The sequence below is a fragment of the Hermetia illucens genome, chromosome 4, assembly GCF_905115235.1.
Source record: "Hermetia illucens chromosome 4, iHerIll2.2.curated.20191125, whole genome shotgun sequence".
Lineage (NCBI taxonomy): Eukaryota > Metazoa > Arthropoda > Insecta > Diptera > Stratiomyidae > Hermetia > Hermetia illucens.
The window spans coordinates 75,568,244-76,144,454 of NC_051852.1; the positions used below are offsets into that span (position 1 = coordinate 75,568,244).

The window sequence follows — 576,211 nt, forward strand, 5'->3', positions numbered from 1 at the left end:
CATGGTATGGGAAAGTAACCGGATCGGACGGTAATTTGAACATTCTGCTGGATTACCTTTCCTTTTCCATATTGGAACTGTGGTACTTTCTTGCCAGTCAGATGGTATTCTACCTTCCTGAACAACCGGTATCCGGGCTCCTTAAGGAACTCCAGACATCCCGGTTTTGCGCCGAGGTCCACCAATTCGATATCCCTAAAAGCTGTCTGGCGCCCTGACCTACGCCATCGCAATTCGCAATTTTTCTTGCTAAGAACCCAAGTTTCCAAGGAATACATGAGGATTGGCAAGATCATAGTCTTGTAGAGTAAGAGCTTTGACCCTATGGTGAGACGCTTCGAGCGGAACAGTTTTTGTAAGCTGAAAAAGGCTCTGTTGGCTGCCAACAACCGTGCGCGGATTTCATCATCGTAGCTGTTATCGGTTGTGATTTTCGATCCTAGATAGGAGAAATTGTCAACAGTCTCAAAGTTGTATTCTCCTATCCTTATTCTTCCTGTTTGACCAGTGCGGTTTGATGTTGTTGGTTGGTTCGTCTTCGGTGCTGACATTGCCACCATATATTTTGTCTTGCCTTCATTGATGTGCAACCCAAGATCTCGCGCCGATAGCCGCCTGCTCGATCTGGATGAAGGCAGTTTGTACGTCTCGGATGGTTCTTCCCATGATGTCGATATCGTCAGCATACCTCTTACATTTGTGGCGCGGCAGGATCTGCAGCATTCGAAATTTATTTCGGATGTTGCGGATGCGGACGGGTAGATGGCGCTGAACTCCGAAACTCTCCACTCTCTCGTTTTCTGAACGCACCAGGGGAGTGGAGAACCAGCGGTAAAAAAATGCCGTTGGTTGGGACAGTAAGGACCGCATGGAAATAAGTCGGTCTCTTCTGTATCCAACCGCGGCGCTGATCACATCGCTCGTGACTGAACAAAGTTTTAGCGTTTTCCTCTTAAATTTAAAATATTATAATCAAACTCACACACTCAAGTAAATCAAGTCAAATCATTGCAAGTCCAACCTTTTCTTTGCGTTCGATTCCGCCTCGTGAAGTGTGAAAAATTCTGTTTGATAATAAGTCTGAAGAGTTGCGGGCTCCATCGGTCAGTCTCCTACAAGTGCGGAAAAAGTCATTTGCTAAAGTGGTGACCCCGATAAAGAAGAAGAGGGACAGGAGTAGTCGCGACAACGATCAGCAACAGCCCAAGGATCTCAAGTTCAAACCTCCGCCCCGGTGAAAGGAATCACCCGCGACTGCTGATCGCATTCACGCCAGCCCGAGCCGGGAATCAACAGATCGGAGGAGCTGTCCGGCCGACATCCGCCCAACTTAGGCAGCGGCAGGGATCGTCTTTTTGTACCCGTCGCAACGGGCCGGCCGAAAAGCAGCAGCAGCAGCTGAGCCAACGCATTCCGGAACTCTTGCTTCCTTGCAGCCGACGAAGCGCCTACGGATACGCTGCGCCGAGCCCCGGCCAGTGGCCCACCCCGCCCGATGAACAGTTGCTTGCCGATTTGAAAATTCTGGTAAAAGAGCAAAGCCAAACAGCAGCTACGTGTTTTAGGAACTCAAATTAAATTTATATTCCAACAATGTTCATTTTCAATTCATCCATCTCTGTCAAAATAATTGTTTGCTGAAATATTATTTAAAGAAAAAAAGTGATAATAAAAGTAAAATCGCTGCAAGAGACGGCGTTGAAGTGTTTCGCATCGCGGATTCTACATTTCCTTGGTGTTTTTGGTCTGCGCTGGAGAGCGTCCGCTTCGGTCGTTGTTTTTCTCGTTTCGTGCGTGCATTTGTGGGTGCGGCCTGCCGTGTCGGTGTAAAGTTCACCGCGTTTCAGTATAAACTCACCGCGTCTGCATCTCAATCTCGTACTTTTCGGTAAGAAAAATGTCGTTTGACAATAAAGACGCGGCAGGCCCATCGGACCCACAAGTGACCACCCTCGCCGTACGTGTTCCTCCGTTTTGGCGGCGGAACCCCGAGCTGTGGTTCGTGCATTTGGAAGCACAGTTCCAAATGTCCGGCATCACATCGGACGCGACCCGTTTCAACTACGCGGTGGTCGGCCTGGACGAAGAGTCCATACTTCTGGTGTCCGACGTGGTGAAGTCGGCATCGTACTCGCAGCTCAAGAGCGAGTTGATCAGGCGCCTGTCGGCAAGCGAGTCGGCAAAATTAGACCACTTGCTGGCGGGTTTAACGTTGGGTGATCGAACTCCCAGCCAATTGCTTCGTGAAATGAGGCAATTGGGTGGGAGCAAGATCGGCGACGATCTGATCAGGTCGCTCTGGCTGCGTCGGCTCCCGGAGGGCACCCAGGCGATCCTAGCCTGCGTCTCCGGTTCCTTGGAGGAACTAGCAGCGACGGCCGACCAGGTACAGGAGGTGTACGTTCGCCCAACCATTGCGGCCGTTCAACCACCGTCGGATGAGGTCAGCGACTTACGGCGCGAGATCGCGGCCTTAACTGCCAGCGTGGCCGAGATGCGGGCGACGTTGGACGCTTAGCGTTCGAGTGCCAGGTCGCGAGTTCGCTCACGGTCTGCCACACGAAAAGGGCGTTCGGGTAGCAGGTCGTCAAGACAGCCTGCGGACCAAGGTATTTGCTGGTATCATCGTAAGTTCGGAGATAAAGCGACAAGATGTACGCTACCTTGCAAATTCGCGCCTACCGCAAAAAACTAGGTCCGCGGGGGGTCTTGGCGACGGCCACCCAGAGCGCAGCGCCACGTCGCCTAACTATTTTCGACCCCCTCAGCAGGCGCAACTACCTCGTCGACACGGGTGCGGAGGTTTCGGTTCTTCCCGTACCCCAGCATCATCGACTATTTCCACAACCCCTCAAACTGGCGGCAGCAAATTCCTCCCGCATGTCCCGGATGTCAGCTTCCCCATATTAGGCGCAGACTTCTTGTGTCACTATGGGTTGCTGGTTGACTTGCAAAATAAGTCCCTTATAGACCCCACAACCAAACTAAATTCGTCGGGCCAAATGGTATCTCACGCTGACAATAACCTTTCCGTTCTTTTGGAAGACATCTCCGACTCTCGTGTTCGGACACTCCTCCAAAAGTTCAGCCAGATAACTACCGAGTGTAGTCTCTCGAAACCAGTAAAGCACAATGTGCAGCACCACATAAATACTACTGGTTCCCCGATTTTCTCAAAGGTGCGTCCTCTACCACCCCAGAAACTGGCTATCGCGCGGAAAGAATTTGAACAACTTGTTCAACAGGGTATCTGCAGGCCCTCAAACAGCTGTTGGTCTTCCCCTTTACATATGGTCCCTAAGCCAAATGGCGAATGGCGTCCCTGTGGGGATTACAGAAGGCTAAACGCACAGACTGTTCCTGACCGATATCCGATTCCACTCATCCACGACTTTGCGCATCACCTCGCGAATTGCCGCATCTTTTCGACCTTGGACTTAGCCAAGGCATACCACCAAATCCCAGTAGCTCCTGAAGACATTCCAAAGACGGCAATATGCACACCCTTTGGACTCTTCGAGTTCACCCGAATGACTTTCGGATTGTGCAATGCGGCGCAAACCTTTCAAAGGTTCATTCACTCAGTCCTGCGAAACCTCGATTTCTGTTTCGTCTATTTGGATGATGTTTTGGTCGCTTCTTCTACTGAGTCTGAGCACTTAGCCCATCTCGAGTGCACTTTTCAACGTCTCCTTGAGGCCGGTTTAGTCTTAAACGTTGAGAAGTGCAAATTCCTTCAAAAACAGGTGAGATTCCTCGGCCACTCCATTTCCTCTGAAGGAATACAGCCCGACCCAGACAAGGTGCAAGCAATCACAAGCTTCCCGCGTCCAAAAACAGTGAGGGAGTTGAGGAGGTTCTTGGGCATGCTAAACTTTTATCGTCGTTTCCTGCCCAAGGCCGCCCATCACCAGTCCATTTTGAACGCGTACTTGTCTGGCCCCAAAACAAAAGACACACGAGAGATTGTGTGGTCTGAAGAGGCTGTCTGCGCGTTCAATAAATCCAGACAGCAACTGGCTGACGCTACACTCTTGGCATTTCCTCTACAAGATGCACCCCTAGCCGTTTTTGTTGATGCCTCTGACATCGCAGTAGGTGCTGCCCTTCACCAAAAGGTGGACCAAGTTTGGCAGCCGTTGAGCTTCTTCTCGAAGCAGTTGAATCCCGCTCAACGGAACTACAGCACCTACGATCGCGAACTGCTCGCCGCATACCTGTCCATCAAATACTTCCGTTTCTCCCTAGAAGGCAGGCCGTTCACAGTGTTCACGGACCATAAGCCTCTCACGTTCGCTTTGAAACAGAAGCCCGACAAAGCGTCCCCTCGTCAGCTTCGACACCTGAGCTTCATAAGCCAGTTCACGTCAGACATCCAGCACGTGTCCGGGAAGGACAACATTGTTGCTGACGCTTTGTCTCGTGTCTCCGAAGTTAACATCCCCGCCTCACTCGATTTCTCGGCTATTGCCAAGGCGCAAGTGGATGACGCAGCACTTCAGAGCCTCAAGTCCAACCCCAAATACAAATTTCGGGAGTTGCCCATCTTCGGCTCAAACCTCTCGCTCTGCTGCGAAGACTCGGAAAAGGGACCTCGGCCATACATTCCGGCCACATTTCGCAAGGAAGTGTTCCACGCAGTTCACGACTTGGCGCACCCCGGCATCAGGACAACAAACCGGTTAGTCACCGGAAAATACTTCTGGCCCTCCATGAACAAGGATATCAATTCCTGGGCCAGAGAGTGCATCGCATGCCAGAAGTGTAAAGTCTCCAGGCATGTAAGGAAAGAAGTGGGCTCATTCCCCCGCACTACCAAGCGTTTCCACACCATACACCTCGACATAATAGGGCCTTTGCGAGACTCGCACGGTTACAAGTATTGCCTCACAATCATCGACAGGTTCACGCAGTGGCCTGAGGCAATACCTCTGAAGGACATTACGGCACAATCTTGTGCCGAAGCCCTCTGCCGAGAGTGGATACCTCGCTTTGGCGTCCCTGCAGTGATCATCACTGACCAGGGAATGCAATTTGAGTCCACCCTTTTCTCCGAGTTAGGCAAACTCCTGGGTTTTAAACGCCAGCGGACTACTGCATACCACCCGCAGTCCAATGGGATGCTAGAACGTTGGCACCGGACGCTGAAAGCCGCCATTATGGCACGCGACGACCCGTCCTGGACTCAAGTCTTGCCTCTCGTCCTACTCGGCCTTCGTACAACCCGCCGAGAGGAATTTGCTGCCAGCCCCGCGGAGCTGGTTTACGGGGAGAACCCAAGACTCCCAAGCGATCCGGTCTTCGACAAGAGATCGGGTCTCACGGAGTCGGGGTTGGTGCGTCTGCTGAGGGACAATCTCCGACGCATCAAAGCGCCACCACCCACTCGACACTCGTCCATACCTGCTTGTTCGCCCAAGGAACTGGACACGTGCACGCACGTGCTGATCAGGACGGATGCCGTCCGGAAGCCGCTGCAGCCTCCATATGAGGGCCCGTACCGCGTTCTCGAGCGGGGAGAACATTTCTTCCAGCTCGAGATCGGTGGTCACAAAAAGGCGGTCTCTTTGTCCAGGCTGAAACCCGTGTGCGCCCCGAAGCAACGTCGTGTCCGCTTTGTGGATTAACGGCGAACGAAGTTCGGGGATCCGTCGCCGAAACCCCCTAGGTTTCGTCTGGGGGCGGAGTGATGTGGCGCGGCAGGATCTGCAGCATTCGAAATTTATTTCGGATGTTGCGGATGCGGACGGGTAGATGGCGCTGAACTCCGAAACTCTCCACTCTCTCGTTTTCTGAACGCACCAGGGGAGTGGAGAACCAGCGGTAAAAAAATGCCGTTGGTTGGGACAGTAAGGACCGCATGAAAATAAGTCGGTCTCTTCTGTATCCAACCGCGGCGCTGATCACATCGCTCGTGACTGAACAAAGTTTTAGCGTTTTCCTCTTAAATTTAAAATATTATAATCAAACTCACACACTCAAGTAAATCAAGTCAAATCATTGCAAGTCCAACCTTTTCTTTGCGTTCGATTCCGCCTCGTGAAGTGTGAAAAATTCTGTTTGATAATAAGTCTGAAGAGTTGCGGGCTCCATCGGTCAGTCTCCTACAAGTGCGGAAAAAGTCATTTGCTAAACATTTACCTCAGCATCATGGATCACTTTCTCGAGGGCCAGGTTAAATAGGACGTATGATGAATAACCCGATTAAAGAATTCAGTGAGTCACAATGTTGGGTCCCAGCTCTTCACATTCTAGAGCTCAAATGCGATGTTGTCAGGTCCTGTCGCCTTGCTCGATTTCATTCGTTTCTTTCGCTTCCTCGGCTTCAGCTGCGCTGACAGATGAAACTGCTCCAAATGTCTGCAATGATTGTGGAAGCGGGGGATGAACAAATTCTTCAGTTGAAATCTGCTTGAAAAATCCTCACCATCTATCCGTTGCGGCTCGACGGTCGATAAGTAAAACACCGCTTTTGTCATTAATGCAACGGAAAAATGAAATGCTCAGATCAGGGGAAGGATTTAAATAAAGTATAGTTGGAGTTATTTCACTATGCTAAATCCCACCTGATCTCTCTTGGGGACGCGACAGGCGACCAAGAAAATGCATCCAATGTCGTTCAAAATTGGGTAACAATATCTTTAATATGTCATATTTATCTTGGAGTTTGGAAATATATGAAGAAATGTTTTGAAATTTTACCTATGTGCGAAAAACCTTTATATCTGACGCTCCCAGGTTCCTTTATTCCGGCTTATTAATGGAGCCCATTTATTTTTACGGCCCATTTGACCATATTCTGTGTTACGCCTTCACATGTATGGGCAGCCGCCTTAAAACTAACCACAAAATGGCGCCATTCGCTGCAAGTAAAACGGCATACAGACGTGAACCTGAACCGATTAGCTTTCCCGGAGTAAATCGGGTGTGACAGAAAGACAGACAGACAAATAGACAGATTGACAGACGCTGAATCGGTTTTTATAGGAGGTAAATTCTCACCCCCCCCCCCCCCCGCCCACAGGCATGCTAAATATACATATAACAATTGGCCTGAAAAGTTCGTAGGCTGATACACAGATGACGCTACTAGTATTAAATCCATATGATTTTTAGTTAACCGTACCCTTCAGAAGGCAGCATTTTTGGCGAAAAAAAAGCTTGGCTTCACAAACATTCGGATTGTGCACGAGAAAAGCAATCGTTGAGAAGTGGTTTGCCAAGTTTAAACGAGGCGAAATAAGCACCGAGAACGATGCACGTAATGGACGCCCCAAGGGGGCTGTTACCGACTAAACATCAAAAAGGTCCACAAAATAATATTAGATGATCGCAAAGTGAAGTTGATCGAGTTAGCTGAGGCTCTAAAGATAATAAAGGATAGTGTTAGACATAACGTGCATGAATGTTTAGGTATCCGAAAGCTCTGTTGAAAGTGGGTGCCGCACGAACTCACAATCGACCAAAAACGACAACGAGTTAACGATTTTGAGCAATGTTTGAAGTTCTTCCTCCATAAAAACCCAAATTTATACGTCGTTATGTGGCAATTGATGAAACATGCTTCCATTATTTCACACCAGAATCGAAATGATCCTCATCTGAGTGGACTGCGTATGATGAAACGTGCTCATAGTACAATATTCATCATGAGAAGCGAAAAACTATCAACAGCGAGTATTACATAGCGTTATTGGAGCATGTGAAGAATGAAACCGCACAAATTGACCCCATTTGAATGAAAAGAAAAGGCTATTTCATCAAGACAATGCACCGTGTCACAAATCAATGAAAATGATTGCATGAAGTAGGCTTCGAATAGCTTCCGCATCCACCGTATTCTCCAGATTTGGCCGACAGCGACCTTTTCCTGTTCTTAGACCTCAAAAAAATGCTCTCTCGGTGCTTTTATTTCAACTAACGGCCGGGTGCGTTGCCGGCTCATTCGGCACAACTGATAGGCCGAACTGAACGTGAATGACGGGCTTAAGGACGTTTTTTTCGGACAAAAAAGGTTTAATCTGGATAGACCAGATAGTTTTACAAGTTTTACAAATTCATCTAGAATAAAACGGGACCTTGGAGGCGGAAGTACGAAGCGAAACTATGCGTTGTACCCACAAAAATGAACGTTTCAGCAGGATCGGTTCCTGCCCCACAACAGAGGAAATTATAGTTCTCGTCGTCGTATTGAAGTGGCCCGCAAGGAGTCCAGACTTGAATCCAATTGAGAACTTCTGAGGATACTGGGAGCGGTAGCTTAGTCGAATAACCGACAGTTCGCCACTTGGTCCGAGCTTAAACAGGAAATTTTCGAAAGGGGATGGAAATCGAGATGAAAGAGGTCCGCACTTTAGTTTCATCAAAACCAGAGCAAATTTGAATGTAATTCAGAATAACGGTGCAACAATCAATTATTAGAAATAAAAAATGAACAAGTCGGGAAACCGGAAGCTGGGCGCTTCTGGTATAAAAGGGTTTGTTTGCCTCTTCTATGAGTATATTTAAGTGTAGAACTATTCCATTTGTACGTAGCCCGTTATGTATTTGCATTAAGCGTGTCTGACTACCCACTTTAATGTGGTATTGATATTTAGTTGCAGTAAATTTACAGGGGAGGGTCAACTTGGAGCTACTGTAACCTTGTTAGTAATAGTATGATTTTGATCAAACTTGGGGATAATATGCTTTATATTATATTTTATTACCAACTTTTATAACTCTGGGATAAACTTAAGGGGGGTTTTACTCAATTCCCCCAAAAATATGGTAATATACTATTATTAACTTAATTTGAATAGATATCGATATAGAGAGTATTTTGAGGCCTGGGCACCATACGCAGGCAGCTTCATGATTTTTTTCAGATTTTTTGGTTGGGAAGTTTCTGAGAATGGGTCCGTTAAAGAAATCATCACTTTCCACCCCGCCCACTCCTCGCCTTTTTAACAAATCTCAAAGCTAACCCCTCTTTTACATGTATGGGGACCCCCTCTTAAATTCAACCGAGAAGGATATCATTCACTGCGAGTTCCCACCTTGTCACCAAATTTCGTGTCAATCGGTATAGCCATTTCTGCCAACAAAACCTTAAAAAAGGTAAACTGCGGAATCGAAACGGTAAATCATGAAATATATTTGTAAGAAAATACTATGAAAGTGGCATTAAGATCTGTTTAGCATTCTTGGAATTAAAACGGTCTGTACGTCTGTATTAGTACTACTTCACTTATAAAATCTTTTCGATGTACCTTATACACAAGATCTGCATACAGTTGACTATTGACTTACCCCATTATGACGGACTTATATTAGAGGAAGCATGCAGATATGGGTGGAAAACTGGAGGCAGCCTATTTTTTATCAACAGAACGCACCTGGTGCTCAGAGGTGGCGGTGAGGAGGACGGGGCGGCAACCCTGTCGGCCAAACTAAAACCAAGTGACCGAGGAGAACCTCCATAGTGGTGGCACCGGGAGACGCTGTACTCACTTTGGTTTGCCGGCCGTGATGCAGTAGGCGAATGCTCCAAAGGCCTAATTAGCGCGATCAGACCCGAGTCTGCACGGGGAATCATCTGAAGTGGTAATTAGCCACGAAACCTTACCGCGGGTATACTGGTACCATGGGAACCGGGATAGCTCCTGGATTCTTATACTTCGGGTGAACTCCCGTTGTATGTGAATACAGCTCGGTTATTTGCGGTAGGCCCCCCAGTGGGAGTTTCATGGGGGTTGTGGTTGTGCTCAAGCGAGAAGAGACCTTCGGGCCTCGGTGTAGTGTTGCATTTCAACACGTTCGGTAGAGATTTAGGTATGTCTTGCATCCACCAGTATGAATCCTAAGCCATGCACTTGGTATAGACTGGTACTGTTGTTGCTTGTCTCACCGGGGCCCTGATTATGGTGACAAAATCAATCCGTGTCTTAAGAAGACCGTAGGATTAAGTCTTCACGACAGGTACCTACGTTAAACACTCAAGGACTTAACAGAACGCACCTCAAACTTTCACATCAAAATTGTAAATGTATTCTATATGCTCAGTGAAAAACAAATTTGGGGGGGGGGCGGTAATATAGGGCTGTGGGGGAAAAGTAGCAGCAATCTATTTTTTGTAAATAGTACCTACCTCAGGCTTTTATTTGAAATAAAAGTTAGCGATTAATTCGATGGGTTCAAATTAAGAAAAAATTAATGGTTGTATTCCATATCGTGGCAGGCAGAGGATTGCAGGTGAAAAAGCCAAGGCAACCTATTTTTTCACCAAGGCACACACTACGAACTTTTATCCAGAAAAACAAGTATCGATGTATTCGATGCATTCGAGTAAGAAAAAAACAAGTCGGGAAACCGGAAGCTGGGCGCTTCAGGTACGAAAGGTTTTGTGTATTTCTTAGTACGTAGCACGTAATAAATGCATATATTATGTGAGAATATTCACTTTCGGATGATATTGACATTCATAGTCTTGAATTTGCAAAGAAGCGACAACTTTGACGTATTATAACTTTGTTAGTAATAGTGCTATTTCAACCAAACTTGGTGAGATCATGCTCTATAGTATGGCCTATATTATTGCGAAATTTCATAGTGCTAACGTGAACTTAAGGGGGGTTTTGCAGCCAATTACTAAAAATTATGGTAATATACTATTATTAACTTTATTTGTACAGATATCAGTATGGAAGGTATTTCGGAGCCCAGGCACCATATAGTGGCAGCCTCCTGATTTTTTTCAGATTTTTCGGTTTGGTAGTTTCTGAGAATGGCCCCCTTAAAGGAATGGTCACTTTCAACTCCCCGCACTCCCCACCTTTCCAACAAATGTCAAAACTAAGACCGGCTTCGAAAAGTACTAACTAAGACCTTTAATTTGATACCCCACATGACTATATTTGATGCAAAAAAAATTTACACCCCCCTTTTGCATGTATGGGGACCCCTCCTTAAATTCGACATAAAAGGATGTAACTCACTGTATGCGTGAGCGTTCACAGTTCCCATCTTTCTACCAAATTTGGTGTCAATCGCTATAACCGTTTCCGAGAAAAATCCGTGTGACGGACAGACAGACAGACAGACAGACAGACAGACAGACAGACGGACAGACAGACAGACAGACAGACAGACAGACAGACAGACGGTAAACCGATTTTAATAAGGTTTTGTGTTTACACAAAACCTTAAAAAAGAACAACGTATTCAACAAAGTAAGATAGCCATTGGAACGACACTTTGGTCAAGGTCCCTGTTGCAGAGGAAAAGCAGAGGTAGCTTTGTTTTCAATGGTACACACCTCAAAGTTGCTTTAGAAAAAAAAAACAATTATTAGCGTTGCAATGTTTTCGAGCGAGAATTTTTTTTTAAAATATATTCGATAAAGTGAGATAACCCGGAGAAAAATAACTTCGGTCGAGGGTGGTACTGCGCTGCGGATGAAAAAGAAGAGACAGCCTATTTTCTTAGAGTGCACATCCCAGACTTTGCTTGGGAAAGAAAATATCCCCGCAGCCAAGTCAAGCAAAAAATTAAAGAAATATGACCAATGTAAAAAATCACTTCGATGGGGGGAGTGATAGGGGTTATCGGCCAAATTTTCCCGACAGCTATTCTACACATCGAAACCTCTAATTTGGAATATGGCTGCTCCGTGCATTCAATAACTCAAGATAATTCTCAAAAAGGCGACCGGAACCGGAACTATTATATTGACATACTATAACATGCAAGGGTAGTATAGGTGGTCAAAGGGTAGTATAGGTCCCAGGGCGAAACGTGGATTGGTACCCACGATGGAGCATAAGACCTGGGAAATGCCTGCTGAGCCAACACCAACAGCTCTACTACCAAACCCTATCTCCACCTCCACGTGGTGACCTCTGGGAGCTCTTTCTTAACGAAAAGCTGCAGATAGAGAAGGATGAAGGCGAGTCTCCCATGTCTAAAAACGGGACAAAATGTACCAACTGGTCCTCCAGGTTGAGAGTTGGGTAGGGCTGACAACCCTACATGGAAAACAACTTGATACGAACCCACAAGGGTAGACTTGGACTGGACGGATTACACAACGATGAACCCCATAACGACAAAGGAATAACGATTTGCGCATTTTCTCATGGAACGTGCGCTCCCTGTACAGAGATGAAGCTGCTGAACAGCTAGCCGATACCCTGTGCTAATATATGGCTGACATAACAGCGTTACAAGAGATGCGATGGGCAGAGACCGGTTTCCTGGAGAAGAGTCGCTACACCATATATTATAGCGGTCATCCAGTAAACCATATGCTCGGAGTAGGTTTCTTAGTCAGACAATAGAAGGAACCCTCGAAGCCTGTCCCAGATACGATATCAAAATCATGCTTGAGGATTTTAACAGATACGTTGGCCCGCGTAGCTTACACCAAAATACAAATGATAACGGACTGCGGATTATTCAACTAGCAGTGTCACACGAAATGGTTGTTGGAAGTACCTGGTTTGCGCGGAAAGCCGTGGGCCTCTCCAGGCGGGACCACTTTCAACCAAATTGACCACGTGTTGATCGAACGCCGCCACCTCTCAGCCTTAATGAATGTCAGAAAATCTAGGGGGGCCGATATAGACTCGGATCATCATCTCGTTGGCATGATGCTCCGAGCTCGAATAACAACACCATCCAGAATTCCCTCTGACAATCAAGTGAGAGTTAACACAGAAGCCATCCATAACACAACCCTATGCAACACCTATAAGAAGGAAATGGATGCCGCAATAACTACAGTCAACAGAGATCCTGGAGATGAAGCATCAACAAATGATCTTCACAATCACCTGAAGAACGTTATCATAAATACGGCCACAAACATACTTGGCCCCAGCCGCAAAAAGAGTCGGAACGGTTGGTTTGACGATGAATGTAAGCTAGCAACGGAACGGAAGAATGTTACATACCGAGTAATGCTGCATTCTCAAAGAACGCGGGCACGCGCAGACTCATCACGAACTCCCGCGAGCGGAGAAGCGACTTCACAGGCGGAAAAAGGAAGCCTGGGAGAACCAACAAGTCTGTGAATTCGAAAAGTACAGGGAGCAGCCGCACCAGGCATAGAAGACGCAAGTTTTACCAACAAGTCAGCAGGATGAAGCCTTACACACCTCGATGGTCATCCTACCCAGACAAAGTGGGGCATCTAACTTCCGACAGAATGGGGATATTAGAGCGATGGGTTGAGTACTTTGATGAGCTACTGAACAACCAGAATATCGGCGAGTTGGAGGTCCCGCCAACTGAACACGACGAACAAATACTGCCACCACCAAGTTTAGAAAAAACAGTCCCTGCAATTCACCGGCTTAAAAATCATAAGTCGCCAGGAGCCGATGGAATTACAGCCGAATTGGTTAAATATGGAGGTGACTAATTATACCAAGTGGTTCATCAACTTGTGTTCAAAGTGTGGGACAGCGAATCAATGCCTGACAATTGGAAACGAGGCATTACCTGAATCATACATAAAAAGGGAGATATCACACAGTGTAACAATTATAGACAGTTCACTCCGAGCCATCGAAGTGAACAGACGTCGACGCTTATTGAAAATTAATTCAGAGAAGTTAATAGTGAGTGGTGACAGTGTAGTAGTGTGTGAAGCAGTCAAGACGGACAGTGAAGCATACACTTGCAGGGAGAAGCAGACCCTCAAGGAAGTATCGTTCTGTTTTCGTTATAGAGTGGAGCTCAATATTATTGAGACACTGTATAGCCAAGTGATAAAATTACTATTGACGTTTTTATCTTTTCAGTAAAGGACAGGAGAAAGCCACGCAGGACGGGCTTGGGGACAGAATGTCCGCCAAGAGGAGTAAGGTGATACTCCCAGGAGAAATGTCCTCCGAGGAAGAGGGGAGCACGGGCCCCGAGGTCAACGAGGTTACTTTGGGTCTGCAAAAGGAAATTGCAGACCTGAAGTGCGAAAGAGCGGCCATGGCACAGCAATTGGAGTGCCAGCAGCTGCTCATCAAGCAACTGCAGCAGAAGCTAGCGTCGCTGGAGGAGACGGTCCGCTCTGGGCCGCCAGCAGTACAGCAGCAAATGAGACACCAGCAGCAACAACAACAACAGCAACAACAGCATCAACAACATCAAGAACAGCATCAAAAGCAACAACAGGAGCAGCAAGAAGCCCTCGCAATGGACATCGTGGGATCGCCTGCAGCCTTCCCTGAGGTCATCATTGACGAGGACCCCTCAACTTTGTCCGGAGCCGGAAGAGCTATAAAAAAAGCAAGGTTAGTGCGAAAATTGTGACCACCCCACCACAGCCACCACAGCCATCCGCAAATCCTTCCCCGTCCTTGAAAACCAGAAAAGTTAAAATTCCGGGCATTACCGGCTACAATTTAAACGTGCCCCATTTCCTCCGACTAATTAAAGCCAAGGGATTGAAAGCATCCCTAAAAAACACATGGGCGGATAGAACCCTCATTTTTACGGAGACGGCGGAAGAACACGCCCAGGTCTTCGTGCTCATGAAAGAGCAAGGGCTTAACGCCACAACCCGGACCCCGCCTTCTTTGCGAAATCAGTCTCTAATTATCCGAGGGCTCCACAGGGAAACGGACCCCACGGACATCCTGCAAGAACTGCAAGCCGACCACCCTGAGTTCAAACTCAACACGGTGGCGAACTTGGTTACCCGCAGAGACAAAGCCCTGCATAGAGAAGTCCCCACACTCCCGATGAAATCTCAATCGGGACTATTTATAGCCACGTTCGAGCCCTCTCAAGAGCTCACCGAAGTGATGAAGGTTAGATACATCCTTCATCAAAAGATCTCCTGGCAAAAAGTCATGAGCTTCGAAGAAGTGCAGTGTTACAACTGCCAAAACTTCAGACACATTGCGCAAAACTGCACAATTGTACACAGATGTGTCAAGTGCTTGAAAGCGCACCCTCGTGGGGAATGCACGAGGACTGCAGCCGAAGGAGTACTCTGCTGCAACTGCGGGCAAGCAGGCCACCCAGCGAGTTACCGCGGGTGCCCAGCTTATAAAAAAATGGTAGCTAGGAAGGAAGCTGCCAAGCAAAGAAGAGCGAATGAAAGCTCCCGAGCCAAGCACGCAGTGACACAACTGTCACAAAGCTTGGCCAGACCCAGCGTATCGTACGCGCAAGCTGCCAGGAACTCTGCACCAAGAGTGGCAGCACAACCTGCTCCCACCCCCGCACCAAACGCCTTCCGCGAATTGGTGCAATCTCTCGCGACGGCCTCCACCAACGAGCAGCGGCAATTCGCTGCAATAAAACTTTTAATGAACCTATGGAGTTAAATATCGTTACCTTTAACTCCGCGTCCCTGATCTCACACGCCCAACGTGCCACTGCCCAAGTGTTGATCGACAGTCTGAAAGCAGACTTATACTGCGTTTCAGAAACTCACCTTAATAGCAGGCATAACGTGCAATTCACCGGGTATAATATCATCCGGAACGACAACAACACTGGCGCTGCCCTTTTAGTCAGAAAAGACTACGAATTTGAGGAAGTCGTTATACGAAACCTGCTTACCTCTTCCGCTGCGGCGGCAATAGTAAAAACCACTGATGGTAGACGGATTTCGGTAGTTTCCGTCTACATCAAATGCAACTGTCTAACTGAGCAACTGGGACAAGATCTTAAGATCTTGGGCAATCTCCAGTTAAAGTACAAGTACCTCATTTTCGGTGGCGACTTCAACTCTAGGCACACCTCCTGGGGCGATACGGCAGTCAATAGAAATGGGGAAACCCTGCTTAAATGGATCCAAGACCCTTACTCGCCAGCCTATGTCGATTTGGTCTTGCCAGATACTCCGACAAGACCCAGTAGCCAATCAACCATTGACTACTTCCTCCTATCTGAGGAAACTTCCCTGAACTTTCAAGTGATATCGTGCACTACTCTACCAGGCATGTCTGACCATTTCGCAGTACAGCTTAAACTGTCCTCGTCCTCCCAACTGCGAAAGCGAGTAATGACCACCGTAAGGTCCTTCGCCCACACTGATTGGGACAAATTCAAGGCAGACCTTGCACCAAGGCTGAACTTGAAAAAACTCGCAACTGACCGCAATCTATCAGACATGGACATCGACGAAGCCATCACCTTGGCCACAGATGCCATTAATACTGCTACACGCAGAAACACAAGGCTTATCAAAGTCGACGAGTTACAATATAACTCAGTCCCTCACGATATCATGCTCCACATGAAAGTCAGGCAAATATGGCGTAGGAAACTCAAACGGATTTTCCACAAACTCGGAAATAAAGTTAATGCTGAGTATAAAGCATTGCTTTCCCGGATTGATTGTCTGAGTACAATAATTCGGCAAAGAGTGGCGAATTTCCGCAATAAAGAACTGACAAGGAAACTAGCAGATATTAAGCCCGGCCCAGATATGTTTCAGCATATCAACAGGCTAACCGGCAAACATAAGACCCGCAATATCGCTCTTTCCAAGAACGGGGAGCACATCTGCAGTGACGCTAGAAAAGCGCAAGTTCTCGCGGAATCTTTTGAGACTCAACTCAATTCCCCTCCGCCTCAAAACAACCCGGCTATATCGTCGATTGTTGATTCAACAATCAAGGCCTTCGTCTCTGAGAGCTCCAAGAAGCTAACAAAATTCACCACAACCAACACCTCAGTCAAGCCATCGGAATCGCAACACTTTCTGAGTTTACCTCAACTCACCGACTTAACCAGAAACCTCAACGGTAAAAGGTCAGCCGGGCCTGATGAAATCCCGAACTTCGTCATAAAGAACCTCCCCAGAGCCTCACTGAAGTTTTTATTAGCAGTTTTCAACAACTGTATTAATAACGGCTACTTTCCATCCACATGAAAAGTTGCAAAAATTATTGCGATCCGAAAGAAAGGAACCTCCAACGAGCCAAGCAATTTCAGGCCCATTTCTCTATTATCGAACCTTGGCAAACTGTTTGAGAAAGCATGGACAATTGGGCTAGTCCAGCATTGTAATCTCAACAAAGTTATCCCTGACCACCAGTTCGGATTCCGCTCTAAACACGGAACCCAGCACGCGCTGAGCTACCTACACGACACTGTCGTCTCAAGACTTAACGTCAACAATAAACCCACAGTAGCATGTGCGTTAGATTTGGAAAAGGCCTTCGACTCCGTGTGGGTAAACGGACTTATATACAAATTAATAGATAATGACTTCCCTGTCCCGATAATTAGACTTGCGTTAAGTTTCTTCGAAGATAGGCACTTTTATGTCAGCGTGGGGAATGAATTCTCCGATCTCTTGCCGGTAACGTCGGGTGTACCGCAAGGATCCATTTCTGGGCCAACTTTCTACAACATCTTCACGGCTGACGTTCCGATCCCCGATGACGGCGTTGAACTGATCCAATTCGCCGATGACACGCTTATCTTCGCTTCGAACCTCCACCCCAACAGGGCAGCCAAAGCGGTTGAGAAATACATTGTAAATCTCTGCAGGTACTACCGTAGTTGGGGAATCAAGATTAATGAGGGAAAAACACAAATCTGCACCTTTAGGAGAAAATCTAGATACTTAGGTTCTAGAGGCATCCATAGGAAAGCTAAATGCTTGAAAATGAGAATCGGGAACACCACAGTGAGCAGATCTACTTCGATCAAATACTTGGGAGTAACCCTGCATGAACTCCTCAAGTTTAAACCCCACCTTCAGCTCGCTATCAGCAAGACACGCGGTGCAGTCAGTAGCATCTACTATCTTCTTCGCAAGACAGTAGGTCTCAGCACCAAAACCAAACTGACCCTGTACAAAGCCCTTATAAGACCTGTTATCTGTTACGGAGCACCAACTTGGATCTCTTGCTCCAACCAAGCAATGGCAAAATGCGAGTCATTCGAACGCCGAATCCTTAGACATTGCACAGGCTTGTCTTACAACTGGAAAACAAAAAAGATCGGCAAAAATGCCGAAGTGTACAGGCGAGCCAAAGCCAAACCACTTCGAGAACACGTTCTCACAATAATGGAAAGGTTCTTCGAAAGAACGGAGGACCACCCCAACCCATTAATTCGGCATCTCTACCAACAGGGTAAAACCTCCCCATTGGCCACATTCTTAAGGCCCTGCCAAATCGTGAGTTCATCTCTAAGACCCAAAATCCTAACCCTTTTTGAAACTCCTTGCCTGGTAGGGGTGGATAGAGGATAAGCACAGAAAATTGTAATGTGCTCATTGTAAATAGTAGTTAAGAATTATTTATGTTAGATTAAGCTAGGTTAAGTTAAAATAAGTTAGGTTAAGTTATATGTAACTAGGTTAAGTAAGTAAAATTTCACCTTCTCGCGCCTTTAGTGCGGGCGCAGTTTGAATATGCAAAGTCCTATTAAAAAAAAAAAAATTGTCAAGATCGATGTATATAATAAGAATATACACAGTAAAGTAAATTACAGAGAAGGTAGGGTTGGCCAAACCATGTAATAGTCACCCGTTTTGATAGCGTTAAGATCTATTAGCAGTTATTAAGCTAGCATTAAGTAATCATTGTCTAGTTGTAAGTCACTATTCAGAAAATAAATGAAATGAAATGAAAACAGTGTAACAATTATAGATGTATCAGGTTGCTGAGTACCATCTATAAGATATTCTCCGCTATCTTGCTAGGCCGAATAGCCCCATGCGCCCAGAACATCATTCGCCCATACCAAAGAGACAAATCAGCAACAGATCAGATTTTCTCTCCACGGCAAGCGATGGAAAAACTGTTGGAATATGGATAACAGTTGCACCATCTATTCGTCGACTTTAAAGCCGCCTATGATGCCGCCTATGATGATGATAACATGCACGCAAAATTAGCTTAAATAAAAGAAGACTGTCTTTACATCTGGGGTATTGCATATGTACAAATTTCGTCCATGTGTTTTATACATAAAATGTGCATATAATTGGCTCTCGGACTATGATAAAACTTAACTGATCTAAATTTCGAGACTTACATACATAGTGTTTCCTCCGCTTTGATGGAATTTCAATGTACATAAATCGAAGACAAGATATCATCGCAAGTTGAATGAATTTCGAATCAGACTGATCAGTAGGTGAGATGAAACCTTGATGGAAATAAAGCTGTGACAACCGGGAGATGTTGTTTTTAGGAGCAGTTTTCAGAGAACAGTATTGATTTAAAATTGTAATAGTAGTAACACAAAGTTCATTGAAAAAAAAAGATCATATATTGTGACACCTTCCAAAGTGTTTCAGTTCCTTCTGAAGGTTACATCAGAGGTATCTTTGTGATAAAGGAGCTTTAAACCTTTGGTTTTAAATGAGAAGCTAGTACCAGCGTTACTATTGCCATCGTTGCTACTACCATAGTTATATAATATTTTACTTATTTAAATTTTTAAAGCTACCAAATTTCATTACGCAACAACGTAAACGTGGATCTATAGTGAGGATACTAAGAGCGAAGGAGGAATTCGTGGAGGTCACCTTCTCTTAACTTAAGCCCGGAGAGGTGGAGGGTAAGGATAATAGGTGCCTTATCTTTTTACGTGTGGATGGCCACGCGCAATTATTCAACGAGGTTAGAGAGGAGGACTCTACGAGCTGGGGGTTGAAAATCTAAACTTTACGAAGCTGACATAACGGAAACACCAATTTCCTTTTTACGCGAAAGCGAAGCCGACTAACCACAGAGAAAATTCAACTATTACGGACTACAAGTGTTCAACTCTAACTCCTCCTACTTCCTATGTCAACCTTTCATTCCTATGTCAAGACTTTCATTTGAAGTGTTAATTGTTCAGTAAACTCTAACTCCCAAACTCTTTTGCCTCAATAAAACACTAATTTTACTTTCGGAATGCACTTTACCACCATTTAACATACACCTACATATTTAAATGCTTTCTAATAATTTTTAAGAGTGTAGATTTCTATGGGAAGTGCGTAATCCCAACGAACATTTGGAAACATTGATAGAAAAAAAGTCACTTCTAAAATAGAATTATTAATAATAATTCTACTTGGAAAGTGAAACGATATAAATGATAAAACGAGAAAATATCAGACGTAATTAACGCTTTCTCATTTTAAAATTGTAATCAAGTTCCAGTCATAGAAGTACTGAAAAGTTTGAACGAGGTGCTGGAGAAATTCGTTAATGCAATTGCATGCTCAATTTTGCCACTGCCTTTGCTAAGAACTTGGAGAACGTGATGTGAAAGTAACGCAGAGAAGACGCCCAGACGGAGGTTAGTTTACCCTGATGAAGTCCAAAGTACGTCCAACACTGGGAAGTACACGATCGTAAATAAACAACTATCCACCACATTCACCTGCCCCATAGCCTTGTGTAATGTTGTTCACTAAAAGAAAGGTGTACACTTTAATGTTTGCTGTCTCATTATTCTTCAAGTTTTATTACGAGCAAAGTGCAAAAACTTTGTGCCTTCGTCCTTGGATGCTCCCGTGTTGGAGTGAATGGACGTTAGGAGCAAGTTTGTGTGCCTGGACAAATTCATTTCGTGAGACCATGAGAGTCAAAGATGACCAACGTTGAGTACGTCGTCTATTTCGAAATTATTAAAGTTTCTGTTAAGATGATAGAAATGATGCACTTGTGACAATGCCTTCAAAAAAGTTGCATATTTCACGCAAATGTTGCCTATCCATAATTTATTTTACAATTTCGATTGCAAATGTGCATTCCTACTATTGTACAATAAATGAGTTACTTTTAAGATTTTGTGTAAACCTTAAAAGTAACTCAACTCCTTCGCATACCCTTCGGGACTGCCATTTTGGCATTACATCGCGGGGCAGGATCAGTGATGAACTGCGTTCCTATAGGCACTTATCATCTTCCTCCGAAGTTCTCTTTCCTTAGCGTATTGTGGATCGCAAGACTCAGGTTAAAGAGGACGCAATGATAATGCAACCCTTGTCGTAGACCGTTGTGGATGTTCAATCCTGCTGCTTTTATCTGGCCTCGCACATTGGTTAAGGTCTGCCTAGTCAGTATTATTAATTTCGTCGGGATACCGAATTCTCTCATGGCCGTGCACAGTTGTACCCTGGCTATGCTGTCATAGGCGGCCTTAAAGTCGATGAGTTCTTGATAAGTCTGCGCGTGCCTGCGTTCTTTGAGAATGCAACAGTACTCCGAATGCTGCATTTATCGTCGAACCAGCCGTTCCGACTTTTTACGAGACTGGGATCAAGTATGTTTGTGGCCGTATCAATGATAACGCTCTTCAGGTGGTTGTAGATTTCCTTTGTTGGTGTTTCATCTCCAGAACAGCTATTAGTTGTGGTTATTGCAGCATCCATTTTCACCTTATAGGTGTTACGGAGGACTGTATTGTGAACGACTTCAATATTCAAATATTCATTGTCACCTGATTGTCAGAGGGGATTGTAGGCGGTGCTGTAATTCTAGCCCGCAGCCCTATGCCAACGAGATAGTGGTCCGAATTTATATTGTCCCCCCCCCCCCCTTGTATGTTCTGACATTCATCAAGGCTGAGAGGTGGCGGCGTTCAATCAACACGTAGTCAATTTGATTGAAAGTGGTCCCGTCTGGAAAGGCCCACGTTTGTTTCTGCACGGCTTTCAGCGCAAACAAGATACTTCCAACAACCATTTCGTGCGATAATGCTAACTGAATAATCCGCTGTCCATTATCATTGATGTCCTTATGTAAGCTATGAGAGCCGCGGTATCACCTGAATACGGGCTTCATCCCTACTTGACTGTTAAAATCCCCAAGTATGATTTTGATACAGGGGACAGACTTCGAGGGTCTGCTCAATTGCCTCGTAGAAAGTATCCTTCTCCGACTCTGTCCTCTGTACGAGCGTGAACTTTAATGAGGCTTATATTTCTAAATTTGCCTCGCAAACGCAGAGTGCATAGCCTGTCAATTATACTTTCAAAGCCGATAATAAAAAACCTACTCCGAGCACATGATTTACTGGGTGACCACTATCATGTACGGTGTAGTGGCTCTTCTCCAGGAAACCGCCTCCAGTCCAGCTCATGTCACGCAAGGCTGTTACATCAGCCTTATATTGGGAGAGAGTATCCGATAACTGCTGAGCAGAATTCGGTCCGTACAGGGAGCGCACGTTCCATGAGAAAATGCGCAAATCGTTATTCCGTTGACGGGTTGGCCATTGCAAAATCTATCCAGTCCGAGGTTAGTTTTGCAGTTTCGTAACAAGTTGTTTTCCATATAGGGTTGTCAGTCCTATCCAACTATCCAACCCCCAACCTGGAGGACCAGGTGGTACAATTTGTCCCGTTTTTATGCGCGGGAAACTCGCCTTCATTCTTCTCCATCTGCAGTTTTTCATTAAGAAAGATCATGGAGGTCGAGATAGGGTTTTGTAGTGGAGCTGTTGGTATTGGTTAAGCGGGCGTTTCCCAGGTTTCATACTCTTTCGTGGATACCAATCCACGTTTCGCTCTGAGATCTACACTACCCTTTGCCCGCCGGCGAATCTTGGACAATTATTATAAAAACAACGTGTTCTATATCCTCGTGAATCATATATCACTTCGGGCTATATGGGAAGTTGCGAAACCCTCCGTGCCTATTTAGGAATTGGGTTAGGTCTGAGCTAATCTCTCCTACATCACACATCTGTGGTAATTCCGCAAGTCCAGCGTCCTAAGAAAATTGTCCCATTTTTTCTGACATTCCAGTATTGCCTCGTTGTTTTGTCAAATGAAAGGCCTCGATTATTAGTACTTTTCGAAGCTGATCTTATTTCTGACAGCTAATGCACAAGGAGAGAGGGCGGGAGCTAATTGAGTAAGTAATTGACTACAAGCCCTCCCTTAAGTTCATCCTAGAATTGTGCAGGTTTGCAGTAACATAGGCTTTAATATTAAGCATGATTCTACCACCACAACAGATAAGCAAGATAGAGTCAATACCTAAGCCCCCCTGCTTCTCACCAAGTGTTAAGCAAATAGAGAATGACAAAAACACAAGTCCCCATTGGTGATGCGGCAGTTAACAATAGCTACCAGAAAGCTAAAGAGGGTTCTCAAACTTTCAATTTGCCCTTTCAACAGCAGTCCACTTCCCAATTTGGAAGGGTACCAAGGAAATAAGGTGCCCTCAATAATACGAGCTTCGCAATGAAACTGGAGGATAACCCCTGAGCAAGAAGTGATGTCGAGGATGTGTGGAATTTGCTGATTATTGAAATACAGTGTTCACCCTCAACCCAAACAAATGTCCATCTTACATGAGATGCTGCTCGAAAAGCATAAAAATTTACCGACTTCAAAAAGAAAGAGATTATCCACATGATCAAAAAACTTATTAATGAAAGTCACTGGTCATTTTCATTGTGGCGATAATCTACTTGAAGACAGGCTTTCAACGCGCTATTGCGGTTTCATTATACCCAATATTATAGAGATTTTGAAAATTTCAAAATGCGGTAAAGGCCAAATACAGGTTACTTCCCATCAATCAAAAAGTTTTTTTCCATTCTTTCAAAGATTCATATGTGAAAAAAAACATCATTCCCATCATCAGTTTGTATTTCGCGAAAATCATGGTACTATTAAGAAAGTCTACAGGATTTTCTCAGAAATTAGACTTACTCTGCAAAACACGACTGCTTATATGATCCAGTTGTCGCTCAACAATGGCAGAACTATCTTGCTCATCGAAAGGCAGATACATTGAGCCGCCACCAGAAATACGTTTCTCTAGTACGTCACGCAGATCATAGGCCACGTCCCGAACGGGCGTCATAAGATTTGGCTCATTGCGGAATCGTGAAAGCCGATCGATGAATGGAAGAGTCTGAAGGGCTATTGACCGCTGCAAGTGATGGGTAACGCGACGTTCTCGAACTCCGATATCGTGCGACATCCCGTGAAATTTAGTTTAGCGTGCGCCGAGACAGAAGAAGCCACAGAACGCAATGATTTTAGACTTCTCATTCACGATGAAGAGCAAGTTCCACCTCTTGTAGATGAAATCGCTAGTCACCGTAACATGCGGATTTCAACTGTTTCTCCAAGCAAAAGAGAAATCATCGCGAACGGAGTACATTCGCTGTGCTCGGCGATCTCCCCGCAGACTTATCTATCGTTGCACCCTGCACCTTATGAAAATCCTGAGAATCCAAGATTTTATTCGGAGAGATTTCAAAACAAGTCGGAATACCGGAAGTTCGCGCTTCGGGTATAAAGGTTTTTTTCTGACCGTATATAGCTACAAATCCAACATACTCCTTCATATTTTTACAAACTACAAGACATACGTACATATAGATATTATCCTCACCATAAACAAACCAACTGTCTATTTCCGAATACTGTACATATACAAGCGAATTAAACCGATTCCGAAATGCACGCTGTGTTGCAATAACCGAACATCCGCTTGAAAAGTAAACCTCAACGGCAAAGGCACGCTCCTCACTATTCCAACGCATGATGGCGACTGAACCGTGTTGGGACAAAACTTTACAGTATCCCCTCTTGAACGAGACTACTAGCGCTCCGCTATGACATCAACTAACTGAGTGGCGCGCATTTTAAACAAGTCGGGAAACCGGAAGCTGGACGCTTCAGGTACGAAAGGTTTTGTGCATTTCTTAGTACGTAGCACGTAATATATGCATATACAATATTATGTGAGAATATCTACTCTCGGATGATATTGACATTTATAGCCTTGAATTTGCAAAGAAGCGAATAATTTGACGTATTATAACTTTGTTAGCAATAGTGCGATTTCCACCAAAGTTGGTAACATCATGCTCTATATTACACCCTATATTGTTGCGAAATTTCGTGGTCCTAGCATGAATTTAAGGGGGGTTTTGCAGCGAATTACTAAAAATTATAGTAATATACTATTATTGACTTTATTTGTGCAGATATCAGTGTGGAAGGTATTTCGGAGTCCAGGCACCATATAGTGGCAGCCTCTTGATTTTTTTCAGATTTTTTGGTTGGGTAGTTTCTGAGAATGGCCCCCGTAAAGGAATGGTCACTTTCAACCCCCCGCACTCCCCTCCTTTCCAACAAATGTCAAAACTAAGACCGTTTTCGAAAAGTACTAACTGAGACCTTTAATTTGATACCCCACATGACTATATTTGATGAAAAAAAAAATTACACCCCCCTTTTGCATGTATGGGGACCCCCCTTTAAATGCGTGAGCGTTCATAGTTCCCACCTTTCTACCAAATTTGGTGTCAATCGCTGTAACCGTTTCCGAGTAAAATGCGTGTGACGGACAGACAGACAGACAGACAGACAGACAGACAGACGGACAGACAGACAGACAGACAGACGGTAAACCGATTTTAATAAGGTTTTGTGTTTACACAAAACCTTAAAAAGGAAGTTATGCTGCCGCATCCTGTATATGCACGTATATAACTTCTCACTACCCTATGTTTGATCCGATATCAAATGTGTAACCAGTTTCGAAAAGAACTAATTGAGCCCTTTCATTTGATACCCCACATGCCCACATTTTATGAAAAAACTTTGCACCCTCCATTCACATGTATGGGGAGCCTCCCTTAAACTTAACACAAAATGGCGCCAAATGCTGCATGAAAAGGGAACAACAGATCACAGGCTCTTGCCAATTTTCGTGACAATCTTTCTAGCCATTTCCGAATAAATCGAGGGAGACACACAGAAATACACACATTGACTCGATTGTAATAAGGTTTCATGTTTACACCCACTTTTAGCGTGACAATTGGAGGGGTACTTGCGTGCTACCTATCACCGCAAAGATAATAGCTAAAATAATCCTGAGATATCAAAGGACATCTCGAAAACTTGATCGACAGAGAGCAGATTGGTTTCCGCTTTAGATCCTTCTTCATTGAGTACATCATGATCGTACGGATCATTTTGAAACAGTGCGTGGAGTTTTGATCTTCGCTGCACCTGTTCTTCATCGATTTCGAGAGCATGAACAGGAAGTGTATCTGGAGTGTTCTACGCAGAGGGGACGCATGATGGCGCAAAATGCAACGGGCTGCATTAAGGTAAAAGCTTGGAGGAATTCGAGTTGCAAAATGGAGCCCGCCAAGGGCGCATCTTTGCATCAATATTATTTCTGCTTATTATCGGTGACCTGTCCGTGGAAGAGCTCAATAGACAATGATATTTCTTCCTCAAGCACCCCGACTTGTTTGGTTGGAGGAGCGAAAGCTCGGCGCTTCAGGTATAAAAGGTTTTGTTTGTTTTTTGTGTGAGTATATGCGTGCAGAACTATTCCATTTGTACATAGCCCATTATGTATATGCATTTAGCATGTCAGACTACCCACTTTAGTGTGATATTGATAGTTATTTGCTGCTGTTTAGAGCAGAAATAGATATGGAGGGTATGTTGAATCCTGGCCACCGTATAGGGGCAGGTTAATGATTTATCTGTTGAGTAGTTTCTGAGAATGGGTCCGTTAAAGAAATCATCACTTTCGACCCCTCCCACTGCCTGCCTTTCCAACAAACGTCAAAACCAATTCGGCTTCGAAAAGTACCTTTAATTTGATACCCAACATGATTACATTCGATGAGAAAAAATGTTGCACCCCCCTCTTGCATGTATGAGGACCCCCCCCCCCCCCCCTAAATCTTAATGTGCAAAGATGTTACTCACTGCATGTCTGGGCGTTCACATTACCCACCTTCTCATCAATCGGTATAGCCGTGTCAATCGGTATAGCCGTTTTTGAGAAAAGTGTGTGTGACCGACAGACGAACAGACAGACAGGTAGTGAACCGGCCAACAGAGTCTATTTCAGTTTACAAAAACTGTTTACTGCTCTACTCGAAACGTTTCACCATAGGGACAAAGCTCTTACTGTACAAGACAATCATCTTCCCAGCCCTTATGTATTCCGCGGAGTCTAACATATATGGTGGAAAAAGAAGACGAGGCAGACCCTGGCTCAGAAGGAGCAACGGCATAGGTGAAGACGCCAGACAACTTTTAGGGATATCGAATTGGTGTACCTCGACGCAAAACCGGAATATCTGGAGTTCCTTACTAAGCCAGGCTTAGACCGGATTCCAGTGATAACATTGAGGAAAGCAGTTTTAGAATCCGCAATGCATGTAGATCAGTTGCGTTTTTTTTATAGCAGAGTCATCTCGTACAGGACTATGATTACTCACTAACCGACTTTGAGGAGGACACCGCGGGTTAGCTTAGGACTATAGTCCGTAAATTACCAGGCTGGAAAAGAGCAGAATTGTCAACAAGTGCTCAGGATGATATACCAGGGCACAAATGGTGACAGTGTTTCCTCCAAAGCTGCAGCTTGTAGGCCCCCTAATTTTTCGAAATGATGAAATCCATATGTGATTATGGAGAATCTTCAGAAGTAAGGTGGAGGGCAAATGTAAACTCCTCATCATCGGGATATATGACCGAACCCTAGAGGCAATCAAATCATATCAACTATAGATTAGGCTACATAACTTCACATGTGCACTGAGAAATACTTTGGAGAAGACATCAGGTGGAGAACCTATTGAAGTCCCTGAAGGAATATCGAAGGCCATAGAGGCTGAAAGAACAGGATCAAACAGCGAAGTAGACCAGCTGCCCAGGAGGAGATAGAAAAGAAACTGAGAGACCTAGGGCTCATCGTGAACAACGGCATGAAGAATCCACCATGTCGAAAGAGTGAAGACAGTGAAGAAAAGCTCAAAAGACAGCACTAAGATAACTCAGATAAACTTCCACTGAAGGGTATACAAATTTTACTGTAAGCTAGGGGTGAGCTCGCGAGGCAGTCGTGGCGTCGGGCTATTTACTAGGAGACGACATCCGGATCCCACCGTGGCTAGTCGCTGGACGGGTGAAGTTCTGTGAGAGTAAGGCGTTACCACCTCTCTTTGGCAACGGCACTTATCGAATAGGTGAGTACCTTCTTGAATTTATTCTTTGCCATAAGTTAAAAATATATAATATAGGGAACAATCTAACAATCGTAACCAGCGCTAGACAGTGAGAGCAATTCCGAAATTAAAAGAATAGAAAGAAAATAAATCCTAGCAAATGCCAGCTCATTGTGTATAACAAGGCGATCAGGGAAGCAAAACGGAAAAGCTGTTTAAAGAAGGAAGTGGGGATGTTTACCAAGAATGAGAAGGACAGAGTACATTTGCTTCTAAAGAACTCATTTCCTGTGGTCCTACTCCACGGCGGAAAGGAGGCGGGCAAATAATAATAATCGTTGACGCGACAATCCAATTGAATCAGAGCCATGAAGTGAATATTATTAATAAAAATAATTTAAAATTGAAATTAAATTAACTTTTATCAAGAATATAAAAAGATATTTATATTACTTAATTCTTCTTCTTCTTCTTTTTCTTCAGCCTTTGTCCCGTTCACAAACTGGGTCGGCTAGTCTTGATCGGTTTCCCCATTTGGCTCTATCGAATGCCTGATCTGGGTGCAATCTCGAGGCTTTCAAATCCCCATCTAGCGTATCAAGCCACAGTTGTTTAGGTCTGCCTTTTGGTCGTTTACCATCGATTTCGATGTTCAGACCAATCTTGGCAAGTGAATTCTCGTTTGTACGAATTGAATGACCATACCACCGAAGACGCCTCTCTCGCAATTTTTCCACGATCGGTGCAACCCCATAACGATCGCGGATATCCTCATTTCGGATGTGATCTAAACGTATGACGCCACAAGTCCAACGTAGCATCTTCGTCTCCATTACCACAAGTCTTTTATAGTCGGCCAACACTCAGAACCATAGAGAGCGACTGGACGGACGACATTGCGGTCAATTTTAGATTTGAGACGTTCATTGATACGTCGATCACAAAGAACACCAGTTGTGGAACGCCACTTCAACCAGGTTGCGTTATTGCTCGAAGCAATTTTATAACGCAGTTCTCCATTGGCTGATAGCGTTGACTCGAGGTATTTAAATTGCTCAGTTCTGGGTGAATCACTGCCGCTCACAGTGATTGTACCTGTTTCATGGGGATCGGTCGTCAAAAATTCAGTTTTGTTTAGATTCAATCTGAGACCGTATTGCATGAGGCGATCATTCCATTTTTGGACAAGTTGCTCGAGATCATTTTTGCTATCAGATGCCAGGAAAACATCATCTGCATAAAGCAGTATGTAGGGCGCAGAACGTTGGATATCCGTGTGACGGTGACCATAGCAAGAACAAAGAGGAGTGGTGAGAGGGCGCTTCCTTGATGAACACCAACAGAGACACGAAGCGGTTTTGATACACCCGCCATACTTCGAACCACAGTAGATCTACTATAGGCAGTACCCTTACAAAAATGACCCCACTTGCTAATGTGATGTGCCACCTTATGTGGTTGTTGCCAGTCCACTTGGCAATCCCTGTGATGTGCCACCTTATGTGATTGTTGCCAGTCCACTTGGCAATACCTTACTCTTCTTTCTTTCTAGATTAGATTATGGTTAGTCGGAGCAGCTAAATGCCAAAACTCCAGACTAACCAGCTATGGGAGCAGCAATTGCCTGAACTCCACAATGATCTAGTCAAGCAGTGTAAATTTTGGGAGCAGCAAATTGCTTGGACTCCACAGAATAAAACACGTTAAGCTTGAGTTTGATAGTTCCAACGAACTACGTATTTTTAATTTATATTTCCTATTTTATACATTTTTACCTATACTTAGTAGGCCGGTACATATGAGTTTACAGTATTTTAGAGAAAAGATTACATAGTAGGCAATGATAAGTTTACAGTATTTTTAGAGAAAATATTACATAGTAGGCAATGATAAAGTGGATAAGTTTACAGTATTTTACACTAATGTGCTTGTAGAAGCTTATCTGTACACATCAGAGACGCTAAACAAGGAAAAGGCATAACCTTCGTCAAATCGTATTGGCAAGAGAGAGATCGGTGAGCTTTTGCTATTCTGGTACTACGGCGTGCTCACCCATCTAGCAAAAAGTTGTTTCACGTATTCACTTATACATAAGCAAAAACTTGCCGATCTCACCAATACATTGGCAAGTCCGGGCGGTATGTCAAACACAGCAGATTAAGTTTTCAGTACATCTCACTCATGCTCAAGGGCAAAACAATTTGAAATCGTGTGTACTCGCACTGATTTCCCCCCTTGAGGGGCAAGGTGGAGTGAGGTAGCTGTCTAGTATCTAACTGTGCTTCGAACTTTACTTTTCGAATCGTGGTAGAGCAATTGAACCCAGCGCACGAGTTCTTCTGGCACGAAGTGTTGTCGTAAAGCATACCAGATGAGTTCATGTGGCACACGGTCAAACGCTTTCTCTACATCCAGAAATGCAATGTAAAGTGGGCGATGCTTCTCACGGTGTTTCGTCATGAGTAACCGCGCAGCGTGTATTGCGTCAGTAGTTCCGCAGTTCTTGACAAATCCGGCTTAATTCACGCTTATTTCAACGATTTCGCGAATACGAATACGAATACGCGAATTGTCAAAAATGCTTTCAAAAATCTTCATGGTATGGGAAAGTAACCGGATCGGACGGTAATTTGAATATTCTGCTGGGCTACCTTTCTTTTTCCATATTGGAACAGTGGTACTTTCTTGCCAGCCAGATGGTGTTCTTTCTTCCTGAATAACCCGATTAAAGAATTCACTGAGCCACAGTGTTGGGTCCTAGCTCTTCGCTTTCCAGAGCTCAGATGCGATGTCGTCAGGTCCTGTTGCTTTCCCCGATTTCATTTGTTTTATTGCCTCCTCGACTTCAGCTGCGCTGACTGGTGGAACTGGTCCAAATGTCGGCAATGATTGTGGAAGTGGAGGATGAGCAAATTCTTCAGTTGAAATCTGCTCGAAATATTCTCGCCATCTATCCGTTGCGGCTCGACGGTTGGTAAGCAAAGTACCGTTCTTGTCTTGTGACAGCGACCGCTTTCTTTGTTTTCCGGTTGGCATTCTTTATCGTCGAATAATTTGTGGTAGAGGCGTTTCTTTTCACGGACCTTCATTTCAACATCATCATTCCAAAGCTAAGTATCTCGGTTGATGTACCGCTTACCCGGCTTGGTGACCCCAAGGGTTGCAGAGGCCGCTTTGTGGATCGTGTCTTTCATTTGGTTCCATGATTCTTCCACATGCTGTCTCCAAAGGTAGCCAGGAAAAAAGTGAAGCTTTCTTCGACTACTTTTGCAGTCATGGAGGAACCGGGCTGCCTTGAGGGCGAACAAGTTTTCGGCAGCGAATCTGTCCGTATGGAAGACATAGAGAACAGTAAAGCTGACGATGCGAGAGTCAGCGACAACGGTGGCGATGGAAATGTCCCGGAAGAGAGTGCTAACCAGGCAAGTTGTAGTAGTGAAGATGGAAAATTTTATAAGTTTTTGCTCTATGTTTCTAAAAAATAAAAGAAGAAAAACAAAATTCAAGAAAAAATGTTAAATAATGTAAAAAATAATCCATGTACAAGTGAAAATTTGAAAAATGGTCCGACTGGGGATACAATCAGCACCCGAAATAAAGAAAAGGGGGAAAGGGTACCCCGATTAATATTTATGCATTAGGTGGTAGAGATTTAGCCACTCTACTTAATGGGAGCGCGGGGCTCTCGAATTTTGTTATTAAAAAGACGGGGGCCGAGAGAGTCCAAGTCAAATGTAACAAAATTGCAGATTACTAAAAAGCACCGGAGGTCCTCGAGCGAGTGAAGGCTCCTCACTTCACCTACACTCCAAAGGAAGAGAAGGTGCAAACCTTTCTTCAGAAAAGCTTGGATGCGGAGGAAGAGCCCGATGAGGTGCTCAAAATGCTCCGGGAGACGGGAGCTGAGGTCAAGTTCCTCTCAGTGTCACTCTTTAGTACGAGGAGATCCGTTTTGGAAAAACGTATCCTGCCGCACTTCCTCGTGCAGATAAGCCCGGAGAGCCGGGGAAGCGATCTGATCGGCATCAGGTCGCTTAATTACCAGGCCATTCGTTTTGAGCGCCTGCTAAGGGGCGAAATAGTTCAGTGTCGAAGATGCCAGCGCTATGGTCACTCGGCAGTGAACTGTCAAATGACCTTACGATGTGTAAAGTGCGGGAAAGACCATAACGCAGCCGAATGTTAGCTGACTGAAGCAGATGGCAAGAAAAAAACTTTCTGTGTCAACTGCCGAAGCGGAGGGCATCCGGCTTCGTACCGTGGATGTCCCGCATACCGCAATGTTAAGGTCACAAGGCAGCAGGCACCGTGATCGGCCCAAAGAACGAAGGTGTCAGCGGCGTTGAACGGTAGCGTCCTTTCGGCACCAATCGTCTCGGGGGTCCCATTTGCAGAAGTAGTTCGACAAAGGGGAGCTAAGAAACCCCAACAAGATGCAAGTGGCGGGATGGACACAATACTAACCATGTGTGAAAACATGCAGCATACGCTACACGTACACAATACAAAAATAAATAGCATAACAGAATATTCACAAAAACAGCATGCCCGCTGCTAGGTCTGCAGTCACAGCGGTACCACTGGATGGTCTCCGGATCATCGCGATTAATGTGAATTCCATCGTAGGAATCCATTGAAGAGCGGAGCTCCTTGATTTCGCTACCAGGCAACAACCTGACATAGTCTTGATTTCAGAAACCCACCTCAGTCCGAGACATTCGATAACATTCAAGGATTTTGAATTCGTGAGTAACGATAGATGAAATTGTGATGCGGGAGGTAGTACCGGAATGCGTGTGGGTCGCCATTATCGTTTCAGGCATATTAATAGGCCTGCATTTGAAACCTTTGAGTGTATCGAAGTCTCTTGTATTCTGTTTTCACTGCCTAGAGGAGGGAATTTATACATTCTGTCAGTCTATCCAGTGGGAAACAACCGAGCCAAGTTCAAGGAAGAATTCCATGCTCTTTTTACGATACTCGAACTGAATAGGCTGCATAATTATTATATTATAGCTGGCGACTTGAATGCTAAGGATATCTCGTGGCTAAACGCCACAAACAATCGCAGAGGGTTATTCCTCAAATCTTGGATAGAGCAATACCAGATAGAGTATAAATGCGAATTATATGGATCAGAGAGTGCAACCTGGCCCAGGGCAAATTCCTATCTGGATTTGTGCATTGCTGACGCGCGCTTGAACTTTAATTTTAGAAATCGTCAACGGAAACTACAGACTCTTCCTTACGATAGCGACTATAACGCTATTCTTATTGAAGTTCTGTTTGATGGACGAAGAGTTCGCCTTCTGTCGAAGGACAGTGGCGTCCACAGGCTGAACTTTAAACAAACAAATTGGAAGAAATTCCAAGAGAGGTTTATTCGGGGATATCGAGAGGAATGCCCACCTCTTGATGGGGAAAACGATAGTTCAACTGCACCAGGTGACAGGAACTTGAGCAACGAGGAAATACTTCAGTATCTTCTCAAGCTAGAGAACTTGACGCTGGAAATAATTGAACAAGTCGTCCCTAAGATTGAACCTCGCAATAATATGGAAGGATATGAAACTGCAGCCATAAAACGGTTGAAAAAAGTGAAAAGCCTTCTGCTCACTCGCGTCAACAAAATCTATCGGAGTTATGGGGACTATCATCATCCCATATTGGTTGAGTTCAAATCACTTCTGAAGATCGCGCGGGATCTTATCCGTCAACATTACGTAAATGAAGTGAACTTCCAATGGCGGGAGAAGTTAAAGGGTATTTTACCAAGCGATCCAGATTCCATGTTTACTAAGATAAATACGTTATTCCGGAAGAAGTCACGAATAACTGTACCGATAATTACAGTCGGTGGCAGCGAGATACAACACTTTATTGACTCAGGTATAGACACCAATAGTGTAACTGCTGATGCGCAAGACAATTACATCGTGATGAATGATGCTCTGAAACTCGAACTTATAGGGGAGCACTTTGAATCGGTGCATCGACCCAGAACGGACTTAGAGCCAACGCGACTTTCGGAAATTGTAGAACGAGATGTCCACAATTTCAAATATAGCCTGAACGGCACCACCGTTCTCCAATTTAGCTCTGCGTTGCACGCTGATCTCATACCGAGTGATAATCTGCTTGATTACTTTGTCTCATGTGTTGAGTTAACTTCCATATTCAGAAGAGTAAACAATAAGAGATCATCCGGTATGGATGGCATTCCCAACGTGGTCCTCAGGCATTTACCAGACATTGCCATTCGTAATTATTGCATTTCGTTCAGTAATTTATTGAACAATTCCTTCTTTCCAGGACAATGGAAGAAAGCCCGAGTATTCCCGATTTTAAAGAGAGGGAAGGATTCATCTAGCCCTCAAAGCTACCGCCCAATCAGTTTGCTGCCTAACATCAGCAAGGTGTTTGAGGTTTTGGTATTGAAAGCCTTGAACGGGCATATCAAGAAGAAGAAATTATTGCCGAACGCGCAATTCGGATTTCGATCTGGACATTCGACAATACACGCAATAACGAAGTGTGATATTTGCTGGCGGATTAACAATGGTGAGTGCGTAGGCGCTTGCCTTATAGACATGGAGAAAGCCTTTGATACCATCTGGTTGGATGGACTGATTTTCAGGCTCCTGAAAAATGAGTTTCCCAGCCACCTCGTAGCGATGATGTGTAGTATGCTGTATGGCAAGTGCTTTGTCATTACGGACGGAAATCTCACTACTAATAGGGAATTTCATGTTCTAAATGGATTACAGCAAGGGGCAGTGACTGCGCCTACACTTTTTGCGGTATTTGCCGGCGAATTACTCAACTGCGCTCGCAGGGCATTCATGTCTCTTCGAAGACTATTTTATGCTCCACATCTTAGCCGGAAGGTTAAGATTATTTACTATCTTACTTTGTTTAGAGCGATGCTCACTTACGGGTGTGCTATCTGGTTTAATTTGAGTGCTAGCCAAATGGAGAAAATAAGGATCTTTGAAAGGAAATGTCTGCGTGCTTGCACGGGGCTTAATAGGACTGCTTCGTCAAACTATGAGCACTATGTAACTAATGAAGTGATGTATGCAGCTGCTGCTGTGCCAAGAATCGATACAGTTATCGTCAGATTGATTCGGAATCATATAGTGCGATCTGCTTCGCATGGTGAGAACCCTTGGGTTTCGCAACCGTTCTACCCAAATGATGGGTATTTCGAGAAAACTCTCAGCGTTCGTGTATCTTGACAGGAATGGTCTAATTCTTGATTCTGCCGGTGATGCGGTTATGTATCATATACATAAACGGGCCACGGACAAAAGGATAGAATACCCCCCGAATTTGACTGTGGGGGCTCCGGGATTCCACTGGAGATACTCCATAGCGAGAGCAATTGATATTAAGCGGGATGAAAAAGAGAAATGCTGGTACTGGTGGCTGCAGGATGCCGGTTAGCGGTGGCCGTCCTCAGTTCTGCCATTTGTTTCTTGATGGGGCTTTGTAAATATGTACATATTGAACGGGTGCTGATTTTGCCTCCAGTTGTAGCTTATACATACATACGTTATTATTCTTTGTTTCTTTTGATAGTGATAGTTTTAAGCACAAAAATTTAAGTTAAAAGTATCTTTTGATGCGACAAAACATTTATTACTATTATTACTTTTATATTTCTTTATTTGCCACTAAGGCCAAGTGAATTCTGTATGGCCATTTCCAAACAACTTATTGTAAAATTAGATTTTTATTTCTTACTGTTTCTCTTCTCTGCCTGTAAATTGTTATTCGAAAACTTTGAGAGCCCACAGTGGCCATTAAATTTAAGTTATTTTTGTTATTTTAAAAGATTGTTTTTTGTTGTTCATTTTTCCAATCTATTATATATACTATTGTTACCTATTTCTTAAAAATAAAAATGATTTTAAAAACCAAAACCAGAGCCATGAAGTGTGTTAGAGCACTTCATTCAAGGCCGTAACAGCACATTACAGTACACTGTAGTTGACTCAGGTGCTCCTCGCAGCTGAGTCGTCTGGTATCCGATATGCAGTCACGATATAAATCTCTCTGCCATCAGTGAAACTTGAACTGTGACTTCCGCAGCGACAGCCTAATTCTCTAACCACTGAGTCATTCAGACACAGGCGGGTAAAAGTGGTTTCTATTGCGAAAGCGGGAAAAAGCGATCTTTTTCACCCTAAATTTTTCAGACCAATTTGCCTAACATCGTTCGCACTCAAAACGGTGGAAGGGGTCAAAAACAACTATATCAGAATTAATATTGCAATGCGTAATCTCCCACATCAGTGCCATCTCAGCACAACAGCCAGGGAGTTGCACCAAATTCAAACACTGGTTTACATATGTATAACTGGGGCAATGAGTACATGCCCAACGGCATCCCTAGAGGTTCTTCTGGAATTGACTCTACTCCATCTGCATATTCAAATTTAGGCTTGAAGGGCGATCTTGAGAATGTCCGGGAGTATCAGTGAGGCGAGGGGCTGCCTAAAATGAAGAAAGACTGATATTCCCTATAGGAAGATTGATATTCTTTCTAGGCGGCATCCCAAATCCCAAAGTTTCACTGCGGTAAGAAGTTGGAAACACGTCGGAGCAGCAGAGCAAACTGAAAAAGCGTGGTATTGACATACGGCTGAAGCAAGGAACCAATTATCTAGTGCCCTGACAGATCCCTTACGGCAGATGGAGTAGCCCCCGGGATCATTGGTTCAAGGAAAGCATAGTTTGAACCGTTCGATTTCTAAATGAAGTATAGAGGGCAGAACAGTGCTATTCTAATTGACAGCAAAGTGTTAATAGCCACTTTGCACACTTAGGTCCTACCAGGTCAATTACAAACTGGTATGGGAATGGCTTAACAGACTAAACATGTCCGGCTCGAGTCTCGAGCGGATGGTTGTAGTTCCCATAATATTGTCAGATACAGGCATTGTACCTAAATCCCTCACGGCTTCCCTGTCAGAATGCCCACAATACACATGCAAGTCCTTCTGGTTTTCGACAGTATAAACTTTGCGGTACGTATGTTCGGTTCTGGCAGGAAAAGTTTGGTGTGTCGAGCATCATTTAGGCTCTGCCACCTGTCAATATGGGAAACTTGTTCCCAGTTTTTGAAAACAGATTTAGCCAATGCTACTGATACCCCAATTGCTGGCTCCGGTCCCGGCATAGGGGAGATTGACCCCTCTTTCGCTAAAGCGTCCGAGATTTCATTTCCCTCAATGCCACAGTGACCAGGTACCCAGAGTAGTTCCACCATATTGAATCTAGACATAGAGTTCAAAGGGTTTCTGCATTCCTGAACGATTTTCGAGGTGATCAAAGGACTGCTCAATGCCCTCAATGCAGCTTGATTGCCACTGCAGGTTGCGATGCGCCTGCCCTTCAACCGCTCATCAATCACTCAGTTTGCCACTCTTAGGATCGCATAAACTTCGGCTTGAAAAACCGTTGCACATTGTCCCAAAGGAAAAGCCCATTTCTCGTTTTTATTCGAGAGGTAGACTCCGGCTCCAGAACCCTCTTCTGTTTTTGAGCCATCGGTGTAGAAGACTTCCGTATATTCCGCCACGCATTCCTCTGGGTCTTCCCAGCCCTCTTTACGCTTCAGGGTAACTTCATATCTTCTACCAAACAGATGTATGGGGACACGAGAATCGGAAAGCATTGTAAGAACTGGATTCAGTTATCTCCTAATCCTAATCTCTAGCAACTTGTCCAATAGTGGAATGATCGCCTCATCCAACATGGATTCTGCCTCAATCTGAATAAAACAGAGTTTTTGTAGACCGACCCCAATGAAACAGGTACTATTATTGTCAGTGGCAGCGATCTGCCGAGAACTGAGTGACTTAAATATCTCAGATCAATGTTATAAGCCAACGGTGAACTACGTTATGAAACTGCTTCATGGATCAGCGCAACTTGGATGAAGTTGAATTCTACAACTGGCATTCTTTGTCGACGCATGAACGAACGTCCCAAATCCACAAGGTGGTCCATTCTATCGTCCTCTGTGGTTCTCAGTTCTGGCCAACTATAAAAGGCAATGAACGGCTTCTCACAGTCTAACGATGCCTTAATAGGCTAGATGATATTTTAAGAGCCTCTCAACTCCATCCAGATGGGGCGCACAACCAAACAAAATGGCGCCATCGATCAAGGCAAGGCAAGCCTGATTCTCGAGGGGACAACAAGTGAAAAAAGAAAAAATATTTCTTATACATGGCTTGACCTAACAAAAATTCCCTCTTACTCCACATTCATCCTTGTACTTTTATTAATTCTAAATGTATGTATTTTCACTGCAAATTTGTAATATTAAAGACACATAAAGTTCCGAAAAAAAATCAGCCACCTCTCGCAAACGTCATGTCCCATTTCCGTCCATTTAAACTTTCGGGATCTCCCACTCATTCACATCATCAACCTGCCGCACCCGCATCATTATTCCTGAATTGATTTTGGACTTGGAGTTTTAGATAACTTTCCGGATTAAAATCAGGACAGATGAAGATGGAGATGAACGGTAAGTGTACATTGCAGAATTGTAACTTAGCCACTTAGCCACCCGGCAGAAGGAATCTACTTACTCGTGAGTATCAAAATGCATGGAATCACTCCCACTTAATCCTATCTGCTTTATGAAATTTGTTTGTAACAGTTAATCTACACAGGATCTGGATTAGAATCCTTGGCATTTTCCGCTCGTTGAATCGTTGTTTGTATGTGCATACACTGAGCGGGATGCTTTTCTGTCCTCGCGAGACCAAACTCTTGACTTGAGGGACGAAAAAATCAGAAATAATCCAATTTGCAAGGAAATTTTATAACATAATTTTTGTTCGCAGATCCGCGAATAGGACGCACCGTGGTCGATGGCTGGGGCTGACTCCACTACCCCCCGTGCAATATTAAATACTTGAGAAAAACTGCTGTATCTGTGGCGCAGTTCGCCAAACGTAAAGCTCGAGGAAAGGTGCTCTAATGAATATTAATGGTTTCAATATGAGCTGCGAGATCGAATGGATGAATAACTTTTGACGAATATTCAGAGGAGATTTCATAATTTTATTAAGAAAATTCTTTTGCTCATCTTGACGGACGAAGTAGGGTGCAAAACAAAAGATGAACCTTAAGCAAATGTCAACGATACCAAAAAATGCTTGGAGCTAGTGGAAGTTCTACATCAAGCCGAGGGGTATAGCGAAATTTTGTTTCCTTCAAACTGCACCTGGTGCCTATTTTTCCCGTATAATAATTTAATGTTTCAGTGAGAAAGCAACGCATGAAATGTCTCCCATGTCCCTGTTCACAACCAACGACTCATGCTGTTCTAGATTGCCAACGTTTTTATCAATCGAATAGAAAAATTGAAGAAAAGAGTTGATTATCCACTTGAAAAGGGTAGACCAAAATTTGACTGGCAACAAAACCATCCGGAAAAGTATAAGAGAAAATGAAAAGGATGGAATCATGAAAACCATTTCATTAAAAACATTCATTAAATCCTGCCACAGAAAATAGTGACACGAACATACTCTGCTGCGTTTCTTTATGTCAAATGAGAATGAAAATTTCCCTCTTCAATTTTTATACTTCGACCACTTCTACAACAAAACAAAATCCAGTAGTAGTAGATGACATCCGCTTTAATCCCAAACACATTTTGCACGTCACAATGCCTGTTTTCAGTTTTCTGCTGGAATAAAATTTATATTCAGACGGTTTAAATTGTTGTGCATATAAGCTAGAAATAGGACATAAGAGAGGGAACAGAAAGTAGCGAGAGAATAATCGTCATCAACGGCACAACAACCGGTATCCGGTCTAGGCCTAACTTAGTAAGCAACTTCAGACATCCCGGTTTTGCGCCAAGCTCCACCAATTCGATATCCCTAAAAACTGTCTGGCGTCCTGGCCTACGCCATCGTTCCATCTCAGGCAGGGTCTGTCTCGTCTTCTTTTTCTTCCACAGATATTGCCGGGGGAATCATCCTCCCCCACCGCAATCTATTGAGCCGGATTTTAACCACAACCTGACGATCATGGTATCGCTTATAGATTTCATCGTTATGTAGGCTACGGAATTGTCCATCCTCATGTAGGGGGCCAAAAATTCTTCAGAGGATTCTTCTCTCGAACGAGGGCAAGAGTTCGCAATTTTTCTTGCTAGCGACCCAAGTCCTCGAGGAATACATAAGGACTGGCAAAATCATTGTCCTGTACAGTAAGGGCTATGATCCTATGGTCAAATGTTTCGAGCGAAAATGTTTTTGTACGCTAAAATAGGCTCTATTGGCTACCAACAACCGTGCCCGGGTTTCATCATCGTAGCTGTTATCGGTTGTGATTTTCGACCTTAGATAGGAGAAATTGTCAACGGTCTCAAAGTTGTATTCCCCTATCTTTATTCTTTCCGTTTGACCAGTGCGGTTAGACGTTGTTGGTTGGTTTTCGGTGCTGACGTTGCCCCCATATACTTTGTCTTGCCATCATTTATGTGCAGCCCAAGATCTCGCGCCGCCTGCCCGATCTGGATGAAGGCAGTTTGTACGTCTCGGGTCGTTCTTCCCATGATGTCGATATCGTCAGCATTGGCCAGTAGTTGTGTGGACTTAAAGAAGATATTGCCTCACGCATTTACCTCAGCATTACGGATCACATTTTCCCAGAAAAGGTTAAACAGGATGCACGATAAGGCATCTCCTTATCTTAGACCGTTGTTGATGTGAAATGATTTCGACTGTGATCCTGCAGCTTTAATCTGACCTCACACATTGGTTAGGGTCACCCTAGTCAGTCTTATTTCTCTTCTCATGGCCGTGTACAGCTTTACCCTGGCTATGCTATCATAGGCGGCCTTGAAATCGATGAAAAGATGGTGCAACTGATGGCCATATTCTCTTTGGTATGGGACTACCCCACCTAGCAAGATATCGGAGAATATTTTGTAGATCGTACCCAGCAACGTGACACCTCTACAGTGCTGTATAACTGCGTGATATCTATGTATGTATGTATGGGATAGACAATGCCTCTCTGCCAGTCGTCAAACATTGTTTTGCTGTCCCACACCTTGCGCATCAGTTGATGAACCGCTTGGTGTAACTGGTCGCCTTCCTATTTAACCGGTGGTCAAAGGGTAATATAGGCCCCAGGGCGAAACGTGGATCGGTATCCACGACGGAGCATAAAACCTGAGAAATGCCTGCTGAACCAACACCAACAGCTCTACTACCAAATTCTATGTCCACCTCCACCTCCAGACGGAGAAGGATGAAGCCGAGTCTCCTGCGTCTAAAAACGGGACACATTGTACCAACAGGTCCTCCAACTTGGGGGTTGGGTAGGGCTGACAACCCTACACGGAAAACAACAAAACGAGCCTCGGATTGGCTTGACAACACAACGACGAATCCGGCAACGTACAGGGAGTAACAGTTTGCGCATTTTCACATGGAACGTTTATTCCCTGTATATACCAAATGCTGCCCAGCAGCTATCCGATAGCCTGTTCCAATATAAAGCTGATGTAACAGCGTTACAGGAGATGCGTTGAGCACGGACTGGTTTCCTTGAGAAGAGCCACTATACAATATATTATAGTGGCTATCCTGTAAATCATGTGCTCGAAGTAGGTTTCTTAGTTAGCCAAAAAATGAAATCTGTTGTTATCGGCTTTGAAAATATAAGCGGAAAGCACTCTGCGCTTTCGAAGCAAATTTAGATATATAAGCCTCCTTAACGTTCACGACCCTACAGAGGAGACTGCAGACTTGGAGAGCACTTCGCAACACCTATAAGAGGGAAATGGATGCCGCAATAACCGCAGTCAACAGAGATCCTGGAGATGAAGCATCAATAAATGATCTTCACAATCACCTGGAGAACTTTATCATAAATACGGCCACAAATATACTTGGCCCCAGCCGCAAAAGGAGTCGGAACAGCTGGTTCGACGATGAATGTAAGCCTAGGCTGACCCTGACTAATGTGTGAGGCCAAATTAAGGCAGCAGGATCACTCTCAGGACCATTCGACATCATCAACGGTCTAAGATGGTCTAAGGTTACATTATCATACGTCCTCTGGAAAAAGTGATCCGTGATGCGGAATTAAATACGAAAGGCACGATCCTCTTTAAGTCCACACAACTACTGGCCTATGCTGACAATATCGACATCATGGGAAAAACCACCCGAGACGGACAATCTACCTCCTTCATGCAGATCGAACAGGCGGCGATTGGGGCGAGATCTTAGGCTGCAGATAAATGAAGGCAAGACAAAGTATATGGTGGCACCGTCAACACCGACAACCAACCAACCAACAACGTCAAACCGCACTGGTCAAACGGAAAGAATAAAGATAGGGGAATACAACTTTGAGACCGTTGATAATTTCTCCTATCTAGGGTCGAAAATCATAACCGATAACAGCTACGATGATGAAATCCGCGCACGGTTGTTGGCAGCCAACAGAGCCTATTTCAGCTTGCAAAAGCTGTTCCGCTCGAAACGTCTCACCATAGGGTCAAAGCTCTTACTGTACAAGACAATGATCTTGCCAGTCTTAATGTATTCCTCGGAGATTTGAGTTCTTAGCAAAAAGAATTGTGAACTCTTGGCCGCGTTCGAGAGAAGAATACTCCGAAGAATTATTGGCCCCCTACATAAGGATGGACAATTCCGTAGCCTACATAACGACGAAAGACAAGTGATATAAGCGATACCATGACCGTCCGGTTGTGGATAAAATCCGGTTCAATAGGTTACGGTGGGCGGGTTACTTAATCCGTATGGATGAGAATGATCCCACCCGGAAAGTCTATAAGGGCAATATCTATGGTAAGAAAAGAAGACGTGGCAGACAACACAGTCAATTATGATTGGTATCCTTATGTAAGCTATGGGAGCTAACGTATCGCTTGAATGCGAGCTTCGTACAACTTGGCCGTTAAAATCTCCAAGCCTGAGCCAATCCGACTCTGCAATCCCCTCTGTAGGGACGTGAACGTTTATTAGGTTTATATTTTTAAACTTTCCTCGCAAGCGTAGAGCGCATAGCCGTTCGCTCATGTTCTCAAAGCCAATAAGAGCAGGAAGCGCACGTTCCATGATAAAGTGCGCAAATCGTTATTCCGTTTCCGTTGCCGGGTTCGTCGTTGTAAATTCTATCCTGTCCAAGTCTCCGTAACGTCGTGGCTTCGTAACGTTGGTATTCAGTGTAGCATTGTCAGTCTTACCCAACCCCCAACCTAGAGGACCAGTTTGTACAATTTCTCCCGTTTTGAGGCACTGGGTACTCGCCTTCATCTTCATCCACTCCTTCCTAGCCTTCCTCCACTCCGTCTGTAGTTTTTTTTTTAAGAAAGAAGCGATCATCCCAGCGATCACCACGTGGGGGTAGAGGTAGGGTTTTATTGTAGAGCTGTTGGTGGTAGTTCAGCAGGCGTTTCGCAGGTTTCGTGCTCCATCGCGAGTACCAATCCACGCTTCGCCTATACTACCCTTTGACCACCAGTGGCGTCGAATGTCTAAGTTAATTTTGAGCACGCACCCCTTCCAAAACCAGCCCCAAGCCCGTTTGAGGAAGGATGAGAGATGAGACGCTGGCGGCTTAGGTAGGGTTCTGGGGCATTATTCAAATCGTCATCACCGTTCGGATCGATGAACGGAAGAGAGACTATTGATCGCTAGAGCTCGAGCTCCGATATCGCATCTCGATAAGTTTAGCATATTGTGCCCCGTGACAAAAAATTTATTATTGCTCTTGTCAAGAAAACAGAAGCTGCTGCAAACAACAATGATTTCGGAACCGTGTAGGCAAACTGCCCCTCCAAATAGAAGCGAAATCATCTTGGCCATCAATCAAACTATTCATCGCTGCTCCTGCAATTTTTTCAGTTCTGCTACTCACTTATCTGAAATTTCCCCCAGAAAATGGAAGAAGGGAATTATCATTAAGATTCCAACAAGTCGGAAAACCGGAAGCTGGACGAATCATGTGTGGAAGATTTTATTCTTACATAAAAATATTTGAGTGGATATTTGTTCCATTTGTACCTAGCGCATAAAGTATACGCATTTATTATGTCAGAATATTCACTTTAGTGAGATACTGACATTCAAAGTTTTAGAATTTACACTGAAGAGACAACTTCACATATAGCAACTTTGTTAATAATATTGCGATTTCCACCAAACTTCATTTCATGATTCTAGGATGAACGTCCTCCCCCTTATGCATTGAATATCAGAACTGAGTTAAGAATTGGAAATTACCGATCGGGGCCTTTCTTTTGATACTTCAAACGACTATATTTAATGAAAGAAAAAATTACACCCCCTTCTCTATGGAGACCCCCTTAAATTCCACTCATTGCATGCGTAGGCGTTCACAGTTCCCACCTTCCCACCGAATTTGATGCCAATCGGTGCAACTGTTTCTGAGAAACGAGCGTGTGATAGTAACGATCACAAATTAAGCTCTTTTTGCGAAATTCTCAATATTAACGGAGATATAAGCGTTTAAAGTTTTTGCCAAGATTCGTTCAAATTTCAGAAACAGACAGACAACAGAACAGACAAACAGACAAACAGACAAACAGACAAACAGACAAACAGACAAACAGACAAACAGACGAATAGACGAGCAGACAAAGAGACAAAGAGACAAACAGACAAATAGACAAACAGAGAAACAGGCATACAGACAAACAGACAAACAGACAAAGAGGCAAACAAGCAAACAGACAAACATACAAAGAGACAAACAGACCAACAGACAGAAAGACAAACATGTAGTTCCAAACGGAATATGATAGGGGTACATCTTGTCACTGACATTATTTCTTCTTGTTGTTGGTGACGTTCTTCATGCTACGCGGAGGGGTACAGTATATATTTTTCCTTAAACACATCTGCATGATCTTTCACCGAGTCTTCGACCTTGTCCAAATGGTTATGCAACTCGCTCCATGTCATTCGGTTAAAACTGTTTCGTATTAATGTTATTTGTTTACTGTTACACAAAAGCTTCCAGCCTTTGTCAACACTTGTCTGCGCGATGTCATTAGTATACTCTAGCCTAATACAATTTCGAACTTCGTCGTTAAAAGATCACCGTTACTTAGAATTGAGTTTGAATATTACGGGGATACTGACAAAAATACAAATATGAATTGGGCAAGGTTTAATGAACTTCTTGACAGTAAAGCTCCTTAGGTGGCCCCTTTGACGATGGAAGCTCAATTGAAAACTCTGGATCGCACAATTTTGAAGAGACTTGTCGTATCATCCAGGGCAAACGCCACAAACGGTGTCTTGGTGAAATCGAGAATTGCAAAATTTCAAGAAATCAACCAGAAACTTATCTCGTGTTACAGGAACACCGAAGGAGAATACAAGAGACTGGAGTATACAATGGGGAAATGGGAGGCGAAAGAGAGACTTTAAGGCTCGGCACGCCCTTGAGGTTTCGAGGGGAATTGAGCAAGCTGGACTCTCCGCAATATGGATTTAACTAAACCGCAGAGTTAACTCAGTACAGGCATTCTTGGACGTATACCACACTACAAAGTAGTTGACAGAATCGAAAAGAGGTTTCTGCAAACCACTGTGTATTAAGAGACAACTAGAACATTGAGCTTGTTACCAGTAGGAACGCAAGAATTGCTATATTATTATGTTTTAAGTATTTCAAAGCCCGTGACATGAGTGGGATCTATCCAGCAATTCAACATAAGGGCATGGAGCACCAAGGGTAAACTCTAGGAAATATATTTCCAGCATGAGATGCTCCGGACAAATCCTGAACCATCAGACGAAGCCACATCTATGCAATACTGATAACCAGGTGATTACACCCATGAAGAGAAGAGCCAGACAGTGGAGCCAAGCTCTACATTGACCTACTAAGAAGAGTACAACTAACTAAAATCCTTGATCAGAACCAATCCAAATGGTATCTGCGCGGTTCGAAGAAAATTGTGGAAGCGGAGGAATCCTTGGGAAAGCTCAGAATAGACGTAAGCCTTCAATATCGAAGCAAAAGAAAAAGGGGGCGCACTAATGATGGAGGAAATCTGACTTAAAGGAGAAGGTACCGCGTTACCTATGGCAAAGTAATGGAGGGCCAGTCGAATGCCCATGCATACTACCAAAATCATTTCCGAAGCAAAGACTCCCTCGGGAGGAACAGGACATAATTAAAGATCTCTCTCTCTCAGGCAAATGTGTAAGGCGAGGAATGAAAAGCGTATGTTTATCGGCATACACTTTGAGCCAAGTCTTATACTGGTAGACCTAGCGAAGGAGGACGCGCGGAGTGGTTCACGCCCATAGTCCCTAAATTGCCAACTTGGAAGGAAATACAACTGCAGGGATGGAATCGTTGTTCAAAATGGGGATCTTCCCATAGGATTATGGACAGTATTCAGAAGCAAAGTGGAAGGCAAACTTCTCACGACCAGGGTAGATGACCCAGCCCTAGAGACAATTAAAAACGATAAGTGCAATGTCGAAGAAACCGAAAGTGCATTAGGTGAAAAGCCTACCGAGACCCTCGAAGGAATTGTGAAGGCTATAAATGCCGGAAGGCGGTCAAAGAGTAGTATGGGTCCCAGAGTAAACCTGGGAAATGCCTGCTTAACCAACTCCAACAGTTCTACTACCAAACCCTATCTCCACCTCCACGCGGTGACCGCTGGGAGTTCTTTCTTAACAAAAAGCTGCACACGGAGAAGGTTGAAGACGAGTCTCCCGCGACAAAAGACAGGACAAATTCTACCAACGGTCCTCCAGGTTGAGGGTTGAGTAGGGCTGACAACCCTACACGGAAAACCAACGTTGCGAAGCCACAGAAGGAGTCTCGGCCAGGATGGACTTTACAACGACGAACCCGGTAACACGAAAGGAATTACGATTTGCGCATTTTCTCATGGAGCATGCGTTCCCTGTACGGACCGAACCCTGCTGATGTAAGAGCTCTATAAGAGATGCGCTGAACAGGGGCCGGTTTCCTGGAAAAGTGCCACTACACTAATTATTATAGTGGCCATTCAGTAAACCATATGCTCGGAGTAGGTTTCTTAGTTAGCTAAAAAATGAAACCTGTTGTTATCTGCTTTGAAAATATAAGCGAAAGGCTATGCACTCTGCGTTTGCAAGGCAAAGTTAGAAATATAAGCTTCATTAATATTCACGCCCCTACAGAAAAGACTGCAGAGTCGGAGAAGGATACCTTCTACGAGGCAGTAGAACGAACCCTCGGAGCCTGTCCCAGGTATGATATCAAAATCGTACTTGGGGATTTAAACAGCCAAGTGGGCCTCTCAAGACAGGACCACTTTCAAACAAATTGACCACGTGTTCATCGAACACCGCCACCTCTCTGCGTTGATGAATGTCAAAACATATAGAGGGACCAATTTAGACTCGGATAACTATCTCGTTCGCATACTGCTGCGGGCTAATAACAACACCACTTAGACTCTCCTCTGACAATCAGGTGAGAGTGAATACCGAAGCCTATAAGAGGGAAATGGATGCTGCAATAACCGCAGCTAACAGATATCCTAACACCTGAAGAGCGTTATAATTGATACGGCAACAAACAGACTTGGCCCCAGCCGCAAGAAAAATCGAAACGGCTGGTTTTACGATGAATGTAAACTAGCAACCGAACGGAAGAATGCTGCTTACCGAGTAATGTTGCAGGCGTGTGCCCGCGTTCTTTGAGAAAGCAGATGAAGCAATACGCGAAGAAACTCCTTAGCAGCGGGAAAATCAAAATTGAATGGATAGTATGCAGGGTACGAATGCGAATAATCCCCATCAGGGGCTACAAGTGTCTGGACTATGGACATACGTCAGCAACTTGCGAGGAACCCGACACGAGGACAACATGCCGCAGATGCGGTCAGGTAGGTCACCAAGCGAAGACCTGCAATGAAAGCGAAAATTGTGTTCTCTGCAGGTCTGGTGAGACCGCTGCAAACACTGTGGGTTCGGGGCGGTGTTCAATCTTTAAGGCGGAACTAGAAAGGGCTAGGGCATGATTAGCATGATGCGTTTTCTAGGGTGTACCTGGCGTCGAATGTCGGACTTTCGTTCCAGGCACGGAGGGGCAAATCCTGGTAGGCAGTGATTTTGAGGCGCATGAATAGGGCGTGCTTCAGCCAGACTCCAGAAGGAAGCCGATCCTGGAAACGGCGGCGAGAACAGGACTTGTAGTTTTAAACACCGGTTCCATGCCAACGTTTCGGCGCCTAGGCTGCGAAGGAAGCATCCCTGACATCACTTTTGCGTCGGAATGTCTGGCACCATCGGTGGACGGGTGGCGACTTCTAGAAAACTTCTCGGGAAGTGATCACCAGTACATCGCGTTCGAAGTGGTAGGTGGTGCTTGTCGGCATACACACCCCCTGCGTGTGGAATGTCGCGAGGGTGAACATCGGGAACTTCTTCCAAGCTCTTGGAACAGGCAGTCGCGCTGGAGGACGCTTCGGGGGTGATAGCGTCGCATCTGATACTGTCGTAAACTCAGTGATGAACCTGATCACGACAGCATGTGAGGCTTCTATGCTTTGGACGGGCCCCAGCCGTATTGGTGGACGGTAGGAATTGTCGACCTACGGAGGGAATGTCATAAGCTCTGACGTTTGCCACAACGTTTACATGCCCGCGAGGAAATTTCCGCCATAAAGGTAGAATTTAGATCAGCAAAAAGGAAACTCTGCAGTGTGATAAATAAAAGCAAAGCTCGCGGCTGGCAGGACCTAGTTAACGAGGTAAATGAGGACCCCTGGGGACTTGGTTATAAACTTGTCACTTGGAAAATCGGATGGACCGCATTGTGCGGATATTGTTCCCCAGACATCCCGCACGGGTTCATGTCAATAGTGGGGAAAACGTTGGGAATTGCTCTCTTTTCACAATAAGAAAGCTCGAAGAAGCCGGTCTCACCACAATAGGAGAGCATGAAGAAGCAGTTCTCACCACAATAAGAGAGCTTGAAGAAGCAGTTCTCACCATGAAAAATAAGAAGGCGTCTAGTCCTGATGGTATCCCGGCGCAAGTTTATAAACTGGTGTTCCGCCAACGGACAGAATTGCTGATCGAGGCGGTCAACATCTGCCTGAAGGAGGCATTTTTCCTTATCGCTGGAAGGTAGCGTGACTCGCGTTAATCAGCAAAGGAAAAGGAAACCCTGAGCTGCCGTCTGCATACCGACCGCTGTGTATGCTTGACACGGCCGAGAAAGTGCTCGAGAAGCTCATCAGGAGTAGACTCGCTGAAACGATCCGCGTTGCCGGGGACTTATTCCCAAGGTAGTTCACGTTCAGAGCTGTGGATGCTGTTACGAAGGTCGTAGATGCGGTCCATCGCCGATCTCGACGGATAGTTCTCCTCATAAGCTTGATGTCAGAAATGCCTTCAGTTGTTTAAGATGGTCAGACTTGCTAGGCACATTAGAAAACTCATTCCACGTGCCAAGCTATCTCTTGCGGATATTGGGGGATTATCTGAAAGATCACTTCCCGCTCTATGAGACGCTAAATGGCCAAAGGAGGATGAAAATCACGTCGGGAGTAGCATAGGGATCCATCCTAGGCCGGACCTCTGGAACGTTTCGTACGATAGTCTGCTAGAACTCGACATGCGGCACTTGTTGCTGGCCGCAATGTTAAACAGGGGCAAAGCAGATTTGGCATATTGATGCGACGGGTAAGCTGATGGACGATTCATGGTTTCAGTCTTGCGTTGGAAAAAAACGAACGACCCTACGTCCCATATCAATCGGCAAGTTGACTACAGAGTCAAAACCAATTGTTAAATACCTTGGTTTAATGCTCGACTTGAAGATGAACTTCTTCAAGCAAATCAAAGCAGCAGCGGAGAAGTCGCAGCTGAAGTCTCGGCCTTGAGTCGGCTAATGGCGAATGTTGGGGGCCCCATATCTACTAGGAGGCGTCTTTTTATGGGAGCAACGCAGTCTGTTCTGCTCTATGGCGCAGAGGTATGGGCTTATGCCCTTGACAAGGAGGTGCATCGTAAGGGCCTTGCTCAAGTGCAGAGATGGGGAACATTGGGAGTGACGCCTGCTTATCGCACTCTCCTAGAATCGACAGTGGTAATGATCGCGAGAGTGATCACCGTTACCCCCCTTGCTAGGGAGCGTAAAGCTATGTATAGCCGCAAGGGCGAAAATTTAAGAGAGGGTACCGAGCGGCAGCTAGTGCAGAGCCATAAGGCAGACGAACTGCGCGGCTCATCGACAATTTAGATTCGTAACTGAAGCGAACACATTGATTATTTCCTTACCCAACTTCTAAGTGGCCCTGGAAGTATTCAGTCATACCTGCACAGGATAGGGAAGGCACGATCTCCTGATTGTGTGTTCTGAAATAGAGTGGCGGACGAAGTTGAACACACTTTTTTCTCTTGCGAAAGGTGGGACGTTTGGTTGGTAGTCCGACGGCACACTGATACCAACACTCTGTGCGTAAACGCATTCACCTACCCTATTTCAACAAAAAAAAAAAAATTACTCAAGTGAGTAAGCTTTCCCTTTCTGGCGAATGATACTCCGGTGATCTTCGCTGGATGATATCTGGCATATAAGGAGGCCTTCCCACTATTTTCATTACAAATGATGTGAGGTCAATCGGTCTAAAATATTCAGATTGAAAATGAGCTGTTTTGCCCGCTTCTGGAATGAAAACCCCTTTCGCCCGCTTCGATGCCTTTTGTATGGGCTATGCTATACGTTACCGCTCTTAGAAGTGATTCTAAAATTATTTCTAGGCCCCTTTGTACTAATGGGGAGAAAATGCTTTTAATTTCGGATGTTTTTAATGGTTTGAAAGTTCCCTCTGCCCATCTTACTCTCTTCTTCTTCATCTGAACATACCCCTTTTGCTATCCTTCAATACTCATTTTTAAAGTTTTGTGTAAAACAAAATCTTATTCAAATCGGTTTACTCTCAGATTGTCTGCCTGCCCTTCTGTTTGTTTTTCATACGCACTTTTCTCGGAAGCGGTTGTTCCTATTGATATGAAATTTGGTGAAAACACGCGCGTATACAATGAGTAACACCTTTCTACGTTGAGTTTAAGTGAGGTTCCCTATACATGTAAAACGAGCGGTGTAAATTTTTTTTTGGGCCGAGTATGTGTGCGGTATCAAATGAAAGATCTCGGTTGGTGTGGAGCTCAAAAGCCTACTGTTTATAAGAGTACATACTTCTACTTCGCGCTATTCCAATGTTGGCTTTGAACATTTGGCTCGAAATTACTGTAGATGCATCTTTGACATGGTGTAGGTTTACCTGGGACATCTGAGTGCTAATCATTAGATTTATTAAAGATCATCCAATATCCAAGTATCATCCTCCTTATCCGACATGACACTTTCCTGTGAATCGTTGTCCGCCTTGAGCATCTGAAAGTGCAGATCTAGGTCTTCCAGCTTCATCTCTTCAATTAGCAGCTTTTATCATCATCATCAACGGGGCAACAACCGGTATCCGGTCTAGATCTGTCCGGTTTTGCACCAAGGTTCATCAAATCGATATCCTTAAAAGCTGTCTGGCATCCTGACCTACGCCATCGCTCTACCCCCTCTTCTTCTTCTATCATAAATATCGCCCTTATAGACTTTCCAGACTACCACAACCTGTTGTGCAGGATTTTAGCCAGGACCTGATTTCGTCGTTATGTAAGCTACGGAATCGTCCATCCTCATGTACGTCTGCATCGGAAATTACTTTCTCTAGGGCCAGGTTAAAGAGGGCGCATGATAGGGCATCCCCTTGCCTTAGGCCGTTGTTGTTGTTGAATGGTCTTGAGAGTGATCCTGCTGCTTTTATCTGGCCTCACACATTGGTCAGGGTCAGCTTAGTCAGTCTTATTAATTTCGTCGGGATACCGAATTCTCTCATGGCCGTGTACAGTTTTACCCTGACTATGCTATCATAGGCGGCTTTAAAGTCGATGAAAAGATTGTGCAACTGATATCCATATTCCAGCAGCTTTTCCGTTTCGTGCCGCAAAGAGAAAATCTGATCTGTTGCTGATTTGCCAGGAGTGAAGCCTCTTTGGTATGGGCGAATAATGTTCTGGGCGTATGGGGCTATCCAGCCTAGCAAGAGAGCTGAGAATATCTTATAGATGGCACTGAACGTGATACCTCTATAATTGGTACACTGCGTGATATCCCCTTTGTATGTATGAGACAGATAATGCCCCGTTTCCGTCTGTGATGTCGCTTCTCCATTCGACGGAGCTGTTGCACTCTCAGCCAGAAAGCATAAAGAACTGAAAAGTTCAGCAGCCACCGGCCAAAATATCTGTGCTTGTTACGACAGCACCACTTAGTTGTGAAGTTATAAGACCGTTGAAGAGAGCAATTATATCGACCCCAGACCCCAGCCTGTTGACGATAGCCAAATTCATAGCCTTTCGAATTTAGTCGTCTTCTGGTCTAGTTCGACGAGGACTCCGTCACCCTTCCATTTCCGAATGAAAGGCATCTCTGCTCCTTTGGCTTCGACCTTCATCTTGTAGCGGATTTTGCCTTCCTTCCTTGTTTCCTCGTCTTTTCTATTACTGACTTTTAGTTTGTAGCCTCCTTGTCTTTGAACAGACGGGTCTCTGCCGGCGTAGCCGGTTCCTTCCTTTTATCCTTTTTTGCCATTTTCTTTTGGGCCCGGGAAACTACTTGAATAAATCTCCTTCAGGCACGTCTTCCTTTTTCCGCTTTTTGCCCAGTTCGCTTTGCAGTGGGCTATCTTCAATCCGTTTGGCGCCTGTAGTGTTCTTAACGGTAAGCGCAGTTGTTTCTATTTTCCGCGCGTCTTTCGCTGCTCATCACGTTCGTCTGTGGAAGGAGTTGCGATCCAGTAGTTTCTCCAGTTCCATCAGCCCGTTTTGACGTTCTTCTGGAGCTGCACCACTGCCGCGCATTTCCTGATGAGTCTTTCTTCTTCTAATATGCAGAAGCTAGGACGGTCGACTGCACTTCCACTCAGTTCGTGTTCGAATCTACCTGCTCAGGACTAGCGATTCTGACTGGGTTTTTTTCCGGAACCGCATTTTTGTATCGCGCTCAAAAGTCGATTTTTTTGTGTTATTATGATTATTCTCCATGGGAATATCACCAGCGCATCGCGAATAAACGAGCGCGCGTCAGAAAGAGGTGTACCCTCGGAGACGGAGTCCCTGAGGCCTGACCAACGTTTAACTGATCCCGGGACTCACGGACGGATAAGCGCTCGCTCAGGGCAACGCGGTATACTAAAACCGGTTCAATGCAAAATACCCGACCAGGTTCCCGAAGGGGCCCCCTCCTGATACATGTCATAACTACCACTTTGGGAGAACTAGGCTCCCATCACCCCACCGACATCGGCAAAGCGGTCGACGGCTCCGGGGATTCCCAGTGTATCCCGAAGTGTACCGATCACTCGCGTTTCACTCTTCACCTAGAGGCTTTCTCAAGACCTAGGATGTAGGTATACTGCCAACAAGAAAGTGAAAACTACTTACTCAGGCAACTCGAAGACTTCACTCCCCGTATCGTAAGCGACCCGTTGGAGATCTTCAGCCATCTTGAGGGCGTTAACTTGAGTAATAGTTCTCACCTCATGGTATAGAAATGAAACGAGATGGTTGAAGACTATATACTTGGGAATTACACTAGACCAAAAACTACTCTGGAAGATATATGTTACAACGTATGTCAAGCCTGGCACTCGTACGCAATATAATTGGAAGACGGAAGTGGCGGAGGATAGATCACACATTGATGAGGACGACAATTGCACTGGTTTCACGAAACGGCGGACGAGTGGGTCGCCCCAATGGCATTTAGCGCAGAACAGTAGAGGAGAAGTGCAAGCGTCGCGGGAAGTCGTGGGGAGCTGAAGGGCATTTCAGGTAACCGTGAACGATGGCACGTGCGCACGGTTGACGCCCTATACTCCACGCCGTTCATTGTCTTTTATAGTCAGTCAATACTCAGAAGCGACAGGGCACACGACATCGCGATAGATTTTAGATTTGAGACGTTCGTTGATACGTCGATCATAAAGAACGCCACTTCATTCAGATTGCACTAATGCGTGAAGCAATTTCATAACGCAGTTCTCCATTGACTTATAGCATTGACTCGAGATATTTAAATCGCTCAGTTCTTGGCAGGTCATAGTGATAGGTCCTATTGCATTGGGATCGGTCGTCAAAAATTCCATTTTGTTCGGACTTAATCTGAGACCGTGCTGCATGAGGCGATCATTCAATTTTTGTGCAAATTGCTCAAAATCATCTTTGCTAGGACGCATCGCTAGGAACACATCATCTGCATAAAGCAGTGAATAGGACGTTGGATGTTTCATGTGACAGTGTCCATAACAAGAAATAAAAAGAGTGGTGAGAGGACGCTTTCTTGATGAACACCAACAGAAATACGAAGTGGATATGATACACCTGCCACACTTCCAACTTTACTTTTTCGATCATGGTAGAGCAATTAATCCCAACGCATGATTTCTTCTGGCACTAAGTGTTGCGCTAGAGCATACCAGATAAGCTCGTGTGTCACGCGGTCAAATGCTTTCTCCACATCCAGAAATACAATGTAAAGAGAGCGATGCTTCTCACGATGTATCTCCATTCCATGAGTAACAGCGCGGCGTGTATTGCATCAGTAGTTCCGCAATTCTTGACAAACCCGACTCATGGTTATTTCAACGATTTCGCAAATACGGTTCTCAAGAATGCGTTCAAAAATCTTCATCGTATGGGAAAGTAACCGGATCGGACGGTAATTTGAATATTCTGCTGGACAACGTTTCTTTTTTAATATTGAAACTGTGGCACTATTTTGCCTGTCAGATGGGGTTCTACCTTCCGGAATAACCTGATTGAAGAATTCACTGAGCCACCGTATTGGGTCCCAACTCTTCGCTTTCCAGAGCTCAGATGCAATGTCGTCAGGTCCTGTTGCTTTCTCCAATTTCAGTCGTTTTATTGCTTCCTCAACTTCAGTTGCGCTGGCAGGTCTAATTGCCCCGGCATCTATCAGTCGCGACTCGACGATCAGTAAGCATTGTCATTAACGCAACAGAAGTGTTCGATATCTTGTGTGCATAGGTGTCGGCTTTTGGCAAGTCGATACAGATCTCTTTCGCACTATCGCTAATCTCATAAACACTAGCTACGGGTAATGCTACCTAAAAGATACATTTTTTATAATTGTGATTTCTCAAAAATGAAATAACGTATTGAATTGTGTTTTTATTTTGAAGGTAAAGAAAGAAATCAAAAAGCAAAATGTATCTGGTCGTTGTTATTGTTATACAATAGGTTGTAACTGATATTGAAATTGTCCTTTTTCGAGACTTGATCCAACTTCTCTTGCTTTGAAAAAGAAAAGAAGTGCAATTTTGCTTACAATACATATAGTTATGGCCTGAACTAGAACTAACAGAAGCGGTTAAAAAATATAATTTTGGCAGCTATTAACAAATTTTAATTTCAAAATCGCCCTCATTTTCAAGGTTTTGTGTAATACAAAACCTTATTAAAATCGATTCACTGTCTGCCTGTTTATCACACCTACTTTTCTCCAAAACGACAACACCGATCCAAACGAAATTTGGTGGACATATGAGAACTATGAATTCTCACGTATACATTGAGTAACATAAATTTGCGTGGATTTTAAGCTGCTTCCATCTTCTTCTTTTTCTTCAGCCTTTTTCCCGTTCACAAGCGGGGTCGGCTCGTCGTGATCGGTTTCGCCATTTGGATCTATCGAATGTCTGATCTGGGTGCATTCTTGAGGCTTTTAAATCTCCATCCAGTGTATCAAGCCACCGTTATTTCTGCCTGCCTTTTGGTCCTTTACCATCGACTTCGATGTTCAGACCAATCTTGGCAAGTGAATTCTCGTTAGCACAAATTGCGTGACCATACCATCGAAGGCACCTCTCTCGCAACTTTTCCACGATCGGTGCAATCCCATAAAGATCGCGCATATCCTCATTTCGGATGTGATCCAAACGTGTCACGCCACAAGTCCAACGTAGCATCTTCGTCTCCATTACCGCAAGACGCCGTTCATTGTCTTTTATGGTCGGCCAACACTCAGAACCATAGAGAGCGACTGGACGGACGACATTGCGGTCAATTTTAGATTTGAGGCGTTCGTTGATACGTCGATCACAAAGGACACCAGTTGTGGAACGCCACTTCATCCAGGTTGCGTTAATACGTGAAGCAATTTCATAATGCAGTTCTCCATTGGCTGATAGCGTTGACCCGAGGTATTTAAATCGCTCAGTTCTGGGCAGATCACTGCCGCTGACAGTGATTGTGCCTGTTTCATGGGGATCGGTCGTCAAAAATTCAGTTTTGTTTAAATTCAATCTGAGACCGTGTTGCATGGGGCGATCATTCCATTTTTGAACAAATTGCTCGAGATCATTTTTGCTATCAGATGCTAGGAAAACATCATCTGCATAAAGCAGTGTGTAGGGCGCTGGACGTTGGATATCCCGTGTGACGGTGTCCATAACAAGGACAAAGAGGAGTGGTGAGAGGGCACTTCCTTGATGAACTCCAACAGAGACACGAAGCGGTTTTGATACACCCGCCATACTTCGAACTTTACTTTTCGGATCGTGGTAGAGCAATTGAACCCAGCGCACGAGTTGTTCTGCTACTAAGTTTTGTCGTAAAGCATACCAGATGAGTTCATGTGGCACACGGTCAAACGCTTTCTCTACATCCAGAAATGCAATGTAAAGAGGGCGATGCTTCTCACAGTGTTTCGTCATGAGTAATCGCGCAGCGTGTATTGCGTCAGTAGTTCCGCAGCTTTTGACGCTTATTTCAACGATTTCGCCAATACGGTTGTCAAGAATGCTTTCAAAAATCTTCATGGTATGGGAGAGTAATCGGATCGGATGGTAATTTGAACATTCTGCTGGACTACCTTTCTTTTTCCATATTGGAACAGTAGTACTTTCTTGCCAGTCAGATGATGTTCTTGCTTCCTGAATAACCCGATTAAAGAATTCACTGAGCCACAGTGTTGGGTCCCAGCTCTTCGCTTTCCAGAGCTCAGATGCGATGTCGTCAGGTCCTGTGGCTTTTCCCGATTTTATTCGTTTTATTGCCTCCTTAACTTCAGTTGCGCTGACAGATGGAACTGCTTGAAATGTCGGCAATGATTGTGGAAGTGGAGGATGAGCAAATTTTTCAGTTGAATTCTGTTCGAAGTATTCTCGCCATCTATCCATTGCAGCTCGACGTTTGGTAAGCAAAGTACCGTTCTTCTCATTAACGCAACAGAAGTGTTCGACATACTGGTGCGTTCGTTACGGTGTGGTAGAGGCGTTTCTTTTCATGGATCTTCATTTCAACATCATCATTCCAAAGCCAAGTATCTCCGTTGATGTACCGCTTACCCAGCTTGGTGACCCCGAGGGTTGCAGAGGCCGCTTTGTAGATCATGTCTTTCATGTGGTTCCATGGTTTTTCTTCTTTCTTCTCACCAAATCGCCACCATTCAATGCGCCGCGCGCCGGTCGTTGCGCTTATCGGTGGCTTAATTGGCAAGACGGCAATCAACGGGCAATGTTGAGGTGCGATGGTCTCATAGAGAACGACTTTGCAATCAGTGACAGTGGTAAAATGTTGGCGTCTTATGAGAATATAGTCGATTTGCCTTTGACTGCTCCCACTATAAAATTTAGGAAGATGAGACAATCCTTTGATGAATCATGCATTAATAAGTACAAGGTCATGGGTGTCCGCAAAATCGATTATACGCTCGCCATCTTCATTGCGCGCTCCGAACCCCTTTCCCCCATGGCACCTGTTACCGTCTGCCTTTTCACCCACATGACCATTAAGGTCGCCGGCAATGATTATGTAATCTTCAGCAGGCACGTGACAAGTCTTTTCATCGAGAAGTTGCCAGAAGGTGGTGAAGAAGTGAATAGTGCGATCAGCTGATATAATGGTGAGCTTCATCAGCCGATCATCAAATCGTTCGACTTCTTTAATGGCATCACGGAAACCCTCTGAGATGGCAATGACAACACCATATTAAGTGTGTGGGTTACCACAATAGAGAAGTTTATAGCCATTTTTACCGCGTTCGGGTTCAATGTCGCAGCTTTTGGCACCAGACCATCGGGTTTCTTGCACATCGCAGATATCAATGCGCCTTTTCCGAAGGGCTCTTGCGAGTTCCTCGGTCTTTCCAATTAGTTTGCCAACGTTTAGCGTGTAGACACGTATTTGTTTTGTTCGGACTAACTTGCTTACGTCCTGACGCCGTCCACGCGTCAAGAACCCTTGTCCATTTCTCGACAGGTCCGGGGCCCGTCCTACCGCGTCGACTGAAGTGGACGCCCTAACATTTCTCCGAGGCTTGTGACTCAATCCGATCATCATGTTTGTAATGACATTGTATGCATTTGCTTGGCCGGCCTGTCGCGGGACCTGTCACCAAGAGAGATCAGGTAGGGTTTAGCATAGTGGAGTAACTCCAACTATACTCTATTTATCTCTTTCTCTGATCTCAACACTTTATTTTTGTTTTACTGAGGATAGTACAAAGTACGTTGTCTCAAACCCTCCTCCTTTATCTGGGCTTGGGACCAGCATATGCAACCAAAATATCCACCAAGCCGCCTATACCACTGATGCCACCAAAAACCACATAGGGGTTGGCATAGCTTTTGAAGTATTGGAAAGTAACGAGCTGTGTGCTTTCAACAGGCGATACAAATCTATTCAAATATATACAGACAACGAGGCAGCTATCAACAAACAAATAACTCACCAACTAATTGCAGAGTCGGACATCGAATGGGTCAAAACACACAGTAACATCTTATCGAACGACACTGCTGTGGCATCTGCTAAAAAACCATTGAAAATGGAGTGCCCATAAACCTAAGTATGTAACTTCACATAGCCATTAAAACTATAGAACGGACTAGGAGCGCGAACACCAGCTCCTTTCAGAAAATAAAGGTATTTTCTTCTTCAACATATTCCCTAAACTCCCAAGCAAGAAGAAGGCCACAAAATTGGTCAACCATTAATAACCATGCACGGATACATAACCCAATTTCTCCACCGCATGAAAATAAACTGTCCGCACTGCAGTGTCGTAGAAGACAATCAAAAAAATGTACATGCACCACTGAAAAAACACTGTTTTTTTCTTAAAAACCATGCATGTATTTGTCATATAATATGTATTTTTTCATTCGTAATTTAGAAAACTATTTTAAAAGTAAATAAACTTCACAAAATAAGAAAACATTCTGCTTTTTTCCCTAAGTTACATACAAGTACGTAGTTACAACGATTTATCTTGTCCCAAAAGGAATGTTTGGTTATCTGTCTTACGTTGTTATCCTTTAGATATTTAACGATAAATCTTGTACAGTTTGTTCTTTGTCGAATGAATTAATCTCAACGAAATTCCGAAAATTCTACTGGGACCAATCAACTTATATATAGCTATCTATGAGATTGCTTCTTACAAACAGCAATAAAAATTTGATTTTTCAATAAAAATGACTCGAATAAAATCATATCACAGAATTCGAAAATAAAATTACAAAACGTTCTTTCAGAGTACGTGCAATATATATGGGCGTAGGTTAGTAATCTGAGATGCTAAAAAAATATATTTGGAATACACAGATTGGCTTGTCTACTAAAATGTTAGTATAGGAGTCTCTCGATGATCAAGTAAATCTGCAAAAGAGAGAAAGCTATTGTAATTAAACTTTATCAACACAACATCAAAATTCATATTTGATAAATTAGTTTTGTTTTTATTATTCCATTTCCTGTTTTGGCATCGAAAATACGAAAACTGTATTAGATTCTAAGAACCTATTTTGTGGCCAAACAGATGCTCAATTCTTGAAAGTGGTTAAATTTATGTATTCTCATTATCATATGTTTTCCATTTTCCAAACATTACATGTCCTTTGCATTTTGAGTTGAGCCACACTCCTATTGTTTCTATAGAGCTGAGGCAATGAAAAGTGGATTGCATACTGTGCTTCTTAGAACTCTTCTTTGCCTTCTATAGGAATGATCTGATTTTGTCCCCTTCCTTAGTAGTCCACTCATACAGATACATCTATCGTTCATCAGCTCCTACATCTTGGATAGCATTTTCTCGGATAGGGTAGAACCAACGGACTAATCTGATAGCAAATTGGCAGATACAAATGGCATATGGGTTGCGTAAACAGAAAATGACTAAAAACGTAAGCCATCAGCATCAGCAGACATTCTAAAAATGACAAGGTATCTTCAAATGCTAAAAAGGGCTTGATTCGAATAAGGTTAATGCGCATTACTTTTTAAAGTACAGCTGACGTCATCCAGACAACCAATTATTGATTTTTATTGATTTTTATGATCATAACCAACGAACTATACGTTCAAGTGTTGCACCTTAATTTATGACAAACCGCTTCTTCCTTGGGCATAGAACAATTGTTTGTCTTCTAGCAATTGATTCCACAGCTTCTGGGAAAGCCTCATCGATATCTTCTGATGATGTGCTCTTAAGAAATAAAAGAAACTAAAGAGCGGCAGTAAACAGTTACCCTGAACAAGGAAGTCGAGAACGGCTTTAAACACTTTAATTAGTTTAATAATAATATTAATCGTTGGCGCAACAATCCAATTGGATCAAGGCCTTGAAGTGTGTTAAAGCATTTCGTTCAAGGCCGTAACGGTGCACTACAAGATTACAGTACCCTGTAGGAGGCCATGTAGTCAGCATTGCGCTCACCCGATATTATTTGACTCAGGTACTCATTCACAGCTGAGCCGACTGGTATCGGACGTTAAATCACGATACAAATTCCACTGCCACCAGTGAGATTTGAACTGCAACTTTCCGTACGATAGCCTTGTGCTCTAACCGCTCAGCTATCCGGACACAACTTTAATTACTCTACTTTTCCAGCTTCCCACTAAAAATCGCTTAAATGTTAAACGGTTAGGCAGGCTTTTCTACCCATTGACCGCTCTACTTAGCCCTCTAATACTAAATGATCTAAACTCCGCACCTTGCTCCACTTATATCCGAAAGATGTTAATATGGTCGGTACAGGAGGATCCAGAACAGAAATCAGCCTGTTCTCTCCTGATGAAGCTTATCTTGTTCGTAACGGTTGATGAGAAAAATATCAATATGATCCACGAGGAGGGAACTTCCCCGTTGGTTACGTAATTGAAAATCATGGTGAAATTCCTTTCTTTAGCTGATCATCCCTCATAGGACCATGGAAAGACTGCATACCAATAGGTAAAGTCTGCCCTAGTTCAACTTCTATAGCATGCATTTGCAAGAATTTCAGATTCATAAAAGCCGGACATCCTCGAAAAAATATCTTCCCTCGATCTCAAAATAGAAAGGTTTTTCGATGCCCCGTTGCCTTACGGATTATAATTAAAATCGAAGTTCATATTCCTGTCTTTGACAGTTTCCGTGACACCATCAAAGCAGTTGAGGGTCATAAAGCGCACTATTATATCAGAGTTATTCATCGGTTTCCGCTCTAAATCCTTCTGAATTGAACATACCTACATCCTGCGGATCATTTAGGAGCAGTTCGCGAAGCTTAGATCTCCACTGCACTTGCTTTCCTTCGACTCCTAGAGGGCTTTTCACAGCGTGGGCAGAGAAAATATCAACCGGGAGGCGAAGAAAGCGATCGCCATCATACAAGCAACCCACTTCTTTTTACGATAAACTGGCCACTCAGGGCCGGTGTACGATTAATCAAAAGCAGACACCAGTGCACAAATAACGGTACATTACTCTTCGACGGGTGAGCCGTCACGTACAGATGGTAACAATACTTTGGACAGACTTCAATAGAATAATTTGCCGACTGACATTCGAAGCAATTCCACCTATTAATGCCACAGATATTGGAAAGACAATGAAACGAATGATGTCGGGTAAACCGCAGGACCTGATAACGTTGCAACTGTTGTGTAGCTCGTGCTTACGATAACTCACTAGCTAAGATTTATAGGAAACGACCCAAAGCCCAGCCTAAACATCGAGGACTTGATAAGCTAGATGCTGATTTGAGAGCCTCTCTCGAACTAAGCCTACGACCGAGAAAAGTAGGGAAACCGATCTAGATGAGCTGATTCCGCTATCGAACAGGAAAGTTTAAGCAACAAAACTCGTTCGTATAACGGGAATGTCCATAGCTTTGAAATGAAACAGTACTTTTTACTTTTCACTTTTCACAACACTTTTCACAACCAACATTAAAACGAAGAGCTGATCGAGACCTCTCGTTTGATACCATACACCCCAACAATATATACATATACATAATTGTGCAACTGTATACCTCTCATGGTAGCTTTACCGTTCCCGACAGAGGGACAATCAGACAGTAAACTAATTTTAATAAGGTCTCTTTAAAATCTCTGCTATTCTTTTCTTCAATTTAGTTTTTCTCAATCGATGTCAAAAGAAGTTTCGGAAAATACGTGGGATTCACAAATAGCTTTTGGCTACTTTTGTTCAGTAATTGAAACCATTTATTATTCAAAAAACATAATTTTAAAAAAATGACATTTTGATTATATAAATATCTAATTAATATATAAACTACGGATGAATTAGTAAGTACAGAAGAGAAAAACTTGACTTAGCTTTCTTTTATTTTCTACGTCATTTCTCACTGACTTTTTACTTCCCGATTGCTACGCCAGCCTTGTGACTCTCACCCCGCTACCCACAGATAGGCGATTCACTCAGGCGGATGAATTTCACTTCGTGATGAATTGCATCGTTCCCATGTGGAGCCCGGACGAATCCACAATACTAATCGAATTTTTCCTTTGTTTGGAATGTAGTAATCGACCCTTTAATATTCAAACAAATATCAAACAAAAGTCCCTTTCATTGTAGCCCTTCTGTACATATAAAGTTCTCTGATGATAAATTGAATCATTTCCAAATGAGTTGCCCGTGATATATTGGGTTGGGGAAAAAGAAATGTCGTATTTGTGATCGAAATTTGACGTTTTATTTAACATACTTAGAATTATCCGATTTAAGTCAAATATGCGCCGTTTTGTTCGCAAACTTGTTGCCATTTAGAAGGCAACTTCATTATCCCCCCATTATAAAACCCCCTCCTTATTTGCAAAAAACTCAGACAGCTAGTTTTCGCAAGCCTCTTTTGAGGTCAACCTAGTAGCACCAAGAGCGTTTTGCATGGACCGGAAGAGATGGTAATCACTTGGTGCCAGATCCGGACTATACGGTGGGTGCGATAGGCGATGGGATATACGCCAAAAGGAATTGCCATCCATACTTCTGAGGAGTGTATTTCCATACATCCTTCACAAATCATTGAAATTCGGTTTTCTTTGTCGGGGCGGCGACACAATTGAGTTGATGGAAAGTGGAGGCAAATAGCTTACGCTGCGTCTTTCCAATCTTCAATGTTTCGCCTACATTATGACCTCGACTTTCAAACATTGACTTTCAAGGACTAAGTCTTCGTGTTTCCTTCCTGATTTTCACGTATTTTTATCCCGCACACCACCACGAGGAACTCATAGATCATTCGATCTTCACATTTCTTCTTGTTCTAAAGCTTATGTCACCTTGTTAATGCACTTAGCTATTGACTTCCTGAAGGTGAAAATGGGGTTGAACATTTCGGGGCTTTGGGAAGGGTCCGCAAAAAATTGTTGCAATTATTCTCGCACTATACTACAGCAAAGTCTCAGAATACAAGCAAAGACGATACCTTTAGCATTATAATATAGTGGGTTGGGAAAAAAGTAAGAATACAAGCAAAGACGATACCTTTAGCATTATAATATAGTGGGTTGGGAAAAAAGTAATGTCGTATCTGTAATCGAATTTTAAGGCTTTATTTAACATACTTAGAATTATCCGATTTAAGTCAAATATGCGCCATTTTATTCGCAAACTTGTTGCCATTTAGAAGGCAACTCCATTAAGCCCCTTCTTATAATCCCCCCCCCCCTTCCCCTCCTTATTTGCAAAAAACTCAGACAGCCAGTTTTCGCAAGCCTCTTTTGAGACGAACTTAGTAGCACCAAGAGCGCTTTGCATGGACCGGAAGACATGGTAATCACTTGGTGCCAGGTCTGGACTATACGGTGGGTGCGATAGGACATCCAATTCGAGCTCCCGTAGCTTCCGGCGGGCCATCAAAGATGTGTGAGGCCGAGCGTTGTTCTGGTGGAACACAAAACCATTCCTATTGAAAAATTCTGACCGCTTCTGGTCAATCGCCTTCTTCAAACGGTCGAATTGCTCACAGTAGCGGATCGAATTGAGGGTCTGGCAATAGTTGAGCAGCTCATAGTGGATGATTCCCTTCCAATCCCACTAAACACACAGCAAAACCTTCCTGGCCGTCAATCCGGGCTTGGCGATGGTTTGGGCGATCCCATATCAACCACAGATGTCCTCACTTTGAATATGTTCACGTTTTACAACACTATTCCAGCGCAATATCATTGTATCCATTACCCCCTATGCGCCGATCATTCTCTTTGATAGTCGACCAGCACTCAGAATCATTTAGGACGATTGAACGGATGATATTCGTTAATGTGCCATCTATCCGTCGGGGCTGGAAGATCGCTAAGCTAAGACCGTTCTTGTCATTAACGTAACAGGAGTGTTCGACATCCCATCTGCGTTGCTGTCAATTTTTGACAAGTGATTCACAAAGTAATGCAACACTTTTAACACATTCGAAATCAACCGATCAATGTGGCTTACCATAAGGTTATACGAATTTTGGACGATAACTATGATAAATAACGCTCTTTTTGCCAAAAGTGAGGGCCGAAGATCACCAAAGATTCTTAATAATAGAAAGAAACGAATTGTGTCCAAAACAATGAGGCGATGAAAAATCTACAAAACAATCATGTTTAATTCTTTTCCGCAAGTGTCCCATACAAATGTGTGCACAAGGTCATCAACAACCGTCATCCCATTCATATCTATCACTGCGATTTTTATGAACTGTAATTCAATGTGAACTGTGGCTATGATAGAGATCACTTTTCGAATATTGTCAGCTTTAATTCCCTGCTTCCTTTTGCATAAAGACAATAAGAAAACTTGAGAGGCTCGCCACCCAATAAAAAGCAAGCACACTAAAATTTCTAAACATGGTTTTCAGTGGTAGTTCGAATATTACAAACACGGATTTCATGTGCGTGTGATGCGGCTGAATAATACATAGCAAATAGGAAAAAACTGCCTACTTACCTTTGGCAATGCTCCACCACGGAAGGGTAACGTAAGTCAAAAAAGCATTCAAGGGCGTCGATTGCTGGCGGCGATTCTCCTTCCAAAAGTGAAAAGTCTGCGTAAAGCCTCGAGTGGCCCAAAGCGGATTATAAGCGCCGTCGTCCAGTTCTGTAAGCAGAAAGCGTAATTTGTAGAAACATTAGCAGCTCAATCAAAATGCTTTCGTAAAGTAATTTCAGTGTCAATACGGAATATACTTTTCTAGGAAGTTTCAAATCAAACAGCTAAGAAAAAGTGTCAGAAACCTTTCAGTGCTTTTTTCGGCAAATCACACCAGTAGTAGATATTTGTACCATCCGGTGTCCGTCTTTTCGGTACCATCCGTTGAGCCTTATTGTAAAAGGTCTCGTGAACAGATCCCTTTTTCGTTCTTGGTAAGGTAGCGACTTTCTTGTCGTTCTTCCCATTCTCCTTCTCAGTCTTTCGGTTATTATTGTTGTTCCCATTATATTCGTCCAATATGTGATTCGGTAGATGGTTAGAATTATTTGTAAAGTTCCGGTTTTCTGTTTCATGCAAAGCAATTTTAGTTGAATTCTTCGTATTGATATTCTCGGCTGTATCTATGGTATCTATTGACTCTAATGGATGGCTATTGGTTGCATCGACAGGCACACTTAGTTTACATTTAGGAGGAGGAGTTATTGGTTCATGGTTATTCGTTTGCTCCACTGGAAGCTCTTCTTTCCCATGCACACTTATCATTAGTTTTGAATCCTTTTCACTTAGAATTCCGATTTTCGCCACATCATTGGTTTGAACGTCTCCGTTCAGCGATGTAGCATCATCAGCCAGCTCATACTCTTGAACTTTCTCATTATTGTTCTTTCCATTTAAAGACTTTCGTTTAGACCGATTTGCTTCCGGACTACCCGGACCTTTCTTCGGGCTTTTAGGATTCCCCGAATTGTTTTTCTTCTCCCGCTTCGTTGGTTTATTCTGGCTATTACTGCCTACACCCCCGCCGGGAAGAACCAGTTCACTCTCAACATTCAACAGATTTCTATGTTTTGGTTTGTCTTTTTTCGTAGGAATATTATTCAAGCACGCCGGCGAATATGCTTCGTCACAAGCTCTACAATAAACATCTGACATTTGTCCCGATGCAGAATCGCTCCAACGTTTATTTTTGAAGCAGTTACAACATGTGGGCGTGGTAGCATTCAATTTCGTCTCCGATGCTGAGGAAGCAGGACGATCTATAATTAGATCATGATAAAAGAGAGAAAAAATATCATTTTAATGACGGGTCAGCTGAGCTGATAGAATTCTAAACATTTTTCGCTAGTGTTCTAAAAATGAAGGGGATGTCTTACAGTATGGTTAGAAAAAACAAACTTCAATTTTTAGTATGGCTCTAGAAGTGTTCACGTTCTAGCTTGTTTCCGTAAACAAAACATGTGTTAGAAATGGTTGCTTTTAGAAAACAATTTAACTTCATTTCAGTTAGTTAGTTGTTGTTGTCCTGCTTCCCGCGCAACATTCTACCTAATATAGCCGATTGTACAAAACATCAAAAAAAATCATTGACAGAATAAGCATAAGTAGTAAAAGTTAGTTGCAAAAGTTGGGCACATGCAATCAGCGAAATTCACGTGGAGATGCAAATTCATTTGGCGCAATCTTAAGAAAGGGCTACAGTCAAAAGGATGCAATTGAGATTTACGGAAATTACATTGAATTCCCATTAAGCAATCAATATACTTTGGCTTTGCCAACTCCTTCAAGTAGAGCGATCTGTGGCAATCTACCTGTCTTAATGAAACATTAAACTATGAATTGCTATGAACTGAATTTCGCTAATCACAAGGTTATTTTATCAAAGCGCATTACAATTATTACACTAACGTAAAACATGCAAGATTGTTAACGGAAAAACGCAAAAACGAATAATAACTTCATTCACTTGCCAATTTGGAAAAAAGGAAAGCAGTTAAAAACGTTTCGAGATATTTTGTGTTTGTGTAGAGGAATTTTAATGAAAATATGGAAAAAATATACGTAACAAATATATAAAGAACTTAACCGTCACGTAAATCCCCAGCTTCGATTTCAGACACTTCACTCGCCAACGAATCCAAGCCCTCGTTCTCTGATCGTGCTTTTGCGCCGGCACTTGGGTCATGAGTATTTTTCGTTCGCCAGCCATAGCGGGTGAAATTGTTCAAATTTGCACTGGGATCGCTTAGTCGCCTCTGGTGTTTGTAGTTGTAGTAGTCATCAGAATCATCATCCCATTCGTCCCACATATCGGTAGCACAGAATCTAAAATCAAGTATGACAATATGTTGCAAAACTGTATGAATTTGCTTTCAACTGAAAATATTCATAAAATACTAAAGAAAGCACAATTACCCGGGTTCACTGGTTGGTGTCTCAACCCCTGATCCTTTAGGCTTAGTCACCGCCATTTCCGCATGCCCTTTGCCTTGAGGGCCTTTCATTCGTACAAACTCACATCTTGTTTGCGGTCCAGCTCCACTACTAAACAATCCAAAAGTCATCCGCTGCGCTACTTTCGAACTTAAACTCGATTGCTTTTAAATAAACCAGATTCACAGCTTAAATAGATAATTGAAAACTAGCCAAATTTAAGTTACCCTAGCATCGTAAACTTTCTTCAAGGCATCGTAACGAATGGATCCCAAAAATATAACACCTTGGACAGATCCGTCTTTATCGCTAGCTACCAATTCCACGCAAACCATCTCTCCATCACGAACCAGAATATCACTGAATACCTGCCGAATTATGTAGGAATTAAATACATCGAAAATCAGAAGCCTGGGCTGCAAAAGATCGTTTGGTTTTATGTGAAAAAATTTGCATGCATACCACACATGCAACAACTTTAAATCCACTGAAGTATTATTTAATAATAATAATAATAATCGTTGGCGCAACAATCCATATTGGATCAGGGCCTTGAAGTGTGTTAGAGCACTTCATTCAAGACCGTAACGATACACTAGGAGGCAATGTGGTCGGCATTGCGCTCGCCCGAGATTATTACAATGATTTAACTCAGGTACTCATTCACAGCTGAGTCGACTGGTATCCGACGTCAAATCAGGATACAAATCCCACTGCCACCAGTGAGATTTGAACCGTGACCTTCCGTACGATAGCTTTGTGCTCTAACCACTCAGTTATCCGGAAGTATTATTTAAGCATTTAATAATTCACACTGAAAATTCAATTTCTTGAATATTTTTTAGTCATAGAAGGACCCTAACCTTTCCTGCAGAGTTGTCTACATTACGACAAAAAGATGGAACGACTACTTCAAGCAGAGTTCAATAGAAGAGGAAAAAGTGACTCACCTGTGAGTTGGAGATTAGGGGGTCATAGTATTCCCTGCTTCTCGTGAAAGTCGACCAATAATCTGTGAGGTGGCAACTTGCAGATTGAGAAATATTTCAATGGAGACTTCCGCTGCATGCAAGGAAGTATAGAATGCCAGAAAGGTGACATTATGATCGTCCAAGCTGGGCTCTGACGGCACTTTGCTTCGACATGTGATGGGGAAACGCGGTCAGAAGATCAATTCAGTTTCAACTGACCCTTTACTTGTATGTTGCGCTAACTGCTTCTCGCAGGGAGAAGAGCTGTGACCCCTCAAGTTCAATATCGACTACTCATATGATCCAGTGGTCGCTCGACAATAACAACGCTATCTTGCTGATTGAATAATCCGCCTGAGAATATTGATGAGCATCAGGCCCCCATTGAAAATGCTGTTTTCTTTTGTGATACTTAGGTCACCCAATCTGGCTGACTCCAGTATCATCAAGCGAAACTATGAACGGAAGAGATTGAAGACTCTATTTATCACTGCTAATGATGACAAGCGTGAACGGCTCGACCTCCGATATCGCGCGAAATCCCGGGAAGACGTGACAATAGTAAATTTGCGCTGGTCAAAGGAGCAGAAGCTGCTACAGATAGCAATATCATATAATGAACTGTATACCACATCACGAAAGAACTGGCATGCAGTTGCCCCATAAGGGATATTAACCGTCGACTCCTCATTCATGATGACGAGCAGCTGAAGATCTTTCCACACACAACAGTTCAACACGGTTCTTAACCGTATTATATCCAGTGAAGTTCCGCCTCTTGTGGCTAAGATATGAAAACGGAATGTTCCTCCAAATAGAACAGAAATCATTTAGGCCAACAATGCATCCAACGGAATAAACTCGCTGGGCTTGAGAGTCTCCCGCAGAATTATTCATCGCTGCTATTTCCAGTTATACAGAAATCCTGGGAATCCGAGAACTTTCCCAGAGGATGAAAAATCGTTAAGATTTCGAAAAAGTGTACCCGTCTTGAGTGCACCAATTAGAGAGGTATCCGTGTGCTCCCTGCAGTCATAAAGATAATACCTAAAATTATTCTGGACATCTCAAAAGTTTGATCGAAAGAAAGCAGGCTGTTTTCCGATCCGGATCCTCCCGCATTGATCACATCAACACCATACGAATCATTTTGAACTGTGCGAGGATTTTAGATCTATGTTTCACCCGCTCTTCATCGACTTCGAGGATTTCCACGGCATGAACAGGAATTTGAATTCCAATGCGGAGTCCGCCAGAGTTACATCTTATCACCAATATTATTTCTTCTTGTCATCGATGGCGTTCTTCATGTTGCTTGGTATGGAAGACGTAGGCATAGAAGACGATGATCAATTTGTACATCTAGAAATCGTAGTTTCTGCTGGCGGTCGCGCCGAACTTGAAGTCTGCCGCCATTGCTGACTTGTCTAAAATCTGAATATGTAGTAATCTCAGCACCAAGATCAATTTGAGACTGTTTTGTGCTAACTTCTTTCTAAGGGCTAAGTTTTTTCTGTGTTGCTACCTGGAAATAGCCGCAAGTCTTCGTCAACACTTGTCTTAGAAGCGTACACTAGCTTGATCCTATTTCTAACAAGAACTTCGCCGGCGGACAGGCCAGTGGTTTATAAGGCAGGAATGGCAAGGGGTAGATCACACATCAAAGAGGGACGACCATTCCATTGCTACACTATACAGTGGAACCTACTCTTACATGATGGCCGACAAGTAGGCCACCCTAAGAGAACTGCGCCCAGAACAGTAGAGGAGGCTAGTATTCGCGGAAAGTTTTGTGAAGCGTGAATGATGACGCGTAAGCGTGCTTGGTGAACAATCTCTAAAATTTCCAAGTTCAGTACCATACCTAACTGTAATCTTCGGTCTCCTTCCCGCATTAGCAGCTGTGCTCCAACGCGTAAGGCAGATTCATTTTCTCTTTAAAAAGAACTATCCCTCCCGGTTCGGCAGACTTATTCTCTTTTACCTGCAGCATCGCCGAAACTTGTTTGATACTATACTCTTTTCGAGCTCTGTAATGGCAACACCTCTGTTCCCTCATAAACCTCCGGATTGCTTCTCGTAAATCACGTAGCATGGATATTTGGAAGCTCCTTTTACAAATTTCAATACCTGTATCCAGTCCCTGATCATGGGATTATGTCGATCTTACAACGCCCTAGAACTTAGTTCCTTTGACTCTGCCTCTCCTCCTAGCTTTGAATCTAGAATAAGTTATTACTTACTTTATCTTCCCTCTGAGGACAATATGTGATTGCAATTCACCGTCCTGTGTATTATTTCCTTTATATAAGGAGATAAATAAATTTATTAGACGTCATAACAACTTTGGCCAAAATCAAGTTGAAGACAATCATGGCAATTAGAAACAGTTAGATTGAGAAAAATGTGTTAAATTTGGCCAGGTTTAACAAATGTATGTTTTATTACAAATTTATTTTACAGACTGACTGCAGCGTTAATTCAAAGAGACAAGACAAAAGCGCTCAACATTCACACTACATACCCAAATACGGGACATTATTAATCTACGGGTGCGACCTTAACATTGATTACTTTCAAACAATTGATTTTGGCTAGGTACATGGGCTGTCAAGCTTAATCCGGAAGATCAAAAATAAAATAAACGGTTATCAGCGCGAAGAAGTCACTTACAGGAACTCGACAACGACATCAACTAAATGACTGAAAAAGCAGTGAACCTGTTTCTAAGTCACGATTCAAACCTGGACCGAACACAAAAGTTGTTGCAAAACCAATGAAACAACAAAACTTAATCAGTATTGATAACAGTTGCTTAAAATTTGACGGCGTAAAAGAGCTGCCGAAGGACACAGTAAAAGACACAACGGACTGACTACCTTCGCAATCTATTCTATTCGTATGAAAAAGTCAAACGAATTGAATACACAAATTGGAGAAAGTAATTTACGCTTGCAATTGTACTCCAAAAAACGCCGTTCCGGAAAAGTCATCTTTATCGGGAGTTGTCTCTTCAAGCACAGTAAAAACTCCGACCTAAGTTAAATGAAACAAATTTTCTGCAGACAGCGCAAACAAACTTCGAATTTGGAGAGTATTTAAAGACAAACCTTGCCAAATTAACTTCGACAAGAATGGCAAATCTACTCTTCAAGTCGAGGACAGCAAACAATCAAGCTCAAGTCAGCTGATACAGCCGCTGAGACGACCTAAAAATTCTACAACATCAACTTTCAAACACCAACCCGACGAAAATGAATCTTTAAAATAAAATAGCCAAAGTAACTCTCGCTTGGGGATTGTGAAAGGAAGAGAATTGGAATTGCTACTTTATCTTTAATTATGGTGAAATAGAAAAGGTTTTATATTACAACAACCAAAAAGGATTTAACTTAGGTCATTTTCATTTATCAGCTTAGTAATATACTAACCTCGTCAAAGTTATCAACCATAAAACATATATGAGGGTACGTCATTTCTTCCCCCTCCCCTTTCGTATCCATTTTCCTCCGGCTTGGCGATGCATAAACTCGTTGTGAGTGCCTCTTCAAAACTTGAAGTTCTTTCGGTGACGTTCTTGTACAAATGGCCAGTGTGAGTGTGTAATCAAACTGATGAATGACCATATTGAGGTAAACGGTTTCCTCCCAATCGACATCTGGATCACCAATAGGTAATTTCCGAGAATCCTTCCGATATACGTCCACTTCAGTCTAAAATATAAACAATGCTTTATAAAATAACACGCCCACGAATAAGTACAGATTTATTGGCAAATCTTACCTCATATTTGGGCATATGACGAGATGAGCCTTTGACATGCTTCTTACGCACGAAAAATAGTAAGTCGTCGGAATCCATGTTGTGAACGGGCTCAGATTGGAACAGAAAATGGCGTACAAATAGGTCCGTCCAATAAGTAGTGCCTTGCAAAACCACAAATCCACTATCTGAAATTGTTGTGAATCTTTTTTAGGAGTTGCAGAGGCACATTTGGGTTTATGGACATTTATTTTAATTGATATGAATGAACACACAGAACTCAAACTATGTATATATCTAAGAATTTAGAGCAAAGTAATATATCTAATTCGTAGGTTTGCCCCATTTCCACTACGGAACAAATTTGCCACAGAAGGTACACAGCAACAGCAAGCGTGCATTTATTGCTGCCTTTTCTCATGAAAGGAGCAGCAAACAGATACTAAAATTAGTTTATTCCTTCCCAAATCTATATAAGTATTTTGAAACTACCGGGCAAACCCCCCCCCCCCCCCTGTTGGGGATTTCTTAACTTTTTAGTTGCCACAAACATTTTAATTGCAAAGCAAGTGGAAACCGGAAGCTTGGCGCTTCAGGAATAAAAGGTTTTAAATATAGAACTGTTTCATTTGCACGTAGCTTGTAATGTAGGTGGGAAGTAAACGCCCACCCGTGGATAAAAATTGGCTATGGGAAGGATACCCAGAAATAAAACCAAACATGGAGGAGCAGAAGAAGAATGAAGTTACGGTGCAGGGCTTCGGAAACCCAGTGCCGGCGGTTTTTGGGAGTGAGCAAGCGGGCTCCCGGCCGTCGATATCCAACGACCGCAGTGCCTCAGTAGTGGGAACCTTGGCTACTGTGGCATCTAATGTTACAAGCGTACGGGAGGAACTTGAACTGGCTCCAGTGATGGATCCGTTCAGAAGGAGCTCGATTTTTCGCAGATCCCCTTCCACACGGGCACAAGCCCCCACGATCGCTACCCCCAGTGGGAAGCGTATAGCGGGAGTCTTCGATGAGGAAGAATCGCTGACGCCGATTCACCCGAGCGATGTTTTGGACAATGATCAGTCTGGAGCTGCCTTTACTGCCCTCGGTAAAAAGATCATGGAGCTGTGTGAGTTCATAAAGGAGCGCAGGAACATTCACCAAAATATAAGGGCCATGATAAGAGGCATCCGTTTGACGTACGGCAAGGCCCAGGATGAACGAGTAGGGAAGTCGCCGATTGGAAAAGTGAACCAGGCAACTCAAGTAACGCCGGTTCAAAACACAAAAGGGGAGAAACCGGGGAAGAGGCTGCGCGAGAAGCTGAATGACTCAACAGGCCAGCAAACCCCGAAAAGAAGAAAGGACTCAACTCCCAAAAAGGCGGAGTTCATGAAAATTATGTCTGAAGCTACCAGGGAAAATACTGCAGTGGCTACCTCGAGAAAAGGGATCGAACCTTCAAAGGCGGATGCGGAAGCTTGGAGGAAGGTAGAACCGCGGAAAAGAAACTATCGGAGGAAGATTAGACCGGAGGTGATTTTCATTTCCAAACGAGGCGAAGGGTCATACGCCGACATACTCAGGAAAGTGAAGGCAGACCCCGAACTCACCAATTTGGGAGACAACGTCAGCCGTATTAGACGGTCGCAGAAGGGAGATCTTATGTTGGAACTTAAGAAATCCAAGGATGTAACCGCGAACAAATTCTTAAGCCAAATCGGGAAGACTTTAGGGCAGGAAGCTGACATAAGAGCTAGCAGGCCGGAGATCACTATAATCTGCAAAGATATAGATGAAATCACGACGAAGGAGGAGGTTCGCGAAGCGTTGGAGAAACAGTTCGATCTTGCCGGACTACAAGAGTCAGCGGTAAAAACTCTAAGGAAAGCCTATGGGGGAACACAAACCGCCATCATCAGCCTACCAGTGGAGAACGCACTCAAACTGTTAGCAGCAGGGAGAGTGAGAATAGGCTGGGTTATGTGTCGCCTTAGGGAACAGGTGGCGTTAAAACGGTGCTTTAGATGCCTTGGCTTTGGTCACATTGCGAAGTCATGCACTAACCCAAATGACAGGTCAAAGCAATGCAGGAGATGCGGAGTGGAGGGCCACATCAGCAAGGACTGCGGAGCTGACCCAAATTGTCTACTGTGCAAAGGAAAGGAGGGTGTGGACCATCGGCACATTGCAGGCAGCAGCAGGTGCCCGGAATACAAGAGAGCCCTTAGCACAAATCGCAGATGAGGTTGATACAAATCAACCTCAACCACTGCGAGGCGGCGCAGGATCTACTCGCGCAAACTATCCGCGAGAAAAACATCGATGTGGCCATACTAAGTGAACCATACCGAAACCGCGGTGGTAGCGTTTGGGTCAAAGACCAAACGGGCCAAGCAGCGCTGTGGACTTGTGGAGAACAAGCCTTCCAGGAAATAATGGAGCACCCGGAGGAGGGCTTCATCAGAGCGAAGGTGAAGGGCATCCACATCTACAGCTGCTATGCTCCACCCAGCGCTACACTCGTCGAGTATGAGCGGATGCTTGCTGCTCTTGTTTTGGATGCAAGAGGACGTTGGCCGATCATAATAGGAGGCGATTTCAATGCGTGGGCTCTTGAATGGGGCAGCCGGATAACTAATGTGAGGGGACGTGTTCTCCTCGAAGCATTCGCGGAGCTGGACGTGGTACTGGCGAATGTTGGGTCTTCGTACACTTTCCGGGGAAGGGGTCTGGGGTCTATAGTGGACCTGACATACGTGAGTGCCACTTTAGCCAGTAGAATCGCTTGGCATGTCAGTGAGGACTATACTCACAGCGACCACCAGGCAATCTGCATAGAGATCAAGGGCGGATCGAGCTCGAAAAAGAGTTTTCGCAAAATGCCGGGTGCTATGCTTGGCTGGACAGTGAAAGCGTTCGAGGGGGAATCGTTTTCCGCGGTGCTCAAATCCGACATATCCCTGAATGGTACGGCTGGAGAGAAAGCCACCCAGATCACTCGATGGGTGACGGAAGCATGCGATGCAACTATGCCCAGAAGGCGATTGCTCCCCAGTAGGCAACCCAACTACTGGTGGAACAATGAAATCGCAAGTTTGCGAGCCGCATGTTTTCGGGCAAGGAGGCTTTGCCAGAGGCTCAGGGGAAAACCCGGTGGCGACGGTCGAGAGGAGGCACACAAGCAATTGCGTGGCCGCCTAAAGGAAGCCATTCGGAGGAGCAAAAAGAACTGCTTCAAACAGCTGTGCGACCATGCCGACATAAACCCTTGGGGCGAGGCTTACAGAGTGGTGATGAAAAGGCTGCGGAAATCACCCCAGGTGACCTGTCCGCGCCTCCTGAAACAGATTGTTACCACCCTGTTCCCTCACCACGAAAATAGGGGAAGACAAGTTTTTGTCCAACCAAATGACGGCATAATACCGCCTGTAACTGTGGAGGAGCTGCGGGAAATATGTGGTAGGTTCGGTGACAACAAGGCCCCAGGTTTGGATGGCATCCCCAATCGAACTTTGAAACTGGCAGTGAAGACTAGGCCCGACCTTTTCGCCAACACCTTCGAGGCGTGCCTAAAAGAAGGAATATTCCCTGCCCAGTGGAAAAAGCAAAAGTTGGTGTTGCTTCCGAAGCCTGGCAAGCAACCTGGAAACCCAGCGTCGTATCGTCCTATCTGCCTGTTGGATACAATGGGGAAGATGATGGAGAGAGTCATCTACAACAGACTCCTGCCCATCGTCGAAGCCAACAATGGTTTGTCGGAACGCCAGTTTGATTTCCGACGCGCCCACTCTACGGTGGACGCAATTGGCATGGTGGTAAACCTGGCAAAAGGTGCACTGATTTCTGGCGGCTGCTGTGCCGTGGTGGCGTTGGATGTCAAAAACGCATTCAACTCGGCCAACTGGAATAGAATTAAAGGGGCGTTGGCTGACATAGGTGTCCCTGGATACTTAGCGAATTTGGTGGAAAACTACCTCTCAGAGAGGACTCTCTGGTACGGGACGGATGAGGGCCCCAAAGAGTACATTGTCACAGCCGGGGTACCACAGGGATCGGTACTTGGTCCCCTGTTGTGGAATATCATGTATAATGGGATGCTTGCTCTTCCCGTCCCAGAAGGGACTACGATTGTCGGCTTTGCTGATGACCTAGCTGTGGTTGTTGCAGCAAAACACCCAGAAGATGTGGAGGTTTACGCAACGGAAACAGTGAGAGCGGTAAAGTCCTGGCTAGAAAAGGCTGGGCTGACCTTGGCGGACGCGAAAACGGAACCGGTCTTGATAACGAAACGCAAGAAAAATAATACTGTAAAAGTGGAGGTCGGTGGACATACGGTCGTATCAAAGCCGGCTATCAAATACCTGGGGGTAATAATTGACACCAAATTGAGTTTTAGGGAGCACCTAGAGTATGCATGCCAAAAGGCAGCCAGTGCCACCACGGCACTTGCAAAAATGTTGCCAAATATTGGTGGGCCGAAACATTGCCGGAGGTTGGTGCTAGCCGGAGTGGTGCGCTCCATCCTGCTCTACTCGTCGCCTGTGTGGGCGGAGGCGCTTGCAAACTCTCAGAGACGGAAGCAGGTGAACACGGTTTACCGGCGGATGGCTTTGAGGGTTTGCAATGCTTTTAGAACCACATCAGATGAGGCAGTATTGGTGGTGGCAGGCATGATCGCGGTTGACATTCTGGCCAAAGAAATGAGTGTCCTGTACAATGCAAGACATATGGAGGGGCATGCACAGCGTAGAAATGCGGCAAGGTCAGAGTCGCTTGATCTCTGGCAACGCAGATGGGACGAGTCTGCGAAAGGTCGGTGGACGCACAGGCTCATTCCCAACATTAGGGTGTGGCTTGAGCGAAAACATGGGGATACCAACTACCACATTACCCAGTTCCTCACGGGACACGGTGGTTGCTACAGGCAGTATCTGCACCGCTTTGGGTTGGATGATTTTCCGAACTGTCCCAGATGCGATGGCATACCGGAGGATCCAGAGCATGTGATGTTTCACTGCCCACGATTTGCGATGGAGAGAAGGAGCTTAAACCAGGTGCTGGGCAGGAGCGGGACCCTGGAGAGCTTAGTTACTGAGATGCTGGAGTCCGAGGAGAAGTGGCTTGCGGTTAGCTCCGCAATCATCCAAATGCAGGAGGAGTTGCTGAAAGAACAAAGAAGGAGGAAAGCTGCAAATAGGAGAAGGATGAGTGCCTAAGGGCAAACCTACCCCGCGAAGTAATACCTCAATGGTGGTCCCGCGGGGCTGGGGCTGGAGAGACCGGGGGTGGTTTTTAGTGGGTGTGAATCCCACACGCGCCCGCTGTTGTTCCGCCGTTCGGGCGGCGGAGCTGCGGCGGACGTGTCTTTCTAAGATTTTCCACCTCCGTGTACGCAAAAAAAAAAATAAAAAAAAAAAAAAGCTTGTAATGTACATATATACATTAGCATGCCAGACTTCTAACTTGTATGTGATATTGACATTCAGTGTTTTAGATTGCACTAAGTTTACATGCTATAACTTTATCAGCAATCCGTATATTACTACGAAATGTTATGATTCCACGATGAACTTAAAGCAGATTCCACTCAATTTAAAAAAATATGGTAATATATTATTATTAACTTGTTTTGAACACAACCAATGTCGGAACCAATACTGACTTCGGAAAGTGCGAATCGATACCTTTCATTTGATGCCCCATATAAATATATTATTTTGCATGTATGGGCAACCCTCATCCCCATAAACTCAACATAGAAATGAAGAATGATGTTACTCACTGCATACTTGGGCGATCACAGTTGTCACCAAATATCGTGCCAATCGTTACAATCGTTGTAACGATATAGACTCGCGGAAAATAACTTTCCCAAAGTTTGAAATAATTAAGACTTGTAAATACCGATATTTCGGGAACCATTTGCTCCCTTCACCAGTGCTAACAAGTTTTGCTTGGGAGACTTGGGAGGAAATAATTTAATCGATAGAAACACCGCGGGATTACACTTAGATGCTCAACGTTTTTAAGGATGCTTTCCTTTAAAAAAAGCTGATCTACAAATGGCCAATGAGTAATAATAATAATCGTCGGCGCAACAATCCATATTGGATTAGGGCCTTGAAGTGTGTAAGAGCACTTCATTCAAAACCATAACAGTACACTACAGTGCACTGTAGGAGACAATGTGGTCAGCAGTTTTGCGTCCAGGTCCACCAATTCGATATCCCTAAAAGCTGTCTGGCGTCCTGGCCTACGCCATCGCCCCATCTTAAGCAGGGTCTGCCTCGCCTTCTTTTTCTACCATAGATATTGTCCTTATAGACTTTCCGGGTGGGATTATCTTCATCCATACGGATTAAGTGACTCGCCCACGGTAACCTATTGAACTAGATTTTATTCACAACCTGACGGTCATGGTATCGCTCATAGATTTCGTCGTTATGTAGACTACGGAATCGTCCATCCTCATGTGATTTTCGACCCTAGATAGGAAAAATTATCAACGGTCTCAAAGTTGTATTCTCCTATCCTTATTCTTCCTGTTTGACCGGTGCGGTTTTATGTTGTTTGGTTCGTCTTCGGTGCTGATGTTGTCACCCCATATATTTTGTCTTGCCTTCATTGATGTGCAGCCCAAGATCTCGCCTCAATGGCCGCCTGCTCGATCTGGATGAAGGCAGTTTGCACGTCCCGGATGGTTCTTTCCATGATGTCGATATCGCCAACATAAGCCAGTAGTTGGGTGGACTTAAACAGGATCGCACCTCTTGCATTGACCTCAGCATCGCGGATCACTTTCTCGAGGGCCAGGTTAAGGAGGACGCAAGATAAGACATCCCCTTGTCGTAGACCGTTGTTGATGTCGAATGGTCTTGAGAGCGATCCTGCTGCTTTTATCTGGCCTCGCACATTGGTCAGGGTCAGCCTAGTCAGTCTTATTAATTTCGTCGGGATACCAAATTCTCCCATGGCCGTGTACAGTTTTACCTTATGCTATCATAGGCGGCTTTAAAATCGATGAATAAAATTTTGTCTTACATAATTTACACCAAAAAATCGCGTTTTTTAAAACCCACGGATAATAACTCAAAAACTACGATAGCCAGAACACTGAAACAAACATTGAATCGTTGCTAGGACACTCTAGAACACAAAAATTTATTTATCAAAATGAAGTAAGGTATGTGCAAAAGTAATACATATGTAGTTTTACAAATCGAACAAGTCGTGAAACCGGAAGCTGGACGCTTCATGTATGAAAGGTGTTTTATATTTCTTTTATAATAATATGTCATTTGAGTGTGCATTTGCCCCACTAGTACGTAACACCTAATATGTACACATATTATGTGAGAATATTCATATTCAGTCTTGAATTTGCAAAGAAGCGACAACTTTGACCTATTATAACTTTGTTAATAATAGTTCGATTTCGACCAAGCTTGGGAGGATCATGCTCTGTTATAGCCTACATTGCTGCAAGGGGGGTTCCACAGCCAATTACGAAAAATTATAGTAATATACTATTATCAACTTTATTTAAACAGATATCAGTACGGAGGGTATTTCGGAGCCTAAACACCATATAGTAGCAGAATTCTGATTTTTTTCAAATTTTTCGGTTGGATAGTTTCAGAGAATGCGTCCGTTAAAATAGAGTAGAAATGATCACTCTCGATCCTCCGCACTCCCCACCCTTCCAACAGTACTGGAAAGTACTAACCGGGACCAGTTTGATAACCTACATGACTATATTTGAAGAAAAAAAAAATTTCACCCCCTTTTGCATGTATGGAGACCTCCCCATTAAATTCGATGTGGAATTATGTAACGTTCACAGTTCCCACCTCTGCGAGCAAAATGCGTGCGACGGACAGACAGACAGACAGTAAGCCGATTTTAATAAGGTTTTACTTTACACAAAATCTTAAAAATTGTGTTTTGATCCCCCAAAATCTTGTTGAACTCGATTTTTCTTGAATTTAAACATACACAATGTGTCAATTTTAACCATGATGGTAGAAATAATCCAAAATCGAAAAATTGGAAAAGTTAATCGTGCAAGTCGCCCTTGTGATAAACTCTAGTCAATCCAGATAGCCATCCTGGTCATTTCGCACTCTCCGCGAACATTCAAAACATACAAACAACACAAATTTCCGAACTTGGAATGCAAATGCTTTCCGTTTAGACTCCATATAAAGGTTATACTTTTCTTTCCCATGAAGTAAAGGCGTTCCCTTGCGTCTCTCCGATACCACCATTAACCAATATCAACGAACTAATTTCGATGATTTTAGCCTCTAGATCTCCTTCCTGGAAATTCTGGAAACACGGTTCTTTATCTCATATACGCCAAAAGGAATTGCCATCCGAGCTTCTGAGGAGTGTCTTTCCATACTTCCTTCACAAATCATTGAAATTCGTTTTTCTTTGTCGGGGCGGCGACACAATTGAGTTTAGGCTCTTGGTGGTAAGTGGAGGCAAATAGCTCACGCTGCATCTTTCCCATCTTCAATGTTTCGCCCACATTATGACCTCAACTTTCAAACATTGCCTTTCAAGGATTGAGTCTTAGTCTTTCCTTCCTGATTTTCACGCATTTTTATCCCGCACACCACCACGGGGAACTCATAGATTATTCGATCTTCATATTTCTTCTTGTTCTAAAACTTATGTCACCTTGTTATTGCACTTAGCTATTGACTTCCTGGTGAAAATGGGGTTGAACAGTTCGGGGGTTTGGGAAGGGTCCGCAAAAAATTGTTGTAATTATCCTCGCACTATACTATAGCAAAGTCTCAGAATACAAGCAAAGACGATACCTTTAGCATCACAATAAATTTATATATTGGGCATAGCGCGTGAACCACTCATACACGACATCATTGTCGGTTCATGGTAAAGTGCTTCAGCGCTCAGCCCACGACTTTTCGAGAAGCTTGTACTCTTTCTACACTATTGTGGGCCACGTTGCTCTAAGACGATCCTCGCAACGGCCATCCTGAGATAGATGGTCCCCACAGCAGGAAACAAACTTAAAAATTGGCGATGGAGTGGAGCTCTTTTTCAATATGTGGCCTATCCCTGCCACCTCCGCCATCCTATCAACATGTCCACGGAAATCTGGCCACTACGAATGCAATCAAAATCTTAAAATACGACAAATTTGAATAAAATGACAACTTTAACCTATTATAACTGTGTTAGCAATAGTGCGAATTCCATTAAACTTGGTGCTCTCGTATACCATATACGGTATATTACTGCAAACGTTGATGATTCATTCAATTTCTGGAAAATATATTTATAATAAATATGGTAATATATTATTGTTAACTTTATTTATACAGGCATCGATATGGAGAGAATTTTGAGGCCTAGATACCATGTGCATGGATCACCATACTTCTCAGATATTTGAGTAGGGTAGTTTCTGAGAACGGGTGCTTGTAGTAACTGACTTTTTCGACCCCCCATCCTTCCCTTTGCAACCAATGTCAAAACTAAGAGATATATATAAAGTGTGACAGACAGACGGACGGACAGACAGACAGTAAACCGATTTTAATCAGGTTTTGTTTTATACAAACATGACTACTCAATACCCCGTATGCAAATTTTTACCATCATATTCATCCTTTACTGACTAATGGCATCGATTCGACCACATGTTGAACATATTCGACTAGAATTGTTTTCCACTATTCGAGAAAAAGCTCCATCAAGAATTTTTTGCTCCCACCTTGCAGCAATGCTGAGACATTTGCGAAGCCTATCGTCGACATAATTCCGCAGATTCTCAATAATATTGCAGTCCGAGGACATGCGTATTTTTCACACTTTATGCTTTGGGTCACTACTTTGGCAAATCTTGTTTCTCTGCTGGTATACAGATTTTTTTTAAATATCAACGTACATATTCGCATATTCCATATTCCCCTTCATGAATACCACCCCCTCCGCTAATAGTCCCACACCATAACACTTCCCACTTTATTGTGCTTTTCAGATTTTTCGGCTCCAGTTTTGTGGTAGGCTCTCTCCACACTTTCACTTTTCCATCGTTGAAGAATACATTAAATTTGACATCACCCCAGTGTTTGATCCTCAAAAAGATAGTTCTGAGCAAACTCAAAGTAAGGCTAACTTGATTGAATTCAGTAACGTGTGATATTGAAATGCATGGTGACGGGAGTGCTATGGTGGGGTGACTGTTACGGAACTTCCTACAACTCCTTTTGCCCACTTTCCGAACACCAATGTATTTCGAACGACGGTGTCCGGATTACAATTTTGCTCACTGTACATATTTGGCGAAGCTCTCGACGGTAACAACACTAAGCAAGCATGCCTTTTCGCAATATGGTGAGAATAACTTACAGGTAAGAATACCGGCTGTAGCTTTATATTTCAAGGAGAACGCGTTCGTATGAAAATGCTCCAAATTTTTAGTACAGTAATAATGAAACAAATTCGACTTATTAGCAATTGTAATCATACAATTTCTTGTTAAATTTCCCGCAGAAACGGAAGATAGCATTTATGTACTACCATAACTTCACAAGGCAATGTGGGTATCAGTAAAATGCATAATTTATGAGGTGGGCTTAGTACTTCCTCTTCATCAGGGATGAACGATTCCTCCAATTCAAACCCATAAAACAATAACGTAACGTGGAATCTGCGGCAAAATGCACACACACATTCTTTCTTACCAAATAATGAGCATTCCTCGCATTGCCAGAAATATTTCTGAGAATTCCTTGGATAGAAGAGAAAGAACTGGGGAATTATTGAGTTTGTCAGAATCGGTCACTATCTACTTGTGATCCCAAGAATTTATTGACTTTGTTCCTTACGGAATTGTATGACGTTGAAATCGTCAGCCCAACGATGAAACCGCGAAAATGCATTTTTTGTGATTTGCACATTGATGCATATATTAACTCGTAATCAGTCCCCATAATCACGGTTTAAGCAATGTTATTAGTTTGTATCCTCCTCAGGAGCTTAAACCATCTGCACCACTTTCACGAATACTCGATTTTTCAAGGACCTTCGAAACTTTAGAGGATATTCTCCCAAAACTAAAATTTTGTTGATTCTTAATTTTTGTATATTACCGACGATATGAGATGTCGTCTTATCATTTTCTTGAAGGAAAACTATCTTCAAGTTCACATTTTAATTTGGCCATAAATCGGGCGTCTGGAATGCAACACTATAGAAACATAATATGCCAAACATTTGAATAATCCCTTGAAAGGGCGGGTAAAATATCGCAATATGCAAATGGACAAATGGCTGACGGGGATGAAGCGTATAGAGATCGAAGAGGTGCAAGTGATTGAAAACTGTGGAAACTTTTTTTTTTCAAATAAAACAAGTCAGAATACCAGAAGCTGGACGTTTCGGGTATAAAGATTTTGTATTCATCTTATGTGAAAAATTTCCTATGCACGTTCTTCCATTCGCACCTAGCTAAGAATTCAAATATTCCTTGATATATCCAACTCCGACGTTCACAGGAGTTCACTTTATATGATCATGCCGTCATACACGTCTTAGATTGTGATAAATTCACGTGAAATAAAAAATGTTGATCTTCTATAACATTTAATAATACTTGCATTTCCTTCAAACTTCCCATAATTTTATATTATATTATTATTTATAGTGGTTCCAAATTTAACTTCTGGGTTACGCAAAGGAGGGGGGCTAAATTTCTAAAATATGGTAATATCCTATTATTAGCAGTATCAAAATGAACTTAGATTTTGTATAAATGCAACATTGTAATTTTCTTCCGATTTTTCGGTTAGATAGGTTCTGAGAACGGGACCTGTTACACTATCCTTTACATTTTGAAAATGTTTCACCTAATATCAAGAATACGATCAGTTTCGAGAAGAAGTAACCGAGCCCTTTGATTTGATGCCCTACATGACCATATTCTGTGAAAAAAAGTTTTACGCCCTCGTTTCACATGTTTGGGGAGCCCCCTTTTAAACTCAACACCAACAACACCAAATGGCGCCACTTGCTGTATGCTAACTTGTCGAAGTTGTTTTTCAAATTAATTTTGTACTGATTGACACTGTTTTTATGTTAGCAGGAATATTGTTTCTTACGTTAATGCAATCGATATTAACCCCTATTTATTATGTAAGATAGCTTTTTATTTACTTTGAAAAAACGGAATTGTTAATGAAAGGGAACAGCAAGCCCCGCGTAGATTCTCCATAGACTTTGCAAGGCGTTACATCTTAAACAATGAATAGTTTTAGAAAAAAAGTACCATTCACGGATGGAATCAAAAACTGATTTCTTCGGAAATGATAACCAAGCAAATGTCTGGCAAAAACCGAGCATAGCAATGCAATCGAAAAATCTTCCAATTGTAAAGTATTATAGGGGCCATCTTATGATTTGGGGACTCTAGCAGCCAGTGGGTTTTTCGTTTCGCTTCTATTTAAGGTATGAAGAAAAGAGCCTGCTAGAACAAAATCTCCATCCTTGTGAGGAGAGTTTCGGTCCTGGAGAGCACTGAATTCCCTAAGATGACTGCACGCATTGTGAAGGGCTGATAAGGAAGCTTTAGATGCAATCGCCTGATCTTACTCCAATTGGAACTTTTGAAGCATAAAATTGCAAAGCAAAGAGTGAGCCGCAAGTAATCTCTTATCTTTAATCCCATCAAGAGAAACTGAATGTCTAGTTTCCTCGATATCACTATGATTACCATTGCCATTGATGCTAACGGAAGAGCAAAGTAATATTGACATATTATTTCTTTCAATATTTTTACACTATCCACGTACAAACACTTTTGTCCTAAATCAAATATCGTTATTTTTGAATTTTCGAGACATTATGGATAAAAAATAAATTCTGTTTCATCATCATCTAGGTATATGCCTGCCTTAATAAAGAACTCTAGACATCCCGGTTTTGCGCCGAGGTCCACCAATTCAATATCCCTAACAGCTGTCTGGCGTCCTGTCCTATGCCATCCCTCCATCTTAGGCAGGGTCTGCCTCGTCTTCTTTTTCTACCATAGATATCGCCCTTATAGACTTTCCGAGCTGGATCATCCTCATCCATACGTGTTAAGTGACCCGCCCACCGTAACCTATTGAGCCAGATTTTATCCATAATCTGACGGTCATGGTATTACTTATAGATCTCGTCGTTATGTAGGCTACGGAATCGTCCATCCTCATGTAGGGGGCCAAAAATTCTTCGGAGGATTCTTCTCTCGAACGCGACCAAGAGTTTGCAATTTTTCTAAGTAAGAACCCAAGTTTCCGAGGAATACATGAGGAATGGCAAGATCATAGTCTTGTACAGTAAGAGCTTTGACCCTATGGTGAGACGTTTCGAGCGGAACAGTTTTTGCAAGCTGAAATATGCTCTGTTGGTTGCCAACAACCTTGCGCGGATTTCAGAGAGAACGGAGAATAGAGCTTGACAATTTTGCTGCTCGATTGGTGACTTCGAAGCAATGGGTGTCGAAGCAGAGCATATTGTCGAAGGTGACCCTGAGGTTTTGAGTGGAATTCTGATATGATAAAGAATGTCCGTTAAGAGAGTGAGGATTTATACTACCCTTTATACTACTTAAGCTTTGTCCGGATATCTGAGTGGTTAGAGTACAAGGCTGTCGTACGGAAGGTCACGGTTCAAATCTCACTGGTGGCAGCGGAATTTGTATCGTCTTGAATGAAGTGCTCTCATACTTCAAGGCCCTGATCCAATATGGATTGTTGCGCCAACGATTATTATATTATTATTTATACTACAGCCTATATTACTGCAATTTCATGATTCTAGGATAAATTTTAAAAGGGTTTCGCAGCAAAATACTAGAAATTATAGTAATATACGCAAACAAATGAACGACTAAGAATTTGGGTTCTGGAATGCTAGATCACTAAATATGCATAGTGCTGCCAAACAATTATTCCAACAGGCAAGCAAGTATAAGGTCAGGGTTCTAGCAGACCAGGAAACGAATTGGAATGGTTGCGGGATAAGCGACATGAAGTTGCACACAATTTTCAAAAGTGACAAGCTATCATAGTAACGTGAGTTTGAAATAACGTTCATCGTGTATAGGGACTTCAAAGCAAAAGCTGCCGACTTCAAATCTATGCACGAAAGATTATGTGCGCTTCACATCAAAGCAAAGTTTTTTAATATATGACTTGTCAACATACACGCCCCAACCGAAGAAAAATATTACGAAGCAATTCTACGATAGCTTAGAAAGACTATATGACTCAGTGGCTCGACATTGTTCGGTAATTTCAAGGTCAAGGAACTAGGAAACATATAGAGGAACAAGCGGGGCACAGTCTCCATGATATATCAAATGACAACCATGAACCATTGACCTTGCAAGTAGCAGAAATTGAATTATCAAATCGACATGCTTCCCACACAAGCGCACAAAAGGACATGGGCCTCCCCAGGTGGCATTACCTTCAACCAGACAGACGACGTTCTTATCAACAAAAGATGGTCATCCAACATCCCCGACGTGAGATCATTTCGAGGGACACAACATGGTACTTTTTACGTTTACAGATTCCGAATTTCAAAGCTAACCATTTCGAAAATTTGAAGCGGCCTCTGCAACCCTCGGGGTCACCAAGCCGGGTAAGCGGTACATCAACCGAGATACTTGGCTTTGGAATGATAATATTGAAATGAAGGTACGTGAAAAAAAAACGCCTCTACCACAAATTTCTCGACGATAAAACGCCTGCAAATTAGCAAATTTATAAGAATGCCAATCGGAAAGCAAAGAAAGCGGTCGCTGTCACCCGAGCGAGCCATTACAAAAATCTTTACGATAAACTGAACATTCGGGAGGCGAAAGAGATCTGCATCGACTTGCCAAAAGCCGAAAATAACGCACACAGGATATCGTACACTTCTGTTGCGTTAATGGCAAGAACGGTGCTTTGCTCTCCAGCCGTCGAGTCCCGACGGATAGACGGTAAGAATATTTCGAGCAAATTTCAACTGAAGAATTTGCTCAACCTCCACCTCCACAATCATTGCCGACATTTAGAACAGTTTCAACTGTCAGCGCAACTGAAGACAAGGAAGCAATAAAACGAATGACTACACCGCATCTGAGCTCTGGAAAGCGAAGAGCTGGGACCTAGCGCTGTGGCTCAATGAATTGTTTAGTCGGGTTAGTCAGGAAAGTAGAACAACATCTGACTGGCAAGAAAGTACCACAGTTCCAATGTTGAAAAGGAAAGGTAGTCCATGTTCAAATTACCTTCCGGTCCGGTTACTTTCCCAAACTATGAAGATTTTGAATGCATTCTTGACAACCATATTGGCGAAATCGTTGAAATAACCGTGAATCAAGCCGGATTTGTCAAGAACTATGGAACTACTGACGCAATATACACTGCGCGGTACTCATGGAAAAACACCGTGAGAAGCATCGCCCTCTTTACATTGCATTTCTGGATCTGGAGAAAGCGTTTGACTGTGCGCCATACGAACTCATCTGATATACTCCACACTTAGTATCAGAAGAACTCGTGCGCTGGGTTCAATTCCTCTACCACGATCCAAAAAGTAAAGTTGGAATTGTGGCGGATGTAACAAAGCCGCTTCGTGTCCTCGTTGGTGTTCATCAAGAGAGCGCCCTCTCACCACTACTCTTTGCCGTTGATATGGACACTGTCACACGGGGCATCCAACGTCCACGTATTAACGCAACCTGGATAAAGTGGCGTTCCACAACTGGTGTTCTTTGTAATCGACGTGAAACGTTCGTTATCAAATCTAAAATTTACCGCAATATCGTCCGTCCTATCGCTCTCTATGATTCTGAGTGTTGGCCGACTATAAGAGACAATGCGGTGATGGAGACGAAGATGTTACGTTGGACTAGTGGCGTAACACGTTTTAATCACATCCGAAATGAGGAAATCCGCGATCAATATGGGGTTGCCCCGATCGAGAGAGAGGCGTCTTCAATGGTATGGTTACGTAATTCACTTGCCAAGATTGGGCTGAACATCGAAGTCCATCGAAAGCGACCAACAGGCCAGCCGAAACAACAGTGATGCGCTGGATGGCGATTTAAAAGTCTCCCGATTGCACCCAGATCAGGCATTTGATAGAGCCAAATGGCGAAACCGATCACGATGTTCCGCCCCCGCTTGTGAACGAGACAAAGGCTGAAGAAAAAAGAGACTGAGCAAAACGGGAAATATGGACTGTTCTTCCTTTATGTGAAGTGCTGCTCAGATGAAGCATCCTTTCGTTTACTGGGTTAGCGGATATCATTTCAAATGTGATGAAGATTTTAAGAAGATTTAATTTTAAAAGTCTACAATAATATTCCCCTTGAATAGTTAAAAAGTTAAATGCGTGCCATCCAAAGCGACCCTATGCCAACCAGAGCCAACAAGATTCATTTTAAATTTATCCTTATTGGGAAATGAATGAAAAAATCGTTAAATGATTTTCAATTGCTGCTTTGACCGCTATTTGCTGAGATACATCATTTTACTTTCGACTTGCCACAAAAAGTGAAAATAATTAAAAACATTTTTTTGTCACATTCAATGTTTTTCGATGGAAACGAGCTCATATCCCAACAATCGGAAAATCCTTTCGAAAGCCAGGGAGAGATTTTTGACAAGTTCAACGACTTCCCCATTATCTTCGAAGCCCTAAATATGTTAATCGGGGCAGTTTCACTTCAAATGCAAGTGACACCCAGTCCAATGAGAGTTTAGAGCGAATCACACACCGCGACCAGCTGAGTCGCAACGACAATGAGTGAATGCGACTTGATAAGTTCTGATGACTAACGCAAAAATTGTTTTCATTATTTTTTATACAATTCCGTAGATTATCAACAGCCGCCGGGGCTTGGCTTCCCAAGATGAATCGAAATATAAAAAAAATCCCCCTCTTAAACCGTCCCACGGAAGCCGTCATTCGACACGGAGTGCACGTTACTTTTCCGCCTTCGGTTACAACAAATAAGCTGAGCAGGAAATGCAATTGTCACAGAAATAAGATTGCGACGTAATTACGGGGCCAAAGGGACACCTAAGGACAATTTGCTCGGGCCGCTCCAGCTCTGCTCAAATACGATAAAAATCGATATCACTCCGTGCGAGACATAAGGGTTCACTTGGTTGTCGATCGATCGGGCCTGGAATTAGCGACTTACCGTCTTTCAGCAGCTGCCGCATTTCCTTGGCTCGCTGAAAGTTGATCTCCTCGAGGAGCTGCTGGAGAGGTGTCTGTGACTTGAGGAAGGAGCCACTTGCCAACGCCATTGTGTCCTGGGCGCTGAGCCTTCCCTGAATCGTTTCTGGCTGCGTTCCGCGGAAAACCGGCAGCAACTCGGGGTTCGCCGCTCTATTCGCAATCCAGACTTCACTTGCTCACACGCGATCCACTTCACTTCTCGATGTACATTTCCTCCGAAATCCCGAACACTTTCGCTTTTCACGACATTGCACCAGACTCGATATCCTGGGAATTATGTCTTTCGCGAACTGAAGAGGCCGCGAGCCAGCACAACTGTCAAACGGGTTTTGCGCATGACAGCGTTGGAGTGACAGCGAAATCCAAAAACAAATCGAATCATGGATTCTGTCCGAACTAGATTCGTGTCTATGCTAGTCTAGCTGTCTGAGACATGAACCGCGGTACAACGACCTGGCCGCTGTACCCAAACGGCAGATTGTGTCAATTCACAATCTACGCCAACCTGATGAGACTTCGGTTATACGGATCATGTAAAACAAAACTTTATTAAAATCGGTTTACTGTCTGTTTATCTGTCTGTCCGTCACACGCATTTTTCTCGGAGACGGTTATCGCGATTGACACCAAATTTGGTAGAAAGGTCTGAACTTAGAACGCTCACGCATACAGTGAACTACATCTTTTTACGTTGAATTTAAGGGGGTCATCCGGTGTGAAGGCCGTTTTGGCTTTTTTTTTAAATTTTTTTGTGAGGAACTGGATAAAGATACAAATACGAATTTTTTATTTATTTATTAATATCTTGAGCGTACATAGTAATTTTTCCAGCCCGGTCGCATAGTTCGTTATTGAAATACAGAGCAATATATACACCCACCTCCAAACAAAGGTGTTTTTCCGCTGCCACGCTAGAGGGCGCTGTGATCATTTTAAAGAAAAAAAGTAAATAGCATTTTAACACACAGACTTAATTATAGTCCGCAAACTAGGATTATTAAAAAATATTAAAAGCTAAATTTTTGGTGCCGTGTCGAACGTTTTTTTTTTTTAATTTTGGTGTTTTTTCACGACTTCTTCAATGAATAAAAAAAACTACTGAATGAATCGCAATTATCCTAGTTTGCGGACCGTAGAAATATGTTCTGAATAAGTCGCGAAAATTTCAAAGAATTTCGTTGGATAGATTTTGGGCAATGGTGGCAGCCGATTTTCAACATGCGGTTTCGAAAAAAACGCATTTAAAAAGTAGAATGCGATTTTCAACCATAAAAATCTTAACTGACCATTAATTTGTTATACCTAGTCCATAAACCTTAGGTTTCTTCAAGAAACACATGTACAGCCTTGGCTTCAATTCTTGTCCTTTAAACGAAGTCATTCAAGCGTCATTCGGACCGATAAATACAAGCTTTATTACGCCAATCGACATTAATCTGGGATGTGACTTATCACGTGTTTAACACTATAATTTCCGAATGACTCCGAATATCAAAAAGTCACTTTGGCCATATATTCTACACTATATCTAGATACAATTGATGCCAAAAAAAAATTCGATTCCGCGAACCCGACACACGGGACGACCACCTTAAGGGGGGCGTCCCCATACATGGAAAAGGGGGTATAACTTTTTTTTCATCAAATATAGTCATGTGGAGTATCATAGTAAAGGTCTCGGTTAGTACTTTTCGAAGCCGGGCTTAGTTTTGACATTTGTTGAGAAGGTGGGGAGTGCGGGTGGTTGAAATTTATCATTTCTTTGAGGCCATTCTCAGAAATTACCAAACCGAAAAATCTGAAATAAATCAAGTCAAGAGGCTGCCACTATATGGTGCCTGGGTTCCCAAATACCTTCCATACCGATATCTGATCAAATAAAGTTAATAATAGTATATTACTATAATTTTTAATAATTTGCTGCAAAACCCCCCTTGAGTTCGTCCTAGTGTATAGAGCATGATTCTACCAAGTTTGGTACATCGCACTATTACTAACAAAGTTATAATACGTCAAACTTTTGCTTCTTTGAAAATTCATGACTATGAATGAAAGTGGATACTCTCACATAATATATGCATATATTACGTGCTACGTACTAAGAAATACACAAAACCTTTCGTACCTGAAGCGTCCAGCTTCCGGTTTCCCGACTTTTTTTAAATGTAACCTTAATCAATTTGTAACAGCTTTATAATTTTGAAATACCTGCAATTTCGTTCAGAGACGGCCCGGATTTTCTAATTTCACAGAGCATGAGTAAACTGTAGGTTCTATTCAAACCTGCAAAAAAAAAATCCGTTTGAAAAGGGAACAGAATAATCTGTACAAACTTAACCTCTCGCGTTGAAAGTTACATTTGAGAGTACAGATACCATCCTTTCAGCTCTGTTCGAAGAAAGTCTGGAATGCCAGAATGCGGCGTAGCTACTGTTGTCCACAACAAGGACGCTCGTCACAGACTTCAAATTAATCAAAGAAAGAATTGGTACGCTTCGAGGGAACTCTAAATTTTTCAACTTTTGATTAATCAGTATACATGTTTGGTCCTGATGTTTGTAAATAAATAGAAATTAGTCCTTTTCATATAGAATTGTATATTTGTTAGCAATAGATTATATAATAGTTCCGCGAAAAGGATGTCGATAATAAAAAGTACGTCGTAAGTACAGCGAATGGATTCGCATCTGACTCCTGGGACCGCTACGATTGAATTGAATTAATCAAAACCGAAAATTTGGCCCGTCGTATCCAGGACTGGAACTGCTTGCGGCCAACGTGTATATCGATCAATAATAGCAAGGCAAATCTCGTAGCCTTCGCAAGGAGGAACCTTTTGAATCATATAGATGTGATCAAAGCGAACTTCAGGAGTTTTGAAATTACCGAGTTCTGCTCTATTGTGACAGTGTACTTTTGAAAGCTGGCATGGCCCAAGACGTCCTTGCGGAGACTCGGCCAAAAGAACCTAAGCGCTACATACTTGACTATAGCCCGGACGCTTGGATGTGCCAATTGGTGAACGGGGCCAAAAGCCTGGTAGTTAAGTGAAACCGGTAAATATGGCTTGATCGTCCCGTTGAACTCCGTGTAGTTCGCCGCATGGCCTTCCAACTCGACTTGGTGAAACATGTGTCGAGAGCTGTCGATGAGGTGCGGCAGTTGTCCATCTTTCGTCTGCGCCTCGCTGATAGGGCGGAAACTGCGTGTGGTCGATATAGTGACTGTCTCCACACGAGACAGAGCGCTGATACCACGTTTTGGTCGCCAGGCGCGCACTCGATGCGAGTGTCAAACTGACCAATGAAGTCGAGATATTTGCCCTGACGTGGTGAAGCCGTGTCGGAGCGGGAAAGTAAGCAGGCGATGGTATGTGTATACCACGAATTAACACCCCTCCAGGACCCGTTGAAAGTACTTACCGGCGAACAAAACGGTGAAAAATTTCGCGATCGTATATGGAATAACGCTGCCCAGCCTGCAAGAGTTTCCTTGAGAAGAAACCTAATGAAGCCCAGGTGCTACCGTTGGAAGCGTCGGTGCGTAAAGCTATATTTTGGGTCGATGATAGGAAGATTGAAGTGGCAGCAGAAGCGATGACTTGGAACTACCGGAATCTGGTAGAAGGCTCGTTGCAGGTCGATGATCGGGAACACCGAGCCGCCAGTCTCCTGGACCAGACCCTCTATTATAGGCAGTGGGTACTGGTCCGGGCGGGTCATCGCACTTAGTTGTCGGTAATCACCCATAACGCGCGACTTGCCGCCAGCCTTGTGCACCATATGCAGAAGGCTGGGCCACTAACTCGAAGAGAATGGTGGTGGTTAATTAATAAGTGGTGTGACGATGAGTCGTTTCTGAGTCGGAGTCCCCCAGGAAATGGATTACCGTGCTGCGATCCAGCACGTGGAAGCGGCTCTGCGAGGAAGTACTGCCGTTAGTAGCCGAGTACAATGCCGACAATTTTAGTTTCCCGACTTGCCAGTAGCGGCGATGTGACGGTAAAGTAAAGTTTGTCCTCGAGCTCGACGGCAGCTTGTGCAGCTACGCGTCCGATGACTCCGTGAGGCAGTTGAAGATATCCGTTTCCTGGGGCGAGCGTATAACATCCGACATGTCCAAGAGAGTGCCGAGGTCGAAGGTAGAAATCACCAGTCGGTAGCGTGTGGTATCGTTGCTTATACAATGTACCAGGAATTGTGATTCTACGTTGAAAAACCACAACTCCGGGTTGGCCAGGCTTGTATGCATTGTCTGCTGCACTGCGCTTCGAGCCGTGCAGTGAGGCAAGCTTGCTCAGCATCGTCATCTTCGCTGCCCATGTTGACAGTCTGGCGGCACTAAACAGGCGTAAGTAACGTGCACACGCGACGGTTTAGTGAATGCTCTTGGTGAGCCAAACGGTCGGGAAAAGCCAAAGCGAGAAACGCAATTACGATGCGGACGAGAGAAGCTGCGAACCGCACGCAACTTCAATATACAATGAAGATTTCAGGTCGGCAAAGTTCGTTCCACCTCGGCAAGGTTCGTTCTGATGACAGATTGCGCCATTTGCAATTTGTCGGGGCTTTTTTTTCGACTGCTACTTTTGAATGTAATTATTTTAAATGAATTCGTTTTGAGTACTGCTAAGGGCACTATTTGCGTTGCAAGTGCTAATTATTAATGTCACTTGTATTAGTCCCGTCGCTTCCATTCATAAAAATAAATTTAAGCCGGAGGTATGTGCACTTTTAGTGGCATTTAATTGTATGATTTTCTTAACATAAAATATGAACGAAGGTCGATTGTCCGCGCACAAAATCGCGGCATTGCACATAATCTTCAAGTTTCTACAATTAGCGTATCTTCTTCTTTTTCTTCAGCCTTTGTCCCGTTGACAAGCGGGGTCGGCTCGTCGTGATCGGTTTCGCCATTTGGCTCTATCGAATGCCTGATCTGGGTGCAATCTCGAGGCTTTCAAATCCCCATCCAGCGTATCAAGCCACCGTTGCTTAGGTCTGCCTTTTGATCGTTTACCATCGACTTCGATGTTCAGACCAATCTTGCCAAGTGAATTCTCGTTTGCACGAATTGCGTGACCATAGCAACGAAGACGCCTCTCTCGCAACTTTTCCACGATCGGTGCAACCCCATAACGATAGCGGATATCCTCATTTCGGATGTGATCTAAACGTGTGACGCCACTAGTCCAACGTAGCATCTTCATCTCCATTACCGCAAGACGCTGTTCATTGTCTTTTATGGTCGGCCAACACTCAGAACCATAGAGAGCGACTGGACGGACGACATTGCGGTAAATTTTAGATTTGAGACGTTCGTTGATATGTCGATCACAAAGGACACCAGTTGTGGAACGCCACTTCATCCAGGTTGCGTTAATGCGTGAAGCAATTTCATAACGCAGTTCTCCATTGGCTGATAGCGTTGACCCGAGGTATTTAAATCGCTTAGTTCTGGGCAGATCACTGCCGCTGACAGAGATTGTGCCTGTTTCATGGGGATCGGTGGTCAAAAATTCAATTTTGTTTAAATTCAATTTGAGACGATCATTCCATTTTTGAACAAGTTGCTCGAGATCATTTTTGTTATCAGATGCTAGGAAAACATCGTCTGCATAAAGCAGTGTCTAGGGCGCTGGACATTGGATATCCCGTGTGACGGTGTCCATAACAAGGACAAAGAGGAGTGGTGAGAAGGCGCTTCCTTGATGAACACCAACAGAGACACGAAGCGGTTTTGATACACCCGCCATACTTCCAACTTTACTTTTCGGATCGTGGTAGAGCAATTGAACCCAGCGCACGAGTTGTTCTGCTACTAAGTTTTGTCGTAAAGCATACCAGATGAGTTCGTGTGGTATACGGTCAAACGCTTTCTCTAGATTCAGAAAGGCAATGTAAAGAGGGCGATGTTTCTCACGGTGTTTCTCCATGAGCACAAATCTGGCTTGATTCACGGTTATTTCAACGATTTCGCGAATACGGTTGTCAAGAATGCGTTCAAAAATCTTCATGGTATGGGAAAGTAACCGGATCGGACGGTAATTTGAACATTCTGCTGGGTTACCTTTCTTTTTCCATATTGGAACAGTGGTACTTTCTTGCCAGTCAGATGGTGTTCTTCCTTCCTGAATAACCCGGTTAAAGAATTCACTGAGCCACAGTGTTGGGTCCCAGCTCTTCGCTTTCCAGAGCTCAGATGCGATGTCGTCAGGTCCTGTTGCTTTCGCTGATTTCATTTGTTTTATTGCCTCTTCGACTTCAGTTGCGCTGACTGGTGGAACTACTCCAAATGTCGGCAATGATTGTGGAAGTGGAGGATGAGCAAATTCTTCAGTTGAAATCTGCTCGAAGTATTCTCGCCGTCTATCCGTTGCAGCTCGACGGTTGGTAAGCAAAGTACCGTTCTTGTCATTAACACAACAGAAGTGTTTGATATCCTGTGTGCGTCCATCACGGCTTTTTGCAAGTCGGTACAGATCTCTCTCGCCTTCCCGAGTGTCCAGTTTATCGTAAAGATTTTTTGAAATGGTTCGCTCGGGTGACAGCGACCGCTTTCTTTGCTTCCCGGTTGGCATTCTTATAAATTTGCCAATTAGCAGGTGTTTTATCGTCGAGAAATTTGTGGTAGAGGCGTTTCTTTTCACGGACCTTCATTTCAACATCATCATTCCAAAGCCAAGTATCTCGGTTGATGTACCGCTTACCCGGCTTGGTGACCCCGAGGGTTGCAGAGGCCGCTTTGTGGATCGTGTCTTTCATTTGGTTCCATGATTCTTCCACATTCGTATTGGTTGACAATCGTATGAGTGAAACCGTTTCTTCTTTCTTCTCACCAAATCGCCACCATTTAATGCGCGGCGGGCCAGTGCGTTCCTCACGCTGTTTTATCGGTGGCTTAATTCGCAGGACGGCAATCAACGGCCGAAGTTGAGGTGCGATGGTCTCATAGGGGACGACTTTGCAATCAGTGACAGTGGTAAAATGTTGGCGTCTTATGAGAATATAGTCGATTTGCGTTTTATTGTTCCCACTATAAAATGTGGGAAGATGAGACAATCGTTTGATGAACCATGTATTCATAAGTACAAGGTCATGGGTGTCCGCAAAATCGATTATACGCTCGCCACCCTCATTGCGCGCTTCGAACCCCTTTCCTCCATGGCACCTGTTATCGTCTGCCTTTTCACCCACATGACCATTAAGGTCGCCGGCAATGATTATGTAATCGTCAGCAGGCACGTGACAAGTTTTTTCATCGAGAAGTTGCCAAAAGGCATCCTTCTTGGCATCATTTCGACCTGTCTGTGGTGCATACGCGGTGAAGAAGTGAATAGTGCGATCAGCTGATATAATGGTGAGCTTCATCAGCCGATCATCAAATCGTTCGACTTCTTTAATGGCATCACGGAAATCCTCTGATATGGCAATGCCAACACCATATTGAGTGTGTGGGTTATCAAAATAGAGAAGTTTGTAGCCATTTTTACAGCGTTCGCATTCAATGTCGCAGCTTTTGGCACCAGACCATCGGATTTTTTGCAGAGAGCAGATGTCAATGCACCTTTTCCGAAGGGCTCTTGTGAGTTCCTCCGTCTTTCCAGTTAAGGTACCAACATTTAGCGTGCAGATACGTATTTGTTTTGTTCGTTGTGTGCGGACTAACTTGCTTACGTCCTGACGCCGTCCATGCATCAAGAACCCTTGCCCATTTCTCGACAGGACCGGGGCCCGTCCTGCCGCGTCGACTGAGGTGGACGCCCTAGCATTTCTCCGAGGCTTGTGACTCAATCCGATCATCATGTTTGTAACGACATTCTATGCATTTTCTTGGTCGTCCTGTCGCGGGGCCTGTCACCAAGAGAGATCAGGTAGGATTTAGCATAGTAGAATAACTCTAACTATACTCTATTTATCTCTGTCCCTGATCTCAGCATTTTATTTTTGTTTTACTGAGGATAGTACAGAGTACGTTGCCTCAAACCCTCCTCCTTTACCTGGGCTTGGGACCAGCATACTATGTTAATAGCATGGCGTATGCATCTTCTTATATATTATGTTATGAAATTCATACAATTATGCCCGTAAGAATGCAAATACGATGAATACGATGCGAAAATCTGGCGCAAATTAAATCCTTAAAAATAAAATAAAAACTTCTCTGCAAATTAGCGTAGATTATTTATTTAGATCCTGTTACAATATTGCTGCTTAAAATTATACTTGTCTAGCAAAACAACGTTTGATGACAGAACTCAAGTAACAGAACCCGCGTTCGCGTTGTATTCAATGCATTTAAACTCTCCGTTTATCTTATGCCTATGTAACTGGCATGTTTACCTTATGTTATTTTACTCTTCTTTTGCTTTGGGATTCTTTTTATCTCGGTTAGACATTTTTGGTCAGTATGATGTATGCGGTCTTGGGTGTGGCCCATATGGCATATTGATATTTTTATTTGTGGTTCTTTATGTGTCCTTAACTCGCGGAACCAATGCGTTTTTGCGCCGAGCACGTTGATCTGGCGACATTGACGAGCATTGACGGCACCAGACATGTATGTAAGTATATGCTCCAATGGAAGACAAGAACTACTCAATAAAAGGCGAATTCTATAGCCATCTTGAAGTCGCTGTCCTCGAACGACGTGAAAATATTCCTTAGCGACTTGACCGCGAAAATGTAACATCGTCGAAAGATGCCAACCTACAGGTACCTCTCTCACCACTTACGCTCGAAGTCATGGTTACACAAAAAACAATGGAATACATATGGAGTGACTAAGGACGAGAAGTGGAGAGTGTCGTCTTTTTCTTTCAAAATGTACCAAATTTAGTACCTTTTTTTAAGCTCACCTGTATTCCGTACGTTTTCTCATTTTCAGTACATTATTACTTAAATGGGTACTTTTCAGTACTTTTCGACACAAACCGAAAGGAAGTTAATATTTGACAATACCTCCTTTTGCTGAATAACAAAATTACCAAAAATTTGAGCTGGGAACGCTACGCTGCATCTGGTCACTTCTTAAAATAGGTCGAAATTTCCGTAAAATCGCAAAGACATAGTAGCGGCTTCAGTGAATGCAGTCCTCCATATCGTAAAAGGTGTAAAATAACCCACTAAGTTAGGCATAAAGTGGAATGATCCACTGCCGAATCTGGCAGTTGGAAAGCAGCGTGACGTCCTTTGAAATTCACAGAAAAGTTCATTCAAAAGCGCGCGAGATTGGAAGAAGACGTCCTGAAATGCAAAGGAGGACCGGTTCAATTTTAAAATATACGTAAATATTTGTGGGTAGCGAAGTTTCATAGTCGGCCAGCCATAAGAAAAGGGTTTATCTCCGAAACTAACAGAGAAACAAGTCGAAATACCGGAAGATCGCGCTTCGGGTAAAAAGGTTTTGTGTTCATCTTATGTAAGAAATTTCAACGCACATTTTTCTATCCGTATATAGCTACAAATCCAACATAATCCTTCATATTTTTCCAAACTACGAGACATACGTACATATTACAACCATAGATATTACGCTCACCCTAAACAAACAAACTGCCTATTTCCGAACACTGTACCCATATATGCAAGTATATAAATTGATCGTACCCATATTTCCGATTTACTCCTTATATCGATCTGAATTAGGCACTACCTGCAAAGTTCATTAGCATGCATATACTATATACCTACATATACACATGTCTGGTTGAAGTAATTGATAATCATATACAAATGGCTAAAAAACTAAAACAAAATAATTCTTTGAGACCCCATTCATAAGAACTCATTTCGTTGTGGTATTGACGAAATGATATGTGATGATGACGTCATGCAGGTTGTAGAGTGCACGAAATTCACAAAAAATTGTGAAATTGCACCCCCTACAACTTTGTTAATAATAGTTGGATTTTCTTCAAACTTGACCAAACTGTGCATTATGTTCTTCGCATGGTAAATTTTGTACTTCTGGGATGAACATAAGGGGGGTGCCTGTGCCACTGTGATTTGTTTCAGATTTTGGATAAGTTCAGAGAACGAGACCTGCTACAATTTTTTGGGGTCATATTTTGAGCCCTCACTCCGCTATGTTTCACCCAACATCAAATATTGAACCAGTTTCGAAAAGTACTACTAGGCCTTTCATTTGATACCCCACATGGCTACATTCTGTAAAAAAAAATTTACACAACCTCCATTCACATATATGGGGAGCCCCCCTTAAACTTAACACAAGATGGCGCCACTTACTGCATGTAAGGGGAACACCAGATTACATACTCTCACCAATTTTCGTGATAATCGGTCTAGCCGTTTCCGAATAAATCGGGTGTGACAGACAGACAGAGAGACAGCCAGACAGACATCGTCTCGATTCTAATAAGGTTTTGTTTCACACAAGACCTTAAAAATCAGCATTTGTGAAAAACCCTACTACAAAAATCTTAGAGATTTGGTACTCAGTTCAGTGGTTTGGTTGATACAATCGGTCAGGATTTGATAAAAAGCAGCTCACGACATACATGCAACCATCAAGCATGGCGGCTGAATCAATAAACTCGGTGCTTCAAAGCGACCATAGTGAGTAGATTGGTATTTATTGGCTAGAACATAAAAAATGCGTTAATTTGCTACAAAACGCCTCCCTAGGTATAAAACAACTTTTTTGTTTTGAAGCAGGACGGCAACCTCATATCCCACGCGGATTTTATATGCCTCCCCGATCATCAAATTCTAACCTGGGTAAACATCTTTAGAATTTGCTCGAAATACAGGTCCGTAAATAATTCATCTGTTCAAACAAATCAGAATACCGGCAACTGGACGCTTCGAATATAAAGGTTTTGTGTCCATCTTGTGTGAGAAATTTCCCATTCAAGTTTTTCCATTCGGATTGAAAACGTTCCTTGATACATGTCTTTTTCAAACTCAAAAAATTTGACAGTGACATATCTAGTTCCAATTACCAACTCCACCGTTCATATGAGTTCATTTTATATGACGATGACATCATACATGACTTAGACAGCGATAAATTCACGTGAAATACACAATTTTCACTTTCCATAACTTTGTTAATAATACATACTAGGATTTTTGTCAAACTTTCAAAATTATATATTATATTATTACTTACAACCGTATTAATTAAAAATTAATTTGATAATTGTTTGTATTTGTTTATTGCGGTTAAAGTGCGCTCTTCTAATGAACAAGTCGGGAAACCGGAAGCTTGACGCTTCAGCTATAAAAGGCTTTGTGTTTCCCTATGTGAGGAGCATAATGTAGTTCTCCATTGGCAGATAGCATTGACCTGAGGTATTTAAATCGCTCAGTTCTGGACGGGTTACTGCCATTGCTAGAACTCAGCGATTTAAATATCTCGAGTCAATGCTATCAGCCAATGGAGAACTGCGTAATGAAATTTCTTCACGCATATTAACGCAACCTGGATGAGGTGGCATTCCACAACTGGTGTTCTTTGTGATCAACGTATCAGCGCACGTCCCAAATCTAAAATTTACTGCAATGTCGTCCGTCTGCCGCTCTCTATAGTTCTGAGTGTTGGCCGATTATAAAAGACAATGAACGGCATCTTGCGGTAATAGGGACGAAGATGTTCCATTGCACTGGGGGCGTGATACGTTTTCTCACGTCAGAAATGAGAATATCCGCGATGGATATGGGTTTGCACCGATCGTGGAAAAACTGCGGGAAAGGCGTTTTCGATGGTGTGGTCACGTAATTCACGCTAACGAGAATTCCCTTACCAATATTGTTCTGAACATCGAAGTCAATGGTAAGCAACCGAAAACCCGGCCGAAAAATGGTGGCTTGATACGCTGGATGGGGATTTAAAGGCCTCGCGATTACATCCTGATCAGGCATTTGATAAAATAAAATGACGAAACCGATCACCACGATCCGACCCCGCTTGTGGACGGGACAAAAAGTGATGAAAAAGAAAAACATGTGAGGCTCGTCGCTCCGTGTCATATAGCTAAAAATTCCATTGCCATAGGATGATGTTACTTCGCACAAAATTGATAAGTTTGAACTGCTATAACTTTGACACTAATAGTTGTATTTTCATGAAGCTTGGGATGTGTATGCACGAGGCTATCCTCTATGTCGATGCAAAATTTAGTACACTTAGGATGAACTTAAGGGGAGTTTTTAGTCAATTTCTAAAAGCTGATAATATACTATTATTAAATTTATTTGAGCAGATACCGGAATGGGACATCTCTCGAAGATTAGATTTTACATAAGTGTTTTACACAAAACCTTAAAAAGGGCTGCAGATAAGTAGATTCTTCATAAATGCGACTTTAATATTTCATGCGAATGTCAATTATTCCCCTTAATTATGACGTCAGCATCTTATTTGCATGGCTTTGGAAGCAGTTAGTCCGCGCGAAAGTGCTAAGTTTGAACAGCTATAACTTTGGCACTAATGGGCAGATTTCCATGAAATCTAGCGCGTAGATAGGAAATATTATTCTCTATGCTGGTGCAAAATTTGGAAGTCCTAGGATGAAGTTAAGGGGGGTTTTACAGTAAATTTCTAAAAGTTAGTAATATACTATTAGTAAGTTTATTTGAGTAGATATCGGAATGGGACATATTTTGAGGCCTAGATTTCATCTAAACGCGCCACCCTGATTTTTTTCGGATTTTTAGATTGGGTAGTTTCCGAAAATGGGTCCTGTCTCACTTTAAGTGCGTACATGTTGACTCCTTACTCACGTTCTTTGCAATTCACACCAAAACGAATGTTAGTTTCGGAAAGTACTAATCGAGACCTTTCATGTGATATCCTGCACAACTATATCCGGTGAAAATAAATTTTGAATCCCCCCTTTGCATGTATGGGGAGCCCCCCTTAAACTCCACCTAAATTTATGCCACTCGCTGTATGCGTGGGATTTCATAGTTCCCATCTATCCACCCAATTTCGTTCGGATCGGTTTAGTCGTTTTGGAGAAAAATGCAACAGACAGACAGACAGACACATTGATTGCGCTGCAACTAAAGCATCTTCCATCGCTGGAACGATCTCGAGAATACTACCGAGGTGGCTTTAGTGAGTAGAAGTCTCACATAACTGTATGGCAGGAGCCGGCAGTAGGTTTTGAACCTTTCCACCTTCCCACGATGAAAAAAAAAAAGACAGACATTGAATCGATTTTAATAAGGTTTTGTTTTACACAAAACCTTAAAAAGGGTGGCTGGTGGGAAGCATATCTCCATTTGTTATAACCTAGAACCAACGATTTAAACGTTTTCTTATTCTGTATACTTGCCTCTATCGTCCGAGCCATGATTATAATTTATAATATAATCAACAAGCGGATCATGCTTGACAAGAAAACATTTTACCTTGCACTGCTAATTCTGAAAAATGAAAATGTACACTGGGAAACACAATATACGAAACTTTGAATCGACCGATCCTGTGTTGCAACAGCAAGACCTGGACGACGATCCAGCCTGCAGAGCAAAAAATCAAAGTTTTCCAAAGTCGAGTTCCCAAGAGAACCTTAGGCCCAGAGGGATGGACAGCGGATAGCGAATGAAGTACAACAGTGAGTTACCTGCCTCTTATCCGACAAACAACTGCCACTCATATTAGAACCGAGTACTGCGTTCTTTGTAATATAGACTTTTGTCGTGGTCTGACCGCTGGCAGTGTGCATTCCTACCAGAAATACTACACCTAGGAATTTGTACCCCGGCGCATTGCTTGAATTTGTATAGTGGAAGAAAAGCGTTGCGCAGGTTCGACGTTCTGCGATCACTTGCGCTTGAAAAATTTCGCGCGGTATATGTTATGCAGTGCAATGGTGTATAGCCACGTGGTTGCATGCCAGTTAGCTAACTCGTACCAACCCCGCGAACACGTAATAACATATTGTGTCCCCTAGAATCTTGATTTGCTCCCCAACCAAATGTATGGGGATCTGTAAATAACTGGGGATTTTATTTAACGGGCCATAATCCTAATAAAATATGAATACAATGAGGAACCCCTTCAGTTTCTTTGAGACCGACGTTGGCTATGTTGACTGCCTCTGGTATATTGATACTTACAATCACAGAACCAATTTGTAAGAAACTAGACTTTGTGTGCAAGTCTTTAGCTGCGAAAGAAGCTCGGAAGCGCGTTTGGGTTATTTGGAGTCATTTTGTCTCTTGTGGCCATGCGTTCTGCGCTTGCAAAGGTGTCATTCAAGTAATTATAGTAGGTTTGAATGCAGCCATTATCCTGGCGCGCACCTTGTTTCCTTTTTAACCGGGAAATAGGCGAGAAATTAAATGATGGTTCCCACGGCACAACATTAGCGGCTTGTTATAAACTTGCAATAACTTATCTGGATTCAAGTGCCCGAATCGAAATACCAAGCAAAATACCAACCAAACTTTCACGCAAAAATGTAACCTGATGTAAATTTTCAGTATTATTATCAAGGGGAAATTCATAAAAATTCAATTGACTCTTATTTCTAGTCAACCTACATTTATAATCCATCCATATGATTTTTAGTTAACCCTAGCCTTCAAAAGACACGTGTACAAATTTGACAGCTGTCAGACAATTAGTTTGTTGGATAGAGCATTTTGAGTAAAGTAACTTTTGCTAGTTTGAAGAAAATGGATAAAAAGGAATTTCGTGTATTAATAAAGCATTCTTTTTTGGCAAAAAATACTTTTGAAGTCAAGGCTTGCCTAATAAACATATTTGGAATCCGCACCAGAAAAATCAACTGTTAAGAAGTGGTTTGCTAAGTTTAAACGAGGCGAAATGAGCACCCTTAAGATGTTGTTACCGGCGAAAACAAAAAAAAATCCAGAAATACTTTTGGATGATTGCAAAGTAAAGTTGATCGATGCTCTATTTAAAATTTGGGCCGCGCAAGCTCGCAATAGACCGAAAACAACAATGAGTTGACGATTCTGAGCAGTGTTTGTAGCTCTTCCTCTATAAATAATCCGAATTTATGCGTCGATATGTGGCAATAGACGAAATATGGCTGCATTATTTCACCATAGAATCAAAACGATCGTCATTTGAGCGGACCATACGTGGTAAACCGACTCCAAAACGTGCAGAGAGGGGACAGCCGGCTAATAAGGCTATGTCATCAGTATTTTGGGATGCGCATAATAATCTTCATCGACTATCTTAAGAAGAACAAAACTATCAAGAGCGACTGTTACACAGCGTTTTTGAAGCGTTTAAAAGATGAAATCGCAGATAAACGGTCCCATTTGAAGAAAGTTCCGTTTCATCAAGACAATCCATCGTGTCACAAATCAGTGAAAACAAGGGCAAAATTGCATAAATTAGGCTTCGAATTGCTTCCGCATCCGTGTTCACCAGAACTGACTCCAGCGACTTTGTCCTGGTCTTGGACCTGAAGAGAATGCTCCCTGGACAGAAATTTAGCGACGAAGAAGATGTAACCGCTGAAAGTGGGACCTATTTTGAGGCTAAAGACAAATCGTACTATAAAAACGGTATATAAAAATTGTATGATCCCTATAATCGCTGCCTCGTCCTCGAAGGCAACTACATATATTGAATAATATCTAAAATCAAAGTTTATCAAAATACAAAATTTTTTCTACGTTATCCTACGAACTTTTCAGCCCAACTGTTAGGCTCAATAGTTTGGAACCAACCATAATAGCTCTCCAGGAAAGGAGACCTATTTATCCTTATTTCCCTATATTTACTTTTCATACTTGTTTAGCTAAATATTTTTATTTTCATAGTTTATTTTTCTTTACTTTATTATTCATTCACTTTAATCGTAAGCTTTTTGTCATATTTTTCTTTCTTCCTTCAACATTTTTCCAATTTCTAACCCGCAAAGTTCACATGAAGGCCGGGTCTCGTTGAATATTTCCGGCAGGAGAAGAGTCACTGAAGATGCCATTCGCCGTGGATCTTCGTTTTCGGTCGTCGCACTTGGGGCCGAAGTAATACGACTCGCAGTCGAGCTGATACTTTTTTTTTGTTTTTAATTTCCAAGTTTGGCCTCCCATTTGTCAGGGTTTTCAGATTCCGGTGCGAAACGCATCGGTTTAGGACACGTTAAGTTTTGTACAATGACACATGAGGGACTGAAGAAGAAGAAGAAGAAACTCCTCCCCTCCCAAATTCCCGAACCTGGGTAGCATATAGGCAAGCAAGCGCGTGTTCACGAAATTTCGATGCAGTTTCAGAATTTGCAGCCAATTTCACCAACTTTGTGTGGAAGGTGTGGTCTGTGAATCCCTTTGCATATAGCAAGTGGCGCCATTTTGTAACGAGTTTGAACTCGCGAAACCGAGTGTAAATTCTTTTTATTAAATAAACGGGCTCAATTAGTACTTGTTGGGAATGACCTTATTTCTGATAATAAGGGGAGTGAGGGCTCAAAATGTGCGCCCCTAGAAGTGAAACAGATCTCGTTCTCAGAACCTCATTTGATTACACGCATTTTGATGCACGAACGTGCATAGAGAATTTTGTTTCAGAATAGAGGAATTCCTAAGTCCGCCATCAACTTAATGGCACACCGGACCAGTTGAAAAGTAGCATAGCATAGCATTGGTTGTGGTCCACGAAACCCTTATCCTTGGGCAAGCACACATGTCGTGTTTTTGAATTAATATAAGGCAACAAATGCCAATTTGTATTTGTTTAAATATCCCGGTATAATGGTGGAGAATTTGCGGTTCGTTGGGGGCTCAAAGGGTAGTATAGATCCCAGGGCGAAACGTGGAGTGGTACCCATGCCTGCTGAACCAACACAAACAGGTCTACTATCATACTAAACCCTTTCTCCACCTCCACGTGGTGGTCGCTGGGAGTTATTTCTTCATGAAAAACTGCAGACGGAGAAGGATGAAGGCAAGTTTCCCGTGCCTAAAAACGGGACAAAATTTACCAACTGGCCCTCCAGGTTGGAGGTTGGGTAGGGCGTTACGGAGATACAAAGCCACAGAAGGAGCCTAGGATAGCATGGATTTCAAAACAAAGAACCCGGCATCGACTACGAAATAACGGTTTGCGCATTTTCTCATAGAACGTGCGCTCCTCGTGCACACTGAATGCTGCTCAGCAGCTAGCCGATACCCTATCCCTATATAGGGCTGATGAAACAGCGATATAAAAGACGCGCTGGAAAGGGACCGGTTCCTTGGAGAAGAGCCACTACACCATATACTATAGTGGCCATCCAGTAAACCATGTGCTCGGAGTAGGTTTCTTAGTCAGGCAAGAAATGAAGCCTGCTGTTATCGGCTTTGAAAATATAAACGAAAGGCTATACACCCTGCGTTTGCGAGGAAAATTTAGAAATATAAGCCTCATTAACGTTCACGCCCCTACAGAGGAGACTGCAGAGTCGGAGAAGGATACTTTCTACGAGGCAGTTGAGCAGACCCTCGAAGCCTGTCCCATGCAGTTAGCAGTATCGCACAAAATGGTTGTTGGAAGTACCTGGTTTGCGCAGAAAGCGGTCAACAAACAAACGTGGGCCTCTGCAGACGGGACCACTTTCAACCAAATTGACCACATGCTGATTAAACGCCGCCACCTCTCAGCCTTGATGAATGTAAGAACATATAAGGGGCCAATATAGGCTCGGATCACTATCTTGTTGGCATAACGCTCCGAGCTCGAATTACGACACCACCTACAATCTCCTCTGACAATCAGGTGAGAGTGGATACTGAAGCCATTCACAACACAGCCCTCCGCAACACCTATAAGGGAGAAATGGATGCCGCAATAACCGCAGTCAACAGATGCCCTGGAGATGAAGCATCACCAAAGAACGTTATCATTGATGCAGCCACAAACGTGCTTGGCCCCAGCCGCAAGAAAAGTCGGAACGGCTGGTTTGACGATGAATGTAAGCTACGAACACAACGGAAAAATACCGCATACCGAGTAATGTTGCATTCTCAAAGAATGCGGGCACGCGCAGAAACTTATCACGAACTCCGTCGAGCGTAGAAGCGACTTCACAGACAGAAAAAGGAAGCCTGGGAGAACCAACAAATCTGTGAACTAGAAAAATACAGGAAGCATCCGCACCAGGCGCGCAAGTTTTACCAATGAAGCCGTATACACCTCGATGCTCATCCTCCCGAGACAAAGAGAGAAATCTGATTATAGACAGAGTGGGCATATTGGAGCGATGGGTTGAGTATTTTGATGAACTGCTCAGCATCCAAAATATCAGCGAGTTGGAGGTCCCACCAACTGAAGACGAGGGACAAATGCTGCCAACACCAAGCATAGAAGAAACAGTCTGTACAATTCATTGGCTTAAAAACCACAAGTCGCCAGGGGCCGATGGAATTACAGCCAAATTGGAGGCGACCAATTACACCAAGTGGTTCATCAACTGATGCCCAAAGTATGGGACAGCAAATCAATGCCTGACGACTGGCAACGTTACCGAGTACCATCTATAAGATATTCTCCTCTATCTTGCTAGGCCGGATAGCCCCATACGCTCAGAATGTCATTGGCCCATACAAAAGAGGTTTCGTTCCAGGCAAATCAGCAACAGATCAGATTTTCTCTCTGCGGCAAGCGATGGAAAAACTGTTGGAATATGGACATATGTTGCACCATTTTCTCATCGACTTTAAAGACACCTATGACAGCATAGCCAGGGTAAAACTGTACACGGTCATGAGAGAATTCGGTATCCCAACGAAACTGATAAGTCTGAGTAAGCTGACCCTGCCCAAAGTGCGAGGCCGGATATATGCAGGGCGATGCATATATAAATGTGAGAGGTACCATCCTCTTCATGTCCACCCAACTACTGGGCTACGTTGACGATATTGACATCATGGGAAGAACAACCCGAAATGTATAGTCTACCTTCATCCAGATCGAGTAGGCGGCGCGAGATCTCGGGCTGCACATTAATGAAGGCAAGACGAAGTACATGGTGGCAACGTCAGCGCCAAAACCGAAAAAACCAACAACATCGAATCGCACTGGTCAAACGAAAACAATAAAGATAGGAGACTACAACTTTGAAACCGTGATAATTTGTCCTATCCAAGGTCGAAAATCAGAATCGATAATGGCTATGACGATAAAATCCGCGCACGGTTGTTGGCTGCCAACAGAGCCTATTTCAGTGTACAAAAACTGTTTCGCTTGAAACGTCTCACCATGGGGTCAAAGCTCTTAGTGTACAAGACAATGATCTTGCCAGTCTTTATGTATTGCCCGGAGACTTGAGTTCCTAGCAAAAAAACTGCGAACTCTTGGCCGCGTTCGAGAGAAGAATCTGCCCCCTACTTGAGGATGAACGATTCCGTAGCCTGCATAACGACGAAATCTATGAGCGATACCATGACCGTCTGGTCGTGGATAAAATCCGGCTCAATGATCCGCATGGATCAGAAAGATCCACCCCGGAAAGTCTAGAAAGACAATATCTATGGTAGAAAAAGAAGACGAGGCAGGCCCTGCCTAAGATGGGGCGATGGTGTAGGTCAGGACGCCAGAAAGCTTTTAGGGATATCGAATTGGTGGAACTCGGCGCAAAACCGAGGTGTCTGGAGTTCCTTATCAAAGCAGGCTTAGACCGGAGACCGGTTCTGGCACCGTGGATGATGATGATGAATTTGTCGTTCCTTGAGACGTAGCCTCTCCATACGTCTAGGAGAGACATCCACTCAGAAAATGAATTCGAAATTGATCAAAGGTCTAATTAGCAGTTTTTAACAAAACAGTGGGTTTCTTGAACCGAAGGATAGGATATAGTGATTTGAAGGCGCCGTTTACACAGTTTAGTGCCTTGTTAACATGAAGGATGTTGGATAAGTTAGAGGTGATGGTGACTTCTGTTTAATATTAGGAATAGGAATCGTTTGACCCTTTTGAGGATTTAGATCTAGTTTTCACTTGGTAAAATATCGGTAAAGCTCGTCTAAATTTGAATTTAGACGGACTTGCCTTCATTCTATATAGCCTTGATGGAGGTGTAAACTATGAGGTCATCAAAGAAGTGGGAATTGAAACGAAGTTTGTCGTCGAAAATATAGGCAAATAAGGAGGCGTCTGCGTAAAGCAAACACGTGCAGGTGAGGATCGAGACGAGGTCATTAATAAAAAACAGGAAGAGTAGGGGGCCAAGTATATAGGCTTGAGGAACATCAGAGGATGGGGAAAGAGAACGCAATGAATAACCATGAAAAGAAACTGTGTAGGTACGGTATGAGAGATAGGGGGAAAGCCGGGAGATGATTGAGGGAGGAAAGTTGAATTGAGAGAGTTTAGAGGGGAGAATATTATCGTTAACGGTATCAAAGGCTTTTGAGAAATCAGTATAAATAGCAAGTATCTCGTGTGGTGAATGAAGGCATTTAGCAGCGAAGTTGGTAAAGACCAGAACGTTTGAAGCAGTAGAACTATGTTTCACGAAACGATGCTGCTCTTTGATAATGAAGTGATCGAAGGGCGCGATCAACCAGTCAACGTATCTTTCAAGAATTTTGGAGCAAGTGGCTTGAAGAGAGATGGGTAGTTCACAGCAAGGGAAGGGTCTCCGCTGTTGAGGAAAGGGATGATAATGGCCGCTTTCCAGAGATTGGCAAAGTAGCATTATTTTAAACTTTTGTTGTAGATTATACACAGGGGGAAAGAAATGGGTGTTAAGAAGAAACAGGTTAGAAAGCCCATCGGAGCCAGGTCTGATATTGGAGTTAAGATTACCAATGAGGAACTCAACCAAGGAAGGCGTCAGGAGAGGAATGGCCAGGGATTCGGAACAGTCTGCATTCAAAACCTTTCATACCTAAAACATCCAGCTTCCCGTTTCCCGACTTATTAAAACAATGACTTCACAGTGAAGCGAATAGCCTTAAAGCGAGCAAGGTCGGCAACATTCTTAGAAGCCCGAAACTTCTTCCACCGTGCGTGTTTCAGGCAAATGTTATTAAGGATCTCCGCTGTGAACCAAGTTGGGTGCGAACGCAGGTAAGTAGGGGGAGAAGGAACATAATAAGAGAAGAGATCGGGCAGGATATTGTAAAAGATGCTTAGAACTTGAACACACATTGAGTTGCTTAAATTATGAACCCAGTTGAAAAACGATAAAGCTGAGTTGAGACCGTCAAAGCTGTGCTTGCGAAAGTTAAACTTAGCAGATTTACGCGTGATTTTCGGATTTGGACGAGGGGGCTCCACTTCAAATTCAAGCGGGGGGTGGTGAGCGTCAGTTTTGACATAAGGGGATGTACGAGGAAATTAAGGGAGCTGGCTGGGAGGTTGGAAAGGAAGAGATCGAGAGTGCTGCCAAGGAGTTTTTGGTGGTATTGAAAGAGCAGGGCAAGGATTCATAAAGGAAGAAAGTAAAAGGGAGGAATGGGAGAGGTTGTTTCAAGGAATTGGAAGGTTCGGATGATTAAGCCAGTGAAGAGGGAAGGGAATCTGACAGTAAGGAGTTCAGACAAACAAACAATTCTTCATACAGGTGAGAAAGGCAAGCACGGGGGTCGTATAGACTAGATACAATGAACGGGAGCAAGTTGGGCGGGGAGACACGATTAGCAACATAGTCAAAAGGAAAACCAAAAGAGGAGAAGACGAGTTCGGCAGGGAGTGAATCCGGGTGACTCACGAGACACACCCCGGTCCCTGTCACAGCGGAATGTGGAGAACCCTTCGGGAACTCAGAGTTCAATATGACATCGTCCAGCCAGCTCTCGAAGATACAGATGACATGGTGCTGCTGAGAAAAGTAATATCACATATATCATCCATCCATCTCTATAAGCTAGTAAGAGTTCTATGCGCGTTTTCGATTATAGGTGAGTATCCATGATGAATTTTTCCCACACAAGAAAAAAGGGAAAACAGACGAACTCAACAGACGGACGGACAAATAGACATTGAACTCATTTTAATAATTTTTTCTTATAAACGAAGCCTTAAAAAATAATGATTCTGGTGCGAGAGAGACGCTATTGCTCTCAATGATCTTTAACTTCAGAAAATGTTTTCATAATGTTTACTTAATCTGGCAAACAAGTCGGACACCGAAAGCACGGAGCTTCTGGTATGAAAGATTTTGTTTGTTTCTAATATAAGAATATTTGAACTATGCCATTTGTACGCGGTCCGTAATATATACGTATATTTAGCAAGTCAAACTACTACTAACATGATATTGATATTTAGTATTTTTGGTTGCAGTAAATTTAAACGGAAGAGACGAATTTGAGTTACTGTAACTTTACCATGCTTCATACTATAATCTGTATTACTGCAAGTTCTTATTTATCTAGGATAAATTTAAGAGCGGTTTCTAGTCAATTTCTCAAAAACATAGTAATATACTATTATTAACTTATGGATGACAACATATAGAGGTAGCTTCATGTTTTGTTCAGATTTTTCTGTAGAGTCGTTTCTGATAATGGGCCCGTTAAAGAAATCATCGCTTTCGGCTTCCCGAACTCCCCGCCTTTTCAACAAATATCAAAACTAAGAGTGTGTTCGAAAAGTATGAAAAACAATATTCCACCTCCTTTCTGTATCAGCACCCCCTTAAACTCAATATATAAAAATGTAACTTGCCGCATATATGGGCGCTTACAGTTGCCACCTTCTCACCAAATTTCGTCTCTGAGAAAAGTGCGTGTGACAGACAGACAGACAGATAGACAGACATTAATTTATTTAATAAGGTTTTGTTTGTAAAACAAAACCTTAAAAACTGGCTCGCCTTCGAAATCGGTTATTTTGTAAACATTTTTTTGTATTTGTGAATTCTTTGGACCGATAGGGAATTACTCTAAACTTCCTATAAATAAGAATCTGCGGCCATGAAACCAACGAAATTAAAAAAAGTCGCCATTCAAATACACACATAAGTAGCGTTCAGATTTCCTAAACTTCCTATTCGTGAGGGGCGGAGGTCAATTTTTAATACGCTTCTGGACCACTTGTGGATTTTATGTCATCCTCGCGGCTACGATGCCTTTGAATCGTAGCGTTATCTCCCAGAAATATTGTTAATAACCGACAATCTACTTGCATGATGGTACGCGATGAGCGCATATACAGACCAAATAAGAACCACTGAAACCCAGACTCCCGTCTCGCAGTCAGTTAACTTGAATTAATTTGAGTATCAGTTCAAAAGGCGCGATTCTGTTAAGATTGCCTCAGTTAAGTACGATCGTCCACAGCAGACATATCAACCCGGTCAGTGGCTACAGGCTCAAGAAGGGCAGTGCATTGTCCCCCGCAAAAGCTTCTAATTTCTGCAATTAGTCTGCTGTTGCTCTCAATCGTTTGTGGTGGCCTCAAAACTGTTATGCTTGTGATTATTTCAATGTACTCGCAGTTTGTGATTTCAAAATGAAGATTAATGTGACGATTTTCGCGATAATCGCGCTGGTGTGTATAGAAGCTGCGTTAGGATGCCCACGTGCTCCTAGGGATTTGCCTCATGGCCGCAGGAAGCGCGGCGATAACGGATATAAGCTGTCAATAGGAGATAATCCGTCAGGATATGTCCCGGGGAAGATTTACAATTGTAAGTTCCGAAGTTTTCACTTTTATTCTAGATAATGATTTAAATTGATATTAAATTTAAATGCTATATGATGCCTGTTTTCATTTGTTGTTAAAAACAAAATAAAAATAATGAAAAGAGACCGAACCTGCTGGTAAAATTCAGCCCACATTGGGCGCCACTTTGTTCCTTTCGAAAAGCCTTGATAGATGGTAAAACAAGAGACCTTAAAACTGCAAATTTGAATACAAATAATGAAAGACATTTTTGAAACGACCCATCAAAGATTCTACAGTAGGATCAGCACCGGTTTACTTTGAAATTGGGCAAAAGAAAATTTGAAGAAGTTTTTACTTATAGTGGGAATTTCACTTCCTTAATTAGAGAATTAGTATACGGTATAATGAGGACTTCTTAGTGCATCTGTTGAGGAAGAGTAGTTCGAGCAGCCGAGGCTGTCAAAATGACTTCAGCACTCTTATTTTTCTTGTTCTTTTACGTTTCGCTTTCTTTCTGGCCTTCACTTCGATTTATTTAAAAATATGAAAAACCCGAAAAGTAACCTTAGACTATTCTGGAGAATTTTTTTTAAAATCAAATATTTCAACGTAGAACCCCAGATATGTAGAAAATTCAATGGAATCCGCTTTAAAACCATTTAGTAGGCCCATAGTACTATATATCTATTCGCTTTAGACAATCAGACACATCCATGCCTGTTGCCGGAATTAGAGCTCAAGGCATGATGTCGAGATGACGAAACTAACTCCAATCACCTCCTTCATGGCACCGTTTTTAAAAATATGCGGATAAAGTAGGACACTTCAGTAAAACATCAAAGGTTTTCTTAGCGGCTTGGTACACAGCAAGTACCCTAGTGAAAATTAGCGTCATAAAAGAGATTTTTTGGAAAGAACTAGAGTATGTTTTCAATAGATTACTGAGAATAGTCCCAGTGTTGACAATCCCAGGCCTTTACATGCCACATTCAATTCAATTCAGAAAAAGTTCTAATTCTCGCGTACCGTGTGTTGAAATCTCCTTGTTGGTCATCAAAGGAAACCATGTTTAACGCCCCACTTTTGGTTTTGCCTGGAACAGGACTATCTGAAAAGGAAAAAGCGAGAGTTTCCTCCATTCCAGAGTTTACATCTGTGGACAATAAGACAATACTTAGTTTGGTTACATTATTCTTACCTTGTGAATTCTAGCAAGTTTTTATCTAGTTGCATTACTGGAAACAGGAGGCGTTTCGGTTGCTAACAAGCAATGCAAATTGATTCAGTTTCCCGCAATGGACCACGACATTTTCTCTTTGAATTTGACTTTGGGGAGTGAATTGCGGAAATTCGACTCTTTGATTTTCCCTGGGAGTCTCGGTTGGACCGCTACTTACTAAATCAATATTTTGTTCTTGTAGTAATGGCGTTTTAGAATTTGCGATGTATTAGTTCTAAATGTCTGAATTTTATGTTACCCTTAAACGCAACATCAAATATTTTGGGTAAATTCTTCTGCTCCTGCTATCTAAGTCTACAAGTGACCATCCACCACAATTTTCATCAACCGCTACTACGCATTTTCCATTTTATTTTAATACTAAATATTAAGATGGACCAATCCAACTCTTATTAGTTGAACATTCATATTTTCTTATCACTATTGACTCCTCTGACCAGTTGAACTGTTGCGGTCAAATTGCTGCTGAATTCACTGATAAGCAACAAGATGTTTTATATAAAATGTATTTAGCACATTCTCGACACAACGATTATTTTTCCAAACAGCTTTTCATTTAAATTCTGCAAAGGCAGCGGTTCATCGCAGATAAGAATCATCTTAATCTGACTAATTGCATGATGAAAACTGCTGACCTTGCATTTGATGATTGCTGCGTCTTTGTCAATGTAAGTATGACAAAACGAGGCGTGCACACATCATTTTATTATTCAGTCAAACCCGAATTAGTTTGGTGGCGCGAACCATATTAATATCGGGTAAACGAGAAAATTCATAACGTTTTCCTCAACTGACGCTATGCAGGCTCATGATATTGAGGCCCCTAATTGATTTAGGGGAATTTGTCACGCGCTGTTCAAGTTTAAATACTAAGATAAATGATGAGGTGATTCGTACAGGACCTTCACAAATTGTTATTTAAGCGGATAAATAGGTCCCGATATCATTCCGAGTGGATATAATTTTTTGCTTTATGGAACGGAATGAAATCAACAAATCTTTGTAAAACATATGGGAATATCTATGAGGTAAATTAATGGAATCTTCACGGAATTTGAATGCAAGTTACCAACTTCCACTCCATGCTGCCTAATCATTGGGCTCCATCAACCATCTTTAACATTTCTTTTTTGATTAAAACCAAACGGTGATTAGTAACAGGAAAGGATTAACACGAGTGCAATAATTTAAGCCATATTTATATATATTTGATAATACGCTTGAAATTAAGAATTAAGCTCGACCTACGCCACTAAACTAGCTTTGAAGGCGGCCTAGCTCTAAAACCTCATTTAAATCAAAAATTCCAAAAGCATGTTTAAGTCAATTGTAGAGGTCGCTGTTCTTGTTGGTTGGAATAAATTTCACATCTCCACCATGAAATTGTTATTCTAAGCCCATCCTTGTAAGTACAACGTTTTATTCATTCTCGTTTGCCAAAAGCTTCCTTTTTTAAGGTTTTGTGTAAACACAAATCGGTTTACTGTCTGTCTGTCTTTTTTTTTTTTTATGGATGGAGGTGGAAATCTTAGAAAGACACTGCCGCGCCAGGTTGCAGCAGCGTGTGGGATTCTCACCCACTAAAACCACCCCCACTTTCTCCTTTTTCCTTCCCCGCGGGACCGCCGCAAAGCATTACTTCGCGGGGTGGACTGCGCTTTACGCGACCACGCCTTCCGTTCTTCGCGTCCTCCTTGCGCGCTCCGTTCTTGCCAGTTCTTTTTGTATTTGTTTGATGGCGGTGTTCACCGCACACCAGTTTCCCTCCGATTTCAACATTTCCCCGACGATATTCTGCGGGCTTAGAGTGGTTTTCAGGGAGTTTTCCAGACTCCTCCTTTCTGAGAGAAATCGTGGACAGTGGAACATAACATGCTCCGGGTCCTCAGGTGTGCAACCACATTCAGGACACAAGGGAGAATCATCCAGCCTGAATTGGTGCAGGTACTTCCTGTAATCACCATGTCCTGACAGGAATTGCGTCAGATGGTAGTTAATCTCACCGTGTCGTCGCTGGATCCACTCTTCAATACGGGGAATCAAAGTGTGGGTCCAGCGACCCCTCTGCGAGTCATCCCACCGTTTCTGCCACTTTTCCAGCGACTCTCGCCTTGCCGCCTTTCGGCATTCTGTATCCTTTTCAAGAGGATTCATCTTCCTTGCCTCGTACAGGCAGCGTGTCTCACTTGCCAGAATGTCTATCGGGATCATTCCCGCAATAACACACGCTGCCTCGCTTGATATTGTTCTGAAGGCGCTGCACACCCTTAGCGCCACTAAGCGGTAAGTCATATTCACTCTCCTACGATTACTCTCACACGCTAATGCTTTCTCCCAAACTGGTGCCGCGTATAATAGTGTGGAGCGAACCACTCCGGCCACAAGTAATCTGCGACTGTACCTTGGACCTCCAATGTTAGGCATCATCCGCGCTAATGATACGCTGGTATTTGCCGCTTTCTCACAGGCATAGTCCAGATGTCCCCTGAAATTGATCTTAGCGTCAATCATCACCCCCAGGTATTTGATAACCGGCTTCGAAGTGATGACGTGACCACCAACGCGAATATTAATCGTATTCCTCTTCCTACGATTGGTAATCAAGACCGCCTCCGTCTTTTGTTCCGCAAGGTCAAGCTGAACCATCTCCAGCTACGCTTTTATGGCGCTAATGGTTTCGTTAGCGTACATTTCCACGTCTTCAGGTTCTTTCGCGACGACAACCACAGCTAGATCATCTGCGAAACCGATTATCGTGGCCTCCTTTGGCACGGGAAGGACAAGGACCCCATTGTACATGACGTTCCACAGGAGAGGACCCAACACTGAGCCCTGTGGTACTCCTGCGGTGACGGTGTACTGCTTGGATCCCTCATCCGTGTCGTACCACAGTGTCCTCTCCGAAAGGTAACTGTTGAGGAGCTTAGTCAAGTAACTAGGGACACCCGTGTTAGCCAGTGAACTTTTTATCCACTCCCAGCTTGCGGAATTGAACGCATTTTTGATGTCCAACGTCACTACGGCACAGCATTTTTTAGACGACATCGCGTCTCGAGCCAGCTTCAAAACAACGTCTACGGCGTCGATCGTTGAGTGGGCTTGACGAAATCCAAATTGTCGCTCCGATAGTCCATCCTTGTATTCAATGATAGGGAGCAGTCTGTTGTAGATGACCCTTTCGAGCATCTTTCCTGCCGTGTCGATAAGGCAAATCGGTCGGTATGATGATGGGTGTCCTGGGTGTTTATTCGGCTTCGGGAGCAACACTAGTTTTTGCCTCTTCCACCGATCGGGGAAACTTCCTTCTATCATGCATGTCTCAAACACGCTGATAAACCAGTCGGGTCTGGTCTTAACAGTGAGTTTAAGGGCTCTATTGGGAACAGCATCCAGACCGGGTGCTTTGTTATCACCAATTCTCCGGCAAATTTGCATAAGTTCCTCCTCAGTTACCGCAGGTATGGTGTAGACGTCCAGTGCTCGCTTGTGTTGTTTGCGCTCCCCTTTATCCGGGGGGAAGAGCGCCGTCACGATATCGAGCAGAAGATGCGGGCAGGTCAATTGTGGTGTTCGTCCTCTCATCTTCTTCATAACTATCGTGTACGCTGTTCCCCAGGGGCTCTGGTCTGCCTCTGTGCAAAGCTGCTTGAAGCATTCTCGCTTGCTGGTCCGTATAGCCTGCTTAAGCCTACCTCGAAGGTTCACATATGCTAGCCGTTTCTCGTCGAAGTCTGGTCTTGCTCTAGATCGTTGGCAGATCCTTCTAGCACGAAAACATGCATTCTGTAACACCGCGATCTCTTCATTCCACCAATAGTTTGAGCGCCTTTTTGCGAGAACTCGTCGCCTCGGCATAGCAGCGTCGCATGCTCTTGTTATGCGTCCCATCATTTGCTCTGCCTTTTCCGTAGCCGCACCACCGGGACATTGGCCTCCCAATAGCATCTCTATGAATGCATCCTCCTCAAGCCCCTTCACGGACCAGCCCCGGCTTCCAGCCTCACGGGGACACGCATCGACGCATGGCCCATATTCGATCTGGAGGAAAATCGCCTGGTGGTCGCTGTGAGTATAATGCTCACTGACAAACCATGTCATTCTCCTCGCCAATGTGGTACTCACATATGTCAGATCGACTATTGAGCCCGACCCTGTCCCACGAAAAGTGGAAACGTTTCCCGTGTTGGCAAGCACCAAATCTAGCTCCGCGAAAGCCTCGAGCAGGATACGGCCCCTGGTGTTCGTAGTGCGACTGCCCCAATCCACGGCCCACGCGTTGAAATCACCAGCTATGATCTTGGGGTTTCGACTTCTTGCATCCGAGACTAGCATACCTAGCATTCCTTCGAATTCTGTTATCGTCGCGCTTGGTGGAGCATAGCAACTATATATATAGATGCCAGCTATTTTTGCCCTGACGAATCCAACTTCTGGAAACTTCATCACTTCTTGAATGGCCTGATTTCCACACGCCCATATTGCCGCCTTGCCAGTTTCATCTGCAGTCCAGGCACCGCTCTTATTGTTGCGATAGGGCTCGCTGATTATGGCAGCTTCGATTCCCTTCTCATAGATGGTCTGCGAGAGAAGGTCTTGCGCTGCCTCGCAGTGGTTGAGGTTGATTTGTATCAACCTCATTTTTTTACTGCATTCAAGGCTCGCCTAAACACTGGGCATCTGCTGCTGCCTGCAACGTGCCGACAGTCGACGCCCTTTTTTTCCTTGCAGAACATGCATTCAGGCTCAGCCTTGCATTCCCTGAACATATGGCCTTCTCCCCCACATTTTCTGCAACATTTTGACCTGTCACAGTCACCGGTGCATTTCGCCGCTATGTGGCCGAATTCCAGGCATCTAAAGCAGCGCTTAAGGGATACCTGCTCCCTGAGTCGGCAAACGACCCAACCTATTTTTACTTTCCCAGCCGCCAGCAGTTTGAACGCTGCTTCAGTTGGTAAGCTTATAGTTGCCGTTTGCGTGCCTCCGTACGCCTTCCTCAGTCCCCTGATTGCGGAATCTTGCAAGCCAAGTGGTCCGAACTGCTTTTCTAGGGCGTCACGGATATCCTCCTTGGTCGTAATTTCGTCAATGTCCTTGCATTCTATGACAAGCTCTGTCTGTCTGTCTGTCCATCTGTCTGTCTGTCTGTCTGTCCGTCACACGCATTTTTCTTGGAGACGGTTATAGCGATTGACACCAAATTTGGTAGAAAGGTGGGAACTGTGAACACTCACGCATACAGTGAATTACATCCTTTTACGTCGAGTTTAAGGGGAGGTCCCCATACATGCAAAAGGGGGGTGTAAAATTTTTTTCATCAAATATAGCCATGTGGGGTATCAAATTAAAGATCTCGATTAGTACTTTTCAAAGCCGGTATTAGTTTTGACATTCGTTGGAAGGGTGGGGAGCGCGGGGAGTTGAAAGTGATCACTTCTTTAAGGGGGCCATTCTCAGAAACTACTAAACCGAAAAATCTGAAGAAAATCAAGAAGCTGCCACTATATGGTGCCTGGGCTCCGAAATACCTTGCATGCCGATATCTGTTTAAATAAAGTTAATAATAGTATATTACTACAATTTTTTGTAATTGGTTAGAAACCCCCCTTAAGTTCATCCTAGTACCATGAAATTTTGCAGTGATATAGGCTATAATATAGAGCATGATCTTACCAAGTTTGGTGGAAATCCCACTATTACTAACACTGCTTCTTTGAAAATTGAAGACTATGAATGTCAATATCACCCGAAAGTGGATACTCTCACATAATATATGGATATATTACGTGCTACGTACTAAGAAATACACAAAACCTTTCGTAACTGAAGCGTCCAGCTTCCGGTTTCCCGACTTGTTAAGATTTTCCGTAAAACAAAACCTTATTAAAATCGATTCAATGTCTGTCTGCCTGCCTGTCTGTCACACTCACTTTTCTCCAAAACGGCTAAACCGATCAAAATGAAATTTGGTGGACAGATGGGAACTATGAAATCCCACGCATACATTGAGTGACATAGGGGCTCCTCCTACATGCATTCATTCCAAATTTTTTTTCACCGGATACAATCGTGTAGGGTATCAAATGAATGGTCTTGATTTGTACTTTCCGAAATTGATTAGTTTTGGCATGAATTGCGTGCGTGAATAAGGAGTCAAAATGTGCGCACTTCAAGTGAGACAGGACTCATTTTCGGAAACTACCCAACCTAAAAATCCGCAAAAAAAAAATCAGGTTGGTGCGCTTATATGAAATCTAGGCCCCAAAATATGTCCCATTCCGATATCTGGTCAAATAAACTTACCAATAGTATATATATAATAGAATCGCCTCTGATAATCAGGTGAGAGTTAACACTGAAGGCATCCACAACACAACCCTCCGCGACACCTATAAGAGGGAAATGGATGCCGCAATAACCGCAGTCAACAGAGGGCCTGGAGATGAAGCATCAACAAATGATCTTCACAACCACCTGAAGAACACTATTGTTGATACGGCCACAAAGATACTTGGCCCCAGCCGCAAAAGGAGTCGGAACGGCTGGTTTGGCGATGTATGTAAGCTAACAACGGAACGGAAGAATGCCGCATACCGAGTAATGTTGCATTCTCAAAGAACGCCGGCACGCGCAGAGACTTATCACGTACTCCGTCGAGCGGAGAACCGACTTCACAGACGGAAAAAGGAAGCCTGGAAGAACCCACAAGTCTGTGAACTAGGAAAATACAGGGAGCAACCGCACCAGGCGCGCAAGTTTTACCAATAAGTCAGCAGGATGAAGCCTTATACACCACGATGCTCATCCTGCCGAGACAAAGAGGGAAATCTGATTTCCGACAGAATGGGCATATTGGAGCGATGGGCTGAGTACTTTGATGAGCTACTGAACAACCAGAACATCAGCGAGTTGAAGGTCCCGCCAACTGAAACACTGCCACCGCCAAGTATAGAGAAACAGTCCGTGCAATTCATCGGCTTAAAAATCATAAGTCGCCAGGAGTCAATGGTGGTTCATCAATTTGTGCTCAAGGTATGGGACAGCGAATCAATGTCTGACGATTGGCAACGAGGGATTATCTGTCTCATACATAAAAAGGGAGATATCACACAGTGCAGCAATTATAGAGGTATCACGTTGCTGAGTACCATCTATAAGATCTTCTCCTCTATCTTGCTAGGCCGGATAGCCCCATACGCCCAGAACATCATTGGCCCATACCAAAGAGGCTTCATTGCAGGCAAATCAGCAACAGATCAGATTTTCTCTCTGCAGGAAGCGATGGAAAAACTGTTGGTATATGGACAACAGTCACACCATCTGTTCACCGACTTTAAAGCCGCCAGTGATAGCATGGCCAGGGTAAAACTGTACACGGCCATGAGAGAATTCGGTATCCCGACGAAATTAATAAGACTGACTTGGCTGATCCTGACCAATGTGCGAAGCCAGATAAAAGCAACAGGATCATTATCAAGACTATTCGACATCAACAACGGTCTACGACAAGGGGATGCCCTATCATGCGTCCTCTTTAACCTGGCCCTCGAGAAAGTGATCCGTGATGCTGAGGTAAATGCAAGAGGTACGATCCTCTTTAAGTCCACCCAACTACTGGCCTATGCTGACGATATCGACATCATGAGGAGAACTACACGAGACGTACAAACTGTCTTCATCCAGATCGAGCAGGCGGTGGATGGCGCGAGATCTTGGGCTGCACATAAATGAACAAAAGCAGCACCGAAAACCAATCAATCAACAACATCGAACCACACTGGTCAAAAAGGAAGAATAAAGATAGGAGAATACAACTTTGAGATCGTTGATAATTTCTTCTATCTAGGGTCGAAAATCAGAACCGATAACAGCTACGATGATGAAATCTGCGCACGGTTTTTGTCAGCCAACCGAGCCTATTTCCGCTTATAAAATTTGTTCCGCTCGAAACGTCTCAACATAGGGTCAAAGCTCTTACTGTACAAGACAATGACCTTGCCTCATGTATTCTTCGGAGACCTGGGTTCTTAGCAAGAAGAATTGCGAACTCTTGGCCGCGTTCGAGAGAAGAATCCTCCGTAGAATTTTTGGCCCCCTACATGAGAAGGGACGATTCCGTAGCCTACATAACGACGAAATCTATGAGCGATACCATGACCGTCCGGCTGTGGATAAAATCCGGCTCAATAGGTTACAGTGGGTGGATCACTTAATCCGTATGGATGAGGATGATCCAGCCCGGAAAGTCTATAAGGGCAATATCTATGGTAGAAAAAGAAGACGAGGCAGACCCTGCCTAAGATGGAGCGATGGCGTACATCAGGACGCCAGACAGCTTTTAGGGATATCGACTTGGTGGACCTCGGCGCAAAACCGGGATGTCTTCCTTATTAAGGCAGGCCTAGATCGGATACTGGTTGTTGCGCCGTTGTTTTAGTGTCAAAGTTAAATTCCGTTCAAGAAGAATCTAATGGCATTTGAGAATAATATTAAACTCAGAGTGTGAAGCGTATGAGGTTGACTATTATCAATACAGGGGTTTCCATCAAATAATTTATTTAAATCGCTTTCTAAAAAATAGAGGTCAATGGCATTTTTAGCTATGTGACACCGAGCTGTCGTCACTTGTCGCTCCTCACATCTTTTTCTTCAGCCTTTGTCCCGTTCACAAGCGGGGTCGGCTCGTCGTGGTCGGTTTCGCATTTTATCAAATGCCTGATCAGGATGTAATCCCCATCCAGCGTATCAAGCTGGATGGGGATTTAAAGGCCACCATTGTTTCGGCGGACTTCCTTACCATTGGCTTTGATGTTCAGACCAATATTGAAAATCTTCTCGTTTGTGCAAAACACCTTCAACAAGCAAGCAATAGCGACTAGACGAATCATTCAGCGAGCGTTCGCCAGCCTTGTATTAATATTAATAAACTTGAATGCTATGACTGTAATAGAGGAATGGATGATCCACAAAGGATCATCCTCAGTCTCGTTTTTAAATATTCGACGGCTTAGCCCCTATATCCTCATTAGTGCCAATGAAAAGATAGGAAATGTCTTCTACTTTATCTCTAGTGGCATGGCAACGAAAACAAGCTGCATATTGCCCTAACCGCTAAATATAACATGACAACAAATTATCCTCTTACATTCTTCCATTATGAATTCTATCAAGTGTCGCCGAATGCGACACGTTCGCAGGCTTTTTGCAAATCTGAGAATATTACCTCTATTGAAAAAAAACCTTTCCGCAGTATCTTCTTAATAGATCTGAGGATGCCCCGCAACTACATATGAAACGCGCGGACATCTCCTCCAGTTCCTCACACTGGATACATATAGCCGACCCCAACTTCTTCCATATAACATTTTAAGCATATACCAGGGTGCTTAATACCCCCCCCCTTAAAGGACAATAAGAATGTCACTACTTCACAAAAATTTTCGCCTGAAGTCAAATTTCTCCACTGGGTTACGTTAATTCTCGCAACTTCATTTTTAAACTATGTATGGTACATATGGCGGTAGCTGGCTTAACTTTAAGTTCTGACCCTCAAGACTCCCGAAGACCTTAATATCTACATCAGGAACATTTCGCGAAGCCGATCAAGTTTCAGCAGCGGCTTGTTGTAGTTTATTGGGGGGAGCCGCAGCTCCGAGCACTCAGGCCATTGTTCGGCCCATTGTACTATCCCCGTAAATCGCCTATTCAATGGCTTCCCGCCTACGACGTTCCCAGGCTTTAGCGAATCTGAGAAAATTCTCCAGAGGCAGAGAGTGCAGATTCTTCATTGTAGAAAACCTTGCCAACGTGTCTTCGTCTGAGATCTGAGGATGCCGGGCAGCTGCATAAAAAGCGCAGGGTCGTCTCCTCCTTCTCCTCACATTGGCTGCACACAGCCGAAACCACTACTCCAATCTTTTCAATATGATAATTTAAGGAGCAGTGTCCCGTTAAAAGTCCTACTAGGGTTTTCATGTCCCACTTCTTAAGGGACAACAAAAATGTCGCTCTAGTGGCCCTAGGCTCTATCGCAAGGACTTTCGCCTTTCGGCAATAATCCAAATTTCTCCACTCGGCTGCGTGAATCCTTGCAATTTCACCCTTCAGAGAAGACTTGACCGTAGATGGTCGGATTCCAAGAGCTGGTTCTGGCCCCACCATTGTGGATCCAGACCCTCGGCGAGCTAGTCTGTCACCCTCCTCATTACGAGCGATGTTTGAGTGCCCCGGCATCCACATCAGGAATATTTCGTTCAGTTGGCCAAGTTTCAGCAGCACCTGGTGACAACTCCACACCAACTGGCTTGATATGTCGTTGCCGTTTAGAGCTGATAATGCCGCCCGACTGTCGGAACAGATTCGAATGGTGCGACCCCCCCACTTTTGTCGCAGACATTCTTTTGCTGCCAATGAAATGACATATATCTCCGCCTGGAATATGGTCGTCATTTTTCCAAGGAATCGGGCCAGTTCTATAATCGAATTCTCCGAGAACATCCCTAAGTCCGATCCGATTATTTTTATTAAATCTGTAAATCTTTTCAGGTTATGGCCATTTGTCGACCATTCTTCTCTTTCGGTGATTCCGACAATGTACGTCTTTTCAAAGACGAATCTGGAAACCATATGATCGGTGGGCATCAGGGCTACCGAATGTTTTTAAGGAATTTTCAGAAAGACGCATTACCGCAAAGTTCAGTCTTGGCCATCAGACGATGAATGCATACATCAAAATGGGTTTTATTATAGATGTATACATCCAGTATATCCGTTTGAGTGAAAGTCCCCAGGTCTTACCTTCTTACATACCGCATTCCTATAGCCCCAGAGCAATCGGCAGGATTTCTGTTATTGTTCCTGGATTTGGTGCTTCCACGTTAACTTGGAGTCTTGGAGCTGAATTTCCGCCCCTGCTAAGGTGGGTAGCTTATAGCTACTCCACCTGATGTTCCTAGTGAACATAACTAGTCCAGTCTTCCTAGCGTTCACCGTGAGTCCATTGCGGAGGCACCAGCTGTGGATTTCATGCAGAGTTGCATTCAAGCGGTTACATACTGTGTGATCTACTATTCTTTCTAGTCCTTTTAGCAGAAAGGACGTTAGACTGATCGGTCGGAAGCATTTTGCGTCTGTGTAGGTGGGTTTTCCTGGTTTGGGAATAAAAAACACCTTTATATCACGCCATTTAATTGGAAAATAAACGTGTGCTAGGCATGCGCGATATATATTCCAAATATGTAGACCCAGGGCATCCATTCCCTCTATTACTAGCGCAGGAATGATGCCATCCGGACATGCAGACTTGTATCTATGGAACGAGTTAAATGCTCATTTTACTCGCTCCAGTGATACTACCTTCATCATCATCATCAACGGCGCAACAACCGGTATCCGTTCTTGGCCTGCCTTAATAAGGAACTCCAGACATCCCGGTTTTGCGCCGAGGTCCACCAATTGAATATCCCTAAAAGCTGTCTGGCGTCCTGACCTACGCCATCGTTCCATCTTAGGCAGGGTCTGCCTCGTCTTCTTTTTCTACCATAGATATTGCCCTTATAGACTTTCCGGGCTGGATCATCCTCATCCATACGGATTAAGTGACCCACCCACCGTCACCTGTTGAGCCGGATTTTATCCACAACCGGACGGTCATGGTATCGCTCATAGATTTCGTCGTTATGTAGCCTACGGAATCGTCCATCCTCATGTAGGGGGCCGTTCTGATTTTCGACCCTAGATAGGAGAAATTATCAAAGGTCTCAAAGTTGTATTCTCCTATCCTTATTTTGATGATGTTGGCTGGTTGGTTTTCGGTGCTGACGTTGCCACTATATATTTTGTCTTGCCTTCATTGATGTGCAGCCCAAGATATCGCCTCAATGGCCGCCTGCTCGATCTGGATGAAGGCAGTTTGTACGTCTCGGGTGATTCTTCCCATGATGTCGATATCGTCAGTATAGGCCAGTTGTTGGGCGGACTTAAAGAGGATCGTACCTCTTGCATTTACATCCGCATCACGGATCACTTTCTCGAGGGCAGGTTAAAGAGGACGCATGATAGGGCATCCCCTTGTCGTAGACCGTTGTTGATGTCGAATGGTCTTGAAAGTGATCCTGCTGCTTTTATCTGGCTTCGCACATTGGTCAGAGTCCACGTAGTGAGTCTTATTAATTTCGTCGGGATACCGAATTCTGTCATGGCCGTGTACAGTTTTACCCAGGCTATGCTATCATAGGCGGCTTTAAAATCGATGAATAGATGGTGCAACTGTTGTCCATATTCCAACAGTTTTTCTATCGCTTCCTGCAGAGAGAAAATCTGATCTGTTGCTGATTTGCCTGCAGTGAAGCCTCTTTGGTATGCGCCAATGATGTTCTGGGCGTATGGGGCTATCCGGCCTAGCAAGATAGAGGAGAAGATCTTATAGATGGTACTCAGCAACGTGATACCTCTATAATTGCTGCACTGTGTGATATCTCCCTTTTTATGTATGAGACAGATAATGCCTCAATACCAATCGTCGGTTGCTCCCTGTACTTTTCTAGTTCACAGACTTGTTGGTTCTTCCAGGCTTCCTTTTTCTGTCTGTGAAGTCGCTTCTCCGCTCGACGGAGTTCGTGATGAGTCTCTGCGCGAGCCCGCGTTCTTTGAGAATGCAACAACTCCATTCCGTTGCTAGCTTACATTCATCGTCAAACCAGCCATTCCGACTCTTTTTGCGGTTGGGGCCAAGTGTGCTTGTGGCCGTATCAATGATAACGTTCTTCAGGTGATTGTGAAGATCATTTGTTGATGCTTCATCTCGAGGTCCTCTGTTGACTGTGGTTATTGCGGCATCCATTTCCCTCTTATAGGTGGCGCGGAGGAAAATGTTGTTAATGGCTTCAGTGTTAACTCTCACCTGATTGTCAGAGGGGATTCTGGGTAGTGTTGTTATTCGAGCTCGGAACACCATGCCAACGAGATAGTAATCCGAGTCTATATTGGTACCCCTATATGTTCTGACATTCATCAAGGCTGAGAGGTGGCGGCGTTCGATTAACACGTGGGCGATTTGATTGAAAGTGGTTCCGTCTGGAGAGTTCCATGTATGTTTGTGGACCGCTTTCCGCGCAAACCAGGTACTTCCAGTAATCATTTCGTGTGACCCTGCTAATTAAATAATCGGCAGTCCGTTATCATTTGTATTTTCGTGTAAGCTATGCCAGCGTATCGCGGGAATACGGGCTCCTTCTCTACTTGGCTGTTAAAATCCCCAAGTATGATTTTAATATCATATCTGGGACAGGCGTCGAGTTTTCGCTCAACTGCCTCGTAGAAGGTATCCTTCTCCGACTCTGCAGTCTCCTCTGTAGGGGCGTGAACATTAATGAGGCTTATATTTCTAAACTTGCCTCGCAAGCGCAGAGTGCATAGCCGTTCGCTTATGTTTTCAAAGCCGATAACAGCAGGTTTCATTTTTTGGCTGACTAAGAAACCTACTCCGAGCACACTGTTTACTGTATGGCCACTATAATATATAGTGTAGTGGCTGTTCTCCAGGAAACCAGTCCCGGTCCAACGCATCTCTTGTAACGCTGTTACATCAGCCCTATATTGGGACAGGGTATCGGCTAGTTGCTCATCAGCTTCATCTCTGTACAGGGAGCGCACGTTCCACGGGAAAATGCGTAAATCGTTATTCCGTTGTCGTTGCCGGGTTCGTCGTTGTGTAATCCGTCCAATCCGAGACTCCTGTTATGGCTTCGTAACAAGTTGTTTTGCGTGTAGGGTTGTCAGCCCTACCCAACCCCTAACCTGGAGAACCAGTTGGTACAATTTGTCCCGTTTTTAGACGCGGGAGACTCGAGACTCGTCTGCAGCTTTTCGTTAAGAAAGAGCTCCCAGCGGTCACCACGTGGAGGTGTAGACAGGGTTTGGTAGTAAAGCTGTTGGTGTTGGTTCAGCAGGCGTTTCCCAGGTTTTATACTCCATCGTGGGTGCCAATCCACGTTTCGCCCTGGGACCTATACTACCCTTTGACCAACCTTTGATACTACTTTGCATGCCAGTCTCTCAGTTGAGGGCTGTATGCACCTTTTGGCCCCGAGAATAGATTTCGGATGCTGCCTGGGAAGTGCAATTCAAGCAAATTGTTTTCCGTTTCTTCATCGCTTTCTGTGTACCTCCCGTTCTGTAAACGTAAATAACCCAGTTTCTGGCTGAGTTCTTTAACTAGCTTCAGCTTTGAGGTTGCGTCAAGAGAGCTAGTCTCTTCGCAAAAGCGTCTCCATGATGATCGTTTAGGCGAGCTTATGCTCTTCTTTAGAGCCTTCGGTGCCTCTTTATAGCGATTCTAGCTAGCGCCTGAATCACAGTTCAGAGCACGATTGAGGAGCATCCTTGTCGTTCTCTTTTGCTTTGCCAAATCGGAGTTCCACCATGGTGTTTTACCCTTCTTTGGCATCTTGTGTGGACAGCTTTCTTCGAAAGCTTCTCCCATGCTAGTTGTGATCATCTGGCTTGTCTTCTCAATTCCAGTAATGGATTTGATGCGCTTCCCACGAATCGTGACTCGGGCGCCCAATTCTATTGATTGGGAGATGTATAACATCACCCAATCTGTCTTCCGCGGATTCCGAAATGGAGTGGGAGGGAGTGGATCCATGCCCATTACGAAATCAATGCGTCTGTGATCCGAGAGTGTGATATCGTTTGATACTCTCCACTCTCCGATCAGAGCCACGATGTCAGGAGATACCACCGTGATGTCGATGACCTATCGCCTGACCACGTTGAAGAAAGTGCATTCATTACCCAAATTAAGGATCTGCAAATCGGTTCCTACTAGGTACTCCAGTAGTCTCAATCCTCTTGTATTGATGTTCGAACTTCCCAAGCATATGTGGTGAGCGTTGACATCACATCTTGCTATTACCCCCATACCTCTACTTTTAGCATATTGGTTAGCTCTGATGAATGCTCCATTGGGAACGTCTTCGGCGTCATAGGGAAAATATGCAAAGCACCACAATATCTCTTTATCTCCCTGTTGACTTTTTATGGTTAACTTAGCCGATGTGGTGTCGCCACTACATAGGTCGTTAACCAAAGTAGCCTGAAAATCTTTTGAGACTACCATGCAGGAGCGGGTTCGATCGCTTCCATTGGCATACAATACGTCAGCATGCTGGAAGTTTAGGCCCCTGACTACCCCACCAACAACTCACGGTTCTTGTATGAGGTATATAAATATCTTGCAGCTATTGATCCGACGACTGATAAGGTCAGTCACCGCTTTACAATGCTGCAAATTTATTTGGGAAATGTGGCACCTCATCTAGGTTTCAGATGAAGATGTCGAGGGCTGCATGCCCCTGCAATGGTTTTAGGAGCCGACATTTGTAACGTGTCGGTCTCTAGCCCATAGTACAACCAGCAGCCCAATTTTTCTCGAACCTTCTTAACATCGGATTCGGGAACGCCGATAGTGAGAAAAGTTCCCGGCCTATCGGCTCACTCTCCTGTTTTGCTGCCTAACAGCAACCAGGTGGAAGTGTTGAGGTTGTTCTGCACACGAAGTTGTTCCAGAACCCCAGCACCTCTTCTGGTAGCCAGAGGAAGCACTTTTTGATCGATGGAAACTCAGAGACCCTTTTCAAGGTTAGTCGCGCACCCTCCCACACATCATTGAGGGAGGAGCAGTACTGCCTGAGCCACTCGTTCGGGTCTTCGTCGGCAAAGTTCAACCGTAACATTTTACGGTGTACACCTACCGACTCAAAGCAAAGCTTAATGGCTTCCTGCGGATGCAGTCCCTACAGCTAGGAGGAGTTTCCTGCTAAGCTGTTCGCACTGCTCAGTATCGTAGCCGGATGGATTAGAGTCGTCATACAGGACCCATCCATCGGCTTTGATAGCCTTGGCTGCAAATGAAGGCCTAGCCGTGGCCGGCCGAGTCCTCTTTGCTACCTTTTGTGTCGAAGAGTTAGGATCGTCCGAGGACGGCTGCCACTTCGGTTTCCCCGTAGCCGCAGGTGCCCCGAACGCTCGTCCCCCCACAACCTTGGCACAGCTCTTGGGTTTGCGTTGCTCGGAGGCGGTTTGCCCGAAGGTTGTTGGCTGTCCGTGGAAAGGTGCTTACGCATGGGCAAGACTTCAGCCTCAACAGGTGGCGCCGATTGAGCCCTGGGGTCAGGAGTGCTGACAGAAGGGGCCTGCTTCGGCTCGTCCGTTAAGGACTGGCTCCCAATTAGATTGGTTCCCACCTAAGTGGAGGATTTGAGTCTAGACTCAGGTTCTCCGATGAGAGGTTGCCCCTTCACTCGGGGTTGGATCGTCACGATCGAGGTTTAATTGTGTTTGCTTAACAAGTGTATGTTTGTGTTTTTTTGTTTTTTCATAATTAGCTGCCATCGCCTCAATTTTATCGGGGAAAGTAAGTCGATCTCGGCGAAGCCCCTTTTTGCCGAGACAAGACTAGTTGAGACCTGGGGTCTCATCTTAACCCCTGTGATCATTCAGCCCTCGGAATGGTAGTCACACCTTGGCTTGGGGTTTTGATTACCGCTTGGCTTCAGGTGTCACCTCCCGTTTTCTGGAGGATCTTCCTCACTTAGCTGCCTCACCATGACAGGGTAGGTAATCGTCGAGGGAGAATATTATCACTTAGCGGTGGTAACATTCAGATATATTTTGTCAATAAAATGACAAATGTCTCGCAACGATCATTGGGGCGCCATCAAGAAAGCTCTTTTCTCGGGTGCCACACAAGTCGTCGGCCACAAGACCTGGTTGACTACAGAATCTTGAAAGCGAGTTCCGATTCCGTTCGAAATCCCGGAAAGTTCAGCGTAGTGTGCGCCGCGACAAAAGTTGTTATTTCGCTGGTCAAGGAAGTGGAAGATGTTGCAAATCGCAGTGATTTCAAAAGCATCTGCCGCATCATGAAAGAAATTGCATATGGTCGGTGGTCCCGTAACGGACTTTAACAATCGATTCCTGAAACGAGCAGCTGTACACGTTGAAAGAACACTTCACCACGTTTCTTAACCGGATGATATCCGATGAAGTTCGATCTTTTGTGGATGAAATGGTTAGTCACTCTAACATGCAAATATAGATTATTCCTCCGAGAAGAAGAAATCATCTCGGCCATCAATGCACTCAAACAGAGTAAAGCCGCTGGGCTCGATGGTCTCTCTACAGAGTTATTGTTCGTTGTGCCTTCAGTTTCTGCAGATCTGCTCCTTCCTTTCTATATGGAAATCCAAGCTATTTCCCAAAGAATAGGAGAAAGGGGTGATCGTTAAGATTCCAAAGAAGTTAACCGGTCTTGAGTGTGACAATTGGAGGGCTATCTGCGCACTCCTGTCGTCGTAAAGAAGCTGGTTTCCACTCCTGATCCTTCTGCATTCATCCCATCTACACCCTGCGAACCATTTTGCAACAATGTGCAAAGTTTAAAGTTTAGGGACACCGTGAAGAAACTAATAGCTATCATCAGAGCGACATATGATGGCGCAAAATGTTACGTGCTGCACCGAAGTAAAATCTCGGAGGATATTGAGATCCAAAACGAGGTCCGCCGGGGTTGCATCTTGTCACCGATATTATTTCTTCTTGTTCTTCATACTGCTCTATCCGAAGGATTTGGAGGAGTTTAACGAACAATGGTATCTTTTTTTAAACACCTTAATTACGTTGATGAGATCTGTTTGCACTTTCATCACGTCATGGACTTTGGCCATATTGCTCTTTATTTGGAAAAAGAGGCAAGTATATTTGGACTAAAAATAAACACTAACAAAACCAAAGTTCTCAGTCTGACGGGTCATCGCACTCTCCCTATCTGCATTAATGGGTAGAGCATGGAAGGCGTAGATCAATTCATATATCTAGAAAACGTGGTTTCTGCCGACGGTGACACCGAACTAGATACTCGTTTGTTCTGCTTTATCTGCCCTATCTAAAATCTAGCAATGCAATTATCTCAACTGAGACTGTTCTCTGCTATTTGTTTCTATATGGGAGTAGCACACGGAAAGTGGCCTTCACTGGCACTCTAAAGCTCCAAGCTTTCGCCAACCCCTGTCATAATTGGAGTACGCTGGCCTGAGGTGAGGCGGTTGTGATGGCAGCCCTTCAGTATCCATATCCTTGATAGTTTCCTTCCCAAACATCTTTAATTTTCCAAAGACACGAGATCGCAGATGTTGTGTTAAGGGAATCCCAAGCCTGATTGCCTTCTTCTTTCTTTAAAATAGCATGGTGATGGTTCTTAGACCATTGCAACTAAATTCGGAGAAAGTCAACCCAGGCATAGTTCCAATCGGAAAGTAAAAATAAAGTACAAGTAATTGCGCTTTTCACCCAGTTGAAAACACATCCGAAAACTCTTGCTAGTTTCTGGCGATTTGTTTCAGTTCTCTAGTTAGTTCGCCCTCTAATTATGCTTTTACATCTTAGTAAAGACTTAGTAAAAGAGCAATAACAAATGGGTAATTAGTGTTGTGGAAAACTGCGTCCCTGCTACTGATGCTTAGAAAAGTAACTTGACCTCAAGGACACCACCGTCCCTACTATTCAAGCAGTTCATTTGAATGAAAGCTTAACGTATCAAAGAAGTAACTATGTCTCTATCATTTCAGTATTTCTTTACGGTGCACGTACCCATAACAAAATTCAACAGTTCACCCACTTCAAGCTAACCGCCGAGGCAGCCAATGGATCCAAACGTCCAACAGTAGCTTCTCCACGCAGAGTCGGTCGTTTCCAGCTATTTGGTGACTCTTTGGCCAAGTTTAACGAGGAATGTATTAACACAGTCTCCGAAGTTGATGATCTACCAAAAACTGAAATTCAAGTAATGTGGGTTGCTCCAGAGACAGGATCGGGATGTGTTGCTCTATCGGCCATGATTTACGAAAATGCGCAGTCATGGTACTCAGACGACGGTGAATTGACAAAAGTTATTTGCGAGAAAAAGTTGGAGAAAGAGGAAGCCAAGAAGGAATGCTGCGCCTGTGATGAGGCGAAATATAGCGTGAGTAGTTTTTTCGATGCATGAAGTTATCAAATCAAATATATACATTGGAGAATTAGTTTGTTTTCGAAGGAATCTGGTCAAATGAAACCCACCCCAAGGATTACCCCTTCGCTATTTGGCTAACGCACTTCTCTGATGTCGTCGGAGCATCGCATGAATCGAACTTTTCATTTTGGGGCGAAAATCATATCGCTACTGATGGCTTCCGCTCATTAGCCGAATGGGGTTCGCCTAGCGCTCTAGAAGCTGAACTACGAACCTATGGTCCACGCCTGAGGACGCTTATAAAAGCAGCTGGATTATGGTACCCCGACGTCAATACAAATACTTCATCCCATTTTCGTGTTGATAGAAAGCACCACAAGGTTTCGTTGGTATCAATGTTTGGTGAGTTTTTCTGCTTTCATTAAAAGAAACATAAATAAGATATGAGCATTTCAGGTCCTTCTCCGGATTGGGTGGTTGGTGTAAGTGGACTGGATTTGTGTTTGGAGGACTGTTCATGGAAAGACTCTCTTGATTTGGATCTGTTCCCATGGGATTCTGGAACTGATAGCGGTATTTCTTATATGGTTTGTAATCATTTGTCTTTCAGCTTTGACTGAGTGTCAGGTAAATACTATCAAATTCTAACTATAGTCACCCAATCTTGAGACAATTCCACGTGAAAAAATGTACCGTATCACTACTATGTACCCAGAAGATCCACGAGCTCCATTTTACAATCCTAACTCAGACAAGATGACACCATTGGCAAAACTTTACATTCGGCGAGAAAAAGTTATTCCCCGCTCTTGTGATGAAGAATTTTTGGAAGCTTTACAGCTTGACGTTGCCGAGAACACTGAAGATCAGGATGTGAGACGTACGAGCATTACCTGGTCTAAAATCCATAATATACCTAACCAACCAACTGTTTACTGTTTCAGCGGAATGCGCTGTAACCGAATATACAGCCTGGACACCATGTTCTGTCTCTTGTGGTAAGGGATTACGGAAGCGTACACGTCAATATGTAAATCCGGAAAAGGCAAAGATGGCTTCTTGCAACCGACAACTGATTTCCAAGGAGATGTGTGTTGCCCCTGTGCCAGAATGCGAGTATGTTTTTTCGAAGAGCTTTTATGCCGAAATTTCAACATTTGCATTTTACAGAAATCAGGAATCTGACGACGATGAGGGCGAGAACTTAGCCAAGAGTCAGTTATTAGTTGGCGATAATGGTGAAGGGATTGGAGTTTGTAGAACAAATCCATGGTCGGATTGGTCAGAGTGTTCAAACACATGTGGGATAGGCATCACAATGCGTACTCGAACTTTTGTCAATCATTTGGGTCGAAAGAAATGTCCACATGTTACGATTGTGGAGAAACAAAAGTGTATGAAGCCAGATTGCACCTTCGAGAAGGAAGAACTTCCTGATCCTATGTGTCCAGTAACAATCTGGAGTGACTGGAGTCCATGCAGTGCAACTTGTGGTAAGGGGGTAACAATTCGAAGACGTCTCTTGAAAGTTGACCCGGAAATGGAAAAGACCTGTTCTGAGCGTCTTGACCTGTTCCAACAACGAGAATGTACTGTTAAGGAATCTTGCAGGCTAGATAATCAATCAAAGCAAGGTAAAGATTATCGCATTGCGTTCGCCTATTTCACATAAGCCCGTCCAAATTGTCATACGTCTTTGCTTTAAAAATTACAGAAATCTGCTCTGAATTACCTGAGATCGGCCCTTGCCGCGGATCATTTAAAAGGTTTGCATACAATCAACAAACGAATACTTGTGAAGAATTCATGTATGGAGGATGCCGAGGAAGTCGAAATAATTTCCTAACAAATGATGACTGTATGCAAACATGCTCCCGAAAAGATAGTAAAATACTCGTAAATAGCATAAAAATTATCTGATGTTAACTTTGCCTCTCTCCCAATCTAGACGATGATAGTCAATCGACCAGACCACCAGCTCTAGTTGGCCGCGCCCCTCAACAGCCTGACCGTCGAAGGGGCGAACCTGTTGATTGCCAGGTGTCCATGTGGTCGGAGTGGTCTTTGTGCAGCGCAAGTTGCGGTCCAGGAATTAGAACAAGAACAAGACAAATCTTTCGACGGCCACGCAACGGCGGGTTACCTTGCCCAAGGACACATCAACGTCAAAAATGTGAGGGCGATTGCAGTAACGCTTGAAAGTTACGCACCCTTGATAAATGTTAAGGATTACACTCCATAATTCAAAATTATATACTTTTAAAACTGATCCGTTGCCAAAGTTAAAATGCATATTGAATAAAATTCAAGAATAAAAAATTTCAATTTTAAGGTTTGTCTTGCGCATTTTATTCGGAATTTATTGTAACAACTAACTATATAGCTATATTAAAAACTTAAATGATTGGTGAAATCGACGTTAAAGGACCTCGCTCAAATATTGAAGCTGCCGAAGTTTTCCGTCGTCACCTGTTTGCTTGCCTCTTCGCTAGTGAATATAGGAGGGGGTTCCTTTGAACACTTCAGTCCGTCACATGTTATTTAACAAAGACTTCACCTGGGTCCCGCACCGGAACCTCAAAAGCAGGCATGGCACATCACGCATAACTGCTGAAATATAACATGCGAGCTAAGGTTGGAAATTAAAACAAAACAAGTCGGGAAACCGGAAGCTGGGCGCTTCAGGTATGAAAGGTTTTGTTTGCTTCTCCTGTGAGTATATTTGAGTGTAGAACTATCCCATTTGTACGTAGCCCGTTAAGAAAATGTATTTAGCATATCAGATTTAGTATTTCGGGTTGTAAATATTCACGGTAAAGACAATTTTGAGCTATTGTAACTTTCTTACTAATAGTATGATTTTGATCAAACTTGGAGATAATATGCTTCATATTATATTTTATACTACTAAAAACTTTTATAACTCTGAGATAAACTTAAGGGGGGTTTTACTCAATTTTCCCAAAAATATGGTAATATACTATTATTAACTTAATTTGAACAAATATCGATATGGAGAGTATTTTGAGGCCTGGGCACCATATAAAGGCAGCTTCATGATTTTTTTCAAATTTTTCGGTTGGGTAGTTTCTGAGAATGGCTCCATTAAAGAAATCACCACTTTCCACCCCTCCCACTCCCCGCCTTTTCAACAAATCTCAAAACTAAGACCGGCTTCGAAAAGTACTAATCGAGACCTTTCATTTGATACCCCACATGACTATATTTGGTGAAAAAAAATGTTACACCCCACTTTTACATGTACACATCCCACCTTCTCACCAAATTTTGTCTCAATCGGTATAGCCGTTTCTGAAAAAAGTGCCTGTGACAGACAGACAGACAGACAGACCGACGGACAGACAGACATTGAACCGATTTTAATAAACAAAACCTTAAAAAACAAGTCGGGAAACCGGAAGCTGGACGCTTCAGGTACGTATTTGTGTATTTCTTAGTACGTAGCACGTAATGTATTCATATATTATGTAAGAGTATCCACTTTAGGGTGATATTGACATTCAAAGTCTTCAATTTTCAAAGAAGCAACAACTTTGACGTATTATAACTTCGTTAGTAATAGCGCAATTTCCACCAAACTTGGTATGATCATGCTCTACATTATAGCCTACATCAATGCAATTTAATAGTACTAGGATGAACTTAAGGGGCGGTTTCCAGCCAATTGCAAAAATGTTGAGTAATATACTATTATAAACTTTATTTGAACAGATATCGGTATGGGAGGTATTTCGGAGCCCAGGCACTATATAGTGGCAGCCTCTTGATTTTTCGGTTGGGTAGTTTCTGAGAATGGCCCCGTTAAGGAAATGATCACTTTCAACCCCCCGCACTCTCCACCTTTCCAACAAATGTCAAAACGAAGGCCGGTTTCAAAAAGTACTAACCGAGACCTTTAATTATAACCACATGACTAAATTTGATGAAAAAAAATTTACACCTAACTTTTGCATGTATGGGGACCCCCCTTAAATTCTACGTAAAAGGATGTAACTCACTGTATGTGTGAGCGTTCACAGTTCCCACCTTCCTACCAAATTTGGTGTCAATCGCTATAACTGTCTCCGAGAAAAATGCGTGTGACAGACAGACAGACAGTACACCGATTTTAATAAGGTTTTGTGTTTACACAAAATCTTAAAAATGACGGCGCAAACAAGCTCGAGTGGCCGTAAAACTCCGGAATCGATTGCCACGATCGAGAGGGTAGATCCACAACGAATCACTCCCCAATCGATGCTTTTCATGCCTCAGTTGTCCATGAGTCGGGGTTTTTAGGGTTCCCACCTTGCCTTGGCATCCTCAGGCCATTACATTGGAGGATGCTCCTTGTATTTCAATGTGAGTTTCACCAGTTAGAGAGGAGGAGGCAAGAAGGAATCCTCAAATCAAAAGTTTAACTTCAATTCAATTCTATCATTCCGCACTCAATGAAAGTAACTTAATAACTGATAAGGAGGATGGATAGCTGTAGTCTGAATGGCTGTACGCCACCGCAAAGTCTCAGGGGTAGGTGAGGAAAACGCAGGAACTTTGAAGCCTTGCAAGTTACTCACTGAGAAAACTATCAACACAACTGGCAGTTAGGTGTAAAATGGTAAAAATTAGGTGTAAGGCGGCTCGACGTTTAAGCGTCACGATGACCAGGAACATGGCTCCAACTGCTGCAGCTGTTATGCCTTCTGTTGCAACTACTTTGCGTAAGCAGTGCATGAGGTGGACTGAGGATATGAACCTCTTTATCATCCGCTTCTACCACGAAATGTCAACGTCGTGGGTAAATACAACATCTTACCTCCTCTTGATGCATCAGAGATTCGTCGAACGATACCCGCAATACGCACATGACTGTATAACGGGTTGCAGACCAGTATCGCTTTATTACTCAGTGGCACAATTCTAGCCATCATCAGGGAGGGTGTCCAACTTGTGGTCATTGCGGGAATTGGTAACCAGCAGTCGATTACGGCGTCAATAACACCACGCCACACTCCAGGCAATAGTTTCAGTACTCGCCGAAGCACACTTCTTCATCCTCCGCCTGAAGTCGCCTCTGAGATTCAAGAGTAATTCCAAAGAGCGTTTACAGAATTTTTGGAATTGCGTCCTTTGCATAGACCAGTAACTCCGAAAATTTTACCTCAAATCAATGATGAGATTGGATCTCACCTGTGTACTCACATGTCGCTGCTGCAACTACAATGATTTATGTATTGTGGTGTATTGTGGCTGTCAGATTGCACGGCAGAAGATTCGTTTTCGCGTTATTGATTTGGAACTTCAGCGCAGCTGAAGTAAGACATCGCTAGGTTGATTGAAATCAGTCGGCTGCGACGGTTGGGGCAAGTCACTCTAGATATCCTCAGAATGGAACGTATTTAAGAAACCAGGGGAACTTTTTCAGACCATTCAACGTATCCCAACAGAAGGTGCAGACAGTGCAGTTTTCGGAATATTGGGGAGGACTTTTAACGATACTCGCTCAGCAGGCAAGGCAATCGCCGCGCCAGCATGCCAGACAGCATGCAGATGTTATCAAGTAGGAAGTTCAACGAGCCATATATAAATCGAAGAATTGGAGAGGTCTTGGTTTATATCGGGTGCAGGTTTTCCTCACTGCGGAGATTATCTACTTTATCTCTAAAACGGACACAGTGCGGGATCTAGCAAGTGCAAGACCGATTATTTGCGTGCTAACTCTCTACAATCCCATAACGTTATTAATAGAAATATTGACAACGTCCCGCAGCGTCTTTGACGCCTTGGCCCGAAACTAATCAAGTTTCCGGCGACAATTATGGAATGGTGGCATACCACCTCATCAGGGCATTAATCGAAAGGTGGAGCCAATCTACATACGGTGAAGAATCTTCCAGATAGCGCTGAACACCCTCTCATGGCTACTAAGTGGTGCTAGATGGCATGGTTTTGCAATAAAGTATGGTCTACGTGCTAATTGCGAGGTGTCATTATCATTATTAACGGCGCAAAAACCGGTATCCGGTCTAGGCCTGCCTTAATAAAGAACTCCAGACATCCCGGTTTTGCGCCAAAGTCAACCAGTTCGGCATCTCTAAAAGCTCGCCATCGCTCCATCTGACGCAGGGTCTGTCTTGCCTTCTTTTTCTTCTACAGCTACTGCCCTTATATACTTTCCGGGCTAAATCATCTTCATCCATACGGTTTAGGTGATCCATCCACCGCAACCTCTTGAGCCAGATTCTATCCACAAACAGACGGTCATGGTATCGCTCATAAATTTTGTCGTTATATAGCCTACGCAATCATCTATCTTCATGTAGGAGGCAAAAATTCTTGGGAGGATTTTTCTTTCGAACGCAGCCAAGGGTTCGCAATTTTTCTTGCCAAGAGCCCAAACATCCAAGGATTACATAAGGACTGGCAAGATCATTGTCTTGTACAGTAAGAGCTTTGACCCTATGGTGAGACGTTTCGAGCGAAACAGTTTTTGTAAGCTGAGATACGCTCTGTTGGCTGCCAACAACTGTGCTCGGATTTCATCGTCGTGGCTGTTATCGGTTGTGATTTTCGAGAAATTATCAACGGTCTCAAAGTTGTAGTCTCCTATTTTTATTCTTCCCGTTTGACCAGTCCGATTCGATGTTGCTGGTTGGTTGGTTTTTGGTGCTGACATTGCCACCATATATGTATTTTGTGTTGCTTTCATTGATGTGCAGCCTAAGATCTGGCCCCAATGGGCGCCTGATCGATCTAGATGAAGACAGTTTGTACGTCTCGGGTGGTGCTTTCCATGATGTCGATATCGTCAGCATAGGCCAGTAGTTGGGTGGACCCAAAGAGGATCGTACCCCTCGCGTTTACCTCAGCATCACGGATCAGTTTCTCGAGGGCCAGGTTAAAGAGGACGCATGATAGGGCATCCCCTTGTCGTAGACCGTTGTTGATGTCGAATTGTCTTGAGAGTGATCCTGCTGCTTTTATCTGGATTTGTATTTCGTCCTGCCTTCATTAATGTGCAGCCCAAGATCTCATGCCGCATGAAGGCATTTTGTACGTCTTGAGTCGTTCTTCCCATGATGTTGATATCGTCAGCACAGACTATTAATTGGGTGGACTTAAAGAGGATGGTGCCTCTCGCATTTACCTCAACATCACGGATAACTTTTATTAGACCGTTGTTGATGTCGAAAGCTCCAAAGAGTGATTTTACTGCTTTTATCTAACCTCGCACATTGGTCATGATCAGCCTAGTTGGTTTTACCGATTTCAGCGGCATACCGAATTGGATACGCTATCATTGGCGGTCTTGACGTCGATGAAAAGATGGTGCAACTTATTGCCATATTCCATCGCTTGCCGCAGAGAGAAATTCGGATCTGTTGCTGATTTGCCTGGAGTGAAGCCTCTTTGCTATGCGCCGATGATGTTCTGGGAATATGGAGCTATCCGACCTAACAAGATAGGGGAGATTATGCTATCGATGGTACTCAGCGTGACATCTCTATCATTTTCGCATTACGTGATATCTCCCTTTTTATGTATGGGACAGATAATGCCTCATTGCTAGTCGTCAGGCATTGATTCGCTGTGCCACACCTTGAGCACAAGTTGATGAACCACTTGGTGTAATTGGCCGCCTCCACATTTAACCAATCCTATCGCCTCCTGGCGACTTCTAGTTTTCAAGCCGGTGGATTGCACGAACTGTTTCTTCTATACTTGGTGGTGGTAGCATTTGTCCGTCGTCTTCAGTTGACGGGACCTCCAACTCGCCGATATGTTGGTTGTTTAGCAGTTCATCAAAATACTCAACCCATCGCTCTAATGTCCATTCTGTCGGAAATCAGATTTTCTTATTTGTATCGGCAGGATGAACATCGAGATGTGTAAGCCTTCATCCTGCTGACTTGTTGGTAAAACTTGCGCGCCTGGTCTTGTTGCTCCGTGTTTAATTGTTGAGTTCACAGATCTGTTGGTTCTCCCGGACTTCCTTTTTCTGTCTGTGAAGTAGCTTCTCCGCTTGACGGAGTTCGTGATAAGTCTCCGCGCATTCCCACGTTCTTTAAGAATGCAACATTAGTCGGTATTCGGAGTTTTTCCGTTTCGTTGTTAATTTACGTTCATCGTCGAACCAGCCGCTTCGACTTTTTTTTGCTACTGAGGCCAAGTATGTTTGTGACCGTATCATGATTCATCTCCAGGGCCTCTGTTGACTGCGATTATTGCGGCATCCGTTTCCCCTTTAAAGGTATGTGGATGGCTTCAGAGTTAACTCTCACCACATTGTCAAAGGGGATTCAAAACGGTGTTGTTACTCGAACACGGAGCACCATGCCAACGAGATATTGAAAAGTGGCGGTTGAAAGTAATCCCGTCTGCTGGCGACACCTCTGGTTGTGGAGTGCTTTCCGCGCAAATCAGGTAATTTCAACAACCATTGCGTGCAACACTGCTAATTGAATAAATCGCAGCCCGTTATCATTTTTATCCTTATGTAAAATACGGGAGTTAACGTACGCCTGAATACGGGCTCTGTCCCTAATTTGCTGTTAAAATCGATTCTATCGCATCGTAGAAGGTATCCTTCTCCGACTCTGTAGGGATGTGAACGTTAATGGGAGTTATATTTCGAAATTTGCCTCGTAAGCGCAGAGTGCATAGCCTTTCACTTATATTTTGAAAGCCGATAACAGATTTCATTTTTTGGCTGACTAAGAAACCCTTCCAGCATATGGTTTACCGGTATAATATATGGTGTAAGGGCTCTTTTCCAGGAAACTGTTCCGGCCCATTCGCAACCCTTGTAACGCGAATCGTTATTCCGTTTTGGTTGCTGGGTTCCTCGTTGTATAATCCATCCAGTCCGAGGCTCCTTTTGTGGCTTCGTAATAAATTGTTTTCCGTGCAGGGTTGGCAGCCCTGCCCAACCCCGTGGAGATGCAGTTGGTACAATTTGTACCGTTTTTACGAACCTTCATCCTTCTCCATCTGCAGCTTTTCGTTAAGAGTAAATTCCCGGCGATCGCCACGTGGAGGTGGAGATAGGGTTTGGTAGTAGAACTGTTGGATTTGCAAGGTTTTATGCTCCATCGTGGGTACCAATCCCTCTTTCGTCCTGGGTTCTATACTATCCTTTGATATGCTTAGGTGACATCAAGTTGTATGCTGCTACTAATAACCATCTTAGAAGTTTGCTGCGAATAGTAGGCATGTTCAGCGGTGATTTTCGGATGGAGTTTGGTCTAGACAAGTGTTGAATCTAAGCCATCTGCAAAAGTCCACACGTGCTGCATGCCGGACACAGCCACCCATATCCAAGCTATGACCCAAACAAACTTCTACAAATACCTAGGAACCCTGCAAGCAAGCTCATGCTCGAGTTGATAATCTAAAGAATGCTCTACTGTCTGAATTCCTGCAACGTGTAAAGCCTAAATCGCGTCTCCCGGGGAAGAATAAAATAAACGCACTAAACATATTCGCTGTCCCTTCCCTCGGAATATTGCCGAGGATGAAAACCAATCTGGAACTATGTCCAAATTCTGAATGCATCATTCAGATTTTGCCGTAGAGCCGTTGATGTATGTAAGGTGATCTATTAAAACTTTGGGCACAAGCATAGATTGATCACGGGAAAATATCCGGCTTGCCGGTATGTGTCGCAGGCAGTATAGCGTACCTTGGGACCAGCAAGTTCTAACTGATCGCCATATACCACACAACAATCCTGACGTAGTGTTAATTGACAAGACGCCGTCGAAAATAGTATTTCACTCTACCAAATATTCAACAAATTGACGTATTACTCGGTACTTGCTTACCACAAAACTACTCACAAACAAACCAGATGAAGTCAAAGCAATACGCGCTAACTATGGAAGTTCCTCAACTGAACTGATCAGCACTGGCTCAGCTGACCTTCCACGAGACGGCATCCAACCAACGGCGCCGCTAAAACCGACTATTCATATGCACAATATTTCGTTTTAGCCAAACAAGCGTTAGTAATGCTTTTCTGAATATACAAAGAACAACAAAAAGTTAATGATCGTTTTCGAAATACTGGAAATGTGGAAATTTTCTAACATTTCGTAAACTTTGAAATATTTAAATGAATTTTAGTTTTTTGTGGGAAGGTACAAGATGCAAGAGTTTTGTAAATGGGATTGAAAATTAAAATTATTATGTTAAACTAAATATTTAAAACAAATGGATGTTGGGATGGAAAATGGGAAATTGAAGTATTGAGAGTATTGAGTTGAAGTTGCAGAAAAAGAAATATGCCACATATAAGGAAATAAATCTCTCATCCGCTCGTCACATGACAAAGAGAATGAAATGATGCGGCTGCTCAAAAGCCACGGACAAAACATATTACCCTGATTTCACTCAGGTACTCGTTCACGCCTGAGTTGACAGGTGTCCGGCATCCAGTCACGACACAAATCCCTCCGCTACCACTGAGATTTAAACCACCTTCCGCTATGGAAACCTAGCACTCTAACCACTAAGCCATCCAGACACTATGCCGTTGAATTGTTATACTATATTAACTACTTAGTAATTTCCTACTTCTGGTTGTTTCAGCCTAGCATGTGGTATTAGGTAATCTTTCAAGTATCTCAACCTACTTTGCACAAGAGCCGGGCATTCACCGTAACATGTATGAAGGCTTCATCACCTTTCCCACAGAATGATGAAAATTGTGCCTGCAGATATCCTTAGTTTCACCAGGTGATTGTTTGCAATGACCAATGTGTATCCCTACTATGAATCTAATGCTCATCTTGGTCAAATTCAAACAATCCTTCGAACACTTGGGATACGAACCCCCATGAGTACCCTGGACCGTTCTATTCTTGATAAGTTCGCCCAGTATTGTTTCTCCTCATCCCTTATCATCATGGCCATGAACCCCTTCCCGATTCTACAAAAGAGTTCTGGTGCTATAATGGCTTTCCTGTCCCTTTTCTGGCCAGTACACCTGCTGCCTGGTTGCGTTTTAACCCAATATGGCCTGGAACCTAGAGTTCAACTGATTGGACCTAAGCGCTTCGATAGCCGCCTTGCTATCGATCAAAATAGCAATGTTCGGACCGCTAACCCTTAGAAGGTACCCGTCAGTACACCATACCACACTCTTCAGTTTACTCTGTTGCTCTGTCATGTTTTAAATTTCTTGTCGAAATTACGCTCCATTATCATGCTATCCCTTGGTGTCAGTAAATAGGAATGCTGCCTAAAAAGAATGTCAATCTTCCTTGCCTACAACTGTATGTAAAAATTAAGCGATGTTTATTCCTGAAAAACCAATGCTGTATTAGATTACCACTTCCCAGTGAATGGTACTATGGCGATATTGATTAAACTGATGCGTAGCCCAGCCTCCCTGCACCATGTACTATCCCGATTTCTTCATATTTCCATCTCGCAACCCTGGACCTGAGCTCCAGTATTTATTAGCTCTCCTAGGATCTACCATAATACACATTAGCAGTAATAGTACCCCACATTATTTCTGCTTATCTTCATGCGATGTGTTGTTGAAAGCTCCTTCGACGTCCAAAAATGCACACAGGGCTATTTCTTTGGTTTTTGTTACATCACGTGATACATCTGTTAGCTGATACAGGGCAGTCTCAGTTGACCGTCCTGCCCGATGAACATGTTGGCGTGGATGTAAGGGGCAATGCGTCAGAAAGTTAGTTCTAATGTAATTGAATAAGACCTATTTTCAGTTCAAATGATGTCAGGAAATAGACTGATTTAGGGTGAAGGAATCCTTTCAGAATAAAAACCACTTTTGGCCGCTTCCATGCCCTTGGTTATATACAAAGGCTAAAAAAATGTTATCTACCCGGGGTGATTTCAGTGGTACGAAGGTTATCACTGCCAGTTTTGTTCTAGCAATCCGAGCATCCATGGTGTGTTTTTTCCTTCTAGCTGTCTGCTATTGTGGAGTCAGGAAAAATGTTACTGTCTTCCGTCGTGGGATAGGACCCCGAGAAATGTGTTTGGAGAAGCAGATCTACTCTGTCTTTTCGTTAAATGACCCACTTCCTATTTCAAACAGACAGAGAATGTAGCTCTATTCCCCGGCTTTAGTCTCATATAGCCTAGTGTTTATGTCATTTGTGGAGATGTGCACGCAACAGCTAATTGTAAGAAAAATAAGGAAGATACTAATGCTAAAGACTGTAGCAATTCTGGTAGATCACACACGACTGCAGAACTACAGAGTTTGCCCAGTCTATGCTGAAATCAGGCAAAAAACGCAACCGAAAAAATAAATTCAACGGGCCTGAACAAAGACCACTAGACTTGCCTCAGTGCTTTATTGGCGATAGGAATGCATTCGGAAGGAAAACCCACGGCGCACCGGAATACTTATCAAGTCCCACATTAAGCATTATCTTCTTGGAAATTACTGCAAAGACGACCTCCAAGCAACTCCAATCCGATTTCTGGATTAGACCAGCAAGGTAACTATCACCACCACCTATTGTCCTCCAAAGTTTAAACTGACTTCTCAGATATTCGGAAGATTTTTTTAACACACTGGGGGACAGATTTCTTGCCACTGGGGATTTTAATGCTAAGCACACTTACTGGAGTTCCAAACTGATCATTCCCAAGGGAAGACAGTATACTTGACATCGTCTCATCTGAACAGCCCAAATATTGGGCGCCGAGAGTTGATAACGAGCTAACCACGCTATGAGCTGTTTTCAGGCCACTAGCCCGTCATTACACTTGCGAGCGTACTTCCTACAACAAGCGATGCAAGTCGGAAATTAACAACCAAATCAACGAACTGGTTGAATCTCGGTAAGTATATAAGGGCTCATCTACAAATCAACACTCCCTTGAAAACCACTGGCGAGGAATATATACGAAATTTAGCTCTAAGATTTAAAAACTTATTGTTACTTTTTATTTAGAACGACACAATAGACGTTAAAAAAATATATAGCCCAGACGTTTCTGTGATTTGTTCACAGGATTTTCTGAAGCTCACGTCTGTTGTCAGATAACGATCAACACCCGATCACATAACAATCTCTGCACTTGAGTAAAGTGTCATCACCATGCTCGCTTGCGTCCTCTATCTTTGAAACTAAAAAATGAAGAGCAGGCTGACATGACTTCCACGTTGGTAATCATGTTGCTTTTCATTTAGTGGATGCGAGTTTAACGTCTTCTTGCAAATTTAAAGCCCAACCAGTCTCTTCAAACTGTTCTTGGGTTGCAATAGTCATCTCTCCTTCGATATGAAGACTACCTTAACCTTCTGCCGAGAGATAGGCCCAAAGAAAGATATGCTAGGTGATCTATCCATCCAAACCAGGTGCACTGCAGTGCTCGAAAGACAGCATAGCAACTCTCATTTTCACATTGGTAACTACCGCTCTAGCAGTATTTCAAATCCTGTTGCAAAAGTTTCGTGTTGAAAGGTTTGCAGAAAACGACAAGTGTCCCCTTTCCTTCACTATCTGGGTAGTGTACATTCAAGAGTCTGTACAGACTAAAATCATGAGCACAGTACATCTAATAAGTAGTACCCACACTTAATGAACCGGACTTCTGAATGTATTGGGGAAGCTTATCTGTAGTCATAGGCACTAAACCACATGTAGATACTGCCAAATGTTAAGAGCCTAGGGTGTGTACGGGTAAGCTTCTCCAATACATTCGCAAGTCTGGCCGATTGAGTGTGGGTACTGCCTATTAGATATACTGCGCTCAGAAGTATCTGGAAGCTCAATCCGGTTTTCTAAGAGAGTCAAACTCTAGGAGACGGTAGCCCTCGAGAGTCCCACATAAGGTGCCAGTGGTAGCATCTCTGTAGTGAAACCTACACACAGACCCCCGGGGGCGAAGCAGTTTCTAGCCTGAACGTAGCGAATACCAACTACAGTACTCTGCTTGGAAACCTGGGACGTCAGCCGGGCCTGCAATGTGGACCGACAAGAATACCACCATCTGGCAGCAGGCAACGAGGAAGAAGAAGTCACCTGGAGTCCAGTTTAAAAGCCAGTATTAGAGACCATCCAGATTATGAACAGGATTGCGAAGAATAGGGTACCTTTAACAAGCGGAACGAAAAAGTCTTCGATAAATACCAGGCAATTGTCGAGGAATATAAATAATAATAACGAACACCTGGAAAACCAGCAGAAAGTAAAACTTTTTGCCTCCAAACTTAACGGATCCCACGGTAAGGTCGAGCAGGAAAGCGAGAAGGGCACGGTTTTCAAGGGCTCCAATACTAAAAACTTTCAGCAGCAATCACCAGCAATGACCAGCCGACGAAGGACGCGCTGCAAAATCTTTCACCGATATGGCGAGAAGGCACATACAGGAGACGCTAACTTCGCTGGCAGCGAACTAGTGCCACAAGTATGAACCAGAATTTAGGCGAGACTGTCGAAGCGGATCATTAAATATCCTCTGGACGGCAAGGGAACAAGAAATCGACGCGACGACTTGGACCCAGTTGACCCAGAAGTCTATCATAGCACGATTACATGATATGGAGGTGAAACGAGAAACAGAGGTCAAATATTTGGGAATTACGCTAGACCAAAAATTACTCTAGAAGACACATGTCGGAAACACTTGTCGGAAAACCACGAGGGCTCTGATGACTTATAGATATCCATAGCAGAAGAAAAATGGGGTTGCATCCCGAAGATACTACTTTGGATATATACTGCAATAGTAAAGCCAATGATTACCTATGGAGCGGTAATCTGGGCAGGAAGAACCGAACTCAGCACACAAGCCAGGGAATTACATAAGCTCCAAAGACTGGCTTGCGTGTGTATCAGTGGGGCAATGAGGACATATCCAACAGCATCCCTGGAGGTCCTTCTGGGATTAACCCCTCTCCATCTGCACATTCAGATGCAGGTAAAGAGGGCAATATTCAAGATGGCCGGTAGTATCAGTGAGACGGGGGGCTGCCTAAATCGAAGGAAGATTGATATTCTTTCTAGACTGTGTCCCGAATTACTGATACCAAGAGATAACATGAAAACGAGGTTTCACTTCGATAAGAAGTTTGAAACACGTTGGAGTAACAAGGTAAACTGGAAGAGCATGGCTGCGACATACGACTTAAAGCGGAGGGAGCGGGTGCCGGTATCATTGGTCCAAGGAAAATGTACTTTCAGCCAATGGGCAGGTACACTAGCATATTCCAGGCGGAAATATACGTCGTAGACAAATGTGCCTCCTTTAATCCGCAAAGGAACTACAGAACTACAGAACATAGCTATTTTCACCGATAGCCAATTGGTTAATTGTTAAACAAAATGCTGGTCAAAATGTAATATGTTCCAAAATGATTTCCGTTCACTCTCTTTATCGTATTTTTTTTGAAGAAAACAATAAATAATACTACTACTAAAGAGCTGATTTCATTTGTTAAAACGTTAATTTCATTTACTAAACTATTAATTTTGTTTGGAAGAATGTTAAGAAATGGTATACCTCAAATTTGTCTCTTTTATGTGAATTTACTGCAGCTCAGCGCACTGAATATCAATTTAACACTAAAGTGAGTAAAGTGACATGCTAAATGCATATAAATTACGATGGGCTAACTTCCAACACGACGGAAGTGCGACAGCACTGGGTTCAACCTCGTTGCAGATTACATTTTATGCTACTACCATTACTACTGAAATTAATTATTGCTATATTGCCCAGTGGGTTTGCTTGAAATTGACAACACTATTTCGCTTAAAAATGGTTCTCATTCCCTTTTCTCCTTTTTTGATTAGACACAACCACACTCACACGTCATGTACCACCCGCATCCCAATCTTTTCAGTCGCCATTCCATGTCAAAGATTCACAAATCTACAGATGCTCTGGAACTGCAAAGTTTGTCTGCAGAGATGAACTCGCTACCCAAAGAGAGGCAAGCAGCCAAGAGGAATTTTCGATAATTCTCTTCGGGCCACTCTTCAACGGGAATAAAGCGATGCGATTCTGAAGGGGTTGCCGTAAAAACAGCAAATGTTTGTGATGAAACAATACTGGGAAATACATGTTTGTTTAGTGGTGCTGAGTTTTCTTTTTTAAAGACGTAAGCTTACTTGTTTCAGTTATTGTCCGCTGATACTGGAAGAATCTAGGAAAGGGGAGAGTAAAAGTGAAAAATGTGAATGCTTTGCCCCATTTCCATGATAACACGACGATTACGGTCACCCGCGCACACATCTGGCTTAGCTAAAGTATCTGAATCTGTCAGTCGCAACACTCCTTGCAAATGTGTTCAGTACTCGCGTATGCACTGGAGTCGCACATGTGCGAGTGTGTGGGTTGGCGCAGCCACCAGAGCGAAGTGCAGGCGTTTGTTGTCTTCCGAGCAAGCACTCGACTCTGCAGCGCCTTCCTCATATTCTTGCGGACCTTCACAGTCGAGGGTGCACGGTTCGGTGTTCGCGTCCGGTTTACTTGCTTGGCTGTGGATCTTTTGCGTAAGCTGCTCCCGGTGCTTCCTGCGGGATCGAACCCGAGATTGTTTCGCGACTTTTCATTTCGCCACTTGCCTACCCGCCCGCGAGTCCTCTGCCTTGAGAAGGAGCATCCACTGTGCTTGGGAACAGGCCGCATTTGAAAATGCGTCAAGGTCGCGCTGCATCGTCTCTGGAATTGCGTCTGTGGGAGAAATAGTCGTGGGGTGTCGCCACCCTTGGAGGAAAACTGGTGCCCAGGGCAACCTGTAGAATCCGTGGCAAGGACGCAACGGGACTGCCTCAAGCGATTTTTGCTGGCGAAGGTCAGGAGTCCCACGAGGGAAAGGTGCACGCTATCGAACAGTTAAGCGAAGATGGTTTCTACCAACGAACCAGGATATTGTGCAGTTCGCAGGTGACTTCCGCAGCGGCTCGAAGACTGCTGGATAGATTTTAAGCCTTCCTGAGTGCATTTGCTCGCATTTTCCTAGTTCCACCGTATGAATCTGTGTATTCTCTGCCCTTTAGTGTCGGTTAAAGCCCTTTCCCAGTGAAGTGCATTCCCCATAATTTGCCTTTTGCGAAGTCCCCATTCTTCCCTGATCGGTCGATACCAGTTGAGCGTCGATTATCGGTTTCCTCATTTTCGCGCTGTGAAAATTTGCTGAAACTCGCGAGTCGCGCCTGCTTCCCTTCTGTTTGCATTTTTGTGTTTTATGTGCTTTTTTGCGCCGTTGCATATGCGACCGGGTGCATCTCTATGTGGACGTAGACCTGAAATTGGACGACATCGAACGGCCAGGAATTAGCAAGACGATTTCCGGATAATATCGCATTACCGCCGAGACCTCGCCACAGAAAGTACGCGGCCCGAGAAACAGGTTTCATGCTGTTTCGAGGAGGTGAGTTCAAGTTTCAATTTTCTAAGGGGGCCCGGGACAAACATGTGAATACGAGCGTGTGTGCAGCGATGCAAATGAGCCGTGGCAGCAGCAAGTGGTTTTCTTTGTTGGCAGGGCTTACACTGCACTTCCATTCAAGAGCCTCTCCGTGTGATGCAGCTTCACTCTACTTCCTTGCTACGTCGCTTTGTTTTCCCAGGCGTTTCATCTGGGCAAATATGGAACTCGTTTTCCTCAAAGCAGACCCTGTTGATATTAATGGATTAACATAGCGAGCTCGAGAGGGTTGCATCTGCAAGGAAAGCGCGTAGCAAAGGAGGGTGGCTAACGTGCAGCTACAGGATTCGTGGCTTGAATTGAAATGGGGGTTGTGTCGTTAAGTGTGCACAATACATCACATCATTGGAAAAGGCTTGCTAAGCATAATGGTGGATACCCACGAAGTACGTTAATCCGACCTTTGAATTTAAGGGTGGACTAGGCTGTTATGAAAACCGCGACCAGCAACCAGTTTGTTGGGAAATGCTAATCAGAATGTCGGTTAAAATGTTGTTTTCCAAGCTAATTCAATCGAATCTCTTCGGATTAGTTTTTCAGCGAATTTTATTCTAGTTAGAGGAAAGCGGTCCTCTCCAATACCAATGTTTTTTTGTGGCCTTCCTAATTTATCAGGACTCGGAGGATATGGTATATTTTTCGTTAGTTTTTTTTTTCTTTTTGACCGATTTCCTTGATTCAAAAAGAAAAAAATCACGATTTATTTATGTTTATTACGGATTTGTTTGCATTGAGCCAGAAATGCTAGATGACATTATCAAGCCTCCAGCAAGGATTATGTAATTTGTGACATCAGTACCAGTCTCACTTAGCACCAATAGGCGGATGGCTTTATTTAAGATTCCACAGGAACTTTTCGTACGGAGCGTTGGTCATTAGTAAAAAAGACTGCGATTTTCCTAAAATTGTCTAACAATCCTCTAATGCCGGCTCCACAAGTTTAGCATTTGCCACAAACCTCAAACCTCCACAAAGGTTTCGCGCCAAACATTGTCGTCCACGCGTTTGAAAGAGCATTAGTGTTTTAAATTTTTTTAAGGACATATTTAGATTCAATAATCTTTTCAAATAGAAACTAATAACAAAATAAATCTTAGGACTAAAATTCAGACGTATTTCTCGCTAGTGCTATAGAACACATTATTCTCAAAGTAAGATTACAGATTAATTTACATACACAATAATAATAATAGTTGGCGCAACAATCCCATTGGATCAGGGCCTTGAAGTATGTTAGAGCACATTATTCAAAACTGTAACGGTACACTGCAGGATTACAGTACCCTATAGGAGGCAATGCGGTCAGCATTGCGTTCGCCAGAGATTATTACCATGATTTGACTCAGAAACTGACGATATCGCATCTGAGCTCTGGAAAGCGAAGAGCTTGGACCCAACACTGTGGCTCAGTGAATCGGGTTATTCAGGAAGGAAGAACACCATCTGGCTGGCAAGAAAGTACTACTGTTCCGATATGGAAAAAGAAAGTTAATCCAGCAGAATGTTCAAATTACCATCCGATGCGGTTACTCTCTCATACCATGAAGATTTTTGAAAGCATTCTTGACAACCGTATTCGCGAAATCGTTGAAATAACCGTGAATCAAGTCGGATTTGATAAAAACTGCGTAATTACTGACGCAATACACCCTGCGCGGTCACTTATGGAGAAACACCGTGAGAAGCATCGCCCTCTTTACATTGCCTTTCTGGATCTAGAGAAAGCGTTTGACCGTGTGCCACACGAACTCATCTGGTATGCTTTACGACAACACTTCGTGCCGGAAGAACTCGTGCGCTGGGTTCAATTGCTCTACCACGATCCGAAAAGTAAAGTTCGAAGTATGACGGCTGTAGGAAGCGCCCTCTCACCACTCCTCTTTGTTCTTGTTATGGTCACCGTCACACGGATATCCAAAGTTCTGCGCCCTACACACTGCTTTATGCAGATGATGTTTTCCTAGCATCTGATAGCAAAAATGATCTCGAGCAACTTGTCCAAAAATGGAATGATCTCCTCATGTAACACGGTCTCAGATTGAATTTAAACAAAACTGAATTTTTGACGACCGATCCCCATGAAACAAGTACAATCACTGTGAGCGGCAGTGATCTACCCAGAACTGAGCAATTTAAATACCTCGGGTCAACGCTATCAGCCAACGGAGAACTGCCTTATGAAATTGCTTCGCGCAATAACGCAACCTGGATGAAGTGGCGTTCCACAACTGGTGTTCTTTGTGATCGACGTATCAACGAACATCTTAAATCTAAAATTTACCGCAATGCCGTCCGTCCTGTCACTCTCTATGGTTCTGAGTGTTGGCTAATTATAAAAGACAATGAACGGCGTCTTGCGGTAATGGAGACGAAAATGTTACGTTGGACTAGTGGCGTCACACGTTTTGATCACATCCGAAATGAGTATATGCGCGATCGTTATGGGCATGGGGATTTAAAAGCCTCAAGATTGCACTCAAATCAGGCAATCAATAGAGCCAAACCGATCACGACGGGAAAAAGGCTGAAGAAAAATAAGATTTGACTCAGATACTCATTCACGGCTGAGTCGACTGGTATCCGACGTCAAATCACGATACAAATTCTATTGCCACCAGCGAGATTTAAATAGCGACCTTCCGTACGTCCACTCAGCTATCCAGCCACACACTACGTTTAGTTTATCTTTATTTACATTCTAGAATTTATTTTTTTGGATGTTTTCGTTTTTCATATATCAAAGCGCACTGGTAACCATCCGCAGTATTCTGGACTTCTTTGTAGGAACACGATGTTAGATGTGCACGCTGACATATTGCCATTATGACGGCTCTGTAGAGTAGTCGAGTTGCCGCGTAGTTTTTGTTTTGTTTAGAAGTCAATACATATTTTATGTTCTTAGCTTCATTTGCATTGCCTTTGTCTCAATATATTTTGTCCACATTAATCGTCTATGCATATACATCATAGACGCAACAACCGGCATCTGGTCTTAATAAGGAACTCAAGACACTCCGGTTTTGCGTCGAGGTCCACCAATTTAATATCCCTAAAAGCTGTCTGGCGTCCTAATCTACGCCATCGCTCCATCTCAGGCATGATCTGCCTCGTCTTCGTTCATAGATTTCGTAGTTTTGTAGGCTACGAAATCATCCATCCTCATGTAGGGGACCAAAAATTCTTCGCAAGATTCTTCTCTTGAACGCGGCCAAGATTTCTCAAACCGAGATATTTTACCTTATTCTGTGGAGGGATCGTTACACCATTCATTGAAACCTTAGCGCCGTTTTGCCGGTTCAGGGTGAAAGTAACGTGACAGCACTTGGTTTCGCTTACGCGAATTTTCCATTTTGTAAATCACTTTTCAATTCGTTTTAGGTGGATTTGCTAGTTTTCTTATGCAACCTGAGGATTAGTTTGGATACTTAAAATGGCAGCATCATCTGCAAATGTTGAAGTTATCGGAGGAACAGTTGGTCGATCCGAGGTATAAAAGCGGTAGAGTGTCGGTGCAAGGACACTGCCCTGAGGGACTTCAGCTTGGCTGTTGTATTCGGGAGGCACGAGGCTTTTGTATTTCACCCTGAATTTGTGCTCCAAAAGAAAAAAACCCCAGAAACTGTACTGGAAGCATCTTCTTTGTTTAAATCAAGCTTTTGTGCCAGACTTTGACGAAGGCTTGCGCCAAATTCAAAAAGGCCGCTGAGCAATACTTTCTACTTTCCAGTGTACTCCTCGCCAGAGACGATTCCTGTGAACTTGTTCGATTGTACCATGCTTCTCTCGAAAGTCAAACTGATATTAAGGAATTACGTAGTTTTCCAATAGATGTGGTGGTATTTTTGGAAGTAAAAGTAATTTTTCGAACACCTTTGAGGGGTAGTAGACTCACAGGCCCGTTTGATTCCTCCGACATTTAAAAATCATTGTAATTTCTGAAACATTCTAAGCCTTGGGGAAATAGGCGAGACGTAGAATTTAAGTCCACTTGTTTCCTATAGACTTGAAAAACTTGTTTGACTCTAAATGAGAAGCTTTCCTTCGGTGGAGACATGGAAGCCTTGAGTTCATCTCCGGCAAGTGGGGGAGAAATACTTTTTGTAGGTGTGCCACGGTCATTATTTCGTTGAATTTCAACTTTGTCTATTTCACCTCTAGTCTTCAAGGGCGTGTTGATTTGCATATGAGCGCTTATATTTACGGAAATTCAGTTCGTTGATTTCGTTGCTTGGTAGCTTGTTATAGTAGGTACGCATTTGTTAAAATGACGGGGGAGCGGTCTGAGAACAGCTCGTACCATAGCTAACTCGTTATCAACTCTCGCCTCCATTTTTAGTAATTTCTTTTTCTCCACAGTAAGAGGGCTAGCTTGTCCCACAACTGTCTTCCCTTGGGAATGATCAGTCTGGACCTCCAGTAGGTGTGCTTAGCATTAAAATCCCCAGTGGCAAGAAATCTGTTCCCCAGTGTGTTCTTCGAATGTCATGTTCATCTCTGAAACACACCTAACGCATATATACAATTTCGGCATGAAAGGATTCACATTTTAAGATATGAAATATCCTGAGGTGCTGCTATCCTTATAAAATCGCCTTTAAAGCATTATGTTCTTGAAAAATATTGTACCAATGCCTGCAAGCAACTTGTATTCGAGTAATAGAGGTTTCCAATGAAATAACTATATCATCAATCTCTACATAGGTTCATAGCTGCGGGAGATTGCAAAGTGAAATATACTCACTGGGGCTCCAGGCAGAAGGTATGGAGCTGTGGAATGTTCGGCACAAAGGAATACAATTTCATTTCATCTGGGCACCCAACTTACTGGCGGACCGACCAGCAGCTCGCTCATTTCTAAAAAAGCATGTCACCACGACAAAACTACAGGCAAAATCGTCAAAGAACTCCCTCTCTGTGCTATTGAGCATCTGACTAAGATCTTCAACGCGATGACACGTATTGCCCGCTGTTCCAACATGTGGAGAACTTCTGTTATGATAACGGCCACTAAACCAGCAAAAAATACGGCACAAGTAGCATCATACCGTCCGATAAGCCTGCTTCCTACCTTATCAAAAGTATTTGAAAAACTGCTAATATTTAGGATTCTATCGAAGTATCATCCCCGACCATCAATTCAGCTTCACCGTATCGTTTTGACATTAAGACAAGCTTCAACCATAAAATATTGTTCTGCCGTCTTTCTCGATATTGCCCAGGCTTTCGATGCGGGGTCTGATCAGATTAAGGGACGAATTTATATCGCAAATAAACGGTTCTATTTCGTCCTAAGCATTCTTAAGTCTAGTTGCATATACAGCAGGACTTAGGAATTGGAAGACGCTCTAGAATTTTAACGAGTAAATAACAAACCTGAAATAGTGAAAAATCCCAAATAACGAACATACATTAGGTATTCTCAATAACGATCAAACAAACAAGTTGCTCGAAACAGCGAACGCCATCTGTCAAATTTTCAATACAATTTAAATTGCTCAAAACATGCTTTTCGTCTTTTTAAGGTTTTGTGTGAAATAAAACCTTATTAGAATCAACTCGACGTCTGTCTATCCCTCTGTCTGTCTGTCACATCCGATTTATTCGGAAACGACTAGATCAATTATCATGAAAGTTGGTTGGAGCGTGTATTCTGTTGATCCCTTTCCATACAGTAAGTAGCGCCATTTTATGTTAAGTTTAAGGGGAGGGGCTCCCCGTACATGCGAAAGGGTTATATAATTTTTTTTCACCGAATGTGGCCATGTGGGGTATCAAATGAATGGACTCAATTAGTACTTTTCGAAACATTGTTGATATTTGATGTCGAATGAAATGTAGGGGATTGAGGGCTCAAAATATGACTCTCAAAAAGTGTAACAGATCCCGTTCTCAGAACTTATCCAACCGAAAAATATGAAAGAAATCACAGTGGCGTATCTAAACGAAATCTACGCCTCAAAACACATCCCATTTTGATATCTGCACAAATAAAACCCCCTTAAAATGATGTTAGAAGTACAAAATTTTGCATAAGCATAAAGCATGTGTATGTTTTTATATGTATATGTGTATGTTACTGAAGCTTTGCCTAATTCAGATAGATATATTTGTACATCTTTAAATCATCGGACTTTTGCCAACTCTGATCTTAATATTTGAGTTTTTAAGGAATCACTTCCAAGTTCTCATAGGTCTCTTTCAAGAACACAGAATGTCCAGCAAGAATGGAAACATAGAAACCACCGTTCTGGAGCAAAATTGCTTTTAAGTTGCGCTTCGATGAGTCGATAAAGAAGTGACAAGACATGACAAAAGAAAATGGAGCAAATCTGAAATTGCATTTTATGAAAATTCCTGACGTCCTAGACATTTTCTGATGTTGTTTCCTGCTTCTAATCATTTCATTCATCGAGCTCAAATTTCAAAAGAATTTGAAGTTCAATGCAGAGTCCTTAAAGTTGCATTCTGTTGCCGATACTATTACTTCTTGTTGTCGGTGAAGTTCTCCATGCCGCCTTATCCGTAAGGTATGGATGACTTCACTGGACTATGACATATTTTTTCAACCTACGAGGGTGGTCTGAAAAGTTTCTGACCTAACAATGATGCAAGACATTTTTTTTTTAAATTTATTTTTCTACATAGTCTCCTTGTAAACCTACACTCTTTAACCTGTCCAAGTAGTAATCGGCGTCTTTCAATTTTACGTAAGTGATGGCCTCTTCTTTTGATGAAAATCCTTGTCTTCCGAGCGCAATTTTTATATTAGGGAACAAAAAGAAGTCGGTTGAAGCCTGATCTGGTGAATAAGGTTGGTGATCAAGCAGTTCGAACCGTAATTCTTGGATTTTCGTCGTGGCAACCACAAAGGTATGAGACGACGCATTGTCGTGGTGAAACAGAATTTTACTTTTTCCTTCAAATTTGGCCGTTTTTCCTCAATTACTGCCTTTAACTTGTCGAGTAATGATACGGAGTATGCTCCTGTAAAGCAATTTCCTGCGTGAAGATAATCGATGAAGATAACTCCATGACTATCCCAAAAAATAGTCGCCATCACTCTCCCAGCCGAAAAACCATTTCTTCCTTTTTTTTTAGAGCCGGTTCCCCCAACGCGCGGATAGCTTTCCTATGCTTAAATCTTCATTCAATATGTATGTCATCTATCTCTCTCTTAATTTTAATTGACGGTCGCTTAGCATCATTTGGTGAACTTTAGCGATGTTATCGTCAATGGTTGCAATTTTTGGACGATCCGAACATTCATCGTCTCCCAAGATTTTTGAATTCAGCTGCCCAACATTTCACAGTGGTAAATGATGTTGCAGAGTCTCCATACACAGGGTGTAACTCATCTTTGATTTTCGTAGCCGTATTGCCTTTTAAAACAAATGTTTAATGGAAGCTCGATACTTGATTTTTTCCATTTTCACAAAAACGCTCTCATCGATTCACTCAAACGATTGTCAAAAAACAACTGCGCGTCAAAAATGGCTGAAATTTTGGTGAGTATTTGTCATAAGATGCGCAACCATATTTCCTAGATTTTGTTCGCGAGTGCTGCCATCTTCACTTTGAGGTCGGAAACTTTTCAGACCACCCTCATGTGCTAGCTCTTTCACCGAGTTTTTTATCTTGGCGAAATGGCTCTGGATTTGGAAGGAGAGGAGGAGAGAATCACATTGAAGATAAGCACAAACAGAACTTAGATTCTCAATCCAGCTGGTCATCTCACTCTTCTTATCTGCACCAACGGACAAAACATTGAGGGCGTCGAAAAATTTGTTCATTCTTTTAGCGTTATTTCTGCCGACAGTAGAAACGAGCTTGCCCTGACCCGATACATTGACAGTGACAGATCCGCTCTTGCTGCTTTGTCTAAAATTAGGGAATGCACTTATGCAGATACCTTAACATCAACATCAAGTTGTTTTCTTTATGCTGTTATATAGGAGGAGCGTATTCGTTAACACCTTTCTCCATCGTGTCATTGGTGTATTCTGATCTGAGAAAATCATGAATGATTGCCTTGTGTACGGGCCAGTTGCGGGTAGATGTGCCGTTCTGGTCCTTTTTATTTTGGATAATCCCCTGTGCTTTTCACCGAGAGTGAATTGCGAATGGTAAGTGGTGATATTCAAGTTGTTTCTGTCACCAATAGTGGCAGTTTTGAGTCAGCCAATGAACCAAAATATCATCCGTATTATAAGACTACACTTTCGCAATGCCTTGCTATCAGCAGTTGTAGTGCATGGAAATCCTAATGTAATCGACTTCTTTTTCTTATAAAACTTTTTAAGACCGTGAAGAAGTGTGATGACTGCATCCAAATTTTCTGTTGCTGGGAGTTACGCTGCCTCATTCTTGCGGCAAATTAACCGACGATTGGATTTTTGTGCATGACAGTAATCCGAAGCTTTCGGTTGGAATAACGAAGAGTGGTCAACTATGTGAACGTTCTTCTGTACAACCCCTGACTTGACACCTATCTCTGAGAAATCGTTGACAGAAAGATTAGGGAACATAGTTTCATAATAACAACTGAACTACACACCGCCATTGAGTAAGAGAGGGCGAAACCTTCAATGGAGTTGATTGCTTGGCTTGTAGACTCCATGTTTCATGTTGTGTCGGGCAGTTGTTGCGATATGCGGTAAAATATTGAACTTTTTTCCATTTTAAAAAAATTGTATTTAAAATGAGTGAGAACATTTTTTTTCTCACTCAAAAAGGTGACAAAAACCGCAAACGAAAGTGATTGCTTTAAAACAACTTTTTTTTTTCAAAAATTGGAATTACACGTCTTAGAACTATAATATAACGTTAAAAATAAATGATAATAAAAATAAATTCGTTCTTTAACGAAAAATATCTTTAAAGCGTTGAACATACGAAGTTTTTCTCAAAAATTCGAAAATATATAGTTATATACAATTTTTAATTTTATTTGAACAGCAATCGTTGATACGCTGGATGATGATTTGAAAGCCTTGCGATTACATCCTGATCAGGAATTTGGTTCAGCAAAACGATGGAACCGATCAAAACGTGCCGACCCCGCCTCTGAACAGAGCAAAAGCTGAAAATGAAGATCACATTTTTTTTTTTTCAAATTTTTGGTTTGGATAGGATCTGAGAATGAGGTCTGTTCAACTTAATTGTTTAACAGGTGGTCGGACCGCTTTATCAAGGAAGGGCTATTATCCCAGATAGAAAGATGTTCAGTTTCGGTTTTCAGTTAAGGCCATCCTTAATATCAACGCTATTTCTGGGGAGTGAACATAATTTGACTACTAAATTCAGTATTCTGTACAGTCTAAGCGTTTTTTGCCGCCCATTTCGAAAATTTCACACCAAACGGATTTGATGAATGAATTGCAAGAATTATTCTGAATGGAATGAAAGGAAAATAAAGGAATTTCAGAAGAAACATGATCAACGTCCTTGCTTCAAGAAGAAAGCATCCGAATTCGGAAAAAGAGACCGACCAACTAAGTACGGAACCTACCAAATTGGATTGACTTCAGCGTGAGTACAACTGTCCACTCTTCATCGAACAACGCGCAGAGTAGCATCATATAAAGTGAACTCGCGGAGCGTATTTCCTACTTCAGGTGAGAGTGAATACTGAAGCCATTCACATCACAGCCCTCCGCAACACCTATAAGGGCGAAATGGATGCCGTAATAACCGCAGTCAGCAGAGATCCTGGAGATGAAGCATCAACAAATGATCTTCACAACCACCTGAAGAACGTTATCACTGATACGGCCACAAAGGTGCTTGGCCCTAGCCGCAAGAAAAGTCGAAACGGCTGTTTTGACGATGAATGTAAGCTAGCAACGGAACGGAAGAATGCTGCATACTGAGTAATGTTGCATTCTCAAAGAACTCGGGCACGCGCAGAGACTTATGACGAACTCCGTCGAGCGGAGAAGCGACTTCACAGATGGACAAAGGAGTCCTGGAAGAACCAACAAGTCTGTGAACTAGAAAAGTACAGAAGGCAACCGCACCAGGCGCGCAAGATTTACCAACAAGTCAGCAGGATGAAGCCTTATACGCTTCGATGTCCATCTTGTCGAGACAAAGAGGGAAATCTGATTACCGGCAGAATGGGCATATTGGAGCGATGGGTTGGGTATTTTGACGAGCTACTGAACAAAAACATTTACGAGTTGGAGGTCCCGCCAACTGAAGACGACGGACAAATGCTGCCACCACCAAGCATAGGAGAAACAGTCCGTGCAATTCATCGGTTTAGAAACCATAAGTCGCCAGGAAGGGATGGAATCACAGCCAAATTGGTTAAATGTGGAGGCCACCAATTACACCAAGTCGTTCATCAACTGATGCTCAAAGCATGGGACAGGGAATCAATGCGTGACGACTGGCAACGATGCATTATTGGTATCAGCGGTATCCCAACGAAGTTGATAAGACTGACTAGGTTGACCCTTACCAATGGTCGAGGCCAGATAAAAGCAGCAGGATCACTCTCGAGACTATTTGACATCAACAACGGTCTACTACAAGGAGATGCCCTATCATGCGTCCTCTTCAACCTGGCCCTGGAGCAAGTGATTCGCGATACCGATGTAAATGTGCGGGGCACCATCCTCTTCAAGTCCACCCAACTAATGGCCTATGCTGACGATATCGACATTATGTGAAGAACAACCCGAGATGTACAGTCTACCTTCATCCAGATCGAGCAGGCGGCACGAGGTCTTGGGCTGCACATTAATGAAGGCAAGACAAAGAATATGGTGGCAACGTCAGCGCGAAAACCAAAACAACGAACAACATCGAATCGCACTGGTTAAACGAAAACAATGAAGATAGGGTCGTAAATCACAACCGATAACCGCTATAACGAAGAAATCGGCGCACGATTGTTGGCAGCCAACAGAGCCTATTTAAAAAACTGTTTCGTTCGAAACGTCTCACCATAGGGTCAAAGCTCTTACTGTACAAGACTATGATCTTGCCAGTCCTTATGTATTCCTCGGAGACTTGGGTTTTTAGCAAAAAAATTGCGAACTTTAGGCCGCGTTCGAGAGAAGAATCCTCCGAAGAATCTTTGGCCCTCTACATGAGGATGGACGATTCCGTAGCCCACATAACGACGAAATCTATGAGCGATACCATGACCGTCTGGTTGTGGATAAAATCCGGCTCAATAGGTTACGGTGGGCGGGTCACTTAATCCGTATGAATAAGGATGATCCAGCCCGGAAAGTCTTTAAAAGCAATATCTATAGTAGAAAAAGAAGACGAGGCAGACCCTGCCTAAGATGGAGCGATGGCGTAAGTGAGGACGCCACACAGTTTTTAGGGATATCGAATTGGTGGACCTCGGCGCAAAACCGGGGTGTCTGGAATTCCTTATCAAGGCAGGTCTAGGCCGGATATCGGTTGTTGTTGATGATGATGTATTTCCTTTTTCCTTTCTTGATTCCTTTTAGTTTTTTGTATATCAGCAACAATTGCTCGAGACACATATGCATATGTATATGTTAATAAAATTTATGTGTAGTGTCCGATCCAGAAGGATATATGTACATATTCAACGTATTCGTACCTATTCAACTTACGCCCTTATATTTACATGTACATATGTGAGTTCTTTTGCATGGAGCAAAATTGAAATATTCAGATGTGAGCTATCAATTTGGATAGGTATGTGCGTATATACACACATTAGTATGCGGTAACAAGCAGTACTTGTTTCATAGGATGAGTACAATATTTATGTCTTCAACATAACTGAAAGTTTACAAATATATCACGAAATATTTTGAGATTTTAGCAATGTACGAAAAGAAAAAGTGTACAGGAAGTTCTTCATTTAATACGAACACAAACTCTTTACAGCCGAAGCGCGCAGCTTCCGGTATTCTGACTTTTATGTCCTCCGGTCAAGGCAGCATAAAGAAATTACCGGTCAAAATAAGAACAAATGAGGAAATTCGAAGGTAAACGCTTCAGGTATAAAAGGTTTGTATTTTTTCATGTGAGAAACTTCCGTTTCACGTTTATACATAATTATCATATATTATGTGTATACTGAAGACATACGTACTCACGTTATTCCTAAACAAATATACATGACACTTCGCCACTATTTCTAAAGGAGGTCAATATATCGCTTAAACTCCAACGTGCAGTGTTTCATAGATCACAGATTCCTACCAAAATTCATGACTATACTGTTCTGGATAGGAGGAAGACTAAAATTTGTAAGCTATAAATAAATAAATGAATGACAGATTTTTAGTCCTTGTAGGCTTGTCTTCCTCTTAGTAATTCCTTAAGACACGTAGGGGATTTGCGAGTGAGTTCTTCTTCCTGAACTCCCAGAGTAACTACTAATCCGGTTTCGCATTTGATGTATTAATTTGGAAATGAATTGAATTGTGCGGTGTTGTCTACTTGAAATATATTTTCCATTGCACTTTATAGCACATTTCAGATGAACTTGTTACAATAATTCACAGGGTGCCTGAAAATCAAGACTCCCTTTAGAATCTTTATTGTACACATTGAAAATTGCTTGGAATTCCGAGAATGCAAGTCTTGGAACTACAGCCATCATGCACACCCAATCCCAGGCCATATTGAATTATTCATAATGAGTATTTTGCAACAATCGAGTAGCATTATGACTACGTCCAAGTAAAACAAGCTGTGGATTCGTCCGTACATGCGGGTGTGAAAACCTCTTCTCGAGGAAACCATTGAAACAATAATCAAAAGTAGCATCCAAACTGCAAAAGCAATCCACCTCCAGCTGAGCCGCTAAGGTGCCACTCTTCGGCTGCCTCTTTGCATGGAAGACATTCTCTTGGTTCAATGCTTGGTACTATGGTTGCAAAATGGCCCGAAAAAGAATAGTCATAACATTGTCTTCAAAAAGATTTGTGTACACATTCATCTGGATATTGTTGGAGTCAAAGCGTGTTGTGCGATGTCGTTGCTGAAGTTGAAGTTGACTTCAAACCGGTTTCGCAACTTCTGAGACGGCTGATTCAAGCTTCTTTGAGTAGTAAATTGACGGAACAACGCCGACAATCGCACTACCACATTTGCACCTCAAGCTTTGTTCAATCTTTTCACTACAGAAGGTTTGTGCGAAATTGTTTTAATATATTTCTACAAGATTTTTCCACATATTCCAGCAACATAATGTTCAAACGAAGAGACCGTAGAAAGATTTTCAGGCAGGCTTTCATGTATAGCAGATGCAGAAAATGGTTTAGGGGAAAAGGCAGTTATGGTTTACCTGAAATGAAAATATATGGGCGAAGCTCGTGTGAACTGAATGAGTCAACCGTTCTGAGATTTTACTCCAATTGTCCACTCGCTCTCTTTATAGAGCTGTAGATAAGGAAATTACATTCTTTTTACTGATTTCAGCACAGCTAGTGACTCATGGGAGTATACCACTGAATTACAAATTTGTAACCAAGCCCAACACCCAAGCAGATAACAGATGGTTTCTTATATAGGGCAACGAAGAGTTTGCGTACTTTTATGAATTCTGGATAGTCGTTCTTAAAGAATTTAGTTGAAAAGGTAGAATGTTGAGATATACAAAGTGACAAAAGTAAGCATCTCAATTTTCAATTATTTAGAGCTGATCTAACTAGCATAAAAGATGATAGAGACTGGAAAAAGGATATTTGATTAGAAAAGTTTGAGTACGAAGGACCACCAAAAATAACTGGGCATTTCTTATAAAAAAATTATTTGCTAATTATTCCCGAAATATCGATATATGTCAAATAAAAATCACTAGCGCTAGCGGCGGAGATTCTGTTGCGTTTTAATCGATTTTCGAATAATTGAAAAAAATCCAGCCGAATATTTCCAACGTCTGGTCGAATCAATGTCAACGCTTTATATAAACCTAAACCATAACATCAAGAAGTATTAATCAGTCGTATTTTGACTTTTGATGTCATTATTACGATTTTTAGCTCCGTCCGGATTTCAATTTTGCTTACAAAAATATAGTTTTTACTTTATTTTTTTCCGTTGATTTGCAAAAACAAAACCAATTTGTACAGTTTCTTTTGCCCATTTTCTGAGCACTTGTGTACGACTGTGTCTGGATTCCAACCCTCCTCATTGTATACACACATCACGTAACTATCTGCTTATGCATCTGAGTCTTTCCGTTTCATTTTATACGTAAAAGCATACATACTGCTGAGGTAATGCAAGAGGTACAATCCTGTTTAAGTCCACCCCTACTGGCCTATGCTGACGATATCAACATCATGGGAAGAACCACCCGAGACCTACAAACTGCCTTCAACCAGATCGAGCAGGCGGCCATTGAGGCGAGATCTTGGGCTGCACATCAATGAAGGCAAGACAAAATATATAGTTTCAACGTCAACACCGAAAACCAATCAACCAACAACATCAAACCGCACTGGTCAAACGGGAAGAATAAAGATAGGAGAATATAACTTTGAAACCGTTGCTAATTTCTCCCATCTAGGGTCGAAAATCACAACCGACAACAGCTACGATGATGAAATTCGCGCACGGTTGTTGTTCAGCTTACAAAAACTGTCCCGCTCGAAATGCCTCACCATAGGGTCAACGCTCTTACTGTATAAGACAATGATCTTGCCAGTCCTCATGTATTCCTTGGAGACTTGGGTTCTTAACAAGAAGAATTGCGAACTCTTGGCCGCATTCGAGAGAAGAATCCTCCGCAGATTTTTTGGCCCCCTACATGGGGATGGACGATTCCGTAGCCTACATAACGACGAAATCTATGTCCGGCTGTGGATAAAATCCGGCTCAATAGGTTACGGTGGGCGGGTCACTTAATCCGTATGGATGAGAATGATCCCAACCGGAAAGTCTATAAAAGCAATATCTATGGTAGAAAAAGAAGACGAGGCAGACACTGCCTAAGATGGAGCGATGGCGTAGGTCAGGACGCCAGACAGCTTTTAGCGATATCGAATTGGTGGACCTGGGCGCAAAACCGGGATGTCTGGAGTTCCTTATTAAGGCAGGCCTAGACCGGATACCGGTTGTTACGCGGTTGATGGTGATGTCACATACATACATATATGCATACGTAAATTTAATATCCATCGTACTAAGCGACTGCATATATGTTTCGCAAGTGAACTTCAAAATTTCGCATATGACCAAAAACCCGAAATATCCCTCCAGATTTTTTTCAAACTACAAGAAATACGTACATATTACAGACGGAGATATGCTCACACTAAAAACAAAAAAAAAACATTGCCTTACCGGAACCGGATGTATTTTGAGACCTAGATTTCGATGAGATAGACCATTGTGATTTTTTTCTACAGATTTTTCGCTAGGATAGGTTCCGAGAACGAGACCTGTTACACTTTCTGAGGGCCTTGTTTTGGGCCCTCACATGCCCTCAACTTTTTACCTGAGATCAAATATGGGACCAGTTTCGAAAAGTACTAACTGAGCCCTTTCATTCAATACCCCCGGTCACATTTCGTGAAAAAAAAATTTGCAACCTCATACACATGTATGAGAGCACCCACTTAAACCTAACACAAAATGGCGTCACTTGCTGTATGTAAAGGGAACAACAGACCATATGCTCTCACCAACTTTCATGACAATCGGTCCAGCCGTTTCCGGAAAAATCGGGCGTGACAGACAGACAGGTATCGACCCGATTCTAATAAGGTTTTGTGTGAAACAAAACCTGCTCGTAATATATCCATATATTATGTGAGAGTATCCACTTTCGGCTGACATTGACATTCATAGTCTTCCATTTTCAAAAAAGCATCAACTTTGACGTATTATAACTTTGTTAGTAATAGTGCGATTTCCACCAAACTTGGCACGATCATGCTCTACATTATAGCCTATATAACTACAATTTCTTGGTGCTAGGATGAACTTAAGGGGGGCTTCCTGCCAATTACAAAAAATTATAGTAATGTACTATTATTAACTTTATTTGAACAGATATGGGTATGGAAGATATTTCGGAGTCCAGGCACCATATAGTAACAGCCTCCTGATTTTTTCCAGATTTTTCGGTTGAGTAGTTTCTGGGAGTGGCCCCCTTAAAGAAGTGAAGACTTTCAACACCCCGCTCTCCCCACTTTTCCAACAAATGTCAAAACTAAGAGTGGCTGCTAATCGAGACCTTTAATTTGATACCTCACATGACTATATTTGATGAAAAAATTTTACACCCTCGTTTTGCATATATGGGGACCCCCTTAAATTTAACGCAAAAGGATGTAACTCACTGCATGCGTGAGCGTTCACAGTTCCCATAATCATAAATCTGCTGAGTTGGACATTCAACGTTCTTATATTATAGTTAGGTTTGGGCTGTGTGATATGCAATGCTCTGCTGATATATGTTGCTTCAACTGAAGCCGTTTTCATTTCGAGTCGAATCGCTCACTCTCTGACAGGCACATTTAAATCGGCTCACTCATGAGTTACACATCTCTAGTTACGTGTCTATCCACCCTACTTAATTTCGTTCATTGTCCATCCAAACCCTGTGCGCAAATCGACTGAGTTCAAGTTACGAAAAACCAGCTTCAAAGCCCTTAACTTAGTGTTAGCATCATAGATTGGGGTTGCATATTATTTAGCTTAAGGTACAAGCAAGCTCTTAGTAATTTTTAGAAAATATCCTCCTCCTGCTCTCCTATTATGTGTATACCCTTATCCAACTTGGTTTACCATGGAGATCTATAAAAGGATTCGCCTGGAACACGCACTACCGGAGAAGTTTCTACCTCACTGACCTTACTCATTTTAAAGCTATGCATTCCTCCCTGAAATTAATGATCAAAAAGCGCATAAGCAATACTAGTCCGCCTTAGCTGGAATTTCAAGCTGTTTTGGTCCCACACTCGCAGTTCGCGTGATTCGATTCAATTTTTTGCCGCTTCCATAAATTTTGCTGGCTTCTCCAATTCCTCTTCGTAATTCTGTGTCTTATTCTGTTCTTACTTCTCTTCCATTTTTACATCCTTCTCCCCTGCCTGCTGTACACCTCTCCTAAGTGCGGAGTGTTCTGAGTTACTCGCCCTTCCTGTCCTTATTTCTTCCTTGATTGACTTCCTCATTTATAAATATGATACCAATATCGGTCCCGATGGGTTTCCTAACCTCTTCTTAATTAACTATAAACGTCTCCCTCTCTCTATGCATAATTTTTAACAAAAGTTTTGAAGAATGCTACTTTTATCTCTATCCTTTCTCCCGCTAGCTGTGAACTTCCGCTCTACTTTTCTCTTCTTCCAAAATGTTCTAAGTGAACGATTGGCTGATCCCAGAATATGGCCACGACATAGTGAAAAATGCTTTGTGAGATATCCATCTACTCATTCTAATCTTCTCGGCTTTACCAATTTCGTTGCTAAATGCCTTATTTCTCGGCAGAAGGTAGGCGTCATTTACATTCTCCAGCCTTTGACTCCGTTTACGACAATATCCTGTTCTACAAACTCTTTACTCAACTTCCCCTCCTCAATTATCTCATGCAGTTTGCTTGCGTGATCATTTATATGGCTCCGTGTTTCATTCCGCCCCGAAAGGTGTAAATTAGGCCCTCTAATATGCGCTATGTTCTGTTTAAGTGGTATTGACCACCATATATCGTTAGAAAAATCCTGGAACATTGATATTTGATCTTCCTTCGGTGTTCTTGGAGTTGTGCAACACAAATTCACCTGATTCCTCTGTTCTAAAAATAACTTCCCTCGTGAGGACTATCCTTCCCGATCCACACTATCAATTTCCCTCACCAGCAACAACGCTGAATCTTCCTTGATAAGTGTACCCTTTTCAAACTCTGTAAATACCTGATGAATATTTCTGTCTCCACGGATAATACACTAGCGGTCAAAAACGTACAAGGTGTTTCTCATTTGCAAACTGTTAGCCCTCTTTTCCTTATTTACTAGTTGCTTGCTACTTCTAAAATTTATTTATAAGAATTCGGACACACTTCATAACCTGAAATTAGGGACAGAGGTTTTGTTCAATATCTGCTGGCAACTGAGCGAGGAAAATAGAAGGAAAACTGATAAAGAGGCGTTACTACACTATTCTCTGGGAAAGATATTTTCTGAAGCAAGTTCATTTTAGTACCGTTTTTCAAATTTTTTGTTATTATAACTAGGAATTAGTACGAAACCATTAGTAAGTAAATGACCCCATATTCATATTGTTGGCATTTGGGGTTATTATTACTTTTAGAATTCTTCCAGCATTTGGTTTAATTAGAATGAAAGTCCTGGGGGTTTAACGTGAGTGCTTGCCGTGTAGGCATAATCCCACGGTCCTCTTCGGACACGGATTGATTTTGGGACCACAATCAGAGCCCCGCCATACAAGCACAGCGGTCTTGGTTTATACTGATGCAGTGGATGCAAGGCCTATCTAACACCTCTGCTGCAAATAAGGGTACGGCAGCCAAGTTGTACAGCGCAACTCCACGCCTGAGCTCTGAGGAGCTCCGCCAGCGATGTAGGCATAACCACAACCACCATGAAACTCCCACTAGGGGCCAACCGCAAATAACCGCGCCGAGAACACATCTTCCAGGAATTCTCCTGGAGCATATGCTCTCAGAGGGCCGTCCCGGTTCCCATGGTACCAGATAACCTCCGGTGAGGCTTCGTGGCCAAAGCCAGTTCAGATGAGTCCCTTGCAGACTCGGGTCTCATCGCTTTCCTCGAGTACGTGGGGACGGAACTCCCCTGTTTAATTAGAATAAGTCACTCCAATTCCAGAGTTGAGAAATTCGTTTTATATTTAGAAGGAATTTTCTTCTGTTTTTTCCCATTTGTCCCATATGTAGCCATATTCTCGTTTTTTCCTTAGGGTAGGGTAGGTGAATGTGCTACACACCGTGTAGCACTTATCGTCATCAGAGAACTAATCTGGAACCGTTTGATACATTACTTCAGGCTAGCCTTCAACAAAAAGAACCTAAACCTAATGCGTAACACGGTTCAATCAGTCAGCGCCAGGCGTCTAGCAGTATTGTTCGGAGAGAGCTTCCCTGTATCTGCATAAAATTCTTGACGAATCACATCAAATAAAGGTGCATTCGGCGTACTCCAATTCCGGAATACACAGTCATTGAAATGGGCTTTCCCAATTCTGCGCATTATACCTTTTTCCTGCCGAATTGAGAGGCTAGGAGGCTAAGTAAATCAGTCGCTCGGTAGAAACGCAGTCTACTCACAATTATCACATTGTTAATGAGAAGCAGGTCCGGTAATTTATATAAATAAACACATTAAGTTTATAAAAACAAGGTTTTTACTGAATTTCTGCTGTCAACTATCAACCTCACCTGGTAGTGCCTAAAGTGGTGACTCCGAGGTCAAAAGGAGAATTATCGGGTTCAAGGTAAGCATAAAAGCAGGCACAAAGATGACGGTAAACTGAGTTCCAAGATTTCCGGACTTCAATCCCCAGGAACTTGAAATTTGGTTCAGAATAGTGGAGGCAAGATTATAAGCTATAACATAGCAGACCGACAACAGCAATATTTCCAAGTTATAGCAGTGTTGTCACCGAAGCACGCGACATAATTACAGAGGTGGTGACAGGTAGCTAGCACAATCGCTTACGCGAACAATTATATTAATAAAGCGATTTTGTGCCAGTTAAGAAGAAAAAATGGGGCAGCTCATGGAGAGCTCTTCCATGGACGGCGAAAAACGCTTCCAGTTCCTCCACCGGCTGCAGTATCTCACCGGTACTGCAATTCCAGAACCGCTGATTCATAGGCTATGAATAAGACGCCTATCCGACTTCGACCGACTATGGCAACGATTGATGGCCGACATAGCTGACACGGGCATCGCGGAAGCAACGTCAGACGTACAAACATCTTCGCCTTCAGCAGCAGAAACACGCTTAACGTAGGTAATTCAACAATTGCTAAGACAACTCGTAGAATTGCGAGCGGAGATACCCGCAGTTAAACAGTAGATTTACTCCGTGAATTCATCCAGAAGGAAAGGTCAAGTTTTTCGTTCCAAGTCGTCTACACAATGCAGGTCCAAAAATTTCGTCCCAGGGTATATGTTGGTACCATTGGAGGTTCAATTTCGAAGCAATCAAATGCACGAAACCATGCAATTGGACTTTGGAGAATGCGAATGGCTCCGTTTCTTTCCCTTTACGACGCTTGTCCATGTCCGACCGAAATACGAAAATACGGTTGCCTATAGCCACAGGCGCCTATATAAGTATTTATTTGCGCTCCAAAAATAAGGACCCTCAACGTGCGAGCAGTGTCGTCAGTATGTGAAAAGCCGCTTCAACAAAGTACGTCACAAAATGAATCTACAAATAGTGCTGCTATTTTGAGTTTGCTAGATAATGCTTTTTGTAACATCGACTTGACACGTATTGCTTTGACGAGTCTAAATTGCTTTTAGAGCATTTCCCGGATATGTTAAGTATACAGAGTGGTCGTGAGCAAATTTTTCATGGTGAAAAGTAGGCAACTCCTGACACCTTCTACGCTTTTGTCATCAATTCGGAGTTCGTAAGAAATAAGAATAATGTCCACACAATTAAGCCCATTTGTTTGGTAGCAAGTGAACAGGGTTTCCACAAGGCCCTGATTTTTCGGGTTTATAAACCTTGAATATCCATCCACTTCGTTGACTAGCTCCTGCCAACAGCACTGATACAAAAGTTGCGCCGGAAATCCTTCCTTCGCAGGCTGGGCGCCGAAACGTTGCGTTGATGTGGATGTTTAGCACTTTGGCATTGAAGTTAAAGTTGCTATTCACAACGCTATTTATTCTGTTTTTAAAGTCTGCCTGGGATTCAGTTTCTGTATTGCAATCGAGATGGTAGAAACTTTTGGATTACCATGCCGATAAGGCTGTTATCAATATGTCGGAAAATAGTGGATTTTAAGAGGAAGACAATATTCCATTTACTATTCTATGATTTAGACATAAAGCGCAGGATTGTTAAAACGTTTGGTGCAGGTAAATCGTGATTTTTTTGAATAGCACAATACTCAATGTAAGAACTTCTGTTTCTTGTAAAAAGTAACGGGAGCTTGTTTCAAAAAATGGAATAACGACATTATTGACCAAAAGTCAAATTGGTCGACTAGCTGCGATTCCAAGGCAATTAAATTTGCTAATGATTTGGTTAGCTGGACTAAATAAAACTTGAAGGGAAAAGATTTGCTCGGGGACGAGCGATGTAGAGAGAACGCTTAATCCGGCTTGAAAATTATATTTTTTTAACGAACCGTCAAGGCCGCACTGTCTAATCAACGCTGTGCAGACATTTTTTTCAGACGAAGCTAACTCCTCTTTTAAACCAGCCGCGGTTTCAAAACGACTTACTTTTAGAAACTACAAATTAAGTTTTAAGAAATTGACTAGAAATCCCGTTGAATTCATCTTAGAGTTAAACAAATCGGGAAACCGGAAGCTGGGCGCATCAGGTATGAAAGGTTTTGTTTGTTTCTTGTGTGAGTATATTTGAGTGTAGAACTACCCCATTTGTACGTAGCCCGTTAGGAATATGCATTTAGCATGTGAGATTTAGTACTTCGGGTTGTAAATTTACACGGTAAAGACAACTTTGAGCTACTGCAACTTTGTTACTAATAGTATGATTTTGATCAAACTTGGAGATAATATGCTTCATATTATATTTTATACTACTACTAACTTTTATAACTCTGAGATAAACTTAAGGGGGTTTTACTCAATTTTCCCAAAAATATGGTAATATACTATTATTAACTTAATTTGAACAGATATCGATATGGAAAGTATTTTGAGGCCTGGGCACCATATAGAGGCAGCTTCATGATTTTTTTCAGATTTTTCCGTTGGGTAGTTTCTGAGAATGGCTCCGTTAAAGAAATCATCACTTTGCACCCCTCCCACTCCCCGCCTTTTTAACCAATCTCAAAACCAAGATCTTTCATTTGATACCCCACATGCCTATATTTGGTAAAAAAAATTTTTACACCCCCCTTTTACATGTAGGGGGACCCCCCTAAATCTCAACGTAGGAGAATATCACTCACTGCATGTCTGGGGGTACACAGGTCCCACTTCGCACCAAATTTCGTGTCAATCGGTATAGCCGTTTCTGAGAAAAGTGCCTGTGACAGACAGACAGACAGACGGACGGACAGACAGACAGACAGTCATTGAACCGATTTTAAAAAGGTTTTGTTTTACAAGCAAAACCTTAAAAAAGGTTTGCAATAATATAGAAGAAGCAAACAAGCAAGATAACAAGTTTGATCAAAATCGTACTATTACTGATAACGTTACAGTTGTCTTTTCCGTGTAAATTTACTACACCCGAAAATACCAAATATCAATGTCACACTAAAATGAGTTGTTTGACATGCTAAATATGCATACACATTACGGGCTACGTACAAATGGGATGGCTCTGCACTTGAATACACTTACATAAGAAACAAACAAAACCTTTCATACCTGAAAGGTTTAAATTAAAAGGAGTGATGTGGCGCAGCAGGGTTAACCACATTCGAAATTTATTTTGAATTTGACATTTTGAGATTTTCAAGAAAGAGTTGTAAATATTGATGTAAATAAAAATAAAATGTTTTTAATTTAAACTAAAGTAAAGAGCAGCACCTACTGCGATGTCAGAGGCATCAACAAAAACGGCTACGGGTGCATCTTGTCGAGGAAATGCCAAGAGTGTAGCGTCAGCCAGTTGTTGTCGGGATTTATCAAACGCGCGGACAGGCTCTTCAGACCATACAATCTTTCGTGTGTCCTTTGTTTTGGGGCCAGACAAGTACGCGTTCAAAACGGACTGGAGTTGGGCGGCCTTGGGCACGATAGAAGTTTAGCATGCCTAAGAACCTCCGCAACTCCTTCACGGTTTTCGGACGCGGTAAGCTTGTAATTGTTTGCACCTTGGCTTGGTCGGGCTGTATTCCGTCAGGGGAAATGAAGTGGCCGAAGAATCTCACCTGTGTTTGGAGAAACTTGCATTTATCAACGTTTAGGACTAAACCGGCCTCAAAGAGACGTTAAAAAATGCACTCAAGATGGGCTAAGTGCTCAGACTCTGAGGAAGAAGCGACCAAAACATCATCAAAATATACGAAACAGACGTAGTGGTTTCGCAGGACCGAGTGAATGAACCTTTGAAAGGTTTGCACCGCATTGCACAACCGGAAAGTCATCCGTGTGAATTCGAAAAGTCCAAAAGGTGTGCATATTGCCGTCTTTGGAATGTCTTCTGGAGCTACAGGGATTTGGTGATACGCCTTGGTTAAATCCAAGGTCGAAAAGAGGCGGCAGTTTGCGAGATGATGCGCAAAGTCGTGGTTCTGCCAATCAAGGCCTACTCCGCCACGGAGAACACCAGAGGTGGCAACTGTGTGTGTTAACCTTGCTGCGCCACAGAGCTTCCGGTTTCTGTCTTGTTTCAGACTAACGAACGATTCAATTTAGAAACTTTCCGAAACTTTCCGGGTATTGAACCTTCAATTAAATAAATTGCATATTACTCCCTCTTAATATCCGCCAGAGGGTTTGTCCGTTTCAGCGAATGTCTTATATAAAGAATTTGGTGTGCCATTTGTGGACAAGTGCCAATGTACTCAATTTTATATTGACATCACCAGTCGAATTTCAACAATGTCTAGTTTTGTTCTTCGTTGCATTCCTTGATCTTCCTTTATAATTCTGGTATTCCAGAGTAAGTTGATATGTATGCTAGGTAAGCTCTGCAGTTTTAAGGTTTTGGTTCAAACAAAACCTTATTAGAATCGATTCAATGTTTGTTTATCCGTCTGCTTGTCTACCTGTCGATCTGTCACACCCGATTAATTCAGTAACAGCCCAGGCTATTGTCACGAAATTTAGTGAGATCATGTGGCCTGTGATTTCCTTTACATATAGCAAGTAGTGCAATTTTCTGTTGAATGAAGGGGGTCCCCATGCGTGTGAAAAAGAGTGTAAAATTTCATTTCATATAATATGCTCATGTGGTTTATACAACGAAAGGGCTTTAGATACTAATACTGTTTCTGATATTGTGCGAAATGCAGGGGAGTGAGAGCTCATTCCCAGAACCTATTCACCCGAAAAATCTAAAATATACAAAATCCAGGCCTCAAAAGACATCTCATTCCGCTATCTGTTCAAATAATCTTAGTAGTGCAATAAATAATAATTTAATTCACAATTTTGGAATGGGGATTGAGTTTGAAATTATAAAAGTTCAAAATGTTGTATTTCACCTGAATTTATCGCAATCTAAGACGAGTATGACATCATCATCATATAAAGTGAACTCATATGAACGGCGGAGTTGGATATATCAAGGAATATTAACATTTTTTAACTATGTACGAATGGAAAATGTGCATAAGAAATTTCCCACACGATTAACACAAAACCCGAAGCGTCCAGCCTCCGGTATTCCGATTGGTTGTATGAATTGAATCAGTTCAAAGCTCCATGTTATTTGAAGGGAACCCCCTCTACACAAATTATCTTGACTGTCCGATTTTCCTACTATGTTTAGCATAAACTGAGAACATAAGAAAAGATCTACGAATTCGGCAAACTTTGCAACAATGTCATGCACAGCTCAACATTTTCCGGTATCTTACTTCGACATAGGGCACATTCTTTTTCAAGAATATCAGAAGGGCAAGGCTATAATTATTATCTTCAACTGATTCTCTAGTGTCGCTTATTAGCTTTAGAAAAAAGAGTCTTTTCTGAATTGTAAGTCGACCATGAAAACAAGTCGCTAGATTGTTTCTGTTAATTGGTTTTACGGAATAAATAAATAAAACTGCAAACCTATACCGCCTAATTGCTTGTGTGACTAATAATTCAATATTTACCGAAATGAAATCCGAAATCGTGCCATTGTTAATCACCAACCACGTTACAGCCGATTTCCAGGAGGTGCAGCATATCAATAGATAAGCATTTCAATAAAGTCCAACATTTTTTATGTGAGTGAGTAACGCTCGAATTCGTGCTGAAAGTATGCAACATGCTGGCGCTGATCGTTTGTAATAGCAACATGAGGCGGTAAAATGCTAATTTATCGATCAGGGCGTCAAGAGCAGAAACGAGCTAAAAGGTGTGTTTCTAGATCATGCCACCGCGAGCAGGCTAACTCGGGCAGTCCAAAATAGCCTTGAGCAGCCCTCAATTTAGCATATTCGCGCTTAGAGCTCGTACCCAACATGAGGTGAGTTTAATAGCCTTTCCGCTAGAAGAGCCAGCGAGCCTTCAAGATTTGAAAAGTGGCTGAGTGGTCTTTTTACTGCGGCCTGCCATAGACCTGAGCTATGGATGTAGCGTGTTTTTTTCTCCTTCATCTTATGTTTCTCTCCAGGTACCGTAAGCTTCCGATGGCCAACTAATCTAAGTTATTATTAGCATAGTAATGACCTACCCATTTTGCAATGGTGATGTTGGATTTGCACTTATTTTATGCGATTTTACAGAAAGCATTGAAAATTGTGCGCAGTGAAGAGTGACTCAAAAAATCAGTGATAGGAGGCTTTACTTCATTTATTTTAATGGAGGACACATTTGGACAAAAAAGAGGTAATCTGGAAAGGCAGTTTTCATCTTTGAATACGTACGTATGAATGTACATATGGAGATGCTACACAGACTGTGAAAAATGTATGCACAAGCGCAACCGGAGCCCGGATTATGAAGTGCTTCGAAAAAATCAAATTTCAGGTTGCTCATTTTCTAAGACAACAAAGTAACTTTCACTGTGAGCGGAAAACAGTGGCTACCAATTCGGAACAACATCTATTAATTAATTACCTCTAGAGTGCATTCGTCATGAATAACAGCCATGCGAGCACCAGAAGATGAATTCGAATTACCTCTACGGCGATTGAAGTGAGAAAGTGAAATTTTTTGCAAAGTAAAGACAATAAATGTGTTTGCGGATGCAAACGAGATGCGGATGCAGAAATTTTGTCATAGAAATGGATAATGCTTAAGAAGAGAAGCGTAGCTACTGCACTTAAAGAGCATTCCCTAAAATTAATTACTTTGGTTCATACGTCAACATAGGTACCATGGAGTTAGTTTTAATGCAGCAGAAAGTACACTTCCAGACCAGCCAATCTTCGACATTATTTCTTCTACTTGCCAGCGGCGCGTCATTTTGAATACATCAAATAAGCAGCATAAGCACTATATAAGCCATCTTAACTTCTCGTCGTTAATTGCTATTTTTTCGATTTTAATTACGGAGCATCGTCGTTGGCGAACGGAATGAACACGATCTGTATTACCCCATTCCGGGATAGTTGTTTAGAGCAGTAACGTCCGCAGGGTACCCGTTCATTGTGCTCTGTGTTCGCTCATTCCCTAGCTCAAAAAAGAAGTATCGCTGCGGGCTTCATTACAAGGAGTAGCACATAATGCTGCTTCCCGATGGACTCATTCCATGGAGTTGAAATTAGAGTTAGAGATGGTGATTAAAAGCAAATTTGTTAGATACAAATGTACATCTTTACATACTTTTATTCCGTTGTACTTTCGGCTTTGTGTAGTCGCGGCAATTGTTAGGAACGAGATTATCTGGCTACCAATGTACCACAGCTCAGTATTGTCACTGCGAGCAGAATTTATGAGATCTTGGGCTAATTGTGTGGATCCCTTGCCTATTCAAAGTTACATTGGTACGTGTACGTTGGTTGGATGGAACTTCGTTACTTTATCAACATATTATTTTGAGCTGAAGATTTCTAGTGAAGGCAATTGACGTTGGTAACGGGGCTGGATGTAGGTTGACATGTGCATATAAGCGATCACTGGAATAGATAGAATTTGAGAAAGACAAAATTAAAGTTAGCCTTTCAAATCTTTTTCACATACATAACATGAAAGTTGAATTTGAAATGAAGATTTAAATTGCATCTAGATTCGCACGACCTTCCCGTTCTCAGTGTGTACTTCGGTTACTCATCTGCCATTGCCATAGGTCTTCTCCAAGAATATTCATCTTAACTTAACTTCGAGAACAAATGATGGCGAATTTTTACTAAATTTCCGTTGCCCGTCTATGTTCGTAGATGCCGACCTTGTTCTCTTATTGCTGCAAATCGGTGTAGAGTTAAATTGAGTTAACATGAAACATGTGTGAACATTCCTCAATTGTTAATTATTGTAAATTGTTTTCTCTACGTTACCGCTGTAACTTTTGCTGTTGCGTATCTATTACTCCAAACGTTACACTGTGATGGTAATGGAATAGGACCAGAGGTGTGCGGCGCAGTATCATTTTTCTCGTGGATCTGTGTTACAATTGGGATTCAGTGCACGAAATAGCAACCAGTAACAGCCGCTACTCATTTGTAGGTGAAGCACGTAATCAGCAACTACCAATAACGGAATTAACTTACCACGTTGTAAAAGATAAGAGTGCATAAATGAAAGAGTAAAAGAATGGGCTAAAGTCAGATGCTGCCTGAATTGACGGACGTTTGTGGATTGAATTCGCAATAAAACGCTTAACATGAAAATTTATTCGGAATTGATGAACTTCATTCGCTCTCGGCAGTTAACTGTAAATTACATTAAAAAATTATGTCAACATGGGAATAGACATTTGTGGTGTTCAAAACAGTTCTAACATTTAAAAGATTTTTCAAGGTCATTTTAAGGTGATAATCCTAGCGAAAACAAGGTTTCTCGGTGAAAAAGCCTACACGACCATCATGCGTTTAATTCAGTAATAGTATTTCATTGTCTCCCACATTTTATTAGATGTTTATCCTGCACAGTCTTACCAATAGAAGCATACTGATAGTAATTAGTATTATTACTTCAAGACGATCTACATTTCAGTGCTGGCATTACACCGAAGTTTCCCAAATTTGATTGATACAAGTTCATGCCAAATGTAACAAGTAAAATCCACATTTCGGAAGTAGGAGAGTGGACGTTTCGTGACAATTTATGATGTCTTACTGTGTAGTAAATTCACACGAAAACTACCAGTTCGAACTACTATAACTTGTTTTGTTGTTGTTATAATATGCTACGAAAGTCAATTGATGGTTTGTCTGTCTATTGCTGGCTCCTGCCAAGCAGTTCCTTCTTATCCTTCCATTCTACGTACCTCCATGCCCACTAAAGAGTTAGCACGTAATTTACCTCTTCGTAGCTTCGTCGAATCCATCATGGAAGGTCCGGAACGGTGTGGTATGCCTAACGACTAGTTTGTCATTCATCCCATCTTTTTCGTCATTTGGCGATAGATTCGCATCGTCGCAGCTGCCGCGAGTTCCGCGACACTTCCTGCTTGTATACCTTTTATTGTAGTGATGCCGACCACCTCATGAGCTTATCGTTCGACGGTTGTTTAGCTTAGAAATTTAACTTATTTTTCAGTACAGTTGCCCATACTGGAACTACATAGAGTAGCATGGAACCAACTACCCCCAAATAACCCCTTGATCGACCAATGTTCAGTAGCGTTCTCGAGATGGTTCCGGCGATGAAAGACGGTTTAATTACTGCACACTCAATGTCTTTCGGGGAGTTGTTTTCTTTCGATCATTAATCCCAAGGATTTGAGCGCTAGCTGAGAGTATATTGCACAATTTTTATTCAACCAATATAGCCTGTACCAAATGCTCTCGGTTGGTATTTTCCGAGATTTGACGTAAGTTTTTAAGGGGGAACGCAGGGGCTGGAAAGTGATCATTTATTTGACGAAGTTGCCTCTGTATGGTGTTCAGGACTCAAAATACCCTCTATACGGGTGTTTGCTCAAATAAAGTTGAGAATAGTTTATTGCTGTGTTTTTCGGAAGTCGATTGGATACCAGTGATGTGTAGTCTAAATTGTTCATGGTCAAGCTTCTGATCATCTCATTTGCCTATTTGACATAAACAAAATTAACTGAATAGTATAAGATAATAAACACGGCTATAAATCTTACAGAAGAAATCAAGAACACCCGAAAATAAGCTGTTTTCGCATATATAATATATGACAAAAAAATATTAACTATGAACAGTGATTGATTTTACTGTTATGTATGTAGTTTTGACCGGCTTGTTTTTAGTAAGAAAAAATCAAAAAGGAAAGACTAATTTTCCCCTTCAATGCCGAATAAGGATTTCTCCTTCCCATATACCGATATCTCAAGGACAAGTTAATCTCTTCCTCAGTGAGTCTGGCTGAGACTGGGTGACACTTCAATTCTTAAAAGAAAAGAGCTCCAAGGAATTGAATTGCTTATGAATTTGCCCGACCTTCATTCTCAAGAAATATACTTCGCAAATTTTTAATGGATTTATTGCATCTCTGCATTTTTTGCGCGGTTGATATTCTTCCGTAAAATAAAAATCTAAACTTTCCGAGAAAATTCATTTCCACATTCAATAATTTTTTGACTTGCATATCAATTATTCACAGCTTCACCAGAGTAATTCTGAAATTATAATAAACAATACAACAGTTTTTGAGAAGATCTCCGAAAATATTAATAACAAAACTGAAAATCTAACACGAAAAGTTTCAACTAGTACGTATGTATCAGAAAAACTCAAGGAATTGGCGTCCCAATGTTTGGAATCATTCAAAACCTTATCAAAAATTGTATTAACATCAACATTATATTCATCGCATATAACATTGATAATTCAAGAATGGTAATTTCAATACGTTTTGGAAACAGGAAAAGGCGTTAAATATAGTTGAGACAGTGAAAAGAGAGACGAGGACGGCTACGGTTTCGTACCAAGGAAGCAGCTTGACCGAAGTGGTTTGCAGGTGCTATACGCTCCCTTTTATAATTCGTAAAACACAACAATGGTAGGAATTATATCCAATGTAAATCCGTCCACAGTTCGGCCGGGGCTGGACAATTTTTATTTAGGGATTGAGACAGCCTCCGACCTTTGAGTGGAGTATTAAAGAAAGATGCGATTTGGTTGATACACACGAAAGAAATTAATTTATAGAATAAACTCATCCGTCTTGGGCAAAACTAGATTTGGTAAACCTGGTACATGGAACGAAAATTTTTGATTTCTGTATTCAACGAATTAAACTTTGAACTCCATGAACTTTAGAATTCACTACTGCTTGAACTCCGTGAATTTTATAACTGATTACTGCTGCGTCATAGTAACATTGTACAATCAATTTATCACCGATATTAAAATATTGTGTCCGAATGGTTCAAGTGGTTAGAACGCTGGGTTGTCGTAGCGGAAGATCGTGGTTCAAATCTTATTGGGGGTACAGGGATTTGTTATTGTGACTGGATATCAGATACCAGTTGACTCAGCTGTGAATGAGTATCTGATTCAAATCAGGATAATAATCTCAGACGAGCTTAATATTGACTACACTCCTCCTACAGTGTACTGTAGTCTACCGTTACTGTCTTGAATGAAGTGCTCTAACACACTTCAAGGCCCTGATCCAATATGAATTGTTGCGCCAACGATTATTATTATGCTTTTAAGGCACTAGTTATTGCCTCGTAAGAAATCTGCAGGAAATTTTGTAATGAAAAGAAAATCAAATTTCCTGTTATTTTTCTAATAGCGATTACAGCTTGTGAAATCCGTTAGAAAGCACATCAGGAAAATATTCCTAATGCTATTCACTGACATCTTATCAATGGAACGTTAGGGAGTGAAACACGCGGATAATCAGGGTTCAGGGAGATTTCTTTTCGGTCAGTAGAAAGTTTGAATTGATTTATTAGACTAGTTCGGTCATGTTTATTAGCTTATTCGGACGGAATCGTTAAAATATTTCAATAAATGTATTTTGGTTTCATTTTGTAAAACCTACTTGGTTGGACTTATCTTTTGTGTGTCGAAAAATGCAATGATCATTTTCTGAGGCGATATCAGCGTCTAAAATGTGAGGACATATCTCAGTTTCAATATAAGACCCGTCGTTTTGACGCTATAGTGAGACGTTTCGAGCGGAATAGTTTTTCTTGTATTTCATTATCGAAGTCATCTGGATCGATTGCGCCATAATGCTCTGTCATAGGCACCATTAAACGCATCAAGTCATGGTTGTTTCGATCACCGCTTTGATCGTTTCCTATCGATTTGGATGCTCAGATAAATCTTCGCAGTTCTGTTCCCATTAGGACGAAATAGATACATGTCCAAACACGAAAACTCACAATTTTTCCATGATCGTACATAGTATCATAAAATCGGACAAAATTATTTGTGAGTTTATTTTTAATAAAAAACAAGTATTTATTAGACAAAAAAAAATACAAATGTGAATTTTACACGAATAAACAGTAGTAGGACTCTAGTTATTTTTATTCACTATGTTCATTGGTATCGGTTTTCTCCTCTTCGTTATTAGCTGCGTGTGGATTGCTATCGTATTTGCTGTTTCTATTTACTTTTGGCTTAATTTAGCTTACATAAGGATCCAAAGTTAGCAGTAGTCTGTAAAAAATGTGCATATTGCATTCAGTTCTAGCGATTTTTTTCGAAAAATTCAATCGGTATTGCCTGAAGTTCTTATTGCGGGGTTCAGCTCCTTTTTCTGCTAATAACCATATCGGTAATACCACATGTCCTATAAATTGGGCTCCATGCATTAAAATCTTTCCTAATTTCTGTTTACTTATTGATATTTTATATGCCACGCAGAACAAGGATTCAACCGAATTCTCGCACGGAGAATAAACCAGCCAAACTCCAATTCTTCTGGGTTTTCTTTATACCCTTTATTCAACTTCTTCAAGAAGTAAAAGGTTTGACCACAAATGTAGCAGTGCATGGGCGATAATATGTCGTTGCAAGATTATATACTTTACCATCGTTCATAGTAATTAATATGGTATAGTTATTAGTTTTCGCTGTCTTATGCGAAGTTGACACTAGTGTATCTGCCAACTTCTTAATTTGACTTTCAATGTAGGACATTTTTTGCTTAGTGATATCTTCTGAATCAGGAATAAATCGTTCTGGTATACAAGATCTCACAGAAGACGCGATTGGATTCTACCGTATAATTTTTCCGGTGTTATTAGCTAACATTTTTCAATAACATGGATTGATTCTGCCTTAGAATTGGGCTTGTTTGCTTTTTGAACTAAAGAATAAGAGGGGAAAATGTTTTTATTAGCATTTTGAATTATTTCCCACTGTCTTCTTGTGAAGTCCCCTTCTGCAAAAATAGAGTGCCTGTTCTGAGGTGTCTTCTCTCACTGCTTCTCGGTATCAAATGATCGATGACTGGGGAATTTTAATGACGTTAGTGCGTTGATTAACCTCAGCTGCGTATTCCAACTGATACTTCTCTACATAGCGCCTTAGTTCTCCACGGATTACTACGTTCAGATAGTTATTCAAAACTTTTATTGGGCGTCTGGGGTTTCGAGCAGTTTCTGTGACGAAATTTGCAAGTTGACGAAAGAACTAAGCCATTGTTCGTTACTATCTAAAACAAGTCGGAATACCGGAAACTGGCGCTTCGGGTAAAAACGTTTTGTGTTCATCTTATGTGAGAAACTTTCTACACACATTTGTCCGTTCGTATATGGATAAAAACCCAAAAAATTCTTTCAAATTTTTTTTTCAAACTACAAGAAATACGTACATATTACAGGCGTAGATATTATGCTCACGCTAAATAAATAAACATTGCCTACTACCGAATACTGTATTCTATATATATTTATATAAATTGATCGTACACCTATTTTCAAATTAATTCGTATAAAATTTTTTTAACTGGAGATGGTCATGAGGGTATCAAATGAAATTTCTCGATTCTTTTCAAAGTCAATCTTAGCTTTGACATTTGCGGGGAAGGCGGCGAGTGCGGGGGTTCAGAAACTTCCCAACCGAAAAATTCTATCATATATCGATTTCTTCTCAATTTAAGTTAATAATATTGATAATAGTATGTTTTTGGAAAATTGAGTAAAAAGTAAAGATGGCTTTCTGAGGTAAGGCATATCTCTATCTTCTCAGTACTAAAAAAGACTTCCGACTCTTATAGGTACTGATGTATTCCACGTTATGATTTTCATAACATTTGTCATATGTTTTTTTTTGTAATATTTTTCTTTTTTCAACATATTCTTGGCATCTAGGATCTTAAAGTCCTTTTCTTTTAAGTCTTGCACAATGTCATCATGTTGGTACGTTGGGTGGAGTCCCCTAGCCATAATCTTGAGAGACCTGTTGTTTACCATTGGACCATTGTTAACCTTTATCGAGAGGGCCCTATAGTCATCTGCGTTTACCGTGTGTACTTTTCAAACCTTGTTGTTTAGAGCAATTATTGTGTACTCCTTTATCATGCCTGCAATAGTAGTCTTTTTACATTTGAGTGCTTATCGATTCCGCTAATAATAATCGGTGGAGGAAATTTCTCTTTCAATTTCATACCGTTTTTCGCTTTATCGCTTTTCGCGGGACTTTGTCTAATGATTTCCGATGAGGAATCTGCCTTTCTTCCTTCATTGATGATTTTTTAAGGTTTTGTTTGCAAAACAAAACCTTATTAAAATCGGTTCAATGTCTGTCTGTCTGTCTGTTTGTCCGTCTGTCTGCCTGTCTGGCACTTTTCTCAGAAACGGCTAAACCTATTGACACGAAATTTTGTGAGATCCTTCTACGTGAGATTTAGGGGGAGGTCCCCATACATGTAAATGGGGAATGTAAAATTTTTTTCATCAAATATAGTCATGTGGGGTATCAAATGAAAGGTATCGATTAGTACTTTTCGAAGCCGGTCTTAGTTTTAAGATTTATTGGAAAGGCGGGGAGTGGGAGGGGTAGAATTGATGATTTCTTTAACGGGTCCATTCTCAGAAACTAGCTAACCGAAAAATCTGAAAAAAATCATGAAGCTGCCTCTATATGATGCCCAGGCCTCAAAATACTCTCCATAATAGTATATCCTTATATTTTTGGGGAAATTGGGTAAAACCCCCCTTAAGTTTATCCCAGAGTTATAAAAGCTGGTAGTAGTATAAAATAGCATTTAACCCCAAGTTTAATCAAAATCACACTATTAGTAACAAAGTTACAGCAGTTCAAAATTGACTTTACCGTGTAAATTTACTGCAACTGAATATCAATATCACACTAAAGTGGGTAGTCAGTCATGCTAAATGCATATACATCACGGGCCACGTACAAATGGGATAGTTCTACACTTCAATATACTCACAGAAGAAGCAAACAAAACCTTTCATACCTGAAGCGCCCAGCTTCCGGTTTCCCGACTTGTTGATAAGTTACTGAAGGTTAGCTTTTTATGAGACACCAGAAAAGGGTCATTTGCATGGAGTAGTGTGCAGCACATTAGCTGTTGCATGTTGCGCACGCTGTCCATGACATATATCCGCAAAAATCAACTGGGTCGAGCTGCGATACTATTTAAATAGGGAGACTTACCACCAAAGACTTAGTCATATGAATGTTGGTGGTGAATATACAGATAATCGATTCATAATGGTGTTTTGAGATGAGCCCACATAAATTTCGTGACCTTGATAAGGAACATTTATTCAGCAACAATACCAATGGCGCGAGAGTAAAAAACATTAATTTATAATTGTTTAAATAAAATTTGTTTACTTATTCATACCAAATAGTGTAGATTTGTGGGCAAATTATTGGCACTAGAATAGTCGTTACTTCAGACGGTCTGTCACTGTATCTTCGATAGTGCACATATTGACTCATTTGGGGTCAACGGATGCTGTACAAAAAGTGCGCACTGGTTTGGAACCAAAAATAAAGCCAAAGTGTATGTATGTATTATATGTATATTCAGGTGAGCTCCAGTTGAGTGGCTTTCTGTCCTGGCCCTTCAATGAATCGTGCCTTGGTTACCGTGTTAGGTTTTTTTTTGTTTACGCTGCTGCTTTCCTGTGGCAACAATTGAGAGATACTTTTTCCGCCAAAATGTTAAATTCTCTGCACTTAATTAGATTCACTGGAATGTCAGGTATACACGATAGGCAGAAAGGCATGCATAACGATATTTCCATCACCATTCATGCGTTCATCGTATGTGGGTTCCATATGCGAATTTACAGAAAGTTCATGGATGAATGGTTGTCATTAATGAACCGGGTACGCTCGAGTGATCAACCTGTAACGGGTTACAACAACGCATGTACTCTTACATGCGGAGAAAGTGTTCTTAACCTGACGAACATGGTGGACGAGGTGAGTGCTTGGCAAAGTATTAACGAAAATCCCTTATGGAATGTGTTCACCTAGAGGCAGACGAAGAAAATATCTCGAAATTTTGATGAAATGGTTGGAGTATTGTAAGTTGAAGGTGACAACAACTGTGTTTATTTGAGGCTTAGAATATTTGGTCTTATCAATGAGTATATTTATACTGTAGAGATAAGGAAAGTTTATTTTGAGAAAATTATATATTTTGACGTTGAATCATATTATGCAAGAAAATATTTTCGGTCGAAGTGGACGAGTTTCTTGGGAAGTTGCTAAATGAATTATCATACAAATATCTGCTTCCTTTTCAATAAATCATTTAGTTATTCACTTATCGCAGCTTAATTGTTACTTTACCGTCATTCGTTACTTAAAGTGATAAACATATAGTAACAACATGCTTCAACTGAAAACCGGAAATCCTATAAGATTTTGGACTACTGTTGTTGCAACTGCATTACTACTTTGTTATCATTGAGTCTTACACGAATTAGACTGTCGTCATTAGCATATGATGAATTAACATTTAACTTCAACGTAAGGACCGTTATAAACCATAATGTGAAATCAATCTCCACTTTGGATATTTTTCCGTACATAGAAGAAACAGTAAGCGAGATATTAATCATATTAGCCATAAGAAATGAATCAATTGTTCTCCCACAAATTTAAAAATATCAATTAGTTAATGGCGAGCCATCATCATTGATTGGATCAGAAAGTAACTAAGGAAGTATTGCGACAGTTGGATGGAATGGACCGCACGTTCTGTCGGCCTAGTGGTCATCAGCCAAGGCAGAATGTAGGAGCAGCATTTGTGAATTAGTGTAAATAGCTCTGCGGAGGCTACAGGAGTTGGTGCACAAGGAGACCGGCAAAGCCGGCGGATTTACTCAGCACAAGCGCGTTGGTGGCATACCCCGCTTCTGGCTGGAGGAACAGTCGAGGTCTGCATATTGCGGTGGAACTTTCGTTGCTCTTCATCGTAGATGAGAAGCCTACCTAACGTTCCTCATAAGAACAACGAAAAGCTGATGATCACCTGCAAGGTTTTTCATGATTCAGAATACGGTGACAATTTAGGCCAACTTTTGCTTCTCTCACCGAAGCAACGGAGGAATTCCTTCTGCAGCGCTACACTTTCCGTGCTTTTTCGCTGCGACGGAGCTCATTTTGCTGCAAAGCATCAACAGACTTCTTAGCCATCGATCCGCCTCCACGTTTCCATAGATAGCGAGGTCTTTCAACTTTCTTTGAAGGCGTAGCTGGTAACTAATTTATTAAATCTACTGCTGCTCGTCAAATGTCGATCTGATTATATGGTCGTAGTCGGTCAGTAAAAAACCCAACTGAGCTTGTGACAGGCACTGTGCCCCCCGCCGATGACGGTGAGGTAAAAATGGCAGAAGTATACGAAGCTCTCACCAGTACGTTACCATAACTCCCCCGATGGTTCGATTAAGAATGAAAGGGATGAACTCACCGTCAACGAGAAGGAATACCGAAAATAAAGAGCAGTCAGTAATCATCATCATCATCATCATCAACGGCGCAACAACCGGTATCCGGTCTAGGCCTGCCTTAATAAGGAACTCCAGACATCCCGGTTTTGCGCCGAGGTCCACCAATTCGATATCCCTAAAAGCTGTCTGGCGTCCTGGCCCACGCCATCGCTCCATCTTAGGCAGGGTCTGCCTCGTCTTCTTTTCCTACCATAGATATTGCCCTTATAGACTTTCCGGGTGGGATCATCTTCATCCATACGGATTAAGTGACCCGCCTACCGTAACCTATTGAGCCGGATTTTATCCACAACCGGACGGTCATGGTATCGCTCATAGATTTCGTCATTGTGTAGGCTACGGAATCGTCCATCCTCATGTAGGGGGCCAAAAATTCTTCGGAGGATTCTTCTCTCGAACGCGGCCAAGAGTTCGCAATTTTTCTTGCTAAGAACCCAAGTTTCCGAGGAATACATGAGGACTGGCAAGATCATAGTCTTGTACAGTAAGAGCTTTGACCCTATGGTGAGACGTTTCGAGCGGAACAGTCTTTGTAAGCTGAAGTAGGCTCTGTTGGCTGACAACAACCGTGCGCGGATTTCATCATCGTAGTTGTTATCGGTTGTGATTTTCGACCCTAGATAGGAGAAATTGTCAACGGTCTCAAAGTTGTATTCCCCTATCCTTATTCTTGTTCGTGTTTGTGTTTGACCAGTGCGGTTTGATGTTGTTGGTTGATTCGTCTTCGGTGCTGACGTTGCCACCATGTATTTTGTCTTGCCTTCATTGATGTGCAGCCCAAGATCTCGCGCCGCCTGCTCGATCTGGATGAAGGCAGTTTGAACGTCTCGGGTGGTTCTTCCCATGATGTCGATATCGTCAGCATAGGCCAGTAGTTGGGTGGACTTGAAGAGGATCGTACCTCTTGCATTCACCTCAGCATCACGGATCACCTTCTCGAGGGCCAGGTTAAAGAGGACGCATGATAGCGCATCCCCTTGTCGTAGACCGTTGTTGATGTCGAATGGTCTTGAGAGTGATCCTGCTGCTTTTATCTGGCCTCGCACATTGGTCAGGGTCAGCCTAGTCAGTCTTATTAATTTCGTCGGGATACCGAATTCCCTCATGGCCGTGTACAGTTTTACCCTGGCTATGCTATCATAGGCGGCTTTAAAGTCGATGAACAGATGGTGCAACTGTTGTCCATATTCCAACAGTTTTTCCATCGCCTGCCGCAGAGAGAAAATCTGATCTGTTGCTGATTTGCCTGGAGTGAAGCCTCTTTGGTATGGGCCAATGATGTTCTGGGCGTATGGGGCTATCCGGCCTAGCAAGATAGTGGAGAATATCTTATAGATGGTACTCAGCAACGTGATACCTCTATAATTGCTGCACTGTGTGATATCTCCCTTTTTATGTATGAGACAGATTATGCCTCGCTGCCAATCGTCAGGCATTGATTCGCTGTCCCATACCTTGAGCACAAGTTGATGAACCACTTGGTGTAACTGGTCGCCTCCATATTTAACCAATTCGGCTGTAATTCCATCGGCTCCTGGCGACTTATGATTTTTTAGCCGATGAATTGCACGGACTGTTTCTCCTAAACTTGGTGGTGGCAGTATTTGTCCGTCGTCTTCAGTTGGCGGGACCTCCAACTCGCCGATGTTCTGGTTGTTCAGTAGCTCATCAAAGTACTCAACCCATCGCTCTAATATGCCCATTCTGTCGGAAATCAGATTTCCCTCTTTGTCTCGGCAGGATGAGCATCGAGGTGTATAAGGCTTCATCCTGCTGACTTGTTGGTAAAACTTCCGCGCCTGGTGCGGTTGCTCCCTGTACTTTTCTAGTTCACAGACTTGTTGGTTCTCCCAGGCTTCCTTTTTCCGTCTGTGAAGTCGCTTCTCCGCTCGACGGAGTTCGTGATAAGTCTCTGCGCGTGCCCGCGTTCTTTGAGAATGCAACATTACTCGGTATGCGGCATTCTTCCGTTCCGTTGCTAGCTTACATTCATCGTCAAACCAGCCGTTCCGACTCCTTTTGCGGCTGGGGCCAAGTATATTTGGGGCCGTATCCATGATAACGTTCTTCAGGTGGTTGTGAAGATCATTAGTTGATGCTTCATCTCCAGGTCCTCTATTGACTGCGGTTATTGCGGCATCCATTTCCCTCTTATAGGTGTCGCGGAGGGTTGTGTTGTGGATGGCTTCAGTGTTCACTCTCACCTGATTGTCAGAGGGGATTCTAGGTGGTATTGTTATTCGAGCTCGGAGCACCATGCCAACGAGATAGTGATCCGAGTCTATATTGGCCCCCCTATATGTTCTGACATTCATCAAGGCTGAGAGGTGGCGGCGTTCGATCAACACGTGGTCAATTTGGTTGAAAGTGATCCCGTCTGGAGAGGCCCACGTATGTTTGTGGACTGCTTTCCGCGCAAACCAGGTACTTCCAACAACCATTTCGTGTGACCCTGCTAATTGAATAGTCCGCAGTCCGTTATCATTTGTTTTTTCGTGTAAGCTATGGGAGCCAACGTATCGCCTGAATACGGGCTCCTTCCCTACTTGGCTGTTAAAATCTCCAAGTATGATTTTGATATCATATCTGGGACAGGTTTCGAGGGTTCTTTCTACTGCCTCGTAGAAGGTATCCTTCTCCGACTCTGCAGTCTCATCTGTAGGGGCGTGAACGTTTATGAGGCTTATATTTCTAAACTTGCCTCGCAAGCGCAGAGTGCATAGCCGTTCGCTTATACTTTCAAAGCCGATAACAGCAGGTTTCATTTTTTGGCTGACTAAGAAACCTACTCCGAGCACATGGTTTACTGGATGGCCGCTATAATATATGGTGTAGTGGCTCTTCTCCAGGAAACCGGTCCCTGTCCATCGCATCTCTTGCAACGCTGTTACATCAGCCCTATATTGGGACAGGGTATCGGCTAGCTGCTTATCAGCTTCATCTCTGTACAGGGAGCGCACGTTCCATGAGAAAATGCGCCAATCGTTGTTCCTTTGTCGTTGCCGGGTCCGTCGTTTTAATATCCGTCCTATCCGAGGCTCCTGTTGTGGCTTCGTAACGGTTGTTTTCCGTGTAGGGTTGTCAGCCCTACCCAACCCCCAACCTGGAGGACCAGTTGGTACAATTTGTCCCGTTTTTAGGCGCGGGAGACTCGCCTTCATCCTTCTCCGTCTGCAGCTTTTCGTTTCGAAAGAGCTCCCAGCGGTCACCACGTGGAGGTGGAGATAGGGTTTGGTAGTACAGCTGTTGGTGTTGGTTCAGCAGGCATTTCCCAGGTTTTATGCTCCATCGTGGGTACCAATCCACGTTTCGCCCCGGGACCTATACTACCCTTTGACCACCAGTCAGTAATAGAATATATTATTCATACTAAAGTAAAAAATCTTGTGGGTAAACCAATTACCCTGAAATCTACTAATTTTCTTGATGTTTTATGTGCGTTATTATTGCTATTATGATATGTATAAAGTGGCTCCGACTAGCCCAACTTGGTGGAAAACAGAAAATGTTGCCCTATTATAACTCAACCTAAGTTTGCAGGATAATGCTCCATGTTGTGATCTATATTGCTATAAACATTAAAGGGGAGAGACAGTAGAGTTCTATAATACAACTTTAGACTATTATTAACTTCATTTGAGCAGTTATCGGCAATAGACTCCGTTTGGAGGCCTCGTAATGATTTTTGTTAAATTTTTTGGTTGCGTAATTCATGTGAAAGATGTGGCTTATTTTTAACATAATCTACTCTACTTAACGCTTTGTTCATTGTTACATATCGACGCATACAAGAAGGAGGAAGCTTCAAGCATTGCTCAGAATCGTCAACTCGTTGTTTCATTCATGGACGATATGTCCAACATTTTCTTTTGGTATCTTTAGAGCCTATTTCAGCTTACAAAAACTGTTCCGCTCGAAACGTCTCACCATAGGGTCAAAGCTCTTACTGTACAAGACAATGATCTTACTACTGTACAAGACAATGATCCTCATGAATTCATCGGAGACTTCGGTTCTTAGCAAGAAGAATTGCGAACTCTTGACCGCGTTCGAGGGAAGAATCCTCCGAAGAGTTTTTGGTCCCCTACATGAGGATGGGCGATTCAGTAGCTTACATAACGACGAAATCTATGAGCGATACCATGACCGTCAGGTTGTGCATAAAATCCGGCTCAATAGGTTACGGTAGGCGGGCCACTTAATCCGTATGGATGAGGATGATCCAGCCGGGATAGTCTATAAGAGCAATATCTATGGTAGAAAAAGAAGACGAGGCAGACCCTGCCTAAGATGGAGCGATGGCGTAGGTCAGGACGGCAAACAGCTTTTAGGGATATCGAATTGGTGGACCTCGGTGCAAAATCGGGATGTCTGGAGTTCCTTATTAAGGCAGGCCTAGACCGGATACCGGTTGTTGTGCCGTTGATGATGATGATGATCTTTAGAGCCTCAGATATCTCAATCAACTTCACTTTGCGGTCATCCAAAATTATTTTGTGGACTTCTTTGATGTTTTCGTCGGTAACAGCCTTTTTCGGGCATCCAATGCGTGCATCGTCCTCATGTATTTTACCTCGTTTAAAGTTAGCAAACCACTAAGTCTTAACGGTTGATTTTTCTGGTGCAAAGTCCGACTAATACTTATCAAGGGAAACTTTGGCTTCAACAGTTTTTTCACCAAAAAGCAATGCTTTATTAACATACGAAATTCCTGTTTATCCATTTTCTTGAAACTAACAAAACTTGATTCACTCCAAATGCTCTATCCCACAAACCATGTGTCTTTTAAAGACTCTCTGTGTTTTAGCCCACGCATTTTTTTTGTATCTCCTACCTTGCTTCGCCTTGCTAAATTTCTTAGATGCGGTTTGCAATGAAGGTTATCAAAAAGGAGTTTGAACCGCCGATGAAAATTTTGTCTACGATATCAGCTGTAATTAATTTTCAGGCACAGTTTCTAGGCAAAGATTGCTCGGTGGAACAGAAAGAAAGTACGCGGGAAGAGCAAAAAGATAACAGTAGAAAAAAAATAGATGGAAAGGGAAGAAATTCTTACGACGATAACGAGGTGAAATGTGATTCAGCTCCCCCCACGACTTCCCGAGATGCTCGCACTCGTCTTCTACTGTTCTGCATCAAGTACCTTCGGGGCGACCCACTCGTCGGCCCCCTTGGGAGAGTGGATTCCGCTGCATAGCCTAGTCCGCAATGCAATTGTCGCCCCTCCTTAATGTGTGACCTATCCACTGCCACTTTCGTCTTCCTATCATGTCGCGTACGAATGCCAAGCTTGTGCGTCGACCGAGTTCTTCGTTTGAGAAAGTGTCAGACCAGCGTATTCCGACGAAACTCCGTAAACATATTGACGAAAGTTTGAAGTTTTTGAGTAAAAGTGGAGTTCACTTTTCATGTGCTACTCCCATATAGCAACGCAGAAAGAACACTAGCATAGAACAGTCTCAACTTGATTTTAGTGTTGAGATGACTCCATTTCCAGATTTTAGACAAGGCAGCGAAAGTGGATCTAGCGCTGTTAATGCGTCATATAACTGCTGACGGTGGCAACGAACTCGGTACCACCGTCAGCAGAAACGACGCTTCCTAGATATACAAATTGAACGACACTTTCAGTGCTCTGCCCCTTAATGCAGATATGGAGAGTGCGAAATCGATGAAAGATCTAAATTCCGCGTACTATTCCCAAATGGTCCGCACAGTGTTGATGTGGTAAATGCAGGAGGATTTGGAACAGAACCCAGCCTGCTGTCTGTCGATCAAGCTCTGGAGACGGAGTTTGAGCGAGAGGTTAGTAAAGCCATCAATCCCTTCGATTCATTAATCCGCTTCCGCGACTCCGCAGTCCGCCAGATCTTTAACTATCGGGTCCGAGCTAATTTCTCCTAATGTTCAAGTAACCACAATACAACAGTTTGTAGAAATGGCAACCCATCTCACCCTACATGTACACATTTTAAAATATAGAATGATTAATGTATTAATAGTAAAATGTTCTGAAATAATCAGTCCTCATGTACCGTACAAAGTCTCACTTAAGAATAAGAAGAAATGAAGCATCTCACATCACTTCATTCTACTTCTGCTCAGGTGGTGCCCTCGGCTAGGTTCGGTAGAACGGCAACGACTTCAACAAAGAAAAACGGACTACTCTATTGAATCTTGGGACTTTAGAACGATCAACAGCGTTTACAAAACGATACTACGGTCTTATTAGCACTGATGAAGGGAACAACTGGTTCCCGAAATATCAGTATTTGTAAGATCAATAAATAACACGAGCGAATAGAAAAGGCAAGTTTTAAATATTTCAAATTATTCAAGAAGTTTAGGCGTATAACATCAATTTCCTGGTGGTTCTCTTCTCTTTTAAATCCTTTATAAAAGACTTTAGAGGTTAAACCATTGTAGGAATTTCAAAAAAACTATCATTTATTTTTTTTTGCTGTAAGAATGGGCTAGAATGATTAGAGCGCTGGTGGCAAAAGGATTTATATTGTGGCTGGATGTCGGATATCAGTCGATTCAATTGTGAAATCAGGGTAAAAATTACGAGCAAGCGCAATGCTGACCTCATTGCCTCCGCCAGTGTACTGTAGTGTTCTGTTACGTTCTCGAATGAAGTGCTCCAACACACTTAAAAGTCCTGATCCAATTGGATTATTGCGCCAGCGGGTATTGTTATTATTAAACCCTAAAATGATATAAAATTGGTGCTAGATTATTTTAACGCAAAAGTTGAGTGCGAGGAGATGCATAGGGCTGTTGTCTACCCAAGACAAACCATGGCAGTGGCCAGCCTAGATTTTATTTAGGATACTTATTATAAAGTCCCATTTGATACCTATTTTTTGTTGCTTCAAAATTTTAAGGCCTGAGCACATTATCAGCATAAGAAGCTGAACAAACCCATTCTTGTTAAAAAAAAGCTGAAGTGCGGGATCATTTGAGACAGCTCAACCCAATGAGAATTCACAACATCTTCTGAGTCTTCCACAACCCACAACTTTCACCCACATCTAAACGGTAAAAAATCAGCCGGATCTGACGAGATTATCAATTGCGTCATTAAAAATGTACCCATATTTTCCCTAATCTTTCAACATTTTTCAATAAATACATAAATAACGGCTGTTTTTCATCTACTTGGAAAGTAGCAAAAATCGTTGCGATGCGTTATAATCTCAAAAATATCATTTCCAGTTATCAGTTCGGGTTCCGTTATAATCACGGAACGCCATATACACTACCTTCATGACACTGTCGTTTCTAGACTTCGATAATAAACCAACCGTAGCCTGCGCAAATGCTTCGAAAAAGCCTCTAATTCCGTATGGGTAAACGGACTCATCTATAAATTAATCGAAAACAATTTTCCAATTACGATCAGGTCCTTTGAAAATAGGCTTTTCCACATTAAATAATATTGAAAGAGGCTTTTCCACGTTAACAGGGGAAATGAATTTCTCTTCTCTAATATCAGGAGTACCGCAAAGATCTTTATCAGGCGCCTCCTTTTATAGAGTTATCACCGCCGACGTCCCCATTCCTGAGACCGGTAATGAGATTTCACTATCACCCGGTACTGGTTGACGACGTTCTGTTCCGGAACATGATTTAGCTCGGGAAATCGGATTATGAACGCGTCATGTAGTCAATGTCTGTACCCTGATGGATTCCGTTCCAAATCCGTGACACGGTAATAGGCGCGGAGGATAAATTCGTTGAGTTGGTTCGTCCAAACCATACGACGCCTAGGTCTCCCGTCCTTGGTGGTTGACGGCATAGCCGCCAAAACATCCAAGGGCGAAGAGCCGCTCTGATGTTGTTGAACGACCCTTAACCGTGTTGAGTACTGTCTTCGTGTCCCTGGGGTCCGATCAAAAGAATTTGAATTATTTTCCCCAATTTTGTTTTCACGAGTATTGGAGAGGCAATCAACCCCCTGCAACAGAGCCTCAATGTTGGAATGCCCCATGGTTACCTCCAAAGGTAGGGAAGGTATTTGGAGGGCAGCCGCTGAAACACAGTGTAACGTCACTGCAATTCATCCGATAGGTGCGTCGATCCTTTCACCCCGGATTACGGATTTGTTAAGGAGGTTTACTCCCCCTGAACGGGAAGAATCGGTAAGGGAGGACGAACATAAAGAGAAACGTTCTGCTTGTCCGCGGCTACTTATTAACAAGATTAACTTGCGATATTCGTAGCTGACCCGGTGGGTCATGTCATTATCCGCAACCCATGACACGCGCCTGGTCGCATGCAGCTCTCCGTTTGGAACTCAGGTGAGATAAACCTGGTATGCCAGGCATATATATATATATATATATTCTAGTTTTTCTATGAGAAACAATCATCTAGCCAAATACATTAGGCTACCGTCATGGCAGATAATAAATTATCTCCTCTGAACTTGACAAGCAGAGAATGGGATCCCATGTCGAATGTTACTTCAGTCCAACAAAAGATCGACATGTGGAAAGAGAAACCCATTTACGGAGGTCAAATAAAAAATTTGTTGTTGTCAGGCATTGACATCGAAGCCTCCAACAAAGGGTGTACTTTTGTATGAGACCGAAGCATTCCTAACTTCAATTCAGGATGCTTCGCTTCCAACAAAAAATTATAAACGGTATATTCTTCACGACTCCTCAATCACCAACTCCAGTTGTAGGTTATGCAACTGTGAAGAGGAGACCATCCAGCACATAACATCTGCGTGCAGGATGTTGAGCGGTACCGAGTACACCAATCGTCATAACTCCGTCTGCAAGATTCTCCATCAAAACCTTGCGTTGAAGTATAACTTGGTGGCCACCTACCATCCTTACTATAAGTATACTCCGCAGAGAATCTTGAAAAATGATCGCGTCAAACTACTGTGAGATCACACTATTGCCACTGACCACAGTGTTAATCATAACAGACCCGATCTAGTTCTGCTTCTGAAGGAAGAACGAGCGTGCTTTATAATCGATGTAGCCGTACCGTTAGACCGGAACACTGTTGAAAAACAGCACGAAAAAATCCGGAACTACGGCCTCTTGGCAGACGATATGAAGCAGACTTGGAGACTACAAAAGATCGAGGTAGTCCCAGTAGTAATTTCAGTGACGGGATTAGTCCCGCAGAACTTACATAAAGCGCTGAAAACGCTCGATCTTAAGTCTGGACTATACATGGAGATGCAAAAAGCGGTTATCCTTGCAACCTGTGCTATAGTCCGAAGAGTCCTGTCCGGTAACAATCTGACCTAATGGGTTTCAGTCTTGATCCGCACTGTCTTCGATATAACATCCATGTCTCTGTAGTGTAGAACCTCCGCGTCATTGCCTGAAGTGTTTGCGACAATCGGGATGTAGTAATACATTTTCGCAAGGTCGCACACACATTGCGTTAACACGCATCATCGCTGTGATGCGGGCCTTTGGATGTTGCCTTCAGCCCATCCTTAGGTTGGTCGTCTCTCGGTCCGGTTGGTCGGGAAGAGGGTCTGTGGGCTTTTTGAACTATATATATATACAACAATCAAAAATATTTGATAATTCTGTTCAAATACTTGCGCTATTGGGGCACCAGATTAAATGAGTTTAATCCGAACCTGGACCTCGCTATGCTTGCGGTAGGCGGCGCAGTTAGTAAGATCTCTATCTCTTTCGCAAGCAAGGAGGCCTTAGTGTCTCAGCCAAATTGATTCTATACAAGACTGCGGTAATACCCATCATCGTTTATGGAGCACCTCCGTGAATCAACTGCTCCGACCCTGACATGATTAATTGCGTAAAATTTAAACGCCGAATACTAAGATATTGTACCAGCCTATCTTATCACTGAAAGATTAGAAAGTCTGAAAAAAGCCGAAGTACATCGGCGACCAAAAGTGAAACCACTTGGGAAGATCACTCAAATCCACTAATTTGGCATCTCTATCAATAGTGCAACACATTCACTTTGGCCATATTTGTTAGGTCCTACCATATTATGAGTAGTAACCTAAAACCTTGCATCTTTTCCCTCTTTTTCCCTCTCCCTTCAGATATGAAAGACTATATGTGTTTCTCGTGTAAGAAATTCTGAGTGCAGCTAATGTATATACGTTTAACATTTCATACTACTTTTCAGGGTTTTGTCTAAACACATGTCTGTCTGACACACCCGATTTACTCGAAAACGGCTAAATCAATTGTCACGAACATAACATAAGGCACAATTTGCTCAAGTTAGGAGAAAATTCTAGGGTCAAAGCTCTTACTATACAAGACAATGATCTTGCCAGTCCTCATGTATTCCTCAGAGACTTGGGTTCTTAGCAAGAAGAATTGCGAACTCTTGGCTGCTTTCGAGAGAAGAATCCTCCGAAGAATTTTTGACCCCCTACATGAGGATGGACGATTCCGTAGCTTACATAATGACAAAATCTATGAGCGATACCATGACCGTCCGGTTCTGGATAAAATCCGGCTCAATAGGTTAAGGTGGACGGGTCACTTAATCGATATGGATGAGAATGATCCCACCCGGAAAGTCTATAAGGGCAACATCTATGGTAGGAAAAGAAGATGAGGCAGACCCTGCCTAAGATGGAGCGATGGCGTGGGCCAGGACGCCAGACAGGTTTTAGGGAAATCGAATTGGTGGACCTCGGCGCAAAACCGGGATGTCTGGAGTTCCTTATTAAGGCAGGCCTAGGCCGGATAGCGGTTGTTGCGCCGTTGATGATGATGAGAAGAAAGTTCAACTATTATTAACAAAGTTATAGAGGGTGAAACTTTGCCATTTGTTGTGAATTTCATGCGTTCTACAACGTTAATGACGTCATCATCACATATAAATTCGTCAGTACCACATCAAAGTCAGCTCATATGAACGCGGGGTGTCAGGGTAACATTTCGTTTTAGTTTTCTAATCATTCATATTTCAATATCAATTACTCGCCTGTGTGGAGTTGCCAAATCTCCCATCAGGCGCGTCCCTTCGTGCAGATAAGGGAATTCTCGGCGAATGTGTCATGGCCATGCACATGCACGCATCCGGAGATGTGCGTGTATGGGCATGTTTATGCGGAGGCCGGGTAGGTGGGAAGTAAACGCCCACCCGTGGATAAAAATTGGCTATGGGAAGGATACCCAGAAATAAAACCAAACATGGAGGAGCAGAAGAAGAATGAAGTTACGGTGCAGGGCTTCGGAAACCCAGTGCCGGCGGTTTTTGGGAGTGAGCAAGCGGGCTCCCGGCCGTCGATATCCAACGACCGCAGTGCCTCAGTAGTGGGAACCTTGGCTACTGTGGCATCTAATGTTACAAGCGTACGGGAGGAACTTGAACTGACTCCAGTGATGGATCCGTTCAGAAGGAGCTCGATTTTTCGCAGATCCCCTCCCACACGGGCACAAGCCCCCACGATCGCTACCCCAAGTGGGAAGCGTATAGCGGGAGTCTTCGATGAGGATGAATCGCTGACGCCGATTCACCCGAGCGATGTTTTGGGCAATGATCAGTCTGGAGCTGCCTTTACTGCCCTCGGTAAAAAGATCATGGAGCTGTGTGAGTTTATAAAGGAGCGCAGGAACATTCACCAAAATATAAGGGCCATGATAAGAGGCATCCGTTTGACGTACGGCAAGGCCCAGGATGAACGAGTAGGGAAGTCGCCGATTGGAAAAGTGAACCAGGCAACTCAAGTAACGCCGGTTCAAAACACAAAAGGGGAGAAACCGGGGAAGAGGCTGCGCGAGAAGTTGAATGACTCAACAGGCCAGCAAACCCCGAAAAGAAAAAAGGACTCAACTCCCAAAAAGGCGGAGTTCATGAAAAGTACGTCTGAAGCTACCAGGGAAAATACTGCAGTGGCCACCTCCAGAAAAGGGATCGAACCTTCAAAGGCGGATGCGGAAGCTTGGAGGAAGGTAGAACCACGGAAAAGAAATTATCGGAGGAAGATTAGACCGGAGGTGATTTTCATTTCCAAACGAGGCGAAGGGTCATACGCCGACATTCTCAGGAAAGTGAAGGCAGACCCCGAACTCACCAATTTGGGAGACAACGTCAGCCGTATTAGACGGTCGCAGAAGGGAGATCTTATGTTAGAACTTAAGAAATCCAAGGATGTAACCGCGGAAAAATTCTTAAGCCAAATCGGGAAGACTTTAGGGCAGGAAGCCGACATAAGAGCTAGCAGGCCGGAGATCACTATAATCTGCAAAGATATAGATGAAATCACGACGAAGGAGGAGGTTCACGAAGCGTTGGAGAAACAGTTCGATCTTGCCGGACTACAAGAGTCAGCGGTGAAAACGCTAAGGAAAGCCTATGGGGGAACACAAACCGCCATCATCAGCCTACCAGTGGAGAACGCACTCAAACTGTTAGCAGCAGGGAGAGTAAGAATAGGCTGGGTTATGTGTCGCCTTAGGGAACAGGTGGCGTTAAAACGGTGCTTTAGATGCCTTGGCTTTGGTCACATTACGAAGTCATGCACTAACCCAAACGACAGGTCGAAGCAATGCAGGAGATGCGGAGTGGAAGGTCACATCAGCAAGCACTGCGGAGCTGACCCAAATTGTCTACTGTGCAAAGGAAAGGAGGGTGTGGACCATCGGCACATTGCAGGCAGCACCAGGTGCCCGGAGAGCCCTTAGCACAAATCGCAGATGAGGTTGATACAAATCAACCTCAACCACTGCGAGGCGGCGCAGGATCTACTCGCGCAAACTATCCGCGAGAAAAACATCGATGTGGCCATACTAAGTGAACCATACCGAAACCGCGGTGGTAGCGTTTGGGTCAAAGACCAAACGGGCCAAGCAGCGCTGTGGACTTGTGGAGAACAAGCCTTCCAGGAAATAATGGAGCACCCGGAGGAGGGCTTCATCAGAGCGAAGGTGAAGGGCATCCACATCTACAGCTGCTATGCTCCACCCAGCGCTACACTCGTCGAGAATGAGCGGATGCTTGCTGCTCTTGTTTTGGATGCAAGAGGACGTTGGCCGATCATAATAGGAGGCGATTTCAATGCGTGGGCTCTTGACTGGGGCAGCCGGATAACTAATGTGAGGGGACGTGTTCTCCTCGAAGCATTCGCGGAGCTGGACATGGTACTGGCGAATGTTGGGTCTTCGTACACTTTCCGGGGAAGGGGCCTGGGGTCTATAGTGGACCTGACATACGTGAGTGCCACTTTAGCCAGTAGACTCGCTTGGCATGTCAGTGAGGACTATACTCACAGCGACCACCAGGCAATCTGCATAGAGATCAAGGGCGGATCGAGCTCGAAAAAGAGTTTTCGCAAAATGCCGGGTGGTATGCTTGTCTGGACAGTGAAAGCGTTCGAGGGGGACACGTTTTCCGCGGTGCTCAAATCCGACATATCCCTGAATGGTACGGCTGGAGAGAAAGCCACCCAGATCACCCGATGGGTGACGGAAGCATGCGATGCTACTATGCCCAGAAGGCGATTGCTCCCCAGTAGGCAACCCAACTACTGGTGGAACAATGAAATCGCAAGTTTGCGAGCCGCATGTTTTCGGGCAAGGAGGCTTTGCCAGAGGCTCAGGGGAAAACCCGGTGGCGACGGTCGAGAGGAGGCACACAAGCAATTGCGTGGCTGCCTAAAGGAAGCCATTCGGAGGAGCAAAAAGAACTACTTCAAACAGCTGTGCGACCATGCCGACATAAACCCTTGGGGCGAGGCTTACAGAGTGGTGATGAAAAGGCTGCGGAAATCACCCCAGGTGACCTGTCCGCGCCTCCTGAAACAGATTGTTACCACTCTGTTCCCTCACCACGAAAATAGGGGAAGGCAAGTTTTTGTCCAGCCAAATGACGGCATAATACCGCCTGTAACTGTGGAGGAGCTGCGGGAAATATGTGGTAGGTTCGGTGACAACAAGGCCCCAGGTTTGGATGGCATCCCCAACCGAGCTTTGAAACTGGCAGTGAAGACTAGGCCCGACCTTTTCGCCAACACCTTCGAGGCGTGCCTAAAAACAGGAATATTCCCTGCCCAGTGGAAAAAGCAAAAGTGGGTGTTGCTTCCGAAGCCTGGCAAGCAACCTGGAAACCCAGCGTCGTATCGTCCTATCTGCCTGTTGGATACAATGGGGAAGATGATGGAGAGAGTCATCTACAACAGACTCCTGCCCATCGTCGAAGCCAGCAATGGTTTGTCGGAACGCCAGTTTGGTTTCCGACGCGCTCACTCTACGGTGGACGCAATTGGCATGGTGGTAAACCTGGCAAAAGGTGCACTGATTTCTGGCGGCTGCTGTGCCGCGGTGGCGTTGGATGTCAAAAACGCATTCAACTCGGCCAACTGGAATAGAATTAAACGGGCGTTGGCTGACATAGGTGTCCCCGGATGCTTAGCGAATTTGGTGGAAAACTACCTCTCAGAGAGGACTCTCTGGTACGGAACGGATGAGGGCCCCAAAGAGTACATTGTCACAGCCGGGGTACCACAGGGATCGGTACTTGGTCCCCTGTTGTGGAATATCATGTATAATGGGGTGCTTGCTCTTCCCGTCCCCGAGGGGACTACGATTGTCGGCTTTGCTGATGACCTAGCTGTAGTTGTTGTAGCAAAACACCCAGAAGATGTGGAGGTTTACGCAACGGAAACAGTGAGAGCGGTAAAGTCCTGGCTAGAAAAGGCCGGGCTGACCTTGACGGACGCAAAAACGGAAGCGGTCTTGATAACGAAACGCAGGAAAAATAATACTGTAAAAGTGGAGGTCGGTGGACATACGGTCGTATCAAAGCCGGCTATCAAATACCTGGGGGTAATAATTGACACCAAATTGAGTTTTAGGGAGCACCTAGAGTATGCATGCCAAAAGGCAGCCAGTGCCACCACGGCACTTGCAAAAATGTTGCCAAATATTGGTGGGCCGAAACATTGCCGGAGGTTGGTGCTAGCCGGAGTGGTGCGCTCCATCCTGCTCTACTCGTCGCCTGTGTGGGCGGAGGCGCTTGCAAACTCTCAGAGACGGAAGCAGGTGAACTCGGTTTACCGGCGGATGGCTTTGAGGGTTTGCAGTGCTTTTAGAAGCACATCAGATGAGGCAGTATTGGTGGTGGCAGGCATGATCCCGGTTGACATTCTGGCCAAAGAAATGAGTGTCCTGTACAATGCAAGACATATGGAGGGGCATGCACAGCGTAGAAATGCGGCAAGGTCGAGTCGCTTGATCTCTGGCAACGCAGATGGGACGAGTCTGCGAAAGGTCGGTGGACGCACAGGCTCATTCCCAACATTAGGGTGTGGCTTGAGCGGAAACATGGGGATACCAACTACCACATTACCCAGTTCCTCACGGGACACGGTGGTTGCTACAGGCAGTATCTGACCGCTTTGGGTTGGATGATTTTCCGAACTGTCCCAGATGCGATGGTATACCGGAGGATCCAGAGCATGTGATGTTTCACTGCCCACGATTTACGATGGAGAGAAGGAGCTTAAACCAGGTGCTGGGCAGGAGCGGGACCCCGGAGAGCTTGGTTACTGAGATGCTGGAGTCCGAGGAGAAGTGGCTTGCGGTTAGCTCCGCAATCATCCAAATGCAGGAGGAGTTGCTGAAAGAACAAAGAAGGAGGAAAGCTGCAAATAGGAGAAGGATGAGTGCCTAAGAGCAAACCTACCCCGCGAAGTAATACCTCAATGGTGGTCCCGCGGGGCTGGGGCTGGAGAGACCGGGGGTGGTTTTTAGTGGGTGTGAATCCCACACGCGCCCGCTATTGTTCCGCCGTTCGGGCAGCGGACGTGTCTTTCTAAGATTTTCCACCTCCGTGTACGCACAAAAAAAAAAAAATATCAATTACTCGAGGCAGACATACATATGTATACATTTATATGTATATGCTGATGAAGTTTTGGGGTAGTGCCCAATTCAGATAGATATATTTGTGCATTAAACTAGCGGTATTCAATACAAGTACTGTATATGTACATATGCTTTTGTGCACGAAGTAAATCGAAAATATGCCTAAGATTAATTTATATAGGTGCAGGTATTTATATGTACAGTATTCAGTAATAGGCAATGTTCGTTTGTTTAGGATGAGCCCAATATTTATGTCTTTAATTTGTATGGACATATGCATATTTTATTTGGCAATATATGACGGAATATTCTGCATTCTTAGCTATGTACGAATGGAAAAACGTCCATAGAGAGTTGCTCACATAAGACAAATACAAATGCCTTCCGGTATTCTGACTTGTTTTGTTTTTGTTGTTTTGTTGTTTTGTAATCTGCAGCGAAGGATTAAGGCTCAACGGTACAGGTGTTTCCATTTAGATCAAATTTCTAAACTAAATTTAAAATACAGTGGGCAGGCCTTGGGGATCGTGTGGACGACGAATGAATCTCAAAGCGCGTATTGAAGGATGACGCTCGAGGCAAACGTCCACAAATAAAACCACGTAATAGGTGAGAGTACACACAGCAGGTCATTAAAATGATTTGGCAAATGGAAGACGTAGTCAGCGGACTAAAATTGTTGAAGGTACTGTATTCTGGTGGCCAAGGCTCAATTTGAGTCGCCCGCTCATTTATGATGGGAGGATGATGTGCATTTAGGTTGAAACAGACGATTTTTGTCGACCGTAATAATCATACCTTATATTTTCGGCTAGTGACCGTGAGAGCAATGGCGTGGGTCAGGACGCCAGACGGCTTTTAGTGATATTGAATTGGTTGACCTCAGCGCAAAACCGGGATGGCTGCAGTTCCTTATTAAGGCAGCCCTAGACCGGATATCTGTTGTTGCGCTGTTGATGATGATGATCGTGAAAGCAGCTTGGTTGACGTTAGTGCAAACGATCATGTATTTTTCCTATTTCTTCGCGTTTGGAAATCCTTCACTCTGATAAAGATTTTTCAGCTTCGGGCGTTCATAATAAAATTAATGTAGTTCGCAATTCCTCCTTCAAGTTACACCGAAGGCTCTTAATGTGACGTCGAAAATTAATTTGTAATTTTGTAGTGATCATGCAAAGGGAACTACAAAATATATTCTTAAAGTTGGTCTTCCTTTATTCCAATCATATGTAGGACTGCCCAATTTATTTATTCCAGAAAAGCGGTTTGGCACAAATGGAGTACGTCAAATATTTAGCATAAAGCAGAGGAATCTAGACATTAAATTTTGGGAACTGGGAGAACTGGGAATATTTCCGATATTTCCTTGCCTTCGTTTTGGGTATGTCACGATGGATTTGTTAATTGCATTCTTCTTCAATGTTGCAACCATGCTAGTATTATTCAATCGTTTTCTGGACTGGACTGGACTTAGCATTTGCATATTTCTCTCAATTCTGGTGGTGCATAACAAAGGAAGCTTAGGTTGGTGAACTGAGGGAAGTATTTTTCAATTATTTTATGTGTACATCAATTCAATTTCGCGTCATTATCGGTATCCTCCTATCGAATCGAATTGATTCCACCCTACGTTCGTATTACGTAAGTTGATTGCAATTTTGTAAGAGCTCATTGCAAAGTTTTGCCGCGTTTCATGTGGATTGGCGTTTTTACGAGCCCCGATAAAAATTCTATCCAATAGATCCAAATGAAAAGAACACCTCGTTACCACACGTTGCACTGGAAGGCCAGAACACATCACATACTTGATCTATAATAAATTCAATTAATTGAAAACACAGAAACCGGCAATCGGGCGCTCCTAACGTTTGTTGGAATGTTCAAATGGATGTAATTGTTCCTTTGGTTTTCTAATACCTGTAATACCTGCACAGTACTGCGGGAGAACGGGAATATACTTAGGCAGCCATGTTTTGAATTTAGAGCGGAAGCTCCTCATTGCGATTCCATCAATAAGTGTGTCGATTCCACTTTACCCCTTTTTCAGAATGAAAACTGCCCGCAATGTACGGGGCCTTGTCTGCCAGCAAGCTTATATAAGGACGGTGTTGCTATGATGACTTTATTGAATATTTGGTGGGTTTCAAAGCAGCACAACTTATTTGCTAATTGTGGGCTGTTTTCTCTTCATTGGAGAGTCCACAGCGGAGATTTTTATACGTCTTCAACATTTCCTAGAAATTGTCTTTTTCAGTAAACCAGTTAACTGAGTTTGATCCAATTTATTTCAAATATGATACCGTCATTTACCCTAAATTTTACTGCATAATGACTTGCAATTTGCAGCAGCTCCCGTCTAACAATTAATTGGTAACCCTCTACCTGCACACCATTCTGAATCTAATTGCATAGTCAGCCAGCCTTGTCTTTATTTTTAACACTTCATCGAGTCCAATTTCTCTGTCATGACGAGCTCGTTTTTCATTTTCGTGTGTCGTTTTTTCGCTTCAGGTTAATTTATCGCGAAAGACGCTTTTACCTTATCCAGTTCTGGCATAATCAGGTCAGAGACTGACTCAATTAGGAATTGAAATTGATGGAGAAGTTGCCTAGGACGGGATTATCTTGTATCTATGCAAATAGAAGTGCGTCTTTATGAAGAAAAAGGAAGAAGTAGATGCAAGAAAAAATACTTATGCTGTCATTAAGACGAGCACTCAAAGGTTTAACTTTATTGGAAACGAAATGTGTTGATGTCTAATAAGCTAATTTGTACTTGGTGGAGCTCAGGTACGCTGATGAGGATTATAAAAATTTTCCTTTTGTAGGAAGAAATAATTTGTGGATATTTGCTGAAAATGCAGCTTTAAATTAAAATTGAAAGGCTGACATTTATTATTTTCTCCAGTTTTTCCCCAAGTTTCTGTTTAAATTTACTTGAGGTAGGTTGGGACGTTTAATTTATTTGAAAGTAAAGTGCGAAATCTTGTCAAATCAGCCTACTGACGAGAATGAAATTCGCATGACCAGGATCGACCTAAATTGTCTGTTCAGAAAGAACCAACTGTGAAGAATGGAAACGTTTTGGTTTTTAATCAACCTCACCTGCTTGCAGTTCAACGACGGTCCTAAATTGCTGATGCCTTTTGATTCGGTTTACCAAGAAAGTTGTCACTCATTTAGCGTATGTTGCCACCTCGTTTGAGCTGTTTCCTTTGTAATTTTAGATGGCTTTTCGTTGTTCAGCAAAAAGGGCAACGACGATTCCTCTCGCGATCACCATCACAGCCTGCCTGGGATAGATAGACTCCAGCTACAAAGCCCTCCGTCTCTGCACTTGCGTAAGGCTCTTACATACTTCCGTCTCGTAAAGCAGAAAGAGCTGCATTGCACTCATGAGAAAAGGTCTGCTGCTACAGGTGCTCAATATCTGGAAAGAATAATACGGGGCGAATTAAAGGCATTTCTGACATCAAGCATTACGAGGTTCATTACCTGCCGAGATCGGCGGGTGTATGCCTCAGCTCGATGAATTGAAAGCCACGACCTTCATGACAATAGATTTTTCTGGTCTATGCCGAACTATCTTGGGGAGTCTACTTCTGACAAGGCCGCCTTCCAGGGGAGCATGCAGCGAACAGTAGGTCCGTTTTCAGGTGCCGGGTTCAGATTCATTCAATATCACATGCCCTGGATCCTCCGGTATGCCGCCGCGTCTAGCACAATTCGGTGAACCACCCAACCCAAAGCGGTACAGATACTTGCTCTAGAACCGCCGTGTCCCGTGAGGAACTGGGTAATGTGGTCTCTCCATACTTCCGCTTAAGCCGAAGCCTAATATTAGGAATAAGTCCGTCCGTCCATCGACTCTTTTTAAACTCGTCTCATCTGCGTTGTTAAAGATACTTTGAATCTGACTTTGTCGCATTCCTGCGTTCTGTGTATCCTCCTTATATTGTTTTTCGTTAGAATGTCGACAGGGATGATGCCTCCCACCACCATGTGAAGAGATTCTAAAAGCACTGCAAACCCTCAAAGGCATCAGCCGATAAACCGAATTCACCTGTTTCGATCTCTGCGTGTTTGCAATCGCATCTGCTCACGCGGGTGACGAGCAAAGTAGAATGCATCGCACCACTTCAGCTAGAAGCAACCTCCGACAGTGTTTCGGTCATCAAACATTCGGTAGCATTTTTGCATGGCATACATATGCTAGGTGATCCCTAAAGCTCAGTTTGACGTTAATTATCACTCCTAGGCATATCATAGCCGCTTTGACAAGATCGGCTGCTTCTATCGAGGGAGTTACCGCTCTTACTATTTCCATCGCCTAAACCTCCACATCCTCTGGGTGCTTCGCTGCAGCAACCACAGGTAGATCATCCACAAAGTCGACAATTGTAGTCTCCCCTGGGATGGGAAGCACAAGCATCCCATTATACATGATATTTCCCAACAGAGGACTCAGTACCGAGCCCTGTGGTAAACCCATCGTGACAAAATATTGGAACCCTCATGCGTACCATATCAGAGAGCCCTCTTTGAGAAATAATGATCGATCAGATTCGCTATTACTCGGAAACACCTATGTCAGCCAACGTCCCTTTAATTCTGTTGCAGTTACGAAATGCGCTTTTGACATCCAATGCCAAAATGGGGCAGCAGCTACCATAAATCGGTGCGCTTGTTGCTAGATTCACAAGCATGCTTGTTGCACCCACCGCTGTACTTTTGTAGATGACACTCTCTATCATCTTCCCCATTGTAGCTTTTTGGGCTTGGAAACCAACACCAACTTTTCCTTTTTCCACTAGGAAGGGAATATTTGTTGTGTGTTAACGAAAAGATTGAGCCTAGCTTCACTGTCAGCTTCTAAAGTTCTATTAGGGGTAACATCCAAACCTGGGCCTATTTTATCGTAATTACTGGCGGCATTATGGCGTTGTTGAGCTGGACAACCGTTTGTTTCTCGGTGGAAGGAAACAGAGTGGTAACAATCTCTTTCAAGAGCCTCCAACAGTAGGCTCAGCTGCTTACTGGGGAGTAGTCGACTTCTTGGCATAGTAGCATCGCATGCTTCCATCACTTATCGCGCGATTTGAGTGACTTTTTCAGTGGGTGCACCGTCCTGAGATATGTCGGGCTTGAAAACGGTTTCCATCAAAAGCTAGCAGGTCTGACCGATAGTGGGGGATACCTTCGGCTCGAGGTCGGGTGCAAAGATGTCGATCCCTGCCGCCTTTTTTTCTGATATTATCAAACCGTATGGAATGCATAGGGGATAATATCTGCTAACAGTCGCTGGCCGCAAACTGGATGCCAGAACGGTGACGTCAATCTGGAGTTGAAAACTACGAGCCTCATTTTCGCCGCTATTTCTCAGATACGTTCAAATTTGCAGTCGGGCTGAGGCATACCCCATTCAAACGCTCTTACATATAAGTCATTCCAAACCAGACAAGACGGCGCCCTCCAAAGTATCATGCCTGCGTCGAAAGTCCGGCATCGTCTCATTCGATGTTAGATTAGCATTACACTCTAAACACACAATCCGGACAAAGCCATTCACTCGACCTTTAGACGTTTCGAACTCTGCTGCTGCCTTGTTCTGGTACTGTTCGCAGATTGCACTTCGTCATTGTTTTGTTAACAGCTTTTGAGCTGTTGTACTCGGGTACATGTTGATTTTTAAGATGCGGATCATGTAAACCGCCTCTGACCCTTTCCAGTTGCTCCCTGGATACCGGACACCCCTTGAGCCCGCAGTATGTGCAACGCTCTCATCAAATGCGCCACAATCCCTCTCCTTTTCGTTGCAAGACTTCGCTTTGTGAGCTAGCTAACCGCATCTGCAGCACGTTGCATTCCTGTCAGATCTCTGCCTGGTTGTAGAGTTGACCCATAGTCTAAGTAGTTGTAATACTTAGTGGGGCCTATCCGAATAGGTAGGGTATATCAACCAACGTATTCTGAAGAGAAGTTTCCCCGCGTATTGTTAGGCAACTTCCACCACCATGAATTCGAAGAGCTGATGTATATCTGGGAATTGGTTACCTTTGGGGATACACGCATGGTGCTCTCTTCGACTTTAGTCTTTTCTGTACGACAGTGACAGAGATCGCATGGGCTCTGGGGTAGAAAGCAGAGCTTCCTCTTTCAATAGCCCCTTGATCACCTCACATGAGTATCCTTGTTTGTTGTCTTCGGAAATTATTCAACGAAGATTCCGCTATCCTCCGTTCTGGTTCTTATCTGAAAAGTGCGAAATACGCTTTCATGAAAAGTGTGGAAAGACGCAAATGTATTAGTTCCAGAATGGTGAAAGATATAATCCAATTGATCGATTATCTTAATCTCTCTAGTTGCGAGAAAGCAATTCAGAAGTTCAGAGGATTGGCTAGTAATATGCTTCATGGTAATTTGCAGTTTTTGAATCTAATACCAAATAAGTCGGAAAACCAGAAACTGGACGCTTCAGGTATGAAAGCCTTTGCGGTTTTGTTATGTGAGGGATTTCCATTGAAGGTTTACCTATTAGCTAAAAAAAATGCCTTCATGTACTCGCATTTTCAATTCGTGGATACATACATGGCTGTACATATTGAAGATATAATATTTATAGAATTTCCTTGAAACCCACGCCCTGTGTTATCTTTTATGCTCATAACAAGTTTTGTCAATCTAGAATGAATTTAAGAGGGTTCTTTTGATAAATTTCTATAATAAAATATAGTAATGCACCATTATTAACTTTATTTGGACATATAACGGAATGGGATGCATTTTGAGGCCCAGATATTATATAGGTGCATTTATATAGGTTATCTCCTTTCACATGTAAGGGGAAATTCCCATAAATTAAATATAAAATGATCACATTGTATGTAATGTCCGGATAGTTGCTTGGTTAGAGCACAAGGCTGTCGTGCGGAAGGTCGTGGTTCGAATCTCACTGATGGCAGTGAGATTTGTATCGTGATTTGACGTCGAATACCAGTCGACTCAGCTGTGAATGAGTACCTGAGTCAAATCAGGGTAATAATCATCGCTTGTTGCGATGTTTCCGCAAATTAGGCTTTTGCACGAAGCTATTATATAAATCCTTGGTTATCTGTACCTGCCTGCTGATGCGTCTTAAAACAGCTGACAGAACAGCATAAGTTGAACGAGCGCAGACCTTCAAAGAGTTTTTAGGATACTAGGTAATGATTTTCTCCACCCCATTGGAGAAACCAAAAATAGTTTTAACAGTGGTATACTATCTTCTTATCCTTCGTCGAAAACATATACCATAATTTCAAAAAGCAACTCCTACATTCGTCCCTCTAACTTAGCACTTTTACACTTGCTATCTCTTCACTTTCCTTTCAACAACGGCGAGATGAAGGGAAGGTGGAGAAAGGGGCAAAAGATCTGACGGCAGACTTGTTCGAGGCAGGCATTAACAAACAAATCTCCCGCCTGACTAACTTGAAAAATAACGAATATCAGATAAATAAATTTCATTTCTTGAATACGAATGAGGCGATAAGGTGGCAGATAAATTAGTTGAGTTAGGCGGGCTATGTAAAAGTAATGAAGAATAGGACAAAATAGAATAATGAATTTCAGGTATAAAAGTCTTTTGATACATAGTGATTTATCGGCCGGAATATTTTTCACCATGCGGGGATTATCTACCTTAACGCCAAAAAGGACACGGTTCAGGATCCAAAACCGATTACTTGCTTGCCAATCCTCTACAAATTTAGAACGCTCGTAATTAGTGGTATTTTCAACAACAAATCCGAGGAACAAAAAGGCAACTTATTAACGGTTCAGTAGTTGTAAGATAGGCAATTAGATGGCAAAGAAACGTCTTTAGTTGTTATATCGATTATGCCAAGAGCTTTGATAGGGCCAGGCACGCCTGGCTAATCGAGGTTTTACGTCTGCATCTCACCGATCTGAAATTAGTAAGGTTTGTGGCGACAATTATATTATAGAAGATTGATATGTTTTTCAAGAAATCGTAAAAAAATTAAGGATCTCCAGGAGCTGTGTATGTATCCGAGATGATCGCATCCCATTACAGATTTCTGAGTAGTTAAGGGGGTCATCCCGTGTGTCGGGTTGGAGAAATCGATTTTTTTTGTATGAATTGTATCTATATATAGTGGAGAATATGTGGGCAAAGGGATTTTCCGATATTCCGAGTCCTTCCGAAATTACAGGGCTAAACAGGTAAGGAGTTTTCAGCCGCGGCTAGAGTACTCGATGAGAAAGAGCATCGAATCTTTTTTTACCTGTTAGTTTTTTACCTGAGCCTTCTAAATTCGAAGACAGGTATAAATATAAAAAGATGGAAAACCACTCAATTGTCTAAATTTATTTGCTGTTTAGAATAAAAAGGATAATCCAGTCTAGAGTGAGCAATGAAAGGCTTTCAAGTTATACTCAGTTATATTTTGTTGTAAGTATTGTGCTTTTTTGTGGAAATGGGTGCATAAATTAGCACGTATTCCGAAAATTAGCTACGAAATCAAGCTGAAAGCACATATACTAGAGATATCAATAAACATATGGTGAAAAAATCACGTTTCTATCTTTATCCAGTCCTTCAAAATAATTTTTCAAAAAAAGGCAAAAAAACGGCCTTCACATGGGATGACCCCCTTAATGAAAGATTTCCGGTGCAGCACATCCAGTAATTAGAAAAAGTTGAATTTAGGATGGGTAAAAAAGAAGACTCTTCATATTTTTGCCATTCTGCAGAGGAATTGAGCGGTCAAACCTAGTTGATTATGATATTGGGTATTTTATTAAGCATTATCAAGCATTCTTTTTTTCAAGGTTTTTTATAAAGCAAAATCTTATTGAAATTCAACTGTCTGTCTTTCTGGTCGTCACACCTGTTATCTCAGAAACAGGTAATAAATTTGGTAGAAAGGTGGAACCTGTGAATTTCAATGCATGTAGTGAGTAGCATATTTCTGCGTTGAATTTGGAGGGGGGGGGGGGGTCAATATACATGCCAAAGCGGGGTGTAAAATTTGTTTTCACCGAGTGTGGGGTCTCGATTAGTAGCCTCTGAAGCCATTATTAGTTTTGACATTGGTTACAAAGAGAAGGGGAGCGGGGCTCCCAAATGGGTCAATTACTTTGAGGACTCGTTCTCAGAAACTGTCCAACCCAAATATCTGAAAAAAGTATGGTCGTTCATGCACATGGTGTCTTAAGACCATTTTCCAAATTGTCAAAATTATCTCCATATGGATACATGTTTAAATAAAATTAATAGTAGTATATTACCACATTATAAGTATATTTTTTAGAAATTGAATGGGAATTCCTTTAAAGTTTATCCTAGAATCATTAACTTGCAGCAATAAAGGCTATACTATGGAAGGAAACACTGCGAATACTCGGCTGAAAGGTGTTACCCCACCCGCCGTACTCACCAGACTACCATTTGGTTCGATCGATAGCCCACCGATTAACGATCAGTGTTTCTAGGCAAGCAAATGCCGAAAAATGGGCATCTCACTGAATTGCGAACTAAGATGAATTCTTTCGATGCGGAAATCGTATACTGTCTGATAAATGAGTCAAAGCAAGTCGGGAAAAGTATGAAAGGTTTTGCGTATTTCTTTTGTAAAGAGAGAGAGAGTAACTTTATTTGAATAGGTATGGGTATGGAGGGTACTTTGGAGCCTAGACACCATATAGTGGCAGCCTCTTGATTTTTTTCAGATTTTTCGGTTGGGTAGTTTCTGAGAATGGGCCCGTTAAAGAAATTATCACTTTCAACCCTTCGCACTCCCCACCTTTCCAACAAATATCAAAACTAAGACCGACTTCGAAAAGTACTAACCAAGACGTTTAATTTGATACCACCCCACATGACTATATTCGACGAAAAACAATGTACACCCCCTTTTGTGTGAGGCGTTTTCCGGGGGGATTCATTGAATTCCCTTTGGTTTTGTATGGCACTGAACATGTTGTTCGCAGTACGCTGGCCTGATACTATTACAAATGAAGAACTAAATCGGTGCGTAAACCTGGCACTCGTATGGGACATGATCGAAAGGCGGAAGTGGCAGTGGATAGATCACACATTAAGGAGGGGCGTCAATTGCATTGCTAGGTATGTTATGAGGTGGAACCCACTCTTCCAAGATGACCAACGAGCAGGTCACCAAAAGAATACTTAGGATGAGTGCGGGCATTCCGGGAAGTTCTGCGGGGAACTGAAGTGCATTTCAAGTGACTGCGAACGATGGCTCGCAGGTGCAGTTGATGCGTTATACCCCACCAAGAGGTAAATGCCAACGTATATATCGTTAATATTTTCAGCCGTGATTTTCGGACAAGTGCGGAATCCTTAAAAGTCAACATGACCCGCATGCCGGATGTAGCACTGGTGACCTAAAGATAAAAATCTACACAGGCTCAAGTTGGTGGTTGGAAAGGTGGTCTGATGTCCGAATTCCTGCGACTTGTGAAGCTGGCGCTAAAATCGCACGTTGGAAATATTGGCTATTCCTGCACTGGCATATGCATTGGCAATATAGCCACGGACCAACAAGAATGTGGAAAACCTCCAGCGGTGGATACGGACTAGTATGACTCGAATTTTTCACTTAAATTCTGGCGTGAAGCGGATGAACCTACTTCATGACATCGGAGGCTGGGGTGTGATTGGGAAACACGTGAGTTGCAGCCATTTGTCGAACAGGTGGCTGTGTGCTGAGGAGTTTTTGCTCAGACGGCACCCGCAAGTTTTAACTGATTGCCATATTGAAAACAATAAGCCTGACGTTCTGTTCGTCGCTTTCGGGCCATTTCACATATATTGCTAATATTGCTATCCGTCATAATAGCATCATTGAGTAGAAATACGCGAAGAGGAAAGTAAATTATGAGCTTCGCGAACAACAATATTGTTAACTAAGGATATTGTACCTAAATCCCTAACGCTTCCCTTGATATCCTCTGACTCTCGTACAGTCGGGTTCAAACTATGCAGAAGTACACCTTTCTGCAAATGTGTTCGATTTTACGGGGTGTGCTCGGCGGATCTTCCTAATAACGTAACGGTTCAGTCGTCGGAGTTTAACTGCTTGACATTTAGTGATAATATTAGCTAAAATCCGGCATCTGTCGAGATTGATTGATTATAACGTAAAGTAAGATAGCATTTGGCTCCGTAAAAACACTCCTAGGTTAAATAGATGTATGGCATATAGTTTTTAACTGCTAGTGGCTGGAAATTTGTTAATAGGTTAATAAGTTGTATCATCACATGAACCTTATGATATTTCGGTGGTAGTTTTGGCTTTGTTTTTAGCCAAGCATGACATTAATAATTCTGCCGTCAATTTTACGTCCCACTTGGTAGATCAAGTTAATCTTTGTAAATTTTGTTTAAGTTGTGCTCAATAAAAGAAAATGGAAAGTGGAATAGACTATTTAGCTGCATTGCATCTTTTAGTAATTTTCCACATTTTAGGGTTCAAGGCTCAAATATTTCTCTGCGCATAAATTTTGTTTTCTAAACCGCGCTAACATTATGATATGAAGCAATACTAATACTTTCTCCTTCTTTCAGGTAAGTTGCAGAGAGACATTACATCCAAAGTTGTAAGTATGTACCTGCATGCGCATGGCTTCATCTGGGATTCCGAATCCAATATACTGAAATAACCGCACGATTATGCAATTCAAATTATTTTCCATTAATGTGCATAATAAACACTCACGCTCTGCAGAACGAAGCGAAATGTTACTCACTCCACGGCTTTTTTTACTATAATACTCGTACATCAGGAAGTTGATTCTGTTCACTGGGATTGCGTTTTTCCTCGCTAAACTGCTCATGGATATTCTTCCAAGAAAACAGGAAATTTTAACATTTATGCATTTCTTGAATTTATGTCCATACTGGGTATTCCAAAAGCTGGGAAACTTAAAATTTGAAGTTCAAGATCGCCCACAGTGTTTGGTCATGTGTGCCAGTTGCGGGCGCAACACTGACTTTTCAGGTTTGGCTGGTAGAGTCAACACACTAAATGCCATACCGACAAGAGCTGCATTGAGGTGGGTAATCTTTGGGCATATTTTAACTTTTCGTCGTGATTATGCAAGACATTTGAAATGTCATAAAGCATTTCGTGGATAATCGAGGGACGGATCACTTTGTGTGTTGTGCTCACCTCTCGTCTGAAGTGAAATTGATATGACTCATTCTCTGAATGCACATTTTCGTAGATGCAATGTAAGAGGTTTAAGCGACTTCCATCCCGAAACCTAGTTTCAGGCTTGTTCTTTGGAAAAATTGGTATTAATTAGCATCTTCATGTTCGCATAACCCACGTACTGCGGAAGTCTGCTTTGGAAAAACTCTGAAATTCTGCCAGCGATATTCAGTGCAGAAAATGAAGAGCGGTCAGGCTTAAAGACCAACAGCAATTGCGGCTAGCGAAACTAATTGCAATAGTTAAACCTGAAAGTATCTGAAGCATGTATGTCGCTTGGTCTGTGCACATTTACACTGTTCTGATGTCCGCCGCAGGTGTTTGATCCGGCCCTCGGCGGGTATGCAGGAGGAGAGTATATAATGAAGTTTCTGCACTGATGAGACGCCATACTGAGTCACTAAGGTCTCTCGTCTCCAAACAATTATATTCAACATTTGTGTGTTGCTGATGCTATTTGCAAAATCACATCATGGCGCGATTTGATTTCCGGCCAAATTAGATACTTGAGCTTCTCAATTCAGAGGCACGAAACTGAGACAGGAGTATAGACAAGTTAAGGGTTGCTTACGTACCATCTATGCAACCAAAGATAGCACTAACGATTTTTAAATAAACTTCAGCTCTGTAGTTGTATCAATACACGCAACTATTTGATGTTGATATTCATCCAATGAAACGGAAGTTACAAATTACCTTCGCAAGCCACTTAAGCTGAGTACCGTGAACCCCCAGTGCAGAAACACTCGGCTGGTGGCCACCATCCATTACAGACTAGTCATTCTGGCTGCTTGCAGTTTTTCCTCTCCCTGAGTGGGATATTCTGGGCAATTATTTTTAATAATCATTATAAACGAGAAAGTTGCCCGCTTGGTTACGTTGCTAAGATGATGATGCGGTCATCAAACTGTTTTTCGAAACAAGCATTCGTTTCGAAATCTGTGCTCGGTGATCCGATTACCGAGTGAAGGTCTTAACCTTGAGGTATTACCACATTTGTATTTATAGTTCGTTGAGGCTTTAAGTTAATCAGTAGAAATGGATTAGGTAGTGCATGAAGAAATCTCTATGCTCAGAGAAGTTCAAGTGATTGCATCGAAATATTGTGCAAAAACTAAAAGAATAGGGTGATGGTCAGATGCCTAAATGGACCAATGGTCAATTTACAGTGGAACTATAAAGTCGTAAATTGCTTGCCAACTGCACATCCTTTTACACTATTTGAATTCACAACGGTGCGATTTGAGGAGTAATAGCAGTAACTGCTAGAATAGTTTCTCGTGAGCTTGCGGTCCACTGTACTGTGAAATCGTAAATGCAATAACAATTACCGCAACATAAAATGTCTCTAGATAGCTCCGAAATATTATGGCAATTAGACATCATAGGGAATGTTTTTTTACTTGTTTCGATTTTCATAGAAGAAGTCAAAGAGTCAACATTCAAATCTTGACATTATGTGTTAACGATCAGAATATCTACTTGAACAATTAGCTTTCATTTTTTTTGTCTCAACTTCGTTGCTGTCTAACTTCTGCGTTATTTACATATTTCGATATCTTTGCCTAGCCTTTCGCCTCTTGACTGTTTTTATTATGATTTGCTATTGAGGAAGATGGTCATTTTTCCTCATTTACCGGTAAGCATGCTATAGAAATTGACGCTCTTCTTCTGGAGAAGCTATCGAATCTTCACCATCATACCATCGTTTCTTCGGTCGGCCTTTTGGTAATTTCCCCTTGACTTCGTTGTTCAGGATAATTTTTGCTAATTACGTTATTAGGTAACCATACATCTAAGTCGCCCTTCTTGTAATTTTTCTACGATGGGTGCCACCTTCCTATCGATCAGTGTGTACATATCGCTGGACGCTGTCCCGCGTGACAGTGTCCATTAAAAGTGCAAAAGGAGTGGCCGAAAGGCGCTTCCTTGATGAACATAGGGGCACCATGCTATTCTTCCAACTTTACTCTTCGAATTGCGGGGAAGCAGTTCAACCCGGTGCATTTCCCCTAGCGCCAAATTTTGCCGCAATACATACCAGATAAGTTTTTGTCGCGCACAGTCAAACGCCTTCTTTGAATCCAGAAAAATAATGTAGAGAGGACAAGGCTTCTCACGATATTTGTTTGGTTCATGGTAATTTAAACGAGGTTGTCATGAATGTGTTCACAAACGTTCATTGACTGGGATAAGAAACAAAAGGGACGCTAATTCGAGCATTTTGCCGAACTGTCTTTCATTTTCCGTATGCAATGTTATTTCTCTCCCGTGAGTTGGGATTTAAGAATACACTTGCTGCTTGCTGTGCGCTAGAAACCTGCGGATCTCGAGATTCTGTTGGTACCGAAACATAAACAACACCTCGGATAGGGATTCCTACGGTCATTACCTTTGGCTATCGACGTTTATGACTGATTCCTGACATGTGGGCATTGTGGTCGACAATGGTATATCGGGCCCTAGAATGTTCGTGTTCTCCAACTCAGGCGAAAATTCCAGCTACATTAGCTGGTCATTCTTCATCTAAACGAAGTGAGATGGTGAGACTATGGAGAATAGTGTTTTTGTGGTCCTGGCAACTACCAAGCGTCAAAGCGCATTTTCTTTAACTGGAAGCTGGTTTTTCACAAGATCTTGACGGCAAGATTCCGGATTCCAGATTAAGGACCATCATAATTGTTTAGTGCCATTCATCAATCAATGGAGATTTCCGATATAGTGGAGCAGGATGATTTCCACGAGCAACTACACGCAGTTCAGAGAAGGTTTCCTAAAGGTGACATTGTGATCACAATCAATGATCTGAATGCCAATGTGACAATACCTTGCTAAGCCATTTGATCGAAAGGGATGCTCTTGATAACCGTAACAACAGCTACAAAAGGTTTCTAGGCTTATGTAACTTTCACTCGGCTCCTCATCGGTTGAGTGCAGGGCCAGTCAATTGAGTTTCGACTAAACGCTAACGAAAATCTAATCAGATCAACTATATTGTGATTAACAGTGAAATTAGGGGCTGTCTTCTGAATGTGCGTAACAAACGAGGCAGTGGCCAGTACCCATCTGATGGTTGCTTACCATTGCTGGAGCACCGGCCTTCAAATTCGAAACGCGCAGAAACGTGTAGACGATGAATATAACGAGCTGTTAACAGCTCCAGGCTGATACGCACTACCCCTCCAAACAGAAGTGAAATCATCCTTGCCATCAATGCACTCAAATGTGCTAAAACCGCGGCCTTGATGTTTTTTTCCGGAACTTTCTCTGTAAGGTAGTTTTTTTTCTCATTTGCTGTAAATCAGATATCTTTTCCAGTTAGTAGAGGAAGAGGGTGATCACTAAGATTCCGAAGAATGGTATTTGGGCTCTTAATGCTATCGTAAAGATGTTAACTAAAATCATACTAAAATGCATCAAGCAACATCTCGAAAAGTTCATGGACAGAAAGCAAACTGGTTTCCACTCTATATTCTTCTATACGGATATTAACATCTCCATTTGTCTGTTAGCTAGCTAGATTCAAGTTTCCCTGTCTGACTGGTCATTGTGCTCCTTCGGGCTGCTCCTGTGCTGCTGACGGGCTAAATATCGAAGGCGTTGATCAATTTGCATATCTGGGAAGCGTTGTTTGTGCTGATTAGGCGGAAGTGACAGTGAATAGGTTAAATCTTAAAGAAGGGCGACAACGACTTTACCACACAACCCACCATCCCTGGATAGCCGTATTTGAACTTCGCGACCTGGAATGGTAGGTTGACCTATCTATGGTGCGTATGCGGAGAAGAAATAAATCATTCAATCAGCCGAGAGAATAGTGAGTTCCATAAACAAGTCCTCAAATCCCTCAATCACCTTTATAACATTACTGAAGCTCGCACAGTGATCTGCTGAGTTTACAGCCATTTTTATCGCGACTAAGTTCTATGTTGCAGCTTTTGGCATCACACCACCGAGTCTCTTGCAGACCGCAAAGATCGATACGCCTCTCTCAAATGATCTTTTTGAGTTTGTCTATCTTATCAGCGAGGATACCAATATTCTGCATATGGGGACAGATATGTATAACTTACAGTAGTTTGGTTACGCTGTGACGCCATCAACGCCTTAACAATCCTTGGTCATTTTTTGACAGGACCGGGGTACGCCCTGGCGTATTGACTAACTTGGACGCTCTAGTATTTCCCAAGTTGTCATAATCTCGATAGATACAGGATTTTACCTAATACTAGCACTAAGTACCAAGCATTTAGTCCGATCTGGTTACTTTCCCATACCATGAAGATTTTTGAACGCATTCTTAACAACCATATTCGCGAAATCGTTTAAATAACCGTGAATCAAATAACAACATCATGAATCATAACAACATCAAATAGCAAAAATGATCTCGAGTAACTTGTCCAAAAATGGATTGATTGCCTCATGCAACACGACGTCAAATTGAATGTGAATAAAACTGAATTTTTGACTACCAATCCTCATGAAACAGGCGCCATCACTGTCAGCGGCAGTTACCTCCCCATACCTGAGCGATTTAAATATCTCGGGTCAACGCTATCAGCCAATGGAGAACTGCGCTATGAAATTGCTTCACGCATTAACGCAATCTGCATGAAGTGGAGTTCCACAACTGGTATTCTTTGTGGTCGGCGTATCAACGAACGTCTCAAATCTAAAATTTACCGCAATGTCGTCCGTCCAGTCGCTCTCTATGATTCTGAGTGTTGGCCGACCATAAAAGACAATGAACGACGTCTTGCGGTAATGGAGACGAAGATGCTACGTTGGACTAGTGGCGTCACACGTTTAGATCACGTCCGAAATAAGGATATCCGCGATCGTTATGGGGTTGCACCGATCGTGGAAAAGTTGCGAGAGAGGCGTCTTCGATGGTATGGTCACGCAATTCATGCAAACGAGAATTCACTTGCAAAGATTGGTCTGTATATCGAAGTCGATGGTAAAGGGTAGCTTGATACATTGGATGGGGATTTAAAAGCATCGAGACTGCATCCAGATCAGGTATTTGGTAGAACCAAATAGCGAAACCGATCATGACGAGCCGACCCCACTTGTGAACGGGACAAAGGCTGAAGAAAAAAAGATTAACGTATTTTAATTGAGGCTAATATTTACAGGTCCTCTGCTGCATTAAAGCCTCTAATTGATTTATGTTCCATTCTTGCTTAAGCACTTGCAATTGTTGACATTTATTCAGTGCTCCTCATCTACTAAATGCTTGATCACCATGGATTTAGTAGCCTTTCTATTATTATTCCTCCCTGTTTCCGCTTTTCTTAACTACTCGGTGAATTGGGTAGTGATCAAACTTTTGTTTATCCGACGTAAGGTTGTGGACCCTCAGGGCAGGAAATTTTATATATTCCACTAATTTCTGCTTGACCTTCTGGAGCTTTCTCATACCTGCCTGGTTTTCGTAGTTTATTTGGACAGGTGAATTCTAGAGCTTCTTGCTACGGCAAAGAGAATCTCATCTCATGAGTTCGATCACACTGTTATCATAGCGGAGCTTTCACTTAATTTTTTGGATAGCCAGTAGTCGGTCAATTGTGGTATCATATGCTATCCTTTTTAAGGTTTTGTGTAAACACAAAACCTTATTAAAATCGGTTTACTGTCTGTCTGTCTGTCTGTCCGTCTGTCTGTCTGTCCGTCTGTCTGTCTGTCCGTCACACGCATTTTTCTCGGAGATGGTTATAGCGATTGACACCAAATTTGGTAGAAAGGTGGGAACTGTGAACGCTCACGCATACAGTGAATTACATCGTTTTACGTCGAATTTAAGGGGGGGTCCCCATACATGCAAAAGGGGGGTGTAACATTTTTTTTCATCAAATATAGTCATGTGGGGTATCAAATTAAAGGTATCGATTAGTACTTTTCAAAACCGATCTTAGTTTTGACATTCGTTGGAAGGGTGGGGAGCGCTGGGGGTTGAAAGTGATCACTTCTTTAAGGGGGCCATTCTCAGAAACTACCACACCGGAAAATCTGAAAAAAATCAGGAGGCTGCCACTATATGGTGCCTGGGCTCCGAAATACCTTCCATGCCGATATCTGTTTAAATTAAGTTAATAATAGTATATTACTACAATTTTTTGTAATTGGTTAGAAACCCCTCTTAAGTTCATCCTAGTACCATGAAATTTTGCAGTGATATAGGCTATAATATAGAGCATGATCTTACCAAGTTTGGTGGAAATCGCACTATTACTAACAAAGTTATAATATCTCAAATTTGTTGCTTCTTTGAAAATTGAAGACTATGAACGTCAATATCACCGTAAAGTGGATACTTTCACATAATATATGGATATATTACGTGCTACGTACTAAGAAATACACAAAACCTTTCGTACCTGAAGCGTCCAGCTTCCGGTTTCCCGACTTGTTTTGTTAGTCTTTATGGTACAGAGTTTGGGATTGTTCCTTCGTTTGGAAGGCAACAACTTGCCTTGCCTTGCACTTACGTCATCCCAGTGCTCATCAATATTGCCCGGTAAATTGTTCAAGAGATGTTGTTGGGCTAGATGTATACAGTGTGTGCATAAGTTTTTTTACTGGTCACTCCCATATTGCCAATGGTCTGGTATCAATAGAATATCGTTTTTATGGTTTTTTTCTAATTTTTTTTTGTTTGAGGAGTAGAAATCTTCAAAAGACATTGACCTGGAGACGTCAGTGTGTCGGATTCTTACGCACTAGAATCACTCCGACTCCCCGCTTCCCTGCCCCATCGAACCACCATAAGGTATTACATCACGTGGCGATGTCAGCTTACTCTAGCTTGATCACTTTTCTCCTATATGCAGCGTCTGAAACCACGCTTTCGTGGTCTCCTCCGCATTTCGCCATTTGCTCTGGGTAGATGCGATCATAGAATTGATCCTCCTGGCATACTAGCATTCTCTACATTAGATTTTCTGGTAGTGACACTCCTAGAGTTTTCTTCGTTCGTTATGAATCATGGATAGCGGGAGAATTCGTGTTCTTAGCTTTCTGAAACTATCGCAGTTTGGACAAGCTGATGATGTGCACAATTTAAACTTATACAGGCACTGGCGATATCCTCCATACCCCATGAGAAACAGGGTAAGATTATAATTGATCGCACCGTGCTGTCTTTCCGTCTGTTTGTCTGTCACACACACTTTTTTCTGGAACTGTTACGCCTATTTCTATGAAATTTATTGAGGAGATGAACCCCCAGACATGCAGTGAGTGAAAGGCCTCGATTAGCGCTTTCCAAAGGCCTCAGGATGAAAGGTTTTGTTGATCTTTCATGTATATGATGGGTTCATCTATACATAGCCCGTGGTGTATATACGTTGAGCATACACTATATTCAATTCAATGTGGTCCTGACATTTCATTTGTTAGAAGATACCAATTTGATGCGAAGTTGCATCTTTGGCCTACTTGCTAATAATAGTAGGATTTCTACCAAATTTTTCAGTAAGCTGCTCCATAATAAAGCCTATATTAGACTCTAGGCTTAGGGTGAACTTAAGGGGTGTAAATTTTACATATATACTAATATACTATTATGGGCACAATAGTTCTTCAAGAACGCGGTGCGACTTTCCCTTAACAGAATAATAATAATGTACTATTATTAACTTTACTTTAGCAGATATTGTTGTGAAGGGTATTCCGAAAAAACTACGAAGTTGCCAGCATACGGTGTCTAGACTCCGAAATACCCTCCATACTGCTCAAATGAGGTCAATAATAATATATTACTAAATTTTTTAAAAATTAAGTATATTGATGTTACAATCATAAAATTGCAGTAATATAGGCTATACGGTACATCATGATACTACCAAGTTTGGTAGGAATCGTACTATTACTAACAAAGTCATAATGGAACAAAGTTGCCGCTTTTATGTAAATTTAGTGCAACCTAAACCTAAGTCAATTAAAGTGAATAATCTTACAAAATATATGCATATACCCTATGATCAAAGAGTACCGGGAATTTATAAATAAAAAAACGACTTACTTTTCAGGCAAGTCTATTTTATCACCTTCCGAATAACAAGCAAGACACGTGTGGCATCGTCTCACCCACTCGTCCGTGCGCCACTGATAGATCGCCAAAGAGATCATCGCATTCTGTTTTTTCCGCTTCACCTCGTCTTCGAAGCCCCACTGTGACGATTCTTGACTTGTCTCCATGTTAAACACCTAGACCCACATCTTTTCACCATCATCACCATCGGGTCATTATTCGCTTCAGAAGTCATGTCCTTAGCAACGGTCTTTCGATGTTGTTTTTGCACGAAATTCAGATCTGTTACGACGAGTCGGGATACGACACGTCTCTTACTCAAATTTTCCACCACAATGTGCTGACTGTCTCTTAGGCTGGTATTGGCGCTTAATATTGACAAGTATGTTAGTTAAGGTAATACCAGCTTGAAATGAAAATAACCAGTTCTGTCATGCTGGTCCGTTTAAATTAACAACTCCCTCGATGCCTGCCTGTCCGTTACACCCAATATTACATATTGGTTGTAATGTGTGGTCTGTTGATCGCTTTACATACAGTAAGTGGCGTCATTTTATGTTGAGTTTAAGGAGAGAGGGTACGAAAGGAGGGTGCAACATTTTTTGCACAAAATGTAGCCGTGTGGGGTTTCAAATGAAATGTCTCAATTAGTACTTTCCGAAACTGGTCCCATATTTAATATCGGGTGAAACGTAGAGGAGTGGGAGCTCAAAATATTACTCTCAAAAAGTGCAACATGTCTCGTTCTCAGAACCTATCCATCTGAAAAATCTGAAAATAATCACAGTGGCGCTTCTAAATGAAATCTAGGTCTCAAAATACACCCCGTTCCGAAATCTGCACAGATAAAGTTAATAATAGTATATGTCCATATTTTAGAAATTTAATCGGAAATCTTCTTTTAAGTTCATGCTACAAAATTCAGCAGTGGTATAAGGGATAACATAAGGCATAATTCAGAGAAGTTTGAAGGAAATGCACCTAATATTAACAAATTTATAGAAGGTGAATTTTTTTCATTTGAAGTGTATTTCATGCATTCTAAAACGTGTATGACGTCACCGAAACATATTAATTCGTCAACACAACAATAAGATGAGCTCACATGAATGGGAGGTCCCAGGGAAACACTTCAATTTAGTTTGTTTATCAGTTATATATCAATATCAATTACTCAAGCCAGACATAATACATACATTATGTATTTATATGTATATGTAAATGAAGCTTTGAGGGTAGTGCCTAATTCAGATAGATATATTTTTACATTAAACCAGCGGCATTCAATATACGTACTTCATATGTACATATGTATGCTTTTGTGCACGAAGTAAATCGGAAATATGTATGCATATATAATATTTTTTTTTTTTTTTTTTTTTTTGTGCGTACACGGAGGTGGAAAATCTTAGAAAGACACGTCCGCCGCAGCTCCGCCGCCCGAACGGCGGAACAACAGCGGGCGCGTGTGGGATTCACACCCACTAAAAACCACCCCCGGTCTCTCCAGCCCCAGCCCCGTGGGACCACCATTGAGGTATTACTTCGCGGGGTAGGTTTGCTCTTAGGCACTCATCCTTCTCCTATTTGCAGCTTTCCTCCTTCTTTGTTCTTTCAGCAACTCCTCCTGCATTTGGATGATTGCGGAGCTAACCGCAAGCCACTTCTCCTCGGACTCCAGCATCTCAGTAACCAAGCTCTCCGGGGTCCCGCTCCTGCCCAGCACCTGGTTTAAGCTCCTTCTCTCCATCGCAAATCGTGGGCAGTGAAACATCACATGCTCTGGATCCTCCGGTATGCCATCGCATCTGGGACAGTTCGGAGAATCATCCAACCCAAAGCGGTGCAGATACTGCCTGTAGCAACCACCGTGTCCCGTTGGGGACTTGGGTAATGTGGTAGTTGGTATCCCCATGTTTCCGCTCAAGCCACACCCTAATGTTGGGAATGAGCCTGTGCGTCCACCGACCTTTCGCAGACTCGCCCCATCTGCGTTGCCAGAGATCAAGCGATTCTGACCTTGCCGCATTTCTACGCTGTGCATGCCCCTCCATATGTCACTCATTTCTTTGGCCAGAATGTCAACCGGGATCATGCCTGCCACCACCAATACTGCCTCATCTGATGTGGTTCTAAAAGCACTGCAAACCCTCAAAGCCATCCGCCGGTAAACCGAGTTCACCTGCTTCCGTCTCTGAGAGTTTGCAAGCGCCTCCGCCCACACAGGCGACGAGTAGAGCAGGATGGAGCGCACCACTCCGGCTAGCACCAACCTCCGGCAATGTTTCGGTCCACCAATATTTGGCAACATTTTTGCAAGTGCCGTGGTGGCACTGGTTGCCTTTTGGCATGCATACTCTAGGTGCTCCCTAAAACTCAACTTGGTGTCAATTATTACCCCCAGGTATTTGATAGCCGGCTTTGATACGACCGTATGTCCACCGACCTCCACTTTTACAGTATTATTTTTCCTGCGTTTCGTTATCAAGACCGCTTCCGTTTTCGCGTCCGCCAAGGTCAGCCCAGCCTTTTCTAACCAGGACTTTACCGCTCTCACTGTTTCCGTTGCGTAAACCTCCACATCTTCTGGGTGTTTTGCTGCAACAACCACAGCTAGGTCATCAGCAAAACCGACAATCGTAGTCCCCTCTGGGACGGAAAGAGCAAGCACCCCATTATACATGATATTCCACAACAGGGGACCAAGTACCGATCCCTGTGGTACCCCGGCTGTGACAATGTACTCTTTGGGGCCCTCATCCGTCCCGTACCAGAGAGTCCTCTCTGAGAGGTAGTTTTCCACCAAATTCGCTAAGTATCCGGGGACACCTATGTCAGCCAACGCCCGTTTAATTCTATTCCAGTTGGCCGAGTTGAATGCGTTTTTGACATCCAACGCCACCACGGCACAGCAGCCGCCAGAAATCAGTGCACCTTTTGCCAGGTTTACCACCATGGCAATTGCGTCCACCGTAGAGTGGGCGCGTCGGAAACCAAACTGGCGTTCCGACAAACCATTGTTGGCTTCAACGATGGGCAGGAGTCTGTTGTAGATGACTCTCTCCATCATCTTCCCCATTGTATCCAACAGGCAGATAGGACGATACGACGCTGGGTTTCCAGGTTGCTTGCCAGGCTTCGGAAGCAACACCAACTTTTGCTTTTTCCACTGGGCAGGGAATATTCCTTCTTTCAGGCACGCCTCGAAGGTGTTGGCGAAAAGGTCGGGCCTAGTCTTCACTGCCAGTTTCAAAGCTCGGTTGGGGATGCCATCCAAACCTGGGGCCTTGTTGTCACCGAACCTACCACATATTTCCCGCAGCTCCTCCACAGTTACAGGCGGTATTATGCCGTCATTTGGCTGGACAAAAACTTGCCTTCCCCTATTTTCGTGGTGAGGGAACAGAGTGGTAACAGTCTGTTTCAGGAGGCGTGGACAGGTTACCTGGGGTGATTTCCGCAGCCTTCTCATCACCACTCTGTAAGCCTCGCCCCAAGGGTTTATGTCGGCATGGTTGCACAGCTGTTTGAAGCAGTTCTTTTTGCTCCTCCGAATGGCTTCCTTTAGGCGGCCACGCAATTGCTTGTGTGCCTCCTCTCGACCGTCGCCACCGGGTTTTCCCCTGAGCCTCTGGCAAAGCCTCCTTGCCCGAAAACATGCGGCTCGCAAACTTGCAATTACATTGTTCCACCAGTAGTTGGGTTGCCTACTGGGGAGCAATCGCCTTCTGGGCATAGTAGCATCGCATGCTTCCGTCACCCATCGAGTGATCTGGGTGGCTTTCTCTCCAGCCGTACCATTCAGGGATATGTCGGATTTGAGCACCGCGGAAAACGTGTCCCCCTCGAACGCTTTCACTGTCCAGCCAAGCATACCACCCGGCATTTTGCGAAAACTCTTTTTCGAGCTCGATCCGCCCTTGATCTCTATGCAGATTGCCTGGTGGTCGCTGTGAGTATAGTCCTCACTGACATGCCAAGCGATTCTACTGGCTAAAGTGGCACTCACGTATGTCAGGTCCACTATAGACCCCAGGCCCCTTCCCCGGAAAATGTACGAAGACCCAACATTCGCCAGTACCACGTCCAGCTCCGCGAATGCTTCGAGGAGAACACGTCCCCTGACATTAGTTATCCGGCTGCCCCATTCAAGAGCCCACGCATTGAAATCGCCTCCTATTATGATCGGCCAACGTCCTCTTGCATCCAAAACAAGAGCAGCAAGAGCAACCAATTTGGATAGTTCGGGGTCTGCCTTCACTTTCCTGAGTATGTCGGCGTATGACCCTTCGCCTCGTTTGGAAATGAAAATCACCTCCGGTCTAATCTTCCTCCGATAGTTTCTTTTCCGCGGTTCTACCTTCCTCCAAGCTTCCGCATCCGCCTTTGAAGGTTCGATCCCTTTTCTCGAGGTAGCCACTGCAGTATTTTCCCTGGTAGCTTCAGACATAATTTTCATGAACTCCGCCTTTTTGGGAGTTGAGTCCTTTCTTCTTTTCGGGGTTTGCTGGCCTGTTGAGTCATTCAGCTTCTCGCGCAGCCTCTTCCCCGGTTTCTCCCCTTTTGTGTTTTGAACCGGCGTTACTTGAGTTGCCTGGTTCACTTTTCCAATCGGCGACTTCCCTACTCGTTCATCCTGGGCCTTGCCGTACGTCAAACGGATGCCTCTTATCATGGCCCTTATATTTTGGTGAATGTTCCTGCGCTCCTTTATGAACTCACACAGCTCCATGATCTTTTTACCGAGGGCAGTAAAGGCAGCTCCAGACTGATCATTGCCCAAAACATCGCTCGGGTGAATCGGTGTCAGCGATTCTTCCTCATCGAAGACTCCCGCTATACGCTTCCCACTGGGGGTAGCGATCGTGGGGGCTTGTGCCCGTGTGGGAGGGGATCTGCGAAAAATCGAGCTCCTTCTGAACGGATCCATCACTGGAGCCAGTTCAAGTTCCTCCCGTACGCTTGTAACATTAGATGCCACAGTAGCCAAGGTTCCCACTACTGAGGCACTGCGGTCGTTGGATATCGACGGCCGGGAGCCCGCTTGCTCACTCCCAAAAACCGCCGGCACTGGGTTTCCGAAGCCCTGCACCGTAACTTCATTCTTCTTCTGCTCCTCCATGTTTGGTTTTATTTCTGGGTATCCTTCCCATAGCCAATTTTTATCCACGGGTGGGCGTTTACTTCCCACCTACCCGGCCTGCGCATAAACATGCCCATACACGCACATCTCCGGATGCGTGCATGTGCATGGCCATGACACATTCGCCGAGCATTCCCTTATCCGCACGAAGGGACGCGCCTGGTGGGAGATTTGGCAACTCCACACATGCATATATAATATAAGCATAGCATTCGGTAATAGGCAATGTTTGTTTGTGGTGAGCATAATACGTCTGTAATATGTACGTATTTCTTGTAGTTTGAAAGAAATATGAAGAATATTTTGGGTTTTTAGAAATATACGAAGTCAGAGAGGTATGTTGTAATTTCCTCTGAACGAGCGCAACAGTATGAGATCTAGCGTGGCTATGGTGAAATGTGACGATACTTCTATTTACCAAGAATGGATGCTTTTCCTCCAACGCACAGTATACTCCGCTGTTAGGGTTTGGTTACGTGGAAACATTTCCCAGTGAATAATTCCTCCATCCATACCAAACATAAAAAAAAAGTTTATGATGGTGAAATCCTGTTGTTGATATCAATGGCGGTATTTCCTTCGTCTTGCAAGCGGTTCTGCAGCGTGAAACATTTTTAAAAAGAAATCACTTCTCATTTCAATGACCAAATAGAAAAGAAAACCTTTCGATTTTTGTCCATCCAGGTGTGAAACGCATATTTTCCTTGCTCCTGATAGATAAATCGTCGTTAACCACAAATTTCACAACAAAACTCTACGGTTGAAAAATGATGGTACGATGTACGTTGAACCGCTCTGATTGTTCAGCAACAGTTAACTTTTCCTCCTCCTCCAATGTCACTTACAATCATCGCTTTCAAGTTGGTTTACCCAAGGAACTGAAAAAACGTATGCACACTCTTTATACACTGTCAGTCAGGTGGCAGGTGCTGTGCTCTAACAATGTGTTAATGATGGTGAGGAGGTGGAAGCTACAGAAAGCCAGATATTTCTCATCATTGTCATTACAGTCCCAAAGCTCCTATTTCCCCGTCACGATAAAGTCCTTGTATCTTCCCCATTTTGCTGGTCAAATTAGCCATAAAAATATAACCTTTAGGAAGCATTCCCTTGATTGCATTCAGTTGCTCATAAAAGGCCTCCTTCGCCTCCGTATCGGAAGTTAACGTTAGTGAGTAACACTGTTGCATTGAGATATTACTCGTTCTGGACTGGTATCTCGCAGTCAATATTCTCTCTGTTATTGGTTACGAAGCCATAAGCACACTTTTGTGGATTCCGTATGCATTAATCTCACACCGCTTACTTCCGAGAGACCTATCAGAGTACAATAGCACAGTGACCCAAGAAGGAGATGAGTGTTTCTGTCATCTTACCTTGTTCAACCATGTCGAACGTGTTAATGAAGTGAAATTGTGAAAAATATTTATTGCCCGGCATATTTGATAAAGGTACAAAAAAAGAGAAAGGGATATCAGTAAATTAAGAAAAGCCGGTCTCTGCGAAATCCTGATTTAACTGTCATTTACCTATGATATCGACGCTCGGTTAGAATAGAGTCTGAAAAAATGCCCCCAACTGCACCCGGAACGTGATTTTAGAAAATGTCCATTTCTGAAGAACAAGCTTGGCGCCTCTGCTGTCAGATTAAGTCTCCGATCAGATTCGAATTGAAGCCCCTGTGGCTCGCCATAAGCGTGGGAAAATTGGAATTTTGAAATGTTTTTCTTCGTTATCTGCTTGCTCCTAAATGTCTTATCTTTAGGCTTGGAAGATTTGAAGCGACACATAACCAATTACTTAATTTGTCTCATATACTAAAATGCCAGATAGTATAATTTCAAAGACTTTAATCATTGCGGCTTACGTGACATCACTTTTCCTTGTCATGTATCAACCGTACCCAATGACATAACGTAATTTATTCAAAAGGGAAACTTTACGGCATCTATCAAAGCAATAAATAATTTTTTAAAATAAGAAAAACTTATATGTCAATGAGGTGAATGTAATCATCAATATTCATATTTTTTCTGTGTTCGTTTGCATCGGAACGCTATAAAATGTTCGCTTCTTCTTTTCACTTTCATCTTCGAGCATTATTATGCATGCAAATGCGATACCGAAGACAAGTTTTCTTAGCTCCGTGTAAATGTGTCAATATTGCAATAACTGAAGATGTAGCGGGTTGATGCTGCTGATGAGCCGAAGTTATGAATAAAAGTTGACTTTTCTGTTAAATGTTTGATCATAAGAGCTAGAAAAGGTTACTTTAGTTTGCGGTTCATCTTTTCTGAAGGACAAGGTTGAGAAGCTTCGCAGCTTCCTCATTATCGGCGCAGTACTCAATGAATTATTCATGAAAAATAGTATGTCCCCAAACTCCAATTGCATGCAACATTTGTTTATCCGGTTATAGTGCGAATATTTCCAAACATTCGAATTTTTGACATGAATGGCTGAAATGATGATGTCCCGGTTGCTATTTTCGTTGATAATAACGCGCATTGCGGATTTGAATAACGTGTAACGGCATGTGGATATTTTCTCAAAGAAAATCAGGAAGTTTCCTTTCATAAGAACGTTAATGGCAATAAATACCTATGTGTGCGATTTATAGTATTTTACACTTGCAGCTTGGCTGGCAAGGCGGCATTATTCCTAATTGAAAAGATCAATCTAGATTCCATGCAGGTAGCGAGAACGACTGGTCCAAATGTAGCTTGAGTGATTCATGTAGTAACAGTCTCCCACTATTTTGTTATTCATTGACCAAAAGCAAGGCACAATTTTAAATAATGAAGCAGCGTCCATGTGGAGCAACTACTTCATACTACGTAAAAGTGGGTACTTATTTGATACTTTTCTTTCCTTACAAGATACGACTGGACTTCATGGGATACCGATTCGTACAAGGTATGTGTGTACGTGTTCTCTCATTTCTTGTTTTCCCAAACTGGCATGCCATTATTACATGACCAATTCTCATGTAGTGCGGTTGAGAACCGATGGAACAGGTTTTGATGGTATTCTAGTTGGTTAAGAAAAATGAACCCTACACTTCTTCGTTTAACAACCCACACGAGGTCAAAGTTGCAACAACAAATCTCTGGCGTTTGTACTCAGTGATACCAAACGTTTTTCCTTTGATCCGTCTCATATATCAATTTCATTCTTATTTCATTATTCTGAATGTTAGCTTATGAAAAATAGCTACTGAGATTTTCTTCCAATAAATCAATTAGAAGTTATTCTCATACGTTTACCATGAAATTAGTTAATTTCTTTTCTCCGGATTTGTGGAAATCCAAACCTTATTAAAATCGATTCAATGTTCATTTGTCACACACGATATTTCTAGAAACAACAACACCAATCTACGTCGAATTTGTAGGGGGGTTGTCAATTTTGTTTCACCAAATATGGTCACGTGGGGTATCAAATAAAAGGTATTGATCAACAACTCACGAATCAGCTTTTAGTTTTACAGTCTGTTACATAAGAGCGTGATCACTGTTACACGTAGATAAAAAATCAGAGTGTCCTGTTTCTTTTTCTATGACATAGAGGGCACCTCAGTCCTTCATGCTTTTTGTAAAAAGTCAGCTTTCTGTCAAATTTAGTCTTCAATTGAGTGGTTTTTCGAAATGAGTGCTGTTTACGCCTCTCGCTTTGAGGCAATTTTTTTATGTTTGCATGAAAAAGGACTCAAATTAACGCAAACTGCTGCTGCGAAATATATAGGAAAGTCGAAGCAGTTCGTTAGCAAGTGGATAAATCGCTATAAAACGGTCGGTAACGTTGATGATTTTCCTGATCGCGGAAGTGCAAGCAAAGTCTCAAAAAAAGACGAAAAAAAGATTCTCGCATTGTTCTCGAAAGATCCAACTTTGACTTTACGTGGAGCTGCTGTGAAATTGAAAGCAAAAGGTGTTGACATATCTTACGGAACGATTCGCCGGCACTTGCTTGGCAATAAACTGAAATATCGCAGTACTTTGGAAAAATCAATGTTGAGTGCAAAACACTTTGAAAAACGAGTGGAATGGGCGAAGGAAAACTTGGACCGCGATTGGAGCAACGTAATTTTTTCTGATGAATCCTCCTTCTGGGCATTTCCGAGCATCAAACACGCCTGGACAACCTCCACCAGTAGGATGCTTCAACGGACTGTTAAACACCCCGTCAAGGTCCATGTTTGGGGGTGCTTCTCAAACAAAGATTTCGGTACTTTGTTCTTATTTACCGAGCATTTAAATGCCGAAAAAATGAATAAAATATATCAAAAGGCTTTGTTACCATCTGCTAAGCAATGGTATATCAAGAAAAATGAAAGCTGGATCTTTCAAGAGGACAACGATCCGAAGTCCGAAGTCCGGAGTCGAGCATGTAGCGAGTGGAAGGCGCAAAACGGAGTTGTCACTTTAGATTGGCCATCTCAGTCACCGGATGCAAATCCCATAGAAAATATGTGGGCTCTGATGAAAATGCAGCTTCGCAAACGCAAGCCACATAATTTATATCAACTTTCTCGACAAATTCGGAAAATTTGGAGGTCTTTTCCGGTAGAATATGCAGAAAAACTAGTGGAAAGTATGCCCCGACGGTGTCAGGCCATAATTGACAATGCAGGAGATTGGACTTGCTACTGAGGTATTTGCATTGAGTATTGACGACCAAATTATCAATAAATTTGCGAATTTTCGAAAAATCAGTTGTTGTTATTATTTAACAGTGACCAAGCTCTTATGTAACAGACTGTAACATCATTTCAAGGACCCATTGTCATAAATTACCTACCTGAAAAATCTAAAATGATCATATCATTTTAGATTTTTCTTGGGTCTCAAAATATCTTCCACAAGGAAATCTCCTCAAATAAAGTGAATAAAGTTTATTTTAAATTTTGGAAATTTAGAAATACAAAATTCTACTGGAGAATCATAATGGAGTTTGGTGGAGAAATATACCAATATTACTATGGCGGAGCAAATTATTTCCAGACGCTTGGCTGGAATTAGAGCTTTAAATTATCTTTCTTTTCTACGGAAGTGGTATACTCCCTAAAAGTTAGTTAATTGCTAGAGGGTTAAGTAGAGCAATCACGCAGTAGAAAAAATAGTATACTCACAGTTCTGACTTTGTTAATACCACAATGAGTATCAGGATCCCAATACTGATCCTGCTTTTCATTGATTAAATAAACAAATCAAATATATAAAACACGGCCTCCATTCAACTTCTGCTATCAGCTTGACCAGGTAAACCCCAAATTATCAGAGTCAAAATATGTTAAAGTTGTCGGTTTCGTGTAAATTTGCTTCACCCCAAGCCATTAAAGGATATAAAATGTCAGCAAACCAAAAAAGTCAGTCTTGCTTTGTTGGCATACGAATTTCTCGAAATCTAGCTTCTCTTTATCGGCATGACGGCTTCCATTTCGTCATGGTTGTTTATGTTCGTCGTTTAAGTGTGATAATGATGAAAATGAACCAGAATCTCATTAATAATGAACATAAACAATGTTCAATAAAATAAATCCACTGTGTGTGAAAATATTTGGTTTTGACTTCACTTTTAATTTGCCCGGGAAATTTAGGGACGGACATCGTATTATACATTTGTTTAAATTATACTTATTTACTTGTAAATGTTCGCTTTTTAGAGAAAACAATGTCTGCTAAGGAGCAGCAAAATCTGAACATCTGACGGCCACAAACAGGATAACGTTGAAATGAACAGTGAGATGCAAAGATGTTGATAGGTGGATGAGCCTTCTTTACTTTCTTAAGGGGGTCATCCCGTGTGAAGGCCGTTTTTTTGGCTTTTTTTAGAAATTTTTTCTATAGAACTGGATAGAGATACAAATACGAATTTTTCACCATAGATTTATTAATATCTTGAGCGTGCAAAGTAATTTTTTCATCCCGATGGCATAGTTAGTGAAATACAGGACAATCTATACATCCATCTCCCAAAAAGGGTGTTTTCTGTTGCCACGCTAGGGGGCGCTGCGATCATCTTAGAGAAAAAAGTAAACGGCATTTCAACGTACAGACTACAGTCCGCAAACTAGGATTATTAAAAATATTAAAAGGTAAATTTTTGGTGCCGTGTTAAATTTTTTTTGCGAATTTTGGTGTTTGTTTTACGGCTTCTTCAATGAATAAAAAAAATTACTGAATGAATCGCAATTATCCTAGTTTGCGGACCGTAGAAATATGTTCTGAATAAGTCGCGAAAATTTCAAAGAATTTCTTTGGATAGATTTTGGGCTATGGTGGCAACCGATTTTCAACATGCAGTTTCGAGAAAAACGCATTTAAAAAGTAGAATGTGATTTTTAGCCACAAAATCTTAACTGACCATTAATCTGCTATACCTAGTCCATAAACCTTCGGTTTCTTCAAGAAGCACATGTACAGCCTTGGTTTCAATTCTTGTCCTTTTAGCGAAGTCATTCGAACGTCATTCGGACCGATAAATATGAGCTTTATTACGGCGGTCGACATAAATCTGGCATGTGACTTATCACGTGTTTAACACTATAATTTCCGAACGACTCCGAATATCAAAAAATCATTTTGCCCATATATTCTACACTATATCTAGATACAATTGATGCTAAAAAAAATTCACACGGGATGACCCCCTTAATCTCTTTCATGGTATTTGCGATGAATTGGAGTCATTTACTGAACACTAAGGCGCATGAAGCTGGTTCATGTTTAGCCGCAGGACGGAAGGCAAAACAAAAAGAACGGTTTGATCACGCTCGATTTCCTGACCTACAAGACTAATTGCAATGAAAGATATCTTCGCCAAGTGAATGCTAGGGGGAGGGGGTTTAAAAGAATTCAAGTTTCGTGGTTGATGCTAGCAATATTCTCGGTTCACTGGAGTAGATCAAATAGCCTTCTAGCAGCACAGGCTTGTTTTTAAAATAATTTTTAGACCTAATCCGTTATGGTTCAGGAACACAATGCTAAGATAATGACGTGAGACACAGAAATGATGAGAATACTGCATACTTTCCCGAATTGAATAACGAATCTGGTGGTGAACTAACGTGAGCAGCGATAATGACGACAACCCGGCATGACAGGGATTTATGATTTAGCAAGCAATTCGAAACAGGTTGTACGTGAGCTGACAACTATGGCATTCTGTTACCTTACTACACCAGGGTGACATCTTGTGGAAACGGGTTTCAGGTTAATGTTACAACTGCAAATACGTTCAAAGCTGTGACACCATTAAGTTGGCAGTGCAGGCTTAGTTGAGACGGGCTGCTAACTAGCCCTTGATCCTGGTTCTGAACACAAACTCCCATAATTATTTGTATCACAGCCAAGGATGACCTCCTTGCTCGCACAGATAATCACGGGGACCATTTAAGAGGAATGCACTTTCTAGCGGAGATGTCGGCTTGCAGCTGGAAACCAAACTGCAATGACAACATCAACAAGAACAACAGAAATAACGTAGAGGCTAAGATTCCTAGTGGCCAAAAAGGAAGGACGTCATCTGGGTCGGAAAATGATGGCAAACCTCGAGCTGCGTGACACCCCTTTGTCCGAATGACCAGGCTAGAAGAAGAAATGACATCCAAGAAGTGCGGAATGGTCCTACGAGAAATAAAGGCTGCTATCATCGTCCCACGAAACATCTCTATGGTTGTTAGAAATGACATAATGGGGATGGAACAGCTGCTGAACCTTATTGCCAAATAGGCGTTGAGGAAAAAACAAATTGCTAGCGCAACTCCCAGTTGCACAAAACGCGGTGCCCTCTATCCACCAGAAGGAGAACAAAGAATCGATAAAAGGAGGTGAGGAAAACCAACGTGTATCTGCCGACAAGGACACAGCAAGAAGAATTCCAAGAGGTGGTAATCAAACGGACCAAGCAGGGTCGAAAAAAGGAGAAAATTCAATAACAGCAATGTAAGTTGAATAGTAACGGCAGTGACAGTGACCACATCAGCGCCGAAGAAAAAGAGGAGGATCAAATCACGTTCAGAGCCACTCCCATTAAACCAAACGAATGGAGATCTTTTGGGTAAGTTATTCGAGAAATCTGTAGCAACTACAAGCCAGAAGACGCTGGGACTCGGACTGGCGATATGCTTGTCGAGCTTGGGTCGAAAGCCGGTAAGGAGAGTTCGTTCTACGAGACAATCCCGAGAGAAAGGAATGGTTTCCAGCCTAGAATCCATGTGCACCCTTGAAATAAGGGATCTGGAAGAGGTAGAGAAAATGATAGAAAGAGGTTACCCAGATGCGAGCAACTTCAAAGTGGAAGTTACATCTGTCGACTACAGAGGACCAACCTTCGAATGTTCCGACGTGCGCCAAGCACCTGACGCAATAGTGCTGTGGGAGACTGCTCATCAACATCAAATGGTTTTAGAGAACTACCTAAAGGAAGAATCTTGGGACAAACGCGAAGAACCCTTGGATACGACAATATTTACAAAAGAAAATCTTGTAAATATACCACGTCAAACAGACGAAAGTGATTGTGGAAAGCAAATATGCTTGTATGTTTGCGGAGTATATCTCAAAAAAACAAAATTTCGTTTCTACAGCAAGATATGCAACAGTTCCGAAAGCAAATTATCTTACAAATACTACATGCTATGAACTTAGCCGATTCTTTTAAATTTTTATTAAAATACTTTCATTATCTCTGAACATCAGTACCAGGTTAAATAACACTATTTTTATCTCACAAATTACTTACTTCGATTATTAATATTAATACGAAATTAACAGCTATTCATTAGATGATGAAGACACTAATGATAACCACCCCAGTGAATTCTCTACTTAACATCTACAATATTGCCGAGCAAGCAAAGCTGAAGTAGTTATAAATACTAACATTATAATTCATCTGGCAAATTTAGCTGACATTTTCGGTGTAACTACTAAATTCAAGAACACCAGTGAAGGATTAGACAAACACCCCAAAGACTTGATATCAACAGAATTAGAGCATTTGATAAATAAAGTCAAGACACTCACCCCCAATAGAACTTACAAAAGTGGTAGGACTAGCTCAAAAATGGCTATTCGGAGCAGTGGACGATGAAAACAGAAGAGATATTTATAACCTCCACGAAAATAGCCATAACTTGATCACGACAATTAACACCCAAGTAGACATTAACTAAACAAAAAATTCTTTTAGTTCTAAGATATATTTTAACAAATTTGTCAAAATCCGAATCGTCAAAAATCGAGTAGAAGATTAGCAAGATAATTTAGCTTCTAGATACGGAATGTTGCACCCAAATCTACTTAAAGACGAAGCAATGAAAAATATATAGTAGATATAACGGAAACGGCTAGACTAATTGTCACGAAAATTGATGGGAGTGTGTGCTCTGTTGGCTGTTGTGTACATACAGTAAGCGGCGCCATTTTGTGTTAAGCTTATGGGGGACTCCCCATATATATGAATGGAGGGTACAACATTTTTTTCACAGAATGTGGCCATGTGAGGTATCAAACGAAAGGGTTCAATTAGTACTTTTTGAAACTGGTCCCATATTTGATATTGAGTGAAATATAGGGAAGTGAAGGGTCAAAATATCACCACTAAAAACTGTAACAAGTCTCGTTCCCAGAAGCTATCCAACCGAAAAATCTGAAACAATCACAGTAAAATCTAGGCCTCAAAATATATCCCATTCCCATATCTGCAAAATAAAATGAATAATAGTATATTAGTATATTTTAGAAATTTAGTCAGAAACCCTCCTTACTTCATGCTAGAAGCACAAAATTTGGCAGTTGCATAATGGATAACAGGAAGGAAGGAAATCCAACTATTATTAACAAAGTTATAGAAGGCGGAACTTTTACATTCTGTGTGAATTTCATACATTCTAAAACGAGTACAACAAAATGAGTTGACGTGAATCGAAGCTCGCATTTCGTTTTAGTGTTTTAATAATTTATATATCAATATCAATTACTCCAGACAGATATATGTATATGTAAATGAGGCTTGGGGGGGGGGTGCATAATTCAGAGAGATATATTTATATCTTGAACAAGCGGTATTCAATATACGTACTTTATATATACATATGTATACTCTTATGCACGAAGTAAATGGAAAATGGTTGTGCGATCAATTTATATACATGCATAAAAAATACAGTATTTAGTAATTGCCAATGTTTGTTTGTTTGGCGCGAGCATAATATCTACGTCTGTATTATGTATGTATTTCTTGCAGTTTGGAAAAAATATGAAGGAATATTTTGGCCTTTTAGCCACATACGAATGGAAAAATGATAAAGTTTCTCACATGTGATGAACGCAAAGCCTTTATAGCCGAAGCGCCAGCTTCCGGTATTCCGACTTGTTTTCTTAGGGGGTAGTAATCAAATTACTACTACGAAGGCAAATTTACTATACGTTTGTTAATAATAGCAGGATTTCAAACCTATATCGTTCGTAGTAAATGTTCAACATATAATAATATATTGTTATTAACTTTATTTGAGCAGAGTAATATTAGTAGTATTTCAGCGTAGATACCAGTAGATGGATCATTACAATTTTTTTAAGTTTTTCGGTTTGGTAGTTTCCCATCATTCGGTATCCCGAGAAAATTGATAAGACTGACTGGGCTGACCTTGACCAATGTGTGAGCCCAGGTGAAGTTAGCAGCATCACCCTCGGGATCATTAAACATCAACGACGGTCTAAGACAAGGGAATGCCCTATCATTCACTCTTTTTAACGTAGCCCTAAAGAAAGTGGTCCATGATGCTGTGGTATAATGAGAGAGGCACTATCCTCTTTAAGCCCACCCGACTACTTGCCTACGCTGATGATATCGAAATCATGGAAAGAACAACCAGAGATGGACAATCTGCTTTCATCCATCTTGGGCTGAAGATTAATGAAGACAAGACGGAGTAAATGGTGGTAAGGTCAGCACCAAAAAACAAAAGAGCGGCAACCTCAAATCATACTGGTCAAATGAGGACAATAAAGATAGGAGACTACGGCTTCCAGATCGTTGAAAATTTCTCCTATCTAGGGTGGAAAATCACAACCGATAACAGCTACGACGATTAAATCCGCGCATCGTTGTTGGTTTCCAACAGAGCCTATTTCAGCTTACAAAAACCATTTTGCTATCTCACCATAGGGTCAAAGCTCTTACTGTACAAGACAATGATCATGCCAGTCCTCATGTATTTCTCGGACACCTGGCAGACAGCTTTTAGGAATGTCGATTTGGACTTCTGCGCAAAACCGAGATGTTTGGAAGCCCCTTTTAAGGCATCCCTAGACCGAATATCAGTTCTTGGGCCGTTAATGAAGATGAGCTTCCTAGTAGAAGTCCTCGAAGTAAATGACCCCTTTCGGATACCCTCCCCCCCTCTAACCTACTTGCAGCGATGCAAGGAAAGAAAGGTTCCGAATTCATTTCCAGAATTCAATGTTTATTCTAATTTTTCGTTTCCTTCTACACAATTGTTTAAGCTTAAACAAGTCAGAAATCAGAAGCTCAGCCCTTCAGATTTGGAAGGTTTTGTTGATCTTTTATGTGATAATCTTTTGGTGTACGATGATTTGTTTTATATACAACTGGTAGAGTATATACGTTGAGCATACCCAATATTCAATTCGATGTGGTACTAACATTTTATCACTTAAAGAGTACAAATTGGCCGCAGAAAAGGCCCTACTGTAACTTTGTTAATAATAGTAGGATTGCTACTAAACTCTCCAGTATGCTGCCTCATATTAAAGCCTATAATAATGCAAAATTTTACGGATCTAGGATGAACTTAGGGGGGTTCGCATTAAATTTTGAAAATATATCAATATACTATTATTAATTTTATTTGAGCAGTATAGGTATTGAAGTCATTTCTGAGCGTAGATATCACATAGAGGCGTCGTGTTGATTTTTTTCAGATTTTTCTAGTGGATAGTTTCTGAGAATGGTCCCTTAATTTAAGTGGCTCTTTATGAACCCCTCGCCACCCGTTTCGTATTCGGTTTCAAAACTAAGACTCCATTCAAAACATTTCATCTCCTCATTGAAAAAAAACTGCGGTTATAGAAATTTATCCATAAAAAGGCTGTTGACCTTTCTAAAAAGTCTGCTCTTATAAACCATTCAGTCTTGCAGTCAAATTCCCTTCCGAAACCTATTTCAGTTTCTTGACTTAGCTTGTTTTCACAGAAATATCGCACAAATACTGTAACTAGTGCACGTTTTTCTTATGGCGTTTCTAGCTGAAGTTTTGTTTGCTAAAATTGATAAGTTATATTTCAATATAGGAATTGGAAGTTGATTGAGGATACCAGGAACAAATTTTTGTTGGAATCTAACATTTACGAAGCGTTTATACCGATTGATGCCAAATTTGGTGGGAAAGTGGGACCTATGAACTTCTACGCATACGTGAGTTACATCGTTCTACGTGGAATTTAAAGGGAGGTATCAAATGAAAGGTCTTGATTAGTGCTTTTCGAAGCCAGTCGCAGTCTCGATATTTAATGAACAAGGAAGAGGGCGGGGGTTGAAAAGTGGCCGTTTCTTTCAGTGACCCATTCTTACCGGTCTCTTTTCAAACTGAGTTTATAATAGTATATTATCATTAAATTTATGCTAGAATTACATCAAAAAACAGAGTATTACACTGGATAGTTAAATTGGAATCGTACTATTGTTAATAAAGTCAAAGTAGGTAAATATTAGTACCATAAGGCAGCATAGGGTGTCAGGATCATATTATACACAATATAACCCACTAACTAAAAGACAAATGGAATCATCTTTTAAACAAATATTCTCACTTTGAAATCTACAAAGCCGTTCTTACCAGAAACGCCGAGTTTCCGGGTTTCGACTTATTTGTATCTCTTTTCAGTGAACTCAGCACACTTGCTAAATAATTCTCAACTCTCACTGTAAAACACAGATGTGGGTAATATCATACAAGCGATATCATTTTGACTATCACATTATCATCATTGAAAGCGATCCGAACATCAAATCACTTATCGTCTCAACATCATCGCATTACCACTCGATAGAGAAGTGATGATAATTGTGATAAGTAATCACAAGATAATACTAAACATCATCGAGTAATATTATAATATATCGTTCACACCGTTCTTCCTAGTACAAATGCTATGCTATGGTTCCCTGACTGGCTGTGATCTTAAAAAATGATTTCTGGTTTACGTATGATGATAACTTTCAGCTTTGGGGATTCTTTGCAATGCCGGGCAAAGCTGTAACAAATGTATATCTTTCTAAGTAAAAAGTAATGCTGGTTCGCAAAAATCATGATTCCCTGATCTTTACATGTGAAAATATTTTACTGTAGTAAATGGGAATCTTTCGTTTTTCTCTTCTCCATTCATATCCATTTGGCGCTACCGTACTTTTCCTGCAGATGTGACAAATTCAGAGTAAATATCAATCTAGTAATAAGTAATATTTTTTGGTATCGGCTGACGAGGGTAATTTGAGTAGTTGGTGATATACCATCACATGTACCGTTCAGATAATCAAAGGTGACGTTTAGGATATTACTATGTAATATCACTTTTCTCAAAAAGTGATACCACATCAACTACAAAGCAGGAAGTAAAATTTTGGAAGTGGTTAGACTATGGGTATTGACCTCAGTGAAGTCTCTGATCAAGAATAAATCAAAACCTTCACGAATGACTTATTTTTTAATTGTTCGCAGCGCTGTGACAAGAGATGGACAATTAGGGATAAAAGTTTTCGTACATCCCATTTTCTTCAAAATACATTCTTGAAAAAAAATTTTTGGTACTGAGATAATCTCTTAAGAAATGATATCAAGGAAATGTCTGGCGAAAACCGAGCGCAGTAATCCAAAAATTTTGCATCTGCAAAGCATTATAGAGGTCACACTAGGGTTTGGAAAGTTCTAGCAACCACTGGGTTTTTTTCGTTTCGCAATAAGAGCCTATCAGAGCAAAAATTTCTCTCATTAAATTCGATTAAAAACAACATTGAGGAAATTCACTTGAAGTGTGGTAAAATAACATGTAAGAATTTTTACTAATTTTATGTCATGTCATAATAGAACAACCAGAGTTCAAAATGTTAAGGAGAAACTGCGAAAGACACAGAGTTAGTATAAATTATTCATGGAAAGTATCCAGGAAATCAATTTTCAGTTTGTTTCAATCATCTGTTCATCCTCAAAGCAAGCGGGCTTTAAAATTTTCAAATCAAGGTTAACGAACTTCTAGGTTTTGTGTGAAGCAAAATCTTATTAAAATCGATTCAATGTCCGTCAGTCTGTCTGACCGTTTGTATGTCCGGATTTACTTCGAAACTGCTGAACCGATTGTTACGAAATTTGGTGAGAAAATGTGGTCTGTATATCTCTTTACACGCAGCAAATCGTACCATTTTGTGTTGAGTTTGAAGGGGGGCTCCCCGTACATGCGAAGGGGGTGTAACATTTTTTCCACAGAGTATGGTCATGTGGGGTATCAAATCAATTAGTACTTTTTGAATCTGATTTTATTTCTGACATTAGATGAAACATAGGGGTGTGAGGGCTCAAAATGTGTGTCTCAAAAGGTGAAACAAGTCTCGTTCTCAGAACATATTAAACCGAAAAACCTGCAAAAGGTCGCAGTGATGCATCTATATAAAATCTACACCTCGAAATACATCCTGTTCCGATATCTGCACAAATAAAGTTAATAGTTTATTATCATGTTTTAGAAATTTATCCGAAAACTCCCCTTAAGTTCATCAATCAATCCAACTATTATTAACAAAGTTACTGGAAGTCAAAGTATTGCGTTTCATGTAAATTTATTGCATTCTAGGACGTGTATGACGTGAACTTACATGAATGGCGGGGTGCATGGAGACACTTTCACTTTTCTTTTTTAGTTTTTTTTTAGTTATTTGAATATCATTGAATTACTAGAGACAGGCATGTGTGTGTATACGTATATGCTTATAAAATTTGCGGGTAGTGTTCAATGAGACTTTTCTTTGTCCCTCCAGCCCCGCGGGACCACCATTTAGGTATTATGATACTTCCCGGGGTAGGTTTGCCCGTAGACACTCGTCCTTCTCCTATTTGCGTTTTGCTCCTTCACAAACTCCTCCTGCATTTGTATGAGTGCGGACCAAACTACATCTTCTGGGTGTTTTGCTGGAACAATCACAGTTAGGTTGTCAGCAGAGCCGACAATCGTAGTTCCCTCTGGGGCGGGAAGAGCAAACACCCCATTATACATGATATTCCACAACAGTACCAAGTATCGATGCCTGTGGTACCCCGGCTGTGACAATGTATTCTTTGGGGTCGTCCGTCCCGTACCAGAGAGTCCTCTCTGAAAGGTATTTTTTCACCAAATTCGCTAAATATCCGGGGACGTCTATGTCAGCCAACACCCCTTTAATTCTGTTCCAGTTGGCCGAGTTGAATGCGTTTTTGGCATCCAGCGCCAACACGGCACAGCAGGCGCCAGAAATCAGTGCACCTTTTGTCAGGTTTACCACCATGTTAATTACGTCCACCGTAGAGTGGGCCCGTCGGAAACCAAACTGGCGTTCCGACAAACCATTGCTGGCGTCGACGATGGGCAGGCGTCTTTTGTAGATGACTCTCGCCAAGATTCAATAAGATGGATGCCGAACTTCCGGTCTCCCAACTTGTTTTTTTTTTGATTAATTAAAATTGGTCAAATTTCCTTTGGTCCCGGTAGGAACAGATAATAAAACCAGACAAGAAAGAATTAGCAGGTTCTGCGACACGAAAGTGTTACGAAAGGTCACTTACAATTACGATATAACTGGACACCAGAACAAGGTTGTGGAACATCTCACATAAAGGCGATATATGGGTTTTTTCATGACTGATGTCGAAGTACATGTGCTTCTATGAGCAATTAATGGCAACAACATTAGACAAGAATCCTATAAGGGTAAATAGAAGAGTCTAAATGCGGTTAGGATCCCCAAATCCTTCCTATCCAAACCAAATAAATATCCTGTAAAGTTTGCCCTGTCGGGAAACAGAAGAAAGTGCACGAAAGAATTTCTACTGATCATTACTTATTAGCTGGAATACGAGTATTACTCGTACATCCTGTAACGAGGAAGCGGAATCCTTGAAGCATTTCCCAACTGCCCTCCCTATTTTAGGTGCCGAGATAGTCCAATCGCAACGGATAGCACTACACCCACTAACGGGGAATAATGGCGCGATTTGTAAAGGAATCTGAGATATTCTGTTCAATACGGTCTGAGTGTTCAGCGCTGAAGCTCTTCCCATTACGTATGCGCACCACACTGCTTTTGATAGAGAAGGGCGCGGAGCTAAAGATTACGATATCTATTAACGAGGGTATTATGAAAAAAGATTGAAATCCCAGACTCAGATTCATTTTACGATTATATGTACATAAATCATTTTATAACTCTACTCTACATTCTACATATAAATGATTTTCGTTGTGGTTTCTCATTGCATTTCTTTCTTCATTTCAGAATAATACACATTGGCATTTCTTAATGAATGTAACCAACACACGTTTCAAAGGTAAATATCTTTTCCGATCCTATTTGTTATTTCTCGCCACGGAGCCTAATAGAGGAAGAATTTGCAATTCTGAGTGTTATTCGAGTGGTTCTTTCATCTGGAAAACAGGCTATTTACGGAATTTTTGTCATTCAGTAGGCACTTTACTGGTTTCGAAGTTGTCAGATCTTTCTCGTTCTGGAAAATTTTCCAGGTTGTGGTAATCGCTAGTTTCAAACGTTATATTATCTTATTATATTTTTTCAAAGAAATGGAATTGTATTCAGTAGAGTGTGCCTCTGTTTATTTTTATAAATAGCTGTTTGTTGGTGTCGAATGTCTACAGCTGGGAGTATTGTAATTTCAGTAAATTTTATAGCCTTAATGTTGATCTTATCATCGCTATTGGATAAACATTTTTTTTATATTTTTGGAAAATATGAAAAAATTACTTCAACAGGCAGTAGAAGAGCTCTCACTAATTATCAAAAAGCACTCGTGCCGCCAATTATAAGAAGCAAAGTTGGAAAATGTTGCTATCTTATGAATGATTTCAAACTAGTGATTCGAAGTGGTAATTTCATCGCGTTGATACAAAAAGCTAAATTATTTCAAATTATGAATTTCGTGCAATTTGCTTTCTAATGATTCACTGGGTGAAACACTATCAAGTTTTCGTTGATTAAAACACTAATATTTGCCGTTCCGCTCGAAGAGTTACATATGAAATAACCGGCAAATTGTCTGCTCGAAGAGTAACATATGGAACATCTGAGAGGAGGGTTATGGGGTGAATAACCCCATCGACCTGATAGAATCTACGCTAATTCAGTCTTATCACCTACTCCATGATCGATTTGCTCAGAATCCAAAGAAATAGGGGATAATAAGGTGTATCACCAACCAACATGTTTTAGAAAAAATCATATTTTAGAAGATTTTTCATTACAACTAAAGTGAATTTGTTATTTAGGTTGAGCTCTCCTCTCCTATCGTTGCAACTTTGGAGTCTATGCAGATGTTCAAATGTTTCGTGTACCTGCACCTTTCTCAATTCTTGTTCTTTCAGAAACTTCAATTTTTTCAAACAGCTATTGGCTCCTTCTAATTAGGGGGTTAGATTGGGAAGCTAATCTTCCTTTGTATCTTATTATCTGGAATAAAAGCTCGCTTGTTATTGTCACAATTTTGAAATCTCTTTAAATGTTTATGTTTTTCATATCCCAAGGTGAACCGGTGATCATTCGTAATTCAATGGACTGGGTTCTCTGCAGCAATTCGATATTCAGATATGCACGCTGAATCTCAGACCTGAGTTGCGAAAATCCAGATTGTCATTATGGCGGCTTGATAAAGTAGGAGTTTGTACTCAAGTCCTGGTTGTGCTTTTTTCAAGAAGTCAGTTCATGCTTTTTAAGGTTTTGTGTGTTTTGTTCAATGTCTGTTTATCCGAGATTTACTCCGAATCGGCTGGAGCAATCATCACGAAATTTGTTGCAACGAATGTTGTGTTGTGTTTAAGGGAGCGTCCTCATATATGCGAACAACATTTTTTCCACAGAATATGGTAATGTAGGGTATCAAACGAAGGCAATATTGGGTGAAAGATAGGGTTATGCGAACTCCAATTGTGTGCCCAAAATAAAACACGTCTCGTTCTCAGAACATATGCAACCGAATAATCTAAAATCCCAGTAATGCATCGATACAGAATCTAGGTCTCAAAATACATCCCATTTCAATATCTACTAAAATAATGTTAATAATAACAGTTCAACAGTCCATTCTAGAAGTACGCATCAGTATAAATGATAATATGAGGCACAATTCTGGAAAGTTTGAAGGCAATCCAGCCATTACTGACAAACTTATAGAAGACCAAACTATGGTATTCCATGTGAATTCATTATATTCCAATGGTTCTGAGATCTATTAACAACGGGCTGCACTAACTTGAGCAGCAACTAGATGGCAGGCTCAGGTGCAAACCTGGCGCCTTCAAACAACAATAAATAATTCATACGCTTGTCGGGTTTTGAATTAAACAAAAATAGAGCAAAATGCCACCCGTAGCCGATTTCAGTCACACTGTTCCTCAGGGTAGAGGCGTAAGGCAGCGTTTGATGGGATCACCTCCATCTTGCCATCGAAACCGAATAGACACAAGAATTTTTGGTGGGTAGTGTTCCATCCAGATGGATATATGTATATCGACCTCAATTTCTTCTGCTATGTATGTTGTTTTTTATTTTATTGTAGGAGGAAGAAACTAAAAAGAAAAAGTTGAAATTTGTTTTTTAAATGCCGAATAACAAGTTTTTATTGCTCATATACCGGAATTTCGAGGATCAATTGTCCTTTTCCTCAGTGAGTTTTAGTCTACGCATGTGCATCAGTATGCGGTAATAGACAATGTTCATTTAACATGAGCATAATATTTATGCCTTCAATGTGTACATATATCTGAAAGTTTGGAAATACATATATGAAGGAATATTTTGAATTTGTAACTATCTGCGAAAAGGAAAACGGACTTAGGAAGTTCCTCGCATAAGATGATGACAAAACCTTTATACCTGAAGCACTGTGTTTCCGGCTTTCCGACTTGTTTTGGGTTTAGCTTTGCAATGCTTTTGTCTCGACATGTGTCCTACATGTCACTCCAGGTGAGATATTTTACATCATTCTGCTCTGTTCTGTTGTAAACCAGTTTTCAATTCGTTCTAATTATAAATTTTCTAATGCAAACTGAAAGTCAGAGTGGGTACCTAAAATGACAGTATCATCTGGAAATTTTGAGGTTGTGAAATCAGGGCCAGTTGACAGTTCGAAATTTAGATGAGATAAAGTGTCGGCCCTAGGACGGTATCTTGGGACACTGCAGCTTGGGAGAAATGATGAAAGCTGGAAAGCAACTTCTTTATTTTTAAAATCACACCTTCGTGCCAGAATTTGTTGAACCCTTGCGCCAGGTCCAGGAAGCAACGCCTTCTAGTCTTCAGTGCATTCCATATCTCAGAGACGAACTAATGCTGCTGAAATACTTTGTTTTCCACTAGGTACGCTGTAATTTTTGAAGCTTGTAGTTTTTTAAACACTCAGGCTTTGCCGGGCAATGTCTTTTAACCTTCAACGATGGATATTCTACCAACAGTGATGTTTAGCTGGTCGTGTTGAAGCCTTTGTTTCGGGTGTTTTAATCTTAACGTGGACTCAGCAGATTTTATAGTTCGCCGTGTGTGATCCGCCGTGAGAATGATGTTACTTCAAGGACCCTTTCTGTTTCTCAACCGAAAAATCTAAAAAATATGATGGTCAATGTATGTGGTATCTAGACTCCGAAATATTATCCGTATTAGTATATTTTAGGAATTTACTGCGACTCCTATATCACCATAAATTCGTAAAATAAAATAGGTTCTAATAAGAAGCAAAATACTAGAAAGTTTGATGGAAATCCTACGTTTATTAAACGAGTTACAGTAGGTCAAGGTTATCTCTTTTGTAAAAAAATATACCCTCCCACTAGCACATCAAATTGAATATTGGGTGTATTCGACGTATATACACTACGAGTTCTATATAAATGGAACTATCATGTACCCAAAAACTCTTACTTACTTATTTACTTTCTTACTAGTTCAACAAAACATTTCATACCTGGAGTGCCGAGCTTCCGGTTTCCGATTTGTTATTTTATATATAGGGTATGTCAATTATCAAGAAGAAACACACAATTTCTGGACTTCGCGGAAACTTGCATTTCTCAACTGTTTTGTGCCACATGTTTTTAGGTGACTCGATCTTTCGCTATTTTTGGTTAGCAGAATCGATTGTATGGCAGAGCCGACAATGATGTTGCTCGATATTAATGTGGGACCTTCTTCAGCCGCTGATTGTCGTGAATGATATACAGAAAACGCCTTTGACCGATCCCTCGATCGGCTTTCGTCCATCTGATAACTACTTAGTAGTACCGTAGATGATTCTGGAATCATTGCCTTCTGTGGAAGCTTGTGTTTCTCTAACCAGGGAGAAAGCAGATTTTCTTTTGTCATGGTCACACACTACTGTAAACTTCCCGAGATTTCTCACTGTATTGGAGGTCCAATGCGTCACATTTTCCACTATTCTTACGATCAAGGGAGCTTTCAGCCCTTTACATTCACCGATCCAGTTCCTCGATTTTGCAGTTACCCGCAGCTCCCGGATGCCCCTTTGGGACGTGGCGGACGACGTGAATAGGACCTGAAGAGGAATTTTTTTTTTAATAGAGACATATGCTCTTCCAGCAGCAAGATAGTTGTCCCATTGACGAACAACAACTGACGATCCTTTTTGGGTGTATAAAATATTATAGATTAATTGAATTGTTAATATTTTTATTAATACTTTACGGGTTCCTTGAGGAGGGTGTTTCGCGGCTATCCAATCTATAGTAACTCCTCCTCCTTTGTCAGCTGTGCTTGGGATTGTCCTTGAAGGAGTTCCTTAATAAAATACTCCAAAGAACTTCAAAGGCGGGTAATATTTTTGAAAAGAAAATTAGATTTCATATATAGAATCGTACATTTCAGACATAAAAAGGCGAAATCAGAAATCAATGAGGTTTTACATCACGCGAAATATACAAAATAATAACCTAACCCAAAGATTATTAAAGCTTGGCAATAAAATATATAGAAAAAATTGTTTTATAGTTTCGGGTAAATTAGTAATAGTTTTTGTTTCTTGGAATTATTGCCATTAATTCCGTAAGTTTTGTGTGCAACAATTTCTTTCTCTTTTTTTACGAGATTGTTCTGAGTATGCTCACCAGTATCTTCCTAATTCTCATGCGTCCGAGATTAGCAATATTGTTCCGAGAGCGCTCCTCAAAGACTTCCTTTATATGATTCTAGTGACTTTATGGAATTAATTTGGCTCTCCAGCTTTCTGATTCTGATGTTCGTCCTCGAAAAATGAATTTGTGGTAACATTATAGACCCTTCCGAAAGAAATTTCTAGAAAAGTCATTCAATCAACACTCCATAATAAAAGCACTGAAAATTCAACTCCTAGCTCTGCAAATGTTTGCAGGGACTTTCACAAATTACCTCCGAAATCAGCAAGATTAACATTAGCCCCGAATACGCTTCATCATTATTGGAATGAAGAAATGTTCAAACTGCGGTGAGATAGCAAGGAGCATCAACTGCTTTGAACTCTAGTTTCCTACATCGTTCATATTCACATCTTGTGTGCACAAGCCACAAGGCCACAAATAACTATAACAAATAATCCGCAGCTTACCAACTCAGAAATCCTGCCCTAAATTTAGAATTATTCCACTGCCGTACTCATATTAGCATAACTGGTGTGGTCAGTAAAAATGATCATGATGTTTCCTTTAAAAGCAAATAATGAAGAAAGGGAGGTGATGATTTAATGAATTCAGTATCTAACACATAAGCATATCGAATTGCCAGGTTTCCGCAGTAGGAGAACAGGGGTTAGGGGAAATCACCATTAATCGTCCTGTGGTGTTAAAATGCTGATTCGCAGAGAATAGCCTATGAGTAGAATTCATTCATCTAACTCGCTCTGTACGATCCACAGTCTCTCCTACGAGACCATTACCACCAGATTGTGCTGTTGCCATATGCCTTTAGAGGCTTTCCTGCTCGCATGGAATTCCAATGATGAAAATTCCTTGATGCCAGAGTAATTTAATTACGCCAATATACATACTTGTAATCGCGGGGAAGCTGTATCTGACTGACGCCGACTAAGCTATCCTCCATTGAGATATCACCTGCGAGAAACATTGGACTGAAAATCTATGATAAAATGGAGTAATATAGACAAGACCCACAAAATGATTTTTTTTTTTCGCTTTCAGCAAACACGTAGTTCTATGATTGTGCAAATTAAGCAAAATACTTCCTTCCGGATTGTATTTTAGATCCAGGGGGAAGTACTGTAAGTTTGAAATAATCATATAAATAAGAGATCGGATAATATATAAATAATTCAATTATGAAACTTCCCGCAAACATGCTTTTCTAGTCATCCATCGTGGATTTAGTATTTATTTTCTTTTATTCGTTCTCATTTGTATTTAATCATTTTTATTCGATATTTAATTTTTAAATTTCAAGGCATACTAGCCGTACATAGGAAGGCCGAAGAGCCAAAGACGTAAGATGTCGTTATGAATAATGCGGACAGCTTAAGTAAAAACCTTGGAATGCAAGAATGTTCACCCCAGTCAACGCGGCAGGACAGGGTCCGGTCTTATCGAGAAATGGGCAAGGGTTCTTGACGCATGCACGGTGTCAGGACGAAAATAAATTAGTCCGAGCAAAACAAATACGTGTTATGCGCAAAATAATGATACCCTCACTGGAAAGACGGAGGAACTTGCCGGAGCCCTTCGGAAAAGCCGCACTGAGATTTGCATTCTTCAAGAAACTTCGTCAAAAGCTACGACATAGAACGCGAACCCTGTAAAAATGGCCATAAAATTCTCTATTTTGGTAGCTCACATACTTAATATGGTGTTTGCATTGCCATTTCTGAGGGTTTCCGCGATGCTATTAAAGCATAAAGCATGATGAATCTCACCATAATATCAGCTGATCTTACGATTCACATGCGGTGTACACATACGCACCATAGAAATGTCGACTTGATGCCGAGAAAAATGCTTTCTAGACGCTTCTCGATATGAAGACCTGTAACGTGCCTGCTGATAAGTATATCGTCTTTGTTGGCGAACTCATGCCGTGTGATTGACACGGCTAAGGGCGACAAGTGTGATATTGGGGAAGCAAGCAAGACAGTGGCGAGCGTTTAGTCGACTTTGCGGACACTCACAACATCTTGTATTTGTGAATATATGGTTCTTCGAAAGATTGTCTTATCTCCCTTATTTTATAGTGGGAACAGTGAAATTCAGATCGACTATATCCTAATAAGACACCAACACAGCCGCTGTCCCCATTTGCAAATTTATTTTATTTTTTTTTGTTTCCGTCGATAGATGAAGTTAACTGCACCTTACATATTTCGGGTGGCGGCACACACTGCTATTGCCAATGGTCCTGTTCTTGATCTTCCTCTGTTGGTTCCCAGCTTAGTTGTTGGTTTTTATGTTGCATAGTTATGATAGTTTTGGTCCCCACTGCCCCTTCTTTCTTCACCAAGTTGAGTTCACTTTGTAGTTTATGGTTTTGTTGACGACCAACATCTCTTCGCAGGAGTGACGACTAAAGCCTGTTCAGCCTTTTTGTGAATATTACCATTTTCGAATCCTTTTTTTATGTAGCCTCTAAAAATACATTGAAAGATTCAGTAATTGTGCAATAATAAATTTGCATTTTTAATTTTTTGCTGCTCCTTTTTCTCCCTTCTATATATTTATCGACAATCTTTCTTATAGACTTCTCCGAACTTTCAAACTTGTATTCGACAATGGAAAGCTCATAGGTCTCTTATAAGTTGCTTTTCATTGAGCTTACATAAAACAGTGAAATCCATGTGATTACTGTTAACAGAAATATCTACAAAACGGCATCATTTAAAGGTTGAAGGTTAAAACAAAATCTTATTTAAATCGTTTGTATGTCTGTTACACGTACTTTTCTTTGAAACTCTTCCAAATATTAGCACGAAATATAGAACCTCCACGGGTGCAATCAATCATCATCATCTTATACAATAGAATCCCGAGAATTCGAATCACGATTATTCTCCTTACTTACCGATCCCCAGAGTTAATGTTCTTTATTTTTTACTCCCGATAATTTGTACCAAACATCCAGTTCCTTGACAGCACATATTATCGGGATTCTACTGTATTAAATTTAAGAGCGGCTTCCAGTCAATGAAAAGAAAGAGTGTTTTATTACCTTTCTCTCAGTTCTCTTTCTTTAATATCAAATATGAGGTATCAATAAATGGCTCTGAAAATCCATACAGACCCCGTTTTAAGGGTTTATTTTAAAATGGAGGAGCAGAGAGAATTCTACACCACTTACTTCAATATAGGATGCTTTCTCAGAAGCTGTCCAGCAGAAACATTTTTGAAAAAATATGATAACTTCTCAATCTGACATTTAGGTCCCAAAATGCCCTTATTCAGGTCATCATCATCATCAACGGCGCAACAATCGGTATCCGGTCTAGGCCTGCCTTAATAAGGAATTCCAGACATCCCGGTTTTGCGCCGAGGTCCACCAATTCGATATCCCTAACAGCTGTCTGGCGTCCTGGCCCACGCCATCGCTCCATCTTAGGCAGGGTCTGCCTCGTCTTCTTTTTCTACCATAGATATTGCTTTTATAGACTTTCCGGGTGGGATCATATTTATCCATACGGATTAAGTGACCCGCCCACTGTAACCTATTGAGCCGGATTTTATCCACAACCGGACGGTCATGGTATCGCTCATAGATTTCGTCATTGTGTAGGCTACGGAATCGTCCATCCTCATGTAGGGGGCCAAAAATTCTTCAGAGGATTCTTCTCTCGAACGCAGCCAAAAGTTCGCAATTTTTCTTGCTAAGAACCCAAGTTTAAGAGGAATACATGAGGACTGGCAAGATCATAGTCTTGTACAGTAAGAGCTTTGACCCTATGGTGAGACGTTTCGAGCGGAACAGTCTTTGTAAGCTGAAATAGGCTCTGTTGGCTGACAACAACCGTGCGCAGATTTCATCATCGTAGTTGTTATCGGTTGTGATTTTCGACCCTAGATAGATTGTCAACGGTCTCAAAGTTGTATTCTCCTATCCTTATTCTTGTTCGTGTTTGTGTTTGACCAGTGCGGTTTGATGTTGTTGGTTGATTCGTCTTCGATGCTGACGTTGCCACCATATATTTTGTCTTGCCTTCATTGATGTGCAGCCCAAGATCTCGCGCCGCCTACTCGATCATATTCATATCATATCATATTCAGGTGTCGGCTTAAATTAGATTAAAAATAGTACGTTATTATACTTTGAAATTTACCCGAATTTCCCTTAAGTCTATTTTAGTAGTAAAAGGATCGTGGTATGGAGAATGGTATTGGAAAGTTTAGTGGAAATCCAATTATTGTTAAGAAAGTTACAGTAGGTAAAATTCGTGAATAGTTTTACATATAAAATGTACATATATTACGTACGTACAAACGCAACCATTGCATAGCGACAAATTCTAACATAGAACGTAAACTTACTCTGTTGTTGTGAAAGATAAATATGGGGTTCCACTAACATCAATACATTGACTTGATAAGGCATCTTATTGTTGTATTCCCCCAGGGCTCTGCCAGTAAACATGCAATCGCTGTTTGGTTTTATGTTCCTTCTGTGGGGCGAATCCTTCATGAAGAGCTATAGTTTCATTCGCATAAGTTGGCATTAGTGCAGCACCTTAATCCACTAGATTTTTTACTCGATAAGGTACATATGACGTTTGTTGGCAGAACTCGTGATGATCATTGTTCAATAGCAACAACGGCGTTGAACAATTCTTATTTTATCGGGGTATCTTGACCTGACCTTCGTCGACGAACGGGTCACATGTCTGTGGAAATATTGGTCATAAGACGGAAGTATCTGTGGTTACGTAAAACATTGTACGACTATGCCGTGCAATACAATTCACTATCTCGGTGTGAATGACAAGCAGGTCGCTTTAGTCTCTGGAAATATGTGTTACAAAACAAGAAAGAGACCAGAATTCTCGGAAAGGTGTGATTAGCGCGCTCGAAGCAAATGAAGAAGTAAATTGTCACCATTATGTCCTCATGACTCAAAAGTTCTTCTTGCCAAAACTCAAAGAGATTGATACGATAGATGTGTGAATTCAACACGTACAGAAGTATTATCACAGTTTCCCGCAACACTTCCCAGAACACCTCATCTCCTTATGAAAATATTCGGACTGATTTGGAGAGCCGCCTAAATTAAGGGGCTAATTACGAAGCACGCCCTAGCACCCTAGTTCACCGAGGAAATAACTATCGCCAACATATAAATCACTCAATGATATCATCTTTAAAACAGTATAAACTAAATAAAATAAACAATGTAATAATTTGTTGGATTCGGAGGTGGTCAATGATCATCCGAGTTGACCAAAGTCAACTAAGAAGACAGAGCTTCCTACTCACAGTACACGAACCGACACTTTTAATTTCAAAGTCAAATTCATAAACTTTCCTAACCACGTGTTCACCTTTTTCCAAACCCCTACATTTTCATTGATTCCTGCCGGCCGCCCGCGAGCGAAAAAGAAAAGTATAAGTGGTACTCTACCCGAACAAGTTTCCATTGGATACAATAAATCCCAGGCTGCATGCGTTCAGCTGTTTCGCAGGAATTGAAACATGAATAAATATTTCGTAATTGTCTAAACCGATCCGCCAGGCAGAAATGTAGTTCCTAGCATATTAGTACGGCCGGCCAATGCAAGTTATGGTGAAAAAAAAGAAAATGAATAATAATTTTTAAGTCTGAACATCTATGTAATTGATCTATCTAGCTTTGATACCCCACGCGACTATACTCAGCGAAAAAAAAATCTTACACCCCCCTTTTACAACTCAACGAGGTACTATGTAACTTCCTGCATGCAATGGGATTCACAGGTCCCACCTTTCTACCAAATTTAATATTAATAGAAGTCACCGTTTCCGAGATATAAGGTGTGACAGACAGACAGACAGTAAACCAATTTTAATAAGGTTTTATTTTACACAAAACCTTGAAAACAACGTACTTTGCTGGGACAGAAACGGACTAGTTGTCAGAAGAAACAACTGACAGTTGAGGGGTTCACCCAAAATGAAGCATACGTGGAAAGTAGCTCGTCGATTTCCATTAAGGGAATTAGGCGTTAACGCGCGAAGAAATTATCCGACACAAAATATTAACCAGTGAAACCTACAATGGCGAACGCTTTTGCTGCACCATCAGAGACTTAGTGGAAAAGCTCGATCCGCTTTGACAGGAGGCATCGGTTATATTAGATAACGCAAAAATGCACAAGGCCTGAGAAGTTTACTGTCGGCTTATTGATCCTATTTTTGCCCTATACTCCCCAATGCCGAACCTAATTGAAAAGTTTTTTTTTGGGTTTTGTATCCAGGCCTCGAAATACTCCCCGTGGCGATATCTGCTTAAATAAAGTTAATAATAGTATATTGCTATATTCTGACAATGAACTGCACACCCCCATTAACTTCATCCTAGATCAGTAAAATTTTGCAGTAAGATAGAACTTAATAGGAAGTATTATACTGGGAAGTTTTGTGTAATCCTACTGGTTATTTGAACCGCTTAGTTTTGCTCCGATTCATCTGAAATTTTCACACAATATTCTTGAAAGATTCTCCATTTCTCCATCTAAAAATGATAAAAAAGTTTAAAAACGTTACCCTCTTAATATAATTTTATTAGGTCCAAGTTGCCCCTTTCACGTCGAATTACTACTGTCAGTATGAATATCGGATATATTTAACGTTTATTTCATACCTGAAGGGCCGAGCTTCCGATTCCCCGACTTGTTTCGAAAATAACGGGGCATGCATGCGAAGGCTTACTATCATAGATGATTCATGACGACATACACTCCAAGACTGGATTCAGTTGGAAATTGGAAATGTATCTTCGTCAGATTGTTCCATTTTGTACAGGGGCATGACGCTGCAACTACCAGGTGCGGCGGATGGATACTAGAACGCTAATCTCATTTTTTGCAATCATTATTTAATATTTTAGTATTTATTTAACTTGTTGTTAAAGAATAATTCATTTTTCTTTCTAAAACGTTAATTTCATTTGCCAAAGGATTAATTTCATTTGTTAGAGCGTTAATTTGATGTGTCAAAGCATTAATTTGACATGTCACAGCATTAATTTGACTAGCAAATCCTAAATTTGCACTTTAGAGTTTTGAACTACTTCTGTAATGAAAAAGTAATTTTTTCTAAAAGTTGAAGCAATAGTCGCACTTCCTAAACAAGCCACCCGTTGTAATAATCAATCCTTCATGTGAAATGACAAAAGATTTGGATAATATAACAAGACTAATAGCGTTTATATAGAGCACGTTTGGTACTGATATATGTACGTTTGTCTATACTGATGTCGAATACGTAATAAATCGCAGAGATTTAAGGGATCCAGTTCCAATGTTGTCTTTAATCCTCATTTCAACTCAAATTGTTTTCTGGAATATGGCGTTCGATGTTCTCTGTGAAGCTAGTCCCAAGCGGTTTTCGTTCACATTAGATGTTCAATTCTATAAATATTCTAATATTTTGTTGGAGCCAAAAATAGAAACTACAGAGAAATCCACTTCGCCCTATACGCTAAAATATTCATTCTTAATGGACTCTCACAAAGTGATTTATTCAAATTTAACTCAATAAGTGTTAGTCACCGTCCACATTTTCCAATTGAAATAATGACAAGTTTATCGCCATCTTTTGAATCACATCATGTATGCACGAATGTTCACATGCCTGGACCGACATGTCTGTATACTATGTAGTTGGTATGTGCACCCGTTGTGAGTCATATTTAAGATGGTTGCATTGCATGGATAAAACTTTACATGTCTCCCAGTAAGTAGAGCATAGGCGCTTGAGGCAAAATAAACCATAAATCAGGCTGACATTTGCTGATACTGAATTTAAAAAACGTCCTTAGTTAAAAAGGGCAAATATTACTTCATTTGCAACAAAAAGAGATCAGCAATGTGTATCGCATTCAGAAATCCAGTAAAATTTGTTTTTGAAAGTTTAGGAATTTTCTCATTACATTTTACCGTTTTCGAAAAAATTACGGACGAATCTATAAAATTGATCAATAAAATAATTAATTAAGGAGAAAGCTAGGATGCCTCTCTTTTACATTAATATGTTAAAGGCTTCCTCATACAAAGTTACACATTGTAGAGTAGTCGCCGATTTTGCTGTGTTTCCGGCAGAAGGTTTAGAAATGTCAGTTCTGGAAGTGTGAAATGGAACAGAGGATGCGAATCCGAAAGAGATAATAAAGCTGTTTTCGAATAGTTCAGTATAGTAAAAAGAAGCGATAATTCCATAGACGGAGCCATATTGAAGTTTGAAGGCCTTAAATTTAGATGTAACTTGAATTGTCCTACTTTCAGAGTCCATGGCGATGAGAGACGGCTGATTCAATGGGTCTTCGATCCACCAGAATCATTGGATGACTGGCTTAAAAGATTTTCTTCAATATTGTCTTATCATTTGACTGCTAAGTGTCTTTTACAAGCGCTTACCAGTCGGGACTTTATCCTAAAAGGAGATAACTGTTTGAACAGAATGCATAGCGAAGAAAGGGTAGCTTTGCTGATTGGAGCCAGCATGGCTAAGTCGATCAAACTGAAGTCTTTAATAATACGAAGGAATAATAGTTTTCATTGTTTTCGAAGAATATCGATTATCTGGCAAACAGGCAATCGTCGATGGCAGAGGACATTTTTACAAGTTGGTTGATACGTGATAACGAAGTTCAATCAAATGACATGGGAATCATTCAAAATGCATGGAACGTAATTTAAAAAAGTCCTGGGACTTTCGGCGAATCAAAAAGCTCTTAGAAAGATATCACGCCTATCATAATTACAAATTATTTAAACAAAATATAAACGTGGTGAAGCAATGCCGATGTTCCGATACTTAAAGAGCATTGCTTTCTATGCGGGGGCTTCCACGGTCATGATATTCTATTCATATTGATCCATTTTCACATACTGATCCGAAACAATATTACATGCTCACCATCATGTTACCATGACAGAGACCGACAAGGTTTCGCCAATGAAGATTTAAGCTGTAACCTACCCCTTTTGCAACTAAATTTCTGTCTGTGATTTCCGTTTTCTAGAGCACTAAGTTGATAATTTCGTGGGAGGCAGTAGTCGGATTTGTAGCTTTTGCTGGACTCTCTTGTGTGGCTGACTGCGCCATAGGCCCGCAAAATTCTGGAGGAAGCTGCCTTTGAAAATATATGTTTATCACCAAAGGAAGTAAATTGGATGTAAAGTAATATAGAAACTTGGGAGCGAGAATGTATCAGCTTAGTTAAAAAGGAAAAATTATATAGGAAAGTCACAGGAACAATGTACTTTTTGGGAGTTTTGGTTTTATTCACTACAACATGATTTCAATCAAAGAAAGTAGCTACGTTTCTAGTGGGCCGAAATGAAACTAGACGCTGGACATCCGAAAGGCCTTCAGTAGCCACAGGAGGGCTGATATCATCATCATGACCACAACAAGCGTTAACTTTTAACGGCAAATACGAATTCCATGCTACTCTATGGCAGTGAAATATAGAGTGATTTATTTCAGGGGCAAAGTGTCCAAAGTACAGTAACCTCAGCATATAGGACAGTATCTAAAGCAGCATTTTCGATTATTAACGATGCCATTCCGATTGATCTGCTCGCTGAAGAGCGAATTTACAACACAAAAAAAAGAACCTTCAACAATTTGGGCAACGAAACCACGAAATAAGATCTTCTAGAAATGGCAGGTAAGCGTTGGACAACCAATGTTCTCTTTCCACGGGTGCTATTCACGTCATGATTGATTCGCTTAACGTGAGGCCGTGACGCGCTGGAGTTCTGAGACCGTGTGACATCTCGGGAAGTTTAACGTAATGTATGCCATGACAAAAGAGAATTTGTTATTGCGCTAGTCAGGGAAACAGAAGCTTATGCAAATAAAAACATTTCTTTAGATCTTCTACTTTTGCGGAAATCCTGGGAATCCCAGAATTTTTTTCGAGAGCGGAAGGAGGAGCTGATCGTTAAGAATCCGAAAAGCTGAAATTATGCTGGAAAGCATTAAGAAACATAAAAAAAAAGATAAATAGAGAGCAGGCGGGTTTCCGCTCTGGATACTCCTACACTGACCACACCAATACCTTGTTTGCCAATTTGGAACAATGCATGAAGTCCAAGTCTGCTCTTCACCGGTTTCGAGAAGGCGTTGCCTTCTGTTTACCCGGTGGCACCGAACTGGCACTGGAACATCACTTCGCTATTCTAATATAAATATTTTACGGTCGTTTACCTTTACTTTTATATAAGTTGAAAAAAGAACTAGGTTTTTCCCCTTATCCTGTAAATATTTTTATTTTTTCCCGCATACAATTGTTTCAGAGACCACCAGGCCAGAGGTCAAATTAAAAAATATAGTATTGCTAACTGACTCCCTTGAAGGGTATCATATATACACACACACGAAAATGGACAGTGAGGACGATGTAGATTGTCCACAGCCGGTAACAGAACGTGGAACAAGCAAGGTGGGAGAATTGCCCCAAAAAAGGACAACTTTTCCATTTTTTGACAAAAATTCGTACAAAACTACAAGAATATAAAACAAGTCGGAATACTCGTACCCAGCTAAAAATTCAAAATATTCCTTGATATGTCCCCAAACTCCAACACCGTCGTTCATGAACTCACTTTATATAATGATGACGTCAGAGAGCAGTAAATTCACGTGAAATGCAGAACTTTGACAATCTTCAGCTTTTTTTAATACATAATAGCTGGATTGCCTTCAAACTTTTCAGAATGATGGCTGATATTATCACTGATTCTGATGCCAAATTTATTCCTAGAATGAACTTAAGCGGGGTTTGAGGCAAATTTCTAAAAAAATAGTAATATGCTAATAACTTTATTTGAGCATTAAAGAAGCCTTGAAAAAACACCAAAATTTACAAAAAAAAGGTTTAGCAAGGCACCAAAAAGTTAGCTTTCAATATTTTTTAATAATCGTAGTTTGCGGACTGTGGTAAAGTCCGCACGTTAAAATGCCGTTTACATTTTATCTTTAAGATTATTACAGTGTCCTTTATCGTGGCAGCAGAAAAACAGCTTTTTTTCGAGAGAGGTGTGTAAGTTGCTCTGTATTTCAATAATGAACTATGGCCTGGAAAAATTACTACGCATGGTCAAGATATTAATAAATATATTGTGAAAAATTCGTATTTGTACCTTTATCTATCCCTCTTAAAAAGGAAAAAAAAAACGATTTCTTGAAAATTTTGAAGCAGAAAGTTCCCTCATTAGGGTAATTTTTTACAGAACCTCACCTGTCACTCAGTAGTAATGCGTGGTTCCGGAGTGGGGAGTCCAGTCAAGTCAAGCATTTTACCTATCTTACACTCGAAAAGAAACAAGTATTATACTTTGTAATGTTCCCTAAAAAATTTATTATTCATGACATGTTTGACAATCCACAGGCAACGCCTGATGATAGTATAACTTGTTCTTGATTGAGTCAGGGGTGAAAGCGATGGTTTTTATTTTGGTAACTCATGAGTCACGTAATATTGTTAATAGAGGCCAAGAGTTAATTTGAAATTCAACCGAAACTAATCGAGAATGACATCACAACGTGCTACTTGTTGGTGTATGGTGTTCTGTATACTGTTGCAGTAAAAGATAACGTAAAAATTAGATGCATTGAATCATGGCCTCTGCGAGCAACAGTATTTGTTCTGAATCATCTCCTGAATGTTGGGTCAAGTTTTTGCGATGACAAGTGTCGATAAATCCACCCATTTATGAATGTTTTATGTCAAAACTGGTAACTAAATTTACACTTATAATTTTGTATCGAAATCGAAAGTGGTCAACGATTAAAATCGTATTAGATTTTACTCAAGATTTTTTGCCGTAGTGGAGCTAAATGGCCTTCCCATTTTCTAGATTGCAATAAATGGTAATATACGAAACCCAATCAACAAAAACTGAGTGAAAAACTTTTGGATATTTCGTAACACCAGACGAATCTCGTAACGGCCAGATGTTAGTTATATGTTTCCTCGATCTGTTTGTGTGCGCTTATATGTAACATTTATTTTTATATATTTTAGAAATTGCATCCAATTTTGGGAATGAAACTCAGCCAGCAATTTCACGATTTCGGAGCTGGAAAAACTTCCATCCACTCGCAACTTGTATTATCGGGTTGAGAGGGAAATCGTGACCCAATGTTCCAATGCCTATGTTGACCTTTGAAACCTCTTGTAATCTTTTTAGAATTCTTTGATTGTGCCTGAAGACGATGATCGCATGACATGGAATGATGTTACCACCATGTTTAGACCAAGATAATTCACTGTTGAATTGCTTAATATACATTGGACGCTTAAATTTAAAATTTGTAGTAACATTGATTGCGAATTAGTTATCACCGTGAGTCACTGCTGTTGCTAAACTAAGGAGTGCAACAACAGCGAGGAAAATTCGATGACCGACTAGAACTTCATGCATGCAAACCCATCAAAAGTTTACCTAACTTGATGTTTAGAATCTACAGACTACCATCAATTTCTGTAATTTTGGTTACTTCGTTTCCGACCAAATTTGTGATCTAAAAGTTGCCAGCATGAGCTAGAATTCACATGCATCGGAGTGCAACCGCTCACCAGTTGCTAGCACAGTTCGCTGCCGAAGTAAATGCTGATTAGCGAGCAATACCGAAACAAGGACCCGTCCTCATGGCATCTCGACTTATCGAGCACCGCTGCCATCTGGGTTCGGGACAACGTTCGACTTCGTGTTCTTGCCGAAGGCCGGGGGAACCGGTTTGTCTGGATCCGGTGTTTAGGGATAGCGTTTTTTAGCGTTTACCTGACATCGAATGAGCGAAGGCGGGCTTTCGGCGCCGGCTTGATGCTCTGGAGGACGCCGTTTCCGTAGCACGGAGGGACGAATCCTGGTTGGCGGCGTATTTAATGCCAGGGCTCTAGAATGGGGCATGCCTTAGTCAGACTTCAGAGCGAAACGGATTCTGGAAGTGCCCAGGCTGTGAAGGAAGCATTCCTGACATCACTTTTGCGTCGGAATCTCAGACATCTTCGGTGGACGAGTGGCGAATCCTAGAAGAGTTTTCGGCAAGTGATCATCAGTACATTACGTTCGAAATGGTTGACGCATCTTGCCGGCGAGCACCAACGCGACGCTCTCCCTGCGTGTAGAATGTCGCGTGGGTGAACATCGAGAAGTTCGTCGAAGCTCTTGGAGCAGGTAGGGCCGCGCTGGGGGGCACTTCGGGGGGTGGTAGTGTTGCAGCTAACACCGTCGTAAAGTCGGTGATGAGCCTGATAACAACGGCGTGTGAGGCTTCCATGTCCCGGAGAGGCCCCAGGTGCGACAAGCCTTCTATGTACTGGTGGACGGCAGAAATTGCCGACCTACGGAAGGAGTGTTATAAGCTCCGCCGTTTGGCACAACGTTTGCACGCCAACGAGGAGGCATGTGCCATAAACGCACAATACAGATCAGCAAAAAGGAAACTCCACAGCACTATAAATAAAAGTAAAGCTCGCGGCTGACAGTTCCTTGTTAACGAGGTGAATGAGGACCCATGGGGATTTGACTATAAGCTTGTCATCCGGAAAATCGGGGCTCTGCGGGAACCCTGCATACTGAGCACCGACCAGATGGACCGCATTGTGCGGGCATTGTTCCCCAGACACCCTGTACGGGTTGATGTAAATAGCGCGGAAAGCGTCGTGGATTGCCTCCTTTTCACAATGAGAGAGCTCGAAGAAGCGGTTCTCACTATGAAAAACAAGCATTCCGCCGGAAGTTTAGGAACTGGTGTTCCGCCAACTGTCAGAATTGCTGCTTGAAGTGTTCAACGCTTGCTTGAAAGAGGGCGTTGTTCCTTGTCGCTGGAAAGTGGCCAGACTCGCGTTGATCAGTAAGGGTAAAGGAGACCCGGAGCTCCCGTTTGCATACCGACCGCTGTGTATGCTTGACATGGCCAGAAAAGTGCTCGAGAAGCTCATCAGGGGTAGACTCGCTGAAGCGATCTGTGCTGCTGGAGACTTATCCGCAAGGCAGATCCTGCGTCTCATATCGATCGGCGAGTTGACTATAGAGTCAAAACCAGCGGCTAAATACCTTGGTTTAATGCTCGACTCGAAGATGAGCTTCTTCGAGCAAATCAAAGTAGCAGCGAACAGGGCTGCAGCTGGAGTCGCGGCCTTGAGTCGGCTAATGGCGAATGTCGGGGGCCCTATATCATCTAGCAGATGTCTCCTTATGGGAGCAACGCAGTCGGTTCTTCTCTATGGTGCGGAGGTATGGGCTGATGCCCTTGACAAGGAGGTGCATCGTAAACGCCTCGCTCAAGTGCAGAGGCGGGGAGCTTTGCGAGTGGCGTCTACCTATCGCACCGTCTCTGTGATGGTGATCGCGGGAGTGATCCCCGTTGCTCTCCTTGCCAAGGAGCGCAAAGCTATCTACCGCCGTAAGGGCGAAAACTTAATAGAGGTGGTTGCCCGTGAAGAACGTCAACGCACCCTTACCGAGTGGCAACTTTCTTGGCGAAATGAGCCAAGGGGCAGGTGGACTGCGTGGCTCATCGACAAATTAGACCGTGGTTGAACAGAACGCACGGTGATTACTTCCTTACCCAAATTCTAAGTGGGTATGGAGGTTTTCATTCTTACCTGCATACGATTGGGAAGGCGCGATCTCCTGATTGTGTGTTCTGCAATGGAGTAGCGGACGACGCTGAACACACCTTTTTCTCTTGCGAGAGGTGGGGCGGCCTTCGCCAGCAGCTTTATGCAGACACAGGGGAGCTCTCTCCAGACAACATTGCAGCTGGAATCGTATTGCGCATTATGTTCGCGCTCTTCTTATTGCGAAGAAGATTGAACTCGACCGGCGGAGGGATCGGACGGTAAGGAGTTCCCTGAACTAACTGCAACTCCCTTCCTCCCCTCCCCTCCCGTTGGTGAAAGGAATTCCCTGAGTTGAAGGCTCCCAAAGCCCAAAGCCGGGAGAGCGGGAGGGCTAGCCCGAAGTAATGTATCAAACGGTTCCAGGCTAGTTCTCTGATGACAGGGAGGTGTTTGGTTGGTAGTCCGCCAGCGTGCTGTTGTGGGAGTATAACACTCTGTGCGTAAACGCATTCACCGACCCTACTCCCAAAGAAAACAAAATTAGCTTGAATTCACTGCAAGACTTGAAAGCGGCCCATACCATAAACATATAATAAATTGACTAAAGTAACAACTTATTACTCGACCCACTGAATTGCACTGCAACATGAATCACTTTCGGTTACTGTGTCTTCGTAAGCGGTATGTTCTGTTGTGCATTAACTTAAACCGCTCCGAGCCTTACACGTCGATAACGCTTAAAAACTAGAATTTCCAGTTGCTGCATTTCTATTAATCATAATCGATACGCACTGAACTATCCATCTGCAAAGGCTGTAAATCTGTTGCTGTTTATATCAATGTTGTTAATACTTATATTAAAGCCATAATTATTATCATTCGAACGGAAATAGTGTTCAAGATACCGTGAAATCATTGATCATACTCCGAAAGATAGCATTAATCCGTTCTGGCGTAATCGTAACGGAAATGCAAATGAGTGAAGGCCAGTCCGGAGTTCGTCCCGATAAAAAAGACTTGATATAATGTGCAATCTATTAAACATAAAAGTTGCGGGAAATCAGCGTAAATTGTCCGTTACTAGGAGAAATATCTCAAATCATGGCTCGGTTGGCTGGGAATGTAGACGTTCTAATCCTCGACTTGAGATGCAGTCAGGCGAAATGAGGAGGATCAATTCGGGTCTTTATAAACCCATGTTTGAAAGCTGTAGTTGAGGAAGAAATATCTATGGTTGTAATACTTTTTGGAAGCTCTGTTTCAACTACTACTAAATTTCTTCCATGTGTTCAAAGATGTAGTCTCAAAGGTGTAAAGTCGCCCTTAATTCATTACGGATAAATGGAAAACATACTTCACAGTTAATGAATTCCTCTCTGCAGCCCTCAAATTGAGAATGAAGTACGTTTTCTTTGCGGGCTCCTTTTCGAAATCTTTTGAATGAGTTTTCTTGGATATGCATATCTTAAATGTTAAGCAGTAAGTACATAACTGCAAACAGCAGACATATGTATGTGGGCTTTGGTTGGACATCGTTATCAGGTTGACGGATTTCTCGTGAGACCAAATCGAAGGAAATTTCAGTGGAAGTTCATACGGCTTTTCCGGTTTTGTATGTTGCATCTTATTGAAAGCGGCTGACTGGCTGTCTAGCCTCTCTGTCCGTCTGCCGTATTCTCTTTTCCTGGAAACGACTGTATTGGGGTGCAATTTGGTGTGTCCCGATAGCTGGGTGGTTAGAGCACAAGGCCGTCGTGCGGAAGGTCGCGGTTCGAATGAAGTGTTCTATCTCACTTCAAGGCCCTGATCGAATATGGATTGTTACGTCAACGATTATTTTTATTGTAATTTGTTGGATACATGCAGACTATACAAGCAAAGAGAGAGTTCAACATTTTTTTTTTTTTGTTTTTGAATATCGCAATGTAGAGGAGTAAAGGTTCAGAAAGTACAAAGCTAAACTGAGCCAGGTACTCTTTTTAAGGTATGTGCGAAACAAAAGAAAAATTAAAATCGATTCAGTGTCTGTCTGTCTGTTCATCCGTCTGAACTCGATTAGAACTTTTCAAAACTGAACTTACTTCTGCAAAAAATAACATGATGCGCCTGAATACATTTCAGACCGATCTCTTTTCAAATTAAGTTAACAATAGTACAATACTAGAGTTTAGAATTTGACCAAAAACACCCCAAAATTCATCAAAGCATATGCATATGCATTCCAAAAGTTTCAAGAGAATCGTACTATTATTAACAAAGTTATATTAGATTAAAGTTGTCTACTTCGTGTGAATTTACCACACCCAGTAGAAATGGCCATAGAGAAAATCGGGGTCAGAGATGAAAATTAAATTCTTATCTTTATGGCTAATTTTGTGATGGATTTAGATTCCGGGCTACTGAGGAATCTCTGGCTCCTGGAAAAACTCGGGTCCAAGGGGAAAGTCACCCTATTTCCTCCCTCCCTCGTCAAGCCAGCCCCTAACATAGAATCAAATAGTCTAATATATAAAGTTCATATATTCATAACCTATATTCTGTTTAAGGATTGAGAGGTCCTAAGTCCGCATCCACTTGATGTCGGACTTAGGACCTCTCAACCCCGCCTCTATTTCATGGATGATATCTTGGATATTGGTTTAAATAATGCAAGAGGACTTGTTGATGTTTTATTGTTTAGGATAGTGAGGGATGCTAAGTCCACATCCACTTGATGTTGGACCGGACCAAATCTAGAGCAACTTACCCTCACGTTTTTGGCCCTCGGATCCCTCGTTTGGGGCATAGCACCCCAGCATTTAAAAATAGAGACTAATGGTTTCGGCCGTATAAAGGAGCGTTTTCCACTTTCGGTCACGCTGCTCCAAGGGCAGAGGTGGGACAGCGTCTGATGAGTTGCCTCTGCCCTGAACGAAACCGTTAGTCCCTACTGTTGATGCTTGTTTTCTTGACAATTTTCGAGAATTAATTTGACCAAAAATCTGGTGCATGAGGCGTCCATAGTTGAGGCTTTTACGCAGGAATTGTTCGGTGGATTTCAGCCCTTTATTTCAATTGGTTAATTTTTGCAGTACGTTTGTTTGGTTCTGGCGATATGATAATTTTGGTGCGCCTATCAGCATTTAGACTCTACTATTTGTCCTTATGGGAAGTTTGTTTCTATTTTTAAATAGCAGCATTAGCCAATGTTTCCAACACTTAAATTGTGGACTCCGGTCCCGGCAAGGGCAATGAAACAACGAAACCCTCTGCGGCATTTCGCTTTTCGTTTACCCTTTTTATATGTCATTAAAATAAATGTTAAATGTGAATAAAAATGCATAATTCTACGAGCTATAGCTACATACGTGGAGCGAAATATCTGACATTTTGAGTCAAAACGAGCAAGTAGATCGTTCACAATCATGTCAACTATGCTAGAAAAATGCGCTTAGAAGTTCGTAATACATCTGCGCGCGCTGAGGACCTATGTATATAAGAAAAAAAAATTTCAAAAAATCAAATAGCGTTGCAAAAAACTTGTGGGTGAAATGTATGTTCAGGCTTTGAAACATAAACGAACAACTGTCCACTTTGCGCTTGAGAAGCAAATTTTGAAACAGCAGCCTCATAAACGTTCATGCCCTTACAGAGGAGACTGCATGGTCGAGTAAGGATATCTTCTTGGAGTCAGTTTAATGAGCCCGGTAAGCCTACCCAAGGTACGACATCCAAATTATACTTGGAAATTTTAACTACCAACTAGCGAGCGAGTCTCTATTCAGGCAATACGCTCGCGCATATAACTTGTGCGAATGTACTAATCACAACGGACTGCGGGTGATTCAACTGGCAGTATCAAGTGAAATGGTCTCTCCAGGTGGGACCACTTTCAATTAAATTATCCATGTGTTATTCGAATGCTGCACCTCGCAGTCTTGATGAATATCAGAAAAAAATAGGGAGCAATATGGGCTCGGATCACTACCTCATTGGCGAACACTGAAGCTTTCTACAAGAAAGCCCTCCTCGGCACCTATAAGGAGAAAATAATAATATTAATAATCGTTTGTGCAACAATCCATATTCGATCAGGACCTTGAAGTATGTTAGAGCACTTCATTCAATACCGTAACGGTACACTACAGTACACTGTAAGAGGCAATGTATTCGCATTGCGCTCACCCGAGATTACCCTGATTTGACTCAGGTACTCACTCACAGCTGAGTCGACTGGTAGCCAACGTTAAGCCGCGATACAAATCCCTCTGCCACCAGTGAGATTTTCCCAGCATGCTAACCACTTAAGCCAACCGGGGAAAATAGGAGCCAAAATAATCGCAGATTCCTTAGAGATAAAACATCGATAAATGATCAACATATTTTTGGTCTGGTCACTTGGGGACGGCAAAGCAACTCTAAACGCGGATACATGCAGAAATTTGCCCCCAACTCCGCCGAGCAACAAAGAGACTTGACACACGGAAACCTTGAAAAGCCAACAGGTTTGTGAATTCTAAAAGTTGAAGTCCCCGGCGCAATGCATCGTCATAAGTCGCCAGGGCCGATAGAATTATAATCGAACTGGTAATATATGGGAATGCCCACCACACGAAGAAGTTGATTAGCTTGTGCCCAAAGTTCTATGCAATAAATCAATCTCTAATGATTGCCAATGTGGCATCATCTGCTCCGTATATAAAAAGGTTATATCAGTCAGAGTAGCAATTATAGAGGTGCCACCTTACTAGATACCATCTATAAGATATTGTCTGATACCTGCTAGCAGTATAGTCCTAAACATATATTAGGTTGTTGCAAATGAAATGGCCGTTTTGGTACTAAAATTTGAATTTAAACAAAATAGGTACCAGTCGATTCCAAATACTTCTCCCAACGAGATTCAAGAGCATGTATGCCAGTTTCGTAGAAGTCCAACTGTCAGGTGTTGATAAATTCGTCGAAGGCAATTTTGACAGCCTCTTCGTTCCTAAATTGTTTTTCCGCCAAAAAATGATCCAAATGCTGAAAAAAGTGGTAGTCGGTTGGCAAAAGGTCCGGTGAATATGGTGGATGAGGCACAGTCTCATACTGCAATTCGTTCAACTTTTGAACCGTTGTTCTGGATACATGAAGTCGTGCATTGCCGTGAAGGAGTATCACACCATCTCTGTTGATCAATCTCGGTGGTTGAATACTCAATTTTTGGTGCATTTCCTCAAGTTGGGCACAGTATTTCTGTACATTTATTGTTTCTCCAGGTGCCAAAAAAGAATAGTGGATAACTCCAGCTGTAGACCACCAAACAGTCACCATTACCTTCTTCAAATGGAGGCTCGTTTTCGGCATATACTTCGGTGCCTAATCAGCATCTAGCCATTGCATCGGCGACGATTATCGTATAATATCCACTTTTTATCACATGTCACAATTCTGTGCAAAAAGGGGTTGCTTCTGTTGCGGGAGTGTAAAGAACTGCAAATGTCCATTCGAAGCGCCATGTTTTTCTCCGTAAGGGCTTGTGGAACCCACTTGTCGAGCTTTTTCACCATTCCAAATTGTTGCAAGTGCCGGGAAACTGTTGAATATTTTACGTCCAGTTTCTCTGCAATGTCCCTCACAGACTGACGTGTGTCGGATTCGCCTAGCACACACAGCTCGTCGTTGTCAATCGATGGTCCTGGATGTCCATATGGCTCATTTTGAAGGTTTACGTTGCCTGAACCCATACAAAAAAGGCGTTTTTGGCTCTTTTCCATCCTTTTTCCTTTTCATTCACTGTTATTACAACGATGGTCAAAACTGAAATAACTCCTTGATTAAATGTAGGAGTATTTATACTTCATTATCCGACACCAACAGCGCCAACTGGTGGTGGTTTGATACAACAAAATCGCAACTAACTTCACTTGATTGCCAAATCCGTCCGCCATTTCATATGCAACAATCTAACAGAACATCATCGACCTATACTAAAGGGGCTTCACTCTTGTAGGAATATTAGTTAAACCATCTTTTCATCGGTAAAGCTTTACATGGTGGTGGGAGACTTCGGTATTCCGATAAAATTAGTAAAATTAACTACGCTGACTCTGACCAATATATGTAGCCAGATGAGGGCCACGAGAGCTATGAGGCTTTTTGCAATCAATAATAGTCTAAGACCACTGGATGCTCGATTGTTCAGTTTTTTTAAGTTCACCTTATGAATAGTGGTTTGCGACGCTTCACGTCCGCCCAACTGCTGATCTACATGTATGTTGACGATAGTGACATAATGGTAAGAACAACCCACGATTTACAAACTGCCTTCATCCAAGTCGAGCAGACGGCACGATATCGTGGGCTGCACATACAATGCATTCAAAATTTCTCCTATCTAGGATCAACAAGTCGAAAACTGGAAGCTCGGCGCTTCAGGTACTAAATGTTTTGTTGACTACATAGCTCGTGGTGCATATACATAATAATTTACCTGATATTCAATTCAAAGTAGTACATTTTATCTCTTAGGGAGTGTGATGTGCAAGAGGTAATTTTAGCCTACTATGTTAATAATAGTAGGATTTCCACCAACGTTTCCAGTATGTTCCTCCATATTAGAACGTATATTATCACAAAAATTTTGCACCCTCCTTTTATGTGTATGGAGACCCCCCTTAGGTTCAACGTGGAGCAGTTTAATTCACCGCATTTGTAGGGGTCACAGATCCAAACTTTCTACCAAATTTCGTGTCAATAGGTGCAACCGTTTCTGAGACAAGTGCATGTCACACACAGACAGATGGTGAATATATTTTAATAAAATTTTCTTTTCAGTAAGCCGTCTGATTGTGGATAAAATCCGGCACAATAAATTGCGGTGGGCAATATCTATGGTAGAAAAAAGAGGACGTGGCCGGCCCTGTTTGAGATGGCGCGAAAACTTTTAACGGTGAATTAAAAGAAGCGAGGTAGAACACTGCAGGAGTAATACATCTCTTTCTGATCTAAATGTGAGGTAATTGGATGTAAGAGGCCTGATTGTAATTAAATGTCACAATTGTAATCAATACACCGCTCCGAAGGTTCAGTGAATCTATTATAACTTACAGAGATACAGCTTTTTGTTGACCACTAAGAATGGTCTCACTTAGTCGAATTATCTTTTGTAGATTTTTCTTAAATAATCGATTCGTGTAAATGATTCACGAGTAATGTGGTTGCTGGTGGTGATAGTGAACCAAAATAATTTTAACTACATTTTACCCAATTTTCTATGTTGTTCATGATTAAATCTGTTTTCATTTAGCTTAACGTTAAGAACGTGCACCTACCAAAGATCCCAAATGATTTTAAAACGTATAAAATGTCATGAATTTTCCATCAGTTAGGTGGTTTAGAGAAATACGATGTTAATAAGGAATTAGGGACTAGTAATGTATCTTTTCAGGCCGTGTTAGTTTCAATCCAATAAACACGTTTTACCACTATGGAAGAATTTTTTCACAACTTTTTCGCAGGTCTCACTTCTCCTCTAAGGAATTGGTCCCTTAAATAATCAAGAACTGCATTTTATAGGCAGAGAATAGGTTAAGGCTGTATGGGAATAATCCTAAGTTTGATAGAACACCAGAGATATTGAGTGCCTCTTAAAAAATATAGAAATTTCGATTCACACCCTTAGGTAAGTTATCGATTTTCTCAGATTGGCCCGATACGTGTTATTAATTATTGTAATCAAGCCTACATTCAGGCATTATAGTTTTGTTGATATCTTAAAATTTTCTGAGACATTAAAGCATTGTGTAGAAAAAGTTACTGGAAATTAATCAGATTTGCACTAAGGAGCGGAGCACCATCAATCTGCCGAGTGTGCAATTATCGTTGCGGAAACATTTTAACGGGAATTGATAGTCGAAAGAGCTTCAATCGCTGAACAGCATGGCGTTTTAATTGCTAGTGCTATTGAAATTTAACGGTCATAATTAATAATACATGAATGAATTGCACTGTACCCATCGACGAATAATTCTTTTGTGATTGTTAATTAGACTAGACCACCTTCTGCTGTTACGCTGTAGTAGCAAAATGAAGAGTGAGGAACTTTATTTAGGGGGTTGTTGGGGGAAACAACTGTTAAATTCGTGATGGTAAGGTTGGGTATGGTGGGTGGATTTTGCAAGAATCGCGATCGGACGTCTTGTTATTATCTAAGAACTTTCGGTTATTTGTATCCCACTTAATAACTCGCCGTAAACGAAGAATAGAAAATCGGGAAACTTTGTTTACCAGTGCAAAACCAGACGTACATATATTATCATTGCTTATCTATAATGAGCTCCCAGTTCCTTTGACGGAGTCTGAAGAGATCTGATCTTGCAAAGTGGAGATTTAAAGCGTGGGTTGAATGCCCACTCTGATAGAAATCCCGCTTCCGCTAAGCCCTTTGTTATCACTCCCTCAACATCATTCCCATGTTAACAAAAAGGCAGATAGTATTTTGGATGGCTCGCAGATTTTGGTAAGTAGATCAATTTCTCCACTGGGAAGGAATTATATCTGCCACTATATAAGATTCCAGAATGTTAATAAAACAGTTTGGGTTGGTTTTAACCGCCATCTTGGGAGTTCTGTTCGGACCCAGCCCAATGCCATACGTTCGTTGATCTCGTGTAGGTCTTCCTTCCGATAATTTCCTCCATTACTACACATTATATGACGGAGCGATTACTGAGTTGCTTGATTGTCAACCTCTCGATCTTGTTACCTCGTGCTTGTATCTCAATTCGTCATGACTATTTATGTTGGTCTTTGTGTTGTCCCACAGGTTCATGAATGTTTGTGTTCGGTCTTTGTGCTGCCCAGCTGCTGGGGTGCTCAAGGTGGCGTCGAAGAAGGCGGGTGTATCAAAACCGCTTCGTGTCTCTGTTGGTGTTCATGAAGGAAGCGTCCTCTCACCACTCCTCTTTTTTCTTGTTATCGACACCGTCACACGGGATATCCTACGTCCTGCGCCCTATACACTGCTTTATGCAGATGATGTCTTCCTAGCATCTAGATAGCAAAAATGATCTCGAGCAACTTGGCCAAGAATGGAATGATCGCTTCAGGCAACACGGTCTCAGATTGAATCTAAACAAAACTGAATTTTTTACGACCGATTCCCAAAAAGAGGCACAATCACTGTCAGCGGGAGTGATCTACCCAGAACTGAGCGATTTAAATACCTCGGGTCAACGCTATCAGCCAATGGAGAGCTGCGTTATGACATTGCTTCACGCATTAACGCAACCTGGATGAAGTGGCGTTCCACAACTGGTACTCTTTGTGGTCGACGTATCAACGAACGTCTTAAATCTAAAATTTACCGCAATGTCGTCCATCCTGTCACTCTCTATGGTTCTGAGTGTTGACTAACTATCAAAGACAATGAGCGGCGTCTTGCGATTATGGAGGCGAAGATGTTACGTTGGACTAGTGGCGTCACACGTTTTGATCACATCCGAGATGAGGATATCCGCGATCGTTATGGAGTTGCATCGATCGTGGAAAAGTTGCGAGAGAGGCGTCTTCGATGGTATCATCACACAACTCGTGCTAACGAGAATTCACTTGCCACTTGGTCTGAACATCGAAATCGATGGTAAACGACCAAAAGGCAGGCCGAAACAACGGTGGCTTCATACGCTGGATGGAGATTTAAAAGCCTCAAGATTGCACCCGAATCAGGCATTCGATAGAACGAAATGGCGAAACCGATCACGACGAGCCGACCCCGCTTGTGAACGGGAAAGAGGCTGAAGAAAAGGAAGAGACCCTGTCGAGCTTTCAGCTAAGGCCATTCTAGCTATTTTGTGTCTTCTAGAAGAGATGGTTATGTATTCTCTTTACGGCTCTTAAGATGCTCGTACAATAATTATTTGAGTATTTATAATCTTAGCACCGACGCCCGCCTTGACCCCGATTTATCGTGCGGTTATGATAGAGTTAGAAGCTAACCGAATAATGCTCTGCCTGGACGACAACTTACAATACTTGACCGTTTTTTTAACTTTTTGTCCATAAATGTAGGATCCCGAATAAAGTTACGGACCGCACACCTGCTCGGCAATATACTCAGAGCAATTTCCTTGTTAGGAACACACTCAATTGCTTTGCTCTACACATTATAATGAATTCTTTTCACAAAATTAATTATAAAATATTGAAAAGCGATTGCATAAATCCCTCGCATAAAGCCTCGCGATTACATCCAGATCAGGCATTTGATAAAACAAAATGGCGAAACCGATTAAGACGAGCCGACCCCGTTTGTGAACGCAACAAAGACTGAAAAAAAAGTAGTACAAAACTTAAAATAAAATATTTCTTTGTCACCCCCCATTCCTGTGACCTCACTTTGTTGTGGTATTGACCAATTGGGGGTTTTCGGCTAAACTTCTAAAATATGCTATTATTAACTTTATTTGTGCAGATATCGGAACAGGATGTCTTTTGAGGCCTAGATTTCGCTTAGATAGACCACTGTGATTTTTTTCAGATTTTTCGGTTGGATAGCTTTTGAAAACGAAACCTTTTACACTTTTTGGTGCTCATATTTTGGGCCGTCACTCCCCCACGTTTCACCCGATATCAAATGTGGAGCTAGTTTCGAAAAGTATTAATTGAGACGTATCCCATATGACTACATCCTGTCAAAAAAAAATTCCACTCTCCATTCACATGTATGTGTGCTAAGTTTGAACTGCTATAAATTTGGCGTTAATGGAGAGATTTCCATGAAATTTGGCGCGTACACAAACTATTATCCTCTATTCTGGTGCGAAATTTGGATTTCCTTGGATGAACTTAAGGCGGGTTTTTTTAATCAATTTCTAAAAGTTTGTAATATACTATTAGTAAGTTTACTTGAGCAGACATTGGAATGAACATATTTTGAATTCTAGATTTCATCTAAGTGCACCTTCCTGATTCTTTTTCGGATTTTTGGTTAGGTAGTTTCCGAAAATGACCCCTATCTCACTTTATGTATGTATATTTTGACTCCTTATTCGCACACTTTGCAATTCATATTTAAACTAATATCAGATTCAGAAAGTACTAAGTGAGGCCTTTCCAAGGTGGGTGGAACATTTTTTTTCCGCTGAATGTAGTCATGTTGGGCATCAAATGAAATGTTTCAATTGGTATTTTCCAGGTGATTTTTGATATTTGATGCAAAACGATTCAGTGTGGGGACTGGAAGGTTAACTTCTTCGATGGACCCGTTTTCTTCAGCTACCCAACCAAAAAATCTGAAAAAAATATCACAAAGGTGCCAATATGCCTCGAATTATTCTCCTCCTTACATAAGCCATACACAAAAGCGTTCAGCCTCTAGTTTCCCGACTTTTCGTTCAATAGGGCTGATAATTTCATTCATTCGTGTCAATTGCCGGGAAACCGACACTTCTCATGGGAGCTATCCTTTTCCAGAGCTGACATATACCTTCGCCTTGAAAATTTAGTGTTTATGCATATCGCAACACATGGGTTCAAAACTATATGGTGGGGCTGGCAATTTTTTATCTATAATAAATACGACTCCAAACTTCTCACTTCTCGAATGTTTCTCATTCTGATAGGCTGTCTTAGATTTCACATTCAGAATTTGTCTTCAAAAAGCTCCGCTCCTTAAAATATTTTCATCTGTTGTCTGTACAGAGATCGCGCCTTGTCGGTTCCAGTTCCACAATCCTTGCTTGACAATTGGATTTTGTTTAGTTAGTGGTTGACCATCGACCAACTTCTAGCTTGGAGGCCCAAGTCAATGTTTCTGTCAACTTCCTTGACGAAGAGAAGTGAAATCAGGTAGGATTTAGTGTAGTGAAATTGGCTTGAGAACAGCCAATTCGAATTTCGAACTAAACTACATAAATCAGCGTTAAATTGAGGATGAATTTTGATTCAAATTGGGAGAAATTACTTTCGGAAACTTTGATCGTGAAGGCAGATAGTTGCTGGGCTTGTGTTATGTAAATAGCTTATACGCTAAATTGACTCCTCCTGGCCCTTCTTCTACGGCTTAATACTTTCGAACTCGAATCGACTACTTAGGCAATTAATGATGGCATTAACAATAGCTAAATCTAGTCATATCTCATTAAACAAACTGATCCGAAGCAAACACAATGCCATTGTGCCCCAACAATTCGTCTATTGTATCTACGTAGCTGTTACCATCAAAATGTTGTTAATTCATCCTTAGTTTTTCGTGGCTGTACTTTGCGTCTTTGTGCAAGTGAAGAAAGTGAGAAGATTTCAGGTTGGATAATTACAAATTGCCAGCATATCTTTTTGTTGAATAAACACTTGGTGGAATAGCCACTGGCCTGCGATGCTGCCCGCAATTTGTTATATTCCTTCGTCATGAATTTAAATTTGTATCTTTCGGAAGCAAGATAATAATATGGGTTAGATTTTCCATGGAAATTAAGATCCATGAACCCGGATGCGAGCGTATTAGCAATGACCAGTGGCCTGTCAGTGAAGGTTTGAACTTATACACGATTACATTTCATTTTAACAACCGCATTTCGCTTCCGTCAACAGTTCGTTGAATTGGAGGAAGGTTTTGCTAAAACGAATGCTTTCCTAGTTAAGCCGTCTTGTACGTAGCTTCGAGGACGTAGTGTGATAACATTTGGCTTTTCCAATTGCCAATTTATTAATTTTCTCTCTTCTCACCTTAGATTGCAACTGAATTTGTTCTATTAAATTTAAATTTTTCTCTCAATTTTACTGCGGACGGATTAGCCCATCGAAAGACTTCCTGATCACTTTGGCGGTCATACATCTAACCAAATCGCTCAAATATTTTTGAAGATAATGAAGGAAGATCCGACTAAGTGGTTTAGTTTCATACAATACCTTAACAGAGATAAGATGATTGCTGCGGTTTTCGAAGTTGGAAAAATCACGAGTAAAGTAGAAGGCATCTTGTTGTTTCGTAACTGCGGCCAATCGGGCCGCGGGCTTTTCTGATAATCTGAGATTTAGACAGTCGGTTAGTGCTGCATTGCTCGGATTTAATTACTTTCATTTTCAAACCACGCAGCTGGGCTTTCGTACTGCGGCAACATAGATTTCTAAGATCAATGGATGCAAGTGAAAAATGGTCTGTGGTTGAAAGTTGATTATCGGATATGTAGCTGCTATCGCTGGATTATACAGCTAAAGTTACAAGCTGCTTGTGGAAAGTGATGAAATATACACCAAGTAGGCTTACATCTCACGGTGGAATTTTTTATTCTGTCACGAACGCTTTTGAAACAAATTTGCTTTGGAAATACAGAATGGATAACACTTTTGATTACAATCTAGTTCTGATGCTTCCCAAGTGAAATTATATTTTCATTTAAACGGCTAGGAAATGCACAACCTGATTCATACATGCATTTCTATAAATCCTACTATTCAGGAATGTTTTAACGATACGCTTTGAAGATTGATTCCATTTATGGACCCACTTTCGCCACTGTCTAATTTCTTCGTTTCGTATATTTCGACCTCCTCGCATGATCCAGTTACGCTATTTCAAAATTGCTCCCATCCATTGAAACAAACGACGGAGGCCGGATAGTGCCTTAGCGATGTATTCTAATTGAAATATGATACCCATAAACAAACAACAAAAATACATGAGGAATAATCGAGTCAAGTAATTCAATTAGCATAATAGCACCCATAAACCCCAAATACACCGGCATATATGATCCGACCATCTAACAATGATGTCGAATTCATGCAGTGGGGTCTGGAGAGGATGGTGGAAATCAATATCCGGAAGGAAGGAAAGCCTATTCACGAGCGATATGACGAGGACACTGCGGAAATGACAGAAATTCCATAGATATTTGGATATCACTCAATAAAATCCGCCCGCTCAATTTCCTGCTGTTATGTGTAAAAAGAATACATAAGGCTTGGGAAAAGATAAATATACATTGTTGGGATGAAGTGAAAAATCGATATATTTTCTTCCATTAGAATTTTGGTGTCTGCTATATATTTTTCAGAGTTACCGAGATCATGAAAACTGGGTTAGAACTCGAATACCTAAAAAAAAAAAGAAAGAAAACCTGTCTTCAACCTTAGAATCGACTACAGATTTCAGTGAAACTATGGTGTTTTGCACACATTTGAAATAAAACCATTCAGGACTGTTCACTACCAATTATTCTCCTTGGCCAACAACTTTCTGTTGAGCACACCGTTCACAATGGTTTGGTACTACGCTGTGGAAAAGTGCTACAAAGAGTCATGCCCAGCAAGTCCTTGGATCGTTAAACCTCCAAATGAGAGGAGCAGAGAGAGAGAGCAGTGAGCGTATTTGCCCATGTAGCCACCCGCAATCATATCGAAACCTTCCCCAACGTCCTTCAACTGCGAACGAAATTGCCATATAAGGAAAACTTGAGTCAAGGTCATGGGGGTGCGTTTCCTCCCAGAATCACGTCCCAGCCCATCTGCGAATATATTCGCATATACAAAGCCTGAGGTCATGGGATGCGCGTGAATACAAGGACGACGAACGTAATGTAGGGCAGGAATATTAAATCAAAACAAAAACAATAGGGACGAGATGAATGTATCCTTGCTTAGAGCAAGTGTGACTGTGGTTGGCAATATACAATGTGGAGTTTCTGTTATTTTCGTTCGTAGCATCGTTCGTGAAGTGGAAAACGGAAGGTTATACCTTAGTTCGTTAATAATTCACTCAGTGCTTTAATCGGTGAATGTTTGTATGTGAACGGGGAAAGATGAATGTGAGTCGTGCAAAGTAAAATGGAAACAAAACATCTCATTTGACTTCATGCAAGTTTAATAAGTCCCTCGTTCTATCACCCCTCTCGGTATGTCCTTATCACTCATGTAGAGAAACTAAGTGATGACATTATAGTGATGAGAGGAAGGTAATATAGCGAAACTCAAACGCCGTGGAGGGGACTTTTAATAAGGGATAATTTGAGTGAACATGCGGGCTTAAAAGCTGTTAATAATTTCGGTTTGTCATTTTTGAAGTATGAAAGTGGCCCATTTTGCTTTGATTATGCGAGGTAATGTGTGACATAGAATGCGTTGTTTAAAGTCCACTATTCACGGCTAATGTGGCATTTCTTGCCACTGGTTTTCTATTCGTCGTACGACAAGCGCTGTTTTAAACGAGAAAAAGTATCTTCTTCATAAATAAGGATCTATCGCCCGAGTGTGACATGTTATTCACGCCCATGTGAGGAAGCAACGTCGAATGTGCCGCCTATTAACAGTCAAGTGAAAAGCCAAAGTGGAATACGCTTTTTTCTGAGGCGTTAAGATTTTCTTCTTAGATAGCATGCAATTAGTTTTCTTCAGTATGGCACAAAGCTTCTCGCCGGCTAACGTATGCAGAATTCAGAAGGAAATATTATAAGCTATGCCAATAGTTCATGTTTAACACTATGGTTTGTTGTATTTTCGCTCATAAAAGGCGAAGTATGTAAATAATATTTTGGATTAGAAGCTATGAATTACCAATTAAAGTTAATGAGTTTTCTTGGCAATTGGAATATATTACAATGAGGTCCATCTTGACCGCAAGGTACAGAGATATTCACAGGTTTGTGTAAATTAGGTTTTCTAGATATTTTGAAAAATTATTGCTTCTATATCTGAGAAAGTCAAGATCAATAAGTGTATGCTCTAATAACAAAAAGTAATCTTTTGGTAAGCAAGAGTGTACTCATTATCATAACCTCCTTAACGGGTGATACATTCACTCCAATGCTATTTCTCACCATATATTTGTTAATATCTTGAGCATACGTAAGAATTTTGTCAGCTCCATATCATGGCTCATTACAGAAATACGCGGAAAATTATCCACCCACCTCCAAAAAAAGTGTTTTTCGTGTGCTACGCTCCAGGATGCTCTGCCCATCTTAAAGAAAAAAAAATAAACCGCGTTTTAACGTGTGGAGTATATCACTGTTCGCAAAACAAAGCATTGAAATACAAATTTTTGGTAGTTTGTTAAATTTTTTTTTGTATATTTTGATTTCTTTTTCACGGCTTTTTTAATGTCGCAATTATCCTAGTTTTCGAACCGTATAAATATAAATATATAAGGCGTAAAAATTGCAGAGAATTTCGTTAGATACATTTTGAGCTATATTGACATTCGATTTTCAGCATGCCATTTCGAGAAAAACCGATTTAAAAATTAAATTGTGATTATTAACCATACAATTTTAACTGACCCTTGATCTACTATACCTGGTCCATAAATTTTAGCTTCTTCAAACCAAACATGCAAAGTCTTGGCTTCAATCCTCGCTCTTCTGGCGAAGTCATTCGGACGGGCAAATTCACGGTTCGTTACAGCGACTAGCGATACACCGGATGATCTCCTTAAAAGCCATCGGTGTTTCTACGGCCGCCTTTTATTTCATATATTTATCCAGCCACTTCTTAGTTTTGATAGTATTTTTCCCCATCAGGAAAGGACGTCCGATTAACACACGAAATACTTTTTAAGATATTATGTAAAATAACACTTTTTTAAATCATTTTAATGGCTGTATTTAGGGTATCATATAACACGTCTCAATTTGTACTTTCTAGCTCAACCAGTCTCTCCAGACATTTCAGCGAAAATGATGTTAGGCTGATTTGTCTGAAGTTCTCTGAATAGAGAATAATGATCTTTCCCAGGCTTTGGTATGAAGACTACCTTCACCGTTTACCAAGAGGTAGCTACGTAGCCCAGAGCAAGACATCCTCGAAAAATATTTCTTAGAAATTTCTCTAAGTGCTCTATACCCTCCTTTAGCATCGCTGGGTAGATGCCATCCATACCAGGTGCTTTGAAGTGTTCATATGATAGTATAGCAGCTCTCGCTTTTGTTATTGGTAAGAACCGCCCTCGCAGTGTCCCGATTCCCTTGCAAACCTTCGTGTTGAAGGTTTTGCAGAAACCGTCAATTCTCTTCTTCCCACTTCTGAGACTTGTTCTCCCGGTTGGTGTACTTCCAAAAGAGTCTGTGTAGGCTCAACTCTGGAGTTCGTGAAAGTACCATACGGTTTTCTAAGAGAGTCCAACTTGGCCGACTCATCCTTATTAAGGACTCTGCGCAACCTGGAAGTCTCCCTTTCACCTTCCAGTTCCTCATAGAACGCTCTAAAAGAGTCTCGTTTCGAACGTTTTACGAGCCTGTTATATTCACGCTGTGAGTTCCGGAAGTTTAACCAGTCTTCATCTTTATTGCTTTTGCAAGCACGATTTGGAAGTCGTCTGGTTGATTTCCTGAGTCTCTGCAGTTCTCGGTTCCACCAGGGAACCGTTTTACCACTTTGGTCTCTGGGAATAGGACAAGCCTCTTCAAAGCATTCTAAAAGTGTGCGATTCAGAGTTTTGAATTGATCTTCTATCGCCAAAGGAGTCCTTAGTCGCCTAGGGGGCTCAACTTTGTCGCCAAGAAGTTCATTGAACTTTGTCCAATCCGTTTTCCTAGGATTGCATCTTTGTATTACAGGCTGTTCGTCTGTAATAGTTAGACTAAATTATAACTAACGGTGATCTGAGAGTGAGACTTCATCTAGTACTCGCCAGTTTCTAATCAACTCTAACAACTTTAAAATGCAGATTGTTAGGTCAATTACTTAACTTCTTCTGGGCCCCTACGTTCGCGGTCATCAGACCAGCTGAAGTGATAAAATCAAACAGCTTCTCTCCTCTAGGATTGCATTTGCTACTGCCCCAACAAATATGCTGAACATTCGTAATACCACCTATCAAAAGTTCAAGGCCACTTGATTCTGCATACATTACCAGACCCCTTAGTTATTGCGTCGGCGGAGGACACAAAGAATCATAAGGTAAGTATTTTAATATTTAAGTATTAAGTAATTTTGACATCAGAACGCAGGCTCTCGGTCTCGAGGATCTTGTGGCGCGGCAGGATTCGCAGCATTCGAAATTTATTTCGAATGTTGCGAGTGCGAGCAAATAGATGGCGCGGATCTATTTGCTCGCACTCGCAACATTCGAAATGATGTGGCGCGGCAGGATTCGCAGCATTCGAAATTTATTTCGAATGTTGCGAGTGCGAGCAAATAGATGGCGCGGATCTATCCACTTTGCGTGGCACGCCAAGGGAGTGGAAGATCTCAAAATCATGAGAAGTGGTGTTAATTACTTAACGGTAAAGAAATTATTAAAATAAAAAGTAATTGGATTACTTAAATCTTTCACCAAAGAAGATCCTGGTCTCCTTGACTGATCCAATGCCCACAGATTCTATTCAAATGAACCCATGGTTCTTGAAACAGAAGTACATAAGGACGGTCCTGCAACTTTGCCAGCTTTGCCGCCAGTAGATAGGAAGAAGCTTTGGCATGCTGCAGGTTGATTTGACCCTTATGTTTGTAGCCATAAGTGGAGCCTAATGTGAAAAGTCTGTTGCGTTCAGTGTGGATCTCACCGGGGTTACCAGCTTCTGCTCACCTTCCCCCGAAAGTTCCGCTTTCTTGCGTCCGATTTCTCTAGATAGCGCCACACTTGGTGGTGTAGCAACGTCTATGTACTAATTCGCAAGAAACTTTGCCTTCTTTCGCAGTGCCTTCCGTTGTGGTCGGCTAGAAGCCCTCCCAGGTTCACGGAGTCCGGGCTGCATGGATCTATTTTCACATACCGGCGTTAGATCAGTTGCGCCCACATAACCAGCTTCCCTTTCTTCCGTTTTTCCGGGTACAGGCGGAGGAGGAGGTTCTGACAAGCAATCCTGTAGTCCCTTCTCCTTTCCGGCTGAAGTTTCCTTCTGCCGAGCCTTAATCCCCCGTATTTTGGAAGAGCTAGGTAACATTGTCACCGATCGACCGGCCGTAGTTAGATCTCCAGTTGCTCTCATTAAGGGAATTGCTGTATTATCCTTTTTGGCTGACCACGTCGTAGACACCGGGTGTAGGTTTTTCACTGCAGTGGAGAGCCTGTATTCCACAGATTTCTCCGTGGTTGAACATGAATTAGGTGAAACCTCCAAAATCCGTGCCTCGGCCAGGACCTGGTTTCTCAGAGTCGCGGGTGGATTCGAAGTCTGTGACTTCTTAGCACTTGGAGAGTTACAATCCTTTGTTTCCATCTTCATGTGTTTTTGGACACTCTTAGTGTAGTAGTAAGGTACCACAAGCTCCCCCACTACGACAAGGTGGTGTCCGAGTGGGACTTCGTGGATATTCATCTTTGACTGGGATGTTGATGGCTCGTCTAGTAAACCCTATGATTTTTTGCGCTTCGGATTGTCGTGGTGCATCCACTTTTCGCTATCGGTTACAATCCGATGCATAATTTCATTTTTTCATGGCATTCAAGAAGCAATTTGGAGGCTTGCAGACGTCTTCCAAAGGCTCTCGAAGACAATTCATGTGGCGCCCATTTCCCTTCTTTCTGAATCTTTATCATGGTTTTTAGGCGACATGCAGTAGATGATCGGTCAACCTCCAATGCGTCAGCAAGCTGCTGTTGCGTTTGATAGGAGTCTGCATCTAATACTACTTGCTATTTTGTATTTTCGAACTTCTTCGGCCGTCCATGGTGTTTGTCAGTCAATTCTGTTTAATTAAAATTTTTCGTACAATACAAGTAGTAGTTTTCGTTTCGTACTGATACCAGACAGTAAATCTTGTCATCGCAAAGTATTCCACCATTCCTCAAAAAGTTTACAGGCAACATTGAACACATGATACAGAAGAACATCAAAATTGAAAAGATAAATAGGCCTGTGACAGTCTAGGCGAACTTGTGGATTGTATTGCTAGTATGCACATGACAGCTTCTATTACCATACTGAACCAACAAGGAGTGAAACACTAAAAGGCCAGCACGAAACCATGACAAGCGTTGTGAATATTTGTTTCATTCCGTTGGGTATATTAAAAGAACACATGTGTAGACATAATGTGAAAATTTATGTTCGAGAGAGGAATAATTGGGGCTGAAAGCTAATTGGAGCAGCGGGTGTCGACAGTTACTTTCTTTAAGTGGATAACTATTTGTCGCATACAACAGGTTCAACAGTGTGCCTTTGCATGAGAAGCAAGCAACGGTACCACATGACTACTAAACCTTTTAGGAACAGCTCACTATTGTCATTAGAACTTTGTCGTTAAAATCAGATTTACATATTTGTTTAATAGTACATACGAGCTTATAGTAGAAACATATATATATATATATATTTATAGAGCCAAGTTTTGTAGGAACAACCCTTAAGGCCTTTCCCAGAGCTATTCAATGGGATTGTATGGTTAAATAGAAGGGCAAATGGCCAAATTGCCCATTCGGATTAACTATGGTCAACCGCGAGAGCAGTGCTATAATAAAACAAGTCGAGAAACCGGAAACTGGCTGCTTCAGGTATAAAAGGATGTTTTCCTATGTGAGGAACTTTAAGTGTGTGGCAGCTGCACTTATCATACATAATAATTGAAAACGCAACTGCGTCAGCACCTATTTGCGCAAATAATTTTCTCTGCAACGTACTTTATCGATTATAACCAGACAGTTCACACTAGGAGTTCAACGTTATTAGCAAATGTGAAGAATTTTACCAAAAACAAATATAAACAAGTCGGGAAACGGGAAACTGGACGCTTTAGGCATGAAAGGTTTTGTGTATTTCTTTTATAAAGCGTTTGAGTGTCCCTTTGTCCCATTAGTAGCAGGTAATATATGAATATATTATGTGAGAATATCCATTTTCGGGTGATATTGGCATTCAAAGTTTTGAATTTGCAAAGAAGCGGCAACTTTGATCTATTATTACTTTGTTAGTAATAATGGGATTAATACCAAACTGGGATGGTAGGATCATGCTCTATGTTATAGCCTACATTGCTACAAAATTTCGCGGTGCTAGGATGTACTTAAGGGGGGTTTTGCAACCAATTACTAAAAATTATAGTAACATACTATTATTAACTTTATTTGAATAGATATCGGTATGGAAGGTATTTCAAAGTCTAGGCACCATATAGTGGCAGTCTCCTGATTTTTTTCAGATTTTTCGGTTGGGTTGTTTGTGGGAATGGGTCCGTTAAAGAAATGATCACTTTTGACCCCTGCACTCTCCACCTTTCCAACAAATGTCAAAATTAAGACCGGTTTCGGAAAGTATTAACCAAAATCGTTCATTTGATACCCCACCCGACTATATTCGGTGAAAAAAATGACATTCTCCTTTTGCATGTATGAGGAACAAATTTGGTTTCAATCGCTATAACCGTCTCCGAGGAAAACACGTGTGGCAGACAGACGGTCAGACAGTAAATCGATTTTAATAAGGTTTTGTTTTACACTTTATTTGAACGGATATCGGAATGGGATATATTTTGAGGTCTACATATAAGCGCATCACTTCGATTTTTTGGGTTGGGTAGTTTCTGAAAATGAGTCCTGTTTCATTTTAAGTGTGCATATTTTGGTTCCTTATTCGCACACTTTGCAATTTGTGTCAACACTAACATCAGTTTCGGAAAGCAGTAGTGATCTTCTTTTATAAGCTATTCATACCTCTAACTTGATTCTGTACTCCCCGGCTATAGCTTTCTTTTGGAGTGCGTCTAGTTTGCTTTCTTCCATTTGTATTTGGCGCACGATACCTGTAAGTTGTTTTAACCATAACGTTGGTCAAATCCTCAGATCCTCTTTTATATGACCTTACGTCTTTTTGGCGGTCCAATTTGGGCAAGGCCCTCATCACTTCCAATTCGCTCGATCGACTGACCACAATCTCCAGTTCTGTGATCTAGAATGGAGAATGCTATGAGCTTGCCCTTTCAGTATTCTATTAGTTGATCTTGTTGCTTCCATTCATTAGATTTAACCAACAAATGTCAATTTCCCAAGTTTAATTAAGTGTGACGACCACACATGTCACAAAATTTCTCGTTGCGTCGTGTTTGCCTGACATCTTATTGTTTAATTAGGCCAAACATTTTGCAAAGAATCCCTTCAATAGTATCAATCGATTTTTCAACGCTTTTCTTTGGGAGACTCCTAGCTTAATAGACACATTATATAAAGCATTAAGATCGATGCTTTCGTAGGCATAGAAGAAGACAACAAACAGTTTTACTAAACTTCAAACCTTGTATCTGGTTTATTTCTGCACTGTCTTGCCATTCTCTCATAATTGGGTCAGTTTACACTTTCAACCGTTGTTCGATGTGGTTTGCATTTCGTTTCGTTTTGTTTGCAAATTAGGCAGATGATGTGGTTGCGTAGGTGTGCAAGGATTGAGACCTTGGCGCAATTTCGCCGGTTCAGGGTGAAAGTGACGTGACAGCACTTGATTTCGATTATGCGGATTTTCCATTTTATAAACCACTTTTCAATTCGTCTAAGGATTGGTGTGGATACTTAAAATGACAGTATCATCTGCAGGCGTTATAGTTAGATGAGGCAGAGTATCAGTCAAAGGACATTGCCCTCAACGGCTGACTTCAATTTAGATATTGTACTCGCGTGACATAAAGCTTTCGTATTTCACCCTCAATTTGCGCTCCAAGAGAAAAAATTTCGAAGTTGCATGAAACTGTATTGGAAGCAGTTTCATTACTTTAAAAATCAAATCTTCGTGCCACACATTGTTAAAGGCTTGAGCAACATCCAAAAGGACCACTGGGCGATACTTTCTATCTTGCATGTGTCTCAGGGGCTGCCCACAGGGAGGGGTTTTCTCTCCACTGTTATGGCTCTTGGTGATGGATACCCTGCTGTGGCTCCTGGAGGACAAAAAGTCTTCGCGCAAGTATTTGCGGACGACCTAGCCGTCAGGTGGGGCAGCTACACGCTACCCATCTTAGCAGGGGCGGAAATCCAGCTGGCACAAACAGTCAAGTACTTAGGAGTAGATTTCGACTCCAAGTTAACGTGGAAGCATCATATTCAGGTCCATTCAGAGGCTGGGTTGCCTAAGTATTACTGAAGCAATGAGTACTACACCGACTGCGGCACTTGAAGCCATCCTAAATTTACCTCCCATTCACTTGGAGGTGAAACGGAAAGCGGCCAACGACGCATATAGGCTCGACACCATTGCCATTTCATTGGGAGCAGAACAATGTCTGCGACAAAAATGGAGGGGTCGCACCATTGGAATCTGTTCCGACATTCGGGCGCCATTATCAGCACTAAATGGCAACAACATATCAAGCCAGTTGGTATGGAGTTGTCATCAGGTGCTGCTGAAACTTGGCCGACTGAACGAAACATTCCTAATGTGGAGGAGGCTGACAGACTGGCTCGCCGGGGGTCTGGATCCACAATGGTGGGGCCAGAACCAGCTCTTGGAGTCCGACCATCTACTGTCAAGTCTACTCTGAAGGGTGAAATTGCAAAGATTCACGCAACCGAGTGGAAAAATTTGGACTCTTGCCGGCAAGCGAAAATCCTTGTGAAAGAGCCTAGGGCCACTAGAGCGGCATTTTTGTTGTCCCTTAAGAAGTGGGACATAAAAACCCTAGTAGAGCTTTTGATGGGACACTGCTCCTTAAACTACCATATGGAAAAGATTGGAGTAGTGATTTCGGCTATGTGCAGCCAATGTGAGGAGGAGGAAGAGACGGTCCTGCGCTTTTTATGCAGCTGCCCGGCATCCTCAGATCTCAGACGAAGACACGTTGGCAAGGTTTTCTTCAATGAAGAATCTGCACACTCTCTGCCTCTGGAGAATGTTCTAAGACTCGCTAAAGCCTGCCAACACCGTAGGCGGGAAGCCATTGAATAGGCAACTGACGGGGATAGTAGTAATGGGCCTAACAATGGCCTGAGTGCTCGGAGCTGCGGCTCCCTCCAGTTAACTAAACTAAACTAACTTCTACCTTGCAGTGAACTCCTTATTTCAGAGCCGATACTGTGGACTAGTTCAATTGTACCATGCTTCGCTCGAAAGCCAAAGCTGAGGAATTATTTTGCTTTCCACTATATTATATTGTTTTCCACCATATTTTGAAGGTAGTAGTTTTTCGAACAATTTTGAAAAAGTGGGTAGCAGACTTATGGGCCTGTTTGATGCAACCTGCTTTTGGTCCTTCTCACATTCAGGAATCATCGTAACTTCTGAGAGATTCCAAGCCTTGCGGAAATAGGTGAGACGTCGAATTGCGTTGAATTTGTGATTCGTATGAGTAATTGCGATCCCTGGAGGTTCCCTCAACATTTTCCCCGTAGTTAAGTCATATCCTAGAGCTTTTTTTGAGTCCACTTGTTCTCCAAAGATTGAGCCAAACAACTCTAAGTGAGAATATCTTTTCCGTGTGTTTTGCAAATGCCGCCCCTTTTTCGGCATCACTTCTTGCCTAGCTGCCGTCTGCTGATCTCAGTGCCGATTCGCATTGAGCAGGCCTCTCCAATTTTCGTGTAGTATGTTATACAAACGTTATCAAAAAAGTTGTTTTTCAGATTCCGCGCTAGAAGACGCTGTGCTCATCTTAAAGAAAAAATAAATGGCATTGAAGGTATGGAGTATACCACGGTTCGCAAACTAGGATTATTACAAAATATTATTATAGAAGGTATATTTTTGACGCCCTGTTAAAATTTGTTTTGTAAATTTTGCTGTCTCGCCTTCTTTATTATATAAAAAAATACGGCCCAGTCAATCGCAATTATCCTTGTTTGCGATTCATAAAAACATGTTCTGAATGAGTCGTGAAAATTTCAAAGAATTTCTTTGGATAGATTTTGGGGCTATGGTGGCACCCGATTTTCAATTTGCAGCTTCAAGAAAAATACATTTAAAAATTAGAATGCGATTATTAACCATGAAATCTTAACTAACCATTAATCTGCAATACCTGCTCCATAAATCTTCGGTTTCTTCAAAAAAGACATGTAAAGCTTTGGCTTCAATTCTTCCCCCGCTTTTAGTGAAGTGGCGCTGCATTACGGTGATCAACATAAAGCTGACATACGACACCTGTTTAACACTGTATTTTCCGTACGACTTGGAATATTGAAAAACTTTGCCAAATATTCTACACTATATCTAGATACGAATTTTTCCAAAAAAAAAACAATTTATTTCTGGGATCCGACACACTTTCAGTGTTTCAAGGAACGGTCGACTCGCTCTGACCGATTGTTTTTTTATGTCTGAAGATCTGTGAGCCATTTTTAGTAACACAACAGTCAATTAGGTCCGGCATTTTTCATCGATCTGTTTTTCAACAAGTAGGCTATTCAGCTGCGACGATATCAAGTCTAGTGCGTCAGGCTAGGACGTCCCACAAATGTCTTCCCTTGTGAGTGGATCCCCAAAAAGTGTGTAGCATTAAAATCTCTAACGGCAAGAAATCTGTTCCCCAGTGTCTTCGAATGTCTGAGAAGTCCATTTAAACTTTGGAGGAAAATAGATCGCGGTGATGGTTATCTCGCTGGCCCACTCCAGTAATCAGATTGAAGATGCTTGGAGTAATCTCCTAGAAAGTAATCCTTACTGGGGGATCTGATAAGTACTTCGGTACCGCCTTCCAGAATTTGGAAATTGTTTTGTGAGTCAGATGCATTCCAGATATGAACATTACGTCGATTTCTTAATCAAACAAGAAGTGTCGTATTTCCAGTTGGTGCGCTTTTCTTGGCTTTGAAGTGCGGACTTCAAAACGGCATAGCTCACCCCTTGTTGAGCATCAGTATTCTCTTTATTTTTCTTTCAATTAGCTGTTGCGTGCAGATCTCCACAAAACACCCAAACCCTGGGTAGATTGCAGTATGTTTTTATGTGACCAAATTATTGACAATTCTGGTGCTGCGCCAGGCCAGGTCTTTTATGCGACCCTTTTACGATGATTTTTGAACGAAGCAGATAAAATTTTATTCCACCAGGTTCAAGTTCCACTCGATAGAGCGGCTGGGGAATTATATCGCCTAAACAACGGTGGCTTGATACGCTCGATGGGGATTTAAAAGCCTCAAAATTGCACCCAGATCAGGCGTTCGATAGAGCCAAGTGGCGATACCGATCACGACGAGCCGATCCCGTTTGTGAACGAGACAAAGGCTAAAGAGAAAGAAGATACCTCATCTGAAATTTTGCATCCTGCAAGGCTTCTCTAATATCTGACAAATCTATCCCTAGTTCGATCCCTTTGAGTATGCACTTGAATGCATGAGCATCTGATAAGTTGCGGCGAATTTAAACAAAAAGGAGTTATTTGTAGCCATTAAGCCACCTACAAACTTGTGTTTCTTAAACATCAACACGACTAGATAAAACTTTCGGTAACTTATAATTAACGAAGATACGTTGAATCAAATACACCGATGCGTTGAATTTTAAAAAGTTACTTTAGTATTGTCGTCGGGTGTATATGTAAGAATACCGTATTAAAATTTCAGAAAGATTCAGGCATTATTATAGTTATGGTCGATACGAGCGTACTCCGTGTTAACGCCACGAGCGCCACGGCCATCCACATTCAGTTCGGACTGTTAGTTACGCCTGAAGAGTCCACATTTCACCAGCGGCCGTAACGTGGATAGAATCGTCTGTCAGTTTTGACTGTTCAAGCGGTCGGCGATCAAATGAATGGTAGATTCAGTGCAACTGGCTGTGTATACGTAGTAGCATACGTACTTCGTATATATGTATCTTCTACTTTATTAGCTTTTACCCCAAGCGGGATCGGCTAGTCGTGATCAGTTTCGCCATTTTATTGTATCAAATGCCTGATCTGGATTCACCGTTGTTTCGGCTGGCCTTTAGGTCGCTTACCATCGACTTCGATGTTTAGACCAATCTTGACCAGTGAATTCTCGTTAGCGCAAATTACATGACCATACCATCGAAGGCCCCTCTCGCAATTTTTCCATGATCGGTGCAATCCCGTATCGATCGCGGATACCCTCATTTCGGATGTGATCAAAACATATCACGCCAGTAGTCCAACGCAACATATTCGTCCCCATTACCACAAGACGCCATTCATTGTCTTTTATAGTCGATCTACAAATTATTGACAATTCTGGTGCGATCAACAGTTAGAACCATCGAGAGCGACAGGGCGGACGATATTGCGGTAAATTGTAAATTTGGGACGTTCGTTGATACGTCGATCACAAAGAACACCAATTGTGGAACGCGACCTCATCTAGGTTGCGTTAATGCGTGGGGCAATTTCCTAGCGCAGTTTTCCATTGGCTGATAACGTTGACCCGAGGTATCTAAATCACTCAGTTCTAGGCAGGTAACTGCTGCTGACAGTAATTGTGCCTATTTCATGGGGATCGGTCATCTAAACTTCAGTTTTATTCACATTCAATCTGAGACCGTGTTGCATGAGGCGATCATTCAATTTTTGGACAAGTTGCTGGACATCATTTTTGCTATTAGACGCTAGGAAAACATCATCTGTATAAAGCAGTGTATAGGGCGCTGGACGTTGGATATCCCGTGTGACGGTGTCCATAACAGGAACACTTCGTATATATGTATATATATTATTATATATTTAATTCAAAAATCAAAGGGGGATGTACATAAAAAGTAATTCAAGGCCATTTTTAAACGAATAGTCAAATGGAAGGAAGCAAAATATTTACTGAAAATAAAAAAAACTGGAATAACGTTATTGTCATCATTATTCTCACCCCTCGCGTCATCCTCGTTTCCTGAAATTTGTCGAACGTCTTTTAGAATTCTATGCTCATGAAGAATATCAGGCATCGTTGTCAATCTGGATATAGCCCAGTAGCTTAGTTCTATCGACATTATATGTAGTCCCTAATAGAGTGCTGAATTTCTCCTGCTTCATTCTCGTTGCTTCCTGCCATGCGTTATCATAAAATATCATAAAATTTTTGATACAATTTTTGCTTGAAGTTGGTAGAGCCTTAGGTCAATTAGAAAGAAACTGTCTCGCACTTTTCTGGTCCATAGGCCTATTTTTTGGGTTAATACCAAAAGCTCGAAAACACAGATGACATCCGAGCATCATCTCTGCTTCCTATTACTAAACTGAACCATTCGAAAATAGCTTTATCAACTGTTTGGTATTTGCATGCTCCGTTTCCTTTAAAACTTGCATCTCCAAACCTTCTGCCCTTGTCTGCCCAAATGGAATATGTATAAAGTGTGTATTGAGAGCATGGGGGTTGATTTCACGGAGCGAATTACCGATCTTTCCAACCAACGTGGGGCATAGAAATTTAAATGAAAAAAGGGAATAATAGTGTCTCCCCCTCTTTTCACTTTGGGCCCAGTTTGTGCGGATGAGACACTTTTGCTTAAGTTTTGGCCAACTACCCTTTGAATGGGAAGCCGTGAGGGATTTTATTCCAACACATGTAGCTGACAATATTATAGGAACTACAACCACCCGCCCCAGGCGCCAGGTTTGATTTCTCGGGCCAGTGACTCATAGCTCACCTTCTTCTCCGTGTATTTTCGTTCAATTATAAGGGATAGCAACATCAATAATATACGCGGAGCGGCCCGTTGTCAACTAGCAGCACGTCAGGCTTGTTGTGAACTATGTGGCGATCAGTTAGAACTTAATAATAATCATCGTTGACGCAACAATCCATATTGGATCAGGGCCTTGAAGTTTGTTAGAGCAGTTCATTCAAAACCGTAACGGTACACTATAGTACACTGTAGGAGGCAATGTGGTCAGCATTGCGCTCGCCCGAGATTATTACCCTGATTTGACTCAAGTACTCATTCACAGCTGAGTGGACTGGTATCCGACATCAAATCACGATACAAATCCCACTGCCGCCAGCGAGATTTGAACCGTGACCTTCCGTACACCAGCCTTGTGCTCTAATCACTCAGGTTTCCGGACACGTGGACAGTTAGAACTTGCCGATCCCAATAGATGCTGTAAGCAGAACTATCAAGTACTGTCTGCGGCTCATATCCGCAAATCGAACATGTTCCCGTGATCAGCCCATACTTGTATACAAGGTTTTGATGGATTACCTTACATACAGCATTATGCCTGATGAAGTATTGCACCGGTGCCATAAGAGTGCAGCCAGAAATGAGGTGGTCCAACGTCTCCAACGGCGAACCACACATTCTGCACTGGTCATTCTCCACCCGTCCTTTCATGATGAGTTTTTTATAAGCTCGGGTGCCAACCACACCATTCTGAACGGCACACATGAACCCCTCCATCTCAGCAAAAACCTGTATATCGTGCATTGTCTTCGACTTCACCCCACTCAGAAGATTGAAAGATCGATCCTTCAAGTTAAGTGAAGTCAGTCTGCCTTACAGATGCATGCAAGGGACTCGCCTGCTCTTTGCTGTAAAAATATGCGCGCGGCGAGTCGACTTGGCGATGATGCTGTGCCGCGACGTTAACCACGCCCCTACCTTCGATGTCACGAGGCAAGTTCATTCGCTCCACGGCAGAATTTGGATAATGCATCCGGAATTCGGACGTAGTTGTCCGTATCCGCCGCTGGATGTTTTCCAAATTGGTTTTCGTCCACAGCAACATCCCGAACGCATAGGCCAGTGAAGAGATTGCGAATATATTCAATGCGCTTATTTTATTCTTCCCCGAGATGTGCGATTTAAGTACCACCCTTACACGTCGCAGGAATTCGGTCATCAGAGCATCCTTTAGATCACCAACTCGAGCATGGGTTCCTTGCAGTGTTCCTAGGTACTTGTAGAAGTCTGTCTCGGTCATAGCTTCGATATGGAGGTCACCAATGCTATGTCCGGCATGTGGTTCGTGATGACCTTTGCAGATGGATTCGACACTTGTCAAACCCAAACTGCATCCGAATATCACGGTTGAACGTGAACACTATTATTCGCAATAGACTTCTAAGATGATCGTCAGTACCAGCATACAGCCTGATGTCATTTTGACTATAAAAAACATAAATAAATTATTGTAAAATTAAGTACAAAAAATATTCTTTCCATTCCAGATTCCATTAAAATCATATTAAAATTTCGCAAAGGAAAAAAGAATGGAATAACGTTTAAATTTCGCGGATAACACTGTCTATTACCTTAGGGGGGGAACCATTGGAAGGGATTAAAAGGCCTATTTTCACGTAGGTTTTGGAATTTTTTTAGTAAGGATAAATAATTGAAATTCAATCAAATTTGGACATTACATTAGACATATTCCGGGCAAATATTCAGAATTCTTTTTGAAAAATTTGAGTCACGAATAAAAAAGTTACGTGACATTATTCCGTTGGAGGTTATAATTAGAGTTCTCCAACTGCGGGACGTTTAGCGACTGCAATTTTTATCTGAATATAAAAGTTTTAAATCTTACATTGTTATTTTTTTTCCTTTTTCTTTTCCTTTTTTCCTCAATTAGGGTTAAAATGATCAAAACCGAAAATTTTGCAGTAATCCAACATTTTTTCCTGGAATTTTCACTACGTTTTTTACAAATAATGCAAAAAGGACACCTTTAAAAATAATATCGTCCTCAATATCAGCTCATATAGCAATTTTATAAAAAATCATAGGCCCAAATTTCATATTGATCGGTTTATTCCTTTTTGAACTAGAATTCTCTCAAATGTGGAAAACGTTATTTTGAGAAAAACGCATTTGAAAACAAATTGTTTGAAAATGAAGACATTTATTATTCTTTGATATGAAGACATTTATTTATCTTTCCCAATTACTAACAAAATACGGTTACAATAAATTCAAATGCAGTCGTAGAAAGAACTGACGCCAAGTATTTATAAATACGTTATTTACATTGCCCCACAAGATTACATAAGGATATACAGCGACTATACTCTGAGCGCTCAAACTTGAATGTGTACTCGATAAGCGCTCGGTTTCACGCTCATAAAATCTAAAGTAACACGAATTTTCGAGGGGTCTTGTGGGATAGCTAAGTTAACGATCTATGTAATAAAAGTCGGGAAACCGGAAGCTGGGCGCTTCAGATATGAAAGGTTTTGTTTGCTTCTTCTGTGAGTATATTTGAGTGTAGAACTATCCCATTTGTACGTAGCCCGTTATGTATATGCATTTAGCATGTCTGACTACCCACTTTAGTGTGATATTGATATTTAGTTGCGGTAAATTTACATAGTAATGTCAACTTTGAGCTACTGTACCTTTGTTACTAATAGTATGACTTGGATCAAACTTGGGGATAATATGCTTCCAATTATATTTTATACTACCACCAACTTTTATAATTTTGGGATAAACTTAAGGGGGGTTTTACTCAATTTCCCCAAAAATATGGTAATATACTATTATTATCTTAATTTGAACAGATATCGATATGGAAAGTATTTTGAGGCCTGGGCACCATATAGAGGCAGCTTCATGATTTTTTTCGGTTGAGTGGTTTCCGAGAATCGGTCCGTTAAAGAAATCATTACTTTCAACCCCTCCCACTCCCCGCCTTTTTAACAAATCTCAAAACTAAGGCCGGCTTCGAAAAGTACTAATCGAAACTTTTCATTTGATACCCCCATGGCTATATTCGCTGAAAAAAAATATTACATCCTCCTTTTACATGTATGGAAACCCTCCCTAAATCTCAATGTAGAAGGTTATCATTCACTGCATGTCTGGGCGTTCACAGTTCCCACCTTCTCACCAAATTTCGTGTCAATCGGTATAGCCGTTTTTGAGAAAAGTGCTTGTGACAGACAGACATGAAAATCAAAGTTGGAACGCAAACAATTCATTTCAAGCCTGCACTTAGGTGTAATGATTGGCCAAAAGTTAAATTTCAGATTGCCGAGCCGTCGACTCTATATTTCGAATCCAGTTCGATCTTACTGCATGCAGCCCCAATATGGGCAGATGCACTGGAAAATATAACAAATAAGAGAAAGATTGGAACTTAAATGTACTCCGAATATATTGCGCTTACTGAACAATATCCAATGAAGCAGCTTGCTTGATAGCAGGAATGGTCGCGATTGAGATTGTGGCGAAAGAAATACAATGACTTTACGACGGAACGTACCTCACCGGAGAATCTCCTGCCCGTCGACGACAGTTCGCACGAACTGAAACTGTCGCGGTATGGCAAGAGAAGTGGGACGAGTGAGAAAAAGGCCGCTGGACTCACAAAATCGTATGGGATATTCGGAAATGGATCGAGTGACCCCATGCGAAGTAGGTTTCGACCTAACTCAATTCTTGGGCGGACACGGAGGCTATCGAGCATATCTGTATCGATTTGGACGGGATGATTCGCCAAATAGCCCAAAGTGCCCAAATATTGCAGAGGACGCAGAGCACGTCTTTTTTCAATGCCCCAGATTCGAAGCCCAAAGTGCTACATTAGAAGCTACAACCGGGGAGCACTTTACACCCGAAAATATCATGGAACTTACAGTGAAAGCCAAGGGAATAGGGACCGAAGTCGAAAAAGTGATTGCAGCCATCGGATAGAGGCTTAGGCAGGAAGAAGTTATCCGAAAGAATGAACGCGAGAGGAACAGGAATATGAACATGAGCGCAGAATAAATTCTGATCCAGCCCCGCGACGTACCAAATGGGAGTCCCGCGGGGAGAGTGGAAGGAGAAGGAGGTGGTTTTAGCGGGTAAGAGTCCCACATAACCGTGTGGCAGGAGACTACGGTAGCTTTTGAAGCTTTCCACCTTCCATCGAAAAAAAAAGAAAAGACAAACAGACACATGGACAGACAAACATTGAACCGATTTTGCAAAGAAAACCTTAAAAAATGTTGATTCTGAAAACTTCCTTAACTGAACGTAGAACAATGTAAACAAATTGATGCGTGGAGTTTCACAGTTCCAGCCTTTCTACCATATTTCGTATCAATAGGTGTAACCGTTTCTGAGAGAAGTGCGTGCGATAGAAAGACGAAATGACAGACAAGGAACCCATTTTTATAAAGTTTAATTTTCTACAAACCCTTCAGAGGGATCTGAAAGTCGCCTGTGCAAAGAATCTGTAAGAGCGAAAGGGAGGGACTTCTATTCGAACTTTAGATTCCTTATAGTGTAGTGTCAGGATTTGATTTCAGATTTTTTTATTTTATTTCCACCAAATTGGAGCAAAAAAAATAGTCAACAAATAAAATTCAGAAGCTAGGGACTCTGGTCAAATTATTAGACGCATTTTCATTTTTTAAGGTTTTGTGTAAAACAAAACCTTATTAAAATCGATTCACTGTCTGTCTGTTTGTTGGTCACACCCACTTTTCTCCAAAATCACTAAACCGATCCGAACGAAATTTGGTGGGCAGATGGGAACTATGAAATCCCACGCATACATTGAGGACATAAATTTAGATGGAGTTGAAAGGAGGCTCAAAGGGATTCCGCGATGCTATCAAAATCAAGCAATTTGATGACCGGCTGATTAAGCTCACTACTGAATCAGCTGATCGTGGAATTCAATTCTTCACCGCATATACACCAGAACAATGTCGACCAGGTGCCGAGAAAGATGCTTTCTGGCAACTTCTCGATACGAAAACCTGTAATGTTGCTGGTAATAACTATATCGTCATTGTTGGCGACCTCATATCATGTTGTTGACAAGGCAGACGGCAGCAACTGCTATATTGAGGAAAATGGTTTGGATCACGCAATGAGGTTGCGAGAATATAGTTGACTTTGCGAACACTCATGACCTTGTATTTATGATTACATGGTTTATCAAACGATTGTCTCATATTCCAACATTTTATAGTGGGAATAGTAAAACGCAAATTGACTTTATTCTTATAAGACGTCAACACTTCACCACCGTCACTGACTACAAAGCTGTTCACCATAAGACCATCACACCTCAACATCCGCCGTTGACTGCCGTCTTGCGAATGAAGCCACCGTATTAAATGCTGGCGATTTCATGAAAAGAAAGAAAAAATGATTTCACTTACACGATTATCAACCATTATAAATGTAGAAGATTCGTGGAACCAAGTTCAAGACATATCCCGAAGCGACCCATGCAACCCTCGGGCTCATCAAGCCAGGTAAGCGGTTCATCAATCGAGATACTTGACTTTGGAATAACGATGTTGAAATAAAGATCCGCCCCTACCACAAGCTTCTCGACAATAAAATGCTGGCCAATTAACACATTTACAGGAATGTCAACCTGGAAGTAATGAAAACGATCCCTATCACGCGAGTGGCCCATTACAAAAGTATTTACGATAAACTGAAGACTCGAGACGGTGAGAGAAATCTGAATCGACTTGCCAAAACCTGACACTAACGCACACAGAATCGGGAAATCTTCTGTTATGTCGATGACAACAACGGTAGTTTCCTTACAGACGGATAGATGGCGAGAATATTTCGAGCAGATTTCAACACAAAAATTTTTTTTCATTCTCCACATTCACAAGCAATGCTGATATATAAAATGAGTATCAAAACCGTCTCGCGTCTCTGCGAGTGTTCATCAAGGCAGCGTCCTCTCACCACTCCTCTTTGTCCTTGTTATGGACATTGTCACACGGCACATCCAATACCCAGAGCCCAATACCTTGCTTTATGCAGATGATGTTTTCCTAACGTCTAGTAGCGAAAATGATCTCGATCCAAATGGAATAATCGCCTCATGCAATACGATCTCAGATTGAATCTGAATAAAACTGAATTTTCGACAACCGATTTTCATGAAAACGGCACTATCAATGTCAGAAGCAGTGACCTGCCCAGAACTAAGCAATTTAAATATCTCGAGTCAATGTTATCAGTTATCATGGAGAATTGTATTATGAAATTGATTCAGGCATTATCGCAACCTGGATGAAGTGGCGTTCTGAGTGGTTGAAGTATTGACGAACATTTCCAGTCAAAATTTACCGCAATTGTTTAGAATAATGAGGGATTTTAAGTCCGCATTCACTTGATGTTGAACCGGACCAAAAGGAGAGCAACTTATTCTCAAGTTTTTTTTTGGCCCACGGACCCCTCGTTTGGGGTATAGCAACCAAACATTCAAAAATAGGGACTACCGGTTTCGTACAGGGCAGAGGCAACTCATTAGACGCTGCCTCACCTCTGCCCTGGGAGTAGCGTGAGCTAAAGTGGACTTGGGATCCCTCATTATCTCATTGAAAAATGAAGAGGAAAACAGTAACAGTGAAACTGCGCTCCATACTGCTTTAAAGCCGACAATCCACGTTCAGTTCGGCCTGCCAGTTTCGTCGGAAAAGTCCGCAATGCACCCGGCTTCCAGTTGAACTGAGCGCACCATCCACGTACCGGCAACGTCATAAGTTCAACTCAGCTCGTGAAAGGCCTCGAGATGAGAATTTGAAATATTTCTCTGCGTGGGCGTCCATCAAAAAGTCTGTAAAATTCTCTCTCACACCCTGAAAAAACATGTCCGGCCGGTTAGCGGAACTACTTTTCATTCGATCGTCGGCCACGTGAACAGTCCACGTGACGGCCCCCAGTCAAATGTGGATAGTCAATGGACAGCATGCCACGCCGGATCAAGGCTTTTATAGAAGCGGCAGTCGGCTCAGCGAAATATTAAAAATATATATCAATTCTTTGATTTTCTATTTATGATATAATGAATTGGATTCTACATTTGGATTAAATTTGTTTTGATTAAATGTAGGGAAAGTTAATTTTGGTAAGATTGAATCACGAATTTGCATAAAATTCATAGCGCGTCTAATATAGTTGATAATCCCAACAAGCCTTGTTTTCCGTAAAGTTCCAGAGATGTCTTGTCTTCCTCTGCTTCCCTTTGAACATTCTTTGCGTTGATCTTATTATAACGACTGCCTAAGAATTTTGAATGGTTGCAAGAAAGATGGGTTTCGCACGAACTGGTTTACATTTCAAGATTATTATTATCATCGCAGTCATCGTGTCAACCATCATTATATCATCTTTGTCAACTCTTGTAGCTTCGTTAATGACACCATGTGAATTAGTTCTCTTGATGTCGTCTATGGGGCATGAGATAATTTTGTTTTCTAAAGAGTCAAGGCAGAAGAGATAGCTTCGGAAATAAATAGGATGCGGCATTGTTGCTTCCTAGATAAGGTTTATAATATAATGTGGAAATTTATGCAATATCGGAACTACACCATAAAAATTCCGTTGTCATCGTTTCATATATAAATACTTACAGTCTTTTCTTGCATTGCAGAATGTCGTCGACTGGATTGATGTCATGTGTACGAGAAAATTCTCCACCTATCGAAATGGCTGCAAGCGAGTCGGGGGCCTTTTCTCTGCCCAATACAGCGACTACAGGTGAGATTTTAGTACCTTAATGTTATTGCCGGAGGAAGCAATAGAATTTGTTGATTGCGGTATATATTCATTAGCAGGACACGAAAAAACATTCCGCGTTTGAAAGTATCCATCAAAGCCAAGGTTTATGCCCTCGGGTCAAGCAACCTCAATTTTACAATGACTTCAAAACACCGACTTTCCCCCCATGCCTTCTTCTTTAATACAAGGACATCACAGAATAGTTGGTTGAGGTATTGCATCGACGTGGACCAACGCCTGTAAACCCCGTCGAGTTAATTATGTATGCACAACATTGGATCGTATGTGGAGCTTCTATTGCAAATTGCCATGTAAATGACTTGAAAGCCGGCACGTAGTTCAAGTGATAGCAAAGGGTAAGGAACCCAAAGGTCATAGTCCTTTTTCCCTTTTTACTTTACTGCCAGGTATATGTTGTATTATCGGATAGATATCTTAATTCTGATCCTGAATACCTTATCAGGTCTTGAAATCCTTTTTAATGCTCATTTTGTCTACGCCTTTGTCTTGGCCTGTGTTGGTACTTCAGAGATTGTCATTTCACTTGACTTTAAGATACGACATGAATATTTCATTATTCTTCTTCATCGAGACAGGAGTAGTTTGTTCGTACATGTTGACGGCATCATGGGCAGAGAGCGTTTGTAGATGTATTGATTGGATGAAAAGGTTTCCAAGTCAGCAAGTACATATTGTATTCGTTTAAGTGAGGATGAAAATAGATGAATGCAAGGGAATCTTCCATAAATAGGAAGACAGTGAACATAAAATGTTGTTACCGATACTTTACACAAAAGATAAATTTTTCTTCTTTCTTTTGACACCACTCTTAGAAACACCGGATTTTCCTATCACATTATAATAATAATCATTGTCTGGACAATCCAATTAGCTGCGGCCCTTGAATTGTGTTAGAGCACTTCATTCAAGACCGTAACGGCACACTACGAGATTCTGGTACCCTGTAGGAGGCAATGCGGTCAGCGTTATTATTATTATTCTGTTAAGGGAAAGTCGCCCCTTTTAGTGGTTATAGTGTACCTATTGATCTTAGTATCTCAAGCAGGCCTATAACCGTTAGGAACTTTAGTATGTTCCCTACTTCTAGATCTTTCAGCCTTGCATCTGGTAGTAAGTGTTCTCCCAGATGCCTCGAGCTACTTTGCACAAGTGCCAGACACTGTCCTAGGACGGGTATAAAGGTTTCGTCCTCCTCACAAAACCTGCAGGCAGTGTCCGTAGATATCCCTACCTTCCCTAGGTGATAGTTCAGCCGACAATGACCAGTGAGGATTCCCACTATGATTCGGAGGTTCTATTTGGTGAAGTTTACGCAATCCTTTGTGCATATGGGTTCGTATTCCCCAATAAGCACCCTGGACTGCTCCATCCCCGGTAGGCCCGCCCAATATATAGCTATGTTCTGCCCCCTGTAGTTCTTTTGCAGATTAAAGGAGGCACATTTGTCTATGGCGTATATTTCCGCCTGGAATATGCTAGTGTACCTGTCCTGCCCATTGGCTCAAAGTACATTTTCCTTGGACCAATGACACCGGCACCCGCTCCCTCTGCCGTGAAGGATCCGTCAGTGGACCAAGTATTCATTTGCTGGTTTAAGCCGTATGTCGCAGCCACGCTCTCCCAGTTTGCCTTGTTACTCCAACGTGTTTCAAACATCTTATCGAAGTGAAACCTCGTTATCATGTTATTCCTTGGTATCAGTAATTCGGGATGCCGCCTAGAAAGAATAGCAATTTTCCTTGGATTTAGGCAGCTCCACGCCTCACTCATACTACCGGCCATCCTGAAGATTGCCCTCCTTGCTTGCATCTGTATGTGCAGATAGAGAGGGGTTAATCCCAGAAGGACCTCCAGGGATGCTGCAAAGTAGTATCTTCGGGCTGGAACTCCATTTTTTTCCTGCTACGGATCTTCAAGTCATCAGAGCCCTCGTGGCTTTCCGACATGTGTCTTCCAGAGTAATTTTTGGTCTAGCGTAATTCCCAAATATTCGACCTCGGTTTCTTGTTTCACTTCCATATCATGTAATGTTATGGCTCTCAGGTGATCAAGCTTACGCCTCCTAGTGAATGGTACTATGGTGGTTTTGGCTGGGTTGATCCGCAGTCCCACCTTCCTGCACCAGGCACTAGTAATCCTTAGTCCAGTTTGGATTCTTTCACATAGGGTATCTTCATATTTGCCCCTACAGATTAAAACAATGTTGTCCGCGTAACCAGTATTTGTTAACACGTCCAGGAGTTCATCCACTACCATACTCCACATCAGCGGCGATAATACCCCACCCCGTGGACAGCCTTGAGTGGTGTTCATGATAATAGAATTTGTACCTGTCTGTCCAGAATGCCAGGGTGTTTCCCACTCCTTTGCGGTTCAGAGCATCTTGTATCTCTGTGTGCGATGTGTTGTCGAATGCTCCTTCGATATCCAAAAACGCGCACAGTGCAATTTCTTTTGTTTCTATGGGATCCCGTAGTACCTCTGTCAGGTGATACAGAGCGGTTTCAGTTGACCGTCCTTCCCGGTAAGTGTGCTGGCAGTGATGTAGGGGATTACGCTTTAGAAAGTTAGTTCTATTATAGTTGTCTATGACCTTCTCCACCGTTTTGAGTACGAACGATGCTAGGCAAATTGGTCTGAAGGATTTAGGGTGAAAAGGATCCTTTTTACCCGCTTTCGGAATAAAGACCATTTTTGCCCGTCTCCATGCCCTTGGTATGTATCCCAGTGCTATGCCCCCCCTTACCACCCTCAGAGGAGACTCGTAAGATAATTCCTAGGCCTCTGGCTGGCCTGGATAAGTGCTGGCAAAATCCCATCTACTCCGGGAGATTTCAGTGGTTAAAAGTTCCCATTGCCCATCTTAGCCTAGCTTCTAAGCATACCTCTTTTGCTAGTTTTCAACTCTCCTGCCTTCTCCTTCTATTCGTTTTTGGCGTGTCAGGCAGAATGTTGTCGCCTGTCACCGTGGGGTTGGACCACGGGAAATGAGTTCTAAGAAGCAAGTGTATCCTGTCCTCCTCATTCTCGGTAAATGTCCCTTCCTTTTCAAGCAGACATAGGATATTGCCCCGTCTTTGGCTACAGCTTTGTACAGCCTGGTTGCTTCTGTGATCTGCTCGATCCCTTCACAGAATTCCCTGAAGCTGTTCCGTTTCGCTTCCCTGATCGCGTTGCTATACGCAGTCAGTGGATTTTTATACCTCTGGCAGTCACCGGTTTGTTTTGCCCGGTTAAAGAGTTTTCGTGCCTCTGTTCTCATTCTGGCTAGGTTCTTGTTCCACCATGGTACATCCCTTGATGACTTGACTGTCTTAGCCGGACAGCTGGCCTCATATGCGTCAATGACGATTGTGTTGAGGTTTTCCACCACCGTTTCTAATTCCAGTTCGCTCCTGATGTCACCGCCCCCTTGAAGATGGGCAATGTTGTTGCTCAAGTGCGGTGCGTAGGATTCCCAATCCATTCTCCTGGGATTCCTTATTATTCTTTCTATTTCGGAGTTACCCTCAATGTTGAATCTGATTATCCTGTGATCAGATATAGAGGGTTCATCCGACACCCTCCAATTCCTGACCATTCCGTTCATTAGGGTATTTCTAGAGTTATATCTAGTACCTCCTGTTTGGTGTTGGTCACAAATGTTGAAGTGTTCCCTACATTGTATATTTCTAACTTATTGCTAAGAATAAATTCAAGAAGGTACTCACCTCTACGATTGGTGTCGCTGCTTCCCCAGACTTCGTGGTGGGCGTTGGCATCGCAACCGAGAAGAAGTGGTAACGCCCTCTTCTCGCAATACTTCGTCAGTTTTGCGACTTCTTCCGGTGGACTCCGGATTTCGTCTCCTGGGAAGTATCCCGATGCCACAACTGCCTCTCGAGTGCTCCTCCCGGCTTCCAATGAGCCTTGGATAGCAACAAGATCCCCGGTTAAGAACTCTGAAAGACATATGTATTTTAAATTACGTTTAAGAATTATGCAAGCTGTTAGTTTTTCACAAGAGGATTCCCAAATTACCTGCATGGTTCCTCCTTGCAGACCGCGAATCTGCCCCCGCTACACTCAGGGCTCCTGAGCCAGCAATATTTATTCTCTTTGGAACTAATCACTGCAGATGCAGCTCTCGCATGGTGGAGGTTTATCTGGGTTATCTTAGTGCAGGCCATTGGCTCCGTTATTGTTTGTAGCTCTTCTACACTGTCGGAGTGTCACCCTCCTCCTCCGACATGCCGCTTTCCTGCGCATCGCTGTCCATTCTGAGCCCTAGGAGTCCTAGGTCTAGGTCCTCCAGCTTCTGTTCTTCACTGGGCAGCAGGTCTATTTCCCTGGTTGATCCAGTCCTTTCCGCCTCTATGGCTTTCGAGACTTCTTCAGGGACCTCGGTATGTTTTCCACCCGGTGCCTCCTCTGAGGTATCTTTCCTCGGTTTTTCCCTCCCCTCCGACGTTTAATTGCCTCCAGGGATCGGTCATCTACCCCGATCGTGAGGACTTTACCCTTGCCCTCCACCTTGCTTCTAAAGACTCTCCATATTCGGGTATGGAAATCTTCATTCTGAGCGATTAGGAGGCTCATAAGGTCTTCTGTTTCTATTGCCGCGGCTTTTGGCAGAAAAACTGTCACTATGTGGGCTCCTGGTATATCACCCCCAGCACATGTTGACAGTTCCACCCCTTCCCAGCCTGGCAATCCATGAATTATTGTTCTAATCCATTCTGCGGTGTCTTCCGTCGCGCAGTCCACCAGTTTAAGGCCTGGTCGAAAGCGTATCCCGGTGAACATCAGTTTCGAAGTCCAACCCTTAATCATCTGCTTGACGACAAGGTCCTCAATGATTTCCTGCTCTTCACGTGTGAGTATTTTCTCGGGAAACCGTTTTGGCAGTATGGCCAGACGAATGCCCTTGACCGCACTAGCATAACTAATGCCGGGCTTCCTGGGTCCTGCTTTCACTGCTGACTTGCCCGGGTTTTCTCCCCCCTTGGGTTCAGGTTTGAATTTTTTGGAGCATTCTCTTCATGCGGGCTGATCTCTGCTGCTTCCCGCTTTCTTGGCTCCGGTAGAGATGGCTTAGGTCTGTCCTGAGCCTTCCTAAGGGCCTCTTCTGGTTTCAGACCTTACTTCAGATAGCGCAGATACGATTTAACACCGGCGCCACTGAGACCTGCACTCCTTCCTGACGTCTGTTATATTTATCTCAGACGTGCTTTTGCTGGTCCCTGCTCTTTGAGCAGTGGTGTTTGTTGGCTGTTGTCCACGCAGTATACCAATGTTAACCTTGGATCCACTGCTTGACGTCCCAACTTCTCCCTTCTTGGGTGTAATCACCTGGCTCTCAGTAATTCGGAGATGTGCCTCCGCCTGATTGAACAGTTTTTGTGCGGTACGGGGCCCCGATTGTTTGGTTTTCGTTTTCTTTTCTTTTTTTGTACTCATTTGATTCCCACGAGTATGGGGGTTAAGAGGTCCGCCGTGCCATAGCCCCCCGTAGCACGATAAGGTCTAACTTACTCACTGAGGCGACCAGGTATCAGTGAGGCTCTGTTCGAATACAGTCAGTTACCCCCGACTGCAAACTATCCAATGGGCACGGTTCGCATAACACCCTGGATTGGGGGAGGTGTTTTTCGACTCCCTAATCTAGATCCGTAGCGTTTTGTTAATAGTAGGGTCACCTCGTACAGGGTGTGGCTATCACCACTCACTAACGGTCTTGGTAGACGAGAGGCTTGGCCTGACCTCCACGAGACCTCAACGAGAATGATGTTACTCATTACATACATGCGGGCTCACAGTTCCCATCTTCCAGCCAAATGTGATATCAATAGGAGATCTTTTCTAGAAAATGCGTGTGTCAGACCAACAAATGGTAAACAAGCTCTCAGATTTCCCTAGTTTTAGGTGTACTATTTTGAGGTAGTATCTCAAGTGAGGAAAACAGCGAGTTTATTGCAGTTATTTTGATTTTCGAATAATACTGGCTTCATCGCCAGTAGTAGAATATATTTTTTATATATTAGACCTTTCATGCTGCACTTCGGTTGGCCCCCCTAGTGGTAGTTTCATGGTGGTTGTGGTTGTGCTCAAGCGAGAAGAGACGTTCGGGCCTCGACGTGGTGTTGCATATCAACACGGGTGCCGTACTCCATAGTTCGGTAGAGATTTAGGTAATTCTTGCATCCACCAGTATGAATGCTAAGCCATGCACTTGGTATAGACTGGTACCGTTGTGACTTGTCTCAGCGGGGCTCTGATTGTGGTCACAAAATCAATCCGTGTCTGAAGAGGACCGTAGGATTAAGTCTCACGACAGGTGCCTACATAAAACACTATGGGCTTCACTGTTCTATTAACAGGGAAATGCTCTACCTTATTTAAAAAAACTGGCACTCGCTCATAAGTGCAATTTTAAGAAAGTGTTCGACTTTGTTAGTCAATCCAAGAAGGTGAACAAAGTCCTTGGTATTATACTTCTATCTTTCAAATGTCTGCATTCAGAGTTGCTCCAAAGTGAGTCTAACCGTCATTTAAGCTCACGCAAATTCACACAAACTTACTGCTACCTTTCAAATCTCAGCCGCTATTTCCTCTCATCATACGGGATTCCTATGGAAATTGCAAGGAAGAGGAGTACGTTCTTCAGGTCAACCAACGGTTAACTCTTCCAATCGAGGTTTATTCATCATCATCATGAACGGCGCAACAACCGGTATCCGGTCTAGGCCTGCCATAATACGGAACTCCAGACATCCCGGTTTTGCTTCGAGGTCCACCAATTCGATATCCCTAAAAGCTGTCTGGCGTCCTGACCTACGCAATCGCTCCATTTTAGTCAGGGTCTGCCTCGTCTTCTTTTTCTACCATAGATATTGCCCTTATAGACTTTCCGGGTGGGATCATCCTCATCCATACGGATTTAGTGACCCACCCACCGTAACCTATTGAGCCGGATTTTATCCACAACCGGACGGCCATGGTATCGCTCATAGATTTCGTCATTGTGTAGGCTACGGAATCGTCCATCCTCATGTAGGGGGCCAAAAATTCTTCGGAGGATTCTTCTCTCGAACGCGACCAAGAGTTTGCAATTTTTCTAAGTAAGAGCCCAAGTTTCCGAGGAATACATGAGGACTGGCAAGATCATAGTCTTGTACAGTAAGAGTTTTGACCCTATGGTGAGACGTTTCGAGCGGAACAGTCTTTGTAAGCTGAAATAGACTCTGTTGACTGACAACAACCGTGCGCGAATTTCGTCATCGTAGCTGTTATCGGTTGTGATTTTCGACCCTAGGTAGGAGAAATTGGCAACGGTCTCAAAGTTGTATTCTCCTATCCTTACTCTTCTTCGTGTTTAACCAGTGTGGTTTGATGTTGTTGGTTGATTCGTCTTCGAGGTTTATTACGTCAGTTAAATTTCTTCCTAACCTAACGCGGTTTGTATGTTGCCCAACTCAGCGAAATTCTTCGAAATTTCTGAAAAAAAATAAAGGAAAATTAATTATAATGCAAACCTCAGATTTTTCAACTTTGAATTATAACGTTGTGGAAGTAGACGTGACACAGGGCAGTAATGTGGCGTCATCAATGGGGCAAACATTTATGTCTTTAATAAAGAACTCCAAACATCCCGGCTTTGAGCGGAGGTCAACCAGTCTGCTATCCGTAGTAGCTGTCCGGTGTCTTGGTCTACACCAATACTCAATCTAAAGCAATATCTGCCGCGGAAAGAGAGCCATCGCATATATATAGATGTTACGATCCTGTAATCCACGCGGACAATAGTTGTTTACCTAAGATTGTCTAAGTCTAACCCAAAAACTGACCGAAATAGTGATGTGTTGAAACGGCAAATTGAGGTTTGAACAGCTCCTGACTCCAAAAGGACCGAGCTTATGACAGAGAAAATTATCGAAACCGATCCAAACAGTCAATCGTGCTTCGGAATAGGATATTAGAGGAATTTCTCGTCAAACCAATTATTGCTCTTGTGACTGGCCTTTTCTTATTCCCGGCAGAGGATTTCTTTTTAAATTGACGAAAGTTGGAGTGGTCACAAAGGACATCTCAGTTGGGTATAGTCAACCACGATAGCTGACCGATCAAAAAAATCTAGAAAATTGCGGAGTTTCATCGTTTGCATCCGCTAGCATCTGCATGTAGGTCTGTAGAAGTGCCTGCTAATGCGTCAGTACTCGCCAGTTCATTAGCCAATCAAAGAATGTCGCTCCTGTCCTTGAGATTTCCGTCACTATCACATCTTTAATAAAAATCACGTACGGAGCATCGAAATATGCACCGAGATGGATGATAAAACTCAATCCGGCACAGAATTTTCAATCAAAGTCAAAGAAAATAAGCCTCTGACCACGCACATGGATCTGAATACCTCGCATAGCAGGATGCCGTGATTATCATCTGAAATCTTTTTCTGATTCAGTGATCTAGGGCCTCCCGCCTTGCTGTGTCATCTGAAGGCAATTGAGATTAGCCTTGCAATGTTTGGTGACACCATTTATTTTACTACATCTATTTCAGGTAATATTTCCATCTGCATTCAGTTAAAGGGACTTTTCACAGTTAGCATGTTTTTTAAGGAATTAAACCTAACACCGTCGCTAGTAGTAGTAGTGTTTCACACCAAGGTAGAGAAAGGCAATCCTTTCAGCGTGTAGGCCAAAGGCTCATAGATGCAGAGACTTCTGGAAGGCAATCACCTACGAGACATTAAGTCCCAAAGCCAAACATAAGAGACGACCACCTCTTGAAATATACTAGCAAGGACAAGATAGGAATGGGAAAATGAGGCGTAGGAACAGTTGTTTCTTGGAAAAAGGCGTGAAACCTAAAAGTCAAAAGACGAAGTCAAGTGCACGTGGACGTTCACGGATAACGATATTAAGAAAATAGTGTTTCTCTATCCGGCACTTCAAAATGAAGTTGTGAGCGGGAATAGGCTATCTTCCAGTAATTCGAGTAATCGATACGGAGTATAAACACTTGAAAGATTTTTAGATAATTTGGGTCAAAAAAATAGCACAAGCAGACTAATAGGATGGTAAAGATTCTCCGTGAAAGTCAGCACTATAACATAATTGAATAGTATAATAGTTTGATGTTAGTTTACCCCAGAAGGAATTGAACTGATAGACGAGGTACTTGGAATTGCATGTGTGTAGAGAGAGACTCCTCTTTTTGTACGGTTTCCGTAATTTTCTTCATTCTCTAATTCCAGGCTCTTTACAATTGTCCTTTTCTGACGATACCTTTATACCAGTCTGTTGAGGTTTATGGTTCGTAAAAATAATACTCAAATGAGGTTGTTGATAGGATCTGGCAGGTTTATAATCGAGCTTATTAGGTATGCGAGCGCAATGCTGATCACATTGGCTCCTACAGTGTATTGTAGTGTACCGTTATGGTCTTGAATGAAGTGGCCTAACACACTTCAAGGCCATGATCCAATTGGATTGTTGCGCTAACGATTATTATTATAATTAGGTATGAATGGCCGGTTTTCGTTTAACGCTCTGATATCCTACATTATATGTGATATTAGAACTCGTGATATGCTTCCTGATCATTCCATAGTGTTTAGAATTTCCTGTCGGTTTTAAAGCACAATAGTGGGTACCAATCTTATTCTAGATTTTCAGTGTAAAAGTAACTAAGAGAGAGAAACGATGGTCCTTTAAGATACTATTGACTGCGCATGGTCACAGAAGAAGCAAATTGGTTTGTAGAGTTGAGCAAAATTAAAAAAAAGATACGGTCCCTATTCATCTTGGCTTGCTTCCCTAATCTCTTGTACAGAAGTAATTCCTACCATTGTATGTTTGGATGTTATATGAGCTTTCCGATTTAATTGCAGCCGACATTGTACATCACAGAATAGAAGGCAAAAAACGATTGCATTCGTTTTGAGAATGAAGGGGGTCCTAAGTCCGCATCAACTTAATTGCATTATCGAAAGCAAATTGAACTTATGCGACCAAGCTAGCGGGTCCACTCATGGAAAACGGTTTCCTTCCAGCGTTCTGTGCTTATCGTATACCTTATCACGGAAAAGCTGGTAATTGTTTGTGGGTCCTTAGATTATCCTGTGAGGGAAATTAGCCATGATGATAAGCAGGAGATTCTGACATAATATTCTAATTCTGTATAACATCTGCTGAAGCCCCATATCTTGTGGATGATATAGCAAATCACTCTAACATCCGGATGCGGACTGCTGCAGACTTTGACTCATCCGTTCGAAACTTTTCAGTGTAAACTCTGCAGTCTCTGCTGAATTGCTACCTCCAATCGTTCGTCAATCCTTGGAATTTGAGGTGTTTCCAAGCGAGCGAAAAAAGGAATAACTGTTAAAATTCCAAAGAAGCACACTCGTTCTAAGTGCGACAGCTTGAGAAATACAATCAAATCAGCCCCTTTGGAAGCTTGACCGATAGAGATCAGATTGTTTTCAATTTTTTTCTTTTCATTTTTTCATATTCCTGCGCGCGTTTCAGATCTCTGCTTTATCTGCTCTTCACGGATTTCAACGATGTTATCGTAGTTTCTGTACTCCAAAATGGCAGTAGTACATGCAAAGTGAGCGCCACTGTTCTTCGAAAAATCCAAGCTTTTTCAGCACTTGTTTTCACGATGCCAACTTTCGCTTGATACAATTTTGAACGAAGAACTTCGTCGACGTACAGGTCAATTACCCATAGACCTGTTAATAAGAAGGTGCAAGTGGCAATGGATAGGTCATTTAATGGAATTCACTGTCCCAAGATGGCCGACGAGTAGAAACTTATCCATCCATTCAGTGTCAGTGTGATTTATGCGTTTAGCAGAATTAATGAAAGGCGTAATTTGCCAGCTACAAGAGGCACAGAGTCAGTTCTGAAATGTTGGTTAGAATATTAGATTCTATTAGGTATTGGTATTTATATTTCGTTATACATACAAATCAACACAGCAAACACATGTTTAAATGTTGAAATCTTTATAATAACTGGCTGGTTTAATGTGTTCTACCAACAGGTTGCCGCTTATTTATCTATAAAAAATCAATCTTGGAAATAAACACAAAAAGAGAATTTCCCCCGGAGTTTGATTTAGGTTCTGAAGGAATTGCCGAAAACAGGGATTTAATTATTGGGTTCTCCAATGTTTCGAGGCGTTACTTCGTGAAATTATTCAAAGTTTAAGCTGTTGTGTACGCCTAGACGAAAGCTGGAAAGATAAACTCGTTGATGTCGCGAGAGAAAATGCTATGTTAAAATCGTCTGATAGAAAACGGTCGGTGCAATATTTCGATTGCTTGGGCAGTCATGGGTCAGTCTCCGTCCTTTTGATCCTATAAAATAAAAAACAAAACCAATAGGTAAGATTCAGATGCAGAATTTCAGATTACCTTTTTTAACTGGTCCTTATCAACACATTTGGATCTTTCGATTTATTCCTGAAGTGTGTCTCACGTTCTCATTCAGTTTCAATGCATTTAGCAAATACATCAGCATCTTATACAATTGCTTTAATTCTCAATGGGATCTCAGTGGCCTTAACCAGAGCTACTAATTATGTTTCTTGCGTGCAACTGGCTGATCGTCTCTCATAACGTACTGAGCGGGTAGGAAGAAACTGATCTCCTCGCATCAAATTATTGACAGTAATGGACGCACACCAGACATTGATGTCCACCTGAGGGGAGAACCGGACACGAACTTGCTTAAAATTAGTTAAATCAAAATATAACAGTTCGTCTTGAATTTTTTCTTGCCTGCAATAAAGCACACCTCATTACCTTATTCTGGAGCATCTGGTTCAGTCAATACTCACTCCGATAGGGTTCGATTATTGCTTCGCAATTCTTATCCTCCGATAGAGAGTTGCTTTCTTTTCATGTCATTCTGCGAACCACCAAAATAGATTATGTCCAAAAATTCACTACGCCCATTATAGTCGTTCTCCACCATACAAAATTGCCTATTAACCACATATCGGCTTTGCCAACAAACCAATTAATAAATAATAGAAACACTTCCTGAATTAATAATTTTTAAGCCTCCTACAGCTGCCGGTACTGCAGAGCTACAACCGACTCTTTTAACTTGTCTGGCCATACTAACTCATGAATAAGCTCAATCCAACTAGGCAGCCACGGAAAGTAACTGCTGAAGCAAACTTTTGGCAGTTTGGGCTCAGTTTATGGACTGACGGGCCCGGTTGCTGGTGGACCGACAAGTTGATTTACCACTTCGCGAAGGTGTCGAGTCAGGTAAACATAAAACCCAACAACAATCGATTTTCGGCCGTAAACTAATCATTTTACACTCGTCACGCTTCACGACTGTTGCTCCACATATGTATTTCTATAAGGGACGAACAATAGTTTAGAAGTATCGAAAATTTAAAAGTTGTAGTAAGTATGACGATATGTTAAAACCGCTCGTTCTGGAGTTGGAGTTGGGTCAGCTTCTTTTTAAGGTTTTGTGTTTTTTTTTTTTTTTTAAATCGGTTTATTGTCTGTCTGTCTGTCTGTCCATCATACGCATTTTTCTCGGAGACGGTTGTAGCGATTCGCACCAACCATTTGGTAGAAAGGTGGGAACTGTGAACGTTCACGCATATAGTGAGTTACATTCTTTTACGTCCCCATACACGCAAAAGAGGGGTGTACATTTTTTTTTCATCAAATATAGTCATGTGGGGTATCAAATTAAAGGTCTCGGTTAGTACTTTTCGAAGCTGGTCCTAGTTTTGACATTTGTAGAAAAGATGCGGAGTGCGGTGGGCTGAAGGTGATCATTTTTTTAACGAACCCATTCTCAGAAACTACACAACCGAAAAATCTGAAAAAAGTCAAGGGGCTGCCACTATATGGTGTCTAGGCTCTGAAAGACCCTGCATACCAATACCTGTTCAAATAAAGTCAATAATAGTATTTTACTATAATTTTTAGTAATTGAAAGGAAACCCCCCTTAAGTTCACCCTAGAATCACAAAAATTTGCAGCGATATAGGTTATAGCATAGAGCATGATCCTGCCAAATTTGCTGAAAATCATCATGTCGCCCCTCTGCAAATTCAAGACTATGAATGTCAATATCACTTGAAAGTGGATATTTTCACATAATATATGCATATTTTACGGGCTACAAGCTAATGGGACAAATGCACACTCAAATCTCTTTATAAAAGAAATACACAAAACCTTTCGTACCTGAAGCGTCTAGCTTCCGGTTTCCCGACTTGTTTCCACGTTACTGTGAATAATATGTATAAATATTACTCAAAAAATTGGTATCAATTAGGCCCTGCTAATCAATGCTGGCTGCATCCGCAAAACGCGCTTTTATGCCTGGGAGCCGGCACTAGACGAAATATTAACTTGAAGATTCCTGTCCACGGTGAGGAATATCTCAACAAACGTGACGCGTTTCATTGCGATAAACGTGCGCATTGCGGTAAATTTATTTCTGTGCTTGTTAGGGAAGCAGAAGCCTCCGCAAATAACACTTTCGCTACTATAGACCGCATTGCGAAAGAAATGCAGATGGTCGCCGTTTTTGAATGGTCCAGTCAGTGACGTTAACAGTTAATTCCTTATCAACGACGACGGGCAGCTTAAGAGACTGCAGAAGTACTACCTGTTTTCCTGGAATGATCAAAAAGTATCTAAAAAACTTGATCAACAGAGTCTGGTTTTCGTTCTGGATCCTCCTGTACTCCTCAGATCACTTTGGTACACTGTTCGAAGTTCAGATATCCGCTTCACCTGCTCAACGGGAGCAAGGAGTTTATCTGGAATACTCTACGTAGGGGAAAGGATATTCCGGAAAAACTAATGTCTATTATCAGTCAGAGTGACATGCTATTTTTTCCGCAGCAGTTGTTGACAGCAAAGCTATCACATTCGGTCGCTAAAAAATTGCATGTCATAACTTCCTATTCTCAATTTACTCTCAGAAGGATGATTATCCAAAGGAAGAAAGGTCGTGACCCGTAAACCATGTTTTGAAGAACATTTCAGCCAGGAGCAAAACCTAGAAGCAGTAGGCTTCCAAATATCGTTTTTTAAATGCTAGTTCAATACATTGCTACACAATTCAAAACATATATCTGTATCATATATCGTTATAACATACACGAATATTCGTTAAAATACACCACTATCATGCTGGTGAAAAGATGACAGAATAAATTATTATCTGGCGGAACCGACCTGCTTCGGGGATATCATATCACAAAACGGACTCAAAAAAATTATTGATTCCACTTCCAAGCACATATTTAAAGTAATATTTAATAATGCAGGCTCAACAAAGTATTGAATTACTTCACACATAAATACAATTGTGTCCAGATAGCTGAGTGGCTAGAGCACAAGGCTGAGTCAAATCAGGGTAATAATTTCGAACGACCGCAATGCTGACCATATTGCCTCCTACAGTGTTACTGTAGTGTACCGTTACGTTCTGGAATGAAGTGCGCCGGTGGTAGGTCAATGGGAGAATCCGTCGAGAACTCCCCGCAACATCGGGCACGTATGCAGAATGATGTACTTCTGCATGGTTTGAACCAGACCGTGCGAAAGTGCCTTCAAAGGAAATCGTGAGGGATTTAGGTACAATACTTGTAGCTGACAATATTATGGGAACTACAACCACCCGCCAAGCCAGTGGCTGATAGTTCATCTTCTTCTCCACGTATTTCCGTTCGATGTTGCTGTTATGGGGGATAGCAACATCAATAATATATGCGGAGCGACCCGTCTTGTCAACTAACAGTACGTCAGGTTTGTTATGTGCGGTATGGCGATCAATGACAATTTATCGGGCCCAATGCATGCTATAAGCAGAACTATCAAATCGGACATCTTCCCGTGATCAGCCCATGTTTGTATGCAAGGTTTTGATGGATAACCTTACATACAGCATTATGCCTGGTGATTTATTGCATCGGTGCCATAACAGTATAGCCAGAAATGAGATGGTCCAACGCCTCTAACGCCGAACCACACATTCTGCACTGGTCGTTCTCCACCCATTCTTTTATGATGAGCTTTTTATAAGCTCGGGTGGCGACCACGCCATCCTGAATGGCACGCATGAACCCCTCCATCTCAGCAAAGAGTTCCCCAGCACACAGCCATCTGCTCGACATATGCAAATCGACAAATGGCAACCAATGACAACTCATGTTCGGCTCTTGGTCCGACTTCACCCCACTCAGAGGATTGAAAGATCGATCCTTCAGGTTAAGTGGAATTAGCCCACAGTCTGCCTTACAGACAGCCGCATGCAAAGGACTCGCCTGCTCTTTGCTGTAACAATAAGCGCGCAGCGAATCGACTTGGAGATGATGTTGTGCCGTCACGTCAACCACGCCCCTAGCTCCGATGTCACGAGGCAGGTTCATCCGCTCCGACATAGTTGTCCGTACCCGCCGCTGGACGTTTTGCATATCGGTCTGCGACCACGGCAATATTCCGAACGCGTAAACCAGTGAAGGGATAGCGAATACATTCAACGTGCTTATTTTATTCTTCCCCGAAAGATGCGATTTCAGTACATGTCACAGCAATTCAAACAACAGAGCATCCTTCAGATCACCAACTCGAGCATGGGTTCCTTGCAGAATTCCTAGGTACTTGTAGAAGTCTGTCTCGGTCATAGCTTCGATTTGGAGGTCACCAACACTATGTCCGGCATGCGGCTCGTGATGACCTTTGCGGATGGCTTGGATTCGACACTTGTCTAATCCAAACTCCATCCGAATATCACGGCTGAATATGTCCACTATTCGCAATAGACTTCTAAGATGGTCATCAGTACCAGTATACAGCTTGATGTCATTTAAGTACATCAAGTGTGTCAGTTCGCACTTAGCACGTAGGCCATACTTTACTGCAAAACCATGCCCTCTAGCATTATTCAGTAGCCATGAAAGGGGTTTCAATGTCATACAAAACCAAAGGGGACTCAACGAATCCCGCTGGAAGATGCCCCTCCGTATAGGGAAGAGCCTCTAGTTGCTTGTCCTATAACTACCGACTCGATAATGAGTTCCTCTTTGCAACCCCTTGACCCAACTCGGCAGTCCTTCTGTTCCTCGGACAGAATGTTGCTAGTCTCGAGGTGCGCATTGACTCTTCCACTAGTTGTGAACGTTATGAATTTGTAGAGGGTTGGTAAGCGAATAATCGGTCTTGTGTCTGCGGGGTTATACACCGTGTCTTTCTTAGGTATAAGGTAGGTAATTCCTTCTTCCGACTCATGACCTCATCTAGGCTGTGTGCCAACCGACTGTGTACGCTGGTGAATTTCTTATGCCAGAAATTCTACACCGGATCCAGACCTAGGCCCCTTCAGTTCTTCGCGCTGTTTATGGCTCGTCGAACTTTCCCTTCGGTAACATTCGCAGAATTCTTGCCAGGCATATTGGCTTGGCGGGTGTCTTCGGCGGTCATCACCAAGTCCACCCCAATGCTGTTTCGCTTCCGTCACCGAAAACCGTACTGTCTGGAAGCTCTGTTGGGATTCGTTGAGAGATCTGAACGGAGCTTTTTCAGATCTCTCAACGTGGTTCCTCGCGTATATTGTATCCTGGACACGTCTGGAATGTCTTTCTGGTAGTTTCTGCTTTAGTCTGTCCAGAATTTCAACTACGGATGTCTCACTGGGGATGGCATAGTTTCTGTAAACCCTCTGCACTTTATTTATCACTCGTCTGCTGGCATTGCCAGTGCTGATCTCAATCAGTCGAGCAATGCCCTGCCTTAGTGAGTCCCGCCGTTTCAGACGAATTTTCGAACGAACAATATTTAACACGAAAGCGAATCTTCTGACCTTGCAACCTGATAGCCGTAACTGCACTACAATACACAAGTGATTGTAGTTGCAGCAGCGACATATCAGCACACAGGTAAGATGCAATCTCATCATTGATTTGAGATAGAATTCCCGAAGTTGCTGGAGATGCATAGAACCTGGGAATACTTGGTCTATGCAAAAGATCCATATCCGAGAATTATATACACGCTGTTTGGAACTCGTCCCCAACCTCAGCGAAAACCTCAGCTGGACGATGGAGAAGGGTGCTCGGCGAGTACTGAAACTGTTGCCTGCAGTGCGAGGTGGTGTTGTTGATGTCGCCATGTCTGCCCCATCGACTCTCGGTTTCCCGATGATCTCAAGTCATATACGCTCCCTGATGATGGCCGGTATTGTGTCGCTGCGAGTTATAAAGCGGTACTGGTCTGCGACTCGCTGCACAATCACGTGCCCGAATTGCGGGAAACGATCGACGAATCTCTGGTGCAACAAGGGGCGGTAAGATGTTGTACCTGCCCCACCGTTATTTCGTAGTAGGAGCGGATGGTGGAGAGGTTCATTTGATCAGTTCACTTCATCCGCTGCCTACGCGAACCTGCCTAACCAAAAAGGTTTTAATTTTCCATAACTAGCCACAATGCAGATGAAAATACCCAAAATTAAACATGTTTTATGTGTTGAAAAAAAATTTTCAATTTTCAGTTTTTACCATTTTTTCACTATTATTACGATGCACAAAGAGTTGTCCTTCCGTGGATCCGGCCTCACCTTCCGAACAGCTTCACGCAAACGAAGCAGTATTTCGTGTTGACAGTTTGAACCTTGATTTTTAAGTAACTTTGGCGCGATGGTTTTGATATTGCCTCGCCGTTGAAATCCACTCGATTTATCAGTTATTTCTGAATCATAAACATAGGTCCAAGTTACCCGTAATAATGCATTCGTAGAAGTCCTGATAGTCAGAAATCATCTTTTCGTAAACTTTAACGCGATGCTCATTTCCAAAGGAGTTTATTATTTTAGCACCAAATTAGGTTTGACTCTTCCGGGGCGCAAATGATTATTGAAAATTGTTGTTCGTCGACAAAGTCTGTAATTGTCAATCAGGGATTTTCATTTACCAATACCTTAATTTTTTTCTCATCAGCTGACATTGATGGTTATTTGGGACGTCCCATGTCATCAACTAGTTTTAATGGGACCTCCTTGCTCTAGAAAGTCAGACATTGTAAACATCGCCAAAATTATTTGAACCACAGTGCAAAACAAGATTCCACATGACATTCCAATAGTGTCAATCTTTAGCAGTTTCGTTGGAAGCTTGACAAAATTGCGTTGACTGGTTTTAAAGTTACATTCGGTTGCATGGCATGGGGTAACAAAGAGTTTCGTTAATTAAACATTGCTTTTAAGTGGGGAAAGATCTTGCCCAAAACAAAAAAAATGGCTTGAAAAGTGTTACATCAAGTCTCCTCCTCGACCACAAAAGCTTGTAAGTGATGCAGTAACTTTTAATATGGTAATATGTATATGTACTATGAATCTTATTGTTCTGGACCATCGGAAGAGGCTACGGTTTCGGAAAAAATGACAAAATCCACCGTATTGTTTTCAATAGCCGAAAAGTAAAACTGCGTGATATAGGTAACTTCTTCAAGATGTTAGCAGAATGTATGCGAAACATCTTGCATGAATAAATTTGAATAAACTTTTTGCGCAATGGCTACCGCATTACCTTAGCATCAATCAAAAAAGACGCGCGGATGATTTAAAGTTGGAGCTGTTTCAGCGTAATCCTAGAGAATCCATGCGACGGTATGTGACAATGAACTAGGCGAGCCAGTAAATTTTAGTAAACAATCTGAGCAGTGGTTAAAACAAGCAAAAGTCGCCCAAAGCGTTCGAAGGGGGAAGGATTCAAAACCTACTGTTGGCTCCTCCCATACCGTTATGTGAGACTTCTACTCACTAAAACCACGTTCCTTTCCGTCACTTGCTCCCCGGGGCAGCAATTTCAGTATTATTATTATTATAAGAACTGCGGCTCGTGTCGTTATCTACAGTAGTAGACAGTAGTCTAGTAGCAGCCTATTTGCCTTTATGTTTGTCACAAGCACTTTTCGCAAAAGCGGTTGCGTCTATTGACACGAAATTCGGTAGAATGGTGTGAACCCCCACGCATCCGATGAATTATATTGGTCCACGTTGAACTTAAGCGGTTTCCCATTCCCCTAAAAGAGAGGTGTAACATTTTTTCCACCGAAAATGGAACTAAGGGAATACTTTCTGAAGCAGGCATTAGTGTTGACATTGGTTGCAAAGCCGAGGACTGCGGGGTCCGAAAGGGATCCGTTACTTCAAAAACCCTTTCTCAGAAACTACTCAGCACAGAAATTTGAAAAAAATGCACATAGTATCAAGGCTCCGAAAAACTCTCCGTTACGATATCTGCTCATAAAGTTAATAATAGTGGATTAAAGTTGCCTCTTTCGCCTCAAATCACTGCTCCCTAAGAGATGAAATGTGCGTACCATATCGAATTGAATGGGTACATTAAATGTTTATACACTACGATCTATATTTGTTTATGTAAATGTTCCGTCTTCTGAGCAAGTATCTTAAAGGATGCAAAACCGTTGCAGGACAAATATTACGTAATATTATTGGAATGAGTTATTAGAAAAACAAGTTGGGACACCGAAAGTTCAGCGCTTCAGGTATAAAGGTTTTGTGTCCATCTTGTGTCAGCAATTATTCGTTCATACATACAAGAATGCAAAATATTCCGTCATATATTGCCAAACAAAATATACATATGTACATTCATAGTAAAGATGTAAATGGTGTCAAGTCCATCTTATTGAATACTACCCGCAAATTTCATTAGCATAAACCTATACACACCTGTCTCCAATAATTGATATTAATATTCAAAAAACTAAAAAAAACCGAAAAAAGAGAAGCCATATTATATCCATGGACCTTTCATATAAGTTCACTGTATAAATATGATGATGATGTCATACACGTCCTAGAATCCAACAAATTTACATGGAATAGAATAATTTGACTTCCAATAACTTTATTAATAATAATTGAATTGGGTTCAAACTATCGAGAATTATGTGCTACATTATCAGCTACACTCTTGCCAAATTGTACTTCTAGGATGAACTTAAGGCGAGTTTTCGGGTAAATTTATAAAATATGGTAATATATTATTTTTAACTTTATTTGTGCAGATAACGAAACGGGATGTATTTTGAGGCGCACATTTTGAACGCTCACTCCCCCATGTTTCATATAATATCAGGAATAAGATCATTTTCGGAAACTACTAATCGAACCCTTTCATTTGACATCCCGCATGACAATACTTAGTGGGAAAAAATTTTACACTCCCCTTTTGCATGTGTGGGGAGCCCCTCTTCAAACTCAACAAAATGGCACCACTCGCATTAATTTCGTGAGAATCAGTTCAGCCATTTCAGAGTAAAACTGTGACAGATAGACAGACATTGAACGGATTTTAATAAGCTTTTGTTCCACACAAAACCTTATAAAAGGACTCTTTGACCACGATAATGAAACAACTTGCACGTCTGAAAAAGCAATTATACACTAAATTAAACAACCACAAATACGAAAATTTTTTCTGGCCACCATGCTCTGGCACTGAGCGATTAGGTTTTGTCATCGAAGTTAATTGAATTGAATTATTATTATTGAAAAGTACGAGATTCTACTCGATTGAATTAGTCAAACAGGAGACAGAGTCCGGTTTATCACAAATCTGGTATTACTGGCTCTTGAAAGGATTAGAAACATTTTTCGGAAAAAATAGCTTGGATGTATGGGGAAACAACGGACGTGGGGAGCACAGCGCATTGGAAGGTTTACCGATAGAACTGAATCTAGTTCTTACAGTGCCTTCCGATTCTCGGGTCCCCATACACCTATTTGTTAGAGGATATGAAACATAAAGACAATCTACACCGATGGCTCAAAAGCAGAAAAGGATTGTGGTGCCGGAGTCTACCTCTTAAATAAAAACGAGAAGTAGGCGTTCCCTTGCGACAATATGCAACGGTTTTTGAAGCTGAAGTATATGCGATCTTAAGGGCGGCAAACTGAGTGATTGACGAGCGATTGAAAGGCAGGCGCATCGCAATCTGCAGCGATAGCCAGGCTGCATTGACGGTGTTGAGTAATCCGTTGATCACCTCACAAATCGTTCAGGAATGCAGAAACCGTTTGAACTCTATTTCTCGATTCAATACTCTGGGCACCGGGTCACTGTGGCGTAGAGAGAACTGAAACCTCGGATACCTTAGCAAAAGAGGGTTTCATCTCCCTCACCCGGTACCGGAACCAGCAATTGAAATTTGAGTAACATTGGCTAAGGTTGCCTTCATAAGCTGGGAATAAGCTTCCCATAATGACAAACTTCTAATGTAAAAATCTAACATGCATACCGAAAGTTTATTCTGTCGAAAAGCAAGAGGATTTGCAGGAGTATTATAGGCATTCTGACAGGCCATAATTCACCAGTTGGACACATATTCAAAATAAAAAGTGTATAAATTTCACCTTTTTATTTTTTTTATCCTGTCGTTTTTTTATCCTGTTGAAAAGCAAGAGGACTTACAAGAGTATTGTAGGCATTCTGACAGGCGATAATTCACCAGCTGGACATATATTCAGAATAGGAATTGTATTCGAGTCCGCGGAATTTTTAACCCCATGTAGTATTTGCAGGAAAATTGTATACAGGCAATTCAACTCCCAGCGCATTGTTCGAAATTTTTGATGGAGAAAAATCATGCCGCATGTTCGACCATCGACGCTAAATGCGCGAAAAATATTCCGCGCATAAGGTGTGGCATCAGTGCCGTGTGCATATGTGATGTAGATCACGTGTGCCCACGTGATTGCGGGCATGTGGCATTGCACAGCTATTTATGGCTTCTAAACCATCTAAACGCCATCGACACAACAATCCATTAACCAAATGGGTCACGGGACCAGTTAGCTACCTTGTCCTTACCCCAAAGATATACAGACACCCCGTGTCACTGGATTTGCTCCGCCAACATAGTCTTCTTGAGTAGCAATTTAGAAAACAGAAACGTAACTATGTAAATTTGGCACATGCGTCACTAACAGTAGCAACAATATCAAATAAAAAGCTTACCCGAATGATTCAGGTCGCGAAATTAAAAATTTGCCTTACTTTAGTGGTAGGTCGTTATGTCTTCTACTCAACATGCACATTGTTTGGGAATCGTGGGTGCATAAATTAAAAAAAAAATGAGACGAAAATCTATAGGTCGGGATACCGGAAGCTGGGCGCTTCGGGTATAAACGTTTTGTGTTCATCTTATGTGAGAAACTCACTATGTATGATTTTCCATCCATACATAGCTAAAAATACAAAATATTCCATTATTTTCTGCCAAACATATGTGCATATCAACGACATATATACTGTATTCATCGTAAATAAACAAACATTGGCTATTACCGCATGACTATGCATACATATATATGTATGTGCGCAGCTCAATTAATCTAAGGCATCTTCACGCATTTCCCCTTTACTCCTTCCACAAAAGCATACATATGTATATCATGTACGTAAATTAAAAACCGCTGATAATCAAGTACACATGTCTATTATATTAATTGCTACCCGCAAGCTCTATTAGCACATACATATACACACACATATCTACCTCGAGTAATTGGCGCTGATATGCAAATAACTAAAAGAACGTAAAAGGTCTTCTGTTCATATAAGTTCAATTTATATGATGATGACTTCATACACATATTACGTTGCCAAAAATTTACCTGAAATGCGAAGACTTGACCTTCTATAACTTAATAATAATAGTCGGATTGCTTTCAAACTTTTCAGAATTATGTCCTATATTATCGCCTTGCTATTGTCAAATTTCATACTTCTGGGATGAAGTTAAGGAGGATTTTCCGGTAAATTTCAAAAACATTGTAATCTATGATTATTAACTTTATTTGGGCAGATATCGGAATGAGATATATACAACAACAATATAATTTCTTTCAGATTTTTCGGTTGGGTAGGTTCTGAGAACCTGACCTGTTCCACTTTTTAGGGCACACATTTTGAGCCCTGTCTCCCAGATATTTCACCCAATATCGAAAATAAGATCAGTTTCTGAAAGTATCGAGCCCTTTCATTTGATGTCCCACAAGGCCATATTCGGCGATAACAAAATTTGCATCTAACTTTTGCATGCCCCCTTCAAACTCAACATAGTAGCGCCACTCACTGCATGTAAAGGGACCCACAGACCACATCTTCTCACTAAATTTCTTCACAATTCATTTAACCGTTTCCGATTAAATCGGGTGTAACAGATAAGGGTTTTGTTTCACACAAAACCTTAAAACAAGTCCGGAAACCACGGACGCTTCAGATATGAAAAGTTTTGTGTATTTCTTTTACAAAGGCATTTGTCCCATTCGTACCTACCACGTAATACATGCATATATTGGGTTGGGAAAAAAGTAATTTCGTATTTGTGATCGAATTTTAACGCTTTATTTAACATACTTAGAATTATCCGATTTAAGTCAAATATGCGCCGTTTTGTTCGCAAACTTGTTGCCATTTAGAAGGCAACTCCATTATCCCCCTCCTTATTTGCAAAAAACTCAGACAGCCAGTTTTGGCAAGCCTCTTTTGAGGCGAACTTAGTAGCACCAAGAGCGTTTTCCATGAACCGGTAGAGATGGTAATCACTTGGTGCCAGGTCCGGACAATACGGTGGGTGCGATAGGACATCCCATTCGAGCTCCCGTAGCTTCTGGCGGATCATTAAAGATGTGTGAGGTCGAGCGTTGTAATGGTGGAACAGAACACCATTCCTATTGACCAATCCTGGCCGCTTCTGGTCAATCGCCTGCTTCAAACGGTCGAGTTGCTCACAGAAGAGGACCGAATTGAGGGTCTGGCCACAGTTGAGCAGCATAGTGGATGGCTCCCTTCCAATCCCACCAAACACACAGCAAAACCTTCATAATCATCAACAGCGCAACAACCGGTATCCGGTCTAGGCCTGCCTTAATAAGGAACTCCAGACATGCCGGTTTTGCGCCGAGGTCACCAATTCGATATCCCTAAAAGCTGTCTGACTTTGATCCTATGGTGAGACGTTTCGAGCGGAACAGTTTTTGTAAGCTGAAATAGGCTCTGTTGGCTGACAACAACTGTGCTCGAATTTCCTCATCATAGCTGTTATCAGTTGGGATTTTCGACCCTAGATAGGAGAAATTATCAAAACCTTCCTGGCCGTCAATCCGGGCTTGGCGATGATTTGGGCCGGCTCGCAGTGCTTCGACTACGATCTTTTTCGCTTGAGATTTTCATACGTGATCCACTTTTCATCACCACTCATCATTCGCTTCGAAAGTGGGTCGAATTCGTTCCGTTTCAGCAGTGCATCGCAAGCGTTGATTCAGTCCGAGAGATTTTTTCCATCAACTCGTGTGGCATCCAAACATCCAGCTTTTTTTGGAATTGTTCCAAACGGTTTTATGGTCCATACCCAGTTCCTGGCCAATCGAGCGAATGTTCACATGCCGGTCTACTTGGATGATTTCGACGATTTTATCGGTTTCTACGACGATTGGCCTACCAGTGCGGGGTGCATCTTCGACATCCACTACACCAGAAGGAAATCGATCGAACCAACGCCGTGCTGCGCAAACCGTTACAGTATCGGACTAATAAACTTCATAAATTTTTTTGGCCGCCTTCGTTTCATTTTTACCTCTCAGGTAGTAAAAATGTAAAAAATGACGAATTTCTTCCTTTGACGCGCTATAACTTGAGAATGGAACGTACTATCATAAAACTGTCACGGAGACACCTGTAGCCCAGATTGTCGTCTTCAAATCGCCATATAGTAATGTCCGATGTCATAAGTACAACATAAGATATGTTTAAGTGTCGCCATCTATTGACAAAATACGACCTTACTTTTCCCCAACCTAATATTATGTGAGAATATCCACTGTAGGGTGATATTAACATTCGAAGTCTTGAATTTGCACAGAATCGACAAGTTTGACCTATTATAACTTTGTTAGTAATAGTGCGATTTCCACCAAACTTGGTAAGATCGTGCTATATGTATACTCTACATTGTTGCAAAATGGTGCTAGAATGAGCTCGAGGGGGGTTTTGCAGCCAACTTTTTAAAATTATTGTAATGTACTATTATTTACTTTATTTAAACAGGTATCGATATGGAGGGTATTTCAGAGCCTAGGTACCATATAGTAGCAGCCTCTTGATTTTTCTCAGATTTTTCGGTTTGGTGATGTCTGAGAATGGATCCTTTAATGAAATGATCACTTCTGCCCCTCCGCACTCCCCACCTTTCCAACAAATGTCAAAAGTAATATTGGCTTCGGAATGTACTGACCGAGACCTTTCATTTGATACCCCACACGACTATATTTGATGAAAAAAAATGTACACCCTCTTTTGCATGTATGTATGTAACTCACTGCACCTTTCCACCAAATTTGGTGTGAATCACTAAAACCGTCTCCGAGATAAATGCGTGTGACGAACAGGAGAGACAGTAAACCAATTTTAATAAAGTTTTGCTTTACACAAAACCTTAAGAAGTTGCGCAATTGACCTCATTTCTACTACAGTATCCGAAAATCTAATTATTTAGATTTCGATTCATGAAATTATCTAGATACTCTGCGAAAATTTAAATATCGTTACCTTTCGAAAATCGATTCTTCTAGTTATCCATCCTTCAGTTAATAATTGTATACATATATGTACATACAGTGAACGTACTTATTACGACGTGGTGTAGTCATATCGTTACTGGGGACTATCTGAAAACACGGTAGACTGCATGGAGTACACACGCGATATTTTGCCTGTATATTGGTCGCGTTCGGCAGTTGACTAGAAAATGCCTTTATATGGTCATGTAGCGTAAAATCTATTATTGAAACGCAAAATTGGCGGTTGCCGCTACAAAGATGGAAACGTTACAGTCGAACGGATGTAACTAACTAGAGTCTAGTAACTGCAGGTAGTTGGGTACCTAACGCAAACTAAACTAAGGAATTTTTCGCTGCCATTCTCGAGCAAATCTGGGTCCTGGCAACTTTAATTTTGTCCCAAAATGTGTTTATCTTATGTCAAAGGGAATTATGATAACACTTGAGATATTGAACCAATCGTGCTCATGTGTTAGCGCACACTTCCAGATTGCATAACTCCATGTTCGAGCTGTTCGATTCACTGCGTGTAACAATTTCAAAGCGATACCAAACAATCAGTAACTCAAAGCACGCCTTCTCCGTCTCCATAAACATTTACATTTTAGCAAATGATTATTATTTATGACTTTGTTAATGACAAGTCGAATGTGAGACGCAATTATTTTATTGAGTTTACAGTAAAGGAGTGTGTGGGCGACTTTTTTGGGATGATGCGTGAATTTGAATTTTTTTTAAACATGGCGTTTTCCAGATGCTCCAGTCGGAACGTTTTGAGAAGTCTGTGCTCAAACCAGTGTAGCTCATAGGATTTAACCAGGATTTTTATAGGTTGATTTAATCCATTCAAAATGCCAATTTCTCCACGTTTACGAGGTGCGAACTTATCTATAAACACATGCCTAGTGTGTATATTTATTTTGTTCGTACCTGAAATTGTAAAAATCTTATTCCGGATCCCCATATTTACGAAGCCTCAGCAAGCCATCCCAAATTCTAACCTGTGGATAGAGTGCTTGGCTTGGTTTGTGTATATTTCCAAGCGCTTGCCGCAGACCCGAGTAAGTGTCGGTTTTTTTGGACAAATCAAAGGGACCGCACTTGCAAAAGTGATAATGGTGATGTTTGGTTCACCAAACGTTTGTAGAGGTTTGGAGTGTGAAGTGGGCATTAGGGAGAAATGTTCGCAAAAGGTCAGTCTTGTGAACTCGTGTAGGATTCGCACTTACTAACCACCACTGATTTCTTCATCTTCGAGCCTGGGAGGCTTACCATTTAGGTATTACCTAGTTGGGAGGGTGGATTTGCCTTTCGGCTTTCATGCTTCTAGCTTTGCGTTCCTCCTCCTTGTCTTTGTCAGCAGCTCAAGAGCAATTGAAAACCAGATCCCCAACAAACTATTGCTGCTCTGGATGTCGGTCAATCAGTTATTAAGGATTCCCTCCATCATGCTCCGCATTGTACTAAGCAGGCCGATCGGCCATTATGATGGTGTCGTATTGGGTTTGGAAAGCAACAGTAATTTTTCTCTTTCTACAAAGTCGCGAATATTTCTTCCTATGAATAGGTCGGACCTAATCTTCACTGCCAGCGTCAAAGCTTTGTCAGAAGTACCATCCAAATCTGCAACTAACCCGACTAAAAACTTGCACAAACCAAAAAAATAGGCTGTATGTTTGGGTCCTTGAAGTGACATTTTCAACTGTTCAATTTAAAGTGTCAGCCAAAATAGTACATGTGCCTGGCCTAAACTGTTCCATTGGGACGTATCTTTTACACATTCAGATGTACATACGTTCTGAAGGCTACTGTGCCGGAAATAGCCTTAACACTGCACTTGCGTTAGTGTTTAAGTTCCTGTTGCAAGTTGAACATTAGAAACAAAAATAGATGGAAAAATGTAGTTAATTTATGTACCATTCTAATCTGCGGATATGACCCTATTTTATTGCAATTGACTATCTTTTATAATTGATTAAATATTTAAGAAATTAAAAATTAAATATTTCTAAGTGATTCTCTATCTAAATATATACCAGTCGCTGGTTTTTCAAGTTACCCTAAGAATTTTTTAACGGTAATATAGTTGGATATCAGATCCTAGTCGTAGGTCATCGCCGATGTTTGTGTTCGACTTTGTGGTTGTCCCGTTGCTATAGGTCGATCAGTTGCAAATAATTAAGTGTGATGATCATGGAACGGAAGTACAGTCTCAATTTCATCAAAACATCGTTGTTTCGGCTGCCGTTTGTCTCGTTTTCGATCAACTTTGATGTTCTGTGACCCATACCGGCTAACACTCCGAAGAATAAACGCGGTAAACATTCGTTGATTCATGAAGCAACTTTGTCATTGGCTGAACACAACAAACCCAGATACTTAAATCACTGAGTTGTGGGCATGTTATTGCCATTAACACTGATAGTGCCTGTTTTATTGTGGTCGAGTGTCCAAAACTCTGTTTTATCTAGATTGGGTTGAAGATCATGTTTGATGAAACATTCATTACACTTTGGACAAGTTCCTCGGGATATACTTTGTTTTGAGCGAGAAAAACATCAGAGGCACGAAACAGGGTTGGTATACATATATACCTACCACAATTGAAACTCTCTTCTCCAGATCATGATGCAATGCATACCAGATAAGTTTGTGTTTAACGCAGTCAAATGTTTCCTCTATATGCAGGAAGGCAGTGCGGGGTGAATGTTTCTCATGCTGTATTTTCATGAGCAATCATACAGCGTATATTGTGTCAGTAGTTTCACAGATCTGAATAAACTGGCCTTACTTCAGGATGTCGCAGTACTCAAAAAATGCGCTTAGAAGGTTCTGTAGAATGGAGTGCTCTATCCTTTCCAGTAATACGATTGAAGAACTCACTGCAAGTGTTCACTTTCCAGAGTATAGTCACAGATCCTATTGTTTTCTTCAGTTTTATTCATTCATTTCGTTGTCAGTTACTATAGTACTATCGTTGTCACTTCTGTAGCGCTGATAGGACGAAATGTTCCAAAGATCAGCAGGGTTTTCGGAAGTGGTACATCAGCAAATGCTTTCATTGATTTCGGCTCAAAATATTCACTCCATTTGTCTTTTAGGGTTGTCATTTGATACGAAAGATACCGTTTTTGTCATTAACACTATGGAAGTGTGCGAATGTCCGATTTATCAAAAATTGCAATTGGCTATAAATTTTTCAAATGGGCCAGTGTTTTATCGCTATGTATCTTTCTTTCGCTTCTTCTCAAGACCTTCATTTGGGCATAGTTCTTTCAAAGCAATTCAGCTCGGTTGATGGACCATTTACTGGGATTGATGACACCGAGGGTTGGATAAGCTGTTTTGTGAGTCATGTTCCTGGCTCGATTGTATGTTTTCTTGAAGCTCGTTATGAATGATAATCGCGTGAGAATGATTTCGCCTCCTCCGCCGTTGCAATGTTTCGTGGATGGTTAATATATTTTATAAACTGTGAATTTGGAAAATGAGGCAAATAGGGTCGGACTTTAGATAAATACAAACATAATCATTTTTTCATTCATTTGCATTATTGTGGGTGTGGAGCAGTTTGCCTATCCAGGACTTTGTCTCTGCTCACGATGGTACCGAGCTTGGATGGCGCTAGATCTACCTTCACTGTTTTCTCCAAAATTTGGAAACCCAACTATCTCAACCCCAATATCCAATTGAGGTTGCTCTGCTAATGTTCTTTCTGTACTGTTGTATAGAAAAACTATAAAACTACTCAACCCAACCCAATCTAGAACAAAGGCCAAATATTGATAGATGTGTTTATTAGAAGAGGGAAGTGGCACTGGATAGGTTACACTTTAAGTAAAGGGGCAGCTCCATTACTGGTTATTCCATGCAATGGAATCCACTATCCCAGAGTGGTTGGCAAGCGGGTCGCACTAAAATATATTGCACAGAAGAGTAGAGGGGGATCTTAGACTTCTTGGGAAGGCCTGGAGAGAGCTAATCCACATTTGGGTGAACTGGGAACGATGGCCGATAACGAATATTGGCATATTACCATAATATGGATGATCCGCGCTGTATTGTTGCCGCTATAAGAGGTATAAAAATGAAACAACCGTTTAATAAAACGTGTTTTCGCAAGTATAAAGGATCAAAATTGTACCCCATCATCATTGCATCGTAGCAACCGTTGTGATTTGCTTTTCGCTGAGATTGCCACTGTGATCATCCGCAATGACGTTATAATTGTCTGCAGGCATTTTGCATCAGGTCGGTCTGGCTGTGGTCCGTTTGCGTTGAGGAAATGAGCTGCGCGATTAGCTAAAGTAATAATAATAATAACCTATATCAACTAGTCATCTTGATTTTTTTAGCGGTATTACGGAGACTCATGGCATTGCCCATACGATATTGAGTGCATTAACTACCAAAGTAAAGGAGTGGAGTTTATAGTTGTTTTCATCGTGTCGACTTTCTTTGCCTCAGCTCTTGTCACCGCACTACAGGCTTTATTATAGACGACAGCTATCGACGCATTTTTTCTGAAGGGTAAGTTACTCAGTGTTATCAGTGAGGATATATTTAGCGTGCAGGCACTTTGAGCCGGTACTCGATAATCGCTCGCTTCTATTCTGAAAACCTCCTGATGTGGTTTCCCCACTCAACAATGCACCTCGCAGTATTGGATGTATTATATTATTCTGTTTTCTGAAATGTTTTTAAAGTGTTGTGTAGAACGTAACCTTATTAAAATCAATTCACTGTCTGTGTGTCTACCACGTTTATCTAAAACGATTAAGCCGATCCGCACGAAATTTGGAGGACATATGGGAACTATGAAATCCCACACATACAATGAGCGACATAAATTTACGTCAAGTTTGAAGAATTCCTCCCCATATATGCAAAGGGGAGATGTAGAAATTGTTTCACTGAATATAGTCATGTGGGGTTTCAAATGAAAGATCTCGATTAGTACTTTACGAAACTGATATTAGTTTTAATATGAATTGCAAAGTGCGCTATTGAGGAGTCAAAATGGGAACACTTAAAATGAGACAGGACCCATTTTCGGAAACTACCCAGCCCAAAAATCTGAAAACACAGGGTAGTTCCAATATCTGCTCAAATAAACTTACTACTAGTATCTTACCAAGTTTCAGAAATTGATTAAAAAACTCCTGTCAAGGTCATCCTAGGATTACTCATTTTTGAACCAGCTTAGAGGACAGTATCGTGCATACGTACATCAAGTTTCAAAGTTATAACAATTCAAACTTATCAATTTCGCTCGAATTTACTGCATCACGAAATTTGGTGAGAACGTATGATCCGTATTTGTCTTACATGCAACGTCATTTTGTGTTGAATTTGAAAGGGGACTCCCCATACATGCGTAAAAGGGGTGTAAATTTCCACAGGATGTAGTCACGTGGGATATCAAACTAAAGGGCTGTATTAGTACATATTGAAGCCGATCTTATTTCTGGTATTGGGTGAAAGATAGGGAATTGAGGGCTCAAAACATGTGCCCAAAAAGTGAAACAAGTCTGGCACCTGTGAGATTTGGATCGTGATCTTGCACTGTAACAGCCTAGCCCTCTAACCACAGAGCTATCCTTCCAGATCCAAAGGGGATTGTCGCGTCAACGATTATTATTCTTAACCTTGGTAGGGGTGGAAGGTAACAGGTATAGTTTTCTTCACTCACCATCAGGTTCCTTGTCTATATCTATCTAGGCATCAATGTATCTGGAGAAGTTTTCTAATTTTTTACTTGGATGATATATTTTGTCTCTTTTTTTGCTTTTTGCAACGTCCTTGATATACTGCCCCATCCTTCTTAATGTACTCTGGACCTCGTTCTCTTTCGAGCAAAGGTCATAGCTGGAAAAATACTGTCGTTGAACTCTATTAAATCTCTGAACGCCTGAAAACATGTGTACACAATCTGTACGGACACTAAATTTCCACCTTTTCTGACTACTACGAAACTTCAGTTTTTTATCATCCATTGCATTTACGTCGGAGAAGCGAAGGTGTAAATGGAGGACATAACTTTGACGGCGCGGAAATCAATCGTTTAACCAACTGTAGTTCTAATATTTCATCTATGTATTCGCAGGTGGATTTTCTTGAATCAGGAGTGATAGGTGCAGTGTGCGTAGCGGCAGCGTATGTTTGGCTATCTTAGTACATTTCTTCAATTCGACACATTTTATCTTCCCAACGTAATTGGCTTGAGTATGTTTTCCTCCAAAAACTAACGCGATTATAACGCATTTAGCATACACACGTCGCTGTGTACTCAGTTGGAAATTCGTGTTCTAATTTGCCGCCAAATATTTCTTTCCTATAAACCTCTTAATTGCCCAGCATTGTTTTGCACCACATTTCGCTCGTTCGTCGCCTATTCATTCATTAAGTCATTCATCGGCATGCGTTGATTTTTCCACAATGGCAGGTCGTTATGTTTTTCCCTGGTTGGCTTCTGTTCTAAATTTTTTACATTGTTCGTGAGATTCCATTATTCAATACGAGCAACGGTAATGCTTCTCTAACAATGGTAAAATATGCGTCCAAGATACAGAGTACACGAAAATAACATGTTTTTGTGATATTTTGAATTCCTAATTTTGAAGACAAAGCCTGCACATGTATGTTGTGTCTGAACTTTCCATTTCCCGCAGTGAAATTTCACATTTCCGAAATCTTTGTATCACTGGAAGAGTGTCCTGGGAATGAAGAGATTCATTTCATTGTCCTTACCAGTTGCTCTTCCAAGTGTGTGAGTAGCTGGGAGACAAAGTTACTGTAAGTTGCTACATGCATTTCCTCCTATAAAATGACTAAAAAATTCAGCACACCTAGAAAGGCTGAGGCAAACCACAGTAGCCCATTCATAAACCATTAACCGGAATAGAATAGTATCCTATCCAGTTGGTAAAGCAGAGTCTCTGTGCGGCTCTCAAGCACGTTTTTCATCCATTCATATTATATGTTTACATACCCGAAATGGTCTTCGATTGAAGAGGCTTCTTTGAAAGTGGCTCCTTTCAAAGCCACATTATGATGGCGGATGGAAATGTTTTGAGAGTGAATTGCCTTCCTTGAAATCAGTGGAAGTAAATATTTGAAATGTTGAGATTTTTTCCTTGGAAATTTGTAAAGAGCCTTTTTATGTTTTATGACCCATCGATAAAGTGCTCATCCTGGAGAGCCCCAGGGTCGATATTGATAACGAACGATTTGTATTCGGGCAAGAGAATATTTATAGAATTCTTCAGAGGGGAGAGGTGTTGATTGGTTGAATGGGCTGCGCTAAAAATATTTTCATCCGAAGTGTTTAATAGATTATTTTTTTCTATTCATCATCATCGACGGCGCACCGGAGGTCCGATATAAACCTGACTTAGTAAGGATCTCTAGGCATCTTGGTTTTGTGTCAAGGTTAACCAATTCGATGTAAATCCCTAATAACTGTCTTTCATTATTCAATAGCTTAAATCAATAGCTTAATCAAAAATTTTCCAAAAAGTTCATGCGCGAAAACACAAACAAATAATAAGTCGGGAAACCGGAAGCTGGGCGTTTAGGTATGAAAGGTTTTGTTTGCTTCTTTTGTGAGTATATTTGAGTGTAGAACTATCCCATTTGTACGCAGCCTGCTATGTTTGTGCACTTAGCATGTCAGACTACTCACTTCAGTGGAAATTTACACGGGAAAGTCAACTTTGTTAGTAAGAGTATTTCACTCAATTTCTCCAAAAATATAGAAATATACTATTATTAACTTAATTTGAGCAGATATTAATATAGAGAGTATTTTGAGGCCTGGACACCATTATAGAGGCAGCTTCATGATTTTTTTTGAATTTTTCGTTTGATAGTTTTTGAGAATGGGTCCATTAAAGATATCATCACTTTCCACCCCTCCCACTCCCCGCCTTTCTGACAAATCTCAAAACTAAGACCGGCTTCGAAAAGTACTAATCGAGACTTTTCTTTTGATACCCATCATGACTATATTCGGTGAAAAAAATTTACACCCCCTTTTGCATGTATGGGGACCCTCCCTTAATCTCAACGTAGAAAGATATTACTCACTGCATGTCTGGGCGTTTACAGTTCCCACCTTCTCACCAAATTTCGTGTCAATGGGTATAACCGTTTCTGAGAAAAGTGCGTGTAACACAGACAGAGATTGATCCGATTTTTAAAAAGGTTTTGTTTTGCAAACAAATTAAAAAAATTAAAAATTATCGGGTGTACTTCCACCAAGCTTCCTATAGAGGAATTTAGAAGCATCATTCGCTCACAAATTCCATTAAGATAAATTGCCATTGATCCTAAATGAACCTTTAAGGAAGCTCTGCCTTTGGCTTCCGCTGGGTTGCGGCAAGCGGCGAACGCGTTGAGTTGGCTTAATACTAGCCACATTCGTGCAACCAAGTTGTCAAGTAGGCTTTTGGTTACATGCAAATTATATGTGTGTTGCAGCGAGATTTCATGTCTGTGGACAAGTTGCGGTTGGTCGATCGGGTTGCAGCAGCCGCAACTTCTGTATACACATGCAATCTTGCGCCAACCAACAACTTGCTTGACAACTTGGTTGCTCGTCTGTGGCTAATGTAACGTATTTGTTGAAGGTTTGGAGTTTGCGGCAAATAGCAAGTGTCTGGACGCGGCATAGGATATGTATATGTACATATTAAGCATAAATATAATGAGCATGACACTCGTCCTAAATAAGCAAACAACTGCCGCATACTGATGAATACGTACAGTGTAGTGCCACCGAATTATGAACACCGCTGATTTCAAGACAACTATGTAATGTAAGTTTTATGATATGTATATTTTTAAGGTTTTGTGAGAAACAAAGCCTTATTAAAATTGATTCAATGTCTGTTCGTCTTTCCGTCTGTCCGTCTGTCAACGAGATTTACTCCGAAACAGCTAGAGCAATCATCAAGAAATTTTGTGAGAAAGGGGGGAGCACAGAATATAGTCATGTAGGCTATCAAATGAAAGGGCTTAATTAGCACTTTCCGAAATTGAAGTTCTTGCTTATAGTGGATGAAAGACTTGGGTGTGAGGACTCAAAATGAGTGCCCAAAAAAGTAAAACAGGTCTCGTTCTCTATAGGAAGAATCTGAAAAAAATCACCGTAATGCATCGACACAAAATTCATTCTAGAAATACGAAATCAGTATAAGTGATAATATAAGACACAATTCTGGAAAGTTTGATGGCAATCTAATTATTACTAAAAAAGTTGTAGGAGGTCAATGTTTTGTTTTCCATATGAATTCATTTGATTCCAATAGTTCTGAGCCCGCCATCTACTAACGCGGTCACGTTGCTCTTCAGGGTGGAGGTCCTTCCACAATGCGTTCGAAACCGACCAGCCAGGAAAATGTTTCTGGGTAGTGTTTCGTTCAGATGGATACTACTACTACGTTAGTATGCCTTGGCGCATGTTGTAAAAGGGAAATATTCAGATGCGTGCTATCAGTTTATATAGATATGAGCGTATATATAGTTTAGAAATACACATATGAAGGAATATTTTGAATTTGTAACTAGTTGCAAAAAGAAAAACCTACATAGGAAGTTCCTCACATAACTTCCGGTATTCCAACTTGTTTTAATACGCATCAACTCCTTACTTTTTGTCCACGTATCTACTCTGCTAACGCTAGAAAAAGCACCGTTATGTTTTGCTTTACGCCTGAAAGTGCTGCTGAATAGAAATGTAATAGAGTATCGTTACGTGTCGTGGTTTATAGCAGTACAATACATTGGTAACATAGGTGATTTTTATTGTTAAAATGTATGACATCATTGCAAAACGTTTTGCATCAGTAACATTAATTATCAATTAATAGTTGCCTAAAAATGTTCGTTTTCCTTAAATTGTGGTAACAGTATGGTCAGAAAAGCTGATATTATAGTAGCGAAAAAGGAAAGGTTCTTGCTCTCATTCATTGTAAACGACATAATTACCAGGAAATTGGAGAGAAGGGCGACGAGGGAAGTCTACGGTCGAACAGTAAGGGCAACACAAAGTCGTGCAGAGAATAGACCGGATTGCGGTTCGAAAATGTTGAAGGCCTGCAAAGCAACTTTTAATAAAGTCAAAAAAAAAAATTGGAGATTACTAGATCTGTAATTAAATAACTCTACTAACGCTATCAAATCAAGAACTATATATAAATGGACTTATTTGTAGACATTCTCTTAACGGCTATTGCTTTGATGCAGACATGTCTTATTAGTGCTTCGTTAACGCTTTGAAATATATTTAGTATTGATGCATTTTCAGATTATATTAATATGTAGATGCTTGATATACAATTAGAAAAAACTTATCGAAAACTTCAGGTGACATTGACAAACGTGCAAATCTCGAGGAAGTGGAACCGGATCGCCATGGCCAGGGGGACGAACCCAGGACAACATCGATTTTGAGGGCATTTATAACCACAAAGAGAGCACGAGCAGACAGGAAAATGCCTTCCTTCGGGACTCGCGGGCTTCAGGTCTAAACGAGTTGAATTGTTGAATTATTCCGAAGTACCTTTAATTTTGCTTACGATGGATCTGAAATTGGAAAGACAGAAGGGCAGACGATACATTGACTAGCCTTTATCTGTTCCTTGTCTCGGGGAAGATCCCATGCAACAAGCACATTTCAACCCATTCTACAAATATGTCTTTAAGGGCTTTGTTTGGTATGCCATCGGTGCCCGCGCCTTTTTGTCTCCCAGCCTATCGCGAATCTCCAATACTTGTTTCGTCGTTACTGGCGGTGTTACAACCACAACAAAAGATCCCTGCAGACTGTAACCGCTCGAACCCTAAATAATTTTCAGTAGGAGATAGGGACATGTAATTTGCGGAGCTGCCTATTCTTTGAATATTCTGATTACAACAATGTAGGCGCTTTCCTATGGGTCTATAGCCGCTTCTGCCCAGAGTTGTTTGAAGAAGTCTCCTTTGCTTCGCTATGTAGATTGAAAGTTCTTCGAACTTCCTTGTAAACGCGCTGCTTCACCCCCAAATCAATCCTATCCATTGCTATCTGGGCCGCTCGCCAGGCCTGATGACACGCCCACCGAAATCAGACAATTTGCTATTCCACCAGCAGTTGGGTCTTCTACTGGGGAAAGTATGTATAACGTCTCGGCATTGATTAGTCGCATGCCGTCCCGATACTCTCCGTGATGTGGAAAGCGCTCTCTAAGAGTGTACCTGGTATAGTATCCTCGTCCTACCATACATTTAAAAATATTTGCTCGTCAATTGCTTGCGTAGACCAACCTGACAATCTCCTCCTTGTTGGACGAGCAGCTCTCCAACCGCGTGGCTTGCTTTTCAGGTCGAAGACTATTATCTGGTGATGACTGTGGGCGTAGTGCTCACTGACGTTCCAGGACATATCGCGTGAAGGACAAGCAAAATTCAGATCTATTACCGAACCGGACCGCCTTTCCGATAAGTATAAACCTGACCATGGAAAGCCCCCCTCTTGCATTAGTCAATGAGTTCCCCCATTTTGTGGTCCATGCATTGAAGTCACCATCGATGACTTTTGAGCTCCATCCTTTTGCGACCAATGCCAATCTGTCCAACTTGTGCTCGAATTCAGCCAACGTCAGGCTTGGAGGAGCACAGCAGCTATAGACGTATATGCTGTCTATTTTCGTCCAGTTGTGGGCTGCCTCATACATTCCTGCTTGGCTTGGCCCCCGCATGACCACAAATACTTTCCAGCTGTAGGATCGGTTGCCCATATATTATTGTTGGGGTTTCTAGAGGGTTCGCTTATTATAGCCACGTGTACCTGTTAAGCGGCGGAGCCTGTGATACTCCTTCCGAAACTCTGCGATTTCTATTGTCCATAAAAGGTTTGCTTGCTTGTTTGTTGTGATTCTCATCATATGCTTGATTGCTTGGTGTAAGTTGTGTATAACGCCCGCCGGGAATCAAATGATGGAAAGTTCGCAGGAAGAGGTATGGAATGATCTCACTTATGCAATTGTCAACCATCATGATCTTTGGGGAAATTTGGAAACAAGCCAAGAACAGAATGGGTAGAGCGACCTATATCACACTAGAAGGCGCTTAGCTCGACAACCGCTTCATAAGCATCGATACTTAATTGTAACCCGACCATGTTCCTCGGTAATCAAACCCTAGCCAACGAGCAACATATATAATAAATTAAATTGCTGTACCGTGATCCAAATAATAGAGTTTGAAGTATGTTAGGTACATGAAAGCCACTTCGCATCTCCGACGGTATTTACCAGGATAGTGCTTTTCGACAGTCCCTTTCATTTTCGCAATGAGCACTATTATGCCAGAGATGCAACGCACTCTGCAAACTACTCTAAACGACGTATCAACGAACACTCAAAGTAGAGTGCTCCATCATCCTTTATAGTTTCGTGTGCTGGTAAGCCATGGACCGTTATGAAGACCTTACGGGTATGGAAACTAAGGTGCTGCACGAAGTCTCAGATATAATCTACCATGATCACGTCCGAAATAAGGACATCCGCGACTGTTGCAAGAAAAGCTCCTTCGAAGGTACGATCAAGTACGCAGATGAAAAAGGATAGACCCTAGGCAGTGATTTAAAAACATCTTGATCCACCCGGAATAAGTTTACGCCCAACCGACACGCTACTGAATGGGACAAAGACTGAAGAAGAAAAAGATTGAGACTTAAAGCGTAGATTGACTTTTCACGTTACCATCAGAAAACCCCTTTGCTTAGTTTGTTATTTTTAAGCCCAGCTCTAGGCTCTTTCAATGAATTCGTCACCGATAACCTACTTACGTTCCTCTCAGCCGTTCAGATCGGAAAAATTCTAATTGAATGTAAATGAAACGCAGAATTGTTATCAGTCCCCCTTCGTACTTTTTATTTTGGCTGCAGTATCAGGAAGACGTCGTCGAACGGAACATCCCAAACAAAAATTGTGCAAATCGAGCAATTATCAGAAACGAATGTACTCATTTTTGCCATTACTATTATTGCTCTTATTGTTTTACTTCTGTTGATTGGAGGCGAGATGGCACAGTCAATCTTATCAGCGGACAACCTAAACGCAAAATGTAATAAATGATTATTGTGATTAAATTTTCCGTATCTGACGCGAGATTCGTGGAGTTCGAGGTTCTGAACCGCCAAGTATCGGGGCAGTATCGATTAGGTGTCGCTGGCGGCTGTGTTTTCGTCGAATTTCAGTTCTGCTTTGTGCTAGATTTGCTTGAATTTAGTTCGGTCATCGCGGCCTGTTGACTTTCCATGTCTTAAGGGGGACACTGTAGGTAAATTTTTTACAGATTTGCTTTCAATCGTTACATTCCCGAACATTCAAATGTTCGGCGGTTTTTGTAGAACATGGGAAATTTCTCCATCCGCAACTATTATCTCTGGCTAAGAATCCCTTTGTTCTCTGTTAGTTTTCTGACAATTTATTAAATGCAGATAAGGAAGCGCTAGAATTCTGCTCAACCTCGTATTTTCAATAATCGATTTGGCCACTAATTTCTAAGGCAGTCTAGGTACACGCTGTATGGGGGCAGGGATTTGAATAGGAATTGTTCCATAGTTTCCAATAAGTTCCGCCGTTAGCTTGGTCCCCTTAGATGTTGCTTGAGCCTCGGTTTCCTCAACAATTCTCTTGATTTGCATACGCTGAACTGCGGCTTAGTCGACCTCACGAGACACCTGTTCGCAACCGTATTGTGTACCGTCGCGGCTTTGTTTACCTGGCGAAGCTGTGAATGGGCTGAGCAGCACTGCTATAGCAGTAGCGTCGGCAGTCTTACCTGTGCCGCCAAATTAAGCCGTAGTAGTGTATCGTAGTGCGCGGTGCTTTGGGAAAGAAGCCCAGAGAAAGGTCTTACTTCACACTATTGTGGTCGAACGATTTCCATTTGGTTTCTTTCGATTTTTCCTGGATTTTCTTGCACAGCCACTACTGAAAAGCAATATTGTAGTGAGACCAGAGACATGATAGCAACTTGTGACTCTGTAGGAAAATCGAGTATGGATTTCTGTGGTGCGTTGCCGCTTGAATGTTGCTCGGAGTGATTCTGGCTCAAGCCAAGGCATACTGGGGAGAACTGTCGCTGCAGGTACTTGTTGTGAACATTTCGCGGTTTTACTTTTTCTTTTGAGCGGTTTGAAACTATTCTCTCCAGTTCGCGGAAGTGTTGGTTTGATCCTTTCATTTCGAAGTGAAGTGCAGTCAGTGGTCTCCTAACATAACCAATCAAAGTGAGTAGATCTTCCGGGAAAACTATCGGCCGATTTCTACGGGAAATTTTTATTCAGCTTTCAAGACATGCTCGTGTCATCCGAAATGCTTGTTAGCAGCATCTATCGATGTGTGATAATTACTCGCCGTCGGAATGAATAAGTTTACTTTAGCAATGTCGTGTCGGATGAATCTTTGCTCCATTGCCATACCTGAATTAATGCAAAGAAGTAAACGGCCAATGATTTAATAAAAAGTGACATCATAGTAAGTGAACGAGTGGCTCTACTACGCGCAAAGTGCAGTGTATGTACGTTGAACTCTTTGGATAAAAACTGCAATAATTGTTACTATTACGTTCACCCGATTGATATAATCAATCACATCCAATTCATTTCCTTCAGTGTCTGCAGTTTACCTTTGCAGTTGGCATTTGGATTGGCTAAAAACGGTAAAAAAATAAAAACTTATCTATTACACCAGCATCTGCAATATTGTATCCGCCCAGTTTATTTATTTATAGAAAAGGTATTTATTTTGTTCTGTGATATAAGTAGAGAGCGCTGCCCATAATCCTGTTAGTATTAATTAGCTTGGATCATAACTTGGAGGATGTAATGGTTCTTAGGCAGATATGGGCTTGAGTTCTATGTAATCAATTCCTTTATATGTAGGTAAGGCTATAAATAAGAGAATCATTATATACGAAATTATTGTGCAATCAGCGTAGAAATGTTTTTCTCCAAACAAACAAACCAGAGTGTCTTAATTTTTTATTGGAGGTCACAAAATGCTGCCGAACCAAGAATAGTTTAATTTATGTCAGAGTTAATATAAGATTGTTATGTAAACTGGAATATTTCAAACTTAATTTAATAAATAGGTCAGATTGGTTATGGCGTCCCTCTATTTCCTGTCGTTCAACACTGTGTAGATGGTAATGATCTATATACTAAATTTTGTGTGTTTAATCATTGACAGAGCCGAACACCTCAACTTTACATCCTGTTTTACTATATCTGTTGGAAGCTTCAATGAAAAAATTGCAGCGGTTCCAATAAGGGAACGCTACATTCCGATAAACCTACTTACCAACATATTTCAAGTGTTTATTTCAAAAGTCTAGTTAGCAAGTTACAGCAAACTTATTTATGGAAGCGTCTGAATAAGAGTTTAACCTTGCGGAAAAGTCGTTATAAAACAACTTTCATCAATAAAACAACAATTTGCTAATTGCGAGATTTCAGTTAATTAATTGAGAAAGAATTCAACAACTGAACGAATTTCGACTGCTTGAAAGCAGTTTCACAAAGTCAATCTCGAGAGACTATGCGAGAATCAAATTAAAGGAGTTGCGTATACATCGAATTTCAGATATCCGCATTAGATATTCGGATCTGCAATGAAATGTGTGAACTCCATGGAAGTCCGTAAACAGTGCCTGCAAGAATGGGCGCAATAGGCGCTTTTTCTAAACACGTTTATGCACGCTGTTTGCGTTCAGCTAAGTAAGCTATCGCCGGAGTACTTCTTTGTATCGAAATGGTATTCAAAGCGCGAATCTGAGTTATGCAATGATTTTTCTAATTACTCTAGCCTTCAACTATTACCAACTAGCTAAATGGCTGTAGTGTGGCACCTCAGGCCTACCACGCCATTATGTTGTTATATACGTATGTATGCATATCTACATATAAGCACACTCGATTCAATACGATACTATTGTGCGGGTCTTGTTTCCTTTTTCGGCCTAACCACTAATTCTAACTCATTGGAAAGTGAGTTTTCAATTGATTTAATTCTCTGTGTTGTTTTGCGATGATTTATAAATAACTAAAATCTAACTCCAAGTAGAACGAATACAAATCGGGAAACCGGAAGCTGGACGCTTCAGGCATGAAAGGTTTTGTGTATTTCTTTTATAAAGACATTTGAATGTGAATTTGTCCTATTAATACGTAACACGTAATATACGCATCTATTATGTGAGAATATTCACTTTCGCTGATACAGTCTCCGAGAAAAATGCGTGTGACAAACAGACAGACAGTAAATCGATTTGAATAAGGTTTTGTTTTACACAAAACCTTAATAAGATAATAAAACGTCGTCACCTCTTCAAATCTCAAATTCAATTTTGTACATCAGAATACATTCTATCCATTTTTAAGGTTTTTTATAAAACAAATACATTCTTTCTAAATCCTTATGCTGTGATGTACTGTGTTCACTTCCAAGGATGGATCTTTTTACTCTAGGAATGCATTTTTCTTCCACCTTATATACTCGTATGTATTCATATCTTAAAATGCGTACATGGACATGTCCATTCTTCATAGACGGCTCCAGGGTCGCATAAGAGAGCAGGAGAAGAAAGAGTCACTATAGTGTAATTGGCCGTGCAACTCCTAGGCGTCTCAGGGAGTAGGTGAGGTGAATTTCACTTGGCATACTACAGTCCGTGCAACTCATTGGCTAAAAAATCATAAGTCGCCAGGAGCCGATGGAATTACAGCCGAATTGGTAAAATGTGGAGGCGACCAGTTACACCAAGTGGTTCATCAACTTGTGTTCAAGGTATGGGACAGCGAATCAATATGCCTGACAATTGGCAACGAGGCATTATCTATCTCATACATAACAAGTCGGGAAACCGGAAGCTGGACGCTTCAGGTACGAAAGGTTTTGTGCATTTCTTAGTACGTAGCACGTAATATATGCATATACAATATTGTGTGAGAATATCCATTTTCGGATGATATTGACATTTATAGCCTCGAATTTGCAAAGAAGTGACGACTTTGACGTATCATAACTTTGTTAGCAATAGTGCGATTTCCACCAAACTTGGTAACATCATGCTCCATGTTACACCCTATATTGTTGCGATTCGTGGTCTTAGCATGAACTTAAGGGGGGTTTTGCAGCGAATTACTAAAAATTATAGTAATATACTATTATTAACTTTATTTGTGCAGATATCAGTGTGGAAGGTATTCCGGAGCCCAGGCACCATATAGTGGCAGCCTCTTGATTTTTTTTAGATCTGGTCAGACGGGGAGAATAAGGATAGGAGACTACAACTTTGAGACCGTTGACAATTTCTCCTATCTAGGGTCGAAAATCACAACCGATAACAGCTACGATAATGAAATCCGCGCACGGTTGTTGTCAGCCAACAGAGCCTATTTCAGCTTAGAAGAACTGTTTCACTCGAAACGTCTCACCATAGGGTCAAAGCTCTTACTGTACAAGACAATGATCTTGCCAGTCCTCATGTATTCCTCGGAGGCTTGGGTTCTTAGCAAAAAGAATTGCAAACTCTTGGCCGCGTTCGAGAGAAGAATCCTCCGAATATTTTTTGGCCCCCTACATGAGAATAGGCGATCCCGTAGCCTACATAACGACGAAATCTTATGGTTATGGATAAAATCCGGCTCAATAGGTTATGGTGGGCGGGTCACTTAATCCGCATGGATGAGGATATTCCAGCGCGGAAAGTCTATAAGGGCAATATCTATGGTAGAAAAAGAAGACGAAGCAGACCCTGCCTAAGATGGAGCGATGGCGTAGGCCAGGACCCTATACAGTTTTTAGGGATATCGAATAGGTGAACCTCGGCGCAAAACCGGGATGTCTGGAGTTCCTTATTAAGGTAGGCCTAGACCGGATACCGGTTGTTGCGCCGTTGATGATGATGATGATGATACTACAAATACCACCTAGTCATTATTTTTAAATCAACGTCATTATACCATATATCCTTAATGTTTTTTTTTCGAAATTTGTGAGCGTAGGGTTTCTGCGCTGATAATCCCTCATTTTTCAGATAAGCTCAACAGTTCCTTATCGGGCTTAAGTCGGGAGAATTGCCGGGCCAAGGGAGTAGATCCAGATCGAGTCCATTGAGATAATTCGTCCTACCACATGCTACAAGGTGCGACATCCTGATGACGGCATATTTTGTGCGTAGAAGCTAGAGGTTGTTGATATATGACACAAAAATCGTTTGTGTTACGTTATTGTACTGCCCAGATCGCATTGTATCTTCAACAAATTTTATTGAACCAGATTCTTTTTCAGGCATGCATCTACAAATCATTGCTCCTAGCGGAAATTTAATCTTTTTATCCATACAGGCATCAGACAAGTGTTCACTCTTTCATGTCCAAATATGACTTGCCGCTTCAGTTACTGCTTCTTGACGACATTGGTCACTAAAGATAACCTATAAAAAATTTAAGCAAATCGGGAAACCGGCTTGACGTTAAGAAGTATACAATGTTTTGTGTTTCTTCATGTGAGGAGCATAATGCAGTTCTTCACTGGCTGACAGCGTTGACTCGAGATATTTAAATCGTTCAATGCTGTCAGCTTCAGTAACCTTCCTAGAAGTGAGTGGATGAAGTGACATTCCACAACTGGTGTTCTTTGTGATCGACGTATCAGCGAACGTCTCAAATCTAAAATCTACTACAATGTCGTTCGTTGGATTTTCTTGAGCAAATTATGCCTTAGGTAGTCCCTTATACAAATTCAAAATTTTGTAGTTCTGGCATGAATTTAAGGAGTGTTTCCGGTTAAATTTCTAAAATATGCTAATATACTATCATTAATTTTGTTTGTGCAAATATCAGAACCGGGTGTATTTTGAGGCCTAGATTTCGTTTAGACACACCATTGTGATTTTTTTCAGATTTTTCTGTTGAATAGGTTCTTAGAACGAGACCTGTACCACTTTTTGGGGTTTATATTTTGAGCCCTCACTCCCCTACCTTTCACCCGATATGAAATGTGAGGCCTGTTTCGAAAAGTACTAATTGAGTTCTTTCATTTGATACCACCGCATGACTACATTCTGTGAAAAAAAATTGCACCCTCCATTCACATGTATGGGGAGCCCCCCTTAAACTTAACACAAAATGGCGCTACTTGCTGTATGTAAAGGGAACATCAGACCAAATTTTGATGAATCGGTTTAGCCATTCTGAATAAATCGGGTGTGACAGACAGATAGACGAACAGGCAGACATGGAATCGATTCTAATCAGGTTTTGTTTCACACAAAACCTTTAAAAAGGGCCGGAGAGAAGTAGATTCTTCATGAATGTAATTTTAATATTTCATTCGAATGTTAGTTATTCTGTTATGTTAATGATTTTGACATCAGCATGTTATTTGTATGGTTTAGGATGCGGTAAATTCCCACGAAATTTATAAGTTTGAACTGCTATAACTTTGACACTAATATGTTTACGTTTATACACGAGACTGTCCTTTATACCGGTGCATACTCCTAGAATGAACTTAAGGAGACTTTTCAGTAAATTTCTAAAAGTTGGTAATATACTTTTAGTAACTTTATTTGAGCAGATATCGGAATAGGACATATTTTGAGGCCTTGATTTCATCTAGGTGCATTTTCCTGATGCTTTTCGAAATTTTGGGTTGGGTAGTTTTCGAAAATGAGTCCTGTCTCACTTTAAGTGTGCATTTTGACTCCTTAATCGCGTTATTAGTTTCGGAAAGTACTAATTAAGACCTTTCATTTGATACCCTACACGACTATATCCGTTGAAAATTTTAAATCCCCCCTTTGCATGTATGGGGAGCCCCCTTCAAACTCCACCTAAATTTGTGTCACTGGCTGTATGTGTGGGATTTCATAGTTCCTATCTGTCGTTTTGGAGAAAAGTGCGTCTGACGGATAGACAGAAAGACAGTGAATCGATTTTAATAAGGTTTTGTTTTTCACAAAACCTTAAAAAAGGCAAAATTTGAAATTTGAGTCGAGAAAAAAAAAATACTTTTAACCAATTTGCCTTTTTCCAATTGGTCGAATTGTAATCCGTCGTGGAAGCAGGCCCATAAAAATCACCGTTGCCGCATCGCTTTTGTTAACTAGCTGGTCTCATGCATTCCAAACCCTTTTTCATACCAACGCCTGCATAGTTTACGGTAGTATATCACAACGACAACGTCTCTCGAGTCATCCAAAATATGCTGGAAGGGTGCAATTCGAACCTCTTGGAAGTTTCGCAAAATTAATAGGTCTTCTCTTTAAGTTCCGATTTCAGCTTTTTTCAACCACTCTGAAAACCTCTGGTTTATTACAAGCAATACTGAATTTTTTTGCTGGTTCAGCCAATGATGATTTAAAAACACTGACATTTAAGATAATCGCTACGTAGCTTGACTTCCCTCTTTCAAAAGGGCTACAACTTACATCTTCTATTTTTAGCTTAATATTACCTTTTTCCTCCATTTCCTGTTCATTATTAGTAAACTGAGGAGTATATGCCAAATAAAATCAATGCTCCTACTCCCGTGTACCATAAAACAGACTACAAAGTTGGCAAATAACTATTGTAAACTTAACTTCTCGATTTTCCCGAGAAAAACCACAAAAAGCACAACAATATTGAAGAATCGACCAGCATAAAATACGAGTTTCGACAGAATGAAGCGACCGGCGGGCAAATAACGGTTTTAATTCTATTCTAACAGCCCACTGGGGGTAGTGGAAAGACAAATGAAGATGACAACATATTTTGATTTTTCCTCACAATCGAAAACCCAGTGATATAGTAAATTTTCTCAAAAAACTGTTCTACTGTACTGAGTTTCCGAAATTTTCAGAGACAGTTTTCAAACAAGATAAGCAATGGCGAAATTTATGTTCTCTGGTCGGAATAGTAGGTGCATGCACTGAAAACGAAATTATTGTCCTTTTTCGATCTATCTGGCATTCTGCGGATTCCATCCCCGAAAATCCCTTAACTCTTCAAGCGATCCACTAGCCTTAACAAGGCTGAAAAATCAAATAAACAAACTGACCGTATTTCAAGGAGGATGATTAAACAGTCGCCAACTGTAGGAATACTTTACACAACCAATTTTAACAGAATATTACGACTTTTAGAAGATATGGCAAATGTCGATTATTTTAAAATATTGCCATACATACCACATATCTAAAAACAGCATAATTCCGCGGCATTATTTTAGATTTCATGAGAAACATGGCATTATTGAGCAGATGTACAAATCCGTCTTCAGTTAATTCTGCGTTACGAAACAGAAATTAATCTTCTAATTTCGACTTTCGAGGACCGTACAATAATTTTTATTGTTAGGCGTCGATCTTATTGAATTCTTCCCCACCTCGTAGAGTAAAATATTTTAAAATATATGGTATGTCGACAGATGGTTGTAAATTAATTTTAAAACAAAAATATTACGGGACCTTGGCATAAAATTTTGGATATATTCTCCATCACTCTAGGAATAAACAAGTTTTTGTTTCAGATATTGAGCAAATCCACCCAATTAAAAGTGTTTTAGACTTCAACTGGGGTATATGGTTCGTTACGAATCTGAATTCTAAAGTAAACATTTGCATTATAAGCAGAGAAGAGGCCAAGTATCGAAAAGATTTTAAACTACAAAGACGTGTTAGCAAATGCTTCACGGTTCTATCAGTTAATTTTACTTCTCAGCCATGTAGTCTTCGCAGTCATTCATCGTAGAATACGCCGGATAAGATTACCAAGGTGCCAAAATGTGTATATTTTCATGAGTCGCGATTAAAGCTGGTTCTTTGGGATCGAAGAAATCTGTTTCTGAGTGACTTGATGCCAAGGTTTTTCGTTTATCAGTCTTGTTGACGCTCTCTTTGATCTCGAATCCATAAATCGTTACTTCTTTTCGAATTTTATAAGGAGCTTGTGACTTCCAAAAATCTGTTCCATCAAGCAGTTGACCTTCAATTTTAAAAAACGCAGTTAACTTCAAACGAAAGATTTCGAGTAGAACTATAGACGGAATTTATTTCAACTTATTTGATAAAAGAGGAGTTATTATCCTTGCTATTACATCAATTTAACTGTTGACTGTCTTATTTTATCAACTCTGCTTCCCGAAAATTGCTGTTTTGCACAGTTAACTGAGTATAGAAAAACTAACAAAAGCAACGTGTAAGGGAAGAAGCATAAACACATGCCATAATATAAGTGACAGATACTAGCCTCATATTTTCGACCTTTCCAACTTTGTCGCTTCTAGTCTTCAAGCATAGTTTCACCAGTATCTCAGTCTCTCCATGCACAATATCTGGCTCATTCTTTACTATTCAAATTCAAACTACTTCAACTGGTTCTTGGAAAATTATTGAGGCAACTTTTTCATTGAACATTCATCAAAATATCGGTTAAAACAGGTGTTTTTGATAGATGAGCAGCATAATTATTCACTATTCCGTTGGAAAACATGCTGCAGATACATTTTTGGCCGCTCCGTGATTACTTGCAATACGATCTAAATAAATATATTCATGAAGATTGAAATCTCCCAATTTCATAACCGTAAATGTTATTTATAAATGCGTTTTCAATGCAACATTGTTGAGCAACTGGCAGGAAATTTCAAACTAAAGTTCATCAGGCAGGCGTGTATCTGGTGCATCTCCATTGCCAATAAAATTCTACTCGTTGAGCAACCCTTTGCAACAGCTTTAGGGGGATTATTCAATTCAGAGAATCAGAGAAATATACAATAATCTTGAAAATTTTCGTAAAAATTAGCTAATGTCATGGTCTAAATAGTAGGATATCGCCTGGGTCTTGTATATGTTAGCATCATGGTGTGGTGATAATCATCGTCATCTTCACCATCATCGCCATCTTCGTCATCGCAATCATCATAACCATTTCCATTAACCATTCGCATTCAACTCCGTTTTTTTCCGTTTCCCCAACGCGTTTTGTCTTGAGCTGGTGATCAAAACGATTGGCAACAATTGCTCATGCAAGCAGATGAGATGTTGGTAGCGTTCAATTAATTCATTTAGTTGAACGTAAATTGTAAAACTGTTGTGTGTGATACGAGACATGATGTGATAAGAGGTACATGCACACAAGAACACACGCGGTTTGGAAATCTAATGCAAATTATTCCCATGTTCGTACACAGATTAGTTATTTGGTTGAGGAGTGGGTCTGAGGAACAATTTGGGAAAATAGCAAAAATGGATATTTCGCAATCGCATTAGCGCAATTTAAAGTTGAAATCCACTCGTGACCTTCTGTTTTGAGTGAATCCGATTTCAAAATTGGAAAGATCACACGCAGACTTCTAAAATTTATTACGATCAGACAACTTGTAATACAGGATGCAACTACTTTGCATATTGGAAATAATTTTCGAAAGAAGTAAATATTGACATTATACGTCGAGTCATAGAAGTTCAACTGGAGCAGAAAGTACAATATAGAGTGAAACTTATTGACTTATAAACAGAATGCATAGCGGAAGGATGGGTGTTAGCAGTCCTGGGAATTTTAGGTTATGGTAATATATAGGTGGTTGGAATTTGATTACGAAGACGTCATCAGCTTGAAAGGATTGACTGCAGAGAGAGAACTATATAGTTCGAAAGGCGGTTGTTTGAAGCAAGTGATATCTTTGCCGATACGGCAAGCGTACCACAGCCAAATCACTGGTGGAAAAGAGAAATGGTTCAACTACGATCTGTATGTCGAGAGCAAGAGCTAATAATAGTAGGCTGTAACAGTAAAGAAAGAAGAAGGGACCGTCGTACAGTTCAAGCACTGTATAAAGTAAGGGTGATTCCAGCCAATATGTACAAAAGACGACACCTCCTGGGAAAGACGTATAAAGTAGGTGTGAATTACGAGGGCAAGGGCACCCCCAAATAACCTAAGGACTAAGACTCTAAGGGAAAGTCCTTATGGAGCACTTTCCTCCCCATAAAGCAATCAGGTCGTCGACGCCGGTTCAAATATAACTCGATATCTTTGTGCTACCTGTGGCTGCGAAATAACAGTTAGACTAGATATTCGGACGGATCGGCGAAAATAAGGCAATGGGTTTAGGCTGCGATCGTACAAGAGCTCTTCACCTGCCCTTTAGCACCGTAGAGAGAGGAGCACCCATATTGAAAAGCAGGAGTTGGCTATGCTACTGAGGCTTGATTTGGCCGTGGCCTTAGTTGCGAAACAGCCGGAAGTCGGGGGAGTACTTAAGTATACGCCTATACCGACAGTATAGTAAAAAAATGACTGGAAAGGGTCGGGATAGATTTCTAGATGGAGGCGATTTTTGTCATTATACAGCAAAAAGAACAATGTTGAACTTTGACTTGGTAACTTCACACTTGGTTATCAAAAATGTTGCTGTTAGTGTCGCTTTTAAGGCAAATCTAACACCTGATCCCAACAAATCAAGAACAAAGAAGATGAACAAAAATAATAATTGCCCTTTGGAAGACAATTACATACATATGTATATTATGCAGATATTAATTCGACTACTGGATATTTTGGCGACCCCCATGCATGCTTAATTTTCATCTGATTTGATTAACTTTTGTAGTGTAACTTCTAAACAAGATTGCTCTGGCATTTTTGGTTTGGGATATTAAAATTTCACAGCTATAAACCGAATTTCCGATGTATACAAAAAGCGAAACAAAAGGACGTTAATTAATGCCATTCCTTTGAAACCTGGCAAAAGGCTGCTGAACCAACACCAACAGCTCTACTACCAAACCCTACCTCCACCTCCACGTGGTGACCGCTGGGGGGGGGGGATTTATAGGCCACAAAAAAATGGATTTGCACTGAGTGCGATTCGAACCTTGAGTCGGTTGAATATTCTACGGGATCTCAATCATGACATGACTTGTATGTATAGTATTATCTAATTCATCATGCTCAGATGACTTTCCTTTGCAATTTTGCAGGTGCAGGTTGAATTTTTCCAAGGCGAGCCGTTCTGCGGTAATGACACAAAATTGTAACGTAGATATATATTATTAATTAAGATAATGTATTAAATGATAGCTCCCTCTCAGGCAGGGTCTGCCTCTTCTTCTTTTTCCATAATAGATATTGTCCTTACAGGCTTTTCGGGCTGGATCATCCTTATCCATAGAGATTAAGTGACCCGCCCACCGCAATCTGTTAACCCGAATTTTATCCACAACCTGACGGTCGTGGTATCGCTCATAGATTTCGTCGTTATATAGGCTACGGAACTGTCCATCCTCATGTGGGGGGTCAAAAATTCTTCGGAGGATTCTTCTCTCGGTCGCGGCCAAGAGTTTGCAATTTTCCTTGCTAAGAACCCAGGTTTCCGAGGAATACATAAGGACTGGCAAGATCATTGTCTTGTACAGTAATAGCTTTGACCCTATGGTGAGACGTTTCGAGCGAAACAGTTTTTGTAAGCTGAAATAGGCCATATTGGTTACCAACAATCGTGCGCGGATTTCATCATCATACCTCTTATGGGTTGTGATTTTCAACCCTATACAAGAGAAATTTTCATCAATCGCAAAGCTGTAGTCTCCTATCTTTATTGTTTTCGTTTGACCAGTACGATTCAATGTTGTGTTCTTTACTTTTTGGCGCTGACGTTGGCACCATGCATTTCGTCTTGCCTTCATTGATGTGCAGCTCGAGATCTCGGGCCGCCTGCTCGATCTGGATGAAAGTAGACTGCACATCTCGGGTTGTTCTTCCCTTAATGTCAATATTGTTAGCGTAGGCCAGTAGTTGGGTGGACTCAAAGAGGATGGTGCTTCTGGGATTTGCATCTGCATCGTGATTCACTTTCTCGAGGGCCAGGTTAAAGAGGACGTATGATAGGGCATCCCCTTGTTTTAGACCGTTGCTGATGTTGAATGGTCTTAAGAGTGATCCTGCTGCTTTTATCTGGCCTCGCACATTGGTCGGCTTAGTCAGTCTTATCAATTTCGCTGGGATACCGAATTCTCTCATGGCCGTGCACAGTTTTACCCTGGCTATGCTGGCGTAGGCGGCTTTAAAGTCGACGAAAAGATGATGCAACTGATGTCCATATTCCAATAGTTTTCCCATCGCTTGCTGCAGAGGGAAAATCTGATCTGTTGCTGATTTCCCTGGAATGAAGCCTCTTTAGTATGGGCCAATGATGTTTTGGGCGTATGGGGCTATCCGGCCTAGCAAGATAGCGGAGAATATCTTATACCGTGATACCTCTATAATTGCTGCATTGTGTTATATCCCCCTTTTTATGTATGGGACAGATAATGCCTCGGTGCCAGTCATCAGGCATTCATTCGCTGTCCCTCACCTCGAGCATAAGTTGATGAAACAGTTGGTCTATTTGGTCGCCTCCATTTTTAACCAATTCGGCTGTAATTACATCGGCTCTTGGCGACTTATGGTTTTCAAGCGGGTGGATTACACGGACTGTTTCTTCTATGCTTGATGGTGGCAGCATTTGTCCGTCGTCTTCAGTTGGCGGGACCTCCAACTCGCCGATATTTTTTTTTGTTGAACTGTTCATCAAAATACTCAACCTATCGCTCCAATATGCCCATTCTGTCGGAAATCAGATTTCCCTCTTTGTCTCGACAGGATGAGCATCGATGTGGGTAAGACTTCATCCTGCTGATTTGTTGGTAAAACTTCCGCGCCGGGTGCGGTTGTTGCCTGTATTTTTCGAGTTCACAGACCTGTTGGTTCTCCCAGGCTTCTTCCGTCTGTGAAGTCGCTTATCCGCTCGACGGAGTTCTTGGTAGGTCTCTGCGGGGTATCTTTTAGCCGCGGTTATTGCGGCATAGGGATATCGAATTGGTGGACCTCGGCGCCTAGACCGGATACCGGTTGTTGCGCCGTTGATGATGATGATGATTGCGGTATGCATTTCTCCTTATAGGTGTTACGGAGGGCTGTGTTGTGAATGGCTTTAGTATTCACTCTCACCTGATTGCCAGAGGGGATTGTAGGTTGTGTTGTAATTCGAGTATTCGGAGCACTATGCCAACGAGTGATCCGAGTCTATATTGGCCCCCCTATATGTTGTGACATTCATCAAGGCTAAGAGGTGGCGGCGTTCAATCAGCACGTGGTCAATTTGATCCAGTGAATATTTGCAAAACTTTTTTCAGTTATTTAGCTTATATAAAATTTTAGTTATGCATAAACTGAAGGATATGAACCATTCCTTATCACCTAAAATCTGGCAAAACCATGGTAGTTAGTGGGGGAAAATTGACGTCTTTCGCTCATCAGCAATGAAGAAAATTTTTAATTGAATGAATTGTACTTCAATATCCAGTCTCGTATCTATATTAATGAGTTTCATTTCTGTCATCGAAGAAGGTAAAATAGACATTTGAAATTTATCATGTTTATTTATCGTTTCATAGAACAATTTAAACCAGTCGGAAACCGGAATTTTGGATTTTATTTGTTTCTCTCGCAGATTTATCCAATTTATACGTAGCCCGTAATGTATGTATATATTTAGCATGTCGAGCTTCGCCCTTTAAATTAAATTTACTCGGAAAGACAGCTTTGAGCTACTGTAATTTTGTCAATAATAGAACGACTTTGATTAAACTTTGAGGTATCATGCTTCATCATAAATTTAAGGAGGGGGTTTCTAGTAAATTTCCCGAAAACGTGATAATACACTATTATTAACATAATTTCGGTAGATATCGGTATGGAGGGTATTTTTGGACCTGGACAGAATATAGAGGCAGCTCCATTATTTTTTTCAGATTTTTTGGTTCGGTAGTTTGTGGGAATGGGTTTGTTATATGTAGAAATCATCCCTCGCACCCGCGCTCCCCATCTTTTCAACAAATGTCAAAACTAAAATTGGCTTCGAAAAGTTCTAGCCGAGACCTTTCATTTGATACCTAACATGTCTATATTAGGTACAAAGAAATTACATCCCCTTTGGCCCGTATGAGGACCCTCTCTTAAACTCAACGTAGAAAAATGTAACCTACTGCATGTGTTAGCGTTCACAATTCCAACCTGAGAAAAATGCGTGTGACAGACAGCCAGACATTGAACAGATTTTAACAAAACTTTTAAAAACTATAAAATTCTGTAAAAACTAATTTTGATGCATGCGGACCAATTCATAACAACTGTGGGACTAAGTGATGTATCTAGCGCCGGCTCACTGATAAGACTTGTCCAGCCTTTTATAAAATTCCATGAAAATAATATCAATACGTAAGATATTTTAGCATACTACATAGGCCCACAAAAATATTAAAGTGTGCTCTTTTTGATGTATTTGTGATCAGACCAGATAGCAGTTTCTTTCGGTAATAATTCGCTTCACTAAAAGGTGTAAACATCAGATCAATTTATTGTGTAAATTTGTAATCATACTAGGAAGTGATGCCAAGCTTTTCAAGCAAACGCGTTAACAATCTAAATTTAAATAAAAATTCCTTCTACATAATTGTTCAACCAAAGCAAATGCACCTTCGAAGGTAGTTTAACAAGCACACATGAAGATGATGGGGCTTATCCAAGAAGTGCTAAAAAGGGCGTTACTAGAAACGTGGCGTAGACGACCGACGATCATAATTCTAGAATTTCAGAAACTGTGCCATCAATTCACAACAAATAAATTTCCGCCGAAACTATCAGAAATTTATGGAAATTTATACCAGCGTTGACTATCGCCTTTCTTTCTTATCAAATCCCACTAAAGTTATGCAAAAAATGCTTGTCAATTTATTATTGAGATTTGATGATTCGCCATATTAGCGATATCTTCGAAAGAGTGAAACTTAAGATGGATCTTGCAAAAAGTTGGTTTTTGGAAATCATTCCAGTGCTCTTACTTTCCACTGCTGCCAATCTGAAATTAAAAGTGAAACCTAACATACAAATATTTTCGTGATTTTTGCGATATCATAACAAGTGTAAATTAATTATCGTGCATTTGAAGAAAGATAAAAGTATTGGTAACGTATGTGCTGGGCGATAAGAAACACAAAGAAAAGATAATGAAAACATGAGAAATGAAACGATAGAAAAGTTGCCAAGCGCAACATATGGTCGGCATCAGTTTGAGTATTGCGTTTGGATTGTAATCCAACAGCGATCGAAGGATGTTAATGTAATTGTGCTTATGAATCTGATACCGGTTTCCGCTGCACTCATTTTCACCCAGCTCATTTGTTGGCCAGCGGTTTTGGATAAGACTAGGCGTCGCCGTTTTGGAACCCATTTCAGGTGATGCGCTCCCTTATCTACCCATTGCAGCCCGACGCGCTACAATAAAAGGTGGCTCGTGATATAATGCATGCAATTACATTAAGCTCTAGACTTACGGCTATCAATGGAAATAATGAAACAATTCATTCCAATAATCTGCCATCGTTAACGATCTGCTTCAGATAGAATGGCAGATGTGCGCGAAATTATTTTCCACTCCAATACAAGGAGGGGGAGGAATAGAAGCTCAAAAATAAGCGGTCGTTCCGAATTTGAGAAAAACTGGTCCACAGAATTTTTGGAGGAGCAAATAAATGTCAGAAATGGGACAAGGGGTCTTGTTCTGAACAATACGTTCCAGCGCATGAACATGGAAGAAGGAAGTCAACAGATCTTGTTAATGGATCGTCAAATATTTTCATAACAAGCAGAAATCTGAATTTAGATTGACAGGCAATTTTTCTTATTTTGGTTTAATACAATGCAAATGGTTGCGAGATGAATTTAAGAAGAAGTCAAGTATATCTTTTACAATTGATTTTATCTACTGTACTCTATATTGCTGCGGGACTACCACAAGCTGTTCATTCCGCTGGATTGTGCTTGGCAAATAAAAAGCGTCGAGAAACTGTCCGCCAGTTTTTAAGGCTTGGTTCAAGAGAGACGAGAATGGGACATCAAAAGAATGGTCATGATTAGTGCGTTCTGAAGAAAAATGTTAATGTGGCATTTTATAAAATGTAGGCCTCAAAATATATCCCATTTAGATATCTGCTCAGGTGAAATTAATAATCGCGTATTATCCCTTTTCCTTTAAACTTAACGAACTGAGTTCGTTCAAGAAACCAGCTGAGTAAGGAAACCAATATACCAAAGCTACGTAATTTACTCAATAAAACATGGTACCGATCCGGTCGAAAGCCTTACAGAAACCTGTATATATTGCTATCATTTGATTTCCCTTTCTAATTCATTTGATTTCCTTTTTCTAAAAGGGCATTAGAGATTAGATTGAAAAAGAGCAATGGCAGGAGGGAGTTTCTCACAGATCAGTTTCTCAAGGATTTAGATTTAGAGCAGCACGTCGTGTTTCACATTTGGCCGTCTGTCGCCGTTCTTATAGACACGCGCCAAAAAGTAGGAAGGGAGTAGGTTAAGGCCGGGACCTTTGTTGAGCTCACGGGGATCATAAGGGATGTCAGAATCGTTTCAATAGTCGGGGTTTGTGGTGGGATAAAAGGTGGGCAGAAAGTACTGAGAAAGTGATCAACACATAGGCAAAAAAAATCCCGTGGCCAAGAAATAAACCGTGAAACCGAAAGCCAGACGCTTCAGATATAAAAGGTTTTGTGTTTTCCTATGTGAGGAAATATGAGTGCATGACAGTTCCGTGTGCACATAGTTAAAAACTGCCCTCTATTTCTTAAAAAGCCATTTACACAAATAATTAGATCTGGAAATCACTGTATTGATAATAGTCCACCTCATACGCTATACACTAGTAATTCGATATTATTAAAACTGTAGCGAAATTAACCTATAACAGATACAAATAAGTCCGAATAGCGGAAGCTGGGCGGTTCTGGTATAAGAGTTTCTTATACGGAGAAACCCATATACACGGTTTTTTTCGATTCATACATTGATAAAAATGGAAAAAAAATCCTTCATTAATTTCTCAACTTCATTTATACATACATATCAAATACATAAATATTGTACTAATCCTAAATAAACAAATGCTTCTTCGAACCCTTCGATGCCTCACATGCCATTCTACAGAAACTCACTGTCATCGCCAGTGCCTGAGTCCGCATCGGATCCTGAAAACTAAATTAAACACGGGGGAAACCGGAAGCTACACGCTTCACAAAAGAAAGGTTTTGCGTATTTCTTTTATAAAAATATTTGAGTGGACATTTGTCCCCTTAGTACCTAGCACGTAATATATGCATATATTGTATGAAAATATCCACTTTCGCGTGATACTGACATTCAGAGTCTTGAATTTGCACAGAAGCGACAACTTTGACCTATTATAACTTTGTTAGTAATAGTGCGATTTCCTTGGTAGGATTATGTTCTATGTTATAGCCTACATCAGTGTCCGGATGGCTCAAGTGGTTGGAGCGCTGGGCTGTCGTAGCGGAAGGTCGCGGTTCAAATCTCACTGGTGGCGGAGGGATTTGTTATCGTGATTGGATGTCGGATACCAGTCGACTCAGCTGTAAATGAGTACGTGAGCCAAATCAGGGTAATAATCTCGGGCGAGCGCAATGCTGACCACGTTGCCTCTTACAGCGTACTGTACTGTACGGTCCTGAATGAAGTGCTCTAACACACTTCAAAGCCCTGATTCCCTTATTCAATTGTTGTGCCAACGATTATTATTTTTTCCGAGTTATCACAATCTCGGCAGATGTCGGATTTTACCTAATACTAGCACTAAGTGCCAAGAATTTAGGCTCGGACGATCCTACCTACTTAAAAACTAAAGCGGCGCTGGTGGTGGTGGCCGGTGGTACATCGAGCACGTATGCAGAATGGTGTACTTCTGCATGGTTTGAACCAGACTGTCCAAAAGTCCCAGGACATCAAGGGAAGCCGTCAGGGATTTAGGTACAATACCTGTAGCTGACAATATTATGGGAACTACAACCATCCGCTCGGGACGCCAAATTTCTTTGATTTCCCGAGCCAGTGGCTCATAGTTCACCTTCTTCTCCACGTATTTTCGTTCAATGTTGCTATTATGGGGGATAGCAACATCAATAATATACGCGGAGCGACCCGTCTTGTCTACTAACAGTACGTCAGGCTTATTGTGTGCGGTATGGTGATCAGTCAGAACTTGCCGGTCCCAATACATGGTGTAAGCAGAACTATCAAGTACTGTTGGCGGCTCATATCGGTAAACCGGACTTGTTCCCGTGATCAGCCCATGCTTATATGCAAGGTTTTGATGGATAACCTTACATACAGCATTATGCCTGGTGATGTATTGCACCGGTGCCATAACAGTACAGCCAGAAATGAGATGGTCCAACGTCTCTAACGCCGAACCACACATTCTGCACCGGTCGTTCTCCACCCGTTCTTTCATGATGAGCTTTTTATAAGCTCGGGTGGCGACCACGCCATCCTGAATGGCACACATGAACCCCTCCGTTTCAGCAAAGAGCTCCCCAGCACACAGCCATCTGTTCGACAGATGCAAATCGACAAATGGCTGCCAAAGACAATTCATGTGTTTACCGTGCATTGCCTTCGACTTCCATTCCTCGATCCGCTCCTGGTCCGACTTCACCCCACTCAGAGGATTGAAAGATCGATCCTTCAAGTTTAGTAGAGTCAGTCCACAGTCTGCCTTACAGACAGCCGCATGCAAGGGGCTCGCCTGCTCTTTACTGTAAAAATAAGCGCGCAGCGAGTCGACTTGGCGATGATGTTGTGCCGCCACGGCAACCACGCCCCTACCTCCGATGTCACGAGGCAGGTTCATCCGCTCCACGGCAGACTTTGGGTGATGCATTCGGAATTTGGACATAGTTGTCCGTATCCGCCGCTGGACGTTTTCCATGTCGGTCTTCGTCCACGGCAATATTCCGAATGCATAAGCCAGTGAAGGGATGGCGAATACGCGCTTATTTTATTCTTCCCCGAGAGCTGCGATTTCAGCACCAGCTTTACACGTCGCAGGAATTCGGACAGCAGAGCTTCCTTCAGATCACCAACTCGAGCATGGGTTCCTTGCAGAATTCCTAGGTACTTGTAGAAGTCTGTCTCGGTCATAGCTTCGATTTGGAGGTCACCAATGCTATGTCCGGCATGCGGCTCGTGATGACCTTTGCGAATGGCTTGGATTCGACATTTGTCTAATCCAAACTCCATCCGAATATCACGGCTGAACATGTCTATTATTCGCAACAGACTTCTAAGATGGTTGTCAGTACCAGCATACAGCTTGATGTCATCTAGGTACATCAAGTGTGTCAGTTCGCACTTAGCACGTAGGCCATATTTTATTGCAAAACCATGCCCTCTAGCATCATTCAGTAGCCATGAAAGGGGGTTCAGTGCCATACAAAACCAAAGAGGACTCAATGAATCCCCCTGGAAGATGCCCCTCCGAATACGGATGGGCTCTGAGGTATTAGCACCCTCAGATGTACGGACTGACAAGGTGGTATGCCACCCTTCCATGACTGTCGCCAAAAACTTTATTAGTTTCGAATCAATGCGATACAGATGTAGGATGTCGATTAGCCAGGTATGCGGAACGCTATCAAAAGTCTTGGCATAATCGATATAGCAACTGAAGAGGTTTCTTTGGCCTCTAGTTGCTTGTCCTGCAACTACCGAGTCGATAATGAGTTGCTCTTTGCAACCCCTTGACCCAACTCGGCAGCCCTTCTGCTCCTCGGACAGAATGTTGTTGGTCTCGAGGTGCGCATTGATCCTTCCACTAATAATGGACGTGATGAATTTGTAGAGGGTTGGTAAGCAAGTGATCGGTCTTGTGTCTGCGGGGTCCTGCACCGTGTCCTTCTTAGGGATAAGGTAGGTAATTCCCGCAGTGAGGAAAGGTGGAAATTCCTCCGGCCGACTCATGACCTCATTTATACTGCGTGCCAACCGACTGTGTACGCTGGTAAATTTCTTATACCAGAAATTCTGCACCCGATCCAGACCTGGGCCCCTCCAGTTCTTCGAGATGTTTATGGCTCGTCGAACTTCCTCTTCGGTAACATCCGCGAAATTCATGCCAGGTGTATTGGCATGGCGGGTGCCTTCGGCGGTGATCCACTCAGCATGCTCAGCATGCTGGGCAGGTAACCCCCAAAGTCCACCCCAATACTCTTTCGCTTCCGTCACCGAGAACTGTATTGTCTGGGCGCTCTGTTGGGATTCGTTGAGAGATCTGAAAAAGCTCCGCTGGTTCCTCGCGTATGTTGCATTCTGGACACGTCTGGAATAACTTTCGCCATACCGTCGTAACCGACTGCATATGACAGAAAATTTCTGTTTTAGTGTGTCCAGAATTTCAACTACGGGTGTCTCACAGGGGATGGCATAGTTCCGGTAAACCCTCTGCACTTTATTTCTCACCCGTCGGCTGGCATTGCCAGTGCTGATCTGAATCAGTCTAGCAATGTCCTGCCTTAGTGAGTCCCGCCGACGTTCCAGACGAATTTTCCATGGTGGATCTCTTTTGTCACTCAAGCCAATAACGCGAAAGCGAATCTTCTGACCGTGCAATCTGATAGCCGCAACTGCACCACAATACACAAGTGATTGTAGTTGCAGCAGCGACATATCAGCACACAGTCGAGACGCAATCTCATCATTGATTTGAGATAGAATTCCCGGAGTTGCTGGAGATGCATAGAGCCTGGGAATACCTGGTCTATGCAAAGGATCCATATCCGAGAATTCTATACACGCTCTTTGGAATTCGTCCCGAACTTCAGCGGAAACCTCAGCTGGACGGTGGAGAAGAGTGCTTCGGCCAGTACTGAACCTGTTGCCTGCAGTGCGACGTGGTGTTGTTGATGCCGCCGCCTTTGCCCCCATCGACTCTCGGTCACCAGTTTCCCCGATGACTTCAAGTCGAACACGTTCCCTGATGGTGGCCGGGATTGTGTCACTGCGAGTGATGAAGCGGTACTGGTCTGCGACTCGCTGCACAGTCACGTGCGCGAATTGCGGGAAACGCTCGACGAATCTCGGGTGCAATAAGGGGCGGTAAGATGTTATACCCGCCCCCGCCGTTATTTCGTAGTAGGAGCGGATGATGAAGAGGTTCATCATTATTATTATAGCCTACGTCGCTACAATTTCATGGTTCTAGGATGAACTTAAGGGGGTTTTGCAGCCAATTACTAAAAATTGTAGTAATATACTATTATTAACTTTATTTGAGCAGATGTTGGTATGGAAGTTATTTCGGAGCCTAGCCGCGGTACAGTGGCAGCCTGCTGATTTTTTTCATATTTTTGGGTTCGTTAGTTTGTGAGAATGGGTCCGTATGTGAGAGCGTTATCAGTTCCCGCCTTTCCACCAAATTTGGTATCAATCGCTGTAACTGTTTCCGGGAAAAGTGCATGTGACAGACAGACAGACGGTAAACCGATTTTAATAAGGTTTTCTTTTACACAAAACCTTAAAAAGACGGCGGCTGCGCACGAGGAGCCGTAAGCCTCCGGACCAGAGTGCCGCTATACAAAGAAAAAATCTCCGACGGATCACATCGTCGATCATTGTTCCTCCGGCCTCGTATGTTTAGTGAAGCGCGGCCTCTGAGGTTCCCACCCTTTACGAAAATCCTCCAAAATAATGGCCTGAGGATGTCAAGGAGGATCTGATGGTGTATTTATTGTTTTGATGTGAAGTTGGAATAGCTTGCGGTAAATTATTGCCAAAAGGTGCTCTGGTGAGGTCGAAGTCAATAGGGTGAAGACAGTTAGCTGGGATGAGGTGATTATCATTTTCATAGATAATGAACTTAACGTTCGAGCGTCTCTGAATATAATTATCCCGTCATCCTTTTCTAAGGAACCCGCGCTGGAAGAGATTATAACATTTACTTGTTTATGAGTATATTATATCTATAAAAGGAATATTTGGTGTAGTGTTACATTCAACAAAGTCAAGAACATGAAAATAGCAAAATATAGTATCCAGAAAAAGTTGGTTTACAATGCCTTTTATGCAAAACAATTGTGGTGAAGGAATCTAGGGGTTATAAGAGGAGTATTCTTAGGGTTTATCGGAGTAATACTTCTTTTGGTCTTCGAGCACCTTTTGCAAAAAAGAAATATGCTTTGAGTTTAGTTTTGGATTATACCAAATTCGTCGTGATAGCGAAGAAGTGTTGTCAGTGGGTACCCCCTCTTGTTCATTACCTTGATTTTTGCTTTACGCATCAGCGCAACTTGGATGAAGTAGCGGTTCACAAGTGCCATTCTTTGTGATCGACATATCAGTGAACGCTTCAAATTCAAAATTTTCCACAGTGTCATCCGCCATATCGCCCTCTATGGTTCTGAGTGTTGGCCAATTATAGCAGACATTGAACGTCGGCTAGCGATGAACCATTGGCGTAATACGACATGATCACATGCGATATGAGGATATTCACGATCGATATGGGGCTGCACCGATCATGGAAAAATTGCGAGAGGCATCTTCGAAAGAATGATCAAGTAAATCGCAGATGACAGAGGAAAACGGCGCAACTGATCAAAACCAGCCGACTCTGCTTCTGAATAAGACAATGGATGAAGATGAAGAAGTGAATGTACGTAGGAAAAAGGTGCACACGGCCGTGGGTCTTATAGTCTCTGAAAATAGATAGCTTTTGGAGTTGGTAGAGATCCGAATAACAGCTGGTATTAATGGATAAAGAAATTTCGCCGCCGATGGTTTACAGGCGCAAGGATTTGGCATGTGAACTGAGGCGGAAGTAGATCATCACCATGGACGAGATTCGGGTATTCAAAACTTAGACATCATCCACCATCCACATAAATCCACGTGATTTTAGAAAAGAAGAAGTTGTACCATAAATTGCCATCGTGTTATTTTTATGATTGCTAGATGAGAGAACGAACCGTGGCTTGCAATCCGAAGTAGCTGTGACGAGTTTTGTAGCTGGAAGTGGGAGTGATCGGATATCAAGAGATTGAGGTTTTTTGTAAAGCAAAACCTTATTAGAATCGGTTCAATATCTGTTTGTTCGTCTGTCTTCACACCCGATTTACTCGGAAACAGCTAAACCAATTGTCGTGAAATTTGTTGTGAATGTGTGGTTCGTGAATCTCTCTTTATACATGGCATACGTGGCATCATTTTTCACTGGGTTTAAGGGGGGCTCCTCATACATACAAAAGGAGAGTATGTGTTTTTTTTTCACACAACATAGTCATAGGGGATATCAATTGAAAGGTCTCAATTTGTACTTCCTGTAACTGGTGTTTATATGTTTGATACTGGGTGAAACACAGGCGAAAGGAGGGTTCAAAATGTGAGTCCCAAAAAGTGAAACAGGTCTTGTTCTCAGATCCCTTCAAACCAAAAAAATTCACAATCTTCTTCTTCTTCTTCTTTTTCTTCAGCCTTTGTCCCGTTCACAAGCGGGGTCGGCTCGTCGTGATGGGCTTCGCCATTTGGCTCTATCGAATGCCTGATCTGGGTGCAATCTCGAGGCTTTCAAATCCCCATCCAGCGTATCAAGCCACCGTTGCTAAGGTCTGCCTTTTGGTCGTTTACCATCGACTTCGATGTTCACACCAATCTTGGCAAGTGAATTCTCGTTTGCACGAATTGCGTGACCATACCATCGAAGACGCCTCTCTCGCAACTTTTCCACGATCGGTGCAACCCCATAACGATCGCGGATATCCTCATTTCGGATGTGATCTAAACGTGTGACGCTACTAGTCCAACGTAGCATCTTCGTCTCCATTACCGCAAGACGCCGTTCATTGTCTTTTATGGTCGACCAACACTCAGAACCATAGAGAGCGGCTGGACGGACGAAATTACGGTAAATTTTATATTTGAGACGTTCGTTGATACGTCGATCACAAAGGACACAAGTTGTGGAACGCGACTTCATCCAGGTTGCGTTAATGCGTGAAGCAATTTCATAACGCAGTTCTCCATTGGCTGATAGCGTTGACCCGACGTATTTAAATCGCTCAGTTCTGGGCAGATCACTGCCGCTGACAATTATTGTGCCTGTTTCATGGGGACCGGTCGTCAAAAATTCAGTTTTGTTTAAATTCAATCTGAGAGCGTGTTGCATGAGGCGATCATTCCATTTTTGAACAAGTTGCTCGAGATCATTTTTGCTATCAGATGCTAGGAAAACATCATCTGCATAAAGCAGTGTGTAGGGCGCTGGACGTTGGATATCCCGTGTGACGGTGTCCATAACAAGGACAAAGAGGAGTGGTGAGAGGGCACTTCCTTAATGAACACCAACAGGGACACGAAGCGGTTTTGATACACCCGCCATACTTCGAACTTTACTTTTCGGATCGTGGTAGAGCAATTGAACCCAGCGCACGAGTTCTTCTGGCACGAAATGTTGTCGCAAAGCATACCAGATGAGTTCGTGTGGTACACGGTCAAACGCTTTCTCTAGATCCAGAAATGCAATGTAAAGAGGGCGATGCTTCTCACGATGTTTCTCCATGAGTAACCGCGCAGCGTGTATTGCGTCAGTAGTTCCGCAGTTCTTGACAAATCCGGCTTGATTCACGGTTATTTCAACAATTTCGCGAATACGGTTGTCAAGAATGCGTTCAAAAATCTTCATGGTATGGGAAAGTAATCGGACCGGACAGTAATTTGAACATTCTGCTGGGCTATCTTTCTTTTTCCAGAAAGGTAGCCCAGCAGAATGTTCAAAAATTCACAATGGTGTACCCATACGAAATCTAGTCCTCAAAATATATTCCGTTCCTATATGTGGTCTTCTTCTTTTTCTTCAGCCTTTGTCCCATTCTCAAGGGGGTCGGCTCGTCGTGATCGATTTCTTCATTTGGTTCTATCGAATGCCTGATCTGGGTGCACTCTCGAGGCTTTTAAATCCGCATGCAGCGTATTAAGCCACCGTTGTTTCGGTCTGCCTTTTGGTCGTTTACCATTGACTTCGATGTTCACACCAATCTTGGCAAGTGAATTCTCGTTTGCATGAATTTCGTGACCATACCATCGAAGATGCCTCTCTCGCAATTTTTCCACGATCGGTGCAACCCCATAACGATTGCGGATATCCTCATTTCGGATATGATCAAAACGTGTCACGCCACTACGTGAACATCTTTGCAACATCTTCGTTTCCATTACCGCAAAAAGCAGTTCATTGCCTTTTATAGTTGGCCAACACTCAGAACCATAGAAAGCGACAGCACGGATGACATTCCCGTAAATTTTAGATTTGAGACGTTCGTTGATACATCGATCAGAAAGAACGCCAGTTGTGGACCGCCACCTCATCCAGATTGCGTCAATGCGTCAAGCAATTTAATAATGCAGTTCTCCATTGGCTGATAGCGTTGATCCGAGGTATTTAAATCGACGGTTGGTAAGCAACGTACCGTTCTTATCATTAACGCAACAGAAGTATTCGATATCCCCTGTACGTTCATTACAGCAAGTCGATACAGATCTCTCTCGCCATCCCGAGTGTCCAGTTGATTGTAAAGATGTTTAAAATGGTCCCCTCGGGTGACAGCGACTGCTTTCTTTGCTTCCCGGGTGGCATTCTTATTAATTTGAAAATTAGCAAGCGTTTTATCGTCAAGAAATTTGAGGTAGAGGCGTTTCTTTTCACGGACCTTCATTTCAGCATCAGCATTCCAAAGCCAAGTATCTCGGTTGATGTACCGCTTATCCGGCTTGGTGACCCCGAGGGATGCAGAGGCCGCTTTGTGGGAGATGTCTTTCATTTGGTGCCACGATTCTTCCACATACGTAATGGTTGGTAATCGTGTGAGTGAGATCGTTTCTTCTTTCTTCTCACCAAATCGCCACCATTGAATGTGTGGCGGGCCAGTGCATTCCCCACACTGTTTTATCGGTGACTTGATTTGCATTCATGATTCATAAGTACAAGGTCATGTGTGTCCGCAAAATCGATTATACGCTTGCCACCCTCATTGTGCGCTCCAAACCTCTTTCCCACATGGCACCTGTTATCGTCTGCCTTTTCACCCACATGACCATTAAGGTCGCCGGCAATGATAATATAGTCTTCAGCAGGCACGTGACAAGTCTTTTCATCGAGAAGTTGCCAGAAGGCATCTTTCTCGGCATCAGGTCGACCTGTCTGTGGTGCGTACGCGGTGAAGAGGTGAATAGTGCGATCCGCTGATATAATGGTGAGCTTCATCAGCCGATCATCAAATCGTTCGACTTCTTTAATGGCATCACATAAACCCTCTGAGATGGCAATGCCAATACCATATTGAGTGTGTGGGCTACCAAAATAGAGAAGTTTATAGCCATTTTTATCGCGTTCGCGTTTAATGTCGCAACTTTTGGCACCAGACCATCGGGTTTCTTGCAGAGCGCAGATATCAATGCGCCTTTTCCGAAGAGCACTTGGAGTTCCTCGGTCTTTCCAGTCGGGGTACCAACATTTAGCGTGCAGACACGTATTTGTTTTGTTCGGACTAACTTGCTTACGTCCTGACGCCGTCCATGCGTCAAGGCCCATTTCTCGACAGGACCGGGGCCCGTCCTACCGCGTCGACTGAGGTGGACGCCCTAGCATTTCTCCGAGGCTTGTGACTCAATCCGATCATGATGTTTGTAACGACATTGTATGCATTTTCTTGATCAGCCTTTATTTATTTTTGTTTTACTGAGAATAGTACAGAGTACGTTGCCTCAAACCCTCCTGCTTTACCTGGGCTTGGGACCAGCATACTATATTAATAGCATGGCGGAGTTCGTTCCCATATGTGGTCAATTAAAGTTAATAATAATATATTACCATATTTTAGAAATTTACCCGAAAACGCTCCTGAAATTCAACGTAGAAGTTCAAAATTTGGTACGCAGAATTTTGGGAAGTTTGAAAAATATTGTTAAAACGGTATATTTCTCGTGAATTTATCGGACACTAAAACGGGTATGACGCCACTATCATGTTAATTGAACTCATATGGACGGCGGAGTTGCAAATACATATTTCAAGGAATATTTTGAATTGGAGTTATGTACAAATCGGAAAACGTGACTAGGAAATTCCTCACACAAGAAAAACACAAATCCTTTATGCCTGAAGTGTCCAGCTTCCGGCATTCCGACTTTTTTGCTTGTGTTGTTGTAGCTGTTCTATACCGTATCTTCTGTGTATGTCGTATGAGCCTTTATTGTACCGATGATAACGAACCTTACAGTGCCGAAGAATGTATAAAATTTAGTCTGGCATACTCAATGGTTGTTGCAATACACTACTGGACTTCATTCCAGAACCTTGGTTAATCGATTGAATAAAATCAGTTTTGAACTAAAGAGTCGACCTTCGTTTAGCGTATTTAAAAAAATAAACGTTTCGTACCTGAAACAACAAACTTTCGGCTTCTGATTTGTTTTTATTTTCGATGTATGTATTATTAGGATATCTGAAAAAAAAAAAAATTCATATGCCTACATTGATTACCTAAATGGCATATTTCGGTGTTCAATATGAAACTGCTAAATGGTTATTAGAACTTTAGAGTTGTCGCTTTTATCTAATTGGTCTAATTGGTAATCTTTGATATAATACTATGAACTTGTTGGCCAACCTGTCAATCATTAACTGAAATAATCAACAAGATAAACACATGCTTGGCACATTTTTGTCGCCAACCGCGGAACCATTTCGTCTAAACACTACATATTTAGATTTCTGCATTCCTTGGTGACTGCGTATCTTTTTTACATGTGAACATATTTCACACATTGCAACATCCATGCTCCATCAAGTTTCCTGCATTTTATAATAACTTCCTCAATATTTGTATAAGGATAAGGTTTTTCCTTCCAAAGAAAGTATGATATTATGTCGCATCAATGTTGAAATATGAATTATTATAAACAATTCCGATTTAGGCACAACGGCATAGCAAAGTTAAACCAAATGCGCTATTACTAAGGTACTACTGAAGTAGGATTGAGACTGACAAAGACGGGTTACCCTGACATATGTGAAACTAAGTGAGACAAGGGTGACTGTTGAATGAGGTAGCACTCCATTCTAGCATCACATGAGTGGTTTTTATTGGGTAGAAATTCCTAGAGTTTTAGTGAAAAACCAAATAAATTCAATTTTCGAAAAGATAGTTTTCAAAATCCTAGCTTGGTTTTATTATTAATTACAACTGCACTTTGTTGAACTTCACATACATTAGGTTGCAAGTATCTCCGACACTGTTATAGATATAATTTTTATCAATTCTTCCCGGAGTTCGGCGGAGACGTTTACATTGTAGGCAACTTAGTTTATTATATAGTCGCTGTAAACAGCTTCAAAGTAAAATTGTTCAGCTGAACTCTACCTGACAGAGATTCCTTAAATTAGATTCGATACTAATTGCTTATCATTTGATTGGAACTTTTAGTTCTTCTAATATACGCTGGAATCAGCTTCTCGTATGAAGCAGTTCAGTAGTTGAATAATGGAAGCCATCAGCTGGTACGCGAATATAATAAATAAAGATTCTGCTATGTCGGGTAAACGCGGAAGAAAACATCCAACAACTGATCCAATTTAGTCGATTTCTCACGTTCCTTTGCATTTTCTTTTCTTACAGACTCGCAGAAACGCCGCCGATTTCATCCATTACGAAACCTTCGTCGGATATTTCGCCGTCGAACATTGTCGGGGGCTGATACCCTTGGCCGTACAGTATCCTCGACACCCTCGTCACCTTTATCGCAGGCGTCACAAACATCCCTCACGTCATCACAGTCAACTGCCTCCCCGGCCACGGTTATTGCGTCGGTGCCTGCGCACAGCGTTCCATGTTTCAGTCGGGAAGGAAACTACGTATCACCTGTTGACGTCATAACAATGTCGTCGGCGGCAGCGGCCACCACGGGAGCCGTTTTTTCGCCATCGCAGCCGCATCCGATCAGTTTGACCGGGAACCGGGACACGGGCACTTGCGGGTTAACAGCGGTGGCGCCGAATCATTTTAAAATCACGCCGTCGGCGTCGGGCGGGTTTTTCGTGAAGAACGCGAGCGGTGAGAGTGCTTTCGGCCGAGGACGCGAGCCTATGTCAACAACACTAACCAGCACCCAGGATATGGACGAGAATCGTGATATAATGGACTACCAGCGCAGCCTGAGCGAAGGACGATTGGTGGACAGGTAAGGAGGCTTAGTGTCGCATTTTATAACTTAATGAGCCCCACATCATTCACACCTGGGGCGAGAATCTGTTCTTGGAAGCGGATTTCCCTCATATCCGTTTGACCCACTAACCTGAGCTTTCCAAGTTGTAGGGTGTCGCTTTATCCGTGCTTCTGGCCAGGCGTTGTTGTTTGGCTTCAAACAAATTCCATATCGCCATGGGAACGGACCTCTCGGCTTTGCGGAATGTTTATTTGCTGCCCACAGTTTGGTGGCGCAAGGTGAAAGATCCCCAAAAGCGGTTTTAAGTTTGAGAATATACTTATAGATACTACACTCCAAGTGAGATTTTACAGTTGGTTGTACAAGCGTGTGCGGCAGATAACAATCCTAATCACACCCATGTGGTGAACGGCTACATTTGTAAGTCCCGTGATCAAATCTTTCATATACTTTACTATATCATACAAGTAAAAGAGATAGTGCAGAATTTTCCGAAGTGGGGTTATAGGTTTCAGGACCTATAGTTGCGAAATGTTGAGGTTTACCTCGCATTGTCAAATGAAACAATTTATCGTACGTACAACTTTTGTCGGAATCTCGCAACTCGTTCTGATTTACTTTACCAGTATCGGATGCTATTTTGTTAATGAAGAATTACGTCCGTTAGACCACATGACTTTTTACAAACTTTAATATTGATAGATATGTGTGTTTGCCGTGTTACTAATTACTGGCAATTTTAAAGCGGTTGAAAAGTGTTGTGACATTCTCGAAGAAAATGCGGTTGTTCCAATATTTGTGCGGAAGACGTTGAGTTCTGAAAACTTTAGTCAGAAACGCCTGCGAATTTCTAACATGTTATCACTGTTTATATAAAACATTGGTCTTAGTGGCACTTGCGTTTCAGTTAAGGGGGACATCCCGTGTGAAGGGGGTTTGTTTTGGCTTTTTAAAACTGTGTAAACACAAAACCTTATTAAAATCGGTTTACTGCCTCTCTGTCTGTCCGTCACACGCATTTTTCTCGGAGACAGCTATAGCGATTAACACCAAATTTGGTGGAAAGGTGGGAACTGTGAACGCATGCGCATACAGTCAGTTACATCCTTCTACGTTAAATTTAATGGGGAGTCCCCATCCATGCAAAAGGAATGTATAAATTTTTTTTCACCAAATATAGTCATGTGGGTCTCGGTTAGTACTTTCCGAAGCCGATGACGGTTTTAACATTTGTTGAAAAGGTGGGGACTACGGGGGGTCGAAAGTGGCCATTTCTTTAACGAACCCATTCTCAGAAACTACCCAACCGAGAAATCTGAAAAAAACTTAACCCTGCCACTATATGGTGCCTAGGCTCCGAAATACCCTCCATAAATAAAGTTAATAATAGTATGTTACAATAATTTTTAATAGTTGGCTGCGAAACCCCCCCTTAAGTTCATCGTAGATTTTGCAGCAATGTATAATATGCCGACTTTGGTGGAAATCACACTATTACTAACAAAGTCACCGTTTCTGTACAAATTTAAGGCTTTGAATGTAAATATCACGCGAAAGTGGATATTCTCACATAATATATGCATATATTACGTGTAGGTGCTAATGCAACAAATGCGCACTCAAATCTCTTTATAAAAGAAATACACAAAACCTTTCATACCTGAAGCGTCCAGCTTCCGGTTTCCCGACTTGTTTTTAGAAAATTTTTGTGAAGAATTGGATAAAGATACAAATACGAATTTTTCACCATAGATTTATTAACATCTTCATAGTTCGCATAGTTCGTTATTGAAATCCAGAGCAATTTATACACCCATCTCTAAAAAAAAGTGTTTTTCGGCTGCCGCGCTAGAGGGCGCTGTGATCACCTTAAAGAAAAAAAGTAAATGGCATTTTAACGTACAGACTTAATTACAGTCCGCAAACTAGGATTATTAAAAAATATTAAAAACTAAATTTTTGGTGGCTTGTTAAACTTTTTTTGAATTTTGGTGTTTTTTTACGGCTTCTTCAATGAATCAAAAAAACTACTGAATGAATCGCAATTATCCTAGTTTGCGGACCGAAAAAATATGTTCTGAATAAATCGTAAAAATTTCAGAGAATTTGGTTGGATAAATTTTCGGCTATGGTGGCAGCCGATTTTCAACATGCAATTTCCAGCAAAACGCATTTAAAAAGTTGAATGCGATTTTTAGCCATAAAATCTTAACTGACCATTAATCTGCTATATTTAGTCCATAAACCTTAAGTTTCTTCAAGAAACACGTGTGCAGCCTTAGCTTCAATTCTTATCCGTTTAGCCAAGTCATTCGGACCAATAAATACGAGCTTTATTACGGCGATCGAAACAAATCTAGCAGGTGACTTATCACGCATTTAACCCTATAATTTCCGAATATCAAAAAATCGCTTTGCGCATATATTTTACACTATATCTAGATAAAACTGATGCCAAAAAAAAATTCGACTCCTCGGATCCGGCACACAGGATGACCCCCTTAAATCATTGAAGACATTGAACTAAAGTGGACAAATTTGGTGAACATCAGTCGATATACGAGTTGTGCTTTTTGGTGTAGCGGAAACGTGTTGATATTGGCAGTAATGATTTTTGCCAACGTGGCCATTGAATATCAACAAACTGCGATCCATCATAAAAAATACATCGACTTCTATGTTCAAGTTCAAGTTACACTATAGATCACGTGAAAATAACATATGAGGGTAACAACTGCTATAGATTCATATTTCAAATGACCATATGAACAAGTAAAATGAGGATTATCTGAATTGTAAAACGGACAATGAAAAGAGCCAAATGCCTTTCCTAATAATATCTGCTGGAAAAGGACTTCATTAGGGACCTTCTTTCGCATCCCAGTGAAGGGTGAAAACTGGAGAGTTGTGCATTCGCTTACAGTATCAATGATACTTCCCTAAAGCTTGCTCAGCAGTGGCATAAGATTCCTGGTCCTGATTCCTGATGTTCTTATATTGATTATTTCGGAAGATCTCGAACTAATGTATGTTTACATATCATCCGCACGTTTTAACGTTGGCATGCCAGGGCTTAAGTTATCGAGAAGTATATTGGCATAGGAATAGATCAGCTAACCAGATGCATAGCAGCGGAAAATGATATCCTTCATACCAGCAAAGGTACACTTACGGAAAGTTTTTTACTTTCTTGGCATAAAAATATCAAATAAAGCGCATTGTATAATATATGCATTGATATTTACAGTGAATATCGTCCATCAGATATGACTTGATTTGAACCGTTTCAAAATGCAGATTTCGATATGAATCATGAAATCTCTCGGTGATAAAAATTTGGTGGAATATGGAAGAAGTTTTGATTTTGGGCTGTCGAAATTTAACGGAACTAAAAGGCCTACAAATAAGTTCTGTCGGTTTTTTCTTTAAATTTGAAGCTTTATTGTGCAAAATTGGTTATACATTCATTGTTCAAAGTATTGCCCATCGCAAGCCACAACTTTCTTCCATCTTTTAGGCAATTCATAGATACCATCGCGCCAAAAATTGGCCGGCTTGGCCGCTATATCCACTCAGCGAGCCATTTTTTGAGTTCGTCGTAATTGGAGAAGTGCTGGTCAGCCAGGCCATGCTGCATCGATCGGAACAAATAGTAATCAGAAGGAGCAATGTTTGGAGAGTACGGCGTGTGGGGTAGGACTTCCCATTTCAACATTTCTAGATATGTTTTAACGGGCTGTGCAACATGTGGACGAGCATTGTCATGTTGCAAAATAACTTTATCATGCCTTTGCTGGTATTGCGGCCGTTTTTTCTTGAGTTCGCGGCTCAAGCGCATCATTTGACATCGGTAGAGTTTGCCCGTGACTGTTTCGTTCGGTTTTAGCAGCTCATAGTATACCACACCCAGCTGGTTCCACCATATACACAGCATGATCTTCTCACCATGAATATTCGCTTTGGTCGTCGACGACGAGGCATGGCCGGGGTATCCCCACGTTGCCCGACGCTTGGGATTATCGTAATGGATCCACTTTTCATCGCCAGTAACTATTCGATGCAGAAAACCCTTCCTTTCTTGTCGTTGGAGCAGTTGTTCACACGTGAAAAAAACGGCGTTCGACGTCTCTTGGCTTCAGTTCATACGAAACCCAATTTCCGACCTTTCGGATCATTCCCATTGATGGGAAATGGCTTGCTGAGTGACTCCAAGTGGTTTTCCAAGTTCTTCTTGCGTTTGCGGTGGATCTTGGTCGAGCAATGCCTCTAATTCTTCATCTTCAAAAATTGTTGGCCGTCCGGCGCGCTCTTCGTCTTCCAAGTCAAAATTGCCACTTTTAAACCGTCCAAACCACTTCTGACACGTTCGCTCAGATAGAGCATGGTCACCATAAACTTCCACCAAAATGCGATGACTTTCGGTTGCTTTTTTCTTCATATTGAAATAATGAAGTGGAACTCCCCGCAAAAACACATTATTTAGTACAAAATTGGCCATTTTCGTTGATGAAAAAAATATTGTTGTTTACACTTCAATTAAATAATTTATACTGACGTTTGTGCCTATTGACAGTAGCTTTCCGACGAATGTTCGGAAATGTGGATCAATGGAATAAAAAACAAGCTACGTCATCTATTGTGAAAACCGACAGAACTTATTTGTAGGCTTTATATATTCGAGCCTAAAACCAGAAACCTTTAAATAATCGGCACCTATGTATTTAAAGGAAAAAATTCGAATGATCTGCTAAAAAATCGTGATACAATTACTGGTAAATAGCTGGTTAATACAATTCAAAAAACCAATATTATTCAAATTTATAATGGAAACAATTTGAGGAAAGTCATTGCTTACGTGGAGGTCGACGAGAAAAATTGTTATTATTATACCGCAGAGCGGAAAGGACTTGTAATCGCGATCGAGGGAATAGAGTCAGAAGTGAATATTGACGCAGTTTGAAATTTGCTAGTTGAACAGGGATTTTTCAGTAAATCAGTCTTCAGCATTATAAATCATAAGAACCAAAATCACCCGATATGCATATGTATGATCTCTGATACCTCCGGTATCGTTGAGTAACAGTCGGGGAACAGAGAGCAAAAAGATTTAATGCTATGCCTAAACTGCCAAAATTTTGGGCTTTCAAGAAACTATTGTACTTTGTCAAATGTATGTGATTCTAAGAATGAGAAATGCAAGAATTTTGGAAAAAGCCATACTGAATATTACACAAAACCTTAAAAACATGGAGTCAAGCTTAAAATGGCATTTTTCCAGATACCCTTTCAGTTTAAAATTTGCGCATAAATACATAAATTCTTCAAACTTACAGAATAACAATGTTATTAATTACAACATTAAACAAATTCTAAAGAAATTCTTCTTGGACTTCAATATGTTTACCAAGTCGCCTACGAAAATTATACCATCAAGTTAAAGTAGTCTGACCGACAGTCTGACGCTCGAAATTTCAACACTGTTTCATTATTTTTCTTTTTGAATAACAAACTTTTAACTTTCGAAATATGTAAAAAAAAAGACTGGATTTTTTAAAATCATCACTTTGTACTATTACCTTAAGATCCGGCAAGTTAGATGACCGAACACCACTGCCCCAAAAGCCTGCAAAACGGCTTTTCGTAGACGACGATTATCGATTCGCGGGGCCCAGTCCTGTTAAAGCATAAATTCCTCGGCGCAAAGTGTTAAGTAGCGCATGACTCCAGCAGGTCTCTTAAAACCCACTGTTGATAGCCGGCGGAATTGATCTCCATGTTCTTTCGATGAAGAACAACGATGTCTTCCCGCGAAACAGACCACGATCCATACCACCTTCAAGTCGGGAGAAGAACTGCGACCGTGTTTTTCCTTCCTGATCAATCGGTGGCGGTTGTGCGGCGGCTCAACAGTGAAAATCTTCTTATCAATGAAAAGCACATTCGAGCGAGCGCCAGCGATTAGACAAATCAATCGCGGAACTTTCGCTTTCATCGTTTCGTTCAGAACGACGAAAGGCGACCTTAAATATGCGCGTCTTCACCTATTTTTCCTTATCTACAAGAATTTCCTATGTTCGATGGTGGTAGTCAAGATATTTGAAATCGTTACTTTGACTACCACAATTAATCCCATTTATCGAACTGAGCTTCGACTTCTACCGATTCAGAGTAAATGGCAGCGGCTTTCATCTTCATTCGTTTTTCTCCATTCATTCTAACCTGCTGCCATTTCCAAATCAAACATTTCGACATCTCGGTTATGATTTAGTTCTAATCTTCTCCCCCTCTTTCAGGTGCAGTTGAGCAAGAAGGAATCACCTGCAATTTCAATGGAATTGAAATGCTCAAAGTAGAATAATTTCGAATTTTAGGGAGAATCCTGCCAGTCTAAGTAATGAAAAATGCTTAAAATTTGCTTCACAATCAAGACACATGTGATGAATTATATTGTTGGCCATATACACAAAAGATTGGTGCAAAGCTTTTTTTCACCGAATATGACCATGAGTCAAATGAAAGGTCTCGATTAGTACTTTCTAAAACAAATATTACTTTTAGCGTTAATTACAAATGTGGGGAGGGCGGGGGCCTGACAGGGTCAATTATTTGAAGCAGTCATTTTCAGAGACTATCCAATGGAAAAATCTTGGTATCAAAATACTCCCGATTACGATATCTGCTTAAATAAAGTTAACAATCGTATATTATTATATTTCGAAAATTTACCGTGATTCCCTTAAGTTGATTCTAGATCCACATAATTTTGCTGTGAGGTAGGTTTTAGTAGGGAGCTTCATACGGGAAAGTTTGGTGGAAATCCTACTGTTATTAACTTTCATTGGTTCTTTGTGTAAATTTTACACACTTTTGAATTTCAAAGTCATATTTGTCTATTATAACTTCGTTAAATAGCGGTGAAGTTTTGGCACATAGTAAAAATTGTATACAAAATTTATGTTTTTGGTGTCTATTTCGACGGCAGATGTGGCTGCCCTAATATTTACCCAAGATCTATAGAACTCAATTTGGTAAGGTTTTCCCTCTCTTAGAGAGCTAGCACAATGCTTACTATACTTTCAATTGTACTACTCTAGCGCTCAATATTCAAACAACGAGGCATTCGTGTGTAGTGGTGCATGAAATAAAGAGGAAGGAGGAGTTAGCTGGATAAAGGAAAGTTTCCCCTCACCCGCAACACTAGAAGAATTTATATATATCATACATATATAGAAAAAGTTATGTTTGTATTGAAAAAAGCTTTCATACTTAACGTACAAGAACTGTTCACTTCTTCTTTTTCTTCAGCCTTTGTCCCGTTCAAAGCGGGGTCGGCTCGTCTTGATCGGCTTCGCCATTTGGCTCTATCGAATGCCTGATCTGGGTGCAATCTCGAGGCTTTCAAATCCCCATCCAGCGTATCAAGCCACCGTTGTTTAGGTCTGCCTTTTGGTCGTTTACCATCGACTTCGATGTTCAGACCAATCTTGGCAAGTGAATTCTCGTTTGCACGAATTGAAGAAGACACCTCTCTCGCAATTTTTCCACGATCGGTGCAACCCCATAACGATCGCGGATATCCTCATTTCGAATGTGATCTAAACGTGTGGCGCGACTAGTCCAACGCAACATCTTCGTCTCCATTACCGCAAGACGTCGTTCATTGTCTTTTATGGTCGGCGAACACTCAGAACCATAGAGAGCGACTGGACGGACGACATTGCGGTAAATTTTAGATTTGAGACGTTCGCTGATACGTCGATCACAAAGAACACCCGTTGTGGAACGCCACTTCATCCAGGTTGTGTTAATGCGTGAAGCAATTTCATAACGCAGTTCTCCATTGGCTGATAGCGTTGACCCGAGGTATTTAAATCACTCAGTTCTGGGCAGATCACTGCCGCTGACAGTGAGTGTGCCTGTTTTATGGGGATCGGTTGTCAGAAATTCAGTTTTGTTTAAATTCAATCTGAGACCGTTTTGCATGAGGCTATCATTCCATTTTTGAACAAGTTGCTCAAGATCATTTTTGCTATCAGATGCTAGGAAAACATAATCTGCATAAAGCAGTGTGTAGGGCGCTGAACGTTGGATATCCCGTGTGACGGTGTCCATAACAAGAACAAAGAGGAGTGGCGAGAGGGCGCTTCCTTGATGAACACCAACAGAGACACGAAGCGGTTTTGATACACCCGCCATACTTCTAACTTTACTTTTCGGATCGTGGTAGAGCAATTGAACCCAGCGCACGAGTTCTTCTGGCACTAAATGTTGTCGTAAAGCATACCAGATGAGTTCGTGTGGCATACGGTCAAACGCTTTCTCTACATCCAGAAATGCAATGTAAAGAGGGAGATGCTTCTCACGGTGTTTCTCCATGAGTAACCGCGCATCGTGTATTGCGTCAGTACTTCCGCTGGTCTTGACAAATCTAGCTTGGTTCACGGTTATTTCAATGATTTCCCGAATACGGTTGTCAAGAATGCGTTCAAAAATCTTCATGATAGGTGAAAGTAGATCGGACGGGAATGTGAACATTCTGCTGGGCTAGCTTTCTTTTTCCATATTGAAACAGTAGTACTTTCTTGCCAGTCAGATGGTGTTCTTCCTTCCTGAATAACCCGGTTAAAGAATTCACTGAGCCACAGTGTTGGGACCCAGCTCTTCGCCTTCCAGAGCTCAGATGCGATGTCGTCACGTCCTGTTGCTTTCCCCGATTTCATTTGTTTTATTGCCTCCTCGACTTCAGTTACGCTGACTGGTGGAACTGGTCCAAATGTCGGCAATGATTGTGGAAGTGGAGGATGAGCAAATTCTTCAGTTGAAATCTGCTCGAAGTATTCTCGCCATCTATCCGTTGCGGCTCGACGGTTGGTGAGCAAAGTACCGTTCTTGTCATTAACACAACTGAAGTGTTCGATATCCTGTGTGCGTTCATTACGGCTTTTAGCAAGTCGATACAGATCCCTCTCGCCATCCCGAGTGTCCAGTTTATCGTAAAGATTTTTGAAATGGTTCGCTCGGGTGACAGCGACCGCTTTCTTTGCTTCCCGGTTGGCATTCTTATAAATTTGCCAATTAGCAGGCGTTTTATCGTCGAGAAATTTGTGTTAGAGGCGTTTCTTTTCACGGACCTTCATTTCAACATTATCATTCCAAGGCCAAGTATCTCGGCTGATGTACCGCTTACCCGGCTTGGTGACCCCGAGGGTTGCAGAGGCCGCTTTGTGGATCGTGTCTTTTATTTGGTTCTTCCACATTCGTAATGGTTGGCAATCGTATGAGTGAGACCGTTTCTTCTTTCTTCTCACCAAATCGCTACCATTTGATGCGCGGCGGGCCAGTGCGTTCCTCACGCTGTTTTATCGGTGGTTTAATTCGCAGGACGGCAATCAACGGTTGATGTTGAGGTGCGATGGTCTCATAGGGACCGACTTTGCAATCAGTGACAGTGGTAAAATGTTGGCGTCTTATAAGAATATAGTCGATTTGCGTTTTACTGTTCCCACTATAAAATGTGGGAAGATGAGACAATCGTTTGATGAACCATGTATTCATAAATACAAGGTCATGGGTGTCCGCAAAATCGATACGCTCGCCACCTTCATTGCGCGCTCCGAACCCCTTTCCCCCATGGCACCTGTTACCGTCTGCCTTTTCACCCATATGACCATTAAGGTCGCCGGCAATGATTATGTAATCGTCAGCAGGCACGTGGCAAGTCTTTTCATCGAGAAGTTGCCAGAAGGCATCTTTCTCGATATCCGGTCAACCTGTCTGTGGTGCATACGCAGTGAAAAGGTGAATAGTGCGATCAGCTGATATAATGGTGAGCTTCATCAGCCAATCATCAAATCGTTCGACTTCTTTAATGGCATCACATAAACCCTCTGAGATGGCAATGCCACCAAATGCCACCAAAATAGAGAAGTTTATGGCCATTTTTACCGCGTTCGCGTTCAATGTCGCAGCTTTTGGCACCAGACCATCGGGTTTCTTGCAGAGCGCAGATGTCAATTCACCTTTTCCGAAGGGCTCTTGCGAGTTCCTCTGTCTTTCCAGTTAGGGTACCAACATTTAGCGTGCAGAGACGTATGTGTTTTGTTCGTTGTGTGCGGACTAACTTGCTTACGTCCTGACGCCGTCCGTGCGTCAAGAGCCCTTGCCCATTTCTCGACAGGACCGGGGCCCGTCCTGCCGCGTCGACTGAGGTGGACGCCCTAGCATTTCTCCGAGGCTTGTGACTCAAACTGATCATCATGTTTGTAACGACATTGTATGTATTTTCTTGGTCGACCTGCCGCGGGGCCTGTCACCAAGAGAAATCAGGTAGGATTTAGCATAGTAGAATAACTCCATCTATACTCTATTTATCTCTTTCCCTGATCTCAGCATTTTATTTTTGTTTTACTGAGGATAGTACAGAGTACGTTGCCTCAAACCCTCCTCCTTTATCTGGGCTTGGGACCAGCATACTATGTTAATAGCAAGGCGGAGTTGTACAAGAACTGTTCACCTAAACCTAGTTTGCAAATTGACAGCTGGTTTCGGTTTGTCATTTTTATTTTTATTATTTTGCGAGAAAATAAATAAAAAACAATGAATTCGTCTGATTTTGATGAGTATGTTAGTGGTGCAATGTAATGCAGACGGCGATGATGACTTCGTGCCAGAAAAGAATGAACTAACTAGCGATGATGAATACGAAAGTGATAATTCTAGCGTCAACTTTGTCGATGAAGGAGCAAAAGAGTCAGCTATTGTTGATGATTGTTGAATGTCCTGATACTGTCGAAAGACAAACAAACTCAGTATTCAAAAGAACTTTTGCCATTTCATCAGTCTACTAGAAATTAATCTGTATCATTCGCAAGCAAACAAGGTAGACCAAGGAGCGTGCTATTACAATTATTGTCTCCGAGAAGCCACAATCTAGGCATTTGCCGGATTTTATTTCCTGCGGACACTAAGGTGGCCCTTATTTGAGCAGATATCGGAAGGAGATGTATTTTGAAGCCGAGATTTGGTATGGATACACCATTTTCAAATTTTTCGGTTGGGCAAGTTCTGAGAACGAAACCTGTTACATTTTTCGGGGCACACATTTTAAGCCCTCAACCCATTTGTGTTTCACCTTGGATCAGAAATAAAATCAGTTTTGAGGAGTACTAATCGAGCCCTTTCATTTGATCCATATGACCATATTCTTTGAAAAACAAATTACGCCCTTTCCTTTCGCATATATGGGAGCCCACTTTAAACCCAGCGTAAAATGATTCCACTCGTTGAATGTAAAGGGACTAATAGACCACAGGCCCCGTCTCAAGTAAATCGGCGTTGACAAATAGACATCACTTTTAAAAACTTTGCAAAGAACGTCGTTTAAATTAAATCATGGTAAAAAAAATTGTGTATTTTCGAGATTTTCTTTCAGTTTTAAAACATAAATAGATTTGCAAATTCCTTTTTTATTTCCAAATTTATAAAATAAAAACTATTAAACAATTTTTAAAGATATAAAATATCTTTGAAAATCATGATTCTTAGAATATAGTGTCTAAATTTTACACACATGGGACCTATTCGTTTATGGAAATAAGATACCGATGAAGGTTAACAAAGTTAAAGTGAGTCAAAGTTGCCTTTTTCACATCGAATTACTACCCCCCACGAGATAAAATGTCAGTACTACGTCAAATTGAGTATCGGATATATTCAGCGTACATACACTACAAGTTATGTATAATTGGAACCACCGTGTACTCAGATATTCTTCCATAAATTGTCAACAAAACCCTTCATATCTGAAGCGGAGAACTTCCGGTTTCCGACTTGTTAATAACTTCAATGACAAATAATAATAACAATCGTTGGCGCGACAATCCACATTGGATCAGGGATTCCAAGTCTATTAGAGAACCTCATTCAAAACCTTAACGGTACACTTCAATACAGTGTAGGAGGTAATGTGATTAGTATTGCGCTCGTCCGAGATAAATACCCTGATATGACTCAGGTAATCATTCACAGCTGAGTCGACAGGTATAACAAATCCCTTTGCCACCAGTAAGATTTGAACCGCGACCTTCCGCTACGGCAGCCCAGCGCTCTCACACAAATACCATACTCAATTCTTTCGCAATAACACATGCAAGATAGATATATATGGTTTAGGTTTTTCGGTTACCCTCCTTACTTCCCCGCCTTTAAGTAGCAAATTTGTTTCCCGTAGGAAAGTGAAAATATTAAAATATCCCAATTTCTTCTTCTGTTTGAAGCAGATGCAGTATTTGGATCGTTTTCAAAGTATAAACACACGCAACACAAACTAGGACTATAGCTCATTACTGCTGCCACTGCCCATGAATTTTCCATGATGAGGACATTTGACACGCTCGTTTCCTAACTTGTCAATATGTCGTCCCATAAACCTTCGTATATAACCCTGAACTCCGAAAGCGGATTAATGTCATTATCGTATTGTTGACGGCGACATTTCAAGGTCTTCATTCGACTTCCATCAAAGCTAATCCTCATTTAGCGTGTGTTTCTATCATATGCAAATATAGAAATCCTAACTCAAAGGTAAATCGATGATTAAAGAAAGCTTCTCTACCATTCTTCCTAAGGTAGCTGCACCTACCTGTAATCAATTTTGCTAGGCGATTCTTCAAAGTATGTGAGTGTGTTTATTACTATGTAGCTAATGAAAGGTTTTCTATGAATAGTAGATAATAAATAAAAGAAATTTTATTTCCTTTAACACATTTGGCATTTCATGATTAAAAAAATGTATCATAAATGTCACGGAAACCAATTACTTTTTCTTATTATTATTTGTTAACATGCCAATGAAAGCCAAAAAGTGAAGCAGGTCTCGTTCTAAGAACTTTTGCAACCGAAAAAATTTGAAGAAAATCACAGTGGTGTATCCCTTCGAAATCTAGGCCTCAAAATGCATCCGGTTCCGATATCTGCACAAATAGTATATTTCCATATTTTAGAAATTTACCCGGCAACTCCCCTTAAGTTCATCCTAGAAGTACAAAATTTGGTGTAAGGAATAGGGAGGCGCAATTTGGTCAAGTTTGAATCCAACTATTATTAACCAAGTTATAGAGAGTGAAATTTTTCCATTTTTTGTGAATTTCGTGCATTCTACAACGTGTATGACATATGAATGGAGGTCCCAAGGAAACATTTTGTTTCAGTTTTTAAATCATTTGTACATCAATATCAATTACTCCATATCTGTGACATATGTGCTAATGAAGTTTGCGGGTAGTGTCTAATTTAATCTAATTTGTACATCGAATCAGCGGTATTCAATATACGTACTATATATGTACATATGAAATAGGCAGTTTCTTTGTTTAGGGTGAGGATAATATCTATGGTTGTAATATGTACGTATGTTTTGTAGTTTGGAAAAATACCAAGGAATATGTTGGATTTGTAGCTATATACGGATAGAAAAACGTGCGTTGAGGTTTCTTACATAAGATGAACACAAAACCTTTATACTCGAAGCGCCCGGCTTCCAGGATCCCGACTTTTTTTTGCAAGTAACTAGCAAGTAGCTTTCATGAGCAATGTATTAAAAATTGCCTACATCTAGAGTAGTAATATGTATCATCTAACAAAAAGAATGGCGGCCTGCTTAACATTATGATATGTGATTCATCTGTCGTCTCCTGTAATGACCTTGCTTTAAAAAAGAGATACATTACAATCGAAAAGTACCGGGAATTTATAAATAAAACAAAAGCGACTTAAACTTTTAACAATTTTATTTTATTTCCTTCAAATTAACATCCACCTGTAGCAACAAACATGTACCAGCGTTTCACCCACTTGGCCATGCACCGCTGCTAGGCCGTCAAAGGGATGGCCTTTAGCTCTCTCGTCGCATTCTATTTCTTCGATTTCGGGTCGTCTTCGAAGCGCAACTCGGACATTTGTTGACTTGTCTCCATTTTGAACTTGTAGACCCACGTCTTATCACTAGTAATTATTTGTTTTATTAAGGTCCGCCTTTCGATGTTATTTTTGCAAGAAATTCAGGTCATTTGGGATGACTCGGGATACGATACGTCTCATACACAAAATTTCCACCACAATCTGCTAAGCGGCTTTGCCCGGTCACGCTGCTCCCAGGGTAAAAATGAGGCAGCGTCCGCTGAGTGGCCTCTGCCTTAGATGAAACCTTTAGTGAATTCTTGAGTGCTATATGAGGGGTTCGTGGACCAAAAAAGTGAGAGTAAGTTGCTTCGGCTTCGAAAAGTACTAACCAAGACCTTTCATTTGATGCCCCACATGACTATATTTGGTGAAAAAAAATTATCGAATTTTCATTAAATGCATTAGCAAAATCACTCTCTTGAAAATTTCAGGTTGCTGATCTCTATGTATCTTTTCCTAAGAAATTATTAAACTTATTACGATTATTCTTATTAATAAAATCGGCTTACTATCTGTCTGTCGGTTACATGCCACTTATTCGATGGAAATTTGGGAACTATTAACCCCCAAGCATGCAATGAATACTGTCACAGGTCCGGTTTAAAGAGGTGCCGCGGGCATGCAAAAGCCGGGTGTATTTTTTCGAATATAGCCATCTTGAATTTGAAATGAGACATTTCGCTTTGTATTTTCCAGGGCAGCTGTTAGTTTGTACTTTACCTGTAAAACGAGGAGAACGGAAATTAAAAACTGCTCACTTAAATTGAGGACCCATTCTCAGAAACTCTCCAACCAAAAAACCTCGAAATATCCATAATGCGCTTATATGACATCTAAGTCTCAAAATATCTGCCCGTTCCGATACCTGTATAAATCTTATAAATTTACTGAAAATCCCTTTTAGGTTCTTCCTATACAGGATGTCAACGTCAAGCGGTTGTGGTTTCCTGACTTTGATACTTCATTTTTTGAGAAAAAAAGGTATTTGAAAGGAGATAAGAAGATACATAGTAAACGAAAAAATGGAGAATGATAAAAAGTACTATTCAAGTATTGACCATCGGCGGCACTTTAACGGTCTACATATCTCACCCGATTCTATCTTGGTCAGGTTTGGATTTTCTTCTTATTCAACCTTTGCCCCGTACAGAAGGGGTGTCGACTCTCTTCATCGGTTGTGCCATTTTGCTCTGTCAAGGGCCTGAGCTGCATGCAGTTGTGGCGCGGCAGGATTCGTAGCATTCGAAATTTATTTCGAATGTTGCGAATGCGAACAAATAGATGGCGCGGAACTTTCCACTTTGTAGAGCTCGCCACGGGAGCGGAAGACTAGCGAGGAAAGTGTGCCATGAGTTAGGGGCAGAAAGAAACACATGAAGGGAGATCATTCTCTTCTGCCTCTAACGTTTGGATAGTCGGTTATCTCGCGGTGCAGTTTTTAATTAATTTAAACTCATTCATTAAAATTAATAAAGTCTAATTATTACATCTATCGAGTATTGATTGTAAAAACCTAGTCTATGCTCCGGCGTACCTAAAAATTGTAGTTTGCAAAAAATGGACTATTTTAGTTAAATTGGTGACCCCGAAGAGCACCGCAGCGCCAAACATCAGCACCGCAGTCCCAGACGCCAGCACCGCAGCGCCAGACGTCAGCATTACTGCAGCGGCCACTGCTATCAGGCAGAAGCCGAAGACTCCGCCACCATCGCTGCCGCCGCCGCCATCGCTGCCGCAGCCACCATCGTCTCCAGCATCGACGTCGCCGCCGCCTTCACCATCAACACCGCAGCCGTTGCCGCCAGCGCCGCCGCAGCCGTCGTCACCATCACCGCCGCAGCAGCGAATCAATGTTGTAATTTGTTTTAATTGAAAAATGCACTCGAGATGGGCTAAGTGCTCAGACTCAGTGGAAGAAGCGACCAAAATATCATCCAAATATACGAAACAGAAATCAAGGTTTCGCAGGACTGAGTGAATGAACCTTTGAAAGGTTTGCGCCGCATTGCACAATCCGAAAGTCATTCGGGTGAACTGGAAGAGTCCAAAGGGTGTACATATTGCCGTCTTTGGAATGTCTTCAGGAGCTACTGGGATTTGGTGATAAGCCTTGGTTAAGTCCAAGGTCGAAAAGATGCGGCAATTCGCGAGGTGATGCGCAAAGTCGTGGATGAGTGGAATTGGATATCGGTCAGGAACAGTCTGTGCATTTAGCCTTCTGTAATGCCCACATGGGCGCCATTCGCCGTTTGGCTTAGCGACCATATGCAGTGGGGAAGACCAACAGCTGTTTGAGGGCCTGCAGATACCCTGTTGAACGAGTTGTTCAAACTCTTTCCGTGCAATAGCCAGTTTCTGGGATGGTAGAGGACGCACCTTCGAGAAGATCGGGGAACCAGTAGTGATAATGTGGTGCTACACATTGTGCTTCACTGGTTTGGAGAGACTACACTCGGTAGTAATCTGGCTGAACTTTTGGAGAAGTGCCCGAACACGAGAGTCGGTAATGTCTTCTAAAAGAACGGAAAGATTATTGCCTGGGTGAGATATCATTTGTCCCGACGAATTAAGGTTGGTCGTGGGGTCTATAAGGGACTTATTTTGCAAGTCCACCAGCAACCCATAGTGACACAAGAAGTCTGCGCCTAATATGGGGAAGCTGACATCCGCCAGGATGAAACGTCCTACGCAAGCCAAGACTCACGTCCACTTGCCTATACCCGTATGTGTTTATGCGGGAGGAATTTGCTGCCGCCAGTTTGAGCGGTTGTGGGAAAAGTTGATGTTGCCGAGGTACGGGAAGAACCGAAACCTCCGCACCAGTATCGATGAGCCGTCACAGCCAGAGCGACTTGATCAGGTCATCGCCGATCTTGCTCCCACCCAATTGCCTCACTTCGCGAAGCAAGTGGCTAGGAGTTCGATCACCCAACGTTAAACCCGCCAGCAAGTGGTCTAATTTTGCCGACAGGCGCCTGATCAACTCGCTCTTGAGCTGCGTGTATGGTGTCGACTTCACTACATCGGACACCAGAAGAATCGACTCTTCATCCAAACCGACCACCGCATAGTTGAAGCGGGTCGCGTTCGATGTGATTCCGGACATTTGGAACTGCGCTTCCAAATGTATGAACCACAGCTCCGGGTTCCGCCGCCAAAATGGAGGAACACGCACGGCGAGGGCGGTCACTTGTGGGTCCGATGGGCCTGCCGCGTCTTTGTTGTCGATCGACATCTTGACTAATAAAAAGGAAACTTCTTTTCGACGAGAGTGTTAAAACGAAAACGCAGTGAAACTGTTCTAACTACACGGCAGGCCGAACCCACAAATTCACGCACATACAAAGAAATCAGCACTGAAGCGGACGCTTTTAAGCGCAGACCGAAACCACTTCCCAGAACTTCGCCCAGAGAGCGGACAACCTACGATGATCGGCACCTAAAACGCCTGAACGCCGTCTCTTGCAGCGGGTATACTATTTATTGATTTTTTTTTTTACAGTCGCGAGGCTTTCCAAGCGTATCAACCCAACGTTGCTTCGGCCGGCCTTTTGGTTGTTTAATACCGTACTCACAATTTTTCCACGATCGGTGTAACCCCATGTCGATTGTGAATATCCTCATTCATGCAAAAATATTGTTTTATTCAGATTCATTCTGAGACCGTGTTGCATGAGGCGATCATTCCAATTTTGAACAAGTTGCTCAGCTTTACTGTGAGACGCTAGGAAAACATATTCTGCATAAAGCAGTGGATAAGACGCTGGACATTGGATGCCCCGCCACAACATGCACAAGAAGAATAAGGAGGATTCATGAGAGGGTGCTTCCTTGATGAACTCCGACAGAGACACGGAGCGGGTTTGGTATACCCGCCACATTTCGAACTCTACTTTTCCGATCATGGTAGAGCAATTTATCCCAGCGCACTAGTTCTTCTGATACTATTGTCGTAGAGCATACCAGATGAGTTCATGTAACACACAGTTAAACGCATTCTCTAGATCCGGAAATGCAATGTAAACAGGGCGATGCTTCTCACGATGTTTCGCCATTATTCTTGACAAACGCGGCTTGATTGCCAGGTTCTCAAGAACTGCGAACTACTGACGCCAAATTATATTCGTTGAACGGGAGTGTCATTTTGAAATCTTGACTAAATGGATAATTTTTTTGAATAATTTTGCCCAAGGGGTTGTAATTCTTTCTCTCAAAAAGTATCAGAGTTAGAAGGCATTTTTGTCTTTAAATTACAATTCAATATATGTCATGACAATTTAATCACACCTGTACGTTCTCTCGGGTCCTGGCAATGTTTTTTAGAACTTCCACTGCTACACTTTAGGGCGATCTAGGCATCCATGTATGGCATAAACTGCAATGGAGTTGTCCTTTCTCAGTTTGCAGCTTCCGCCTTTTGATCAATACGTCTGCAGATATCTATCCCGTACACTGACAGAATTCGTCATTTGGTATTACCTATGACAAAAGTACCCCGATGACATGACGCAGACGTGAATTGATAATAGTTTGGGGCTTTCGAGTGTTGGTCGCTTTCATGTGCAACTGTTTACTGTGTGTTTAGATAATTGCATTTCTAAGTTTTGGACAGAACAAAGGCAGATCTAAAAAGCTATGCGTTTCTGCGATTAAAATGATCAGAAAAAACTAAAGCTTTTTTCTAAAGAGCGATTTATCTAATATGAATACCTTTTCCGTTATTTTTTATGATTTGAAATAATCTTATTCCTCCTTCTATGAGTCTTTCCTTAAGTCGGAAACCACGTTAGGTTTTCGAGTTTCAGAATGGAATTTTTTTTTCGATCGTTAACTTAGCTGTCTCAGAATACGCTGCAACAATTTCTAAGCGAAATTCGCGGTCGTTTAGATTTTATGAGGGTGCAACCAACCTATTACCGGGTTCAGGTTCAGGCTTGATCCCCCTCCCTTTTTTCATATTTCCAGGAATTCCAACACAAGAAGTAATAAACAGATCATTACGAAATTAGGAGAGATGATTCTTTAGAAAATTATCAAAAATATGAACCAACATTGGGAAGATGTATATATTTTTTTATTTTTTGCATAGTTAGTGAAATAAATGATGAAAATTGAAAGATTTTCACCTGCATTGAAGTTCATGTTCTGACAAAATAAATTAATAATGTAAAATTAAAACCGTTTTGGTCTCGGATAAAAAAGTCACTATATATCTTGCAGTTGGAGAGCTTTAGTTACGACGTTCAGCGGACAAATGCCACGTAATTTGGTTATTTTTTACTTAAAATATTCAAATTTCGCAATTTTAAAAAGCTTCATTCCTAAATTGTTTTTCCGCCAAAAAATGATCCAAATGTTTAAAAAAGTGGTAGTCGATTGGCGAAAGGTCCGTTGAATATGGTGGATGACGCAGAGTCTCATACTGCAATTTGTTTAACTTTTGAACCGTTGTTCTGGAAAAATGAGCTCACGCATTGTCGTGAAGGAGTATCACACCATCTCTGTTGACTAATCTCGGCCATTGAATACTGAATTTTGGGTGCATTTCTTCAAGTTGGGCACAGTATTTCTGTGCATTTATCGATTCTCCGGGGGCCAAAAAGGAATAGTGGATAACTCCAGCTTTAGACCACCAAACAGTCACCATTACCTTCTTCGAATGGAGGCTCGGTTTCGGCATATGCTTCGGTGGCTCATCAGCATCTAGTCATTGTGCTGATCGCGACGATTGTCGTGTAATATCCACTTTTCATCACATGTCACTATACTGTGCAAAAAGGGATCGCTTCTGTTGCAGGAGAGTAAAGAACTGCAAATTTCCTTTGGAAGGGCCATGTTTTGCTCTGTAAGGGCATGCGGAACCTATTTGTCGAGCTTTTTCACTTTTCCAAGTTGTTGCAAGTACCGGGAAACTGTCGAATAGTGTACGTCCAGTTTCTCTGCAATGTCCCTAACAGACTGACGTGTGTTGGATCCGACTAGCAAACGCAGCTCGTCGTTGTCAATCGATGATCCTGGATGTCTACGTGGCTCACTTTGAAGGCTTACGTCGCCTGACCATATATATATATATATAGGTTCTTGGCTCTTTTCCATCCTTTTTTTTTCCTTTTTATTCACTCTTTTCACAACGATGGTCGAATCTGAAATTACTCCTTGATTAAATGTAGGAGAATTTATACTTCATTATCCGACACTCCAACTGGTGGTAGTTTGATACAGGAAAATCGCAACTAACTTCACTTGATTGGCAAATCAGCCATTTCATGTGCAACAACCTAATAATCACATAAGATCATATTTTACTATGTTGAATACTGGTTTCAGTATATTGAACGTGTTGTTTGGATTTCAAATTCCAATCCACTATTCTATTTTTCAGTGACATTTCACGCGTGGAATAATGAACCCTTTCATAACAATCACAGTGTACCGGCATTATCATTACGATGATTTAATCCGTTCTCCGGCGACCTCTGCAACTTCTTCCCAAATATCTTTCCTTTCTCTTAGCATTCACGAATTCCTGCTCCGCCTTAAAATTTAACGTCCAATCCAATCATGATAACCGCCTCGGTCTAATTTTTTCCAACATTTTTCACTTTTGTTTCTTACCATAGCGCAGTAACTCCGTTTATCTTAAAATTGATGTCCACCACCCCTCTCTTGAAATCTACTTCCATATTAATCGATTTATCGCATAACCAATACATATAATTCGCACCCTTGTCGTTTTCCACTTGTTACGTGTTTTGGTCCCCCTGCTTCTAGGACAGAAATGAAGCGGCGTCTAATGAGTTGCCTCTGCCCTGGACGAAGTCGTTAGTCGTCTTGTTTTTGTAATACATAAGGTTCCAAACCTCAACTCCCGCAAAGCCGACTTCCTCGTCCTAAATAAGTTTCTTAGCACAGTGGATTGAACCGTTGCCCGTACTTTAAAATCTTACGTTCGTCCACTAAAACCTTAACTAGGAACGCTTACTCAAAATACCTACCGAATATTGAAGTTTCTTTTAAGCGGCCTGAATTTAAGCCCTTCTGGTCGTATGTTATTTTCAACTGCTCCGCCAGTGGCCAACATAAAATTCACGTCTTCCTCAATTCTGCATGTTAGCTTTTAATAGAACTAAATGGTGAAACCGGTCACGACGAGCCGACCCCGCTTGTGAACGACGCAAAGGCTGAAGAAGAAGAAGGCGAGTTGATAATAATATATTTCAATATTTTGCGGATTTAGACCCATCTCTCCGCACTTTAACCTCTCTTTCATCTCTTGCAGCATGATATTTTATTATTCTTTTCGCTTCTTACTCTAGTTAGGGCAAATACGCTTCTTTAAAAAAAAAACAAGTCGGGAAACCGGAAGCTTGACGCTTCAGGTATAAAAGGTTTTGTGTTTCCCTATGTGAGAAGTATAACGTAGTTTTCCATTGGCCTATAGCATTGACTCGAGATATTGAGATCGCTTAGTTCTGGACAGGTTACTGCCATTGCCAGAACTCAGCGAGATAAATATGTCGAGCCAATGCTATCTGCCAAGGGAGAATTGCGTAATGAAATTGTTTCACGGATTAATGCAACCTGGATGAAGTGGCATTCCCCAACTAGTGTGCTTTGTGATCGACGTATCAGCGCACGTCCCAAATCTAAAATTTACTGCAATGTCGTCCTTCTGCCGCTCTCTATAGTTCTGAGTGTTGGCCGACTATAAAGGACAATGAACGGCGTCTTGCGGTAATGGGGACGAAGATGTTGCATTGCACTGGTGGCGTGACACGTTTTGATTACGTCTGAAATGAGAATATCCGCGATCGATATGGGTTTGCATTGATCGTGGAAAAACTGCAAGAGAGGCGTTTTCGATGGTGTGGTCACGTAATTCACGCTAACGAGAATTCAACAATCAGTATTGGTCAGAACATCGAAAGCAATGGTAAGCAACCAAAAAGCCGGCCAAAAAAAATGGTGGCTTGATACGCTGGATAGGGATTTAAAGGTCTCGCGATTACATCCTGATCAGGCATTTGATAAAATAAAATGACGAAACCGATCATCACGAGCCGACCCCGCTAATGAACTGAAGGCCGAAGAAAAAGAAAAAGATGTGAGGAGCGACGAGTGCACGACAGCTCCGTGTAATATAGCTAAAAATTCCATTGCCCTCTATTTTCTAGAAAGCGATTTAAATAAATCATTTGATGGAAAGCCCTATGTTGATAATGGTCAACCTCACACGCTTCACGCTCTCAGTTTAATATTATTAGCGAATGAAAACTATTTAACTAACATCAAATATTAAAAAGGTCTAGGGAGAATTAGATTCTTCTTGAATGGAAGTTTAATATTTCACGCGAATGTCAATTATTCCAGGCAATTATGACGTCAGCATCTGATTTGTATGGCTTTGGAAGCGGTAAATTCGCGCGAAATTGCTAAGTTTGAACTACTATAATTTTGGCGTTAATTGCCAGATTTCCACGAAATTTAGCGCGTATATACGAAATATTGTCCTCTATGCTAGTACAAAATTCGGAAGTCCTAGGATGAATTTAAGGGGGGTTTTTAGTAAATTTCTAAAAGGTGGTAATATACTATTAGTAAGTTTATTTGAGCAGATACCGGGATGGGACATATTTTGAGGCCTAGATTTCATCTAGGCGCACCACCCTGATTTTTTTCGGATTTTAAGGTTGGGTAGTTTCCGAAAATGAGTCCTGTCTCACTTCAATTGCATACATTTTGACTCCTTACTCACGGACTTTGCAATTTATGCCAAAACTAATACCAATTTCGGAAAGTACCAATCGAGGCCTTTCATTTGACACCCTACACAACTATATTCAGTGAAAAAAGTTTTTGAATTCCCCCTTTGCATGTATGGGGAGCCCCCCTTTAAACCCCACCTAAATTTATGCCACTCACTGTATGCGTGGGATTTCATAGCTCCCATCTGTCCACCAAATTTCGTTTGGATCGGTTTAGCCGTTTTGGAGAAAAATGCGTGTGACAGACAGACATTGAATCGATTTTAATAAGGTTTTGTTTTACACAAAACCTTAATAACAGACAAACAAACAAGTCGGGAAACTGGAAGCTTGACCCTTCAGATATAAAAAATTTTGTGTTTCCCTATGTGAGGAGCATAACGTAGTTCTCCATTGGCTTACAGCATTGACCGGAGATATTGAAATCGTTCAGTTCTGGGCAGTTTACTGTCATTGCCAGAACTGAGCGATTTAAGTAACTCGAAGGGCAGGTTCCTGCTATTGCCAGAATTCAGCGATTTAAAAATCTCGAGCCAACGCTATCAGCCAATGGAGAACTGCGTAATGAAATTGTTTCACGCATTAATGCAACCTGGATGAAGTGGCATTCTCCAACTGGTGTTCTTTGTGATCGACGTATCAGCGCACGTCCCAAATCTAAAATTTACTGCAATGTCGTCCGTCTGCCGCTCTCTATAGTTCTGAGTGTTGGCCGACTATAAAGGGTAATGAACGGCGTCTTGCGGTAATGGGGACGAAGATGTGGCATTGCACTGGTGGCGTGGCACGTTTTGATCTAAAATGAAAATATCCGCGATCGATATGGGTTTGCATCGATCGTGGAAAAACTGCAAGAGAGGCGTTTTCGATGGTGTGGTCACGTAATTCACGCTAACGAGAATTCAACAACCAGTATTGATCAGAACATCGAAAGCAATGGTAAGCAACCAAAAAGCCGGCCTAAACAATGGTGGCTTGATACGCTGGATGGGGATTTAAAGGTCTCGCGATTACATCCTGATCAGGCCTTTGATAAAATAAAATGACGAAACCGATCATCACGAGCCGACCCCCTTGTGAACTGAAGGCTGAAGAAAAAGAAAAAGATATGAGGAGCGACGAATGCACGACAGCTTCGTGTAATATAGCTAAAAATTCCGTTGCCCTCTATTTTCTAGAAAGCGATTTAAATAAATCATTTGATGGAAAGCCCTATGTTGATAATGGTCAACCTCACACGCTTCACGCTCTCAGTTTAATATTATTAGCGAATGAAAACTATTTAACTAACATCAAATATTAAAAAGGTCTAGGGAGAATTAGATTCTTCTTGAATGGAAGTTTAATATTTCACTCGAATTTCAATTATTCTCGTTAATTATGACGTCAGCATCTTATTTGTATGGCTTAGAATGCTGTTAATTAGCACGAAATTGATAAGTTTGAACTGCTATAACTTTCCCACTAATAGTTGGATTTTCATGGCATGCGTATGCACGAGGCTGTCCTCTATGTCGGTGCAAAATTTAGTACACTTAGGATGAACTTAAGGGGAGTTTTTTAGTCTATTTCTAAAAGTTGATAATATACTATTAGTAAATTTTTTGAGCAGATACCGGAATGGGACATCTCTCGAAGATTAGATTTCACATAAGTGTTTTACACAAAACCTTAAAAAGGGCTGCAGATAAATAGATTCTTCATAAATGTGACTTTAATATTCCACGCGAATGTCAATTATTCCGGGTAATTATGACGTCAGCATCTGATTTGCAGGGCTTTGGAAGCAGTAAACTCGCTCGAAATTGCTAAGTTTGAACTGCTATAACTTTGGCCTTAATTGTCTGATTTCCATGAAATTTAGCAAGTATATACGAAATATTGTCCCCTATGCTGGTGCAAAATTCGGAAGTCCTAGGATGAATTTAAGGGGGGTTTTTCAGTAAATTTCTAAAAAGTAGTAATATACTATTAGTAAGTTTATTTGAGCAGATATCGGAATGGGACATATTTTGAGGCCTAGATTTAATCTAGGCGCACCACCCTGATTTTTTTCGGATTTTAGGTTGGGTAGTTTCCGAAAATGAGTCCTGTCTCACTTCAAGTGCGTACATTTTGACTCCTTACTCACGCACTTTGCAATTTATGCCAAAACTAATGTCAGTTGCGGAAAGTACAAATCGATACCTTTCATTTAATACCTTACACAACTATATCCGGTGAAAAAAATTTTTGAATGCCCCCTTTGCATGTATTTGGAGTCCCCCTTTAAACTCCACCTAAATTTATGCCACTCACTGTATGCGTGGGATTTCATAGTTTCCATCTGTCCACCAAATTTCGTTTGGATCGGCTTAGCCGTTTTGGAGAAAAATGCGTGTGGCAGACAGACAGACAGACATTGAATCGATTTGAATAAGGTTTTGTTTTACACAAAACCTTAAAAACAAACTAAATTACAAACAAGGTCGGATTGGCCAAACAAATGTAGTAGCCACCAATTTGAAACAAGTTAAGATCATTTTTTTAGTTAATCATGAATTTAAGATAAATCATGTCAAGATGTAAGTCACTATGAGAAAATAAACTTACAAAGTACATAAGAAAACACAAGACCTTTCATACCTGAAGAACACCCCGAATTGTGTTCTGTTCCATTCTATACACGCAATTACAACTTAATAATGTAATGCAAATAATGCTGATATCATATCTGACTACTGGGAGCGATGACATTAATTAATCGCCATTTCGTTCATTTGCAATGCTGCTGCATACCATAACAAAGTGGTTTTGATAGATTTATTGATGCCAATCCCAATAAGATTTCACCCTATCTTAATTGGGACATTTATTTTGGAATTGCCCTGCAACGTTTCTATTCCAGGAAAGCTTGTTAGATAATGCTCAAATGGAACGAGGGAAAGGTATCAATACATTGAATTTTAATCTAATCATATTTCGTGGTATTTATCAAATTAGTTACCTACTTTTGCTAATAAAGTAAATACAGTTTATTAAAAAACAATTACGGATTATAATTAAGACAGGTTTTTTTAAATATTTTTTTTATTTGCTGATAATACTGAATTTTGTTGTATTTCAGCTGCCATTAGATGTATAATTCAGTTTCATCCGTCCTTGATAATTAGTTAGTATTTACGATCGTAATTTTCCCCTTATTTCTCCGCATGCTCTGTTGGAAATACCGATCAAGTTCGTTCGAGTGGGACGAGCGCTTTTTACAAAATTTTGGTGTTTTATGATGCTTTGCAGAATTTTTTTTACATTTGATAGATTAGACAATCAATATTTCTCTACTATGGAACATAACTGGCTTTCCACCCCTGCCTGCCTTTCCGGAGACATTGCTTATCTCCTTATATCTACTAGCAGCTCTGCTGCCGAAGGTGCTTGTCACATCAAAGGATTTTGCACCCGTTTATTCTGCACCTTTTTGATGTTTAGTGAAAGAATACGCTTCCAGACGTTTTTAAGGCTAAGCATTCATCTCTTTTTCGCCGAGCGGCAACAAGATTCCATAAGATATTGGTATAAGCATTTATAGCCTAGTATACTACCCTATTTTTTAAACAAATTCTTATTTGAGTTCCAGAAAAGGTACTTCGAGTTTTGTTGTTGTCGCTTTGCCTAACAAGGAATTTTTTTTATTTGACCATTTTACAGGAAAGGGGCTTTGTAGAAAATCCAAAATAGTATCAGCGCAGCTAAGATGTCTCCTTGTTTGTCTGTCAAATTATTTTATGCCTCCCGAATTGTCATTTTAACTCATGGTATAAAGGTACAGGTTATTAACGCTTTTCGTTCTTATTTCTTCTGTAAAACGTTTTATTGGTTTCATGAGCCCATCCATCCAACAACCATATACACGCCTTATCATGTAGAATTCTTGACCCAATTGGGACCGGTTTTCTTGGCCAGAATAATCTTCCCCAGACGCAGTTCATAGCCGGGGAAATCATCTGCCTTTGCTCCGTTCGGAACCGGGGTGAGGCTCGTCTTGATCGGTTTCGTAATTTTGCTCGGCCATAAGCTTGATCTGGATGCAGTCACGAGGCTTTCAATCGTTGGAAGCGATTGTTGTTTCGGCCGGCCTTTTGGTAGTTTCCCATCGAATTCGATGTTCAAATCAGCAAATGAGTTCTCTTCAGAGCGAAGTTCATGTTCAATAATATCGAGAACGCCTCTCTCGCAATTTTTCCACTATCGATGCAACTTCATGTGGATCTTTTATTTTTTGTTTTTTTTTTGGGGCAGGGTAGGTGAATGCATTTACGCACACAGTGTTGGATTCCCGGTTCGGTACGTCGTCGGACTACCAACTAAACACCTCCCCATCGTCAAAGAGCTAGCCTGGAACCGTTTGTCACATTACTTCGGGCTAGTCCCCGAACTCTCCTGCCTTGCGGAGCCTTCAAATCAGGGAATTCCTTGCACCAACGGGAGGTGTCAGTTCAAGGAACCCCCTGCCATCCGGCTCCTCCACCGGTCGAACACTATCTTCTTAGCAACGAGAAGGGCCTGAACGTAATGGGCAACACAGCCCCATCTGTCAGCACTCCTCAGCATCTCTTCGACAATGTTGTCTGGAGAAAGATCCTCTGTGTTTAAGTAGAGCTGCTAGCGAACCCTATTCCACCTTCCACAAGAAAAAAAGTGTGGTGGGCGTCGTTCACAACTCCATTGCAAAACACACAATCCAGAGATCGCGCCTTTCCAATCTTGTGCAGGTAAGACTGACTGACTGACACTTAAAAATTGGGTAAGGAAATAGTCAGTTCCACCATGCTTCCGATTCAGCCACGCAACTAAGTTGCCAATGAGCCGCGTAGTCCATCTACCTCTAGTTTCATTTTGCCACGAGAGCTACCACTCGTCTAGAGTGCGTTGCCGTTCTTCGCGAGCAACCACCTCCCTTGGCTCATCTCCCTTGCGCTTGTATATAGCTTGACGCTCCTTAAAAGAAGGGCAACGGGGATCACTCCCGCGATCACCATCACGGCCGGTTCAGAGACAGTGCGGTACGCAGGCGCCACCCGAAAAGCTCCTCGTCTCTGTACTTGCGCGAGACGTTTACGATATACCTCCTTGTTAAGAGCGCCAGCCCATACCTCTGCGCCCTAGAGCAGGACAGACTGCGTTGAACTCATCAGGAGATGTCGCCTGCTAGACGTAGGACCCCCAATGTTTGCCATTAACCTACTTAACGCCGAAACTCCATCTGCAGCCTTGTTCGCTGCTGCTTTGATTTGCTCAAAAAAGCTCATGTTTGAGTGAAGAGTCAAGCCGAGGTACTTTACCGCTGATTTTGTTTAGATTATCGACTCGCCGAATGATATGGGACGGAGGATCGGAATTCTCTATTTAGTCAGGATACTTCACTTTTTCCAGTGCAAGGTTGAAACCATGAGTAGTCATCCATCCGCTTACCCGTCGCATCAATATGCCGACTGTGCTTTGCGCCTGTTCGACAGTGCGTCCAGCAACAAGCGCTGCGACATCATCTGCTTAGCCGACCAGGCGCGACTCTTGTAGCATGTCGAGTTTAATTAGACTGTCATAGGTAGGGTTCCAAAGGTCCGACCCTAGGATGGATCCCTGTGGTACCCAACGTGACCTCCATCCTCCTTTGACCCTCTAGTGTTTCATAGAGCAAGGAGCGGTTCCTCAGATAGTCTCTCAATATCCGTAAGAGATAGTTCGACACATTGAAAGTATTGTCTCGTGCGCCTAGAATGTCTTTCCATCTGACGGAATTAAAGGCGTTTCTGACGTGAAGTGTTACGAGGAGCACCACCCGTCGAGTTCGGCGTCAATGTGCCTCTGCTCGTCGAATGGCATCCACGACTTGCATGAGAGCATCAATTGTGGATCTCCCTGCTCTAAAACCAAACTGCCGGGGAGATAAATCTCAGGCAAGCGTTGAATGCGTCGCGCAGTAGGTGTGGCCGGTGTTGCAATACCAGTTTGTATACCTCTGCTGGAATACCATCGGGTCCTGGCGCCTTCTTGCTTTTCGTAGGGAGGACTGCCCGTTCCAACTCTTTTATAGAGAAAAGTGGACAGTCCTCTGCGCTCTCCGCACCGACGTCATCATCCCGTACGGAGTGCGCGGGGAATAGTGTCCGTACAATGAGGTACATTTGTTCGGTCTTGAGTGAACAGGGTTCCGCAGTGCCAAAATTTTTCGGGTTAACAGTTTGTAACCGAGTCCCCATTAACTTCGTCCACCAGATCCTACCAGCAGCGAGCTTGTTCTTGTTTATTGCGCTGCAGAGTCTACTTTTGTCTGATTTGTACTCCGTCATTATGGTACATGCCTCCTGCTAGCCACTTACACGTTGTGTTAAGCGGCGGAGCCTGTGACATTCCTTTCGGAGCTCTGCAATTTCCACCGCCTACCAATATATAGAAGGTTTGCCACGTCTCGATGCCCTCCTGGGCGTTCATAACTGAATTTACGACAATGTCGGCTGCAGTGCCACCGCCCCCAGGAGTACTCACCAGCGTGGCCCAACCTGTTCGAATAGTTTCGACAAACTTCCTTGTATTCACTTTCGCAACATTCCAAGTTCGCCTTGGTAGCGCACACCGAGAGTTTGTGTCCACCACTTCGAAGGTAATGTATTGATGGCCGCTTGACAAGATGTCTTCCAGAACTCGCCACCCGTCCACCAGCGACACCAGTTATTCCGATGCGAAGGTTACGTCTGGAATTCTTCCCTCGCATCCTGGGTGCCGGGTGGATCCCGTGTTTAGAACTACCAGTCCTGTTCTCGCCGGCATTTCCAGAATTCGTTTCCCTCTGGAGTCTAAGTGAGGCATGCCCCATTCAAGTGGCGTGGCATTGAAGTCAACCCCGACCAGGATCAACCCATCTGTGCCTAAGATAGCGTCCTCCAAAGCATCAAACCTGCGTTGAAAGCCCGTCGTCCCATTCGGTGTAAGATAGACACTGAAAAAAGTTTTTCCAGAACACCGAATCCAGACAAAGTCGTCCCCTCGGCATTAGGTGAGAACCTTAAAGAGAGTGCCGTCCCGAGCCCATATGGCAGCGGCGCCTTATATGCCAGGGTGGCATGAAACTGGGTGGTAATGCTCACTGATGAGTACTAAATCAGCTATGGTCTCCGTAGCGAACTGCGCTATCTATTCGTGAGCGGTTGTACTCCGGCGCATATTGATTTGTAGGATGTGAATCATGTTGACCGTGCCCTAGCTCTTTCCAATTCTGCTCTGAAGATTGGATACTGCCCTGAGCCCGCAGTGGGCACAACGTTCTCATCAGACGTGCCACGATCCCTGCATAGGATGCAGCTTTTCTTTTCGTTGCAGGTGTTCGCTTTATGGCCTGGCTGACCGCATTTACGGCATGTTGTCAGGTCCCTGTCAGGTTGCAGATGTGTGCCCATAATCCAAACATCTGTAACATTTGGTTGGGGCTGTCCAGATTCGTATCTTACACACTACTCAACCAATTCTTATTTTCCCGCTGTTTAGAAGCTTCCTTGCGTATTGCTAGGTAACTTCCACCACAGCGAGCTTTTGGCCTCGGGAGGTCACAGAAGTGATACCAATCGGGACATTGATTACCTCCGGGCGTTCGCGTTTGATGGCCTCTTCTACCACGTTCTTTTCTGTGAGACAGTCTCGGATTTCCAAAGAATATGTGGGTTCCAGGCTGGAAACCAAAGCTTTCTCTCCCAGAAGCCCCTTGACTGTTTCACAGAACGTAAATTTATTTGTTGTCCTCGGGCTTAGTTCAACTAGGATTATACCATCATTTATTTTACGAATGGAAGATACTTCTGCTCCGCTATCTTCGGGTTTGATCTTGTAATGGATTTCACTGAGGACTTCCGCAAAGTAGAGCTGGCGGTCTAGTCCTCCTGCGTTTCCTCACATTTTCTTTCAGTGTTACGTCCTTCGTGTCCGCCTTAATTTTAAGCAGAGGTTTTTCTAATAACGCCCACTGGAAAGTACCTGAGAGAAGTCTCCCTCAGATGTACCCTCCTCCGTTCGTTTTTTGCCCAATTCGCTCTGCAAAGGGGCCCGGTAATATTATCTAACTTTAAAAGATCATGAGATTGTGCATTAGTTAACAGGTGGAATCATGATGATATTTGATTTTAGCCTTTTCTCCTATCTGACATCTAATAATTCCTGAATTCCATCCAACAATACACGAAGAAACCATCAGCATGTTTTAAATATTCATTTATAAATGATCATTTTCATTCCTTTTTTAAATTTTTATCTCAAAACCCTCTCACCGAAATCCCAAAACTGTGAAGATAAACATGTCAGAAACGGTACACTACAGGACTATTGTGCACTCTAGGAGGCAAGATGGTCAGCATTGTGTTCGCCCATGATTACTACCCTGATTTAACTTAGGTACTCATCCGACATCCAGTGATGATATAAATCCCTGTCACTAATGGAATTTTACCCGCGACCTTCCACTGCAAGAATCTACCGTTCTAACCACTAAACCATCCCGACATGGCATGGACCGCAATAACTTTATATAGCTACCACTTTTTACATACTTATAATTTAAGTCTATGGTATTCTGACTTTTTAAAACCACTTTAAAGTAGTTTTAAAATTTAACTTACAGTCAACACCTATAAAAAGTGCATGATAACCAAATTAAAAATCTTTGGGATCCACTAGACCCCTACTGTATCTTAAAGGTTAACTATTATTCAATTACGTAAATTGTAAAATGTATATTTTCAGATATGAAATTTATCTGCTCCCTAATCACGTCATTGTTTCTAAACGATCTCAATGTTTAATATATTGCCAGTGTAATTACCAACCGCGAAATTCATATAAAACAATAAAGGAGATCCTCGATTTTTAGGGTTTAATGGTGTCAAGGGAAGGTGTTAGCTCCAAAGGCCTCGCTCTTTGAATCTTTCTTTGTACGGTATGGTCCCACACATCAGATTGAAAAACACCCGAAAACTCTGGTAGTAATGTAAGTGGGAGTGAAATGTAAAAAAGAACCCCCGACATGCCCAAGGCTGTTCAGTACAGAGACGTGTAAGTGTGCGCCGACATGTGCTCTCGTCGTTTATTTAGGCAAACTCGGGTGGTCATTTGGCCAGCTTGCAATCTACTAAGTCATTATACACCAGTAAATATTCCATATTTTACTTATATAATATACAAATATTTTATGTCAAATCATCTTTTAACTTTACGGCAACAGTTAACTCAAGATCAGAATTTGGGCGACAAATTGCAAAAATATTAACGGATGGAATCAAATAATTCCCGAAGAGTCCGGATATTATGTCATGTTTATTATGTCACGTTTAAAAATGGAAAATTATATAAGCTTGTGATTAAATTGAAGGATTAATCATCTCGAATACATATCCGATCCGAGCTGTGCTAAATTCAACTTCCTTACTATGGAATTCATATCTTAATGTCGTCGGAATGAACTGAAAAGGGCGAGATAAACTAACGGTTTTTCAGCAGCCAATGGTAAATACACGTTCACATGGCCTTTATTTAAATTCCAAATCCCCCACGCGACCTTGCCGAATATGCTCGACGACGATTAAAACCATTTTTCGGGAAGATGCATAATGATTTTCTCCAAGATTTAATCATTTTGGACTGAAAACAATACTAACTTGAGCTAACTTTAAAGTAAACGCTGCAAAATTAGCTCCTCCAGCAAGTTGACTATATAATCGGCTTTTTAACCCGAAGGGTTTGGAAGGTTTCAGATTCATCTTTGCATCATCGTTCTGTTATCAGAAATTTTGTAAAGTTGAGATGGTGGGACTGTGGAGAGTATTGTATTATTGTATGCGATTTTGTAGTCTGGAAAGTCAAGTGGTAGCAGACACGGTGTCGAAGTGGTGATGACAGTTACAGCAAGCCAATGCGCTTGTGAGCCAGGGTTAAAGAATATCAAAATTGTGTAGTGTTGCCTACCAACAGACATTTCCAATATAGAGTAGAAGAATGCTGAGCAACTATATAGGTCATGGCCTTGGGGACCCATCGTGATCGTCAGTGAACTTAGGAGCTGGCTTCTGAATGTACGGAAAACAAAACTGTTAACATCGACCTCGTAAGAGAGGAGGACATTGCACTGGACAAAGTGGTTCCATATCTTCCATCAGGGTTTGAACAAAATTCTTTTCTGTTCCCAGCTTTGTATACTTCGTTGTGAAGGAAAACGTTCTCCTGGTAGTCGCAGTTGTAATCCATATAATAGGCTGGCTTATTTCCAAGTTTGTCTTAATTCCATGGTGAACGAATTATAGGCATGAATGTTAGCAAAACTGCGGTTCAACAGGAATCCCTGTGACACATGGTGGAGCCGTTCCATTGCCTATGAAGTTATTGGACCATCAAACCGGCTACTGCTGTTGCTTTCAAATGGATTATATCTCTAAATCGATTCAATTCTCTTAATAGGTGCGACGCAAATTGTTTCCCCTGGTCAGTAGGCATTGTTAATGGCGTTCCAAAACGGGAATATACAATCGCATATTCCCGGGTAAATTTTGATTGCTGGAAATACACACTCGCCCAGGCTAACATTCTTTTTTAACCGATGCCAAGACATAACGCCGCGTCAAGATTTTTAACATCGCTTTAACTCCTGGATGAAATAGATTCTGTAGACAATTAAAGATTCTATGACGGAAGAATTTAGGCACAAGCATTTGCTGTACTGACGTCTCACATTCATGGCACATCAGCATCAGAATTTTTAAATGTTTGAGTTTCAAGGATCTGGAGTTGTCACTTCAACTTTGCAATTCTCAATCCTCTTTTCCTGGAAATTTCATTTCATTGAGATGCAGCGGTGAATCAATTTCCTTTATCCGAAGAAGAGTATCGAAAAAGACATTTTCTTCTTGGGGAATTTATCTAATATCAGTGGAGAATTGTCTGATAAAATCCAAATACCTGGTGTGCACTTCCTTATACTGAATGCAATTGGTTTGTAGTCTGTGAAATTATCAAAAGTAACATGCGCCAAAAATACTTCACAGCTTTGTGTATGACTAATAGTTCCCGATCATATGCAGAGGATTTTACTGTCTCTGGTTGGAGGAAAATTTCTATTGGAAGGAACCTTTGCAAGGCGAGGTTCAGTATCGTTGCCTTTAACTTCGCCACTGAGCAATTTAATGCTGTCTTCTCCAAATACGCTCTTCGAAGGATTAATCGAAATCTCCCTTGTGGCGTGAATAAAATTTTGAGATGACAAACATGCTTCTCAAGTGACGAAAATACGTATCTTCAATCTAGCATGAATCGTTGGGAAGTTTGAGCTGCATTGCGTAAACCGAAAATCATGAGCGGAAATTCAAACAATGTGAAAGTTGCATACACAGTGATGGGTATTCTATGGAACGCTTTCACCAAATCAATGGTCGAAAAACTACTTTTTTCCGGCAAAGATTATGGAAAAAGTGAATGAATGTGGCGAATATCGATCGAGCTCAGTTCTCGCGTCCAGGGTGGAGGACGAACAACTTATCTGTGGCCTTGCAATACCGAGTTTTACCATTGTGTTACTGGTCGCAAGAATTCCGCAGGGATTGTGTTATGGCAGGGTATAGTCTCTTGATTAAACCAATCTTTTTCGACACGCGATTGTCAATCCTTGTAAATAACTTTGATGGAGTATTATCACACATCTGCTAATTTTCAATTCCCAGGCGACAAAGTAATTTCGTTTTGAGCTTTTCAATATTTGCGAGCGTGCGTCTCAGGAAGTCCTGGGGGGAGCGCATTTCAGTGAACCGTAAATCTTGACATCCTATACCCCACCGAGTTGAAAAGCAACCATATACTTACGGGACGAGATACTGTTCGACATCCGGACCGACATGGCCTCACTGCTAAACGGTATCTCCAACTCCTTCCAAAAACAATGCTCAACATGGCCGTGATTCTTATATCAGTCATGGAATGTGGTTGCCCCTAGAAAGTGGAAGTTTGCATATTGCCACCGCACCAACAAGACCGTCATTTGATGTTCGCTTATCTTACCTTACGTGCCGCAGTTGCATCAGCTCCCAGAGGAGCCTCAATTTGAGCCGTCCCCGAGATTCGGCAATCGTCCAGCAATGGAATGTCTATCCTGGAGTGTGGCGTACCTGAGCTTCGTTACCGTGACAAAGTAGGAAAAGTTCAGAGTAGCAGAAGACATTTCATTTTAGAGGTGGCAATGGATAGATCACACATTGTGTAAGATCAACAACTCTATTGCACGTTGGAAACCCACTATCCCGGGATGATCGTCGAAGGTGTAGATGACACGTTATGCCGCATAGACGTGTTTAAGACGACCATATATATATATATGTGTGTATTTACATGCCTGGAAAATGATTATACTATAACTTTTTTGTTTTTGATGCTTGTAATATTTTTAAAAACAAATAGTTTCTCCTTTTCGCAAACTAACCGCTATTTGGCTAAGAACTGAAAAAGGGAATAATTAACTTCTGATATAAGTAATTATTTGCAAAAATAAAAAAAAATTGTTTGTAGGGAGGAGAAGCTAATCGTTTGATCATATAAATTTATCTCTCCTCTGTGAGCCTGCAATGAAGTATTTTCGACTGTAATTTTCGCAATTGAGCTGTAAAATATAATCCCATTAGATATTAGTTAATTACATTCCATGAAGATTTTTCCGATTAGATTAGCAGGTGCCATATAAATATGAAATAATTTCTCTTTCTTCTTTCTAGTGATTACAGTAGGGACACACTTTCACAGTCACGCGACAGTGTTTTCTCAGAATCAGCAACAGCAAGCAGTTTATCGCTGGGACTTAAGGTAAATATAAATTTCATAACGCCATTAACTGAAAAAGGCATTTAATGCCACTAGACAAGGGACATTTTCATCTAATTGAGTTTATTAATGTAATAAATTATAGGCAGATAACGTTTTTTATAGAGAACGTAATTCGAAATGTTTATCTATATTTGTAATTGATGCTTGCAGTTTATAGTGCTTGAAAATAAAAGTCTTTTTGAAGTGCAGTACTCGCCATGCACTAGAGGTCCTGCAAGTGGATCATCGCTACCATAAAATGATTTATAGTCGAAGTTAGAGAAAATCTTGGATGGGAATAAATGCACATTTTTATTATGGGAGGTTGTCGTCCGAATTCTCGTTTTGAAAAAATGCGGTTGCCTTGGTGGCGATTATGTAAACCCTATTTACCCTATCAGTACTGGTTTTATGTTAAAAAACTTTACAGACATTTTTTTTTCTTCATATTTTCTACTTAGACCAGTTTCTTATTAGCATGAAGATGTACTTTTATTCGCTATAAATTGCCTTTATAGTAATTCCTTAATGGTCTCCACTTTGTTACCTGCTTTTAAACATTTATGATACTCATATATACACTCTAACCTCATTTCATACGATTTCGTGATCCGTGGCCAGAAGAGAAAAGTTCAATATCCAATTCTTTTCATCCGTTGATCGTAAATGAAACATTAACAAATTCCCCGTAGTCGATCTAACTTAAAAAAAACTACTTAGGTGACTGGATATAATGGTCCTCGTTGGGGAAGAGTAATTGGTGAAGAGGAAGCTAAGCGATCAGAATCACATTATACAATCCCCCAGATACAGTTAAATTGCCCATTGAAATACCATCTAGAACAATCGTCGGCAATTACTAAATTACATGAGAACTGAACATGGATCGGTGGCAACAGCACGGCTAACACGACAAGCCCCTTCGAAAGTATCAAAAGCGCATCGCACATGGTCGTAAATCAAAATGTTGCTTTATTATTAGAGTGAAGGGAATCCAACTCCTATGTAATATCGCAACTGTCGCTCAATTACACATCATGGCCAGGGCAAAATAGATTCCGCTTCACTTGATCCATAATCACTATTTATCCATCCATTGGAGGAAGATACTATGAATCAACAGTCTACTGCACGGATCATCGAGCATATATAGTATGGTAGACACATATAGTAGTAGTAGACACAGACTGAATTTGATTTTGAGTCTGTTGATGATGTTCTTCAGTAGAGGAGAACTATAGACACTTAGCCTAAAATTGTCCCATTTTGAATGAGACCATATGATATGATCAACTTGTAATAACCAAGCTATTGACATTCTGACTAGACTGACCATTAAGCTGAATTCCGTGGGAAGGCTGAACAATCCAATAACATCCACCGGCAAATAATTCCAGCATATTGAGGCCATGATAGATTTTCTATCGAAGCGTGCTCCTGGCCCAGTTGTGTATCTACACACTCCATTTGAATATCGACATCCGCTCCAATTAGGTTCTGGATTAGTCACTCCTAAAGTTCCAAACATACGCACAATCGTTTCTAAACAAACTTCTACCAAATGATACATATAAACAATTGAATCAAATGTTATTTTTGTTACCATTGGAGTGTGAGCAATTTTGCAAGATTGGGAAGAAAAAAATTTTAATTGCACACACGTACATGTGTAGCTATCGACGTTGAATTATCGGTTTGTCTGGAATGTATAAACAGAATTAGATATGACATAATGTTGATTCAAAATGTAAGCTTTAAGTACACAAACGCCAAAAGTGCGAAGCCTTGAAAGTACTGAGTTATACATGGAAGTGTGCAGATGGTGTACTAGCGGAAAACTAGAATTTCTTTGTTTATAAACCACAGGCGAATCTGAGCAAAACGAACATCGCTATATACATCTTACACTCCACTAAAACGATAACTAGCTCACTAAATCATTAGCAAGAAGTGATAAATAGGCGTCTGTAGTTGTTTCGCGTAAGTAATGGTTTTGCAATTGTCATTTTGCACAAGTTGAACCAAATCGGACAGTGTTAATCATTTCTCTAGATAACGTTTTATAATATTTGATAGCAGTTAGCCAAGGTTAACAAGCCATCCTTTTGTCGGGGATGTGGCAGTGCGTATTTTGCTGTAAAAACGATTCTTAATTTCCTCAAATAACATGTTTGAAGTGTTGATAAATCGCAAACAGTCTTAACCTCATGAAGCTTTGCCTTAAACTATCTTTGAAGTAAAAATAACTTGCTAACTAAAAAGCAGATTTCATAATTTTATTAATAACTACTCTCAGATAACCCGTACCCGTATTTGCAATGTATACCCGGAGTTGACATTTAGGTTGCAAACCTACTACTAAGTTCTCTGAATACATCTTCTATTTGTTACCCTCGGTGATCGATTCCTGCAACTCGCGTCCTTGCAAGCCTTTTGTGGGAACTTCATCTTACATGTCTCGTATGGACATTTCTCCTCTCATCTGCATCAACTTTAGCTATGCAAATTTTGAGAAGCACAAACACAGTTAAAGTAGAATCGATTCAGTATATTTTGTTCTTTTCTTCAGTGTATACGTCCTTCTAGGACCTATTAAAATAAAGTATCATCGGAAAAAAAAAACATTGAATTATTCGTAATTTGATCATTACAAACACCACAAGTACACACTTAGAGGAGCAAAAACGTTTCAGGAATAATTAACATGTGACGTTCCTATTGCTAGATTGCCGCATCATCCACTATTCAGATTCCTTAGAAATTTTGGCGTTATATTCCTCCAGTTTTAAATGTGAGGTAATATTAAGTACATGGGCATGTCTTCGAATTTTACAATTTTAAAAATAGAACTGTTTTGCAAGAGCGAGCTTTTATTAAATTTTGGGCGGCGAGGGCTGAATCCGACTCAGAAATCATCATATAAATCATTACTGTTGACGAGACATGAGTTTATGAGCATGGCACGACATCAGGCAAATGAGTAACATACTACGAACGAGCTGACAGATAGGTATGGTAGGTATAAGGGGCCACTCCAACGTACAGCAATTAGCGCTATATTGGGCCGTTTTGATGACACAAACTCTTATGATTCTGATTGCTATAGAAAGGACAAGGGGCGCAGAATCTAGTCAGCTAAAATTTTCATAATCAATCCATATCGTTCACGAAGAACAGCAGCTCCTCATCCTTCAACTAGAGATCTCTTTGGGGTCCCCAAAGAATTGCTCACTTAATGCCGCAGCGTGGGAGTCCCCCTTTGTGGATAGGGTAAGCCGAGTCTGGCAGTATGGTCCCCTATAGACCACTGCCCTGTGGAAGCTATTTTAATCTGTGATTGCGCATCTAGTCCAGGTTTTCTTTAATTTAGCGCAGTTTATGAGCCTTCGCCATCTTAGTCATCGGCTGTCAAGTTGTGCGAGCAGATTTCCTGCTTTATAGTCAACATTGGAACACAGGCAGCAGAGCCTGGCCAGTTCATCCTCTATGCTCCTATGACCGCAAACGTGCACTGTCCCATTTTCCTAGAGTATAATCTTATCGGGTACAAGGTTTTAATGGCGGCTTGGCTGTCAGTTATAATCGCTATGTTATGTTTGGGGTTCGCATCATGCCGAACTATAAACAGACTTCCAGTATCGCCAGTACTTTCGATTGGAATACACTGTAGTTTCCTAAAACACTTAACGATTGAGCTACACTGCACCCTTCGACAATCCCCCTGGCCCGACTCTATAAACAATTTTCGATCCGTTGGTAAAGAATAATAGTAAAAATAATCATTGTCGCGACAATCCAATTCGAACAATTCACCGGAAAGGTACACTATAAGAGACAATGTAGTCACCATTGTCTACATCCGTGATTATTACCCTGATTTGACTCATTTACTTATTCACAGCTGAGTCGTCTGCTATCGAACATCCAATCCTGATACAAATCCCTTTGCCACTTGTAAGATTTGGACTACGACCTTGCGCTACGACAGTCTAGCGCTCAGACCATTGAACCATTTCGATTCGTTGGAGTCCATGAGCCCAGATCAGAAAAACCACTTAGCTTTCACTCGATTCGTTTTCATTTGTCCTTTTATGTAAGCTATGGGAACTAACGTATCGCCTGGATTTGGCTCCGTCCGATATCATGCTTGGGACAGGCTTCGAGCGTCCGCTCAACTGCATCGTAGAAGGCATTTATTTTTTGGTTGACTCAGAAACGTACTCCCAGCACATGGTTTATTGGACGGCCACTATAATATATGGTGTAATGCCACTTCTCCAGGAAACCGGTCTCTGTCCAAGGCATCTCTTGCAACGCTGTTACATCAGCCCTACATTGGACAGGATATCGCCTAGCTAATGAGCACCATTGTTTCATGAGAAAATGCGCAAATTCTTATTCCGTTTTAGTTGCTGGGTTCGTCGTTGTAAAATCTATCCTGTGCGAGGTTCTTTTTGTGACTTTGTAACATCGGTTTTCCGTGTAGGGTTGTCAGCCCTGTACCTGCCCCAATCTGGAGAATCAGTTGATACAATTCATTCATCCTTCATCCTTCTCCATCTGCAGTTTTTTATTAAGAAAGAACTCCCAGCGATCACCACGTGGAGAGGTAGAGGGTTTGGCATTAGTTTAGTAGGCGTTTGCCAGGTTTTAGGCTTCATCGTGGATACCACGTTTTGTTCTGGGAGCTATACTACCCTTTGACTGCCAGAACTATTTGGTTGCGAATTATACGCCGATTAAGGGTGATTTCGAGTCAAAACTTATGTCAAATTATTTTCATGAATAAATTTCCGTTTGATTCGATAGCAAAATTTCGTAGCCTATCTTTAGTATGTATGAAAGTGGATCTTTTTGATTAATCAATCAACCAAATTAATAAGAAAAATATTACTTTTTTTTTCAAAATGTGTTTCAAAAGTGCTTCTACTTGGTCGTTTGAGTACTAACCACTCCAAGCACCACTCAACCCTTCAAGGTTAGAGTTATCTAAGTAAATGTAAATGAAATAAAATATGTCAATGTATATGCAATTAGTAATTTGAACATAGTTCACTAAACGAATTGTTACTTGCGCGGGGTTCTAAAGTGATTGTTGTATGCAACTAATGAGAAGACTCTCATCTTATGCGGTCCTTCAGTATATCAGTTGAAATATAACTTTGTTCATAATAAGATTTCGACCAAACCAGCAAGCTCGATGTTATGCCTTACACTGCGCTGCACTATTTTTTAACTTTACAATAAATACAAGTGGAATTTTCTAGTAAATGTTCAACAATACATATGTATATAGGTTTATTTTGAGATTTAGATTCCATATAGATATGTCATGAACCCTTCCATTCGCTGCAAGTGAAGTGTTTCACAGACAACATTTAGGTCCTGGGGATTTAACGTAAGTCAGGAGGTCAGGGGTACTGATTTATACTGAGTGTTGGCTTAGCATTCATACCAGTGAATGCGAGATCTGTCTAACATCATTGTCGTAATTAAGGGGTCCGGCCATCCAGCGGTAGTAGTAACTCCACACATTGAGCCCATAAGAAACTCTGCCCACCATATGGCCGTAAACGACAGTAGAATTTCATATGAAGTTCAGTTGACGGTTACATCTTCAAAATGTAAAGATCTTGTTGATCAGCTTTAACTTCAATTTATGATAAACTAATTAACGTTAAAATCGAGATATCCCTCTGCCTCCCTCCATGCAGGTAGTTTTCAATTAGATTTTATTTTCGTTTAATCTAAAAATCGCACTATTCCCAATTGACATGTTGTAAGATAAGATAATAGGATTTAGGAGAGAATTTATTCCTTATGGCTTATTTACTACTCAATTAAAGTTAACTATATGCCGTTAACATCACATTTCACTTGTTGCTATTTTATCACTTCCATCGTCGTTAAATAAGCTTTCATGTCATTAGTGAAGTTAATGCTAACACACGTATCGCCCGTATGTGGAGTATACTAAAAGTCATTGGGTGCATTATCTTCCATGAACAGATCCAGCCCCAGATGATTGGCACATATTTCATACTTCAGATCAAATGCCATAGATTGTGCTGCAAGTGGATTTGCAATTCAAAAATATGCGCACAAGATTGATTCCCATTTGAAATATTCATCTTTTTTCATTATTTTTATGTATGTGAACATGTTTCGTTATATGATGATGACTAAATGAAGATGTGATTGCTTAAAATACGCAAGAAATATCGATGAGTAATCACCATTCATTACATTTTAGGTCATAAAGTGAATTTTTTATCTGTAAGCCAAGAGATATTTGTCCACAATGTTGAAAAAAATGCAATGGAGTTAGCAAAAGTTCAGATAAGACGTAAGCAGATAAAAAGAGGAAGATTTTTACCAGCTTTATACCCTGCATCGTGTGAGACATTTACTTAATCTTCGTTAGGACTACTAAATGAAAAGGTCAAGATTTATGATGAATATTTTACAAATTGGTAATAACGCTATTCCAGTACGTAAAAATCCAATTTTCCCAGATACATATATACATATGTTTTTGAGGCGAAAAAAATTATAATAAAGTTTTATGGTATCAGCCAGCTCCAGTTTTGATACTGTCGAAACAAAGAAAAGACAAATCGTAATATGAAATGCGACGAGTTTACATAAATACATATTTTGAATGAGCTATCAAACCGGATATCTGAACTTCACATTACCCACAATTGTGACTAATCAACTTTTCTGAGGCTTCTGCTACACCTCCACCAGAAAAGATAGCATTCTATATAAACCAGCTGGCGGCATTCAAGCTGTAGCTACATAGTTTCTGTCTTGTTTCGTTGTATCTATATCTGTTATTGTCGTCAACTCTTTGTGGCTAGTTAGCGAATTGAAAAGTGAAAGTTGATATTGTTCCAGTCTTCATAATGCTTTGGTTAGTTCACACAAATGCAACAAAAGCCAAAGGTTACCAGAGTCGTGGGCTAGTTACTACGAATAACTGGAAATTTATCAGACTTCAAAACGGGCTAGAGCAGTTTAAGTTGTTTTAAGCTCTTCAAAAACACACTTTACATTTCAGAGAAACATAGCCCTTTAAATTGACATGTAATTATTGCTACTCACATTGATGTAATGTTATTATCAACGGACTGTGAACAAGTTTTTCAGTTGTCGTTTTTTGAAAGAGGTAAACTCCGGAAAATTGTGTGTATTCAAAAATTGGCCGTATTATCTAATCTGAGGTGACCGTTACCTCACTCCATTGATTATGCTTTTGTTTACTTCATGTAATTTACCAGAGCTAATTTTTCTCATATGAAGAAGTTGTCGGTAGAACAGTCTTGTAGATAAACCCTAGCTAACAGAGATAGTTATTAATTAATAAAATCTAAAAAACAAAAGTAAAGATCCTTTCTTGGTGCAACTTGCGTTTTGTTGCCACAATTGTTATATGCCGTCAAGAAGATCCATTTTGCTAGCACACGTTACAATGTGATTTGCTACGCTTAAGGAAACTTTTCATCCTCAGATTTTTATACTTTTGCATTTTTTTTTGTTTATATATTATATTATAATGGAATATATTTTTAGAGTCTAAAGAAACAGCCTTCAGGTTTTTTTTTGAGAATTTTAGCCAAAAGTCGATATTTCGTACAAGTAAATCACTAACAAAGGAAACACAGGAAATAGCACACTTTGCTTATAAATTGTACGAAGACTGTTCAAAACTTGTTGAACTGCCCCCATACAATTATAATACTTAGCGATAAAAATGTTGAGCATTTAATTTAAATCAAAATGTCCTTTTTCAAAGTTACCACCCGGAATTGTTACACATTTTCGCCATCTTTCCTGTCGCTTTTGAAATACAAACTTTAGATCGTCTTCTGCAAGCTGCTTACATTGCGCCCCTTCAGCTTTTACCATCTTCTTGATGTTGGCACTTTTTTTTTTCAATTTACGTAACATGGTCGTCAAAACAGATTTGTAATAGTCTGCCGTGACTATTTGACTTTGAGGGACTTTGTGTTACTTCAAAAATCCCTGGGAATCATTGCAACCATCACCCATTTCAACTCCTCGCTTCCGCGAGTAATAAATATGTGCTGTGAAAACTGCCACGCACATCCAAATAGTACATCAGTGGTCGTAAAAGTTACCATCTTACCCATCCCGATTTCCCTCCGTGTGACCATTATCACTACTTTTTAAAACGCCAACGTATTGACATTTTTCCTAACATCACGCTTTTCCGGATACTTTTTGAGATTGCTAATATAGCAGCGGATAATATATCCGAATTGATTGATTCTTTTTAAACTGTGTAAAACCAAATCTTATTAAAATCGATTTACTGTCTGTCTGTCCGTCTGTGTCTGAAATACGCATTTTTCTCGGAAACGATTGAGCGATTGAGCGATTGACACTAAATTCAGTGAAAAGCTGGGAACTGTGAAAGCTCACGCATACCGTGAGTTACATATTTCTACGTCAAATTTAAGGGGGGGGGGGTGTACATTTTGTTTTCACCAAATATAGTTATGTGAGGTATCAAATGAAAGGTCTCCTGCAGTACTTTCGACATTTGTAGGAAAGCTGGGGAGTGCGGGGATTCGAAAATGATAATTTTTTTCACAGACTCATTCTCAGCAATTATCCAATTCTGTGCAAATTTGGTGGAAATCCCACTATTACTAGCGAAATTACAATAGGTCAAAGTAGTCACTTCTGTGCAAATTCAAGACTTTAAATGTCAGTATCATACGGAAGTGAATATTCTCACTTAATATGTGCATATATTTCGTGCTAGGTTCTAATGGGACAAAGATCCACTCAAATGTTTTTATAAATGAAATACACAAAACCTTTCATACCTGAAGCTTCCAGCTTCCGATTTGCCGTCTCGTACTGTTTTATTCTTTGGACGTTTCTTTGAAAAACTGGCAATGTTTTATGGTGCTCTTGAAGGGCATGGCTAGGAACTTCACTTACTTCGACTGTTCTTGCGGCAGCATCGGTGCTTAACAATTTGCCACTAAGTGCAGTGCAGTGAAAGTTGTAAAGATTTACAATTCTTTCAATGTTATCATTAGTAGATCGTATGCCTGAGCACAAGAGCAAGGTATCGCCGAAGTCTTTCTCGAAATTCAGATCAGATCAGAGATCACGTCTTACCAGCTTACCAAAATGTAAAAGTAAAGTGATGCCAGATCTCCATATCTTACTTTCTTCGGTTCAGGCTGCGCTCATTCCGAAAACCAATAGAAGTCCTATAGCAGAAAATTATAACCGTTAAGTTTGTCCTTTTCTGAAATGTGTGACTCAGTTGGATCTGTGTCAACGGCAGATAATTGCTGTTTTTAGTTACTTTATCCAGCCAAATGAGAAGTAGGTGACCTGGTAGATATTAAAGTTCTTTGCTGGCTATTATGTACATAGCCACGTCGATATGCAGCCCATATTTCTGAATCCGCTATAGAACCACTCCTTAATTCTCCTTATGCTATTTCCTGTTCTTTGAGTTGATGGGTTGATCATTGATATAATAGGGCACGAAAGTGAGTCCTTGTAGTACGATATCCATAACCCGAACAAATAGGAAAGAATGCTGCATACCGGGTAATGCTGCATTCTCAAAGAACTCGTCGCGTCGAGTAGAGAAGCGACTTCACAGACATAAAAGGATGCCTGGGAGAACCAACAAGTATGTGAACTCGATACAGGGAGCAACAGCACCAGGCGCGGAAATTTTCGCAACAAGTCAACAGGATACACCCCGATGTTCAGTCTGCCGAGACACACAGAATGATTTCAGACCTTATGCATATGGAAGCGACAAGTCGAATACTTTGATGAACTTCTCAACAAACAAAATATCGGCGTGTTGGAGAAGAAGAAGTTGGAGGAAAGAACATTTTTCTATTTCTATATAGCTACAAATCCAACATAATCCTTCATATTTTTCCAAACTACGAGACATACAAACAAGCAAACTGCCTATTTCCCAATACTGCACACATATATGCACGTATATAAATTGGGTACAATATTTCCGATTTACTTTGTGCACAAAAGCGTTCATATGTACATATATAGTACGTATATTAAATATATTAAATACCGCTGGTTTAATGTACAAATATTTGAATTAGATACTACCCGCAAACTTCATTAGCACGCATATACTATATACCTACATACATACATCTCTGAAGTAATTGTGACTAAGAAACTAAAAGAAAATAATTCTTTGCGACCCCATTCATAAGATGAATTGATATGTAATGATGACGTCATACAGGTTGTAGAGTCCACGAAATTCACAAAAAATGGCAAAGTTTCACACAGTACAACTTTGTTAATAATAGTTTGATTTTCTTCAAACTTTACCAACTTGTGCATTATGCCCATGCCAAATTTTATAATTCTGGGATGAACATAAGGGGGGTTACCGGGTAAATTTCTAAAATGTGGAAATATACTATTATTAACTTTATTTGTGCAGATATCGGAATCGGCTATATTTTGAGGCCTAGATTTCATAGAGATGCACCACTGTGATTTTTTTCAGATTTTTTGGATGGATAGGTTCTGAGAACGAGACCTGTTTCACTTTTTGGGGGTCACATTTGGAACCCTCACTCCCCTGTGTTTCACCTAATATCAAATATGGAACCAGTTTCGAAAAGTACTAACTGAGGTATTTAATTTGATACTCCACATGCCTACATTTTATGAAAAAGAATTTTGCACCCTCCATTCACATGTATGGGGAGCCCCTCCTTAAACTTAACAGAAAATGGCGCCACATGCTGCATGTAAAAGGAACAACAGATCACATACACTTACTAATTTTCGTGACAATCAGCCCAGCCGTTTCCGAATAAATCGGCTGTGACAGACAGACAGACAGACATCGAATCGATTCTAATAAGGTTTTGTTTCACACAAAACCTTAAAAAACAGTCTGCGTTGGTTTAAAAATTATAAGACGCCAGAAGCCGATGGAACTACCACCAAATTCGTTAAATATGGAGACGACCAATTACACCAAGCCGGTTATCATGATGCTGATAAAATCCGGCTCAATAGCCTGCGGTGGGCAAATTACTTAGTCCGTATGGGTGATAATGATCCAGTCTGGAAAGCCTATAAAGGTAATAGCTAAGGTAAAAAAAAAGAAGACAGCGCGACACACCGCCGCAGGCTAGGATGCTAGACAGCTTCTAGGGATATGGTATTGGTAGAGACGGGTGTCTGGCCTTCCTTACTAAAGCAGGCTTAGACGGGTTATTGCGCCGTTGATGATGATGACTCCCTTGTACAAAATTCATCTAATAGTAGTTTTTTCTTTACTTTGAGAGAATATGAACGCCTAACTGGGAAATTCGGTATGTGTAAAGCTTAGTCTAACTATATTTCCCGACGTTCCAGTTTTCATTTTATTATTCAGAAACGCTACTGCTAACGATTCTTAATAAAAAGCTTGTTATGTGCCTTGATTGTTTTATTTAACAAATCATCAGTCGAAGCGAACTGAACTAACCACTTATATGTTAATGTCTCTACTATACGCTGTGCCACTAAATCGTGTTTGCGCTTCAATTTCGTAAATACTTCACTTTCTTTAATTCATCGTTTCCCACATTGCCCGGCAATAAATACCAAAAAGTCTCAGCTCATCCAACATATTAATCTTGTTACAATTCTCTAATTCCTCAAACTGTGCTTAGCTGGAAATCCTCAGAAAGAAATTCGTTTTTGCTTTCTTCATTGTTCCCGAACTTCTTCGATGAAAGTGAAAAATCATAAATCTTCCCAGTTATACGGAATCTGGAAGAAAACCTAAAAAGTACATCTAATCTTTCAGTAGGCATTAGAGAACTTCAAAAGATTTCCAACGATAGCTGACGCATGTTATGCACCCATGATAGCAGCTTAGCCAGCATTTTTCGGCCATAAATTCAGTCTAGGATTGTTGTAGAGTTTTACATAGGAACCACGTAGACGAATTCCAAGTCGAGGCGATGACGGCGTTAATGGACTCCCTTTTTAATTAGTCATTGGTTTTGTGCCGGCTGAAAATTAGTGTTGATAGGGAAGTTTATTTATAGCGCACCCCTTAATTAGTCTCGGTTCGGCCCCAAAAATAAACAAAACGCTCAGGGAAATCATTCTCTTAACGTTTATGACCTGCCGATTTTTCGTTTTGCATATAGTTTTCCTGATAGCTTATGTATGACAATTTTTTGGATTGCTAGTGATGCGTTGATAAGGGGAGCTTATCTGCATATTTGTTTGTCATAGATTGAAAATTGGATCTATAACGTTTTGGACTCTTCGAAATAAGCACATGGACTGGGTGAATTTGTGCTGCGCTTCTCTACACTAAACTAAATCCGTCCCCGAACGTACCGAAAGTTGTGCACATCAATGAAAGAGAAACTAGGAATGAGACACGTGACCACAGGAGACAATACTTGAAAGAGTAAAGATTTCTGCCTTGAGTTCTGAAAGAATTATTAGGCGAAAATTTAAGGGCGTTTTCAATAGGGTTGCAACATAGTTAGGATTTACGATTTCCTTTGCTACTCCATCAAGCTTCACCAGGGCTTCGTTCACGTTCTTTCGATCCTGTCAGGATATATATATCCACCACATAGCCCGTTATCGGGAGTAATTCGTGCAGTAGCGTACCAGTTAGATCCACCCGCATATTTCGGATTGTAGATATATAATCTAGAGCGATGTTGAATAATGGTGGGGGACAGTACATAACCTTGCTTTAATCTGGAGTCTGTGCCAAAGAATCTGAAAAAAATCATAGTGGTGTATCTAGACGAAATCTAGGGCTCAAAATACATCCGGTTCCGATATCTGCACAAATAAACTTAATAATAGTATATCAGCGTATTTTAAAAATTTAGCCGGAAACCCCCTTAGTTCATGCTACAAAATTTGAAACTTGTATAAAGGATAAGTTTGAAAGAAATCCAACTATTATTAACAAAGTTATAGAAGGTGAAACTTTTACCTTTTGTGTGAATTTCGTGCATTCTAAAACATGTATGATGTCATCATAACATATCAATTCGTCAATGCCACAACAAAGTGAGATCACGTGAATTGGGGGTCGCAGGGAAACATTTCGTTTTAGTTTTTTAATGATTTATATATCAATATCAATTACTCCAGACGGGTGCATGTATTTATATGTAAATATAAATGGGGCTTTGGGGTAGTGCCTAATTCAAATAGATATATTTGTACATTGAACAAACTATATTCAATATACATACTTTGTATGTACATATGTATACTTTTATGCACGAAGTAAATCGAAAATAGGTGTACGATCAATTTATATACATACATACAGTATTCGGTAATAGGCAGTGTTTGTTCGTTTAGGGTGAGCATAATATCTACGTCTGTAATATATACGTATTTCTTGTAGTTTGAAAAAAAATATGATGGAATATTTTGGGTTCTTAATCACATGCAAATGGAAAAAAAAAATGGAAAGTTCCTCACATAAGATGTTTGTGTTCATCATCATCTTTATACCCGACCACCTTCCGGTATTCCGACTTGTTTGGAAGCGCATCCGTGACTTTTCGAATGTGGGTTGCGGTAAATGTGCCTATACGGCCTCTGCACCTTCGATGTACAAAGATTGTATTGGAGCATTGAGCAGCTCCTATTTGGTTCTTGAGGGAGGCTTTTGGTGTTGTTGTAATGTCGGACCTTTTATTGCCTTTACGATAAGGTTGGTTCGCCGCCATTTTGATTGCGTCTCTCAACTGGATCTACTTCGCGTCAATGCTATCAGCTTATTGATGTCGGTTAAGCGTCTGCAGAAGTTGTTCCGCTTCCAAATATTTCGGTGCCATTTTTTCATTTCTTTGGTGCTCATTTCGGTGAAGAAGCAAATAGGTATCATTAAGGAAGTCAATCTGGTTGAAGAAAGATAACGTAGTCAATCATCTACATTCTGCAATTCTGCATTAAATAAATGGCTGCCATTTAGCACCAACGAAAACTGTAGCTGCGGCAAAAAATATCACAGAAAAAATTCTCAAACAAAAGATAGATTTGCTAGGTAATTTACAGCAACACTCGTCAGTTCTATGGAACAAAGGAAAGTACCGGCTTTTCCCCCCTTTCCGAGCGTAAGAAGGCGACAGGGAAACAATATTAGAAAACTCGCAGCGAAGACAAAGGGACAGGATGCCTAACACTAGTGGAGACTGCGGTAACGTTTGCTTAGAGAGATCTTTACGTATAAACTGCCTTTCTACGTTTGGGGAATCATTTTTTCTTTTCGTTAATTCCGGGATGTGACGCATTCGCTAAGACACCTCTTTTGAAATCAGTGCACTGATCGATGCCGAATGGTGAATCCAAGATAATTTCAAATACTTTGAACTATTTGAAAATTTTCTTAACTTGTTGAACATTTATCTTTATTGGATTTCGTTGTGCTATTCTGATGAAACTGTGAAAAATAGTCCTGACAAACGTGGGACTACTTTTTTTACCCATAATTGAAGGTAGTTGCTCGCCCATTATTGGCTTAGCAATATCCTTTAAGCAAGCGCTTTAGCAAAAACACGAGATTATTAACAGTGATACGTTCAGGAAATTCAGAAATTAATCGTGCTGTCAATCTCGTAAGGCGATGATCCTATCATAATAAATGTTTCTATCTATTTAACGATCGGATCGATTTTTATAAATATTTGAGTTGTGGAAATAATCAAATTTTAATTTTCTGGATCTAGGAAGAGGGTACAGGAGACTGGGAAGCAAAAATGCTATTTGGCACGGAGAAAAGGGGGGAAATAAGGTATACATACATATAGATGTGTTATGCATTTCCGGAACAATTCATAAAAAACGCGGGAACCATTCGCCTGCTGCGATATTAACGGATATTAGAGTTGTCCAACTGATTAATGGCTTTCTATTAGAACTACAGGCTTGTTACTTTCCTAGCCTGGTGGATTTTCAGCTGGCAACGGATACGAATCAAATAATTCCGGGCGGATTGGTTAGCAGATCAAAGTAGCGATGGGCCCGTACCACAGCACGGATTTACTTTCACCATTTATCCACAAAGATCAACGATGGACCACCCTAAAACGGCGTGGTGACACTAAGAAGTAAGATCATAGCTTGACTGGAATATACTATTTTCAAAATTAACAACCACGACCTGAATTTAGTTGGTTAATTCTTTCGACGGAAATCACTTTTTCACCCAACAAAACGCACCGCGCATGTTGTCGCAGAAGTATTAATATAAAAACCAGATCATGTGTTTCAATTCATCACACCTTGTTGATGAAGCAAAGAAGTGGCCAAAAGGTGATAATTAATTGATCTCTAAGCACCATGATTACGTTCCAACGAGTGACTGGGAATGAAAGAGGCAAGTAACGGAGATTTCAGAAATAAAGACTTTTTAACTATTATTTCTGACCCTCTGTGCGTATCACCTTGCGGTCTCCATTTCAGTCGACCCAGAAAATCGGAAAAGCAATCGAATTCGTTGTTACCCAATTTAACCGCACATTAAGCTAGACGGTAGAATGATGAGCCACAATTTTTACCAAGTTATACTTATTGGGTTCGTAGCAGTCGTTGTGTGTAATGAGAAAATCTATGGTGTAATGACGCTTGACTCCTCGGCTTTTCTTCCACACATGCACAAATTTCAATGACTTTGCATAATATTCTTAAGACCTCTCGAAACACATCAGGTCCCATCATATTTCAAGAAAGGAAGAAGAAAAACAGCACACATATTAAATGTAATCCCGTGTACATATAAAGGCATCATCTCGAAAGCCAACAAGTTGAAGAAATCAAAACAAATTAACCTGACATAACGTTAACATGACTAACAAATGGTCATATATGAGGAAGCCCGGGAAAAACGTTGTGTGATGAAAAAGAATATGTCGGTGATGGAAAAGTTCAAACGATTTCGGAGTATGCGAGGGACATTTAGGAGCTGAAATCCGGTATGCCTTGTAAGAACCTGACATTATTCCCTTGCTTGAACACCCTTCAATCATTAATTCATTCTTTGTTCGAAATTTACACTAACAGTAGTCATTCCTCATCGAGCAGGTCTGACTATTTCGCACCGCAAGCTGTATTGGCATCTTGTAAAATGAAGACCTGGCCTGGAGAAAAGTAGGCGTCTTACAGTTCACCACTTCCAGTTCTTCAAGTAGCCATCGAGTGGTTTCTAGCCCAAAGATGTTCTTGTTGAACTCGGCTCGTCTGAGCAAGGCGAGTATGCGAAGCTAACACTAAGCAGCCAGCACTCCTCAAAAAATATATGCAATAACACATTACCTGTGCGCGAGTGTAGTTTACTGCGGGCTGCAAAGTAGAGTTGGTCTTAGTATCTAAGATACAAGGCTCGTTACGGAGTCAGTTGCGTTTCTTTCATCTCCACGTACAGAAGAGGGTTCTCGCAGTTAGTGACGAGCCGTAAGAAAATTGTAAACGTGAAATCTACGGTTAAATTTCGGTGTAAATACAATTTTTATATAAATTGATACTAGCATTCGCAGAAATTGTGTCAAATGGTCTAGTGTCCTGCGGCCTGTTGCGTGATTTCCGAAAAATATGAATAAGTGACACAACTTATAGTGCTACTTGTGATATGTGACCTGTAAAGCAGCTTCCTCTCCCGGATCCATAATTTGCAAGGGACTGGATCAAGTGTTACCTGGGAAGACTTGCGAGAGACGGCAGATCGAAGAACAGTCCTTAAATGAAGTTCCTGCTGTTGTCCTTCCTTACAAATGCACATTGGCATATTTATCAGGCAATCCATTTCCGCACTCAGCACCAAAAGATGGTAGATTTCTCTTGTCTCTGCGTTTCGACTTCAATCGGCTGAAATAGGTCAAGCCTCCTTCTCTTCACCTATTCATTAGGTGCCTCGTTACCTAAATATTGCCACTCGAAAGAACTCCACAGAAATACTATCTCGTAACTTGGAACTAACTAAAACAATCAGCATTGCGGTGTACAGCATCCATTCCAATTGTGTCAATGCTAGACAGGTTTCCTATGCGGTCATCGTGTTCACATTCAATCTCACATGAAGAGAAAAATGTCTTCATAGAAAAAATTAAGAAAATATTATTAGTACAAGTTTACTGGCGGGCATAGTGAATGTCTTCGTTGCTGAACGATCTTGAAATTTGACTCGAATTTCTCTCTTGACTGTTTTTGTTTCTTTGCTTACTGCATTACTGATATTCAATGATGTTCATTGTTGCTATTGAAGATCCATGTTGAACTGCAGCAGCCGAGGTAGTTCAGCCAGCCAACGAGTACAGACGTAATTGAAGATTTGCGTTATTTATAGAAAGTATTGTGTGTTGTAAGTCTGCGAAAAAGGGTCATCTGAGCGTTGTTCTCAAGGATGTTTTCGTTAGTTATGGTTTCTATTTTCAATTTCACTCTCGGTGTGTGAAATGAATCTTTTGAAGGTTCTGGTAGCCTGAATGCAGCGGTTGAATATCAAATGGATTAGTCTCACTTGAAGTAGAATGTGAAGCATTTCGCAGAAAGACAGTTGTGAGCGTAATCAGCGAACCATTCAATCGGGCTGATGAACATGCGGCTTGACCTTCAAATTCTCAGCCAGTGACAATGGGTAGCTCTCTAGTTTAGCTTTTAGCAAGAGAAGTAGATAAATTATGACTAGTGACTAGTAGTATGGATTTCAGATTCGTGATCAGGATCGAGAACTATTGCTTTTGTTTCCAGTTCGTATGATTTCATACTTATCCTTTCCTGGATACAGCAGAGGACCGTTTTAAAATTTGTTGTTTAACTAGGACCTTCCCTTCTGCTAATTTGGATTTCTGTTCGACTATTGTCCACTTAAGTAGTAGACCTATATTAGGAAGTTACTGACACTGATTCTAAAGAGACTCATTGAAAAGTGCCTCCCTGGTTCAAAAATGCTTGTAATAACAACTGAAATCCTACCTTCCTACTGTTATCTTCGTAACTATATCGACAGTTGTTTTCCTTATTTATCAATGTGAATTTGTGTACTGAATCTTCGTGATTCATGGTGATCCAACACAAGCTCTGTCTTCAATTTCTGAGTTTTAACTATTTCGCGCAAAGATATTGAACATGTGTGAACAAAAATCCTCAATATGAAATCGCTTATATCCCTATGGATAGAACGCATTGTTTGCCAAATCAAAAAAATCTTGGAATTTTGCGCAATCAATACATCAGGTAACATCGACGTTGGTGCCAGCATCACTGGAAACATCATCCAATACTCTGTCCATAAATATCGACATGAAGAGTACGATGATGCGCTAGTTCCCTATAAATCTCGGGCCATTTGGTCAAAGATTCGGTGTAAGAACAAACAATCATAATCCGTCGAATCCCCATTACCGATAATGAGAACTCGGCTTTCGACGTTAAATTCCCCTGAGAGTTTATCTCGATGCAGCACATCGCCCCGTCGTATGTCGCTCTGATAATAGTTCCCCGTTTCTCCGGAATTACCCTCCTATGTACAGTAGTCCAGATGCACCCTTATTAATGACAATGATTTTTAAGGTGGTAATGTGAGCAGTACAGGAGAACTCAGAGCAGAAACCAGCACAGGCTTGAAGGAACCATTCTGTGGGAACCGTTAAGTTCAGCGACTTTGAATAGCTTCGGAGCGCGTATTTTAGGTTAACTAGCAATTTGCTTCACAAGAGGTGGAACCCGAATGTTGTTTAGAATTGCCTTTTAATCGCTTGAACGGATATCGAAAAAATTAGACCCACTTTCAAGCGTTGAAATCATTATCATTTGTGTCACCTTCTGCCTCTCTGACGAGGGCAGTAATATATTCTCTTATATCACTTCGCACTTTCCGAGATTTTCTGCAGTGTCGGAGCTCAAACATATCATTCTCGTGTTTACTCGCAGCGACAATAAGAGCCGTCAGTTCCGTACTCTTGTCCACGTTTCGGCAGTCATCCAGATGTTATGACACCTCTTCGGGACGTTATCGACTACGTAACTTACGCCAGAGAAGAGTTCACTTTTAAGACGGTCCTGAATGCCTTATGGAAGCCTGCTCAGGATGACTAACATCCGATTAGAAATATAGATCCACTGAAGAAAGACAACGGGATCACCAAAGTCAATCCTGTTGAACTGGGAACCATGTAATGCAAGCGAAGGGAAGCAAAAATTAAATAATCTCATTCGATTCCAATATCAGCGCCTTCCTCGTTTCGAACATCCTAAAAACACCACTTGTAGGTATTTTCGGTGCTTCTGGTGAAAGCAAATACAGTTATAAACAAGGTTTCCGTTGCTAAGCAATTATTTTTACACCTTGTACTGAAGAAGAGAATAAGTGGTTCTCGAAATATCGGTGTTTGCAAACTTAATAAATATCACTAGGGAATAGAAAAGGCAAGTCTTAATTATTTCAAATTCTGTTTAAGAATCGAGGGGTTCCTAAGTTCACCATACACTTAATGGAGGACCGGACCAGTTGGAAAACAACATGGTCTCACTGTTGTGGCTCACGGAACCCTCATCCTTGGGAAAGCACCCAAGACGCAAAATTTATGATTTGCGGTTTTAGTTGAACTGATAAGTTGCCTCTGCCCTGGACGAAACCGCAAGTCATATATTTTAAAGTGTTTCGATGCCACAAACTGTTAAGTCCAGTCGGTTGAAATCATCAGAGCGAGCCCATAGGATTCACTTAAGGTAGTAGCTCTCCCCTGCAACTAGAGACCTCTTTAGTTCTTCAAATAATGAGTTACCTCGTGTCCACAGCCTGGCCCTAGCTACAGCTGCTTAATCTCAAAGAGAGTGCCTGAAGGTTTTTGCCTCCTCTCCGTAGCAATGCGAATCGTATGGCATCAAGGTCTCCAATAGGCCACTGACGTAACCTTGTACGCACGAGTCTGGTCCAAAAGTTCTTGCTATCGGATCTTATTATACGCGGACCAAATCCTTCTTGACTTGGGGCTGGTGGTGACCCTTTGCCATACGAAGTAAACAGCTGCTAAGAAGTATGGATAGATTGCACCCCTGAGAGTCGTCAGCGGGGCGCACCCGCCTTGATTTTTTACCCAAAATATCTAAAAAGAGAGTTAATGTCATTAAACATGGTGTCATAAATGCAATTCATATGCAAAATGTGCTGTTTCGTGTTTTCTTGTTAGTTAGTGACTTGCATGAAATTTGCCTTCACAAAAAAAAAAAATAAATAAACAAAATTTAAAAAAAACTATTCCGAATTTCGACTTAAAACGTTGAGGGATGATTCTTGAGCCTTTATTCTATCAAATTAGTAAACAAAAAAAATTCTGACTGTGAAAAGTCCCCTTAATGGCCAACTAACTGTCGGTCAGAATGGCTATGTTACACTCGGACTATACACCACAATCGTCAGTGCTTCCGTTTGGAGTATAATGGCGAATCCTGGGAGACCGTGCGACTCGACTACGCAGCGTGTATCTGAGAAAATACCCGCACCGACTCCACAAACCATCTTTGATCTGTCAGTGAAGAATGCTGGGTCATAACCTTGCAACATGGCGCAGATCCTCCACTCTGCGCTCAGGAAGCTCGGTTTGCCTGTATCGTAGCCTCCTGGGAATGCCCAGAGTTCGGGTACTTTGTCTAATATGTTACCATGACCATAGGTCCAACATCCGGACTAACGTAGTCTAACAACACTGCACGCTACATAAAACTTAATGTAGAGGGGAGGAGATAGAGTACATTGAGACCATCTGCCGAACAGGACTGCAAAGCCCTAGTAGCAGTTGTATACACGGTTCTTGGAATCTTATAGTAATAATCGTTGGTATGAAAGCCGAATTGGTTCAGGGCCTTGAAGTGTGTTAGACCACTTCATTCACTACTATAATGGCGCACTACAGGAATTATACAGTAGGAGCCAATGTGGTTAGTATTACGCTCGCTCGTGACTCAGGCACTCATTCACAACTGACTTTCCACTACGACAGCACAGCACTCTATCCACTGAGCTATCCAGACCCTATTAAGTTTGATTCTATTGTACTACTTGCTCAGGGCCTGCCATCACACAAAAAAATCGTACGTTTGGATGTATGGTTCACAGCCGTGCGTATCCAGAGAACTATGTTCAACCAAAGACCCCATTTTCTTACAAAGGTCCTCCTGCAGGCGCATCAGCAATGTTCTGCTTGGATTTATGCCGAATCTGCATCTTGCAGCTCATAGAGACACCTTTCCCAACGCTCCCTCCATGATTTCACTCATAAGGGAGGGAAACATCCTTCACACCAATATCACCAAGTCATCGACACCCGCCTTCATCTTCATCCCAGCTCTGCCCAATATGCGTAGAATTTCATAAATCACTATCAACGAGGGCACCAGAGAGATGGTGCCACAGCGTACATCTGCTCACAACTCTGGTCAAGTGACTACTTCCCAGATCACACTGGATTATGTTTCTTTTTGGCATGAATACTGTCCAATGTCTCTTCAATCCTATCCTGGCTAAAAGTTCCTTGAAGATTTTGATTCTAACGTTCTTAAATGCTGCCTCAATATCCAGAAAGGTAGTTTACGATATATTGCTTGTACTGTAGGGACTAGTCAACCGTGCTAATTACCTTGTGAAAAGAAATTTCTGTAAAATTGCCTTTGAGGTAGGGGTGGTGAGAGTTGGAAAAAGGCGTCGTTTATATAATCGTTCTTTCAATACGAAAGAGGTGTAGTGGAAAGTCTTTTGTCTGCGCCTGTCCGCTTTCGGTATGAAAACCACGCGCGTCTCCAAGAGTGTGGTACCTATCCCAAAGAAATGCAGTCCCGGTGAATCTCGACAGGAAGTGGCGCAACCCTTCCTTGCTTCCAAGAAATACTCCGAGGCATAGCTTTTCTCGTTGACGATAAATGCGTTTGAGCAGCGCCAGGATCTGATTATAGGGATACGAGCCTTAAGCTGTTTTCTGAGTAATCAGAATATCGGTTAATGCTGCATTATGCCAGTATGATTTTCTGTAAATAGCTCGTAATTATACACGGAAAATTCCTCCTATTGTAAAAGAAGCATTGAAAGTGTTCCAGATGGTATTTAATGAAAATAAGGTGAAAAACAATAACATCTACAGTGTGTTGAAAATGGGAAAATGGGACGGGATTTTGACATAATATTGGTAACTGACAATACTAGACGCATCATAAGATCTCGCGGTTTAGTTTAAAATTTGGGTCTACCTACCTACCTACCACTTCTTATAAAGAAAATTTTCAACGCCATCGAAGAAGTTTATGACATAACCATTATTGCATTGGGATACAAAAGAATGATCATGTTCCCTAATTTTGCAATTTTTTCTGAAGTTCTATCAAATCCAAAGTCTATAAAACTTCAGATAGAACTCAAATGCGATCTGGGAAAAAAAATATTGTCAGTTGGCTTCCTATTCTTGCTTGAGATACTATGATTAATAGGTACACTGTAACCAGCAAAAGGGCCACAACCGTATTTTAAGAACGGGGTGCGACTTCCCCTTCCTATCCTTGACTATGTTACAAGCTCAGAAGATTCGCACATGGAAATATTTTTCTTAAATAAATATTTTCTTTAGTTTTCTACTTCTGGAATCATTTTTATCATCAACAGCATGAAAATAGGCGCTTCGTCTGGCCCAACCACAATCGAAATTTTTGATGCCTCACTCGCGCACCAAGGTCGTCTAGTTCGTTATACTGACAGATTCTTAATGTCCTGGCATACGTAATCGCTACACCGAAATTCTTCTGCAGCATAAAACCATCTGTTCCACAAATGGAACTTCCAGGCGCCATTCAGCTGCTAGTACAAGTGCATTGCTTTTGACTTCCCTTGATCCACCGGTTTCTGCTCCGAGTTCAACGCACTTAAGGAACTCAAAGATCAACCTTTCATATTAGGCGGAGTCAAGCCACAATATGCGGTACATATAGCCATGTGTAAGGGCCATGTCTTCTTTTTGCTTTGAAAATAAATGCCAAGCGAGCTAACTTGGTGCTGAAATTTTCAACGTCAATCACGTCCTTACATCCCATGTTGCAAAATAAATCTTTTGGCTCCACTTACATAAGATTTGAGGCGGTCCATCTTAGATTCAGACACATAGTAAACGGTATCCGACTTTCAAATCGTACTTTACCTATGGCAACATGCCAGTGGAAGGGTAGGTAGCACATTATCTAAGTTCATTTTATTCTCCACTAAGAGATGCGATATCGGTTCTTTGCGGAATTACTACATATTTAAAGAAGCCTGGGCCCTTGATTGTTCGAAAGTGGAAGTCGGGGATGCCAGGTATAATACATATATATATACAGCTCGTAAAGAACGTTGCAGATTCAAATGATTGCGAACCTATATTTTTTTATACTTTTCTTTTTCACACTTTTGAGTCACAGTCACTTTGTTGTTATTGTTTTTCTTCCTCGGCGTTTTTATTTTCAATTACCCTATCTAAAAATTGATCCAAAGATATACGATTTAGACACCAATGTCTTGACTCAATTAATTCCTCCTTCAAGAAGTTACAGATCTTAGTTTCGGTTGAATTTCAAATCGGAATATCAGGCACCCCAGAGTAAATCAATATTCTGGGGAGGCTTATTCAGAGTTTGGACGCCAGCTAGATAGCGAGAATAGTTTATATTGAACGGAGGACTGCCAGAAACGTTGGTACCTTCCAGGACAAGATCGAATATCGTTTTTGATAGTAAAAGTCATAACTATGTGGTAGGTCCGAATCCACGACCCAGTTGCCATTTCAGTACCAAGATTGTCTTGAAATTTGCAGGTTGCTAGCACATGAATTCCTAACCCTATTTGTAGCCGTGAACTCACTATGTTTCACCATGTGAAATTCTTTTACATGCATTTTCTGTTTTATATTGGGAAAAGGAATAAAGAATAAGTTTCCGTTCTTTTCAGGCTTATGAGTAAAACAAAATCTTATTAAAATCGGGCTTCCTATACATGCACTTATTACACGTTTGCTTATCAAATATAGTCATGTGGGGTATCAAATGAAAAGTTTCGATTAGTCTTTTCGGAATTTTGATATTTGTTGGGAAGGTGGGGAGTGCGGGAGCTATAAAGTGATCTTGTTTAGGATAAGTGAGGGATCCTAAGTCCACAACCACTTGTTGTTGGACCGGACCAAATGGAGAGCAACTTACTCCCACCTCTCTTTGGTCCGCGGATCCCTCGTTTGGGGCATGGCACCCAAGCATTACAAAAATTATAGGACAAACGGTTTCGTCCAGGGCAGAGGCAACTCTTCAGACGCTGCCTCACCTCTGCCCTGGGAGCAGCGTGACCGTGAGTGGCATCAGATGGAAAACGCTCCTTTATATTTTCAGGAAAACACGACAAGGGTGCGAATTATATCCAATCGAAACCAATAGTTTGAGCCTGAGCTGGCTAAAGCTAAACAAATTGCTTAGGATAAGTGGACGAAACCGTTTGTCCTATAATTTTTATAAAGTGATCATTTCTTTCACGGATTCATTTCCAGAATCTACCCAAATGAAACATCAGAAAAAAAAATCATGAAGCTGCCTCTATACAGTAACCAGGCCTCACAGTTAACTACTGTGTGTTTTGCGAAATTGACTCGAATTTTAGATCCATCTTCTCATTAAAAAATTGTTCCATAGTTTTGTAGGCAGTGAAACGCGCTCCAATAGGAAATGGTTGCATAGATTAGAATAAATGAAAATCCTAAGGAACAATGTCTGTTGAATACAAGGGTAGGATAGGACTTCTCACTGCACTCTTTTCAAATATTTTTTGACCGGTAGAGTAACCTGTGATTTAGTGTTGTCCTGCAGCAAAATGGTTTTATCGTGCCTATCGTCCTATTCCGGTTGCCTCCCTTTAAAGCTCGACTCGAATGTATTAGCTGCAATCGGTAACAATCGCCAGGGATTGTTTCGGGTAATTTAGGGAGTTTATGAAAAAACACCTCTTTTATCGCATCAGGCATCTTCCGTTTTGACGCCGGTGGATCTGATTCACGTCGTTGCTTAGGGTTATCGGGCATATTCATTTGTAAGGTTTTGCGTAAAACAAAACCTTATTCAAATCGGTTTACTGTCTGTCTGTCTGTTTGCCTGTCCTTCCCCTGCATTTTTCTCGGAGACGGTTGTAGCGATCGACACCAAATTTGGTGGAAAGTTGGGAACTGTGAACGCTCAAGCATACAGTGAGTTACATACGAATACATATGAATTTGAGGGAGGTCCCCATACATGCAAAAGGGGATGTAATTTTTTTTCATCAACTATAGTCATATAACATAGCCCGATCACGAGGGGCCCTGTGCCAGACGCGCGCAAATGCATTCAAGATTACGGCGGTCTGCACAGGGCACTGGCCCATAAGGGACCATCCGGCGAGGGTCGGCATACCCTACAACTCGCATTGCCGAAGCTACGGAGAAGGAAGGGAAACCCTCATGCACTTTCTCTGCGATTGCCCAGCTCTGGCTAGAGTCAGGCTGCGGATACTGGGCAAACCATTCTTTGGGGACCTCAGAGAGATTTCTAGCTGCAGGGTGAGAGAGTTGGTTTGCTTTTGTGAATGCTACGGGTTGACTCTGAAGATCCGAGCCGGCTGGACTCTGCCTCCCCGCTCCCACAACAACAGTCACGATCTTAGCCACTATATGGTGGCTAGGCTCCGAAATACCTCTCATACTGATATCTGTTCAAATGAAGTTAATAGTTCTGGTTTCCAGCTTCAGGTTTCCCGACTGGTTAAGTTACTAGTCTATATCAGAGGACCAAAAAAAGCAAATTCTTATTATAGGACAAACGGTTTCGTCCAGGGCAGAGGCAACTCGCCAGACGCTGCCTCACTTCTGCCCTGGGAGCAGCGTGACCATGAGTGCCATGAGATGGAAACGCTCCTTTATATATTTGGAAAAACACGCCAAGGGTGGGAATTATATCCAATAGAAACCAATAGTTTGACCCTGAGTTGGCTAAAGCTAAATTAATTGTTTAGGATATGTGAAGGATCCCAAGTCCACAACCACTTGTTGTTGGACCAGACCAAATGGAGAGGATTTTATTGCAAAGTTAGTGATGGGCTTTCAAAGCCGCAAACTTCGATTCACACTACTAGTACTAGTATTGCATTTCTAGGTAGATATTGATCTTGGCAAAAAGAGATCTTTCTATTTAAATCATTCATCACTTTATCCCTATGATACGAAATCATTATCACTTTCTTCCTTCAACTTAATTTCTCAGCTGCGTCTTTCATTGACTGTTCATCATTTCATTTATAATGGCGCCTCTATGGTTATTCTTTCAGCCCCTTTACATTTATCCCAATCGAAGGTCGTTCCAAAGCACTTTTATGAGGTCAAACTGTAAATGACGACTGGTGCGGTCGGAGTTGGTTGAGTAGTTTCTGCTTTTAAAAATATATTTGTGTGGACTGTGGGGCGTTTCCCCGTTTCATTAGAAGCCCCATACGCACTTTCATTAATTCCCCAATTTCGGTTAACCTATGACATTTCAACTTTTACCATTGCACGCAAACGAGCTTCTGCAAACAAAAACGACTTTAATCATTGTATAAAATCGCAATCGCAGACAACTTCCGTCATTAGACTTCCGTCAATTTTTTGCGATTACAAAAATTCAACGGGGCAGGCAGGCAAGTAAGAAAGCAAAGTGATATCATTTTACACAAAGCACGTATGTAATGGCGTACTCGTATGCAATCTAACAAGCGTATTTGCCATTAATGTTGTTATCGCAGCGGGCAATGATAAAAACGAAAACAAAATAGACAGCAAAAGCTGGAAGGCTGCGTGAAACATTATATTGTAGCTTTCCTTGTTACGATGTTGATGTGACTACGACGAAATTAAATTTCCATCAGAAAATTTCATTATACCATATTTATTACTTTTCCCGGAAGAATTATCTATTATTGGAAATTTCTTTCAAAAGTGCAGCCTTCGGTGGAAGTTTTCATTTCTCGTGGTGCATTCAAGAATCCTCCAAATCAAAATGCTGTTACTAATTTTTAGCTAAAACCTGATACATGTTAGGTTAGTTACTTGCTTATTCGACACGGAGCTTTTTGAAAAGTTGATGTTGCAATGGTTCAAAAACTATTTAGAATATCAAAAATGTTTTGATATTATTTTAAAGAATTGTTGTTTATTAATTAGGAGCTTTTTATTTTTCAAAACAGAATTCTGTGAGAGCTAGAAAACGTGAGAACCAAAACAATTACAATATTTTATGTCACAGCTTATTGGATACAGTTTCAAATTATTGTTAAATAAAACATGTGTGCTAATAATTATTATTTAGTTTGATGTCCTTTCACTTTAACAACAACCTATTGACATTGAGTTAACCAGCTTTTATGTAAAATCAAAAGTAACTTTTTACCTTTCTGCAGGTAAGGCTTTCTTGAGGTCTTGCTTATCTTATACTTCCTTATGCTGTTATCGAAAATTGGCCATAAATTCTCGATGACGTTCGTATCATGAGACTGTGCCGGCGACATCACATGCGACCGGTTCCAAATCAGCCAAGTTTACACATTTCCGGACTTGTGCTGCGGATCATTATCTTGGTAGAAGCGAAAATTGTCCTTTACGTCCAGTTTTTTTTCGCGCTTTACAGTATTTTTTTTACTATATCGAGGTAATGCATTTAGTTCATTGTTCCCCTAATAAGAACTAGGCTATCAACTCCGGATCCGAACATTCAAGCCCGAGTCATAACAACACCCTTCCCATGCTTCACAGCTGTTTTGAGGTTCTCTTTATTCAGCTTGGTATTTAGTTTGCGTCAGTCATGACATTCTATAGGAGTCGAAAGTGTTAAACTTTGACTCGTCCGTAAAAATTACGGTATTTTAGGACGTAGAATTATTATACTATATGCTCCCTGGCAAAGGCAAATTGGCTTTTCGTGTTAGTTGTTGAAATACATACACTAGGCGACATATTTCATCGTACGAAACCATTATCAAGTATTTTTCATTTCATTTTTCCATTTCGATTATATATTATTACTATTACAAGTGTTACGACCATGTCTGTTCGCAATGTTTGCCTGGCATCCTTTTTGAGTAATAGCAGAAAAAATACAAATATTCATCTTATCTCAAATGACAGAAGTCATCATACGACTACTTCAACCATTCCGCATTTTCGTTATTTTGGGTAAACTGTATAGAAATGCGATCAGTCTCAACGAAGTGATCGCGAACGAATATCGAGAAGGAGTGCGAAGTGTAAATGTGCAATGCCGCCTTCAAAAAGTAAAAGAAAACAAGCATCGACCGATTTTAAACATAATGTGATTAATTTGTGTGCTTGTGAAAAGAAAACATTATCGGAAATAGCTAGAATCACAAAAAAATCGAGGTCAACAATTCAGAATATCGTGGAAAGTTTTAAAACAAGTTGGGAAATCGGAAGCTGGACACTTCAGGTGTGAAAGGTTTTGTGTATTCTTTTATATAGCTCTTTGGGTGTACATTTGTCCATTAGCACCCAGCACGTAATATATGCATGAGAATATCCACTTTTACGTGATATGGACATTCAAAATCTTAAATTTGCACAGAAACAGCAAGTTTGACTTATTGTAACTTTGTTAGTAATAGTGCGATTTCCACTAAATTTGGCAGGATCATGCTCAATACTGTAGCCTACATTGCTGCAATTTTGTGATTTCGGAACCTAAGCACCATTTTTTGGTTCGGTAGTTTCTGACAATGGAACCGTTAAAGAAATGATCAATTTCGATGCTCCGCACTCCTTGCCTTTCCAGCAAATGTCAAAACTAGGTCCGGCTTCGGAAAGTACTAACCAAGACCTTTCATTTGAAACCCCATATGACTATATTTGGTGGAAAACAATGTACACCGCCTTTTGCATTTATGGGGACCCTTCCTTAAATTCGACGTAGAAGGATGTAACTCACTGTATGCATGAGAATTCACAATTTCCACCAAATTTAGTGTCGATCACTATAGCCATCCCCGAGAAAAATGCGTGTGACGGACAGACGGATAGACAATAAACCGATTTTAAGAAGGTCTTGTTTTACACAAAACCTTTAAAACGGGAACAGTGGAATATAAGTAGAGGACAAAGTGCTCTGGTAAATTTTCTGAAAAGGAAAAAAGAGTGATAATAATATAACTCAATACGCAATACGCAAAAACCCAAGAACCAGCGATATAAAACTTAGCAGAAGGTTAGCACTAGGACGGTGGAAACAACTCTAAACAAACACGGATATTTTCTAAGAGATTGGATTGGAGATTGGATAGTCCAGCCTAAAATTAATAGGCAAGGGGTAGTTTGCTCCAAACTACAATTTTTAGTTTTAAACGTAAATGTATATTTCGGGAGCGACTTACCCCCTTCATTAGTACAAAGCTACTAAACAACAATTGCATTTATGAGATTATTCACAAATTACTTAAATTACTTTCGAAAATTACCTGGTAGTTACCGCGGCGAGTCTTATTAATTTTGAGGAGCAGTTACCCCAATCTTGTTCAATAACCGCGTCGAGTTTTTCTCAAAATTTCTAAACTTTCCCAACGGTTCAAGGTTGTTGTTCGATTTGCATAACGTAAGAGCTGAAAATTTTCCCATTGAATGGTATGGCCTTCTTCGAATATGTGCGCTGCAACTGATGATCTTATGCACACTTTTGGTTCCGAACACTGCTTATCGCCTCCTTGATGTGTTCATTAAATCTAGTTATTATCAGACGTTTAGTCTGCCTTATGTATATCTTATTACAATCATTGCACGTTATTCGGTAGATCCCGCTTTTTAAGGTTTTGTGTAAACACAAAACCTTATTAAAATCGGTTTACTGTCTGTCTGTCTGTCTGTCTGTCCGTCTGTCTGTCTGTCTGTCCGTCCGTCACACGCATTTTTCTCGAAGACGGTTATAGCGATTGACACCAAATTTGGTAGAAAGGTGGGAACTGTGAACGCTCACGCATACAGTGAATTACATCCTTTTAGGCCGAATTTAAGGGGGGGTCCCCATACATGCAAACGGGGGGTGTAAATTTTTTTTTTCATCAAATATAGTCATGTGGGGTATCAAATTAAAGGTCTCGATTAGTACTTTTCAAAGCCGATCTTAGTTTTGACATTCGTTGGAAGGGTGGGGAGTGGGGGGGGGGGGTGTTGAAAGTGATCACTTCTTTAAGGGGGCCATTCTCAGAAACTACCAAACCCGAAAATCTGAAAAAAATCAGGAGGCTGCCGCTATATGGTGCCTGGGCTCCGAAATACCTTCCATGCCGATATCTGTTTAAATAAAGTTAATAATAGTATATTACTACAATTTTTTGTAATTGGTTAGAAATCCCCCTTAAGTTCATCCTAGTACCATGCAATTTTGCAGTGATATAGGCTACAATATAGAGCACGATCTTACCAAGTTTGGTGGAAATCGCACTATTAATAACAAAGTTATAATACCTCAAATTTGTTGCTTATTTGAAAATTGAAGACTATCAATGTCAATATCACCCGAAAGTGGATACTCTCACATAATATATGGATATATTACGTACTACGTACTAAGAAATACACAAAACCTTTCGTACCTGAAGCGTCCAGCTTCCGGTTTCCCGACTTGTTTCCTCTGCTGCCAAAGGATCCTTGACGCTTCCCAGTAAATTCCGCAAGGTGGATGATCGACTCGGCCCTACGACTTCCAGTTGAAACTTGTTTTTCCAATTCCTCATGTTGTTAAATAGGAGGAATACGGGTTACTTATCCGTCTCGTGTTTGCCTCCTTATGCTGCGAGAATAGTGTTGTATAGACATGCCTATTCTGCTGCTTGACTTTCCTTCCAATTTGCTTTTCTACACAACGATGAGGACATATCAAATGGTATTTATAGATGAAAGTCAGTATAAGATATTTGGCCACGGAAGGTTGCGATTCAAATCTTCTTAAAATATCTTCTTTCTCAGGGTGCCGCTTCTGGGTTCATCGGTTGCAATTGCTGATTCCTCCAATTTGAATATGGGGAAATTATATTCCCGTTCCTTAATTTGATAGCCAACAGAGTCCTCCCGTTGTGCCCTTCATTGATTTTCTGGCAGTTCTTCATTCGCCTATCCTTCCGATGTGGCCGACAATTCGGAGTAGCGCCTAATGTCGTCAAATCAAATTAATTTCGTTTCTTCAAAGATTCTTTTGAAAGATGTCTAACTAAAAGTATTGGAAGCATAGTATGAATGTTGAGAAGAATCAAATACGTATGCGCATGTATTGAATAAACTCCTTGGCATATTAATTCATAACCCAAGCTATTTCAGATTCATCTCATACTTTTGTTGACAATGTTACTATTGTCGCCGAACGCTGGTACTTAGGCTTGAGAATATCAAATTGACACTTGTCTGAATGTTTTCAAATGGGGCTTTATGTCTGTGCTTTATTGCTTATTAAGGGGTGCACTTCCTTTAGCTTCCAAAATCGGTATACCAAAAATGATGACTCATCGGACAACTTCCCTCAAAGTTGCGGTGTTATTTTTCCATTTTTCCCTTAACACATTCATTGCGAGTTCGAAGCAAATTAACTTTTTCATCCGCCTAACCAATTTTTTTGCGAATAAGCCTTCCTTAGAGTTGAAATGACATTGTTTTATATTTATTAATTTTAAAATGTTCGAATGGATTAAAATAGTTAATGAACGTCACCCTGTCGTCCGCCGCCCCGGAGAACAGTATTATGCGGCCAAACCCGCAACACTTGATTTATTTTAAGTATCTAATTCCACAACGTACAGTTACTGAACCAAGTTATTATCAACCCCTTTAGGAAGCCGACAAAAGGAGTTCAAAGAAAGAAGTAATTTACAACCCTTCCCTAAAGGGATAATAGGTCGATAATCCGGGGCTTGGGTTTTACCGAATTTACCTGATACGACCCTCATGCTCTTTCGACCGTCAAAAGTTGGATCTAAAACAACTAACTTAGAAAATTATTTTTCTCTTACCATATTGAATGAGGGTTGAGGTTTAGTTCATAAATAAATTCAAAATTTCACATCAGTCACATTTTTATTTATTATATCACACTTAAAAATAACTTTTTAATTAGAAAAAGTAAATATGACCCGGACATCACCGTGTCGTTCGCCGGAGTGGAGAACAAAAGACCGCTGACGTCACCGTGTCGTTCGCCGCAGTAAACGTCTTAAGGGGGTCTGTGGCGGATCAGAGGAATCGATCTAGATATAGTGTAGAATATATGGGGAAAGTGATTTTTTGATATTCGGAGTCGTTCGGAAATTACAGTCTTAAATATATAAAATGTCACATGTCAGGTTAATGTCGATCCCCGTAATAAAGCGCGTATTCATCGGTCCAAATGGCCTTCGAATGACTTCGTCAAAATCATAAGAATTGAAGCCAAGGCTTTACATGTGTTTTTTGAAGAAACCTAAGGTTTATGGACTAGGTATAGCAGATTAATATTCAGTTAAGATTTTATGGTTATGGACTTATTCAAAACATATTTCTACGGTCTGAAAGCTAGGATAATTGCGATTCATTCAGTAGTTAGTTGTCAGTTAGAGCCTTGAAAAAATACCAAAATTCACAAAAAAAGTTTATCAAGGCGTCAAAAATTTAGGTTTTATTATTATTTAATAATCCTAGTTTGCGGACTGTGGTTAAGTCCGTACACTAAAATCCCGTTTACATTTGTTTCTTTAAGATGATCACAGCGCCCTCCAGCGTGGCAGCAGAAAAGCACCCTTTTTTGGAGATGGGTGTATAAGTTGCTCTGTATTTCAATAACGAACTATGCTATCGGGGTCGAAAAATTACTACGCATGCTCAAGATATCAATAAAAATTCGCATTTATACCTTTATCCACTTCTTCACAAAAAATATCCAAAAAAGCGAGAAAAACGGCCTTCACACGGGATGGACCCCTTAAAGAGAAGCTGCCAACGGTGTTAGCGTAAACAGTCCTATTGGAGAGGCGATGAGGGCCTTCACTGGAACGATTTTGTATTTCAAAACGCCAAGAATTTGTTATGAGTAGCAAACTCGATGATCGTATCGCGAGACCAGGGCATCTGGAACTTGTGACTGCGACAGGCCCACACTTGCCACCGGCTATCGCGCCATTGATAATGATTATTAAGATGTTCAGTTGTCATGGTGACGCTTTGTGTAAAGTTTCAAATACTTGTTTTTGAAAGCTTTTGAAAAAAAGGGAATTTTGATCTCGTAATCCGTGAATATTAAGATTATATCTCTATACGAAATTTGGTCCTCAGAATGTAAGCCATTTAAATATACAAGTAAGAGAGATTGATTACAACAAGTTTCCACATATCAATCGACTAAGAAATACTGATCGGCTACAATGGACCACTTTGAGTGCTGAGAGGCTTTGCTTCTCCTCCATCTCGAACACACACACAAGAAATACTGAAGGAGGATTCTTGCAGTTACCAATTTTCGTCCATCGAGGTAGCGAATGGGTGTCGAACCAGAGAATTCGAACGAGTTGGTGGGATGGGTATAAGGTGGCGTCCTGCGTCGCTGCTTAAACCCTTAAACTTAAATTATAATAACCGCTTAAATCTAAAAACTATCAATCACAGTCAATAATCCATTCAGTAAAGAAATGGAAACCCGTTCCGCGCTTTAAGTATGGAAGCATGTGTGTATTTAATGTGTAAGAATACTTGAGTGTAGAAGTATTCTATTTTTGCGCATAGCTCATAATGTACATATGTATATGCATTAAGCCGGATTACTAACTTCAGTGTGATATTGACATTAATTGTTGTTCTTTTATTGCTATATGGCAAATCTTATGTTTCTAGAACAACAAACAATATTTTAGCAATAGATTGTTATTAACCTTATTTGAGCAGATATCGTCTTGAAGGGTATTTTTAAGGCCTGAATACAATACAGGGGCAGTATCGTGATGTTTTTCACATTTGTTGGTTGGCTATTAATAAGTGATCATAAGTAATAATTTTCCAACCCCATACTCCCTCCCCTTTCGTGGAAATAGGTATAGAGGTTTCTGAGAAAAGTGTAAATAACTAAAAATTAAAAATATTCCGTCGGGTATTTCTCAATTCCAAGATATATGGACAGAGTGAAGGCATAAATGCTCATCCAAAATGACCATGAATTACGGACGCATCTTAACTGGGAACTACCGCATGCACATATTTGTGTGCATGCTCAGTTCGTACATATCCGATTGTTGCTTGGCTTGAAGTGACGCGGTTCTGTTTTGAAAATCATTCTTATCACTTATGGACGAGTTTTCTAGGTGCCAAATTATTGCCAGTCCTGTTTGAAGACTACATCGTACAGTCAAGAAAGTACGAAACTGCTTGGAATAATTACGAATTTGGTTGGGATGTTTTCCATGTCGTGTATGAAAATTCCTGTTTTAGTTGTTCTAAAAAGTTTGGTCTCTCTAGCGGATCTAGAAACATCTACAAGATATACTTGTAATTTATTATGACTGCATAGTGGTTGAAATTGCAGTTTATACTGCCCAATTTGGACGTGAATGTTTGTTTTTACGTTTATGCGTATTCTGCTCCTTAATTATGAATATAATGAAACTGGAGGATATTGTATTTATAAGGAGTATATCTTGTATACCCCATACCCCGCAAAGGATTGAACAGAAGGCAAAAACTCATCACCCAATAAGTTTGTTTCGCGTCTAAAACATTATTCGACCCATATTTTTTACCCCAATTTATAAGAAGTTCTGATTACTTAAATTTGTTCTGAAGCTTTATATCGGGTGGAATGCAAGTTGCTGGTTTTGTTGCTGATGCAGATAGGTCCACTAATTAATTTTATTCTAGATTTCTTTTTCCACCAGTGTTAAAGCTTTTCAGCAAATTCTGCATTAACTTCCCTTTAACCATTTTTTCACCTGGAAATTAAATTACGTTTTTGTATATTTATGAAATCATGAATCATAATCCCCTCCTAGGGAAATGTAGTACCGTAGCTTTCACCGTAGAAGCAAATGGGAAAATTCCATCCGGGGTAATTTTACATGTTTTCCTAGCGTCTCACAAACTCTAGAAATTTCAACAAAACAGTGCAACTTTATACCATAAATATTGTCACTTGGCAAATTCAATTTCAGTAATGGTGGAAGCAAAGCAATCTACATAATGATCCAATTTATTGCTGGCGAACTGCTGGTTTGGTTTTTATGGTGCCACATTCATACGTTCTACGATAGCAGCGTGGACAAGTTGCTAGTGAGGAAAATTGCATTTTATGCGTAACCACAAGTCGTAACCAGTAGCCGGACTCAGACATAACGTTGTCTTTGTCTGGAGAATGATCTAATCGGGGTATTTAATGGTGTGGTCACCTGCTTTGCTACGAACTACTTTTGTTGGTCTTGTCATTTAGTGCACAAGAAGTCCACCTATTATCACCTGCAGGCTTTATTATGTTTAGCACGTAACTGTCCAGCAAGAGAGTAGTGATGCGAAGCACAATTTTAATCACATTTGTCGACTAATCCAACCCCTCGGTTAAACTGACAAATGTTGCAATTCTGAACTCCTACTCTTGTTAGCTCCCATAAGACATAGGAACTATGTATTTTTGCAGTTAGTATCCAGTGCTGGCACCTCTTCAATTGCATATTTGAATTCTCATGTCGCTTTGCCTATGACTTGCGTAAATAACGAACGTCTGCAGCCTGTCTTGGACATGTTACTAGTGTCTCCATAACTCAAAAAAATACCGAACGGGTTTGATCCTCCACATGGAACCATCAACGCAGCAAACTAATTGCACATTTTCCAGTCGTGGGAAACAGCCTTATGTGAAAGAATGCATTCAAAGGCCGTAACTTGCTCCAAGACTGGCTGCACTTACTCGATGATTGCAAATTTATTTTTCCGTCTTGTTTAGCAATTTGGTCACTCACATTCGTCACATGCTAAAGATCATCCATGTCACTCCCGTATTTATGGGCTAATTTGGTTTCGTTCAAATTAGCATTAGTAGAAAATTAGCGTCTGTTCGTAACGTGAATCAGAATTCAATGCTAATGGAAATGTGCTGCAGAGTAAAATATGGGACAATCGAGGTTTTTTTTGGTTTCTAGCTTTTACGAGAGATCGTTGAATTAATAAACTTTAATCAAGGAGAACAGCATAAAGTGGAATCGTCGGCATAACCGGGTTTTTTATCTAATGTCCTTCAAATATGTTGTCAGTTCCAGTTAATTTTTTCGAAGCTTAATCTTCCTATGAGGACATCATATGCCCGCAAAAGAAATGGGTTTCATTCGGAAATTGGACGCCCCCCTCAAGTATAAAGACTTTGTGTTCATCTTGTGTAAAACATTTTCTATTCTAAAAATTCAAAACATTCCTTGATATATTCAACTCCGCCGTTCGTATAAGTCTATTTTTGATGTTAACGTCTTACACGTCTTAGATTGCGACACATTCACTATGTTCACAATAGTGGCATTTCCTTTAAACCTTCCAAAAATCGGCACTTATAATGGTGCCAAATTGTGTACTGTTAGGATGAATTTGACGAGGAGAGAGTTTCAGATTTCTTAACTATGGTAATATACCATTATTAACTTTATTTGGGTAGGTATCGGATGTATTTTGAGTCTTAGATTTTCTTTAGGTGCAACATTGTAAATTTTTACAGATTTTTCGGTTCAGAGTAAGAGACCTGTTACACTTTCCAGGGCATACATTTCGAACACCCACCCCCCTATATTTCACCCCATTTCAGAAATATGATTACTTTAAGACACTATAAAACGAAAACGTCCTAAGAAAATCGATTTAAAAAAAGACACCAGACGGCCCCCTTAAATTAATAACCTCAGAAACATTCATGACTACAAGTTAATAGACCATTACTTTAATTCTGTAAGCAGAGTCACATCTAAATACGTCCCTTCTTGCCTTATTTCTCAACTTTGTACTGCAGTTCTCAATAGGATAATAAATATTCCATGTTCATTGCTAGTATTGTCTTTTTACTACCAAAGGTAACAAAATGAATACCATTTGAAATTCTTCTGTAGCTCAGTACTTTTTCAGTGCTTTTTTGGTTAAATGGGTGCTCTTCAGTACTTTTCAAGATAAACCGAAACAGAATAATATATGGCAAAGAATCGTTTTGCAGAATGACCAAATTACCGAAAATTTGAACTGGCAACGCTACGCTGCCTGTAGTTATTTCGTGAAATAAGTCAAAACGTCCGTAAAATCGCAAAAACAAAGCTGTGGTTGAGGCGGATGCAGCATTGGAAGAAGATAGACATGCTCGGACAGACAAACTCATTCTTAGATAATACGCAAGGTATTGTCGATAACGACGTTTCATAGTCGTCAGAAGAAAACTTTTTGTGAAAGACCGTGCTGTGAAAATCTCACACTTCTAGTATTTGGTTCTGTGACAAATGTAAAAACTGTATGTCTGTAGGCAAGCTAACGCGGGGGTTAAAACTCGCGACAAGCATGCAACTGTCAAGTATATTCAAAGGAATCAGGTATCTTGGGCTTTCAAAGCGACCAGAGGATAGGTTGATATTGTTGTGCTTTAATTTGTTACTAAACGTCCTCTGAAACATAGATCAACCGTTTGTCTTCAAGCAGAACAGCAAATCGGAGGACAATTCCTTCTCAGCACGAGAATAGTTATTGTATTATGTCCAACGCCGACTCTATATGCCCTCCCAACCGGTAAAACTCAGCCTAGTGAAACATCTGTATCATTTGCTCAAGTTGTAAATCCATAAACGGCACAAGAAATTATCTCCCTAAAGAATTGTAGCAATCTGTGATCCAAATTTTCCTCAATGCTATTCAATACCTTTCCGATTCGATGCAGTTAGTTCCAAATTATACGACGATTTTATCCGGAAGTTCCTTCATTTAAATTACTACTGACAAATGTGGTGTGTTCCCCCATTTTTCCAGCTATTTACTATTGTAAATCCTTAATTAATCCCACTTTATTACGAAACAATTTGTAAGCGCGAGTCTGTCAGCGCAGCATTGGCTACGTGTGTGCATATATGAGTATGATCTAGCGGAGAGGCATAGCCTCTGAGCACTTAGAACCTAGTGGTCCATTGTACTTCATTCCTCCATCTAAGCTTATCCCGGATTTGTTTATGCACCGCGGACGTCCCACTAGTGGATGTGATGCTACCGGAAGCACCTGGAGCACGTCAGCTTGGTACTTGCATAGAAGAAGTTGCATGGAGCCCGTTTCCTCATTGAAAGATGGACGCGTGTTATCTTGGAGAATCTCTATTCTGATCATATGTCCATCTATTGAACCAATCAGAATGCCCACGATACTTCTGCGAGTCTTCCTGCTTTTCGACAGAGTAAACTGTGTGGTATCTTTGTTTGGTTTTCACAGGAACCTTTGTTTGTGTCTAGCAGCGTTAGGGCTCTGGGGAAATTGATCGCTCTTTTGCTAAGGCATCCGCGATTTCACTGCCCAAAATATTTCAATCGAATTGAATTTAGAAATAGAGTTCAACCATTTTCGTCAATGATTTTTGAGGTGATTTAATGACTGCTCAACGTCCTTAATGTAGCTTGATTCTCAACGCAAATTACGGTACTCTTCAACCGCTCGTCAATCACCCAAGCTGCTGCCCTCCGTATCGCATACAGCCTGGCAGACCTTTATATATTGCCCCAAGGGAAAGTTCACTTCTCGTTTTTATTCGCCATCGCTGTAGAAGACCTTAGTATATCGCATTCTTCTGGTTCGTCACAGTTTTCCCTACGTTTCAGAATAACTTCATATCTTCTACCAAACAGACGTATGGAGATCCGAGCATCAGAAGCCATTGTGAAACTGAATTCAGTTCTCCCAATAATTCTTCCAATGTTCTGTACCCCAGACGTCCATCGTTTCTCCCTTGATCTAATCGAATTAGTCTATGAGTTGCTCTCATTGCAGTGCTTCGGATAAATAAGTTCAAACGCTGAAAACTGAGTGATGCATTTAGAGCTGCGTTGTTTGTTGTGCCTATGACACGTTATATATTTGTACACACCATTCTGAGATTTCGACCAGTAGTTAGCATAACAACGTCATTTGCAAAAGTTTGGGCGTGTATTGGCAGATTTTCCAGTTCAGATAGTAATGAATCGATCAACGAACTCCACAGAAATGGCGATGGCACACGTTCTTGGGGCAGCCTTTTGCGGGTCCAGTTGCCAGGTAGCGATCAACACCCACGGCAGCACACAGCAATTTCTGCGTTAGCATAACACAGTTCCACTTAATTAAAGTTTCGTCGATATCATACTAATTGGCTATATCACGGTGCACATTCAAAGGCTCCTTCAATGTCAACACGAAACTTTGGATTTCTTAGGAATTGATGACGGAGATGTTCGGACGATCATCTGCTAAGTGCCGGTGGGGGATTGATAAAGCCTCTTAGGACAAAGATTATATTGCAAACTATGAGACAGGGTATTCCAAGTCGATTTGATTTGTCCACACTCAGCTTTCTTTTCGCAAGTATGCCGCAATAATAGTCCTTTGTTTTTCAATCTGCGCGTAATATTTTCACTATACTAAAATCATACTGAAAAAAAGAAAACAAGAATCACCAACTATACAAACTAATGTGCTGAATATTTTCTGTAAAAAGCTTAAGCAAAGAATGCAAGAAAATACGAAATTTCCTAGCTTAGAGAGACGGTTTAATATGACTTTAATGAACAAGGAGTAAACAGAAATGAAATGAAATTTCCCACATTATTCTCCTCACTTTGATCCACTTAAGTTTTTCTAAATTATAGTGTCCTTCCTTGAAAAACACTTTAGATTTCGTTATATTATTTCTGTCAAGTCATTGAGGGAACTCTCCAGAATAATAATCCGTTAACTTGCTTCCCATAGACGGTGCATATCTTGGAAATCTTGGTTTTCATATGATACTTTGTAATTTTAATGTTTTTGTGATTTGGAAAATATACGTGTATTTTTATATGCGGCTGACGATTCCCTCAAATGTGCTTCAGCTCAGTGCAAGGCTTCCCGAGATGCTCCTCGTCTACTGTTTTGTACAACGTCTTTCTTTTAGGAGATACTCACCTATTTTACTTTCCGCATTTGTTAATCTTTACTTCTAAAGCTCATTCACTGAAATGCTTTGGTAGCATTTCAGTCTTTATTCAACTTATAACCAAGTAAAAACTTACAACTAAATGTTGATAATATTTGTACAATAGTTCGCATAAAAACATAGTGAAAATGTGCAAACGTGGGATCGGGATCAGGCATTAATAAGTAAATTGGTCTAAAAGATGAAATTTCAATACTAAAGGGATAAGGTGGTCATAATTTCGTCCTACAATCTTTTTGTAGCCCCAAGTGTATTTTAGTAGTTTTCTTTGTAACGTCGCCAAGAAAACTAAAAAATTTAATAAAAAACGCGATTGAAACACTCGTATACAAGTGCAATTGTGAATAACGAGAAAGAACTTATGAATCTTCGAAAAGTGTCATTCATGGCAACACTGATTCAAGATGAAACTAAAACCCAAAACCGATGAGGATCTAGCAAGTTGTTCTCCTAGCCGCTATGTTTTTTCACGTAAAATCTGGGTAAATAAATTTTACAAAAATACTTTCTCGCAAAGATTTAAATTATAGCAACCAACCAGTCGAAATTAATATTAATGTCTCAATTTTCAGGCCGAACTTTTTGATGTTCTACGGAAACGTCGCAATAGACCGGATGCCTCAGAGGAAGATTTGGGACTACCGAGAAGCCCTACAACTCCTCAGCGGAAAGAACGCACTGTCAATCAAAGTGAGGTGTCCTCGCTAAGTCTCCTCAGCATGGCTAGTTCCGAGCTCGATGATGAGCTCACAGCTTCGCCAAATTATAGTGGTGGTGACAAACTGGCAAATTCAAGTTTTTCTTCTAGTGGAAGATATTCGACGTCATTCGAAATGTCAAGGAATTCAGATGAAATAGATTTGGATATATCAGTTGGATCGCGATTATCGCATTCGGCGGCTCATCATAAAATGGCTGTGAGACCTAAGAAGAAAGGACCAACGCGACATCGTAGGCCAAAAGAGGTAAAACAATTAAATTTCAAAAGTCTCCAACAATTTAAAACTTTCTGCTCTATCTAGCCAACCGTGCTTCCATCAACGCCTGAAGTAAATGAGGATTTGCTGAAGTTGTCCACTCCAGATATAAAAGGTATTCAAGTTCAAAGTGTGTTTCCTTAATTCAAACTTGGTTTTCCTTCCTTCTAGATCCATCATTAGACAAGCAAAAAGCCAAATCACACTCTCTACCGCCTGGAGTGAACGCGAAAGTAATGGAGAAACATAGCACTGCCACTGTAAAAGAAACTTCTTCCATAAGTATGAAGCGTTCAAAAACAGAGACTACTTCAGTATCTTCCACATGCGTCGTGCAAAGCGTACGCACCGAAATTGAACATGTATCCAGTAGTCAGACTTCAACTTTGGAGCGCAATCGGGATGACGAAGGAAGTTTCTTTAAACGATTCTTGCATAGGAGCTCAAAGAAAATGAAACGATCCGCAGATGAGGGTGATCATGCCGACGAGACGTTGCCATCAATTTCGGTTGAAAATTATGAGAATGCCACTATTAGACCAGAAGACAATAAACCAGCACCTACTGAAGTCACCAGAAGGGAACTTGCCGCAGAAGTAAGAACAGGTTTGAGTGCTCTATTGAATTCAATGATGACTCCATCAGGGCACGAGCGACCAGCTCCGGATAATATTCCAGCGCAAAAAATTTCGAAGCCGAAGTCCGGCCCTGCAGCTCGACAAAGGGTCCAACCTCAAGATCTTTCAATGCAGGCTCCACAACCTCCACCCGAAATATCGATATCGGAACTAAGTCCATCTGCTTTACTGATAGAGAATGAAAAACAAATATCGCGTTCTTTAGAACCAAATTCCACAATACAAATAAACACACCTTTTGAAATGGAATCCACGGAAAAACTGGTAAAGCTACCCTCAAAGCCCGCTGAAGAAAGCAAGATACCTACTAGGCAGAAACCAGCCAAAGATGATGCCTTACCCAGTATAGTGTTCACTCACGAGCACTTTGAAAAGAAAGATAGTCGTGCTCAGCCGAAAATTGTTGGTCTAAGTCCGTTCCAGCAAAAAATCTCTCGAGTAGAGTCTTCAACGCTAGATGTTCTTAAACCAGTTCCAAAGCAAAGGAAATCGGTGGAAAAGTCAAAGAGTTTTCGATATTACGACGAATCGGAGAATTCTGAAGGTAACCTCAAGAAGCGCGAAAATATGCCTAGCCTTCCCGATTTGACATCATCACGGAAGTCAATGGAGTCTAGTGAATTCACTATAACTAGTGTTAATAAAGTGGAGCCAAAGCCAGTGTCTTCGATGGGCTTTGAAATTAATGACAACAACTTAATCAAACTGAGGAAACATGAAGAACCAGCAGCAGTTCCTGCACAGGGTAGTATTTTCACGAAAAATATTATCCTTTCCACAACCAAACCAACTTCCCCAACTTGCAATAAGAATATAACAGAAATAGAAGAAAATATTGATAAACTTGTCAAATCGCCGTTTGTTACAGTTTTAAAGTCGGAGGAGCTAAATGAAATTAAAACCCTTTCAAATGTATCAACTACGATTATTTGTAAAACGGAAACTTTCCAAAGTAGAGAAGTGACGGAATCTGTTCAGACCCGTCTGAGGTACTCAGATAAAATAAAGTCAGCTTCTAGTGAAATTTTAAGTAAATCCGAGGCTAAGTCGGTCGAAAAAGCTCGTGTTGAAAATTTTGAACAGAAGACTCTTTCCACTGATTCATCTAGTGAGAAGAAATTTATATTAGAACTTACAGATTCTAAATTTGACAACAAAACGAAGGAACCATCTTCAGCTACGACACCCACTAAGGCTCGTCGTAGTTCTGCATTCTTCGAATCGAAGTCTGAAGATGAGCAGATTCCTGAGTTCATGAAGATTCAGTTGAATCGTGTTGATTCAAACCGGCCGAAGAGTAATCTAGTTCTTTCCAAGAATGTCAAAACACCCGACTCAGAAGATCGTGGGGAGATGACAAGACGATTCAGCAATGAATCAGTTGAAATCACCGACACTAAACCACCTTTGCCACCAGATGCAACGGTTGGATCAAGTTTAAGTAAACGCAGCAGCATCACTAGCACGACAAGCGTGACGAAATTAATTGAGGATACTCCAATTCCACCGGTGAAGAGTCCGATTAGTAAAAAGGCTGAGGAGCTTCCTCTAAAAAGTCCTGTCAAAAAGGTCGATGAAGAGAATAATGTCTTGAAAAATACAGAGAATACTCCAGTACCACCGGCGATTGAACCTGTAAGTCTGCGCGAAGGAAAGCCTAAGTACATTAAGAAAATTGAAGAGCAAAAAGCTGAGAAGCGGAAGTCTGTGATCGAAAGTAGTCGGGAAACGATTGAAAGGGAAACTGGTGTCGTTTTGCGTAAGAAATCATTCTCTGCCAACAATCAGTCTTCCAATAATAAAGAAGATACACCAGAGTTGATGAAAGTATTTGCCAGGCGTTCTCTCAAAATCAAGGATACAGAGGATACACAGAACTTTGACGACCCAGACAAAACTAATTCTCTGAAGAAATCCGGGAACCTGGATAGTGATAAGGAAAACCAATCTTCTAGCGAAGAAAAGTTGGACAAGCTTCCTAAAATTGAAATTACAATACAGCCAAAGTCTTCGCTCCAAAATGGTCAACTCGCCTCGAAAAGTGAGGAGAAAGTTCGAACCTCGATAACGGATCTATTCCGGAAGCCAAATACAGCTGCTCTCATTAACACAACCACGCCAAAGCCGTTCGTTCAACCTGCCCGGTACAGTTCGGTGGCAACATATCGGAGTATATCGACAGCCTTTGCAGAGAAGAAGAAGGACACATCGGCAACTCCTCTAATAACCTCGTCCGTTGCGTCTCCGACTATAACCACTTCCACAACTCAAGCCCCGACTACAGGATCAACGACCACGAGTCCCGAGCAGACAACTATTACAACCGACGAAAACGAACGGAACAACAATAACCCAACCGTCAGTAATATCAGCAATACTAACAACATTCGACATACCATCGGCACTTCAAGCCCTGTTACTGCCAAACTAGTGAGTAACCCCGGCTCGGGGGAGTTCAAGGGAATCCTGCAGAGGCGTGCCGAGTGGGAGCAGCGAGCCAAAGAGGCATCGAAGTGATTCATTCGATTTTTCTGTAGAATATTAAGAAATCTGTAAACTTGGAAGAGAAGAAAGATAATTTTGCTTAGATGTAAATCAATCAGACGCGGAAATCAGCTCCATTCAAACTGTAAATCTACTAATTTGTAAATTCTTCAAAATAAATGAATTCTTAGTGATGACAGATGTGTAATCATATATACTAAATAGTTTTGCTATCGACTGATTGATGGAGGTAACAATTTAATGACTGTGACGATTGGGAAACTGCGATTTTTTATTATTTGATCTTTTTATATCATATCGGTTTTAGTAACACATTTGCACTAAGAAAACGAGAGAAATGACGATGACAATGGCGCCAAGCACGATATAAATTATGTATACTGAGATAGCTGAAGTTTGTATTCGTAGAGCTTATCCCTGATTTGTTTGTTGACTTGTAGAGTTTTGATTGCGATCAAATGTTTATATAAATGATATACATAGAGGAGAGATTAAGGATGCTACACAGAGAAATATGCAACGTACTATGAAATATTTGTAATGACGTGTATCATACACTTGTTGAAATTATATAATAAATGATATATACATATATATTTACATGAAATGTAAAATGCTGGTTGTTGATACAATAATTAAAATTAGGCCAGAAGGTACTGTTCACTTAGGATTTTAGGTCCACTTAATATTGATGGCGGGAAAATATACACGGAGACGATTGTAACAATGCTTCAGAACCTATCTTAATTTAAAGCTATTTTACCGTTTTAATATTGACATACTTAGCGAATCTCAGATAGCTGAGTGGTTAGAGCACAAGGCTGTAGTACGGAAAGTCGCGGTTCAAATCTCACTTGTGGCAGTGGTATGTGCATCGTGATTTGACGTCGGATACCAGTCGACTCAGCTGTGAATGAGTACCTGAGTCAAATCAGGGTAATTATCTCGGGCGAGCGCAGTGTTGACCACATTGCCTTCTACAGGGGACTGTAATTCGGTAGTGTATCGTTACGGTCTTGAATGAAGGGCTCTAACTCACTTCAAGGCCCTGATTCAAAAGGATTGTTGTGCCAACGAGCCAAAGATTATTATTATTATTTAGCGAATCCCAGTATCTTCCAGCTTTATAATCCGCCGTTTTGACTAATTCAATGTGTGCCTTGCTGCTTTAGATTAGCACCAATTCTCTGACCGCTACCAGGAAAATTCGCGAAAATTTAAGGGGGTCATCCCGTGTGTCGGATCCGCGGAATCGAATTTTTTTTTGTGGCATCAGTTGTATCTATATATAGTGTAGAATATATGGGCAAAGTGATTTTTTGATATTCGGAAATTATAGTGTTAAACATGTGATAAGGCACATGCTACATTTATGTCGATCGTAGTAATAAAGCTCGTATTTATCGGTCCGAATGACATTCGAATGACTTCGCTAAAAGGACGAGAATTGAAGCCAAGGCCGTACATCTGTTTCTTCAAGAAACCTAAGGTTTATGGACTAGGTATAGCAGACTAATGGTCAGTAAAGGTTTTATGGCCAAAAATCGCATTCTACTTTTTAAATGCGTTTTTCTCGAAACCGCATGTCGAAAATCGGCTGCCACCATAGCCCAAAATCTATCAAACCAAATTCTTTGAAACGTTCACGGCTTATTCAGAACATATTTCTACGGTCCGCAAACTAGGATAATTGCGATTCATTCAGTAGTTTTTTTTTATTCAGTGAAGAAGCCGTAAAAAACGTCAAAATTAAAAAAAAAAGTTTAACAAGGCGCCAACAATTTAGTTTTTAAAATTTTTTAGTAATCCTAGTTTGCGGACTGTAGTCAAGTCTGTACGTTAAAATGCCGTTTACTTTTTTCTCTAAGATGATCGCAGCGCCCTCTAGCGTGGCAGCAGAAAAACACCCTTTTTTGGAGATGGGTATATAAGTTGCTCTGTATTTCAATAACGAACCATGTGATCGGGCAGGAAAAATTACTATGCACGCTCAAGATATAAGCAATAAATCTATGGTGAAAAATTCGTATTTGCATCTTTCCCCAGTTCTTCACAAAAAATTTCTAAAAAAGACAAAAAAAACGACCTTCGCACGGGATGAGTCCCTTAAGTGAACTGTCACCACGGATATTAGCATCCATTTCTCCTTTGACACAAGCACGGAACTGAATACTTCTTAAGTTTTGCGGTTTCGTGTTGAATCTCTGAGTTGCCCTAAGCATATACAGAAAAATGAAACGGTATTTTAAATTAAGAGCACACCCGGTATATTTGTGCATATATCGATATTCTGGAAACCCCTTCTAACCTGCTTATTACATCATCATCATCAACGGCGCAACAACCGGTATCCGGTCTAGGCCTGCCTTAATAAGGGACTCCAGACATCCCGGTTTTGCGCCGAGGTCCACCAATTCGATATCCCTAAAAGCTGTCTGGCGTCCTGACCTACGCCATCGCTCCATTTTAGGCAGGCTCTGCCTCGTCTTCTTTTTCTACCATAGATATTGCCCTTATAGACTTTCCGGGTGAGATCATCCTCATCCATACGGATTTAGTGACCCGCCCACCGTAACCTATTGAGCCGGATTTTATCCACAACCGGTCATGGTATCGCTCATAGATTTCGTCATTGTGTAGGCTACGGAATCGTCCATCCTCATGTAGGGGGCTAAAAATTCTTCGGAGGATTCTTCTCTCGAACGCGGCCAAGAGTTCGCAATTTGTCTTGCTAAGAACCCAAGTTTCCGAGGAATACATGAGGACTGGCAAGATAGTCTTGTACAGTATGGTGAGACGTTTCGAGCGGAACAGTGTTTGTAAGCTGAAATAGGCTCTGTTGGCTGACAACAACCGTGCACGGATTTCATCATCGTAGCTATTCTCAAATTGTCAAGTTGTATTCTCCTATCCTTATTCTTCTTCGTGTTTGACTAGTGCGGTTTGATGTTGTTGGTTGATTCGTCTTCGGTGCTGACGTTGCGACCATATATTTTGTCTTGCCTTCATTGATGTGTAGCCCAAGATCTCGCCCCAATAGCCGCCTGCTCGATCTGGATGAAGGCAGTTTGTACGTCTCGGGTGGTTCTTCCCATGATGTCGATATCGTCAGCATAGGCCAGTAGTTGGGCGGACTTGAAGAGGATCGTACGTCTTGCATTTACCTCAGCATCACGGATCACTTTCTCGAGGGCCAGGTTAAAGAGACCGCATGATAGGGCATCCCCTTGTCGTATACCGTTGTTGATGTCGAATGGTCTTGAGAGTGATCCTGCTGCTTATTACAATCTAAGTTAAAAAAAATCTTGAGCCTCTATTTATATGCGTTATGTTGGCCAACTACCCGGATACACTAGCAATTCAAGTACCCTAAATTCGTAATTGGATGGATTAGTTATCATTTTCTAATTAGGCTGAAACCCCTTCCGGTAGTGTGTAGATTTTTAGACTTTCCAGGATGTCCAACATCTATGGTTCTCTAACCGTGTGTAGCACTTTTTAGTTTTGCATGGTGACGTTGTGGTTGTTTATCATACGCTTAGCTGCCGGTAATTTGATTTCACTCCCTATTCGCCTTTTTAAGGTTTTGTGTAAAACACAGCCGATCCGAACGAAATTTGGTGCAGATACGGCAACTATGAATTACCACGCATACACTGAAGTCGAAGGAAAACTGGTGTACGGTGAACTCCGCAATCAAAAGAGTACAAGCGACGCTTGGAAAAGCGGAACGGAGCGAAAAATGAAAAGTTTGGTCGCTTAAAGCGCAGTCCCCCCCGCGAAGTAATGCTTTGCGGAGGTTCCCCGGGAAGGACTGCCTTTTAAGCGACCAAACCTTCCGTTCTTCGCGTCCTCCTTGCGCGCTGCGCTTTTCCAAGTTCCGTCTATATCCTTTTGATTTCGGAGTTCACCGTACACCAGTTTTCCTTCGAATTCAGCATATCGCCGACGATGTTCTGCGTTGCTATGCTGATTTTCAGAGAGTCTTCCAAGCTCCTCCTCTCTGAGCAAAATCGTGGACAGTGGAACATAACATGCTCCACGTTCTCAGGTGTTGAATCACATTCAGGACAAAAAGAAGACCCATCCACTCCACTGAGTGTCCCTTGAAATTGAGTTTAGCGTTAATCATCGCCGTCAGGTATTTGATAGCAGGCTTGGAAATGATGTTGTGGCTACCAACATGAATACTAACCGTATTCCTCTGCCTACGGTTGGTAATCAAGACCGGCTCCGTCTTTTGTTCCGCAAGGTCAAGCTGAACGATTTCCAGCCACATTTTTATGGCGCTAATGGTTTCGTTAACGTACACTTCCATGTCTTCAGGTTGTTTCGCAACGGCAACCGCGGCTCATCTGCGAAACCGATTATCGTAACCACCTTTTCACGGCAAGGACGCCATTATACATGACGTTCCACAGGAGAGTACCTAATACTGAGCTCTGTCTTACTCCTACTGCGACGGTGTACTGCATTGTTCTCTCCGAGAGGTAACTTTCTAGGAGCTTATTCAAACAACTAGGGACAACCGTTTTAGCCAGTGAGCTTTTTATCCACTCCCAGCTAGCTGAATTGAATGCGTTTTTGACGTCCAATGTCATCACGACACAGCATTTATTAGATGACATCGCGCCTCGAGCCAGCTCCAAAACAACGTCTGCCGCGTCGATTGTTGAGTGGGGGTGTCGAAATCCAAATTGTTGCTCCGAAAGTCCATCCTTATATTCTGGATGCTCCCTTTTGAGCATCCGTGTCGATAAGGCAAATGGGGCGGTGTGGTGCTGGATGCCCTGGTTTCTTATTGGGCTTCGGGAGCAAAAGTCGTTTTTGCCTCTTCCACTGAGCGGGGAAAACTCCTTTTACCATGCATCTTTCAAATATGCTGATAAACCATTCGGGTCTGGCTTTAACTGCGAATTTAAGAGCTCTATTGGGAACAGCACCCAAACCGGGAGCTTTGTTATCACCAATTCTCCGGAAAATCTACGAAAGTTCCTCCTAAGTTACCGCAGGTATAGTGTAGTCGTCCAATGCTTGCCTACGTTTTTTGGGCTCCCCTTTTTCCGGGGGAAGAGCGCTAAGTCTCTTGTGGTGTTATCCTCTTCATAACCACCATGTACGCTGTACCCCAGGGGCTTTGATTTGCCTTTGCGCCAAGTTCCTTGAAGCATTCTCATTTGCTGGTTCGTATAACCTGCTTAAGCCTACATCAAAGGTTCGCATATACTTACCGTTTCCCGTCGAAATCTGGTCCGCAACTCCACGATCTTTACATTCTACCGATAGTTTGACCGCCTTTTTGTCTCACGTCGCATGCTCTCCTTTTTCTGAAGCCGCACCACCGGGATTGTGGCCTTCCAATAGCATCTCTATGAATGCATCCTCTTCAAACTTTTTTACGTACTAGCCCTGGTTTCCAATTCCACGGGAACGCACATCACCGCATAGCTCCTACAGCAACTATATATTGGGTTGGGGAAAAAGAAACGTCGTATTTTATCAATAGATGGCGACACTTAAATCTTATCTTGTGTTGTACTTATCGCAACGGGTCATACTATACGGCGATTTGAAGACGACAATCTGTGCTACAAGTGTCTCTTTGACAGTGTTGTGATCGTACGTTTCAGTCTCAAGTTATAGCGCGTCAAAGATGGAGTCCACCAAGCAAGAAATTCGTCACATTTTACGTTTTTACTACCTGAAAGGTAAAAATGCAACGAAGGCGGCCCAAAAAATTTGTGAAGTTTATGGGTCCGATAGATTTCGTTCTGGTGGAGTGGATGTCGAAGATAGACCCCGTGCTGGTAGGCCAATCGTCGTAGAAACCGATAAAATCGTCGAAAGCATCCAAGTAGACCGGCATGTGAGCACTCGCTCGATTGGCCAGGAACTGGGTATAGACCATAAAACCGTTTGGAACCATTTGTAAAAGATTGGATCTCAAAAAAGCTGGATGTTTGGGTGCCACACGAGTTGACGCAAACAAATCTCTTAGACCGAATCAACGCCTGGGAGAGCCGCAGCACGCCTGCAATGCGCTGCTCAAACGGAACGAATTCGTCTCATTTTTAAAGCGAATGGTTATTGGTGATGAAAAGTGGATCACGTACGACAACCTCAAGCGCGGCGAGCCGGCCCAAACCATCGCTAAGCCCGGATTGAGGACCAGGAAGCTTTTGCTGTGTGTTTGGTGGGATTGGAAAGGAATCATCCACTATGAGCTGCTCATCTATGGCCAGACCCTCAATTCGAAGCGGCCAGAATTGGTCAATAGGAATGGTGTTGTGTTCCACCACACGGCCTCACACACCTTTGATGACCCGGTATAAGCTACGGGAGCTCGGATGGGATGTCCTATCGCCCCCACCGTATAGTCCGGACCTGGCACCAAGTGATTACCATCTCTTCTGGTCCATGCAAAACGTTCTTGATGTTGCTAAGTTGGCCTCAAAAGAGGCTTGGGAAAACTGGCTGTCTGGGTTTTTTTGCAAATAAGGAGGGGGGAGGGGGTTTATAAGAAGAGATAATGAAGTTGCCTTCTAAATGGCAACAAAATGGCGCATATTTGACTTAAATCGGATAATTCTAAGTATGTTAAATAAAGAGTCAAATTTTGATCACGAATGCATTTCTTTTTCCCCAACTCAATATTTAGATGGCAGTTATTTTTGCCCTGACGAATTCAACTCCTGGAAACTCCACCACTTCTTGAATGGGTTGATTTCCTCATGACCATTTGCGGCCTTGCCGGTTACATCTGCAGCCTAGGCACCACTCTTATTGTTGTGATAAAGCTCGCTGATTATAACCACCTCGACTTCGTTCTCATAGTTGAGGTTGATTAGTATCAACCTCATTTCTTCATTGCATCCAAGGCTCTCCTGAATACTGGACATTTGCTGCTGCCTTCGAAGTGCCCACAATCAACGCCCTTTTTCCTTTTGCAAGCCATGCATTCAGGGTCAGGTTTGCACTCCTTGAATATATGGCCTTCTCCTCCACATTTTCTGCACATTTTTACCTAGCACAATCACCGACAGGAATATCGACGGCCGGGAGCCTGCTTACCCACTCCCAATAGCTGCCGGTACTGGGGTTCGGGATTCTTGCAGCGTACATTTTTCCAGCCATTTTTGTTATGTTTTTCTCTCACCTATCCGAACTGCGCATAAACACGCCCATGCACGCATATATCCGAATGCATATTACTGCGCATCCGCCGAGCATTCCCTTATCCGCACGAAGGGACACGCACAGGATGGCTGCTTATCTGTCTGTCTGTCATACGCACTTTTCTCCAAAACGGCTACACCGATTCAAACGAAATTTGGTGGACATTAGGAACTATGAAATCCCACGCATACAGTGAGCGACATAAATTTACGCGATTTATGATACTGATATTAGTTTTGAGATAAATTGCAAAATGTGCTAATAAGGAACCAAAAATGTACACACTTAAAGTGAGGCAGGACTCATTTTCAGAAACTACCTAACCCGAAATTCTGAAAAAAAAATCGGGATGATAAGCGCATCAGAACTCCGACCCTGTACGTACGTACTGTATATGTACATATTTATGCTTTTGCGCACGAAGTAAATCGGAAATATGTGTAAGATCAATTTACGTGCATGTATAAGTATAATATTCGGCAATAGGGAGTTTGTTTGTTTAGGATGAGCATAAGATCTACGTCTGTAATGTATATGTACGTATATCTTGTAGTTTAAAAAAGAATATGAAGGAATATTGTGGGTGTTTAGCCATACATGAATGGGAAAATGTGTGTAGAAAGCTTTTCACATAAGATGATCATAAAACCTTTATACCCGAAGTACTTGCGGCTTCCGGTATTCCGACTTGTTTGTATCTGTTGTAGGTTAACTTCTTCACATTTGCTAATAATATTAAACTCCTAGTGTGAAGCATATACAATGCTTTCCAGATTAAATTATTTGTGTAATTGGCTTTTGAAAAAGTAGCGAGTAATGGAATTTTTAACTATGTACCCACGGAAGTGTCATGCACTCATCGTTCCTCATATAGGGAAACACAAAACGTTTCATACCTGAAGCGTCTAGCTTCCGATTTCCCGGCTTGTTTTAATGATAGCTGGGCTTCCCTAATGTTTACTTTAACCCTGGTTCCCACCAGCTTTTTCGTGTGTCCCACGTAGACCTTATTATATTCTGGACAATGAATTCTGTAGATTCCACTCTTTTCGTTTGGGGACCCAGTTCTTGCTTTAGCTGGTGTTTCCGGCTTATGAGTTCGGCGCCATGTTGGTTTTCACTACTAGTTTTTCAATACTGTAAGCTACCCTTGAATAGATGCAAAAGAATCTTGTGATGTATTCCAACTCTTCTCACCGAACCGTTGGGCCTGTAAGGAGTAATACTAACTGGGGTGCATGAAATCAAGGGTCATTTTCTATGATTTGCAGAAAAAAAAACGAATTAATATCTTTTGGTTATGTCTAGATGTCATAATTTTTTACATAGAACAAAAAACCAAAAAGTTTGCTAAAGTTGACATAAAAACCTAGTGAAGTACGTAATATTTTTCGAAAGTATCACGTACGTACTTCGCTAGTAAATAGTCCTATAAAGCTACAGTTCAAACTTGGATTTGATGGATTGAAAATTGGAGGCGCTAGATTTCCGCCCAATTCGAAAAACGTTATTTTGAGAAAAACAAAAAAAATTTTCGAGTGTTAAAATTTTAAGGAAATTTGTATTGACCAGCTTTTGAATAAAAGTTATAACAATGAAATACCATTGTAATATGAAATTAATTCATAACTCGCATTACACCATTAAAAGCATCATTGGGATAAATTACTGCAAAGTTCGTAGCAATATCAATGACAGTTTTGCTACTGAAAACCGATGTAGGACCTATTGGCTATGCATTAACATTTTTGTCTAAGTTTTGGGTAAATCCGCTCAACTAATGCGTTAGGAACTCATCTTTGCTTAACCATTTTACAATGTGGTTTTACTGCTTACTTTACTATACTACTTACTACATATATTTATTATTACTTTCATCTTCTTTGATTGCCTTCCATGATAAGGACACCATGAATTTCCTCCATCGGGGTATAAATGATGTTTGGGCCGTTTGATGTGCTTACTAATTTTATGATAAAGCGCGGTGCAAATAGAGTTTTCTAAGGTTTCGTATCTTTTTTTGGCGTTTGAAGGTGGCAAAGTTTAAACCTACCATACAGTTATGTGAGACTTCCACTTACTAAAACCTCCTCCATCTCCTTCGCTTACCTCACGGGTCCCTCAATTTGGTATTAGCTCCTTCCTCAACTGATTTATTAATTTTTCCACCGCCCTTCAAGTTGTTTCCGAGGCTATTATGTGGTGCACGATATGCCCCGGTCTCAATTTCCGCCTCCACTCTGTATGCGGCCAAACTTGGGCAAATAAAAACAACATGCTCCGCATAGTTTGAAATCATTATGCATGTCGGGCAATATGCGGAGTTGTCACGCCCTCTTGTGATTCATTTTGAGACATCTCGAATATAGTAATCCTGTGAGCCCAGCGTTCCTTTATCATCTCATCTGTTTTGCCACTCCAAAATATTGTCACTGCATGTGCTTTGCCGACGATAGGTACAGGACTCGCTAATTGCATATCATGGGTCATGGAGATTCAATATTGATGCTCAGAATCATAATCATCATCAACGGTATCCGGTCTAGGCCTGCCTTAATAAGGAACTCCAGACATCCCGGTTTCGCGCCGAGGTCCACCAATTCGATTTCCCTAAATGCTGTCTGGCGTCGCTCCATCTCAGGCAGGGTCTGCCTCGTTTTCTTTTTCTACCATAGATATTGCTTTTATAGATTTTCCGGGCTGGATCATAATCATCCGTACGGATTAAGAGACCCGCCCACCGTAACCTATTGAGCCAGATTTCATCAACAATCTGATGGTCATGGTATCGCTCATAGATTTCGTCGTTATGTAGGCCAGGGAATCGTCCATCCTTATCTAGGGAGCCAAAAATTCTTCGAAGGATTCTTCTCTCGAATGCGGCCAATAGTTCGCAATATTGCTTGCTAAGAACCCAAGTCTCCGAGGAGTACATGAGGACTGTCTTGTACAGTAAGAGCTTTAACCCTATGGTGAGACGTTTCGAGCGTAACAGTTTTTGTAAGCGGAAATAGGCTCTGTTGGCTGCCAACAACTGTACTCGGATTTCATCATCGTAGATGTTATCGGGTGTGATTTTCGACCCTACATAGGAGAAATTTTCAACTGTCCCAAAGTTGTAGTCTCCTATCTTTATTCTTCCCGTTTGGCCAGTGCGGTTTGATATTGTTGTTTGGTTGGATTTCGGTGCAGACGTTGTCGCCATATATTTTATCTTGCCTTCATTGATGTGCAGCCCATGATCTCGCACCGAATGCTCGATCTGGATGAAGGCAGTTTGTACGTCTCGGGTGGTTCTTCCCATGATGTCGATATCGTCAGCATAGGCCAGTAATTGGGTGGACTCAAAGAGGATCGTACCCCTCGCGTTTATCTCAGCATCACGGATCAGTTTCTCAAGGGTCAGGTTAAAGAGGACGCATGATAGGGCATCCCCTTGTCGTAAACCGTTGTTGATGTCGAATGGTCTTGAGAGTGATCCTGCTGCTTTTATCTGGCCTCGCACATTGGTCAGGGTCAGCCTAGTCAGTCTTATTAGTTTCGTCGGGATATCAAATTCTCTCATGGCCGTGTACAGTTTTACCCTGGCTATGTTATCATTGGCGGCCTTAAAGTCGATGAAAAGATGGTGGAACTGATGTCCATATTCCAACAGTTTTTCCATCGCTTGCCGCAAAGGGAAAATCGGATCTGTTGTTGATTTGCTTGGAGTGAAACCTCTTTGGTATGGGCCAATGATGTTCTGGGTGTATGGGGCTATCCGGCGTACCAAGGTAGATATCTCTATAATTTCTTCATAATGCCTCTTTGCCAGTCGTCACATATTGATTCGCTGTCCTACAGCTTGAGCACAAGTTGATGAACCACTTGGTGTGATTGGTCGCCTCCATATTTAACTAATTTGGCTGCAATTCCAACGACTCCTGGCGACGCATGATTTTTAAACCAATGAATTGCACGGACTGTTTCTTCTATACTTGGTGGTGGTATTTATCCGTCGTGTTGGCGGAACCTCCAAGTCGCCGAAGTTCTGGTTGTTCGGTAGTTCTACAAATTACTCAACCCATCGCACCAATATGCCCATTCTGTCGAAAATCAGATTTCCCTCTTTGTCTCGGCAGAATGAGCAACGAAGTGTGTAAGGCTTCTTCCTGTTGACTTGTTGGTAAAATTTGCGCTCCTGGTGCGGTTGCTCTCTGTACTTTTCGAGTGCACAGCCCTATTGGTTTTCTCAGGCCTCTTTTTTCCGTCTGTGAAGTCCCTTCTCCTCTCGCGGAATTCTCCGAGCGTGCCCGCGTCCTTTGAGAATGCCAAATTGCTCGGTATGCAGCGTTCTTCCGTTCCGTTGCTAGCTTATATTCATCGTCAAACCAGCCGTTCCGCCTCCTTTTGCGGTTGGGGCCAAATATGTTTGTGGCCCTATTTATGATAATATTCTTCAGGTGATTGTGAAGATCATTTGTTGATGCTTCATTTCCAGAATCTCTGTTACTTATAGGTGTTGCGGAGGTTATGTTGTGAATGGTTTCAGTGTTAACTCTAACCTGATTGTCCGAGGGAATTCTGGGTGGTGTTGCTATTCGATCACGGACCAACATGCCAACGAGATAGTGATCCGAGTCTATATTGGTCCCCCTATATGTTCATTCATCAAGGCTGAGACGTGGCGGCGTTCGATCAAACCGTGGTCAATTTGGTTGAAAGTAGTCCCGTCTGGAGAGACCCATGTTTGTCTGTGGACTGCTTTCCGCGAAAATCAAGTACTTCTAACAATAATTTCGCGTGACACTGCTAATTGAATAATCCGCGGTCCGTTATCATTTGTATTTTGATGTAAGCTATGGGAGCCAACGTATCGCCTGAATACAAGCTCCGTCGCTACTTGGCTGTTAAAATCCCCAAGTATGATTTTGATATCATATCTGGGACAGGCTTCGAGGGTTCATTCTACTGCCTCGTAGAAGGTATCCTTCTCCGACTCTGCAGTCTCCTCTGTAGGGACATGAACGTTTATGAGGCTTATATTTGTAAATTTGCCTTGAAAGTGCAGAGTGCATAGCCTTTCGCTTATAGTTTAAAAGCCGATAACAGCAGGTTTCATTTTTTGGCTAACTAAGAAAACTATTCCGAGCATATGGTTTATTGGATGGCCGCTAGAATACATATTGTAGCGACTCTACTCCAGGAAACCGGTCCCTGTCCAACGCATCTCCTGCAACACTGTTACATCAGACTTATATTGGGACAGGGTATCGTCTAGTTGCTTGGCAGCTCCATCTCTGTACAGGGAGCGCGCGTTCCATGAAGAAATGCGCAAATCGTTGTTCCTTTGTCGTTACTAGGCTCATTGTTGTAATCCTGTCCCGTTTTTAGACGTGGGGGACTCGCCTTAATTTCTCTCCGTCTGCAGCTTTTCGTTAAGAAAGAGTTCCCAGCGGTCACCACGTGGAGGTGGAGATAGGGTATTAGAGCTGTTGGTGTTGGTTCAGCAGGTGTTTCGCAGGTCTTATGCTTTCGCCTTGGGACCTATATTACACTTTGACCACCCAAATGCCCAGAATGTAGCTGCATAAAGCAAAATGGAACTGGCAACTATCAAGATAAGGAGCTTATGGCTTTGCCTCAGTAAAATTCTTTCCAACAATGTAGCAACTCTGCAAGCCATTGTTGCTACAATCTCAAGATGGGGCTTCAATTTCAGTTTTGATAAACTATGAACCTTAGGTATTTAAACGTTGGTTGTGAATGTATGAAGTGTTCGCTAATCCTGATCTTCATCGACGTTTGTTTCCTTTGCTTGGTGATCAAAACTACCTCGGTTTTATGCTCTACCAGCGTCAGGCCAGCGTCTTTAAGCTAAGATCTGGTTTGAAAGATTTCCTCGTTTGTAAGGACCTCAATCTTGTTAATATAATATCTTGTGCCACCATAGTCACTTCGATGTCGTCTGCGGAGCATACATGGGAAGGAGGAGTGCAATTTTTTTTCACAGAGTATATTTCGTTCTCAGAGTCTATCCAACCGAAAAATCTTTAAAAAAATCACAAAGGTGCATCTAGACGAAATCTGGGCCTGGAAGTACATTACGTTCCGATATCTGCACAAATAATAAATAAGGTAATGATGGTATATGATCCTATTTGAGAAATTTACTCGAAATTCTCCCTTTAAGTTCATCCTATAAGTACTAAATTTGGCTTTGATATAAGGGATAACGTAGGGCATAATCTTTGGTCTGAAGGAAATCCAAATATTTTTAACAAAGTTATAAATGGTACAAGTTTTGCATTTCTTGTTAATTTATTGCTCTCTAAGACGTGTTTAATGACATCATCATATAAAGTGAACTTTTGTGAACGGTGGGGACCATGGAAACATTTTAGTTCTTGTGTATAACAAAGCCTTACTAAAATCGATTGACACCAAATTTGGTGGAAAGGTGGGAACTGTAAGTGACCACGCACGCAGTAGGCTATTTCCTTCTACGTGGAATTTACACGCCGAAAGGGCGGTGTAATTTTTTTTTCATCGAATACAGTCATGTGGGACATCAAATGAAAGGTCTCTATTAGTACTTTTCAAACTTTTTGACATTTATTGCTCAATGGGAGAAGGCTGAAAAATGGTCATTCTTTTACGCACCCATTCTCAGAATCTACCCAACCCAAAAATCTGAAAAAAATACGAAGCTGTCACTGCATTGTGGTAAGGCTCCGCAATACCCTCCGCAACGATATCTGTTCAAGTAAAATGAAAAATAGTATATTATTACATTTTTTAGAAATTGACTGTAAACCACCCCCCCCCCCTCCCCTTTTGAGGGGCGTCCTAGAATCATTAGATGTGCAGTAATATAACCTATTATACAGAACATCAAATTTGGTGAAAATTGCACTATTACTAACAAAGTTATAATAGATCAAAGTTGTCACTTCAGTCTAAATTTTAAGACTTGGAATGTCAGTAGCACAAGAAAGTGAATATTCGTACATAATATATGCATATACCCTACGTGCTAGGTACGAATGAAACAAATATCCTCCCAAATATTTTTGTATAAGAAATGCACAAAACTTATCATAATTGAAGCGTGTAGCTTCTGGTTTTCTGACTTGTTGCGGTCGTTCTACAGAGACATGGATCTTAAATCGAAGACAGTACGAATCAAGACTGAAGCTCACTAGGTCAGATTGTTATCGGACAGGACTCTTCGGACTATAGCACAGGTTGCAAGGATAACCGCTTTTTGCATCTCCATGTACAGCCCGGCCCTTAGATCGACCGTTTTCAGCGCTTTATGTATATTTCTCGGGACTAATCCCGTCGCTGAAATTACCACTGGGACTACTTCGATCTTTTGTAGTCTCCAAGTCTGCTTCATATCGTTTGCCAAGGGCCCGTAGTTCCGGATTTTTTCGTGGTGTTTTTTCAACAGTGTTCTGGTCCAACAGTACGGCTACATCAATTATAAAGCACGCTCGTTCTTCCTTCAGAAGCAGAACTAAATCGGGTCTGTTGTGATTAACACTGTGGTCGATGGCAACAGTGTGATCCCACAGTAATTTGACCCGATCATTTTCCAAGATTCTCTGCGGAGTATACTTATAGTAAGGATGGTAGGTTGCCACTAAGTTATACTTCAACGCAAAGTTTTCATGGAGGATCTTGCAGACGGAGTCATGATGATTGGTGTACTCGGTACTGCTCAACATCCTGCACGCAGATGTTATATGCTGGATGGTCTCCTTTTCACAGTTTCATAACCTACAACTAGAGTTGGTGATTGAGGAGTCATGAAGGATGTACCGTTTGTAATTTTTGGTTGGGAGCGAAGCATCCTGAATTGAAGTTAGGAATGCTTCGGTCCCATAGAAAAGTACACCATTAGTCAACCATTTGTTGGAGGCTTCGATGCCAATGCCTGGCAACAACAAATTTTTTATATGACCTCCGTGAATGGGTTTATCTTTCCACATGTCGATCTTCTGTTGGACTGAACTAACATTCGACATGGGATCCCATTCTCTGCTTCTCAAGTTCAAAGGAGATAATTTATTATCTGCCATGACGGTAGCCTGGTGTAATTGGCTAGAGGATTGTTTCTCAAAGAAAAACTCTCGAAGTGAATGCACTTGATTGTAGTACAATGTTTTCAAATCAAGTACCCCCTTCCTCTCTGGTAACGTGGGATAGTGATCCTCAATTTTTCGACAGCGCTATTTTGCATGTTGTTGTTTGCAAGAACTACCCTTGCCTGTCTATTGATACCATCTAAATCCGTTTTACTCCACTGTATCACACCGAAAGTAAGACGGACGTAGAAGGACGGGAATGGCGAAGGTGTTGATTGCCATGATTTTATTTTTCCCGAACAGCTCAGTTTTAAGGATACGATCTATACACCGTGCAAATTCCTCCAGCAACTTAGATCTAATTATTGCCACAGCAGGTGTTGTTGCTTACAATATGCCGAGGTATTTGTAGATGTCGTCCGAATCCATATCCTGAATTCGAATGTTATTATGGTTGTATCCTTCGTTGTCGGTGTGTTTTCCATGAACAATTGTTTTTATGCGACGTTTCTCCAATTGTGATGTCCAGTAAGGAGCGAAGTTGGTTCTCGTCTTTGGCATCGAATTTGATGTTGTCAATATACATTAAATAGCTTAATGTACATTTAGACAAGATGCCGTGTTTGACTTGGAACCCATATTTGCTTTCATGCAGAATATGGAATAGTGCATTCAAAGCCAAACAAAACCACAGTGGGCTTAGAGAGTCGCCTTGGAAAATGCCACGCCTGGTTGGTATCTCTCCTGATGTTTATGAGGATACCGATAGATTCGTCCTTCCAATTCTTCATCACTGTTCTGAGGAGAAGAGCCACATTCGGATTGATATTGTACAAGCGTAGCACTTGTAGTAACGACGAATGTGATATGGAGTCAAAGGCTGATTTAGAATCGAGGTATGCTGTCGAGATATTTCGTTTTTGGTGTTCACCTTGAATCAATAGAAATGTTCGCCAGATGCATTAACACAGTTTTCCCTCTTAACGGTAGCTTGTCTATACCGACAGAAAAGAAACCTGCTGTATGAGAGGTGTTAAAAACGTTGGAGTTATTAAGGTTTTGTGCAGCAAGTTGCACTATTTTGCTCGAGTTCGAGGGGGGCTCCCCATACATAGGAATGGAGGATGCAAAATTTTTTTCACGGAATGTGGCTACGTGAGATCATTTTACACCTTTACTTATGACCTTTCCATGGTCTACTGCTTCTCGGCAGTTTCGCTCCGCCTCTTTAATCACCTCCTGACTGATCACTTCTTGTGATTTACGAATATCCTGACTAGATTGCAACTTGTCAACTTCCTCATGCCATTTTCAACTTCTTGCACTATCTCTTCCATCGGGTTTGGAATCTCATTGGCGTTCGCACGATTTATCACTTCCTTCTGTATACTCACTTCCGGATACATCGGCTTTTCATCCTGACACACTACAGTTCCCTCTTTTCTTCCCTGAGGTTCTTCAGGCGGATCTCCCAAATGCTTTGTAGTTTCTGCTATCTGCTCTGCTACTTTTGGAGTACCTTTATACTGCGTTTTTTTATTCTCTAGGTACGCTACTTCCTTTTGTTCTTCGTTCATCTCCTTTTCATTAAATATTTTTTCCAACCGCTGCTTGAATTTTTCATCTTGACGTATCAACCATTTCTCATGTCGTCTTCTAGATTCTTTTCTAAGTTCTTCTTCTTGTCTTACAAACTCTTCCTTACATTTTTCCTGCCTTTCGTCTTGTTGCTTTCTAAAGTCTTCCATAAATTTTTCTTGCATACTGGATATAGCTTGCAATAAAACTTCCATATCGTTGTCATTTAACACGGAAGTTCCAGAAACTTCCTCGGGACTCTCGATAGTCGTCTCGATGCAAGACCCTGCTGGAAATCATGTTCCTTAACGCTATCACCTTCCGACTCCAAAAATTTGCGGACACTCTTTTATAATTCTACTTTTCTCCTTGCTGTAGAGAACTCCAGCAACGCCAGCTCACCTTTGAGCTGCTCCTCACTTAAAACCTCGAATTTAACCATTCTGCTTTACGCAATCCCACCGCTGTCACTAATTGTTACGTTCTTCATTGCGTAGACTCGTCACTACTCACGCTACTTGCTTTACGTAGACTCATATTACAAAAACCCCTTCTACAACTTTAATATAAGGGTTTATTTTACATTAACTTATGCAACCGTGCTGCACAATTAATTATAAAACAATTTCTTCAACGGGTACAATTCGAGGCGTATTCATAACTGACGCCATCTATTCTAACTCTAGAACTAGACTGCCTCCGTGGGCGGACTTCCGGCCCTTTTATACCTCGCGGAACATTCCAGAAAGGAATGTAATCATTTTACTAGAAAACTATGATACTTTGTGTCTTTGACAAGATCTTCTTACCGGCATTAGAGTCATCTGTTAACAATTATCCTAACTTAATATTCGCCTTACTGTTATACAATTTGGGTGTCCTGGCTAATTGTCATTACTACAATTTACATTGACTTCACACATAATTTTCCAAAGTGATTTTCGTCACAATACTGATATCTGTTCAAATAAATTTAGAAACAGTATATTACTATAATTGACAGCAGAACCCCCTTAAATCTATCTTAGAATCAGCCTCATGATGATTATGAGCATGATTTTACCAAGTTTGGTGGAAATCGCACTATTATTAACAAAGTTATAATAGGTCAAAGCTGTCGCTTCTGTGCAAATTCTATGACTTTGAATGTCAGTAGCACCCAAAAGTGGATATTCTGACATAATATATGCATATAGATTACGTACGAGGGGGGAGGAAGATGTTTTTGTAAAAGAAATACACAAAACCTTCCATACCTGAAGAAATGCTTCTGCTTCTGCTTTCTCGACTTGTTACATATTAGAATGGACGTGTTTTCTTACCAGCCAGATGGTGTTCTACTCTTCTCAATAACCCCATTGAAGAATTCATTGAATCATGGTGCTGGGTGGCAACTGTCTGCTTTCCAGAACTCAGCTGTGATGTCATCAGATTTTGTTGCTTTTCCCAATTTCATTCATTTGATTGGCTCTACGGCTTTTGTAGCACGGACAGGTTAAATTGCTACAAATGTCGGCAGTAGCTGTAAAAGCGGGGTTGAACAAACTTTTCCGTTGAAATCTGTTCGATAACCTTTATGCGTTAGTGTCAGCTTTTGAAAAATGTACATAGATGCAGCCCCGAGTACCCATTTTATCATTAAGATTTTTGGAATGGACTTTTTGAGTAACATTGACCGCTTTCTGGTTGGCATTCTTGTAAATTTATCAATTGGTCAGTGTTTTTATCGACGAGACATTTATGATAGAAGAGCTTTTTCTTATGGACCTTCATTTGAACATCGTCATTCCAAAGCCAAGTATCTTGGTTGATGGGCCGCTTACCTGGCTTAGTGACGCTGAGGGTTCCATGGGCCGGTTTTTGCGTCAACATTCGTAATAGGCGGCAATTAGGTAAGTAATGTCACTTCTTTTCTTTTCTCACGAAATAGTCACCGCAATCGAATTGTTTTATTTTACTGTTCCCATTATAAAATGTAGAAAGATAGACAACTGTTTAATAAACCATATATTGACAAGTACTAGGTCGCTCGAATGCCAAACTGTTTTCCCGTGTGGCACTTGATGCCGTCTGTCTCTTCACCGTGACCGTTAAGATCACTCGCATTGACGATATAGTTGTTGGCAGGCACGTCACAGGTCTTTGTATCAAGTAAAAGTAGTAGAAGATATCTTTCTCTGCATCGGGTCGACCTGCGTGTTGATACAAGTGACTTCCATTAGACGGTCATTAAATCGTTGAACTTCGTTACGAATCCATCAGAGATGGCAATGCAACCCCTAGCATTTTTCGGGGCTTTTTAAACAGTATTGTGATCATTTTTGTATTGACATTGAATGCGGCCCATTGGGGGAAGTAAGGCCTACTATACTTTATTTATTTCTTTCCCTGGTCTTAGAATTTTATATTTATTTTACTGGGAACAGTACAAACAAAACACATTAATAGGCCCTGGTGGTTGTGGCCAGCGGTAGGCTAATGGGAGAATCCATCCAGAAATCACCGCAATATTGAACACGTTTGCAGAATGGTGTATTTATGCATGGTTTGAATCAGACTGTGTGAGAGTCCAGGACATAGGAAGGAAGCCGTAAAGGATTTAGGCACCTGCAGCTGACACTATTATGGAAACCACAACCACCCTCTCGAGACGTCAAATTTCTTTTTCCTCCCCGTGGGTCATAGTTCACATGTATATTCTTTCAATGTTCCTATTATGGCGGTTAGCAGCAATAATAATATACGCGGAGCGATCCATCTTGTCAACTAAAAGCCCGTCAGGCTTATTGTGAGCTATATGGCGATCAGTTAGAACGTGCCGGTCCCAATACATGCTGTAAACAGAACTATCAAGTACTACTTGCGGTTCATGCCGGTAAACCGAACATGTTCCGGTGAAACACCCATGTTTGTAAGCCTTGCATACAGCATTATACCTGTTCGTGTATTATATAATGCATTAGCAGTGCAGCCCGAAAGCAGATGGTCCACCCTCTCTAACGCCAAACCGCACATTCTACATTGGTCGCTCTTATTATGAGCTTTTTATAAGCTCGGGTGGCGACCACGTCAGCCTGAATGGGAGACATAAATGCCTCCGTCTCAGCAAAAAGCTCCCCAGCACACAGTTATCTGTTTGAGAAGTGGAAATCGTCAAATGGCTGCCCAAGGTAACTACAACTATCGTGTCGCTGTTTGCAAGGCCTTGTCGGGTGGGATACAAGCCTTCTGTTCTTCGGACAGAATGTTGTTCGTCTCGGGCTGTGAACTGACCTTTCCACTAATAACGGACGTAATGAACTTGTAGAGGGTTGATAAGCAAATAATTGAGTTCCTTCATCGTTTCTTTTTTAGGGACAAGGTTGGCAATCCCCATAGTGGGAGAGTGGAAATTCCTTAGGCCGACTAATGACCTGGTTTATGCCATGTGCCAACCACGTATACTGGAAAACTTTCTCTACCAGAAATGGTGCATCCGATCCAGACCAGATCCCCTGCAGTTCTCCCCGAGCAGTTGTCGCCATGAGTGATAAACGTACTAATCCACTGCACAGTCACCTACGCGTATTGCGGGAATTACTGGACGAATCTTTGGTGCAACAAGGGCCGGCAAGATGTTGTACTCGCCCCTGCGGTTGTTATTTCGTGGTAGGAGCGAATGATAAAGAAGTTCATATCCTCAGTCCACTTCACCACAGCTTGTGGCGAAATAGCTGTAGCAGGCGGAGCCATGCTCGTGGTCATCGTGGCTCCTAAACATCCAACAGTCTCACGATTAGCGGTTTCAACGCCCCGCTCTCCATTGTCGGTTATTTGCACCGGACCTCAAATTTCTTCTTCTTGCCATTCAATGGATTTGCATTTAATACCTAACTGCCACGTGCGGTGATAATTTTCTCATTGAATAATCTATAAGACTGCAAAGTTCCTGCACTTTCCTCACCTACCCCCTGAGACCCTGCGATGGCATACAATCATTTAGACTGAAGCTATCCATACCATCTCTTATCACAACCGGGTTTGAGACTGGTTAAGGCAGAGTGAAGAACAGCTTCAACTACTCCGTTTATAATGAGATGTTTCGCCATATGTTTTTAAATTACATTTCTGCGCAAAGTATTACAGGGTCTAAACTTACAGTACCCAATCTGTAGCTACATTATTACAACTCTCAATTCTAAACGTTCAAGACTTGAATACTAGCACAATGGAAAGACATTCTGATTGCTGCCGGTCTTATTTCCATAACGCTTTTTGAGATGTTTATAATCTTTATAGGCCTACTACTACTACTGCTAGAAGCTCCTGCAAGAGTTATGAGAGTTGCCAAAATTCCTGTAATTTTTTCGGGTTGTACAGCTACCATCTTTATTACTTTACCTGTATTACCCATTTCTTTAATTTAAGAAATAATAATAATCGTTGGCGCAACAATTCATTTTGGCTCAGGGTTTTGAAGTGTGTTAGAGCACTTCATTCAAGACCAAAACGGTACACTACAGGATCATAGTACCTTGTAGGAGCCAATGTGGTCAGCATTGCGATCATCCGAGATTCTTACCCTGATTTGACTCAGGTACTCATTCACAGCTGAATCGACTGGTATCCGACATCCAGTCACGATAACAAATCTCCCAGCCACCGCTGACATTTGAACCGCGAAGATTTGCCATCTTGTATTGCAGCCCGAGCCGTCGGCAGTTGATCTCCCCTTACAAAACCCGAATGGCTTGTCAGCAAGGCAACCTTTATTTATCGCGCTTTCACATTTTTTGACAGAATATGGTCACATAGGGTATCAAATGGAAGAGATCAATTAGTACTTTTCGAAAATGACCTTCTTTCTTATATTAGGATTGAGGGGTCAAAATGTGTGGCCCAAAAGTGAAACAGGTCTCGTTTTCAGAACCTATCCAACCCAAGGATCTGACAAAAATCACAGTAATGCATCGATACAAAATCTAGGCCTAAAAATACTTCCCACATAACTATATTTTAGAAATTTACCCGAAAACCCAACTTAAGTCCATTTTAGGAGTACGAAATTGGGCATCAGCATAAATGATAACATAAGACATAATTCTGGAAAGTTAACAAAGTTATAAAAGGTGAAAGTTGTGTATTCCATGTTAATTCGTTGTAGTGCATCTATTAATGTCGGGCCGCACTAATTCGAATAGCAGCTCGCTGTGGTCCGCTCTTCAGTAGATGGCGGGCTCATTAGTCTAGCTACATACCTGGGTTTTCGAAAAATAATTCATACCTTTGACGGGTTTTGAAGGAAACAATACTAGAACAAAATGCTATATGTAGCCGGTTTCGGTAACGCTGCTCCTCCGTGTGGAGGCGCGGGCCAGCGTTTGATGAGATTGCCTCTACGCCACGTTCGAAAGCGAAAATATTCAGGTATGCCCTATCAATTTAGATAGATATGTGCCTTGATTTACATATATAGGGTGCGGCAGCATAACTTCTTTTTTTCAAAACTCAATAAAAACTATTGTATGAATCGGAAAATATTTATTTATTTTTTATAATGTAAGTACATGTCTAAAGTTTTTATTTACATTGTTTTGAAGATCAAATTTGTTAGGCGACGTCCCCCATTCTCCATACATTGCGTAAAGCGATTTCTGGCGTTTGTCATGACTCTTGTTAGCATAGCAGGTGTTATGTTGGCAATTTCTTCTTGGATGTTGGTCTTCAAATCTTGTAGGGTTCTTGGACGGTTAACATAAACACGGGATTTCAAAAAACCCCATAGAAAAAAATCACAAGGAGACAGATCACGAGAGCGTGCCGGCCATTACAAATCGCCCCTAATTGAGATAAGGCGCTCTGGAAAGTGTTCCCTCAAAACAGCCATCGATGCTCTTGAAGTGTATGCTGTTGGAACCAAGTGTCCCCCAAATCCAAATTTTCTAGCCGTGGGAAAAAAAAATTCTGTAGCTTGTTTACATACCGGTCCGAATTCACTATCACTGTAACCTCATTTTCCTCAAAAAACCAGGGACCAATAATTCCAGCTGAGGAAATTGCACACCACATTGTGACTTTGGGTGAATGTAAAGGCTTTTGATGCAATTCTCGAGGGTTGGTGTCAGCCCAGTAGCGCATGTTTTGTTTGTTAACCGACCCACACAAATGAAAATGGGCTTCATCGCTAAAAAAAACAATAGCACCCTCGGGAACAACATCAAGAAGAAGCTCCTACGCGTTCATCCGAGAATTGAAGTCACGTTCTGAAAGTTCCTGCACTATCGCCATCTTATAGGGATGAAAATGAAGATCATCACGAAGAATTCTTCTCACAGAACGATCGGATAGTCCAAGGGCAGATGCGTGTTTGCGCGCAGAACGCCATGGCGATCGCAACATTGACGCTCTCACTGCTTCAACGTTCTCAGGTGATCTAACGGGCCGAGGGACTCCAGTTCTTCCTTTTGTCGCACTTGCAGTTTGTCTGAATGTAGTGACCCATGTAACAATTGATTTGCGGTCTGGGACGGGAGCCAACGGGGCTAAATTAAAGCGATTCCGAAATGCACGCTGTGTTGCAATAACCGAACATCGGCTTGAAAAGTAAACCTCAACGGCAAAGATACGCTCCTCACTATTCCAACGCATGATGGCGACTGAACCGTGTCGGGACAAAACTTTACAGCACATCTGTACCCATGGAGAGACGCTAAACAAGGAAAAGGCATAATCTTCGTCAAATCGTATTGGTAAGAGAGAGATCGGTGAGCTTTTGCTATTCTGGTACTACGGCGTGCTCATACATAAGCAAAAACTTGCCAATCTCACCAATGCATTGGCAAGTCCGGGCGGAATGTCAAACACAGCTGATCGGGTTTTCGGTACATCTCGCTCATGCTCAAGGGCAAAACAATTTGAAATCGTGTGTACTCGCACTGATTTCCCCCCTTGAGGGGCAAGGGGGAGTGGGGTAGCTGTCTAGTATCTAACTGTGCTATACAGTATCCCCTCTTGAACGAGACCACTAGCGCTCCGCTATGACATCAACTAACTGAGTGGCGCGCATTTTAAAAAAGGAAGTTATGCTACCGCACCCTGTATTTTCTTATTTGTCTTTTTATAATTTATAAATTCACTTCTTTAATCTCAATTACAAAATAGTGCCTTACCTTAGCCTTGAAAATAAGCTGCTATTATTGAAAAAATTTCCAAAGTTTTCCATATAATGAAGTAATGTTCATTGTCCAAGTTCCTCATGTTTTCCTTTCAATAGAACAAAGAAGAAGAAAATCAATTTCACCCCCCTTTCTCTCATAATTGAACACAGTTTTGTTTCAAATAATGTCATGAACTTTTTGCTTAGCGCAATCTCTGTTACATACATGACGGAATAGACACTGATTGTTTAATAGGCAACGTTGTACCTCTTTAATACGAGTATTTCTAATTTTAGGACTCTTCATCGGATTTCTACTTTGCAATAAATTTTCAGACTTCCTTTGACTTTTTTTGTGTTTATTCGCCAAGTTCGTCAGCTGGTGTATTGAAAAACAGAGGATCATCTGGAACTAGTTAATATTGCAATTTAATAGATATTGTTCAATCGTGTTACACACAAAAACCAAGAGCTTAATTTAGGAAGAGTTCAGAGATTGAACTATAGATAATTGTTAAGTGAATCGAAACAACGTAGATACTATATATATATTGAAACTGTTAAACACAATGTGTGTCATGATCATCTATGTATTGAGAAAATTTATATATATTTATAGTTTTCCAAATAAACTCTGAAAGATTTATCTAAAATTGTACTACATATTTGTTTCATTTTGGGCGCTGATTGTACACCACTTCGTATTATACATTTTGAAGGGCTTGTAATGTTTAACGTAAAGTAGCGATTACTGTCCATGTAGTTCCGTCCACACCTAGATACAGCTCCGTCAAAGTTTCCATCGACATGTACTTTACTAGGCTGTTTTCAGTTCGGTTTTGCTCCTCAATTTTTTTTTAAAAATGATTCACGCACCTTAGTCTGAGATGGTTGAATATCACGAAGAATGCACCTAACGGAGAGGAAAGGTTCGGCACTTTCACATGTAAGAATATTTCCTTGCACGACGATTCTATTTGTTCGCTGCTAGTAGAGCATAATGTACACATATGAATTTCACGTGATACTGACAACGATAAATTCGCATCAAATATGCTATTTTATGGTGGCCTTCAGGTTAAGGATGCACAATTGGACAAGTTTTCTAACTACCTCTCCTTGGTTGGTTGGCCACTCCAATCCGGCTCCGGACGGGCTAAGAGTTTGCAGGTCCGGGTTGGAAGTAGGTTCATCTTAGGGAAACGACTTATATGTTTGCCTGCACATCACGTTTTAGGGGTAAGCGAATCTCGTCGAGAATGAGCCGAAGCAACAGCCAGGGGACCGTCCTCCCTAAAAAAGGTACTAAGAGATCCCCAAGTCAAGGTGGAACAGTATACGCCACGGAACGGTATGTTCAAGGGGAGCTTGGTTTCTAATATGCGGACTCTGAATACCTTGAGGACCTTCAGTTTCAATTAACACCCTTACCATGGTGATCAGGCCTGGGAATGAAAGAAAGAGAGGTGTTGATGATCCATCCAGAAGACAGTAACCGTCGAAGGCAATACAGCAGGGAACTCTGGCAGGGAAGTAGCAGACGGATTAGCGGTTTCCAGTCTAAAAATCAATGTTGTCGAACTAGACGTAGCAAGTACCAGCCATAGTATCCTTACCACTAAATCGTCTACGTCGGGATTTCCCTAAAAAACAAAGGCAAATATATGGACTACCGGAACCTAGTGGAGAAACGGGGGTCTGCTGGAATCCGGCTCAACAGCCAATAGGTCGGTACTGTTGACGAGCTGATTGGAGAGGACATCGCTAAATACTATGAGTTTTCCAAGGAATGCAATAGCACGCGCCTGGAAAACCAGCAAAAGGCGAAGCCTACCGTCTTCAAGCGCAAAGAATTTTAGGATGAGGTAGAGCAGTAGGGGCTGGTGGTTTAACGTGAGTACCTGCCTCTTAGGTCTAATTCCACGGTCCTCTTCGAATACGGATTAATTTGGAGATTACAATCAGGGCTCCATCGTGACTGGCACAGCGGTACTGGTTTATACGGAGAACAGACTCAGCATTCATATTAGTTGATGCGTGGTATGTCTAGCAACTCTGCCGCAACGGGAAACGACATTCGTGTTGTATAGGGCAACTCTACGCTTGATCCCGCAAGGAGCTCTGCCCGCAATATGGGCACAACCACCATAAAATTTTCACAAGGGGGCTAACCACAAACAACCTTACGAATTCTCCTTGGACATATGATCTCAGGGGGCCATTCCGGTTCCCATGGCACCAGATACCCTCTAATGGGGCTTCGTGGCAAGAGTTACCTCAGTTGAGTCATTTGCAAACTCGGGGGTGGCCGCCCTACTAGGCCTCAGAACATTCGCCTACTGCATCATGAGCACGAAGCGCATTTTTTTACAGAATATCGTCACGAGGAATTTATTATAACCTCATTTGTTTGATGTCATCATAATATAAAGTGAACTCATATGAAGGGCCAAGTTGGATACATAGAGGAATGTTTTGAATTTTTAACTATGTACATAGTGGATGGAAAAACTTACATAATAAATTTCTCACTCAAGATGACCACAAAACCTTTATACTCGAAACGTCCCGCTTCCAGTATTTCGACTTGTTAGTAATTTTCATGATTTTTGAAAATTTTATTGAACATAAAACCTTTATTAAAATCGGTCAAAATTGGTTTACTGTCTGTCTGTCTATGCCGATTGACACGAATGGTGGGAAGGTGAAAAATGTGAACGCCATCCACATCCTCCATACATGCAAAAAGGGGGAGTCTACAATTTTTTTTCGCTGAATATAAGTAAATGAGGTATCAAATGAAAAGTCTCGATTAGTAAAAAAGCTATTCTGACATTTGATTTATAAATTTTTCCCTTATCCTTTTATCTCGATCTTGTTATGTTATTGTAAGCACAAAATTGTGTGAGAATTGTATGTAATGAATTCCAGCTCATTTTTGTTTTTTTTAGGTCTTCTCGTCCTCTGATTTAACCCCGCTACTCTCACACTAACACGGGGCATTCTCTAAGCTAATGGCCTAAAGACGCCAAAATAGCTAGGGAATTTGAAAGGTCGCGCCTCATTGCACATCTAAGGCAACAGCAGTATCGGTTGAGGATAAAATTCGCCGGGGATTTTCCCTCTCGATCACAGCATTCGGATCCGGAGTTTTGCGGCTCCTCATGCTCAGTCAACCTGTTAAGTTTTTCTTGTTTCATTCCCAACTTAGCACGCTTGTTGCTTATTCGGTAAGTGCACGTGTGTTGGTTTTTTATCCGGTGTGGGCCCGCGCATCGGTTAAAGGACACGTGAGGGATCGAAGTGTTAGAACCTCCCCCACATTCCTGAGTCTGGCTAGCGAAGAACCAGGCAAGCTCTTGTCAACGGAACACGTCGATGCAGCTTCAGTATTTGCGGGCGGAACTATATGGTTATTTTAACCATCTTTTTGGGACTTTGGGATACCTCTTCTCTCGTGGTCGTCTTCGACCACTCAGGATGGTCATTTGACCATCTACAGACAGAGGTGCAACATTTTTTTGAGAGAATATGGGTATAGGGTGTCAAATGAAAGGGCTTAACTAGTACTGTACGAAACTGCATAAATTGAAAACAGCTGCAAAATTAAGTTTCCACTATATCAAGGGGGTTTTCCTATGTGCGGTCCGATAAGTAAGAAGTGTAATGTTTTCAATTTTTTTAAATGTTATTGTTGGCACCTTGAATTATGATACAAAATTGTCCGTTAATGAATTTAGTAATTGCTTCCATTTGTTTTTGCGGTCAAAATGAGCTCTTTTAAAACATGTGGAAAACATATCTCCCATTGTAGTAATCTGGAACAAAAAACCCGCACGCATTCTTATTCTGGAGACTTTACTTTATCGTTATAACTTTACCTTACTAAATATTAAAATGGCGGAGTTGCAAAACTACAGCTTCAGAAATGGCGTCTATTTTTCATAGACAGCCCAGCCTAAAAATAAGAAATTATTAACGACAATAGATAATTGTGGTTTGGACCAGAACTGCTGACGTGTAGAATAATGTGTGAAAATTTCAGCATGATCGGATCAAAGGAATTTCAATTTCAGCTGAAATAATGTGGTTGCGAGAAAAACGCGTTTCAAATTCTCGTTCTACAGAGACGTCAACATCCTTGTTTGACAATCGAAACCTTAAAAATGAGGGAAATTTTGAAATTTATTTTTTTCAAAACTGCCAAAATCCTATTTTGCAATTGATCCCGTTAGTTTTAGTTCAAGCCATAACTACGTGTGATCTAAACAAAACTGTATTTAAGTTTACTTTTTCCGGTTCCTGTTTTAATCGAAAACGTAGGAGAAGTTGGATTAAGTCTCAAAAAGGGCAATTCCATCATAAAATGCAAATAATGTGTACAGGAACAACAACCGGATACGTTTTGATTTCATTCTTTATCTTCAAAATAAGAAAAACCGCAAACCAATGTGTTATTTCATTTTTAAGAAATCACAATTGTAAAAACATTCTATTAATTGTGCTCTGAGTGTGAAAGTGTCCTGGAGAAATGCACAAGGCTTTTCATACCTGAAGTTCCAAATTTCTGGCTTTCGCCTTGTTTCATATTCAGTTGCTGGCATACAGAACTTTGCCTGTGCTTCCTAAATAAATAAACATTGTCTATTACCGAATGACGATCTATACATATACATATATGTGCGCATCTAAATTGGTCTAAGGCATCTTCACGCATTTCCACTTTACTTCGTGCTCAAAAGCGTATGTATACAATATATGTATGTTATGTATGTAAATTAAAAACCAGTGGTAACCAGGTACACATACGTTTATTATATTGGTTGCTACCGGCAAGCTTTATTACCACATACATAAACATGCACATGTCTACCCGGAATTATTAGCATTCATATGCAAATAGCTAAAAAAAAAAAGGAAAGCTAAAACGACCCCATAGACCCCGCCGCTCACTTTATATGACGACGACGTCATACACGTTTTAAGGTGCAATAAATTTACAAGAAATGCGAAAAATTGACCTTCTATAACTTTGTTAGTAATAGTTGGATTGCCTTCAAACTTTTCAGAATTATGTCCTATATTATCGGCAATTTTGTACTTCTGGGATGACCTTAAGGAGGGTTTTCCGGTAAATTTCTAAAACAGTAATATACTACTATAATAAAAACAGTAATATACTACTATAATATACTATTATTAACTTTACTTCGGCAGATATCGAAGCGGGATGCATTTTAAGGCCTAAATTTCATACAGATGCCTCACTATGATTTTTTCAGATTTTTCGGTTGGATAGACTCTAAGAATGAGACGTGTTTCACTTTTTGGGACATATGTTGTTAGCCTTCGCTTTCCTATGTTTCACCTAATATAATATTTGAAATAAGATGTAGTACTAATCGAACCCTCTCAGTTGATACCCCATATGACCATATTCTATGAAAAAAAAATTACAGCCCTATTTCCCATATTTTGTAAGAGGGAGGAATCGAGTACAATGCAAGCACTATGGTCCGAATGCTCAAAGGCTACCTCTCCCCCACTTCATATAAACGCACACACAAGGGTGCCATTTAAAAACCACATATTTGGAACTAACTGCATACATATCTATATATGGGCTAGATAATATTCCCTAAATGTATAGATAGCTGGCCTTTTCCAAGGTAACGGATAAACGGGCAAGATAGTTGAAAAAATGTAAATAACAATATTCGCGTCGAAATGTTATGTACGCATTCAAAGCGCGCATGTCCCAGAGGATATTTCCGGCATAATGAAAAGAGGAGAAACTGGTACTGTTCTCTAAGACGGGTAAGCCTCTAGATGAATCATCTCCCTAAAGACCTATATCTTTTCTGGGCACTAAAGGGGAAAATTCCGGAGCTCCACGTTGTCGGGAGCCAAGGAGGACTTTCATATTGGCAGTATGGGTTCCGTAAAGCTAGATCAACCATTGATGCCATCAAACTGCTCGTCTTGGGCGAAGATGCAATTCACGGAAAGGATGGTACTGGTAAATATTGTGTTGTGTGGACATGAGAAATATATTCGATTTGGGCAATTGAAATCTAATACGGAAATCCTTAGCGACGATCTCATTTATCTCGCTGCTGTGGTCGATAGTACTTACAAGAACGGAGACTCCGGAGGGACGGGGCATACTAGTAGGTTGCTTGTAGCCAGTTTCATCTTACTATATGCAGTTCCACTTTGTGGAGCAGCGCTACATGTGCTAAGGTTGTATTCTGCTTTCAGGCATCTTAGATAATGTGGCATTCGTCATCTCGGGAATGATACCTATTGACATCTTGACAGACGAGATGGTGAACATACATATATAATATCAAGTACACCTCTTCTTTGTCGCAAGCGAAAAAGATAGCGATAGGATCACTCAAACAAGTCGGGAAACCGGAAGTTAGACTTAATATATGCATATATTATATGAAAACATCCACTTTCAAGTGATATTGACTTTCAAAGTCTTGAATTTGCAAAGAAGCGACAAATAACTTTGTTACTAATAGTGCGATTTTCACCAAATTTGGTAGGATCATGATCTATCCTGTAGCCTATATTTGTAATTCTAGGATGAACTTAAGGGGGGCTTTCCTGTCAATAACTACAAATTATAGTAATGTACTATTATTAACTTTGTTTGAAGAGATATCGGTATGTAATGTATTTCGGAGCCATACCATATATTGGCAGCCTCTTGGTTTTTTTTGAGATTTTTCGGTAGGGTAGTTTTTGAGAATGAGTCCGTTAAAGAAATGATCACTTTCGACCCCCCGAGTTACACGCAATATCAATACTGATCTTGAGCATGTCAAACCCATTAACGATAATAGAGCATACAATACAGATATTAAATAATTAGTATTCATCAAAATCATAGAATATTAGAATCAAATTGAAACATAATACAAATGTAAACATCCTCCAACTAGAATCTTAGCTTTCATAGAATGACTCATCACCTTATCTCAAACTTAATATGAATCATCATTTTGCATCCTTTGTCTTAGAATATATAAATATAGAGTGATAGTTGGAGAGCTTTTATCGCACTTTTCTACGAACAGTCTTTTACATGAATTAGTCTCCTTATCGCGTCTTTCTACGAAATAATCAAAGTCATTTTATTAATCAAGTTATTGAAGTTATTAATAATTAAGTGAGTGTAATTATAATAATAAATAAAGAGTTATAGAAGGAACTGAAGTGTTTAGTAGACCAATCTCACGGAAGAGACTTTAAACTAATTTTCTTTTTCGATATCTTACACCCAAGTAATATAACTACCGCACTCCGCACTTTTCCAGCAATTGTCAAAACTAAACTAACTAAGCCCGGTTTTGGAAAGTACTAATCGAGACTTTTCATTTGATATCCCACATGACTATATCTGATGAAAAAAAATCCCCTCCCCTTAAATCCGACATAAAAGGCTGTAACTCACTGTATGCATGAGCGTTCACCGTTCCCACCTTTCCACCAAATTTGGTGTCAATCGCTATAACCAGTCCCGTATAAATACGTGTGACGGACAGACAGACAGACCCGACAGACAGTAAGCCGATTTTAATAAGCCTTTATTTTACACCAAACCTTTAAAAGGGTCATTAGACACATAGGTTGATCTCCGCCATCGGAGAGTGGCTGGAGTGAAAATATGGGGAGACCAATTACAATCTCATTCAGGCCATCAATGAAATGTTACGCAATGGGTTATCTAATAAAGAACAAAACATTCACTTTCCCAGAAAGTCGCCTCTTTTTTACAAATCTAAAACTTTGAATGTGTGAAATATTAAATCATCATTAACGGCGCAACAACCTGTGTCTGGTCTAAGCTTGTCTTAATAAGGAACTCCAGACATCTCGGTTTTGCGCCGAGGTCCACCAATTCGATATCCCTAAAAGCTATCTGGCATCCTGGCCTACGCCATCGTTCCATCTCAGGCAGGATCTGCCTCGTCTTCTTCTTCTACCATAGATAATTCCTTCATATACTTTTCGGGCTGGATCATAGTCATCCCTACGGATTAAGTGACTCGCTCACCGTAACCTATTGAGCCGGACTTTTTTCGCAATCTCATAGATTTCGTCGTTATGTATTCTACGGAATCGTCCATCCTCATCTAGGGGGCCAAATATTCTTCGGAGGATCCTTCTCTTCAACACGACCAAGAGATGGCAACTTTTCTTGTTAAAAACCCCAGTCTCCGAGGAATACATGAGGACTGGAAAGATCATCTTCTTGTATAGTAAGAGTTTTGACCCTAGGATGAGACGTTTCGACTGTTTTTGGAAGTTGAAATAGGCTTTGTTGGCTTCCAACAACCGTGCGCGGATTTCATCATCGTAGCTGTTATCGGTTAAGATTTTCGAACCTACATAGGAGGAATTATCAACGGGGTTAAAGTTGTAGTCTCCTATCTTTATTCTTCCCGTTGGCCAGTGCAGTTTGATGTTGTTGGTTGGTTGGTTTTTGATGCTGACGTTGCCACCATATATTTTGTCTTGTCTTCACTGATGTGCAGCCCAAGATCTCGCGCCTCCTGCTCGATCTGGATGAAGGCAGTTTATACGTCTCGGGTTCTTCTTATTATGTCGATATCGGCAGCATAGGCCAGTAGTTGGGTGGACTTAAAGAGGATCGTATCCCTCGCATTTACCTCAGCATCATGGATCACTTCTCTGGGGCCAGCTTAAAGAAGACGCATGATAGGGCATCCTCCTGTTTTAGACCGTTGTTGAATGGTCTCGACAGGGATCCTTTTTTCTGGCCTCGCACATTGGTTAGGGTCAGCCTAGTCAGTCTTATCAATTTCATCGGGATACCGAATTCTCTCATGGCCGTGGCCATGATGATGGTACAATTGATGTCCATATTTCAACAGGTTTTTCATCGCTTGCAACAAAGAGAAAATCTGATCTGTTGCTGATTTGACTGGAGTGAAGCATCTTTGATATGGATCAATGATGTTCTGGGCGTATGGGGCTAAACGATCTAGCAAGATAGCGGAGAATATTTTATAGATGGTACTCAGCGAGGCGAAAAGTTTCGCGAGATATTTTCGTTGAAGGCTATAACTAGAATTCTCCAATGGGACCTGTGGTGACTCCAATTTTTATCTGGAACCACAAAATAATTAAAATCAAAAATTTTGCAGGTGTTGAATAAAAAGATTTACAATTTTCACTACTTTTTTACAAATAATGCGAAAAGCACACTAGAAGAATGATATCATTCCAAATATTGGTTCATATTCTAGGCAATTTTATAAGGAATAATACCACCAATATTGTAATGATCCATTGATTAGTTTTTGAGCTAGATTCTCTGCAAATGCAAATCTTGAAAAAAAAACGTGTTTGAAAAAAAATGTTTGAAAAGTCGCGTGTAGGATATAAAGACATTTCTCACTAACAAAGTACAATTACAACAAATCCAAATGCACTTATAGAAACGAACGATGTCAAGTATTTATTGATATGCATGATTACCTAAGGACATAAAGTGACTACATCTTTGGCGCCCGAGCCTGAGCATGTACTTGATAAGAATCTACCGATCGCAAAATCTGAAAAAAATCCCTAAGCTGCCACTGCACGGTGCCTAGGCTCCGAAATATCCTCCATACTGATATTTGAACACCAATAAAACTAATTAATTATTAGAATTTTGTTGTAATTAACTTCAAAACTCCCCTCCTCCCTCCTCATATATATATGAATTAATATAGGTTATAATATAAAGCCTAGTTTGGTAGAAATCATATCATTATCAACAAAGTTATAGGAGGACAAATTTGTCGCTTCAGTGTAAATTCTAGGGCATTGAATGTCCGTATCACGCTGAGGTGAGTATTCTGACATCATATATGCATACACATTACGTGCTACGTATAAATGGAACAAATGTTCACAGATTATTTATTTAAGAAATATGCAAAACGTTTCATGCCCGAAGTGTCCAGTTTCTAGTTTCCGCACTTGTTCTTTATATACTTATGACAACTCAGCAGTTCGACATCAAACCACGGGGTTTTGGATAAAAATGACACAATTCCAACAAATACACTACAAAATTATCCTTCAACATGCTAACGCTTGTTGCGAGACCAGTAAGAATATACCGGGGAACAGTGAAATGGGAATTCCTACCGTACTCGCCTTATTTTTCAGACAACACTCCTTTGGACTTTATGACCTATCTGGTCAGCATTTTTATTCATATGTATAAATGAAAACTGAACCATTCAAGGGAAACTTTACTAGAGTAAGCCTTTTTCCGACATGCAATCCCCATGCTGCCAGAGAAGTGGGAAAAGGTTGTACGTTCTATATATTGGCAGTCTCTTGATTTTTTTCAGATTTTTCGATTAGCTAGTTTCTGAGAATGTGTCCGTTAAAGAAAAGATCATTTTCGATCCCCCATACTCTCCACTTTTCCAACAAGTGTGGGTTTCGGAAAGTACTAATCGAGACCTTTCATTTGATACTCGACATGAATATATTTGGTGAAAAAATGTACACCCCCCTTTTGCATGTATGGGGACCCCGCATAAATTAAAAGAATGTAACTCACGGTATGTGCGAGCATTCACAGTTCCCACTTTTGCACCAAATTTGGTGTCAATCGCTATAACCGTCTCTGAGAAAAACGCAGACAGACAGACAAACAGTAAACCGATTTTAATAAGGTTTTGTTTTACACATAACTTTAAAAATGTACGCCTTGTAGTACAGTGTCCGCCATGCAACTCAAAACAACGACCTGGTGCTGTGTCCATATAAAGAAAGGATGACCATTCATTGAAAAATTACCTACAACTGGGCCAATCCTAGGAACTTAGTTATTATTAATATTTCTTTATTGCATTTGTGAATCCCACCAACAGTCTGCCTTATAGCTTTACTCGAAACCCTAACATATTTTGTCAGCATTATTCAGAGTCTTTGTATTTTTTAAGTTGAAAGAAGTTAAGCAGAATAGTTTGAGGATATTTTGTAAGAATGATAACTAAGAATAATCTCTTGCAAATCGTTCTCCATTTAAAAGCAGTCGATGTGAGTTCTGGTTTCCAAGAACTGCTTCATCTTTTATTTTTTTGGCAATTAAAAAATATTTCAAAACCGCAAAATGGCTACTCATTTAATCTTCATCTTAGAATCTCAAGATTCCATTGCTATAACGATGAGTAGTACTCGGTCTCCATAATTATTAGTCAATTCCCAAAAATACAATTCGGCTCACATAAAAATTTCATTTTGTGCCTTTTTAGTTTTCTAATTTTAGTCAACCAGACGCCGTCTTGCAGATTGTGTGCCACTACTAAGTCCACGCACAATGCTCTTTCTATTTTGGGGACTTGAGTCTTTGGATTTCGGTTCCATTGAATGTCTATCAAGTTTTCTTGGGATAAACAGATAAATATAATAAAGGCGCATCAAGAAACCAAAGGCGGAGACTCTCAAGGCAGCACTTGAGGTGCTCCTACTCATTGTCCTGACGCTTTTATTGACTGTCCTCAACTGAGTTTCAGGTGTTTGTACGCTGACAAGTTGACTCGGCAGTCCTTCCACGAACTTTTGAAATAGCCAAAAGTGCGCAGTATTGCTTCGCAAGAATATGCGCTCTTGGCGGTATGTAATTGAAGTCTCAGAACTCACCTTGATCGCAATGTACAGATTTAGTAGCCCATTTTTTTCTTGAGTTTATATGATAACCCATAACAAGAGCGAAAACGCCACAGATCCCTCAGAACACACGCTTCTGAATGTAGCCAGATACCAGGATTTTGCTTGTATATCGGATAAAAAAATGCTTTTTTTGTTTTATTTTGCAGCCGCATTGATCTTTTGCCTACGTTGTTTGTTTACATTCGATCTTTCAATGAATCTATATAAATTAATTCACCAAAATTCAGAAATTTCTCTGTGCCCAGATGTATGTATGTAGCAAGGCATGCAAATGTTGCAGGCGCAGATCAACGCATAATGAGAATAGTTGTAAAACTAAAGTCGGATCGTAGCTGAATCAGACAAATAGTTTGTACTAACAACCCAGAGTTTCTGCATGACGTTTGCTTCCTTTCAACAAAAATGTGCATCCATCCAATGTGAATTCGTATGGACAGTAGAAATCCCCGCTCTCCTGGTCAGTCAGCGGATTCCATCTATACTATTCGAATCTTCTCCACCAGTTAGATATGGGGCCGTGATTTCAAATTTAGATTTATCATAAAATAATTAACGATGTGCAAAATGTTTTCTCCCCATCTTTCTTGGAGCTACATATGTATGAATGTTTAAAAAAAACAATCGATTCTGAGGAGAGCGAAAATTACGTTACAAATCATCTGTCCGATTCTTATGCACACACGCCTACTCAAGCGCTGGTTTTATAGGGAAAGTTTGTTATTGGAAAGTAGACATATTTTGTAGTTATGAATCATATCATTTGTGGGAAGGATGTTCTATGTTCGTCACGAACTTCTCGAATAGTCATTTGGGAAAAATCACCGCTGCCGGGGAAATAAAACTTTTTACTGTAAATTAGTGAACTTCGGACTCAGACGAACTTTACGTGATAAATTTTAATTTCCTGATAATTTTCTGCTTTCCCTAGCTAGAACGGCATGCTAAGAGCGAAACGTTAATAATGTTAAATGTCTGCCTGTCTGTCACACGGACTTTTCTCCAAAACGGCTAAACTGATCTGAACGAAAATTGGTGGACATATGGGAACTATGAAATCCCACACAATTAGTGGCATAAATTTATGTGCAATTTAAAGGGAGGTCTCCATCCATGTAAAGGGGTAGATGTAACATTTTTTTCATAGAATATAGTCATGTGGCAAATGAAAAGTCTCTCCGAATCTATTAGTTTTGACGTGAATTGTAAAGTGCGCGAGTAAGAAGTCAAAATGTACACACATAAAGTGAGACAGGACTAATTTTCGGAACTGCCCAATCCGAACAAAATCAGGAAGGTGCGCTTGAACGAAATATGTCCCATTCCAATATCTGCTCAAATAAACTCACTAATATGTAGTATCTAAACAACTTTTAGAAATTAGCTGAAAAAACCCCATGAAGTTCATTCTAGCAATAGCAAGCACCAGTACAGAGGACAATGTCTCGTATACGTACGCAAAGCTGCATGGAAATCCGGATATTAGTGCCAAAGTTATACCAGTTCAAACTTATCAATTTCGCGCGAATTTACTGCAACTAAAGTCATGTAAATAAGAAGCTGATGTTATAATTAACGAACATAATTGACATTCGAGTGAAATTTTAAAATTCTGTTCATGAAGAATTTACTTCTGCCCAGCCCTTTTTAAGGTTTTGTGTGAAACAAAACAAAAACAAAACAAATCGAGTCGATGTCTGTCTGTCCGCCTGTCTACCTGCCTGTCTGCCGCACCGAATTTAAACGGCTAAACCGATTATCGTGAAAGTTGGTGAGAACGTGTGGTCTTTGGATCCCTTAACATACAACAAGTGGCGCTATTTCGTGTTGAGTTTAAGGGGGGCTCCACTTCATGCGAAAGGAGGGAGCACACAATGTGGTCATGTAGGGTATCAAATGAAAGGGCTCAATAAGTACTTTTCGATACTGATCCTATATTTGATCTCGGGTCAAACGAAGAGGGGTGAAGGTCCAAAATATGACCCCAAAAAGTGTAACAGGTCTCGTTCTCAGAACCTATCCACTCGAAAAATCTGAAAAAAATCACAGTGGTGTATCTAAACGAAATCTAGACCTCAAAATACATCCCGTTGCGATATCTGCACAAATGAAGTTAATAATAGTATATTTCCATATTTTAGAAATTTAGCCGGAAACTCTCCTTAAGTTCATGCTAGAAGTACAAAATGGCGGCGTAACTTTGGGAAGTTTGAGGGAAATTCAACTGTTATTAATAAAGTTATGGAAGGTAAGACTTTTACATTTTATGGGAATTTCATGGATTCTAAAACGGATATAAGCACAGCATATCAAATTGTTAGTAACATAACAGGGTGAGCTCATATGAATGCGGGATTGCAGGGAAATATTTGTTTAGGTTGTTAGTAGTTGTTTAGGATATGCGGGATCCTAAGTCCACATCCACTTGATGGTGGACCGGACTGAGCAACTTACTCCCACGTTTTCTAGTCCATGGATCCCTAGTTTGGAGCATAGCACCCCAAGCATTAAGAATCAAAAATCAAAAAATGGCTGGCGGTTTCGTCCAGGGCAGAGGCAACTCATCAGACGCTGCCTCGCCTCTGCCCTGGGAGCAGCGTGACCGAAAGTGCCAACAGGTGGAAAAACGCTCCCTTTTATCATCGAAAAAACACGACAAGGTTGCGAATTATATCGGACTAAAACGCCAGTTGTTTTAGTCTAAGTTAGACTAAGGCTAAACAACTAAACAACTACCTAGCTTCAGCTTTGACTTCCTGCTTCTAGCGAAGTCTAACCGCCCTTCGTTCGGCAACCACCGCAGCACGTGACGTAATGAGGTTACTTAAATGAGCGAGTAAACAAGTTAAAAAATATAAATAATAATAATGGCGCAACAATCCATATTGGATCAGGGCCTTGAAGTGTGTTAGAGCACTTCATTCAAGACCGTAACGGTACACTAGGAGGCAATGTGGTCAGCATTGCGCTCGCCCGAGATTATTACCCTGATTTGACTCAGGTACTCATTCACAGCTGAGTCGACTGGTATTCGACATCAAATCACGATACAAATTCCACTGCCACCAGTGAGATTTGAACCGCGACCTTCTTAGTGCTCTCACCACTGAGCTATCCGGACCCAAAAATATAAATATTAGAGAAAAATGAGGACGACGAATTTGCACAAAAAAGACAAATTCGACTTATTATAACTTTGTAAGTAGTAGTACGATTCTCATCAAACTGCGTAGCCTGATGATTCTAGAGTAAACTTAAGGACCTCAACCCCTGTGGAGGCAGTTTTTTCGCTTTTTCCGTGAATTTTTTTTTTAAAGAATTGCAGAAAGATATAAATGCGACTTTTTCATTTTTCAGTTTGCCTAACAAATTTCTTACACCGATATCATCGTTCATTATTGCAGTAACTTATCTACTCATCTCCACAAAAGTGTCCTCATCTTAAAGAAGACAATAAACGTCTTCTTTAATGTGCGCGATGAATCACAATTATCTGAACCATAGAAATATGTTCTGAATATGCGTGAGAATTCCAAAGCATTTCGTTGGATTGATTTTCGGCTATGGTGGAACCCGATTTTCAATATGCAGTTTCGAGAAAAACACATTTAAAGATTAGAATGTGATTCATCATCATCATTAACGGCGCAACAATCGGTATCCGGTCTGGGCCTGCCTTAATAAGGAACTGCGGACATCCTCGTTTTGCGCCTACCTACCCATTCGATATACAGTATGCAAAATTCGTATTGGAACACATTGGTTTTTAACAGTTTTTTGCTTAAATCTTCGAAATTCGCACGAATTTTGAAAAATTAAAATGTGTTTTGGATTTTAAAGCAAAATATTTATTCAATTGTATAAAAATAACTAAAAATTTTGGTAACAAAAAAAAAATAATAATAATTTCATACTTTAACAAAAACAAAATTCGTATTGGAACACTAAAATGGATTACAAAAATTCATTTTCTTAAACACATCTATTAGGTTGTTGCAAATGAAATGTCGGATATTTGAGTAAAATTTCAAAAAACTATAACTTTTATGAAAATTAATTTTATTAGTCAAAATAAGAACCAGCAGCTTCAATGCACTTCTCCCAACGAGATACAAGGGCATTTATTCCAGTTTCGTAAAAGTCTGGGTTTCTAGAGCTAAGAAATTCTTCAAAGGCACTTTTGACAGCTACTTCATTGCTGAATTGTTTCTCCGCCAAAAAGTGATCCAAATGCTTAAAAAAGTGGTAGTCGGTTGGCGAGAGGTGAATATGGTGGATGAGGAAGAGTCTCATATCGATATTCATTTAATTTTTGGACCGTCATTCTGGAAACATGAGGTCGGGCGTTATCATGGAGCAGTATCACTCCATCTCTGTTGACCAATCTAGGCCGCTGAACACGTAATTTCTAGTGCATTTCATCAAGTTGGGCACAATATTTCTCTGCATTAATTGTTTCACCACGCTCCAAAAACGAATAATGAATAATTCCAGATGCAGACCACCAAACAGTTACCATTACCTTCTTCGGGTGAAGGCTCGGTTTTGACATGTGTTGTGGATCGGCATCTAGCCATTGCGCTGATCTGCGACGGTTGTCGTACAATATCCACTTTTCATCGCATGTCACTATTCTGCGCAAAAAGGGATTGTTCCTGTTGCGGTTGAGTAGAGAACTGGATATTTCCATTCGCAGCGCCATGTTTTGCTCGTTGAGTTCATGCGGAACCCACTTATCAAGCTTCTTCACCTTTCCAAGCTGTTGTAAGTGCCGAGAAACTGTCGAATAGTGTACGCCTATTTTCTCTGCAATGTCACGAATCGATGATTGGGGATCAGATTCCACTATCAAACGCAACTCGTCGTTGTCGATCGATGGTCCTGGGTGTCCACGAGGTTCACTTTGGAGGGTCATGTCGCCTGATCGGAATTTTTCGAATCACCGCTGTGTCGTTCGTTCGTTTGCTGCGTCAGCTCCAAATGCTCTGCAAATGTTTCTGGTTGCCTCCGCTGCGTTGTGACCAAGTTTAAATTCATATAGAAAAAGTAGACGTTTTTGAACTTCAATGACGATTGAAACTGAAATGACTCCTTGATCGAACGAACGACTATTTATACTCAATTATCCCATACCACCAGAGTCACCTTGCGGCAGTTTTAAACATTAAAATCATAACTAACTTCACTTCATTGAAAAATCCGACATTTCATTTGCAACAACCTAATAATATTTAGTTGGGTAGCCTTTTTGCTTTATAACAGCCCTTAGTCGTTTTGGCATCGACTGCACCAATTTTTCAGTCAAGTTTCTCGGAATTTTTTTCCATTCTTCCTGTAATGCAGTTTTAAGGTCACTGATGTTTCTTATGCTATGATATCTTAACCTCTGTTTAAAAATTGACCACAAATTTTCAATAGGGTTAATGTCTGGGCTCTGAGGAGGGGTTTTTAAATATTTTCTACAATTGTACAATAACCACAAGCGAGTATTTAAAGCGGTATGCTTGGGGTCATTGTCTTGCTGAAATATGTAGCGGTCCTCAATGCCCAAGTTTCTCGCACTTTTATGCAGATTTTTTTTTAAAATGTCGATATACTGCGCGGCATTCATATTTCCTTCGATAAAGTGGAGCTCTCCAACGCCGGATGTAGCGAAACAACCCCAAACCATTAATGAGCGGTACCCATGTTGGTTGGTCTCAGATTTCTCGGATGGAGGCGAGTATTTCGTTCACGCCAAATTCGTATGCGACCATCCGACGACTTAACATTAAATTTACATTCGTCGGTAAAAATTACATTTTTCCAAAATCGGAAGTTTTTATTTAAATACCTTTTTGCGAATGTAATTCGCTTTTTCCGATTTACTGTATTTATAAAAGGTTTTCTTGCACTTACGTTGCTCCGAAATTGAAGCCGGCGAATCTAATTTCGAATCGTTTGAGCTGTTACACTTACTCCACAATATTTCTCTAGGAGGGCAGCTAGCTTTACAGCACTTACGGCATTATCCTTTCGAATTTGACGAGAAGAAAGGACTGATGTCTGCGAGTCAGAAGCATTCGATTCGGATTATGCGATTTCTTATTGATCCTGCCGCTTGATTTGTATATTTTGATTATGTTGTAAACCGTCGTATGACTTCTTTGAACGATTGTTGCTATTTTCCGGAGCGATTTCCCATCTTCATGCAAATTAACGATTAATTTTCGAACATCGTTTGATAACTCTGTTGACTTCCGACCCATTTTGATAAATTTTGAATAGTATAACTAATTATGGAAAATAAATGTAATTTTTATACTTAAAACTATTCTCTAACTCGATACACAGCCGATCATTAACTAAAACATCACAATCTGTGCAAATTGTGCATTTCCTGGAAGCGTACAGTATCGCACCATTAGTGTTCTAATACGAATTTTGCTTCGACAATAATGATCTATAGCCCATTATGAAAAACCGGTTTTGTTATTTTAAAAACTTTTATGTGTTAAAAGTGTCTTAACTCAAATGCAAATAATTAGAAATATAATTGTGCTAAAATCATTTAATTTTCTCGTAGAATAAACCATTTTTCTGTAAAATCATAGGTGTTCCAATACGAATTTTGCATACTGTACCTATCAGCTGTCTGGCGTTCTGACCTACGCCATCGCGCCATCTTAGGTAGGGTCTGCCTCGTCTTCTTTTTCTACCATAGAATGTGATTATTAACCATAAAACAGTTTAGCACTATAATTTCCAAACGGCTCGGAACATCAAAAAATCACTTTGCGCAAGTATTCTGAACTATATCTAGATACAGTTGATCTTAACAAAAACTGGTCGGAATACCAGAAGCTGGTGCTTCGGGTATAAAGGTATAAGATGAACACAACTTATATGAGAAACTTTCTACGCACATTTTTCCATTCGTATGTGTCTAAAATACTAAATATTTCTTCACATTTTTTTCAAACTACTACAAAATACATATTACAGATGTAGATATTGTACTCACCTCCATGTAGTATATAAATTCATCACCCATATCCAATTGACTTCGTGCATAAAAGTATACATATGCATATCTAGAGTGCATATATGAAATACCGCTTGTTAAATATACAAATATATCTATCTGAGTTAGGCACTACCCACCAAAGCTTCATCAACATATACATCTTTTTTTCCTTCAGCCTTTGTGCCGTTCACAAGCGAGGTCGGCTCGTCGTGATCGGTTTCGCCATTTGGCTCTATTAAATACTTAATCTGGATGCAATCTCGAGGCTTTTAACTCCCCATCCAGTGTATCAAGCCACCGTTGTTTCGGACGGCCTTTAGGTCGTTTACCATTGACTTCGATGTTCAGACCAATCTTGGCAAGTGAATTCTCGTTAGCGCGTACGTGACCATACCATCGAAGACGCCTCTCTCGCAACTTTTCCACGATCGGTGCAACCCTATAACGAACGCGGATATCCTCATATCGGATGTGACCAAAACGTGTCAAGCTACTATTCCAGCGCAACATCTTCGTCTCCATTACCGCGAAACGCCGGCCATTGTCTTTTATAGCCAGCCAATACTCGGAACCATAAAGAGCGATAGGATGGACGATATTGCGGTAAATTTTAGATTTGAGACGTTCGTTGATACGTTGATCACAAACTCCACTTCATCTAGGTTCCGTTACTACGTGAAGCAATTTCATAACGCAGTTCTCCATTGGCTGATAGCGATGACCCGACGTATTCAAATTTCTCAGTTCTGGGCAGATCACTGCCATTGACAGTGAGTGTGCCTGTTTCATAGAGTCGATCGTCAAAAATTCAGTTTTGGTTAGATTCATTATGAGACCGTGTTGCATGAGGCGATCATTCCGTTTTTGGACAAGTTGCTCGAGATCATTTTTGCTATCAGATGCTAGAAAAACATCATCTGCATAAAGCTATGCCTCGGGCGCTGGACGTTAGATATCCTGTGTGGATGGTGTCCATAACAAGAACACAGAGGAGTGGTGAGAGGGCGTTTTGTTGATGAACGCCGACAGAGACACGAAGCGGTTTTGATACACCCGCCATACTTCTAACTTTACTTTCGGATCGTGATAGAGCAATTGAACCCAGTGCACGAGTTCTTCTGGCACTAAGTGTCATAAAGCATACCAGATAAGTTCGTGTGGCATACGGTCAAACGCTTTCTCCAAATCCAGAAATGCAATGTAAAGGGGGCGATGTTTCTCACGGTGTTTCTTCATGAGTAACCGCACAGCGTGTATTGGGTCAGTAGTTCCGCAGTTTTTGACAAATCCTGCCTGACTCACGGTTATTTCAACAATTTCGCAAATACGGCTGGCAAGAATGCTTTCAAAAACCTTCATGGTATGGAAACCGGATCGGACGGTGATTTGAACATTCTGCTGCACCACCTTTCTTTTTCCATATTGGAACAGTGATATTTTCTTGCCAGCCACAGAGCTGAGACCCAAGCCCTTTGCTTTTCCGATGCGATGTCGTCTGGTTCTGTAGCTTTCCCCGATTTTATTGGTTTTATTGCCTCCTCGACTTCAGTCGCGCTGACATGAAAGTCCTAAGGGTTTAACGTGAGTACCTGTCGTGCAGGCATAATCGCACGGTCCTCTTGGGACACGGATTGATTTAGAGAACACAATCACAGCCCCGCCATGACTGGGACAGTGGTACTGGTTTATACACAATGGGCTAACCGCAAATAACCGGGCCGAAAACACATCCTTCAGGAATTCACCTGGAGCATATTCTCCCAGCGGGCCATTCTGGTCGCATGATACCAGATAACCTCCGGTGAGGCTTCGTGGTAAGAGCCACTTCAGATGAGCTCCTTGCAGAATCGGGTCTGATCGCCCTCCTCGAGTACGTGGAGTCGGCACTCCCCAACGGGTTAATTGGAATTACAGTCGCGGTGATAGGTGGAACTGCTCCAAATGTCGGCAATGATTGTGGAAGTGGAGAGTGAGCAAATTCTTCAGTTGAAATCTGCTCGAAATATTCGTCACATTGTGTCATTCCGTGTGTCCAGTTTACCGTAAAGATTTTTGTAATGGTCCGCTGACAGCGACTGCTTTCTTTGCTTCCCAATTCACATTCTTATAAATTCGCTAATTGGCCAGTGTTTTATCGTCAACAAATTTGTGGTAGAGGTGTTTCTTTTCACGGACCTTCGTTTAAACATCGTCAGTCCAAAGCTTGGCTGGTGATCCTGAGGGTTGTAGAGGCTGCTTTATGTCGTGTCTTTCATTTGGTTCCACAATTCTTCCACATTCGTAATGATTGGTAATTGTGTAAGTGAGATCATTTATTCTTTGTTCTCACGAAATCGCCACCATTTAATGCGCCGCGGGCCAGTGCATTCTTCACGCTGTTTCAGCGGTGGCTTAATTCGCAGGTTAAGGTGCGATGGCTTCATAGAGAACGGCTTTGCAATCAGTGACGGTGGTAAAAAGTCGGCAATTTGCGTTTCACTGTTCCCACTATAAAATGTAGGAAGATGAGGCGATCTTTTGATGAACCATATGTTCATAAGTACAAGGTCATGGATGTCCGCAAAATCGATTATACGCTCGCCACACTCATTGTGCGCTCCAAACCCCTTCCCCCCATGGCACCTGTTACTGCCTGCTTTTTCACTCACATGACCATTAACATCGCCGCCTATGATGATATAGTCGTCAGCAGCCACGTAAACAAAACAAAAAACAAAAAATCAGCAGCCACGTGGCAGGTTTTTTCATCGAGAAGTTACCAGAAGGTATCTTTCTCGGCATCAGGTCGACCTGTCTGAAGAAGTGAATAGTGCGATCAGCTGATATAATGGTAATCATCAGCCGATCATCAAATCGTTCGACTTCTTTAATGGCATCACGGAAACCCTCTGAGATGGCAATACCATGTTGAGTATGTGGACTACCAAACGTCGCAGCTTTTGGCACCAGACCATCGAGTTTCTTGCAGAGCACAGATATCAATGCACTTTTTCCGAAGGGCTCTTGCGAGTTCCTCGGTTTTTCTAGTTAGGGTGCCAACATTTAGCGTGCAAACACGTATTTGTTTTGTGCAGACTAATTTGCTTACGTCCTGACGCCGACCATGCGTCAAGAACTCTTGCCCATTTCTCTGCCGCATCGACTGAGGGTGACGTCCTAGCATTTTTGCGAGGCTTGTTACTCAGTCCGTTTGAAACGACATTGTATGCATTTTCTTGGTCGGCCTGTCGCGGGACCTGCCGCCAAGAGAAATCAGGTAGGATTTAGCATAGTGGAATAACCCCAACTATACTTTCTCTCCTTGATCTCAGTATTTTATTTTTGTTTTACAAAGTACGTTGCCTGAAACCCTCCACCTTCACCTAGGCTTGGGATCAGCATACTATGTTAATAGCATGGCGGATTTTCATTAACATATACAAATAAATCATTTGTAATTGATATAAGTATAAAGGATTAAAAATTAAAACGAAATGTTTCCCTGCGATCCCGCATTCATATGAGCTCGCTTTGTTGTGGTGTTGACAACTTGATATGTTAGGATAACCTCATACCCATTTTAGAATGCATTAAATTCACATAAAATATAAAAGTTTCACCTTCCATAACTTTGTGAATAATAGTTGGATTCAAACTTCTAAAAGTTACGCCTTATGTTATTTCTTATGCAAGTGCCACATTTTGTAAGTCTAGCTTGAATTTAAAGGGGTTTTCCGGCTAAATTTCGAAAATATGGTGATATACTGTTTTTAACTCTATTTATGCAGATATTGGAGCGAGATGTATTTTGAGGCCAAGATTTCGTTTGGATGTTTTTGTTCAGATTTTTCGAGTGGATAGTTTCTGATAATTCACTTATACTATTGAGGGTCATATTTTGGCCCTCACTTCCCTAAATTTCACCCAAACAGATCACAGATCAAATATGGGACCAGTTTCGAAAAGCACTAATCGAGCCCTTTCATTTGATATCCTACATGGCCACTTTCTGTGAAAAAAAAAATGTGCACCCTCTTTTCTCATGTATTGGGAGCCCCCCTAAACACAATACAAAATAGCGCCACTTGCTCTATGCAAAGGGATTTACAGACCACACGTTCTCGCCAACTTTCACGATATACGGTTCAACTGTTTCTTAAAAAATCCGGTGTGACAGACAGGCAGACAGGTGGACACAGACAGACATTGACTCGATTCTACTAACAAAACAATCAGTTCATCGGATCCGACACACGAGATGACCCCCTTAAGGGGGGTTTCTAGCCAATTTCTTAAAACTATAGAACAGTAGCTTCGAGTTCTATAAAGAAATTAGAAAAGCTTCGAAATTAGAGTAAGCAATTTATTTACATATGCCGCTCTAAAATTAGAATAAGTGGTTCTAATTTTTGAGCTAAGATCGAGCTATTTTTTGCAAATTTTACCCTGATCACGAATATACCCCACATGATACGTTACAAATGTACCGATGAGAACCTATTAGTAAAAGCAACTTTTTGCTGGTTGTATGTATAACTCTAATGAATTAAATGCAGTTTTTGAAAAAGAAAAATGTTTCATTATAACCGTCATTAGTAAAAAATGTCAAATCAAGTTCCTTTTCGAATTCAGACTTACTTTTTAACATACTACTCCGATTGCTTATTAGGGTTTTGTGTAAAATAAACCGTTGTCAAAATCAATTTACTTTTTATTATATGTCAGTGAGATATTGAGACAAACGAAGTCTCATATATTTATGGATGTGTGATAACCAAATCTATGTATATCTACATTTAAAATAAATCTACGTATTTCTGTTAATGGATTTAACAATTATTAAGTGGGGTATCAAATATGGAAAAAGAAAGGTAGTCCAGCAGAATGTTCAAATTACCGTCTGATCCGGTTACTTTCCCATACCATGAAGATTTTTGAACGCATTCTTGACAACCGTATTCGCGAAATCGTTGAAATAACCGTGAAACAAGACGGATTTGTCAAGAACTGCGGAACTACTGACACAATACACGCTGCGCGGTTACTCATGGAGAAACACCGTGAGAACCATCGCCCCCTTTACATTGCCTTTCTGGATCTAGAGAAAGCGTTTGACCGTATGCCACACGAACTTATCTGGTATGCTTTACGACACTTAGTGCCAGAAGAACTCGTGCGCTGGGTTCAATTGCTCTACCACGATCCGAAAAGTAAAGTTCGAAGTATGGCGGGTGTATCAAAACCGCTTCGTGTTTCCGTTGGTGTTCATCAAGGAAACGCCCTCTCACCACTTCTCTTTGTTCTTGTTATGGACACCGTCACACGGGATATCCAACGTCTGGCGCCCTACATACTGCTTTATGCAGCTGATGTTTTCCTAGCATCTGATAGCAAAAATGATCTCGAGAAACTTGTTCAAAAATGAAATGATCGCTCATGCAACACGGTTTCAGATTGAATTTAAACAAAACCGAATTTTTAACGACCGATCCCCATGAAACAGACACAATCACTGTCAGTGGCAGTCATCTGCCCAGAATTGAGCGATTTAAATACCTCGGATCAACGCTATCAGCCAATGGAGAACTGCGTTATGAAATTGATTCACGCATTAACGCAACCTAGATGAAGTGGCGTTCCGCAACTGGTGTTCTTTGTGATCGACGTATTAACGGAAGTCTCAAATCTAACATTTACCGCAATGTCGTCCGTCCAGTCACTCTCTATGGTTCTGGCGTCTTGCGGTAATGGAGTCGAAAATGCTACGTTGGACTAGTGGCGTGACATGTTTAGATCACATCCGAAATGAGGATATCCGCGATCGTTATGGGGTTGCACCGATCGTGGAAAAGTTGCGAGAGAGGCGCCTCCGATGGTATGGTCACGCAATTCGTGCAAACGAGAATTCCCTTGCCAAGATTGGTCTGAACATCGAAGTCGATGGTAAACGACCAAAAGGCAGACCTAAACAACGGTGGCTTGATACGCTAGATGAGGATGTGAAAGCCTCAAAATTGCACGCAGATCAGCCATTCGATAGAGCCAAATGGCGAAACCGATCACGACGAGCCGACCCCGCTTGTGAACGGGGCAAAGACTGAAGAAAAGGAAGAAGTGGGGTATCAAATGAGAGGTTTCGATTAGTATTTTACGAGACAGATTTGATATCGGTAACAAAATAGGGAAGTGGAGATTCAAACATTGTAAAGATGCTCTTATGTAAAAATTATGCCATCAAATAGACCCCATACCGACCCTGTTCAAAGAAAACTAATAACGGTATACATATTAATATATTATCGAATTTTATTAGAAAATTCGTCAGAGGATTACATTGCGGAATTGTGAAGCACAATATAGGCAGCCCCAGTTGTCCCGTTCACAAGCGGGGTCGGCGTTGAAGGGAATCATACTATTATTAAAAAAATTATAGTAAACTAAGCACAGCATAGAATGCCGGTATCACACTAAACTGAATACTCTTTCTCAAATTCGTATACACTAAGCGGTATTAATTGATGAGTATAAATGGAATTGTATTTTTACATATGCCATACACAAAGCCTGATGTTCGGATAGCTGAATGGTTAGAGCACAATGTCGCGGTTGAAATCTCGCTGGCGGCAGAGGTATTTGTATCGTGATTTGACGTCGGATACCAGTCGACTCAGCTGTGAATGAGTACCTGCGACAAATCAGGATAATAATCTCGGGCGAGCGCAATGCTGACCACATTGCCTCCTCCAGTATACTGTCGTGTACCGTTACGGTCTTGAATGAAGTGCTCTAGCATACTTCAAGGCCCTGATCCAATATGGATTGTTGCGCCAATGATTATAATGATATACACAAAGCCTGCCTTACCTGAAGCGCCGAGCTTCCGTTTCGCGACTTGTTTAATTGTGAACCTATAATTGATATGCAAAAAATATTGATATGATCTAATCCGCAAGTGTAATGTAGAGCGACAAAAATCTGAATTCGCTACAATACCAGCAAAATCTGAACATTAATTATGATAAATTTGGAGTTAGTTTCACCACATAGAGACCTCAAGTAACGCATTAGATGTACATTGATCGTTGCATTGTAAGGACCAATTTGGAATGAATCGTTTTCTGTTGGCCATTACCATCTTCCAGCAGTTTATGGGAATCAGTTGCTCTGTTTCGCAGTTTACTTTTTATTTATTAAAATCGGTTTACTGTCTGTCTGTCTGTCTGTCTGTCCGTCACACGCATTTTTCTCAGAGACGGTTATAGCGACTGACACCAAATTTGGTAGAAAGGTGAGAATTGTGAACGCTCACGCATACAGTGAATTACATCCTTTTACGTTGAATTTAAGGGTGGGGGGGGGGGTCCCCATACATGCAAAAGGGGGGTGTAAAATTTTTTTTCATCAAATATAGTCATGTGGGGTATCAAATTAAAGGTCTCGATTAGTACTTTCCAAAGCCGATCTTAGTTTTGACATTCGTTAGGAGGGTGGGGAGCGCGAGGGGTTGAAATTGATCACTTCTTTAAGGGGGCCATTCTCAGAAACTACCAAACCGAAAAATCTGAAAAAAATCAGGATGCTGCCACTATATGGTGCCTGGGCTCCGAAATACCTTCCATGTCGATATCTGTTTAAATAAGGTTAATAATAGTATATTACTACAATTTTTTGTAATTGGTTAGAAACCCCCCTTAAGTTCATCCTAGTACCATGAAATTTTTCAGTGATATAGGCTATAATATAGAGCATGATCTTACCAAGTTTGGTGGAAATCGCGCTATTACTAACAAAGTTATAATACCTCAAATTTGTTGCTTCTTTGAAAATTAAAGACTATAAATGTCAATATCACCCGAAAGTGGATACTCTCACATAATATATGGATATATTACGTGCTACGTACTAAGAAATACACAAAACCTTTCGTACCTGAAGCGTCCAGCTTCCGGTTTCCCGACTTGTTCATATTAATAATAATAATCGATGGCGCAAAAATTCATATCGGATCAAGGTTATGAAGTGTGTTAGAGCACTTCATTTAAGACCGTAACGGGACACTGTAGGAGGCAATGTGGTCAGCATTGGGCTCGCCCGAGGTTATTACCCTAATTTGAGTCATTTGCAACTGAGTCGACTGGTATTCGACATCCAGTCATAATAACAAATTTCTCCGCCACCACCTTTTCATATATGGATATGGATAGCGTCTCCCAATATTATACTTCTGTTTTGAAGATGTTCGAACACTTTACTTTTTAAGGTTTCATGTGAAACAAAACCTTATTAAAATCGATTCACTGTCTGTCTGTTTGTCACTCGCACCTTTCTCCAAAACGGCTATACCGATCCAAACAAAATTTGGTGGACAGATGGGAACTATGAAATCCCACGCATACAGTGAGTGACGTAAATATACATGCAGTTTAAAGGGAAGCTCCCCATGCATGCGAAGGGGAGACGCAAAATTATTTTTTCACGGTATACGTGTGGAAGACCCCGATGAATACTCTCCGGAACTAATATTAGGTTTGACATCAATTGCAAATTTCGCGACCAAGGAACCAAAATGTGCATACTTAAAGTGAGACATGACTCATTTTCGGAAACTACCCAACCCAGAAATCTGAAAAAAAAATTAGATACGAAATCTAGGCTTCAAAATATATCCCATTCCGATATTTGCTCAAATCAACACCTCCCAGTCATTACAGAACTAACTCTTTAAGACATTATTTTGCTAGCTTGGTTTCTCATTCTTCCGCCTTAGGTAGCTTCCAAGTCGGGCAATTCCCCTCATCAAAGAAAGGGGGAGGAGAAAATTAATTATTAGTTCATGGAAACCCTTACCACACGGCCTCCTGGAAAGGCGAGGATAATCTTCTTCGTGATAATAAGAATCCGAACGTAATGCACAAAACGTCTCAATCCGTCAGTCAGACATCTTTCTGTTGATGTTGTCTGGCTCCTCTGTATCTTCATAAAGTTGATGATGATTTCCGTCCAACCTTTCACAAATTGAGTATGATTGAGATCTACCACGGCCTTTAGTTGCGCTGAACCGTGGAGTTCATCTGCCTCTCGATTCGTGGGAGAGTTACCACTCATTTAGTGTACATTGCCGTTCCTCAAGAGCAACCACCTCCCTTGAGGTTGTCAACAGGGATCACTCTTGCGAGCAAAATCACCATCAGTTCTGAAATAGCGTGGTAGGCAGACGGAAAACGCAAAGCTTTCCGTCAATTCGAGATACCGTTGGCGTTGACTCTGCATCAACTCGCCAATCGAAACAGGACACAGGGTCGGGATTCTCCTTTTATTCAAGATGACGGGTTTTTCCTATGCAAGGCTTAAACGTATCGTTCAACTGTTCGTCCGCAACATCATCTCCATAACCGACCAGGCGCGACTCTTCTCGCATGTATAGTTTCGGCAGACTATTGTAAGATGCATTTCAGAGGTCTGGTGCTAGGATGGATCCATGTAACGAGGTAATCTTCGTCTTCCTCTGGCCCTCCAGCGTTTCCTAGAGCAAGGCAATCTTATGGAGTCGAAGGCATTTCTGATATGAAATGTTACGAGAAGCATCGAGATCAATGCTGGGTGTCTCACCCCGATGAGCAGCATTTACAACCTCTATTACAATATCTACTGTGAATCTGCCTGCTCTAAAAACGAATTGTCTTGAAGATAAGTTCACAGGACGTGTCGACGAGTCTAAACTTCATGAACTTTTCGAATATTTTCACGCATTTACGCGATCTTTGCCACCTTCAAACGACAAGTAAAAATGCCCCTCTTCAGATAAGAGTTGAATGCGACGAGCAGTAGATCAGGCCGATTGTGAAATACTTACTTGCATACTTCTGCCGGGATACCGTCGACATCAGATGCCTCCTCCTTATTTTTCCCCGGGAGAACTGTCTCTTCCAGTCCTTCGTAGTGAAAAATGTGTAGTCCCCAGCACCTGCCACGCTTTTGTCATTAACCTGAACAGGAGCTATAGGAATAATGTCCGCACAATTCCGTCCATCTGGTCGGCATTAAGGGGACATGGTTTCCGCATAGCCTCGATTTTTCGGATTTACAACTGTTTCTCCACGGATTCCCATTAACCTCGGGTTTTGTTTACCGCACAGCGGAGTTCCCTTTTAGCTGATGTGTACCTTGCACATTGTGCTAAATGGCCGAAGTTATGACACTCCGTCTGCAAGTCGGCAAATTCGTCCTCCACCAATACTTAGAAGATTTGACACGGTCAGGTGTTCAGAGCATGAAAGCCCTGTAGGCTGTCGTTGACATAGATAAATTTACGATAGTGTCAATTTCAGCGCTACCAAACTCAGAAATGTTCTCCAGTGCGTCTCAGCCTAATGCAAGAACTTCGACGAATCTTGTGATGATCACCTTTGCGACATTCCACGCACAGAACAAGCGCCAGGCTTGTGCACGCCGCGAGAAGCTCCGCGGAAAATATTCTAGAAGTCACCTTTCGTCACCGACGAAATCACGCATTTCAACGCAAAAATTTGCCGAGAATACTTCCCTCGCAGCTTGCTCACTGGAACGTTGGTGTGGATACTATGTTTAAAACTTTGACCACCGTTTTCGCCGCGATTACCAGGTAATACCCTTGCATTGAAATTAGAGTTAAAGTCCAAAAAGCAATTTTGTTTTTTAAGTCCGTTTAGAATTCAACTTTCGAGACTCTTCTATAATCGAGGTTGAAGAAACTTTTAGATCACGGTGCCTAAAGCACTGTCATGCAGACAATATTCCATTTGCTATTCTAAAGCCTGGACAAGAAGCATAGAACTGTCAAAACAGTTGGATCATGAGTTTGTAAATGCTGATTCTTCGCCCGAGCAGCGAGGTTGGGAGGCTCACGCTTCACCCCCTCAACCATCTCGCCATCAGAGACGCTTGGGTCTTAGATATTATAAGAACTTAGAACGGGCCAAAACTTGTTATTTCTAATTTTCGAGGTGGTACTGTAGTAATATATATAGCATCATACTATACTAACTTTATTTAAACCGATATCGGTATGGAGGGTATTTTGAAACCTAGACACCATATAGAGGCAATTTCCTAATTTTTGTTTCAAATTTTTGCGTTGAGTACATTCTGGGAATGAATCCGTGAAAGAAATGATCGCGCTCCCTCCATTACAGCTAATGTCAAATCTAATATCAGCTTTCGAAGGTACTAATCGAGACCTTTCGTTTGATACCCCACATGACTACGTTCAGTGGAAAAAAAAGTTCAACTCTTCTTTTACATGTATGCGGGGTCTTAACATCAACATGGAACAATGTTACTCACTGGAAGCGAAGGGATTTACACTTCCCACCTTCCAACCAAGTTTCGTATCAACAGCAGTGACCGTTTCGGAAAAAATGGATGTGACAGACAGGCAGACAATAATATAATAAGATTTTATTAAGAGATTTTAATAAGAGTTTGTTTTACACAAAACTTTTAAAAACCTTAGTTTTCTCGTACAAATTGAAACTAAGCCAAGTTTCTTGTCTTCACAACAAATTCTGAAGATTTGTGCGTAGTTTCGGAGAAAAGAGTTAATATTTAAAATATTTCAAAATATAATATGTCGGAAACTGCAGGTTGTATTTCTTTTATAAAAACATTTGAGTGAACATTTATCCCATTAGAACCTAGCACGTAATATAATAACAATAATAACCTATTATAACTGTTAGTAATGCGATTTCTACCAAACTTGATAGGATCACGTTCTAGCCTACGTTAGTGAAATTTCTAGGCACCATATAGTAGCAGCTTTTTGATTTTTTTTGAGATTTTTCGGTTGGGTTGTTTCTGAGAATGGGTCCGCTAAAGAAATTATGACTTTCGACCCCCCGCAGTCCCCACTTTTCTAGCAAATGTCAAAACTAAGACCGTCTTCGGTAAGTACTAACCGAGGCCTTTCATTTGACACCCCACATGATTAAATTGGGTGAAAAAAATTGACACCTCCCTTCTGCATGTAAATTCGACATAGAATGATGTAACTTACTGTATGCGTGATCGTTCACAGTTCCCTCCTCTCCACCAAATTTGATGTCGGCCGCTACAGCCGTTTTCGAGAAAAATACGTGTGGCAGGTAAACAGATAGACAGGCGGACAGTAAACCAATTTTAATGAGGTCTTGTTTTACGCAATAAAAAAGAGAAAAATATGGAAACCGTTCCTTTTTATATAATCGCGAACAGGACAATGATGCGAACTATATCCAACTTAAAGCCCCCAGTACTTTATGCCGAAGCCATGTTAAATAATTTTTTTTCTTTTTGATCCAACATCAAGTAGATGTGGACTTAGGATTCCTAATATTCCAAACAAAAAATTGAATCGGTTAACAGAGGAATGTGCAGGAGAATTTTACCACTCTGGGTGTCTTAACTCAACAAAGGAGTGGAAAAGCTCGTCTTGGAAATCGATCACAAAAAGCGCAGAAAAGTGTTTCAATCGCATTCGCAGTTATCAAAAGAACTTTCAACAAAAGGCACACAACATCTTCTTCTTCCGAAACCAAAGAGGATTTTAGAGAGATCTCAGCAACTCAGGTCGTAACCTCAATCTGGATCAGGCGGATCCAAAGGACCGCATTACAGCGATGATGCGTTTTAACACAAAATGTGTGCGACCATGCGAAAATGTATTTCTATAATACATCCCGATTGTCGCAAGCAATGACGCGGTGGTTCTATACTACAGAGACATGGATCTTAAAGGGAAGACAGTACGAATTAAGACTGAGGCCAACTAGGCCAGATTGTTACCGGACAGGACTCATCGGACTATAGCACAAGTTGCAAGGATAATCACTTTTTGCATCTCCATGTAGAGTCCAGCCCTAAGATCGAGTGTTTTCAGCACTTTATGCAAATTTTGCAGGACTAATACCGTCGCTGACATTGCTACTGGGACTACTTCGATCTTTTGTCTGCTTCATATCGTTTGCAAAGGGGCCATAGTTCCGGATTTTTCCGTGCTGTTTTTCAACAGTGTTTCGGTCCAACGGTACCGTTACATCGATTATGAAGCACGCTCGTTCTTCCTTCAGAAGCAGAACAAGATCGGGTCTGTTGTGATCAACACTGTGGTCGGTGGCAATAAGGTGATCCCACAGTAATTTGAACCGATCATTTTCCAAAATTCTCTGCGCAGTATACTTATAATAAGGATGGTAGGTTGCCACTAAGTTATACTTTAACGCAAGGTTTTGATGGAGAATCTTGCAGGCAGAGTTATGACGATTGGTGTAGTCAGTACTGCTCAACATCCTGCACTCAAATGTTATGTTCTGGATGGTCTCCTCTTCACAGTTGCATAACTTACAACTGGAGTTGGTGATTATATATATATATATATATATATATATATATATACATATATATACACCCTGGCGTACCAGGTTTATCCTGACCTGAGTTGCAAATCCGCAATCCGAGGTGAAGGAATCGACGTGCCTATCGGATGAATAGCGGTGACATTACACTGTATTTCAGCGGCTCCTCTCCACATACCTTCCCTCTTTGGGAGGTAACCCTGGGGCATTGCAAAATTGGGGTTCTGTTGCAGGGCTGACCAAATAGCTCGTGGGAACAAATTGGGGACTTTTGTTTAAATTCTTTAAATGAGACCCAGGGACACGATGACAGTACCCAACATGGTTAAGGGTCGCTCAACAACATCAGAGCGGCTCTTCGCCCTTGGATGTTTTGGCGGTTATGTCGTCAACCGCCAGGGACGGGAGACCTAGGCGTCGTATGGTTTGGACGAACCAACTCAATGAATTTATCGCGCCTATTATCGTGTCATAGATTTGGAACGGAATCCATCAGGGTACAGAGACCGACTCCATGATGCCCTCATAACACGCTTCCCGGAACTAAGTCATGTTCCGGAGCAGAACATTGTCAATCAATACCGAGTGATAGGCAAGAAATTTCCGACGAAGTTTCCCTTAAGGTCGGTCTGGAGTCACCAACTTACCGGACTGAACTAAGGAGCAATGCGAATACTCCACTTATAAGGCACTCCATGAACCCAGTAATCAGGAGAAGCTTAGTGACTGGGGATGTAGACCCAATTTATAATGAGGCTTTGACCGCATTCCCGGCCGCATTCACAGAATATGTTGCCAGACGTTTGGCCAAAGATCCCAAAACTGAAGTTTACTGCTACAGAGGTTCACAGCCTGTTCTACGTTGCAGTTGCAACAAAAGAGTCGAAAAGTTGAGAAAGGAGATTGATCGTGTCACGCAAGCACTTTTTGGAAATCCATCATGAAGAGTGCACAGATGCGTTGGAGCTACCATCTGTCCAATAATATGTGAATCGAAGGAATACTCGAGGTGCTCAAGCAGAAACTTGCGATAGACTCCAGTTGTATCTGTAGGTATCAAAAAAGCTGTCAGCATTGGACAGACAACACCTTGTTCTTCCAAAACCAATAGGGATTCTACAAAAATCTCACCAACTCAGGTAGGGAAAGTATCTGGATCTGGATCAGGCAGGAGACTTCTGGAGAAGTGTTTGGAGCGAATCCAGCCGTTGCAATTTAGAAGCGGCGTAGCTCCCACACCTTATGCGTTCATGCGAAGCCCTCGCCGAAATGACCATGCCTGACATAACTGAAGTCGACGAAGAAACAGCCCTTAACAAGGCATGTAACTCCAAAGCGTCAGGAGTTGATAAGATTAACAACTTCTGGTTGAAGCGGTTCAAGAGCACTCACAGGATATTGGAAAAGCAATTTAATCAAGTGATTGTCGTGTCTGAATTAGTTCCAGAATTTTTCACCAAGGGGGTAACTTTCCTCCTCCCTAAGGAAGAGGGTGCCTCTTGCCGGGGAAAATGTGGATCAATTACTTATCTTCTTACTATCTACAAGGTCTTCACTTCAGTTTTGTGCGCGAATATCCCAAAACATCTTGATGTTAATAAATTGATAGCTGAGTAGCAAAAAGGATGCGCACAAGGCTCCCGAGGCTGCGAAAAACGGCTTATAACCGATACGGTCCCTGTAAAGTAGGCTGTCTATCAAAAACGAAATATCTCGACAGCCTACATCGATTATAAATCAGCCTTTGACTCCATTTCGCACTTGTGGTTACTACAAGTATTACACTTGTACAAAATCAACCCGAATGTCGTTCTTCTCCTGAGAGCAGTGATAAAGAATTGGAAGGACGAATCTATCGGTATCCTCACAAACATCAGGAGAGATACCAATCAGACGTGGCATTTTCCACACACAGCTCCTTCCTCGTGGCTTTTAGGAAGTCCGCAGTCACTTCGGCCGGATTCACTCTTCTTCTCCGGTAGAGAAAGTGTGCCTCATTCGCCAGAAGATCCAAGGGAATCATTCCCGCAATGACACACACTGTCTCACCTGATACCGTTCTATATGCACTGCACATCCTCAGCGCGATTGACCGGTATACCGAACTTACCCTTCTCTGGTTCGCTTTGTGCACACCCAGTGCACACGCCAAAACAAAAGCCGCATATAGCACGATGCATTTCTCCACCCCAGCGATAAACAACCGGCGCTTATTTGGTATCATCTTTGCTAGAGGTGAACTAGCCTTTGCTGCCTTTTCGTGAGCATAGTCCAGGTGTCCTTTGAAGCTCAATTTGGCATCGTTCATTGCTCCCAGGTATCTAATGATCAATTTTGAAACGACCTCGGGATTATCAACGCGGATTTTGATACTGTCATTTTTCCCGCGATTGGTAATAAGGGCCGTCTCCGCCTTATCTTCCGCCAGATCCAGTTTCACCATTTCGAGCCATGCTTTGATAGCATGAATGGTTTCACTTGCATACAGTTCCACGTGGTCTTTCGCAAATACTACCACTGCCAGGTCGTCTGCAATACCAATCAATGTTGCCTCCCTTGGCACACGAAGGTCGAGCACTCCGTCATACATTATGTTCCACAGCAGGGGCCCCTGTACGGAGCCTTGGGGAACACCTGCTGTCACAAAATATTCCTTCGGTCCATTTCCGTCTCATATCTAAGAAATCTCTCCGAAAAGTAACTCTCGATTATCCGAGCTAAGTACCCAGGGATATCAAGTTTAGCCAGGATACCCTTAATCCGACCCCAGTCGACTGAGTTAAAGACATTCCTGACATCCAGCGTTACCACCGCGCAGCACTTACCTGCACCGATGCCTCTCGGGCCAGGTGCAAGACCGTTGCAATGGCATCATCCGTGGACTGCGCTCTACGAAATCACACTGCCGGTAGCAGAACCAACCTCCGCCTCTTCCACTGAGCGGGAAACACTCCTTCAAATATGCATGATTTAAATGAACTTATAAACCATGCGGGCCAATTTCAGGGCTTTATTCGGAATCCCGTCCAATCCCGGAGCCTTATTGTCTCCAATTCGTCGACAGGTCTCCCGTACTTCCTCTTCCTCTCCGGTCACCTCGGGGATTGCGAAAACGTCCTGCTGAACCGTTGGATGAGGTCTGCTTTCTTCTTGTTGTGGGAAAAGGATTGCGATTATTTTGAACAAGAGTGGTGGCCACGTCACTTGGGGTGATTTTTGTCCACGGATCTTATTCATTATAATCTTGTAAGCCGCGCACCACGAGTTCGTATTTGCTTCAAGGCACAACTGCTTGTAGCAATTCCGCTTGCTTTACCGTATAGCTTTCTTAAGGTTATTTCGAAGATCGCGTCATTCTTTCTCCAACTGCTGATGTTTTGGCTTCCCTCTGGTCCTTTGGCAAAGCTTCCTCGCTCGCAGACACTATGCTCTCAACAGCGCGATTTCTTGGTTACACCAGTAGTTTGGTTTTCTACTGTGATGGAACTTGCGTCGCGGCATTGTAGAGTCGGGTCGAAACCCCCTTCTAAAGCCTCCAGGAATGTCTCTTCATCGAAAGCTCCTGTAGAACATCCAGCTATCCTGATTTTTCTGCTGCTTCTAAAAGGATGCGGATGAAATTTGTGGAGGCAACGGTAAGAGTAGTGCGTAAACTACTGAGTTTGTGCATTGAAAATTAAACAATATATTATGTATCTTTTATCTTGTCATATTTTATAGTGCAACATGTCTTAAATTGTTTTCTTCTACTTCTTCTCTTTCTTTAGTCTTTGTCCCGTCCACAAGCGTGGTTAGTCTTCATCGGTTGCTATTTCGTTCTATCAAAGGCCTGACCCGGATGCAGTCATGGGGCTTTCAAATCCCCATCCAGTGTATCAAGCCACCTTCGTTTCGGAAGGCCTATTGGTCGTTTTCATCGACTTCGACAATTGAATCAATCTTGGTAGCTGAATTCTCGTCAGTGCGAATTACGTGACCATTACATTGAAGGCGCCTCTCTTATTTTTTTTCTACGATCGGTGTAACCCCATATCGATCGCAGATATCCTCATTTCGGATATGTTTCAGGCATTCATTGCCTTATAGTCTATAGTCAGACGACGTTCATTGTCTTTTATAGTCAGCCAATACTCAGAACCATTGGGCGACAGGGGGACGATATTGCGGTAAATTTTAGATTTTAGGCGTTTGTTGATAACAAAGAACACCAGTTGTGAAACTCCACTTCATCCAGATTGCGCCAATACGGGAAGCAATTTCATAACGCAGTTCTCTATCGGCTTATAGCATTGACCCGAGATCGCTCGATTCTGGGCAAGTTACTATCACTGACAGTGACAGTGCCTGTTCGATGGGGGAGAGAGAGAGACGGTGTTGCAAGGGGCTTTCGGTTGTTCGAGATTAGTTTTGCTATTAGACACATGGAAATCATCATCTGCATTAAGCAGTGTACAGGGCGCTGGACGGCCAGGGTGACAGTGTCCATAACAAGAAGAAAGAAATAATAATGATGAACACCGACAGAGACACGAAACGGATTTGATAGACCTGCTACACTTCGAGCTTTACTATTCCCCTTTACTAATTGAACACAGTGTTCGAGTTCTTCTGGTACTAAGTGTTGTTCCAGAGCATACCAAATGGATTCATGTGGTACAAGATCGAAAGCTTTCTCCATATCCAGAAATGGAATGTTAAGAAGACGATGTTGCATCAGTAGCCGCGCGGTGCATGATCAACCCGGCATGACTTATGGTTATTTGAACGATTTCGCTAATACGGTTGTAAAGAATGCGTTCAAAAATCTTCATGGTAAGGGACAGCAACCGGATCGGACTGTAATGTGAACATTCTGTTGGATTACCTTTCTTTTTCCATATTGGAACTGTGGTACTTTCTTGCCAGTCAGATGGTATTCTTCCTTCCTGAATAACCCGGTTAAAGAATTCACTGAGCCACAGTGTTGGGTCCCAGCTCTTCGCTTTCCAGAGCTCAGATTCGATGTCGTCAGGTCCTGTTGCTTTCCCCAATTTCATTTGTTTTATTGCTTCCTCGACTTCAGTAGCGCTGACAGGTGGAATTGCTCCAAATATTGGCAATGCTGGTGGAAGTGGAGGATGAATGGGTTGTTCCATTGAAATCTGTGGAAATATTCGCGTCATCTGTCCGTTGCGGCTCGTCGGTTGACAAGCAGAGTACCGTTTTTGTCGTCAACACAACATGCGTTGGTATCAGCTTTCGACAAATTGATACGGATCTCTTTCGTCATACCGAGTGTTCAGTTTATCGTATCGCGATGGCTTTCTTTGCTTCTCGGTTGGCATTCTTGTAAATTTGCCAATTGGCGTAAATTATCTCATTTCTTTTTGCTTCTCACGAAATCGCCACCATTTAATCCTTACGCTGTTTTTTGATGGCTTGATTCGCGAGAAAGCAGCAATACACGGTCGATGTTGAGGTGCGGTGGTTTCATAGTGAACGGCTTTGCAGTCAGTGGTTGTGATAAAATGTTGGCGTCTTATGAGAATATAGTCGATTTTCGTCTTACTCCTCCCACTATAAAATCTAGAAAGATGAAACAATCGTTTGTTGAACCATGTATTCACAATTACAAGGTCACGGATATCCGCAAAATAGACTTTACGCTCCCCACCTTCATTGGGTGCTTTAAACACTTTTCCACCATGGGACCTGTTGCCTTTGTTTTTCACCTATAACATGACTATTAAGGTCATCCGGAATGACAATGTAGTCATCAGCGGACACGTTACAAGCTTTTGCATCGAGAACTTTTCAGAAGGCATCAGTCTCGGCGTCTGTGGTGCGTATGAAGAAATGAATAGTGCGATCAGCTGATATAATGGTGAGTTTCATCAGCCGGTCATCAAACCGTTCGACTTCTTTAATGGCATCGCGGAAACCATCTGAGATAGCCATGCCAACACGACATTGAGTTTGTGGGCTACCAAAATGCCCTCATCCAGATCGAGGAGGCGGCCATAGGGTCAAAGCTCTTACTGTACAAGACAAGGATCTTGCCAGTCCTCATGTATTCTCCGGAGACTTGGGTTCTTAGGAAGAAAAATTGCGAACTCTTGGCCGCATTCGAGAGAAGAATCTTCCGAAGAATTTTTGGCCCCAACATGAGGATGGACGATTCCGTAGCTTACATAACGACGAAATCTTTGAGCGATACCATGACCGTCCGGTTGTGGATAAAATCCGGCATTCCGTGTTTTTTTCATTGCGAGCTATCTGGCTTTGACTCCTCAAAAGAAGTAAAACTCAAAGTAGAAAGGCTAGATTTGATTAAGCGGTTAGCCCCGTTTGTAGCGCAGAAATAGGTCATTTTCACGAACTTTTTTAAGAAAACTAGGAAACTTTTCTGAATGATCATCATATCATCTCAACGTACATACATCATATAACAAAATTCGTTATTGTAAAATGTTAGTTATGTTACAAATGGCCGCAGAAAAGATGTATTTTTATTTTTATGTTTAGCGGTGACCAAAATTGTGGCGGACTGAATCATTTGAAGGGAAAAATGTGTTTGGTCGAAGAATATAACAAATTTGCATTTTTCACAAAATGGCGAATAGTTAAACATTGTTAAAGTTTTTACCAAAAAACGGTGGATTTTAGGCTAAAATATATGCCATATTCTTATCGAAAAAAATCAAACGGTTAAACATTTCATTTTTATGTATTAAATAAGCCTGTTAAGTTTCAAACTAATCGGTTCAGTAGTTTTCGAGTAATTTTGGTCACCGGTTTCAAACATGTCATTTGTAGAAAAACGCATTTACGAAACGATTATATCTCACTCAATTTTGTTGGAAGGAATGTGGGGTTAACTTGTCTATCAAACGTTTTCATCAAAACAACAACGAATTTTATCGAAGCTAATCAACGAATTCACTTGAATTTATATTTTGTGGTCTCACATTATCTAAACTGGAGATTTTTAAAACGCAGATCGACTACCTTTGTGTTAAAGCATTTTGTTTATATTATAGTTAATTATTGACATTTGTTGAAATTATTATATTTCCAAAGGGAATATAATGATTTATTATGCAAAGCATTTCAAAATAACCGGGTGCGTCCTCATGCAATTCTTAGCAAGCGAATTCAATTTTTATCTGAACTTTTATCTTATTAACTTATTTTTTAAAAATACGAACCTTCATTCGGGTGAAAATAACAAAAGTCAAAAATTTTGCAGCTGTTGGAGAAAAGTGTTCACCACTAGCACTTTCAAAAATATGACATTGTCCCAAGTGGTTTGATAATTTTTGATAATTTTATAAGGAACCGTACTTACTTAATTACTTAATTATTTGAAAAGTTGCGTTTCTGATATGAAAACATTTGCACGCTTAATTATAAACAAAATACCGTTACAACAAATACAAGTGTTCTCGCCCAAGGGACTGACGTGAAATAATTATAAGTACGTTATCTGCGACTACCTTCTAGGATTTCGATTCGAGCCTGAACCCGATAATCGAACAGGAACTTCATTCTGACATTTCTGCAGCTTATCCTGGGATAGCTATGTTAATGATTTATACAGTAACAAATTCGATTCTCAAAATCTCCTAATGCGGTTTGCCGCAGTCGGGGAACCGGAAGCTCGGCGCTTCAGGAATGAAAGGTTGCCTGTGACAGACAGATATTGAACCGATTTTTGTTTTACAAACAAAACCTTTTGCGAATAAACCCTTCAAAATGCTTACATTAGTAATTAACACAATTTCTGGGACAAGGGGTGATAGTCGGGGGCAGAAAATTTGTAATAAACAACAAATTATGTAGCGAATTGTTAATGGGCATTCATGTAAAGAAATTATAAGGAATACTTCTTGCTGTTAAAATATGCATTTTCTATCAATTTGTCAATATGACCACCCGTGGGGTGGTAGTTCTCGACGTTTTCAAGCGTGGAAAAGTTCAAAAGCAAGTAAATTAACGTTCCAAATTAAAAATCAATTTTCACTTATAAACAACAAATTTTTATTCACCACATTCCAATATAATAAATCATCTAATATACATTTTTCCTATGAGGGGGTGGTTTTCACCTCAAATTTTCACATAAATCCAGACCGTCCAGAAGATTTTGGAGGTCACTCCCGATTTTCGCCTTCGGTGACTGAAGTAGTAGTGTCCTCTTGAGAAAACAGCAGCATTGTAAACTGGAACCAATCTTTCGAAATGTTTACGGAATTAAGTGCATTAACCTAAACAATTCGGAAAACCGAAACCTGGACGATTCAGGAATAAAAGGTTTTGTGTTTCCTTATGTAAGGAACTATGAGTACATGACAGTTCCCTATGTACATAGCTAAACATTGAATTACGCAATACTTTTTGTAGAGCTGGGATCTGGGAAAATCTATACTGACAATTGTCAACTTCATACGTTCGCACTGTAGGAGTTCAATGTTTATAGTAAGTGCAGAGAAGTTCACCGAAAACAGATACATGCAAGACGGAATACCGGGAGCTGAACGCTTAAGGTATAAAGTGAAAAACTTTCTATGCACGTTTTTCCATTCGTGCATAGTAAAACATTCAAAATAGTCCTTCATATACATATTTCTAAACTCCAAAATATACACATGCAGCTATTAAAGTCATAAATATAGCTCATCTTAAACTGACGAACATATTCTGTTACTGCATATTTATGTATATAAGCACGCACCCCGCGAATACCACTGGTGCTCAAGTACGTTTACGCATATCTATTTAAATTGGCATATGTATTTAAATGGCGCTACTAGTATTAAATGCATAAGATTTTTAGTTAACCCTAACCTTCAAAAGACACGTGTACAAATTTGACAGCTGTTAGACTATTAGTTTGTAGGATACACCATTTTGAGTGTAGCAACTTTTGTTAGTTTGAAGAAAATGGATAAAAAGAAATTTCGTGTGTTCGTAAAGCATTGCTTTTTGGCGCAAAAAGTACTATTGAATGCCCCAAAACCGCTGTTAACGACGAAAGCATTAAAAAGTCCAGAAAATAATTTTGTGTGATTGCAAAGTAAAGTTGTATGAGATAGCTGAGGCTCGAAATATATCAGAGGAACATGCTGGACATATCGTGCATAAATGTTTGGGTATGCCGTGCGAAGTCATAATCGACCGAAAACAACCACAAGTTACCAATTCTGAGCAGTGTTTGAAGCTATTCCTCTATAGAATAACCGAATTTATGCATCGGCATTTGACAATGGACGAAACATGGCTCCATTACTTCACACCAAAATGGTATAATATTCATCGACTAGAAGAGAGAAAAACCACCAACAGCGACTATTACATAGCGTTATTGGAACGTTTGAAGGATGAAATTGCGGAAAAATGGCGCCATTTGAAGAAAAAGAAAGTGCTGTTTCATAAAGATAATGCCCCGTATTATAAATTGATGAAAACGATGGAAAAATTGCACGAAGGGGCGCTTTAAATTGGTTCAGCATCCACTGTATTTTCCTGATCTGGCCCCAGCGAGTTTTTTTTTTGTTACAAGAAAATGCTCGCTGGAAAGAAATCAAGCGCCGATAAAGAGATAATCGCCGAAACTGAAGCCTATTTTGAGGCTAAAGACAAATCGTACTACAAAAGTGGTATCGAAAAAATGTATGAACACTATAATCATTGTATCGCCTTCGAAAGCAACTAGCGAAAGCGAACACGCTCCCTGATGATGGCCGGGGTTGTGTCGCTGCGAGTAATAAAGCGGTAGTGGTCTGCGACTCGCTGCACAGTCACGTGCGCGAATTGCGAGAAACATTCAACGAATCTCTGGTGCAACAAGGGGCGATAAGGTGTTGTACCCGCCCCGTCGTTATTTCGTAGAAGGAATGCTCCTAGTCGCCCTGACGCCTAGACGTCGAACCGCCCCACGACTGGCGGTTTCGACGCCGTGCTGTCCATTATGGGAGCTCAACCCAGTCACCAAATAGGACGACTTCCGCCGGTTAACAGTACCAGACCTTTAAATCTTTCTTCTCCTCATTTTTGGTGGTGCATTGTGCATTGCCAGGTGTGCAAAGTCCCTGCACTTTCCACACCTACCCCCTGAGACGCTGCGGTGGTGTACAACCTTTCGGATTGAAGCTATCCATCCTTTCTCCTTTCACAGCCCGGCTTGGGAGCGGTTACGGCGGAGTTAGTTATTATTATCATTATTAGACACGATCATGTAAAATTGGTATGAATAATGATTTTGCTTCGAAAGGTAGATGTAATAACTTGGAACATATGCTCTCTATATTAAAACTTTCTTCTGATTTAGTACATGTGTCTGCAATACAAATTGCCATAACCCATTTTGATGGAAGTAGATCGGTGAAAAAATCTTTCGAATTATTAAATTTTCCCTGATCACAAACTTCTTTTCATTGTGGATGTGTAGCTTAAAATTTTACTTGAGGAAATACAAACATTTTGGATGGCTTTTATTTTGTATTTCATTTTCAAACGTGTAAGCAGTAAAACTAGTTAAAATGCCCAAACTACTAATGCTGGCAGTTAAGTGCAACAGATGTACAATGTGATGTGTACAATGTTCACGTTGACACTCATCATCATCAACGACGCAACAACCGGTATCCGGTCTAGGCCTGCCTTAATAAGGAACATCTCGGTTTTGCGCCGAGGTTCACCAATTCGATATCCCTACCACGTTGACACTATCGTTTCCAAACATAGTCTGGAAGTTTCCAACGAAGGATTCTAAAAGATCGTGAGATATGGAAATATTTTCCCTGAGATTTCTAAGGCATGGCAATATTCTGTATACGCGCAATGAAAAAGGAGGATTACATATTATACGTCCTCATGAACTTCATCTATTAAAAATATGTATCCGGCGTACATAAGGAGTTGCCGATATTCCACTGGTTTCCAATTTCCGATTTCGTCTATATTTCGTGGTTTTTTGTTAAACACTTTTGGTATAAAAAGATACAATGAAATCAATTGCTCAGTTATCATTAGTTTAATCTCATTGTTTATTGTCTAAGTCCGTCGTAATTTATTTTGTAGCAATCTCGATAAAAATTTCCATTTTACACCCAAATCGATTGCAATTTGTGGTGACACACCAATTTCTTCCAATGGAGTTTTTCATGTTTGGAAGTAAGTTTGGTGTTGGTCCGAAATCAAAACTTTTGTTTTATGCAGGACAACATTGTTTACTTTTTCTCCAGTTGTGCACACCCCCGGTATGGCCTACTATTCCACAAAGGGAGAATTTTCCCGGAGCATCACAAATAATCACTCTTAGTTTCAATTTCAATATTTTATCGCTTTGTTGCAAACCATATTGGGGAAGTCTTTTAACTTCTGTTATGAAATCAAGTAAATAATTGTCAATGCCTGTCGAATTTTACCGTCCACGAACGCTCCTATCAGACACACTTTTATGTGAGGAATATTTACGATTTTGGCCAAAATGGGGTACAGACGGAGTCTTGAACTTTGATATAAAGGTTGACCGTCTATGCTAATATCCGGCACCACTTCATCAAATTCATGTAATATGACTGTAATTTTTTGAAGCTGGTTTTCAATACTATATTGCCTATATAAACCAGGAGCTAGTGTTCTTACTAATATTTTTTCATAAGCTTTTTTAAGACTTTTCTAATATCTCTGTACATCTATTTTCTCTTCTGCAGGAATATGTAGAAGTGAATTTGTACATTCTCTGCTGGGGTTAAATTTTGCGCACCACTTTCTCAACTTTTCTTGAATCGGAACAGTTGTACTTAGATCAGTGTTTACGTGTCTAATTTTGAATATCTCCGCCCTGCCCATTATTTTCTACCGAAATCAGCACATCATTTGCTTTTTTTCCTAGTTCCATTTCAGTTGCCTTTTGTAAATGGTAATTAAATGCTAAAACAAACTGACTCTTGTACGGCTAAATTTTTCCGCACATATAGAGTGAAGCTCAAGTTGTGGGACAGCGAATCAATGCCTGACGACTGGCAACGAGACTTTATCTGTCTGTCAAGTTGCTGAGTACCATCTATAAGATCCGCTATCTTCCTAGGTCGGATTGGACTATACGTCCAGAACATCATTGGCCCATACCAAAGATGCTTCATTCCCGCAAATCAGTAACGCATCAGATTTTTTCTCTGCGGCAAGCGATGGAAAAACTGTTGGAATATGGACATCAGTTGCACCATCTTTTCATCGACTTTAAAGCCGCCTATGATAGCATAGTCAGGGTAAACCTGTACAGGCCATGAGAGAATTCAGTATCCCGACAAAATTGATAAGACTGACTAGACTGACCCTGACCAATGTGCGAGGGCAGATAAAAGCAGCAGGATCACTCTCGAGATCATTCAACATCAACAACGGTCTAAGATAAGGGTATGCCCTATCATGCGTCCTTTTTAAGCTGGCCCTCGAGAAAGTGATCCGTGATGCTGAGGTAAATGCGACGGGCACGGTCATCTTTAAGTCCACCCAAGTACTGGCCTATGCACAGGAGACGTACAAACTGCCTTCATCCAGATCGAGCAGGTGGCGCGAGATCTTGGGCTGCACATCAATGAAGGCAAGATGAAATATATAGTGGCCACGTCAGTACCAAAAACCAACCAACCAACAACATCAAATTGCTCTAGTCAAACGGGGAGAATGAAGATAGGACAGAGACTACAACTTTGAAATCGTTGATAATTTCTCATATCTAGGGTCAAAAATCACAACCGATAACAGCTACGATGACCAAATCTGCGCACGGTTGTTAGCTGCCAACAGAGCCTATTCCAGCTTACAAAAACTGTTCCGCTCGAAACGTCTCACCATGGGATCAAAGCTCTTACTGTACAAAGCAATGATCTTGCCAGTCCTCATGTATTCCTCGGAGACTTGGATTCTTAGGAAGAAAAATTGCGAACTCTTGGCCACGTACGAGAGAAGAATCCTCCGAAGAATTTTTGGCCCCTACATGATGATGGACGATTCCATAGTCTATATAACGGCGAAACCTATGAGCAATACCATGCTCGTTTATTGTGGATAAAATCCGGCTCAATATGTCGCGGTGGTCGGGTCATTTAATCTGAGGCAGACACTGCCCGAGATGGAACGATGGCGTACGCCAGGACGCCAGACAACTTTTAGGGACACCGAATTGGTAGTACTTGGCGCGAAACCGGGGTATCTGGAGTTCCTTAATAAGGCAGGTCTAGATCGGATACCGGTTGTTGCTCCGTTGATGTTGATGATGGTAGAGTGAAGAACTATATATACAGGATAAATATTGTCAGAAAGCTACGTGGAAGATAAAGAGCTGTCAGAAGGTTTAAAGTTGCAAAAAAAAACAATTTGCAGATTAAAAAGTCCTTTGACAATTTGCATTTATGCCTTTCACGTATGCAGAGTGTTCCCAATTTGTCGGACAAACTGCTTGCAGCCGAAAGTAAGTATTTTTTTCCGGTTATTTAACCGTTTAGCTGCTAAAAGCATTTGAATTTCTAAAAAAAATCGTCATCTTTTCACCACCAAAATCATAATAACTTAAAAACTACGACAGCTGGAGTATGTATTGAAATAGGCGTCGAATTGCAGCTAAGACATTACTCTAGAATATGAATGGATGAATTTGCTTGTGATAGCTTTGCAAAAGCAAAAATACTATTTTGCTCTTCCCTCCCCAAATTTTGCCTTTTAATCCTAGTTTCTTAGAGTTTCAACATACACATTGTACAAATTTCCTTATAAATAATTAACCTATTTTTTACCGTGATAAAATTTTATTCACGTCATTCTATCCTAAGTGCACAATTGTGGTAGTTCTAAAAGGTTAAATGGAAACTCACTCAAGAAACACCAAACGCCTGAGCCCAAAGGTAGAAAGTAGGTAACTGCTAGTTCATGGGCATAATTGATTTTTGTTAATCTTGATCCATTAGGAGATACCGTTACCACTTCGGTGTAAATAATTTTCAATTACTAGGGGTTCCTAGGAGCATTTGAGCAATTAGATTAACAGAAAACAAGTCGGGAAACCGGAAGCTAGACGCTTCAGGTATGAAAGGTTTTGTTTATTTCTTTTATGAAGAGATTTGGGTGTGCATTTGTCCCATTAGCATGTAGCACGTAAAATATGCATATATTATGTGAAAATAGCCACTTTCAAGTGATATTGACATTCGTAGTCTCGAATTTGCAGAGAAGCGACAGCTTTGACTTAGTATTACTTTGTTAGTAATAGTGCGATTTTCACCAAATTTGGCAAGATCATGCTCTATGCTGTAGTCTATATTGTTGCAAAATTTTGTGATTCTAGGGTGAACTTAAGGGGGGTTTTCCTGTCAATTACTAAAAATTATAGTAATGTACTATTATTAACTTTATTTGAACAGGCATCGGTATGGAGGGTATTTCGGAGCCTAGGCACCATATAGTGACAGCCCTCTGATTTTTTTCAGATTTTTCGGTTGAGTAGTTTCTGAGAATGGGTTCGTTAAAAAATGACCACTTTCAACCCCCCGCACCCCCCACCTTTTCAACAAATGTCAAAACTAAGACTGGCTTCAAAAAGTACTAATCGAGACCTTTAATTTGATACCCCACATGACTATATTTGATGAAAAAAAAATTTACACCCTCCCTTTGCATGTATGGGGACCCCCCCTTAAATTCGACGTAAGAGGATGTAACTCACTATATGCGTGAGTGTTCACAGTTCCCACCTTTCTACCAAATTTGGTGCCAATCGCTACAACCGTCTCCGAGAAAAATGCGTGTGACGGACAGACAGACAGACAGACAGACAGACAGACAGACGGACAGACAGACAGACAGTAAACCGATTTTAATAAGGTTTTGTTTTACAAACAAAACCTTAAAAATGAACGATAAATTCAGCTGCTATTCTAAGTGTGACTATAACTTACTAAAATCGTCGTAAACTTAAACATAACTAGGAAGCAATGTCAACAATAAAATACAAGGAAGTTAATTTCAACCGTTTCAAGTCAAAGTGATTAAGTCTAAGATCGAATTACGGAAAATCGTTGCCTTGCTAAAAATATTTTATTTCCGGAAGAGATGAAGAATGTCTTTTTATCCAAGAGCGGACTTTTAATTGCCACAATACATAGTCACCGGTGAATTGAATCGTGAAGCTTATTGTCGATATGGAAGGTATTTAAAAGCTTGGGCATAACCTATTTTAGACCAGTTCACAGACTCTTATATTCCCCCAAACCGGTTGACAGGTGAAGGTTATTCCTGCTCGATTTATTACATAATGTACCACTTAACAGAAGGAGCAAAATGTGGTTTGACCAGGATGGGGCATTTCCACTTAATTCCAAGACGTTACATCCTCTCTTAACCAAAAATATTGTTAATGATGAAAGGAGTGTTATGGGCCGATACAATGTCCTGCAAAATCTTCCGAATTAAATCCACTGAAGCACTTTTTGTGAGAGTATTTGAAAGGAATGGATTATAAATGGATTATAAGGAAAAGAAGTTTTCTGTTTTCTAAAATAAGTAATGCTGGTGCAAAGATATTAACCAGAATATTTTTAAAAACAATACGTCACTTCAGTAAATAACTCTCCTACTTCTTATGAATGGAATTTATAATTTTCATGAAAAAAAAAATTAAATAAACACACTCTTAATTTTCATTCATATAGGTGTCCGTTATGTCATTTTGTCCGTTGAAAATAAAATTCTTTTTTATTTTACGAAATTCTGTGTTTTTTTTCATTTTTATGGTTCACATTTCCAACTGGCACCAATTGTGTAATTAGGATGAAATAATGTTAACAACATTTTATTATGGTAAAACGGTGATCAATGTTTTGTAAGAAAATTGGTGCATTGTGTATGTCAAAATTCAAGGAAAATAGGGTTAAACACACCGGAAAATTTAGAAATACCATGAATACGTGAAAGATATAAACGCAAATTTTCAAACTACATTGTAATAAGCAAATTTAATGTGTTTTTTGCAATTTGTCTTCCTTCCACCTAGCCTTCTGACAATATTTGTCCTGTATTTGTGGGTCTTCACTTTATATGTATGAAAAATTCAGTCGTGCAAGAGTCAGTTTGTTTCTGACCAAAATTTTTTAGATTTGACAGCCCGCCCACGCCTTAGTCTTCGAGTATTATAAAGAGTTTTTGATAACCAGAAATCCTGAAAACTATTTTGAAGGTCATTACACAGTGGATACATTTCAAATAGCCGCTTTTTGGAATTTGCAAGAGGTAGTTGGAAAATCATTTTTAAGCAAAAATACCGTTTGGAAGCAATATCAGATTGAAACCAAATATAAAACTATCCTTGTGAACAGTAAATTTCCTTTGAAAGATAAAACCATCGAAAAATGAAAAATACTGCCGGATTTACATTACATATGGCTCAAAGTGATAGTCGGACAATAAGATGTCGAAGATTTATCAGGTCGTCAAGAGTATAAAACAAGCTGGACGCTTCAGGAACGAAAGGTTTTGTGCATTTCTTAGCACGTAGCGTGTAATATATGCATATATAATATTATGTGAGAGTATTCACTTTCGGGTCATATTAACATTCATAGTCTTGAATTAGCAAAGAAGCAACAACTTTGACGTATTATAACTTTGTTATTAGTAGTGCGGTTTCCACTAAACTTTGTAAGATCGTGCTTTATATTATAGCCTACATCACTGCTAGCTTAAGGGGGTTTTGCAGCCAATTGCTAAAAATTATAGTAATATACTATTATTAAATTTATTTGAATAAATAAATATCGGTATGGAAGGTATTTCGGAACCTAGGCACCATATAGTGGCAACCTCCTTTTTTCAGATTTTTCGGTTGGTTAGTTTCTGAGAATGATCCTCTTAAACAAATGATCACTTTCAACCTCCCACACTCCCCACTTTTTCAACAAATGTCAAAACTAAGACTGGTTTCGAAAAGTACTAACCGAGAGCTTTAATTTGATACCCCACATGACTATATTTGATGAAAAAAAAATATACACCCCCCCTTTTGCATACATGGGTGATGTAACTTACTGTATGCTATGTTCATAGTTCCCATCTTTCTACCAAATTTGCTGTCAATCACTACAACTCGCCCCTAAAAAAAGGCGTGTGACGGACAGACAGGCAGACAATAAACCGATTTTAATAAAGTTTTGTTTTACACGAAACCTGAAAAAGAATGCTAATGACAGATAATTTTTTATTAATGGAATCAGCAAAGCAATATTTGATCCCATTATTTTTTAAAAAATTAAAGTTTGACAAATGAAATTTGGACATTCTAAAGTTTTACTTATATATGAATTTTTCTGATAGAATTTTATTAGATTTTAATACTTTTCGGTATTTCTTTACGTACCAGTATTTTGCAATAAGAGGGGTCAATTCGTTCGCGTTCGTATTTGATGGCGTATTTAAGTCTTTCGTGTTCGAAATCGAGTGACTTTTCAACTTTACCTCCAAATGTTCGATCACATTTGAGTCTGGAGATTCAGGAGGTGGGCCAAAAACCACAGTTGAACATTTACAATTTTATGTTTCGGGTCCTTATCCTGGTAGTCCAGTAGTTACTACTGTACATACTTATGCTGGTCAATGATTCATAAACCCTTCAACCATCAGGGACTCACCTCCATGTTTAGCTGTTGACCGTAAATTGTCTTCTTTACATTCTTCATTTGGTTTTCTGAAAGCATATGATTGACTATCGGAGTTAAAAACATTAAATTTACTTTCGTCGGTAAACAATTCTGTCCTTTAAAATGTAAAACCCTTAATTTTGTGTAGTTTGCAAATTTTAACTTTTTGAATGGTTTTTCTTGTCGATACTCGTTTTTTCGCGCGTATCTACCTTTTAAATTATTCTTCCTGTATTATTCTTACCGGTTCCGGGTTCGCTTCGTTTCTAAATTAGATTTTTCATTCCGTATCAGTATCAGGATCAATATTAAGGTGCTTCGAAATTCCCCACATTTTTTGACAAAAAATAACGAAATTGACAGCTGTCTGAGTTCCAATTTTTCCTCATTTTTCGAACATTAATCTTTTAGCAACTATTTTAAATTTGTTTTGCTATGGTTTTCAACGGTTTTATATTAACATAAATCAGACTTTATAAGAATAAATTTATTTACGTACGCCTTAATGCCCTTCTAAAGAATAAAACTTTACTTTAAGCCATTGTATATTAGTAACGCTTGATTTTATGGGGCATCTTTCATTCGACCAGAATATTAATACAAAAGTATATCTATTATATAGTAGTTTCTCAGGGTAAACGTTTGCAAGAAGAGTGAACACAGTACTTTATCTATTATCATAATAAATCTTTTCCCAATAACTAACCTGAAACAATACTTTCATAGAAAATGTACGTCATGAGAACTACCGCACAATTTTTCCTCTTTTACTTCAATTAATTAATTAAAAGTAATACTTACTATTACTTTACTAATACTTACTATTACTACTTACTATTACTTTCAATGAATTGAATTCACTTCACTTCCAGTTTCAATAGCGACACCACTTGAATGAATAAAAACGAAGAATAATCCAGGAGAAACCTACTGAAAAATTTGAAAGACGAAAAAATCAAGGAAAAAGGATAAAATACAACATATACTGAGGACTAAAAACAAAAGAAAGTCTAATTACTTAGGCAAAATTGAAATCCGGACAGAGTTCAAAAATCAAAACAAGTCGGGAAAACAGAAGCTGGGTGCTTCAAGTGTGAAATTTTTTGTGTATTACTTATACAGGGTGCGGCAGCATAACTTCCTTTTTTAAAATGCGCGCCACTCAGTTAGTTGATGTCATAGCGGAGCGCTAGTGGTCTCGTTCAAGAGGGGATACTGTAAAGTTTTGTCCCGATACGGTTCAGTTGCCATCATGCGTTGGAATAGTGAGGAGCATGCCTTTGCCCGTGAGGTTTACTTTTCAAGCGGATGTTCGGTTATTGCAACACAGGGTGCATTTCGGAATTTAATTTAACTCCGTTGGCTCCCGTCCCAGACCGCAAATCAATTGTTACATGGGTCACTACATTCAGACAAACTGCAAGTGCGACAAAAGGAAGAACTGAGTCCCTCGGCCCGTTAGATCACCTGAGAACATTGAAGCAGTAAGAGCGTCAATGTTGCGATCGCCATGGCGTTCTGCGCGCAAACACGCATCTGCCCTTGGACTATCCGATCGTTCTGTGAGAAGAATTCTTCGTGATGATCTTCATTTTCATCCCTATAAGATGGCGATAGTGCTGGACCTTTCAGAACGTGACTTTAATTCTCGGATGAACGCGTGTGAGCTTCTTATCTCAATTAGAGGCGATTTGGAATGGCCGGCACGCTCTCCCGATCTGTCCCCTTGTGATTTTTTTCTATGGGGTTTTTTGAAATCCCGTCTTTATGTGAACCGTCCAAGAACCCTACAAGATTTGAAGACCAACATCCAAGAAGAAATTGCCAATATAATACCTGCTATGCTAACAAGAATCATGACAAACGCCAGAAATCGGTTCACGCAATGTATGGAGAATGGGGGACGTCACCTAATAGATTTGATCTTCAAAACAATGTAAATAAAAACTTTAGACATGTACCTACATTATAAAAAATAAATATTTTCCGATGCATACAATAGTTTTTATTGAGTTTTGAAAAAAGGAAGTTATGCTGCCGCACTCTGTATAAAAATATTTGAGAAGACATTTGATCCATTAGTACCTATAGCCTATGTAGCCTACATTGCTGCAATTTCATAATTCTAGGATGAACTTAAGGGGGTTTTGTAGTTAACTATTAAAAATTATAGTAATATTACTATTACTGACTTTATTTGAAAAGATATCTGTATGGAGAACACCTTCTTCATTGACCATTGGCATGGATTCGACCAAGCGTTAGGTATATTCGGCTGATGTTTCCCCTTTCTGATTATCTCCATTATTCGAGAAAACTTTCGATCAAGTATTTTTTGCGAAATGGGACCATCGCGAAGTCTATCGTCGGGATAATCTCGCAGGATCTCAGTAATATTGCAATCCGTGGATTGTGGAGAGGGTTTAAATAGCTTCGGACGATTGAACACACATGCGTGTTTTTTAAAATTTATGTTTTGGGTCACTGTTTTGATATACCTTGAATGTCTGACAAATACCCAATTTTAAAATTTTGATGCACTTCCCTCCACACTTCCCTCCTTTGCAATACAAACACCTCCATTTGAAACCTCACACATGTGAAAAAAAAAAAATTAAACTCATTTATTGGATGTATGGGAACTCATAGCGAGATATATGCGTAGGGTTCGTAGTTCCAATAAAAGATAGATAGACAAACGGTAAACCGAATTTGGTAAAGTTTCACTTTAGAAAACTGTAGAGATTGATCATCGGAAATTAACATAGCAATTGGAAAGGGGCAAAGACCCAAACCTGAATATAATTGAGCAAATGAAAATGCATTCAGATATTGTGTGGGACGTTTTAAATCTTCCTGAGATCAGATTTATATAGCATTTCTCTGAAAACAGTGCTCGGCTTTCTTGTTTCTTTTTAGAGTTGAACTGTACCCAAGCATCAGCATATCTATTTGCAGAACCAAGACATGGTTCTAGGAGGAAATATCAACTCAAATGTTTTTCATGGAATTTCGTGGTGCTCGCTAAGTTAGTCGATTTTCCCAAGAAAATTGAGTTAATTACGCCTGGCAGGTAACTGCAGTCGAACCACGGCCTCATTGGCAAACAGCTTGACCACTTGTGTTTACTAATCGTATGATAAGCATTTTTCGCATTAAAAGCTTCACCACATCATCTGGGAGATTCCCCACTCTCCCTCACTTTATTAGCCATTATCACTCCAACCGACGTGATGACAGATTTTGGGGAAAATATTTATTTTCTATTTTTCCAACTCGCAGTGGTGATGACCAGCTCTCCGCGCATTTTCTTCGCTAACAGTATAGATTCTCAGGCGATTACAGCAAAGTACGAAATAAAGTCTTGGTGGGAACTTCTAGAAATCCAACTGACACTTTCTTCAACATGTGAAAAAGCATTGGGTTTGCCATCCTTCAATGAAAACTACCACTTCATACGCTTCAGTAAAATTTGATCGATTAATTTGGAACTCATCGAGCCTTATTTTTAACTTAGACTGCGGCGAAAGCTTTGCCTGCTACCGCCGCTTTGTTGAGGAACTCTCAGTGTACCAAAGCAAGGAAAAGTCCGGAAAAGTTGCTTCAAGAGGATGTCGAATTGTTTGGTGAAAGGTCAGTCACAACTCTTCAGTTCGTGAGGAATCAACTGCCGAACGATGTGTTTTGAAAGTACACATAATATATCCAGCTCCACAAGCTAAATCGCGATCGCAAGTAATCCGGGGGAGGCCAAGCGGATTGAAAGCAAGTTCGAAAGATTTTTTTAAAAAAACCGAGAAAAATTTAGTTTATTTTCGATATACTCGTAATATTGAAACTGAAAGTCTGATAAAATTTTAAATGGAATATTGAAGTAATTTCGACGAGTGCATTTTGCACCTCCTTTGATGATTCGGTTAAAGCATTTTGACGTGCGGAGTGAACTCAGTGACACACATATTGTGTAATGAAAAGTCAGTTGTGATAAACTATTAGTTCTAAGCGTAAAGTGTAATTAAGTTTTCAAATACCGACACAAAATGGCCAATACTCCGCCACATCCGCCCCTCCCTAGAAAAGGGATGGCACCTCGACCTCCACGCATTATAATAAACAATACGCCACCCTATGGGTCAGCTGCACGAACGCCACAGGTTCCCTTCACAGCAGGCACTATGCCACCCTTCACAGCCGCCACCAATGCAACCATGCCAAACTCAGTGGGACCGCCTGTGTGGCCACCCTACGCAACATCCTACTTCACGAAAGGATTTGAAGGATTCCGCGATTTCGCTAAGGCAGGACTGAATTCTGGAGAGAAAACCGCGTATTGGCTGTACAATAAGTTTAGCAGGTTGTCAAAAAAATGGTTTACGCATTTCTTCCTGTTTACCGTCGTACTCCTATATAGTGCTGCAGGAGCACTTATCTTCCAAGCTGTTGAAGGTAAGCGATTGTTTAAGTTAGACGTTGTTGAACAAGTTGGTGTCTTTCACCAATTCGCGTATTAAGCAAGTGAACACCCAGTGAATGAAACCATTCTAACCATTCTAAGGATGCTGTTCAGATGCATTTTTCTAAACAGGGATGAATATATGTACAGCATCATTGATATTTCTTGGTCCCAGAATATTGCCTGTTGTGGAATCTAAAACTCATATTAAGTTGATAAAGAAAGACGACTATATGTTTGTATACTTACTATCTATTAATGGATTTTGAGCCTGAATCTAATTTTATTCTGTGATACTGTATCTTTGATTAACTATTAATAAGGAATGAAAATCTATCGAAAATGTTTTCCGGATATGCCCCTATGGAGGGCATGATTCTGATTTAGACAAAAGAACGTTACCACAGTACCACAGGCGTACATAGTCGGAGACTTTTTATACAGTAGGGAAGTCAAAATGTTGTTCCTGTTGTATGTAAACCAAATTATTCCACAGGAGGTTACAAGTTAAACCTACAAATCCCGGATGACAATGGAGATACTGAAAATGATTTAGTGAAGAGTAAGGTATTCAGTAAATTACATGAAATGGTTTTTTATCTGTAGCCTTCAACAAGGAATTTGGAAGCTTTATGGTCATGGCACAATGTATATTTTAAGTTTATAAAATGTTTATTGTCAACAAACAGTACATATTGTGGCTCTTGAGAAACTACAAAATTAGTATAAACGTTTCAGGAGGAAGTTTGCAGTTCTGATGACAGCAGCAATATAAGAACTCAAAAATTTTGATAACTGGAGGATTGTAAGGAACTCTAAATGGTAGCTAAGATTCCACTATGTAAGTGTAGATTTGAAAACACATTTCCTGCTTGTCGAAAAAAAGCGACTAAAATGGATGCAAGTTTATGGGCTACCAACGTGCAAATTTAAAAATTTTACTGCTACCGAATAGCCTGCAGCGTTTGTTTACCGAAAATGGTTAATGATAGGATATGTGTACGCTTCTCGACAACGCTATCGCCTTTTGGAACTTGAGCGAAAATTGCAGCGATATTAGCTGGGCATTCTGGGCCTAAACGGAGTAGGATAGCGGGACTCAGAAGAGTCCTCCTCTCCGTCTTCCGGCACTGTGAGTCATGGTCTTGGTGAAAACAATGGTGAATGATTTGCAGACTTTTGCAGCATTCAACGCCTTGTCATCAACGGATCACTGCTCGAATGCAGGACTTGCGACAAAGTCAAGTGATTTTCGACTGACCAGCAACGAACATCTAATCTGGTTGACCATATCGTGATCAGCAGTAGGTTCAAGAGTTGTCTTCTGAATATGCAAAAAAATAGGCGGTGACATCGGATTTGACCATAATTTTTAATTACTTTCCTTTTAAATTTTTTTTGGTAACAAGCCAAGTCTTCGAGGAATACATGAGGAGTGGCAAGATTATTGTTCGGTAGGAGCTTTGACCCTAGGGTGAAACGTTTCGAGCGGAGCAGTTTTCGTAAGCTAGGCTCTTTTGGCTGCCAGATTTCGTCGTCATAGCTGTTATCGGTTGTGATTTTCAACCCGAGATAGGAGAAATTTTCAACGGTTTAAAATTATATTCTCCTATGTTTATTGTTCTCAGATGACCAGTGGTATATGATATTATTTCTGTCGTTTTTGATATTGACGTTCCCAAAATATATTTCGCCACGTCTTTAGTGTAAAGCACAAAATCTTGCACCGCCTGTTCGACCTGAACAAAGGTACCTTTAATGGGCAAAATGACATTTCGGATATTATGATTCTTAAAAATCAAAAGGAAATGGATGCTTTCATTCCAAATTTTTATCAAAAATCTTCAATTATAATGCCCTAATTATGTAACTATGATAAAGTGATGATAAAATAATTTTATTACTGTAACAGATTAACTTTCTTGTAAGAAAATTTGCGCGTTTCTATTGTTAAAATTCGAGGACAATACAAAATTTTGAGGGATTAAAACAGAATTTTTGTAAAAAAAGTCAAGCGACGACGGCTTTACGGTTTCTTACCAGGGCAGAGGCAAATCGTCAGACGCTGTCTCACCTCTGCCCTGGGAGCAGCGTGACCGTAGCGGCTCGCAGATGTTGAATGCTCCTTTATATAATTCGTAGAACACGACATGCCTACGAATTATATGGAGCGCAAATCAGCCTTATTGACCAGAGCTTGGCCAGAGCTTGGCCAGAGCTGAAATATTCGTTTTGAGAATGATGGGGTCCTAAGTCCGCATCAACTTAATGCAGGACCGGACCAAATGGGGAGCAACTTACTCCCTCTTTCCTGGTCCACGGACCCGTCGCTCCTGCATTAAGTTGATGCGGACTTAGGACCCCATCATTCTCAAAACGAAAAATTTTTGTGTTTGAAGAATTATTTCCCCTAAATATTTCACTTTTCTTTTTCAGGTTAATTTTTATTTTTACACCAAAATCTAAGCTACCATTCAACGTTTATTTCAATGCTCCAGTTATTGTATTTTTAAGGTTTTTTTGTAAAAGAAATCCTTACCAAAATCGGTTCATTAACTGTCTTCCTGTCTATCGCACGTACTTTTCTCAGAAACGATCGCTTGATATGAAATTTTTTTGGGAAGGTTGGAAATGTTAATGTTCATCCTTGCGGTAAGCAGGATGGTTGTACAATGAGTTTTATAGGAGGGGGAGGGGGCATACATGCTGGGTTTTAAATTTTGTCTTAGGGAATATAGTAAGGTTGGGTAATGAAGGGTCTCGATTAATACTTTCCGAAGCTGGTATAAGTTTTCATATGAACTGTTAACGGGTAGGAGAGTGCAGAGGCTAGATAGTAATCACTTATTTGACGACGCCATTCTAAAGAAACAGTCAACCCAGAAAACCGAAGAAAATCACAAAGCTGCCCCTATATGTTGTTTAAGTTTGAAAATAGCCTCCATACCGATATTTAATTTGTTATTTATAATATGTTACTGCCTTTTTTGGGGAACTGAGTGGAAACCAATAAGTTCATTCTAGGATCATAAAATATTGCATACTATAGACTATGGTATAAGGCATGATACCATAATAACCCGGAAAATTCACACTTCCTCCCACTGTCCCACAATGTCGTGTAGTTACAATAAATTGCCTTTCGGTTGATAGTATTATCAAGAATAGGGACATCATCGCTAATTAGCGAGGCTAAATTCTTTACCGCTTTCAGATTTTTCCTTTTTGATTCATTCCATCATTTACCATTTTCCAAAAATACCCGTCCGCCATTTGGTTGATATTCTATTCTTATATGTTTTGCGCTCAGATTGTCAATCAAAATCTTCAGGAAAATCAGTTGCCACTGAAAAATGATACGGCATCCTACCGCAAAAATAATTGAATCGCATTACTCACGTGGCGGAATCAATCAACCTGGAATAAATTTCCGCTTAATTCGATGCATTTGCAGACCCACATTTTAATGTACAGTCCGTATTAATTTTAGAAAAATAATGTAATGTTATAAAAAGATTGCTGAGAGATAAATCATGCAGGCTTTCGTTTCAATTTTAGACCAGCAGCTCTCATGCAAGGAGCGATGAAATGCTTATATATTTTCTGTCACATTCCAAATGAATCCATCAGATTAGTCATAAATTATTTTTTTTATAAAGTTTTGTTACTGTGTTTATGTTCAATTAATAATTTCCAAACAATCTCTGAGGTGTTATACTATTTGAAAAGCGAATTCTGAGAATTCATTTCCGTTGAGTAACCCATCCAAATTACCACTGCAGCCTGAATGAAATTGTTATATGAAATGTTGAGGAGAAAATAGAGGAAATTTGCTGAGTTCCCAGTGGCCTTGCCTCGTTGTCTGAGTTTCTCACTTTTCGCTTTTATAACTTTTTTATTGCCATCAATGAAAAGAAAATCATTGCAAATGAAGTGTGGATAAGTACCATTCCATTCAAATGTACTTAATCTGACTCCCGAAGGCGCAAATATGTAAGCAAGCCGAAAATAGTACACAAACCCGCCAGCGAAGTATTGAAAATGTGGAAAATAAACATAAGGGAAATGAAATCGGTTGGCAAAATATATAAATTTAACAAAACGGAACACGTTTTCGTTCGGTTGATTGTTGATTGAATAATTGATGTTTATTATGTCAATTCTGATGTATTTTCACATACATGTTCAGCTTACTCTTGCGGGCTTTGCCATCCAGAAAAACTAATATTTTCCCACAATCAAGAAGGAAGAAAGGAAGTAAAGAAGAAATGGGTGATTATGAATAAGATGGCTGTGGAAACTGGTGCCTCTACACCGAGGCCAGAGCGTGGGACTAAGGAGGATTCTACAAAAACGATATAGTAGTTTCATCGTAATAAGGCCCATACTGTAACAATATTATAATACAATATTGAAAGGGGTTTTGTGTGAAGTTGAACAAAGAGAAGTTTCCCAAACCGTCCGGACCATAAAAGATTGATTAAAAAATATAAAAGGACCCTTCAATAACAGGCGTTCACCAGAGTTACTCCAGACCAATAGCCCATGAGAAAATAATATTGAAGTTTAACCAAACCTTGTTTTCACTAAAAAGGAGCTGCGGAAATTCTTCTATAATTTCAACGTCGTCCTCAGAAGCAACAACAGCCAGTTTAAACCTCTTGTGGAATCAACCCAGGGCCCAATTGAACAAGTGGACAAAGCTAGCCTAAATAGTCGAGTAATTGAAACTGTCAACCTCCGAAATCTTCCAATCAAGGCCGATTGATATGAAATTTAGGGTGAAAAAAAGGTAGGTGCAATATGGACTGAGTTACAGCTCGTCAAACCGAAATTCGTAATGTCTAAGAAAAATGCATACCTCCAAAGTCAAATAACACAAAACCAAAACTTTTTGTGGAAATTGGCCCTCTTTTAAAGTTTTTTTTAAGGGCTTGAGAAGACCTTTAAAATGAGGTATGATAGAAGTCTCTGGCATAAATAGTAGGGGAGCTGATGAAAATAATGTATTGCCTGAATGTTTCATATAAATATCAATTTAAGCACAGCGTGATCATATAAATTGAAAGTAAGCTCTTGTATTTAACCCCGGGCAATAAATTCAAAACATTTCATTTGGAATATATAAAGTGCGTAGTTTCGGAAAAAAGTGTGATTTACCCCAAATAATCTCCTTTATTTTTCCAAAAAAAAAATTATTTTTTAAGAGGTCTCAAAAAATAAAGCTGATAGTGAAAAACAGATGGTTTAGTATTTTAGTAAGAAGGCTACACTTTGGTGCTTAAAAATTAGAATCGGGTCGATATCTGTCGGCGTCTGTCTGTCATACCCGATCTATTCGGAAACGGCTGGACCCATTGTCATGAAAATTGGTGAGAACGTGTGGTTTGTTGTTCCCTTTATAACAGGTGGCGCTATTTTGTGTCAAGTTTAGGGGGGCTCCCCATACATGTGAATGGAGGGTGCAAGCTTTTTTTCACAGAATGTGGCCATGTGGGGTATCAAATGGAAGGGCTCATTCTGTACTTTTCCTAACTGGTCCTATATTAGGCCTATGATATATTTGGGTGAAACCTAGAGAAGTGAGGCCCCAAAATATGACCCTCAAAAAGTGTAACAGGTCTCGTTGTCAGAACCTATTTAATCGAAAAGTTTGAAAAAAATCACAGTAGCGTCTAATTCAGATAGATATTCAATGTACAAACAATGGATATTCACATTCGCATTCACACATATACATACTTTATATGTACATATGTATACGTTTGTGCACGGATAGCTGAGTGGTTAGTGCGCAAGAATGTCGTACGGAAGGTCGCGGTTCAAATCTCATTGGTGGCAATGGAATTTGTATCGTGATTTGAAGTCGGATACCAGTCGACTCAGCTGTGAATGAGTACCTGAGCCAAGAATACAGTTTTCGGTAAAAGGAAATGTTTGTTTGTTTAGCGTGAGCATAATATCTACCTTTGTAATATGTACGTATTTCTTGTAGTTTGAAAAAAATATAATATATACGAATGGAAAAATGTGGTAGAAAGTTTCTCACACAAAATGAACACAAAACCTCTATACCGGTGGGGTCAGCTTCTGGTATTACGACTTGTTTATTTTTGATATTTGAAAGAAAATGATTTTTTCGCTGAAAAAAAAAACATTTTGGGGTAAATCATACTTTTTTTCTGAAACTACACTCTTTATATCCACCAAATTTTTAGAATTGCGAGGGGTTAAATACAGTAGAATCTCAAGGGGTTCGGCTCACTTTCATTTTACATGAGAAAACCACGTTTTGTTTTATTGATATTTACCATATATCAAAAATTCTGGTAATTACATTATTTTGATCATAGCTTCGTTACTATTTATTCCATTGACTTCTAACATACCTCATTTTTAGAGCACTTCCATTAAACTGGATCCATCTTAGGGATCTTCTTTTTTTCTTTAACCTTTGTCCCATTCACGAAAGGGTTGGACTCGTCGTGATCGGTTGCGTCATTTTATTCTGTCATTCGCCAGATGTGGATGCAGCCGCTAGGCTCCATCCAGCGTATCAAGGCACCGTTGTTTCGGCCGGCCTTTTAGTCGTTTCCCATCGTCTTCGATGATCGGAGCAATTCTGGCAAATAAATCTACCGTGAATTCTGTGACCATTCCAATATGCCTCCCGTAATTTTTCCACGATTGGTTCAACCGCGTATCAATCGCAGAAATTGCCATTTCGGATGTGATCAGGGCGTGTTACGCCACTAGTCCACCGTAACCTCTTCGTCTCCAGTACCGCAACACGCCGTCCATTGTTTTCTATACGCGGCAAACACATAGCACCATAGAGGGTGACAGGGCGGACGACGCTGCGGTAAATTTAAATTTGAGACGTTCGTTAATACGTCAATCACAAAGAATACCAGTTGTGGGACGTCATTTTTGCGCTAATACGTGCAGCAATTCCATAACGCAGTTCTCCATTGGCTGACAGCGTTTATCAGTGCAACCTGGATGAGGTGACGATCCGCGCAAACCGATGAACTTAAATCCTTCGATTCCGGGAAAGTCACTGACAGTAATAGTCCCTGTTTCATGGCGATCAGTCGACAAAAATTCGATTTTAATCAGATTCAATCTGAGACTGTGTGTTATGAGGCAATTATTCCATTTTTGAACAAGCTGTTCGAGATCAGCTTTGTTATGAAATGTTAGAAAAACATCATCTGCATAAGTCGGTGTATAGAACACTGGACATTATATTATATGTCCCGTGTAACAATGTCCATAACAAGATCAAAGAGGAGTGGTGTGAAAGCGGTTCCTTGATGAACACCGACAGAGACACAAAGCGTTTTTGATACGCCCGCCACACATTCAACATTGCTTTTCGGATCGTGGTAGAGTAATTGAACCCAGCGCACGAGTTCTTCTGGCACTAGGTGTTGTCGTAGAGCATTCCAGATGAGTTTGTGTGGCACACGGTCAAACGCTTTCTTCAGATCCATAAATGCACTGTAATGCAGTTCTTCACTTTCCAGGGCACGGATGTGATGTCCTCAAGTCCTGTTGGTTTCCCAGATTTCATTCGTTATATTCCTCCCTCGACTTCAGTCGCACTGACAGCGGAGTTGCTTCAAATGGCGACAATGCTTGTGGAAGTGGAAGATGAACAAAATCTTCGATTGAAATCTGCTCGAAACATTCTCACCATCTACCCGCGGCGGCTCGTCGGTCAGTAAACAAACTACCGTTCTTGTCATTAATGCAATAGAAGTGTTCGATATCCTGTGTGCGTTAGTGTCGATTTTTGATAAGTCGATCTATCTCTCTCACCATGCCGCGTGTTTATCGTAAAGATTTTTGTGATTGATCGCTCGGGTAACAGCAATCGCTTCCTTTGCTTTCCGATTAGCATTCTTGTAAATTTGCCAAATGGCCAAGGTTTTATCGTCGAGAAACTTATGGTAGAGGCGTTTCCTTTGAGGTACCTCAATTTAGACATCGTCATTTCAAAGCCAAGTATCCCGGTTGGTGAACGGCTTACCAGGCTTGGTGATCCCAAGGATTGTTAAGGCCGCTTTGTGGATTGTGTCGTTAGCTTAGTCCCACTATTCTTCCACATTTGTAATGATTTTTCCCTTTGAATGAATGATGTTAGAAAGTTTTATATCCCTAGATCACGCACTTATTTTTTGTGCTGCCGATATTGAAAAACAGAAACAAACTATTCAGAAATGATGATTCAGCCCGGTCCATGCTAAGGCAGAGGATATTTAGGTCTAGTAGAGGAAAATGGCACTACACTCCGATGTCGGTCCTTGACTTCCCGAAGTCTATGTTTGGGATGATTTCGGGTAGCGTGCCAATTAGATCCACAGGGGTCTGTACTTCAGGATGATGGCGAATAGTTATAGGGACTAGTTCATCGCCTAGGGATATTGTTGTTGTGAACATGTTACAATGTACTCAGTACAAAGTAAATTGTCAAAAGAACACTCGAGCTAATTAGCAAGTTACTAAGGATACGTCTCAGCTCAAGTTTTGGGTTTTTAACCCTGTGATATAGAATACACTCAAAGTGTTCCCTGCTTGTTACAAAAAGGGAATAAAAGGAATAGAAAGCAACCTGAAAATTTCGCCGACAACGCCTCGAATAAAAGAGGTCTTTGGCTATCGTCCCCAAAATTAAAGCATTGTCTAACTTGAGCGAGAATTCTGACTAGAAATTCTGGGTCTAAGTGAAGATTCTAGTAAGCCAAGGGGTAGCAGACGCCAATGAGGATTCTTATTGACGACTATCACCAAGTGTGTTCTCTTGACGTGGGAACTTATTTTTGACCGAATTCTGATTGTAAGATTCCGGTCCAGGTTAAGGGGCTTGTACAGTGTTATACACCAACAAGCAATTCTGAAGGAACTTCCTAAAGGTAACATTGTGATCTGATTGTCATAGTGACAACACTATGCTCGGGCATTAAATGGGGAAGCACGGTCTTGACGATCGTAACGGCAATGGTGAGAAGTTTGGGAATTTCCGCAGCTTATCATTGGTTGTATATTGTTCGAGCCCAGAGTTTGCCGTAGCATTAGTTGGGTTTCAGCCATAAAAATGCCCTTTTCTCGGATACTACCCCATTTAAAATATCGTTGGCCACGTCCCGAAGGGACCGAATAATATCTGAGTCTGGAATCGCCGAAACAGGTAGATGGACGAAAAGAACTAGAGGCTGAGAATGATGGCAGATGCAACGCGCTTGCACTACGATACCATACCGTGCGAAATCCCAGGAGGAATGTAGTGTGCGCGGCAGCACAAGGGAATAAGTTATCGCGCTAGTCAGAGAAGCGGATGATGGCGCTTATCGCAATGATTTCAGAACTGTATACCACATCACGAAAGAACTGCATGTGGTCGCAAACTTTCCCATGACGGGTAGCTGAAGAAGTGGAGGAAAGGAAAGTTTCTCCTCTTATGGATGAAATACCTAGTCACCATGAAATGCGGATATAGACTGTTTTCCAAGCTGAATGGAAATCATGTGTTGAAATGGAGTCTTTGGGTTCGACGGGCTCCCTGCCTAGTTATTTATCGGTGGACTTCCAATATCTACAGATATGCTATTTCCACTCATACGGAAATCTTAGGAATCCGAGACCTTTCCCTGAGAGATAATCGTTAAGCTTCCAAAGGAAGGCAGCCGTTTTGACTGTATTGGGTATCTGCGTGTCCTTGCCTTCACAAAGAAAACAGCTAAAATGGTTCTGGAACGTTTCACAAAACATCTCGGAAGCTTGATTGGCAGAAAGCAGTCCGGTTTTTACTGTGGATCCTCTTGCACTGGCCACAGCAACACCCTAGGGCTCACCTTCGAACATCGATTTCGAAAAAGCTTTCTTCGCAGGCGGGTCATTCCGCAGAAGTTAATAGTTATTATGATAGCGACATATGATAGTACAAAATAGCATGTGCTGTATCGAGATAAAATCTCAGCGCAGCGCCAGGTTGCCTTATTTGAAGCAGGTGGAGGGGTTTTATGGACTATAAGATCTTTCCTTAAACACCATGACTACACTACTGACATCTGTTTGCTGTTTCACCGGTTCCTAGAACTTGCTCAAATGAATCTGGATTTGAAAAGAGAGGCAAGTAGAATTGGGCTGAAGATAAACAACAACACAACCAAGATTCTCAGTCTGATAGGTGACCGTACTCTCCCTATCTTCGTTAATGTGCAGAGCATTGATGGCTTCGCGGGGGATATTTTATCTATCGTATGGCTTTGTTAGACATTCAAATCTTTCCTAAAGATAAAGTTTACATTCAAATCTTCCCTGAAGATAAAGTTTGTCTCGGGTTCAATGCCCAAGAAGTAGATGGGAATAACTCTATAAGAGGTAAGACAAGAATTAGTCTCTAAAAGGCAGAATACTGAGAAGTATTTAGTCTTACTTTCGTATTGAATAAACAAGTATTCGAAATTTAATTGATCCAACCCTTTTCAAAAAAATATATCGGAATATCGAAAAGTCAACGATTGACTAGACATTGCCATTGAGGCTGATACTAGAGAATTGTTGGGAATATAATGTTGATGACCTTCAAAGTTTCGTTGATTTGAACTAACGCTAAATTTGAACTACCTACGAAACTTAGATTAGGTTAGATTCTCTGGAGAGAGTCCGTCTAGGGCTAAAATAAAGATACATAACGAGAGGTTTCGGCACAGACTTTGGATTAAAATAAGGTGATTGGCTGCTTCCAACATTTAACATAGTTCTGCAGTACGTAATATATATCTTGTTCTGAAGAGGTAGTTGTCACTGTCAATCATGCCCTACGGCATAAACGTAGGACAAGAATGTTAGATGCGGTTTATTTTTCAATGAGGATGTACCGCAATCTGATTGGACGTTTTCCCCATCTGATGAGGCTCACGTTATCTTCTAGGTCCTATAGTGAGGGAAACAGGACGGTGTATTTTTCATGTTTCTACTGCAAGCAAATTCTATGAGCCTGCCCCCCTTCTGCATTAGATGACGAATCCGGCGTCGGTTGGGCCTGCGACAACACAATTACGGATGGAGCAATATCCTCGTTCACCAAGATCAAAGGCTGCCTGGGGACTGAAAACAACAATTGCTTCCCTTTCCAGGGAAGCTTGCCAACAACAACTATCAGCTTATTTTCGCAGCAGCCTTGCCAGCGGCTGCAGAAGTGCCAGTAACAACGTAAAACTGAGACTGCACCAGGCGACCTACGAAGGGTCAACAACAACTATATTCCTCAAATTGTAACTGTACCCTCTGAGATATCTAGTAGAAGCTGGAAAATGGAAGCTCAGATGCAAAAGGCTTAGTGGAGTTTTTATGTACCAATGTTTGGGCACAGGATATATGCATTGAGTATGTCCGACTGTTTGCCTCAATGGGACACTGAAATTTTATATCTTATATCTTATCTTTAAATCTTTCTGCTGTAAACATCAAAAGACTCAAGCAAGAAACCACATGGGATTGAAAAACAAATGCTCGGCAAATACCCCTGTGTTACTAATCATATCGGGAACATTCGAAATATCTCTGATTTTCCAAATGAAAAATGTCAAAAATGAAAATTCAAAAAGAAACATATTTTACTTGACCTCAAAGCGTGCAAATGAAAACAAAATGACAAAATGAAATGTAGATTTTCAAAAAAACAAATTCATGTTATTACTTGCGATTAATCACATCTGGATTGGGTTATTTTTAGATAAACGCGTGTTGAGGCTGAAATTTTTCATCAGTGGTGTTGAAAAGACCAATTTAATGTTGAATATTGAAAGATGGCTATTGCAGAATGTCTTTGAATCCATTAGCGGTGGTGCTTGCCGACCTTAATTTTAAAATTTTCTTAGCTGCCCAGTGGTTTTTTCGTGTGGGAGTTAGGGGTAAGTTTGATGTGACTTATTGGGTTATGTCATATTTAATTCAAAGTGTAAATAAATTCTACTTATAGTAAGTAACTATTAAAGTTAGTCTGCAAAGACTTCCGAACTTATTTTGTGGTGGAAATTCATCTCATCAAATGCGATACCATATCCCTTTGAATATTCCATTTCTATATATCTCTTCCTCATATTGCCGATAGAAAGTAAACTTAAGAAATATTTCTATATTTCTATTTCTATTAATAAATTAGGCACAAAAGAGCAGCTTCAAGACCTTTAAATCAATCGCTTATGTTATTACAAGACAAAAAACCCTTGGGAGAAGAAAGGAGAGAAATCCTTTTGATGATCTCTAAAAACTGTAATTTTTGTATTTCTGTCAAGCAAATTACAATTTTTAACACCTGATCGTAGTAATTCCGCCTCGTTTTCAGTAATGATCGAAATGAAATCTCTGGCCGTGCAACTGGCGATCTCGATCTAGCTGGTGCACCTGCGAGACAGTAGTTAAAGAAGAAGAGGAGGGTTGAATTTGATCAGTGCGCAAAGGCAAATTAAAACAGTAGATGTACTAGCTGTCCTCATCTAGATCCAGCAGGCGGTACAAGACCTTGGACTACACCTTATTAAAGGCAAGATGAAGCACATGGGGGTAACATCAACATTAAAGAAAAAAAACAAAACAGCAACATCCAAAAGCACTAGTCAATTGAAGAATTTTTGGTTCTCTATGGATGGTTGGACGGTTTAGATAGATAAAAGTGGAGATGATTCTGCCTGATCTGGTGGTACTTAAGATAAACAAGTCGGAATACCGGAAGCTCGCGCTTCGGGTATAATGGTTTTTTGTCCATTTTATGTAAGAAACTTCAACCCACATTTTTCTATCCGTATATAGCTACAAATCCAACATATTCCTCCATATTTTTCCAAACTACAAGACATACGTACATATTACAATCACAGATATTATCCTCACCTCAAACAAACAAACTGCCTACTTTCGAATACTGTACATTTATATGCACGTATAAAAATTGGTGGTACCCATATTTCCGATTTACTTCATGACTAAAAGCATACATATGTACATATATAGTACGTATATTAGATACGACTGGCTTAATGTATAGATATATCTATCTATCTGAATTAGACACTACCCACAAACTTTGATAGTCATATACAAATGACTAAAAAACTAAAACAAAATAATTCTTTGAGACCCCATTCATGTGAACTTACTTCGTTGTGGTATTGACGAATTGATATGGGATGATGACGTCATACACGTTGTCGAATGCACGAAGTTCACAAAAAATGGTAAAGCTTGGCCCACAATAACTTTGTTAATAACAGTTGGATTGTCTTCAAACTTGACCAAATTGTGCATTATGTTATCCCTTAAGAGGGGTTGCCGGATAAATTTCGAAAATCTGGAAATATACTGTTATTAACTTTATTTGTGTAGTATCGGAACCGGATATATTTCTGTGTTTCTAGATTTCGTAGAGAAGCACTACTGTGATTTTTGCAGATTTTTCGTTTGAATAGGTTTTGAGAACGAGACTTGTTACACTTTTTGATGGTAATACTTTGAGCCCTCACTCCCCTACGTTTCACTCGATATCAAATATGGGACCAGTTACGAAAAGTACTAATTGAGCCCTTTGATTTAATACCTCACATGGCCACATTTTATGAAAAAAATGTAGCACCCTCCATTCACATGTATAGAGAGCCCCTTAGACTTAATACGAAACGACGTCACTTGCTGCATGTAAAGGGAACAACAGATCACACGTTCTTACCAATTTTCGTGACAATCGGTTTAGCCGTTTCCGAATAAATCCGGTGTGGCGGACAGACAGACACCAACTCGATTCTAATAAGGTTTTGTGTTTACAATACCAGTCGGCTCAGCTGTGAATGAGTACCTGACTCAAATCAGGGTAATAATCTCGGGCGATCGTAATGCTGACCACATTGTCTCCTATAGGGTACTGTAATCCAGTAGTGTACCGTTACGATCTTGAATGAAGTGCTCTAACACACTCCAATTGGATTGTTGCACCAACGATTATTATTATCATAAGGACTTTATTAATGAATCGAAGAAGGATCCAAACTAAAAGTACAGCATGGTTACTGGTGACGAGGCGTAGTGTTTTCAATATGGTCCCGAAACAAAGCGTCAAAGTGCCGAAAGGTTCTAGTGAGCCATATCCGAAAAAAGCAAAAGTGAAGACACATTTGATTTGTTTCCACGATTGCAAACGAATAATTCACAAGGAGTATGTGCCCTTAGGTTAAAAGATTAATTAGGCCATATCACCTTGGTGTAATGAAACATTTACTGCAAAGTATTCGCCCCTTGAGGCCGCAATGCCGTGAAAATGGCAGCCTTTTGGCGGCTCATCTTTGAGCACTTACCACCGATTTTTCAACCAAAAATCACACCCACCGTATTCTCCTGATTTGGCGCCTTGTGGCTTCTACTTCTTTGGGCAATTAAATTTGGCACTGAGTACAAAGCACTATGCCGCTATTGAGACTATACAAAAGGCGTCAACCGCGGTTCTGAAGAAAATTCCTACAGAACGGCTTAAAAATACACTGAACATGCTAATTGATCATACAAGAGACTGTTTTGAATATGAAGATGATTTTTGGAAAAAAAATGCGTTGTTTTTGAAAAAGTCTCGTACTTTGCGACAGACGTTACATAAACTACAGTGTTCTGTAGGGTTCCGTTACGGTCGTGAATGAAGTGTCCTAACACACTTCAAGGGCTTCACCCAATATGGATTGCGCCAACGATTATTATTATTATTATTATATTCCGAAAAACAGAGATATTCTCATAGCGAAAAACTATTAAACTTTAGCTTCCTAAATATGAAAATGACAAATTTTTTTAATATTTTTAAGCCGATTAATTGCAAAGCAGATTTTCTGGTTGCTGAACAGTTGATCAAAATACTCAACCCATCGCTTCAATATGCTCATCTTCTTCTTCAGCTTTGCCACAGAAGCAGAGTCGGCTCGTCTTGATCAGTTGCGCAATTTTGCTTGGTCAAAGGCCTGATCTGGATGGAACCGAGGCTCTGATGGCTGGTTTTGACCTATCGATTTTGGTTCCACACTCTTAGCGAGTCAATCTGCCAATCTCTTCATTGCCAGCGATGTTTGAGTGCTGCACACATTAGGAATGTTTCGTTCAATCGGCCAAGTTTCCTGTTTTCCTCAATTTTTGTCGCAAACAATCTTTTCTGCCAATGGGATGGCATGTTTATCCGCCTGGAATATGGTGGTCATTTTAGCGATGGGTCGGGCCAGTTCCATATTCGGATTACCTGCGCCCGATTCGTCTTCCATGACTGACCCGTCTGTAATCCGAAAAGATTCATGGTCATTTATCGACCATTCTTCTATTTCGGTGATTACGATAGGGTATGTCTTTTCAAAGACGATCTGTTAAGGAATTGCCAGATGGACTCAGTATCGAGTCTATATGCTAACGAGCTGCTTTCCGTTTCACCTACAAATAAATGGGCGGAAGAAGTAGCATATAGCTGCCCCACCTGGCGTTCCCAGTGAACATAATTAGTCCAGTCCTCCTAGCGTTCATCGTGAGTACGTTGCGGGGGCACCAACTGTGGATTTCATGCATTCAAGCAGTCACATACTGTGAACGCAAACTTGGTGGTATTATTAAGCTGGATCGTCCGGAAATGCTTGCATAAAAGCCTTTTTGTCTTCCAGGAGTCATAGAAAGGTACCCACTATCAGAAGTCATGACCCTGTGGGCAGCCCCTAAGGCATTCTGCCTCAATAGACTTCTGGCCGACCAATATGTGGGTTTTCCTTCATTTCAAAATATGAAGGATCCAACTGGTTAAAAGCAGTTCGAACCTATTCTGTCTTGCCGCGTCACGATTTGCCGCGAATGAGGCATCACCATGACTGTGCCTAAGGCATATTCTTTTTCAGATATCGCATTTCTATTTTTGCGGTGAGCTCACGGAGTGCTGTCTCCGTGGATATGTCTTTAAATGCCACTAACAGTGCGCATAACACCGGCTTAAATACAATTTTTATGAAAAAAACCGACGGGACTAATGCAAGTGACATTAATAATTACCACTTGCAATGCAAATAGTGCCTTCCGCAGTTCTCAAAACGAATTTATTCAAATTGATTAGATTCAACAACAACTGTCAAAAATGTAAAGCGCCGCCGTATTGCCAATGACGTAACAAACTATTATCCGTACCGCATCGCAAAAGTTCAATTTTCCGAACTTTTTTGCGTGTCACGTTGCGCATCGGACTCGTTGTAGATTGCCTCATACTAGTCCGTTAATGAACTTCATTTGACAGCTTTCTCACTCCGCACGCACGCCTGTACGCGATAATCGCTTGGTTCTACGTTAATAAAATCTGAAAGAATATTGCATATGCACTAAAAAATCGATTCTGAAAACTTCCTAATATGGATTTTCCCCTTAAGCTATTGATTTTTGATCCTGAAAAGGACTACAGAATACTTAGATTCAGGTTAATCTACAAGCTCCGAATATCTTGAATTATAATATAAAATAAATAACTGACTTCAAGACCATCGTCGACATTAAGATGAGAGGTTTGAAGAAATTGAATAATATGGACCTCACGTTCTCAGTAAAATAGTTAAGCGAATAGATTCCAAAGAGGTGGTATAGTACTTTTGTAAAGTTCAAATGGTTCGGTCAAGTAGTTAGCATCCTATGCCTTCCCTTGTGTATTCAAGTATGCCTTGTCATAAACACATTCTTCGTTTCCTCATCAGCGTGTTTTCAATTTAGTTTGTTGCAGACTTTGAATCTAATCTGAACTTAATTCCAAATGGTCACATATGTACATGCATACATACGTGCTCAGATGCAGGCCTATTTTCTTACAAACAATCTTGGAAAGCTAAAACCAAGGAAATGTATCTGAACGTCGCGATTGTTTCTTCCATAATGTCACCTTGCGCTTCTGCCACCTAAAAATACTTCAAGTTGATAATTTCGCCACTGCAAGCCAGGAAAATGCTTGACGTCATTAAGCAGAAAATTGAAGGCATCCAATGCAACTGAAACACTGAACGGACATACTCGTAAAAGTTAATTGCAATTTTCTGCATTTGCTACATATATTTATGTGTGGAATAAAATGGAATAAGTATCAGAGGTTTATGCGGGCAGCGTCTAAATATTTACGTGAAATCGTCTAAATCGGAGGAGGTGGTAATATGTTCAGGTTGTCGGTTATTTTTTGAAATACCAAGAAATACTTTGCACATAGAAATCCATTATAAATTCATAGAGGAAAATAATAAGAAATGTTCCACATGTCACTCTCCGGGGACAGTGGATCAAATGTAACGCATCTCCTGGCTTTATTTTTATCTCATGCGAATTCAGAAAGTGTTGCGTGCATGGCTAACATTTGGGAACATGTTTGAAGATATTTTTATCGACTTCGGATTGTGTTTTATTGATTCGAACTAGTCATTGGTTTCAGCGCACCGAACTTTGTATCCAGTGCAAAGGCAATCTGAAATATCATAACTCAATATTTTTTGAAAAATAATATCACAAAGCACGTGAAAATGTAGCTGAACTCATTTTCCCAACCGTTTTTCATTGCAGGTCCAACAGAAAAAAGACAAATGGACAACATAAGGAGTGAACGAAACGAACTTCTAGCCAAATTAAGAATGCTTTCACTAGACAACGAGATGTTAAGGGTAAACCTTATTGTGATGATTTGAACCCTCAGGCAATAATGACGGTTTTGCGTTTAGGATCCGGACAGGTGGGAGGGTAGGGCTTTGGCGTACATAAGGGAATACAAGCATGTTTTAGTGGACTCTTTTCGAGAAGAACCGCCAAAGATGAAGTGGTCATTTTGGAATACAATGTTCTACTGTGGTACGATCTATACAACTATAGGTAAGTAGAAATCCTACAGTTTCGGAGGCATTAAATCTGAAGTGCATTCAGCTTTTATCGCCATTTATTATCAATTATCCCTCAGATGTCCTGTATTTTTTTAAAAGCTGTGAAGGAGGTGTGAATTTACTAATCTATTAACTACGGAGCTAGGAGCAGAAGGAAACAATTGCAGGGCTATTGTTTCCTTATGCAGAACGCCACAGTCTGTGTTTCACTAAAATTGTCCAGACGATTGCTATTTGCGCAAACTCCAAACTTTTAACAAATATTTACTTTGATTTGGGTATCAACATCGTCATCGTGTGCAAGTACATTACATTAGTCACAGACGTGCAACTAAGTTATTGGTTGGCGCAAGATTGTACGTGCCAACACACCACAGACGTGCAACCAAGTTGTCAAGCAAGTTGTTGGTTAGCGCAATATTGCACATGTCGCAACCTGTTCGGCCAACCCCAACATGCCCACAGCCATGCAATCTCGCGGCAGCCGCAACTTGCCGGCAAACATGCAATCCCCTGCAACCAACAACCTATAACTTGCTGCATGTATGGGGCTAGTATTAAGCCGGCTCACCACGTTTGCGGAAGCGGGGAACCAAAGGCAGTTGATTTTAATGGAATCTGTGAACGAATGATGCTTCAAAATTCCTCTATAAGAAAGTTAATGGAATACACGCGGGTATAAATTTTCATTCTTTTATTTCTGTTTTTGCGCAAAAGCTTTTTGAAATATTGTTGATTGATCTAAGCCTCTTACCTGAAGGCAGTGAAACGAATAAAATTTTTAAGTGCCACAGTGCTGGTTAGTGGGAAAAATTCTATTTTAGAAACATATTATAGAAAAACATAAGGTTCATTTTAAAAGCAAATAAGCATAATATTGTATTGTAAAAATGTTTTTCCAGCTGGGAAACTCCTAACTGTCCCTGTCCTCACGCTTGCGTTACGACTGTTTGTTGATGGTTGGCAACCGTGTGGGCGGCCCAGATTGCCAACAAACGCTAGCAACCACGCCAAATATCCTGTACACACGCTTGGAATTCAGACTTTTTCATAAGGCTTGGCAAACAGACGGCACTTAAGGCAATATGGTCCAGAAAGCCGCCATGATTATCTAACCCTTTCATAATTTGGCATTCCGCATCTACTATATTTTGCATTAGTCATTCAAATGCAATTGTGAATAAGGGTAAAAAGAATTGTGTTCTGCGTCAAATGTATAATGCATAACCAAATTTACTGAAAATATCTCTTATTATTGTTTTTGATATCGGTTTTATTCGCGGAACATCCTTTCTTTACGAGCCTGTTAATTGTATGGCTACACGTCAACCACATCTACGTATCGTCGACCCTTGGATATTTGCATCAATTTCCACCAGGAATTTCTAAGGAGTTTGTTTTCTTCTGGTCAAAGGGTTTCCGATTTACCTACTACTTTCACGAACATATTTCAGCTTTTAAGGGGGCCATCTCGTGTGAAGGCCATTTTTTTTCGCTTTTTTTCAGAAATTTTTCGTGAAAAATAAAGATACAAATGCAAATTTTTCACCATATATTTATTGATATCTTGAGCATGCGACGTGTATGGCATCATCATTATATAAAGTGAATTCAGTTGAATGGTGGAGTTCGAGCTTGGAAATACATATAATGAGGCTTCCGGCATACCGACTTATTTAACGTAAGAGCTGCAGTTATCAATTAAGTCGGGAAATCGTAAGCTGGGCGCTTCATTTTTGTGTATTTTCTACAAATATATTTATATGAACATTTGTCCCATGTGAATCTAGCTCGCAATATTCAAGAAGGTACTAAGTCAGAATGTTTTCTTTTTTCAGATCCTAACATTCAAAGCCTTAGATTGCAACCTATTATAAGTTGAATTGAAGGGAAGTTACCTATCAATTTATCAAAATATTAGTAATATACTAATAGCATAGTGTATAACGATATTTAGGCAATTATCGAAATGAAGAGTATTCTGAGTCTTAAGCACCGCATTGTGGCAGCTTCGTGATTTTTGTCTGAATTTTTGGTTGGCTAGCTTCTGTAAAAGGCGCCTTTAAATAAGTGCTTAGAAAGGTGGGAACTGTGTGCCCTCACGCATATAGTGAGTTACATCTTTTTACGTCGAATTTAAGGGGGGTCCCCGTACATGCAAAAGGGGGGATGTAAATTTTTTTCCATCAAATATAGTTATGTGGGGTATCAAATTAAAAGTCTCGGTTAGTACCTTCCGAAGCCGGTCTTAGTTTTGATATTCGTTAGAAAGGTGGGGAATGCGGGAGGTTGAAAGTGATCATTTCTTTAACGGGCCAACTCTCAGAAAGTACCCTACCACGAGGATACCATTGTATGGTGCCTAGGCTCCAAAATACCCTCCATACCGATACCTGTTCAAATAAAGTTAATAATAGTACATTAATATAATTTTTAGTAATTGGCAGCAAACCTCCCTTAAGTTCATCCTAGAATAACAATGTAGGCTATAGTATAGAGCATAATCCTACCAAATTTGACAGTTAGGTGAGAAGCAAACATTAAACCGATTTTAATAAGTTTTGTTTAAACTAAACTTTAAAAAAATAACTGAAATTCAAGGAACTGTTAAGGAAAATTGGCATCGTATGTTCTTCTCTAAGATTTCCTGGAAAAAATTACGCCTTTTTTGTTTGTGTTCAAAACTTATGAAAATTGTCCTAATGTCTACTAGTTCACTTGTACAGACCCTGTTCATTAAATTAGGACCGCACTACTTTTTTCCGAAATTTGGTTTTCTTTCTTCCAAAGCTTATTACAGAAAATAGAGATAAAGTAGAAAATGCTATTTTTAGATTCCCTATCTTATATATAATTCATTTAATCAAAAGGAATCTGACTTAAACATTAATACTTTGTGAAACTACCTCTAGTGTCAATAACTGCCCTTATTCTGTCAGGCATACTTTCATAGCATCGATCTATCATTTGCTTGATTTCATCGTCATTTTCCCAGAAATCGACAATTTTTAATTTTAAAACATCTAAACTTGAATTAGGAGAGGCGTAAACCTTAGCTTTTAATAGGCTCCAAACGTTCTCGATGGGGTTGAGGTCCGGGGAATTACCAGGCCACGCTAGAATCGGAATGTCACATCTTTTCAACATATTAATTGTAGATTTAGCACGATGACAAGGTGCACCATCTTGCATAAAGGTTGTTGAATGTCGGCAGCATCGCAGGTAATTAAAATGAGGACACAAAATGTCGTCAATCAAAAACTGGTATTGGCAGGCATCCATTGTTCCCTCTACAAAATATAGCGGTCCTGGTCCATCGGCTGAGATAAGAGACCATATCATCGCTGCTGGAGGGTGTTTGATAGTTCTTACGACGCAGTCTTCCTGATATCGCTCCGATGGTCTTCTGCGAACATACTGCAGCCTTTCTGTAACAGCTTCCAGCCTGCATTCGTCGCTAAAAGCTACCTAAATGGGGAGAAAAATATGTTTTGTTTTTTAAAAATATGCTTTTGGGGGATTAGGCGATTATATATATTAAAATTATATCTTATTCACTTTTTTCCAGTCATCAACGGAATAGTGCCGATAACGCTTTGCAAACTCTAGCCTGGCTTTCTTCATTCCAGCGGTCAGCTTAGGCTTCTTTGCAGGCCTTCTCGACCGAAGATTGGCTTCGTATTGTCTTCTCCTTAAAGTCATTTGCGAAACATGTATCCCTTCCTCTTGGAGATCCTGATGTAAGCTCCTCAAGGAAGAAAAACGCTTTTCGCAAGCTTGATTAACAATTCTGCGGTCCGTTCGAGGCGTTGTTTTCCTTTTACGACCGCAATTTTGTCGTTTGTTTTCGACTTGTCCTTTGTTAGCCAAATTCGCCTGATTGATTCTGCTAACAGTTTGGTGAGAAACTTTCTCCCTTCTAGCGATATCTCGAAAGCTAAACATTTTCGTCTCCAATAATGAAGTTATTGAACTTATTTTTTCAGAATTAATGTCTTTACGTTTACCCATTTTCGAATTTATATATATAATCCAAAGCACTTCTAAATGTTTATTCTTATCCGACTAAAACCACTTTCTTTTCTTTTAATTCACTTAACTTACTCTTTTTCACTTTTAACACACTCTTCTGTGGTTGACTGGTAATAAACTTTTAAATATCTGCCAAATAATGGAGAATTTACGTCGTATAAATAAGTTTAAATATATTTGTGAACATTTTGGATGACAAGCGAAAAGGAAGTTGGATGAAAAAAAGAGTCTTCGAAAAAAGGAAAAACGATATTAGAGACACTTGATAATTTTCTACTGCTTACAATCATCACCCAAATAAGATAAAATTACCGTTATTAGAAAATCCCGTAATATTATAATGTCAACGACAAAAATTTCGAAGAAATGTGAAAAAGTCGCTGTAGTCCTAATTTAATGAACAGGGGCTGTAATTGTCCAGTATTTGTTACAAAATTTTCTGGAGTAGGTGGGAAGGTCTGTTAAATCCTGCCTAAATAATTGGTACGTTGAGATCAATCCAAGATAAATCTTAAATGTAAAAATATTAAGGAAATTGTGAAAAGTTACTGAAATGAAAATACGGAATGATATCGGCCGGATTAAAAGTCGATATATGTAGAAGTTATACTATATGAATGAATCAACACTCGAGCATAATGTTTCAAGGAAAGTTTCTTTCCACCTATGTACTGTTCGAGATGCTAAAAACAACAAACATATCAAACTATTGGCCTACGTTTCTATCGAAAGACAACCTGGTGTTATCGTTTGCCTCGTTGCTCTCTATGATTCTGAATGCTGACCGACTGCAATGAGCGCCGCCAGCGCATTCCGCGGTTCTCAAAATGAATTCATTCAAATTAATTACATTCAAAAGTAACAGCCGAAAACGAGAAGGGCCCAGCCAAATTGCAAATGACGTAATCTGTCATCAGAGCGAACCTTGCCGACGTGAAGCGCTCTTTGCCGACCTGAAAGCTTCATTGTATATTTAAGCCACAGTATATCTAATAGGCACTACCCACACTAAAATGCCCCGACTTGCGAATGAGTTGCAGAAGCTTAGCTGTGCACATTAGAGACGCTAAACAAGGACAAGGAGTAATCATCGTCAAATCGTATTGGTAAGAGAGAGATCGGCGAAGCTTGTGCTATTCGGCCACTACTGCCGTGCTCACACATTTAACAAAAAGTATTTCACTTATCCATAGGCAAGTCCGGGCGGTATGTCAAACACAGCTGATCGGATTTTCGTTATATCTCGCTCACGCTCAAGGGCAAAACAATTTGAAATCGTGCGTACCCGTTCTGATTTCATTTTTTGGGAGGCAAGGGGGAGTGTGTTGTTGCTGTCTAGTATCTACCTGTAATTGAGACTGGGTGTAGTTGGCAGCTTCTCTCCTGCGCATTCCACACGCATCTTAATTGTATTTGCCGCTTAACTCAAAGTGAAGAAGTTTGAGGGTGATGCCAAATTTAGCCAATCTATAATATTATTCACCGTTGACATATACTTACGTTCAACCCTTTTAGAGAAAGTTGAAGTTTAATTTCTTTTATGGAAATTGAAGTTTGCTTCCAAGCAAGGCTTTCTTTTCTATTAAACGTTCATCAGATATCATCAGAGATCTCCTGTGTATAGTTTTCTTAGGTATGGCAGCAGGATGTGTTTGATGAACCAATAGGCAGAAACCATTTCTGCATATCCGAAATAGTTCTGGTGAATCTCTGGACTAATGAGAGAGAAACATTAGATTGACTTAAACTCCATGTAAGACGTGCCGGAAGTCTTCTTTGTCATAGAAGCAGAGCAGAGCTCTCAATTCCTGAGAAAGTTTGATACTGATTATAGGACTCAATTGATTAAATGAAGTTGTGTACATAAGCACTTATTATAGACGTGGTAACACAATATAAAAGCCGTCATATATATGTTACGCCGTCTTACGTTATGCTGCTTTTGTTGTGTTACGTCACACATGTAGGAACCACAAAAGCTTTGAAAGATGATGTACGAGTCGTTTGGATACCACCGCTTTGTTAACATTCTAGGAATGGAGGCAATTATGTTTCATTCAAATGGTTCTGGGCACTAGTTGCAATTAAATCGGAGCAAACCCGAGCAAACCATAATAGTCACAAGCATTGGACTTCCGTTAGATTTCCATCTCTTCTTTTAGGCGGAGAATTTCCATGTACAAGAATATAAAACTTATCTTTAAGGTACAGGGTGCGGCAGCATAACTTCCTTTTTTCAAAACTCAATAAAAACTATTGTATGCATCGGAAAATATTTATTTATTTTTTATAATGTAGGAACATGTCTAAAGTTTTTATTTACATTGTTTTGAAGATCAAATCTGTTAGGTGTCGTCCCCCATACTCCATACATTGCGTAAACCGATTTCTGGCGTTTGTCATGACTCTTGTTAGCATAGCAGGTGTTATGTTGGCAATTTCTTCTTGGATGTTGGTCTTCAAATCTTGTAGGGTTCTTGGACGGTTCACATAGACACGGGATTTCAAAAAACCCCATAGAAAAAAATCACAAGGAGACAGATCGGGAGAGCGTGCCGGCCATTCCAAATCGCCTCTAATTGAGATAAGGCGCTCTAGAAAGTGTTCCCTCAAAACAGCCATCGATGCTCTTGAAGTGTGTGCTGTTGCACCGTCTTGTTGGAACCAAGTGTCCCCCAAATCCAAATTTTCTAGCCGTGGGAAAAGAAAATTCTGTAGCACTGCTTCAATGTTCTCAGGTGATCTAACGGGCCGAGGGACTCTAGTTCTTCCTTTTGTCGCACTTGCAGTTTGTCTGAATGTACTGACCCATGTAACAATTGATTTGCGGTCTGGGACGGGAGCCAACGGGGCTAAATTAAAGCGATTCTGAAATGCATGCTGTGTTGCAATAACCGAACATCCGCTTGAAAAGTAAACCTCAACGGCAAAGGCATGCTCCTCACTATTCCAACGCATGATGGCGACTGAACCGTGTCGGGACAAAACTTTACAGTATCCCCTCTTGAACGAGACCAGTAGCGCTCCGCTATGACATCAACTAACTGAGTGGCGCGCATTTTAAAAAAGGAAGTTATGCTGCTGCACCCTGTATATGATGTATGATGTAATGCAAAGTTATAAATCCGGGTGCGTGGTAACGGAAAAAAAATACAAATTCACCTTTTACAAAGAATTTTTCTAGGACATAACTTGTCGATTCGAAATTATAAAAGGTAATCAATAATTTATAAATACTTGCTTGATATTTTTTGGGAGTATTTTCAAGGTCGCGACCTAAATATATTTTGATTCACAAATTGATGCCCAAGATACGTAAACATTATTTTATGGCCTTAACTGAATTATACATAATTTCACTTACTTTGGAGTTCTGGCAGTATTTACGTCCAATTTACTACCAGGAAACTGCTCATGAAATTCAAGGAAATCGTCGTCAGGATAATAGCGGGAAGCTGACATTTATACGAAAAACTCCCTTGATGCAAAATTAGTTTACTGAATGGGCTCTGCATTTATTTAAATTCTGCACACAAAATACGTATTGTACATATATGTGCGGAAGTATATGGTGGAACATAAATGTAGTAATTGATACTTAAACTCCACCACAAATGAGTTATAGGTCCGCGGCGCCAATCAAAACAATCTTCGCTTTCTGACTAAAAGCTATTTTTAACAAATGTGTAATAACTTACATCTCCAAAATCCTTTTCTTCTTTGCTGATTCCAAAGCATATTATTCTCTTCTTGTTTTCGATGGTCTTTATCAACAGAAATGGCTTTTGACAAGGGACAGCCGCAAAAATCATTTATCTTCCATTTTCTACGGAAATTTGCATTCACGAGTTTTTCAAAAATAAATTCAGGAATTTTTAGTAGAAATGAAATGACAGAAAGCTTCAGAAATAGATCTCCCAAGTTGAGTTGATGCGGAACGGTTCACAGAAGTTATGACGACATCTTTTAAGGCCATTCATCTTGAAGCAGCTGATGGGAAAGTTTTCTCTTCACCGACTGCGGGGGAGTTTCACGTTTTGTTTGGGGGATTTTTGACAAATAATGATAGAGTCTTTGATCGGAATGCCAATCGGAGATCATAACAAGGAAATTAGATAAGCGATCGCTAGTCTTCAAAATAGCGTGGAATGTGAAGTTTAGTAAATATTTTGAGTCAATTCTGTAGACTGAGTACGATTACTTTACCACTGAAGCAACTAAAAAATTATGTTCTGGCATCATCAAGTGACTTAGCTCCGTCTGAGTGTAATCTTTGGTTTTCCGACCGTACCAGCCACGACTGCAGTGGGGAGATCAGGCTGGCTGGCTGACGTTAAATCTTTTTGTATATATGGATCTCTGGTTTTTGGCATTTACTGAATTAAACCTTTCGTGAGCATCGCATAAACTCACCAAGCCAACACTAAAATAGACCCTGGAATTCATTAACGTTAATATCCTCGCAATAGTTTAAAGTATCGCCATCCCATTAGCAACCACTCCGATTATTGCCCAGTAGGGCAACAAGATAATTCGGCACATAATTTATTTGCTTGCTCCGGAGCTACTGTGCTTTGCGCAATCTATTTTCAGTATGACCGTCTGAACATTGACATTGTGCTGAAAAATAAATACATTTTTAAGGTATTTATCGAGTAGAGGAAACAGTGGGAAGAGTCAAAGAAAGAGCTCTTGGGAGCTATTTACACTTCTCACTCATGCCGGGGTTCGTAGGAGCAAGGAGGGTAATTACTCTGCTTACACCTTGTGGCAATAAACATTAAAATGTTTCATTTTCATAAAAATTCCCAAGTTCTTGAACGCCTTGCTTAAGATTTATGTATTTTTAGCGAAATCTTCACAGGATTTCCAATTTTTCTTTCTTCTCATAGTCGCCATAAGCACTTTTCACCCTCAAATCGCTTGGAGTCTTTTTTGTGTATTTATTGCTTTGAGTCGATCATTTCAAAATAAATACGTAAAAATACATTTTGTCTTGCTGCGCTGATCAGTTTTTACGAAACTACTCGAACATGCAGGAGATGTGCTATTTTGATTGGATTAAATCGGTATTTATTGCCATTTGAGTTGTCATGGAATAAATGCTAAGTTTTATTTTCTCGGGGACATTATAGAAAAGCAAAATATTTGTTCCGTAGGCGATATTGTGTGCCCGCGGTGTCGCCATCGGGACGAAATATTTGGCAACCGGAATGTATCGGTGCGTAGCAAATGGAAATAAACAAGGTAGACACGCATGTGTTTGCCTCAAGTTTATCCAAAAGTACAGCATCTTTTCTGGGTCATACATATAATTTAGAATAAACAAGAAGCAGCACATCTTTGTTGAGAATGAAACTTAAATATAGTTAGATTTTCTTTGAACACTTGATAACCTGAGCATGCCTGACTGCACTTCAAAGAGGTGAAATCATCCCCATCTCCCCTGTTTCTTATAAGCACCAGGATTTTCCTATTTTGTCTATTTTTTCAGATTAGGACAATACAAAAAATAACATGGGAACGTTAAAGGTTCTGCGAAATGCGAATTGTTATATTTTAAGATTTCCTTCTCTCAAATTCTTCAAGCTTGTACTTTTCCATTCCGTGAATTGTGCTTGATGAAAGCGGAATAATGGGAGGCAATGTCACAATTTGTTATTTCCATATTCTTTTTATGATTCTTTGAGCTATAGGTATTCCTCTCTAATAATTTATTTTCATTCCTTTAAACTTGAAACGCAAAATATTTACGATTGTTCTGTTATTTTACTATCACTTTTGCTGTGCACACTGGTGGGATCATAAGGAGTGTTCAATTAATTTTTGAGGAATTCATCCCTATCAGAATTTGAAAGTGGAAAACTCATTCCCTTTTTAAGGCTTTTTGTATCAAATGAAAGGCCTCGATTAGTGCTTCCCAAAGCTGGTCATAGTGTTGACATTTGTTGGAAAGACGGAGAGTTCGGGGGATCGAAAGTGATCATTTATTTAACGGAACCATTCTGAGAAACTGCCCAACCGAAAAATCTGCAAAAAAATCAAGAGGCTGCCACTATATAGTGGCTAGGGTTCGAAATTCCTTCCATACTGATATCGCTTCAAATAAAGTTAATAATAGTATATTACTATAATTTTCAGTAATTGGCTGCAGAACCTCCCTTAAGTTCATCCTAGCACCACGAAATTACAGCAATGTAGGCTAGAACTTGATCCTACTAAGTTTGGTGGAAATCGCACTACTACTAACAAAGTTATAATAGGTCAAAGTTGTCACTTCTTTGGAAATTCAAGATTTTGAATGTCAATATCACCCGAAAGTGAATATCGCCACATAATATATGCGTATATTACGTGTTACGTACTAATGGGGCAAATTCACACTGAAATGTCTTTATAAAGGAAATACATAAAACCTTTCAAACCTGAAGCGTCCAGCTTCCGGTTTCCCGACTTGTTTTTGATTACTTGGACGGTCAGTGAAAGTGACTATCGCGGCGGTATTTTTTTCAACACATGTACCTACTTGAAAATATACATATACATACAGTAGCTCTCAGCTTATTTGATACACTACTTTTTACAAAATTGATGTTGACCACCTTTTGTGTGAAGTCAGGAGTAACGTTTTGCCATTGTGCCAATAAGATCGTCTTTATTCTAAATCTTATACTTTCCTATGTTGTTCAAAATTGCCGATTAATTCTCGATGACGTGCGGGCAGTTCCAAATTAGCCAAGTCTGTGTAGTTCCGGACTTGTGCTTCGGATCATTACCTTGGTAGAAACGGAAATCTTTCCGTACGCCCACTTTTTCGGTGGTTCACAGTAATTTATTTAGTATTGTATATCCCTTCAACGTGCCGAACTATCTCTTTGAGAGACTATCTGAGGAACCGCTCCCTGCTCTATGAAACACTAGAGGGTCAAAGGTGGATGGAGGTCAGGTCGGGATCCCTTTGGTATTACTTTCGTCCTTGGTAGGGATCCATCCTAGGGCCGGACCTCTGGAACGCTACCTAGGACAGTCTGCTTAAACTCGACATGCCGGAAGAGTCGCGCCTGGTCGGCTACGCAGATGATGTCGCAGCGCTTGTTGCTGGACGCACTGTCGAACAGGCGCAAAGCAGACTCGGCATATTGATGCGACGGGTAAGCGGATGGATGGAAAAAACCGAAGTAGTCATCCTGACTAAAAAGAGAATTCCCATATCGTTCGGCGAGTCGATAATCGAGTCAAAATCAGCGGTAAAGTACCTCAGGTCGACTCTTGACTCAAAGATGAGCTTTTCTGAGCAAATCCAAGCAGTAGCGAACAAGGCTGCGGCTGTAGTTTCGGCGTTAAGTAGGCTAATGGCAAACATTGGGGGTCCTACGTCTAGTAGGCGACGTCTCCTGATGAGCTCAACGCAGTCTGTCCTGCTCTACGGCGCAGAGGTATGGGCTGGCGCTCTTAACAAGGAGGTATATCGTAGACGCCTGGCGCAAGTACAGAGACGGGGAGCTTTACGGGTGGCGTCTGCGTACCGCACAGTCTCTGAACCGGCCGTGATGGTGATCGCGGGAGTTATCCCCGTTGCCCTTCTTGCTAGGGAGTGTCAGACCATATACAAGCGCAAGGGAGATGAACCAAGGGAGGTGGTTGTTCGCGAAGCACGGCAACACACTCTAGACGAGAGCTGCCCTCTTGGCAAAATGAAACTAGAGGCAGATCGACTGCGCGGCTCATCGGCAACTTAGGTGCGTGGCTGAATCGGAAGCATGGTGAGACTGACTATTTCCTTGAAAGGAATTCCCTGATTTGAAGGCTCCGCAAGGCGGGAGAGTTCGGGGGCTGGCCCGAAGTAATGTGACAAACGGTTCCAGGCTAGCTCTCTGACGATGGGGAGGTGTTTAGTTGGTAGTCCGACTACGTACCGAATCGGAAGTCCAACACTGTGTGCGTAAATGCATTTACCTACCCTACCCCAAAAAAAAAAGTATTGTATATCGAGGTACTGCATTTTGTTTATTGTTCTCTCAATAAAAGCTAAGCTGCCAACTCCAGCTGCGGACAAGCAGGCCCAAACCCCCATATGACCACTCCCATGTTTCACTATTGTTTTAAGGTTCTCTTTAAACAGCTCAGTATTTGCTTCACGCCAGACATAAGCCATTTCATCCCTGCGGATGTTAAATGTTAAAGTTTGACTTATCTTAAAAATTAAGGTATTGGAAAACGTAGAACCCTTATTTATGTGCTCCCTGGCTCTCCGAGTTAGTTGTTGAAATAAAAGTTTTCTTTCAAGTTAATGGGCCATTGAAATCATGTTCGCGCAGCATATGCCGGGCTGTTTCAGCACTGGATGACTTTGGTGTAAAAATGGTATGTTTCTAAATTTATTTTTTTTTGTCAATTTCCACATAATAATAAAGCAATCGTGTTGCAAAAAAATTAAAATTGAACGAGTGACAGTGAATCTCTGGAAGGACTTCGGGAAATAATTGTTTTGTGGTGTACAGGATATCTCTGAGATGTTTTTGGAGGTAACCCTGAGAGGATGTTTTTTTGGCGATTTTTCGATTTTTCGTAACACTTGCCAAAAACTCGATTTTGGCTTGAAAATCGGTACTTTAATCAAATTTAAAATTAGTAACTATTAAAAAAAACAAAAAATTTCGAATGGATACCTTGAATACCTGAATACGTGAAAAAGCACTATGCAAGGTGTCAAAACGCTTGATACAGTAGATTTAGAGTTATCGCGTACCCGGTCTTTAAAAATAGCAAGTTTCAAAAAAACAATTTAAAATTTTGTACACTAAAAGACTCGAAATTTGGACACAATATTCCTGAGATGTTGAGAAATTTAAAGTTGGGAAACCGGAAACTAGACGCTTCAGCCAGGAAAGATTGTGTGTGTATCTTCTATAATACCTAGTAACATTTAAGCCACACTATTCACTTTTTTGTGATTCTGACGTTCAAAGTCTTAGATTCCAATTAATTTCCGCAACACTCAAATTTGGCATATTTTAACTTTGTAAGTAATAGTAGATTTCCACCAAATTTGGAAGTATTATTCTCTATAGTATAGCCTATATGACGGCCGTATTTGTCGACGCATTTTTGTAGAATGTGAGAAAAATATGCAATATTTTTCAATGCAATTTTCTAAAAAAGTTTTTTCGCCCTTGAAGTTCGAGAAATAGTAATATTTAGTAAAAAAATTGTCCTTCAGTTTAGAAACTGTACCCTTGCGAAGAGAGGTCCTCCAAAAATGGTTGATCGATAGTTTGCATTAAATGACAAATACGGTTGGTCTGAGACATAAGTAGAGATTTTTTTTCAATCTATACTTTCATGATTATCGTCCGACTACTTTACAAATGTTTATAATGATAATTTTTCAAATGGTGATGTCAAGAATAAAAGTTTTTCTTAAGCCTAAGCTTAAGTTTTTACAATATATTTCAAATATTATAGTTTATATATACCTATTTCAAGAGCTACTTACTCTCTTCTTCAGTACTTAAGGTACCTTAAGCTAACTATTTTTGGTAAAATATTCATTATTCATAATAAAGGTCTGAATTGCGGTCGGACGATAGCGACATCACTACACATTGAAACAAACGGACTCACATCTGTCCATTATTTCTTTAAAAATCGTGCGAACCAGTTTGAAAAACGTGGCTTTGAGAAAAACTCATTCAAAAATTTTAATTTTAGCGGAAACCCAATAGCGTCACGAAACTTAAAAGCCTTAAAATTCCTTTTTTATTTCGGATCTAGCAAAATTCTCTGTAGATCCTTTGTAGATATGTTGACTTAAAAAAATGCTAAAAAAATGGTTTTTTTAAAAGTGTCACATGAGAACACTGCCTTAAGGGGGTTTTTAATACACTACTATTAATTTTGTTGAAGCAGATATCGGAATGGAGAGTATTTTGAGGCTTTGATACTATGCATAATAATTCCTTGAAGTAGTTGACCCATTTCGGACCCTCGCACTCCTCCCCTTTATGACCAATGTCAAAACTATTGATTTGGGAAAGGAACCTTTTATTTGTTACTCCATATGACTATAATCGGTGAAAAACACATGCATGCACGTGCATATATGGGGACCCCCCTTTAAGCTAAACATAAAAAAAGGACGTTACTCACCGCATACAAGGGGGTTCACATTTCAAACTTTTTCACCAAATTTCGTATCAATGGGAATTACCGTTTGTGGGGTGGGTAGATAGATAGCCGGACGGGCAGACAAATTTTTGTTTTATACAGAACCTTAAAAATTACAACCAACCAACCAAATCAATAATTTTAAGCATTAGAACACTTAAAAAGTGGATGTTAAATATTAGATGAAATCAACTAAAAATGCGCAAATATTCCAAGGGATAGCATTGTTTACAAGATAAAGAAGCATTTCATATTCTGATCCAAACAAAATCGGTATTCGTACCCTTAAATATGTGGCGCGGCAGGATTCGCGGCATTCGAAATTTATTTCGAATGTTGCGAGTGCCAACGAATAGATGGCGCGGATCTATCCACTTTGCGGATCACGACACGGGAGTGGAGGACCGGCGAGTGTGCCATGAGTTAGGGGCAGAAAAGAAACAAATGAAGGGAGACGTCTTTTCTGCCTCTAACGTTTGAGAAGCAAGAAGGAATTCAGTTCTCAACCATCAACCGGACTGGTCGTTTTGGTTTTGTATTTCATCTTAAATTAAAGAATAATTGTAAATAATATAAAAAAAGATAAGTTCTATGATTATGTCAATTCAAACGATTCGCTTTTCAAATATTTTTCTTTTGAATTAAATTAAATATTTTTGTATATAAAAGACAATTTAGTGACAATAATGCAATAGCTTTAATAAAACTGAATAAATACTTAATTGGTGACCCCGATTTTAAAAAAAAAGTTCGTGCCCTTCAAAAGTTACAACTGATAACAACACATCTTGATGCCGAATTTCATCGTAAGGTCTATGAATTGGAACGTAGCTTGGAAGAAAGACATCGTGATATTTTCAAGAAACGTTTTGAGATCATAAATGGAGACTATGAGCCAACTGAAGAAGAATGCAATTATTCGGATGCTGAATATACTCTGGACTATACTCGCGCCATAGATGATTTCCCATTGTCAAGTAATAGAAATCCATCCACATCCCGAGTCGGAGCACAAGCAAGAAAGAAAAACGCCCTCCTGCACAACAACAACCACCACAAATTCAACAGCAGCAGCAACAGCCACCACAGCAGTATCAACAACAACAACATCAGTGCCACAACAATCAACAACATCAGTGCCACAACAATCAACAACAGCAACAAACGGACGTCCCCAGCACCGCCAACGCCGCAGCTACAGCCGACAAACTCGACCAGCGCCACCGACGAGGAGCTATACTTAAGAGAAATTATTATTCATTTATATATAATATTTATTTATTTATTCAGTTAAAAAAATAGTAATAAAAAATTTTGAAATCGCTACAAGAGACGGCGTGGAGGTGTTTGGCATCGCGGGTCCTCCATTTTTTGTGGTGTTTTTGGTCTGCGCTGGATAGCGTCCGCTTCGTTTCTTTTTCTCGTTTCGTGCGTGCATTTGTGGGTGCGGCCTGCCGTGTCAGTATAAACTCACCGCGGTTGCATCTCAATCTCGTACTTTTAGTGAAACAAGATGTCTTTTGACAATAAAGACGCAGCAGGCCCATCGGACCCGCAAGTGACCGCCCTCGCCGTACGCGTCCCTCCGTTTTGGCGGCGGAACCCCGAACTGTGGTTCGTGCATTTGGAAGCACAGTTCCAAATGTCCGGCATCACATCGGACGCGACACGTTTCAACTACGCGGTGGTCGGCCTGGACGAAGAGTCCATACTTCTGGTGTCCGACGTGGTGAAGTCGACATCGTACGTGCAGCTCAAGAGCGAGTTGATCAGGCGCCTGTCGGCAAGCGAGTCGGCAAAATTAGACCACTTGCTGGCGGGTTTAACGTTGGGTGATCGAACTCCCAGCCAATTGCTTCGTGAAATGAGGCAATTGGGTGGGAGTAAGATCGGCGACGACCTGATCAAGTCGCTCTGGCTGCGTCGGCTCCCGGAGGGCACCCAGGCGATCCTCGCTTGCGTCTCCGGTTCCTTGGAGGAACTGGCAGCGACGGCCGACCAGGTCCAGGAGGTGTACGTACGCCCAACCTTGGCGGCCGTTCAACCACCGTCGGATGAGGTGGGTGAGTTGAGGCGCGAGATTGCTGCTTTAACAGCCAGTATGGCCGAGATGCGGGCGATGTTGGACGCTCAGCGTTCGGGCGCCAGATCGCGAGCACGCTCACGGTCTGCCACCCGAAAAGGGCGATCAGGTAGCAGGTCGTCAAGACAGTCCACGGACCAAGGGATTTGCTGGTACCACCGCAGATTCGGGGATAAAGCGAGAAGATGTACGCTACCGTGTAGATTCTCTCCTACCGCAAAAAACTAGGTCCGCGGGGGGTCTTGGCGGCGGCCACCCAGAACGCAGCGCCACGTCGCCTAACTATTTTCGACCCCCTCAGCAGGCGCAACTACCTCGTCGACACGGGTGCGGAAGTTTCGGTTCTTCCCGTACCCCAGCATCATCAACTTTTCCCTCAACCGCTCAAACTTGCGGCAGCAAATTCCTCCCGCATAAACACGTACGGGTATAGGCAAGTAGACGTGAGTCTTGGCTTGCGTAGGACGTTTTCGTGGCGTTTCATCCTGGCGGATGTCAGCTTCCCCATACTAGGCGCAGACTTCCTGTGTCACTATGGATTGCTGGTGGACTTGCAAAACAAGTCTCTTATAGATTCCACGACCAACCTTAATTCGTCGGGACATATGGTATCTCACCCAGGCAATAATCTTTCCGTTCTTTTAGAAGACATTACCGACTCTCGTGTTCGGGCACTTCTCCAAAAGTTCAGCCAGATTACTACCAACTGTGGTCTCTCCAAACCAGTGAAGCACAATGTGCAGCACCACATTATCACTACTGGTTCCCCGATCTTCTCGAAGGTGCGTCCTCTACCATCTCAGAAACTGGCAATTGCACGGAAAGAGTTTGAACAACTCGTTCAACAGGGTATCTGCAGGCCCTCAAACAGCTGTTGGTCTTCCCCACTGCATATGGTCCCTAAGCCAAACGGCGAATGGCGCCCATGTGGGGATTACAGAAGGCTAAATGCACAGACTGTTCCTGACCGATATCCAATTCCACTCATCCACGACTTTGCGCATCACCTCGCGAATTGCCGCATCTTTTCGACCTTGGACTTAACCAAGGCTTATCACCAAATCCCAGTAGCTCCTGAAGACATTCCAAAGACGGCAATATGCACACCCTTTGGACTCTTCGAGTTCACCCGGATGACTTTCGGATTGTGCAATGCGGCGCAAACCTTTCAAAGATTCATTCACTCTGTCCTGCGAAACCTCGAATTCTGTTTCGTATATTTGGATGATGTTTTGGTCGCTTCTTCCACTGAATCTGAGCACTTAGCCCATCTCGAGTGCATTTTTCAACGTCTCCTTGAGGCCGGTTTAGTCCTGAACGTTGAGAAATGCAAATTCCTTCAACAACAGGTGAGATTCCTCGGCCATTTCATTTCCCCTGAAGGAATACAGCCCGACCCAGACAAGGTGCAAGCGATATCAAGCTTCCCGCGTCCAAAGACAGTGAGGGAGTTGAGGAGGTTCTTGGGCATGCTAAACTTCTACCGTCGTTTCCTGCCCAAGGCCGCCCATCTCCAGTCCATTTTGAACGCGTACTTGTCTGGCCCCAAAACTAAGGACACACGAGAGATCGTGTGGTCTGAAGAGGCTGTCTGCGCGTTTGACAAATCCCGTCAACAACTGGCTGACGCTACACTCTTGGCATTCCCTCTTCAAGATGCACCCCTAGCCGTTTTTGTTGATGCCTCTGACATCGCAGTAGGTGCTGCCCTTCACCAAAAGGTGGACCAAGTTTGGCAGCCGTTGAGCTTCTTCTCGAAGCAATTGAATCCCGCTCAACGGAACTACAGCACCTACGATCGCGAACTGCTCGCCGCATACCTGTCCATCAAATACTTCCGTTTCTCCCTAGAAGGCAGGCCGTTCACAGTGTTCACGGACCATAAGCCTCTCACGTTCGCTTTGAAACAGAAGCCCGACAAAGCGTCCCCTCGTCAGCTTCGACACCTGAGCTTCATAAGCCAGTTTACGTCGGACATCCAGCACGTGTCCGGGAAGGACAACATTGTTGCTGACGCTTTGTCTCGTGTCTCCGAAGTTAACATCCCCGCCTCACTCGATTTCTCGGCTATTGCCAAGGCGCAAGTGGATGACGCAGCACTTCAGAGCCTCATGTCCAACCCCAAATACAAATTTCGGGAGTTGCCCATCTTCGGCTCAAACCTCTCACTCTGCTGCGAAGACTCGGAAAAGGGACCTCGGCCATACATTCCGGCCACATTTCGCAAGGAAGTGTTCCACGCAGTTCACGACTTGGCGCACCCCGGCATCAGGACAACAAACCGGTTAGTCACCGGAAAATACTTCTGGCCCTCCATGAACAAGGATATCAATTCCTGGGCCAGAGAGTGCATCGCATGCCAAAAGTGTAAAGTCTCCAGGCATGTTAGGAAAGAAGTGGGCTCATTTCCCCGCACTACCAAGCGTTTCCACACCATACACCTCGACATAATAGGGCCTTTGCGAGACTCGCACGGTTATAAGTATTGCCTCACAATCATCGACAGGTTCACGCGGTGGCCTGAGGCAATACCTCTGAAAGACATTACGGCGCAATCATGTGCTGAAGCCCTCTGTCGAGAGTGGATACCTCGCTTTGGCGTCCCTGCAGTGGTCATCACTGACCAGGGAATGCAATTTGAGTCCACCCTTTTCTCCGAGTTAGGCAAACTCCTTGGTTTTAAACGCCAGCGGACTACGGCATACCACCCACAATGGGATGCTGGAACGTTGGCACCGGACGCTGAAAGCCGCCATTATGGCACGCGACGACCCGTCCTGGACGCAAGTCTTGCCTCTCGTCCTACTCGGCCTTCGTACAACCCGCCGAGAGGAATTTGCTGCCAGCCCCGCGGAGCTGGTTTATGGGGAGAACCCGAGACTCCCAAGCGATCCGGTCTTCGACAAGAGATCGGGTCTCACGGAGTCGGGGTTGGTGCGTCTGCTGAGGGACAATCTCCGACGTATCAAGGCGCCACCACCCTCTCGACACTCGTCCATACCTGCTTGTTCGCCCAAGGAACTGGACACATGCACGCATGTGCTAATCAGGACGGATGCCGTCCGGAAACCGCTGCAGCTTCCATATGAGGGCCCGTACCGCGTTCTCGAGCGTGGAGAACATTTCTTCCAGCTCGAGATCGGTGGTCACAAAAAGGCGGTCTCTTTGTCCAGGCTGAAACCCGCGTGCGCCCCGAAGCAACGTCGTGTCCGCTTTGCAGATTAACGGCGAGCGAAGTTCGGGGATCAGTCGCTGAAACCCCTAGGTTTCATCTGGGGGCGGAGTGATGTGGCGCGGCAGGATTCGCGGCATTCGAAATTTATTTCGAATGTTGCGAGTGCCAACGAATAGATGGCGCGGATCTATCCACTTTGCGGATCACGACACGGGAGTGGAGGACCGGCGAGTGTGCCATGAGTTAGGGGCAGAAAAGAAACAAATGAAGGGAGACGTCTTTTCTGCCTCTAACGTTTGAGAAGCAAGAAGGAATTCAGTTCTCAACCATCAACCGGACTGGTCGTTTTGGTTTTGTATTTCATCTTAAATTAAAGAATAATTGTAAATAATATAAAAAAAGATAAGTTCTATGATTATGTCAATTCAAACGATTCGCTTTTCAAATATTTTTCTTTTGAATTAAATTAAATATTTTTGTATATAAAAGACAATTTAGTGACAATAATGCAATAGCTTTAATAAAACTGAATAAATACTTAAAATAGATAAAACAAGCCGGGAAACTAGAAGCTGGACGCTTCAAGTATGAAAGGTTTTGTGTATTTGTTTTATAAAGACCTTTAAGTGTGCATTTGTCCTGTCAGTGCTTAGCGCCTAATATATGCATATATCATGTGAAAATATCCACTTTCGCGTGATATTGATATTCAAAGTCTTGAATTTGCAAAAAAAAAACAAGAAATTTAACCTATTATAACTTTGTTATTGTAGTAATAATGTGATTTCCACCAAATTTAGTAAGATCTTGCTCAATGTCATAGCCTGCATTGGTACAAAAGTTAAGGGACAGACAAACAGTAGACCTCATGCAACGCGGTCTCAGATTGAATCTGAATAAAACTGAGCTTTTGACGACGGATTCCCATGAAACAGGCACAATCATTGTCAGTGGCAGTGACCTGCCCAGAACTGAGCGATTTAAATATCTCGGGTCAATGCTATCAGTCAATGGAGAACTGGATTATAAAATTGCTTCACGCATTAACGCAACTTAGATGAAGTGGTGTTCCACAACTGGTGTTCTTTCTGGTCGACGTATCAACGAACGTCTTAAATCTAAAATTTACCGCAATGACGTCCGTCCTGTCACCTTCTATTTTTCTGAATGTTGGCCAACTGTAAAAGACAGTGGCTGGCATCTTGAGGTAATGAAGACGAAGATGTTGCTTTGGACTAGTGGCGTGACAGGTTTTGATCACATCCGAATGATGATATTCGCGTTCGATATGGAGTTGTACCGATCGTGGAAAAACTACGAGAGAGGCGTCTTCAATGGTATGGTCACGTAATTCGCGCTAACGAAAGTTCACTTGCCAAGATCGGTCTGAACATCGATAGTAAACGGCCAAAAGGCCGGCCGATACAACGGTGGCTTGATACGCTGGGTGGGGATTTAAAAACCTCCTGAGTGCATCCAGATCAGGCATTTGATAAAATAAAATGATGAAAATGATTACGACGAGCCGACTCCGCTTATGAACGGGACAAAGGCTGAAGAAAAAGAAGACGGAGATCAGCTCTAAGGGAATCGCCGTCTATCTGGACAAATCTAGTTTTTAATAGACTGTCAAATTCCTCCTGCTTTATTCCCGTTGTTTTCTGCCATCCGTTGTAAAAAAAACAGTTTCGAATAGTCATCGAAACCTGCTCAAATGTCTCGAAACCTTTGAAAAACTTTGTAGTTATGGTAGGCATGATATGTAGATACGGACTGAAATCTTTTTGAACTTCCAAGATTACAAACTTTCTTTAAACGGCGTTTCTAGTAATGCATTTTGAAGTTCTGAGTGATTCCCGTGACTCTTGGTTGAATTTGCGATGCGATGGTCTCATAGGGAACGGCTTTGCAATCAGTAACAGTGGTAAAATGTCGGCGTCTTATGAGAATATAGTCGATTTGCGTTTCACTGTTCCCCCTATAAAATGTAGGAAAATGAGGCGATAATTTGATGAACGATGTGTTCATAAGTACAAGGTCATGGGTGTCCGCAAAATCGATTATACGCTCGCCACCCTCATTGTGCGCTCTAAACCCCTTTGCCCCATGACACCTGTTATCGTCTGCCTTTTCACCCACATGACCATTAAGGTCACCGGCAATGATGATGTTCAAGTAACGACATTAATAATGAATAGGTTAATCATTTTTAAGGTTTTGTGTCAACACTAAACCTTATTAAAATCGGTTTACTGTCTGTCTGTCTGTCTGTCTGTCCGTCACACGCATTTTTCTCGGAGACGGTTATACCGATTGAGACCAAATTTGGTAGAAAGGTGGGAACTGTGAACGCTCACGCATACAGTGAATTACATCCTTTTATGTCGAATTTAAGGGGGGGTCCCCATACATGCAAAAGGGGGTGTAAAATTTTTTTTCATCAAATATAGTCATGTGGGGTATCAAATTAAAGGCCTCGATTAGCACTTTTCAAAGCCGATCTTAGTTTTGACATTCGTTGGAAGAGTGGGGAGCGCGGGGGGTTGAAAGTGATTACTTCTTTAAGGGGGCCATTCTCAGAAACTACCAAACCGAAAAATCTGAAAAAAATCAGGAGGCTGCCACTATATGGTGCCTGGGCTCCGAAATACCTTCCATGACGATATCTGTTTAAATAAAGTTAATAATAGTATATTACTACAATTTTTTGTAATTGGTTAGAAACCCCCCTTAAGTTCATCCTAGTACCATGCAGTGATATAGGCTATAATATAGAGCATGATCTTACCAAGTTTCGTGGAAATCGCACTATTACTAACAAAGTTATAATACCTCAAATTTGTTGCTTCTTTGAAAATTGAAGACTATGAATGTCAATGTCACCCGAAAGTGGATACTCTCACATAATATATGGATATATTATGTGCTACGTACTAAGAAATACACAAAACCTTTCGTACCTGAAGCGTCCAGCTTCCGGTTTCCCGATTTGTTTCAGATAATTTCAAATATCTGATTTGGTAATTCGCTAAAATTTGGACATAACTGAGGTCTGTTTGATTGTATATTTCCCTTATGTTCAGTCTCAGTCGCGCAGAAGTATGGAAATGTAATTTTGCATTTTATTTTTAATAATAATCCCTTTACATGCATAATTTCTGGCGGAACAAAGCAATGAATCACTTTTTCATATGGTGAACACTCTCCCTCCAAAAATGGATCCTTCCTTGCCAAGAATTAAATGCCAACCTAAGGTCCACAAGCAGGACAATGATGACGCGGGAAATTATAGCAGACTCCAATTCCCCCACATATAACATTGCAAAGTGGCTGGCTGATGAATGGTTAAAACTAGAACCCAACAACGGAAAATATGCTGTTAAAAATTTCCTAGAAGTTATCGATAGACTGTAGAATGTACCACCACTATCAGAAGACGATTGCCTAGTATTCTAGGACGTGAAGGCTCTGTTTCCGAATACATCCGTAAAAGAAGCCCCTGCAAAATTCGAGGAATGGTTCTACAGTTTGGTAGTTTTATGGAATTGAAAAAAAAAGCTAAGCAATACTTAAAATTGGTGGCCCTGTGTATGAATGAAAACTATTTTACATTCAGCGGAAGGTTTTTTCAAGACCACTTCCTCTAATGAGTGACATTTTCATGCCGTCAATAAAGCAAAAAAAATGGAGCAGAAAGAAGCCCTAACAAAAACCTGGCTCACATATGTCGATGACATCTTGACAATTGCCCCGAAAGCCAAAATAAACACACTACCTACCAACGCAATACATCCGAAGACAACATTTACTGAAAGAATGGAAGAAAACGGCAAACTGCCACTTTTATTATAGATCTAATTGTTATGCGCTCCAATGGGTGCCTCTCTCACGACATCTACCGTAAACAGACCACCCAACGAACTATCCTTAGCACCTTGTTCCATGTGTATGTATATGTGTATTTCCTTTATAAAGACATTTGAGTGTGAATTTGTCCCATTGGTACGTAACACGTAATATACGCAAATATTATGTGAGAATATCCACTTTCGGGTGATTTTGACATTCAAAATCTTGAATTTCCAAAGAAGTAACAATTTGACCTATTATAACTTTGTTAGTAATGATGCGATTTCCACCAAACTTGGTAAAATCAAGCTCTACATTATAACCTATAGTGCTGCAATGCAATTTCGTGGTACTAGGATGAACTTAAGGGGGCCCTGTAGCCAATTACTGAAAATTATAGTAATATATATACTATTATTAACTTTATTTGAAGGCATATGGGCATGGAAGATATTTCGAAGCCTAGTCACCATAAGGTGACAGTCTCTTGATTTTTTTCAGATTTTTTGGTTGGGCAGTTTCTGAGAATGGTCCCGTTAAATAGATGATTAATTTCGACCCCCCGAACTCCCGCCTTTACAACAAACGTCAAAACTAAGATCAGCTTCTGAAAATACTAACCGAGACCTTTCATTTGATACTCCACATGACTATATTTAGTGAAAAAATGTGTGTGACAGACAGACAGACAGACCGTAAACCGATTTTAATAAGGTTTTATTTTACACAAAACCTTGCGATACTTTGAAAGGTTCTGAGAATTCTGCCTTAAAGTCTGTATTTCATCTTCCAGTTCCTCACAGTATGTTCTAGTGCAGTCTGTTTTTCATTCATGCTGTGTATTCCCGAAGTTTAACCATTCTTTCTGCTGTTACAAACACAATTCAGAACTCTTCTGGTTACTTCCGCCAGGAAACCGTTTTACCGCGTTCACGGGCTAATAGGACAAGCATCTTCATAGCACCCTGAAAGGGTCCGATTCTGAGTTTCCAACTGATATCCTATCGCCAAAGGAGTAGTAGTCGCTCAGGGAACTGAACTTTGTTGCCAAGAAATTCACTGAACATCAACAACATTCTGAACATCAATCTGTTTTACTGGAATTTCGCCTCTGTATTACCGTCCGCTTGCCGACAATAGTCAGACAGAATTCTAAGAAATGGGAGTCTGACAGTGGGAAATCTCAGTCTCTAATCAACTCGGACAACTACTTTTCGGACGCGAAATGGAATGCGGCTATTGCCGCAGGCTCTATTGTTTGCTATGTTGCAGTCTCTACAGTTGTGGCCGTCTACCAAAAGCAATGAATGAATTCGATGGCATCAGTTTGAAATATGGCTCGCGAGATGTAAATGACAGCCCGGTGAGCATCAACCGATTTGAATCTGTCGCCTCAAGTTCAAGTACGTAGCCAAATAGTTTTCCCACTGCTAGAGAAGAAGAGAAGAAGAGTTGCCGTCTTCGACCCTAGAAGTAAACCCAAATTCAGCAGAGGCATTCGGCCATTATTTGATAGTCTTTTTTCGGAATCTTAAAGGAGAAATCAATAAAATCGGGTTGACGCCCATTATCAGCTCATCTAGACGTAGCTTCCGTTTAGACTTAGTATGTCCAGCTGATTTTGACTCTAGCTAGAGAAACCGAGAAAGCTGTCAACTGTCCTTATCCTCTGCGTGGCGAATAGGTAATGATTCAAGTTGATGCATAACTCAACTACATTGCTATCACCACGCGTGACGCAAACATTACAGCATCACCAAACATCACTGTATCACCAATTATCACCACATTGCAAAAGTGATGTTGTAATATAACATCACCAAATATTAGCGACGCCGAGTATCGGGTTTGCTTTAGGTTGCCTTTGGACTGGTTTCGGGCTGGCTTTGGACCCGCTTTTCATGTAAAAAAAGATTTCGACTCCATGTGGATGCAAATTCTTGGTTTTAAATAATTTATTTGTGCGCATCCTCAGGTAGAAATGCAAGAATGCATTAAAATCCGCCACGTTGAATTTAATTGGTTTGAATATTACAATAGCTACGGAGGTTTGAAGAGTATACAGCATGTTTTTAATGCTGCCTGTAAACACAAAACCTTATTTTATAAACACAAAACCTTATTAGAATCTAGTCGGTGTCTCGCTGTCCGCCTATCTGTCTGTCTATCACACCCGATTTATTCGGAAACGGCTAGACTTATTGTCAGCAAAATTAGTAAGAACCTGTGGTCTGTTGTTCCCTTTACAAGTAGCAAGTGGCACCATTTGGTGTTAGGTTTAAGGGGAACTCCCCTTACTTGTGAATGGAGGGTGCAATATTTTTTTTCATAAAATGTGCCTCTGTTGAGTATCAAATTAGTATTGGTCCCATATTTGATATCGGGTGAAGCATAGGGGAGTGAGGGCTCAAAATATAGCCGTCAAAAAGTGTAACAGGTCTCGTAGTCAAAACCTATCCAACCGAAAAATCTGAAAAGGTAGTGCATCTCTACAAAAGCTAGGCTTCCAAATACATCCTATTCCGATATCTGCACAAATAAAGTTAATAATAGCTAGCATATTACCACATTTTAGAAATTTACCCGGCAACCCCCCTTATGTCCCCTTATGTAAGGGATAACATAATGGAAAATTTGGTGTTTGAAGAAGAAGTTTGAAGAAAATCCAACTATTATTAACAAAGTTATAGGAAGTGAAACTTGCCATTTTTTGTGAATTTCAGGCATTCTACAACGTGTATGACATCATCATCCCATATCAATTCGTCAATACCACAACGAAATAATTATTTTGTTTTAGGTTTATAGCCTAGTATATGGTAAAAGGAGATTAAACAAATAGCTGTGTCCGGATAGCTCAGTGGTTAGAGCACTAGGCTGTCATACGGAAGGTCGCGGTTCAAATCTCACTGGTGGCAGTGGAATTTGCATCGTGATTTGACGTCGGATACCAGTCGACTCAGCTGTGAATGAGTACCTGAGTCAAATCAGGGTAATAATCTCGGGCGAGCGCAATGCTGACCACATTGCCTCCTAGTGTACCGTTACGGTCTTGAATGAAGTGCTCTAACACACTTCAAGGCCCTGATCCAATATGGATTGTTGCGCCAACGATTATTATTATTATATGAGTATCAATTACTCTAAACTGTGTGGAGTTGCCAAATCTCCCATCAGGCGCGTCCCTTCGTGCGGATAAGGGAATGCTCGGCGAATGTGTCATGGCCATGCACATGCACGCATCCGGAGATGTGCGTGTATGGGCATGTTTATGCGCAGGCCGGGTAGGTGGGAAGTAAACGCCCACCCGTGGATAAAAATTGGCTATGGGAAGGATACCCAGAAATAAAACCAAACATGGAGGAGCAGAAGAAGAATGAAGTTACGACGCAGGGCTTCGGAAACCCAGTGCCGGCGGTTTTTGGGAGTGAGGAAGCGGGCTCTCGGCCGTCGATATCCAACGACCGCAGTGCCTCAGTAGTGGGAACCTTGGCTACTGTGGCATCTAATGTTATAAGCGTACGGGAGGAACTTGAACTGGCTCCAGTGATGGACCCGTTCAGAAGGAGCTCGATTTTTCGCAGATCCCCTCCCACACGGGCACAAGCCCCCACGATCGCTACCCCCAGTGGGAAGCGTATAGCGGGAGTCTTCGATGAGGAAGAATCACTGACGCCGATTCACCCGAGCGATGTTTTGGGCAATTATCAGTCTGGAGCTGGGGGGGGGGGGATCGAACCTTCAAAGGCGGATGCGGAAGCTTGGAGGAAGGTAGAACCGCGGAAAAGAAATTTTCGGAGGAAGATTAGACCGGAGGTGATTTTCATTTCCAAACGAGGCGAACGGTCATACGCCGACATTCTCAGGAAAGTGAAGGCAGACCCCGAACTCACCAATTTGGGAGACAACGTCAGCCGCATTAGACAGTCGCAGAAGGGAGATCTTATGTTGGAACTTAAGAAATCCAAGGATGTAACCGCGGACAGATTCTTAAGCCAAATCGGGAAGACTTTAGGGCAGGAAGCCGACATAAGAGCATGAGCATAAGACCGGAGACTACTATAATCTGCAAAGATATAGATGAAATCACGACGAAGGAGGAGGCTCACGAAGCGTTGGAGAGACAGTTCGATCTTGCCGGACTACAAGAGTCAGTGGTGAAAACGCTAAGGGAAGCCTATGGGGGGAACACAAACCGCCATCATCAGCCTACCAGTGGAGAACGCAATCAAACTGTTAGCAGCAGGGAGAGTGAGAATAGGCTGGGTTATGTGTCGCCTTAGGGAACAGGTGGCGTTAAAACGGTGCTTTAGATGCCTTGGCTTTGGTCACATTGCGAAGTCATGCACTAACCCAAATGACAGGTCAAAGCAATGCAGAAGATGCGAAGTGGAAGGCCATATCAGCAAGGACTGCGGAGCTGACCCAAATTGTCTCCTGTGCAAAGGAAAGGAGGGTATGGACCATCGGCACATTGCGGGCAGCAGCAGGTGCCCGGAATACAGGAGAGCCCTTGGCACGAATCGCAGATGAGGTTGATACAAATCAACCTCAACCACTGCGAGGCGGCGCAGGATCTACTTGCGCAAACCATCCGCGAGAAAAACATCGATGTGGCCATACTAAGTGAACCATACCGAAACCGCGGTGGCAGCGTTTGGGTCAAAGACCAAACGGGCCAAGCAGCGCTGTGGACTTGTGGAGAACAAGCCTTCCAGGAAATAATGGAGCACCCGGAGGAGGACTTCATCAGAGCGAAGGTGAAGGGCATCCACATCTACAGCTGCTATGCTCCACCCAGCGATACACTCGTCGAGTATGAGCGGATGCTTGCTGCTCTTGTTTTGGATACAAGAGGACGTTGGCCGATCATAATAGGAGGCCATTTCAATGCGTGGGCTCTTGAATGGGGCAGCCGGATAACTAATGTCAGGGGACGTGTTTTCCCCGAAGCATTCGCAGAGCTGGACGTGGTACTGGCTAATGTTAGGTCTTCGTACACTTTCCGGGGAAGGGGCCTGGGGTCTATAGTGGACCTGACATACGTGAGTGCCACTTTAGCCAGTAGAATCCCTTGGCATGTCAGTGAGGACTATACTCACAGCGACCACCAGGCAATCTGCATAGAGATCAAGTGCGGATCGAGCTCGAAAAAGAGTTTTCGCAGAATGCGTGGTGGTATGCTTGGCTGGACAGTGAAAGCTTTCGAGGGGGACACGTTTTCCGCGGTGCTCAAATCCGACATATCCCTGAATGGTACGGCTGGAGAGAAAGCCACCCAGATCACTCGATGGGTGACGGAAGCGTGTGATGCTACTATGCCCAGAAGGCGATTGCTCCCCAGTTGGCAACCCAAATACTGGTAGAACAACGAAATCGCAAGTTTGCGAGCCGCATGTTTTCGGGCAAGGAGGCTTTGCCAGAGGCTCAGAGGAAAACCCGGTGGTGACGGTCGAGAGGAGGCACACAAGCAATTGCGTGGCCGCCTAAAGGAAGCCATTCGGAGGAGCAAAAAGAACTCAAACAGCTGTGCGACCATGCCGACATAAACCCTTGGGGCGAGGCTTACAGAGTGGTGATGAAAAGGCTGCGGAAATCACCCCAGGTGACCTGTCCGCGCCTCCTGAAACACATTCTTACCACTCTGTTCCCTCACCACGAAAATAGGGGAAGGCAAATTTTTGTCCAGCCAAATGACGGCATAATACCGCCTGTAACTGTGAAGGAGCTGCGGGGAATATGTGGTAGGTTCGGTGATAACAAGGCCCCAGGTTCGGATGGCATCCCCAACCGAGCTTTGAAACTGGCAGTGAAGACTAGGCCCGAACTTTTCGCCAACACCTTCGAGGCGTGCCTAAAAGAAGGAATATTCCCTGCCCAGTGGAAAAAGCAAAAGTTGGTGTTGCTTCCGAAGCCTGGCAAGCCACCTGGAAACCCAGCGTCGTATCGTCCTATCTGCCTGTTGGATACAATGGGGAAGATGATGGAGAGAGTCATCTACAACAGACCCCTGCCCATCGTCGAAGCCAGCAATGGTTTGTCGGAACTCCAGTTTGGTTTCCGACGCGCCCACTCTACGGTGGACGCAATTAACATGATGGTAAACCTGTGTAGTGTACTGTATTACAAGCTATCGCAATAATATTACCGTGCACTGTAAGCTATCAAATCATAAACATTCATTCCAACCCGCGTCATCATCAAAACAATAAATTACGTAATCGAGTAAACAAAACTTTACAAGATATCATTCCAAGGTACTAGAACTCGATACGACCTAGAAATAAATATTCTAACAAGTCGGGAAACCGGAAGCTGGACGCTTCAGGTACGAAAGGTTTTGTGTATTTCTTAGTACGTAGCACGTAATATATCCATATATTATGTGAGAGCATCCACTTTCGGGTGATATTGACATTCATAGTCTTCAATTTTCAAAGAAGCAACAAATTTGAGGTATTATAACTTTGTTAGTAATAGTGCAATTTCCACCAAACTTGGTAAGATCATGCTCTATATTATAGCCTATACCACTACAAAATTTCATGGTACTAGGATGAACTTAAGGGGGGTTTCTAACCAATTACAAAAAATTGTAGGAATATACTATTATTAACTTTATTTAAACAGATATCGGCATGGAAGGTATTTCGGAGCCCAGGCACCATATAGTGGCAGCCTCCTGATTTTTTTCAGATTTTTCGGTTTGGTAGTTTCTGAGAATGGCCCCCTTAAAGAAGTGATCACTTTCAACCCCCCGCGCTCCCCACCCTTCCAACGAATGTCAAAACTAAGATCGGCTTTGAAAAGTACTAATCGAGACCTTTAATTTGATATCCCACATGACTATATTTGA

General features: G+C 41.5%; 3 protein-coding genes and 3 long non-coding RNA genes across 10 annotated transcripts; 2 read left to right on the plus strand and 4 right to left on the minus strand.

The window, feature by feature from the left end:
- Positions 1-59,166: 59,166 nt before the first annotated feature.
- Positions 59,167-90,012, minus strand: LOC119654487 (uncharacterized protein KIAA0930 homolog). Of its 2 annotated transcripts, XM_038059909.1 has the most exons (9): positions 89,644-90,012; positions 72,447-72,613; positions 72,095-72,376; positions 67,920-68,060; positions 67,675-67,856; positions 67,346-67,584; positions 65,565-66,518; positions 65,278-65,427; positions 59,167-59,711 (listed from the first exon to the last, which is right to left on the minus strand). In XM_038059909.1, the coding sequence occupies exons 1-9, from the start codon at positions 89,750-89,752 to the stop codon at positions 59,671-59,673; spliced, it is 2,265 nt and encodes a 754-aa protein (XP_037915837.1). In that variant the 5' UTR covers positions 89,753-90,012; the 3' UTR covers positions 59,167-59,670. The 2 variants fall into 2 exon arrangements, with proteins under 2 accessions (XP_037915837.1, XP_037915838.1); XM_038059910.1 differs by lacking the exon at positions 65,565-66,518 and having other exon boundaries at positions 89,644-89,752.
- Positions 90,013-112,860: 22,848 nt separating this feature from the next.
- On the plus strand, positions 112,861-135,817 carry LOC119655174 (spondin-1). 2 transcript variants are annotated; one of them, XM_038060925.1, is made up of 9 exons: positions 112,863-113,256; positions 133,104-133,498; positions 133,558-133,888; positions 133,943-134,073; positions 134,141-134,366; positions 134,431-134,602; positions 134,657-135,120; positions 135,201-135,371; positions 135,435-135,811. In XM_038060925.1, exons 1-9 carry the CDS (start codon positions 113,079-113,081, stop codon positions 135,683-135,685), a joined length of 2,319 nt encoding a protein of 772 aa, XP_037916853.1. In that variant the 5' UTR covers positions 112,863-113,078; the 3' UTR covers positions 135,686-135,811. The 2 variants fall into 2 exon arrangements, with proteins under 2 accessions (XP_037916852.1, XP_037916853.1); XM_038060924.1 differs by having other exon boundaries at positions 112,861-113,256; positions 134,431-135,120; positions 135,435-135,817.
- A 14,028-nt stretch (positions 135,818-149,845) lies between these two features.
- LOC119655257 (nuclear pore complex protein DDB_G0274915) lies at positions 149,846-450,598 on the plus strand. Of its 3 annotated transcripts, XM_038061053.1 has the most exons (8): positions 149,846-150,860; positions 245,505-245,556; positions 301,083-301,189; positions 369,472-370,033; positions 405,513-405,600; positions 446,437-446,829; positions 446,887-446,956; positions 447,013-450,598. In XM_038061053.1, the coding sequence occupies exons 3-8, from the start codon at positions 301,084-301,086 to the stop codon at positions 449,994-449,996; spliced, it is 4,203 nt and encodes a 1,400-aa protein (XP_037916981.1). In that variant the 5' UTR covers positions 149,846-150,860; positions 245,505-245,556; position 301,083; the 3' UTR covers positions 449,997-450,598. The 3 variants fall into 3 exon arrangements, with proteins under 3 accessions (XP_037916981.1, XP_037916983.1, XP_037916982.1); XM_038061055.1 differs by lacking the exons at positions 149,846-150,860; positions 245,505-245,556; positions 301,083-301,189; positions 369,472-370,033; positions 405,513-405,600 and adding exons at positions 407,391-407,580; positions 446,107-446,346; XM_038061054.1 differs by lacking the exons at positions 149,846-150,860; positions 245,505-245,556; positions 301,083-301,189; positions 369,472-370,033; positions 405,513-405,600 and adding an exon at positions 446,017-446,346.
- LOC119655258 lies at positions 312,448-326,860 on the minus strand. The gene is made up of 4 exons (XR_005249891.1): positions 326,846-326,860; positions 313,061-313,593; positions 312,636-313,001; positions 312,448-312,578 (listed from the first exon to the last, which is right to left on the minus strand). It is a non-coding gene; the product is annotated as an uncharacterized LOC119655258 (long non-coding RNA).
- Positions 384,360-402,571, minus strand: LOC119655259. The gene is made up of 3 exons (XR_005249892.1): positions 402,420-402,571; positions 384,487-384,697; positions 384,360-384,433 (listed from the first exon to the last, which is right to left on the minus strand). It is a non-coding gene; the product is annotated as an uncharacterized LOC119655259 (long non-coding RNA).
- A 72,636-nt stretch (positions 450,599-523,234) lies between the features above and the next one.
- LOC119655564 lies at positions 523,235-523,785 on the minus strand. Its single transcript, XR_005249920.1, has 2 exons — positions 523,679-523,785; positions 523,235-523,621 (listed from the first exon to the last, which is right to left on the minus strand). It is a non-coding gene; the product is annotated as an uncharacterized LOC119655564 (long non-coding RNA).
- Between the last annotated feature and the right edge of the window lie 52,426 nt (positions 523,786-576,211).

Excerpts from the sequence above, each read along its gene's own strand:
- LOC119654487 (XM_038059909.1), bottom strand. The coding sequence starts at position 89,752 with ATGGCGTTGGCAAGTGGCTCCTTCCTCAAGTCACAGACACCTCTCCAG. Across the intron at positions 72,614-89,643 it reads GCGGCAGCTGCTGAAAGACG|ATAGTGGATTTGTGGTTTTG; the intron begins GTAAGTCGCTAA and ends CAACAATTTCAG. Across the intron at positions 68,061-72,094 it reads TGGTTGATAACTTTGACGAG|GTATTCAGTGATATTCTGGT; the intron begins GTTAGTATATTA and ends ATAATTCGGCAG.
- LOC119655174 (XM_038060924.1), top strand. The coding sequence starts at position 113,079 with ATGAAGATTAATGTGACGATTTTCGCGATAATCGCGCTGGTGTGTATA. Across the intron at positions 113,257-133,103 it reads CCCGGGGAAGATTTACAATT|TATTTCTTTACGGTGCACGT; the intron begins GTAAGTTCCGAA and ends CTATCATTTCAG. Across the intron at positions 133,499-133,557 it reads GTGATGAGGCGAAATATAGC|TTTGTTTTCGAAGGAATCTG; the intron begins GTGAGTAGTTTT and ends TTGGAGAATTAG.
- LOC119655257 (XM_038061053.1), top strand. The coding sequence starts at position 301,084 with ATGTCGTCGACTGGATTGATGTCATGTGTACGAGAAAATTCTCCACCT. Across the intron at positions 446,830-446,886 it reads GACATCGTAGGCCAAAAGAG|CCAACCGTGCTTCCATCAAC; the intron begins GTAAAACAATTA and ends TGCTCTATCTAG. Across the intron at positions 446,957-447,012 it reads GTCCACTCCAGATATAAAAG|ATCCATCATTAGACAAGCAA; the intron begins GTATTCAAGTTC and ends CCTTCCTTCTAG.